The 494,641-nt window shown below is 38.8% G+C and overlaps 2 protein-coding genes across 5 annotated transcripts; one reads left to right on the top strand and one right to left on the bottom strand.

Annotated features, from left to right (window-relative positions):
• Window positions 1-7,286: 7,286 nt before the first annotated feature.
• On the top strand, window positions 7,287-10,194 carry SEC61G (SEC61 translocon gamma subunit). Of its 2 annotated transcripts, XM_030943880.1 has the most exons (4): window positions 7,287-7,388; window positions 8,084-8,183; window positions 9,144-9,246; window positions 10,089-10,194. In XM_030943880.1, exons 2-4 carry the CDS (start codon window positions 8,090-8,092, stop codon window positions 10,096-10,098), a joined length of 207 nt encoding a protein of 68 aa, XP_030799740.1. In that variant the 5' UTR covers window positions 7,287-7,388; window positions 8,084-8,089; the 3' UTR covers window positions 10,099-10,194. The 2 variants fall into 2 exon arrangements, with proteins under 2 accessions (XP_030799740.1, XP_030799739.1); XM_030943879.1 differs by lacking the exon at window positions 7,287-7,388 and having other exon boundaries at window positions 8,065-8,183.
• A 1,314-nt stretch (window positions 10,195-11,508) lies between these two features.
• On the bottom strand, window positions 11,509-313,937 carry TPK1 (thiamin pyrophosphokinase 1). 3 transcript variants are annotated; one of them, XM_030943875.1, is made up of 8 exons: window positions 313,536-313,937; window positions 256,324-256,398; window positions 197,906-197,975; window positions 167,963-168,035; window positions 133,638-133,733; window positions 116,697-116,843; window positions 74,007-74,118; window positions 11,509-11,784 (listed from the first exon to the last, which is right to left on the bottom strand). In XM_030943875.1, exons 1-8 carry the CDS (start codon window positions 313,576-313,578, stop codon window positions 11,666-11,668), a joined length of 735 nt encoding a protein of 244 aa, XP_030799735.1. In that variant the 5' UTR covers window positions 313,579-313,937; the 3' UTR covers window positions 11,509-11,665. The 3 variants fall into 3 exon arrangements, with proteins under 3 accessions (XP_030799735.1, XP_030799736.1, XP_030799737.1); XM_030943876.1 differs by lacking the exon at window positions 256,324-256,398; XM_030943877.1 differs by lacking the exons at window positions 256,324-256,398; window positions 313,536-313,937 and adding an exon at window positions 199,070-199,127.
• Between the last annotated feature and the right edge of the window lie 180,704 nt (window positions 313,938-494,641).

Genomic DNA, 494,641 nt, shown 5'->3' with positions numbered 1-494,641 from the left:
ATATTTATCAGCAACACTGCTGCATAACATACAATTACTATTTTAAAATGTTAGGTTCCTACAGGTTTATTTTTATGCAAGAAAAGTGAAATATTAAATCCAAAAGAACTCCAAAGATGAGGACAAAAATGCCTTTTTCATGGTTGGACTTGGCATTAGGTTCTAATCAGGATTACAGCTCTTAGAGGCCCAGAGCAGGCATCTTTACTCCAGCTGCATAAATTCAGGATAATGAAAATATATTATTTATACTTATGAAATACATATGAGATAAAGTTCTCTGTCAGGAAAAGTGCTGTGACTACGGCTGTTGACTTGAAAACTGTGATATTACAAATGCCAGTACCAAACAGCTGGCAGGTGCTTTATAAATGAATTTATAATGGTAACCCAGGTATCATTCAGATTATGTACTATGAATTTGCTAGAAGATAAACAATTCAGTAAAGAGCATTACCAGGATAGCAGTGTGTCCACACATTGAGACAGATGCAGGGTTCAAATTTGCAGACATCATTTGGGGAAGACTATTTAATACTGGACTATTTTAGCAAACAATTTTAAAAAGGTGCTAATTAAAATGTGCCTGGGGCTGTCAGCTGCTGCCAAAATTGCAGAGATGCTCCATTGAAATGTTTTCACTTTGTTATTAAACCAAGCACTTGGACTGGTTCAGGCAAACGGACACCAACTTACCATGATGTTAGCAGAACTCACATTTGAAACCTCCTATATCTGATTTTTGCAACATTTTGGACAGTTCTGTAATATTAAGTCCGTGATTAAATGGAAATGACACCTGGGCAATAAAGCTAGCAGAAAGTGCTAGATCTTCAGGTATTTATTTTTTAAACCAACACCACCTTGCAAGATTCTATCTTTTCAGCGATAATGGAAGTAATTGATTTTAATCTCACTAGATGAGAAAGTGAGAGAAATTAGATTTATAAACATTTCATTGCCCGTTGCAGCAGTTACTGACAGGACTCAGGAACACTGGCAAGTTTGTGTTGAAAAACTGCTGGATACGTTTGTGCCACTTGAACAGGTGATTCCCCAAATCCTTTTCATTAACGCAGAGTCGGACCAGTACTAGTGAGATAGAGAAGCAGAATAATCAACAGAACCTTACTATTCCTTCTGCAGGAACAAAACAAATCTTACTGAAAATGCTGCAGATTCAGACAATAGCAAGGAAGGCCTGCAGCTTCTTCATGCTGTGAAAAGCAGCTTTGTCCTGTGAGCAGCTTTGTCCTGTGAGGAAGCTCATGCACTAAACCGATGACCAAAGAAAACTGCTTCTCTAGTGACCACCCCTTTCAGTTCTCAAATCACCTTGAAAGCTGAACTGTCTGCAGTTCAGAGACACTGTTTCTGACTCACTGAACAGCAGGACCTATCAAGGTTCTTCAGCAAGACTGAAATTTAAGTTTCCATTTAAGTTTCTTACACAGAGAGCAAATATTTGTGAGGGCAGAAAGGAGGAAAGGGAAAGCATTTAAAAATATCTTCAAAAGAGCAGTAAAAAGTACATAAAAAAATAAAAGAAACTTTGCAATTCTAGCTTTTTGAAGTTCAGGAATGATTCCCGTCCCTGTAAAACCTTCCACTACCCAAACTCCTCTGGATTCTTTTACACTCAAGTTACTGCATATTTAGAGTATGTTTCCAAGGCACCCTTTGAGAAAGCACGTGCCGCCAGCATGCCTGAAGCACATGGCTCCTGTACAAATCAGTGACATGTCTGCCTTAGCACAGGCACTTGGCAAAATTCAGGAGACCTCAGCAGTATCACAAAAGCTTAACCTGAGCCAAAGGGAAATGTCCTATTTAATCTGAAGGTAGGAACAAAAGACCATCAACTCTATATAGATCAACTGGGGGAAAAAAGTTAAAAAAAACTGTTTTACAGTAGGAAAAAGCAGAAGAAACACCTTTTTAACTCACAAGAAAAGCATTCTGGCCCACACTCCTAGCCAGCTGGGATCCTGGACCTCAGTGGGCAGAACATGTAATGAAACAGCTTTTGTACCAAAATGCATATACTGACAGTGAAACCGGGGTCCAGCTCAGCCAACCCCAATCATGGGTCATGAGCCTGTTACATGAAATGGAACAGACATCCTGAGCCACTAATGGAGTAGAAGGTGTGTTGGAACACATCACAGAAGGGAAAGGTTTAGTTTACTCCATGTCCCAAAAAGGAGCATGGGCCATACTTCATGAACTACGTGCAGAATTGCCAAAACAAATTAAAACAAGACTTTATAATGAAAAATCATCTTAAGGTTAAGAGTATTTCCAATTTTAATTTCCTCCCCCCTTTTCTTTTTTTTAATCTCAAGTGCTTATTAGTATTTTCACAACCACTACTAGCATTTTTTAAAAGAAGGATTCAGTGATTTATTTGTTAATATACACAACAATCATCATGTGTAAATTACAAAGTAAGGAACAAGGCCCATAGCATCAGCTGCTATTTATTAGAGCAAGACAAAACAAACTTTTACAAGCACTGCATCAGAGATTTTGATTTTTCTTTATCTCAGACCTGAACAGCTGACAGAGGAATTATTATTCCTCTGTTAACTTCCCTGTATTTCTTTTGCTAGATAGAAACCTTCAGACATTTTTTTAGTCTGAAGTATCATTTAGCAACATCATTTTAGTATGCTGCCCTTGTTTCTCTCCTATTTTGTCTATCATTATACAGTCACAAACCATTATACAGTCACAAATCTCCCAAGTATTCTCTTTCAAATAAAATGGAACACAGGCTTTTTTTAAAAAGGTCATCTTTAAAATTGTATACAATAAATTCAACACCAGGAAAAATCTATTTTAACAGCACTTCTCCCTCATCCCACATTTCATCTCCATTGAATATTAAGCAGCACAAATCAAAAGATGGGGCTTGTTGGCTGCTTCAGACTAGAGACATTCCCTTTCACAACCACAGCACTGAAGTGTGATCTAGTGGCATTTCTGTAATTATCGAGGCTAAACCCCAAGACATGGACCACAAGCACTCCATCATTTTCCCCTGACCCCCAAATCTGAGCTATCATTTTCTTAACATTAATTTCCCATTTATGTTCTTCTCCTGCATCTGTACAGATACTGAAGAGGGAAATAATCTTTCTTCTTATCGTAAATCATGCAGATGAGCTTATCAAGTCCAAACAGAGTCTCTGGATTGTTTAGGGGAACGAAAAACTAAAATTAATTTTTAAATGTCAGAAGCACATAGATATTCCAATGGCTTTTCAAGACATAAATTAGTCAAACACACTTATGATAATGTAGAATTAAAAAATAAAAGGTCCCATATATCTTTGCAATTTCTGAAGACTGATTTTTATAGTTATTTAGTTATCCAACAACACTGACTGTCAAGCAGCGGAGCATTAGCATGATTTCAGTCAATGGGGCTACTATGCTGCTGCCTCTGAAAATCTGAGAAGGCAGCTCCCTGCAGCACTGTTCAACAAGGATGTCCCTTAACCTTTCCCACAACATCACCTTGCTTTCTCCTCTCTTTCCTCCTTCTCTACATTATTCCCTTGTTTGGGCTGTAAATCCCTGCTGTTATGTAGTCTTTTTTCTTTGCTGCTTTCTGACCCAGAGCATGCTCAGATGCCCACTGGTCGCAGTGACCAACCTTCCTTGCATGAGTCTACAGGCAGCCAGCTTCCCTGTTTTCTTAGTCTTTTTCTTTGCTTTTTCTGTCCCTCTGGATAACCATTTACCCCTTAAATTCCTAAAGGAAAGTCAGATTGTCCCCAAATGCTACTCTTGCTCACAGTCCATCCCTACCAAAAATCCCCCTGGGGAAGAAGCCCATGTTTTGCCTTGCCTCCACCAGTTCAAATGTTTTGTGGCTGGCTTAAGAGATCCTGGGCACAGCACTGGCTGTGCCTCCTGCCCACCCACCCATCCCTCTGGCTCTCCCTACACAGGAGCAGCTCAGCTCCTGCTGTCCACCATGGGATGGCTTGGGATGGGAAGGAGATAGCCCAGCAAGACGTCATATCCCAAAGTACCACTTTTTGTGCAGCCACAGGAAACCTGCCAAGACCACTGCAAGTGCTTTCTTCTAGCATGTGGGGAGTAATCCTTCAAACAAGAGAACCAGACTGGCAGGTCTCTCCACTCTGGGATGCAGAGAGTGGAGTGCTGCCCCTGCCATCGAGCTGCTGCTGCTGAGGCCAGGCAGCACCACCCTCATGGGAACCCGAGCAGGGCCTGCCTGGGCTGGAGCATAGTCAGGATAGGGGAAATGGGTTTATGTCCCACAGGGGAACAGAGAGGCTTGTTCAGACAGAGCTATTGCTCTGTCCTTCCCACAACCACTTGGGGATCACGCGTGTACCATCCCACCATACAGAGTCTGAGCTGCCTCTCATACTGAAGTCTGTGTCTTTTCTCCTCTCAGCTGATCCCAAAATTATGTTTGCTGCAGCTGCTGGCAGCTCACTGGCTCCTGGCATCCCACCATGTTCTGCAGGCTGCAGTGGGATCTGTGCTGTGGCAAGCTGGCAGCATGGAATGGGAAAGGCTAAAGAGGAGGCTGTTTACACTGTCCAAGTGTCCAGATCCAGAGAGATGGATGTCATACAATGGTCTAATGTGCCAATAGTTAAAAGCAGATATTTATCTTGCATGTCCTCAAAAGGACAAGAACAAACTACAAACTAAAATGTGCAAATATGTAAAGTGAAACTGTCATCAAAAGAAGTCTTTCATCCTTGGAGCACACAGCAGGTGAAAACCTTCTCCCCCCCTCTACCCCCAATGTGGCTCCAGTTTATGCAATATTCAGAAGCAAATCAGTGCTAGCACATACTGCATAGGATAACAATGGTCTTTTTACTGTTGAGGGAGTGGTTATGTACTGCTTAGATGTTGCCATAAAAGCAGACTTGAAACACTGCCATAAAAATTCACCTGTGCAAGCACACCACTTTCTTCCCCGACCTTGCAAGAACCATAAAGAAGCAGAAACAAAACACCCTAGTAGCAGTCTAGCTTTCAATGAAAAAAAATTACACATGCTGAGGAGATGTAAACCTTTTTTTATCTTCTGTAAGTGCAAATGGTCTTTGTAAATATATTTAGAACAGGAACATAGTTGCCATGAAGACCAAGTCTAAGTAACCATGTATTAGTTCAAGGACACTAAAATCCCCATAAATGCTGGAAAATCCTAGGAGGAGAACAGCCAATGCTTTCTGTGCACAAATCAGGACTCTGTCTCTCTCCTAAGCTGCTGAAGTCCAAACTTGCAACCTGGCAGGCAGAGACAAGAGCTTATCATGGCAGAGTGAAGGAAGCCGAGACAGGACAATGGATACCTTCTACCCCACCCTAGAGAACCTGTAGCACAAACTTATGAAAAAGCCCTATTGTTAAGACATTTAAGGTATGCTATATTTCTCCAGAACATTTCTCCATAGGAAAAACAACTTAAAATAAAGCATTTTGGGGGAACAAAGCTTTATTTCAGTAAATGCTTTTTAAAATAAAAATCTAATCCAACCAGAAATCTGTGTCATGAAATGCTTCATACATGTCTTCTTTTTTTCAGGTTAAATTTTTTCCCAGTCAGTGCCTTTTGACTACATCCACTGTGGAGATGGTTCACAGCAAGGCTCCTTATGCAGCACAGCTGGAAATGTGAGTTTCCTCTGTTGATAACGTCTCTGGCTGTGATACTGAAGGGGAAAGACCCAAATAAGACAAAGCCGACCAAAATGCCTCTACATATGGAATCTCATTCAAAAATTCAGCAATTTACTCTCTCATCACACATTGTGCACTACTGGCTATTAGGGCCTTTGCTGCTTTCCTTAGGGATCTTCCTCTCCTCTTCCTTCCATCCTGGCAGACTGCAGGCTGGCATCAAAAACAAGAGCCAAGTTATACACAAATCTGCTGTGGGAGGCCTCACTGACACTCTAATCTTTCTGTGCTGGTGTGCCAATGGAAGAGGTCCAGCAGAATTTGGCCACCAAAATTACGGCCCCATCTGAGAAACAGTGCTGCAGGAATTTTCATTCAAAACAAAATCTAATCCAAGGCAGACTTTTGGAGAAAACCTGTAGAGGACTCCAATGCCACCTAGAGCGCTCATCTCTGAAGGAGGTCAGTAATACTGAGGGACCTGCCCTGTGGCCAAAGTAAGGTGGCTGCCAAAAAATCCATGGAATGACCAACAATTCCCCACTGTGATGTGATGGTACTTTACCTGTAGTGAAGGCTGTCAGCAAAAATTTAAGCCCAGAAAATATTTTGTGCACACTGAGATGCAACAGGGAGCTGAGATCAGCAAAGCATTTGCTAGAATGGCTGCAGAGGCCCCACAGTCTGATGAATAATTAATAAGCTTTGGAGACTTAATATAAACTCAAAGGTGGAGTCAACTAGGAACAGAGCTCTATAGAAAAATCAACAACATCAAAAACAAAGTAAGGATAAAAACAGTAAATCTATTTTGTCTTTGTTCTTCCTTTATCTGTTACAAGATGAAGCAGGAGGGAATTGCTCCCTTTAGGCAGCGACAGTCTCTTTTCCCCCTGGTGCTGAAATGTACGGAGCCTTCCCACCTCTGAGCACTGCACACTTCTCTACACATGAGAAAAATCCTGTGTTTTCAAAGGTGACGAACTCCCTCAGTTCACAATGGCTCCAACATTCCAGAAAACCAAGTTTTATACTGGGCGTTTTTTTGGTTGGTTGTGGCTTTTTTTTGTGTGTGTGTGCTTTTTTGCCATCTTTTCACCGAAGAGCATTTGTTACAGGCATATCCAGAGAATCAATTAGGTTGGAAAAGATCTGAGATCATCGAGTCCAACCTATGCCCTAACACCACCTTGACAACTATTCCACGGCCCTGAGTGCCACGTCCAGTCTTTCCTTAAACACCTCCAGGGACAGCGACTCCACCAGTTCCCTGGGCAGCCCCTTCCAATATCTAGTCACCCTTTCTATGAGGAAATTCCTCCTGATGTCCAACCTAAACCTCTCCTGGAGCAGCTTGACACTGTGTTCTCTCCTCCTTGTCGCTGTTTGCCTGGGAGAATAGTGGCACCTTCTTCCCTTTATTTCCCGCTAGGACGCCCCGGAATCCCAAGGCTCCAAGAGCACGGGAAGCAGACGCGCTGCCAGAAGCCGCAGAGTCGCCGCCAGGGCAGATCGGCCCTCACAGCTGGGCCCGCCCCGCGGGCGAGGCGGGAGGAGCGACAGGCCCCGGAAACCGGAAAGGGAAAAAAAATAATCCAAGTGCAACCCCGCCCTCAAAACCCTTCAATTCCCACCCAAAACCCGCCCCGCCGCCGTGGTGACGTCACGCGCTCCGCTGCTCAGTGCGACGTGTCCCTCGGCGCGCGGTGAGGGCAGCTCGGGGGGCCCGGGTGTCCCCCGGCCCGGGGAGACGGAGAATCAGGGATCGAGGATCAGGGCTGGGCAGTGGGGATTGGGATGGGCAGTTCCCGGGACTGCGGCAGGCGGGGGACCTCGGTCGGAGCGAGGGGGAAGGGGGTCGCTGGGGACGCGAGGGGGGCCGGCATCACACTGGGAGCCCCCTACCAGGGGGTCCGTATGGATTAGTGGGAGCAAATCCCGCCGGTGGAGTCCTGCGTGCGGTGGCAATGCTGGCACACGCCTACTGTGAGGATAAGGCTCGGGCACAGAGCTCTCTCTCCGTGCTCACCAACCCCCGGCAGCTTTTGGCGTGGGGATCCCCTCAAACCGGCGACTTTTGTCTATTTAGACGCCTCAGAAGCACGGCGTAGGGCGTGAGCTGAAAGCCCAGCTGTGATGGGGCTGTTTTCCACTTCTGGGATGAAAGGCACAATTTTCCGTATTTTTTTCTTTAGCAGTCAGAAACAGGCCCTCATGTTTATTTACTGAAACAGTGTCTTCATTTCCTGCAAAGTGGAAGTATCTTAGGTTGGAATGTAACATTTTAGGTTATCTTAAGCCTTTAGCAAATTTTGTAGGTAATTGTTACTAATGTAATTAAAAATGCTGGTTTTCAGTATATATGTGGAACCATCAATGCTAAATGTGTATGTCTTTGCAGGCAATCATGGATCAGGTAATGCAATTTGTGGAACCCAGCCGTCAGTTTGTGAAAGATTCCATACGACTTGTTAAGAGATGCACCAAGCCTGATAGAAAAGGTAATGCACACAATAAACCGGAACACAATCCTTATTTTGTCTTGTATCTTAGCACGCATCTTTCCATACTTCAGTTCTGTTGATTTGTTTGCTGTGGATGTTTCTCAGCTGCCAATATGAGATTTAAACTTGAGCTTTAGCTGTCAGTGTGTTTAAGGTTCTGGCTATAATAAACACACATATGTAGGTGTGTGAGTGGTACTAAAATTCACTTTAAGAGAGAGGTTAAGTAGCTGAAATTCAGTGCTCCACAGTTGTAAGTCATTGCCTGATTGGGACAGGAACAATTTTGTCGCTGGGAGTATGGAAGAGGAGGTTTTGGACTAGAGAGGCCCTGGAGAGAAGCTGTAACTAAAACCAGAATGCAGCTGGTCCTCTCAAAGTTACAGTGCTTTATTCACGTGCTCAGAGTGAAGAGGTCTGGGACTTAAGTTTGCTATTGAGATCCATAAGGAACTTCATTCCTTGTCAGATTGGCAGGTTTCTGAGGGGCTATTGACGTTCTTTGTCAACTTCATGGTTGCTGTCTTAAAGTAATCGAAAATATCCCAAGTATTCGATTTTTGTGGGGTCTTACAGTGCTGTTCTCCTGTGACAGACATAAATACAGATTTTCTGTTTTTGATGCTGTATTAAACATTACTTTCAGGGCTTGTAGGGATGTAAAGGAACCATAATGGGATAAATGTTCTATGAATTGTCATTGTGGGTATTTTTGATTCTGCTTATTTAAGAAAGATTGTGATCAGCCATTCTTTGTGGAAATCTCCATCTTCTCTCTGAAAATCTCATCTGTCTTCTAAAAAAGTGGATTTGTTTCTTAGCATCTCTGCAGACTTTGAAGTGTTTCCAGTATTAACACGGTTCTGTAAAGACAGATCTCTCCTTTGGTCTCTGCAGCGCAAATATGTGTGCCATACATGAGACATCCTAACAAATTTTTTTCTTGTTATTTTGCAGAGTTCCAGAAGATTGCCATGGCAACAGCAATAGGCTTTGCGATAATGGGATTTATTGGTTTCTTTGTCAAATTGATCCATATCCCAATCAACAATATAATTGTGTAAGTGAATATGGCCTTCAGTTTCACTAAATTTTTACCTGTTCAGTTTTAAACAGAGGACATTACTGAGCCCTATGGGACTCATGTTGTTTTAGTGTCTGCATTTCACATGTTCATATAATGTGACAAGTAATACTTGATTCAAAGGACTTTATGAACAACGTTAATGAACTTTATGTTAATTCAGCATGCTGCAAAGTATTAGAACCATAGTTCTCAAGGTTTTTTCTGAGTATTCTGCTTCAAAACTGAACGTTAGATATTTTGATTTCCAGTTCCTCAGTGTATGTTTGACCACAGAACATTTACCTCATTTGGATCTTAAATGCTCTTACTATTTCCACTTTATAGCCTGGGTATCCAAAGTGAATGGATGATGGATGGTAAGGTAAAGAAAACTGAGTGGGTATGCTGTAGGATGAGAGGGCACAGAACAAGGTTGGTCTTGTTTCATTTACTGAGTGCTAGATATGTTTGAAACATTGTTTTATGTATAACTGCATCCTGTAAAATCTCTTTTGGAATGAATACTACATCATGTAGAATTTGAACTTCAGGTTGACTGGCCCCATGGTACTGACATAGTAACAGTACCATATTCTCCAGAGCTAATGTGATCCCCTCTCCAGCACTGGAAGAGGTTAAAGACCATTCTGTGTCCACGATATGTGACTTCCTTATACCTGTAAGAGTGGTCATCTAGGCAAGGAGCGTTTGAAAATGGGACATAAGCTGTAATGGTTGTCCTAACAAGGCAGTGGTGGGAGGATAAGTAAGACTTTAGGTGGGATCACTTGATCACACTTCATTAGTTGAAACTGATTCCTTTGTTCTCTCAACAGAGGTGGCTGAATATTCATCATGAAGAAGACAGTTGTGACACCTGCTGCAGTGATTTCACAGCTTTAATTTGTTTGATATTAAACAAGCTCAGTTTGCGTTTTCAAACGTTCTTGTCATCTTATTACTTTTTTAAAGTGTATGTGATCATACCTCTCTGCAGGCTTGCTTTTTTTTTTTTTTTTGTAATAGTAGTTGTGTGCTTTACTTGTTTTGTTACTTCTTTTAACCATAGTAGAATCATTCAAGTGGGAAGGAAGCTTGGACAATCTCTTGTCCAGTGTCCTGCTTGAAGCTGGGTCAGTGTTGCATTCTAATGAGGTTGCCTGAGGTTTTCTCCAGTCAAATATTGAAAGCTTCCATGGGGACAGCTGTATGACCCCTCTTCAGGAGCTGTTTACAAAGCAGTAAATCAGGCTTTGGAACAGCATTGTTCTAGCAAAAGCAGACTGCAAGAAAACAGCCTTTCTTTCAAGTGGTGTAAAAGTGTAAGGGAATTGCTGTCAGTCATTTCTGGAATCACCATCATTGTCACTAATTCCTTTCTGCATTTGGAGGTCATGCTACTAGGTTATAGTATGTACTTGACAGGAAAAAAATCTCATGTCAAACGAAGAAATTGCATTGCCAGTCCTTATTCTGATGGCATAATTAAAAAACCCAAACAAAATTGATTACTGAGATATACCATTTGAGGATAATTTAGTTGTCAGAGACGCTAATCCAAAATCCACAGCAAATCCACAACTTGCTCACACTGTTGGATAGGATATATACCCATTTTGGATCCTGTCCTGTACATAGAATTGTATTGGCCCCCTGCATGTTGACCTGGAAGTTTGCATATTTTGATTTTAAGAACTAAGCCTGCCAGAAGTCTGATAGATGCAATGCTCTTCCTCCTCAGATTGAGATTAAGACATTTAATTCACTTCAAAAATCTTACTGTAAGGATTTGATATTTGCAGAAGGTACAATGGTACTTCTGTTACAGACTTTAAAAGTACTTAATGCTGGGACATCTGATACTGGTATTGCAGCAAAACTGAAGCTTCTTCAGTACACTAACTTGCTTCCTAAGTAGAAAAGTTCAATTATTATTCTTGAGAAATCTTCACCAGCACCTACATATGTTACAAACCAGGACAGAAAAATGAGATTAGTTAATCTTGGTGCTATCACCTTGCGATACAGTTATACTATGTGCAACTGGATACTGTATTTCCTTTTGGCAGTAGAGGAAAAATAGTTTAGTGTTGGAATAAAATACTTTGTAAAAGTAGCCTGAACTAACCAGATAAGCAGCAGCAGCAGTTTCTTTACATTCATTTCGGTTTGTGGTTGTACTGAGTGGCTGCTCATGCATCTTCTGATTAAGTAGATTTACCAGAATGAAGTACTCTATTACAGCAAGTAATTTTGATTCAATCTCAAGTGACTTTTATTTCAGACTTGTTTTTCATTCAATACAGAAAATCAGTGCCTGCTTACATCATGCAGCAGCTTTACTGTCTTAATTCAGTGAAATTTTGTAGTAATTTGAGTTGTGTCAGATCAGAAAAGGTAGCTGTAGCTGATCTTAGCTCTTGATAGCCATTGTCCATAGCAAAGGTTTGTCCGTCTCGATGATCACAATCCCGGAGTTGTCATAGGTGTTAGAAGTACTGACGAGTGTTCCAAACTTCAGCACCTGGTTAGCTGTGAAAAGTAAGGAAGAGACTGAGTGGTTCTCTACAACAATAAAAGGCCATCAGTGCATTTGATTTGAAAGACCACTGCTTCCACAAAGAACAAAAAAGTAGCTGAATAAATTTAACCTGGATAAACATTACCTAGTTAGAAGGCTTGTATGAGATTTTTCAATGACCTGAAGAGGCAATAAATTAATCCTCAAACTAACAGTTTGAGTTTACAGCAGGTTCTTAAAAAAGCAGTGTGTTGGATAATCCTCAAGAGTTTCACATCTGGAAATTTGTGTTTCATTAGAATCAGTTCAAGTTCTAGTGCTAGAAAAGGTATTTAATGTAAAACAAAGAGCATCTTACTGTAGTTCCGAACTTGGGATTTGCTTTAGCTCGGCAAGAAACCTATAATCTTGTAAAACATGAACAGTTCTAGAACAAGGGCCAGCAGTTAAAAGTGATATTATTTAGCAACTTTGAATTAAGGGGCTTGAATCTTTTGCATGTGAGGTAGGTGTTTGTGTACATTAGAAATAACAAATAGCAAACCGTGCAGTTTAAGTTCTGCCTTTCATTTCTTCCCTTTTTGAGATAGCATTGTTTGCATGTTGCAAACATACCAACTTCCTCAAAGGCACTCTAGAACTACTCAGTTCTGTGGTAGTCCTTGCTCATAGGAAGGTTCAGAGTAAGAACTCTCATACTATCCTTTGATTTAGCTTGTAAAACAAGCCAAATGATAGCTCTTTCCCACTGGTAGCTCAGAAAAACATTTCCAGGGAGGATACAATGACAGCTGCAGCTGGGGAGGATTGTTCTGGAAGATCAGTAAGTCTGTGTGATCTATCAGAATTACCAAATCGTGCATTGCTACCAAAGTAAAAATCCTCTGGATTTGCTATTAAGCGACCAAATGCAAAGGAAGATCTCCCTGTGGTCAAAAGGAGTGCAAAACAACTTAGTAAGCTCTATTTTGTGATTGGCACAGGAGACACATTTTCCAGTGCTGGATATCAATGCTGGCTGTAGTAAACTTGGGTGTAGTGCATTACTGCAATGCATGCACTGTCTGGCCCTTGCTGGAAGCTGCAGAACTGATCTTGCCAGGCTCTACTGCTTTAAAAGGAAGGACGTTCAGACAAAAGCCAGGATATGTAGTTCAGTGTCTCTTCTGCCAAATCTGTGCTTGCTCTACTTATTCCTGCTCCTACACTTCTTACTAGCTTGAAGTGAACTGAAGAGGAGATTTCAGCTGCTAGCTGAATTTGTTGGCATGAGAGTAACACCCGAGTTTCACTACTGCAAATGGAAGAATCCTGCCATTTCAAATTCAGGAGCTGGGAGCATAACTGCTATGCTGTGCAGAAATCCAGCAAAGAGAAAAGAAAAAAACCCCAGTACTACTGTACTATATCAATTGTGTACCTAAAATAAAGGTGCTAGATTCTGTCAGGATGCTTTTGGAGACACAACAGTACCAGGTAGGCTCCTAGACAGATGCCAGGATGGATGAGTTTTGGTGTTTGCCTTTGGAAGACACAGCAGAGGCCACAGGGGCTGTGTCTTGCCAGAAAACACAATTTTCCCAATTTACAGGTAAACAAGTCATTTAGTGCTGTGGTAACACATGGCTAGAGTTCCCTGAGTAAAAATACTCCCAAAATACTGTGTTAAGTGCTGTGGTCAAGCTATGAGTGTTTCCAGTCAGTTTTAAGCAGGAAAGAAGCTTAAATACTTTAAAACATTTGCTGACACACAAATTACCTTATTTTGCTTACTATATATTGAAACTTGAAGGGGGTGGGGAGGAAGAACTTTTTTTATGAACTGCTGTATAAACCCACTCGTTTAGTATCATTTATTGCATCTTGCTCAAGACTCAGAATAATACTTAATGTTTCACAGCTTTGCATATAAAATAATGGCTCTGCAGAAGGCAAGAATTAACAACAACATGGCAGCTTAATGAAACAAAATCTAAAGCCATATTTCTTAGCGCATAAAATCAAGTGAAAATGAGAGCCTTTTTTTCCCACTTTCAATAGAAAATTCTAGCCCACTAGATGGAGCCTTTTATCTTTATCATGTTCTGCTGGGCAAGGATCATAGTGTGAAATAGTGAAATGAAAAAAAAATGCAAAAACTGTTAAACAGTACTGCTGATTCACGTGGCTCAAATGGACCAATTCCAAGCACTTGGTTTCACAACTAGCCAACATTTCAACTAACATAATTAAAAATGCATGCTTTCCATTCAATAAATGAACAGTAATTAATGCAAAAACCTAGGTTTGAGCCGGTAAAGGAAATAAGAGGATGTGCAAACCTACTGCTGCTAGGCAAACTTCCTGCTGTGTCATGCATTCTGATAAAAGTTTACAAGGTCAAAGAAGTGGTAAGTTTTATCAGTTCACACCTGATCCATTCCCTTTTTTAAAAATGAATTTCAGTTTTATTTGTTAAGTCCTAACAAAAACTTATGTCTGGGGAAAAAAGCCCAACTTATTACAACACCTATTTTCACTATTGAGATTACCTTTCAAGATACAGATTCTGAAGAAAACCACCTTTTTATTTTCTACTATTTAGTAAATAGTCTTGCTATAATTTGGTACCAAATCTAATTTTAATAAAGGATTCCACACTGCAATTAAGAAAAAATCCAAAACTCAAAAACCCTGGAAATTCTATAATTTTCTAATTAAAAGAAATCTTATTTTGGATCACTGAAAGCTTTCTTTTTTACTAATAGCAGTCTCTTCAAAGAGTTGATTTGGATAAATCCATAAGTGATTAACTGAAATACCCCTCACCATTAGAAGTTTTGTTTTGTGCTTTGGTTCCAAGCAAACTGAGTTTACTGATAATGGATTGTCGATGAGAAAAATACCCAGCTTCTCCACTGTAGCTATACCATTTTTCCATTACTCTCCATTTACCAAGTCAAAAAGGACTCCCAATATTAAAAGCTAATACTGTTCCTGCCTTTTTATGGAGGGAGAGGAAAAAACCCCCACCAATATCCCACCCACCCCCCCAAACTCCCCACTCAACAAAATCTACCATGAGACAGTTTTTTATGGTGTGCCTTATGTTCTTACCAGTAACAAATTTCTGTCTGATGGATTGCAGCATACTACTTATTCAGATCTAAACATGGGGATGGAGAGGACTGAGTTTGATGAGGTAGTGGAGGAATGTTTCTGTAGCAGTTTTTGTTTTATTTAGATGGTGTTTCAATCTGCCAGGGTTTGAGAATGTTGGACATAATTTAAGAGATGAAAAGGGCATGCAGGTGAACTTCCCAAAGGAGCATAATCACAAAGATCATTATTTCTTATCTGTTTTGCTGACCAAATTACATGACAGAAGAGATCTCAGTAACCACAAGACTGGCAATTTCCACTATTTTATTGCTCTTACTCTGATAATTTTAAAAAAGTATAGAAATCCTAGGATGCTATATGAAAAATGTTAATCTCAGAGGTAAAATTTTGAAAATTCATGAATCTTATGGATGCAAGAACAACATTTGGAAATGTTAAGAGAATGCACCCTATAGGTAATTAAGTTACAGAAATAATCAAAAATCCAAAACCTAAAAATTTATTTTAAAATTTCATCCTCTTTATCCTTCTACCACAGTAGGGAGTTATTTTTGAGTGGCTGGTACTGAAAATCAGTTATTTTTGAGTGGCTGGTACATAAGCCTTGCTTGTAATCCTTGTGCTGCTGCCTTTCAGCCTGGAAACTGAGAAATAATGTGGCCTAGTTATAACTAGATTGGAGGTTATCATGTCAAGTGCTGCAAAAATACTCTCAACATCAGGTAATTCTTCTTAATGAATGTATTCATGATCTAGTAGACTTATAAACATAATTTCTAGGTTCCATTGTATTATTTAGGACACTTAAAGTTTAGTCCAGAAAAGAGAGCTTATCTATCTAAAAAAAAATACCAATTAAGGTTTCATTTACATCTTAGAAGCTGCATTTAAATAGTGCTTGAGGGAGGCACTTTCAAAGAAAAACTTCATCCTAAGCTTGTCGTATATGGCAAAACCAGATAATGTCAGGGTCTCACTACTGTCACCACAAATGGCTAAGGAGCAAAGACATGTTAAGCAGGTCCCACATGGACACTGTGATACTTATGCTATGCTGTCTTTTCTCAACTGTGTCTCAATTACTTCCTGAAATACATAAAGTCACACCTTGCTGGTTTCCACCACTGAAAATAGAAACAAGGAAAGGAATACAAGCAGATTGCCACCGCTGGCATGAATGTGGGGAATATTAAAATTATTAATTATTAATTAAAGGCCGTATTATAGTGAATGTAATACTCTTCCCCTCTTCCCCCTAGGCAAATGTTGCATCAAAATGATAGAAAATTAAGATCAATAAGCTGAAACACAAGCTGAAGTGAAATATTGAATCACCATTTGGTATCCTATTACAGTTTATCTGGAGAGGATTTCCCTGAAGTTCTGTTAGGAGCAAAAATCTGCATTTAAATGGAGATACATTAGTAATGCATGAGCTAGTACTTTGCAGGTCACCCTGTGTCTGCAGAACAGCAGCATTAATTTTGCTATTTAGAAATAAAAATCCCAAGTAGATTGTAGACTAATCTTCCTTTCATTCCTCCTAGGTTTACACTTGTGGTTAGGCTGACTTCACTGGAGTTAATCTTGATTTACACTGATGGATACAAAGGAGAAATTGGGTGCTTGATCTCTGTGCAGTGGGAACTGTGAAACTGGAAGTTGCAAATAACAGTAATTTACAATAAAACATGAACTATTTTCAATAGTGATACAACAGAAGTACCATAAAGGCTTGCTGAGTCTGCTGGGAGGGGCTGACTAGCCTGGTAGTCAGATTCCCTCAGGGCCAAGGGGAGCTTGGAATCAACAGAAACTGCATTGGGCATTTTGTATAACTATTGTAACTTTGGGTACCTGGTTTTGTGGCACAGAACAATGGTTTTACAATCTCAGTGCATTCATACAAGCAGACTTACGAAAGGGTTGAGAGACTATGGGAGGAAAGGGGGGCCAGCAGGCAGGGCCAGGTGGCTTTTCCACCGTTTCAGGTGCTGGCAAAGACTCTTGGCCAGGGCTCTGCAGCACAGGCTGCCTGGCCTCCCACTGGGGGGATTTTAGGAGGCTACAACAAAAGTTTAAAGGCTGTCAAAGCTTCACAATTTCATTTAAAAAATGTATTAACAGAACCATGTGTTCCACCCTGGATAGAAACCACCCATGTTGAGAGAGCCTTCAGAAATGCAAATGAATGTCAGAAGTTTTCAAATTTATTTCCAGCACACTTTTTTTTCCCCCATATTTTTTTCCAGCTTTGTCATAATGGTGGTACTGCAAAAATAGTCAGTCTTCCTGTCACATCACCTGCTTGGTGGCAATTTAAAATGATTAGCTGATAAAAATGATGCTAAGAAAGACTGCTTTCTACACTAAGGTCTCTGCTGCTACTACTACTTCACCAAGATCAACAAGAATCATTAACTGTACGGAGTTTCTACAGCTATTAGTAGGATTTTAGCACTACCAGCAAGATGTGCTTCTGTGTTTGTTCAAAATCACATTAGCATCTTAATTAAAGGGGCCTGAATAGTTAAACAAGGAAACTCTACATACTGTTTTCAGTAGTGCCTTTCTGGTCTAGATGTTATGATAAAGTTGTAACAGGAGTGATCTAGCAAAACCATAAAGTAAGTCAGAGAAATAGCTGTCTGGAAGACTGTTTCACTAAGCTAAAGGCAAAACCAGGCTATGAAGTAATTTTTAGAATTGAGTCTAGCCAGTAAGAAGTAGAGTGTTTACTTAATTTTTGATGCTTTCCACTAAGTTTGTATGTTTTTCAAACTGCTAACAACTCTGAGGTGCTGTACAGGTGACAGGTACTATTAATAATAGTGTTAGAGCACTGAAGAAACAGCTGCAGAAATAAAATGTAGCTTCAGTTTGACAGTTGCTGCTGTAGAGATTTTGCATATAAGCTAGACAAAATAACTTGCTGCTATTTTGGTCTGTCTCTACTTCATGTTGTGAGATAAAGAACACTATTCTCATGAGAAAAAGGGCAAGAGTAACACTGACATGCTTCAGCTAATGAATTGTCTTACTGCTAACTTGTCCATAAGACACCTCATAGCACACATCATCCTATTACATTGTCATCTTTAGAGGCATTACTTGGTCACACAAAGCTGAGGATGGCAATCTGGTGCAACACTGAAACCTGAGATTAGCTCAAAACAATGGTGTTCTGTCACAGCATTTAGGTCTGAAGCTCTGGTTTGACATGACAGCAAAGAACCTAAAAATACTTGCTATTTTGAAAGCTGCTACACTGTCAAGTTGATATGATGCATGTAGAAGTGAAATCTACTGAATTTGTTAGAGAAAGATATCCAAATGATCCTAGCAATTGACCACAGACAGTGCTGCAGAAAGGAGTGAAATTCCCCCTACATTTCTCGACTAGGTTGTTGGAGACAGGGAGGAGAGATGGGAAGAGGAAGGAGAGGGAATCTTCCTCACCCAAATCTCAGGTCTAGGTGACTACACCCATGTACTCAGGCTTTGAACAACATAGCACCAGAAAAGTGTTTCAGCACAACCAGATCCAGGACTGACCAAGATCAACAATTCACCTCTAGCTGCAGTGATTTTCCAGCACTTCATATACAAATTTTATAAAAAAACACTCTCTCACAAACCTCTATAATCCTTGAACAGGTTTTAAAGTGTGATATTAGTTATGAACAGAACACAATGTTAATTATTTTTCTCTTCTATTCTTTGGACTCCTACTAAATCCTGTCACATTTAGATTACTATATTTGCAAGAAGAAGCAGTAAAAGAGGATTTTAAAACACATTCATAATACAAGTTTTTCAGCTTCTGTATGCATACCATTTTTCCCATCATTTGCAAAAATGTGCAGACACAATAATTATTTCTGTATCAATCAAACTCGGCCTGTAGGTGAAATACTGGTATATGGATATTTGCTCAATAAATACGTATATATGTTGGGTGAAATGGGGATCTCATTCAATCACTTCATGGAGGAGAACAGCAGCAATGACAGAAATATTTCACAACAGTCTTGGCCAAGTGGTTATATCGCCTACCACTGTGTAGGATGAGTCCCCAACAGCAAGTCTCCCAAGAATTTAGCACTTCTCTGCTTTCTGCGATGGGGATATGATTTTCCTAAGGGAATTGATCTAAAGCCAGTTCCTAGCCAGCCCTGAAAAACAAATCTAAGCAGGCTGTCTTCTTATTGCTGCTGCCAGCACTAGCTCAGCACCATATCCAGAGTCCTGTTCTGCTGCACACATTGCTCCATCACTGGGCTTCAATGCCAAAATTAAATTAAATATGATTTGACAAAGCTCTGTAAAGTCTCAGTCCTTAACTCCAACATGCAAAGTTACAATGGCAAAGATCAAAGTAGACCTTCTGAACTCTGGGAGGGTGTATTGGGTTTGCATGGCCAGATTTTGGTAGCAGGAGGCTACAGGGGTGACTTCTCTGTGAGAAGCTGCTGGAAGCTTCCTCCACTTCCAACAGGGCCAACCCCGGCCAGCTCCAGAACAGATGCACTGCTGGCCAAGGCTGAACCATCCAGAAATTATGGTAACATCTCTGTAACAACAGATTTGAGACAGGTTAAAAAAAAGTTATTGCACACAGATATAAGTGTGGTCAGAGAGGAACGAGAATGTGTGAGAGGAACAACTTCAAAGACAACAAGGTCAGTGAAGAATGAGAGGCAGAAGGTACCTCAGGTGCCATGTCTGAGATTCCTGTGCAGGCTGTGGTGCGGACCGTGGTGAGGCAGCTGTAACCCTGCAAACCATGGAGGTCCATGGATATACAGAGATCCATCTGCAGCCTGTGGATGAGTCCCAGGCTGGAGCAGGTAGATGATCAAAACAGGCTGTGAAGCTGGGGTAAGCCCATGATGGAACAGGCTCCTGGCAGGGATCTGTGGGCCCATGGAGAGGGGAGCCCACGCTGGAGCAGGTTTCCTGATAAGGCTTGTGACCCTCTGGGGCACCCATGCTGGAGCAGCATGTCCCTGAAGGACTGCAACCTGTGGACAGGCACCCAGGCTAGGGCAGTTTGTGAAGAACTTTAGCCTGTGGGATGGACTCCTAGAGAAGTTTGCAGAGGATTGTCTCGGTGGGAAGGACTCCATGCTGGAGCAGGAGAAGGGCTCCTCTACCTCAGCAGTGGCTGAAACAACTTGTGATGAACCAACCATAACCACCATTCCCTGTCTCCCTGTGCTGCTAGTGGGGATGAGTAGAGCTCAAGAAGGAGGGAGGGGTGGGGAGAAAACAGTGGTTTTGCAATTTATTTTTCAAAATCCTGCTCTGATTTTTTTAGTAATAAACTAAATTAATATCCTCAAGTTCAGTCTGTTTTGCTCATGACAGTAATCAGTGAGTGTTATCTCCTGGTCCTTATAAATGAAGCTTTCACTACATTTTCTCTCCCCTGTCCATTTTTGGATGGGAGTCATAGAAAGGCTTTAGTGGGCACCTGGCATCCAGCCAGGGTCAACCCACCACAAAGGGGTCCAACACATTGCACATTTAAACCGTTCCCCTGCCAAGTCCAGCTCCCACCAGAATTGACCTCATTCACAGCTGCTCCATTCAGACTCCTGGGTGTCCCCCAGGAGCCCTACGCCCTCTTGACCACCAAGAGTTACTCAGTCAAGCTGGCAGACCAGAGAGACTATTGAACTGTGCCAGAATGGTGGATCTGGTGCTCAGAGAGCTTCTCTGACCACGGGGAAGCAAACAGCTGCCTTCACCTCTGAGCAATGGTCAAGGTGCAAAAAAAGATACATGCCCTGCCACAGTGAATCCCAGGACAGCTGTTTGCATTATGGCTTGCTCAGGGCAAGGGCATTGCCAGGCTTGAAAGCAAGCTGCAGCCCCTCTGAGCTGCTAGCACAAATAACAAACTTCAACCAAATTAAATCCCTGACAAACAATTTTATTATGCAAGCTTTAACAGCGAATGGCACAATTTCCTAGCAGAGTTTTATGTAAATATGGTATTATATTTACACAAAAAATGAAGAGAACAAACTGGAATATTCATCCTTATCCATAAAAGGCACCTCTAATAAAGCAGCTGTGCTTTTGTCTAAAATATTTCTCTGGAAGGGGGTAATTATTATTAAAAAAAACCCACACTGATGTGCTCCTGACAGCTCACAAGGTACATGTTCATCTACTTGCTCTGCCTGACAGCTGATCTATTCCAGGCACATATAACTAACTAATAAAGAATATTATACTTCTGATAGAAAAGTAATTCCATTTATCTTTACCCTTCCTAGCAGCACTGCTTTCTTTCAGTGTTGGGGAGTGATGCTGTATGAGGTTTCTAAAATGTGGTTATTTTCACCCCTACTATTGTTGTATAGTATATTCTAAGTATATATCTAAGTATAATTCTAAGTATATTCTATACTTAGAATTTTAGATTGCTCTGCTTTCTTGAGAAAAAACAATTCTACACAGATAGCATCACCCTGAGGATGAAGCAAAAGCAATTATTTCTGTTTCAAAATGTCCCCCTAGATCTGCATGTGAACAACTAAGCTTTTTGATTTTTCATTTTATTACTTTGCCTTTCTGTTAACAAATAATTAATATGATTACTAACACCCTATGTACGTCTAATGTCTATACAATTTCAATTACAAAGCCATTACTGCTGCTTATTAATTCTATTCCATTTATCTTCAAACTAGCATCTTAAACTTACAACATTTGTTGACATTCATGGAACTTCAGTGCATTCAAACTTGCTCACTGGAGTCCAGCACCATTTATGTTTGCAAACCTTGAGACAGAACATGAGATTCAACAGGAGACTGCAAGCTACACTGTTTATAGTTCAGAGGCACTCAATTGGATTAGATAGCTCTCCGTGTCCTCCAAAAAATAAAGGATTGCTTTTGAAACAGTGCTGCCCATTGCATCTTTCAATCTCCCTTCTAAGCTTTAAAGTCAGCTTTTCAGAAAAAAAAAATCCAACAAAAATGTAACTTATGACACAGCACAGCCTGTTTTAGCTAGTATTACCCACTTCATCCACTTCACCCACCATTAGAGCCCTTTGCTTCAGGAAGGCCATGGGAAGGGTATCTGCCATGTAAATGAATTAGTAAGTCATTGCATATGGCTCATTTAATGTTCCTGGCTGTTTGCTTTTACAGTGGCTTTTTTCGTGCATGCAAAGTTAAAATTTGTTATTGATGCTGCTGAATACAAACAGCATAATATATAATATAATGTTTGTCCCAAAATGAAAAAAAGAGACTTGTCATTAGAGACAAGTCCTAAGTCATTGACTGTCAAAAACTTCATTCAAGTGGAAAACTTGCTACTGAGAATCCGTTAGCTGGCTGTGCACTCTTGAAAAAATCTGATTGATTTCCAGTAATGATTTCCAATATGAACAGCGCTCTTCATATTGGTGTGCTTCCTCCTCCTGACCTGAAAAGCCTTTTTAGTCCTGCCCCCACCCTCATCTCCCCTCTGCAAACGGGCTCAGCTACTCATCCCCTTCATTCAGAGACATGCCATGCACTTCCAGGCCCCCTGCAAGGATTCAGTGGCTTGGGGGATCTTTCCTTTGGCTTCTTCTTCTCTAGAGAGGAGTGCCTCAGCAGGGCTGCAGCAAGCTTTCTGCCCAGGCTGACAGGAAGGAAAGGCTTCTGCATTAATCACACAGCGCCGTGTCAGGCACTGCCCAGGCCAGGCGGTGTAAGCCCTTGGACCCAAAATGCAGAGGCCGAATGCACCGCTAAATTAATGCAGTGCTACGTGGTGCAGTCAAAGACATTAAAGTTTTAAGAGTGCAATTGATTATATGTAGCTCAACTTTCAAACACACTGGTCAAGATGGATTGCAACAGTCAAGCCATGGCACAGTGATGCATGTCAGCAGGCTCTCAGTTTTACTGTACAGAGGACTTGACATTGGCTTTTAACTTACCAATAAACTACCCTAGCACACTGCAAGAAGTGGGAAGGAAAAGGAACTACAAATCCAACAGTCACATGTAAAATAAAAGACTACACCAACTACACTACAGCTTGTCTGCTGCCAACAGCACTTGGTGTTAAAAGAACATGATGGCTGCAATCGCCAAGAAAGGAAATACATCCTGAAACAGCCTATTTTTTTAGGCTCATGGAGCTTCCATAAGGTAAATCTGTCTTTAGCCTAGAACGTTCCTTATCTTACCTGAAATTACTGTCATCCTCAAACATTTGTAATTCCCCATTAATTATCAGTGTCTGGGGCATACTGTAGGAGAAACATTCCTATCAACATCTAAGAAAGCTACATTTCTGAATTACATTTTGAACTCAAAATTGAAGTAGTGAGACACTGGAAAAAGCTGCCTAGAGAAGTTGTGGATGCCCCATCCCTGGAAATGTTCAAGGCCAGGTTGGATGGTGTTTTGAGCAACCTGGTCTAGTGGGAGGTGTCCCTGCCCACAGCAGTGGGGTTGAAACTAGACAAACTTTAAAGTCTCTTCCAAACCAAATAATTGTTCTATGATTCTATGAAATATGATTGTATCTTACTTGACATTGTTTTTCCCATCCTGGCCATTTGTTGCACTCAATATTTTCCACTCTTTTTTAATTTTTTGTTTGTTTTTTGTTTTTTGGTTGGTTGGTTGGTTTTTTTGTTTCTTTTGTAGTCACTTCACAAAAAATATGATACATAACAGAATTTAATTGACATTAACTATTAAACTATTTCACTGATTGTTTAAAGTCACTAGATGTGAAATACTTTTTTATTTTGCAGATATGGAAAATTTTTCTGAAAGCAAAATTATCTCAGAGGAAAAGCAAACTTTAAATTACTATTACAGATTTCTGTTAGTTCTAGAAACAATGCTAGCAGCTTAAATTCCTCTTAAACTGACATCTTCCTTAAAAGTATTGAAAAGGATTAAAAAATAGCACTTTTTTGTTGTACTATTCTAAACAAACTACAACATCCAGAAAACACCCCATCTCTGATATCTACTTGATTACAAAGTAAACAGAAATACCTAAGAACATAGTGACATATCTGAAGATTAATGCTCAGATATTTAAACCAGACTAGACACTTTATAATAGCCAAATGCAGAAGTCTCGAAGCAAGTGAGCCCTACAGCTCTATTCCACCTCTTGGAAGATGTGAATATAGACACATATTCTTCTTAATATCACAGTTTTAGAAGGATATTATTACATATCATTACAAGACATCCAGTGACAAGGAAGAAGTTGGTGTAACCCTGAGATAAGCCTCAGAATGCAGAGATGTCTCATGAAAGCTTTGAACCCAACATCAAGCCTGGTGATCTCTGAACAGATGCATCTACTTTGTAATTTAAGGCATGGCCACCTACCAAAAGGTGTGTCTGTTCCAGAACAGGCAGCACTGCTCTTCTAGAAACAGGCAGGCTTGTTTCAAGACCATCAAAACAAAATCTCATGCGTGTCCGCTACAAGGCAGCCTTTATAAGACCAAGGGAAGCACTTCACCATGAAGCCCAAAATCAGGAAGAAAGTCTGATAAGAGCTTACAGCTTACTGGAGGTGGGTTTAGAAAACACTGAGTTAAACACCAACATTTCCAGGAAGACCTGGAGAACCTTGCAAGTTCTGTACAGAACTGATATTGATGAGCCTTGCAGCACCGAGGTCAGGACACGGCAAGAGGTTTGTCATGTCATGTGCAAGAGTGGAACACGGAAGAGTGGAATGGATGATGCAGATTTTGAAGGGTTCATTTATAGCTACTTAAGCACAAAAGAGACCAATAAAGTATCATGTTTAAAAGCTGTGAGCAAAAATGTAGTTATACAACTTCTAATGTAATTGGCAGCCAGGGAAATAAATCTCTGCTGCTCTGAAAGGGTATCCATAAATAGCCATAGCATTCTCCAGCAAAGCACAGGACCTTTAAGGAAGGCCAGAATACTGCAGGAAGCTCTTACTCAATTATACCTGAAGTCAGTCAGCCATGAAAGATGCCTTACACAAGTCTCACAGAAAAACTATACTGGAAATGGACTGAGAGCTTTGAAAACAATGCTTCAGAACAGTAAAGTCCCTCAAATCTATCATTTTGGGAGAGGGAAGGAAAACTACCAAAGATTTAACAGTAGAAAAAACATACCTTGGAAAGCTTGCCTTGCTGCAGCTGTCTAAACTCACTAAGTGCACCTTTCTTAGCCTAACCTCTGCTGCCCACAGGTAAACACTCATGTTAAGAAGTTTTGCTCCCTCTCTTGAATCACGGGCTTCAGAAGTCAGGGGATGCTGAATGCAAGACTATAATTTGTAGCACACAGAACGGACAATATCAGTGATGCAGTGTAATGAGCCATTTCCCGCTCCCTGCTGTGATTTATGGTGTGGACAGGAGGTCTGCTGGCCGAGCTCACACACGATTCTGGCCCTGGAGGCATGGCCTATATAAAGCACCCTGTGTATGCTTCCATGAGAGATTGGCAGGCAGAGGCAGCTCTGGGAGCCTTTGTTATTGTCCAGTTTACTCTTTCCTGAGCTCCTCCAGCTTGCACAATCTGTGTAGCCTCTGGGAAGGCAGCTTTAGAATTGGCTAGCTTGATGGAAAAACTTGATGCATATGATGCAAAGTAATGTGACAGTGATTGACAGCTAGGGGAGAAGAGGAGGGGAAAATTGAGTTAAATTGGGTATTGTGTGAAGAAGCAGAAGGGAGAAGGAAAAGAAGGAGAATTCCTCATTACCACAGGACGTGTACAGTGGGGGAGATAAGAGTTGCTGGGTTTTATAATAATAATCATTATTAAGGTCAGTTAAGTTGACACAAGTTTATGATGATATAAAAAGTACCCCCATGATTACTGGATGTTTTTCTTCAAAAATTAATCTTCCCCAAAGAGAAAACAATTAATAAGTGTAGGAGGCTGACAGTGTACTCCCCCTTCACCTTTGTGAACAAGCCATGTAATGTGAATAGGAACCCCAGGGTCTGGTGCTATCTGCACTTCCACTGATACACTCTGCTCCTCATGTATACATTTAAGGTGAGTCAGAACTTGCCTGCCAGCTTCTCATTTCCTTCTCCCTTACACTGTGAAGTCAGTTGTAATTTTTAGTGAATGATGCAATTACATTGCAAGGCACCAGGCAAAAGTGCACTGATGCTTTAGTGCTTTTTGAGTTTGGGTCTGAAAACAGAAGAAAAGGCTGTAATTGATTCCATCAGCATGGTTTTGTTTTTTTGGTTTTTTTTTTTTTTTTTTTGTTTGTTTTTTTTTTAATTGAAACCCAGAGAAACTTCCTTCCACTAGAAATATGAACTCAAAATGTGGAGTCTCTCACTTTTTTTTGCTTTAGGAGAGGTACATGCCCAAGAGACATCCTATCTTCGTTTATATCTTAGTTTATCTTCTTCAGACTGTTAGGTTCTGGACCACTGGCATGGAAAGCTGAAATCTTGGGGGAAAAGAAAAAGGGAGGGGCAGAAATTATAACAACTTGAAGACACTTTCAAGCTGGTGGCAAAACTAGAGATAGCAATTATATATCAAAGAGGAAAGGGCTTATTTGAACTAATCCCAGCTGGCTCTTATTCTTAGTTATAAGTAAAAAGACCCTTTTCCAGAGCTCCAGAAGGCATGCTAGAAATCACTACTTGTTGCTGCTTTTTGGAAAGTTTTGCAAGTGTCTCATGAGAATATGCCATGCTTGCATTCAGCCTAAGGGAACTCCCATCATTAGTAAACAGGTTATGCTGTGGTTTTCCTCCTGCTGCCCACATGCAAGCAGTGCAGTACAACAAAGTAATAGGAGATAAGGTTAGGAAATGACAAGCTCAGTAGTTGTCTGTCTGTCAATATAGAAACCTTTTCTTCCAGAATACAAACAAATGGTTTGGGGGAATTTTTTGTTTAAATCCCAATCTTCTACAGTTACTAAGTGCCACAGCACACTCCCCTCGATGTAGCCTTAATATCAGTATTTTAACAAGTTCTGCGTGCAATCATAATGCAGTAAAACACCAAAACATCTCCTCAAAACCTTTTAATTGCTAAGGGAACTAATTTCAGCATCTATCCCTCTGAAAACCCTAGAACTCAAATCTCTGTAATCCAGGGTCATCTCTGCAAAAGATCTGCAAGTCAGGATGGGTCATGACAGGTCGAACTTTGAATATATTTCCTGCTTTGAAAACACCTGGCGTTTCTCTCTATCATTCCTTAGGGATATGGGGTTCAACTAGTACAAATCTTTGGGCCACTTGAGTACATTCACTACCATGTTCAGGGACAACTGCAACTGCAAGACACATGCACACATCTTTAGGGTAAATTCATATCTAATTTGGACCTTATCTGCTCAGTCTACTTCACTGCTCATTTCTGCAGGCTACAATTCACAGAGGAACTAAATCATGTGCTTAACTCACACTTACCATAGAAACCTCAGTACCCTCCCTATGCTGTACTGAATTGAAGCCCAAAGAACTCCTTTTAAAACTTCTGACCATATAACATGATGGAAAAAAGAGAAATTTGCAACCTCTCAAAATAACATATGGACTCCACAGTGTCTTATTCCTGATATAAAAAGCTTTACATTTTGGCTTGCATACAGAACTTCAAAACCAAAATACTTTTGCTAAGAAAGATCTAGTGTTCAAAAACTACTCAGTCCTGACACTATATGGGCTCCTTCATTTTTGTTGCGACTTCATTATGAAGGAGGAAAGTTCCTTAACTTGTCACATTAAACCACAATTGGGTTGATCTGACCCTAATGGCAATGAGCTGATTCTAGGAACACATGAAAGTGCCTTGCTACTTTTCCAGAAACAGTACAAGCAAGAGTTATCTTTTCCCCAATTTCTCAAACAAATATCCCTTTTCTATCCATCCACTGCTAAAATGAGAGATGTATGCTTAGAAATTCATCCTATGAAGTGTTTAAGACATTCTGATGGCCACAATTTATCAACATAAATTACTGTACTTCACAGCAACGCTCCTGTCATAAGAAAACACCATGTGCCCTAAATTGTCTGCTGCCCTCTCCAATAATCAGCCTACTTTTTAAGATCTAGAGATTTGCTGATAAAGGACACTTCAGTGCATACAGCAACAAAAAAAATTGAGTTTCATACACATCACTGGAAATGTCCACACACTGCTCTATTAATCTTTAGATTGGGGTAATTTTTCTCTTGAGATGTGGTAATAGATTACTTCAAGAGAAAATGGGGAAGAGCACCCAGACAGGGGCCTACTGAATACTAAGCAAGTTTGCCTCCTTCTATTTTGGTCTAATTCTAAAATATATCGAATGACCAAAGCTGCTGTTAACTCTGTACCAACCAAACTGATGCAGGAGCACATGATGTTTAGTGTCATCAGCCTGCCCCCGCATCTCCTCAAGCACCCTGTGCTCCTCTTCTCACCCTGATCACAACACATTTTGCTGGTTCCAGCATCATCACTCACCTGCCCAAGAGCTCCTGAAATCCCACACCCAACCTGCTTTGCAGTTCTTTTCTTTATTTTCTCTGGGAATCAAAACCTACTCTCTTCTGGATGAGCACTCTGGTCCCCTGTCTTTTCTCCTGCGGCAATTCAGTCTCTAAGTTACAGCATACAGCAAAGACTTTCTCTATCTCATTCCTCAATCCCTCTGGATGGGATACTCTGCATGGTACCAGACATTGAGCCCCATATTAAATGTTCTTTTGTTTCAGGACATTTAAAACTGCATGAGGAAAAACATATATGAAAGTGCCTGGGAGTAAATTATGAAGGGAAGTGCATCATCTTCTTCAGCACCTAAAAATCAGTCTTGATTTTATAGTATTTTTCCCACATGTGAAAACTGTGATTACCAGCAGCACCGGAAATGCCCACCACTGTCTTTAGAGGCACACTTCTCCATCCACAAAACAGAAACCAGTGGAGTGCCCTTTGTGCAAATCACAGAATCACAGAACAGTGTGAGTTGGAAGGGCCCCAGATGGATCAATCAAGTCCAACTCTTAACTGAATGGCCCATATGGGGATTGAGCCCATGACCTTGGCATTAATTGCATCATGCTTGCATCAAATGACCAAGAGAAGGGGTGTTGTGCCTTTGCTCCTGAGGGTACAGCCCTGTATCTTTGGAGGATCCCTGCTGGATTCCTTCTCTCACTATTTCATTCTGCAGCCAAGGAGATGGTCCACCAGGGTGGAAGAAAAGCACACTGAGCTTCACCACTCCTACTCAGCTGAACTGCCTGTGGGGCTGTGGCTAAAGGCATAAACTAAAGCAGTGACAAGCTGCTGGCATCCAACCTGCCTCCTGAAATGGCTCAGGAACCCCTGCACAGGGAAGGACAATTCAGTGGTTTAGTGACACCACTGCCTGGCATCTCTGCAGTTCCTCTGGTATGTTTGCACCTCCAGAGAGCCTCAAAATGAAGCTCTTCTGATCTACTTCTGCCTGCTCATGGTAACCTCAGAACGCCTCCTCCTGTGTAACACAGAATGCACCACCCATGTGGAGGTTAAAGGGCTCTGTTTGGATTTCCTCTGCATCTTCCTCCTTCTAAGAAATCAGTGTAAGTTTTTCTCTTATCGTCCATACAGGTTTCCCAGGACACACAGCTTTTAAATGATGACAATGTCTTTAAAGTTTTAGGCTCTGCATTATCAGCTAGGAAAATCTATGAAAAGGGTGGACACATTTTGAGTTTTTTGGGCCAATGCAGACTGGATGTTATTGAGAGAGAAGAAAGGTATTTCTATGAGGAGCAAGTTAAAGTATTACCAGGTAGGTCCACATATAATGGGACTGTATAACACCAACCCCTTCTAATATATTCTCTAATGGTCCTGCTCTGTTTCAATCTTGAACCCCTAAGTGTCACTTGTCCTGTGAGAGACTGTTACAGACGCTCTTTGATATTAATGGCATCTGCTTCACACAGCCAACAAGCCCCCAACAGCAAGAGACAGAGTTTTAGAAGGGGAGATGCTCTCACTATACTTTATCACAGACAATGCAAACTTCTGCCTCTCCACACTCTGGGAGCATCACCCCAATTTCACAGCAAGGATGACTTGCTCACTCTTGCTGTTTAGATGCTACACACCTCATTTTGCATAACCTTCCCTCTCCTTTTCATGGCTTGTGCCAGTCTCATAATTTCATGGAGGAAAAAAGAACTTTGCTTCTTGGGAGAAGCTGCACAAATGAATAATACAAGTCCATACTGTAAGCACCTTGCAAAAATAGACACTGAGAAAGATCCAGCACATATTGGTGTTGGATACTAAACCATAGGCAAAGCAATTTTGGCTGGCAACAGTGGTGTTGAGTGTCTGCACACAACCCTTTGAGCATCAACTTTGAAAGTTTTTTTTTACACTAAGTGGGTCATAATTTTTGTTCCCAAGTCACTGTGCAGAGAGAAAGAAAAAATCACTGGGGCATCCAGTGACATTAGGGGGGATAGGATGAAGGTAAAATGACAGTGCTTATTTCTTCATTAAAGCAAAGCATCTGCCACTTTGTTAATATTCCAGTATGCCCTGCTCCCAGAGAACTGTGAAGGCAGCAATGATTAAAGGCAGCTCCGACTGGGGAAAATGCATGTTACACTGACCTCAAAAGTGTAATTCAAAATTTATGCTGCTGAAGGGTCTACACTCTAATCTGAGGAACCATCTGTGTAGATGTAGGTACAGTACATGCACAGTCTCAGGAGAGGCACCCCAGACTTATTGTCAGCGTGACAGGGAACAAAAGATGACAGTCCACTGCCAACCCCTCCTGCCTAAAAAAAAATTTGAGTGAAGCTTATGACCCAGGAGGTAAAAGGTTACTGAACGTGCTCCTCAGAGAGGCCACTGCCCTGACCCATCAGCTGTAATTGCTCAAAGAAGCCACCACAGGCTGCTCAGGGCCATTTTGCTGTAAATAGGCAGCTGTGAACACAGGAGACTACAGTGGCTTCCTGCCAAAAATCTGCATTTTAATAACTTTGTAATTGCATATTTTTGCAATCTGTTGACTCTGACTTATTTTAAGAACATCCAAAGAGTAAAACAGTATCACCACCAGATTTTCTGGTACTTTAAATTTCACAATGAAGTTTGCATCAACTCAGTAATTACTGTGAATAATTAATAATAAAGGTTATAATGATGTGACACATTCTAGTGAATCCCTGAAATTTAGGATGTTGAAGTGATAAAAACAAAATAAAAATTAAATTCAATAGTAAATATTAGAAGAAAAATAATTAAATTCCATAATTAAAAAAACAGATTGCAAATCCAGCCTGGGTGATGGTGTTGCTATCAAGCTTATGTAATTTCATTAGAAGTGATTTGCTTTAAAGATGAAAAATAATTTTAGCGAAAATGGCTGTGATCCTGCAAATGCCAGCATCCACAGGCATAACCACGCATGTGAATAGTCTAATGCACAATGGGACCACTTGTGTGGAACTGTTTGCAAGACTGAGGCTCCTGTCAAAGTTTGCACAACAAAACACTTAAAAAAAGTATCCATCCTAATAAAAATAATGTGGAATTAAATCCACTTTTGCTTGGTTATGCTTTTCAGATTAGTGCTATGAACAATATATTTGTACAGGATATGGAAGAAGTTTCAAATTATCCAAGTCCCTTTGCTTAAAGAAACAGAGTCAAACATGTTCTGGCTCACCTTAGCTCATTGTACCTTTTCCATCGAATATTCTGAAACCATGATCCCCTACAGCAGACTTCCAGGGAGGGCCACAAGACACCTAGATGCAGTATTTCTTTCATGTACTTACAGGCTGAAATTAAAATGAAATCTATAGCTTCCAAGACTAGAAGCTATGTAAGGAGCCACCTCATAATAAAGCAGACAAGTAATCATAACTTAGAGTGTACATCTCCAAAGGTTGATCAGGCTGAATGCAATCTGACTGGCTCCTTTTCTTCCCTAATCCTGAAAAGTAGCAACAAAAGTCCCCAGTGGGTCAATTTGCCCCAGTATACCCTGGGAAGGACAGTGAAAGGCTGCCAGAGCTATGACTGAAGGTTTAGCTACACCAGTTCAGCCCAAGAGGTATTGGGCTTTTTGCTGTCATCCTTCCCTCCACCCCCAAGTTGTCACTCCTTGTCATTAGAGCTTATTTCCTCGGTAAAGGTGTGTTTGCTAGCAAAAGGGGGAAAGTGCTGGGTGACAGATCCTGGTGACAGATTTGCCACATATAATTATATACAGATGTGATTTTCATTCTGATTTGCAAAAGGAAATGCAGTGTTTTTACCCAATTCTGAAGAATGTAAAAAATACAAGGATTTTTTTTACGCTGAATATTTAGCAATATTTTTCTTTAAAGCTTGTTGCAATGATTTCTCTGTTTTCTCATTAATTTTCTTCCATAGCCACTACATGTACCTCAGCCCTCCAGTTTGAAACAGTATCATGTAGCCCAAATGAATACATCAGTTTTTACCAAGAGTGAATGAAGTATTCAGAGAGAATAAACTAGAGTTGCAAGTATTTAACACTGGTCACCAAATACAGAAGAATAAACATAAGATCCTAGAAGGCAGCCATCGTAGATGAGACAGATTTATGATATATGTGGAGGGCAAATTGCCCCCACCTTCCCAATGCCACAACTTGTCTAGTGGCAAGGGAAACTCAGCAGTTGTTTCATCCCCTTGTCAGCTCCAAGAAACAACCCGAAGAGCTTTATTCACTTAGAAATGTAAAGTAATACACAGTGAAAGTCCACACTTGAAACGTTCTCCATCACTCACCCACTATGAAACCTTCATGACCAGGCAGCAACTGCAGCACTTTCTAGCACGGGCCTCCAGTGGCTGCTTCAAGGCTCAGCAATGCCATAGGAGGAAAGTAACACTTAATTTTACTTCTTTATTGGTGGGTGGGAGGGATGGGAATGTAACAAATGACCCCTGACATAAGGCATTTCATGGAGAATTGACCAGTTGGGATTAATGGCCCTTGGCTGAATCTGGGCTATAAAATTTTTTAGCCAGCCATTAATTTTCAGGAAATGTTCTATCCCTCAGCCATTATTACTTAAATAAAAACATATATTGTGTATATGGTCAAATCAAATTACCGCTAGAATTTTGTCAAGCACAGATAAGGGTGTAAATTTACTGTGTTATTAGGGTTTTTCCTTTTATACTCAGATAACTATGGTTTGGTCGTGGGAATGACTCTTACACATGCTTGGGGAAAACACCCTTGCTTTGTCCTTGTGCAAAGTGATCACAGGATTAGAAGCTGGGATAAGTAATTTAAAAAAATCATCATCAAGTACCTCAATTTTTCTGTTATGATCATGAAGAAAAGCAGTGTACATATACTCACAGATGTTCACTGTAATTACACTCAATGATATGTATATTTATCACACAAATACATCAAACTGGAAGGTGGCGTGGCATTTTTGCAGTGAATTTGGGCTGAATATATTAATTATGCACATGAAAGCTGTAATTGCATAGTGCAGATCATCCTAAAGAAAGGCTAATAAAGCTTTCCTACCACACATAAGAAACTGCACAGTGCAGGAGCACCAATTTATGAAAAGGAATTTAGCAAACTTTTATGGAAGCTATTGCTTGCAAGACTGAGTCTGTACTTCAGCTGCCATTGGTGAGGCCATACAGTGATTTGAGAAGGAAGAAGACTATCACCCATAAAATTTTAGAAGCCTTTATAAATGACTGAAAATAGATTTTCTGTACAAGTGCCTTGACTTGAAAATGTCAGGGTAAGGTCTGGACCCATGGCAGGTATACAGTCCAGTATAGTTAGTATTAATGTATTATTTTACCAATAGAGAGAAGGAATTTATTTTTATTGTTTACAAAGCATCTACGTAGGGCCAAGGATGATCCACAGATACATGAGTTTAAAATCTTGAATGCTTTTTATGTATACAGAAGTGATGTTTTCGTCTGGAGATGTTTTACCTTTATGAGCTGCTCTGTTTGTCTCCCAGACAGCCCAGCACAGTGCACCTCAGGCTGTATCATTGGGGGTGGCCTCACCGAGGACACAACAGAGGGTGAACTGGTTTTGAGGTGACAAAGCTGAGATAGGAGTAGTGAAGCTCCAGTTACCCCAGCAGCAACGGGGGACTAATGCCATTCCCTGTCTTTGAGGAGCAGCAGGGCTGGACATCCAGCCCCGTGGTGTCCCTCAGTGCCTGAGGCTGACGGGACCTCTGCAGTGTGTGCCAGTCACCCCAACACCCCTGAGGGGAGGGACTGGGTTCTGCACTATTTTTACAATGCCACCTGCAGAAAATGAAGGACATTCTAAATCCACACCACGGAAGGACAAATACCGATCTCATTTGTTCTGAAATGTGCATTACTTCATGTCAGTTTGTGGGCATGCAGTCCCTGGCCCTTGCCCCTCACCTCCCTGCATCATTGCTGAGCTCCCTGGCACCCTCACTATGATGTCCTTGAGGTGCTCTGACCATTCCTCTTCCCTCTGCCACCCAGCCTTTGGTCTTCCCCTTGTCTCCTGGGAAGGCTGGCAAGCGTAGCCATGATATTTTCTGAAAAAATCCTTTCCTTAGGATTTTTTCTCCTGAGAAGCTGAGAGGCCTCAGGAACAAAATGTAAACAATGATTATCTGCTGCTGTGGAATGCAACAGGTGGATCTGTGATTGGTCTTATGTGGTTGTTTCTAATTAATGGCCAATCACAGTCCAGCTGTCCAGACTGTCTTGGTCAGTCACAAGCCTTTGTTATCATTCTTTCCTATTCTATTCTTAGCTAGCCTTCTGATAAATCCTTTCTTCTATTCTTTTAGCATCGTTTTAATATAATATATATCATAAAATAATAAATCAAGCCTTCTGAAACATTCTCATCTCTTCCCTCATCCTAAGACCCCTGTGAAACCAGCACAGGCAAACTCTTGCCTCATCCAGTTCCCACATTCAGCCACCTCACACTCCCTTTCCCACAGCAGGAAGCACTTTGTCTTTCAGCAAAATAACAACATGAATCTTCCAAGCTACTCAGCACCTGCAGTTTGTCAAGTGAGAAGGAAGTCTGCCCAAAGCATGTGCAGACAGGGCTGTTCTAGAAACAGTTTCAGCTTTCCAAATCATTTGCTATTCCTAATGTCTTCCACAGTGGTCTGCCTCATGCCTTGTTAGTTCTGTAGATTGCAGAAAGACTTCCAAGCAGTGTGATATTAAATGCTCTAAGAGATGACAAACCCAGGACGGGGCCCAGTGTAATGTGAGCTTTATACTAATACACAATCAGTGAAATAATGACTTACTGCCTCTGCACTTCATGGCAACATTTGAAACAAAGGAAAATTAAGCTTGCATGTTCTGATTCACCTTGGCCTTCTTCAGTCTTGTACTTAATGTAGTCACTGATATGCAAACCAATTTTATCAAGTGTCAAGTGAATATTCTGGCTGGTACTAATGACTGAGCTAAAAAAATCAGGTTTGATCAGACTCTGATGCTGAAGAGCTGCACATTCAGCTCTAAATTTGTATTTCCTGGCACTTACTGCCCATTTTCTGTGAACTCATACAGCTGAAAAAAAAAGTGCTTTGTAAGGACACAAGTCTGGACAAAATTTACTCTCAAATCCTACCCATATGAGAAGGCAGCCAAGATCTTCTTTCCTTTTTCACTCTTTGTACTGAAATGAAACTTTTTTACCATACTGCATTAACCCATAAGAGAATCAGAAAGCAAATATTAGTTTCTGCCATAAAAGCAACGAGCAACTGTAGCAAATATTTTATATTGTAATTTCTGTAATCAATACTATAAAAGTTGGTGAAAAATGCACCACCACCTTAAAACACACTGAAACCTGTAATGAAGTTTAATAGTAATCATAATGTTTAATTCACCAAATGGATGGAGCATAAGAGATCATCCACTGTGAAAAATACAATTCAAACATTGTTAGAGCCCTAGAATAATGCAAAAACAATAGAAAAATAAAAGTATATTTATATGCCACAGATTGAAGTTCTTTTCTGAGTAGAGAAAAGGCAGGAAGACTCCATGAGGTGATATTGCTATGTTCCCTCAGTGTACAAACTACTTAAAAACCAATTAGGTAAGAAGATTCATACTTTGCTTTTTTTCCCCCACAAACCAGTATGTCTTATCAGCACTACAAAGAAAGGTATTACCTAGGAGACAGAGCAAACAGCAATGCTGCTTAAATTAATTCTCCTTTTAAATTTTTAAAAGGAAGCTGTTTTCCCTAGCTGTGACCCTTGGCTAATGCAAATCCACTTGCTTCTGTTGCTTCATTCTCCTTGCTTTATTTTCCTATGTTATTCAATATATTAAATTCTTTTTGTAAGACTGAGAGCCTTTAGAGGCAGGTATTATGCATATGTTCATAGACTGCTTCTTTAAGCCTTTTTTATAGCTTCTAAACAAGCTTCAAAGCCTTGTTTGTAGTCACAGCAATGACTGAAAACTGAAATTTCATCAGCTCAGAAATATAATCCATAAGATACAACATAGATAGGTATCCAAGTAGATAGTTTGATTTTAGAAGTAAAAATCCAATATTTCCAAAAACTTTAGTAGATTTTTTAGTAATTTGTGCTACACCTAAATAAACTACGAATGGATTAAGGGGTGATATTTCCAGGACTTTTAGGCATTTTTATCTATAATGGTTGTTAAACATGGTTAGCAGAGGGAATTTGTTAAGTATTTCTGAAAAATCAGGACACTTAGTACAAGGCTTAATTTTGGCTTGTAAACATTTTGGTCACAGTGGCATAGAAAATGCATAGTTAGGGGAAAAATACCTAATATCTTTTTCAATTTAAAACCACTGTACTATTATTCTCCATTTCAGCCAAAACTACTCCAACTTCCTTATGCACATGAAAAATAACACCAGACATTGAGAAGCAATTACCAGCTCCTGCATGATGAGTCCCTTATGCTTGTAATTAATGTGTTTTAGCTTAACAGCAAAACAAATCTGAAATTAGTAAGTATTTTTTTTACACTTTCTTTGCTGCACAAAAAAACCCCACCAGGCAGCCAAAGAAGAGCTATATCAACATATCTTCTCATAGTTTTCAAAGTTTTTTTGCTCAAGGTTATAAAATAAAGATGGTGGAAGAAAAGAATTGCCCATAATGCTTTGAATGGCATGATGATGTTGCCAGCTTGAAATTATTAGCTGCTCATTAATACAATGCTGAAGTGATTTTTCCCATGTCAGTCCTCACATACATGGATTTTGCATACACACATACAAGATATGAAAGTGTATCACAACATGAACCAAAAGCACCATTAAAAGTGTCATCTAGTCACATTCAACTGATGCTGATGAGAATTATTTGCCTCCTTTCTTACTTGTACATTAGGATATGATTTTAAACACTTGCACAGGAGCTCTTTTTTCTCCCATTTCCTGCCTCTTTGGTAGTGAGGTGTTTTATTCAAATCCTTGAGTCACGATTCTGTGAATGGTTTTGCCTGTGCAATGTTCTGGACCTGATTTTGTATTGTGTTTATTTCAGCAGTGATGAGAGGTTTTTGTCCAACACAGCTCAAGTTGTGGTGATGCTTGTGGTGATTCAGCCCTGGTTTCTGAATTGCTTTGAAATCTCACTAGATGAGAAACAGCACAAGCTTGCTTGATCGTGGTATTCAGGCCTTTTGTTCACCCCTGACTGAACAGGCCCTGTGGGTGAGGATTTTGATTGGGAAAGAGAAATTTTGGGCCAAAACCCTACAGTGAGATGTGTCTCCAGAAAGGCTAACAAGTTCTTCAACACACAAAGATAGATTGCTGCTTGTCAGTAGCACTGTGATCCACTTAGCTGAGGCATTAAAAAATAAAATAAAAATTGCTCCTTCTGCTTTCTGATGCCTTTCATCACTCTTTATGTAGGAAAGTAAATAGCTGATGCTAGCCCAGCACCTGGCCAGTCATTGCCCTGTTCATAAATCAGAATAAAGCAAACATCACTTTCTCCACAGTGTAATCAGGACACAAGTTCCCAGTGTTTGGTGCTTTCAGCTGTCAGCTTTCTGTATTTATCTTGTATTTTGGAAATCAATCCTATGCAATGTGAACATGGAGAGGTGGAAATGAAGAAATTTGCACAGTATCACTCCTCAAGTTTACTTGTAAATCCATAAGGCACCTCTCATGCTCATGTAATGAGCATGTTATAAATAAAAAAGAGAAAGAAATCACCTCTCCAAAGTAAAATCAGCAACAATTCTAACACTTTCCCCCTAGTAAATGCTAGAAAAATGCAAGGAAAAGAGATCACTCCTTCTTAAATATTTTAAGGCAATATATTTATGGGAGCATAACTCATTGAGTATGCTTCCAGTATTAAAGACAAAACCAGTTTTCCTTAAAACTCATGCTATACTGGAAAAGAAACAACAAAAAAAGTCATTTATGGTAGACCAAAGGGTTTCCTACAGGGAATCAGACCTTTATAAATAAAGTCTTTGTATTATTGAGTACTAACTCAGTTGCAACTTTGCCTGTAACTGACATATAGAGCAATCTATTTTCAAAGATGGTTTGCATCAGTTGTGACTAGCTATTTACTTCCAAACGATGAAACTTATGGTTCAGCTTCCTTTTATGTGGCCCAAAGAAGATTTGGAGATAAGCAACCCTTTTAATACTGTTTTAGCTTTTACTTGCATTATCACCAGCACCTCACAAACAAGCACAATGCAAATGCATTCAAATAATGAAACTTCTTCTAGTAGTCCCAAGAGTAAATATTCATAAAATTTTCTTTAGACATCTAATTTGATGTCTAAATAATTCTAGAATAACCCCAGCACTGCCTTGCACCATGGAGGAACTGAGTGGCCTAACTTTAAAAGCTCTAAATCATACCTAAACTGGAAGCATAAAGTGATTCAAAGCAGCTAGTGGAGATGCCCTAAAACAGGTTTCTGGAGGACACTTCTAAGCCACTGATGATTCACTGCTCATGACCTCCTTTCATATCATGGATCATGAACACATGGAAATGGAAGGCCCAACAACAGCGACACAGAGAATTGTAAATAATTGCAGTGTCCATCTTGAATGTGAAGTAATTCTCTTCATAACCTTTAAACAGACCTGAAACCTATATTCCCAAGAATGATAGGCCAGTAGTGAAGAGAGGGACATTTTCTTCTCTATTGCAGCACACATTTCTCAGTTCAAGAGATTTCAGCTTGGTGTCATCCAGAGGGGCAAATTTCTAGGGGAGGCAAACCACTAAATATCTTATGGTAAGAAATACCAGCTGATATTTGCTCTTGGCACCTCACCTGCAGATGCTGTGGAGTGGAAAAATGAAGAGAGAGCCAAAACACAAGTGAAGTTTAAATGAGACTGGTGTGAATCATGACTGCAATAACCAGCTCACCTGGGGCATGTCTCCTATGTGTAGGCAGGAGCTCAATCAAAGCAATCTGGTATAAATGATGTGATTTTAGAGAGAATGACTTAAGTTAACTCAACCTGGTATGTGAACATTTTGTGTTGATCAAAACCTGAAAAAAATCAATACAAAATGAAAATTCCACTGGTCAGGCTTTGAGTAGTGGCAGACTCTGACATTTAGATCTGAGCACTGCAGGCAGACATCTCTTTTTAGGTACAGGCCTGTCTCCAAATCAGATGCTCATTTCACCTGCTTGGCACAGCAGGCCTTTAAATTGACTGTCCCTTACTTCCTCTGGACACAAAAATAAATCAGGTTAGCTCAGCCTGACAACTGGAACTGCTAAAGCCAGCCTGGCCTGCAGCAGATCAGGAACTGTTCAGGTGCCCTGCTCTGGCAGCAGTGATGGAGCAGCAAGTCCCACAGAGGAGGATGAGGGAGTAGTGATGCACCTCTCTCATCAGCTTGCATCAGGTCCCCAGGGGACACAGCCTCAGGGGAAAATGCAAGGCTCCACTTTAAGGGCCTGCTGTGCTAATCCATTATGATGGGACAACCTCAAGACTTCTCCTTCCTTGTTTGCATTTGGAGCCTGGGTAAAACAGACCAGCCTTAATTCCCATGCACACAGTCCAGGTAAATGCTTAAAGCCCACAGACAGCCTTTAGTGAAAAACTCTCTTTTTCAAAAAAAAAACCCACAGAAGTACATAAGCAAGAAGCTCCAATTCAAACCAGTAGGCTGCTCCATATCCTTATGATAGGTGAGCAATAGAGAGACCCTGAGCTGCATATGTGAACTTATCTAACATCATTTTACTTACTAATCCTGGTATGTAAGGTACTAATTATGCACAGAAGGTTTTAAAAAAGTCCTTGTTGACAAAAATGAGTAGCATATTTCCTGCAACAAAGGATCTTTCAATACTCTTCATGTTCACATCACACTATCTGAGTTGCTCTTATGCTTCCCATCTTCTTTTCTCTCCTACCCTCAATCTATAGCTCATGGAGCTTTGGATCTGCTCGGGTTAATGGACTCCATTTTCAGCCATCTTCTCACTTGCCAGGCAGAACTGAGCTACATCTTGGGGAGAACTGTACAAATACAAACAAAGTGAACAAAAATTAAACAGCTTTCCTTTGTTTGTAAAGGCTTACACAGGATGCTACAACAGGTATTATATTAAAAACTAAAATAAATAAATGTAAGCTGTTCCTAGCATAGTAAATATGACATTACTTTCCATTTAACCCAAGGATTGAAAAGAGAAGAGGAAAAAACCCAAACAAAAAAGGGGATATAACAAAACAGTCACTGCACCTTGGTAAAAGTGAAGTCACTTACTCTAAAACCTAAAGCAATATTTGTACCCTTGGTCCTGGGTGATCAACAAGCAGTAATTATTTGTTCATTAGCTGCTCAGATCACTGTAAGCTGGTGATGTGCTCAGAAATGGCTGGGGAGTAGACAAAGAAATTTGTCTCCCAAGAAATCAATTTGGGTCCTTCAAGAAAACATGATTAATGTTTTCTTGGGAGGCTGCCTGCACCAGAAGGGCAGCTATGTCTTTAGATATTATTAATATAGAGTGCACTCCTGCTATAAAACTCTCTCAGGTAAAGCCAGCTATGACAGAATTACCGACCTGTCAAACTTCACCAATTTGCTTTCTAACACTGAGATCATCCAAACCATGTGAGGGCTCACCAAAGCTGCTCTTTCTCACTACTCCTGCCTGGCAAGGCCATCTGCCCACTGAGAGGCATGGGGAGGTGGACAGGGTTTTTCTTTCTTCTGCATACGTGCATAAAGGTGTGGAAACTTGGACAACATCTAACAAACCACAATCAATTAGGTGGTGAACACACTCATACATGAGACAGGATGAGGGAGATATTTTGATTTTCCTCTTCAATGTGAGAGATAAGAATCACTGCATTTATCATACAAATTTACTGCTTTGGAAATGGGTATTTGAATAGTTTTCTTGGTTTTTTTTTGATATTTCTAGAGGTCTTCTCTCATTAAAAACCTACCTGATGGCATGATGATGAAAATGTACATCTAAACCTTCTTAGTCACCAAGACATATACCTACACTATGCCTAGAAACGTTAGGACCTGAATGTGCATGCAAATATCCACTTCTATGTAATGTAAGTGATCCTAGAACGTAGCATCAAGCTTTTGTTTTATGTTAAAATGAAAACCCCCACAAATACAGACCTCACAGCTTTTCCCTATGAGAAAAGATATTGCAGATGCCTATGGAAAACTTTCTTACTACTAGAAAATAAGACAATTTATTCTCAAGATGACAACTGAGCAATAAAGCACAAGTAACCATAAAGTATTCAGAAACTTTTCTGCAGTTTGCTGTACTTCTTTATCCAAGATATTTTTATGTGTGTGCAAATGAGCACATACATTATCTGACTTGTCATTAGCTTATCTAAATCTTGACATGAAGTATAAATTGTTAATGATGCGCAGCTGAGAAATGTCAAAAGTATATAGCAGGGCCAAAAGTCAGCACAAAAAGGTAAACAGGAAAACTTTCCATGGCATCTTCTTTCCTGCTAAAAAATGTAACGTAATACCAGTTAAGCAATCTTCACACAGCACTAAACAGGCAAAAGAGTAGAAAAATCCTTCTTTCCTAATAATACTTAGGGGAAAAAATAAAATTCCTAAAATGAATCCCAGAATAGTCCAGTCCTAATTCTTCTTTCACGACAGCAACCTTCAGATTCCCATGTCCTTTTCACTATTGTTGGCAATTGATCACTAAGCAGGATAATTGCACTCTAGTGCCATCCTTTATTTTATTCTGCATTTGGATACACTGGTTCATTTAAACAAAGGTTTCCTGCTTTTGTTATTTATTTATCTTTTTAGTTTACAGCATGAGGAAGGGTCTCATTCATAAGCATTGTTACATATTTATACACCAAGATTTGAAGAACAGTTGCTATAGGCCTGGAGTTTGACAGAGATTACACATCTAATGAAGGAGTAAGAAAACTGTACTCTGTAATACCGAGGTATATCCCAGGAAAGAAGGAGGGAGAGTAGGAGGGATACTGCCTAGCTTCTTTCTAGTGACCCATTCGGATGTCACAAGCTCTGAGATAAACAGGAAGATGTTGGTTTCCACTTTGTGTTGGTGATGTACAAGCAGGAGAGTGCTGCTCTTTCCTTGTAGAGAGGGGAAGGGTCACCACACCTCTCCCTGCATCAGGCACGCACAGATATACAGACAGCACTGATGTTCTCGAGGTGCTGCAGTTTAAACACTGCCTCTTCCTCAAGGGTGCATAAAATCAATGTCAAGCTCATCCTGGCTTCTAGTGGTTACAACATAAACCCAGAGGTACCCTACTGAGGTGAAGCAAGTAATTTATGATTTGTATCAGCTAAAGCAAAGCAAAGCAAAACACAGTAACCCCTGTAGCCCACAGCTCATATACTCCTTGTAAATATGTGTGACTCTGAAAGCTTATCCAACCTCTTTGTCTGAGGAAATATTTACTTTGTGAACTGCATGTTTCAAAGTCACATTTCACATCCAGCACATGCTCATACTGAAGTCTGTACATCAGCAGCTCCTGGCCCACAGGTGTCCTACCTGCAGCATCCACTCTCCGGCTAACAAAGCTGCCCTGCTTCCTTAAGACTGTTAGGCTTTGCATCCATTTTATAGCTCAGTGCTCTCTGACCGAGATTTAACACACTGTAGAAGCTCATGCAGAACATCAGCTGCTTTTAACTGAGGAAGACATATTTCACATGAGCGGTTTTCATTCAGTTTGCAGGAATGCATAGATATCCCATGATAGTACGTGCTGTGTCCTCAGCTATGGGCCATTGTTATTACTATTGAAAAAGTTGTTCAGTAATACTTCATGAAAAAAGTGCCTCTTTTACTTGTCCAAGGTTTCCTAGAGTACTCTGGTACTCACTGGAGAAATAGGAAAGCATGAGCACAAAAACCAGGGCTGTACAGCCAAACTAGGTGGCATCAAGCCATCATAAGAATATGTGGAATATGAAAACAGTAGCAGAAATAGAGACTTTCAAGAGCCAAAGTTTGATGTCCTGAAGGCTGAATTAAACCAGAACCAAATTTCTGCATTAAGGGAAAACAACAAGAAATTTGTCCAGAATGCTGTATTTGGAAAACCTGCTGATGCAGCAAGTTAGGGTCTGTCAAATGATTGCTACACATAACATCAATAATTAACCTCCAGATATTAACTTTCCTTTTGTATTCACTGCCATTCAAATGCAGACATGCGGAGTGCATTTTTTTCCACTTCCTCCAAGGAAGTGGACATGCTCAAGAAATGAAAAGATTTAGTCAAAGGATAGGCTTAGGGCACAACATTTCATTTTAATTTAAAACTAGAATCTTGAAGTTTTAAGGACAGATTTGCAAACAAGCATGGAAATTTCCAAGGTATCATGTAATTAAAGAGAAAAAAAGTTACATGTTGAAGAATACAGTGACATCTACTAATCCTGACCAGAAATCAGGATCATCATATTACCTAAGTAAAGTAAGGATTCTTTTTGGTCCAAGAAACCTCAGAAAGCTGAAACTATAACTATGGCAAATGACTAACCCTAAAATTTTCACAGCTGGCACTATCAGTAGTATTGGTAGTTCAGAAATAGAAAAACTTGATATAATCTAGGTTATGATGCATAATAACAGCTTTTGTTCTTTAAATAATAAAGCTGCTACACAGACTGACTTTCAGGGAAGGGGAACAAATTACTCCCTTTACTTTAAACTAACTTTGAGGACTGTTCCCCACCTCCCTAAGGAGGTGGAGCAGGGTGCCAAATAGTGCTCATTACTTTCCAGCAAAGCTGAAAATGAGGAAGGTGATAACTGTCAGATTGCTAAATTAATTCTTAATTCCCTGTTCACTGTTCTAGTGCGCACTGTCATTATGCCCTGGATTAAAACAAACAAACTAAAAGAACCTACCAAAAAAAGAAGAAAAATTACAACGCAGCAACTATTCATTGTAAGGAAGAAAAGGAGTTTAAAAAAAGTTGGGAAAAACAAGGGTCGGTCTCCTCCACACTTTTCATACACATTATCTGATTATATTTTCAAGCTTTATCCCAGATTTCAATGTAAAAATCTTCTGAATTCAGAAATGGATTTTGCGAAGATTGACAGCTTTAATAACTATTCAAAATGATGAACAGTGCTGAGCTCAGAACAGAGGGGAGTCTAAGCAGGGCTGCTATCAAGCTTGAGCAATTAATTGACCTTCTGTTCTATAAAAAAATATTAAAAATTCAGAGGAATAAATTTCACATTATCTTGTTGGAACTTTTTTGTCTTTTGCAAGAGTGATCTTTTAAAATTTATTGAAAAGGCTCTTGATTAAATGATCTAATTTACAGTCAGTAAAAAAATGTCAAAAAGCAAGTGCTGTATCTTGGCTAGCATGAAAATGCCACAAGCGCACTCATTTTTCACTATTTTGAGTTGCACCAATTATTAACAAAACACTTTAGAAAATAAGCGATTTGCATTAAGAAAACATTAAGAAAACGTTTTTCAGCACAGTAATGGTCATTTTTAGAGGTCATCAGATGTGTGAGATAGCAAGCATTCCCCAAGCAGCGAATTTCAAATTCTGCTGAGGACAGGAGAAGGAAACAGTTTGACCTTGGAAAAATCTCTAAATAAAGTACAGACTTACAAACACGCACATTTGTATCTGCAATGAAAATCCTCTGACCATACAAAGAAATAAGAATGCAATTCATAAAATACTTCTCCTTCTGAAAAAAATCCTTCACCCAGGAGAGGAAACGAGGGTGAGATCCATCTGAGTAAACTCAAACACCTACAATGCCCTAAGGCTGGAACTGTATAGGGGGTGTGACTCAAGCTAGACTTGGGAAGTAAATAAAATAAATGATACTTTCAAACTGCCCACTCATCTTCTGAGCAAAAAAGGAGCAACTGTGACTTGCTAGCTGCAGAAGTAAAATGTTTGGCAAGATGAATCATAGTTTTTCTAACTGCATCACTGAGTACAGACGATTTGTCCCTTAATCCCCTGTCCCTTCTCCCCTTGCAAATGTTATCTTTCCTACATATTTTCCCAGTTATATTTCCAGAGAAATGCAATAACCGTTACAAGTCTGAAATACCTACATCAAAATTGTTTGTAATGGATTGTATATGTATGGATAGATGGATCTCTGGATCCTCTGCTGTGAAGTCAAGGATGCAATAGTATTCCACCTGATTATACATATATCATAAAAATGTCTAAAATATTGTTAAAAGCAGCCTGCAATATTTTGAGTAACATAAACTACAGGTGCTAATTCACATCCATCCAAACAGCTACTGGTGGTTTATGAGCTGTGTATTGATAGCCTTTTTATTAAAAGAGTGACCTCAGTTCCCAGAGAGCCCCTTTGTGTCTCCTGCACTAGGAATTACAGGCTTCTCCATTGGAAATGTCATTTCCACTTGTTCACTACATTGCTTGTGTAAAACAAGTCCACAAGAAGTATTGTGGGGTCAGTGCTATGCCAAGGAAGAACTAAATCAACCCCCAACTCTGCTGTCACTCTGGGAGCTCATCTGAAGTGCAAGGAGGAGCCAAAAGTCAGATTAATATCATACAAATGAAAGGAGAGTGATTATAGTAAATGTGATATTTGAGACATTGTATGCTAAACAAATAGAGAAGGAAACAGAAGGCAGCCCAAGCTGTTTTGCTGACCCTCATGTGCACATATATTTAACTCTCAACAAAACATTTTTATCATAATTCTGCAGCAAAGCTGTCAGCTAATTCTCAACCAGACTCCCTACCCTCCTTTTTCCTAACCTTCTCTGGTTGCACAACACTTCTGCAGCTGGCCAGCTGCTCACTGCTTCATGTTGTCATAGAGAAATAATTATATTAAAATGCACAGGCCAACAAGAAACGGTGTCAGTGTTGCAGAACATGTTGGAAAAGGGCAAGTTCCCCTGCTTCTGACGTAGCAGAATTTTACAGAGAGTTAACCAACTGCCCAGGAGGGCAATAATAATTACTTGGGAGAACTGTAATAGTATGGGTAGAAATAGGACAGTGCAATGAACACTGAATTGTCAAACTGCTGGCTGATGTTTCTCATGGTGACTTGAAGTCCCATCTCTCATTAAGTTGTGCATTGGCTTCAAAGATCACCACAGCACTACACAGGTCAATGTACACTTCTGTCAAAACCTGTGTCAGGAACCTCTGGAAGGCCCTTCTGCAGTTGTCAGATGCACCCGCAGCTGCACAACCCTCTCCTTTTCCTTGCTCCCCTCTCTAGACATCACAGTTAAGAAGACAGCTTAGAAGAAGCGCACAGAGTGAGACAAAGTAAATGCTACCCAATGCAACAGACACCTCATCAGTCACAGTGACTTGTTAAACTATTGAACATAAAAGGTGACAATTAAATATCAGCACAATCATTTAGCTGCTGATCGTTTAGCAGAAATATCAAGTCTGTCCTACAATCCAAACTGCCTCCCACACAGTGCCAGATAGAAAATTGAATATTGCAACAACACCAGGGGAAGAATGTCTTTTTCTAGTCTGTACTCTCATCTTCCCCTGGCTAAAAGATTAAATAAAAAACTTCCTTTTTTTTTTTACAACTTGCTAATACTACAAAAATTATTTAAATAGAATAAGTTATTCTTACGTAATTCCCCATATTAGCTGAAAGCACCTTCTCAAGTTCAAGTCTACCTGGGCTGGGACATAAGATTAGATCTAAAAGTTGCTGTTTTAAGGAGTAAAAGCACCTAAAACAGCATTACATGAGCAGTTTGGCTGTAGTGATATAATGAGGGAAAACAGATGTTGAACAGATATGAAGTAAGAAGCCATGAAAATGTTCTTAAGGTAGAAATATGACTGGTATTTATATAAGAAGATTAAGTACAATAGTTGAGATTCAGAATTAAAGGCCATTTAGATCTAGTGCTTAGAGACATGGTTGAGTGGTGGACTTGTCAGTGTGAGGGTTATGGCTGAACTCCATGATCTTAAAGGCCTTTTCCAAACTAAAAGATTCAATGATTCTATGAAAGTGGTTAATGACACAAGTAAGAGAGAAGATGTATCTCCTCCCTATAAAATGGAGACACAAAAGACCAGGATGCTCTTCCCAAACGTGTCACGTCAGGTTTTCTTCCCAGGAGTGAGCTGAATACAAGCAGCAGCCAGGGGCCTTTCCAGGACCACTCACCTGGCAGTCCAAAGGCAGGATCTCCCCACCATCTCCTGCCTCCCACCTCCAACCATCCTCATCTCCAGTACAGTTCCTTGCCATCTCTGCAGTGATCATCTTTCCTCCAGCCTTGTGTCAAAACTCTACTCATTAGTCTCTGCATATTGGCAGCTTATCACTGCTTCTTTTGCTGACTGCATTTCTTCCTTGACAGAAGCTGGCCCCTGTGACAGGAGCTGCACTAGGACCACCTCTTTTGGGAGCAAAAATGACAGGGATGGGAGGGACAAATCATGCAAGGAAAAGATAACTATGGCTTTTTATGATGAGGACTAAACTACAAGATCTTTACTTCTTTTTTTTTTTTTTTCCTCCAAAATACAATTTAATAGTTATCAAACATTTCAGGTTCTAATGGTCAGGCACAACAGAAGCTCACTACAGAAGCTTAGGGCTGTCCTCTCAGCAAACATGTTGATTATTAATGCTACTTTTTGTGCTGTGCTCACCAAGAACACAAGTATCTTTGATGCTTTGGCAAGCATGTAAGTACAGATACCTTATTAAATAACAAATGGCAGAGCGGTCTTAAGAAGTTCTTGACAGAAGGAAAAACAGAGCTGTATTGTTTGTATAAGCAGCTGTAAATGGAGATCCACCTGTGATCTGAGACAGCTGAGAAAGTAAAAAACTGTGAAAAGTCAGATTCTTAACCCTGCAACCTTCATCGCTCTGTTAAAGCTCTTTATGTTTCTTTTTAAATGACATTTTTCCCACATATTTTTTGACTTTCAAATGAAACAATACCCTCCCTACCATGTTCAGTGTTGTCATTGAAAGATTGTGTTACAGCTGTTGCATCTCACTGAATTCAAAACAGCCTAGGTAGAAGCAGTGAGAAAGAATTTATTTTTTTAATGCTCTGATACAACCCACTGATTGTGCCATCTGTCCAACACATGATGAAGAATCTCTAAACAGAGAATAGCTGTAGGGGACACAATTCAGTATTTGCAGATCTGTTCTTGGTAAGAGATAAGAGTTTGTATTAAAAAAGGAAATTCAGCGTTTTTTAACACAATATATTAGATATGCAGTATGTTTCTGGCACGAAGTGTGGAAAAAATAAAACAGCAGATCTGTCCAGATGGAGGGGAGAAGTACTGCCAAAGGCAAGACAAGAAAAAGGTGCTTGATCCTGTGTGAAGACCATGTCAACACAATCTGCCTACCACAAGTTCAAAAGAAGATGATGGGAGTTCTAGAGATGTCTTTCTGCAATGCAGGAAGTCACATAAAGAATGAAAACTGCAAAGCTCAAGTTATCACTGCATGAGTGTGCAAAAGTATGCTAATAAAAGTGACAGCTCTAAGTGCTTCAGTTAAGTATTCAATAGGATTGTAACAGCCACATCCATAAATCTGCCCATACCAAATATCAATTATGTGGCATCTATCTCACTGCAATAATTTCTCTAAATTGGCTCCTCACTGGCAGCTCTCCAATTATTCTTAGTAAGGACAGTATGTCTTTATCCTTTTGACTGGCATAGGACAACATATCTTCAGAGAGTCTGATATATTTATAGGTCATTTCACCTCAGAAAAACCTGTGTGTGTCACAGGAATTTCAAAGACTCAGGGAGTAGCAGCAGAGATCAGAGAGAGGCAAATCTTCTACCCATTCAGCAGCTCTGCTTGGATGCCTCTTTGAAATGTCTCAGGCTGTGCTCAGGGCTCAGTGCTGCCACAGAGAAGGGGCTGGGGCAGTGCCAAGCACTGGGACTCCTTGGAAATGCAGGGCTGGGTCAGGAGTGCCCAGCCCCTGTAGGGGCAGAGCTGGCTGACGTCGGAACCCAGGAAATTCCTCTGGCTGTCCTGGAGGGCTCAAGCCCTTGCCCAGGAGCTCAGAGACCTTGGCACAGAGCCCAAGACCGCTGTGACTTTGATTTAGCTCTTGGAAAAAACAATTACCAATCTTTATATGAAGAATTACAAGTCAAGAAGGTTTAAGTAGAATAATAGTTAGTTTGTCATGGGATGAAAAACAGATTTTTGAGGTTTTTAGAATTGGGGCTCGGGGTCCCAAGATGGAGGGATTTGGGTGTGCCTTGTCCTTTTTCCTTCTTCTCCTAGCCTCCACCTTCTGGGTGATGTTGGCACTTTTAGATTGGTTTAGAGTAGAAGCTCACTGTCTAACACAGGTGATAGGTATTGGAAAGTGATTGTAAATATTGTACGCGTAGTTTTTAGCATAAAAAATCACACCACCTCTGAGGTGGGCAGTGTGCCTCTGTCTGACCTGCTGAGTGGACCTTGGCTGGACAGAGAAAGAATTTTATAGATAAGATATAAAAAACAACCTTGAGAATGAGAACTGAAGAGCTTTGACTCCCTCTTTGACCACTGGGCTGGGAAAAGAGACTTTCTAACGCATCTTGGGGTCACTCTGACCAGCAGAGATTCCGAGAGGCTGAGGGCTAGAGAAGTAGCTTTTGGGCTGTGGAGATTGATGGTCTGTTCAGTTTTACTGCCTGCAGACCCCATGGGCTCAATATCCTTCCTTCTAAAATTGCATACCCAATCCCTAGAGCTTGCAAGAGCCTTTCAGGAGCACTGGCCTTAAATCGGATGAGAACTGAAGCATTTTAAAGTCATTATATAAATACTTGTGTAAACACAGTGAACAGAAGAACTCTTTCCTGTATGCCTACAGCCCAAACTACAACTTAAAATATTCAGTGGCAATTTTTTCCCCCTCCCAGAATATAAATTATACATTGCAATTGGAAGCACAGCCCATGCAAACACTGCAGTTTAAATAAAGAACAAGTTAGCTGTGGTTTGATTACAAGGTCTTAAAGAGTTTCACTTCAAAAGGCAAAGAAGCTTGTAAATTTAGCAAGACAAACTGAGAAAAAAAATACTTAAGACCAGCTTTGTGAAACCAATGGAGTCAGTATACTTCAAAAACTGACCCACAACTACTGTGTTTTCTCTCTAAAACAAAAAAATTCCAGCTTGCCTAAAAATCAGCAATTTCCATTCTACATACTAAGAAAACCTGCAAGATCAAAATGTCATAAGTACAGAAATCCAACAAGTTAAGAGTGATCCAGTTTTGTGCAGGAGGGATTTACAGGCTATTAACATAATAACCACCCTGTTACAAGCTATTAACCTAACCATCTCATCAGCTTACCAAATTCAGTTTTAATTACCAGTGCAATAGCAGTCATTGCCTTCAGACTTCATTATGCTGGGCACTGTGCAAAGAAAAACTACACAATTGTCCCAGTCCTGAAAAAAACCTACCAATGTGAGGAACAGAGACAGTGAGATGTTGGGAAAAGAGCAACAAAGAGTGCAGCCTTCTGCCACAGTTACACAGCACATCCAGGAAGGATCCAGGCAGGAATAACTGGCACCATCAGCTCTATAAAGAAACATTTACCAATAGATCTCACAGCACTTAAAGGATGGCCAGTGGCATCACTCCTGTTTCTGAGCTGGAGAAAATGACGCACAGAGAAGTATACTTGGAGTTGCCCTGGGTAACCCAGCAGAACATGAGAAAATGCCTGTCTAGTGATTCCTAGCTCAGTTCCCCATCTGCTGGACTAAGATGTTTCTAATCTAAAATATAATTGAAAACTTTATTGGAGTATAACAACAAGGTCTTTTTCTTAAGAGGTCAAGTCCAGATAGAATATTGTAACGACTATCCAGAATACAGGCAGTGGACACTCATGACAACAGATACTCATGTTGACATCAGCTCATAAAAATTGCAGAATTTTATGATTTTCTATGCTGCTAAACACTTTGTACATAACTACCCCACTTCATAACTGTGAGATGTATGGGGATAACCCAGTGTTGAAGACAGAACTACTTCAAACTGAAGGATCCTCCATAACTCATAATTATCAGAGCTTTCCCTCAGGTGACAAAACCACCCAGCAATTCCCAAGCCTTCAGTTGGCTAATTCTGGCAATAATTCCTTCCTCCTGCCTCAGACTGTAGACCTGTGACACAAATTAATAGTTAGTATCATTAACTAAGGAAGTTATACCTTTGAATATGTGTACATGAAACTCTGTATGCAGTGGCAAATCATAACAAAACCAGATTAAAAGGTAAAGATGTCAGTTTAAAACCAAAGTGGAACAAAAATATCAGGCTGACTTTATATATGAAAAAATAATCTTCAACACAACCTAACCCAGACACTGTCTTTTTTTAAATGTAGCTATAACAAGGAAAAAAGTATATTAATTTAGATAACTTAAAAAGGATTTCCTGAGTTTAAAAATATTTTGTGACAAATGTGAACCCAAGATAAAATTAACATCTATGCAACACAAATAAAAATATACCTGCCTACCACTCAGCCATCCTGTCTGACATCTCTGTCCCTCTCCCTTTCACACAGTGATAAAGGTTTTAGATTCTCCAGTTAACTGAGGCTGTAATCTAATTTCAGAACTGATTAACAGTTCATCTTTAAAATAGCTAATAAACCAGCTGTGATAGCAACCTTTATGGGGATCTCTCTTGCTCCCCAATCTCCATTCCTGCTGAATACTGAGGCTGTGCAATGGGTTGCTTATTTTTCGTCTTGAAAAACAACACTCTGTAATGAGGAAATATAAACTATGGAGACCTATCGCAAGACTTTTAACAATCTTCCCACTACTTAGTCTGCCCTAAGTACCACTCTACTGCATAGTGTGAATTTATGTTAATATTGTCACTGAGGTTGGCTGTAAGTTTCATTAAGCACTTCTTATTTATGCTTCCTGCTTCTGAAGGAAAGTAAAACTAACAAGGTTAAGGAAAGACCTGGTATTTACTTAACATTAAAACTTATGTTAAATACATGTTTTGGGTTTGAGGCAAACAACAACCTTAAGTGTTGATTCTAGGAGGTGGAAAATCTTATGAAAACAGGAAGAAACTAATTTTATGTGAATGTAAAATGAAAATTGAATGCTAACACACATTCTGGATCTCTGAATTACTGGGTTTTTCTCAAAACTGCTTAAAACAGCAGCAGTGGTACAATGTACTTGGAGTTTATTCTCATCCTAGAATTTCAGTGCACTTTTCTAAATGCTAATTAATTAAACTCCAGAAGTCTCCTGTGAGATACAGTAGGTAAGTATTATTGTACCTATTAAGCACATATAAACCAGAGTTACGATGTTTAATTATATTCAGAGTTGTTTCTTTTTAAATTGATTTTCCTCTATAAAAGAAGATGCTGATGGTCTATTACTTTTAGGACAGGTTTTTATGAGTTTAGTTTTTAATTGGCAACATTTCACTGCACCTATGTTTGCCCATGCATGTATTCATTTAGAGTTTAAAAATACACAGCCAAGCAAGAGCTGGTAACATTCTATACAATTGGTTTGAGAGATAAGGCTTAAACCAGAACTAGGAGTAGTTATAGGAAAAGGCACACTGACCTCACCAGAAGCCTCTTTTCCCCTTGGTTGTAATTTTGGTAACTTCCCAACCAAATTCAAAGGTAACCCTCCCCTCCACATAATCTACACAGCTAGAGTATTTCCACAGGGAAATATTAAGAGGGAAATATTTAGAGGGAAATAACCTATAAAGATTGACTACAATCATGGAAACACCAAACTTCTGAGAAGTGTTGTGTGTATCCTATTTTAACATTCTGTTACTCAAATAAGTCCTCCACTGTTTCTTCCAGCATTCTCACATCAGGAGCATTCAGGATGGTTTGTGTCTGGGGTGGATGTTGCACATTGCATGTTTTTATGTTATCTGCAGCCAAGGACAAAGCAGTAAGGCAGGATTACCTGCTGCTGCCCAGGAACTCACTTTGAAGGAACACACAACCACTGCTGAAAAAAACCTGATATCACCTGCCACGTGCTCCACAGTGAAATTATGCACTGCAGAAAGTGGTGCCTTCTCATCAGTTTTCAATTTAGTTTGAAGTTCAGTTTTGTTGAGTATCCCCTGCTGGCTCCCAAGTCTGCATTCCATTTAAGTTCCAGAAGGACAGAATATATTTAGTAATTATCTAATTGTAATAATCAATTGCTAAGCCTTTCAGGAGCAGATGGAATAATAAATATGTATGTGTTCCAAAACTAAAACATGCAAGGCAATACAATTCTACTAATAATTAAGTTTGCTTTGATACAATATGTCATCCAATAGTATCAGACAACCTGCATCAGGAGGATTTGATTTCTTGCATTTGGTTGTTCAAGAAGCAGATTCTCTGTGGAGCAGAATCTGTTTTGCTATGCCTCTGAGTCTTCAGAGTATCCATGTAATTATCACTGTGATTGTCATTCCCAGCCAGATTAGTGACAGTGGAGACCAAAGTGTCATCTGCAGGCTATGGCAAAAACTGTCTATTTGAATCAGCCTCTACTAGCTCTAGTGAACCTTGATACAAGAAGGCAGAAGGTCTAAAATACTTAGCACCATAATGTAATGCATTTTTCTTTCCAAGACAAAACACTGTGTTTTCAAGAAATGGGATGATTTTTCATTTTCTGAAGCAATACAATCAGCGGCTTGGAGATTTCCTGCTAGTACAGCATGTTAGCTGAACTCCTGATTAGGAGGCAGGAACTTCCACATCATCTCTTCCCATCAATTTCTTTCCAATTCATCACATGGGAAAAATCACTTTTTTCAGGCCACTCATTGCATATCAATTTTCCAACAGGGGCAACTTGATTCCTGAAACCCAAGACTTTTCACTATCCTGCTGAGCAGAGCACTGCCTTTATTTCCCACAAAGGATCTCCTAACTTTCTGTAAGGGGTTCATGAGACTGAACCATTCATGTTTGTTTTGTGACTTGCAAATCACAGGCCATTTCTCTTCCAAGACAAGACTGTACTTAAATGGTGGCTAGACAGAGTAATTTAGGCTACAGAAGCATAAAGAACAGGCAAATATGTGATGATAATGGTGTTATTCATGCAACTCGAAGTAACACTGCAAAAAGGCAGTTACATCAGAAGCACCACTTTTGGACTCGAGACTGGATCTGCTCAAGGTCAGTCACCACTCTACTTCTCACCTGGGACTTGTGGTAGAATCACCATCCCTGGAAGTGTTAAAAAAATGGGCAGATTTGTGGCCCTTTGTGATACAGTTCAGTTGACACAGTGGTATTCAGTCAAAGGCTGGACTTGATGATCTTGGGCCTCTTTTCCTGCCTTAGTAATTCTATGATTCTGTGATGAGGTATTTCCCCTCAGGGGCTTAGTTTTGGCAAATAAGCTTTCTGCCAGAATTAGATGTTGCAAACAGAAAAAAAGAAAAAAAAGTATTATCTACTTCAAAACAAATTTTAACATTAATTACTTGAAAGTATATTACTCTAAATATTATATAATGAAATCACCCTGATAATCTGAATCCACTGCTCTGTAACTCTCATGTACTTATATATGTATACACACATATATATATGTCTCCATCCACAAGAAACTATCTAGGGTTTCTTTTCCTTTTGCTTTTCATTTTGTCTTTTCTTGTAGAGAATAGACTGCACACATTCCAGACTGAAGGGAAAAAAAAAAAGGCAGAACTCATATCCATAATACTTCTCTTCTGCATACAGGAAAAATTCACAACCCTTTGCTGGATATTACTTCGATTAATTTCTACATTAGCTCAGTAATGCTTTAGTCAAACCATCTGAATGAAAAATCAGACTGAAGAGAGAAGGTTCTCTTTTGCATGGTGATGGCTACATTTATTTATGTGAAAGCTATCATCCACCTGATGTTCCCTGGAGACAAGGTGCTAAAAAAACAGGCTCCTTCAGAAAGATGTGAAAAATTACACACTTTGCTATGTATAGCATAATTCAACTACCTTTCTAAATCTGAAGTTGAAATATTTTACAGATCTAGATGTAAACTCATGACAAGGAAGTTCAAGACAAACAGGATCTTGAAATTTAGGTTATAACACTACAGGCTAACAATCACAACGACCAATCAAGCTGCAAATTAGGACATCAGATGACCCCCTCAAAAAAAGTGGTATTTCCTTCCGAATAAAATAAAACCTGCCAATACTGGATATTTTTAGTAAAATGTGCAAAGATGTTTCACTCACCTTCCTTTCCCATTACCCTGTATATAAATGTTATGTAGTAGCATAAAAGCCACAAAGTTATAATGGCAGCCATAAGAATTCCAGAACCTTATGCTCCTGCCAGCTGCTACTGTATCTGCAGCTAAAGAAAGAGACATTAGAGTCTTTAGAAAGCACCATCAAGTGGCTATTATACTGTAGTTTTACCTTTCAAGTCAGTGATGCAACATGCCAGGAAGGTATTGATGGAACTTCCAAACTGCAGTTTCAGTCTACAACTGATTCACATAAAACCACAACTCTAAAAACAAACATGGGCTAGTCAAAAGCCTAGTTCATGGCTATATTCTACAAAAAAGTATTCCCTATGAGCCAGCAGAGATTATATACATCAGAGAAGATACAAATGGGATGAATTTGAAGAGAATTGAAAGTAATTTAATTCTTTCTCAAAGAGGGCTTAAGGAAAGCAGCAAGGAGCTTCCACCTGTTAGGTGAGATGCTATCAATGCATTCATGGTCAGCAACCACAGCTTAACAAGAGCATTTAATGAAAAAGCAGCAGACAACTGCCACTACTCTTACAGCTCGAGACCTTAAGCACCCTTGTAGCTTCATACTCTGGGACATGTGCACTTAATAGCCTCTGGCAGAGAAGCAACAACTCACCAGTTTAAAAAAAGCCCAACCAAACAAAACCAACAAAGGAACCCAAGCGCTTTTCCTTCTTAAAGAGTCTGAACATTCTGGAGACTGTATAAGGGAAGTCATCTTGTTCTCTGCTTGAGAATCCATACTTCCATAAACTCACTTCCACTGGTGCCTGCAGATCTACAATACCACCTTTAGAAACTCCAACCAGAAAGCAGGTTTTCAAGTAAATGGGAAAAGTCCTACTCTGAAACCTTTGTAGCCAAAGCCCACTAAAATGCTGAGGCAGACTCTCAATTGCCAACAGAGTTTGACAATTTAGCAAGCAATCTAAGGCTGTATATTACAGCTGCAATAGCAAAAAGAGCCTAGAGATGGTAAAAAACATGTAGCTGGCTAGATGTTTTCAGCAGAGATAAACACATATTATTGCCACAGTACAGGTGGTACATTGTACAAGGGAATGCTCTCTGACAAAGAGCATACAATTCTAGTCCTCTGTCTAAGAAAGGATAATTTCAATTTAAAAGCTAAATCCCTAATCTGGGTAGAGGATGAAACAGTTTGGAGAGAAGCCCATATGGAAGAACACATTTGTGCTCTCAGGAGGGCTCTACAGGTCAAAAAACACAAAAGCAATCACTGTTGTCATCCCAAGGATTTATCTTGCTAGGACACTGACAGAGGACCCTCAGTCCATAAGAGGTATTTAGGAAAGAATTTTAAAAGACCAGGCAATATGAAACAGTATTTTTCTCAGCACACCCTTCCTCAAAAACCTGCAGCTTAGGGATTTCTTGAAGTGGAGATTATATCACTGTTTGCTGTGGCTCACAATATTCTGTGGCAGTGCTTTCCAAAGCCCAGCTGAGCCTTGTGCAGTGGAGTATGGCTGGGCATCACACAGCCTGCCTCCTTGAAGGAGCAAAGACTTGAATCAAATGAGTCACAGACCTACATTTCCCTCTAGAATTCCCCAGCCCAAGATAATTTCTGTTCTTGGGTAATGAGTTATCTCAAAGGCTACCTGAGAATATGCTGGTGCTCTCATCCTGGCAACTAATGGTTAAAGTTCTGTTGAAGTGGAGACCAAATACTATGCTTGGCTTTTCAGCAAACCAATTTGAGTTCAATTTTTACACTTAGACACCCTCTTTATCTTCAGGGATGCACATGCACAAAATGAACAACAGCTGACCATATATTCTAAAAGAAAGGCAGAGCTCCTAAATATAATTTTTTTAGATACACTTTGAAAATATTGACTATGTGCAATAATATTACAAATATATTAAAAAACCCCTAAATATGAAAGAATTAATTCCTTTGTCATAATTTATTTCTATCATGATAAGAAAATAATTCCAAAGCCCAGGATACTCAGATTCCTACCTTCTGATTAGCTTCACTTACAATTTTGGATGAGAAAAATGCTCTGCACCTCAGTTTCCTCAATCAAGAGATTGGGAATGGAGCAGTTTCTCACAAAGAAATGCTTTCCACACCAGGCAGTGCACTCACTAGAGGTGGCTGGTGGCAGGTGCTGTGTAAGTGCAATGAATAACTTATGTTTCTCCACTTTCTCCTCTGCAAAGGAGGAAACTTGTCATTCCTCCTTTTATGAGCAAATGCAGCTGGGAGCTAAATACTCTGGTGACTCCAACTGACTGATTTGGTAGTGTTTATGCAAGTAAGCAGCAAGAGGCACTAAATCAGAGCATAAACAAATCTTAGGCTAAATGTGCAGATGAAAACCTAATACATACTAAAAACTGTATGTTCCTGAAATTAGTATTCAGTTGGTAAAGATCCAAATTTTATTTTCCTGTTTAATTTTCAAATAATTTCAGTACTAAAGTATAACTGCAGTCTGCATGGGGAAAAATAGTGTAATGGTTATTTTCCCCAAATTTAGAAACCATCTGTTTTGAAGTTCTGTTTGGCTAAGCAAATTACAGGATTCACAGACCACCTAAGTAGTTAAACACACAATACCTTTTCTTCAGTGCAGGAGAAAAATGTCTTTAGCTGAGCTGTTTTGCATAGCACCTCCAATTTATCCCTTTTCAGTTCTCTCTGACATCTGTGTCATGGCGCTAGGGCAACGATCACATCGGGGTGCTCCACAAAGGTTAACACAGACAACAGCCTGGCAGCATTTCATGTGTAAGGAAACAGGACTACCACTTCTCTTGCATCTAAAAGGTCAACAGAACACAACCTAATTCCCTTCTTTTGTACAAGCCCAAGGGCAGGCACATGACAGAAAAGATGGCAAGTTCATTGTTCTACAACACCACAGGAAAAGTAACAGACAGATTTCAGCACTGCCAGCGAAGTGAACAGAGCAGGGGGTAGAGGCTGCTAATGATCTGGGCCTTTTCTTTCGTAATATCCTGCTTATTTTTTTCCTCAGTGAAAAGAATAATTTATGCAGAATGAAGACTTAGCCTGTAATTTAATTACCACAGGTTACTTTTTGCATTGTACGATACACAAAGAGCTGATATTAAACTCAAGCTGCTGCAATAAAATTCCTTTTCAATTAATGTAACTAAAAATGTTGTTACTGTGATTAATAATTAGCAAATGGCAGGCGACAAACCAAATAGAATTACAGCACCATTAAGAGTGCACAAACCTCTTATCTCACCCTGTTTTTCTAGAGACATGTATATTTGTCTCCTTGTTCCCATCAACTTCCAGTGATCCAAACACACTTTTCTGTCCCAAATGGCTCCTACAATGTGGGTGTAACACAGTCACTCCGTGGCTGTCAAATAATGCATTACAAATGTCTCATCAATCCACAGGAGACAGGACACTGGGAAGTTGTGAAAGAGGGCAGAAGCCATGGGAAGCAACAGAAAAATGAAGAGAAATGGCATGTCCTCTTCTTTTGAGCAGGGGATCAGGGGGTCTTCCACACCACAAGCCATCATTCAACAGTGCTCAGCCTCCCCATCTCTACTTTTAGGCTCTCTCCTGCAAACCTTGTATCCAGGCTCTGGATGTCAGCTGGCAGATGTTTGGTGCTCAGCTCGATCATACCAATGGCAAAGGGCACCAGTTCTTCAGGTAATAACTCTGTATTGGCCCTACAATATTGGCCCTCTATACGCTTAAAAGCACTATAGTTTGAATCCATATTTCACCCATCATCAATTTTCCTCCAAATTCCATCCTCACTGAGTAAAAAGTGTTTACAATAGTACATAATGATAAACATATAAAGCCATCATCAATCATTTATCAGTTACAATTACTATTTGCATCTGTTTATCTAATCACAGTCTCCAGTAACTGCTGCACTTATGCAGTTCAAAACTGCTTTAAAGATGGAAATGTTGAGGATAACTACTACATAATTAACTTCACATTTTGTAGCACTCTGCTAACTCATATTTCTATCCCTTTTCAGTTTTAATGTATATTAAATAAAGAGGAATTATTATTTGCATACACCCCCATTCACCCACACAATCACATGTGCTGACTGTGACAGTGCAGGTGACAAATGGCAGACTAGTCTCATAGACTCTGTTTAACGTGCGACTTCAGCTGTCTCAGACACTCAGACTCCCAGTACATCTCTGCTGCTACTTCAAATTCACATGTAATTTCACATGTAATTATATAAGAAAACAAAGACCTTTCTCTTCTTCCCTCTTCCTCTTCGTCTGTGCAAGATCATCTGCCAAAAAATTATTTTGTCTCAGTCCTGGATGTCAGAATCCATTCTCAGCCCTCCCTTCCCATTTCTGTTTTTCAAACTCACTAATTTGGAGGTGGCAAAAAGTGGGTCCTGAGCTAGTAACAGGTTAAAGATCAGATAACTTGCCATGTTCACGAGCCAAAAGAGGACGGACAACAGTTTTTTCAGCAGTGACCACAATAACTTAATTTGCTATGTTAGGTAAATAATGGATTCCTGAGAGTGGAAGGTGTAATACTTCGGTGTTTTTTCACTTCTTCTGTCTTTAAAAACAAATCCAGTTTTCTGCATCAAAATTAACATTTATCTGAAGATCACTCTGAAGACTTTGAGGGTTTAATCCAACTTTTCTTGCACTGTCATTTTAAGCAGTGAACCATGCAAACACACAACCACTGCTTAAGAGCTTTCTCTACAGCATGTGCTTAGGTAACAATATGGGAAGACCCACTGCCCTTGACCCACACATTTAAACTGACTCTAAACAGAGAGGACAGTTGACAAGTTGCCTTAACATACTTCATGTTCACCGATGGACTTTTTCCTCTCTGGCCCCTTTCCTCCTTTTTCCATCTCTGCCTGCCTATCAGACTGCTGTGGAAGGTCATGTGATTGCCAGGAAGGTTGGCTGCAGATGCAGCATTTCTAGAAATAGTTGCATTTTAAAAAAGACAAAATCCCCCCACAACAATATAGGCTTCTGAGAGAAAGTTAAGAGTGGCTATTGTTGCTGAAGCCTGGCCCATGGATATTGCTGATTATGACCAAAACAGACAAGACCACAAACCTCTCTCATCCTCATCCTCCAATGCTGCCAGCATATGACAAAAACTCTGCATACGCTCTCTAGCCATTAATGCCACCTAGACTGTGACAAAAAAAAAAAACCCAAACCCCCCATATAATGTCAGAAGTGCAGGTTACATAGCCTGCTCTGTAGATGGCACTGTATGTTAAACAATGATTTTCTTATTTTTCCACACTACCATTTCTGAAGATAATAATCCAGATGCAGTCTCTTACACTCACAGAATATGCATTTATTTTAAATCAGGAATCATTCCATGGCAATAGCTTTCAACTGTACCTCCAGAAGTCACCTCCCATTTGCAATTAATTATGTTTATCCCTGTAGTATGTGACTACCAGGAAGGACAGAGACCCTGTGTGTGTACTCCTTGCCCCAAAGAGTTAACAAGATAAGCAGTAGGACAAGTGAGGCAGTGTACTACTGAGATATAATGATGTATTCCAGCCACACTGCTGGATCCCCAGCCTGGTGTGCTACCCACTGAGTCAGCAAGTGGTGCTGTGCCATGACAACAATAAGAGTTTTTGGGTTGATTTTTTTTTGTTTGCTTGTGGGTTTGTTAGTTTTTTTAAGAGACTGTCTTCACTATTTGTAACTTTTAAAGAATTTGTTGACACTGGCATGAGAGCAGAGAGAACACAAAATTGGCAGAGAAGCTCAGGAAGCAAGGGTACAAAACCCAGACTGACAAACATCTAGGGAATCATTACTCTGGGAAGTTAGAGAATGGCGTAAACTGGAAAGAGTGAATCTCTCAACAGCCAGTAAAATTCTTTTGAGATTTTGTCAGCTAGGATACTAAAGTAATTATGTATTAAAAAGAACACAAGCTAATTTACAAATTCACTGACACTTGAGATATTTGGGATGTAAAATTAATTGCCAGCAGCAGAGCTCTCAAAAATCCAAGACAAGTCTTAAATGGTCCAGAACTATGCTAACATTAACACACAGGCTAAAAAAGGCAGCAGCAAAAACAAAGTGGCACACACAAGCTCTGAATAACCAACCAACCTTCCTACTGTACACTGCAAAAGAGCAGTATAAATCTCTACAGAAGCTCACAACAGAAAGCTGTCTTTCAGGATGTTGCCAGATTTTGTTGATTTGCACTCACCAAAGGAAGAATTTGCTGGCTTTTGGAACATTAAAAGGTAAACATAACTGCACTTCATATTTAAAAATATAAAAACCCCCAGGAACAATAACAAATTATTCTAATACAAAAATATTTATGTCATAGTACTTCACTCTTTCTAGCCCAGGATATGATGGGGAAAGCATTCCCTGTTCCCTAGCAAGGGCCTTGTGTACATGGTTTCAATGTGGATTGAAAATCTTGCTTCACATATGGCAGAGAAAGATACAAAAGTGTGGCAAATTTGTATCATGATAAAAAAAAAAAAAAACCAACTCACATCCTCTGTGGTTGATTTACTCCATCCTGAGAGTTTTGTTCTCTTACAACTATATCAGACTTGCACCATATTCTAACATTTTTGGCTATTTATGAAAAGTTAATGATTGTTTAAGGATTCTGGTAGGTATCCAGAAACCCTTTCCTCCAAAATTCTCATATAAAAATTTTACTTGATACATGGATTTGACAGCTGTATTGGTAGGAAAGCACAACTGCTGAATTACAGGTAAAGAAACCAGGTGTGAGAAATATTTGAAAGTCATTTGTCTTTCCATGTCTTCATACTTTGCCCAGGCATTCAACAGTAAAATCAGGAGGAATTTGTGTAAATTGCTACAGTCTGCCATCAATACATAAAAAATGAGCAGAACTAAAAAAGGGAGCATTATAGCATTGGTGAGTGAGAAGAGAGATTAGAATAGGTACAAGCCCAGGCAGCTAACCCTGGAAGTTGAGATTAAAGTCAGTACCACCTTATTTTACATACAGAAAAGCCTTTCAGACATTTTTGAACTTCCACTTCAGAGTCTGGCTCGTAGTAAGTACTTCTGCATATTTAACTCTACCCACTGAATAATCCCCTTATATTCAATGGAACTAGTAACATGTATAAAAATGCATGAATGCCTAAATCTTCTGATGAATTCAGGGCTTAAGTAACTCTAGTGAGGAAGGGACAGAGGCACCTCCAGATTAAAATATTAATATTAAAGTCAGTGTGCAATTCTCCCAATAATTCCACAAGCTTGGTATTAAGCTCTAAGATTTTCATAAAACATGAATTCTTCAACATATACTGGATATACAGCCTAGAGAACTGTGTTTACAAGGTGTGTTTACAAGGGTTTTAGAATGATTACTCAGGGATAAATCTGGAAAATGTACTTTATTTGTGCTGGTCAAAACTATTCATAAATTTGACAGGTCAAATGAAGCTCATCTTGTTAAAACCTCTTAAATCATATAATGAATTGCTTCCATGCCAGACACACTTGACCCAGCTTACATGTGATTTAGATCACATTTTTAAAATTAAAGCTTTCCTATTATGGAACAAAAGAATGAAGTAGATAGGAGGAAAGCATGGAATAATTAATTATTCTTCGAGTGGAAATGTGAAATAAAAGGAAAATTAACTGTGCCTCAGTTTCAACTGACTAGACCCAATAGAATATCTACTACATCACATAATTATTATTAAACAATGATTGGAAATGCAATGCCTGTTAAAAACAAGAATGTTAATATTTAAGCTATCATCATCCAGTTTCAAAATGCACAAAAGAAATAGCCTGATGAACGCTGATTCATTCATGCCACAGCTTTTAGGCCTATATTGAACTTTTGAAAACATAATCCAGATTCATGAAATCAAAGCTTTCTATATTTGTGTCATTTCTCTTCTTAATTTGCTTTTTTTCCTGGTTTGTTTTTATAAGCAAAACAAATGCTATCTCTCCAATTCTGCTTTAAATCAAGAAGCAAGCTCCTGATGAGTGTTCATGAAGCTGATTAGAAAATTGCCTTATAAACAGCATCATTAAGTGGCCTGTCAATCAGCAGTGCTACAGTGGTATTGCTGGTGCCTCGGTAAATTACAGCTATGTCCCATGTTTGGGAAACTTAAACGCACAATTCTGAGATTTCTTATTGGCAATTAGATGATAAATGCTGTGTTACAATGCTTAACAGCTTGAGAATATATTTATTACATACTGTATCTGCAGAATACAGAAAAAAAATTAATTGGAGCAGAGTTTCTTAAGATGCTGTTATAAAGGAATCCCCAAAGTTGAACTGAAAGCTCACAAAAGAGGAGCCTTTTTTCAGATTTTTCAGGAGTGATGCCATAGGAAAGCCATAAAGATTGTAGGATCTCTTGACATTCATTCCACCTCCATTTATTTGTATTTACTGTTTGGTTCATGACATGTATTACCACTTGAAATATACTACAAATACTTGGAATTTTTGGAAGATTTAGGTTTTTTCATATTAAATACAAGGAAAAGCTTCAAAATGTAAATATCAGGAAAGTCTGCTGCCACATGCTGACCTGAACTTCTATAGATAGGACATGCTACTTGTCACTTGTATATGAATCCACATTGACCTGGAAATACACATGGAAGACAACTCTTAAGAAATGCTGAGGCTGCAAAGTCATGTACTTGAGAGCAAGGGGATGACAGAATTAATGTTTGGCTGTGCAATTTTAATGCAGTTTCTCTGGCCTTCATCCTTTAATTACACAGTCCCATTAACCAAGAAGGCCAGACTCATTTTGGCAAATGGTATTCTCTTAACTGACACCCTCTGAGTCCTAATTAATCACAGTGCCCTTATGCCTTATTTACTGTATAAACTGCATTGAATGCATGCATGCTGAATTCCTCAAGGGTTTGTGCTGCTCATTACGATAGTATTGATGATACCATTGGCACATGTGAAACTGTTCTAGAGCAATGACACAGACATATGCTACATCTTATGTAGCATCTTAAAGATAGTGCAGCTTTCATCTTGGAGTATCCTGTGCTTTACAGAACCAAGGCAGAGCTCTCAGGAATGTTAGGGTGCTGAAAAAGCAGCTTGAGTGCTAAGAGAAATGAATAGCTAACTTGCAAGTAGATAAAGTACCTGCACAGAGTAAACACTCCAGACAATCAACTGCCTGAACCACAAGAAAATCAGCAGTGCTTCACCTTATTCCTCCCACATGTCTCTGTTCCTGCAGGGGGAAAAGCTGAGCTTGTACATATCTGCATTGTCTACTGTGACTGCAGATTCATTCCTAGAGAACACACCTGGGGCACTGAGTGATGACAATGTCTCAAAACTGTAAGTACCATGACATCCAAACACTAATTAATTTTATTTCTCTGTTTCTGGCTTTTCCTTAGTTTCAGTCTTGAATTTATATCCATAGGAGTGCAAGTTGTTTTCAAATCAAATGTCTAATGCTATCTTTTGCTGTTGGATCAATACCTAGGCAGGTCCTAGGGACACTTGGATGCATCACTTGAGCTTTCCAGTTTACTGAGAGTAGAAGTACGTTATAATGCCTGGACAGCAGCAGAAAATGAGGGAGATCACAAACAGCAGAGCAATAAGAGAAGACAGAAATTTTCATCTCAGTTCAGTGCTCCAAAAAGGAAGACGTCACCAGTCTACTTGAAACACCCCCATTCTCATTTTCTCAATCTCTGTATTCATATCTTTGCCTATTTTGATGCTATCTGCCTTTTCTCCAAAACATATTTCTAATCCTGAATGCAATCTCTCATTGCTATTCTGCCACTTTCTCTTATTTTTTCCCCTTGACTTGTCTTGACTCCCCCCTGCCATATGAATTTACTGCCCCAAAGAAGTCACAGCTGCTTCTATGGCAAGACATAGAATCATCTATCAAAAATTTGTATTTCCCAACTCACCTGCAAACAACAGCTTTGCTTAGTGATGTGTAATTGGTATGCATGTCTAAAATTAATAGTTCCACAGCACACTCACTACAGTCAGTTGTTAATGGCTTATTAATTACACATCAGGATGCCATAAACAACTTACAGCCAAAATGTAAGTTTTTACAACACACAACAAAAGTCAGTGATGACATCCACCAGACTTTCATCCTCTGTGGAACTTGATATAACAGCAGGAAAGAAACATCTTTTCCACAAACATCTAGAGCCAAAAACTGGGAGAGAACAGTGATCCCTCAGATATAACATGCAAAATGTTTACAAAGGGAACAGTGAATGAAGAATTGAGACACTGTAGAAGAGATATCCAGGACTGTTTGCCATTAGAGTACAGGAATAGATCACTGCAGAGAAAATAATTTCCTTCAGTATCATATTTTTGGGAAGAAGAGATTAATCACATACACTAGTATGTACTAAAAATGTAAACAGAACTAAAACGTCTACAAACAAATTGCAAAGGAGAAGTCAATGCTTAATGGTAACACTTACCTACTTGAACAACCCCCCAAAAATCTAAATAGCACATATCCATTAACTGAGTCATCACAGATAAACACATTTCATTTTTTAATTCTGGAATACTCTAGCCAGATGTGATTGATTTGTCCTCCTACCGGTCCTTGCCCTTTTGTGGTTCTGCAGACATCGGGAACTGGCAATAACTCACCACATGCCGCAGAGAGCTTTTTTGTTTTTGGAAATCTCCAGGCAGCGTGACATTTACATTTAATATGGCTGGTTGTGGGCATTTAAGGATGAAAACAATTAAAGTATATTTGCAAGGAATGTGACAAACGGGCATTTGTACTCTGGCCAATTTTTCACTGACTTTCATTGAAGTAACACCAGCTTTGAAAGTTCCAGCTTTGACTCCACTGTTGTTTAAAAAAAATGATTTCCCAGTATCCATGTGAGCAGGTTGACTGATGAGAATGCCTTTAGGGTTAAACGTCATCAGTGTAAACTATGAGGTCTCTTTCTTGGACAAATTCAGCCCCCAGATTCACTGATGACAAGTTAGGGGCAGTGCTGAAATCCGCAGAGGTAATTTGGACCCCCATCAATCTAAAAGGTGGCTTTTCTGGCAAGATAACCCTTTTTCTTGCGAAGAAAGGTGGGTTTTATGACACAACATCCATCCTTAAGCAGCAGTAGCTGTTTTTTTTTTTTTTTTTTTTTTTTTTTTTTAAAAAAAAAACACACACACACCAGAAGAAGGATGACTACTACCACCCAGGGCGGGCCAAAGCACCCCCCCCTTAACACTTTAGTTTTATGTTTTAGAGTAGAAATGGAAGGAAGGGAAAGGAAGAAAAAAAAGAAAGCAAAAAAAAAAAAGCGCTCTCCCTCCCTGAAAACCCCTCTCTTAAACAAAAAAAAAAATAAAAGTAACAGCACTTTACAACCACACCGCAAAAAAATAAAAAGTGGCTTGGGTAGAGGAAAAAGGTAGTAAGAGTGAGGGCCCGCCCCCCGGCCCCAAACACCCCGAGCACCCACCCCTGGATTGATTTGCCTAACGTGGCAAGGAAAAAAAAGGGATAGGTTAAGGTTAAAATTTATTTCTTCCTGTTATAGTGATAGTCTTTGGTAGTCATCCCCCCTATTATCTCTCGGCACGGTGAGGGCCGGGTGGGCGCCCCGCGAAGGCTCCCCCCCCCCCTCCCACTTCCCCCCCGCACAAGAGCTGGCAATCCTCAGGAGCAGGAATTCAGGCAAAGAAGGCAAGAGACTGGCATGGCTGAGTAGGGAATTTCTGGTCTAACTAAAGGAAGAGAAGAAAATGCAGACAGTGAAAACAAGGACCTGGGAAGGGTATACAGATCCCTAGATTCAGTTGTGTAGGAATTGGGTGAGGAAGGCCAAGGCAATGCTGATCTGAAATTTGCAAGGGATGTAAAGAATAAGAAGGTCTCCTTCACGTATGATAACCTGAAGGAAGGAAGGAAGAAAAGGAAGGTCAAAAAAGGTGAAACCAACCCACCCCCCCATCGCCCCCATAAATAGTGCTGGAAAACTGGTAACTATGGATAAGGAGAAGGAATTTTGAGATACTCAAAAATTTTTTTTGCCTAAGTCTTCAGTGGCAACCCATCTTCCCACAGCTCTCAAGGGGATGGACGGCAGGATGGGACTGGGGGGTGTCTAAGTACTCCCAACTGTAAGTAAATATCAGGTTCATGATCACCTGATGAACCTGAATATATGTAAGTCTGTGGGACTTGATGAGCCACATCCCAGAGTCCTGAGGAAATTCACTGATGTGGTTGATGAGCTGCTCTCTCTGATACTTGAGAAGTTGTGGCAGTCAGGCAAAATCTCAGGGGACTGGAAAGCGTAAAAGATTTTACCCATCTTCAAAAAGGGTAGAAATGAGAACCTGACAACTTTCCCTCTGTGCCTGTGAAGATCATGGAACAGACCTTTGCTATTTAATGTCTTCATTAGTGATGTAGATGAAGGGACTAAGTGCATCCTCTGCAAAATTACAGATGACGCCAAACTGAGTGGTGCAGTTGACACAGCTCAGTAATGGGATGCCACCCAGAGGGACCTAATTATAGCCTTCCAGTAGAAGCCTACAAGAAAATGAAGAGAGACTTTTCCCACAGTCATGCAGTTAAAAAATTACTTGGACAACACTCTCAGGCACTGTGTGATTCTTTGGGTTGTCCTGTGCAGGGCCAGGAGCTGGATTTGATGATCCTGATGGGTCCATTCCAACTCAGGACATTCTATTATGATTCGAAATGTCTTCAGTTTACTTCAGGATGGTAATACCATTACTCAGGTAATGGTAATTGCAATGATAATAATTAGTCAAGTTTTGGAGAGTCATCTACTCTGTGTACAGTTGTGCTGAAGTCTCTCTGGGATTCTTTTATTCTACTTTTTATTCTACTTCTTCCTGGCAATTATTGCCTATTACTGCTGCATAGAAGGATCATATATACACTCTCAATATTCCATTAAAGATGACTTTCCAGCTGAGCTAAACTTACCACTGGAAGTGGTTTGAGCTAGTTCAGAACTAAGGTACTCATAGGAATCTTTCTGTAAGAGGAGTCCCACAGCAGTAATGTTGCCCCAACAGTGTGATCTAGAAAAGCATATCAGTTTATCACCTTAAAGCAGCCTTTCCTTACTGAATGCCAGGGACCTGCTACCTTGCTAAAGAGGAGCTGGATCTGAATCTCTCTCCCACTAATTCCAAACATTTATTGAACTATTTATTGAAATGAACTGAATGTGTGACCTCAAATCCCCATTTCAAGCCTTTTCACGAAGTCTGACTGAGTTTTCAAGCTGCTGTTCAGCAAAAAAAAAATGCAAATACAGGCTTAGAGGCCCAGCACAACTGAGCTCTGTGTTCATCAGTCATTTAATGTACACCAAATGGTCTTTGTGGTTCAAAATAATTTTATGCGATGCTAAGCAAGGCCGTCGTTGTTTTTGCTGACTTGCAGTAAGCCAGTGGGATGCCAGGCTGCCACCATCAGAACATCTGCTTCATTGGAAAAGGATTTCAGCAGGCCATGCTTTGTAATAAATGATATGACCCTGGAAGGCTGACAGCAGCACTCCTGAGGGCAAACAGCTTGCCAAAGGTCAAAGGCACCCAACGGTTTGGGACCAGCAACATAATTTCTGTCCACTCCACCCCTACGCAGAATCTTAGAGCTGCAATGGATAAGTGAAAAATACATTGCTGATAATGTATCTTCTGCCAGTAAAGAACAAGAGAAGGGAGGGAAAGAGAGGAAAGCTGAGGAGAATGGGAATCCAGCTGTGAAGCTATTTACTCTGCCACTGAAAACAAAGCTATTCCCAGAAGCACCACTTAGTTTGCCTCACTTAGAACTGGGGTAGCAAAATGCATGATATAAACTATTTCAGTTATGAAATAGGTTAGAGAGTGCTTATACAAGCAGCCTCACTAGCACAGATACCTGTCCATTTTAATTTACAACCTTTCCCAGAACAGCCCCTGACCCTCTTTTTCCTCTTTTTTTTTAAGAAGTTATTAATTTTCTCTCATCTTTTAGACTATGAATTCTCCTAAAACACAACCACAACAGCTTTTGTAAACTTTTTGCTCAATTCACAATGCAACATCAATAAAACCCCAGTGAAGTACAAAACAACGCAAACATTTCAATTTTACTAACAATGTAAACAGCATCAAAAAGATTTGGGATCCTGTTCATCTACCTGTGACATTAGTAGTCAGTGGATGCTCTGTTGCTACAGTTAGAGAAAGGTCTTGCTCCCATTGTTATTGCTATTGCCTTTTGAAGTGAAATGACAGTGGCACTCTTGCGAATGGCAGCATTTTACAGCAATTTAACTTCCTGCCTAAAGAAGGTGAACTGGCATGAAAATTATCTGGAAAGCACAATCACATATACACAGAGTTTATATAGATAGATAGATAGATATAGATATACACACACACACACATACATACACACACACATATGCTGGCATTTTCAGTACAGGCATCACATACAGCATTATCAAAGGCAATAAGGATGAAGAATAAATTACTTGGCAAAATTATTTTCCAAAGTAATTTCACAGAAAAAGAACCATCTCCTAAAAAAGCCTACCATTACCCTCCAACCTCTTCTTTGATGAGCACTGCAGCTGATTTCTGCCTTCATTTTTATTTACTTTCCATGAAAGCACCACTGAGGACCTAATGAAGAATGCTGGTAGTTCTGGCATTATTGGATTTTTTGTTATTTATTTATTAGACATGAGAGCTGTTATCAGCAAGCAGTCAGGTGAGTCAAATCAGACAAAGCATTATCTGATTCCTGTGCTGTAAATCAGATTTTAATAGAGAAAAGATAAGTATCCCTTTGGGAATGGAAAGAATATGTTTATAATGTGTTCTGAGTATGTGCTACACAATCACAAGTATGAATAAAAATATTTTTTCTAATCAATTTTCCACTTTCTTCTCCAAGTTCCTTCACCCATAAGATGAGAACTCAAATAAATGAAAATTCTGTTTGTGGCAAGTGCTAGCAAATAACAAAGATAAGCATGCATAAAAGCATGCATACATGCTGCATTCTCAAACAGACATACAAAAAATACTGAATTCTGTAATATTAAAAGCCATCATTGTTTCTCTGCTAGCAGAATAACTTACAGATTTCGGCTTTATCTAATTCAGCCATTGAAATGAGACCTTTGGTAGCTTATTTTTAACCTGAATACAGCTTTTGTCCTAGTTATTTATCCTTGTCTTTTCCTATTCAGAACCTATGAAGTATCATGACAGCACCGGTACACTGGACACGGATAAGGTTTGACTACCTCTTGAATATTTTACAAATTTTAATTGGCAGAGTAATCTAGATATGCTCAGGCAGAAATTGATGTTAAACATCAAAAACCTTGATGCAAAGCCAGCTCTTTCTTGTGCTGCAGTGTTATTTGATTTTTGATTTGCTAGAAATTACTGTTTGCAAAAATGAGGGCTCCCCTACCACATAATACATCACTGTTAGAACTAAAATTCTGAAATTAGTTTACTGCCCAGATACCTAAATATCCTGAGAGCTCAAAAATTGCTTTTTAAAACCCAACGTGTTAGGTCACATCCAATTAATTCCATAACAAACTTGAGGAATAGGCCTTTCATGTCATGCTTGGCTTAAAAATTTAATTCCTTTTATGATTTACACATGAAAATGAATTTATAACCACAAAAAATTATTCACTGAGGTTTGCAATATATTTACACTGAGGTTTACAAAGGTGTGTGCTCAGATTGCTGTTAATGAATGAAAAGGTAAAGCTCCGCCATTGCCAAGCATTAGCAGCAAGGCTGACATCCATATCACACTTCACTTTCCATTCTTATTATTCTATTTCCTCCCACTTGATCCTTCTCCATCCCAATTTACAGGAGGATTAATATTTTTTGAAGTAAGTGCAAAACTACAGGCACCATAAAAGTCCAGTAACAGAATGGAAGTTTAGCATCAAACTTTAACTATCAGAATGTAGATCCTATTTATTAGGGAAAAAATCCAACCAAGTCACAACTAACCACATGCTGTATTGGAGATATTGGTTTCCCTTTTGGGAAATTTAATTGAACTTCAATTTTTTAATCAGTGTCTGAACAATAACCTTATTCAATGGTTATTCTGAATTTGGATGAGTGAAAAGGTTAGCTCTAGTGGCTTGGGTAAGAAAGCAGTTTCAGGTTGTAATGGCCTTTATGTTTCAGATAGATTGAGGCTCTTCAAGGAAGAACAGATAATTTTTTGGTTTTACATATATATCAGTGATTAATATGGAGAAATAAATGAAAGAACTATATCCTGGGAGAAACATGAGTACTAAGACTGAAAACAGCCTGTAACAGCATGCAATCTATACATCAGTAACAAAAACACTGTAAAGGTCTGCTCTCTTTCCTCCTGGAAAAGAACAGTAACAAGAGCAGGGAGAAGCAGAGATGATGGTGTCATGTTAAGGTGAAACAAGCAGGAAATAGTCACATAAATAATTTTTTGTCCCCCAGAAAAAAAAAAAGATGAAATTAAGAGTATTAAAATCCCTGTAGGTCCATATCTAGTTATGATCAACATTTAAGAAATTGATGTCTTAACCCAACCCTAGACAGAAAAGATATTTTCTGCCCTTTCATCTCCCCCCTGCATCCTCCTCCAGCTGGCACAGCTGACTTGCAATCTCTTTCTCTTTAGCTTTAGCAGATCAGGCAATCATAATTCAGTAGTAACAAAGAAACAGACCAGACAGACCATCTTTAAAATTACCAACTTTCTAATGAGCACCTTGTAAATCTGAGGAAATTTATGGAATTAAACTGAAAAAATCTGTTGTATCTGAAAAATGGCTTTTTCAACTAATAAAAATCAGAAGAAAGGGCTGCAATCTCATTGCATCTACCACATTTTGATCCACACAGTAGCCTTTTGCAATACAGCACAGGATTCAGAGATGCTTCCTTCATTAACATGAGGCTGGTTTGAGCTTCTTGCATCTCATTCTGAAGGACAGAACATTTTCTGAGAAATTAGTACCTCAGTGCAATGGGTCACAGAAGTTGCTGGACAACAGGAGATGAGCAGATGAAAATTCAGTATCGTATATGTCAACTGTATTTATACATACAAATGAAAATATCTGACTCTTTTTCAAGTTAAGGGAATGTCTCTCACGCAATATATTCAGCTCTTCTGATCCAGTTTAAAAGGACAGAAATATTGTTAGCCAGACAGTTCTTCATCTGGCAATTCTCCCACAATCCAAAACTAATGCCATATTTATATATTTTATCATTAATGAGCTACTAATGCCTACCACCACCTTAACTGCACATGCTCAGGCTCTCAGTGGAACCAGCAGATGCTCTGCTGGCTGGCACAGTGGGTCCCTCACATTAACTCTTAGCCAGTGAAAGCACTGCACTGTAAACTGTGAGAACAGCATGCCCTTTCTGCATGGAATGGCTCTTCAGCCTGGACATGTCAATCAGACTGAGACTAGAGCCTCTCAATTACTGCTTTGCTCCCACTTAAGTTTTAATGAATGTTCATTGAAAGTATCCCATTACTTTCCTGTGTAAATGCATCCCAAATGACTCAGTGTGGGAGGAAGAGGCAGGAGGATGAAAGTTGTTTTGATTTTTTGGGTTATAAAACCTCCTACCTCTACAGATAAATGTCCCTGGTTCTAGATCAAATGGACTCTTTTTCACTTTAAAGTAAGAAAAAGGATCTATTCATTCAGGGTTAAGAAACAGACAATATACATGAAGCAGTTCAGGCGAAGTGAGGTAGCTTTGCTAATCTGCATCCCGTTAGTATTTGTCTGTTGTAACTTTATGGCTTATAAGCAGGAGTTTAGACACTCATGGCTTCTTCTCCCTGGAGGGCAATGTATCAAGATGGTAATGTATCATGACCTCAACAAATGTTCTGTTTGAAGAGCACGACTCCCAAATGGAAAATGTGTTTCTGCCTGTGAGATCTCAGGTTTAAACGTATTTCTCTAGCTTTTTTTTTTTTGTAAAAACCCCTTCATTTCTAGGAAAAAAATGGCCTGGCAGGGATTCAATGCCATGGTTCCCCTTCACACTTGTAAGGCCCTTCATGACTGGTGAAGCTGCTCTGAAGGCAGGGTGAGGAGCACAGCAGAGCCCCTGTCCCAGGACATCTCACTTACTGAGGTTCCACCTGAGGCCCGTCGTGGTCACACTCTCGCAGGGGTTCCCGATGGGGATGAGGCCGCACCAGGGGCCCTCCAGTCCCGTGTCCACGTGCAGCTTGTGCTTGCCCTGCAAGACAGAAGTGTTTCTGCTGTCAGTGCCTGCCCAAATGGCATTTGATCCCCGACCTTGCAAACAAAAGGGGAGGTACTTGGGGACAGCTCCAGAATGTCCCCCAAGGGCTCAGAAATATTTAGTTGCAGCAGGAAGTCAGGCCATTGTTGTTTACAGAGGGAGGAGAGATGTGTGCTTAGGTTCCAGACCTTATGGCTTTCAAAAGTTTGTTTCTAGGCTTTTCTAAGCAGAATCTAGCTTTGCTCATTCCTCCCTGGCGTTATTTGAATAGGTCCTTCTGTCAAACCTAGGTTCTTTACTCCCGTGAAATGAAGGCATCCTGATCCATTCACACATTTTTCCTCATCTAAACAGCTGTGTTTCACTTCCTAAAAAGTGCTAGTCAAAGCACCACTGAAGCGCTTCAATTATTTTGACAACATCTGTAAAATTTCATGTACTTCTCCAGGCATGTACTCTACCCAGAAGGAGGAATACATGCAGAAATTTAACTAGGTGCTAGAGAAATTAACCTAAATATTTAGAGTAACCTGCTTACAACAAATAATGAAAAAAAACCTCAAATGAAAACATTTTTTTGCATCAAGAGATACATTTATCTAGTAAGTAAAACATTCATGGGATGCAGGAGAAGCAACAGCTATTAATGATGATGTGTTTGTGATAAATCTCTTCATTAGCACTTACAGCTCCTGAGTGAACATCCTATGAACAGTTACAAGGAAGAGTAGAAACTGGAAATCTTTAACAATGGAAAGTGCTGAGTGGTACAGCTCTAGCACAATCTGTGTTCTAAGAAAATAAGAAAGTGTTTGTGGAAACTTGTGGTGGTATTCTCGGGGTCCCAGGACAAGGGAAGAGATGAGAATCTTGACTCCATGTTTCAGAAGGCTGATTTATTATTTTATGATATATATTATATTAAAAGAAAATGATATATTAGAACTACACTAAAAGAATAGAAGAAAGGATTTCTTCAGAAGGCTAGCAAGGAAAGGAAAAGAATGGAATGATAACAAATGCTCATGACTCTCAGAGAGTCTGATCCAGCTGACTGTGATTGGCCATTAATTAGAAACAACCAACATGGACCAATCAGAGATGCACCTGCTGCATTCCACAGCAGCAGATAATTATTGTTTTTCTTTTCCTCTGAGGCTTCTCAGCTTCTCAGGAGAAAAATCCTGGCAAAGGGATTTTTCAGAAAATATCATGGCGACAGAAACTAGCTACAAGAAAGCAGCAAATAAAAAGTAGTGACAAGATCAGTGGAGAAATCATCCTCTGGTCTCTTCTACACAGAAAATTTATTCCTTCAAATAAGCCTGGGCTTCATGTGGGAGAAGCTTCTTTGAAATAAAGGATTTTTTTTCATTTTATTTTACTTTCTTGTAGATGCAGGCAAGCAAAACTCTTGAGCATGCCTTTTACACACAAATTCTTCATCACTATAAATAAAATCAGATATGCCTATTTATAAATATACAGACTCTGAAGCCCTATGACTATTCAGTGAACACTTTGTTAAGCAAGAAATCAAGGTTATATACCAAAAGAAATGAAGAACAATTGAACCATAAAAGTCAACTAAATGTCCCAAGCACCACAAATAGTCCCACAAATTTTCTTAGGAGAATACATTTTTAAACTTTTTTCTCCTACCCTGTCCTGTCCCATGCTCATTTCACATGCTCTTGCAAATACAAAGTCACTAGTTAGAAAGTCAAAACTGTAGGCAAAATGTCTTATTGCTGAGACATTGATGTCTGAGGCATTCAGCAGCTTCTCCTGTTCATGCCAAATGCATTATGAAGAAACAACTTCAATACATGTCATGCTCTCAGTTAACAAATGAACCTTGGAAAAGCTGTCAATTAGGGAATATCAGATTGCATAGCTTAAGTCTATTTGATTGTTTGCAGAGCAGTGAGAAAACCAATCCAATATTATCTGTCTTCTCAGGGTGTCCAGCTTCACGTGGTGATGAGCCATGTATATGTGCAGTGGTTGTGAATGCTTGCCTGCCAAATTCAGAGGTGTAAAAAATTCAGGCTTGATAAGCTTTTAGCTATGCAATATGCCATGCCACCTCTGTCTCACAGCATGGAGGGAGGAGGAAAGGAAGAGGAGAGTTGCAAGTACAAGCTCTCTCGTTGGGAGATTACAGATATTGTGGATGATGAAGCTGATGATGAGTGAGAGATGAAGGCGTGGGACTGTCTGAGCCCAATGAAAGTTCATATTGCTGCTCAGAGCTGCTGGAGGAGAGGAGCAAACTCACCATATTAATCAATCAGTAAGGGAATATGAAAAGCAGATGAGAAAGTAGCTGGCCCCACAGAGAACCTGGGCAAATTCCATATTCTCAAAGTCTCTGCCTAACTAATACCAGGTTTGCATTTCCTACTTTATGACATTCTGGCCCAGTTTGCAGATAGGGAATCAATTCAGTAGAAATTTATGCAGATAGCTGTCTTTCTGTGCTCATGAAATAAATCTTTAAAACAGAAGATGCCAACACCAGAGGCTCACCAATATCTAGGATTTTATCAGGAGTCTTTCAATGTCTGATACTTCATGAAAATCCCAGTTCACACATTCCAGTGATTATGTGAGCACAATGATTTTCTTCTCTAAAAGGACATTTTCTATCACTCAGTTGTTAAAAGGAATTTCAAATAGGGAGCCCAAATGGCTAAACACAAGTCAGCACGTAGGTGAATGGGAATACTGAAATGCAAATAAATTTTTTAAAAAAACCCTTTCAACTGTCAGAACAAACTTATGTTTTAGGGATTGCTTCAATAATATAACAGAAGTCAGTTTCTAAGGCTTTTCTTTAAATAAATCAATAAGGGATCTTAATATTACTGGGGATAGCAGAAGCAGAAAAGGGAAATGAATGTTGGGAAAATACAAACAAACAAACAAATTACAAATAATCAACTCATTTTTGCCAAAAAACATTAATCAGCCAGTGCATTTGTACAGTAAAGCTCTAAATTCAAAGCACTGTGAACCTGCCATGAGGGAAATTCAGTTCCCAAGCTTATCTTCAATTTTTTGAGTACAGATCTCTCAACCAAGCAAGATGGAACTGATATTTGCAGGAGGAAGGGAGGATCAGAGTAATTTGCAAATACAAGTAATAATTTTTTCTATTTAAGTCTGTGTGATTAACGGAATAATTATATACTGTCACTTAAAATATCAAACTGTTATCAATTTCTGCAGAACTCAAATTTTCAAAACTAGGTTTTAAAAGAAAACTGAACTTTGACTAAATAAATCCCTCGTTATATTTTTTTTGCCTCTGTAGGAGGTAACTGAAATATTTTCACATTTAACTTAAGAATCAAATATTACCATGTTTGAATGTTCCTGGTGATGAAAGAATGACAAATAATACAGCCACATTGATTTTTATCTTATTAAGTCAGTTTTGAAAAACATTGATCAATCTTCAGCATCGATTTTTTTCCTTCATTTTGTTTTGATGCTGGAAAATAAGATCAATTTTTTTTGAGTTCAGCAATAAGAAGAAAATGTCAGAAGATATTTTTAAGAATGCTTTATCCACATAGGTTAAACTTTTCTTTTTTATTCTAATGCCTTGTGTTATAAGAAAGCATTTAAGAAGTAGTAGTTAAATATACACCCACTCCAACACTCTTTTTTGCTGAGGAAAGATCTAGAGACATAGTTGTTATTTGCCACAGCCAGCTGAAATGAATAGAAGTCTGATTGCCAGGAACTCACACACCAAACCCCATTCAAGGTTGTGAGATGCTACAATCCTTAGTCAAAAATCTGCAAGCTGAATGCACATCAACAGCATAAGACAAAAGTGGGAGCTTCCCTACGTGCATGGATATCCCAGTACAGAGAAAATGACTTCTCCAAGTGCTTTTCAGACCCTCTTGAATAGATGTGTTGCAAAAAATGTACACTCTAAAATAGATATCAAGGAACAAAATGTTATGAAAGAGAGACATAATGGGGACTAATCTTCAGTAATGTATTCTGAAGGGATCTGAAGGAGGGAAACCTGGAACTTGTCAGGCTGAAGCTAAACACTGAGGAGAGGCATAAAGTCAGTTAACAAGATGCTGGGGAAGGAAGGATAAGGAATTAAATTAAGCTTTGAAAAACAAATTAGGAAAGATATAGTGAACAGATCTTGGAAACTGTCGAATAACTAGGACATGGGAAAGGTAACAGGGAAGGAAAAGAAAAAGGAATGAGTTACCAGATTGAAGAACAAGCAAACTTACTCTGATTTAAAGAAATCAACAGAATAATTTCATTCCTAGAAATCACTGATTTTCTAAAAGGTGTACTTTCACCTGTTCTTGCTGTGAGATCTGGGACTACAGAGAAACAGGATTTCTGGAGATCTGGCCAACTGCTCTACTATACCTCCTACACTATCTAGATCTTGTTTTCCATGATCTTCTGATAAAACACCTTTTTTATACCAGTTTTATTGCTATAATTACTCCATAGATGGCAGCACACACTTGAAAGCAACTACAGCAGCAAAAAACTAAATACAGATGTCAGAGTGCTTCCTAGGGCAAAGGCAAAGACCACAATCTGTTTTAGTACATAAACATCTGGGTGCAGAAAATGCTATACAGAAAGAAGACTTAGGGAATGGGTGGAAATCAACACAATCACCAAAGACAGCCACAGAAGGGAGGAAGTGAAAAGGAACAAGGATGAAACAAAGCTGAGAACATCCATATTTAAAATCAAATATGACTGGCAATAAAGTCAAAACAAAGTTCCAGAAATATTTCTACTAATCATTAAGTATGTAAGAGCTTGACTTAACAATAATAAAAGCTTTTGGGCTGAGATTTTGAGCAAGACAAATACAGCCAATTTTTCTAATGGGATGTACTTAAGAAGAGCTGTTTTGTTATAACCCTAAAATATCATCAATTGTCTTTTCACACAAATACACACAGTACCAAGTAGCTATTATGTGAACACCATTCAGAGAATGTTTTCTGAGCCAACCAGGCTTTTGGTTGCTGTTGAAAATAAAAGTATCCATAGTTCCAGCAAAAACTTGTATGTCTAAAAGCTTTCATATGTCATATCAATGACTGCTTAAACACATAGAGAAAAACCAGCAGATTTGTTATACTTCAAAATAATATTGAAAACTGTTGGACCCAATCCTGCCAATCCCTACTATAAAAGCTTAGAATATTCCTGTGCTGAAATGGATAGACTTCAGTGTATCAGTTATTTGCAAGACAGAGCCCTACCAAAGCTACCCTTCAAGAAGAGCACTTAAAAAAAAAAAGGAAAAAGACTTTACAGTGAATAAAATCCCAGGTATGAAAGACAGAATATATTATAATCATTATTAGACAAAATTAATGAACACATCTGTTTCAAACCAATTTAGGATAAGGGTACAGAAGGAAATCCCTGTGGAGGTGAGTGCCAGTAAACCAAAAGGAGTTACTACACCCTGAGGTTATACATTTAAATGGTTGCTACTGTATATCTAATGTACAAATTATGCAGAGAGAGCAAATGATTCCACAATTTCACACATTCACACATGAACATCTACAGTCCTAGCAAAAACCAGCCTGAGAGAACATTTCTCATGTCTCTGAGCACAGGGAGCAAATCCCTTGTTTGCCCATCACTTGCAGCAGCATGAGCCTGTGAAACAACTCTCTATCTTCTGCAGGCCAGTCTATATGGGTGGCAAAAACCCAGCAATCACAGGTGCAAAAAATCTGAAAGTATACTTCCCTTAGAATGTTGCAAGCAGTTAAAAGTGACAGCAGCATGTGTGCTAACATGCACAAAAATAAAGGGATGAAAACATTTTTTCAACCTAAAAAGATGTCTGGGAATACAAAAGATACTTTAAAAGGGAGTTTCATTAGTTTAATTCCTTTTCACAGACATATCTTAAAGATTGACAAATGCCATAAATACTAATTCTTGTTCTACTCTGAACACCACCAAAAAGAGAAACTCATTCTGTTTAAATTTCTCACTTGCAAATGAGATTCCACAACATTTTCTCCAGTTTTCCACAAATCAGTGCAAAATACACCACAAATACAGAGTGAAACTACAATGATCAAGATATCCCCAGTCCTTTTCTAAATTTAAGCAAGCCTTAGACTGGCCCAGTGTGACATTTTATCCTTGAGCTTGTGCATTTGGTGCCCTATCCTCAGCAGGCTAATCATTATAGGTTTAATTAGCATTTTTAATGATACCTTAAAAAAATCAGAACTATTTTTTTATATCCATTTATGAGACTACAGAGTATAGATTGCAGATAAGAGTGAAAAGTAGACAAGCTGCTGAAGATTTCATATTGCCTGTATAATTATTATGCAGTGTTGCAGTTAAATTGTCAGCCTAGAGGGGCCTTTACTAAGGGCACTAATACTCTGCAATTCTTAAGTGATAAAAATTCAGCTTAATCTTTTTCATTATGAATCAGTTCATAATAAATTTAGTGTCACTGCCCTTCCTTTTTTTGTGTATTTCTACAGGGGAAGAGTCTGTAGGATCCCTTCGACCTAGACTTTACTATCTTATTTTTCTGGGTATTAGAGAAGTGTGTGAATTAATTTAAAAGACAGGGTAATGTTCACCTAACTCGCGGCAAGAAACAATTTCTTCTTAGCACTGTATCACTGACTGTTACAGAAAGGCACCTTTATGCTACATAAGAATACACAAAATTCAAATCTGTTTATCTGTTCCCAGGCAAACTGGTAAATCTCTGTAGCTCTCCTGGTCCGAAGTCTCACCTGGAAATCTTCTATACTGAATAAATAAGAAGAATGATCAACAGGCCAACAAAAAAGAAAGTAGTCAACACCTTCTTTTAGTTTCTTGTACTTCTCAATCTTGTACTTCTCAATCCCTATGATGTCTTCTTTTTTTTAACGTTTTATACAATGGCAGCAAATCATGAGCCCACAAATCCTCTCATATACCATATCCTTTCAGTAGAACTGGCTTCATATTTGGAGGTTTCATGTTAGGATTAGGGCTTCATAAAAGCCTGGCCTCTCTAATTTCTTCAGTGCAAACAAACTGATGAACAGAATTCCTTTCATGGAGTGGGGGAATCTCATAAATGCTCTTTTCTCCCTTTTGTTTCTGACTGTAACTTTCATATACCTCTAGGCAAGTAGGATAGAGACTGGAAGTAGCAAAAATGAACTTAGGAGACAATTTTGCATTCCTTCTTGATCTCTGCTACAGGAAAAAATAATTTGCTATTATTATAAAGATAGTCATTGACCTAGGATAAGAAACCATATCTACTTTCAGTAGACAGGAAAATGGGTTCTGCTTTGTAACAGCAAGCTTTGAAGACATATTATGACCCAGATCTGGTGCTAGCAATGACTAATTGACTGACTTCTTTCTACACCTCTGAAACTCAAAGATGTTTTGCTCAGGTCAAGAAGAAAAATATAATTAAAGAAAATTCAAGACGCCATTCAAATATATATTTTTTTCTCCTCTTTTTTTCCCCCACATTTTTTCTTTTCTCTTGTAAAGCTCAGTAGCCAGTTGGAGATCACAGTTCTCACAAAAAGCTATTATTTTGTTGAAGGATGTGGTGGGGGAATGGAATATTGTACTGCTTAGAACTTCTGGCTGGTGACTGGTGACCAGTGGTGTTCTTCAGGGCTTAATTCTAGGGCCAGTTCTGTTCAATATTTGTATCAATGACTTGGATACAGGAGCTGAATGCACAGTTAGTAAGTTTGAAATAATGAAACTGGGAGGTGCTGTTGGCTGTCTCAGGTGACAAGAGGCCCTGCATGGATATCTGGACAGATTGGAGCATTGGGCAATCATCAATGGCACGAAACTGAACAAGTCCAAATGCTGGATTCTGCACCTGGGAGGGAGCAATGCCAGACATGAGACTAAACTGGGAGAGGAGTGGCTGGAGAGTAGCCCAGCAGAAAGGGATCTGGGGGTGCTGGCTGACAGGAGGCTTGACAGGAGTCAGCAGTGTGTGTGCCCTGGCAGCAAGGAGGGCAAGCCCCATCCTGGAGTGCATCAAACACAGCATCACCAGCTGGTCAAAAGAGGTGACTGGATGGTCACATCTGTATTTAGTGCTGGTGCAGCCCCATCTTGAGTAGCATGAGCAGTTCAATTTAAGAAGGATGTGAAGATACTTGAATGTGTCCCAAGGAAGGCACCAAGGTGGCAAAGGGCACAGCAGACACATCCTTGAGGACTTTGTGTTTGTCTGGTTTGGAGAGAAGGAGGCCAAGGGGTGACCTCACTGGTCCCCACAGCTTCCTGAAAAGGGGCAGCTGAGAGGGAGGTACTGAGCTCTTCTCCCTGGCTCCCAGTGCTAGGACATGTGGGAACAGCTAAAAACTGCTTCCATCAGGGAAGGTTCAGACTTGACATAAGCAATATTTTCCTTACCTGAAGGGTGGTGAAACACTTGGAACAGACTTCCTTGAGAAGTGGTCAGTGCCCTGTGCCTGTCAGTGTTGAAGAGGCATTTGGACAATGCCCTTAAAGCCATGCTTTAACTTTTGGTCAGTCCTGAAAGTGGTCAGGTAGTTGGACTAGGTGCTTCTTGTGGGTCCCTTCCAGCTGACCTACTGTAATCTATTAAATTCTTTCAATTTACTGCCTGGGAATAAAATAGAACTCGAACCCATGAAACAGGACCACAGCAGAACAAGTCTATAGCAAATACAGAGTAGTATAATGCAAGATGAAAAGCATGACATAAAAAACCATAAAATGGGGGCCAACAGAATGACAGGTTGCTGTTAAAACTCACGGCTCACCCTCACAAAAGCAGAAAGGCTGCAACAAGTAATACTGCCTATTTAGACCCTTTGACTCATGCATATTGTTGCATTTTCTGTATATAAAAGTTTTCAGTCTCTTTCACACAAAGAGAAAGTCAGGATGCATCTTCTGAAAAAGGAACTGAACCCTTCCATAAAACAGGAACTTGCTAGGTCAAACCTGTTTGTAGGCTTTATTAATGAGATAGAAGAATAAAATACCTCACAAAAGTATCAAAAACATTCAAGAAGAAAACATATAGCCAAATACTTGAAAAACCTAGAAGCTAAACTATCAATTTCAAGCTATTTAAAGTAGTAATAAACTTAATACATAATCAAGGATTGCTTAAGGAATTAGGTGCATTACTATTGCATACTGATTTCTTGCATTCCTAAACTTCTCTAGCTACATTTCCCTCTTGGAAAGCATGTGATTTCATTGCTACTCCTGCTCCATGAAATGAGATGCCATTGGGTTAGTACTAGGAGAGAACTGCAATTAAGACATGAAAGATTTCAGAATAAAAACCCTATTGCTTGCCTGTATTGGTTTAGCATGGCCTGGTTTTGGCAGAGAGAAGATACAAGGGTGGCTTCTGTGAGAAGCTGCTGGAAGCCCATGATGGTATTTGACGAGTGATCTCTCCTGATCCTTATCTCAAGCCATGAACCCTTCATTATATTTTTCTCTCCCCTGTCCAGCTGCAGAGGGGAGTGGGAGAGAGGCTTTGGTGGGTGCCTGGCATCCTGCAGCATCAACCCACTACACTTAGCTCAAACCATTACTAACCAGAAAAGTGGAGTTTTGCAGAGCACGAGAACTTCTCAGAAATGGGTCAGGTTAGAAAGGACCACAGTGGGTCATCAAGCTCCCTGCTCAAGCAGGGTCATCCTAGAGCACATGGCAGAGGATTACATCCAGACAGTTCTTAAATACCTCCAGTGAGGGAGACTCCACAAGCTCTTTGGGAAAACTATTCCAGTATTTGATCACCCACACAGTAAAGAAGTTCATCCCTGTATTCTGGTGGAAATTTCTGTGCATCAGTTTCTGCCAGTTGTTACCTAACAAGTTCTATTTCTCTAAGAAATCTACACAGCAGCGGGGTAAGATTTTGGAAAATTCTTTTAGCTTTAGCACAATAGCGTATAATCCCTATACTCATCATTAATGCTTAGTTTTCACCATAAATTGCTTAGTACAAATACCAGAGATTAATGTGGCCTTGTGCTCTCTACATCTGTGACTAATAAGTCTCATGCCAGCCAATGCTTCCTTATTTACTTATATTAGTGATCAATATGTACTAGCAGACATTTTAGTTTCTAGAAAAAAATCAGATTGTGTGTCACAACAAAGCATGGTAAACGACATGCATTACAACCTGATCTCATATTTGGAACAGTCTCAAAGAGAAAATATTCATCAGAAGATCCAGAGCCATATTAAAATAAGTCCATGTAAATAATTAGCATATATGCATGGTTGAGGAAATGTGATGAATATGTGCTAATTTCAGGAATATAACCTGGTCTGTTGAGTTACTAGGCATGCACGCTTTGAGAATTCTCCACCCATCCAGCACTGCTAATAGTAATGTTTTCTTTCTATCCTAGTAAATTGGTTAGAGAATTTCTTTCCTGGTTTCTGGTGACACTGTTGCCTCTTGTCCCAGTGCTTGGCACCACCAAGAAGTGCCTGGCTCTATCCTCTTCACATGCTCCCTTCAGATACTGATAGGCATTGGCAGAGCACTGCAAGGTCATGGACAGCTTGTTGTCCCCCAGGACTCACAGGTCCTTCTCCACAGAGCTGCTTTCCAGCAGTTTGGCCCCCAGCCTCCACTGGTGCAGGGGGTTTTTCTTCCCCAGGCACAGGACTCTGCAATTGCCTTGGTTGAATTTCAGACAGTTCTTTGCCACTAGTGACAGACCTGCAATCAGACCCTGTGCCACTGATTACAGCTCTCTGGGATCTGCTGGTCAGTTCTCAATCGATCTCACTCATCCACACGTCCTGAGTTCGTCTATGAGGATGCTGTGAGAGACAGAGCCAAAAGCCTTGCTGAAGTCAAGGTAGACAAAGTCCACTGCTCTCCCCTCATCCATCCAGGTACTTGTCTCATCATAGAAGGCCATCAGGTTGGTCAAGCAGAATTTCCCTGTAGTGAATCCATGCTGACTACCCCAAGCACTTTCTTGCGCCCATGTGGGTAGTCATGGTCTCCAAAATGAGGTGCTCCACCACTGACTGGTCAGTTGCTCCCTGGGTCCTCCTTCTTGCCCTTTTTTGAAGACCAGGGTGACTTGTTCTTACTTCCAGTCCTCAGGCATCCCTTCTGATCTCCAGGGCCTTTCAAAGAGCCTTGCTATGGTGTCTGCCAGTTCTCTCAGCACTCATAGATGTATCCTGTCAGATTGCAGGGACTTGTGGATGTCAAGTTGGCCTAGGTGCTTTAACCCAATCCCCCTTGACTAAGGGAAATTTTCTACTAATAAAAAATAGATTGTCTACAACAAATCTCTGAGGACCACACATTGTACAAAGAGGAATTTGGAGGTGCATTTTTGTCTGGTTTAAAAAGAACTAGCTAATTTTTTGGAACAGGAAGTGGAAAAGGTGGCTGTAAAATCTCCAGTAGTAGAGACTTAGTAATCTCTTGAAAATACATGTCTATTTCCTAGTGTTGATCTTGGATGCTCAAATATTACCCACTTAACTCCTCACTTTAAATTGCACATTATGATGAATGAAATGCAATACATACAGGTATATTAATTTCCCCATGTTCGTGTATGCTTATGAACATTTCAGCCAAATTTCATGCTTTGAGAACTATGATAACACCCATCTTCATTATATAAAAACAGCTAAGCTTGGGCATCTGTCAGTGTACCTATCCATTTGTTCATGCCTCCATCTAATTTATGGAAAAAATCTAAACCTACCTTCTTCCTGTTTAGGCCATCACCCTTTGTCCTGTCACAAAAACCTTTGGTAAAACGTCTCTCTCTGTCTTTCTTATAAGACCCCTTATATATGGAAAACACCACAAGAAAGCCTCTCCAGACTCTTCTCCAGGGAGAGCTGAACAACCCCAACTCTCAGCTTTTTTCATAGAAGATATATGCAGAAAGCCATTTAGGTCAATATGATCTGAAAATGTCTAATGAGGAAGAAAGTTTTGAACTAGAACTTTTCTCTCCAAGCCACTTGAACTCTATTTTTAAAAAAAAAATTAATAGACAACTAAATCACAACTGATTTTGCAAGGACTCTGTAAAATCACAGCAATGAGAAAGCAAAAAAAAAAAATTCATTACTCTCAAGTCTTTCCCAACTTTTCATTTCAGAAGATCAGGTTTAAAACTATCTGGAGTATATTGCAACATTGACTTGATCGAGTGAATTGCAATAAAAGCATCACTAAAAAAGAAACAAACAAATAAAAACCCTAAAATTTTTAAGTGTGTTATCTTACATTTTGAAACAGGCAGAAACAAATATTCCTTGCTCAAAATAAGCAGCCCTCGTGCACACACTCATGTTCACACACAGGATTTGCAGAGGGACCCTTTCCAAAATCAGGGTAAGCAGAGATTACTGTTTCTTACAAATGAGAAGCTCAGGACATGAAGCTCTTCTGAAAGATTTTTATGATGTGTGTCTTAGTCCCTTCCTGATCCACAGCCTCTCTTCCTACTCAGCAAAGCCTTAAGAATCTGCTTCTTAACAACCATGACTTGAGACCAGCTGTAGGGATGCCTACAATGGTTCACTGGAAGGACAGACACTCACATAACCCTCCAGAAAAAAAAACAAAAACCAAAAAACCCCAAAAAACCAACCACTTTCATGGCTGTTTTCTTCAGGAGGTTTTGGGAAAAAGGTCAGACTCATTCCTGACAGGCCACCAGAGTGGGAAACATTCCTGTATGCATTCATGGGCCACTGCTGGCTGCATTACACCACTTAGAGAGCTGGGGACACAGAAGCATCAACAGGAAGCCTTTGCACTGAGGTGACCAGAATGAGCTCCAGCAGCTCCTGCCACAGGCCAGGCTGTGCACAAACACAAAACAACAATTCACTTTCCCATTTAAAACAGAAATAAAAGCCCTACAAGATACAAGATCTCTATAGAGATACAAGACAGGAACTGACATGTGACAGGCAGCTCTCAATCACCACAGCACTACAAAACCTTTCAATGGATGTCTCTCCAAAAAGTTAATAGTTAACAATCCCTGGATGGCACTTCAGGAGGGTTGAACAAAGATAATTAGCCACAGGTAATTAGCTACGCATTCTGGCTACAGGGCCAAGCATAGTGGCAGGATGAAATCAGAGAGAAATAATCTCGAGAGAAATCATCCATTTCTTCTGGGGTGTTTTGGACTTTATTAGCAAGAAACCAAATGGAGACAAATGCAGAGTCTCAGACTTTGCTGAATACTATACTGGTTAGTCAATATGGCCAAGAAATATTAAGCACATAAGATTTTTAAAATGCCCTCAAGACAAGGAGAGAAACATAAGACTTTTAAAATGTAATTCACCTTGACTGGTGGGGAAAATAGTGTGTTTTTGTTAACAGACTCTAAAACTGGCACTCCAGATTTCTTTTGGAAGTGAATGGAAGACAACCCCTGTCTAACCTGGTATAACTCTAACAAAACACTCATCCAATGAAATAACACCTATACATTGAATAAAGATGATAATTTTAAATAGTAACAATACTCTTGGTAAGTTACTTGAGAATCACTTGCTTAGATAATTACTGAATATCTAGAGTAGATGAAATGCATAAGGAGGTTTTAGTTGGAAACTTTGTGAAAGAATATTTAAATATAAATAATATTAATAAATAAGGCAAGTTAATTTGGCTTTGCTTTAGCACAGTTAATGCCAAAATAGTTAGCTAATATGTTCTCTCATTCACTTGGGGCTGCACACTTCTGTATATTCTAAAATATGTTACTAATCTAAATTACTTTTGAAATTTGAGCTTAATTTAGAAAATATATCTTGTTAAGTTCCCAAAACCATGTCATTTCAACTAATTAATATGATAAATTAATGGAGATTAACTTATCAGTATTTTTTTTAAAATGAAGTTCATCACAAGTCAAATCTGAGATTACATATAACAGGAAATGTTAGTGTCTGGACAATAAATTTTTATGTTGTTGTCTTAGCTTGCAGATACAATAAGTTTTGTAAAAGAAATATTGATGACTATGTTCAAATGTGAACAACAACACTTTGCACCAAAAAACTGTAACTTGACTTTTTGGGATACAAGGAAGAAAAACACCCCAAAAAAACAACAGGTCTGTCTTCTAAATTCATACAGTCTGTTTTTCTCAATTTCTCCTTCTCTCCTTTTGTTTTCTTAGGATAGTTTCAGGACAGCAGCTTATCAGCTTCAAGGACTAATAAATTCCATTTTAATATTAGTGTTTTCTGTTAAACTTCAAGAAAGCATTATTTTTGATGAAGGTGAATCATTGCTGTCTTCTCAGTAGTGGGGGGTGAGGAAACCATTTTACCAGTTCTCAGCCACCAACCTATGACTCCCCAGAAGTCCTGAAAATGCCAAGAGGGCACCAAAAGCCAGTGAATTTTCATTTTCTTCATTCAAATACTTCCCTAGTCTGTTGGTAAAGACGCTGTAAAAGCCCATGAATATACATACCTGTTTAACGGTATCATTCCTGTTTTCACATCTGGTCCTTGAGCGTCATGCTAAATTTTACCCTAAATCCACAAATCTTCAATTTTAGCTAAGTTACCTTTTGGTACTGCAACTGGAGAAGCAGTTGTTTCCCCCCTCTACTTTATGTCAGTCTAACTGGAAGCTTGAACTCTGACTTCATGCAGGAAAAAAAAAAAAAGAACTCCTCAGATGTCTGAAATGCTTCCCATTGCAAAGACAACCACAGACAGCAGAAATTTCAGACTTGACTGTGTTAAGTAAGACTAGAGGATTCAAAGCAGAGTTTATTGGGGCATCAGAAGTTTTGAGGCAACAGAACTTTTATCCAACTGGAGTGACACTGCGGGCAAACAAAAATGAAAAAGCTTTTGAGAATTTAAACAAGAGTGAGAAAGAAGCCTGGCAGGTGCTAAGGAGCACTCAGGTCAGACAAAGACATCTGCCAGAGACTTCAACAACATGAAAGTAACTTTGAATCCAGTAGTGGAGGACAAGACAAAAAATTAGAGTTGAAATGAAGGAGGTGCAAGCTGAAATCATACAAATAATTTACATAGAGAAAAAGCATCTATCAGGATTTAAAAAAATCCATTAATATTATAATGAATTTAAATAAAAGTCCACCTACATGTGATGCTGTTTTGGCACATATAAAATGACAGAAAACTTAAAGGGGTTAAAGCTGTAAAATAGAAAAAAGCTGTGAAAAACGCCATACTTACTATTACACTTACTTAAAAAGGGGTTTTACTGTTGACAACTTACTGTATATTTACAGTAATATTTTTTAATTAATTTTTTTTAATACTATGGATTGTCTCCACACTGGGATCCACAGTGACTTGAGCACACACAGAAAATTCCTTCTGTACAAAATTAAACTGGAAGATCTCTTCAGAAGAGCACCTAAAGTACTCTACCCACTAATGGGCATTCACAGAATCACAGACCCAGACTAGTACAAGTCTGAAATACAACCCTGAAAAGTGTGCAATGTGGACATCAGACACCACAAAGTGTATCAGTACTAAGAGCTTCCTTCTACTGGTCTGCTCTGCTTTTTATCAGAGACACAGGGTCTGGAAAGGTCTACAACAAGAGTGATAATAGAGGCTAAGACAATAGGTCTCCATAGAAAGTGGCAAACTACTACATTCAGCAAGATTTTGGAAAGAAAATTCTTGAAACAACTTGCTGTCCTTGGCAACAATTTTTAAATGCTGTACAGTCAGTCACATGATACAATCTATGAATACTGTTGTTTTATCTTAGTATTTTTTTTTACAGAAAACAGGCATTCAACAAAACTTTATCTCAGGATAAATTCTTATTGAGTAGAAGATATTTATTTATTAATTATATTCATTTATTTGTTTATTTGTTTATTGTATTTATTATAATACAATGGAGAGATGAACAACTGCAAAGGTTTTACTTTTTAACCCAAGACAAAAGATATTGGCTCAGCAGATGCCAGATAAAATTCTGGATCCAAACAATTTCATTCTGGCTGTGTGGAAGGACCTGCCACTCTCTGGGGTACTTGGGAGGACCTGTTGGTTGAGGAACCTGCTGAGGGTATTTCCAACTATAGGTCTGTCACCACCAGAGAAGATTTGGGCTGTTTGACAGGATTAGAAATAGCAAACAATCCACTCTGCCCCCAGCTCCAAACTGAAATTTAACCTTCTCAACACAAAATTTTTAAAAATGCATCATTTCATGACTTGCTTACAAGTTAACAAACCCAATTCACACACTGTATTTCTGCTCTATTCGATCTGCTCTCATCCTCTCCATATAAACAACTTTCTTCCCAAGAACCAAAGTGAAACAAAAAAATATACTGACACACAGAAAAACCTCCAGAAATACATCATTAGATCTGCAATCTCTCTGCTGCATAGGGTGGTTCCTCTTAAATTTATGACTAAAAGCTGTGCATGGCTACTAAGACATGTTGCAAAAAGTAGCCACTGTAGTCTTACTTACAAGTGCATATACAGATTTAAATAATACAATTACTGTTATTCACCATTCCAAGTTTAACTAAGGAACCAATAAATAATCAGATTAAATAATAAATAAAGAGCTTCTTGTTTACTAAACTTCTACCTTCTCCTTTTCTCCTGAATTATAACTGTAGAAGTTTCTTCATTTCAAACATAGCATACATAGTACTGACTTGTTCTAGAAACAAACACATTCTTACCTTAGGAAATGGTTATACCGATGTACAGGGGAAGAAAAAGGCAAATTTGGTACAATCAAAAAGTTCAAATCCAACCTTAAATCCAAGCTTTCCCCAAACTTTCAATCCTAAAATACAGTTTTGGTTTTCTATTACTCCAAAACGTGACTCATGACAGAAACCTGCTCTCAGACCAGCACAGGAGAGATATCTATGGAAGACATTTACATCTGTTTTAGTTCTTGAGCAAATTAACAAAACAGGAAAAGAGTGGGAAAATGTCAATGCTCCAGATTTCCATGCACAAAAATAAAATAGACATTTCTGTCCTACTGCTCCATACAGCCTCTTTGCTTTTCTGCTGGGTGTATGAGTAGTCCTTTCATTTCTTTAAACAGCTGCTGGAACTGAAACAACACCTGTATTAGAGACTGCCTTGCAATTTCCTGAGATGATGGACTGCCCTCAGTTTAGACATCACTCATAAGAGACAGCTCTGAGGGCCCATTGGCATCTGGGAATTCCAGCTATAACTTAGTGGCGATTCTGTTTTGCAAAGGGGTTAATTTTCCATACATCAGAACTACTAGCTGCTTCATTGCTTATGCCCTTCTCCACTTGCTGTCTTTGCAGTTACAAACTGTGTAATCATTAACTTTTTCTCCACAATACGTAAGTGGTGGACAGTTTTCATCAGAGCAGCTACTATTTTTCCAGTGAATCCAAAAAAAATCCTATTTTTTTACCTTTTTTTTTTACTTTAATCCTGGAAAACAAAGAAAGAGCAAGATCTAACAAAAACCTAAATTTGAATTATCACCCCTAACCTAGAGCTACTGCAGATACCTCCAGAAGAAATGTGGCAGTAGTTAAAGCTTCATGCTCAAAGCAGCAAGTTTGCTTTCAGGATATTGTATCTTATACTCCTAATGGGTGAAGCCAAAAATGCCACTGTGTTTCCTGATGTCTGCAGCTGAGGCAGCCTTAAATCCACTCTAAGTTTGGAGAGTTTTTTTTAAATACCAAGTGCTTGGGGCACAACTTTGATGGCTAATCTTTTTATTTTGTGTGCTTGTGTACTCTGTGTCAATACGTGCAAGTGTATAGATAATATTTAAATATTTTCAGACTCCATATATCTTATTTGCATGTTCAATTAAATGTCTATGTAGCCAAAACTTATGTTTGTTTTTAGAATCAGAAGAATCAGAAAGAGCTGCAAGTAAACATTTGCCTATCATATATTCCTTTGAACTGTTCCAATTGTTACTGAAGGTAATGTCATTTACAAGTTTATATACTAAACCTCTGGACAACTACTACTGTGCTTTCTACTGGAGAGTTTGTGTACATAAGCAACTTCCCTTTTGGAACTTCCCAAAAGCAGACAGATTTTGTGAACAATTACCACTTTTCCCTACATTCCAAGATAAGAGGTAAATGCATTTAGGGGAATGTATTACCTGAAATTATACTGCATATTTTCTGAATCAAGTATCTCTCCACAGTGTATTCAGGCATGACACACAGAAATGTGATCACATGTGATGTTTACTACTATAAATATCTACACTCCATTGAATAAGGGTTTTTTTTCTTAAATGGATTGTCCAGCTGTGAACATTCAACAGCCCATTCTATAAGTTTAGGGTAATTAAATCTGGGAAGGGCAATCTCTCTAAAACCAAAGGCCAACTTTTGTAGTACAACTTTTCTGCACCATGGAATCAGAGACTGAATTTTTGTCTATATCCCAGAAAGGACATGTGACAAGCGGTGCATTACCAAAATATGCCTTTTAAAAATTGCAAATACATTTAATCTGCAATTTTAAATATTTAAAGATATCTGGAATGTCATTTGAGGTTCTTATGAAGTCTAAAGCCCTTACGCATCTGTGTCTTATGACGCAGATATATATCTATAATCCCATTCACATTGTACACATCTTTAAATACTACTCCCAAGATGAAAAGAAAAAAAATCCCTTGCTCAGAAAGCTAAATTCTAATATTTTCTAAGTTAAAGATAAGCTGCTATTCTGTGTAAAAAGAGGAAATTCTGGTTACATGTACATGAACTGGTTCACTGTACACTGAAGCTTAACCTGAACACAGATGTGGGCTGAGCAATAAACACAGGTTATTTACTGGGGATGTGTAATGTGAAGCATAAGAGGGTAATCAGGCCACCAGCCAATCACATCTACAGAGCTGAGAGATGAATAACTACTTGCTGTAGGCACCTATTTATTTGGAAAGGGAGAAATAAGGGTTATTTCTTTTGCTTCCATAATAAAGACTTCTGACTTTGGTTAAAAAAATTCTGTGACTGTAAGACTGAGAGGCTGGAGAGCAGCCGAAGGTAGAGTTAATCATAGGAATTTAAGATAAGCTTGCCCAAAATTTTCAAGTATTTTCTGCTTCATAGGTAAACAGAACATTGCTATTGTACTTCAAGAATTTCTTCTTCATTGTTGCCTTCATATCATCATGCAAAAACATTTCAAGACATTTCCAAAAATGCATAATCTCTTAACACTGCCATCTGCAGAGCCAGAATGAAATGAACAAACGTGTTCTGACTTTTTGAATGGAAGATTCTATGTTTCAGTGACTAGACTATGCTGTAAATGCCCATTAACCATCCATCTGATCATGTTTAATTATCAGCATTTCTGCAAAAACCTCATTAATGACTTCTGCAAATTACTGACACGCAGTTGGTCTCAGTTTATGTGACTAGCATTGCGTGTAGTTATGTAGCACAAATAACACCCAGCAGATTACAGGCCAAATCTTCATTTCATTGCAAGGCAACATTTCACTATAAATTTAGATGGCTGAAAGATAGGGAGTTTCTTTTGTTATTTCCACAGATTTATCCAACAATCATGGATTTGAATCACTACTGAAATATGCTGCACAGGCTTCAGCTAACTTGAGGAGAATGAGGAAATCAATGCATCCCAGACCCTTACAGGGCATTTACATTTCTACTTTTGGCAGCCCCTGCCTAGCCCAAAGAAGAGTTGCTCATTGTTTTTAATTTAAAACCAAAATCTCCCTCCCTCAGAAAAGTCTCACAGGGATCCCTGCACCAAGAAGAAAGTCAGCTGATATGTGGAAAAGCATGCAATACCTTCCCACTTTCAGATTAGCTATTATTAACGAGAGGCTGAAAACAGGCACTCCCGGATGCTGCCTAAAGATCAGCTCCACAATGCCTGCCTGATGGGGAGAGCTCCCTCAGTCACTGGAAAATGAGAAATACAAAACCCCAAACCTACTCTGGGAAACATGAATGACTATTCATTCTCACACTCAAATAAGATTATTGGTAATTGCCTCTGCATGCCATGAAACACGCTACTGCTGCTGCACCTTCTGCTTCCATGCACAGCATGGGCCTGCTCAGCTTTAATCCCTGGAGTAAATAACTCTTTTGACCCAGGACTCGCATTCCTGACGAAATCTCTTTCCATTGCCTGAAAAACAGCAGGTTTCATGAAACTATAAGCAAAAGAAGCAAGCAAAATGTCAATCAGCAGCCTGAAAAGGTACTTGCTGTCAAGGCAATGTAAAATCTCTCACCAGCAGTCACACGGCTTTTGCATGTTCTGTCCATCTCCCCCAACATTTTGTCTGTGCTCCAGTGCCCAGAAAGGCTGAGTAAAGGAGCTAACCTTTGTTTTACCAGCAAACAGCAGTCACAGGCAGACCCCTAGGCTGGGGGATTTTATGGGAAAGCTGCACATGCAGAGGGGAGGGCCTGATTCACACAGGAAGTAAAAGCACCTGGAACTCCCTCTCAGGTGAACTCACTGACAGCCACATCACTAATTTTAAACACTAAACCCCCTTCACATCACCCTCTTGGGGTTCTTAAGGCAGTGCCACCTCTGACTGTGCCTGTCCAGCCCCTTGGGGCACCTGCGCTCTGCTTGTTGCCCACAGCCTGGGGCCATCCCCACCTGACCCAGTGTCCCCAGGTCCCCATGGCCCTGCCCTCCCGGGCTCACACCCTGTCCTGTCCCCATCCCCATCCCCATCCCATGGAGGTGCCCAGTTCTTGGGGCTGGGGTTGTGGAAGGGTTTTGGCTGCCAGGCCCCCCAGTCACCTCCTGGTGTCCAGGGAGCCTGAGCCACTGCACCTTGGATGTCTGCTTTCATCTTACTCCTAAGTGAAAAAGGCTCATGAAACTGGGACATACAAAGAGGGAAAATTGCAATTCAGACTTTTACATCTTCCTGAGTGAGATCTAATATTCTAAAAAATAATTTAAAAACTGAGATTCTCTTATAAGTTGAACAGAAATAAAGGTCACAAAAAATGATTTGTTTTCTCTACTAGACCAGTTATCAGTGACTAAAGGATCATCTAATAGAATATTGCTATTTTATTGAAAAAGGACGCCTCCCAAACCATCTTTTATTCATTATTTGCCAGAAGTTGTTTCATTTTTCCTAATTTTTCAATATTAAAATGAAGGTCAAAAAGGACCATCTCTTGTCAGTTACAAAATTATTCAACCAAGTCCATTGCATTAATTATAGATTCTATACACTGCTTGAAATAAGAATGAGAGAGGAAAGCCAAATTAATGTGCAAAATGCTTATCTGAAACTTAGATTTCTCTTGAAACTAAGAGAAATGCCTTAAGATGCCACTCTAAGAAAGTCAATTTACAAAGTGCAATTGTTTCTTCCTACAGTGAAAAGTAACCAGCCAGCAGTATATTGGTATTTTATTGATGGGCACAGTAAAAGAACATATAAAAACATTTTCTGTAGACTCGTTTACACATGTTTCTTCAGGTGCTATTTCTTCACTTTGTATGAGTTCCACTTATACTTTCTAAAAATACTCTTTGTCTTGAAAGGTCTGCCTTGATTAAGACATCCTTACTTTTATTCTGCAAAAGTTAGGAAACCACTTCACCATGCCACAACTTTTTTTTTCCCTCCCAAACCCCAGAATCAACTAAATTAAAAAGACATGCTTCCCCCAAACTCAAGTCCTTGGAACTATATCTGCAGGTGCTTCAGTTTTACTAATCAATGCAGATGCACTGAAATGCAAAAATTTGCTTTCAAGTCACCATGTACATACCTTCTCTCTTATGCACCACACATTTTAAACATCTGACAACAGTTTTATTTTAGGACAGTTAATCATCCATGAGTATTTACTTATAAAAGCCTGTTTTCAAGGGAACCTAACTAGACCATAAAAATTTGCTTTAGGCAGACACAAGTACAAAACAGAAGTTAATGCTTTTAGTTTGTTTCGTGAATAATAAAAACTCATTTGAGCACTCCTAAGTCATTGACATCAGTGGATCCAATAAAAATTGCTTTTACTTTTAAGCCAAGTTTTGCTAACCAGAGTGTAAAGATGCCTAACTGTTCTGATATTTATTTGAGGTCTAAGATACTTCAGAGAGTGGCAAAGTCTAGCAGAAATGGCTTTTCTTGAGAAGGGAGGGGATGTTATTACAAAAGATTCCTTCTTACAGATCTTGCAGAGCAGAGCTGTCACTGGGAAGAAAGTCTGTTGTAGGGTCATGCTATGACAATGTTTTTCTTGCACATCAGTGAAAAGTCAGAATGGTGTTTTCAAGGGTACTCAGTGCCCACCTACTTCTCCTCTCACTAATATTGATGCCTCAGGTTTTAGCTTTTATATTTTTCAGACTATTTCTGCTTTAGTGTGTAACTCTAGGCTTCATCTTAGGGGATAATAATCTCTCCCTACAGAACAGGTAGACAAAGCAATTCCTTCTCTAGCTGAAGACCCAAGGACAAATGATCCAAATCTCAGGCCCAAGAGCATAAACAATGGTGGACGGAAGAGAGAAAACAAGAAGGATGGAACATTATGAGCTAAACCTGTGGATGGACAACTAGCTCCAATATGCTAATGGACCAAAACTTATAAAAGTGTGAGACCCTGTGACTGGCTGTCCATTTTTGTGGTCATTTTGGGTTGTGCTGCCCAAGGTGGATCTATTGAAGTCTCTTAATAAATACCTACTTTATGCTTTAGTTCCATCTAGTCTCTGTTCTAGGTCAGCTTTCACAAGGCATCAATATCACCATCACAAACGTTCCCTGGGGTCCAGTGGGAGCTCAGGTGATTCACACTGAACACTTTTTGAAAACGTGTTAATAATGACTTCAGAATATTGTTTAAAAATAGGAGTGTTCATCTTTCTAATGCCACATCACTGTCTGTCCTCCATGTATTTTTCTTTCTTATTTCAGGTGTATTGACCAACTGTCTAAAACACTGGTTTCCTATTTTGTCCAATACAATTATCTGTAGACAGCTATAACAGTGATCTTTAGAATCAAATAATTTTTGTATTGTAATGTTATACATACAGGGTATTTACATAAAGGTAGGATACACTAGCCTGCCTGCAAAACATTTTCCCCATTCATTTCTATCCTATTTTGATAGGATTTCTATCCTATCAAAATTCCTTTAAGAGCTTCTTTATATTCTTTAAAAACTAAGAAACTACCACAATCAAAGTTGATTTGCTAGAAGCAGGTACTTACTTACAATGTAGCATATTTATAAAGCATCCCTATGCACTGCTGGCAAATCCTACAGGGCATATAGTCTATGCACAAGCACACGGAATACTGTTCCCATACCTTTATCCTCTCTTTTTTCCCTTAATTTCTTCTTTCTTTTTTTCACTATGCTCACCCCCCACTTTTCTTTTTTTCACTGTCTTTATTCTAAGTGTATTTTTCTATTTGTCTGTAGAGTCAAACACATGAGTCAAACCATGCTAAGACTCCAGCCTACACAAATCCCTCTTACTCATAAATAAAAGAAACAGTAGGGATGGTCTTGGACTAAGCCTCTAATCTGACCTCCCTGGAACTTGGAGAAAGCTCAGATTTAACCTGACCTTCCCTAACCAGGACCATATATATACATGTGCAAGGAAACTCCATCACGTTTTAGATAAGAGTTATGTACAAAGAGTATGAGATTCAGAAAAATATATTAAGAATGAAGCACATTGGAGACAAACATACAAGTGACTTTAAAAATGTAAGGATTTTTCTTGTCTACTGAGAGCACTAGAAGTGCCAATAAGACTTGCTATGCTACAGCACATCAAGGCAATGTTTTTCAGCTTGGCACATAACATTTTGACAAGTCATTTAAGGCCTTAAACTTTAATGAATATGGAAGCAATAATAAAAATGCATGACATATACAGTGTGTGTTTGCTGCCTAAGAGAATGTTTTTCTATCAGAATATGTTCTGCCTGTACCAGCTCAAAATGTGGCTGGTTATCTGCTGATGAACTCACAAATGCTCTTAAACTCAATGCTTTATTATTAACATCTGTGTGGTTTTATTACTTGTGTACACAAACACACTCACATTTCCCACCCATCATAAATATAAATTAGGAGAGAAATAAGGAATCAAAATTCCTCCTCAGCCATTCTCAACAACAGCGGTAATCTCATTTTCACCATTCAGTGCTCACACATACAGAAATGCAGGTGCTTATTTCTAGCATTGCTAAGTAACTTAAATCAGTTGAGGGGTCAGGAACAATGTTTGGTAATTCAATGTCTGATAAAGGGTTCAGGTAGCCTTTTGAAAAATTAACTCCTGCAAATGAGGTCTTGTCCCCCTGAAAGAGCTCCATTCTTCTGAGCAGTACAATTATGCAAGAGTCTTAGAGAAGTGCAAGATTTCTCATCTGCATGGGCACCAAAGTTCAGAGAGTGCTAAATACCCTCCTTCCACTTTCCAATTAGCTTTCTCATAAACACATGCATTTTCCTGCTGATGCATAAAACATGGCTGTTAGTCTGAGCAACGCCTTAGATCCAAAGAGTGTCAAACATGGAGCAACTAAATCTTCCAAAAATTCTAATGAAGTGACTGGCAGAGTACACAATTATGAAGTTGCACATATATTTCTAGGATATACGTCTTTGTGATATTTCTGTTCTAAAGCCAGTATTATATTTATTTTTTTTCTTAAAAAAACCAGACAGATATTTGGAGAAGACTCTGAGAGTGTTTTAGTTCTGTTACTTTACAGATTACAAGAACAGACTCATCTTTGCATTTCCATCATGATGAAAGCTGGATTTTAAAAAGCTTACTCAGTTCTCACGTAATCTGTCTTAATATCTTAAAATGGAAATACCCTTTTTAAACATTAATCAATTCAGAGTAGCTCTCAAATACTTTCCAATAAATATCAATATACTGCTTTTTCTCTCCTATAACAATAAAAATAAATGACACATTTAGACACACCATCCCCAAATGACTTATAATAATATAATGTCCATCCATCCATCCATCCATCCATCCATCCTGGAAGCATAACAGTTATAACACCATGATTAATAATACCCCCTTCAAAAATCATGTTCCATTTTTGGCAACATATTATGGGTCTATAATGAAACTAGGCTAAATGTTCTTTATTAGATAGCTTTCAATTTCTAGAACTATGTAATGTTATCTAGGTACATAGGAGCCCACTTACACAGCAGAAAAAAAGTCAGGAGTTTTGGAAGGGGAAAACACATGTGTAACTGTGTTATATTTATAGTCAAACACACACAGGCCTACAATCTTTAAACCAAACCCTTCTCATTATGTATTACATGATATATCATTTTTATGTGATGATTAGTCACAGAAATCACATCAGTTCCTCAGATACAAAATTACTTCTGAGAAGCTCTGCCTTTTACTCTGCATTTGTTTAGCCCTCACTTATGACCAGGGCCATTCAATTGCAAGGAACACACTGGAAGCAATTCTGTTTATTTCCTTGGAATATTTCTTAGGATGAAGAAAAGAAATCACACTTATCATTTGCCCCTCAGTTACAGGTAATGAATATTTAGGCTCTAGGTAGTACCAATTATAGCCCATTTTGAAAAGACTGGCATGCCTTGCATGACCTTCTCTGTCCTTAGAAACGGAAAAGTTTGTTTATAGCTGATTTAGGAAACTCATTGCTTTGTGATGCAGAAACAGAACTCAGGTAAGAAAAATGCTCATCCTTCCAGTGTACCTCCCTCTGCTTTCCAACTCCTTTCCAATCTTTTTGTGACTGTCTCCCCACCTGCCACAACACCCTGTACTTGTCACAGTGCCTGGGCTCTAGAGTAGTGTACTTGTGAATATTTGCACTGCTTTAACATAAAATCACAACCAAAACCCAAAGCCCAATCTCAAAGAATCATTCCCTTTGTCTCAAATAAATCAAACAGAGAAGTATTTTGTCCCTGATATGAATAAATTCTGCCTGGGGGAGCAGTCAATCCAACAAGCAGATTGAGTGTGTGCATGTGTGTGTAGACTTGCAACAGATACTCTTCTATGGACTTAGAGACCATTTCAATCTTCTTTTCAATCTACCATGGATCCAGATAATGCTTTTGAGCATCTCTTGAAATTTTTCCTAAATGATACAACAGGAAAACAAGTTTCATATTTTTATCCCAGTAAATAATCACCATATCCTCACTCTGTTAGTTCTTCAAGTAATTCATTTAATGCTCTCTTTTTATGGCCTGTCTAAAGTTCACAGCACTCTCCAGTCCACATATAATTTGCAAGATCTGCATTGCCTCTCTTTTCTTTGCACCTTTTCACCGATTTCACTCCTGCAGCACGTTAAGTACAAATGTTTTTGCTCCATTTGCAAAGTTATTTCCTAACTTGACCTAGATTACCTAACCAAACACTAAAAAACCTCCTCTCCCTTCTCCCTATAGAAGGACAGGCATGATTCTGATTTTCTCATGGTGTATTCTGTTGCTTCCCTGTGCTAAATGCTACAATTCAATACTTTATTTGGCACACAATTTTTGAAGTGTCTTAATTTCAGGAAAAAGAAAGAAATGTATACTAGTTCTACACAACTGTGGTGAATAAGCATCCAACTACATATTTTTAAACTAATTTCAAAAAACTTGGCCTCCCTAAAAATATAGGCCAGAAGCTCTTCCAAGAAATGAAAGAATCAGCTACTTGCTTAGGGATTTATACATCTACATTCACAGATTAGTTTGGCTAAGAGAGGGGGAAAATGTGCCTGTCCATCCAACCACCAAAGATTGTCTGGCTGCATACTAACAGAGCTACAACTTCCTGCTATGCTTGAGTAAGCTGTGCTCATGACAGCTCATTGTGCTGGGACATGATATATGTATTTTGTAGACACCTCAGAGAATGAGAACAAATCTTGCTGTAAACTCTATTATGTGATACCCCAGGATTTTCTTTTGCTCACTTGCCTATGAAAGACTGTGATAGCTATAGTCATTTTCCCTTCTGCATCTCTAACCTACACATCTCTAACGTATTAAAAAAGGCAGGGGGGAAAAACCATTCATCCTCTGATGTCTCCTGTGAACTGCTTTTTCTGATGACAATTGGAATAGAACTTGTAAAATTCTGATGAGATGAGAAATGTTTTATTGGATGGCACAGCGGTCATGCACAGGGGCAGAAAGCTGAAAGATGTTAAAATGTAGAAGTTATTATTTCTAACAATTGTCTGCCACACTTTGACTAAATCTTTGCTTCTTCTTTTCCTGGATAAATTGTTCATTAGAAATAATCAGCTGTTATAATTGGCATATATATATTTGTCCACTCTCAGCCGTGGCATCCTCAGATTCAAGCATAAGGGTTTTTTTTTTTTTTCAGGCTTCTTAAGAAATGAGATTATTTATACAAATCCATCTCTTCACAATTTCTCCTAATGAAGTTGAGGATAAGTTTTACTATAGAAAAGTGAGCTTCTCTGATTTTTCTGAAAGGATTAAGCACTTTCAGTAAAAATCTCCATCATCTCTAAAGGTCATTCTTAATAAAGTCACAAGGACCAAGGAGGAAATAGGTCCCAGTTGACAGGTCCCTGGAATTAGAAACTTGGAAAACTGGATTCAATTTTCAGTGTGGTATTGACTCCCTGAGTGCCTGAGCAAATAATTTCCCTTCCTCATGCCTTTGTCTCTCTCTCTCCCCCTCTGCAATATATCAGGAGTAATATACCCTGAGATCCAGCTAAAGAGTGTGACATGACATGGAGTCCAAGATTCACCAACAGGAGATCAGAGCCCATATGAAAAGCTAGGCATGTTATTATTTGTCATCTTATGGATTCTTCTAAAAATAACTATTTCCAACAAAGACTTTGTACATCAGTTACCCTTCACAATAAAAAATGTTGAGAATACACAGAGCCACAGTAACCTGATTTTAGGTGTACAGGCTGAAGGAAAGGATCATGGTATGACAGTTCAGTACAGTATAACACCATAGAGGCCTCTATCAAGCACATCTAAATACTAAGCTGATTATCAGATTTACTTCATTTTCCCCCTCTCCAAGATGACTACAAAGGAGGAGTTATCAAAACAATCAGCTTCAGGTAAACTCTTGCTGACTCAACACTGGATTTTTATCCCTCAGATGGGAAAAAAAAGAGAAAAGGTCCAATTATAAAACAGTGGTTTTATAATTCCATTAAAATCACCCTGCATTTCCAGAGTTCCATGGAGAAATACTGCCAAACTTCAAGGAGAGACAATCTTGTTCTCACTCCCCCAACTGAAAGTGCAGTTTGCATGGGAGCAACCAGACGCAGGCATTTGGCAGGCATGGCCTTCCAGGGGGAGACACCAGCAGGGAGTCAGCTCCACTGAACTGCAGGGGTTGACTCAGCCTGTTTCAGAAACAGGAGCTTCTACTGCCTTTCAAGATGAGAGATTTGAACATCATCATGCATGGGTTTCCAAGGGCTACAGAAATGAGTGACTGCATTCACTTCATTATCTGAAGGCCATGCCTTGGGCAGGGACACCTTTCACTAGACCAGGCTGTTCAAAGTCTTATCCAGCCTGGCCTTGAACACTTCCAGGGATGGGACACCACAGCTTCTCTGCCTTTTAACGGACTGCAGTAAATAATTAAAACTGCTTCACTTTCTCAGATGATTTGAAATAAAAAAGAAGGTTTAGTATTTTATCTCCTTAAGAGTTTTTGAGGACTGTTTGACAGTTCAGTGGGCTTCAATACTAGAAATACTTAAAAATTCCTACACTATTGCTAGAAAACTTGTTTTCTAAAACAATAGCTTCATAATACCTCTCCCCTAAGGAGACACAGAATGCATTTAGTACAATAATCTGGAACTAGGTTTAAGTACAAAAGAGAATTTAAAACCAAGAGAGATGGTCATGAAGAGCATTACTATTGATAAACTGGAAATTAGATGTTGCCCTGATATTTCTGCAACTTCACTGTGTGTTTGTGAACAGGAAAGGAGATCCAGAAGTCAGACAGATGAAAGACCAAGAAATGACACAAGCATTACTAATTCAGTTATATCATTAGGCTCACAGAAAATTGATAAAATATGTGTAATAGGGATGATGAGCTAGTCCCTTTATCCGCACAGGTTCTGAAGTGCAGCTCTTTTGTGGCATACGCCATCTGGCCCGCCAGAATGGCTGGATTTGTTTATGACAACTCAGGCTGCTGCTCAAGAGTAGTTCTGCCTCTGGCCATCCATCTCACTCAACAGGAATACACCAGACTCTCCACATTCCTCAAGGATTTCAAGGACCATTAAGCATAGGTGGGTTAAGGCTGCATATGGTAGCTTACACACCTACAACATGTGGAAATAACTCCCATAAAATCCTGAATGGACAGGAGGGTCTACGAGGGTCTTTATGCAGAGACATACTGGCCCCTCGGAGACCTACTGAGTCCTCTCTTGGTGCTCTTCTAATTGCCTTAAAGCTTCAGTCAATACCCTGGGTAGAGTTAATGTCTTATCAGTTTTATTCTCAGTTCCCAGGTTCCTCTAACATAAACGAAACAGGCAGCTCTTCCTTAAAAAAATCACTAAGCTTGCAGCTAATGAGACTGTCTGCCTGTGGCATCACTGCCACAGAAGACTAATTCCAGATCTTCAGCTGCTCTTGCTTCACTTTGAAGTGTGTCCTCTAGTTGCGGAAAAACTGCTGATGGTTAACAATGGAAGAAAAATACACCTGTTTTTTTTTTTTTTCTTTTTTTACCAAATAATCTTCCTCTTTTCTCTGCCCTAAAAGTGATATCTGAGAAAGAACTGAATAGTGTGCCCCCATTATTGAGAGATATATTCATACTGCAATGCAGCTTTTAAACACTTGCATCTAAAAACCTTTAAGGTATGAGATAGGAAGACCTCAGACTCATAACACAAGGGTACATTTCATTGCCAACATTGTGCTTTGTAGAAGAGAATTCTGCAAGCTAATTGTTCCTCAATCTGATAATTTGTTCTTTCACCAGAATAAAAGGATTCCCCCTCTGGTGCAGCTCCTTCTTTTCCCTCAGGTACCTGACATTGCTGAAATCGAAGGCCATAATTCAATTAACAAAGGATGGGAACTCTTCATGAAAATCAACCACTCAGAAACAGATGTTGGGGACACAGAAATGTCGATACTCCCCATGAAGCACCACTGGCTGTCATGTGGATGGGAAAATGCAGAGACATCTTGGAATTACACACCAGATGAGGTAACTATATTTACATCTGCAGATCACTGTTCAAAGAAGTGCTTAAGCACAGATTAGATTATCTTAATCTGCTTTGCCATATGCTTACATTTACTCTGTACAGGTAACATCACTAGCCAAACGCTATACGATTTCACAGTAGTGCATTCTCCCTGACTGCTAAACCACCTTTGGATACCTGATTCCTCATGGCATACATGAAAGCAATGACTAGATTTCAGAATTTTTAGGGTTGGAAGGGACCTCTGGGGATCATCTAGTCCAACATCCCTACAAAGGCAGGGTCGCCTAGGGCAGGTTACACAGGAATGCATCCAGGAGGGTTTTGAATGCCTTCACAGAGGGAGACTCCACGACCTCCCTGTGCAGCCTGCCCAGTGCTCTGCCACCCTCAATGTAAAGAAGTTCTTCCTCATGCTGAGGTGCAATTTCTTGTGTTTTAGTTTATGGTCATTGCTCCTCATCCTGCCACTGGGCACCACTGAAAAGAGTCTGGCACCATCCTATTGGCATCTGCCTTTGAAATGTTTATAGGCACTAACAAGATCATCCCTCACTCTTTCCTCTAAACAAGCCCAGCTCCCACAGCATAAGAGAGATGCTCCAGACCCCACACCACCTTTGTGGCCTCCACTGGACATTCAGTAGCAACTTGTCCAGACACAGCACTCCAGATGTGGCCTCACCAGGGCTGAGTAAAAGAGCAGGATCACCTACCTTGACCTGCTGGCCACACTCTTCCCAATGCATTCCAGGATACCATTGCCCCTCCTGGCCACAAGGGCACTGCTGGCTTAATGTGTTACCCACAGTTTGTGACCCACCAAGACTCCCAGGCCCTTCTCTGCAGAGCTGCTCTCGAGGAGTTCAGCCCCCAACCTCTGCTGATACTTGGGGTTATTCCGCCCCAGGTCTGGGATCCTACACTTGCCCTTGTTGGTTTTCTCTCCACCCAATGCTTCAGCCTATCAAAATCCCACCGAGTGGCAGCCCAGCTATCAGGTGTATCAGCCTCTGCTCCCCAGTTTCACACCCAGAGCAAACTTGCTGAGGGTACATTCTATCCCTTCATCCAGGTCACTGATAAACAAGTTCAATAAGGCTGGACTCAGCAGATTCCTAACCACAGGTCTCCAGCTGACCACAACCCTCTGAGCTCTGACACTCAGCAATTCTTGGTCCACCCTACTGTCCCATCCATCCAACACACACTTCCTACAATTACCTGTGAGGATGGTAGGGGAGACAGTGTATTTCCAGTTAGAGTAAATAAAAGGCAAAAGAAAGCCAGATCTGTGAAAAAGACTCCATGGGAGGGGCTGGAACTCCTGCTCACTGTTTGCAAACCAGCACTGCTGAAAAGCTGATCACAGACCAGTTTGGCTCATGTGACTCAAGGTTCAAATGGATTAATGTCACTTTCAGGCTTCATGTTTAAAAAGCATCAAATTAAGGACAGTTGGAAACACAATGTCTACATATTAACAACTTTTGAAAGTTTTGTGTTTGCTTTTGGTGGGAATAGAGATGAGGATGTAAAATCAGCATAGTGAGCTCTGATTCTGCCTCCCTCTTTCACAGTTTTCCCTTTTGTAAACCTGTTGTGCAATCTCACCCGAAGAATGATTAGGGACTTTTTCTTCTAATTTCATAGAGTCATAGAATCCCACGGGCAGGGGATTCTGCCATTCACTTCACCAGGTTGCTCAGGACCCTGTCCAACTTGGCCTGGAACACTTCCAGGGATGGGGCATCCACAACTTCTCTGGGCAACCTGTTCCAGTATCTCACCACCCTTGTGACAAAGAATTTCCTTCTAATAGGAAAGAGAGGCATTTCCTTTCCTCTCTTTCAGCTTAAAACCACTGCATCTTGTCCGGTCATTATCTACCAATGTAAAAAGTCCCTCTCGCTCCTTTTTATAAGCACCTGTAAAATACTGGAAGGGCGCTCCAAGCTTTTCCTGAAGCCTTCTGTTCTCTAGGCTGAATGACTGCACTCCATCAGCCTGTCTTCACAGAAAAGGTGCTCCAGCCCTCTGAGCAGCTTTGTGTCCTCCTCTGGACTCACTCCAGCAGGTCCATCTTGGGACCCCAGAGCTGGATGCAGTCCTGCAGGTGGGGTCTCACCAGAGAGGAGCAGAGGGGCAGAATCCCCTCCCTCACCCTTCTGGCCACGCTGCTTTGGAGGCAGCCCAGGACACATTTGTGTCTCTGGGCTGTGAGTGCCCATGGCTGGGTCATGTCCAGCCTCTCATCCAGCAGCACCCCCAGGTCCTTCTCCTCAAGGCTGCTCTCAATAATTTCTTCTTCCAGCCTCCACTTACAACTGGGATAGGTGCACTTGGACTTGTTAAACATCATGAGGAAGACTGTGGGCCCACTTCTCAAGTTTGTCCAGCTCCCTCTGAATGGCATAATTTCTGATGGAAGTTTATCCATCACCGGTTTAAAGGAATTTATTCTTGTTCTAACATTGGGCTTGAGCTTAACCAGTCCTGGTTTATCTCCCTGGCATTTACTCAGTGCATTCAGAGACAGCAATCATTTCTCCTTTCAGCATTTTCTTCTGTGAAGTTACATGGGAGACTACAATACTTCCCTTTGTAAGGTAACAAAAACATAAAAAGAGATCAGAGTGGACAGAACCACTATTTCTTGATGTGGCCACAGCCTCCTTCTGTATCAGGAGATTCCAAATTCTTCTCAATAGATACTTGTACAATGGTTCTAACACACCTACTCACTCTACCTGTGTCTCTGCAAGTGTTCCAGAATCACTTAGGTGGGAGGGAGTCTTGGAGGTGCAGCGTTCCCATCAGGTTTTGAACACTGTCAGGGACAGAGATTCTCTGGGCAACCTATTCCTGTATGTAATTTGTAATTATCTTCAGAGTAGAAACTTTTCTTATAGTTACCCTGAATCTTAGTTTAGGGCCACTGTCTGTCATTCTTCTGCTGTGCATCTCAGGAATAAACCTATCTTCATTCATTTTCTTGAAACCCCTTTCGCAGATCCTGGAAGATTGTTTCCAGACTCCTTTTCTTCCTTTTAACAGAAACATATTCACTCCAAATCCCTTAATTTTAGGATTAAGAGTAGGAAGCCTGTGCAGTGCCCTGAAGGTCATTGGCCCAGCTGCAGTGCTGACAAGTATTTTTGACTGGAGTTGTCATGAGAGTGACAGACACATTACAGCCTTAAAAGACAATGAAGAATTCAATCCCTGATTCCCATCTGCTCTTCGGATGTTCTGTTAGAGCAGAGAGAGTCCTGAAGTAATGTAATCAGTTGTTATCAACATGAAGAAAATTCAGATTGCCAAGTCAATCATTTCCCAGCTGAATAGCTCTACCTAAATCTTGTTTATCAGTGTAGTACAGCCTTTTCCTAGAACCTCTGATATTACCAAATATTATCATTCTTCTGCCCTGACCCTTTTTTAATATTAAGAGTAAATGTTGAAAATCCATACCGTTGACACCACTTCCCTGGCAGATGCAGAATTAACAGTGATACTGTAAGGGATTGCATAAGCCTAAGCCATTTCACAAAAGGATTGAATTGAAGAGATAACACATTTTCAAATATAACTGAGGCCAGAATACAGATGCTCACCTTCTACAACTTTAACTATTACCAGCACTCAGAACAGAAAAGACCATTATTAAATTTACCTCCAAAGGATTCTATAAACCCTTTGGGTCAACAATTAAGTGTTCAGCATTTTTAGTTTTTTGATTTTGTAGTAGAAAATAATTTATCACCTACTATCACTTTAATTTTGACTGTTATTTACATTCAGGATAGGAACAATAATATTGATTTTCCCTGCTATATTTTTGATTGTATGAGATAAAATATTTTCCATTAATTTTCTTTCCAGATAAGGTTCTGTCACAGATTACAGACTTCTGATACTTGTTAGTTTCCCTATAGAACTTTCTGTAATTTAGGCAGGGAGTGAAAAAAATTGCATGCCCCTAAACTATCACTAAAATCCACTTAATACTCAAAGGAAAGTTGCTACTGCAAAACTCTGGTGAAATTCACCTCAAGCAAGGCAGTAAGGTGCCTTCAGAAAGACACTGTTACTGTGGGTAGAACAGAACTTGAGAAATTTGTGCTAGCACAATAAAGCTGAACAAAGAGTTAGAGCACAGCAATGATTTCAGGATGATGCAAAGGCACACTGCAGCAGGTATCACCCCAGCATATTCCAGTACTAAATATGGGGCTGCTTTGGTCATTGGTACAATGAAAAAAAGATGAAAGATTGTGAGACCCAAGAGGAATATGATTCTATGATTCTATTAATAGATGAAGCCAGAATGACTGGGCATTGATGAATTAATGCTTCATAGCACACAATTATGACTGCTGAGAGGAGATAAATCCTGGGAAAAATCTTCAGGGTAGCAGTGGCTGCTTAAGTTAAAGACAGAACAGTTTAGGCAAAACTGAACTAAAAAATTAAGATAAGATGATGGGCTGAGAAAAGACAGTTGATAGGATTCAAGGAAAATCCAGAGGGAAAAGAAAGGGAAAGTGGAAGAAAAAAGATTAGATAAAGAAAGTAAGATCTTGCAGTATGATGACTACTTAGTAAGGAGGATGGCATCTGATAAGGCAAGGCACAGAAAGTGTTAATAATTATTTCTCTGAGTTCTCTTACTTCTTCATGTCTAATGGTTGATCTTGAAATTCAAAATATTGCATTAGTCCTCCCTGGTGTCAGATGATAGACAAATAATTTAAATCATAATCATAAAAATACTACAAAATTGATCTGCAACGTACCAGTTTATGACACCTTCATACAGACAAGCATTTGCATAATGCTCCTTTTTCAAAGTATAAAAATATGGTACCTTGTAGAAATAGAAAGTGTATTGAATTATGTACAAAATATTTAAATCTTTTGGTCAAATTTGGAATCCATATTAACAGTCTTTTGAAGTGCTTTTGTCTTTTTTTTTTCTTTTCCTTTTGGGCCAAAAATCTATTCACAAAAAGCTCAGAAATTCTTTAGCTTGCTAAAAAATCCCCATATAGGAGTAAAGTCCTACCTGGGAAAAAACCCAAACAAAACTGGAAAGAACACACAGACACACAAACACACATTTTCCAGCTTTGTTCCATTCAGTTACAGAATAAAGATAAGTGAAAATACTGCTGTGGTCTTCCTTAGCTTGCCAATATTGTCAAAACAGGATAAAGTTTTACCAGCTTTCTATTGATCCCAGCTTATATATCAGCTCCTACCAATAAGCAAATGGCAAAGATGAACATTTTGTATTTTGCTGCTGCTCATTTAATGGAAAGCAGAAGAATTGCTTTATAGTACACAAATTATTAATACCACATTGCACACAAAAGCCCAAAGTATCAAGCCACTGCAAAAAGAAGTTGTTAAGGGAGGGGATGAAAAGATGGATTAAGATTTTGAAGGAAAGAAAAGTAATTGACAAATTTGGGGAAAAAAACTCCAACAAAACAGCTCTAAGATAATCAGCTTTGTAGCAAAAACTTCTTGTGGTTTCCAAAAAGCAACAAAATAGATATTATCATATTGACAAAATCATATCACAGCAGCTAGGGGCAACAACAGAGAGCAGGAATCTCATTGGAAGAGTTTTATTTAGGGCCAAGGTTCTCCTTGATGATCATCCATCAGCAGCTGCAGTAACTAATTAAAAATCTGGGCAAATATTGAAAAAAGTTGCAAGTAGAACTGTTGACACTTACCAAGTGCAAACTATTGATTGAGAATCACACTGGATGACTTCAGAATTTAGAAACACCTAAGTAATCCAATTAGACTCCTTACATCATCTTTTGCAGACACCATTAAGACGTGAATTCAAAACCAGCTGTGTGATTATCATATCCTGCTATAGAGTATGTCTTGTTTCCTAACAATTATGAACAGATGAAAATTTCATTTAATAAAGACTAATTTTTTTTACTTAGTAATGATGTTTTGGTACTTTCCTTTCGTCTCTGAAAGATAGGTACTTTATTAAACTAGTTACCTGCAAGCTAACAAATTGATTTATGAATTTTTTGTCAGTTTGTCTTCCTTATAAAGAAGAAATCGATAACTATTAGATGTCATCCATAAAGTTGATGCAGACTGCACTTTAAACTGATGTTAAATAAACTGTTTAAAAAGATTTTACTATTTCAAAAGCTAACTATTATTTATATGGTTTTATATAATCTTGGTATATTTCATACTACACATCTGCTGATGTTGGAATAGAACAAAGTTACAAAGAATGCAGCTGTTAAGAGAAAATCCACCCAGAAGTTTCCTTTTGTAGCAGTGAGAAGCAAGATAGGGAGTCGATATTTTCCAGGTCAGAACGTTATTGACAAATAGGAATTAATTTTGGATTGCTGATATTCAGTAAAACAGAGAAATGCTGTGCAAAACCATGAAGCAACACCACTTCAAGCCATGAATTACCATGAAATAAACCTAAGTCCTTTAGACCTGTGGCCTTTTGTAGGTCGCATTTACACAGGCCCACTACATTACCACAGGAAAAAAATGAATTGGTCCAGGTGATTTTCCCAGGAAAGAATAAAAAACCAGGCTAGTTTAAGTCTTACTTTAAGAACAGAAGTTGAGCTATAACCTAGTCTTCAATGTTTCTTACCAAAGAAGGAAACTAAGGCAGCTAAACTACCAACATAGATTTTTTTTTCCCACTGAGAAGCCCCTTCAAGGTAATACTAAACCTCTGGAAGCACAAAACCTGTTTCTGCAAGGTTTTCTGTGAAGGACTCAGGCACTCAGGCTCCCAAAGAACAGTTGGGTTAAGACTTTTCCTCAGCTAATATTTTTGACATTGCAGTGTCTCTGTCCAGCTGAATGCTGGCTTTCTCATAGAAAAAGTCAGAAAAAGTGGTATTTATCAAAGAACAAGGAGTTGTATATTTGTGAATTCCACAAGGAGCTTGAGGCACAGGGACTGACTGCTTTGTCAAGTAGATTGAATTCCAATAGGGTTCTTTGAGAGAAGATATCAAACAGGGGAGAGAGCCTTTCAGGACAATAAACACTGTAAGTACTAAATGCATGTTTAAATATTAGATATATGTTTAAATGCCCTCCTTTACAACTGCAATCTTTTTGAAACTGAATTTACCCATCAAAAATACATATCTAGGAAAAGGAGACATTAAATTTCCAGATCCCAAAATTGTCCCCCATAGGAGGCACATTCATCAGGAATTTTCTCCATTGAGTGCCAGCCAGATCTGCTTCTTACACACATGAGGAAGTACAGAACTGATTGGATAACTCATTCTTGAGGTTCCTGCAAATTTCAACAACTGGCTGCCAGAGAAAACTCACAAGCTGAAGGTATATACCCTGAACTTCCCATTAAACTTTACAAGCATGGACACAAACCAAATCAATAACACTGCACAGAGAATTGCAGCAACAAACCCCAGCAAAGTTTCTGGTCTTTGTACCTTCTCTCGCATCTGCTGCAAAGTCTCCATCTAGGAGCACATCTTCATGCCAAGTCACTCTGTCTGCACCTGTACATCAGTTCAGGTAACAGCTCTGGAACCCAAGCCAACCAGCACAGCAGTGCTCACGTGCATATGGCTGCTCTCTCTTGGCCCCATGACAAGGCGGTCCCTTCCAAATGCTGGGAAGCAGCTCCTGGCCTGTGCTAACCCCCAGGCATGTCCAGACACCATCTGTGAGAAGGATGGCTGGCTCCCACTGAAACTGCTCGGGACCAGGCTGACTAATTATCTGCACAGCCTCCTCTATGGCAGTATTTATGTTAATTAAGGGCCTTGCTAATACTGTTGTTACTATGATACTACATTCCATACCAGTGCAGGGCAGAGGGTGTAATGGCATTTTGTAAATAACCAAACGAGCCTCACAGTACCCATTCAGAGAAGGACGTGGTTTTTACCCAATTTACAGTCTAGGAGACCATGGGATCAAAAGACTACCCAGTGTACTCCTCTTCAAGGAAATGATGGTAAAGAGCCAAGAATAAGGGATGGAATTCCTGATTCTTATTGCTCACATTTAGCTGCTGGGCTACTACCTATGATGTTAAATTATTCATCATTTCTCACAGGGAAAGCAGGCGCGCACTCAAAAGAGAAGCCGGGTGCAAGAAAAAGGGTTATCAAAGTATTCACACACTCTTTCCAAAGGGTTAGTTAACTGACAAAAATATGCTGCTGTAATGCATTTTCATGTGTAGGCAGCAATTCTCCTCTACATCCTAGGGCTGGAATCCTGTGTGGGGAAAACTGAACTGCTCAGTATATGTAAAAGACAGGCCTCATTAACTCTTGGACATCTTCTCATTTCTTGGTCATAAATCCTATTACCTTGTATTACAAACTGCCATAAAACTCACAGATAAAAGATAATTTATGCTCAGTGTACAGAAGCTAATGTTTCTGTACTCCTGAGAAGCACACAACCAGAAAATGAGAAAGTATGTATGTGAAACCTTAAGCCATTCATACTGAGCATGGCTAGCATGATAAACATGACTCTAAGGGAATTATGTGCTTCAGCCAGGGTATAGTCTAATGGTAATTGATATTACCAAATTTCTAACATAAAATGTATGAACTCTTGCATAAAATATCCTGCTTATAAAGACTGATTACACCTTATTAAAAATTCAAGCTTTCCTCCTTCCCCCACTACAGAATGAAATATGACATCTATTCAGTACACAGGTACATTTTTTTTCTTTTTTAATTTTTTCAAACTCCAATCATCAGATAAGGAAATGCTTCACAACGAGCATCACATCCTAGAATTCTTACAAAGTTTCCCTATTTCTGACTCCTATCCTAATTAGTGTTGCATGGCACACAAAAAACAACAGTCCTTGGAGTTGGCAGAATCAAAGGCAGCTCAATCTTTTATTTGCTTTTTCTCTGAAGCAATTTAAATTCCTCAGACTTTGGCACTGATTTTAACTGTACTGGTTATCTGCTCAAAGGAATATTTTGCTTTAGTGAAGACAGAGCAAATGTGCTCATTTAGGCTGCTTGTCATTAGTTTTCCTTTCCCATTCAGACAAAAGAAAATCTTTCATTGTCAATTTATAAATTCTGTAGCTACAAACTATGTTCTCATTGTGTGGGTCCTTCCATAGGTGCAACTCATTTCATGCCTGCTTTCTTTTCTTCAATATTTTATTAATATTGCTCAAAGTGGTTTGACATATATTGGAATTAATTTATCTAAATTTACATACTTACAATCTATATATCTAAATTTCAGCCTTCCACCCAGCTTCTCCATAGAGATCATGTAGACAGGTATTTATGGGATGTAATTATTCCCATGTTTTTCCTCTTTTCCTTACAGGAGCTCATCCTTAAAGGTCAGAAATAAACACAAGAGAGTTTACTTCCCTGTGGTTTTCTTTGCTTTCCATGTGAAAATATTTTTATCTATATATTTCAAACACTTGCACTGTCTGTCTATTTCCCAAGAAATGCCTCAATACTCAAAGTTCTAATTACTTGGATAATGTACTTGGATTCAGCACTTGGATAATGCCACTGGCTGATGAAAAAAGGCATTGTTTACCTGGTCCACCTTGCCTGGTAGTCTGCACTGGATCCCAAATCAGGCATTGTCCTTGCTGTCTTCCTCTTCCAACCCTGAAGTCTTTTAGCAAGTCCAAAATGCTTCCTGCAATGCTGTGGACCCTTTACAAGTGTGTTAAGTATTGATGTATTTCTTCTACCATAACCTTCTACACTAACATTGCAACAATGTGAAATCTGTCTCTTTCAAACAATTAATAGACTTTTGGTGGCTTTAGATATCTACTCACACCATCCTCCTCTCAGTTTCTGCACTGGTAGCTATAAATTCAGTAGCTTGACTTGTACTTCCGTTGATATCCTTCCTAGGGCTCCTAAGGAATTACCAGTCTATGTGCTGCATCCCGATACTTTAGACTCTGCCTAGGTACACATGACAGAAAATCACTCTCCTGCTACAACGAACCAAAGGCTAACATTATTTGCAAACAAAACCATAATTATGTTTTGCTCATATATTTTATCCAAAGAATCCAATAAAGATCAGATTCTTCTTCCCAAGAGAGAGAGTTTCTCTTCTACATTTATAGAAATGTTTTCACTCTACATTCATAGAAAAAGCAGCATGCTCTCAACTTTATAATTTGCATCAGCATTTGAATCTCAAAAGCTTGCTTCATTTATTGCACAGTTTCCAGACTTGCATTTTGAACAGTCAGTGGGTCTCCCACTGTGTTAAACTCCCTCCTACCTTGATTTTAAATTACAAAGAGAAGAGAGGGAAAAGAGAGAATGTCATGATTGGGGCTTTTTGGAAGAGCAAAATATCAAGCTGAACCCCATTAAAAAAAAAACAAAAAAAACCCCCTCAACCCCGCACACCCTCCCCCAAAAATAAAAACAAAACCCAAAACCAAAACCAACCAAAAATGAGAGTACTTCCAAACGTAGGATCCTTGTTTCTCTCAGTTTATGAACTACTCACTTTTTAAAAGAGAAACAACTATCAACTGTGCAGGATTAATGTTATTATCTGCTATTATCCACAACGCTTGACTGAAAATGCCAACAGCGACAAGTTTAAACCAACAACAAAAAGCTATTTTGTGTCAAAGTTAGCACTAAGGTTGATTAAATGGCCTGCCCCTATATCTGCCCCTTATTTCTGTATGCTAGAAACAGCCTGAAGTTTACTGTGGAACTTTGCCCATCCACAAAAAAAAAAATTAAAAGCTTTTTGTACAGCATTATTAAAAATAGAACAAAGAAGTTTCCAGAAAGCAAAACAATTAGCAACCTCCCATTTCTATTTTAAATGCGCAGATCATGTTATTTTTTTCAAGTTGTAAAGGCTTTAATTATTCATGGAAGACTCATGAAAGCAACCTTAGGCATTGCATTTTAAAGCTGCTTATGGAAAAGATGAATGAAAATAATTATAAATCTTTCCAGTCTTAGCAAGAGTTTTGTAAGCTAAACTAGAAATTGTCCACTTTATTTCAGCTCTTCAACATGTTCTTAAAAACACCCTAAAAGAAATTTACAGTTGTCAGCAAAGTACTGCACTCGCAGATCAATTACAAGCAAGCTACTCCTGACTTTTACATTTTAATCACAGTTACCCTTTATTTCTCTTTCCCTCTCACTCTGCTGCCTCCATCTATTTAGTTGTGCAACGAATGATCAGAGTAATTCCTCATCATACTGGCAAAAGAGCTCCCGTGCCTACTACCTTTCCTGCAGACACAGTGCTTCAAACTGTTAATAGAGCACCTGCCCCTGTGGCTTTAAATCTATAATCTCATGGAACTTCATTAATGCTTTTCTCAAATTACACTGAAACACGTCTTCAAGGTGCGAGGTTGTGTCAAATTTACCTGTGAATGTTATTTATTTTAATAGAATAAGCTTTCCAAGACAAACTGCGAAAGTTAGGTAAGCTTTTAGAAACCTTGCCAGGGGGAAAACATATTTTCAAAAAAATAAATGAATCACTGTTAGAGAACAGTGTTTGATGTTTAGATTTGTCTTTAATTTAAATCTCAGAAGCAGAAGATCAGTAAGATATTTTCTGTGTGTTGTTTTATGAATCAATAAATGCAATAACAGATCTGAAAATCCACAGAAATAACACATCTTAAATAAATTCCCTCGTTAATACTAGATGGACTCCCATCATAATGAACTGTGCCACTCAGACGACATGGGAGCTCTGCCTGATGTGTATGGCAGAAACTCCCTCATAACTCCTCTCACATCTTTTCTTTGTTCCTCTTATTGAAGACATCCATATTGCTACTCAACATGCAAAAGGCATGTGTGCTAAATTTAGACTTACTGGAATCTAATTTAAAATATTAATTTTTTCCCCATTTATAATCAATATTCTATATTTACCCAATTCCATTTTCATACTTTCTGGTTTTCTTGTTTCTCCCCTTTTAAACAAGTTTATTGTGAACAAATTAAACATCATCTTTTCCAAAGGAGGAATTCAGAGCCCATAATTTGCTGTCCACTTGCCTGCAATGTATTTTATATTTCAGCTCTGACCCTACAGAACACAACGGATAAAATGAGCATTTAATGGTACAAGACCTATGGTGTCAGTGTGGGTGGGAGGTCAGTTTTATGACAAAGTAACTTTTCACAACACTTACAGGTTGAAGCAGGTAAATCAGCGAGCACTCCTGGATAACTATCACTGGAGAAGGAGTGATATTTGTTGCGTGAAAAAGCGTTTCCACCGATGCCATTGTTTGGTCAAAGCGTCCTCCAAGTCCACCCAGAGCCACAATCACATCGACCTAAAAGACAGAACAAAAAGACTCACAAGAAAAGTTTCAGGAATGGTCTTTGGATGCTGAAAATCCACAATAAAATCAGTTTGAGGAAAAAAAAAAGGAAAAAATCCAAAACTACTGACTATAGAAAAGAAAATGTCAAATACAGTTATTTACTCCCATTACTGATAAATACCATTATGAGATTTTTAAGCTGAGTATTAAAGCATCATAAATCCATGGCCAACATGTGGCACTTTTTAAAAGGACATAACCATTCTCCCTGAAATACAGGCCAGTCTTTGAAGGTACTAGCCTGTCTGTCCTGAATATATAGAGTCTAGGATATATCATTCCACACTGAAGCTCCTTGGGTAAGCATGGCATATCCGAGCCACAGAATCCCCAGTTCTTTGCATCATTTCATTATTATACTCACAGTTCACAGAGCAAATAAAGGAAAGATCAGGTTAGGCCATTATGTGCCATTCTCATTGCTGCCATACAGCATTTCAATGTACAAGCAATACCACTCAAAGGCTGGTTCTGCTCAAGATTAAAAGTAGCACCGTATGGAAAGTTCTGCCCCAAGTGACTAGGACATCACCTCCCAGCTGTCAGGGACAGACAGCCTCAGGAGCACTCTCCCATCCCAGTCACACAGAAGACACCTCTGGACTGCTTGCAATATGCCATGGAATTGGACTGCTCCTGCTCAATTCTCTCACACAGATGTTCCAGACTCTGAACACTTCATTTCCTATAAGCAGAAAAGTAGTATTCAAAAGGCTTGGTTATGAACTTTTAGGTACTTAAATAAAAGGTCACTGAGTGCAAAGTATTATTATTATTACTTCCATAATGTAGATCAGTTATGTTCAGCAACTGTATTTTAAAAAGCTAATGCTAAGTCATATCTAGGGCCCTGAGACATTGCAGCTCTGAAGTCTTTAGAAGCTACTATGACAATGGCCATCTGGTTAAGTTGCCAACTGTAGAGAGCTTAAGTCTATGGTTTCTGTGATTAAATGAAATTTTACTCAACCCAAGAGCCACATAATGGTGCTCTGTGTATCTGGAATGATGTATTAATAGCATCAGCTTCTATTTTTATTACCAGGTCTAGGGCTTTATGATTCTGTTGAATATTGTTTTGCATGGAAATTAAGGTCTTGAGGAGATATACCATCTTTCTCATCACCACCTGGAAAATTCTTCAGAGGCCAGAGTGGATCAATATAACACATTACACTAGCAGCAAACCCTGCAACAAAAAAACCTTTCCTTGTACTGCTGACAGCACGTATTTTCTGTGCAGATTACTGATCACACAGACCTAATGTACAACCAAGAGAATAGGGATGGTAAGAAAACCTACCCCTAAACAGAAGACAAAATAGCAAAAGGTAAAAAGCATGTGTTCCCAGCTAAGCCATAAAACCATAATATATTTTCCCTTTTATTGATTCCACTTTAGAAACAAACTGCTTTTGTTCAACTGGTGATGACTGTGAGTTAAAAGGGTGGATTGATTCTCTGAAAATAATACTACTAATATGACCCACCAACACCCATCAGCTCCCTACCAGACAGCCAGCAGTAAAATGCTCCTCTCCTTTCCCAAAAGAGGCCATGGAGAAAATCAGATTTACTAACCTGGACCACCACAGTGAAAAGATCAGAATCTGATCCTTTGTTTTTCTGATCAGCATTGTTTTTCTTCTAAGCAATGGGACTGGAGCTCAAATATTAGTCTAGATTAGTCTTCAAGAAACCAAGCAGCTACTGTATAGTTTCTTGGTGTATATATGCCTCACCATACATGAACACCTTTTTTCTGGCTTTGATGGTTGGTACCAATATAAAAGGTAGGAATGAAGGAAAAAGAGAGTTCCTTTGACTTGGAATTGAAATGATGCAATAACACTCTAGAGGTGTCTTCTTTCCTTTCTAAACCCTTTTTTGTTATTACCACACATGTGCTTCCCATGAAGTACAGTACCCAGCTCAAGTTATGAAGTTCACAGAACCTCAGAGTTCTGTGGCAGAGACTGCCAGAGAACTGCAAGTTGAAGAAAAATGTAGCAAAAAACCCACTTCTTATATTTTTAAGTAATACAGAATCCTGCTCAAAGTCTTACTCCTTATTCAGTTGGAACAGTGCAGTCTTGTGGATTGGTTACCAAAAAGGAAGAAAATAAAACCAATATAGCATGGAGTAGAGGCATGTTGAAAAGGCATTCATAAATCAGAGGTATGGGGTTGAGTTGTGTTGGGAGAAGGATAATAAAGATATCTGAAAGGGGAATGTATATATTATTTAGGGTTTGCATGGATTGTGAAAATGAAAAATAAGCATGTGGCAGGTATGCAAACAAATCCAGCTGGAGTATGAGAGGAACAGACAGAGAGAAAAACTAAATTCTGCACTTCTATGACAATTGACAGGAATCCAGACATCGCAGGACTTTCAGAGCTTTTATTTGAAGGTCTAGGCATTCATACTTTGTTTATTGAAAAAAAACCACAAAAAGGCTAAGTGCAGCCAAAACCTCAAGAACCTTTTCATTCTAAAGCTATCACCTCTGCTAAAAAAAAACAACCTAAAAAACACAACACAAAAATCACAAACTAACAAAACAATCAGTTCCTTCTCTGCAATCACTGCTCTTGTCACTCTGCCAAGAACTTAAGAAAATGGATGTGCCATGAAAGCATGTACACAACTCTGTGTCATTCTAGAACCTAAGACAAAGTGAATATCCAAGGACTGGTACATTCAGATATTCCCACACTACAGAGAAGAAAGGCCATTCATTTTTGCACTATGATTTCCTGCATACCACAAGCTACAGAATTAATCCTGTTACTGCTAATGAGCCCAGCAGGCAACATTTGACTAACACGCTGTACTTCAATTGAAATGTCCATGCTTCACTTAAATGTCCCATCACCAGTCCCCTTACACAATTTGTTTTCACACTGTGTCATTCATTTCCTGGAAAAAAGGACATAAAATCATAAATAACTTCAGAGAACAGCTTATATCATTGCAGGCACATTCTCTTGGGCTATCTATAATCTGAATTAAATGCACAGTATCTTTAAAGGCTATCAAGCTTTAACTTAGAAATAGTTAAAGATCTAAGGGTAGAATCCAGTCATCTTTAAAAGATGCATGCATATGTTAGTATGTCTTGAGAAAGTTTTAGAAGTCACTATCAAAGAGCAGGACAGTTAAAAGGAGAAGGAAAGCACAGAGTAAAACTTTATGCTGGCAATTCAGGGAGGTATCTTTTTGTTCTCCTGCAAACTGTAATTTAGAGGGTGCAGTAACCAAGGGGAGCTGAGGCTCTCACCACATCAGAATGAAGTTGCTCAGGTTCCTGCTTCCACTCACAGAGATTATTGAAATGGACAACCTGCTGTAAACTCTTTGCAGGCTTGCTAAATTAGACACCGTCAAAGCTTGCCCAGCTGATATTCCTCTTTTTAGTATAAACGGGCTACATATAAAGAAGATTTTCACTTTATGACTGAGGAACATGCATTTAAGGACACAGGAAGCTGGGAACTGCCTGGAGTGGCTGAAAAGAGAGAAATACCTAGCTTTGCAATGTCAGCATCACCATGACTTGTAAGAGTGAAGTCCAACGCTCAAACTGACAGTAAATGATGCACGCTCTTTTCAAAACCAGGCTCATTATCTCTGATAAGAAATCCTCTCCCCAGGGAGAGGACAGACAACTCAAAGGACTTTCTTCCCCACAAGTTCACTTTCAGCCAGACAACTTGCAAACAAAAATGCCTAAGTCTCAGGGAGGTGGGCAGATGAAAGGAAACAAATTTACTAACAACTACCAGCAGCACTGAATGAACTGCAAAGAAGATCTCCCCTAAAAGGAAAAAAAGAAGGCAAGAGTAAGTGAGACCTTGTAAAAGCTCTGGAGTCATGACTAAACCTCCCCCTGCTCTGAGACCACCAATTGCTGATATCCAAGGTATTAGTATGCCAATTTCAGGTTAGGCATCTGATTGGAACATAGTGGGCTATTAGCACCTTCTCACTTCACTAAAATCCTTTCATCTCCACAGCCTTTCTTCATTTCCTAGAACTCATAACATGACTCCTTTAATTTAATTTTTAAAGGAATATTACATAGAAAACAAAATTATTGTAGTAATATGCATTGCATGTTGGAAGTTTGTTATATGCTGAAAAAAAATATATATACATATATATATAAGTATCTTATGTTGAAAAACAAACAATTAAGTCATAGTGTGAATGTCACATTTATTATTGCTTTATTGGTTTGTCACTTCATCAATTTTGTGCAGTTTACAAGAAAAGCATTTTCTTCTTCATAGGGCAATTTGTCAGCTCAGGATGTGGTTTAAATTATTTTCTGGTCCTTGCATCAGCTTCAGTACCAAAGACTTAGAAACACACCAAGCACTTCCCTCAATAACAAATGGGCCAGAGTAGATTTTAACTCATTTGCCCGTAGCCTGTGCCAGAGCTCTAGTGCTGGCCACATAAGTAATTTTTTATATGATCCTCAAAATTGCAATGTAAATTTCATGGACTACTAAAATCCCACAATCCAATGTTAAATATGTAGCAATATATTGTTCGCTTGAGTGGACAATGTACTGGCTCCCCAGCTCAGTGTTTTACATAAAAGGTATGGCATTCATTTCTGTAGAAATGAGATGCTGAACCACACAGCAGCATCTGAACTTTGCTCAGGTAGAATTCTCTTTACTTTAGCCAGAATTTTATTGTTGCTTCAGCCATGTGACTCTTTTTGGGAACAAAAGCTCTCAGTCAAAGGTTACCATCCTGTGTACCTGAGATGATAACCTTCAATCAGCTTCATCCTCACCTCACTGACTCCACTAATCTATATATTATATTGTTCCAGCTCCCTCACAAAGCATTTCTTGTTTTTTATCGTCATTTTCTTACAGTTTCACCCAAGTGCTTTCTCTATTGGTAATGCTTTTTATTCGAATAAGAGGTTAATTCTCTCTGGTAATGACAATAAGCATGCAAACAGATTGCATTTGTCTGCTTAAAGCAAGAAACATGTATGATGGTAAGATGAAAATGAGAAAAATAATCTCAAAATCTAGAAACAGACTTGAGTTGCTGGAAACATTTTTAAGGTTGGTTTTACTATCGATTTGTGTTTACTTCTCTGGTTGAATAACTATTTCATTTCAAAAAAATGAAGCTTTGGTTTTGCCCTCTTTTGCAGGTAAATGGAATGTCTGAGAGTGTATATAACATAAACCAGCATTAGTTTTGTGGTACATGAATTTCATAACCATTGACTTAATTCTTTATTACTTAAAGAAACCTAATCAACAAAATCCTTGTGAACTGCTGGATTCCAAGCAATCTGAATTTGACTTCCTGCTTTCATGCTGAATATTTGTGTCTGACCTTGGTCAAACAATGCTCGCTGCGCCCGAGGTAGAGAGGGGACACCAACAACTCCTGCTCTGCTACTGCTGGTCAACTGGAGCGAAGCTCTAAAATTCTTTCTGTGTGGGAAGTCAGGATCAGTGGAATTACTTATTGCTTAAGATTTTCTGGTGAAGGGTTTGTAAGATTTTTCGGTGAAGGGTTTGTCTGTACTCCTGACTGCTACCATGCTGTGCTGAGTAGGTAAAAGCACTACAACTCTTCAAGCAACGTTTACTGATGCTTTGGAGGAAAATGTGTGCTAGTTTTGATCCATACACATTTCTTTTGTGAATGAACAAGGATTCCAGGACTATCAATCACTTGTCTTCTGAAAAATCATAAAATCTTCTCATCTTTTAAAAGAGTATGAAAAAACATTCACAAGCTAGCCTTTCTCTTCCCATAACTCAACTGCTGTAATCCACAGTGTGCTCTGTGGTATCACCACCATGGAAATGTGAAATCAATAACTAAACTGTCATATCCCTAAGAAAGGAAGTCCAGGATTTGTATTAGGAGCAATGCAAAAGGCTCTTGAAAGATCATACTAAAATGGTCTAGCAAATATCTTCCATGATCTAATAGCCACTTAATTCCAGTGCCAAAAGCTGTGTTTGGCACATGCTGTGGTTTTATTCATTCTGAATCCTGCCTCCAGGAGTTAAAATAAGAAAATAACTACAAACTCCCATCAATGAACAATTCAAGAAAGGAAAAAAATCTTCTTCAAGAGAATCTGTTCATTGTGAGCTTTGTATCCCACATTTCTCTTAACTCTGGCTCTCAGTCTTTACCATAGTAGCCTTCCTCCCTGTCCTTGCAATACATTTCCACGCTGTCACGAGATCCGCAGGACAACACAAGCACAAGCCCCTGCTTCTCAGCCAGCAGGGCCCCACCCCCTGTGCTGATGCCTTATTCCCTGAGGATACCACACCCTCAACAAGAGCCAGCCTGCAGCCCGTGCTGGAGGTTAACCCAGTCCCGCAGCATCAGCAGGTGGGAAGGACGCGGCACAGGCAAGAGGCTCATTGTTGCAAAGAGCCTCTCTTCAAAGCCTCTAGTCTTCCCCCAGTGGATATAAATCACGATCCAAACCAGGGAGCCTTGCCCTGGGCTGTGGCTCCTGCTGCAGCCTGCTTGGCAGTGTCTTGTACAGGAAGGTCCCTAGCTACTCAGGACCTGATGGATCAGGCACTGAAGTTCTGCCTGCTGGCCACAAACATGATCTATATCCTGTATGAGTGAGAGTGTGTGCACCTTTGCACATCTCCATGAGCCCTGACAACTTCCCTTTGATTTCCCTTACAGCTCTGTGGTGGCTTAATCTCAGCTGGCTGCCTGGCATTCACCCAGCCTCTCTCACTCCCTCTCCTCAACAGGACAGGGTGAGAAAATGAGATGAGAAAGCTCATGGGTCAGGACGAGGACAGGGAAATTGTTAATTATCAATTACCATCACAGGCAAAACAGACTTTACTCGGGGAAAATTAATTTAATTTACTGCCAATTAAAAATCAAATTAGAGAGGAAAAAAAAGGACAGAACTAAACCCACCTTTCCATCACCCATCTTTTTGACAGGCCCAGCTTCACTCCGTCATTCCTTACTCCCCTATCTCACCATTCCCCTGAGTGGCATAGGGAAACAGGGGACTGTGGTCAGTTCATACCAGCTCCTCTCTGCTGCTCCTTCCTTATCATGTTCTGCTACAGTTTATTTATATATATATATACATATATATATACACACACACACACTATATATACATACTATACATATATACTATGTATATAAAAATAGTTTTTATATATATAGTGTGTATATATATATACACACACACACATATATATATACACACAGAGATACACTTTTTTTTTGTTTGTTTCATCTGTGTTAAAAGTAATAGCTCAGGCACTGCACTTTCCCACTGTAACATTTAGCCGTGAAGTCTGTATAAAAGATGTCACAAGCAAGGCAGAGATTTGGAGGACCTTCACTCCCACAGCAGCATCACAGAGGACATAACAGCCTGAGGCACTTATGTCTAGCTAGGGTGAGGTGTTAGCTCTGCTATTTAAAATGTTTAAACTCTGGTTCACACAGGTCTGAAGATCTCCCAATAGGTCCCAACAGAACAGTAATGTTTTCAGCTGGTCTGAACATTAATCTTCATGATGAACAAGGGGATAATAACCTGTCCTATCATACTCTAGAGACAAATAGAAGACCTGAAACTAAAGATGGAAAATTTGTCCTGCGTCTCTCAGGCCCCATTCTGGGAATGGTTCCTCTTTTGAGTGATTTCACAGAATACTTGGGCAGTACACAATGACATTTTTTTTCCTAAGGGAGTGCAGACTTGCAGAGAGAAGTCTTGAATTTATACATTTGTTTCAAAGAAGCTGGACATATTTTTATACTGAAGGAAGTACATTATGATCTGGATGTCAATTTTCCTCGTCAGCATAGTTTCAGTATTTATAGCAGGTAAGTTAAACATAGCCTGAGCAATTACAGAATATATTTTACTTTTCTACACTGTCCTTTAGACCGTATAAATTTAGCCACACACTTAAAAAGAAATGGAGCATGATTTCTTTAACTGGAGGCGCTTGTGAAGCTGTAAACATTTTATGTTCACATTTAATTTGCAGAAAATATTGAGCTTTAATTGTTCAGTACTTAGTTGTTCAGTTGTTTAAAAGGGAAACTTGATGGGTTCTTTAGTCAAGCTGAAGAGACCATCCCCTGTCAGTAGCAAAGTAAAAGGCAGGTGATTTAATAAGGAATAGCTCAAGCATCAGAACTAGCAAAGCGTGGTTGCTAGGGCAGCTCTGCTATGAAGACCCTTCAGTCCCTACTTTTGTTGAGCTGCGTTATTTACTGTGGGAATACTGTAGGAGCCTTTCGTATGTAAGCAGGCTGCCTAATTTTCCCAATATTTGTTAAGAGTTAAGTTAGTCTACACCCCTCTGCCCCTTCTTGGACAGCATTGATATCAGCAAAGAGGTGCAGAGTTAAATGTCAGGAAAAGCCAAAGGATTGCAGAAAACAATGAGGTCTCAGGCAAAAACATTTCTGTGTAGCAACAGCCACACACTTTTACTTTCCAGTGGTTTTAATACCTTCCTCTCCCCTCTGTGCCAATACTCCTTTCTAGGTAAGGAAAGGAAAAGAAAAGAAGAGGAAGAGTCACCACCGCTTCAAAAGCTTTTACCAATTGTCACTATAGGACACAGAAGAACACAAGCACACCACCATTCTCAAGGTGAAGGAAGAAAGAGGTAGTTTATTTTCTGACTCCAACATTTATAGATTTCCAAAAGTGACAGCGGATTGGAGGGTGACAGTGACACCTCTCCAATCACACTGGACAAACCAACAGTCCATCAATTTTTTCCTCCTCCATAAAGGAAGACAAAACAATGGGTTATTTACAGAAAGTGTGTGATAAAGTTCACTACAAGAATGTCAACATCAGAAGGCTTAGAAAATCTTAAAAAAACAGGGTGACAACCAATATTACAATTTCACTGTTTCTCTGGGCTGTTCAAAGGCTAAACAAGAACATTATAAAAAGAGGGAATATGTCATGGCAAAAATACCCTAAATAATCCAAAACCAGTAAGGAAGAATTTTTATATACATTACTTAGGTTATTTGAATAGCCATTTATATGAATATAGGATAAAAAAAGAAGCCACAGGAAAAGTTAATTTCTTGACTGATTCACCCTCTGCATTAAGGACCAGATCACTGCAGCTCAGGAAATTATGAAAGTGTGCTCTCTAAAGCCAGTGTTTCTTACACTCAGGAATGTAGAAAACTGCTAGAAGTTTTTATGAAACTATCTCTGCAACAGCCAAAAACCCTGTCATTCTCGACAGGCATCTCAACTTAGTAAAAATAAACCAATTTGAGTTGTAAAAAATGCTCTATTATAATCTGCAGTTAAAAATTATCATACTAGCTCAAATTTCTTAATATGCTTAACAATAAACTTACATTCCATTAACTAAACAGAATCTAATAAAAACAGTTGTAACTTATGGGAGATTTCACAACACCACAGTATTCACATGTCAAGCAAAAAAAAAAGGCAAACAAGTTATTTATTAAAATCTCAGGCAACAAACTGAAGTCTCAGTCCTTGTATTGCAAAAAACTTCCTGGTGTCAAAAGACATGGCTGTTCAAGATCTCCCCCTACAATATCCATGATCACGACTGTGCCCATGCAAGTATGACAGTCTTTTGAGGATAATGATATGTCCTTTTAGCCCAACCACTTTCCCAGCATGGGGGCAGTTAGATCAGCAGTAGCTGCTCTCAGGGAAGCTGTGCTCCTGCAAAGCAAAAGGGGCTGAAAGGAGGAGGAGAATCACATCCCCTATGAGAAAGTTACAAACAGAGCAAAATTGGTGGTTGCAAAGGGAACAGTACATTGCCTGTAGTAACCACACGCTTTCTGCTTCAAATATATTTAGCCTTCAACTAAGTTGAGAGAACAGTTGCTGGCTTCCTCATTAGCTTCTGCAGTCTGGTTAATGAGCATATCCTTGATCTCTTGAATCCCTTGAACTGCCTAAATAAACAGTATTTTTCCCTTTGTTCTTCCTCTCCCCAAAGCTTGATATGGGATTTAACTTTTTTAAACAAACAAATTGAAATCAATGTGTTCCCCAGAATCCCTGCCCTGTTTGTATCTTAAAAAAATTATAATCATAGGTCCAATACAAGCCCCAGTAGAGCATACAAGGATTACATAAGAAAATTTTTTGGTATGTGATGCACTGTGTTCTTGCAGACACCCGTACTGCATAAAATTATTTGAAGGCAAAGATACTCAGTGTGTCTTGATACTCACAGCTATAGAGGAACAGACAGAGGAGAAGACACTTTACATGATATTAAGGTTTCTCTTTGGGAACTGGCAAACTCTGATATCCTGTATTATGAGAAACACATTTTGTCATACCTTTACAATGGGAAGCATTAAAATAATTAATCAGTGGGAAAGATGGATTAGATACTTCATTCCTTGAAGGTAGACTTGGACCTTAAGAGTTAAAATGGTCTTCAAGGATATGTCTGATGCCCTAAAGGAGGGATTTACTCCTGTTGAGAAGTATTATGAAATTCTGCATTTTAGAAGTGGAATTAACAGGAAACACTTCAGATTCATTTGTTTCTTTTGGACAGGAAAGGTTTATGAAGAAGATTACTATTAATAACTCATGAAAAATCTTTTGATGCAGCACTTGACAGAATAAGAACCTTTTCATTACACATATTTAACTTCCCCTAAAATATATCTAATTTGCATTTTTATTCTCCTGTGAAGCATTAAGAAGAAAAACTCAGTAGTGCCACCAAAAGAGAACAGGTTTACTCTCAGCTCTTTCTATATAGGATTTGGCAATAAATCCACAAGCTTCAGTGTCCTTATGGTCCTTCAGGTCCAGTGGTGAGGCACTGGAACTGTTTCCAAAGAAAAGTTATGGATGCCCCATCCTTGGAAGTGTTCCAGGCCAGGCTGGATGGGGCCCTGAGCAGTCTGGTCTAGCTGAAGATGTCCCTGCCTGTGGCTGTGGGCTAGAACTAAATGATCCTTAAGGTCCCTTCTAACCCAAACCATTCTGTGATTCTGTGATTCTTACAAAATCTTCACATTTCAGCTTCATGTCAGCTTTGGGATTCTCCACTATTCTCCCCACTATTCTCTCACTATTCTCCCCACTATTTTGTCATTTTTGTAACTTTCCTGTTCTCAAGTCCTGGTAATAGACTATCCTCATTCCTCGCCTTTGCTTTAAGAGCCATTCCTACTACTCTTCTGGATACCCAAAAGTCTTCAGAAATGAAAACAAGTCGTGTTCCATCTTGAAATTACCAGCTACCAACATGAGTAGCAAAATTATGATTTAGTCAGGAAATGAAACTGATACATTTGCTGCTAAAAAAAAGCCACACATCAGGAATAACTTCAGCTGATAGCCAAAACCAAAACCAGACCAAATAGAACCCAGTATTTGCAAGAATTATACACTTTCTCTGTGGGACTTATCTTTATGTAAAAAATTACTCTCTTTAAAAATATTGCCTGATTTTTGTTTTAGGGTACTTTGGGTTTTCCTTCAGGGCCTTTTTTCCTCATATACAAGACAAACCAGAGAGGGCCTAGTAAGGTGTTTGAACACTACGTAGCTGAAGGTGATATATAAACATCACTGTCTTCTCTTTGGCACTTTATAAACACAGGACTTCACTAACTTGTTTAGCCTTTCTCAACATAAAAGAAAATGGACTGATTTGACACTTTTTTTAAAAGTAGAAAGGGAAGAAGGCTTGCATTCAATTTAAAGAATTAATACCCTAGACTGCTGACTGATTGAACCTCTGAAGTTTAATTTTAAAATGGAAATGTTAGTAGAGCATCCCTTTATTGCCAAGAGTTTTTAGGAAGAGTTGGTTTGGATATTTTCCCTTTTTCATACTGACACTGGTGCTTTTATCAATTTAAACACACTAACATTAAACCACTAAAAGGCATGTGGGTTTCAATAAAACTCATTTTTTATATCTTGAGCCCATATAACCAAATGAGCTGCTTTAACTTTTTTTAAGCAGAAAAGATAATAAAGCTAAATGAAAAGTCCCAGAGCTTAGTTTTAAGACTAAATGGTATTTTAGATGAAACAGTTAAGGAAAGTACAGTTTGTAACTCTGAGATAAAGATAATGGCTTAAATCTATCTTTATATTATGAGTATTCTTTTTAGGGCTGCAAAATTGATAAACACACTTTCAGTTCTCACTGGCATGAGCTGCTACAAGCTGAGACCAGAGATGCTGTTATTGAAAGAGCATTTGATGAATATTGGGAATTGGAGGATCTTTCCCAACCATACCGCTAGCATGCTGGTAGGCTGTGGACAAATTGCTTTTGTACTTCTGCTTTCCAATCTGCAAATCAAATATAACAGCATACACTTCTAATGCAAGATCTGTTGATCCCTAAATAAGAGATATTGTAAGCTTACCTATCATTTTGCCTGTTCAGTTGGTTTCTTGAAATAGCTTATGTTAAGATGAGATAAAATTAAGAACAGAAAGTAGTACCAGACAGGCATAAGTTTATTTGAAGGTCTTGTAATGAAGAAAGGAAAGTACTCACATAACTACAGAATGAATAAAATAGTGATTAAAGCAGTAAAGCAAAATGCGCACACCTAATAGCCCATAAACAATGTGAAAGACACACACAACAGCAATAAAGACAGAGTTATTAAGACATTTAAAAAGCACCAATTAGGGCCAGGAAGGAACACTACCAGAAAAGATGTGCATTTATATACATACTTGCACGTGCATGTGCGTGTATGCATACTCACAGTCATGTAGAAAGAGAAAGAAAAATATCTAACAGCCTTTAGGTTAGAAAGAAACTTCAGGAGGCAGATTCTCCTGGTGGTACTTCATTGTTTCACCCATCCAATAGAATGCAATTCACAAATGAATTAGGGCTGTAGAGAGGGAAGATTGAGACTGATTCTGGCTTGCACATATAAAGGGTACTGCCTTTTCTAAAATTCACTGCAGTATGTAATTATAAATACATATAATTACGTGACTTAGATCTCACAAAATGACTGCAATGCTGCTTTCTGCATGACTTGGCTTTGCAACCAAAATATGCAGCGCAAATCAGAAATTAATTACCCTGAGGATTCAGAAACTATTCTAAGAGTGTTTATTTGAAATATAAGGAAAAAGCAGTCATGAATTTGGCTAATTATTCCAGAAGACAGAATTCTTGCTCTTTATGTTGAGCAAGGAGTTCAAAAACTAATGAGGTATTTTTCCTCCCTGATTTGCATCTCAGCTGACCATCAACTCTAGCTACATATTTCCTTGTGGTAAAGAAATTTCTAAGGCTTTTATCAAACTAACTACCAGTAAAAATCTAAGCTAACTTTTTTTGCATCCTTCTTTACAAGTAGAGGCACTGAGTGTCTACCTCACCTGCATTCTCACTCAGCTGACCTCCAAGAAAGCTGTTTGACATGGTTGTCGTTCAATCTGCTATTCCTCTATTCAAAAGTTACTTCTTCAAAAGCTATTTTGATGAACAGGAAGAAAGAAAAGGAGGAGGATAAAGGCTCAGAGACATGGAAAGTAAATTACACAAACCTAACCCCTTTGGAACAAAATATCACCTGCATATGTTCAAGTGAGCTCAAAAACCTCCATGACATAGAACTTCCATAGAGGTGACTGATAAATCAGAGCAGAAATTTTAATTCATTCAGTATAGCAGGTAAATGCTAATTTATTCTCTGACCAATGGAGGGAGGCCTGTTTTAAACACCTCAGCTACTCACACTTGAATTTCATCCAGACAAACTACCTTGTGGGATTGTGGATCCATGGTATGCATTGAATGCAATTAACTTCCAGCTTAACATATTGCTACCCAGAAATAGCAGCAAACACAGCAGGACTGTGGCATCAATTTTTTAAAGATACTAAAGAGATACCTTTCTTTTTTCGTAACTTCAACTATAAATCACAGGAAAACAAATTTGTAGTGTCTCTTTGTCTTATTCCTCTTTGACAAGTGCTTTAAATAGAGGGGAAAAAAACAAAAACAAAACTGGAGACAAACTTATTTTTTCTGGCACCAGGAAGACATATTCCCCTTAGTTAATATTCTCTGCTAAAGAAAAAGCTTTTATGACATTTTGCAGAAGGAAGATAACTCCACTTTGTGACATGCAAGTTTGTCCTTCAGGTCAAAAAACACAAATGCAGATGAAGAACCCCTTCTGTATCCACTTCTAATTTTCAGACCCTGGACTTCCTTTTCTCGCAGCTGTGTGTACCTCTCAGGTCACCACAGAATTCAACAGCAGCTGTCTTCCCTGAAAATATTTGCATTCTCCTCAAAGATTTTTGGTCTATGGCCGGAACAGTCTGTTGTCATACCTGACATTTTTTATGGCAGAATGTTACCCATAAAGAAACCTAAATTAAGTGCAAATGTAGGTATTTAAAGAGGCTAGAGTTTCAGAAGACCCAAGAGATTGCATGCATAAACTGAGGCCAGTGCATTTTGCAAGTGCTCACAATCTCTGTGTCATTCAGGGACCAGACATCAAGTTACTCTGCATCATCAGAACACTCTGAAGAACCACCAAACCTCCTACTAAAGAATTACATCCAATGCTTCAGAACAAAGGGCAAATTAGAAACTGAACTAATAATTTATAGAATTATGATACAGTTTAGTGTTACATTTGCTTAAATTTCACATTTTATCTCCCTAAGTGGAGTCAATGACTTCTTCAAATTCCTTAGTCAGAAGATGCAGAAGAGCAGAAGTAGAAACGCATTATGCTTTATCTAGAGTGCATGAATAAGATAGCATCTTATTATGTTTTATGGAACAGGCACAGCAAATAAGAAGTAGCTAGCATTTAATGAACATGGTGCTTAGTTTTAGAAAATTTATCTGTGTTACTTCTTTCACCTCTGGAAAACTCAGACTGTATTTAAAGCACATCTCTTACATGTAACAGCATACAATTATAACTGAACTGAAATCTTAGGTTTAGTACATTGGCATGAACACTGCACAATTACTGCAATTACACTCAGGCTTGTACTTTACAAAATATCCTCAAAGATCACAATGTGGTATCCTTTAGTCAACTAAACACAGCTTTACTGTGAGAGCGATCACAGAACTCAAATTTGTAAAAATAGACTACTTATTGTTTAAACACACCTGCTGTGGCTCTCATATTCCCATTGCTCTTATTTTAACCACACATTGATTATTCATCATAAAACCTCTTGTAACAGCTTTAAAAAAATTGCTCTCTAGCAATAGCTGGGATTGAACTGAATCCAAGAACTGTTTAAGTTCTTCTTCATTGGAAGGGCATTTCTGTTAAGAGGAAAGCACCTTACTTGCCAAATCCAAAACAAATCCTAGGCTTAGGTGGCTCATCTGTTCCAATGGCACTCATTACCATTCCTGTCCTAGATGCAAAGACATACCTCTGAGCTCTTGTGATGATAAATTATAGGGGTAAAGAAAATAAACTGTTTTATAAAAAGTTTCCTGGCTCACAGCCAGACAGTAAGACAACTGTATGGTGAAACCATCCCATCTCTGTCTATACTGATGGGGAAAAAAGCCCCTGATGAACAACAGCATTGTATTGAGATGCAATTGCAGATGGGCATTGTGTGACAGCACTCCAAAGTGTCCCATGGGCATTTATTGTCTTTAGAAGAACAAGAAGTTTTAAAGCAGCTTAAGCAAAAACTGGTGAATTTTTTATCAGCCTGGAGTGAGGAGGGAAGAAGGAGAGAAGGGTCTTGGCATTTCAATCCCTTGCTGCTTTGTTGGAGAATGGTGATCTCAGGAAATCAGGCAACTTTCTTATCCTGCTACAATGAAAATGGGAAAAGAGGTTTACACATCTCTTTCCATGTTGTGCTATTGTTTTAATTTTCTTACATGCCTCTTGTCCTCACTGTGGGTGAAGGATGCAGCAGCTGCTCCCTCTCTTCACTCATACATGAAGAGAAGAAGGGAGAGGTCAGCTCTTATGAATGACTGTTCCACGGAGAGGAAAGGGCAGCAATCCCAAGAGCTCATCTGCTGCCGTCTCATCACACTTGAAATTCCCAAGGAATTTCACCTGTGCATCTCAGAGACAAAACAAGGGGGCCTCCAAAATTAAACTGTGGAAGGGGAGAGGGAATGTTGACTCCCTTGCCTTTCCTATGAAAAGAGATGGACAACTCCATATGGCTTCTTTTAAGTTTAGTGAACTGGTTGCTCTGCAAAGTCTGCCTTTGATTCCAAGGGAACATTTTGCAGAAGGAGGTATTGCTTACCATTCGTAATGTTGGTAAGACAAGATTTCCCCTCTCCATTTCACCTTTGAAAGGTGAGAGAAAGGGGAATGAACATGAACATCAAGACTTAGTGTGCCAAGACTTGAAAATATATTTACATGCCAAAGTGGAACTCTTGCTTTGAACACCAGCCACAACAGCCTTCTGCACTTTGGGTAGTTCATTAACAGAAATCAATACAAGCTGCCTTTTAAGAAAGCTAACACTTGTTCATTGACACACTTTGTAATTCTTTTTAGCAGAAGCATCAATGCTTACAAATGTGCAGTAAATTATGGCAAAACTGCAGAATGTCAAGGCTATAGAAAATAGTTTCATTTCAGTGCAAACTTGAAAGATTAACCTAAATACAATGAGAAAAAGAGTAATTACTAAGAAACACAGAAAAAAAAAGTGTTGTCTTTACCTGAAGGCCCTTTTTCTCTATTTTTTTCTGGAGTATTTGAAGGCACTTGGTGAAATCGGTGAGGTCCTGATTCATGGTCTCAATTAACTCACATCCCTAGTGAAGAAGCAACAAAACAGAGAGGGAGAAAAAAAAGTCAGTAATTTTTCAAATTTAAGAACTAATGACATCTTTGGTAAAATTAACTGCAGACAACCACTCAGAGTCTCTGCATGGAGATGCAGGATTAAGCAAAAGACCCCTACAGAGCCCAACTGTAAGTCCCAGTTGAACTAGTTACTATGAACCAGCAGTTTGATAGGTCCAGGAGTATATACTCAAAGCCATTTGAGTACATCTGTGAGTTTGGATAAGCATGTTTTACAGTGGTCTGCTGGATGGGCAAATTGTGGTGTAGTGAGCCCTGGGCGATTGGTAATTTTCAGGAAAATGGCTGTCCTCTCTGGTGCTGCATCTATTGTGTCTCTGCTACATACATTCAAACTTGTATAAATGTGGGCACACAAAAGTGTTCAAGCACCCCAGAAACAGTGCAGTTGTACTGCAGTCAATTTGCAGTGGTTCAACATCAATTTCCTTGCACTGGGGTATTATGGCTGAGAACATGTTAGAGAAGAGCAGGAGTTCAGATTTCTTAACTGAAAGCTAAGGCAATTTCTAAGCCTCTGATAAAAAGCTGAGTCAGGAAAAGTGGAGTGTATCTACTTCATAAAGTCACTATTCAAAGAGGTTTAAAGAATAAAAAATATCTAATACAGCATTGTGAATTAAAACTAGAATCATACACATTGGATTTAGAAGTTCCCTCTCCTACTACTTCAAGGTTCCCTTAAAAGCCTCCTAGCTTTGTCTTACTTGACAGATTTTATGTTTCTGCTATACACAATAACAACTGATAAGAGAAAAGCATTCAGAACACAGAATCTTTGTATGTGTGCCTCTGTGTATAAAGTACATTATTCTGTTACATCAGAAAAAACCCCAAACAACAAAACCAACATGAAAATGCTAAAGTTGCCTTTACCTTGGTGATAAAAATAAAGGTAGAGAAGACAAAATTTCCAAGATTAGTGAAGGCACAGAGTTTAGTGAACTGCATGCAACAAAGTAACAAACCTCCAATAGGAAGACATACACTACCGCTGAAATGCTTTCCCACACAGCCAGAATGCATATAAAGCCAAATAAAGTCATCAGACAGTAGGGGAATTGGATAAAGTAGAAGAGAAAAGTGAGAAGATAATAACAGGTTTTCTATTACATTTCTCAAAAGCTTCTGAAAGAAAACTGGTCAAAAGTAGCAGCCTTTCTGAGACCTGATGTTGCTCTAAATATTTTTTCAAGTAGTAATAATAGGCTTGCCAAGATGAAGCATCATGTAGCTGCAACAGCACATGTAATCAGACCTCTGTTGCAGAAGTGATGCTGCTTCCCCCGCAAAGTGGTGAGGGAAAAGGTACGTGGATTCTGCACTCAGTGCTAAGCACAAAACTATCTGAAGAGCTGCCATATCTTCACTTTTCTCTAGAAAAGACCAAAAATGTAAAATTGGCAGGAGAAGATGTGACACAGGCCATCTGGAGCCTGTAATGAACATGTGAGTTTGGCAACACCAGCCAGAGACACCCAGGGAGCCCAGGAAAGGTAGAGGGTTGTTCAGTCCCACTCTGGAAAACTCAGATCTGAAAACTCCTGAAGGGAACTTGTTTATCAAAGCCACTTTAAATGAACAGGTGTCCCATTCACTAAGAATGGGGTGCTCTCAGACAGTCTTGGTATCAGCACTGATAGTGGGCAGAGAGACCAAGCTGTGAGAAACCATGAACAGATAGGACCTCAGTATTTCTCAGACAGTCTCTGAGCAGGTTGAGAAAATGACAGATGAAGACTAAATCAGTGGCAGGGACAGCTACTGCTGAGTATGGGAGAAGACACAACCTCAGCTGCCAGCTCTTAAATTAGCAGTAGAGAAGTCAAGCCTTTTGTCTTTTGCCAGGGCCATTCCTTGGCTTCACAGCATTGGCAGAAGTAAGTGGTTTATAGATACCAATTTATGAATGAAAAATTTAATCCCCACTCTCCCTCAGCAAAATACTCCTTCCTGCAGTCATTAACAAATTAACAAGCCTGATCTTGAACAGGCAGGTTTGTCAGCAGAAGGTAGGGTGCAATTCTACTTTCCACATAGGAAATATCAAGGTGTCTGGTTTTTTGTTTTGGTCTGTTTTTTTTTTTTTTTTTGTGTGTGTGTGTGTGTTTTTGTGTTTTGGTTTGTTTGTTTGTTTTTGTTTTTGTTTTTTTTAATGATGGCCTACAACACCTTAAACTATGAGTTATTATTTTATGCTACTGCTAGAAACATTTCTCTTAAGTTTAATTCTTGCTTAGCATCTCAGGATGTTCTCTGACAAAAAAAATTCTTCTAGAGGAACTGCAAGGCACTACCAAGGCAAGATAACATCAGCATAGCTATTGGAGGGCACTGAAGGTCATTCTGCTCCCAGAGAAAACTGTGCTGCACCATGCATAGACAACGTATGTTCAGCCCTGCTACTGTCTTCTGTGCAAATTCACAATAAAAGGCCGCAAACACATATCACTGGAATGCAGTGTAAATATGTGAGTGGGATGTCAGATGCACTATTCATTAAAGGCATTACCTGTGAGTACAGTAAGAGCTGGTGCTTGTAAGTGCCTGGAGTTGTTTACTCACTGCCTGTACCTTTAATGCTTTACACAAGTACTGCTGTAGATCATCACATCAAAAAATGTTGATAGAGTGCTACCATTAAAGCCACCACTTTCTTCAAATTAAACTGTGATTTCTCATTCTCCTTCCACATGAAACAGATAGCCAGTTGTAGAATTGGCAGAGATTTTAGTGCTGCTCCTTTTGCCACAATGTCAAAGAGACTGGTATGGTCAGATTGAACAGGGGGAGGGGCAAGCAGCAGAACTGGATCCTCCATCCTCTTTACAGTCTTGTTGAAATTAATGTCTGTGCAGTTCATGTTCGCTGATGGTATAAGAGCCTCAGATAAATCTGCTGCTCCTGACATATCAAGTCCAATATTTTATGCTACAGAATTGGATGACAATTGTAATGCAGTTCCTTTCAACCTTCACTGCATTATTCTGGAATGACAAAAATCTTCAAGACAGAGCTATCCAATGCAGTCAGAGTTTAATGAAAGGACAGTATAGCAACGCAAGATAGGCAATAACATATGTAGTTTTATAGATATCCGCTCAACTTAATGACATTAACCTTTGGTAAGAAAGTTTAAAAGCCAAACAAATTTAACATTAGGAAAGGTTAGAAAAATCAATAGCACACAGCAGGAAAGAAAACAATAGATTTCATCTGATGACGATACAGCTTTGGTGAATGATAGGATGAGACACAGAGTTTGAGGCTTTCGCTGTTCTGTCTTAGTATAGCAGCTATGGGAGGCACTTTACTAAAGAAGGAGTGTGTCAGACACATTTAATAGGATTGTTGAACCCTATATATTCAGACAGACACTGAATTCAGACAGGCACTGAAATGTCAATCTGAACATCCTGGCATTTCTCCATTTTTAGAAATGCTACACACCACAGAACATTGTGTGTTAGTAGACAGCAGTGTGTAGTTACCCATTCTTCCATGTTCTTTTTAATCTTTTATTAAGAGAACGTAATTTTTTTTCTTTCTGTAACCTTTCTGAGTATGGGAACATAATTAGAACAGAATACATAAAATATCCTAATGAATACTCTATCTCCCAGGTCTTCCTATGGCAAACCATTTAACACTATCTTTTGAAGCCTGTATCTGGCTGTGCTCAGTGGGTGCACCAGTGGCATTCAGTTCAGTCCTTTAACAATACTTGAGCACAGAGGCTCAACTTCGAGCTATCAAACTCAAACAGATGTGCTTATGTATAGTGCTAATGCCACACATCCTCAAGCAAAACAAGGAGAAAGGAGACAGCCTGTAGATTCTCTCAAAATCACAGCACTGAGAAATAAATTTTAAGAAACCTATATAAATTAAATGTTATCTCCAAACATTCTTCTTCCTCTAGACTTCACCTTCACAAACAGTAATGTACCCACTTTATCAGGATATTTCACTGACCAACTGGGTAAAAGCTAGAGTTTCTCAGAACTACTTCATTTGGAAGGGACTTTTCAAAGTCATCTGGTCTGATCTCTTGCTAAAGAGTATGTTAGTTTTCCTCAGGTTTCTCAAGGTCCTTTCCAGTCCAGGTTTAGCTGGAAATGGAGTCACATCTCCCAAGATGGAAATGCCACTTCCCTGGGCTACCTCTTCCTGTGCTTGACCACTCTTGTGAGATTTTCTTTCCCAGTGGCAAACAGGGATCTCTTGTATTGCAAATTGTGGTTGTTTCTTCTCCTACCTCAACTTAAGGAAGAATCTTTTTTGTTTTTGCTCTGCCCTTCCATTAGGAGGTTTAAGACAGCAATATGATCTGCTGCTCACCTTTTCTTCTGGAGGTTTGAACAAGACAGTTCACATCAGCCTTTTCTCACATCATATGTTCTAGATTTCCCTAAAATTTATTTTCCTCACTTGTACCGTATTGGCATGCAGTATTTCCACCTTGGAGAGCCTGAAGAGGTCATTTAAGAGCAAGGAGGCAGAGGGTTCCCAGATCTCTTTTCCTTTGAAAGTAAATTTCTGGTCACAGGGAATTTAATTTTGCCCCTCTGGTATCCTCTTCCTCTTTATCCCACACAGAGAATAACTCCAACCTTCACATTCCTCATACACTAGCTGCAGCCACCTGAAAGTTTTGGCCTCCCCAACATTTTCATACACAAATGTGCAGCAGACAAGCATTTACATCCCTAATTGGACTCAATGCAATTGATATTGGAAAACAACTCTGTGGCATTCACATTTTCTGGAGAAATCCATTCGCCCAGGATTTTTCTCCTGGGAAGCTGAGATGCCTCAGAGAAAAAGGAAAACAATAATTATCTGATTTGCTTCTCCTGTGTTTTGCTCATGCAGAATGTGTCTGGAGATTGTTTATCAACAGGTGGTTGCTTCATTGGTTTCTGCTGTGAATTGTTTTCACTCTTTGGCCAATCAGTGCCAAGCTGTGTCAGAGCTCTGGAGAGAGTCATGACTTCTCATTATTATCTTTTTAGCCTTCTGTAAGTATCCTTTCTCTATTCTTTAGTATAGTTTAGTTTAGTATTCTTTAATATAATATAGTATCATAAAATAATAAATTAGGCTTCTGAGAACATGGAGTCAGATTCATCATTCCTTCCTCCATCTGGGGACCCCACAAATACAATACAACTCTAGGAAAAAGCATACATGGATTGAAGCAAAGTACTGCTCTATATACAGAAACATGAAGAGAAATGGGCTGCAGGATCTGGCTGCAGGCCTTGAACCAGGCCTAACAAAGAAGATAAAACATGTGTATGCATAACCCTACAAGTTTAACAGATGACAGAGATTATGTTCTACCACCTCATCTGTAATACGAGGGTGCTTTTTGAGGCCACAGCATTCAATCAGTATCAAAAACAAAAAAAAAAACCCAACCAACCGTAGTTGGGGAAAATTTGTTTGCAGAGATGGCAGAAACCCAGACAGTGGCTGTTGGCCCAGTATTCCAAAACACCTCTGCCAGAATTGAAACCAAGTCTATCATGGGACGAAGATGAGACATGCTAGAATGTCAGAGGACACTTCTGAAAATCTTTAAAGACACAGGATTGTAGAGAGACAGGCAGAACAAGAACCTCTAATTTGAGCTACTTCTAGCCATAAAAGTTGCATAGATTTCCTATAGGTGGTAAGATTGAGTTAGCATGATGGCACCAAACTAACATGGCTGGTTTATCTCTATGAATTATAACCAGCAGGAAATTAGTGAACTGAAGCCTTTTGCATTTGGGGAGTAGGATGCAAGTGAGGAAGGCAAAGCAGTTAAGTTCACTGACTTCTTTTGGGAATTTCAAACACTGTTGAACAAAAGCGTTGAACAGCTTGTCTTTAACTCAGTTTAATTGTATGAATTGTCTTTTAATTTCTTAAATGGAGAACAAACCAAGTATGTGCATTTGTTGAAAATTATTTTTGATATTTAAATAGCCAAAATACTTAATTAAGTGAAATTTATCATCTTCTAGTTTTTGGGCTCAAATTTCGCTGACTGCCTGGCACCAGTACAACCCTAATACTGTATGGATTGCTTCACCTCCAGTCCTAGGGTTCATGGTGTTTTCACTCATACAATTGCACATTAAGGGACACTGCCATTCAGATTGACTAAAATAATTCATTAATCATGTTGAAACCTATGCTCTGAAAGCCAAATAACTCAAATTTACATTCAGGTGAAGGCCCCATTACTGAAAACCAAACCAAGAATGTCCAGGTTTGCCTACCACTTATAACCTTATATAACATCACTTTGTTTAATAAACAAGTACTATCTGGTGGCAGAAACAAAATCAGTAAATATATGTAAACATATGCACAGTTCCACAACCCAGAAGCTACATGAACTTGTTAAATTTGACAAGCATTTAAAACAACAACAACAGCAACAAAAAAAGTGCTCTGTAGTTGAAACTGACTGCAACAGCTGCAACCTCTCCTCCCTTTCCCTATTTCTATTTTGATGTGATCTTTTCCACAGTAAATAAAATGTTTCCTGTTTTTGTTTTTAACGAGGCAACATGTGGCTTCTGGTGGAGGATTTTTTTGACATGTTTATGTTGAGATAATAGCAATGAAAGAGTTCATCTGCATCAAAAAGGTTGCCCCCTTTCAAAAGAAAAGTCTACTGTTCATGAAATAGCAATTACTTAAAATGAACAAAATATGAATCTGTTTAGCTGGTATCTGACCAATACTAAAGAAAGCCACCACACCTTCTTTGCCACCTATTAGATACCAAAAACCAGAAACCCAAATGTTTCTAAATCTTAAAAAAACCAAATGGAAGCAATCTGCCTCCCTGCTCCCCAAATTAAAAAAAAAAAAAAAAAAAAAAAAAGAAGTAAAGCAACAAATCCCACAAGCAGACAAAAAACCCCCCAGCACAGTTAATGTTCCATTTGCTGGAAAAATTCCCAGTATTTATCCATACTGGAGTAAATTCTTCTGATGTATTAAGTTCGGTGAATGAAAGCAAACAAATGCTCACAGGTCAGAAAGCGCAGTGATATACACATCACTGCCACACCTTTATCAGAAGGCCACTAACATCTTTTAAAACTTTTAAATAACTGAGCAGAGAAGTAAGAGTGTTGCGTGAGAAAGGTCTGTCAGGAGTTGCAGTCTCATATTAAACCCGTATCTCTCCAACCCATTTCTTGCATTTAAACAGTAGACCTACTTTTGTACATCCCTGCGCAACCCAAACATGTTATTTTTTCAATCTGATGATTAAAACTGAGCACAGTACAACAGTGACAACCGCCTGCTATTTTTGGATATTCTCTGAAATTTCCCTTATATGCCCATTTCTGAAAAACAAAGGTTCAGAGAGAGGAGTTTTAATTGATGGCCAGTCTCTCTCTGTAATCAGCACTGTGAAAAGCTTTTGTCTACCAAGATGGTTAGGCCCTCTGGATCCTAACCTAGTGATGGGTCTGATTACAGTACCTTGCTTTTCTTGGAAAACAGCTTGAAAACAGTAATTGCCCCTCTGTGTGCATTTACATACTAAGATATGAGGTAGCTCTTGGAAGGGAAATCAGAGTGCTGGAACTGCACCAGTGTCTGACAAAAGGGAAGCACGTGCCACTGGTTGTAGATAGCAAGAGCCACTACCCAGTTGTGCTGATGACAGTATTTTTTGTTGACTTGTATGCACTTTGAACCAAGACAAAGAACTGTATCATTTTCAAAAATAAGGCAAATACACTTAAACACATGCTTAAACTGTCTTTGGCACTCGCACCAATGCAAATAAGAGTCAAGAATTCTTCTGAAATAAAGCAAGAAAGAGAAAAGCTGCCTTAACCACAAATCCTATCTCTGCCCCACAAAGCAGAAGAAATAGAGCATGCAGTATTCCTTGCAATTCAACCATTTGAGCTGGGAGGGAGCAAGAGAGGTCATCTACATTTCAAATATCCCACACCAATTTAATTACTTAAACCAAAGAGGTTGTTGTTTTGGCTTTTGTGATTCTGTTGTTGTAGTGGTGGTTTTGTTTGGTTGTTTTTTTGTGGTTTTTGTTTGTTTGTTTGTTTTTAATTAAAAGGGCTTCAGGTTAACAACTCTTGCTTTTTACCACATAGGATGGCAGACACTCTACAGAAATAAAGTTAATAAGCAGACACTGTATTGGAATCGACTTCAGTTTCCAGACTAATTGCCAATTCTCAAGAACATCTCAAGGTAAGAAAAACAAGGAGAAAACAGCATGGCTTGTACTGAGGTGTTTCCAAAGATCTGGGCTGACAAATTTTAGACATCCTAAACACTATCTTAACTTGTTCCTTTGCTAGCAGCCAAGAAACCCAAGAGCACTGTGACTGTGAAAAATGCATAGAAAATAGCCAAAGAGATGTTAACTTGGATGGCATAAAGCTCCCTGCAAGGCACTTCTAATCATTAATCTTATTTAAATATATATGACTAGTCCTCCTAGTCCCTCTCTCTTGCATTTGGACAGACTTTATGCAACACAATTTTTGCTCCTTAGCTAGTATTTCCTAGTATGTCCTTACTTTCAAAGGTATGTAATTGCTCTGAAAAGAATTTGGATTGTGAGAATCGAGCTGCATTTTAAATGTTGATTACTGGACAGATTTTATTGAGACCAGGCTACAAATGTGTGCTAAGGGCAAAAAAAAAAACCCCATAAGGGTGTTCTTACACAACTCTGTCTATAATTACAAGAGGAGTACAAAGGGATTTGAAGATTTTGATTACCTAAAGACAGCAAAATTGAAAGGAGAAATATCCTCCTATCATGGATAAAAGTCCAAAAATTGTGTTATCAAGACAATTCAGTAGGTCCTCTGTTCTTTTTGGTATTGGGATATTAATAAAAACAGCAAAATTAGTCTCAAGACTCATCCATCATGGAAGATACTGCTTGTTAGTTTTCTTATGAATCGCTGCCTGCCTTTAATTTGTGTCTTAAGCTCTAACTTGGCTAGATATGTGACTAGATAACACTCTTTTCTTTCCCTCTTATTGTTCTGTCTGACAGTTTCTAAAACCTCTCAGCCTCAGTGTAAGAGCTGTATATAACAAGGAATTGAAGAAACTTTCTGTGAGGAGAGTTTATTCATTGTCTATAATACCCCATCATTTCAGGATCATTTAATACAGATCAAAAGGAGAATGCCAAACTATACAAATCCTCAGCACAATGCAGGTCAGCTTCTGTGTTCCAAATTTTAAATTATATTCCTGTCCTCTCTTCTTCCAGTTTTTCTTTCCAGTCTTTTCAATGAAGGGAATGGCTAATTTAAACTTATGGAAATCTCTCTTGCTTTCTCTAGGCAGATTGTCTATGACAGGCAGATTATATAACATTCCCAATATCTGCTGGTGCCTGAGAGAGGCAGGAGCTTGACACTGCTGAAAACTGGGTATCTCCCCACACTGCCACACCAGGTCTGCATCCTGCTTGCATATTTATAGGATACCAGAAAAAGTAAGGCAGAATGAAGGAAATATTTGTTGTTATCCATACATATGCCATGTTAACTACAGGCAGAAAATATACACACAAAAGAGATGCTTTTGGGAACTTATTGGAGCAAAGTTCCTGGCCATACCTCCACAGCTTCATGTCAGAGTAGCAATGTTGTAAAGAATGCCAAACTCAAAGGCACACTGCTATTAATTTAGTTATATCTTCTGTATTGAAGAGAATTTTGTGGCTCCAAGAATGAGAAAGGCTGCATAGGTTTGGCAAATGCCCAATCTTAATGCAGACAGTGAAAACAGGTTTCACAAACTCAAAATAAAATTAAATTGTTCAGTATTTTAACAACTATAAATATTGCAAAGCTAACAGCAATGAAAATACATAACAATAATAATTATAATAACTGCAGCAGCAGCAACAACCACCACTCAGCTTTACAATACTTTTCAAAGATCATCAAATTATCTAGGAGCAATGAACAGAAATAATTGACATGATGACATTTTGACAGACATAAGGGAAAGCTTGGGAAATTAAGGCACTGCCCAGTAGAGCAGTTCTGACTTCATCACTATCAAGTGTTCCACTGAATATGAACACATTTCCAAGTGAAATGCAGGCTATTTGCTGCATTTCCACAGAACTGAGGTCAATTCTTGAATAATAATAGGTCACACATCATATTCACACAGTTGCTGTATTTTCTATTTGTGGAGGATTTCAAATCTCAAGTGAAATTGCTGAACAAACGTTCAGTACTTAGATCTGAGAGCACTTGATTATTTGCTAAGTTGGACACCAGTTTTATCTTCAAGGCCTGCTTTTTGATAAGCAAAGGTTGTGGGTTTAAAGACAGAGAACACCTAGAAACTGGGCTGTATATCCTTCTCCTTGTCTCTCTTTTCCACATGAAATATAAACAAGTACTCAGGGGAGCGTTCAGTTAGAAATCAGAAAATACAAGCTTACTGTACTGAAAATACTTCCATTACATGTGGCATGCTTCAAGCTTTGAACAGGTGACAAATATGACATCAAATAAATAACATATATCCAACTAACTGCAATTACTATGCAAGTAATAGAGCTTTGCAACACAAGATCTTGCATTGGTATACCCTAGATCTCTCCTCGTGGGATATTCCTTTGCTCTACATAGCAATAGTGATTCCTGAAGTGTCACTTCTAGCTCTTACAGACTGCTGTGATCCCTGGCAAAAGCAAGCTAGCACAACATAATGGGTACAAGCATTACAAAGGCACTATATAGTCAACTTCTTGTTCTAACAGGTTCTGTTCAGAACCCACTCCAGTAACTCTTCTGTGAGCACTGATCACAATCCCCTGGACAGCCTATATATTAAAGGGATAAATCACAGAACAACATAATGTTCATCTCCAGAAAGCAGGGGTCCCACTCTCATGTTTATTAATGCTGTAGGGTATGCCTAAAGCAAATTACACTGAACTGAAATCTATATGAAAATTCAGATCCCATGATCTTCCCTACATGACTGAGAACAGGATTTGGCCTCCTGCATCTTTTGTTGACAAAGGGCAATGGAACTGTCAGGCATATTCATAACACAAAATGCAAGCCACTGCTGCTTGTGCAAAGAGCTGGAATGGGTTTGCAGGAACTGAATGCAGCAAAAAAGCTGAGTGTCACATTGTGCTAAAACAGAAATGCAAGTGAGAAAACGAGCTGGGTGCACACACAGGGGCAGACTGGTCTAACAGACTACCCGGAAGATGCAAGGATGCAAGACATTTCCCTGCCTACTGCCCAGACAAAGCATAAGGCTCCAGAGCATCCAGCTGTGCTCTGACCTTCTCATCAGCTACCCAGGCTAACATGATTGCTGAGGGAACCTGACCTGACACTCACTGATACTCGTACTCAAGACAGTAAGTCTTTTTTATTAAAAATAAATATAAAATTTCCATAACGCACTACTCTAACACATAATCAGATCTCTAGGGATCTGGGAGCTTCTCCTATTCTGCTTTCCTTCATTCTACCCATACTCTATTTTAAACTACACTTGCTAGAAAGAAAAGGAAAAAAATATCAAGACATGCTTGTGCATTTTGATCAGCGACCTAAAAAAACCTTACAGCTTCAAAAAGCTGTGAGAAGATGCATCAGAAGCTAACTAAGGCCATAGGTGCACATTTTTAAATTTTTGCTTTAGCTCAAGCAAGTCTTCCAAACATATTATTTTCACTAAATTTTGCCTGAATGGTAAGTTGGAAGCAGATCCACATGGAGACAACAAGACATGAAGATCCACAGTCCCCCATATTATGAAGTTTTCAGAGTATTTGGCTCTTTACTATACTGGGGTTTGTAGACAATGGTTATGTCTCTACCATAGCCAGTGCTGGGACTGGAAACTGTAGTGGACCTAAGCAAGTTTTAGTGCACAACAGAGCTCAGTCTAGGCTATTCCTGAAAGCCTCTTGTCTTCTCTGGTGGGTCTCACAATCTGAACAGGTCTAAATCCTGCCCCTGCTCCTGGGAGGCCAACTGGCTGGTTCAGCGCTAGGAAGGTTGATCTAGTTCACTGCAAGGCAGGTTATGTCTGCACTGAGCAGGCACAGAACAGCCCTATGAGCCCTATTGCCACACCTTATTCTACCACTCAGAAAGCTCTCCATGCACAGCAGTTTTAAACATGGATGAACATTAGTGACTGCCCTTTAACCCATTCTGTTAAAGATTTGTCAGACACTTCTGAAGGTATGAGGACAGTTGCAAGGAAAACTCTTCCTAACATTCTCCAGGTTTGGATTTGCTGTGAGAAGGCTGTATATATACACTAATCAGATGATAAATTATGGAGATTAAACTAACCTTCAAGTTATCCTGTCCATACCTCTAAAGAGAAAGTTTTTCTCTGTTCTTTCTCAAGTGTTGTGTTCAGTTTAATTAAAAGATTTTTCAAAGCCTCAGAAGCTTTACGTCTTTACAGAAAAAACCCCAAAACTACCACACCACAGCTGATCTCTCTAGGTATTTTTCCTGATATTTACTAAAAAGTCTTTTATTCAGCCATATCCCTCTTTGCACACAGATATTACATAAGTATATCTCCCCAGTCCATGTGATGCCCAGTTACACTCTATCTCTTTCTTAATCTTCCTTCAAATTCATGCTTTAAAATCCCTAGCATCCACACAAAATATAAAGGTAAAGCAAATACATAAGCAATACCTGCTATATAGAAAGCAGCCTTTCTCTACTGACAAAAAGCATTAGAGCTGCTTTCGTTTTTGCAGAAACTCATTGTGCTTTTCCTTACTTATTGGAACGGCAATCCTGTGCCTGAATTGTACTACAAAAATTATTTTTTTAAGAGGCTTTGCTTTTCAAGCTCCAGATCATGTTCTAAAATACCAACAGATTACAGCACATTCAGACATTTAAGAGTTTTTCCCTATACATGCAAAAACTCATCCAATACCTTTCATTCTATATCTAATTAGCAGACATCCACACACGGCTTATGTAGACAATGCCCTGCTTTTACCACACATTGCAGCCTGCAGCTTTATAATCCACATCCAAAATGTTCACCAGGAAACTGTCTTGAGATCAAGGCACCAACAAAACATTCATCAAGTAAGAGATCAGCCACTTACACTGCCATGACAATCTGGTGTGACCTGGGCAAGCAGTCAGTGACATTTGGGCACTAAATGCTTCCTAGCTTCTGTGGCTCTTAGGCTTGATTTTGGCCTCTCTTCACCTCAGTTCTGCAAGATCTGGTCTCTCTCCATCTCAGTCTTGCAGGTTTTGGTCTATCTCAGTCCTGCAAGTGTGCAATCAATTAATACTTTTGGCATGCACTGAGAAAATAAGTGAATAAGCACTCAAGAGGCAATCTATGGCACACACATGTAAAGTGGCCATTTCCTAATTGGGTAAACAACTACTTAAAGGCAAACATCTACCTCTTCTCCACAATTTTTGAAGACATAGCTATGCATATACATCTGTGCTTTTTCTATACTAAAATTCCTTAAGTATTTAGTTTCTTTACCTTGACTTTTACAAATAGAAGTTAGGCTAAAAAGGTAGCAATCGTCATCTGTTCTGCCTCCCTGTTTTAGCTACCATAGAAGCTTTTCCTTCCTTTGGAAATTCAGAAACTAAGCACTCTAGAATTACATGCTGCATCAAGTAAAAATAAAAATATCACAACAGAGGAAGTATGCAACACTTATTTCTTCATTTGAATGAATCACGTTGGAGATACACAGTGGAAATTATTTTGCAGCAGATTTAAAGCAAAAGCTGAGTTCTATGATTAAAATATATTATTACTAAGTAAAAGAAGACAGTTATTTAATACCTTCTTGATGTAAAATTCACAAACTACTGTTATATTTCCAGACATTGTATGTGGTCAATATTTCTATTCCCTTTAACTCCTTCCAACTCCTATCCATGTAATACAAATGAAATTCAAATCAGCAGCTTTCAATCAGATTTTTTTGAATGTGGCAGTCTAACACTAAAATTGGTAGCTGAATGCAGTCTAGTGGAACATAAAATACATTGTTTTTAATGGGTTCACTGGAAAAAACCTAAAACCACTGTGATCACTTCATTCAAATTATGATTAAGTAAGTAAAGATTTGGCTAGATTGTTACAATGGAAGTAGAGGAGAACAATCACAGATTTAGGTAAGACCATAGCATTAAGAAAAAACTTTGTGTTCAGTATGTTTTGCAAAAGACCATAACACATCTCTTCTGACAGTAGAGCATTTTCCTCTACTCTCAGCAAGCTCAGCCAAAATTTAGCTAATATTAAACATCAGGCAGTGTTATAGTTCCAGACATTTTAATTAATGACTTATTTGTTCCTAATAATTTGTCTGAGAGTGAACAGAGCTCATTTTTAAAGGAGCCAAGATTATCATGTGTGAGAAGAAATAGAATTCCTCATTCAAGAAGAAATAGTAGTAGGCCACCATAAATAATATGTGCACACTTACTGTAAATAATTTTGGTGACAGAAGGTACTGCCATGCCATCTGATTAACATTACCAACGGAGCACAGCCAATTTTGATATGTTTGTATGACAGATTGCTGTTATTAGTCAACATTAGGATGTTTGATGTAGTTGCATAGGGCTCTCAGCCCCCAAAATTCTTGTTTTGTATTCTCAGAAAAGCATCTCTGTAAAAAAATTAAATTGACATAAGAAATGGAGATAGAGATTTTATTCACTTGCATACTGTAAAGTTCAACTTCAAGTCACATCTTTTGTAACTCATCTTAAAAATCAAATTCTTGTGCTGTACTCTGAGTGCCTGCCAGGGTCTGCAATCAGGACTCAGCCAACACCTATGCTCTGCATGATGCAACATTGAACTGAGCCCTTCTCCTGCTGAGCTGGAATGACTAAGAGCAAGATCTCTTTCTGCTTCAGGAATAAATTCCATTTTCTCCAAGTTTCTTAGCTAACAAAGTAGAGTTTCTTTATGTAGAGATCATTGCAAGGAGGGCACAGTAATTCTGGTCCCATTCTGTTACTGGTCTTATGCCAACGCTGATGTAAGGAGCAGGTTCTAGTCTGGGAGACATGAGGCATCCATGTTCTTTGAAAGACCTGCTTACACTTGAGGGCCAAAGAGCTTTATTTCAAGGAATTCAGCTGCTTCTTTCTGAAGACATGGAAGATTAGAAACAGTGTATATAAATAAACAATTTGGTAATCAATAAGCATACAATAGCTACATGCACTGGAAGGCACTGCTGTGCAGACTTTTCTAGGGCTGGCAAAACAGGGGATATAACCAAGAAAGTCCAAAGGCAGTATGAGTTCTGAACACTACAGCTGGATTTGCTACCAAGTTTTGCATCATTCCACATTCATCTTCTACTTCTTTTTTCATATATCTCCCCTGCTTTGAATAAATAATGAATTATTGCCTCAGATAATTATTTTTATATATCACATTCTTCTCAATAGAAGTCCTGCAAGTGCTCCCAATCACTGTAGAGCCCATCTCTGAGAATGCTGATGTATTGTCTGCTTCTCTTACACAAACTCCTTCCCTTTAGAAGTCACAAACCTAATAACTATTTAATACTGAGCCTCCTATTGCCCTGGAAATCTCCAGTGACTAAGACAATTAAATTATCTGAGTAGATATTCCTGACACACCACCCAGCTTTAGATTTTTCCTCTTCTGTTCCAAATATTCAGTAACTTGATTCCCTTCATTTTAACTCAATAACCACTTTCCCAGGTTTCTAGCTCAGAAAAGGAAAAAAGACAGTGTAAACCACAAATGGTTAGGAAAGTAGCAACCTATTTAATTCTTCCTAATGAGGACCTTTCCCTATTCACTAGCAGTTCATTTCTGTTTCTCATAATTTAGTTTTGTTATAAATGGATAATGAGATGATTGGCTCTCGCAATTAAAAGATAACTATTGTGCGAATATTAAAAAAAAGCTTTATTGGTGTATAGTTATGTTATTGTAGTTTAGATGTCCTCTGTTCTCCCCATAGTTCCCTTTCCCCCCTGTATTGTTGCCATCAGACAGCTGGTGTTGCCTAGGACAGGTAGAGAAAAGGCTGCACACGTGTCCCTTACCTGGGGCAGTTGGGAATGGAAAAGCTTGGTGCTTAGGGGGTGTGGCATGGCAACACCTGAGCTCCAATCAAGTTACAAGCAAGCAGTCTGCACCGATAAATGGCAAAGAAGAGCTGACTGACAGACTTTGGGAGGGGCCAGGGCTGGCTGATGCAACCCCAGGGGTATAAAAGACTGAACATCATGTTGAAGATGAACTGGCCATGTGGTATCACATGGGCAGCTCCCAGTGCGGCAGCTTTTTCCTTATGTAGTCCTTGGTTGTATTTTTGTTAAGGCTTAATAAACCTCTTTAAATTTTCAAAGTGAGCAGTTGTTTTCACAGTTTCTCTGCCTAAACCTTTTGGTCATGGGCTGCTGCAGACAGTATCCAATGGCAGTACTTTAGTGCCCCAGCCATGCTGTGGAAAAGGCCAGCCCCTTTGTCAATAACTGTTATATATATCTGGTAGATTAATTCATGCTGTAAAGTTAGAAATAAGTATATATAAAATATTAGGAGACATCAAACCCTATGCTGGTGACTACTCCAGCCGGGAACTGCATTTTATTCACATTCTAACCAGTTCCCGGACAACACTAAAGATAACATCAAGCCAGTTACCTTATGAATAAGGCCTGCAGCCTTCCTGACTGAGGACAGAGTTATGCATATGGTAACCCCTTCCCGGACAGCCTGAATGAGACTGGCTCAGACCATCAGAAGGGGTTTTCCTGCGGCACCATGCATGAGAAGATATCATCTGGACCTTCCCGGAATGGAATGTCTTGAAGAAGCTCCTCGCAAGACCTGCACCTGGAAAGGATTAAGTCTACACACTCGAGAAATATACATCTTCTGCCTGGGTACTCAGACATTTGTCTGAGTTCGGACTTTGTCTGCTTCTAGACATGTATAGATCCAACTTTACATGTAAAGAGACACAAAGAAATATGTGGTCATCTCTGCCTTAGGCAAAATAAACTGTATATAAACTAGCTCCTGTGAGCACTTGGGGTGTACCTTCGGGGGAATGCTGTCACTCTATCAGCAGGAACCTAAGGGCACCCAGCATCTGTGTCCAGGGCAGATGCTGTCTTGGCTGTGGTTGATTTTTGCTTTTATCAAAAATTCTATTTTTTTGTTAATTGACTTAATAAATCTTTGTCGATTTTTTATAAATTGGCTACGGATCTTAATAATTTATAACAATAACTGCGCTCCAAAGCATCCTTTCTTCCTACAATTTTTACACAAATATAACCTGAAAGTCAGAGTTGGCCTTACACAAAGGGCAAAAGAGCAAAATTTGATTCTCATTCAAAACAAACCAGGAGAAAAGAGGAAAGAAACTTTGTTACCAAGTAACAATTCCTTACCAAGGGTCCTCACAGAAAAATGCAACTGTCATCCTCCTTTAGATTTTCATGTCCCTGTACTGGAACAAAACACAAACTCAGCTAAAAGTTCCTTACACTGTCTTTGTAGCTGTGCTTTCAGTTGCTGATGCTTTATGAGCTTTAAAAAGAATAAAACCAATGCTGTGTTTTTTAATGCAAAATGAAACCTGGAATCTAATTTAAGATATTGACGTGTAATTATAATTATAATTAAAACATCATTGCAATGACATCCATTCTCTGCTCTAGCTTCCAGCTGAAAGCTGTCCTTCCAGACACCTTTCTGAATTTCCCATGTTGGTGCCTCTTGGCCCAACAAGCAACTGGGATAACCTGGTTTCCCAGGTTGCTCTGGCCCTGACAGCAGAAGAGTCACCCATCCTCACAACAAGCTCTGAAACAAGACCATGTTTTTTTAACACTTGGAAGATGCCCCAAACCTCTGGCTTGGCTTAAGAAGAGACACGTGGATGGAGTAGACTGAGCCAGATGCTGTTTAGTCCAGTACTGAGCCTGTACATGCCAGTGCGAGGAGGGGGGAAGGGAAGAGACATATAGACAGTTACACTCCACATGAGCCCTTAGGATGTCCTTTACTCAGTTAGTCCAGCGACTCTGAAAGAACATCAATGTGTGAATTGAATCTTAAGAAACACTCAATGAGGCAAACAAATGGTAACAATACAGGGAAGGCAGAGTGCCTGACCAGCCTTTGTAAACCTCTTCACAAACCGTCTTGTGCTCGAAGCCAGAGCCTTCACCTATATGAGTGAGGAAGAGGGGAGAGGCAGGGAATAAAACCTAAACAAACAGGGCTTACAGGTACTGTGACACCACAAATGATTACAAAAACATCAAATATTTGACTCCTAAAGTGCAGGATGCAGAGTGAAATCAATAAAGCAAAAGAGATGAGGGAAACAAAGTATACAGAAACACATGGACATGGATCAGTGAGTTAATAAATTGGCCTTGGAATGTTGGGCAAAGGTTTTTTGCAAGGCATCTCTGATAAACCGAAATGCTAGTGAGAATCTGCACTATGCCATTTCCATTAACTGTGCCTAATCCCTAAACTAACACCATCCCTTCCTCTGTTACTGATTTTTCTTGAACCATCCTTCTTCTGTACAGAGATGCAAAATAGCACTGACAAGATTAAATCAAGCACCTACTTTTAAGTAAGCTATTAGTACCACTCAAGGGAGGCAGGGGGCAGGGAGCATAAACACTGCCTGATTGTAGTACAACAGTAGCTTTTCTTCTCAGTAGTTCACTTACAGAGATGGCTTTTCCGGATGAAAAATTAGACACAGCAGATTTTATTACTTTCCATAATACAGAGTGATAAAGATGACTATTGGAATAATTACATTATGCTATAATTTCATATAGCAACTAATTGTCAAGGGCATGGGAATGCTCTAGAAGTACTTTGAATTCTAAACATTCTGTGTATTTCTCAGGCAGCTTTTAAGGGTTTTTTCCTTTATTGATAATTCCAAGCCTACGAGTTATCAGCCCATGACAAGTGAAACCTAAGCAGACAAGCAGTGATCCCTCCATGACAGCTCAGTGTTCCAGAGACCTTTGTGTCATTCTCAGGGTAGGAAGCACCAGGGTCATGCTGCAGAGGCATTCAGGTCAATCAGGATAAAGACATCCCAGGGGAGACCTCATCAAGGTGGCCTCAGAGTTGGAAAGGAAGCCTGTGCTGGCAGCAGAAGATGAGTCAGGAGGAAAGACAAAACATTGCAGTGTCTTTGAGGGAATTTATCCAGGAGCACTGCAACCTGCAATTCAGCCAGAAACCAGATACATCAGACTGACTTGGTTCTGGAACCAGCATGGCAAGGAAACTTTATATTTGATTGGGTAGAAATAAAAAGAAACCAACGGGAAAAAAAAAATCAGTATTTCTGTCATTGTCTTTCTTATCCTCCTGACCACTCTTTAAGCAAGTCCTGCCTTAATTAAAGAAAACTAATTCACTCTTTTTGCATTGTGTTTCTACAGTGGAGAAAAGTTAACATCAATTATAAATAGCATTAAATATCAGTCACAACTACAGGCTTGTAACCCACTCCATAACCACAAACTGGATGTTTGATGTGGAAGCTGCTTGATATAGAAGGACACAAGAGAGCAGATAAAAATCTGCATCTGTTTACACCAAAGATGCACCTCCACTTAATTTTGAGTACAGTCTGCTCTGGATACCTATCTAGAATAATCAGATTAACGTATCTGTGGACTGTCCTGTATGATGGATTGTCTGAATTTCTTACCTAACATTTGCATGAAATGTAGTGGCTGGTTTGTCTGGAGGTCAAACAGGAGATTTGATCTGAAATTTTGTTTGTACTTTTTGTAGTTCAAAGGCACAACTGTTAGAAGTTCCTCTGAAAAGAACACATTCACTGTAATAATTGCTCAGCGGATTGGTACATACAGCTAAGTGAAAAGCAAGCTTCAGCTCTGTAAATATGAAGATTCTTATTTTCCTTGAAAAATATAATGTTATATCTTGCAATGCGCATATCAGCAGCAGTTTGGAAAATGCAGAACCAATTATTAAAAAGAAAAAATAGTGTAAAATTTAAAAATTTCAGTTTATTGAATATATAGAAAACAATGCCTAAGATCTCAATCTATGAATCAGATATATGTTTATGTAAAAAATTAGGACATATTTCTTTTCCCCTATTATGTTTAGTTTTTGCTGTATTCCTTAAAAATCACCAAGAGAATCATAATATGGTTTGGGTTGGAAAGGACCTTAGTGACCATCAAGTGCCAACCCCTCTGCCACAGGCAGGGACACCTTCCATTACAGCAGATTGCTCATATGCTCATCTAACCTGACCTTTAACACCTTCAGGGATGGCACATCCACAGCTTCTTTGGACAAACTATCCCAGTGCTTCACCACCTTCACAGAAAATAATTTCTTCCCAATATCTAATCTAAACCTGCCCTCTTTAAAGCCATTTCTCTTGTCCTGTCAATACATGCCCTTGTGAAACTCTTCCTTTGGAGAGGAACTCTTCATTTGGAACTCTCAAGAGGCCTTGATTTGGGGGAAAAAACAGTATTAGTGGCAACAATCAACTCAATATGCCAGTACTGAAGAAGGAACATTGGTAGCAAGATTTGATTTAGGCCGATTCTTATACCATATTTTTAAACAAGATTTAGTCTATCAATTGTCAAATTTACCAATGAAGTCATTAATATGAAATACAAGCTCTTTCTACAACAGATGCAAATCACATCAGGTCACATTAAACTGGCTATTAAAAACAATCATAACCCAATGATTGTAAAATCCAGTCTTGCTTCTAGACTATCTATTATTGCAGATTAAACAGATTTAAAAAGGAAACAAACAAAACAATCACCTGTGCTCTTTATGTCTAATGATTAGAGTTACAACTTGAGAACCATATGCCTGGGTTCTTTGTTCAGAGTCGAGCTGGCTTCATCAAGTTTACAGCAGTATCTAAACTGATCATCCAAAAAGGAAAACAAAAAAGTATCTTCTAAAAGAAAAGCTTTTTCTCAGTAGGTACTCAGCATGAGCTCAACCCCAAAAAACCAATTTTGTTATTATTCTTAAATGACACATTTACCTTCCCAGAAAACTTTGTCTAAATACGCTTTAGTCAGTTTATTAATTTTATGCATATTTTTATTCTTTTAGAAAACGATGAATAATGCTTCTCAGTTTTTGGAGTGCGTTTTGTTTTTGTTTTGGTTTTTTGTTTGTTTGTTTTTTTTAAATCAAGCTGCTTTCAGATGGAAATTGAAATCAAAATAAAATGCCACAATCACTATTTCCTATTTTTAAAAGCAGTTAAAGATTTTGGTTAGTTAGATTTTAGTTTTCCCTGACTTCCCCTCTTGTCCTCTTTCCCAAAGCTTTAGATAGGTTTTGTTTTGCCATGGAGTTATCTTCAATAACCATGCTGTCCTCGTGAGTCAGTTTGACTTCATCTTTCTGCATCTTCTAGGTAACTGGAGTACCCATTGCTACACGTGAAGCTGACAGAAAAGAGCTCTAATTCACCTGTATTTTTCCTCATCATCCCTCCTCCTCTTCCATGCTTCACACTTACTTTCCTTTCAGAGTTCACATGGTTATATTGGAAGTCTTCCTTGTCTTTTACCTTTTCCTTACAAACTAGTTCCAAGTAGAAGTTGTTAAGACAAAAGGAATGAAAATTTGCCTTCTTTCTGTTTAGTGCTAAAGCTCCTCTACAGATGGCCTTCTGTTTTCAACTCCTCAAGGCATTTTCCTTTTGAAATACACTTACATAAGATTTATAAATAAACCCCCAAAACTGAAGTACAGCACAGACCTCACAGACTTACTGTTCATCTCCACAGTTCACAAACCAACTTCTTATCATTCTGTCCAGAAATTACTTTGGTCCCCAAATGTAACAGAAATGTTTTACGGTTTACCAGAACAATACTGAAAATACTACATAATCTCATTTCTTCAGAGACTGCATGCTGAAATATTACCTGCCATCCACCAATCAGGTATACCTGGGTTTTACAATTTAAATTGCATTTTTTCCCCTCATGCCCATAAACATGAGTTCAAACCAGCTGACCTGATTTTTAGTCCATCATAAACATGCAAAGTAATTTCCCATTAACCTTCTTTTCTTTTTAATAACGTAATATCTCTATTTAATCCTTGCCTGCCACTTCACCGTATTTCCAGTAAAGATGTAAAAATCTATCTGCATAGCATAATAATTGGCTTAGTACTTCTACTTTGCTGCCAAGTTTCTTGTACAATAGTCAACAAAGCATTGCAGTTAATCCTTGCTGACTTCATGCAATTTTCTAGCTGGGTTACATATATTGACCAACTACCACTCCAATCCACATATTATTGTCTTCCCTCTGTTCCATGCTCTGGCCCCCAGTTTGGGTCTTTACCCTTTACTAAATAAAGCAATTTTATATCCTACAGAGACATAAATACACTACAGAGACACAAATATGCTTATCTAACCACATTTTGCATTAAAAAAAATAACTGATTTACTGGTTGAACTCTGGAGATAGAGATAATGTTGATCACTTCTCATCACCAAGTACTTTATCATCATCTCATAACTCATTTTTATTGATACACTGAAAGAGAAAATAAACAATTTTACTTTTTTCAAATCTAAGCATGGAACTGAAGTTAAATGGCTACAATAAAATAATAATAATAATAATAAAAAATTGACTCTACAGTAATCCCTCATCAAAAGTTTCTTTAGCTTACTCTATATTCAAATGCTGAGCAAGGAGGCCAGTTTTGTCTGTTCCCCTTAACTTTCAGCAGTTCATATTTTAAAAAGCTTTTTTATTTACTTTGATTTTATTTACTATGATTTTAAACCAAACTGACAAATTTATCAAGAAAGTGGCACATTATTAATTTCAATTAAGTCTGCTTTTCAAGAGAAATGTATGAATTTAGTGAAATATAAAACCTGTGGTTTTATCTTTCAAATCAGGCTTGTTGTTTTAAATTTGTGATAGTAATACAAGAGGTAGTTGCTACATATTTATTAACTGCTGAAAAGTAGGTAGATGGCACTGTATGTTCCTAAATCAGATACTCACACAAGTGTCTGACAAGCAGACTTCAACAACTGTCTTATCTGCCAACACAGCAACTGGAAGAGACCTTCTGTCTCATCACACTTGCTGCCAGCAGTCCTGCTTAACTGCATCCTAAACACCCTTCCACTGAATCATCAAAGAGCAAACTTGGGCTCCCTATTCTCAGGCACACAATTTGGGCTTGAAATGTCTGGGATTTCATGGCCTTGTCAATACAATTTTCAAGGATGCAGTGAACTAGGACTTTAGAAAGCATGTTTGTGTACTGCTCCACTCATTATTACACAAATACATTTTTGAGGGTGCAATTTCAAAGTCTGGCTCTCCTGTCATGTTTTAATTCAGATTTTTTTGTCCAGCTCTAATGCTTTTACTCTATTCATACCTCAGACTAAACTCTCAGCAAGAGGTTTCAAGATCCATTATTTTAAACTAGTGAATCACTAGAAATAGTGAGAAAATAAAAGACAGGAGAGTGGGATGGCCTGTAGTGAAAAGAAATAGTCAATCTATGAACAGATAACAGGATTGGAAGGCATTGGACCTTACAGTACCTTTTGTGCAACTTCTTTAAAAGTGAATTTAACTAAAAGACAGGCAGTGTAAACACCAGTTATATGATATGAGGACAACTAATCTTTATAAATTTTACCAGAATTTATCAAACCATATCATATATATCCTAACCCTTCAAAACATCTTCAGTTTGCCACTAAAAGTACATAAAAAGTGATAAATAGTGCTCCCTAAGGGACCTTAAACTTTTCATACTATTTCATTCCCAAATCCAACCATCCACCACACTTTCCTCCTGCCACAGGGAGTTCTTTGTTATCCCAAAGCATCTATAGCTGTCAACCCACACTTACATTTTTCACACTATATAGAACCAAGTTTAAGAAGAACTTGTCAAAAAATGTCAAATGCAATTATTCTCTTTCATGTCACTTTCATTCTCACCCTATGAATCTGCTCAAAGTGCACATCTGCAAAGGCATTCAGACACGGCACTGGCACATCAAAACATTACACAGGGCTGTCCTGTATTCTGTCCAGGAGGACACAACCACTGGAGAATCACTGACTTTCACTCTTAAAGCTGTGTAACCTATTTCCCTGTACAAAATCCTGAAAGCCTCACCATTTGTCATAAATCTGTCTTAAATAATTTCTCCTAAATCAGTTGAAATTTTGTCAATTACCTCCTTTTATTAACTCTAAGAGATGATCTGAGATCTCACTATGGCTTTTGGCCTTCTCTCTGCATATGGCTGGCTTGGGGAGGATCCATCCTGAAAATCCTGCCACAGTCAGAGAACTGGCATGACTTGGATGGGAACAGCACTTCACACCAGGACACTGCTGCATGGCATTGCACTTTATCTGGAAGCCTGATGCTAAGGACCACAATCAACACTTCATCACAAACTGCAGTCAATTGGAAGAAAACAACTATTTTTGATGAAAAAGGGTTTGGAAAGACTGTCCAGTGAAGCAAGAAGGTTGTTTTGCATTTAAGGCACTGAAACTCTGATGGTTCACAGCTAGAAGGGTGCTCTTCTACAGAAGGGGAGCAAAGCGGAAAGAAGCTGAGTCTGGCCACAGTGAGCTATTTGCATTTCAGGATATATGAAAATTCACAGAAATTGTAAAATTAGAGGGGAAGGCTGTCTCTTTCGGCTGGACTGTTTCTAACTGTTCCTGGATTGTGGGTCTTTGGCAGTCACTGTGCACAGCCCAGGGCTGTAAACCACAGCCAGGGCAGTTCAATGAGGGTGGCACAAGGACTGATGCATAAAGAAACTCAGTAAGTAAAGGAAAAGCCTGTGCTTGAATCTGTACCTGCCTGGAGAGAGGAGGAGTTGGCTTGTCCAAACACAACAAATTACAAAAAGTATTTGAAAACTTCTCCCCACCCCTGTCCAAGATCAGGCCAAACATATTTTTAAGCTGGAATATGTGTGAATTGATGACAGGGAAAACAGCAAGGGGCCAAAAGTATATTACAGTCAGAAAAATAAAAGGAGAAAGTACCACAAAAGGTAAGTATGAGAAATACTCCAATTTGTAGAAATTTCCCTGCCCAGCTGTAATTAAAGCTGCCAGAACTGAAGTTCTTTCCTTCCCCTCCACCCCCTGTAATGGCATTTCTCTGCCACTAATATCTTCTTTTAAAAATTACATCTTAATTAAATTCCTTCCTGGTATATCTGAATGTAACTTTTACCATCTTGCACTGAATGCAGCTATAAAACAGACCTTGTATTTTGAATGTTTTTGACCAACCCAAAATTCAATTAGTAAAAATAACTATCTGTGCTCCATTAAGCCACACTTGAATTTTCCTGTTGGACTCTACCTCTGTCTTGGTTTATAACTAACCTTAAACTTCCATGGCTTGGTGAACTAACACCAAGTGCAAGTGCAAATTTGGCAGTTTTAGCTTATTCTTTGTCTCACTGGAAAGCTACAAAGCACTTCTCTACTTTGACAATACACATAATTTTCTTTCTTTTGCATTTGGTGGCTGGTAGAGCACTCGTCTTCGGAGTGAACACAAACAGAACAAATCCAACCTTATTCCAGCTGGACTGTCATCCTTGAGGTTTTGTAACTGTATTTCTGTATGTGAAGTACAAGCACCACTTGGGCAACCTCATGGAAAGTTAAGACATGCCATCCCTGGCTCATGTGTCCCAATTTATTGAGCCTTTTAAAGTTCATAATTGTATCAAAGATGAAGAAGCAAAGGCTATGGTGGCCTTGGTGAATCTGCCTCTGGAGTCTGGATGTGAGGGAGAATGATCCTGAGTAGCCCACACACTCCTTTTAAAGCAAGGGAACTCACTCTCCACCATGTTTACTACAGGTCCCTCAAAGCATGTCAGAAGCATTCCTCCTCCTCTTCCTCCTCCTTGTCCTCCAGCCCACTCACAAACCTTCCTATTTCAAAATGAGCAACAGATTGCATCGTTTCACTCTGCTTCTGAAATGAGAGCTGACTGCTCTTTGACAAGATGCACAATGGAATCATTTGCACAGGCTGACAAGCTGCTTCTAAAAATACTTAAAAATGGTAACATCAGGATTTTAGGCATCACTTTTCTGGGTTAATGATCATGTTTGAGTACCTGTTTCTGGCCAGACTTGTGCTTTGGCTGGCTCATGAACTGCCACACAACAGAATCAAGCTCATAAATCCCACAGGAGATTTGGGCTGAACTTGAGCTTGCAGCAATATTTGATGAGCTATGAGGTTGTGGGTTCTGCAGCTTGGCTGGAGTCTGTTCTAATTAGGAGTCCATAGGCAAGGGCACTGAGCCCTGTGTTCTGGGAACAATTTTCTCTTAAATTCTCTAAAAAAAAAAAAGTATGTATAAATCCCATTTACATCTAAAATGACCTGTAATCTGAGTCTTGAGCCTCTAGTACCATATCAAAGTTGTCTTTTTTGTGTGAAGAGGCTTAATCACAAAATAACTGCTCAATTTTCTTTTCCAGATTAAGCTGTCATTGTTTTAAATACCTTTTTTATTCCTTGCACTGGAAATGAAGTTTATTCAATGCATTTCAATTTTTTAAGCTTTTCTGGTATTTTCTCCATCACAGGGTGACAGATCAGAATAATGACTTCTTTCAAAGATTAACACCAGATTAAATTTTTTAAAACTCTTGAAAGTAACTCAAATGTCTAATGCAATATAGATTCTACCCTTTCCCTTCCTCGGGCCATAACCAATGGAAGGGAGAAATAAATCTGATACTGCAACATAATATTAAACTGAAATTGGATGCAAGACTAAAATACCACCACCATCATTTTTGTTATATGGTGCACAGTTTTCTTCCATATTCTACTGTGAAGCCGTTGAGCTCCAGCTAAAGCACTTGCAAGAAGAAAGCAAGCAACTTCTAATGAGGAAATAATTGTCATTTCAAACCTAAGCAAAAGAAAGACAAACCATCTCAAATAAAAGTTTGATCTCTTAATTTCTATATACTGTATCCAAAAGCTAAATTACAAGCTGCAAAATACTGCAAAGGAAAATAGAGTGATACTTTTTTTAAGGAGTGAGAACTTAGCCAAATTAAATTCTCAAATCTCCTGTGTAAATTAGGGACTGACTCAGGCTCTAATAAACATATATAGTAGCTGTCAATGACCTCAAAACCATGAGAATCTCGCTGATATTACATCTTACAACAGAAGCAGGACTCAGCTGTTTCTTCAGGTTCAAAAGAAGTGATGTGGAGCTCAGATAGAAAGAACACACATTACTTAGAAAGATACAGGCCTGCATAATTAAATTTATTTTGACTTCCCCACCCCCTCCTCCCAAATCTCATCTGCATTTAAACAGATACTGCTGTCTGTAAGCTGCTACTTTAGTGAAAGCATAAAGACTGATCTAGAACTGGACAGACATTTTTTGGAGATTGTTTTTAAAGACACATAAAGAACAGCTCAGTGCAAGCTCAGAGTTCTGAAATCCTTTGCTTTAAGAAAAATTCTTTTCAACAGGACTTTGTAGACATTTTACATATATTAACTCAGCAGGACATAAAACATCTGTACAGTCTGTACTTAATTTTAGGCTGTAAATTTGATGGCATATGCCGTATTTCACTGGCTTAGTTGTGCACACACCCCTACATACCGATGGGAATGCTAGTCACTAGGGACAATGATTCCAATACAAGCAGAACTGCACTGAAAAGGTGGCTGACGTATATCCATCCACTCTTTATCACAATACAAGAATTCAGGACACTCAAATATAACTATCAAAAAGTAAAGCTCCAAGCCAAAAAAACATCCAAAAGACAGATTTTTCTTGACTGCAAACAAAATGGGGAACACATTGCCAAGGGTTTTTTTGTTTGGTTGGTTTTTTTTTGTTTTGATTTGGTTTTTGGGTTTTTTTTGGTGGATACTTGCATTCTCATCAATGTAATGTGAAGAAAAGGGAGTAGACTAATTTTGGGGAAAATTAAATCAATCTATGACGCTATTAAACACAAAGATGTAGGAAATCTTTAAGCAATACATTAGAGCATGATGAAAAACTGTATCAAAGAAGCCCCACTGTGCATATTTTTGCTTTCAACATTATTCTGTTCTGGCCCAGTTGAATGAACCTTTGATCTGACCTAGTGTGACTGTCTGTCATGTTCACCTTTACAAAAGCGGCACCAAGCACAGAATCTCGTACAAATTTATGACATATCTGGAACACTGAGATATGGTTACTTTCATTTAGCATGAATAAGAAATCTGCATAACCAGACTCACCTAGACAAGTCACTTGAAAACAATCTTGACAAGACCTCTGACATACTATTCAAGAATGGAACCATTTGTGAAAGCTCCTGTTGAATAATTACATGACTAAGGCATCCAGAAAGCTTCCAGTCTGAAATCTTAAATTGCATATCCATTAATGTACAGTTTGAACTATTAATAGCAGGACCATACCAGATTTATAAATAATTTTGATTTGATGAACCTCTATCTATATTAAGACACTAAGACTCTTTCAATAAATGTACATCAGAGAAAAAACCTACAACTTGGATCTAAGTCCAGGTGGCACTAGGCACCCTCAACACATCAGAAGCAGATGATGCTTTTTATACTTGTCAAAAGTGTATATATATACATATATATAAAAGTATATATATAAAATATATATACATATAATATATATGTATATAATATATACATACACCTAAAATACATATAAATATATGTATATATAATACATATATATGTATAATATATACTTAATATATATTTATAAACACTTTATATATATATATAAAAGCATATATACTTTATACACAGCACTTTTTATACTTGTCAAAAATGTTGTCAGCAGAACATATTAACCAAGGGATTGCTTGGAAGCTTAAGTAGTGAATGTCAAGCAGAAGTAGCCAATACAACAGTAAGACTGAATTGTTTCAGATCCACTTGCACAAATTTTAGAATTCCTTCTGAAACCTTAAAACATTTCACAAAGGAACCAGGCCTTAAAAAACCCCATGTTTTTCTTAGATAACTGTTCAGTCTAACAAGAATGCTGTAAATGAGTCAAGCATTTTAATATTGAAAGTCTCATCTTGTATTAAAAATTAGCACTAGAAAAAAATGTAACATTCAAGGATAAATGATAAATTAAAATAATAGGCATATAAAAACTTAATGGTTTTCTTTGTTTTAAACTATATTGATATAACTCAGGCAAATCAATTAACACTGTGATTTCATAAAATTATTAAAATGTTTGGCCTTGGAAAGCAAGCAGGAAACATGGCCTAAAACGTGCAGTTCATCCAGAAAGTGTAGAAGTTAGAGAGACATAAAAGCACTACATCAGTGTTACCAATACATTTTGTAAATCTAATTATAGGTGCATCATCGAAGAACAAAAATACAATACCCACACCCTATCTATTAAACCTTTTTACAGCCCTGATAACCATTAGCCCTGGAAATGAAAATTGGAAAGAGAAAGTGCTACAGCTGCAGTACTGCCTGCAAAAATAAGCAGCTCTACGGGACTTAAAAACAAAAAAAGAATAGGAAAATAAGTGGATTTGTAAATAAACTCACAGCATTTAATTACAGATCTGAAGTAGAGCCTGCTAAGTCTGCAGCAGCCTTTCAAGGCACATGAAGTTTGCTTGGTGGGAAAGCCAAACTGGATTTTTAATAAATAGCATAGCCTGGATTTCAAAGAACATTGGATTCAACCTGCTGCTTCTCGGTGTAAGTACAGATTTGGTGTAATTTTAGATAATGTCTCTGGACTTAAGACTTCAGAAACAGAACCTTGTTTGAGGCATAACAATACAAATGGCTGCTTTAACTTCAAAGCAATGTTCAGCTAAAGCAAGAAAATGATGAAACTCCAATGACAGAAATATCACCACAAATCCCCCCTGCTTTGTGCATTGTCATTTCCAATGCACTTCAGACTGTACAGAGAAAGAATGCCAGTGTATCTATTATGGGATCACATGAACATGCATATTTATCATGAGAGTTCAAAACCTCTTCTCAATTTCTATTTTAACAATGACAGAAAATACACAGAATAAAGAACACTAAATTGCTATTCTTGAGCTTTCATTTATAGTGCAATATGATTTTAAAAAGAAATTTTAAATATGACATTTCATTTTCAGATGTGGTGCAGTTTTATCCAGTTTTAGCATTATTTAACTTTAAGAAAAGGGGGAAATAATCTCTAATATTTTAATAAATTTTAATAAAAGACTACAAGTACATTCTTGACAAGCCAATGAGGCAAAACCAAGACCGCAGAAAATGTAATGCTGAATAACCTCTGACACACGCTTACTTATTCTCTCCCAAAAGGAATGCCTAACTCCTCACTTACACATCCCACTCAGAAGTCTGTTACACAGTTACTTTCCAAAACAGAACTTTTGCCTTTAGGCCTCTTCACTATGGTATACTACACCTCACAGAGATAAAATGGATTTATTTGCTTCATGCTTATGAACTTTGTTTAAGTAAGATTCCCCAATACAATAGTGATTGTCCTCCTAAAGGGAATATGGAAACACTTGTCTTGTAATCCCTACTCAAATAAAAACACCAGAACAGCTGGCTTAAATATAGCCCATTCAGTAAAACCCCTTAGCTTTGGGAATCTGTATGTCATGTCTTCCTGTAGTGACAAAAATCTCCTTGCTTTCATCATCTAAATGAGGTAGAAAAACTTCCAAGTCCAGAAGCAACATCCTGGCATGAAGCTGGTGTGATGAGGAGTCAGGCTGTTGCTGTGTCGTGATGATGACATAACTGCTATAGACAATTCTTCCCACAGCCATTTGTTTGGTGCACTGAGTTTAATACACCCCACTACTTACCCAGCACTACACTGGGCTGTCTTTGACACAAACCCTTGCACATGATTATGTTTTATAGCTCAGCAATTAACATCCATAAGCCTTACTACGAAAAAGTAACTCTTAAGCAGTGGCAGGATATCTTCAGATAGGTGGAAAATATCACAATGTATTAATTTCTGCCAATATAGGTAGCCTTTATAAAATTATAAAAGAGAATACTTGAAACAATACAGTAATATTATCTAATGATAGCGGCCTCTAGGTCTGTGGGTGTAATCTGCACATGGCTAAGGAAGGATGGTATGGGAAGCAACACTAATTGACAACATGATGCTTCCCTAAAGTCAATGGTGCTACACTGATCTATTCAGCTGAAGGTCTCTCATAGCCTGTTTTAAGCAGTGCTAATATATTTTGGGTCACATATATTATGTACACATACAGCATTTCCAAAAGACAGGGACTTTGGAAATTGTCTGGACTACAGAGGATGCTTTAATGAACAAGATGCTTTACAAGAAAAGAAATATATACCTCTCTCCAGTTTCTGTGTTCTATTACATTTTTGTTAAAGATCTCCTTAGACATTCATCCATATTTACCATTCTAATTTTCTGACTATGGGAAGTTAATTTAAAAATGCAAAAAATTATTTTTTCCTACCATGTACACCCAAACTTAAAATTCTAAAATCTATCTGCGTTCTCCTAAGTCTTGTATGAAGACCCCAGGCAAGGATTCCTAGGTTAGATGATGCTGTTAGTTACACCTTTACAATCCTCATTAATTACTTCTTTCTTTACAACCTATCAGCTCAGTCCTTGCTCAGATGTATTAACTCTGTATGAAGCAGAAAGATCCACTATGTGTTCACAGAGAAGATATAAACTGTGCATCACCAGTAAGATGCAACTAAGCTGACAAAAAGGATGCTATGGCCAGAAAAGTAATCCCTCTGGAAAAGGGTAATACCTACTGTATTCTTCCACCTCCTACCTCTTCCATCTCCCCTCTCCCTGTTGAATGATCCTTAATTTGCATTCTTTGGTAGGAATTACCTACCTACCAGCATGCTGTTCCATATAAGCATTAATTGCAGAATCATAGAATGGTTCAGATTGGAAGAAACCCTAAAGAACATCAAGTTCCATGGGCAGGGACACCTTCCATTAGACCAGGTTGCTCAGAGTCCCATCCAAGCTGGCCTTGAACACTGGCAAGGGTGGGGCAACCACAGCTTCCCTGGGCAACCTCTTCCAGTGTCTTACCACCCTCACAATAAAGAAACTCTTCCTAATATCTAATCTAAACCTATTATCAATTTGAAGCCATTCCCACTACTCCTGTCACTATATACTCTTGTAAAAAGTCTCCATCTTTCTTTTATGCTCCCTTCAGATACTAAAAGTTTGCAATTAGGTCTATCTGAAGCCTTCTATTTTCCAGGCTTAACCATCCCAATTCTCTCAGCCCTTCCTCATCTCCTGTTCCCTTCACCCCACTAATCATCTTGGTGTCCTCCTCTGGACTTACTCCAGCAGGTCCATGTTGTGGACCCCAGAGCTGGATGCAGCCCTGCAGGTGGGGTCTCACCAGAGAGGAGCAGAGGGGCAGAATCCCCTCCCTCACCCTTCTGGCCACGCTGCTTTGGAGGCAGCCCAGGACACGTTTGTGTCTCTGGGCTGGGAGTGCCCATGGCTGGGTCATGTCCTGCCTCTCATCCAGCAGCACCCCCAGGTCCTTCTCCCCAGGGCTGCTCTCCATCTGTCCATCCCCCAGCATGTGCTGGTACTGGGGCTGGCCAATGTCCATGCCAAACAGAGTAGAGCATTTTGCAGTTTCCCCTTTTGCAGACTCACAGAATCACAGAAGAAGCTGAGTTGGAAGGGACCCACAAGGATCAGTGAGTCCAACTCCGAGCCCTGCACAGCATCATCCCTAAGAGTCACACCATGTGCCCAAGACTGTTGTCCAAATACTTCTTGAATTCATTTATTCACAGATCATGAATTTTCAGTCTGTAGTGAATACTATTAACTCAAAGCTTTTTCTCTTATTTTCACTTCCCAAGCTGTAATTTAGATTCCTGAGCATTTGTCTTGAGTGGTTCTCCTAAAGGTGAACAGCCATCACTCATTTCTCCATCCTAAAAAATGGGGTAGAATATGGAAATAAAACCCCACAGTGCCCAGAGAGAGAATATATAACCCTGCTCTACACACTACTCCAGCCCTCCCCTCACAGTTTGAAACCTTTTGTTCTAACCATTTGATCCCAAGTCCACCAGGGAAGATTTTAGGGAAATTTCATTCTTATATATGAATTAGCAGCAGATTAAGTCAACTACTTCAGAAGCATCAAACATTGCTCTTGCAACTGCAGCCTGCTGAAAAGGTAAGCTGCAGTCAAGGTAATCTCTGAATTTGCAGAAGCCTGCTGTCCAAGATGCTAGGGTGAAGAACTGTGCTCATCACAAAAGCCTAAACAAGCAGGCAGGTGAAGTGTTAAGTATCAAAGAGTCAGGTAAAGGCAGAACTTTGAGCCCTAAGACCTGAGAAAAGTGAGTTTACATTTATGCTGCTCACTGGAAATAAATTAACACAAGCAGGAATTAATCCAATAACTCATTAAGGGGTGCACTCCACCAGTGTAGCAGTAGTTGACTGTAATTCAGTGCTTCAGTGGGTGAGGAAAGAGACAGATTTCTCCATCTGCAGCTTTCCTCTAAAAAGGTAAAGTCATATCCTACAAATAGCACACCGAGAAACTCTCTCTAGAAAGTATGTGGATATCCACCAGGTAGGAATGATGGTAAGTTAATCTTTATTTCTCTGTATCTCACCATGCAGAAGAAGTCACAGATTTTTCAGGAAGTTTTATCCTAGTTTCTAAATGCTGTAATCTCTACCACAATATGGTCTATTTCATCACCTGATACTATGAAAACTCACCCAGGATTCTGGCAGTACTGCACCGCCTGTGTTTATTTTAGTACAGTACCACAAAGCACAACTTCTGAGCTTCTCAGGTGTTTACAACTGAAGCTTCAAAGGAAGCAGTAAAGCCAGAATCACTTCATGACCAACTGGAGCACTAATGGCTTGGATCTTAAAATGCTCTATCACAGCAAAACTCAAAGGGATTTAATTTACCTTGACCTTGTAGTACTCCTTGACTTCAGGCTGAATGGAATCAAAATCACCACTGATGTAATCAGGCAAGAAGCTGAAAGGAAAGCAATGAGCAGTGAAATGAAAAATTAATCCATCTTACTATATTTAATACTTATTTTCTCAAGAGTACTATGGGCTGCAAGCATTAATCTTCGTAAAGGAATATGAGTTCCTTAAAGGCGTGTTCAAACAAGGTGACGTGAGGTGATACAAAAAAAGGTAACAAAACAAAATGTAAAACTGGTAAATCTATTGTCCCTTTGCTGAGGGAGCTGCACATTACTTAGATGCTTATATATCTCTCTTAGATGCTTATATATCTCTCTGGGTCAGTAAGACTTGTATTTGCCTGGTCCTAGAAAGACAACTTTCAAATATCTTTCAAATGTATCATTCAGTCAGCAAAGTGTTTGAAATAGCATATCTAAGGATATCAAGCCTCAGAGGATATCATTTGTCAGAAGATGATGATGATGATGCTTCTTGGACAGCTGGTATGCCATAAATGTTTCAAGGATTTGTATTTTAGTTGTTAGTGATGTCATCTCATTTCTACTCTTCTCAATTATTAAAAATAAACCCAAAATATGGAAGCCAAATGCTCAGTGATTTTGAACTCACATGAACTTAATTTCAGCTCCTAACCATCATCTGTACAGTAATATTGCTGCAAAGCACATAGAAATAATTTTGTGATATTTATCTTATTTTGCCACATGTAGCTTTTTCATTGTAGAATGCTTAAAAATATTTATTGCATAAATTCGTGTCAAATTCCTAATGAAACTTCCCCTGTGCTATAGAAAGAACAGTGTAAGAATATATTTTGGAAGAATATCAATGCCCCCAAAACACTCAACACAGCTTTCCATCTTGCACGATTTCTTGAGTTTTAAGAAGCAGCTGACAGGTGAGAGAGTGTTTCAACTGTTTCAATAGATAAGGCTGCACTGAGTTCTGAAAGTAAAGCTGTGATTTTAGTTAACTCCATGGCTACCATACTTTACAAGGGGCAAAGTAAGCAAATTAGTTTCCAGTTTAAACTGTGTTACAAGGAATTGAGCAGAGTATATTGGGACATATTTTTTCTGCCATATGATTTCAGAAGAATGCTGCAGGGTCAAGAAACTCCTCATATCAGTAAAACTTATAAAAATCTCATGTTCTGTGTCCATTCAGAGATTTCAAAAGAGACATGTGGTCACTGGCAACCACTGGTTTTCTTTGAAAACTGAAAGTTGCTCCAGTAGAAGCTGGTAAGTACAAGTGCTGTGAGTTAGCTCATGTGCAACTATGGCATTTCAAATTCCCTGCTCTCCAACATTACTAAGGTTGTTATAAAAGGAAATGTTCTAAAAATAATCCCTCCAGAAGTGATGGTCCAACACCCACTGCAGTGAGAAGGGCAGTCCCTGCTGCACTGGGTTTGACTGAGGACACAGGAATCAAGTAGGAGAAATGCAAATGCTTCAGTGCTGTTTCATATGAATCAGTAGGATTCAAAACTAAACAGAAAATTAGGTTTGCTCCTTCATTGTAAAGACTGACCTTTCCAAGGTACAAAAATATCACATTTTCAATTAAATAGTTGTTTATTACCTTTCCATGAGTTCCCTAATGAAATATTTACTGAATACAAGCCTAAAAACTTGCGGGTATTCTCTTTCAATTTGCTATTTTATAATTATTTATTCCCGATTGAAACAGAGCCATGGAAAGTAAATTCACTCTAGGCATTTCAGTGGTGGCCCTGACTGCAAGCCCCGGAGGTGTTCCAGCAGGTTGGGCAGGAAGAACAGCATCCAGTTGTCATGGAATGCCAGCTTGGCATGACATAGACATCCACTGTGATGAAAAAGATGTTTATCTTACTGAAAATGCCACACATAAATCTAAAAGTGTCTTTCTTTTTTTTTTTTCCCCTCTCTACAGCAGCTACAAAATAAGGAATTGTGGCTGGGGACTTCAAGACGTCTAAGCCTCCCATTAATGATCATGAAGAGAAGAATTCCTTCTTCTTTTCTCCTTCCCTTTTAGAAACACCAGAAACAAGGAAAGTTCAGAAAGTCATGCCTGATGAATTAAAAAAAAATTAGTAAATATCAACTCCACTGTCTGCCTCACAGACATGAAAAAATATGTCTGCTTTGTCTTCAGAGAGAGGATGGCTGCTCTTTGTAGCTCATTGACTATGCAAACTAGGAAGTGTGGAAGAGGTTTTACAGTTTTTACAGAGAGAATTTTGATAAGAGGATTCACGTTTACCCCTGAAAGAATTCTCTACCAAGGTCGTTGACATAGAAACCAAGAAAGAAACAAGGATAAATAAGAGAAACCTGCAACTTCCTATTCCAATGAGCAATTTGTTTGTCTCCTGTGACCAATGAGTGAAGTGGAAAATTATGAGTTGTGTAAGAATGTATAAAAAGCATCCATGCTATAACAAAAACAGATTTGAAGCCTTCTGAAAATGGAGTGTGTTGCTTTGTATTGTCTCTGTCTCAACTAGGACACAAAAGTAAGGCAACATTCAGTATAGAGTCAAAGGCTGCATTTGACACAGTCCTTTTTGAGTTCTGTGGAACAAATTTCTTGATCCAGGTGAGCAGATTTGAGTCAAAGCTCTTTCCAACGTACACAAGTGAACGAAGTTCATAGTGTGAAGAATTCTTCTTGACTGACTAACCTCAGAGATTAGCACTGATATAGAAATAGGGGAAATAGTTGAGAGAGAGTTCTTTGGAAAAAACGTCATACTAAAGTAACTCAAGAATATTTTGTAATGATTTGGTTTCATTTGTTTGCTTTCATATAGTTTTGTATTTACTCCTGAGTACAGACTCAGGTGCAGGAGAACAGGCTTGGGAGAATCACACATCAAGCTTACTTCTATTTGAGTGGAAGAAATTATGTCAGGAGAAAAGTAACAAGAAAAGCCTCTCCGTAAAAGTGAAAACAGCTGCCCTTATTAAAGTACAGATTAAAACCAGGTATTATATTAGTCTAACCCATGTTTCCTGCCCTCTGAACTAAAATTAATGAATAATTCTTATTCTGATGCATAACTGTATTTAAGATTACATATTTCAGTGACATATCTGACACACATCCTTTAGTGAAGGAGTTTAACTTTTCGCCCATGATGGCAAAATATGTCTTTAATTCCTAGTGCAATTTAAAATTTTAATTTCTAAACAGTCTTGATGATGCAGTCCACTGCATTTCAGAACTATATTTTATCAGTCTCATTAGCTATTAATTATCACTATGCATATAAGGTCATGACCAGCTCAGCTGGCTTGATTCTCTGCTGCTTTATATTGACATTTATCAGGAGTGAGCCAAATCCTTAATCCTAATGGGACTGAAAGTACAAAATTCATGTGAGATCAGCTTAGTCTATGAAGTCTTTTCTAGAGCTGCCAAGAAGCATAACACCAGGCCACTGGGCAACAAAAAATCTTCAGAGGATTGGGCCAGCTGGAGTTTTTCTCACTCTTTTCAATCTCTTTTGGTTTTTCTGCATGTTGAGGGGTTTATTCTGTTTGGATTTAGGCATGTGCTTTCTGTTGTTCTTTGGACTTGCCTTTTTTTTTTCCTCATCAGGGTATTTTAAAATCATACTGCATCCATCTAAAATGAGTATGGAGTCACGAGGTCCAGGATTACTTTCAGGTAAGGACCCAAAGGTGCTTCCATGCCAGGCTGCTTATCTTTTACCTAACTTCTTTTACATAAAACCCCTATAGTTTCCACATGAAACCTTTAAAAGTTTACCTAGCTTAGGAAGGAAGAACAACACTATTTCTCAGCAGTTTGGAGATGGATACCTGCTAGATGATTTATACAAATTGGATAAAGGCTGAATGTTGACTGAACAGTTTTATGAACTCCCAGGACCCTGGGCTGGAAAACACAGGGAAAAAAAAGAAAAGAGATTCCAGCAAGTTTGACATAGTTTCCATTTACCCCAGTAAATTTTTAGTCACCAGTACCATAAAGCAGCAATTGATTCTTATCCTAGACAGATTACAAAATAAATAAAAGCTATTATACTCTGAGGTTCTGCAAACAGGCACAACTGTTCCTTTTTCCTTCAAGTAATACATCTAATAGACACAGCAATATTGTTTTTAGAGATTCAGCACTAATGAACACTAACATTTAACATATTTAACACTAGTGTTAAATTTAAAACATCAGAATGTTTGCTTCTTTATTCACTCATTTTAAGAATTCAGTGTGAAGTGTAAAATATGCATTTTCACACAGTTATGAAAAATAAAAAAAAGCACCACAAAAAACCCACACAAAATGATCACACTGTAGCAGTTTATACCAAAAAACCCATGCTGCCTTCTTAAATAAAATGCTTGGGCATAACTGCTCAGCTCTATCATTAATTCAAAGTTACAGTTTCCCAGTACTATTGACTTTTCTTGTGATGCAGCTCCTTTAGCACATAATTGCATGCAATTAACCTTTTTTAAACAAATGTTAACATCAGAAACATGAGCATTTAAAGGCAGTATCTGCACACCCTTTTATTCCTTCAGCTACAGCACAGAAAATAATCCCATGCAGACAAACCATGTGTTCCCAGTTGTATCATCTGAGGGCACAGAGTGGGTTCCCTATATTTTTTCTTCACTACTGAAAATAAATTTGAAAATGGGTGTCTTTTACGCTGGACTGATAGGCACACACAAGCTACATCCCTGTGGAATAAAAACCAGTGAGGATAAAATGCTGCAGACTGAACATGAAGCAAAGTCAGCTCTGATTTTTGTAAGCATCTAGTACTTGGGAATACAGAAGATAAAACTCTCTAGCACTACTTCAGTATAAGCATTAAAATCACAGTTTAACAAAAAAAAAAAAAAAACCAACAAATAAAAGTTAATGGCCTCAACTCTATATTTGCTAACTGTTAAGGTGCACTTTCAGCTTGCCCTCCTGATGTCCTGACAGAAAGAGTAAGTGAGGGCTGTTCTCATCAGAAAGGTGTTAAGTCTGTTTAAATCTGTCAAAAGTATACTATTATCTGCTGTGAAGATCAAAGTGCCTTTTTAACTCTCAGAGACATGTACAGCACAAGCAGGTGCCTTTTATATATTGTCTCAGAGCAGCATATTTGGATGCTCCAAGTAGCTGCACAGAGGTGAGTTCCTGGGTAAAGGAGAAATGTCAGATAGTGAGATATATTCAGAGTTAATGCCTATTCAACCTATAAATACCTTCCTGCATTATCTGCAAGGTTACCACAAGAAAGGGTCACACCTGCAGCTCAGAAGCCCAACACTAAAATACCAATACAATTAATCAATTCAAACTGACCATAGATAAGAATTTTGGTTTGATAGATCATGAACAGATGACACAAATGATTCCATAACCTATTATTATAACGAGGCTTTAAAAAACAGCTAAACCCCAGTCCTTAGCTTGTCCACCCTCTACCTCCCAAACAAGACTCTCTTGAAGACAGTAAGCTTACATTTTTTCTGACTCCATGGTTCCCATTGTCTCAGACATCTTTTCATGAAAAATCCTTTCCTTAGGATTTTTCCTCCTGAGAAGCTGAGAGGCCTCAGGAACAAAATGTAAACAATGGCTATCTGCTGCTGTGGAATGCAACAGGTGGATCTGTGATTGGTCTCATGTTGGTTTGTTTGTAATTAATGGCCAATCACAGTCCAGCTGTCTCGGACTCTCTGTCTGAGACAGAAGCTTTTGTTATCATTCTTTCAGATTCTATTCTTAGCTAGCCTTCTGATGAAGCCTTTTCTTCTATTCATTTAGTACAGTTTTAATGTAATATATATATGTTGAAGATTGCATGCAAGATGTTTTCCATTACCATCTGTATGGCTTGTCAAGTGAGCAGTTTGCCTTATCTCTCTCTTTGAGTGACCACATTCACACCTTCCTCGGGAGGGGACCTCTGCTGATAACAGGCTATTGAATATCAGTGCATGACTGATAAGAACTATAACATCCCATTGTGAGATGCTCCGTCCAGAGGGAGGAGCCAAGCACTGCTGCCCGGATACAGTCCGAGATTATGACACTCCAACACAGCTTTTCTCCACGAGATTCCCCAAAGGAGCAGCAGCTGCCTTTTCCTCCTGGATCTTCAGAAGAAGACTACATCCTTCTCTACAGATCCTCCTTGCTCCAACAGAACCACACCTGATACTTCAGAGGACTGCAGCCACATTTTCAATCAGACTACCACCAACACCCTGGCCGACAAGGTGTCAAGTTGAGTTCTGACTCTGTCAGTGTTGTTCTAGTGGACTGCATTGTTTATTTTTTTTTTCTCTCCCCATTAAAGAACTGTTATTTCCTGCTCCCAAATCTTTGCCTGAGAGCCCCTTAATTTAAAATTATTGCAATTCAGAAGAGTGGGGAGGGTTTACATTCTCCATTTCAGGAGAAGTTCCTGCCTTCTTTAGCAGACTCCTGTCTTCCCAAACCAATATAATAAAATAATAAATCAGCCTTCTGAAACATGGAGTCAGATCTTTCGTCTCTTCCCTCATCCAAGAACCCCTGTGAACACCGTCACACCCATCACCGCTCTTTCAATCTCCCAAACCTCCCTTATCACTATACAATGTTTGTAGTAGGGTGTCACTGACAATGATGTGCTAGTTCTGTATGAATTCGGAGAGAAAAAACAACATCAATTAAAAAAACCCCAACCGTTTCTCACACCTTCTTCAAAGGCTTTAATAAACCCTAATGTTCATTATGCAATTACTTCACAAAACAATTCCCAAACAACACACCACAATAAATCCAGATGCGATTTAATAAGACTTAAAAAAAAAAAAAAAAAAAGGGAGAGGGTACAACACCAGCACTGTAAACACTTAACAATTTAACAAAGAAAGCAAATGTATGCCTACATCAAACTATACACAGATAACCTAAACTCTTTGCACAGACTGTTAGCATATCTGCATATTACAGTCAGATAGTTATGGGGTTAAAAGTACTTGGAATATTAGGCAACCTTGAAAAACAGCCTCTTTTTTTTCCTTACTTTTTAAAGAGCTTAGTGTTAAAGAGTATGTATGTATTATTTCATTTGCAAACCCTACGGTTTAAAGAAAAAGATAAAAGTGTGTGAAGATGTGAAGGCAACAATGCCTTCATTTATGCTTGTCTGGTATGCAGTGTCACCTTGCAAATAATAAAAAAAAGTATCTAAAATAAATTGAAGAACATATTCTCTTCAGCTTAAACTGCTATGCAAAGCACACATCAGGGGGACATCTTCCAGATGAGAGAGCCAACTTTCTCCCATTATCATTACAAATCCAAAGAAGCTTACACCCTGCCTCAAAACCTCGTCCCTCCGTGACAAAGATGAGAGCTAATGATAGCTATAACTGTTGCAATTTTCTTTTTAATAGTCAATATTTGAAGCTTTTCTTCAGTTGCTGTTGATACAGTATGAAAATAAGTCATGCTATGAGGTTTAAGAACTACTCACTTGTTTGCCATGATGCTGAACATCCTCCTGTGTTCAGGTAAGTACATGTACTTAGTGAAAAACTCAGTATGCTCAGAACAAGCAACTCCCAGGGACTGCTGCTAAATACCTGGGGTTTTGTTTATTTAACTCATAGATTGAAGTATTCCTTAAAATAAAGGATAGCTGATGGCAATACATGATCTTAGAGCAAATTAAAACTGAAGCTATTCAGCACAACTCAGCATTGCACAGGCTCAAGCATCATACCTTCTTGTTGGATCCTTGGCAAAAGGAATTTTAAAAAGGGAAGCTGAGCTGTGAGTTTTCATCCTTGCATAGGGCACCATGGCTCAGGGATGCACAGTAATGCAGGGGCAAAAAATGCTGCAGTGCCTCAGCATGAGTCACCCACAAGCACATGATTTTGAATGCAAGCAAAGCATAAATACTTGTCTAGAAGTGCCAGACTCCAGTCTTCTAGGACTCAAAGCCAGAGAAAGGGGGGAGAAGATAAGCACTGCAGCCTCTGACAGGTGAGGGTATCTGACTCACTGAGAAGACAGAGGCTGACAAGACCCTGGAAACAGTTTTCCTTCTTCATGTCAAAGCATCAGATGGCAGAATATGCTCAAAAAATTGAGAAAAAGTAGCCATTACATTAAAGAAATGTAAATTGTTTATTAACATTTTATACTGTGCATGAAGAATCAAAAGGATGTGACCTAAAATGTGGTAAACTTAGGGCAGTCACAAACTACACAGATTTAGAAACTAGTATCAGAAAGATGGCACTAGAAGCCACAGGAGGCTCAGGGCTTCATGGAGCACCATCCAAGCTAGATGTTGCTGCTACAAGGCAACAGACTTTTCCAAGGCAAGATAAACAATTCCTCTTCTTTCCCAGAAATGCTAGAAACATGCATATTATAATTTTCCACCTAATCAGAGAGTTACTAACAATATCTTCAGTGTGGCTTGAAAACTGAACTATACAATTTCAAAAGTCAGTTTGATCGACTGGTATTTAAACTCTAGGTGTCCTTTCTGTGAACTTTCACACCACTAAAACACTCAAAAGTCAAGCACAATCAAACAGGAAGAAGTTACATGTGAAAGATGGTCACTGGGATTTCCCTGCTTCCATTACTTTTCTTACTCTCACTGGAGTACCTTAAGTACCTGCTCTGAGTTTAGCATCTATTTACATACTTAGAAAACCAGGGAAGAACATCTTTGCAGGGGAAGTTGAGCTTGGAAGAAGTCCTTTGCCTCTAGAAACTACAAACTGAAATAAGTAGCTTGCAGCAGAAATCCTCTAGAGCCCTTTCCACACGAGGAGTCATGAGTACAATGAGAAGAGATTGATCCTCTTACTGGGCAACTTGTTTCAAGCAAACAAGAGGAAATCTTCAGGTTTTCAAAAGTCTAATATAGACTTCCTCTGTTTGGGCCCGCATTTTCTTTTCTGATTTTCACATACACATCCTTTTATAGATGGATATTCTGTTTTGTGGCCACAAAAGAGATACCTCTACACTTACCTATGAGTTGGATGCCATGAAAAATGAATTGTCATATAAAAATTTGTTTAAAGAACACCTACTCATAGAAAATGTCTTTAGGAGAAAACCAGAACATCTGATTACAACACAATTATTGAAAGGCAAAGTTGATTTTGTATAGTTATTGAACATGCTTCTTTATCCTAGGCTCTGATTGCCCGTAGAGCAGCTACTGAGCAAACCATTTTTATTTTTGGTGAAGATGTGCTTGAGTACCTTAAACATATTAACATAATTCCTTCAAGTTTCAAGCCCTTAGACTGATAAGGTTTATAATAATTTGCAGACCTGGACTACACAGAGGAACAAAACCTATCACTTCATGTTTTTAGGGGATGTGAGCCCACGTGGCAAGGAATGGAGAAAAGACCCAGAAGAGCAAAGAGCTGTTTGAAGTCTCTTGTCTCTGTATGACTGGAACTGGGTAAGTCACTGGGAGGCAGAAGTTTTATTAAACCTTTTGCTGCTGACCTCTGCTGCAGCTTCTCCAGAGCTGACAGACAACCAGGATTTTCCAGCAGAGCATTAGCATTTCAAAAGGTACCTGCACCTCTTGCCTAGCACAGTACTGCAGCATTAATTAGAGAGCCTGCAGAAGATAAATGCGCATACAAAATGAGAGTTGGGCTCTATTTGATGCTGAGTAACCTCTACCAAAAAGCACCCTACCCTTCATCAGATAAACTCAAGGGAGAATTCTCCCATTTTTCCACAATTTACCTGTACAATGGATGACTGTATTTCATTTTCTGGAACCTGTGATTTAGACAACAAGGTATTGAAAAGTTTAACAGAAATTCTTTTAAGGTTTGTACTAATTGAAAAGATGAAGGGTAGGCTTAGAGCTCTGAAGGAATTGGTGAAAAACTGTTTAGTATACCAGGATTTCTGTCTTCAGTGGGCTGGAGCATCACAGCTCTGTAAAGTTCCTGCAGCTGGCAGAGATCCTTCTCACTTTAATCCTGGTTTTGCTCTTCTGGTTCTGTCACAGCCTCTACAGAGTGAAGGTACCAGCGCCATATTTTAGTTGGCAAAGTCAGCAGGTTTACAGCTATGAGTGCACACAAGCAGTTCTCTATTTCAAGAGATTAAAAGTGTTTCAAACGACTGTTTTCATGAGCACAGCTGCAATTAAAATGTCTCTGATGAAGCTCTAAGTAAAGAATAAAGCCACCTTTTATATTTACTTGACATATGGATGAAATTAAGAAACAAAATAAAGCTTCTACTCTCATGTATCAATAAATCTGCCTTCTGATCACAGCCTGATGTACTCATTTGAAATAGTTTTTCTACCAGGGTTTTATTTGCTAAACTTTTTATAAGGGATAAAGAATGAGGGACTGACAAAATGTGTTCATCTAGGGAAAAATCAGCTCTCTTGACATTTTCTTCTGTAAAACATTTAAACTGCTGTACTAAACAGGTAAGTTCATACCTATGCTCTGCACCTTAATAGATGCAAAAGAATGTCTGGTTGACTGTGACTTGGTTGACAGACCTAAATTTTTATTTCTTTTCACTGCTCATTAGTGAACAAACCTACTTGCAATGAAATACAGTAACGTAAGGAAACCCGCTGCAGTGCCACCCTGGGTACTATATGAACTGCCTGCTTTCCTAAAGACTCCCAAGTACAAGGAAATGCTATTCTAGCTGTTAAAATTCTCCATTAGCTTAGCTGCAGTCGGGTTCCTCCTCTGCCACTGTCATATTTTCTGGAAAAATCCCTTTGCCAGGATTTCTTCACCTGGGAAGCTGAGAAGCCTCAGAGAAAAAGGAAAAGCGATATTATCTAATTTTTCTCTCCTCTTTTGCTGCTTTGGAATGTGGTTGGAGATTGTTTATCCAACAAGTGGTTGTTTGATTGGTTTCATGTGAATTATTTTTACTTAATGACCAATCACTGTCCAGCTGTGCCAGGACTCTGAGGAGTCAGTCAGGAGTTTTTAATTATTATTCTTGTTAAGCCTTCTGTAAGTATCCTTTCTCTATTCTTTAGTATAGTTTTAGTATAGCATTCCTTAATATAATACAGTATCATAAAATAATAAATTAGCCTTCTAAGAACATGGAGTCAGATTCTTAATTCGTCCTTCATCCTGGGGACCCAGCAAATACCACACTCCTCCTGGCAGTCAGCACAGCTTCCAATGCCTCCTGAAAAAAGCCTGTTTTAGAAGTTAGCCATTACTACTCCCAACACCAGAGGGAAGCTCCCTGCAGCTCCCTGGATGGCTAATCTGAAAAGAAGACAGTGTAATTACACAGCCATGTATCCAGTGTAAGGGTGGGAAATACTCCTTAAGGGAAAAAGCCCTAAGTTTTGAGCCGGCCAAAGTACCATGTCAAAACCTGAAGTCCTTCTTGCTTCTCAGAGCTTCCTTCACCACTCAAAAGCACCAGCTGTCACAGAGATATTCAGAAGATAAAATCTTTTCCCATCTTCAGCTGGAATAACTCATCAGCAGCTAATCAAGCCAAGATAACTTACAAAAGCTGAAGATCTGGTTTATATTAGTATTTACCAATTTAGCTCACAGGTGATAAATATCAAAAGGATGAAGCAAGCCATATCCTTTCAGACCTCTCATACCTGGGAGGTGGCTTCTGTGGACACATGGTACTCTCGTTTGACCTACTAAAACGTCACCTTCTGCTTATTATACTAATATTACCAAGGAAATACTGATCCTCAGCTCAACATAAAATGCCTTCCATAATCACAGGAGTCTGCGCTGGTTTTTATATTTGGTACAGACTTGGCAGTCCTAACTCAAGAGAAAAAGCTAACAGCAATTCACAGAATCATAGAATGATTTCATTGGATAGAACCTTAATGATCATCTAGTTCTAAGCCCGCTGCCATGGGAAGGGACACCTTCCACCACACCAGGCTGCTCAAAGTCCCACCTAGACTGGTCTTGAACAATTCCAGGGATCACAAATACATCAAGGCAGCAAAATTCTGCAAGAGCTCAAGGTCTGCAAGTAATCCTTCCTTCAGATCACATTATATTTCTACCACTGTGAGGCCTTAACTATAGCTATCACTCACAAGCACCAGAAATCTGCACACATGTGCTAAAATCCTCCCTAGGTCCCAGTCCTTCAAACCTGCACATGTACAGCCCCGCCTGGCACACAGAGCCAGCATCTCTCCTCTCCAGGGAGAGGGAAGCTCTGTATCAGCTCCATCTGAAACCAGCACAGCTAAAACACAACACAGCTGGCAACACAGCTGGTGAGTCAGAACACACAAGGAGTCCAATGCAAAACTCGAGCTCAGAAGCAAATCCATCATTGCATTCAGAATTGGTAGGACAGAAGAGGATGCAAAATTATTTTATTTAATACATTCAAAACAGAGCAATTTGCCACATAATCTTTGCTAAGGAAAAAAAAACCAAAACAAACAATCACCACCAACTAAATGCAAACCACACATACAAAAAGGAAAATAATAAATAAAAAAAAACAAACAAAAAAACCAAAAACAAAACAAACAAAAAAAAAAAACAAAAAAAAAACCCCAAAAACCTGCAAGCATGACCAAGAGAAATCTAAAGGGCACTGTGAAGGGTCTCCAAGGTTACATTGAGAACTTGGTTGACTGAAGTATATATAAATCTGAGGTAGCTTTAAAACAGCTCAGAGACTGGTAGTAGTTATAATGGCAGTGCTTGCTGGGCTTGTTTCCAGAACACTGCCAGCTCAACATATAAGGGTCTTAACTGTGTTCAAGAAAAAAAATGAGTGTGCCTGTCCATCTCCCCCCACTCACCAGTCAGACTAGGGTGCTACAGCAAATTTTCAGCAGAAGGCAGGTTTGTGTTACTCCTGCTATTAAGCTTTTAATACCCAGGCTGTGGCTAGGATCCCCCTACCAAGCTCCTACTGCCTGTTACTTAAGCTGGCTGTCCTTATTAATATTTCATCTAAAGCAAGGAAATCGTACTGTGGAGGGAAAGTTTGAAGAGAACCTGAGGCAGTCTTCCTGTGTGTGTCTGCAGCATTTAGTTTACTGCCACTTCAGAGCACAAATGAAAGCATTGAGATAACTACCTACCTGACAGATATGAGATGCAGGTCAATGTATAGATTTGTGCTTATTTGTAAGTGGCAATCACAGAAAAAAAAACAAAACTGTGCACTGGATTGAAGCATTAGAAACATTGCAAATGTATATGTACCTCCTCAATCCTCCTCCTTTCCCTGTCTTTGTCTGTGTGGGCTAAAAGCACTCAGACAGAAAATACCTCATTCATGGTAAGTAACACATATTCGAAAAAATTCCTGTTTGGCCTCTGCACAAGTAATTTTTTATCAAGCAGAGTAGCTGAAAACAATTTAATGTTAACACTGATGCTGTTGGTGCCCTGCTTATTATAAAAAAAAGGTAACAATACCCCCATATGAACTTCACATTTTATTGTGATTTAAAAAATTATATAACACTTAACTGCTATTCTACTAAGTTCTATTATTGTCATAATCACTTTGACTTAATCTTTTATTAGATTTCAACACATTAATTACCTTTTCTTATAGGATGAGAACTAGATCTTAAGGACACAGATCTGCCTATAAATAATACAAGTGCAATGATGAGCTCTTATTAAAAGCAATTCCCTTTACATACAGTTATAGTAATTTTTCCTTAGGGAAGACATTCAGAGGTCTAATATCCCTGCTGCCATCTGTACCATGTGCACTAAAAGAAGGGAGAAAAGAACCCTGAATGGATGCAGCCTTGGAAATGTTTTGGAAAAGACTGGACACAGATGAGCTATGAATCAGACACTTTGAGTTGGTGTATATTGGGATGGTCTGGGATTAGCCTGAAGACTACCACAGGTGACATGGAGTGTAACCATCATTAGCGATGTCATTCAACAGAAGATGTAATTCATCTGAATGACAGTGTGGCCCATTCCTTCAGTCTAAAATTCACTACTAGATAATTCTTTCCACACATTTTAATACCAGCAGGTATTAATACATTAATTCTCAGGTTGATAAGTTTTTGAAAAATGTGTAAAGTTAGGCGGATTAGACCTATCTGCCTGATAATGAGGTAAGAGATACATATTTTATTGGCAGAAAAACTGTCACTGAGATTACTTTTGTAATTGTTCTTGAAGAGAAAAGGAAAGTCCTCCTGAAGATTAACAGAAAACTCTACTTCATTGTAAGCAAAGCCATTGCCTAAATCCTGTTAAATTCCTCCTAAGTTCCAATGAAAAACAAGCCTGCACCAGCCAGCTACAGCCAGCCAGCTGGTAATAAACTGGAATTTGGACTTACATGCTGATAAAGAGGCACCAAGATTTTGGACCATTCTCACCTTCAAATCCAGCTCCTTGTACTCTAGGAAGTGCAGCACACCCACTCTCTCTTGGTAGCAATGAACCTCAGGTGCACTTCACACAACAGTTTTTAAGGATCCCATCTGGAGTGTTTCAGGCTATGTGGCTCTCTAATTCTAAAAAACATCACCTCCCCTACCTGGATAGGTATGTCCATGATAGAGAGGGAGGTGGAGAATATTTCTGTTCCAAGCCATGGGGTCACAATCAGCTCTAAGGCCCAAGAAGGGCAGGCTGCAGCATTCATGAGCCAATGCAGCTTTTCCAGAGGCCAAGCTGTGAAATAAAAGGGCCACTTCTTTTCAGTTGTGCTCCTGGCTAATGGTGGTGCATGGAAGAGCTCCAAGGAGGAGGAGTGTGTAGGAGCAGTTTTCCCTATTTCTGTCTTTTACAATGTGGGAAAAACAGTTTGCAAATGCAGCTTTCAGATGAGAAAATAAAATAATTAAAATTACTTTTTAAACACAGAAGTAAGGAATTAAAGCTACAACCTATGGTAACTCATGCTTTTGGCCTCTAGATTCCTATAATATGTTTAGAGATTACAATAATTAACTCTTCAGAGAAAACAGAGTGGAATGAGTCAGTGTGTGAATGTTGGAATTGGCTAATTTTCAAAGAAGGTTGGGGAAAACAAAGAAAAGGTACACTTGGATTGACAACTTGTGAATAGTCCTATGTAATGATCCAGCCTAATGCACTTGAACAGGCTGAAATATTAAATCCCAGAAGCGCAAGAAATAAAAGGGAAATTTTGATGAACTCTTAAACAGGGTCATGAACATGACTGTATTTCTGCTGGCACTACTAAAAGAAAGCAAAACTTGCCATGGCTTTTCCAGTGTGAACATGGCAAAGGAAGCACTTTCCCCTAAACTAAAATGTGATCCTGCAGAATGGGGAAGGCATCACACTCCTGATGAAAGCCCTCTTCAGCATACTGGGAATGCTATTAGAGTTCTTGTAACCCCTACCCTGAGGTGTATTATGATCACATATATGCATGACAGCGCTGACCACTTAATCCCCATTCTGTCATAGGCAAGTTGGAGAATAAAAATTACACTGACACCCAAGGGTATTTTATAATAGAATACAAAATAAAACAATAAATTTGCAGATGATTTTGGCTTTGCCTCATGGTACTGCATTATGCACCAAATATTCCTGGCCTCTCATTCATTACTATTTAATTACAACAGAATATCTTTCTTTCAGACTTAATTAACCTCTGGAAGGAGTTTGTGACCTTGGGACCCTCCTGCACATTTGCTAGGTGCTGTTGGAATATTGCTCTGCCTGGAAACACTTCAATGCTGAGATTTAATGAAGTGCACAGGTTTTTACAGGGAACACACAAAATACAAGAACTCTGCATGTGGTCACTTAATGAACAAGAGCTAGAGCATATCAATTAGAATCATAAATCAATACTAAATTAACATTAGAAGATGCCAGAAGAGAATCCCCAGAGGAGAGGGTCATTACAGTAAACATGATCATGAATGCTCTTCCCGATTACTTTCACTGTGGGGCAGAGAAGAGGGAGTAATGAAATGAGGAGGGATTTGTCCATCTAATTCCTATTTGTTTAAGCCAGCAGAAGCTTAAGTATCCCTATAAGCCAAATGACAGTGTAGCACAGTTGCAGCTCCTGTCTTTGTCAGAAAGTACTGTTCAAGCTGAAACTCTGTGACTGTGAACGGAAATCGGAGAGCAGTAACCCCTTCACGAGATGAGAGGCAGAACCACAGCTTGTACAACTCCTTTCAATGCTTTGCTGCAAAGTTTCCAACAATGGATTAACGTTGGCCCCTTGGTGCCAATCAGAGCAGACTGGTGCTTGCAGAGCAGGTGCTGGTCCAGTAACTCACTTGCTAGGAATGTTAACTCCTCAAAATGGATTCCTCATCATCCTGAGAATTCCCTCTGAGAACAAAAAATCACATCAATGATGCTCCTCATACAATTCCCTCCTGTACAAAACCACCCCAAAATCACCTTATACACAGTTTTCTTTTTTTCCTATAATTGAATGCATCAGAAAGAAGAGATATTGACATCCACATCTGTCACTTCATTAATTACAACCATTTGTTGTCAAACCTCACAGATGATGTTTTAGCAAAAAAGAAAGAAAAAGGCATTGAATTCTTTACTGAGTCTTTTCAGGTGTCTTTTTGGGACAGCCTGTCTTTCTCTCACTACTCAAAATACCTTTATGTGCACGATTCCAATCTGATCTGTCACCAATATTTAACACCCCTGCTGCAGCTTACAAAATTAGAAAACATCAATCCTCCCACGGATACTGCTGGAACTTGCAGAAGAAAATAGTAAAGCCTTTCTTTCTTTCTTGTTACAGAACAACAGTTGTTCCACTGGAGTCATTAGCTAGGTTTCTTCCAGACACTTTTCTCCTTCTCAACTTTAGTATCAAAAACATTTTCACTCCCTTCCCATCTTTTCCCTTGTGCCCTGTTTTCCTCCCTCCCTTCCAATTTTTGCCTTTTTTCGGTTATTTCTGTCCTTAACCTGTTTAGCTCCGCCTAACACCAAGGCAAAAACCCTGCTGACAAAGAAACAGAGATATTCAGGGTTCTGTTGCATTGGTGCATAAAGACTCTAGGATTCCAAGCCCTTATAGAGTGGCCTCACTTCTGTGCAGAGGAAATGACAGCCACAGGCACTGCTCTGGCCCACAGCTGCATGCCCACCACTGAACAATGAATGTTGTTGGACTTGTAACACACACCAACTGCAGAAACAATCAATCAATCAATCAATCAATCAATCAATCAATCAATCAATCTACTACCCACTCAAAAGCTTAAAAAAAAAAGAACCCAAAAGAACAAAAGCTGACCTAAAAATCCTACTGGTCTCATAGAATAGATTTTGAGCTACACCCACATACCAGTCTCTTTTTTATGTTGAAGGAAAAAGGGGAAGTCCAAAGGCATAAACTTTTATCCACTACCATTGCTACTCCCTCTGTCATTGCTTCATACATCAAGCACCATAAAAATACACCTTTTCTAACCTGCTGATCCTTATCAATCTTCTTCTCTGGTATTCTATTAGGTCTCTCCACACCAATAGGTTAATCCAGTCTAAAGCTGCAAACCCCTACATTTCCTTTCACTTAGTCACTCTAATTTGTGCAAAACACTTAAAACAAATAAATGAAGGGGAAGAGCTATCTTTTTTTTTATTGCTTCTATTCTTTTTTTTTTTTAATTTGCCAGATACATTTTACACAGAGATCAAAGCACTGGAGAAAATGAAGAGCAAACTGCGCACACATGCGTACTCTGTGATACAAAACATCTTATCTACACATCCCCATTAGTCACTAGCAATGTGAGTATCTTCAACTCCCCACTCAGCTTTACTTCAAAAGAAAGAAACTTATTCCAGCTGGAGTTTCTTAACCACCAGGAAAAGCTAGGCAGTTTAAGAGTTAAGCACTCTGTGTAGGTGGGATAACTGTCAAGAGTTAGACCAAGAATAAACCAAGAATTATTCTTAGACCAAGAATAATTTATTGCTACAGGATTAATTTCATTCCTGATCTTACTGCTACTATTTCAAATAATCTAAATATTTTGATCACTCTGTGGGCACCTCAAAGTTGCTTTACATACAGTAAGCAGTAAAAAATTTCCAAGTATTGCCAATGCTGGAATCAGAGTAACAGATGCTCAAACAATATTTACATAGTAAAAAGTTTTTTTGTTTGGTTTGGCATTTTTTTTTAAAGCAAAAGGGATAAAAATGAATTATATCCCAGTCTCTGGAAGATGTGGTTACTGACAAAAGCAACAGTAGGAGTCTCACTGCTGTTCCATCCATTTCACAGGCTGTTGGAGCAATACCAGGTTGCTGAAAACATTAGATCCAGCTGTGGTGATTTCCCTGCTTGCAATCCCCATGGAGAAGTGATGCATTATGTAAAACATTAGTTATAATGCAAGAATTCAGGGCAATACATGGAGAGGGTATAATTGTTTAGGCATCTAATGCTTAATATGTTACCAATTAAGTCAATAGAACATCCTGAATTTGTACTAAAGGTGACCTGCATCCCTATTCAACAAGCACAGGCCCCATCTACTTCTGTGCTGTGACAATAAAGAAAAATACCTAAGTAACAGTAAAAAGATAACAAGACTGACAAACTTGCATGGAATTGCAGTTCCCCTCATTCACCAGTTAGTTTCAAAATCCTGAAAAAAGCCACAACAGAATTTCTACAGGATCTTCATGCAGTGTGCCCACCGAGATAGTCACTGGTCAGTCTTTGTTTGTTTCTTCTCCCTCTAGAATGAAACATAACTTTCAACCACGTTCAGCTGTATTTTTCTCAAGTATTATTTGTCTGACCCTTTTTATTTTGTAGTCAGTTTAATATTCCTTGGTACTCAGAGGAACAAACAAGGACATCACTCCAAAGCAAATAGAAGCTGGATGTGTCTTTTCCTTAGCTCACTTCCATAATTTCTTTGTACAGTACATACACATGCCCCTATTTGAGCCAAGAAGAACTAGTGCAGGACAGATGTATTTTTATGCTGAATGTTTCCATGTTCAGACTGTTGCAACATATAGGCATTTTGGTGGTGTGCTAGAGTTGTCGTCCAGCCCTTTATCTACTGCTCTCTTCTCTCATCTCTCTAAAGTTCACTCTTCTATTCACATCCTTGCAGTGCTAATCTTTCCTGAGGTGCTGATGTGTACACAAGTGCTTACAAAAAGATAAGAAGAACGGAAAATATTTGCAAGTAAAGGCAATGCCCATAGCACACAGAAGATGCTCACGCTGGTATCAGAAACCATCTTAGTGCCTTAGTGCATATTTGAGTTGAAACACTCCCTATTTCATAGCTGAGTTAATGAGTCAGGGCTGAAGGATGTGCTGATACTGGTCCAGGCTTCTGCAGAGACACCAAAACCCATTTGCAAATAGCCTCTAGACTTGCTCATGTGGAACATCCCACACAGGCAGAAAAGCATCAAAACACAACCCCACTGGACCTTGATTAATTTTCATTATTTTTAAGACACTGTAATCTTGGATCTAATCTACCTGCTGCATGATCAGACAATATTATTCTCTTCATTTATTTGGGATCAGTATGCAAGACATTTCTGTACAGCTTACACAATTTCCAACAGGCTTTTGACTATCTTTTAACATTATTGCCTGATGTATTTTCACTTTATCTGTTATCAAAAATAGGTCTTTCTTCTCTTGCTCAAAAATCAGAATTCTGTACATTTCTCTATAACTGACATTCTCTACATTTTCAGGTATACCAACTAAAACTTATTTTTAAAGTCTATACGCAAGAGACAGCAATTTATCTACTTTTTTATTTAACACAAATAACTCAAAGCATTATGAGATTTTTTTCCTCCACCATTTTGCAAGAATGGAGCTCAGGCTGTTATCTAAATAAGGCCAGCAGTATGGTGGTTGGAGAAGAGTGTGCACACCCAAGAGTATGTTTTTTGTATGAACTATTAGTTGAAGGAGATTTGAGTTTCTCGGAATATAGGTGGTATCCAAGAGCAGCTTTGGAGGTACCACTGCACACATTATCCACATGCTTGAGCAAGTTATTCCTGGCAGCAGAACAAAACTTATTCTGTGACAGCCCAGAGCTCCAGCTTTTTAATAAGGATTAACCCTCCTGTCTTAAATGACAGAATTTGCTGGGTTGACTGGCAACCTAATCTCATCCAACTTTCAATCAACCAGCAATTAATTGATGCTTAACCCTTCATGAGGATGGCTTTGCAACTGGTTCTGCAGGTTTTGCTCTATAGTTTATCCTTGTCAGAAGAGGCACAGGGTATTCATCTCTTGACCCTAAAAAGTAAATTTATTAAATATTCTCAGTTATCAACAGTAAAAAGCAGCCTTGATCATAGTTTTAGAACACAGTTCCTTGTTCTTGACAGCATTTTCTGTGAAAACAACTGTAGCACAAAACAACTTTAAATGAAAAGACGAAAAGAGTCCATTTGTAAAATGAAACCATTCTTGGAATACAATTAGATTTAAAAACAAATCTTACCAGAACAACTAAGAAAAATAAAGATGAATGTATTTATATCCTCAAGTTTTACTTCTCATCATATTCTACAATACATAAAGTCCTCCCCTTCGCAAGCTTCTGGCTTCACTAACACTAAATTTAAACAGATTTGAAGAATAGAATCATCTGTTCTGAAAATAAAAGTGTCCATTTGAATGCAAATTATTAAAAGTCAGAACTTCTGGCATTCACATGTTTATAGAAAGAAAGTGGAGTCTACTGAAGAAAGAGAATAGGAAAGAAAACCAAGCAATAAATGCCCAGAATATGTTTATGCTCCAACAATCACTAATAAGTTTACTAAAAGAACATTTTAGAGATGGTAAAAACTAATCTCAATAATTTATCTACGGGTATTTTTTGTGTTCAGTCCCATTAGACAATATACTGTAATTTGAAGTCAACTGCAAGGGACTATACCTGCTCTTCCCCAACATTTTCCAGGCTATGAAAAAAAAAAAGAAAACCAAAAAACAAAAAAGAGAATGGGTCTTATATCACAAGTAATTCCTCCCTAAATGTCTGAAGTGCAACAGAGCAGATTAGTCAACTTCAAGGTCATTTGTTAACACACATTCATTTTAAGGCATTGATAGCACATGGATTTCTGTGCTCCCTAAATGAATACTGCTCTTGGCATTCTTCTCAGGTCTTAACAGAGCTTCTTTCAAATCTAAGATCATTCTTGAAATGTTCAATATAAAATTTGTACTTTAAATTTTAAATGACAAGTACTATTGCAGCAAAGACCCAGCTTGGTTTGAGGCTTGTAAGAACTTTCTAGTTTAACTTTGTTTCAAGAACAGGAAAACTCCCAGTCCCCAGACTGCCCCAATATCTGTAGAAAGATTGTTCCATATAACAAGCATTGCTGGCTTAATCTTTAATTTCTGTTGATAGTCAGAGATACAAAGGAAGCAAAGGCATATATTTCACCCTAACACTACACACAAAGCCAGCTTCTCCTGAATCCTGAGAATTACTCCTTAGGCACAACAAACCAAACCACTATAAAGTGATGAGTACTCTTTAGCCAGCTCAGAAGTCTTTTCAAAGCTGCTTGCTCCAGATGTGACTCAATGCACGGATATTTTATCACTGCAAAGTCCTAACCTCTAGCATTGGGGTAGCCATAAATGATTTTTACCATGTCATAAAGCCAGAAATCACCCAGATGGCAATGACATTCCTCTACTTACAGTACACTAGGGGCAGAGATGCAGCTGTTTGAAGAATACAATGAAGCAGTACAGACCCTCTGATTGAAAGACCTGGGATTAATTGAAAGTGTCCCTTTATTCTCCTTTTCTTAGCCCCTTTTTTTCCCCTGCCTTTTTTTTTTTTTCTCTAGAACTACTGTTCTGGACAAAACATGTCCCTTTGATTTCCTGGTTGAAACTTAAACTTGGTTTATGGTGCTCTTACTGGGACAGAGCAGTTTTATAGGCAAAACACTTCACTTGCAGCCAGGAGACCTTGTTTCTAAAGTTGAACTGCTCACCTCTTTTGTATTTGCTCATCACTCCATCTCCCCAGACCTATGTCTTGGTCCTTCTTATCTACTCCTAAGCAAGACTAGAATTATTCATAAAAGCAGATTTATGCTTAGTGTTTGTGGAGTGACTGAAACAGGGTCCTAATGCCATCTTTGAATATCTTGAGGCATGCAAAAGATGAAAAAAACTCAGTGGATTTATGCCAAAGCATGAAGATCCCCGGGGCACTCATGGAGATCAGTCTGCTTCCACCCAGGACTTACTACTCATTATTAAATACTGATCTCATGAGGAATGATACCTGGCCCTTTGATAGGCTCATCTTTTAACAAGGAAATATCAGAAACTCTGATGAGATCATGTAAATGTGGAGAGCATTTCATTTACTATTAAGAACTATTTTCCTGCATTTTAAAGGTGACTAACTGAGAATGTGAGATGATATTTTAACTCCATGCATGACTTTGAGCAAATTAATAAAGGAACAAAATAAAAGTCTTGGTTTCCAGTTCACCACTTTAACCTGTAGACAATACCCTCACTCTTGCTGTACACAAAATCTGGTGCATCTACATCTGCCTCTTGTGAATCATATCCAGATGTTCTACTGAGCACTGCTTTTTCTTTTCTACCTTCTCCTGTAAAGAAAGCATATTCCTGTAGTACGGTAGTTACCTGCTTCCACTGTCTCCTGACATAAAAGAAAGAAGGCATTCATACATCTATGTACACACATGTACCTCAGGGATGAAAAGCCAGCCATTTCACAGCTTCTGCAAGGGCATGATGCTAGCAAGCCTTCTTTCTATTAGAGATCTAAATTTCATGGGTCACAACAGGCAGTGCTGTCACCTCCCATCATTTTTAGTCATAAATATTACTATGATTCTACAATTACCATCTTGACTAGCAAAAGCAATAGAAATACAACATGAAGAGTAATTTAACCTCACCTAGATACTGCTAATATTTATGAGACCATATGTTTTATTATTATCTGCCATTTGATTTTCAGTTTGAGGGAATGATAAAAAAAAGTGCCCATTTTCTGTTATGGTTTATGCAGTAAGTTCACTTAAGAGCACCTCCAAGTAAACCCAGTTGCTGGTGTCTATCTCAAAATGTATCTCCACTTGTGATATGCAAAAGAGTACTTCTGCCCCTCCTAAAATACTCAAGTGAATCCCAACCAATGGTTGTGTAGCTCCCAGATTTTTCCTTTATAGCATAAGATGATTAAGTGAATAGAAATAACTCCTTTACTCCAGAAGAATACATACTCCTGGGTCTGGCTTATACAGCTGGTTAATATGAAGATGAATCTAGCAGTAAAAAAAAAAATAAAAATAGACCAGTGATTTTCAAGTCTCATAATTTCTGTAAGCGTTTGATTCAGAGACCAAAAAAGTCTGATATGCCTAGTGATGTTATTGGCCTAATACTTTCAGGAAACCCTTCCAATACAGGAAGATAATTTTGGTTTAAATTGAGGACTGAAACTATGCATATTTCATGATATTCATGCCTTGCTACCCCAACTCTTCACTGTTTCTGAAACAAACCTTGACTTAAAAGTGCACAGCTACTGGAATATAAATGTATTTGAAAATGCAATCGAGTGAAAGTAATTAAATTGAAGATATAAATGAAAAAAGCAAAAAAATTACATGATCCTGAGGTATCTTGAGACTTTCTCATCTGTATTACCTGAAGCAAACACATTATGTAACTTCAAATGTATTAATCCTTCCAAACACTAAGAGATAGATTTCTTTGGTTTCTTTAAATTTGTTGGTGCCTGGCTGTTTTCTTAAAATTTAAAAATGGATCCCAAGTCAGGTATTTCCTAAAGGAGGAAACTGTGGATAGGGAGTTTTTTTTTCCTGAACACTCCAACAGAATTTATTAGGATAAACACAAGATTCTAATTTTGATCTTTAAACACTGCTATAGTTTTTATGTCAGGCAAAGATGTCTGATGTAAAAGATCTCCTTTAAGCCATTTGACAAATAAAGCACTGCCTAAGCTTCCAACTTTCTTGGCTTTTGGATTGTAATCTCTCAAATCAAAGAACTCTTCACCACTAGCAGCAAAGGGGCTGGCTTTGACCACACAGTTTCAGAGGTTATATTTTTTTTTTTTAAACAGTACTAAAACATATTCTCATATCAGCATGAATAACGCAAAAACTTCATGAGTATAACTGTCTCACATCCTCCCCAAATCATCCAATGAATAGGTTTTAAAGACAAGAAAGAATCATTGGACTCTTCATGTAGAACTCTATACTCAGATAATCTCATTCAGTGTTTTCTGCAGCAGTGCCCTAAATTTTGCCTGAATATAAGATGTCTTAAAAACAATACTCAGTTTAATCTGAAGAGTTCAAGCAAAGAATTCTTCTCAACTGTACATTAAGCTATGTCAATGGCTAATTACCTTCATAAGTATTCTATTTCTAATCCAATATGGAACACAGCAAAGTATGTATGAATTTCTCAGTCTAATAATCTTATTATGGACCCACTTTTCCATGAGTAGAAGATTATTCAGGAAAAATAGATCTCATTTTGCAGATGGGTTTTGCTAGCTGTTGTCCAGAGGTTTCTCTTTTGGTTGTCTTGTCAATGGAGGCACTGGTTCTTAGATTAGTCAAATTCAGTGTAACCTATAAATAGCCAATTGAAGTAGCCAAGACACTACTAACCCTCACTAACTCCTAAAATGCACACATGAAGCTGTCAAAATATCCAGACACTATGATTCATCTTTCCACTTTTAACACAGGCAAATATATGATGATGACTACCTTTCCTCATGGAAGTTATATTAGCTTAGTTTTCCTATTCAAAGGTTTAACTTGTTTAGCTTTAAAACTTTGATGCAAAATAAACTCCTGGAAAATGCATGCAGCTTGGGAGAACAACAAAGAGATCTGTGAGCAGTTGCAGAGCTACAATCTTGTTGGGATCACACAAACATGACTGGGTGTTGCAATGAGGAGATGCAGGCTTTTTAGGAAGAACAGGATAGGAAGGTGGGGAAGAAGACTTGCCCTCTCTTTAAGAGAGAAGTGGAGTGCACAGGGCTCTGCCTGGGGATGGATGAAGTTAGGTGAGCTAAGATGAAGTGGAATTGCATTGTGACAGGGATTTCAAAGATATAAGTTGATTGTAAAAAGATGTTTTTGAGGTCTATATTTGAAATTTAGCAGCTACATCAACTGGAAATGTCTACAAAATTTGTTCCTAATTTTTAAAAACTCCCGTATAGCTTCTTGAAGCTGACTGCATTTACAGCCAGTTCAGAGAAGAATTGTATAGTAGCAGCTGTGTTTTCATGCATTACCTGAGTTCACCTCATTTATGTTTAATATGTAGAAAATGCTACAATTTTCCAGTTTTACTGCTACTCTTATATTTCATATAGTTTACAGGGAGAAACTGAAAGGGTAGTGAAAGTGGTGTTCTCTGTGACTGCAGGCAACCAACTAGTGTCACACAGTCTGTAATACTAACCAGAACTCTAGAAACACAATATTTTTAATGATTGGTTAGTGTCACACAGTCAGTCTGAAATACTAACCAGAACTCCAGAAACACAGTATTTTTCATGATTGGTTTATCCTTCCTCTTGTAAAGCTCACCACTTCCCTCTTTGACCTGATGCTCTTAACACTGCAAAACCTGAGTACACATTGCATTTGACATCTCTCTGGGAAACAGCATCCAAGACACAAGAACTAATGACTAATGACTTCCAAAACTAATAGGAAGTTTTAAAACTTCCAATGTGATGATAGTTTTCAATGCATTTTCACCTTTGTATACGCCAAAGCCAGTGACACCCAGGTTAATCAATGTCCTGAGATGTAATCACAAGGTGTTGAGAAACAAGTTCTGCAGTGTGATACAGATAAACAACAGCTTAATGCTGAAGTGGAAAGCATTAATGACTCAAGAAAATTCAAAATTGGATAGGCAAGGCAGACAGAATAAGGCACAGCAAAGAACCTATAAAGATCAGCAACTCACCTGTAACTCTGATTAGTAACAAATGTTTAGCAATCAAGAATGGTTTAGCAGTAATCCTTATTTCTAAATGGGAACTGGTGTTAACAGTCTAAGGAAAATAACCTTTCTGGACTGTAGAGTCAGAGAGAGAAAAGCACCAGCATTCAGTCCTTTTCCACTCCTGCCTTTCCCATGTCCCCAGCACTGACAGCTCCCAAGGACAAGCCTCTTTAAGGGAAAGTTATCCTCCCCTTTTGGTTGTTCCTCTTAGCCCTCATGCTCTAGAAGGCAATTTGTTTTAACATATCATGGCATGGTTTCTCCTTGTTAGCACTTACAAAAATTAAGGTTTTCTTGGACAGGTTTGTTTTTAAACAAAAATAATTGCAACTCAGAATTTTTGAGAAAATGAGAAAACCAACCAAACATCATAAAAATGACACCACAAAACCAGAGGAAGACAGATAACATCTTGCATATGTTAAACCCATGACATAAAGTCTCATTGCTATGTGCAATGCTATAGAGAGGAAGGTGTGAACTTCCTTTGCTTGATGGGTCTAGCACAAAAGCAAGTCAAGATATAAGCGGAGAAATAGGAAACAGATGGAGGTGGGGGGCTCTTGAATCACCCTTTCGTGCTTTTCATCCACTGGCAGAGGCCAACATAATGAAAAACAAGTTAAAGGATTGTTCAGCACTGAAGAAGAACTACAGCAACCATGGGAGCAGCAAAAGGAGGCTTAAGAGGGAATATATCAATTAAACACAAGCATCCAAAGACACAAGCAGTAGAAAGACTATGCATCATCCCTCTGGGATATGGACACAATCAAATACCTCTATAAAGTGCCTGTATGCCAACACACACAGTATGGGGAACAAACAAGAGGAAGGATCGGTGTGCAGTCACAGATCCCACTGTGATTATGGAGATGGATAAGTCCCATGGCTGGAATGTTGTCATGAAGGGCTATACACTATTTAGGAGAGATAGACTGGGAAGGTGTGGTAGTGGAGTTGTCCTCTATGAGTGAGGTAACACTTGGAATGGATTGAGCTCTATCTTGGTGAGGATGATGAGTTGAGGGCTTATGAGCTTGCATAAAATGACAGACTGGTAAGGGTGATGCTGTTGTGGGTGTTTGCTACAGGTTGCCCAGGCAGGAGGGGAGGAGGTTGATAAGGCCTTCCACAGGCAGCTCAAAGCAGCCTCAAAGTCAGAGGTGCTGGTTCTTGCGGGAGATTTTAACTACTCTGACACCTACTGGAGAAACAACACAGTGAAGCACAAACCATCCAAGGAGGTTCCTGGAAAGCCTTAATGACTACTTCCTGACACAAGGAGTGGATGATCCCACAAGGAATGGTGTGCTGCTTGATCTCATACTAATAAACAGAGAAGACCTTGTTGGAGGTGTGAATGATGGGCACAGCCTTGGCTGTAGTGACCATGAGACTGTGGAGTTCGGTATGGGGAAGGAGGAAGCAGGGCAATAAGATTATACCCATGAACTTCAGAAGAGCTAACTTTAGCTTCTTCAGGGATCTTCTTGGAAGAATCCCATGGGAATGAGGCCTGCAGGAAACTGAAGTCCAAGAGAGCTGGTTGATATTCAAGGATCACTTCCTCCAGTCCCAAGAATGTTGAATCCCAGTGAGAAAGCAATCAGGCCAAGGGGAAAGAGGCCTGTGGATGATCAAGGAACTCCTGTCATTACTTGAGTGTTGACAGGGAATATGGAAAATTAGAGGCAGGAAATAGAACCAGTGTCAGGACACTTGGAATGAATACAGGGAGGTTGTCACAGTGAGTATAAATGAGATGAAGAAGGTCAAGACCCATCTGGAATTAAAGCTGGCCAAGGCTGTCAAAGGCAAGAAGGGCTTCTTCAATCCACTGGGGTCCCTGCTCACTTTACCTATTCCATGATTCTGTGACATGAACTTATCTCCAAAGGAAGAGCACCAGTACATAGCACTTATCTCCAGAACAAGAGCACCATACTGCAAGCTATTATTTTCCCAAATTATTATCACTATTTCCCATTCTAAAGGATTCTTCATAAAATTTAGTGTCACTGAGAATCAAGCCCAAAATATCAATCAAATTCTTTATTTATGTCTGTTGTATATTATAAAATCCTTAAAATTAAAGGACTATTGTTTTTTAGGTTTTGATACAACACAGATATCAAGGCTTTGAATAAAGTATAGTTTTAAAATATTAAGACAGCATTAAAAATTATTAATATGTCAGTACAGTCTGAGCAGACAGCTCTTTAATAACAATGGACAGGGAATTTAAAGAAAAAATACTTCAGAGAAGTAAATGGATATTCTTTCCAGCAGAATGATTTCTTTAAAGACAAAAATCCAAATTATGCACTCCTTTTTTTGTTTCAAAAGAACTGCTTTGAAGGTAAAATATACCCAACCAAAGCAATTAAGATGAGAAGAAGAAAGAGGAAAAGAATACTCCAAGGGCCAAGTATGTAAGACTGAAAGGACTATTAAGTCAAAGTATAATCATCTATTTTCCCCTGAATTATATTTATTTAATACAAACATAAATATGTGCAGAACAGAAGAATGAGTTACCAGAGAAGGTAAAGCAAAAGCTCTCAAATGCTGTTCTTTGGAGAGCATCACCATTATCAAAGAGAACTGTTTGCTGCAAATCGGTCTTGAATTCAAAAAGACACCTGCCTAAGTTTTCTTTCCATGACTCTGTGAGCAACTACTAGAAAAGGACAAACAGAATTTCATAAAACATGGTCTACAACAGCAGTGCTTCCCAGACTCCAGTCTTAGCAGTTGTAGAACTTTAGATAAACTTTTCACAGGCGACAAAGGAAGAAATTTTTACTTTAATTTTTACTTTTGGACTACAGTCTTCCTCTCTAACTCTTGTCTTTTTTTCTGAAGGAGAGGAGGAAACTGAGCTTCCTCTTGTCCCCATCATACACTTTCCATGAGATGAAAAGCAAACTATGTGTCAGATTTTGCTGTATGAATAAAACTGTTCATAAGCTTGTAAGTTCTACCAGATGCCTTTCTCATTCCTTTGCTCCAAGAGTCAGTGTATCAATTCACTTTTTAAAAATACTTTTTTATGAATTCTTGCTCAAAAAACCTGAAAATCCTAAAGACAAGCACAAAGAATTCGTAGTAAGCTAAGTTTGCACAACGTTTCATGGTTCCACTACAATGATCAGAAATTACTTGAATGAAGCATTTTGCATCACAACCCCCGCTCAACATCTCTGCTGAAACATCCCAGAAAACCGGGGATGTTTTGCAATTTTAAATGCCACTGCAGAAAACAAGACCATATTCTTTCAGTCATATTTCCTCACCTGGTGTACATTTATAGATAGTGTCTGTACTTGCCTTTGGTTATTTATAATGTCCTGATGCCATTTAAAAAATAATTCACAAAGAAAACTTCCAAGGAAGTCTAAGTAAGTAGATTTCCTTTAAGGCCTCATGAAAAATGAAGAGGACATACTTTGTTTCAGCTCATAGCGACAAGCATCAGATGCTCTTGTAGGCAACCCTTGCTAGGGGCACAGCAAATTTTTTCAGAGGTCTAACCCTGATGGATGCACAAAATAAGACTGACTGAGAGCAGAACTTTCAAGAGGAAAAAAGAGCAGTGGACTTCAGGGAAAATGGTGTTTCAGGCTACCTGTGTTCTTATAAATTGTAGCCAGGACTAAAAATTTAGGATAATGTGGAAAAAAATATTATACTACCTGCCACAGTTCGTTAAAGTACCATGCACAGAGCAAGCAGCTACTTAAGTAACTGAACAGATCCTGCTCCTCCACATTTTACTTTCCTTGAGAAAAGATGACTTCAATGACTTCAAATGTATTGCTGACATACCTTTCCTGGCTCCCTTCTGTGATGTGGTAGAGAAGATTGGCACCTCCATCAGCACAAGCTCTCAGGGCAGCTGCAAGTGAAGAAGGAGAACATCAGCACATTTGCATTATAAATAAAAACCCACAACTAGTTGACAGTGCTGCGTAAATTAATTGTTCATAGTGCCAAAGCTTGAGATCTTGTATGGCTTTTAGCTTCTGGTACTTGACTGCTTTCCCCGTTTCTCTAAATAGAAATTTGAACTGTTTTGACCAGACTAGTGCCAATCTTCATCTGACTGTGCCACTGCACTTGCAAATAGCTTATTTCTGTTATGAATAAAGTTCTATATGTCTAATTCAACAAACAACAAAGTAGAATTTAGCAACAATTTTAATTGAGCAGCAATTTTATATAAAATAATACAATCAAATATAATCAAGCAGATATAAAAATAATTTGGCAATGGTTTGGATAAAGCATAAGCAAAACCAACTGGGGTACAAACCCGACTGGGGTACTGGGGGCGGGGGTGGGGGATGGGAGTTTCTCACCCTGCCTCCTGTGTGAAAAACAAAGGAATCCAAACACAACCTATATACTGTATGCTAATACATATTCATCAATATTTTCCCATAAATCTCCTCCTATTTTCAATTCTTAAAATCTATATCACTGTACTGCACAGCACCTGCTCTGCTTGTTTCTAAGGGGTCTTCTGGCTTTTGGTGGTCACTGCCGACAAAGGCTTCTCCTCATCATCACTGTCCTTTGAACAACCCCACAGGTTGCACATGCACCCCAAGTCGTGTGTTATAGAAGCCAGCATTATATTCCAAAAATAAGCTTTATTATTTCTTAGATACCTGGAATAATTTCAATTTTATTCAATTTCAAGTCTGATTCCTTAATTATCCCGAGGCCTATTCCATTTTGGGATTTTACTTATCTCAAACTACATCCTGCATCCTATTTTCTCATGAACATCTGAAAACATCTGTTTTGTGACACTAATTACATACTCTTTTTCTCTATTACTTTTTAACAAATATTATCTAAAATATTGATATAGTTACAATTCTTAGCACGAATCAGATTCATTTATTACATTTCTATCTATCTGAACCTGCTGCCCAGCCAGCTTAAACTACAGACAGGCAAGTATTAAAACCTGAAAAGGCCCACTCTCCATCTACTGATGGATCCTCCACCTTGTCACAAGTGAGAACTTGCACTGTAAACACAACTATCTTCTCAGCCAGGCAGAAATTCCCCTATGGTGGCTCTACAGCAACCTGCATAACAATTGGGAAAGAAAAATAACCAAGAGTTAATAATGACAATACCTTTTTTTCTTTTTTGCCCCTCCTATGACACAACAATGGTAACTTTATTACAGTTCCTATATTTTTCCACAGACTGATATAAAGTAAGTGGTTTACATCTTAGCTTTAAATCTTGGACTATCCTGGTAAAAAACCACAACAATTTTCAGCACTTCCACCTAACCTGGCGACTGCAAAGGGCATGTGCCACTAATTCCAGTTGATTTCAACAAGCAGAGACATGCTATTCTCTTGTGATCCTTTTGTTTATAGAGATTAAAGTCAGAGAAAAGAGACAAGTCTAACACTATTACAAAATCAAACATTAATTGGTATCTTTTTTCATAAGCTTCCCTATTAATCATCATTTAACTAACACACAGCTCTTTCATGAGGTTTTTAAAACCTGATAAGCTATTAAGGATTGAAAATGACCATCTTGTCTTAGCAGTCTTTATCAGTTTTGCTCTGAGATGCACAAGTTAGATAGCTACAGTACTCAAGATAAAAGAAGCTGTTGCTTCCACACTAGGGCAGAGTGTTCCTTCCAGGCACAGAGAGACTGACTGGCAATACTGAAAGGGCTGAAAGTCACAGGGCCGGGGGAGAAAAAGAGGAGAGATAAGTAAAAAAAGGTACAAACAATCAGATCAGGCACTTCTCACCGCTAAGAATCCAATTTTCAGCCAAAGCCGCTTTCCTTTGGTGTTTATTTTTCAGTCAGAACCACCTGTCAGCAATGATACAAACCTGTACCTTTCCTTTTGGTGCACATTAGATGGGCAAGCCACCTTCTCCCTACTTAGCCAGCCTATACAAATTGGGACAACAGAGTTCACCTCTACAGCTGTTCTTATCTTTAAGTCATTCTTTCCTATGTGGGTGCTAAAATCCCAAAGGGAGTGTTTGTAAATGAATATCTACTGTGCAGTACCAAGTGACCTTGGCTGAGGATTTTTTTGGGGGACAGGGAGAAAGAAGGAAGCAGGACAAAACAAAAGCTACCAGTTCATCACAGGGGACTTTGGGTACCTCAGCTTTTTTCTTTCAGGCTAAAGCCATGAGCAGAGCAGGAGAACAAGCACTGTACTCCTCTGTACTGTTTCTAGCACAACTTCTGCTGCTGCTCTCTCCAGTGCCCACCATGGCAAGCAGTACTGCCCTCAGCCTTCTTGTACAGACCATGCTCTTCTCTGTTCCCTTAACCACTTCACCCACTCCTTACAGTCTCCACCCAAACCCATATTAACAAGCCAAGGTCAAGCAGATTTGATCCTGAGAAATCTTATTAGGTAAAGAAATTTCTAGATTATTCTAGAAGCTTGCCAGCAACTTACTATGGTGATTCCCTGCTTCAAGCAAGTGCCTCATCCAGTCTGATGAAGACAACATCACAGGACATAACACTACTTTTTGCCTGCTGTGTTTGACTGGAAGATTTTAGCTTCTCTTTTCATTTGAGGTTACATCTGAAAATGGATTGATACACCTCCTTTCACCTGGACATACCTGCTCTCTCAGGGAGTCCAGCTCACACAGAACATAGTAATGGCCCATTGCAAGAAGACTCTGTAATACCTGTCCTAAATCAGCCATCCTGTCCACTGGCTGCTTTAGCAGATAGAAGGCATCTAAGCAATGCCCAGGACCTAAGGTACATGACCTGCTGAAAGGCTGTTTCCTGGACATTTCCAGACAGTCACAGCTTTTTCCTTCTGAAAATAGTGAGTTTTCCATCTATTCTCCCACATTAAAAAAAAAAATACATATATAAGTAGCTTATAACTTCTGGGGAAAAAAGAATGGGATGAGATACATAAAAAGAGATTAAAATCTATTATTGGTCTCAATTATTTTAACACAGCCAGAGCTTTAACTATTGTATATTCTCTCAATGGGCTTACCTCAAGTGAAGCCGGGCCCAAGATCTCTTCATCTGATCTTACAATTTTAAAACAATTGTAAACAAAAATGGTAAAACAATTTAAAACAAAAAACCCAAACCAAACTAAGCAATACAAAACTCTCCTGGTTTAGAGCAAATTTGGGAGAAAAACCTCTAAAGGGGTTCCTCTAGAAAGCAGATTCAAGCGGCCCTCCCCTAACTGGTTCAGGAGAAGATTTCTTTGGAGAAAAGTGGAAAAAACCTGTTTATTTAACAGGCAAAGCATTCACCAGCACAAAAAAATTGAACAATATTAATAAAACCTCTTGCTGCTCTGAAAAGATGACAAATTCAGAAAGTCCCCTTTGTGGGTTGCAGTTCAGCTCACTCAGTCTCTTATCAGTCCCTCTGGTGCTGGAAATGCCGCGGCCCAGGCCCGGCGGGCCACAGGTGCTTTTCTGTTTTTTTTCAGAGCAGGTTTAAACAGGTCCAAATAAAAAGAAAAACCACAGTCCAGGGAACTTCTCTGCCTCAGCTAGCTAAAACTAACTAAAAAGCAAAGGAGAGCTCCGTCCTGCTGTCTGTCCGCAGACAGCACAGTCCAGGAGCAGGATGCAGGGGAGCAAGTGCAGTGTCTGAAAACAAACTCTGCGCTTCTTCTCTCCTGCCCTTCACTCTCAGAACAACCATTAAAGGTGCAAAACTTACTATCCAGCATAAACAGAACAGGCAATTGGGGATACAAGCATCATATAGCCAACCCAAGACAAAAAAGAAATCAGTTTTCAATCAGTCTGGTACATGTAAAAATACTAAGATTCTCCCAAAGAAAGAAAGGTGCCTAAGTAACAGATCTACGACATTTCGATATTCTTCACACAGATATGGTGCTACTATTTGATAAATCAAAAGAGTTGCCTTATATAACTGCAATTTAAAACTGTCCTTCACATATTAATTCTTATTTATTAAAAAAAAATATTAAACTTCTGTAGCATTGTAAAGTTATTTAGAGAAACAATTTATGAGGTACTGATCCTTTACCAGCAGTTAATAACTTACACTGAAATCAAACAAAGCCTCAATTGCATTAAGGAACTAGCAGGTAATTAATAGATTGGCTGGAGGCCAGTAAATCATATATATCTACAGCTATGAACTAAGCTTTGCTTGACAAAAACTAATGATATATGTTAGCTAGAAGAATATGCATCATTATTACCTGGAAGTGTTTAAGGAGATGGTCAGCAATTCTAACCTTACAGTTTGGATGGAAAAAGCTCTATTAAAAACAACAGGAACTGATTTTTAACAGTTTCTTTTTATTAGAGACAAAATTGCTTTACAAACAACTATTTGGCCAAGGTGCACCATGGCAACTGTGTAGGCAAATCTAAGAATCACTAGGCACTCTGCAACAGCTCACACGAAACCTCATTAATTATTTCAGCAGAAACCAAAGGACCTGAACAAGATTTGGGCTTTGTTTTGCTTGGCTGGGCATTCTGAAAACAGAAACACCTTCTTCTGAGATGTTTTCAATTTAAACAGATGAAAAAAAATTAAAAGGTGGAAAGTGACACAGACTGATGAAGTGCTAAGGGTCACAAATGGGTCAAAGGCAAGTTATCCTCCAGGGTGACCAAAGTGGATGGTGAGGCTTATAAAGTGAAGAATAACTTAAGAGGCCAGTCAGAACACCAAAGGTCTTGCTCTTACCATCTCTTCTCCATCTCTCTCATCATCATCATCTTATGGAAGACCCCTCAAATTTGCTAGGTGGGCTGCACATGGAAGTATGCTCTTGCTGATGTACGTCAGAAAAATCTAAGTCCCCTAAGACATTATCCAAAGGCTAGAGGCAATTAACCTGGCCTCTGTGAAGTGACACATGCTAAGGAATTAGTTTATATTATATTTAACTAATGTAATATTAGTTTATATTATTTATATTAGCAAATATAAAAAACTTCCTGTCCAAGTAGCTCACTGAGCTCTGGTGGGTCAGGAGGACCAACATCTCCAGAAAAAATGTTGTGATATGCAGTTGGTAGCTGTAGCTTTTTCAACCAGCACAGCTGGAAAAGGAGGCGGCCTGTGATTTCAGCTATCCAGCTCAGCTGCAGAGCCCCATGGTACCATTTCATCCTTCTGTTATTGGATGATGCTAAGAGGACAAGGACATAAGTGCACTGCAGCCCCAGCTTAGCATGTGAAATTGCACTCCTTGGCATTACCACAAATTACCAATTTGACAATCTGAATATTCTGTGTTAAGCTCCACTCCTCAGAAGTAGCTCTGTCTGCCAAATTACCACCTTTTCTATCTGTTGGATTCCTTTCTCATATAACTCCAGTGTCAGTCAGGGAACTAGGGCATGGAGATATAATCAAAAAAATCAACTGTTTTATTGTGCAGGAGGGGGAACTCAATGCCACTGTCGATAACTGCTTCCCAAGTCATTGGGAGCAGCATGTGTTCAGTTCAGTCCAACTCTTGCCATGTCTGAAATTATGGCAAGAGTTAATACCCCCTCAGCCCCATCTATGTCAAGGAAGAGTTACATAAAGAGCATATAATCAAGCTATCCTAAGAGTTTCTCACAGGCAGCATGAATGAAGAAATAGAAGCCTTTCTGAGCAATGTCCTTCCTTTTAAATTGTGCATCTTCTGCTAGTAATATTTCCCTTTAGTGACTGAGTTTGAGGCACCATTTTAGGGCTAATTATTAGTTACAAAAATTATTCTAACACAACAAAACCATTGGAAACAGTTTACTTTATATTTACCCCTTTGGCAAATATAAAAACTTCCTGTTCCTGTGAGACAGGATATGAGCAGCATATGAAACACAAAAAAGGGAGGTCTTGGCTGTGAGCTAACAAGTTCTGATCCTTTTTGCAGAAAACGAAAAAGTATCTGATTGTATTCAATAGCCCTGCAAACTGAGGGGGACAAAAGTCTCCACAGAAGTGATGCAACTCTTGCAGACTAAGAGGAGTGCATAGAAAGGGAATACATTTATAAACATTACCAATACCTGGGAAAGAAAAGCATAACCTTATTATTCCTATTCTATTACTCCTTCCAATTAGCATTTAAAATATATTCTTGTCCAAACCGATCTTGAAATAAATCTTTTTTTTTGCTTAAATTCAAACTTGTGACAACTATCCTTAAACTGCTTTAGTATAGCCCCTCTGTTCTTTTTCTAATTTCACACAACTTCTTCTAGGTATGCAATCTCTTTCTCTCATTCCTTTATTGATTCAGTAGCCTGGTAACCATAATTAACCTGCCAGCAAAATCTACGCATAAGAGAACTCTGCTTAATTAATGACTTGGAGTGCAGGTAGTAATACATATGTGAAATAAATGGTAGATACACAGAGAATTGCTTGCTTGGCTTGATACATAGGGCCAACACATTTTTGTCCCAGTATTACTAAAAAATAGCAGTTACCAACAACAAAATGCATAATCTGTATTTATGTGCTGCCTCATTTTCTCCTTTGTCCGGCAGAACCTGCAAAAATAAATTTAACAAACCCATGGCTTTGTACAGCTGCAGATTGCTAGAAAGGGTATCAAACTGCATCTCCAACTATTGCCTCCCACCCACGTGTTTCCACCTGTGTTATCAGGACTGCTTGTAACTGCTATTCCATTTCAATTACAGGGCACTGCAGACATCCCTCTTCTGTCAGCCGCAGCTCTATTGAGCAAATCAGCTATCAGTCCATAATAGTTTTCTGCTTTGTGGTTGGACGTTGGTCTTGCTATGAGACTTTTTAGCTATTTAAAATAGGTCTGTCCTTAAGTTGCAAATGAGTGGTTTGGTTACTTAAAGAAACACCATCAAAGACATTGGCAAAAGCGGGGTTTTATATGAATTTGTGAAAATACAACTTTATATAGTTTGATGACAAGGTTCACTCTACTACTTGCTACAAAGATGAAAGCATACAAAAGATCACAATAGAAGGAATTTGAAATTATTTACATGGAAGATGGGAATACTAGAGCGGGTAAGGGTGCAAAGGATCTGGATGCAATGATAAGGGTGCAAAAGGGCTTTGCCGCACTTAGCCATTGAGTAATTTATATTAACAGAGCAATTTGATAGTGTTCCCTACAATTATAACAATGATTAACTATAGATTTGAGATGGTAACATTCATACTAATAATCAATTCGTATGCACACAGACGAAATAATGTGTACACCCTTTTGTATTTGTGCAAAGGTACCTATCATAAATTCCCCTTGAGTTCAGTGAAATGCTAACATCAAATCCCTTTGTGCTTGTCAGCAAGCAAGGCTGCACCTAAAGGAGTGTGGAGATGGGATGGGGGTATCAGCCCAGGCCTCATTGTTAGTGACAGTTCTTTGAGTATCACAGACTTGACAGCATGTGAGCTCTGAGGTGTCACACTCAGAGGGTTGCTACTCTAAAATTGTTTGTGTATCCAAGAAAGGTCCACCAACTACAAATCTCTTATACCTAAACCATGACTCCTAAACTATCCATATCAAAGAACATAGGTACCCATTAGTCCTGAGGCAAATGGATCACCAACACTGCAGCTATGCTCCCATATGGACCAGACTGGATCTCAATATGTAAAATGATTGTACTTTTGGTAAGGTAATGATATGTTTCCTATGAAGCTGCTGTGCTTCTTTAATTAATCTGCTTTGAGCTGTAAACATCATAGAGATCTCAGCCAAGCAGAGGCAAGATCCATTAAACAATTAAATATGAGAAGACAAGGAAGAAACCAATATGAGAATGAAATAGGAACACTATTCTTTTTCCAGTGCATTGATTCAATATTGAGCTAAAGCCACACATATAACACTTCTCTTTAGAAAGTTCACACAGAAATTAAACACAAGGAAAATGAAACAATTTTTCCCACAGACAAAAAACACCACTGAATTTTAACCAAAAATGTTACAGTCACAAAAAAAAAAAAAAAAAAAAAAAAAAAAAAGAAAAATTTAAAAGAAAATTCATAGTTTAAAAGAAAATTCTAGGAAAACTTATATCTTACCACTCACTTTGGGGGAAAAAAAAAGAAAAGGAACAGAGTAACCCTAAAAAAAATAAATTCCTAAGTACCAAAAACCACAAATTCAAGCAAAAAAACTTGAGTACCAGTAAACATGGTAGCAGTAATGTGCTGTCAGAGACAGAGGCAAGGGAGCAACTGTGGTTTGACTAAAAGTGAGCTTCTGCACTGTCTTCAGGAGCACTTCAGTGCAGAGTTCATTATGATGATTCATATTCAAGGCTGCTGGGTTTGGAGTAATCTCTTGTCAGGAGTTAGATTTAATATTCCTACAAGCCTTACTTAAGATATGATTTTGTCTTCTCTTTTCTGTCATTCTCCCATTCTGTCAAACCCAAGAGCTCTGGTACTCGCTGAGCTGCTTTACAACCACAGCTGTAACAGGCTCCACAGGCAAAGCAGCCCTGTGCTGTCTCACAGAGAAAACCAGGAGGAGAGAGCTTAAACATAAAGTACTTGCTGCCATCATTTCCATTAAAATCTAAGTGACCTTTTCATGACAAGGCCATGTGGCTTGATGCTACTGGGGGAAGAATCAGGAAGAAGTTTACTCTTTTTATTTTCTCCTTTTTTTTTCTCTGTTTGAAAAATGACAGCTAAAGCTATAATATAACATTTAATCAGTTTTTCTTTTTGCCCTGAGCACACATCTATTATTACTAGGTAACAGTAAGAAAACTTATTAGGGCACAGATTAAAAAAAAAGAAGGGAAAATGCACTGACACTGAAGTTCATAATATTAATCCTGACTTTTTTTCCTGATACACTATTTGTTTTGAATGCATTTAAAGAATAACTTTTCAAATGTAAGATCCTCACAAATCAAATGAACTGCTGAAACAAAAGCAGGAAGTCCTACCTGGGCCTTAAATCTGTATTTTCCAGAGTGAGAAGGAATACAAACTCCTTACAGCCATATATTTGCATTTTATTGAAGTCTGGTCTGATACCAGGAATCCCCCCTGAGATTCACAAGTCCTTCCTGTAGTCCCACAGGTTGGCCCCAGGGTTGGGTTGTATCCTGGCTTGCAGACCTTGCCTCTGTAAACCTTGATTGCTGCTGAAGGATCAAGCAAGTCTCAAACATTAAACCCCTACAGACACAATGCTGCAGACACAATCCATCCCATCAGGCAGCCTTTCAAACAACACCTGCTTTCATTGCTTTGCAACTGCAATGCACCTCACTAACAAAAATTTACTCTAGCCTGTCTACCAGGGTCCTACACCTACAGCAAACATCTACATTGAAATATAACTGAAGGTGAAGTAGCTGCCAGAGTGTGCAGCTAGCTTTTTTCTGCATCCATTTCCTGGTTATCAAGTGAAATGGAGAGGCTTCAACATTGACTTTATTTCTGAAGTTTTAAAATCATATTTAATAATATAATTGACCTCAAGCTTTGAATGCAACTTTTTGTTTCTTCATTTTCTATTTTCCATTGCTGCAGCATTGATTTCTGACAGAAGGAAAACAAACAGCTACAAATATGATGGAATACCCCAACTGCTTGCAATTTTAATTGCCGGTCAGCACTGTCATCAGACAAACTTTAGTAACAAGCTAACTTTATTCCTATATGGAAAAAAAAAAACCTGACTAAAAAAATAATCACCTTTATTAGGATTATACATCTACATTTGCTGCAAGGAGAGAAAAAAAAAAGAAGTTTGTTTTTTTTTTTTTAATCTGGCATTGCATGAGCAATAACAGACTTCATGAAATCACTGCTCCCTACCCCAGAATGAGAAGGATGTGGGGCAGGCAGGGAGGCAACATTTGGAAAAAGGTGGTCAGCAGTGCTAAAACAGCAAAGAAGAAGAAATAGTTTCTTACTGCTGCTGACAACCAGCAACTCTATGCTCCTCATCACAACCAGATCAGTGCTCCTGTCTCTTCTGCTTCCCCTCAACAAAATGCATTAATAATTCAAGCCAACCTGCAAGTGTAAAGCAATGAGAATGGTAAGTTCAGATTCATGTCTCTGATTAAATATTTTCAGCTAATGCATTTATATTTCAAATTTTGTTTGCCTAAATTGGATTTGCAGTAGCCGGCAACTCATAAAAAAATTAATCACACCCTTATTTAAATTGCACGAATATATTAATTCTCCTGCTACTAAAACACACATCTTTCCTTAGAGCGCAGAAACAACCATTTTATACCATAGTGTAACAAAAACTTTTGTGTGCCAAGGAAATTTCAGGGCTCATAAAAATCAGAAACTCCAATTTTGTTAAAAGATAACTAGACTATTACAATGCATAAATTTCTCAATGAATCAAGCATGATTTGACACCAACTTGAAAACTTATTTAAAATATTCAAGAGAATAATCTTGGTCTAAAAGTTGTTTGGAATTAAGTATGTGAAAGAGGGACAAACAAGAAACCAGACAAGGATGGTAGATATATTTTCCTAATGCAAGTGGAACTGACCTTTATACTTTATTTTCTAATGTCTTGGTAACATAACCTGTGTTCATGCTACATACACTTGTGTATCAGTAATTTTCCCGACTTTTAACAGATAACTGTTCAATAGATTTTCAAACAAACAATTGTAACACCATCCAAAGAAATGGCCAAACCCCCCCCCTCCCCCAAACTTTTATTACTCAAGTTCTGAGAGTTACACTCTTGTTTCTGACTGACCCCCACATCTTTTCTGTTGTCTTAACTCCCAGATTTGGGCAGTGCTAAGCTGCAGTAGAAGTTTCTTTGAAGAAACTGGAAATGTAAAATTACAAGAAGACCTGATCTTACCTACTTTATTTCATATTCGGAATAACCACAAGTACATATGCCCTGGCATTTGCAGTAATCTGCACCAGAATGGTTTCATGGAAGCAGTGGATTTGCATTGCTTTTACTCTAGTACTGGCAGTTCAAAGGATGAAAAGGGGCACAGATATTACAATGTATGGCTCCTCTTAGGAAAAGAGGAGCTTTAGCTACTTGCATCAAGACTAATCCTGATCTCCAACATCTTCCCACAAAAAACAGATCTAAAATTAAAATAACATTCTTGTTAGGCACTTCCTTTAAGCTAAGTTTTCCAATAGTCAAGAAAGTAGGTTAGCTAGCATACTGATATAAAAGATCAGATCTGTGATAACATTTTCTTAAACACATTTCTTGCATTATTTGTTATTTAACAAAATAGTTGAAAACCCCCAAAGGATACAAAAAATAGGATATTTTCATTCTTAAAATATTACAGAAGGTGTGAGTTAGAATTTTCAAAAGAAATAATCAGCACCAACAATAATTTTTGGAAGCTTTTAGCTATCTTGATGAAATACTATGTTAAATCATCACAAGACACAAAGAAAGCTCATTTGGACTGTCAGAATCAGCTTCAAACCAGACTAGAAGCTGCATTTCTGAATGCTAAATGGGATTTCACATCTGAATTCTCTTACATAACACAAATGTAAAACCAATGCTGTCATCCTTGAAAGAAAATAATCAACATCTATATGGAAAGTCTGGTTATGAATGAAGATGGCATAGCAGCAATGTCCCAGCTCATAAAAGAGATGAAGAAACAAATGCATTGATTTCAAACCCTCTCTTTATTAAGACTATAAAAGAACTTTTAACACAAAATTTCCAAATAAAACTATTTGTAGGAGGCAATCTAGAGCTTACTGTACAAAACTGAGTGTATATTCTCAGGGGGAATAAACTTCCGTGTGACAACTCTCCTCATAGCAAGGCTGCAAACAGGTAATTAATTTATAGATCTCTGCATGAAGTAGGAGCAGCTCTTGTCCTCTGGCAGTTCCCTAAGGCTTCAAAAAGGGAAAAGAGAGTAGAGTGAATGGAAAAGTAGAGGCTCAGGGAGTATTCCAGACCCCGAATTTGGGACTGTTCAGTGTTCTAAACTACTCAAAGTGTGGTTTTAGTAGCAGATTTGTCCATGTCTAGTTTCCAGTTACAAAGATAATCAGTACATTGCACATGACTTTTATCAAAATGATACAGTTACTGCTCCAGGCCTTCTATTTCAATCCGTTACAAATAGGCCTAAAAGTGCAAAATCAAAGAACTTTTCCCTCTCATTCTGGTCAATATTTTTCCTTTGAAGTAGAGAGACTGGATTTTAGCATATATTGAAGTCTGCAGTTCAGAAGTGAATTAATGCAAACCAGGTATGAATTCTTTGTTTTGTTTAAATTACCTCCTATTATATCCCTTTTTAAATAAATGCTAATACAGAAGCATTTTGCCATTCCCTGAGGATAAGCTAAACCACTTAATCCTCATTGACCAGAAATATTGGCCTCTTCTTTGGGGCCATTTTCCCCTTGTAGTTGAAACATGTGCATTCAATAAACAAAACCTTAGATTCAGCGCACCTGAGCTTACTCTGAAAGTCTGCTTTTAGAATATGTTCCCTGTGAAACAAACAAGCAAAACCCCAGGACACAGCCTTGTTCAAATGGTAATACATTACATGTTGTATCTGCTGCTCTTGCTTCTCAAAATGGTACAGTGAAAAAGAACCCCAAGAATTATATAGCAGCTGTGAGCACTACAATAAAAAGTGCCCCATTTCAATGTTGCTACTTAATTGAAAATTATACCCTGTTAAATTTTCCCAAGAAATATGGCTTATAAAAATGTCCTAAGTATATTTAATATATTCTTATTTAAACCAGCTAAGTGTTGGCCAAAAAGAATATCAATACTCTGTTTAATTTACAAGCTCTGTCCATACTAAACACTTCATTATTAGGAACAGAAAATATTAGAAGACAGGATGTTCAAATGTGATTTGAATTACTGTACCAATCCCATGCTACCTTATCTGCCACATATGCTGGAGATTCCAGATTAGTACACAACATTTTCATTTAAAGGAACGTGTTCCTGCACTCAGCCTTGTTTAAATCAGTATTGATAGTGAAGAGCTGGTAAAATGATTAATAAAATTTTATTTTTACTTGCTTAATCTGGATTTATCTTTTGTGACCTTACAGTATCATTACCTACTGGGCTTTAAAGCACAAGAATTAAACAGAAGTCAGTCTTTTCACCTGGCACTTATGTCCCTGCTTTGAAAGAGGAGAACTCCTGTCTTCTCCAGATACCCAGTTTTCTTTCTCTGCGCTCATCAGTTCTTGACTGAGGCTCTGATAGCACCCCTATAGAGGGGGATTACAGGGCCTGAGCCTTAAATATTTAATATTAGAGAGTTAAAAACAAATAAACAAACACCCAATCACTATACATCAAAAAATAACAACAAACAAAACCAAAACTCCAAACCAAATCCAACTCTACAACAAACACATACTAGTATGTGTAAGAAAGGACTTTCATGTAAAATATCTATTTTCTCACTCCTTTTTACTAGTTTACTTCCAAATGTCTCTGTTGGGCATGCATTAGCTAAGACACTCAAGGTCAAGCTCAGCCAGCCCACTTCAGGACGGCATGTTTAAGGCAGGATTCTTTCTCATAAGAGGTTTGATGAAAGAATTGCTCTAACTCATGTGACAATACCTGAGTAAGCCCCTGTGGCAGATGGCTGCCTGTGTGCAGAGCTGAACATCCAGCACTGGGCACCAATGCCCTGACTGCACACACAACACTCTCACAGACCTGCAAAAATATCTCTGAATCTTTGGTTCACAAGATGCTACACAAGTACCATAAAGGCATCAAGCATGGTTTTGCCAGTGTAGAAAAAGATTTGCATAATGCCTCACTACCTCCTTGGTACGGTCACCAGAGCTTCTAACGTATTTTGCAATGTGAAGAGGGTTTTTGCTTAAAGATGCAATGATTTTTCTGAAAGATTAAAAGGTGACCAAACTGCCACCTTTATAAACTAAAATAATGTTTAAAAAGGAGAACTAGAGATTCTGGTTCTTTCATTTAGCTTGTTCACAGGTAAAACTGCATACTATCAAGTCACAGCCTATCAATAGTCCCCTGGCAGAGAAAAGACATCTCAAAAATTTGATTTTACAGCTGGCTTCCCAGTCTCAGAAACGTTTGATGCTCTTTTCACAAACCATAATCAATAGCTGTGACTAACTGAAGAAGGTTTTGTTTATGTGATTAATTTCTCCTCTAGTCAACTCAACACCTAACTTCTTAAAAGGCTTACCTGGAGGGGCATGAAATAGTATTTGCTTTAAGCCATAATTCAAGAGGTTCTTGCATGCAGCTGTTCCTCACCCCTCTCTGTTCTGCTCCCACTGCTGCTCCTCATCCCCACTGCCTTCTATTCCAGGATGTGCTTTATGAGCCACATAGTTAGTTTACTTTACTTAAAATTTAGCAATTGTGAGAGAAAAGCAAAAAATGTAAGCAAAAGGGTATGGACTTCCTGGGGTTCTGTAGAAAAAAATTCTGAAAACAAAGCAAAAAAGACAGGTTCTTATACCATAATCAAGAATAAAAGATGTAAGGGTCATGCTATTTCGCTTTACGTGCAATAACCTTGTGCACTGTCCTGTCACACCACCAAGGATGAGAGCTCCAAGCTAAGCTGTTCCCATGCCAGTAGCTTGTCAAAGACTGTATCATACCCTGGGCAGGTTCAGAGTGGAGGCAAACTGGCCTTGGAGAGAGTGGGTGTGCCCAGGGAGCTGCAGGCACAGCACTGTTGTCACTCTCTCCATGTGAATGGCTCCCATGCCACTGGAGAGAAGGGAATTGCACACCACACTGTGCCTGGTGCAAAGACGCTGCCTCTTTCCAGCAGCAGACAAGGGTCACACCAAGCCATCACTGATGCTGCTCTCCCAGCCACCACAAAACAATAGAAGCCTCTGCAGGGGGAGAACACAACTACTGGCCTCCAGGGAGGCATTCATCTGGTTTGAGAGTAAAGAATGGGCCAGGTAGGAAATCAAATTATATCTCTTTTCTTCCCAGGCATGAGGGGTGCATTTCCTCACATACAGTGAAAACAACAAGCAACATTTAAAAAAACATTTGCTCCCTAAACATTTGCTCCAGTCACTTCTCTTCTAAAGAGGAATGACCACCCATTCACCCATTCAACAGTAAAATAATGCAATATGCATTTGGGAAAAAAAAAACAAAAAACAAAATCAAACCTAAATAAGAAAATAAGAGAACCAACAAACCACTGGTCTGTTAAAACTTAAGAATACTAAGAAAGAAATGCTTATATAAGAAGAAATACTTAAAAATAACCACGCAGAAAAATAAATTAAAAAACCCCACAACAAATAATTAAAGGTAACCTTTAAATTACTGTAGCAGTCTATAAGAGATATGCTGCAAATTTTAATAATATTGTTTGGAACATCAGTCATTTTGCTCTTGCTGAAATTCATTTTTGATAATGCAATAGTAACATCTCACAAATGATATTAAATTTCTACTTTGTATTAAGTAGAATTGTATTATTAGCATGGTACAGTGTATGCATCTCTGCTGGGATTACATTCATGCTGAAAAAAACAATGTTTTTTTCCTATTACTGATATACGTTACCTATTTTGACATTGGGAAATATATTTCACTAAACTATAAACTAACAAAATCTCTCATCTAAGAGGATATCACTGAAGTTTCCCTCCTGGTATATTTTCAGTTCCTAGCCAGCAGACATCCTGCTAATTTTTTTTTTACAAAAACTCATTTGATTTGCAGCATACCTGTGAGTCCATATACTACAGTTAGCATGTCCAGTCCAATTATTCTTGCTCAATCTTTGACCAAACTATTGGGAAATCTGCCTGCAGGAGGAACAAAAGATTGCAGCTGACAGACCTATGTCTTCCTGAACAAAACTCAAGAGGCCTCCTTCCAGGATCTCTCTCCATTCAGTCTTTCCATTTGTCTACCAGCACCCTGAGAGAGTCCCATGGCAGCTTGGAGGGAGAAAGAAATGGGGAATTATTGTTATATTTATATTCAAACATATCTATACTGACATGATTTTCCAATGCTTCCAATTTTTTTCATCCTAACATTTGTTTCTCAGTTTAAGAATTGGGATCACTGCTTTCTATTCACCTTTCACACTGATGAATCACCTTGAACATCCTCCAGCTGGCCCTAACCCTCCCATTTCTTGTCAGGGTATTGAAGAAATGAGCTCTAACAGGGATTTAAAAGAGGAATAGAGAGGACTCACCTTATCTGATAAAATCTGCCTTCTGCTATAAGCTCCAAACAGTTCCAGATATGAATTAGGGAGGTTATCAAAGACAGGCCAGGAAATCATGCTCCACACTAATACTGGTACTTCAGCAAAATTCAGGTTTTAGCCACATAATTACTTCAATTCACTACAGAGGGTACATTTCCAAACACACCCCCTAATTTGCTGTTGCAGAATGATGTATAATTTACAGTGCATTCTGTACTGGTTCTGAAGCCCACCAACACACTTCCACATGCTGAAGTGACACATCCCATCACACCTGCACAGTAGGGGAGATTCCATAAAAAGAGATTAAACTCTCAAACAGTTGGTGTGAAAAGCAGCCATGGCCATTAAGTTTGGGACTGGTGCATGCACACCATGTGGATTCAAACTGGTACCCTCAGGGGCATTTTTTTTTCTTTTGCAATAACACCAGAATCTGGAGGAAGATAGGGAACTTGAATACAGTCTACAATAGCTCCTAGCAATCACCTGGGGAGCAGCAAATGACACCTTTGAGCCACAAAGCACTTTCTGTGACGCCTGCCCTTGGCAGCAGGTGTCGCTGCAAGGCAAAGGCACAGCAATTAGTAAATTATTGGGACATAGACAAGAACAGAAGCAGGCAAAGATGCTTCGTGGTAGGCGGGAAGAACATGCACATTCCTGACAGCTGGTAGCTGTGCAGTCCTCTTGTGCTAAGTGTTTTGGCTGCAAACATGATCAAACAGCAGATTGCTAGTATACACCTGCCTGAAAAAAAGCATGGAAACTCTTACTATTAAGGTAACAGCTTGCACAGCAGCATTCTTTATGTTTAGTTTTCCACTTACTGAGTGCTCAGTCCTCTCGACACATTAAAGAGTTTACTGCTACTCAGTACAAACAGAACTCTATGCAGCACCTCATTTAATCCTCCAAGCCCAGCTTCAAACTACCCAAATTGTGCCTTTAAGTTCCTGCAGTGGGCCTTCTAAGGATGAATTCATGCATAAATTCCTGTCACTCTAGCGTCCAGCCATCCCAGGTTATGGATATTTCATCTTCTAGGAAGCAGTGTCAGCTGGGTTACATCCAGCACAAAACAAGAGGCAGACACCTCTTCTCAGCTCTTGTGTGTCATTTCAGCCACTGGCTGATATTAGGGATCACCATTTTTGACCCTCTTCAAGTCCTTTAGGATTCTGTAATATGTTTCTCTTCACACTGCAGAGAAATTGCAGAGGCTGATGTCTCCGTGAGAGGAGAAGGTTTTTTCCAGAAGGGTTTTCAGCCTGCTGTCAAGTAGTCTCTCCCTTCTACTCTTTCATGCCTGAAATATTAGCCTTCAGCTGCCACTGACACAAAAAAAGCCATTTTCTGCTACAGCATTGAGCCATTTTACAAAGAAACTGCCAGCTAAATTAAGAGCTAGTCTTTTACTACAAGTCTAACAAGGCAAGAGAACTATTTAAATAATGACAAGGCAAGAAAAATACTAACTCATAGTCCAGAGATTCCTAGAACTACAGTGCCATGATTTACTTTGAAAAGAGGGCTGTTGCTACTAAGAACAGATCCTACAAGGTCTTGACTTCCCCAAACGGCTTCAAGCTAGAGATATAAAAGTCACTGCTCTTATCACCACCACCAGAATCTACTACTAAAGGTGCTAAGTTGGTTTTAAAAGAACACTTAGAAAGCAGATAGACACCATAGTAAGCAAAGGTTGTGCAGAGACCTGGAACGGGCACTGGGGCAAACTGTGAATGTGCTGAGTACCTGCACTGTCAGCCTGGCAGAGGGCAAAGATCAGCAGAACTGCTGAGCAAACTGAGCAAGGAGGGGTTTCCAGCCATTGCCTGGAAGAAGCCAGTAAAATAGCTTTTCATCAAGGGATGTCCTTCAAGATGCATGTGGAGTATACGTGGGGATATTTTTTTTTGTTTTGTTTCTTTAACAAACAGAAACCACTTCTACAGCAAAGGTTTTATGCCACCCTCTCTGAAGCACACTCACAGTTTTCCTGCAGGGAGAAGTATAAGAACTCGGAGTTTGAAAACATGAGTTACTCCTCCTCCAATGAGGCACTGAGGTACTATTTCACTGGTACTGCCACCAGAGCTGATACCACCAGGCCATAGTGGTAGTTAGTGACACTAAAACAAACCAGACTGCAGGGCATCAGGCAAGCAAAGTACCTTGCTACATCTTTTACTCCTCTCTTCTCTCTCTTCCACCCTCACCTCACCAATTTAATATGAATAGGAGCTTGGCCTAAGACTTTTTGTGCTTACAGTGACTGGCACATCAACCCTCTCCAGGCACTACCTTAATAAAAACAAGACAGACAAAGCAGAGAGAAAATGGATAACATAATACCTATAAAACTCACAATACCCACTGGAAGCAACCTGTAGGTTGCTAATGCCAATCCCTAATGCAGCAGCACTCTCTTATGTCTGCACAATATCTAATAAAATACAACCTCTGGGAAAGAAACTCATCATCTCCTTCTGTTCCTCTGTGCAAGCAAGACCTCTTGTTTGCCAGTTCAGCAAAGACCCTGAGCTGTGACCAGAAAAAAAGCTGCCAAAATTATTTACTGTGCTGTGGGCTGCACCCAGACTGTGACCAGCGAGGCAGGAGGTGAGGGGCTCCTTGCTTCACTCCTGCAGTCATTTTCCCCAGCAGTACTTGGTCTGTGACCCAAGGAAGGTGTGTAGCTACAGCAGGGGTGGGTGCAGGCACAGCAGAGCCCTGCAGACAGTGCTCAGGCCTGGGGAATGGGACACTTGACTGCTATATCCATCTCAGGAGGCAGAAGCCAAGCCTGAGCTCTGAAAATACAACCCGAAGCAGGGGAGACACAACAGCAGCTTATATAAACCTGCACTCTGAAGCAGCTTTAGAAGGGGAAACAAAACCCTGTAGAGACTGCAGTCAGGGAAGAATAAGGCTGTCAAAGGTTTTACTTCCCATAAAGCAAAACATCGAGTTAGTGATTATAGCCCAAACAGACACTAATTTTATTTAAAAATTGAAATTTTACTGCCTTTTTTTTTTAATTATAAAAGAACTGCATGGCCTGTTAAATTTGATTTTTCTTGGGCTTAAAAAATGGTCATCTGTATACATAACAGTCTCATATTGATTACAATATGTCTCTGACAGACAAGTTTCAGGGAAATCTGTTTCAAAAACATATTTAGTAGTAGAATCAAAAAACATTTTCAAACTTAATGCTTCTGTTTTAAAAGGCATGACTTTTAGAGAAGTGTTTGTGGTAATGTATGGAAATGTAGTCACCATGTAAGAAAAAAAAGGAGACCATAATGTGTGCAATGAGAAAAAAAGGATCACTCAAATGTTCAATATGCTCAGTACACTGTTGCTTGAATATTAAAGAATATTAAATTTCCACCTTGACACTGTTGAGTCAAGGATGGAAAGAAGACTCCAGTCTTCAGGTGGATCAGAAGGCAAAAGTGTTTAATGAAAATAGCGGGTCTTTTTATAATGTGACTCGCTAAGGTGATACTTGATTGGCCTCAAAGCAGAAACATCTCACATTATTGGTGACTATGAATAGCACACTCTGGAAAACCATATCTATAAACAATGGTTATAGAAAGAGATATAATCATTGTTTGAATTCTTTAGTCTAAGTTTTCCACAGCTCCTACACAGCTTCCCAGGATTTTCCTGGGAGAAACATCTCTCTCTCTCTGTTCAGAGGATATGTAATTTCTACACCACCTGGGTTTTTTTTTTTACTATTTCACGGCAATATTAAATCATTCTTTTTAGTAGTTTTGTCATTTAAAAATATTTTTCTTCTCCCCTTTTCTCTAGTAGAATGGACTGTTTTAGAAGCAGTTAGTTTTATGTGATCAAAGGGCAAAGCATACCGAAAAGTGAAACCAGACTTTGTTACTGTAATTGCCATAGTATCAGAAATGTGCCTTGTGGGTGGCCAAGGGACCTTTAATGTTCTTGTGACATGGTCCATAGCTTGGCCCATGTCCTGATCTGATTGGAGCTCCATGATAAAGTGCGCAGTGCTGTGCTAAATGTAATTCTCCTCGAAATTTGTTGTGTGAAGTTTCCAAGGCTCTGCTAGAACAGAGAAGTTTCAGCTTCAGCTCGTGTGAGTCCATACAGCCACAGCTATTTAAATTCCCACTGCCGGGAGGCACGTGTGCACTGTTTGCTCATACTGCACGGCTTCCGCTCTCATTTTTAAGCCATCTGTTATTGCACCAAAGTCCAAATGATTTTTAACAAAGACAGAATGTTCAAACCAACAGTGAAAAGACAGCTGAAAAGTCCATAAATATGTATCTCCAAGATATCTGCCTAGCCTGAAAAGACATGTTAATAAAATTCAGAAGGACAAGTAAAGTACAAGAAGCTAAAGAAACAATTTTTTTTTCTCACAAAATAATCTTAAAATATCAATTTTAAAAATTGCTTATCTCAACTCTATTTCTGGGTATACGTAATCTGTATCAAAAAGCTGCAATACCCTATGATATGAACATCTGAGCATGTGTGGCTTTTAGTATCACCCATGATACCTTTCGTTAGTGAGGTTTTTATGTTATTTACGTTCAGTTGAGATCAGTTACTTGAGATCAGCTGTGCCTTCTGCACACATTCACTAGTCTTAGCAAGCATATACTCCTTTTACTCAATATTAATGTAAATCAAATGCTTTTCTCACGTAAGTGTTCATTCTGGTGTCATAACTTGGCTTCATAAATGCCAGAAGTCAAGAAGCACCAGAAATCACTGCTTTAGAACAAGCATTTTTCTTGTTACATTTGAGATACTACAAATTGAGCAATTTCTTTTCAGTCTTTAAACTGCATTACAATGATACTGCACCTCAGATTCAGGAGAACTGGGTAAGTAAAATACTTTAAAAACAAGCAAATTATTATAAAAGTGAAAGCGATTGGGAAATAAAATCGTATGTGCTATAAATTTTCTTACAGAAACTGTCCTTTGCTTTTCAACTTAAAACTGAGCAATGAAACAGACTGAAGAATACACTCCATATCTTTTGAATGCAAAACTAAACCATAATATCTGGGAAACAGCCAGAATGAAACTTTAACCAAAATTCTCATTTTCTTCTGATAAAGCAAGCTATGGAGTTTGTTACTTGGAGCAAGTGGTGGGATATAATTGGATTAAGGAGTAAAGGAGTTAATCCAATTTTACCTACTCCCCTTCAACACAAATATATTGCAAACCTCAAATCACCCATGTGTGAACCCTATAGTACTCCTAGTTTTCAAAGGGATTCCCCTGAATTTCCCCTTCTTCTCTGTAACATTCAGCTCACCTTGAAGACAAGAGAGCTTGTCAAACTACTATTAACACAGAAGGAAAATAAATATTTAAATCTCACTCCTGCTAATCAGATCTGAATAAATAAAAAGGCACCATTTAATCATTAGAATGAAACAAGAACAACAATAATACAGACACAGAGGAAGTCTAAGTAAATAATTTTATTTTTGTTTGGGATTTTTTTACCTACCCCCCAACTTAAGGGGGACCATTAAAACCCACTTTCATCTACCATTTGAGAGTTATGTGGTGATCCCAAATACATGAAAATAAATTCTTTATTCCACCTCTTCTTCCTCCATGCTCTTTGCTTTTATGGTGGTTGTAACTTTGCTACTCATAAAGAGTGACAGAGAATGCAGTCCAAATGTAGCAAAGTCAGCATTAACTAATAAAAGGAAATCTCATCACAGAAGGGAAAGTTATAAGCAAGCTTAAACCTATCTAAAATTAACACACAAATCCACTTCCCAGCAGTCCTGCAGTACTCTCAAAACCAACTCCCTCAAGGATTGCTCAACTTAGAAAATGGGATAAGGGAAAAAGCAAGGAGAAATAAGTAAGGTGAGAGTCTCTGTGTGTACATTTATGTACATAATTTATTATTAGCATAGTCACTGAGCAAGCAAATTCCCATAGATTTAAATATACAGCTTTAACATGTTAGTTATTGTGAGTTTTAAATGTAGAATTTCCACCGCAGCTTCCAAGTCATTATTATAAACATCTCAAGGAAGAAAATAAAAAAACATATATTAAGAACTAGATCAGTGAGAACTTTACTAAAGACCCATTCCAAAACAAACAGGATAATCCAGACAAGTTTAGCAGTCAAAAATTAATTTCCAAGTGAAAAAAAATTGGAAATTATTCTTTCATAGCTCATGCAGATCTAGCAGCATGTTTTACTGCCCTCTCTACTGGAACCTTCTACTATAATTCTGATATCCCTTTCTTTGGGAGGGTAAGTCCTTTCACTCAACTAGAATCTTTAGGGAGTATGCTAAATAAACCAACAAAAACAAACAAAAAATACACCAAGCCAAGTTCTGCATTTTTTAGTTATACATGCACATACAAATTGATTCTATGCATATTAACATTGTATATACATGTACACTAAGTTAAAATATTTTAGGCATTCTTTCTAACAAGAGAAAAACCTTTCTATATTTATATACGCTTCTGGTGGAAGCAGAGATAGATATTTATTGTCAATACAGTCTCTTTTTCAACAGCAAATATTCTTTCAGAAATATTTTGATTAATCTTTTAGGCATATGGATCTTACTATTAACTGTGGTAAAATTCAAGGTAATTGATTATGCTAAACTATTTGAAGAACATTAGTATAGCAATATTTATTTATGAGGCAGCAAAACAAGGAAAACAAAGCTCTCAAGTGAAAGATCTGTTTTTTCAACAGTGTTTCTGACAATTATTTTTGAATCATACATATTCATCGGGGTGGTTAAACTCCCCAGTGTGACACCAATGAGGGGCTGGAAGAAGGGTCCAGGAAATTACTGTCCTGTCAGCCTGACCTTGGTGCCAGGGAAGGTTATGGAACAGATTATCTCAAGTGTGAGCACATGGCACTTACAGGTAAAACAGGGGAGCAGACCCAGGTTCAGATGAGGCACAGGTTTAGGAAAGCCTTGCCTGAGCAGCCTGATCTCCTCTTATGACCGGGTGACCTGCCTGGTGGATGAGGGGAAGGTGTGTATGTTGTCTAACCAGACATCAGGAAACTTTTGATACTGTATCCCATGACACTCTGCAAGGGAAGCTGGTGCACCATGGCTTGGATGGGTGCACTCTGCCAGATTAAGAACCACTTGGATGGCTCAGCTGAGAGAGTCATGGCAAATGGTGCTGCATCTAGTGGGTGGCCAGCCACCAGTAGTGTCCCCCAGGGATCTGTGTTAGTCCTGTTTAATACCCTTACCAATGATCTGGATGAAGGGGTTAAGTATAAATTCATGGATGACAGCAAGTCAATCTGCTGCAGGGTATCTATCTGCAGAGGGATTTGGACAGGCTGGATTGATGGGCCAAGACCAACAGTATGAGGTTCAACACAGCCCAGTGCCAGGGCCCACACTTTGCCCAACAACCCCAGGCTAAAAGTCTACTGCCCACAGTGTCTGGAAAGCTGCCCATCAGGGCAGGACCAGGGGGTGCTGGGCAGCAGCAGCTGAACATGAGCCAGCAGTGTACCCAGTGGACCAAGCAGGCCAAGGGCATCCTGGCCTGGATCAGCAATAGTGTGGCCAGCAGGAGCAGGGCCAGAACCAGATTGTTCCCCTGTACTTGGCACTGGTAAGGCTGCATCTCAAGCCCTGTGCTCAGTTTTGGGCCCCTCACTACAAGAAAGATAATGAGGTACTGTAGCATGTCAAGAGAAAGGCAACAAAGCTGGTGAGGGGTGTGGGGAGTAAATCTTAGTAGGAGCAGTCGAGGGAGCTGAGGTTGTTTAGCCTGGAGAAGAGAAGGCTCAGGGGAGACCTCATCACTCCCTACAGCTGCCTGAAAGCAGGTTGGAGACAGGTGACGGTCAGTCTCTTCTCCCAGGTAACAGGATGGCAGGACAGGATGATAATTCTCAAGTTTTGCCAGGGAAGGTTCAGGCTGGACATCAGGAACAACTTCTTAATGGAAAGGGTTGTTAAACATTGGAATGGACTGCTCAGGAAGGTGGTGAGGTCACCACCTGGAGCTGTTCAAGAAATGACTGGAAGCAGCACTTCCTGCCATGCCTAATTGACAAAGTGAGGATTGGTAGAAGGTTAGACTCAGTGATCTTAGAGATCTTTTCCAACTTAAATGAGTCTGTTTATTAAATGCTATTAAAAAATACTTTAAGCCATCAGTACAAAGAGCATCTCACACAGACCAGTCACAATCAGGGAGTTGTGGTTTCCCAACAACAGACATTTGCCCATGATGCAAGGGAGCAGAACTGGCTTAAAGGTGCACAGCTCCAAAGGGTTCATTTGTCAGTAAAGCATTAACAAACTGCCACCACCATGAAGTCAAATTCAGGTCAGACCTAAAAAATCATTCACATCAGCACCACTTGCACAAATACAGAGCCTCACAGAATCCTCCTTGCGGCAATGTAGGCAGAGACGTCTGCTGTGGGCTGCAACTAACACATTGCCCAGAGCACACCAGCACAGGGACTGAGGACCCAACACAGGTTCCCAGATGAAGGCACAAAACACTCCAGTACCTAAGCAACCACAGTCATTTCACACTTTGCCATACACATCAAACAAATGCCATCTTTAATTAAGATCATGCCAGAGAAGCAACACCAAGTCATTTTCACGCTCTCTAGCAAGCTTAGATGAACTATGCTCTCCATCTGTGATTTGGAAGCAAGGGACAAGAATAAAAAAAAATATCATCTATTATTAAGTTCAATAAAAACACATGAATGAACATAGCTTCAAGAGCTCCTTGATGACTTTAAAGCAAATATTTTTTATGAGCTATCATGCCTCTTTAGGAAACTCAGAGTTTGTTATTGTTGTTAGAAAAAAATAAATATACATAACCACAATTCCAAAACTAACCCTAGTAAACTGAAACTTTTTCCACCCAGCCCAACAAAATATTCTTACTGGGTGCCAGGGGCAAGGGAAGCAAAGTTAAGTCCCAAACATCACCTACTCCTTCCCAGCTCTGCTGCCCCAACCACACAGTCAGTATTTGGCTGCTGCAACTCTCTGATGGAGATTTGGGCATGCATCTTTTCCATTCTTTTCCTTACTTTCTCACTTCCCCCACCGCATCACTCAATTCTGTGTCATGAACATTTTGTTTGTTTGTATGAGCACAGAGCAAGTGAACTGAACCCACGTCGTCAATTAAACCAAAGTCAATTTGGAGAGAAATACAGAAGGTTAATTAACTGCTAATGATTTTGGCATTTATTTAGGTTAGTCCTTAAACTTAATTTATTGATGTGACAGTATATCAATGTGCCACGATTTATAAAAGACACTTGAGAAGCAAAAAGGTTGGTCATACAACATTCAGGGTTGCACACTAAAAAACGTACAGGTGTAATAAAAACTCTTTCAAAGGAACACTCTCAGATTACAAACATTGAATTTCACACCTGAAACAACATATCAGAGGAGACTTGCTCTGAGAACCAGCTAAGCCTAACACAGCCACAGAGCGTTCTGTGCTAGCAAAGTGTAAGTAGTTAGTTCCTAAATACAGCTCCAGAAACTTAGTGCCAGGCTGCCACTTCCAAAGCCCTCTTGGAGGTCATTTCATGGCATACCCTGATGCACTGTTTTTTCATAGCTGCTGCTAGCGCTGAAAATCAGGGACATGCAAAATCAATAGATTGGAATGAAAACTGCTCTTTCTATGAGTACAACATAAGCTATGGCACAGACAGTACAACCTAGAAAATTTACTTCAAGTTAACTTTCCTGTAAGAAATTAAACCAACTGTGACAACAGCATGAGAGGATAAATAAATACATGATTCTCAACCACTTTCAGTCATGGGTCAATCTTTTAGTCTGAAGTACTCCAGCACAGTCAGGTGGCTTCTCAGAAGCTCAAGTACAGATCACAGCATGAGTCAAGGAAAACACTTCTTATTGCTGAGGTGGGAAGGGAAAACAACGTGACTTGGATGAAAACCTGAAAGTTGGCTTTGCACAGCATGTAGGATTTAAAAAAAGAGCAAAACTAAGATCCAAAACTAAGTAAAACTAAGTTTATTCCACAAAGGAATACAGGTACCTTCTTACCAGTTTTAGACTTAATACATTCACCTTCTATCCAGAGAGGTCAAAGCTGAGATAAACAGGTAACACGCTGGTGCTCAACACAACAGAGGGAGAAGGAATCACACTGCCATTCATTTATGCAACAAAATCTTAATTAAGCTTCTAAATAAGAGCCTTTTGAGATTCCAGCTTAAAACGCTGGAAGGCACATGTGGACATTTCCTATAATAAGGGTCATGCAGAAGGAGTACAGGAGACATCCAACTTCAGGTAGAAACACTTGTCTGACTGCAGCCCTTTTCTCACTCTAAGACCAATATTGCAACTCCACGTTGTTAATCCTAAAGTATCGTCTCAATCATGAATACTGTAGTCAAGATATTCAGAGCAAACTAAAAAAAAAACATTGGCACATTTTAGCAGACAATCTGCAGTGCAAATGCAGAAAGCGTTAGAAAGAAACTGATATAACAATCAGCATTTATTGCAGTAATCCAGTGGAGTGAATAAAGATAATTAAGTTAGTAGTGAACTTTCACCCAATCTGTTTGTCACTAACAGGCCACAACCAAAACAAAGGTAAATGGAAGATGATGATAGGAAATCATTCAGTAAAGTACTTAAAAAATAGCCCTATTGGTACAGAACATATTCAAAGAATTGTGGTTGCTTATCAAATCCCCTGAATCAAGGGGTAAAATAAATATATTATTAATAAATTTTGTTGTTATTAGGAGGAAGACCTCAGAGAAGAGGAGCTTTGCCTTGTGGAAAACAATTAAGTTTGTAGCCAGGCCAAGAACACCTGCAGGAAACCCACAAATGAGCAGGGTAACCCTGGGAGAATCAGTGCATATGAGCTTGGAACACTGATCATGCAATTAACACATGGATAGCAGGAATATACACATTTCCATCAAAGCCCTACTAGACAGACCATACCTGTTTAAAAAAGTATCTGAACACAAAGAATAACAAGCTTGCTTTCACAGCATGAGGATGAAACTGAGAGTACCGAGCTACAGTCTGCTACTCTTCTACAGCTGTACTGCCTGTGTGACTCCAGGGAAGTCATCTCACATCTTGACCTTTTATTGTCCTTCCAATTCAGAGTACTTAAGCCACTATCCTAAGCAGTAATAACAAATTATTGTTATTTAATATGCAATACGACACATACACAAAAAACCTTACTACATACCATGCCATAAACAAGTTTTTATTGGCCAGAAACTTGTGAAGGATTAGCACTGCACCAAATGCAGCACAGGGGCTGAACAGATTCCAGTTCTCATTTCATTCTGTGGTATCTCAAGGCAACTGTCAGGAAGAGACTGAGACGCTCCTTTCACACTTGAAGTTTCTACCTGCTGGCCACCACAGCTTCAGTGTTAGAGTGATACCATGCTACACCTAACACTGACTGTGCTGCCACAATCACACATTCTCCCAGCTGCTAAGAAAGCAGTGGTGGCTGCTTCAACCAAAGTGCTAGGTCATGCTGAAAATAAGGTGCACACCTGCTTACTGCTGTCTTCATTGTGAGAGGCAGAGTTACCAAGGTATCACTGCAATATTCAGTCTCATCATCCCTTAACTCCCTCAGATACAGAAGGATGATGCATCTTGTGGCGCTCTGCATAGAGAATTTGTGGGTTTGCTTGTCAGGTGAATGCAGGATTTTGTCTGAGACAATCAGGAATAGATGTCACACATTCCATTCCCACATCACCTGAATGACACAGGCCGCAAAACTTTACTTCTCATCCTCCTCAGGGCCCCTGAATCCATAGCTACCCAAACCAAACCAACAACTGGCTCTTCTGTGACACTTCACATCTAATACAGGACACAGATGTGAGCAAAACAGAGCTACAAACCCAGAAAACCGTAACTACTGTATTGTTCCCTTCTGGAAATGAAGGAATGTGGAAGAAAAGACAAAGAAAAAAAAGAGAAAAGGTTACTTTTATGATTCCTAGCCTCTCCTCTTCCAGCTGTCTCTGGTAAATTCTCTCCCTAAGAGAAATCCCTGAGGTTTTCACACCAGGCATTTACAGGTTGTTTGAACATGGTCTAACTTAGCCTCTCAATACACCCCTGAGTGCTCCTAAGTTTCATGACATGCTGTAGTAGTGGACAATAACATGCCTGAAAAGAAACCAAGGTATAGAAAAGGTGAAAGTGCTTTGTTTGCAGGTTCCAGACATTATTGGGTATGTTTTATTGATCCAGCCATACAGAGCTCTGAGCTGCTATCAGAGAGCAGCAACCACTCAAGGCCAAAACCAAAGAAATGGAAAATATAGAAGCTTTAAGATCATTTTGCCATTTTGAAAATCCTTCAGTTCAGGACTCCAACCTCCTGTTTGCTACAAGCTTATTTTGAAAACAAAAAGACATTTTTCACTTGCTGCTCTTGCCTCTCTTCTCCTTTTGATCACTGCACAGCAATAACATTCCAGATCCAAATGAGCAAAGGTGGTGCTTCTTTCTCCTCAGACCTACAGTAACAGTCAACTTCTATCTTCTCTTTAAAGACAAATGAACAAAAACTCCCCAAAAATACTCCAAAGCTAAACTCCCAAATATTGGGGAGATAAATTAGAAGCAGTTTGATTTATCTCCCTCACTGCAATGCACACTGCTTTGACTACTAGTAAAGCTACCTCCTAGCAAAATGATGAGAAGTGCATGAAGAAGGCTGTGGCAGAAATATGCAACTTACTTCTGAAATTTAGTCAGCTGAGGAAAAACCAGCAGCCAAGCTGTAGAAGTAGGTGATATGGCTTTTGTCATTACACTTATCTAGCCACCATGAATATTTATTTTCATCTTAAAAACTTAGATCTCAAATATTAAAGGGGAAAAAAGCGCAGCAAATTTATCCTTAGCTGTAATTGAAAGCAAAACTTCAGACGTGGCCAGTCAGCCAGCTCCAAAGGAGCTGAAGCTCTCCTGGAGGGAGGAAATCAGATACTTGAGCCTGCCTCAGCAATTAATATCTTTACATCACACAGCAATGAGACTGAAAACACACCATCCCCAAGGTATATCCTCTGACAGCATTTAACTGAAATATACTATCACTTGCTACAAATTAGTCGTATAATACTTCTGTGTTACTGTGCCCTCTGGACTTCTGGTCCCAGTACCTTCAACAGATCCCTAACAGAAAAGGAGAGCAGCAACCAGGACTTATCACACTCCTGTCAGCGTTGCAGAATTGACATGAAGGAAAAGGAGGAGCCACCAAAGAGATGTGTGAGACTACAGCTCAAGAAGGATTATTAATTGCATAGCTATGCTGGCTCTGCAAGAGAGCATCACACACAACTACAGTCTTCCTAGCACACCAAAATGGTTGATCAATCAGTAGTCAGCTCTGTCAGTTTATTTAAAAAAACAGTATTAGCATACAGATAGTCACCACAACTACCTTCTGATTTATTAGCAATTTCTATTGATTAGGATTTATTGGATTTCTGTGGGTCCTTGAGAAGTAGCTTGAAAAAGCATAGAATGTTTGAAAAGCATGTATCCCTTTTCTTGAACACGATAACAGCAAAAAGAGCATGCACAGAAAGTTTCAGGGGGGCATAGATTGGTAAAGGAGCAGAAGTATGGAACTAGAAAACAAACATAGCCTTATTATAGAAGAGACTGAGACTCTGCTCTTCAATGAAGCTCATTTTCTCAAAACTGGCTGCTTACAATAATCTCTTGTTGCTAATGAAACCTTCCCCTTGCCCCTCTATTAATTTTTTAAAATGACACTCAACCCAAAGTTTGCTATTAACAATTTCTTGCTAGGTACTAATCTTCCCTAATCAACACTAGCAGACACCTCCAGTTTCCTAAGTGAAAGCACATACTTGGAGGTTAAAGCTGGGGCTTTTCTGTCTAAATTGTCAGAGAACTTAGTATCCTCTGATCCTCTTGAAGATATCATCCACCTAAATTATTGATCGAAACAATAACACTTTTTTCCTTCTCCTACTCTTCGTATATCAAGTGAAGGCAGCCTAATGGTATGTTGCAGATTATGTTTCTTACTTTTTATGAAATAGGGGGTGGCTTTTTTTGGCAAGAGGTATTAACCTGAGTTGCTCAATAAATCATAGAATGGTTGGGGTTGAGAGGGACATTAAAGATCTTCTAGTTCCAACCCCCATGCCATGGGCAGGCACACCTTTCACTAGATCAGGTTGCTCAAAGTTCTATCCAACCTGGACTTCAGCACTTCCAGTTATGTTCATAAATCTCTGGGACCAGATGGGATCCATCCCAGGGTGAGGAGGGAGCTGGCAGATGAGCTTGCAAAGCCGCTTTCCATCATTTACCAGCAGTCCTGGCTCACTGCTGAGGTTCCAGATGACTGGAAGCTGGCCAATGTGACACCCATTCATAAAAAGGTGGGAAGGAGGATCCTGGTAATTCTAGGCCAGGTAGCCTGACCTCAGTATCCAGTAAGGTAATGGAGCAGTTTATACGGCTCAGTTTATACTGAGCATCATCACGCAGCACTTAGAGCATGGCCAGGGTTTAGGAGGGGTAGGTCATGTTTGACCAACCTGATCTCCTTTTATGACTGGGTGACCTGCCTGCTGGATGCAGGAAAGGCTGTGGATGTTGTCTATCTGAACTTCAGCAAGGCCTTTGACACTGTCTCCCACAGCATCCTCCTGGAAAAGCTGACAGCCCATGGCTTGGACAGGAGCACTCTTTGCTGGGTTCAGAACTGTCTGGGTGGCCAGGCCCAGAGGGTGGAGGTGAATGGTGCTGCATCCAGCTGGTGCCAGTCACCAATGGTGTCCCTCAGGGCTCTGTGCTGGGGCCAGTTCTGTTCAATATCTTCATTGATGACATGGATGAGGGTGTTGAGTCTTTCATTAGTAAATTTGAGGGCAACACTAAGCTGGGAGCATGTGTTGATCTGTTGGAAGGTAGATGGGCTCTGCAGAGATCCGGAGTAGTTGGATGGATGGGCAGAGTCCAGTAGGATGGAGTTTAATAAATCCAAGCGCCGAGTCCTGCACTTTGGCCACCATAACCCCCTGCAATGTTACAGGCTGGGGACATGTGGCTGGACAGTGCCCAGGCAGAAAGGGACCTGGGGGTACTGGGTGACAACAGACTGAACAAGAGCCAGCAGTGTGCCCTGGTGGCCAAGGCCAATGGCATCCTGGCCTGTGTCAGGAGTAGTGTGACTATCAGGAGCAGGGAGGTCATCCCTCCCCTGTATTTGGCACTGGTGAGGCCACACCTTGAGTGCTGTGTCCAGTTCTGGGCCCTCAGTCTGGGAAGGACATTGAGATACTTGAGCACATCCAGAGGAGGGCAATGAGGCTGGTGAGGGCTTGGAACACAATCCCTGTGAGGAATTACTGAGGTAGCTGGGGTTGTTTAGCCTGGAGAAAAGGAGACTTGGGGGTGACTTTATCACTCTCTACAACTCCCTGAAAAGTGGCTGTAGTCAGGTGGGGGTTGGTCTCTCTCTCCAGGCAGCAGCTGACAGAATGAGAGGACACTGCCTTAAGCTGCGGCATAGGAAATTTAAGTTGGATATTAGGAAAAATTTTTTTATGGAAAGATGATAAAGTATTGGAATAGCCTGCCTGAGGAGGTGGTGGAGTCATCATCCCGGGATGTGCTTAAAAAAAAGGACTGGATATGGCACTCAGTACGATGGTTTAGTTGAGGTGGTGGTTACAGAATGGGTTTGGCTTGATGATCTTGAAGGTCTCTTCCAACCCAGTGATTAGGCACCTGCAACTTCTCTGGACAAACTGTTCCAGTGCTACACCACCCTCCAAGTAAAACATTTCTTTCTAATATCTAAATGAAACCTGCCTTCTTTCATTTAAAACCTTTGTCCCTTGTCCAGTCACTATCTGCCCTTATAAAAAGTCCCTCTTCCCTCCTTTTTATATGCCCCTGTAATGTGTTGGAAGGCTGCAATGAGGTCTCCCTGAAGCCTTCTCTTCTCCACACTGAATGACATGAATTTTATGCTATCACCATGTCCAGACAGAAAAATGGTAACAGACATATATATATAAGCATGAAGAAAAATATTCTTCATGGGACTTGCACCTTTGCTTTACTATCTTTACCTCTTTCAGCTGCAGAAATTCAGGGACAGATAGACAGAGGAGTAGCTGTGAAAAAGAACTAGCACTCAAACACTCATAGCAGGTATCATCATTCAAAGATTCTCAGTACTGGGGAAAGAAAATAAATAAAACAAAAATAAATAAAATGAAATAAATAAATGAAATTAATAAAATGAAAATAAAAAGCTGGCAACAGGTTATATATCCTTTTACATACAATGGAAGGGGCCATGCTTGAAGTGTGTCCTGACCCACCATGACAAGTGAGCATGTTTGAAGTGTGTCCTGACCCACCACGACAAGTGAGCGTGTTTGCCCCCCAGATGGATTTGTCACTTCAATAGGATCACATGACAACCAGTAAGGCAACTAATGCAGAAGCTGATAACTTAGGAAAAACATATTTGTGAACTGGATAAAACAAGACAAGATGCCATCTAGAGATTCAGCTGTTGCACTTAACTACTGAGAACTACAAATGCTAATTACATCTATATTCAAGCTCATATTAACACAACAGCATTTCAAGCTCTCAAGGCACCTTGTGGTGGAAGGTCTGTGGATGCTTAACAAGACAAATGCAGCCTGTTTGCTCTGGCTGCTCTACACACACAGTCAATTTCCCCAGGTCCCCATTTTAATCTCAGACCCATTTTTTTTTTCCTGCAGACAGCCATCTGTTCCTATCATTAGCATGTTTCTCTGCATCTAAGGACAGGAAGCCTTTAAGATATAAGTTTTTCCAGATGAATATTTCCTTTATGTTTTCCCCTGGTTTTGTCATCATGGATAGAAAGTGTTCATGAAAAGAGTGTGAGGTGTGCTGTGTACTAGCAGGAACATGCAAGTTCTGCTTTTGTCCTGAGTACTGCAAGAAAAACACCCAAATCCTCAAAGACAGGCATTTTTTGTGCATTGGAGCTGCCTTAGAGAGAGCTTTCATAACTTTCCTGATTTCACTGCTGATGTTTTCTACCCTTTACCCCATCTCTTTTTCTCTGATAATTTTATACACCCCTTTTGATAGTCCCTCAAAAGATATTAAAGAAGAAACCAAGTTTTAGGTTCCCTCAATATCATACACCCGGTTTGATCTTAGAAATAATCAGGGATTTTACACCCTGTTAGACATCCAATGCCAACATCTGTAACCACAGAGTCCTGCTGCTTGTCACCCAGCCTTCACACGTTGGCAACACTTGTACCCAGAAGATAAATGGCAAAGTCAACTCCAAAAACTGAGTATGTCCTTGTGTATCACCGGCATTAGGATGAAGGGCAATTATTCCAATATGCTCCCACATTTCAAACCTATGTACAGTTTCAAGTAAGAAATTGCCAGTCATCTTCACTCTTTTGGAACTGCAGTTCCATTGGAACTCACTTGTCATTGAAAGCGCTTGATAGATTGGTTTACTGTGCATGTAAAAAACAAAATTTCTCTGAAATACATCTCAGCTAAAGCATAATACCCCCCACCAAAGCCAAACACTTTGTTCTTTGTATGTTCTGAAATATCTTCTTAGAACTGCCAAATGTGACTCTTCTCGCATCAGAAATTCTTAGAATACTGCCAGCTGGAGACAAGAAGGAATATGCCTTTTTGTTGCTCACTCTGCATATATTTCTGATACCACTGAATGCTTATGACCAGATCTTCTTTAACATTATCATGCAACGACAAAAGACCCTTGAAATTCCTCTGAGAGGAATTATGAGAAATAATTATAAAAATTCTGATAGAATTATGGAAAACACAAGCAAATGCAAGACAGTTTACAATTAAAGCATTCAAGCAATCAGAATTACAGAATCTAGATCTAATACTTGAAATAAACATTAACAAACTAAGACATACACTGTCTTAGTCTCAATATAAATGTTTGCTTTAATTGTCCCATGCTATTTATACTATTAATTTTTATATGTTATAAATAAAATTTAATGCTTGGCACAAACTAGGAGGTTTGAATTGATTATTCCTTCTATTCCTGCACATATTTTATTACATAATTGGCTAAGATTTACTTACTTATGTAGTGTCTAGCTGAAAACTTGGGCACTCCCTCTAGAAGAGAAAGGCTGCAATTTTTGTTTGCTGTTATCAGCTATAGTATTTCCATGGATGCTCATATTTCCTGATGTTACCATTTTTATGCCATTCACAAACTGAGATTATGTGTATGCCACCAGTAAAGAATCAGGTAACTAGCTTAATCCAGCCATATACTTAAATTGGGAGTGGGATGAAGATGTCTGTAATCTTCTCCTCTTACAATGAGAATCTGCACAGTTGTTTTCTGCCACATGAGAAACATTTATAGTATTCTCACTCCTTTTCTATGTTGCATTTCCTGCAGAATTGACTATTTGAGTTGATATCACATCTGGGAGCCAGAATTTTTTAAATCCAAGTTCCATTAAACTTGCTTCTTACACAAATCAGATTGACCGAGTCACTCATTATATTTCTATTAAATCTCATACTCACTTATTCAGCATTGGCTTTTTATATAGCTAACTGGAATTTAGTCCCTTTGTACAGCCATCAAGATGTTCCCATGAAGATTACAGCATAAGTGGAAGCAATAGGGTATTAGCACACTTTACAACTCACTCCATCAATTTATGTGCTGAATATGAATTTGGAAACTACCATGAACTTTAATGTGTACTATGCACACAAACATCCACTGTTCTGACAAGATATTTAGTCTCCTTGAATTGCAAAGGCATAAATCACCTGCTTCAGCCACAGAAAACCCAGCAAACTCAGTATTACTGAAATAAGTGGAATTTGTATTTCCTACTCAATTTTATGTAGATGGTCCACTAAAGTTATTGTAGATAAAACCAGCTGGAAGTGGTGAGCTTCATGCATGGTCAGTAGACTGACTGTAGTCCCATACTTTTGGCAAAAAACATGATTAATTTATGTATGAATGCACATTTTGATATTGTGCATATTAAGCATTCATTTCTGAGGTCTAGGTTGTCTTATTTTTTCCGGAACACTAAGAACCCTCAATACTCAATAGCATTAGTGAAGAACTATTAAGATGTTTTCCACTGTTACCAAGAAATCAAATTAATTAAGGTCAAAAAACCAAAGATGATGCTCTGCTAGCTGCTTCAGTTACCAGAATAAGCAGGAAGAACCAGCATGAATCATTCTTGCAGTAATATACTTTGGCATATTTAGTAGATATATAAGAACTTCCTTTCCCTCCCATTTATCTCCTTCAACCCCTATATTTATTTTAAAAGAGTTTATTCTTTGCAGATTAGGTTTTGTCATTCTTGTGAGTCTCGGTCTATTCAGTGAAAACACTGATAACATACATTCAGCATTCACTTTATATATATAAAATGCACATAAGCTAAACCAAGATATTTGAAAAGCAGTTGCATTTTCACAAACACCCTACTCACTGCTCTAACATCTCTTCTACATTGCCAGAGAAGAGAAGCATTTGATTTATACTCCACTTTCAAATCCTCTCCTCACCAGGCAAAATGCTGTAAATGAGTCTTAGTGCAAGAAAGAAAAAAAAATCTCGACTGGAAGTTCTCCTATCGTTTTGAGTCTGGAAGCTGTGATAGTATCTTCATAACTTTGATAAAATTAATTACCATACTGCAAAGTTGCAATTTTGCAGATGTTATTCAGTGAATCTGAAAAAAGCCTTCCACAACACCTACATCTACTAACATGTTTCTTTCTTAACACCATATAGACAGGCACTATAAGCAGATGTTTTCCTCCAAAGGCTCAGTAACATTTCTAGTACGCATTGGGACATAGCACCTTTTTGAGAACTAGTAGGCTGATATGATGCTCTTTCAGTAATGATATTAGCTGCTCAGTGTTGAAGTCCAGCTTCATTGCTGCTTGGCTTACACCACTCTGTCAGGAAAAGGTGAACATATTAAAGGCATTATTCTCTTCTGAGCCTTAAAGAAGAAAAGCTCCCCCAGGAGTGACAGCCTTATTGCTGCACACATACAGGTGCATGATACCTGTTAGTGAAGCACAGCTTTGCCAGCCCCATGAGAATCAAAAATCCTTTAGAGGTTAAATTTCCAGCTGTAGCTGCTTTCAACAGATTCTCAACAGGGAGTAAAATCTATTATAATTTTAAGTGGAGAAGACTCAGAATGGAGACTGAAGGAGAAGAAGGAAAGATAAGAGCTCCTTCTGGGTTTGGCTGCCAGCAAGGTCAGAGCAAAGAGAGGTACACAACATTAGCAATGCAAAACACTCAACTCCAGAAGTCACTTCCCCCACTGATCTGCACTTGAGTCTTCAAAAATCATCCCAGGTAACATCTACTCATTCACTGCATTGCTTTAGATTTACAGCTTGAAAGGAGGGCATTTTGGAAGCAGAGTAGAGTGAATTAGAAAAGAGAGATTTTCTGCTACTTCTTGGTTTTGTTATGTGTGGTTTTATATACAGGAACACACAAAGCCTTTTTTCATTCAAAGCAACAACATCAGGAAATCCAGGCAGAGTACCATTCCCTCTTGCTCCAAAGCTCTGAGGGGTCCAAGTGAGCACAACCAGCTGCTTTTGTGAGTGTAGGATATCGTCTGATGGCTCACTCATACAGCTTCTCCCAAATTCAGCCACTGAATGAAAGTGCTAGAACACATTTAAAATAATAAAGTACAGTGAAAGTGAGCCAAGAGGGGGTATAAAATTTTCATGTGATACATTCCAGCAGGCAATAGCACATTTTAAGGGCCTGTCCATCAAATGACCACCAAAGGAGCAATTATCTACTATGCGCAGAATCATATTAAGTTGACTTTATTTTTATATATACTGGCAATTAATAAATCTTCAGGTAGCACACAAGCATTCTTCTCTTGTACATTCAAACCCCTAATGAACTGTGGAATCTTGCTTGGATTTCCCCCAAAAAATTTAACCCACGGAATAAATGCTAGCACAAAAGACTGAGACAGAGACCAACCACATCCCATATTTTCTACTATGATAGTACCTCACTAGTAGTCTAGTAGTAGAAATTAAAACAAAGCACTTCCAGATTTCACATGAATGAAAAAACTTATTAAAAAAACAAAAAAATAATAAAGCCAACTCCCCTCTTATGAAGGGTATACTTAGTTTTAGTTAAACTACAGAAGCACAGCAGTGCACACCATATAGGGGTATTTCCTAAGCCAGGATTGGCACCAGCCCTGCATGCTCTATGCCCTAAGTTTAATTTTCACTTTTCATCACACAATTAGAAAGAAAAAAGAGTAAGTAATCAGGGATACAATCGGGTTTTTATTTTAATTTTTTTTTTTCCACTACAAGGTTTATTTTTGCTAAGGAAGCCATTTGCAGAATGGAGAAGAATCAATCAGGTAATGTACAATAATATGCAACAACATCTAAAAGCCTACATTATTGTACTCTGTTATGTTATTGTGTCCTAACTTCCATTATCATCTTCTGCTATGGGTTTTAATTATTTCCAGCAACAATTAATGAGACCAGAGACCATAAAAAACCCTAAAAATAGATCAGCCTTCTTTTAGATTAGAGAGGTTTGAAAAGGGAGCTTTCCACTTCACTTCAGGTACAGAGACCTCATCTTTCTTTTTCTTCTAAAGAGAACATGCACGTGATTGTTATGGGTTTTTGTTGCCATTGGTCAGGTTACTCAAAACTTCATTACAATACTTCACTCTCTCTATCCACTTGCACTTAGCACACATTGATTTTCATCCCATCTTTTTAAAGGAGGGTCAGCCATTGCAGCCCTTTTATTTCTTTTCATCAATACTGGTGTGAACATGTGTATCACATTTGAGAACAACAACAAAAAAAGGATGGGCTGTTTGTTAACTGTTACAGACGAGAGTGAGGAAGGAAAATGGCAACCATGCAATGCTGTTGTTTTCTTAAGGAATAAAACTTCTAAAATCTCTTTTATGTAGCTGACAATGTGTTTTGTACAAGATGGGTTTTCTGGTGTCCAGTTGAGAACTTATGCTATAATTTCAGTGAGACACTAGGTGAGAAACTAGTGGTAACACCACTCTCCCTATTTCACCTAGCTACCTATATTCACAAAGCCTCATGCACCTTATTATTTTGATACTTCTATCCCTCTCTCAACATGAATATAAATTGATCAATCAATTCAAAACTTATTCTGAAAGAGAAACAGCACAATCACATCTCTCTTATGTGATGTAACTTTGCATGGACATAGCAGGAACAGGCTATTCTATCCATTCTCAGCAGCTAACAGTAACTGGCACAAAGAACTGCAATGTCATCCCCACACACAGGCACAGTGCATCTTGGTTTGTACACCTGGACTAGTCCTGTGGAGCAACAGCACTGCTTATGTGAAAGGATGAACTGTGGTGTGGTCAAGAACAGGTTGTAGATAATGTTTTGCACTGAGCTGTGGCCAGATCAATCCAATGCTTTACTGTAACTGTAATGTTTCTGGGCAGCCAACTTTGTGGGGATCTCTTTTTCATTTTCTTTGACAGACATATATCAGACAGTGTTATCCACTATTCAAAAAATATCTATGCTGCCAGACTTCCTTCTCATTTTGGACTGGGATTCACTAACAATGATCAATTAAGGAAAAAGTCCTGTATCTGTAAATAAACCAGCTAGGTTCCTTAACAGCCTGCTCATTTGCTTGATTTCAGTTATCATTAGCCTGTCCCAGATTGCAACTTTTATTTGATGTTATTAAGAACGTTTTAATGTATTGCCTAGTGGCTCTTCACAACTTTAAATTTCTTTTTGTCATTAAGCAACCACTAGCCAAAATACAAGTATCTAAATTATTAACATCTCCAGGCTGGAGAAACTTAACATCATTAAAAGGAGAATATCTTGTGATTCTTATCTTAGGTATGGGTTTTACCTATTTCCTCATCTGTTGATGATTTCAATACATGCAGAAATTTTCCATGGCTATAAGCTGCCTCAACAAAAGAATATTCCACAAGTGGATATAAGGATTGCTAGTGTATGGAAAACCTTATGCTACCCTGCCACAATACAGATATAAGAGAAAACATAAAAGAAAACTGTACATTTCTATCCATTGAAATACATAATTTTTTAATACTGGGTATCTCGAGCACCACTGACTTACTAAACAGATAAGTTATTTTAAATTAGAAGTTTTCTAGGTAATTACCACATTCCTTATTATATGTGGATTTGGGGAAAAGAGTTTGCACTATCCAGTGCATATCCTTTAACAAAACATTTTTCACAAATGCAGGAATATGAAGTGCTATGTTAAATACTTGCACAGGTTCTGACTTGCCAGTGTTCCAACTCACAAGCTGCTGAAGTCACCCAAGCACCTGCCAAAATTGCAGGACTGGTGCAAGAGGGAACTGAGTGTAAATTTGATCACAGCACTCTTTGTGTATGATCAGCCTTTACTCCAACAAAGCTGTCTTTCATAATCCCCAGCACCTTGTTCTTGTGTAAAATGACCGTTGTCTATTGGCATCAGACAGGTTCATTCAATATTTTGCTGAGTTAATCCAGGTGCATAAATAATCTACACACACTTCCTTCATGATGGAGGAAAGGCAGAAGCAAATCTGGGAATAATTATGGTTGCATAAATTATGGTTGCATATACTGCAACAAGCTAACCATAAAAGTCCAATTAGTTCACTCATGATTTCCCTGTGGGAAATCAATTCATTTATGGAAGCAAGACTGTGCTTCTTTATAGAGGGTGTAAGCATTATTTTAAAGCTGGCATCAAAACTCACACCCACTGTAATAAATACCCTTTCCAGTGACATAGTGACTGAGAAGTTAATAGCTAGTTGAAAAGCTGACTACATCCCTGAAAAGTCTATTTAAATATGAATCCCATCTTCTTCTCCAGTTATCAATTAAGATGCAAGGATCTGACCTTAAGCAGAAGTCACAGCCACCTCCGGTGTAAGCATCCACTGACTACTCAAGCATGATACCAATTTGTGAGTAAATTCTTGGTGAGTGAATGCAAGGTTCTCCAGGGAGAAGCTTGAAACATCCAGGTATTAACTATTCATGAAGCATAATGTAAATGAAAGGGTGCCCCTGTGTGAGGAAGAGCTGCGTTGTCAGAAGCCAGGCTGAGGGCATGGAGGGGATGTAAAAAATGGATGCTCTTGGCAAGCCTCTATGTGTCAGATGGAAGACAAGCAGAAAAAAACACCTGGTCTTACAAGTATCAGGGGGAATAAAGGTTCAACTAGACATACTGACCCTGATTCATCCTGACTAACTGATCCTAAAAATCTCTGCACAGGAATCAGAAGGACTACCCAAAAGGGTGAGTTGGGTCAGTATGTTAGTGTCAGCACTCTGAGCCACCTTTCTGGAGATGTTTCTGCCTCCCCCTTCACCAGGAAAGACCTCCTGGACAGATAATGCAGATGCTTCAAATCAAATGGTGTTAAAAATGGTATTTTAAAGAATTTTTATTTTATATAGGTATTTTACAGTGCTTTTGTAGCAGTAATGTCCTTTGTGATTGCCATCATCACAAATGATCCTACTGCAACATAGAAGGGATAATTCAGTAATACCAGTACAGGATCACAGTGATTACAGCAGCAAATTGGAAAAGACAAAAGGAATCACACTTGTGTTTAGTCTTGCTATGGTGTGGCAAAGCTGGATCAGCTATGAAAAAAAAAGTCCCAAAAACCAGATTAAGATTGTTTTCACCCAATTTATTTTCTGGAGGATGTAAGCATTACCTTGCAGCTGAAACTAAAACTTGCACCCATTTTAATATATACCCTTCACAATGACATTGTGATTGAGAAGCTACTAGCTTCAGTCAAAAAGCTGACATTCATAGCAGAGCCATTTTATCCTACATGTTCTATAGCACTGTCTCCCAAGGTTGTTTTCTTTTCCATACCAAAGGCCCTTTCCACCTGCACCATAAATTTGCTTCACATGAAAACACTAAACTAGGTACTTAATGTACTACGTCTCCCACAATCTCACCTGAGAAGGGATGGCAAGAACGACAAAAATGCAGCATTAGAACCAGCAGAACAAATGAGTTTAAGGATCACAGCATCCCTGTAAGTCAGTTCAACTTACCAACCAATGAATCAAAAAGCTCCTGCTTAAAAGACAGCCCCTAAGACTGGAGGTTTTTCTTTCTCACACAGTAGCTGATACTAACATTGGATTCTTCCTTTATTCTGTGGACATGCATGTTTTCTACTAAAATCCATTTCTTAACCCAGCTGCTCAAGGATAAAGTAAACAAAGTAAACCTCCTTGTGTCCCCACCCTTTCCCCAAAAGTATGTCAACAGTTCCTACTACAGAGCTCCCCTGTTACCTGAGGAAACCAGCTAACCCAAACCCTCTTAAAGAGGTAATTCATCCTGCTGCAGACCCAAATCCTATTGATGTCCATGTCATGAACTTGTGCTGGTAGCAGAACAGGAAACCCAAAAGGCCCATTTGAGCACACAGGACCCATTTTGATAGACCAGAGCAGATTTCAGTCTGGTTTAAGCCAGGCTTACTTGTCTCAATAAAACCACAAAATTCTAGCACTGCCTCTGTCCTCCTACATTCAAGGGACGTTATTTTCCCTACTATTTAAAATTCTTCATCCAGCTAACCTTTCATTATTACTTTTGGACTATGTTCTGTAATTACGTTAGGTGCTTGTTTATTCAAAACACCCACCATGTCTCTGAGCCTCCCTTTGTGACAAGCTGCCAGCTTGTCTCTCTGTTCAGCTGATTCCCATTATCTGGCCTACCCGTCATCTGAATATATTTAGTCTCACCCAAGTAGTTTTGATTATCAAGATTTTACTACGGTCTAATTAGTGACATTTTTATTACTAATTTGTCACTCAGACACTTTCAGTCACATTAAAAATTCCTGCCAGCTTCTCTGAAATTGCTGTGTGTCTGCAGTCTTTTTCTTTTCACACAAGATCAGCTAACCATTTTTATTTTGCTGGATCTTTGGAGGACTTTTAAAGAAACACTTAGGAAAAATTATTTTAAGTTGAAGGAGACTTTTGAGCACCACAAAGAGGATGCAGAGCCTAAGGAAGTAGTGTGTGGTATCCTACCTCTCAAATAAAGGTTTGAATATCACCAAGAAGGACATAAAAACTACTTGATACTTTTAGGTCCTTCTCATTTTGTTTCTAAAGGCATGAAAGTGGTTGAGTCATGACATTTCCTCACACACAACCCATCAGTCAGCTGCAGCTCTGTGGTAGTTCCTAAGAGTTTTTTACACGTGTGACTGGCTGTGCCATGTGAGTCCCTGAAGGGCTGCAACAGTATGCCAAAACAAGCAGGAGAGGTGAGGCTGGACTTGGTGAAGGGCTGTCAAACTCTACCTGAAACTCAGCCCTGCACATCAATAGAGACATCAGAACAAATTTTGTATCTGTCTTGAGCTGTCATAGTGTGTCTGTCCTTCCAACGGAATGGAAGACAAGGCTTACACGCATGCATGCTACAACCCATTGCTCTGGCTGACCAAATTCAGGCCCTATTCCTGCATCTCCCTTCATCAAGTTCTGCTGTTTTCAACCACTAGATTTAAATCCAAGGTGCAAGCCTTCCAGAACAGCACACACTGGTGAAGGGAGACAATGTCCGGAGACATGATACAGCTATAAGTGGTATTTAAAATTACTAACTCAATATTACACTTGATTTAAACAAAATCTGTCCTGGAATTTAGAATGCGGCCACACATTGCTTGCAAAGGATTAATAAACAATGGCCATATGCATCTTATAAAACAAACTGCTTGTGCCTTTAACTGTTAATTACATAGATAGATCCTATTATAAATAGTTCTGAAGCAATCCATTAACCAGATGGCTTTCAGCAAATCAGAATTTATTACTCTTTTATGAGCTACTTACAAAAATGTAACTTTCAGATAAAGAATGGGAAACAGCTGAAGCAGTTGACCATATCTGCTTTCCATTATAGCATCTTTGAAGGTAGGGTGAGGGAAGGAAGAAATAAAGTGTCTTATTAATGCTATATAGACAGCTCATCCTATTGGAAACTTCTCCCTTCTTCTCCTAAGGAAGGATAACTCACACAAAGACTTCACTGCACTGGAGAGTGATGAGATCTATTAGCAAGGGCAGTGAAGGCAGCTGAGATATTCACTTCTTTCTGAAACTGTGACTGAAGTCAAGGAATCAACTACTTTTGACATTAGTAGGAACAGAACTTCTGTCTCAAGTGCCTGAGGCTGCAAATAAAAGCAAATGCTGTAAAATATCTGAATAAATACCTTGGTATCAAACATTAGTTGATTAATTACTTCTTCATGAACCTACTGAAAAGAATTAAAATTCTGAGTGACAGAAATGTAATTTATTTTCAGCCCAAGCCATCAGTATTTGTTTACATTTCTAAAGTTTTTACATTAGAGATTTTGACAAGGTTAGAGCCTGTACATTCAGAGGATATCCATGGCACAAGAGCATAGGAGAGGGTTAACTTTCAAACGTATCAATAAAATCCATTTCACAAGTCTTACGGTCTAAATAATATCAGTGGGCAATGAACTGGAATTCACACTCATTTGGAACTTTAATAGATTAAACTCCAACAGAAAGTCGGCAGATAAAAAAAAGCTGAGAATGAAAAATGACTCCTAACATTCAGGATTCATTTTACTGCATTCCTCCAAAGAATTCTTATCCAAGGGAATTATTACTTGGGAAGGTGTTGCTGTTTGGGGTTTGTCTGGATGAGAATTTTTGTGCAAACCTGAGATTCTACCATCATGCAAATTAGTGATTCATGCTCCTACACAAGCTGACACCCAGAATGGAATGCCAGCTCATCATCCACAGCCCACTATACTTTACGGAGATAGGCACCAAGCCAAAATTTAATGAAGTCATAGAAAAGTTAACCAATAGTTACAAGACTTGCAGTCTTTTGCCAACAAAGGCTCAAAGAAGATTTATCCACTGCTATCTTCTAAACATAAATAACTCATACAAAAAAGAAGACTACTACATAGCTATACACAACCTTCACAACTGATGAAGGCTTTTGGCCTCTTTCCTTATCACACTCAAACACTCTACATAAGTCTTGAAACCATAAACTTTGATAATCATCACCACTTGAACAGATCTCAACAACCACCATGCACAGAAAGAAGACTCATGATATATGGATACTCACAACTTAGCATGACAGGATCTTTTCCCAACTTTCATTTGTAAATCAAAAAAAGAAAGTCTGGGGACCTCAATTAGATAAACATGTATTTTCTATATGATTTGAGTAGGATTTTCCAAAGAATTGAAGGCAATGTAACTTGCCAATTTTAAATGGCATAACTTCTCCAGGCTACTTTGAAAAAGTATTCCTTATGTTTACTTATACTTGAGCATTTTTCCTGGAATGCTCAAATGTCATATATTTGCCATGCAAATACAGTGTGTCAAACTTCACATTCAGCTTCTCCCTCAGCTGCTTCTAGCATGGATTCAGAATGCCTTTTCTAAACAAAATAAGTCTGTGCTACAGCATTACCAATAGACAGAAACAACATCCTGAACAAATATTGCTTTAATACAAGTAAATGAATGGTTGGTTTTCAGTCCCTAGTGGACACTGTGGCAATTGGTTTATTTTAGCATTATATCTCAAACGGTGAGTGAACAGGAAGATACCCCAGTAACATGTCATCACAGCACTGGCTGCTCAGAACATGTATGTTTCAAACTTGAATGTGGTGCCAGATGCTCCTTTCCACTGCTTCTCTGTGTCTGGAAACATTTGGCATTTCAGACATACTACATGCAGGGTAAGTACTTGCAGCATGATTTGAAACAATTCTGATTCTGGTGATGAATCCCAAACAGAAAATGAGGTATCACATGAGAACCAGAAACACCTCTAGACTTAGGAAAATCTCTGAAGCGACCTAAAGAAACATGCAGCTAAAAAATCACTCCTCCATGTTGAGAGAGGAGTTCTTCCACAGAGAAGTCAGGACTCAGTGCCCTCATACAAATCTATGTCCCACTTCCACATTCCACTTTTTCTAGATTCCTTGGGGCAAGACCAATAGCTCCTAACTGATTGTAGACAAATAAATCACTGAACTCCCAAGGGAGCATACTCAAATGACTTTTGATCTTTTCACATGGAGGGGTTTCCTAAACCAAAGCTCATACTTCTTCAGTCTGTATCAGAGGGGTTTTGACTCTAATGAGAGCATTATTTATTACCATTCTCTGATCCTAAGACTTCAGCATGAAATTATCAAATCCACTGATAATCAGTATCTACCACGGTCTAAGAATGACTTTTACCACGCATCTGAATGTCTACAGTGGTTTTGCCCTTTCAGTAAGAAAAACCACCACTCACACAAGTTCCTAATTTCCAGGTTCAACAACTGTGTCTATGAACGAAGGAAAATACATCATTAGGCCCCTTCAGATCACTATACTAATTAATGGGAAACAGTTATATTCTTCTTTTATAATACAATGCTAGGAAAAGGATTACAAACAAACTAGAAGACTATTAATAGGCTTTGAACAGCCTAAACCATTTGGAATAAAATCTTTAATAATTTCTTTTTAGCATTGCATTCAGTTTGGAGCAATGATTGTGCCATTCTTCTGCACCTGGGAAGGACCTGGATACTTTTTTACTGCAAATACAACATAAAAAATGTAAATTTATTGCCCTGAAGTGTCTCCAAGATCCTTTTTCCCAACCTTTTATGGCCAGTAATATGGATAATCAACTACAGCATCCTGCACTACCTTCATAAAGGAGTGGCCTACACAGTTGGATGCTACTGCACCAGCAAGGAAAAAGGTTCAGTGGGCAGTTATTCATGCTATTATAAGCAGTCCCACTAGGATAAGATAGCACACTCAGAAAAGAAAAAAGGCCTCACACACAAAAAAAAGCTGAACAAAAAACCTCAAAGCCCCCACAAAAAAAATCTCCCCCCACAACCCTGCTAAGACTTGCAGCAGACTTCAACAAATTTTTCACATCTCTAAATTTAATATCTAGAAGAGAACAGCAGCAGCATGCCCTTGCAATATAAAAGATCTTTGCTGTTTTAGTAAAGATTTATTATGCTAATAACACTAGAGCCTCCCTATTGTCCCACCCATTTTAAAAAAGGACACTGCATATGTATATTCAAATTGCCAGAGATGAACAGTAGGTCACAAACAAAACTTAAAATGTTGAACTGTGTCAGCCAAATTGATAGTGCATTTATTATTTCTACCCTTTCTTATGCATTTTGGCATAGTCAGCTCTGCTGCCAAAGCATTTCTAGAAGGTGAATATAAAGGATGTGAAGCACTATAGTCACTAATGAAATATGAGTGATGCATTAACGCTCACTCAAATCTATAGAGCTAAAGAAAAAGCAATAAAAATTAAATGCATGATTTAGAAGTAATCTTAAACACTAAACAGATCCTAAATTCACCAAGGAAAGCAGACTTCACAAAACACTGCTAAGAGCATTAGCAATCTCCCTTCCAGACAAAAGGTCAGCTCTGGATGCCTTGTTAATATGTATCTGGGTTTTACAAAGTCCTAATGAGAATGCTGCTCTCTGACAAAGGTGCATAGGCCTACAGAAAAAGAGGTGGTCAAGGAAAACCAAAACCACAGCATGTTCAGAATTAGATGATAGCTTTGCAGTCTCCAGGGCCTTACCCTTACTGTCCCTCTCCTGTCGCTAAATAGAGAAAGAAAGCTTGACATGGCTAATGGGAAAGACTTGAGAGTAGAAGACAACACTGAGATTAAATAGAGCAGACTAACTATAGACTCCCACAGAATTTACTTGCCTCTTTTTTTGCACTACACTGGCAAAGGAAAAAGAAAATAACCTGACATCTGGGCTCCTATTCAGGCCTCCACACCTCCTCAATTATACGATCTAGCAGATATAGCTAAATTTCCATGGCAATCCAGAAGACAACTCAGATCCCTGTCCATTGCCTGAAGAAAATACTAGGAAACTAATAAACTTCAGCTGAATATCCCAAGTTAAGAGGGATATAACTGGAGGTCCCAGTGCACTACTACTTAAGCAACTTTAAACCTTGTCCCTGTGAGATTAAGTGGACATTTACTATGCCTCCTACACTCAGCTCCTTCAGGAAGCAAAGGGAAAGACAGATTCAAAAAAATAATTAAAAAAAAGGGAAACTGACTTTTGCCAAACAGTTGACAAGATCAGTTATGATTATAATACCACCAAGAACAATGTATGGACAGATTTGAAGAACCAGTCTACTTCCTTAATATGTTAATATTCTCAGGAATTAAAGTTGGCTACAATCCCACTTGTTCTGACCTTTTTTTCCCCCTAAAAATGATGGATTACATAGTAATTCTCTTTGTACTTGGACATGTTGCTCAACCTTCTCCTTCTGTCCATGTCATTTCTCACTTTCTGTTCCCACTATAATTTCTATAAAAGTTATTTAATTTTGGAAAACAAATCAAAAAGTACAGTTTCTGAATCTCTGAATAAGCACGGAAGTGAAACAAAACAGACAGTTCTGTGAGATATTCAGAGGGTTCAACCTGCTCAAAGTTCTTTGTAAGACTACCACTGCCAACAGAAGCTTCTTCTGATGGTCTAAAGCCTTTCCTGCAATGTAAATACACCTTTTGATACCTTAAGACAGCCTTGCATATATTTCTCAAAATGATTACACAGCTCAGTTAAACAGAGTTGACACATGATCTATGCCATACTAAGGGCAATTCATTTGACAATGACCAAATGTTGTGACTTCTTGAGCACATTTTCCTGATATTAATCACTTTCTCTAGAAACCTCAGCAGCAATCATGTTCCAGATCTGTAATTACTGCACATCTTTCTAGCAATGAAAATATTTAAGTCTGAATGACCACAGAGGTGCTTTCAAATGCAGCATCCACCACAGAGAACATGATTTTTCACATTTACTTAAAACTGGGAGAGAAAGAAAATAACTGTAAAAATTCGAGAGAAATAATTTCTACACTACTTTTGTGACACAGGTTTATTTAGAAAATTCTTCTGTCTGCTAAAATTCTTCAGGTTTGGAAGTTTTTAAAGAATGAGAAACTCTACTACACTGCTGCTTTGTAAAGGTTTATTCATATCATGCTCTGTGTAAGGAATAAGGGACTTAATATTTATCCTCCTAGGAACAGAAGGTATAATTCTCATTCCCTTTATCTTGGATTAGCTGTCAAGACAGTAAGTGGACTGTTCAAACTTTCAGTGTTTTCAGTGGTTTCAATCAAGATGAAACACAGGCCAAGCTGTTAAGATGTGCCACATGACTGAATGTCTCAGCTGCTCAGTGCTGAGTTTCCCTCCCAGTCCTGGATGGGTAAAAGGGAAGGTTAGGAAGCCAGAGTCCACTTAAGGTAGCAATTTAGGGCTCCAAAACCAAGAGATAATTGAAGTGTTTTACTTCTAGTATGATTTGGGCCAGACACTGCACTTACACCGCTTTTGCCTTGTACCTCAAAGGACTTCAAAATCTAATGAACCCACCTTAATCCTGTACTAAAACACGAGCTTATTGTTTTGTTGAAGCACGTATTTTCAGGGGCTAAATAACTTACTCATAATTCTTTGTAAAAATCCGAAGTTCATTAGCAATGTACAGAATTAGCTTATCCCCAAGTTAATTTTAAGTCATTGCGACAGCATGTTAGAAATTTGTGTTCTTTCTTAGGACACTTATGTTGCCAGATAGGTCAGTCTAAATGCATTCTGAGCCTTTCCAATTCTTGCACTTCAAAATGTTTGGGGCCTCTTCAAAGACTTGCAGTATCAAATCAGCCCCTCTTTCTTTTTTCCCTCTCAAAAGAAACACATTTCAAGTGTGCCATTCTGTTACTATCCAGTTTAACCTGATAATCAATTAGTCATAGCTTATTACACCTCACCAACACCAAGATAATACTATAGACAACTATGGGCATCTGGAAGCTATGGGCCTAAAGCTAAGGGTTTGTTGTGGGTAACATCAAGAAGCTTGAAAGACAAGTGCATGTTCAGACAAGGAAAAACATCGTTACCTGCTTAATGACTTACGCTGCCAGAAACAGAATTCCCAATGAGCCACACCTTGGGCTCTGAACATAAGAAGCAAGAGTTTGAAGGAGCTGGGGTTTTTCAAAAGAAAATCCAACAGAATGACACTCATACTCCAAAGTAACAAATTACTTCAGTGCTAATGCAGCTGACATTGAACCAATATTGATTCTTGTGGTTACACCTTATCCAGGACATCCAAGTTAACGTTAAGCTTTATTTCAGTGAAAATAGAGGGAGGCCCACTTTAAAGAAGGGATTTTATGGAGGTCTGAACCAAATTAATTCAAAGTAACTGACGGAATATTGATATCAAGAGCTTATACATCAGGCTGTGTTAGTCATAAAGCTTCCAACAATGGAAGATGATAATAAAACATCCCTAAAAATTACAGTTTGTCCCCATTATTTCTGAGGTCAGTGGAATTTTCCTCAATGAAAAACCTATGACAATGTTTTGCTTCTGTTCCAACGTGATTCACTCTAGATGAAACCAAAGACAGGCTGATATACATTGCCGTTGTCTTTTCAGAGTATCAGATGAAGAATGGTTAACTTGCAAGAAAAAATTATAATAGAAGTGGAACAAGTATTGTGGCTATGTGCTACATTTTTGGCTAACATGTAACCAATTACACATTAAATAAAATAATCCTACTATCCTCTTTCCTAAATGTAAATGCACAGACTATTTTAGCAACACATTTCTATAATGCTGAAATTTAACAAAACAGCCTACTTTACAAAAGAGAAGAGACAATGAGTAGAGCAGAAAAGATATCTATTTTATGACTATATGAATTTAAAGTTCAATTTTAATACTTGATAATATGGGTGAGCAAGACAGCATGTATACCATTCAAATGAGAAAAATCAGCAGTCCAGCATGCATATTCTCAAACTACTGCTGTCCCTTCAGGCACTGAACACAGCGAAGGATGCACACTCCATCAGTCAAGTAGCTAATAAATACTTGCATATTACAGAAGAGTTAAACTGTTCACTGGCTGAGTTAGTCATAATTGCAATCATGGTAATAAAGCAATAAAAACTTTTAAAATTTGAAATCTGGAAATACAACAAGATCCAGGCAAATTAAAAATAAAAAACCCACTTTTAAAAAGCAGCCACCATTTGAAATCACCACTGGATCAAGGTGAGCCACTTGTACCACTGTGGACTTCTTGGGACTTTTTTTTTTTTCTTTTTTTTTTTTTTATTTCTTTATTGTTTAAAAAAAAAAGGTTTGTCTGCCCTAAGGCAAGCCTGGAGTAAGAGAAAAAGGAAGACTATAACACAATGGTTTGATCCAAAGGCCATCAGAGCCAGTGAGAAGACCCTGACACCCCTAGATAACATCCATATTTTGCAAGACCTTAACACTTCGACCTAGTAATGGATTCATGCTAAGCTCTAGCTGCGAAAATAATACTTTTGCCCTGTAGTAACTCCCAGAGATACAATGTTTTTATATACTTTTTTCGCTGTGTAGCTTGAGGCAGTGAAAATCCAAGAGTTTCTTCCATGGGATTAAAAACCTGCTCTTTTCTGACACAGGCCTTACTTATGCTAACCTCATGCGTTCACCTCTGCTCCTCAAGTTCATTCCCAGGACAATTGCTCTTCTTGAATCACTAACAAAATGAGCCATGAATAATCTTTTTTGCCTATTGTCTTATGCTTCTCTTTCTGCTTGGGGTGCTCCAAAGCACTCTCCTGACAGTATTTTCCAAAGCTCCTTCTTTCAACAGTCCTCTGGGAAACATCGTGGTAACCAGATATATGGCACGATGCTATCAAAGGCTTCCATACAGCAAATCTTATAACAATAGAACTCCCCTAATGGGATTTGCATCCTGGCGTCATAGAAAAAGCACTGTAATAACCTCCCAGTTTTTCCTTGTGCTGTAATCATCTGTTATGCTTCTCACTAGTACTTTCAAAGTAATTCTCTATTGTTCTGTTACTCTGAACTTCAGCTCAGCGGGGTTTAGTTTTTCAAAGCATCACAGAGGGGAATCTTAATTACTCTATTTTTTTTAATTTTTCGAACCAAATCTCAAATCCATAAAACAAACAAAAAAATATTTTAGATCTCAGAATTTCCTGCTGCTGGATTTGCAGAGAACTAAAATCAACAACAAAGCACATTCAGCCGACTATGTCTCAAAATTTATCTAGAGACTTCATTCTGTCACAGCTTCTACTAGGGTGAGGGAACTTGAACCATGCAAAAGGCATAGATCAGCTCTGTCCTCAGCTTTGTCAATAACTATCTAAAAATTCTCAAAAAACACCTACCTTTTAAATTGTCCACACACCTAAGCTATGTCTCTCAAGATCCCAAATTCCAAACCAGAAAGGCACTAACAATATACATGTCACAAATAGAGTAATTTTATCATATTTCTGGGGTTTTAAGCTTGGTTTTCTAAAGATAAATTTAAGCTTCCAGTTCACCACTGAAAATCTGGTTGATATCAAGCTTATACAGAGTCATAGGCAAAGCATAGACTACAAAAACTCTCTTCCCAAAATCCCTTCTAGTGCAAACTACTGCATGTCCTAAGATCCAGATCCTACTTCACACCTTGAGTCCTGCGTCCAGTTTTGCCTTGTCTCATTTCAAAAAAGACACTGAGGTGCTGGAGCATGTCCAGAGAAGGGCTACAAGGCTGGGGAAGGGTCTGGAACACAAGCCCTGTGAGGAGCACTTCAGGGAGCTGGGGTTGTTTAGCCTAGAGAAAAGGAGACTCCAGAGAGACCTCATGACTCTTTACAGTTGACTGAAAGCAAGTTGTAGCCAGGTGAAGGTCAGCCTCTTTCCCCTGGTAACAAGTCACCAGATAAGAGGCTGTAACCTCCAACAGTTCCAGGGAAGGTTCAGGCTGGACATCAGAAGGAATTTCTTCACTAAAAGGGTTGTTGCCCATACTAGAATGGGCTGCCTAGGGAAGTGGTAAGGTCACAGTCCCTGGAGATGTTCAAGAAACAACTGGATGTGGCCCATAGTGCCACGTGACAGGTGGTGATCAATCAAAGGTTGGACTCTATTATCTTGGAGGTCTTTTCCAAATGATTCTGTGGTTCATGTCCAAGCTTAATTCATGGTGCTAGCCAGCCCTAGAGAGGGCCAGATTTTCTTGTTCCTAAAGTATATCATAGATTCCCTACCCTTAAGAACACTTGACATAACTTCTCTCAGACTCCTGTAGTTGAAGGGCCTAACTTGCATGCAATCCAACAACAGGCACATCACCATAACAAAACGTTTAAATCTAAATTAAGTGTCACAGAACATCAAATTTAAGTTATTAAATACAAACTAGAAATTATATTCCTGTTTTGATTCAAATATGGAAAAATGAAGTTCACATTGACGTTTTAGAAGTCCAATAGAACAGAGTCCCTCTGCTGTCAGTGGAGAAGAGAGTAGTTTAGCTGAGGCCAGCAGTAAGAGTTACTGCTAGTCTGGATGCCTGCTAGAAAGTGCAATAAAGCATACAAGTCCATGTGACATCCCAATCACCATTTTTATGAACATTTTCCAATTTATTAATAGTAGCTGCTCTGAATTCCCTCAAGTTTTATGCCAACTGCCAATTCTGGGTCTAGTACAAATTTGAGATATATTACAAGTAAGTTCAGCTAGAAATGAAAATAAAAGGTGAGAAAAAAGCTCACGATATGCCAACAAGGCAAGCTCATTGGATGACAGGTAAAAGGGCAAGTGAATGGCTGCACATACTAATAATTCTGCAAGTGTATGTGAGTTCAACCCCTAAAGACTAAAGGAAAACGTGCTAGTCATGGAGAAGAAAAAAATAGTACCAGGGAAAGTCAGGTTATTTCTCCTCCTCTTATTAATAACTACAATATCTTCAGACATTAACACTGTTCCAACTATCTGTTACCTTCCCCTCTGTACATCTGAACTGATAACTGAACTTTGTATTGCTACTTACATCTTATTTCCCTCTTAAACCTCAACTGAAGACATTCAAAATATCTATCACCAATTATATATCAACCACTGCAGACAAAAGCATATGGAACATAAAATGTATGGCAGCATGTGGCATTCAAAGACAGATGACCAGGAAATCATTCATACAAATCAGCACCTTTTCTGATGTGATTGTTTAGTTAGGAGAGATATTTGGTAATGCACAGTCACCTCTAGGTGCTAACCAACCGTCAATTATTGGCATTTCCACCAAAGAGTAGGCTGGCCTTGACAGGAAAGTTGCCTGACACTCAAAAGAAGATTTGGAATGCAACAGCTGCTTTGATTGAGCAGTTGCAATATGGGTATTGACAGAGAAAACTCAGGTTATGGATAAGCCATCATAATATAAATAGTCTAAGAAAATACCATTTGAAGACACTTTATCAGAGTTTGGATTTGACTTACTACACTACTGCCATAGAACAAGGCTTTCTGTTATCTCAGTATATAGACCCCACACACAATATAGAGCTGGAGGGTGAGCATTCCTCTTTCTGGAGCTCCTCCCTTTTCACGATCTACAAGGCGTCATAAAATGCCCATATACAATGCATATGAAGTGGCTGGTCATGTTGTCTGTAGAGCAGCACAAGATGATGCAGGTAGACCCCAAATTCCTTCACTGGAAATAATTGTCTATGGAAGGGACTGTTTAGAGATGTGCACCTGAAGGATATTTTTGCAGCCTGGTTTTATAGATGTCTCCTTTCTATTGACTTGTCCAACATTAAACACACCTCCCACAAGTCAGGATTCAGTTAGCCCCTTCCAAAGCAATGATGGTAGCTTATTCTAATACATTAGCCAAAGCTATTTGGTAGTATGAATGGCTAATATTTGAAGTTGTTCAACATGTTTTGTTTGATTAAAAGCTTTCATGGAAAGTGTTTAGTTGTGGAAAGAAATCACTATTGTTTCGAGGAAGGCACAGTGGCCAATGTATCACAATCATTGTGAGAACTAAAAAACACACATAGACACATTTTCCTACTACAAAGCCCAATGTCATCAGGTTGCTATAGAATGTTGTCTTTTCACTCTGACTTTTTAAATAATAATGTTATTTTCCAGAGCATAACTCCGTGTTTTTACAGCTGTCATTGTCAACATTTAAGAGCAGGAAGTACTCTGCAACGTACAGATATTTAACATCCTATCATAAAGCAGAGACATAAGAAAATTCTGGATCATTTGAGCAGCTTGTGGGGGTAATGTTTTCAGAAACAAGACACAATTTTCAGATCCTGAACTTAAGACAAATTTCACTGAGGTGATTTCTCAGCACTTCAATAATTCTGCCTCTTCCCTAGGGAGACATCAAAAAGTCAGAGCACTCAGCACTAGACATAGTTGTAATTCTTGGCATAAGTAAGTCATTGCCTTTCTGATTAAAGAGATTTTTAAAAGCAGAATCAAAGTCTCAGGAACTTTCATTTACTCCCCAGAAAGCCCATTCTGTTTTCAGCCACTAAAACCTGGGCTTTTGTACTTTTCAAACTTAACATAAAGACAGCTTCAGACTTTCAACTCACAGTCATTTCTGTGAAAGATATATTTACATTTGAAATCACTTGAGAAGTAGCCCCAGAGACTAATTCAAACTGGATTTTTTCACAACCATATTTTTTTTATTAAATAGGATTCAAACCAGGAGCTAGAAACTTTGCATAAGCAGGGATTTAGGATGCATGACAGTGTTGTTAAGGTAAGGCCTACTGGATCCAGTCTTCCATATAGAAAACTCACAGACAGAAAAGTGTGAAGCTTTGAGAAAAGCAGGGTCCTGACTCTTTGACATATTTTCCACATTACCTCCTATTCCCCTTTACTGATCTATTCTCTTTAATTTCTCTTGCCATTTGGTTTTTCCCCTTCTCACTACATGCAGCCCAATAAATCCTTCAGCGAACAACCAGTGTTGTCTGCCATATTAATCTTCATCCTGCTTTTGCAAACTGTCCCTTCTCCAGCATTTCCTCCCTCCTGCTTCTAGGACAGCACTAATACTGCATGACTGTACCAAACACCAAACAAGTGAACATATTTTAGACTGATTCACTACAGTCATGATATATAATAGACTAAAGTCATATAGTCCTTAGCTTGTACTCCTTCACTATTGTCACTTATCCAGCTTGTATGGCAAGAATGGTAAAAGAGGTCTCTTGGAAGTGATGAAATCTGATTTCAATGTCCTTCACAAAGCACAAAGAAGGAAGTTCATGCAAACTTGTACTGACTGAAATAGTTCTTTAGAAAGTATGTCAGTAAAAATAGATTTCATAAATGTGTGTAATAAGACAAAGGTTAATTAGCTGTAACCATTTTTTCTCAAGGTCAAGAAGAGTTACACCTGGGATGATTTTAGCCTAGAATAGCCACTTATTGATGTGATTTTTTTTTAACTTAGGACATCTCACATCACACCAGTTTTTACTTGACACAAAACTGACAGGACTAACAAAAGAAGTTATTTTAATAGGTGTCATAGGGTAACTTTATGATGCTTCTATCAATTACTTTCCTCCCAAATTTGCCCTAAACCAGGACAATAGGACCCAAACTACTTGAAAATAACGCATCTCAGCATTCTGTACTGAGCATAACAACCCAAGATTCCTGTAACTCAGAGAAGTGGGACCATATTTTATTTTATTTTTCCTTTGCATTTTACTATCCCTTTCTCTCCAGGTTCGTGTAGCTAGCAATATTCTGTGGATTAACAGCCCCATTATTTCCTTCTCATCTCTCCTTTATGATATCTCAAGCATATACAGCTGGTCATCAAGCATTGTTCCTAAGGATGATTCCTTCAGAACTTCTTTCAGTTCACATACCAAACCCCCCAGGTTCTTGTAGTCCTGCAACAGCCCCTGTGCTAACACTCCTCCAGAAGCAGCATCCAGAAAACTGGTGACACCTAAAGTAGTCCATTAGCACTGTAAGCCAGGCATTACCAGAACCTTATCCTGGATTCACTAAGGTTTGCTGCAGCCGAGATGCTTTGAAGAAAAACATTTCATGTTTACCATCTAACCACCTCCATCTGTCATGTTACTCAGATAGAAAATATCCACCTATTTCTTAATCTCCCAGCAAAAGTCTTAATAGCTTAATTAGGACTTCTGCTCCTCCCACAAACTCTTTGGAAAACTGTTTACAGCACCAATGATCACTTTCAAAACAGTTATGCTCAGAGAACAGGAACCCATTGAGGTAGCTTTGAATTAGACAGTCTTTGGCCTACTTGATTTTATTCAGCTTCATATTTCAACCCTTTACAGAAGCACTACAGTTTAAAGGCTCATTAGTGTTACAGTAAGAACACCATGCCCCATGGTTTGAGCAAATGAGGAAGACTTAAATTTAAAAAAAACCAAACTTTAAAGACTTAAAATTCTAAAGGACAGACAAAACAAAAGTCTGACCAACAAAATACAGCACTAAAGCAACACATGCAAGGTACTACAAGGCACTAAATAGTGCCATTCAGAAACTGCATGTCTGGTTCACTGTCTCTTTTATTAACCCCAATCCTGAAAACAGGAAAGGTGGGACGTAGAAATCAAATCAAATGCTTCAATCCTTGTCTATTTAATACAAAGCAGGTGTTTCAGTGTATCTTTTTAAATGAAAAAATATGTAGCATCACATCTATAAAATAACTGGACAATTCTTCCACTGAGCGCTTGTTACTTTCTTGCTGATTATGCAAATGAAAGTGAGTCTGTTTGGGGTACAGCACTTGTTCAGATGCTTTGAATCACCTTGTACAACTATCTTCCTTTTTTTATCACTCCTCTGGCTATATGGGTATCTAATTTGGGTTTACTGGAATTAAGTACTACGACTATATCCTGCTCACTTCATCCCTTATTTCAATTCCTTTTAACTGTACAGCTACCCCCTGCCAGCCCTTATGCCTATGGTGCAACCAAATAGCTCTATCTGCTCCAGTCCGTTAAGAGCAATCTCTCTGCAAGGTTCCCATCTTGGGAATAAGTTAGAGACAGCTCCTGTGGCTTTTCAGAAAGCTTCTGAAGGACTGTGTTCCTGCATAGAGGAATTAATAGCTCCAAGCTTGTAAAGATTTACATATCTCCACAAAATGTCAGCAAATCTGAAGCTATCATACCAGAGATGATGATTAGCACTGTGCATATTTAACAAAGGAGTAGTGAAATCTGATTTGCATATTTCTGACAAGCATGCAAATTCCCCACCGCTTTCACAACTTAGTATCTACACGGTTCATTTTATTTTGATTAAATTTAACACTTTTTACTGATGACCTTTAAAGAAATGCTCACTTCCAGACTCTTAAATGCACCGTTGATCTGCTACACTCTGTCAGCAAAACAATGATTGTTCCTAAGAAGCCTCTGAAAAGCTACAGTCTTACACAGATCAGTGCACAAAGTTCCCTCTGACGTGTGCAATGCAGGGATGCAGAATTTGCATAATCAGCTCATTTGCTGCATTCAGCAACAAGGGACATACTCTGCCAGTTCACACCCTCACCAGAAGGTTGCTCTAGTAAAGAGGAAATCGCCACACTGCAATCCAACAGACATGAAGTACATTAGCCGGGTAACAGCTAAGAAAATAAGCAAATGAAGATGTATGTAAGTTATTATTACCTCTGCTCCACAGACAATAGAAATGACCTTTGTTGAAAGGCTGGTTCAGAATCAGAAGGCAAAACTTCAGGTTCCCTGTAAGATAAATGTTGGCTCTCATTAGCAAGAATATTGATTTTTTTGGTTTTTTTTTAATTTTATATTTGCCAGATGCATTTTAGTCCAGCCACATCAGAATAACACCACTAATAGCCTTGCTTCTCAGGTTTTACCACTGTCAGATTGAGAAACTGTCAGAACTTCGTAAGATACCTTTTACTTGGTAGGGGTTTGCTACATGTTTAATTTATAAGTGACTTTTACTTACTGAAGGCCATCCTCAACAGGACCCCACATCTATACAGCTCTCTCATTTAATCTCCCAATTGCTACTGCTGCCTGGATGCAGCAATTACTGATATGAGCTTATCCTGGTCCCTGTTAATGGGGAAGGCTGGAGGAGACTCCATATAAGGTGCCTCTAACTTATACCCAATATTGCACCCTCCTGGAGGATGCAGAACTCGCTGCCATCAGTGGCTTCTGTGCCTGTGTTTTCATATCATGTATAAGCTCTAATTGTAGTAGATACTCTATAAATAAAGAATCAATGGCCATGACCCAGGAGCTTTAAATCAAAAGCTAGTAAAAGCAAAAGTGTACTTTAGCCTGTGTTATCTAGGTGATACTGCAGACTAAAAATCTCAGTGGATTTATCAGCCCAACTTGATTGAGCTCATAAAGCCTCCTGTCCCTGCAAACGTGCATGTTGAAGGTCAATAATAAACCTACAGTTAGAAAAGCCTTAAAAGAAAGGAAGGATGTATGATATGACACACTTTGAATTCAAAGAGTAAATACGTAAATCTTTGACAGCTGCCTGCAGTGGGATTTGCATTATTTCACTTCCTAATTATCTTGCCAATCATATAGGAATACAAGTTTCCCCTGGAGCTTGATATCCTTAGGCAATCAAATTAATGAATAATATTTGGTCATGTGAAGCCACTGTAATTGAAAAAAGAAATCCTCTATCACTAGAAAGTCTTTTGAGAAGATCCAGTATAACACGAGGCAGAAGGCTACAGTAGAAGCCTGTGGTCTAAGCCATATCATGTTATTGAGGAAAATACAGCTGGTCAAACTCCTGAAGTTGAAAGAACATATAGGGATGGGAATTGGAAGGGGCAGTCTTTAAAATAATTATTTAAATGCGTGATTAGGAGAACAAAGTGAAGGTTAGCAGACTGGGATACCACTATTCTGCCTCTTCTGCACCTTTCCCTTTGAGTGATTTAGGGTTTCCCTCCCCACTGACCCATTTGAGGCCTCAGTTTCCTAAAACAGTAGCAACAGTATTGTCCTCCTTCATAAGTATCAAGAGAAATAGAAATGAAGACCTAGATGATTTTTACTCCAGTGAAAATTCTGCATGATTATCACAGCTATCTTCTACATGATTATCATAGCTTGGTGCTTTCAAATACCTTCCCTCGAGCCTTCTGCTTCCATCTTTGCTGACATTGACCTCACTTCCATTTAATTCATGTATATATAGGGGAATAAATTTTCATAGGGAGAGGTGGAAAGACCAAGTAAACAAAGAAAAGTGAGAAAAGTTTTTTTCTCTGTGCAGTTTTGCCTTGTCCTTGAACTTTAAGAGAAAGGTAGAAAACAATACATTCAAACTAAGTGCCAATTTCCAGCTGCCTCACAAAATGGGACCTCAGCAGCAGATCTCCTAATGATTGTTAAGTGAGAAAGGCTGCCAACTCCTTGTATTAAACATAATCATCTAGTGATGCTCTCCATTGAAAAGAAACAGCAAATATCACAGGTTCTGTTACTGGTACAGTAATACAAAGGCATGGGTGCTGTAAGCCTATTCTTGCTGGTGAATCACAAAAGGCATTTCTGTGCCTGTTTTAAACCCCTAAACCATTTCAGCATATGATTGCAGCTTTTTTTTTTTTTTGCACATCAGAAGTACTCTTGTTATATATATTAGGGTACATTTTTGAAGCCAAGGCCTGGCTGTAGGTGTCTACACTGAGATTTCAGAGGCTGATTTTCAGAGATGGCACTTCCAAGAGCTTCCAGTGAGGCCCATAAGAGCTGCTGGGTCTCACATGTTCAGTTGCTGCAAAGAAGTAGATGCCCACAGCACACACAGTTAGGAGATGGGGGGGGGGTTGTCTTTTGTCTTTGGGGTTCTCTGTTGTTTGGGTTTTTTAAAGTGCAGTTATGGGCTGAAAAAGTAGAGAAATGGAAATTATTATTTCACCTGCTTTTAGAGAAGTGAACACTCCAGTCATTTCAAATCAGTCATTTCATACAATTAAGGCATGATAAAATGCTATGATTAATGGTATGATTAATGCTGACAAAATGAGCCTAAATGTCAATATTTTAATGGTGCCTGCTGAGTTAATATAAAGCTGCACACAAGGCTCAGTCCTCAGTAGACATAAAACAGTAATAAAATTGGGCTGCAATAATTTACAACCATTGCCCTAAAAACTATTAATAAATTGGGACATCTGATGGCAAAGACCACATCAACAGACAGAATATGCAACATTCATCACTCAGAAAAACTGATGAGAGCTCACTGTGCCACTGTTCTGAACATTCTACTGGCTATTCATTTGCAAACAAATCTACTTCAAGGCCATTTATCTTTAAAAGCCCTCAACAAATTAGGACACATCTATCTCCTGGACTGTCTACACATCTATTTTTCACAAATATAATTAGCACCCTGACCCAACTCTTCCTGACTTTGTGCTCTGTTTGGACTAATGGGAAAGAGGTTTCTGTAAGCAAGAAATCAGCAGCAATATCCCCAGATATGGATGTCCACTGAAGAAACTTTTGTGAGCCTTTTGCTAAAGGCAGAACAAGTTTCTCTCTTGCATAGTTCTTCCATTTTTAGTATAATTTTCTCTTTCATTCTGTACTTTTGCAGCTGTTGCAGCCTGAGCAAATTCAACCATCTGCAGCAAAAGCAGAAAAGAATAAACTGCTCCCTACAAAACCTGAAGCTTATTCTTGATATTTACATCAACACAGAGAACAAATGGAGTCAAGTCCCATGGTCAAAGTCCGCCTGTAGAAGAATTAGCTACACAGTAAGGGCTGTGATGTACAGGCCTACAGAAAAGGAGAATGAGTATAGGAAATTTTTACTTCCATTTAAGGAACCAAAATCTCCCCCACTCTTGTTTTTCTATTGATGCTTATAAACCTTCTGGTCTTACAGGCATAACTTACTGAGTAAGAATGAACATGTATACAACTATGTGAACAGGCAGTTACATGAAAAAATATAGTTACAAAGTCTTCTAGCAGACTTGAAAAAATCCTAATCTTTGAATAAAGCTGGATCACCTTTATTCCTGTTGGAAACCTTTCCTAAATTACAAATCAGTCCATCAATCAATCAACAATGCCTACAAGTTTCTACACTGGCATCATCACCTCATTCTTCCTGAAAATTGTTTTCCTTTTCTTCTTTCCAAAATTTTTTAGCTGAACTTCTTTGATTAAACTTCTCATGCTTGCTTTGAAAAGGACTTTTATCAAAAGTGTTGTGCATATCCCTGATAGCTTATGCACTGCCTATGCAGTGACTTTTTACCACATTGAAACTCACTCTGAACAATTCCAATATATTTTAGAGCACAGATTTGCTATTCTAAAAGCTTTCTTGGCTTCTCCCTGTCATATTGTATTTATCTAGCTATTTTATAATATCATTATGTATTTTTAATTGATTTCCCTTTGCCCTATGCCAGTCTTCAGGCTGTATGTCCATCACAAAGCATAGGTAAAAGGCACATATATTTTTAAAGACAACCTTTACTCTGGTAGCCAATAAATTAATATATGCCACTTTGCTTCCTTTCAGTGTTAGAATCATATCACTAAAGAGTTTTTCTGCATATTGCGAGGATTTTGGCATTGAATTTTCTGAAGTGGGGAAAACACTTTCAATGCTTCAAACAAGAGGGCCTTTAGGAAAGATCACTTCTATTCCCAGACTTTGACATGATGCAAGTAGGAATACACAATGTGGGGGGACATGCTGTGCTAAGATACAGGCATGCCTCAAGGTGCTGACAAAGTATGACTTCAAATTCAGAGTTTCAGCCACACAAAGTGGCTTCCATTAAACAATGGATGTTTTGGGTTTGTTTCTTGGGTATTTGCCTTTTACTATTTGCCTGAAGAGGAGCCATTCCTTTCCTTTCCAGTGATCTATCAAACATCAACCAAGAAGCAGGTTCAGTGCAGAGGAAGAAGTAGGAAAGAGACAGGCAGTATAGGGGCAGAGCTGAAAATTGGAAGATGGTTATAAGTTTCCAGAAAATTTGTGTACTGATAGAAATATATCTAAACTCCCAAGATACTAACCAAGATCCATTGAAAAGACACTGCAATTATACACATTCCTGATCATATAGATGGATGTCCAAATACACAACAGCTTCTGAGAGAAAAACCTCTGGATGATTCTACTGAAAATTTCTTCCTGCTCATGTTTCTGCTCTCACATCTGTCTACAGATACACCATGGTATATATATATAAATATATCATGACAGCAAAAACAAACAAAAAAACCCACACCAAATCAAAAAACTCTACAAAAAATAGCCAAACAAAAAACCCACAAGGAAACAACCCCCCCCCAAAAAACCCAAACACAAAAAAAGAAAATAAATTGGTTTTACTCAGAAAATCCCTACCCCTCAGATTAATTTTAAATGAACAATCACTGCCCACAGAGTATGTAGGAAGGGACAAGGCTGTTTTTCAGAGTTTCAAAACTGACTGATAAGGAGAAGAAAAGCAGGCAAGGAGGAGAAAAACAGGCTGAGGCAGCTCTTTGGGCAGTTGACGTTCCTTCAGCTGCACAAGAATTAACACCAAAATTGGGATTCAAAGAATTCCACATAAGCTAGATTTACTGGGAGCCTATCATTAGAAACTTTAGAGAAAGCAGTTCATGAAACCAGCAAACATAACAAAACCACAGTGACAATTGATCCAGCTATTGCGACAGATCACCACAGCAAGATTACTGTGGGTTTTCAAACTTGGAGTTTTCAAACTAAAACAAAGGAGTTAGGGGGATCAGCACCAAACCTGTACCATTTTTCTACAAAGTAAGCACCTGTCTCCAAGTGTTAAGTCAAAACTGATACCCTTCTTATTGAAATGGACCATTTCATTCAGGGCTTTTTGAAGAGTTACCATCCACTTCCCAAAAATACTCAAATGGAACAATCTCACCACCAGGAATGAAGTAAACTATTGATTAGAAGCTAAGGGGGAATGGGTCTGTCAGACTAAGGAGCATTCCCCATTTCCTGAAAGCCTTTCTTCCTCATGGTTGTTAACTTTTTGTTTTTTTAGACATCGAAAAACCCACCAGTAGTTTCCTACCTGCTACACACATACAATTCTTAATTTACTTGCTGATATAGCACTTCTTGAAAGTTGGCTTCTGATTCACAAGACAAGATTGTGATTTTATCAGTTAATATCTTTGGCAGCTCACTATGAGCAGTATGTAGATCTACCTTAGCAAGTAGCATAGCAGCATAAAATCAGTCTGTAAAGCAAAACTGTTGGTGCTGAAGGTATGATATTCACATCACACATGTTTGGGGAGAAAGGAAGAGAGGGAGGCTACTTCAGGTTAAGTTTAGTCGGGTTTTGTAGACCCATTAGCAGTAGGACAGCATTATGTGCACTCCTGCAGCACATTTTTATCCAAAAGGAAATTAGTATACATATTCCAAAACCACCCTGCAAGGTAAAGCAAACCACAGCAAACAGGCAAGATCATGAAACTTGCTTCAAAATTATATTCTTGATCCACAATAAAATACTAATGTAAATACGCCAATAGCCACATGGCTTTTGGCTTCTGAATTTCTATTTATATTTTATGCTTCAAGATCAGTTTAACTTACATGACACTTTTGTAATTTTAATCTCATCAAAATTTGGCTCTAAACTTAAGATTTTTATATTTAAGAGCCAATTTGGCACTTTTATCTGTCATGTGGGGATGGTGTGAGGGGGACTTAAAACTTATAAACATAGTATTATTAACTCCTGAAAAAGCACTTAACATCAAACCTTACGATGCTACTTTCTAAGGTTATCTTTTAGGCTAAAACCTCCCTTTGAACAGAACAAATAGTGCACCTTATACAAAAATACTCCTCATTCTGCTTTTCTCTTTCTTGAACCAAGATTTCCCCCAACAGTGCTTCCTTTCTCCAGGAAACCCTGTGTTTTGCTGTGATACCAAGGAATATGAAAAAGGATAATTTCCTAGGATCATTATGCAGATCAAATCAACACTCTTAAATATAAACATTTCACATTTTAAAAGTTTCACAACTCCTGCAGAACTACTACTCTGAAAATAGAAAAAATTCAAGTCAGTAAAATCTATTTCCTCCATATGTGCTCTTGTTGAAAAGGTAGTTGTCAGCTTTAATTCAAAGAAACACTTAAGCTTAGACTACTGTATTAATTATAGCCATTGCTTATAAAACATTGTGTAGCTTCTTTTTTCCACACTGAATCCCAAGCCTCCAAACAAGCCATTTAATTTTCCTCATAACAGTGACAACTCCAATAATAAACCCACACAAATTATGTAAAAAGATCACAGACCTTACAAACATGTTCTTAAACTTTTTGAATAAATAAATCAAATATGCATACACCACTGATTTTTGTGCAAAGGCACTGTTATCCCTGTCAACGCATCTTAGTGTTCATTTTTCATGTAAATTCTATTGATTTTTAAATATTTTGCAGCTCTTAATTCTCCAGGCAAATTCCAGCAAGACAAGTAGGAAGAAGAGGGGATTTGTGCAAACAGTCTTATTGAAAAGCTGCAATGTGTTACCCTCTGGAGAACACTCTACAAGAATTTATGTGTATGAATTCAAACCAACTAATTTCTCACAGTAAGTTACAAACATGGCCATACACATGGGATAATTTGCCCACATCATCAACCACTGTGCGTAGAAGGTTGCCATGCCTTGCAATGAAATTTGTCAATTAATGCTGGTGCTTCTCTGGAGAATGTGAGAGTTGCATTTCTGATTTCAGTGTGTGATGGGATGCTTCTTTTCATCCTAAGTCCTATAGTCTATAGCTGCATTTCTGAGTACTTGGGACTTCTGCTCTTTATGTGTCAAACATCTCAGTCTAGTCAAGCAGAATAAAGTCACACAATTCCCAGTAGTGAATCTTCAGCTTTAGAGAACTCATCCAGCATCACAAAGAAACTTCATGGCAGGATTCAACTCTCTAGGGTAACACAGAACTCAACTGAATCATGAGAACTGACTACTTAAATAGAAATCCTAATCACGCTTACTATTATGTACATGGAAATGATGCTTGTGTCCTATTACCAACTCTCATTCGAAAATAAGCACAGTGGAGTAACCAGTCAGTTTGGGAGGGGCAGCAAGGTACACAAACCATAAAACAGGCTTTTCAAGGCACACACTGGCAGATGTACCATTTGCCACTGCAAGGCCCTTGGCTTGATCAGCTTACACCCTTTTGGCTTGTCTCGAGGGATGGGGCCAAACCATACCCATCATTCTGCACCTTGTGCAATCTGGACTTTCATTTTCAGCCAAGTACAGCAAAGGTCAGAATTAACTGGAGGCAGCAGTCGTTGGTTTATCTGAGATATTATTGCCTGTTCATTTACACTCTTCCAGTTTTTAAGATTGGACTCAAATTATCCAGCAATCCAAAACAGAGAGATTTCTAGTATAGGCACAGACAAGTAGAGGTCTACAATATTATACAGATATGTTTTATCCTGTGGCATGAAAAAATAGCCAAGTGATGCTGAAGTGATGAATAGGAAGTGAAATAGCAGGAGGAAAGACAATTTTGTGCAGAATGGGAAGGCTAGTCACCAAGGTCACAGAATTGGGCACAACTTTCACACTTACGGTGAACTTTTAAAATGCATTAATTTCACTCCAACTACATTATGAAAAAAAACACTAAATGCTTTGCTTTACTATTCACAGGCAAGTCATCATCTGAAACAGTGCCCATTTGACACCTTTTAAGTTTGATACCAGTTGGAAGACCTCATGAGACAAGAATTAGACAAACAGTCCTGCTATAAAAATATTGATAGTCTTATGGTAAAACTGACTTCAGTGTTTAAAACTTCTAGGCACAGACCACTAGACTGGAGCTTAAATCTGCATCAAAGTGAAAACGAAAGCAAATATTGAGAAAATCTAAGCAACAATTACTGTTCAAGGAAGTTCCAACCTGAAAAGAAAACCAAAGCTATGTGTTCACTTTCTCGCTCTGTAATAGCCAGGTCTAATGTAATGCCCTCCTTGCATTTTAAAAACACAGCATCAACACTGTCTGAATACATCACACTAACAATACTTGTTATCTGCGATGTCTCTATTTCCAAGGAGACAACCAGGCATGCAAGCTCCCCTGGCAGTCAATATTGTCAGCTCAATCTGCACACAAGTAAGGGCAAGGTGACTTCAAGGAATCACAAGGCAGAGCAGGCAGATGTCAGTAGTCTCTCTGGGCAAATAGGTACAAAGCACAACCCCTTCAGCAAACATTCAGCTCAGCAAACAGTACAGTGCCATTTCTATGGTCAACAGATATCTTTAGATATTTTCTACAGGATTAACAAAATGTAATATGCATTTAATGATTCACATACAGGAGTACTGGCCAAAGAGTAAGAACCATGGGAACACAAGTGCCTGACTGCACAGCATTTAGAAACCCTGCTTGCTGCTACCAAGCACTCCACCGAGCCTTCAATTCCTGGCACTAACATCTCCTATGCACATAAAAGTCTGAATTCTGTTTGCACTAAGATGCACTTTAAGAGGCTGACAGAACCTGAAGCCTCTTTTGATGTCAAAACACCACTCCTATCCACCAACAAGACATTTCTCTGCTGATCTCATTGGAAGCACATGTCTCAAGTAGCTGTTTTTGGAGCATGCCTATTAGATCCTGCTTCACAATGTCAGCTATCTCATTTTTAAAAACCGGGAAGGAGCAATAACTTTTATCAGCATAGATAAAGTTAGTATGTGCCTTCAGGAGACTTAGGACCCACATTCAGGATCCCTCTCTATATCAAGAGGGAATTCACATCCAAATTCAGTCAAGACAGCACTCTCCTCCCCAGACATGACATTATTCTTGGGGAAGAAGATTCTTCCCTCCCTGCTACAAAATGAAATACATGATGGGACTATTTTCAAAAAACAGTTAAATATGAGTAGCCTGTGGAAGTCTGATTCTGCAGTCCACTGACCTAAACAAAGCTGATTCTCCAATTTATTCAAATCTCTCTTTTCTACTTTGAATACATCCTCCAATTACTTCACCATGGTATTACAGGATTATATCCACTGCCTCCTCCCTAATGTGTGACATGCTGTCAGAGAATAGTGTAACTTCTGCTTTTCCAGGATAATTTTCAGGCAAGAAGAGTGGTTTTCTAACTATCTTCAGAAGACTTGGCACTAGCAGTCATAAAAGGAGGAAATCACTTTCTGCAACACAGCATAAAATGTCCAAATCCAACAGAGCAGGATTTTAGATGCTTCAGTCTTCCCACTTCTCATGGTATTCCCACTGCCAAACTCAGCTTGATTCCTCCTTAGTACATTTACACTGATGGATTGTACTCTTTATACACAATTTCTCCCTCTTCCCTTTATATACAGTCCCACTATCATGCTGAGGACAAGTACACCATCATTAGAAGTCCAGTGTGCAACCACTAAATAGCCCAGGGGCTAAATTCCAGAATAATGTTGTGAAGGCACACAGCAAAGTCCCATCTTCAGAAAGGGGAAAACAGGCATTATGTGACTGTAGAAAGATCCCACTCCTATGCAGCAAATGAGTCAATATGAAAACACAAAAGTTCCTTTCCGCTCCTTAGCTTCATCTGATAAGACACATTACAAATCACAAATGGCTTCTGGCCAAACTCCAGTGCGGACAATTACAGGCTTCTCTTTCCCTACTTCTGTTCAGCCATCCAAATGAAATACACTATCTTTCACCGTCCTGGACTCATGTGTACTAATTAAGCAATTATTTAAAAGCACAAAGCATTCAACCAGGCTACAATGTACTTTGTACAATGGTTGGATTTTGTATTTAGCAAGTTCACAGAGTTTTAAAAAGTTGAGCAAATTGTGACCCATGTAACATTAATGATTTACTCCTCAGATATAAGAGATAAGACTGATGAGTCAACTCTCATTGACTCCCAGGATTTTACCTCATATGCTTTCATAAAAATACATGCTGAGACAGTTGGTTCTGCAACACCTCAAACCCCTTTGGGGTGCATGTCAGAAAGGACATTTGTGCCCATACCACCTTTTCAGTCTTGCTGTTTTCCCAAAGCAGTTTATTCTGTACTTTGAGGTCCAGAGTGCCATCCAGAAGGTTCAGAAAGGCAAAGAGGGCTTTCCAGATGGTCGTAACAATGGCCCAGACAAGCAGTGGTGGCAGTGAGAGGGTGTTTGGGCCTCTGGAGTAAGATTCTGGCAAAGAATGATGAGGAGGGGAATGTTTTCTTATATTACAAAAAGAGTTTTTAACAGATATAGGAAGGAAAGACAATAACTTTAATTTCTCAACCTTCAAAAACATTTCACTCCTAAAATTATGTCTTCTGATTTCATGAGGTTAATTTTATAATTTCTAGAGTTAATTTTTTTTTTTTTTACCTTATGAAGGCAGCTGTTTTGCTGCCTGTTTTAGGACATTCTATAACTTTACATCCACCACATGCTTCTTTCTTTAACAAAACATTTTTAAGACCTACCTGTATATATTTTATAAATAGATAAATCTACACTTGGAGAAAACAAGGTAAAATAAACAAAAAGAAAGACAAAAACCACAAAGGTGATGAAAACTACATTACATTATCAGTCAGGTAAGGAATTTTTATGTAACCTGGATGAAGTTCCTCTTCACATTTTATTCTGTAATATGTCATTGTGCTGCATCTGGCAGAAAAATAAGACCTAAAATCAAAGTTCTGTGGACTGAATAGCTACAATAAGCTTACCTAAATCAGGAACTAACACCTGTCTCTTGGAATAAAACAAGAGAGTGATAAAGAAACAAAGAGAGAACACTATCAGAATATTGATGCTTCTTCCATAGGTAAAAAATAATTACCTAATGTTGAAAATTTTGTAATGAGAGCTGTTTAACGTTCATGTAACTTTTAAACAAGATTGAAAAAGCTGTTTGCAAGTAAATGGTGTGATAGAATTAGTGGGATCACTGTAGTCTGGCAGAACAGGACACCATATCCAGCGAAGACCAGCTCACAAAAAAGTAGGTCATGCCTGTAAGTAGACTACTCACTCAAGCAGACCCTCCAAATCATTATGACAAACTTCCCATAAGATACCTGTCACACTAATAAAGTTTTGTAGGTTTAGTCACTACACAAAGCCTGTGATAACTGCTTTTACTGTAAGTCACTTGTGCTAGTTTATAGTCCCTTGTTTTGACATGCTGCACATGAAGTATAATTAAAGAGAACTGTTACTTTCTTCCTTTTCTCACAATACAGTAAAGCCTGTAAACAAACACAAGCTCTGGGACCATTAAGAGAGGCTCTTGTTTGCAGACTGTCTTTTCAACCAACTACTTCAATTTCAATGCTAAAGCTGTCAAGCTTAATTAAGAGTTATGGGGCATAACCATTTCAAAACCATAAATCTATACAGTAGAAAAGTATAACGACTGCCTTAGTGAACATCTCTTTTTAAATAAGCAGTAGCTCTTACCAAGACCTAATTTAAGTTCCTTATACACAACATTGTATTGTAAATAACTTTATTACTTCTCCTGAAGTGAATATTAAGACTACCATAAAGTATTTTCATCCTAATGTCTTTTGGTTTATTTGACTATTTAAAGTGGACCTCAAAGCACATTCTAGCGCTTACACAGCTACTCCATCCAAATCCACCAGAGCTCTTTGTGATCCTCCAACATGTTTGCAGACAACTGCCTTTCTCTCCAGCTTCTTTCAATATCATGTTTTCTAAAGTCTCTTTGACTTTTGAGTGTGCACAGCTGTTCACACATCCTCACAGCTTCTGGCAGAAAGATACAGAGAAAGAGGTATTGAGAGCTCACCATTGAAGCACTCCCCTTGAAAAACATCCTTAGCATTCAGCACACCCAGCCTGAGACACCAGTGACACAGTCCAAAAAATCCACCAAAACAGCACTGTAGGGCAGGTGTAGATGTAAACCTGAAAGTCACATTATCCATTCCAAAAGAACCACACATTTATTTCCATTTTAACAGTGGTTATAATCTTCTACCATAACCTCTGCAAAATCAGTGCTCTAGGGAGCACCCAACCCAGTCAGAAAACCTAGTGCAACCTCAGTCATTGGTACTTTCAGCCAGAAATTAAAATTTAACAGACAACTGATTACTATGCTTCAAAGGTTTGAACTTCACAGTACTGGAGGGATTCTAAAATCAATTTAATGTTGCCACTTTCAGCGTGAAAAAAGTCCCACAGACAGTCTTACCATTAGCTTTCACATAGTTAAGGTGATTTTCTGGGCTTTGCAGCAAAAGAGTTACCCTTAAAAATGCAAATCCTAAAGGTTTAAACCTTTAAGGGTGATTCAAACAGTATCATGTTTATTACTATTTCTTAATCTAATCACTTTTGTAATATGATTGCATGAGGAAGTTTTCTCCACCTGCTTCACGGACTAACAGATGAATTAATTTTATAGAACTGATGATCATATCATAGTCTGGAGGCACCCTTTAAAATAAAAGTTTTTAAGGAAACTTAAATTATTTCTATCCCGATGAGAACTTTTTTATGTGTTAAACATTTGGGTCAAGATCTAGAGGAAATAATGGCTAAATATCTAAAAGCCTAATTTATGCAGACTAAATATAACTCTTATCAGCTGTAAAAGACTCTTATCAGCTGTTTATCAGATCCAGAGAGGAACAGAAAATACACCCTGGTCAGCATGTAAGTACACTTGGGGAGAATACACTTAGAAAAGGAGCTACACTTCTCTCTTCTTCATTACCCTATCTGGAATATGCGGTTAATAATAATAATGCTTTGAACTTAGATTTCCATTTGTAGATTTAAAATCACTTTATAAAGGAGCATAAGCATTATTATTCTCATTTCACAGTTGGCCTCACTAAGTACAGAGATTTGTAGCAATTTGTATGAGGAGCAGCATCGCCTAGTGAATAAGTTAAGACTCTGAAATTATGTCCCCAGGGTTTTCTTCCTAGCTAAATTGTAAACTTCAGACTACACCAACGTCCACTGTGGCAAAACCAGACACAGTCCATCTGAAATTGGAGGGTTTCTGCATGGGAATAGGCACACAAGCCAGGAATACGTAACATAGAGAAAAAGAATTTCTGCCTTACATTGATCTAGTCACTTAAACTTCCTGCAACCATAGGGAAATGGTCATCACAGATGTCATCAGTGTGTTCAAACACAAAAAAAATAAAATTACATCTTTCCAGAAGAATAAAGGAAATAATAAGATACATAGCAGTGGACAGCCTGGTGTTTAATCAGGAGAACTCCGTAACCACCAGCATCAAAATCTTCTCTTCTCGTGTTGACAGAAGATATCTCATGCCGATTTCCTGCAATAACATTTCTCTTACTCAATATTATTCCTCCTCCAGACAACAGCTCCTGCACATGGCAACAACCTTACAGATGGGTTTTAAATTTTGTCATGAAAAGCACTTCTCTGTGGTAAGAAGTCAGGAAAATATTGAGTAAATCTTCTCTGTTAACAGAAATAATTTTAGTATATTTCATCCTCAAATATCAGTTGGTCACTTAGGTTAAATTTTAACCAATATTTCCAATTTCACATTAGACTAAAGGCTAAAAAAAAGGGAGCAATATGATATTTTTTCTTTTTAGAATTATGGGAATGATAAAAATCAGGCTAAAAGGCTAACAGGTAGATAGAAATATTTTCAAGATTGCAAGCTTAAAACTATTATCTAGTCTTCAAAAAGCTGCTTAATTTCAGAGCCAGGCCAATAAAGTCAAAAGAATCTCCCATCAAAACTATTCCAATTTTTTTACCCAAATATCAGTTGGCCAAGAAAGAATACCAACACAGTTAGGAGATTAAGCCAAGAACATGGTTTCAGGCTTTTAAATTTAAATAAACAGAGGCCTTAAGTATTTGAAAAACTGGTATATTACAGAAAAATTACAAGAGTTGCCACTGAAATTAATCTGCCATAGCTTGTACACGTGAAACTTGTAAGGACGACCAATTTTGGACACACAGAGGGAAAAAACGTAAACAAAAGTGAGCTGTCAAGACAAAAATAAAACTTTGTAAATTTTTAATGCATTAAAAAATTTAACAAGTTTTATACAGAGTATAATATAGTTAGATCAAATTATTTCTCCAAGCATAATATGTTGGACAAAAACCAGGAGATACCAAATTGGGGTTATAGTAAAACACAATTTTGCCACAGATGTTGACACCCCTGCAAAATTTTGCAATTCATAAACAAATGGTCAAAACAACTATTAAATAATTTTAATTTAATAACAGAATAACTTTTTTCCATACTTCTACTATTCTTGTAATCACAGAAAAGCCTATTCAAATTAGTCAGAAAAAACCCAGCTGCATCAGTTCTCTCTTCTGTTTCAGTTTTGTGTAAAGGCATAAATCTACAATGGATTCATGTTAATTTTTTCCCAGGGCAATACCTGGTATGTTGCGCTTTTGGAGAGTTTAGGAGCATTTGTTTACACATTTACCTCTCTAACATGCCTTGACTACTAGAGTTGGTCAAACTATAACACATGAATGTGTGTCGATGATGGTGGCAGGCAGAGCAGAACTTTTGGGTGATATGCAGAAAACCAAAGATGTGCAGTTCAACCACCAGTACCAAGACCTCTTGATCAGTTCTGCAACACAGCACAGTGAGTGACTCTTCAAAGGAGGTGATCTCAGTGAAAGCACTTTTCCCTCCCCAGCCAGGGCATTACAGGGCTCCCCACCTGGGAGTGTCTTCCACACACAGGACTCATTATATCAGGGAAGATGGTGCAGGGGAGCCTTGAGCTCTGCACAAAAAAAAATCACCAGAGAAGTAGCAGAATGGTGATCTGCTGTTTTAGTGTACTTCTGTGTTAACTTTTGCTTTAACTCCACTATAACTGTACGACAACCAAATCAAGGTGTCCTGTCAGCATGATATACTAGCAACACACATTTCCTCCAGCTTAACAGCTCTCGGACTTCTTGTGCCATCTCCCACTGCCTCCCTAAAGCCACAACAAAGATCACTATCAACCAATATGACAACACCTAACAAGGGTAAAGCTGATAAACTCTAAGTTTGATCCTGTCTACAATGCTCATATGCCTCCAGCAGATGATTAATCTGTCTGATTTTGAAACAGGAGGTAGCATTACAACTAAATGCAGATGAGGAACACGTATCAAATGTAAGCTTTTATTTTAGAAAGCATATTCAAAGAGCACCTCTAAATATGGGCAGGATGAAAGAAAAGAAGCATGAACACTGGTCCCATCAGGACTGGGTTGATTTTCTAGTTTTGTATATGAATATAAATGAATCTTTAATCAGCATTCGTAATTTCTGCACCAGGACAAAGTTAGAGGAAGCAGAAGTTAAAGGAGGAAAATAAAGGAGGCTGAAAGCGTAAAAATATTCATGCACGTACACACATGTGCACACTCCCACACATCCAGAAAGCCCTACTTTGCCATATGGGATTACTGCTCTGTATTTAGCTAATGGATTAAGCACCAATAATTTAAAAAAAATATGAATATTACTTTTGCAATAAAAATAAGTCAAGGATTTAAAATAGAAAAGCCTTTTTAATGAAAAACAAATGGCATTTAAAACTTAATAACCTTTAGGTCTGATAAAAAAGTCAAAGCCTTTATTTAAAGAAAAGAAACGAAACTTTCTTTAATAATCACAGGCACTGCAATGCACAAAAGGCACAACTTGCAATGCAGTGAGTGCTACCTATGGTGGTCTGGCTATGGCAAATGACAGGATACTAATGGAAGAAAAAAGATATGCCTACAAGAAAGATGGAAAATTGTTTAAATCGTTAACTTTTTCTTTGAAGAACACTTTTAAAAAACATTGACAAGCCTAAACACTCTTAAATCTAGCAATGACAAGTCAAATTAAACTGTTCTACAGGAACCCCTAACTAAAAGAAAAGGGGTTACAAAATTCAGGGCAACTTTCCAAGATTAAGCACACAGTGAGCTGGCACATGGCATTTGCTGGTACTGATACCAACACTGATGTCTGGGGCACCACCAGTACAATTTGTCAGGACTTAGAATGTTGTCATCTTATTGCAAAAGTTCCATACCTTCTTGCCGAGTTCTGATGGGCAGCTCCTCATAGGACTGACTCCTTCCTCACAGCACAACCAAAAAACTCCACCACTCTTTTCAGCACTCATCCTTACTAGACACAGCTGTGGCCTGCTAAGGACAGGCCTGTTCCTAATCTTTGGTGATTAGTACAGCTGCAACTCCTCAGGGGTGAGATTGCCTTCTGCACTATCTTTATTTTCTTACATTCTATCCCCCCACATTAGGAAGCACTGAGACATACCCAAGCTGACAGTCATGACTGGTGAAAGAGTCTCATAACCAGATAAATATTTCACTGGCACAATAAGGTATTGTCAAACCTGAATTTAATGGACACAATCCCCATCCCCACAGTGGATAGGGATTGTGTCCACAGGGACTGCCACAGTGTTCAGATGACTTGCTAAGTTTGAGCCCTTTGGGGAGCTCCTAAACCCGCAGCTGGAAGTTCTCTGTTGATTTTCTAAAGGGCCGCAATTTCACCCCATGTGCCAAGTAAGAAAGTCTGTGCCACAAACTTTACTTCATCTTTATGCCATTTTCCTGAACCACAGTAAAAGAACAGCATGTTTTGACTATTAGGATAAAAACTAGTGAAAGAAATTCTAGATATGAAGTGTGCCAACAAGTGTTTCACTTTCAAAGAGGCAAAAACAAGTAAAAGCTTCAGCAAAGCAGCTGTTATGTTGCATTCTCTCTTCCAGTTTTTCTTCACCCCTGGTATGCTGCTGACTTTTAGGTTTATCCTATCCCAAGATTCCCCCCTGCATGCAGTCTTACCACCTTAAGGTTATTGAAATAATCAGTACCAATAAGACCATTCACACACTACACTTACCTCCAATAGCTGCATTTGAAGGGATTAAGAACCACTGAAAGCCAGTTTCAGTCTCCCTTAATATTACTGTTTAAAAAAATGTATTAAATTCTTATTCTCCTATATTCTAAGAGAACACCTTTCCTTACTTCCTTTTTTTGCTGTAATGATGATCAGATAAAACTGGTGAGCAACGCTACTTTTTTTTTCATTTTCCAGAGAGAAGATAATGTTTTAGATGGATGTGCCCTATCAACTGCAGTATGCAATTTAATGAGGAAAGTTTCACACCTGTAGTTTTAAAATCAATGAAGTTTCAATGATGAAAAAACAAAACAGCAGAGTGCAGATGAAGGTTTACTCTAACTCTCAATTCCTTAGAAAGCTAAAATCACCACCATATACAACACAATAAAACTACATATGGTGCTTGCCCTGCAAAAATCTTGCTGAGGCTTCTTGGTTTTGGTTTGTTTTGGGTTTGGGGGTTTTTTTAATAAATGTAAACCTTTACTTCTCAAAGCATTTTGAAATTCAAATGACAATTCAACGGACTGCTAAGTATACCTCTATAGACACACAAATGAATATTTTCTTCTAATTACCTTATTTCTCAGATGTGGAATGTGAAAAAAAAATCACATAACTTCAGCATTAAAATAAGAGATTAAAATGCCTCATTTGGCACCAAATGCTATCATCATAAAAGAAATAAGGGAACCTGAAATGTGTTTCCACTTTTTGAATATCCAGTGCAAATCCAAAAGCCATGAATTTCAAAATAATTTGGATCTGAACTGAGTAACCATCCAAACATTCTTGAGTGACAACATAAAAATTGCTTATAACATGTTCTGACCTCCAAAAAATTGAAAAACACTAGCACTCTAGTGGAAACTTGATGCTAGGCAGCTACCTAGAAGAGGAAGGGTTTACAAGGTCACCAGTGAGCCAAGCAGCCAGCCTACTGCAGTGCTTGCCCAATGAATTAGGCTGGATCAGTTAAGTAAATACAAGACAAAAAGTGCTGATTTCCAGATGAGTAGGGTTAGGGAATTTCTTGGGTATGTCAGTATATCACTTCATCTGCTCTGCATCTTCAAATCAAACTCCACCAAACAAAACCAAACTCACCCAATAAATTAAATGCACAATGGCACTGACACCACCTGGCTGAGATGGCTCTTTACACAGCAGGAACAGTTTTTACCCAAGTTGGATACCTGCACCTGGCATTCGGGTACCTCTTCTAAGTCCCAGGTAAATTAAATCTATGTACAAATACACGAATGGGATAGGACTGCTGAGGAACACATCTCAAGCTGTTTATTTTCCAGCATCAGTCTCATTACATGGTGATGACAATGGGAAGATGCCCACAACTCACATCCCTGGCAGCAGACAAAGAACTTAATGTTACAACTTACTTTAGAAGGTTTTTGACCAATCACACAAAGCAAAAGCATATTGACAGTAGTTCTATCCAACCACTATAAGCACACCTACCTTTTGTTAAAACAATGCTTACTTACTTTGAATACAATATGTACTCGTATTTAAAACCCAATACTCAGAGCTCCATTATTAATCTTAGAACTTCCTAATATCTTACTAGATATATTTTTCTGTAACTTCAGAGTTATTCTAAACCAGTGTTAATACACAGACCATTGTTCTAGTTGTCCTTAATTTTCTACTTCTTTTATAACTTTTCTGCTGACAAATCTTATGGCTACTGATTAATTCTAATCTCAGTTCTGCTGTCTCAGAGGCCTGCCTTTTACAGCTTTCCCAAAACACTCTGATTTTAAAGACTCCCACAACTGACAGCCAAGCTGTATAAACTGACATTTTGGGTGCAGAGCAGCATTCCCAGGGTGCCAGATCAGACCCAGCTGCTACACAATTACACTCAGGTGTGCATTCTGCTCTCCAGCTCCACCAACCATGGTGAGCACGGACAGGGACAGATGTAAAACTGCCTCTTGGCCAACATCTCCCCTTAACACCTGAAAATGACACTTCAGCAGCATTTATTCTACAAGGCTCTCTCCTTCCAAATGTCACAGCCTTCACCTCCACATTTAGACCTACCCATTATGCAGTACTTCCTTCAGGCCTCTCCACATTGGAAGAGTCTATGAGGCAGTAACAGGAAATTCTGCTAATTAGACATTACTAACAGTAAGATTCTTTAGAACTGTTGCTAGCAGGGTGATGGATTTGGCAAGCTGCTGTACTGAAAGATTGCTGAATCCACAAAACATTTTATTAAACCTTATTTTCCAAAGTTCCCTATGCAAAGACCTGTTCATATTTCTGTCAAGCTCACAGTAGTTAATGCACTCACCATACCCAAGTTTTCCTTTTGCTAAGCAGATGTTAAGAAGAGAAAATACAATATCTTTGAGAGAGGAAGTGCAACCTACCCCACAACCATCCTTTTTCTAAGCCATGTTCCAAGTATGTATACCTCCAAATCTTTGTGGAGTTTGGTTTAGAGAATGCAGAAACTCTTGGAGAGGGTTCTGGGCAGGAATTTGGTTTTCAGGTAACCCAATTAAATGCCTTGGCCAAATGCAATCTCCAGGTATGCAGAGAAACAGAAGACAGCTGTCAAATCAACAAAATTAACACCAGCTTCCCCCCCCCATCCAACCTTAGGAAATTTTGGTTGCAATTCCCTGGGTTTTTATTAGAGGCTTTTGTATCCTGTCTATCAAAATATTATGGACATACGGTATACATAAAATCAGCCCAGATGGAATGACAATAAACCAGCACATACTTACTAGCCTCTGGTTCTGCATGCATAAAACACATGGGTAAAAAAAATAAAATAAGATAAAATAAAGATATTGACACATCTTAAATAATGTTCTTACAAACTGGCAGAAGTACTGGGCATATACAGAGTCAGATGTGACAGAGAAAGATAATTGTGAGCTGTTGTGCTTTACAGTGATTGCAAAAGCAGCATTCTTTTTTAACCTGAACTCTCCATCACACATGCGTTTACTATGTCTGATATTCCAGTGGAAATGTGATTTGATGTCTTTTGAAAACAACACTTCACTATGACTTTAAATTATTCCCCATGGGGGACCATTTTACTGCAACGTGCTTTGTTTACTAGCTCTGCTGCTTCCAGCAAGCTGCTTGATAGATGCCAAAGATGAAGATGAGCTCTGTAATGCACATTTTTGGATGACTGAAGACAAAATTCTCTGCTTCTTGGCATAGTTTTCCAAATGATCATGATTCTTAGAGCATACATTACTGTGTAGTAAGGCAATCTATATTTCTGTCAAATCCTGTTATTTACAATTTATGGAGAATAAAGATTAGAAAGGAGAGATACTTCAGTGAGCAAAACAACACACACAAGGAACACTTTCTGTTCTAATTTTTATTCTCCCCAGTGACCTTGTTATCCCTGTCCTTAAGTGACAGAGGGGTCATTAACAAGCCACACACTTACAAACAGGAATGGCAATTGTGCAGTAAAGTACTTGGATATAAAAAATAAAAGCATTCCAAGATTATAGGAAAGGACAGCCTTTTGAAAAAAAGATAAACAGCTAGCACATTCATTTTGTATTATTACTGGTTTTAAAGACCAGAGTTTCACTGCAATGGTACTGCCCAAGAACATGAGAACAGGTGCTCTGGATTGGAAGAGCTGATAACTAATTAGATCCAATTGCCAAAAGGAGAGAGGAGAAGGGCTGATCAAGGCACTGAAACAAAGTGCCACTAGTTGTATACTCTGAATCATGCTAGCAACATACACAGGCATGAAACAAAAATAATTACCTGATCATTAAAAAAACACTCTGAGAGACCTTATCAAGACAAACTCACGTCATACTTCTCAAGCAGCTGGTCAGGCACATAGAAAAGAAAAACAAGAAAAAAGCCATAGTAATAATTTGAACAGTGCATGCTAATCCTACTGTTTCTAACCAAATGCCTCTAACATCTAAACATCATGACTCAGCTATATCCATAACTACTGTCAATGGTCACCATTCTCAGGCTGCACTCTTTTTGACACAGAACCTTTTATTTGGGCTTTCTTTATCTCAGCAAGGAAATACTAAGCTTTTTGATGGAAACAAAGTTCCATTTTCCAGAAGAAACCATTTTTTAAAATTATATGATGATGACAGATCTACTCAATGTAACTTTACAAAAAGGAAATTTTTCCTGCCACTTGATTCTCCACTGAGAGTTCTAATTAAAACCAATCAGCTTTCACAACTTTTCTTACTGTTTTAAGATGTATTAAAGGTTACAACTATCCTGGCTTGATACAGGCATGCCAGTTGCACCAGATGAACCTTAGACAGTCAGCTCTAGTCTATCTCAGAGCCTCCAATTATTTGCCATTTCAGTTATTTCAGAAACTTGGCAAATGCGTAACATGTCAATGACAAAGGCATGGACCACAAAGTTACTCTGCAAAATGCTGCTAAGAAACATCACTGATCTAATTGGCCTGATCTGCTCCTATGGCCAACACACAATTACTGGCAGAAGCTTTACACTGCACCTTCCAAGTCTTTTTGAGGGAAAATCAGGTGGGGAAGTCCAACCTACTGCTAACCAAGCTGTACAGAAATAATCTCAAACCAGTTGCATAACAACCAGAATCAAAGGAAAAACATTTGTGATCTAGTTATCCCTAGGATCACTTCCATTCCCACTCAGGATTATAAACTGACTGCAGTAAGAACCACATTTTTCTCACAACACAGGTCAATGCAGCTACATAAACTTGCAGATTTAGGCACATTATCAATTTCTTGAACAGGCACCTGAAGTCCTGGTAACAAATTGATTTATTTTTACACGTACTGTATACTTGTGTACTACATCCCTAACCAATGCAAGACTTTCAAGCCTGATCTTCAAAACAAAACACTGACTTTATTTTGCTTTCAGGCCATTCCTTACCTACTCATGAACCACCTGTATTTATAAGCAAGGGTTGAGTCCACCAACCCTTCCTCATCACATATATCTTAAAAATAGAACTGCTATGACAACGTTAATTCAATCTCACACCCCACTTCAGGCAGCCAATTCTGTCATCTACAATTCCTAGCCCACTGTGGTCCTTCTCATTCCCCACAGTCCTTAAGCATCTCTCTTCTATAAATCTTGGGAAGTACCTCACATCTGGCACCAGCCTGGTTTCTCTTTAGCAATAGGCACTTTTGAGAATCAAGGGTGATTTGAAACCTTTCTCAGTCATTTTCACTTACATAAAAACTGTGGTAAAATGAGATGCTGTTATTTTGAAGTAATGCTTGCAATCAAGATTTGTCTCAAATTCGGCACCTATAAATAATTCGCAAGAAAAAGTATTTTCTTACTTACTCATAGCTCATCATTAAAAGATTATGTAAACATTATTTACTATTATTTTCCATGTGCTTTTATTTAAAATTAGAACTCATGCATTATTAACTGATGACTAAATAGAGACTCATCTGCCTATTTTCAAGAAAAAGGTTTCTCCTGTGTTTCCATTGATTATGTTTCCCTTCCTCAGATTCTTCACTTTGCACAAGTTTTTCCTACAGCAAAGTAGAACTGGGCACAGAAATAATTCATGTCCCCAAAAATACACCATGTAACCCTGTTGGAACACATGACCCAGGAAAGTTTTGAAAACAAGCAAGAGAATATGACTAATGCTTTTGGAGAAAAAAAACCAAACCACAAACAAACTAGAACAAAACCCCCAGGCTCCCCCCAAAACAACAACAACCACCAAAATGAAAAAAAAAAAAAAAAAAAAAAAAAACAAGAGTAAGGAAGAAATGTTTGGAACCAAACTGCTGAGGCTCATCTGTGGGATTTGGTCAACTCAAGCAGCAGCCTTAAGGAACTCTAGGATGCTTGAAATCTGGTGTTTGCTTTTTTTTATCCTATAAAACATAATCCTTATAGATTTCTAGCAAGCCTAGAAACTGAAGCACTTTCATGATTATCACATTATGCACAAATATGGGCAACAAGTAAGGATAAACTTTGCTTAATGCCACCACCTGCATTAAGCCCCAGGACTGTGTGATGCCTCCCAGCACCTCCAGCAGGGTACACAAGGAGCACCTTTGGCTAAACTAAAAGCTGTGCACAACAGGTATCTTGGAAAATATAACAATGCAATGGGATACAGAGTGAACCAATAACCAATATTTAGTGCAACATTAACCAGAAGCAACAAATGGGTTTAAACCAGTGTAACCATAGTAAAGTAAGCTCAAGTGCACAGATTAGTGTTCTCCCCTAAAAAAGTTTAATTACTTTATTCCACATTATTTTACACTTGATAGTGTGGTGGGTCCCCATGCAACAACCTGTCCTTGAAAAGAGAACACAGAGACAGAGACGTAGACTAGGCAAGGAAGGACACTCCAAGCATGAAAAAGGATTAGACAGATGTAAAAATGTTCAGTGATGTGGGTGAGTCCCTAGGAAGCCAGTGGAATGTGGGTTGAATCAGAAAAGGTCACAAAGACACTGACGAGAAAGTTAAGTTTGATGCAAGGTGAAGGCACTTGGAAGTTTCAGGATGGAGTATGGCACCAGCTGGGAGGGAGGGAACTCTTTTAACACCCACACACTGCCCTTCACACTGACACTCTCTTGGTATCCTTTTGTTAGACCCCAAACGCTCTCTGTGAGCAAATTTTTCCTGCAAACTTCTCTCACAAAGATAAACCAATATAGCTCTGAGTCTCCCTGTGTCTTGGAGGATGCCTCATTTCCCACTGTCCTTGTCAAGTAGCGCACACCAGAACTGGACATGGTATTTAGTACTGAAGGGCAAAAGCAGAGGTAGCAAAAGATTCCCTTGCACAGAAATAGGCTCTGCCACAGAAATTTGTGAATTCATATTCACTAGAACCATTGTTTCCCACTGCAAAGTCTTCCCTCTCTGAACTAATTTTGTTTATAACATTTACACTGGGTTTATTTTAATCACTTAACCCTATTTGTGTATGTGCAGTTCACCCAGAGATCCAGATACCATTGTACTCCATACTCTTCATTGCTATTTCCCAATCCACCAATCTTTGTGTCCACAATCATTCTCAGTGATGATTTTGGATTTCCTTTCATTGCAGACAAAATATGATGAAACATAAAACCCTGCTAGAGTTCTCAGGGTGCACTCATATGCGGGTCTATTTTGAGATCTGTCATACATTCACTCTATAACCTACACAGATACATCACGCTTATTTTGTGCCATACCAGTTTCTACATCACAAGTGCCTTGAAACGTGTCTTACAGAGCCATACAAACATTACATGGCTTCTGTAAATGTTCTATCCAAGCTCTAGTTCACTTGACAGTACCTTTGTTCAGAACCCCTAGTGAATTTTTTAAAAAGAATTTGGCTTAATTGTAGATTTAAGGCTAAAACTATTTTCAAGGTATGGCTTTTTTATCTATATACAACATTACACAGTTTCTATTTGCCTTAGAGAGGCAATATATGTATTTACTTTCAGAACCGAGTTAATTTTAGTAAGACTGTAAAAATTCCCCAAAAGTATGTCCAAAGATGTAGAAGTTGGACTAGTAATACCAACAGTATATCTGAAATAGATTGTTGCCTTGATTTTTTAAGATTTTCTAAGCCTTCTGATGTTTACATTCTTGTAATTAACTTTTTCACACGCTTTCTGTAAATAATTTATTGGTTTGCATTCTTTTATGGAGGAGGAGAAATTTGATGGACTGTTGGTTTGTCCAGTGTCATTGGAGAGGTGGCACTTTCACCCTCCAATCCACTGTCACTTTTAAAAATCTAAAAATGCTAGAATCAGAAAATAAACTTCCTTTTTTTACCTTGAGAACAGCAGTGTGTATGTGTCATGTTGTTTCGTGTCCTATAGTAACAATAGACAGTTCAACAGAATTCTCATCTGCTTTCTCTACTGCAAAATAGATCTTTAATTCACAGAGGAAAAAGGTTGAAAGCAAGGAATTACAAAAAGGACATGGAGGCTTCTTTTGCATTTTGGTTGCAAAAATTATTTCATCTGAAAGAGTTTTTTTAGGTTGAACAACAAAGAGCTCCACTGTGATCAGCATTACCAAGGATCCACAAGTTTTCTACAGAAGCAATTGTCCTTTTCATCAGAGGAACAGTAGCACAAGTTTGCTATTTTCAAATTCTGTCTGTAAACAATATTTGCCAGAACGATATTTACAATCTTCTGGGTGCCCAGTGCAGGACCAAAGGCAATCAGCACACAACTGAAACACAAGACGTTCCCTCTGAATATCAGGAAAGACCTTTTCACTGTGAGGGGGCTGAGGACTGGCACAGGTGGCCCAGGGAGGTGGCAGAGTAGCCCTCCTTGGAGATACTCTAAAGATGTCTGGAGATGGTCCTGGGCCACTGGCTGCAGGTGGCCAAGCTTGAGCAGCAGGGCTGGACCACAGGACCTCCAGTGATCCTTTTTTGGCTAAACTCTTCTGTGATTCTGTGATGCAAGTGTCTTACCTGCACTGAAAAAGAATATATTATCAAAACTTAAAATGCAAAGAGTAATTTATCTTCTAGATAGAAATGTATGTGCAACAACAGCTGATGAGGTTTTATAAGAGACTAACAGTGTAAATTGTAGTATACGATTAAAAACTGGTGTTACATGGCTTTACTCTGGTTGAATATTTGTTCTGTAGTTGGTTTGTGTATTTTGTTTGATTTCCAAACAGACTGTAAAATGAACAGAGTTTAAAAGATTGTTCTGAAGAACAGTATGAACAGAGCCATGGTCAGTGCATAAGGAAATATTACAATCACAGAATAACAGCAATCCCATGGGCTACCAGGAAAGTATAATTTGGATCTCAGGATTTCACAGTTATGTCCCATAGCCAAGAACCCCTTAGCTTTGTATTATATGCCATCAGTTTGGCAGTATTTTGAAATCAGTCTCAAAAGAATTTAAGTTTATTGACTCTGCACTGCTAAGCAGAGAATGTCATACATCTCTTCTAAAGAGGTGATGAGTCCAGAGTTATATAAATTCAAAAATTAATACAAGAATATTGTAAAGGAAGCTCATGGGGATTCTTTTAGTTTATTTTAAAAGGTTGGCAAAATTTTTTAAGTTTTTAGCTTTAAGCAAACACTACCAGGCTGAACAGGTCAAAGAAGGTTGAATGGAGTAATTGAGTAGTTTAAGAACATGAGCACTTTGTTCTTGCTGATAAATTAGACAGCTGCTCTGAGTTACATTTCATGCTGTTTTCACACAACATCTAATTTCCTCCTGCTAGTTCTAAAGCTACTTGGAACTGTACACAATTAACTCCACCACCTTTCCTTTATCCTTCAAAAAGGATAAATTTTGTTTGCTTACAGTTCTCTACATATTTTCCTTTCTCCTATAATATCATAAAAAATAATACACATTTGTAATAGAAGAGGTGCATTAGAAGCATAATGCAATGAAAATGAATATGATGTATGATCAATTAATTGTAAAAGACTGCATATTCTTTTATTACAAAATACTCATGTAACTGCAAGCTCCAACAAACTGAAGCTTTTTTCTTGTTTTCAATGTATTTTGAACACCTCAAAGTATTTTTCCCCTGTATTTGGAAATAGTACAAAAAGCTATTTTTTTGTTTTCTGAATACAATTCACACTTTGTCATCAACCTACTTTCAATTATGCAAATTGCAATATGAGTGGATCCAAAATGAAGCAGAGGTTTTTTTACTGAAAAAAAGGGAAATAGTATTTGTAATTAAAAAAAAATGTAAAAAAATAAGGTTGCACAAAACCAGATTTATACAAGGATACAAACAAAACATGCTTTTAGGAAAAAGTATCTCTTTGACAGTGTAAGAATAATACATAGCACAGACATCTATAGTACCTATAAATACTCTTTACTGAATGCCTTAATGTCCAGGTTCTGGAAAAGGAGAAGTGTTTTTTGCAAGAAAAAACAGTTTAGGCACACCCTTAATTTTAAACACAGGCTTAAGTTCTCCCTCCTTGCCCAAGCCTGAATGGCACAGGTACATGAGATGCACAGCTACACTGAAAAGAACAGGTCATATTTGCTTCTTTTGAAAGACACTGTTGAGAAATTTATGCCTAATGCACAGAAGTCAGCTGTAATTCTTTCAATTACTTCAACAGACTTGTGTTTAATACTTGGGTACTTTAAAAATTGCATTAAAAATTTATTCAAATTGTAAATACATTCACTGAATTTAAAGCCTTACACGTACACATACTTCTCACCTACAGGAGTGTAAACCAGCACTAACAGTAAGCTTAATTAACATGTACCATGAAGTTGTTAATTCTCTTATGGTGGTATTTTTAATGATGACAAAAATATTTATGATTTTGGGTAATAAGTTGGCCATAAAATTCTCATAATAAATAAAAAATTAGGAATTTCTGTTATTCTTGCAGGTAGTATGAAGCTAAAATAATGCATTATCTTGTAATTTAAATTTCATTTTGACATTCCTCTAGCAAAGGAAGGTGTTAAATCAGTTTCAAACAGACTAGATCCTGAAGGATCAAACAGATACTCCTATTACAAATGCAAATTGCTCTTTTTCCTTCTCTCCTTACTGATCCATTTAAGTTTGGCTTCTTTTTAATTTGCTTCAATAAATTTTTGATACTAAAAAAATAAAAACAAGGAAGAAGAAAAAGAACCTCATTTTAGATTCTATAAGGTTATAAAGAAGTATAATATTGAGTTAAGAGCACTTACACTGATTCATTCACCACATCCTCAAATTTCAACCAACTTTTCCAGGAGCTAGTAGCATTTGAGTAACATTTGTTCACAGCAGTTTTCAGTCACATCAGTATGTAGCTTTTTTTTTCTTTTTACTTGCTCAAAATGCAAAAAAATAATTTATTTATTAAGTTTGGGGAAAAAATTAGCCCTGAAGAAACAGGCAAGTATCCAGATAAAGTTATTAGGAGTTGTGCTTCCTTAAGTCAGACTAAATTTTGACCTTAAGCATAAGCATTTTGTCCCAGTGAAAGTACTTAGCAACTTCGTTTTATGGTAGGATGAGTTTCACAGTTTGTTTTACTATCTTCCCAGAGATATCTAGTTTCATATGGCAGTTCTCAGACCAAACACCATTGATGTACAAATATTTTTGATACAACCATCTTTGGTTTTGGCAAAAAACCCAGGTAAAATGGATTTCTAAAACGTTAATTAAAAAAAAGGCACCAGACTTCACATCTACTCTGTTGAAGGGATTGTGCAGATACTCTTGACTCATTATAAGACAAAATTACTCATCTTAAGCCTTTTATGTATTTATTTCAATTTATTTATTTTAATCCAAAGCACTGAATAATATTCCAGATGAAGCCACCATGAGGTAGTCATGCAACAAATATGGCAAAAGACTCCACTTTTAACCTCACATATCTGTGATTTATTGATCTCTCACAGAATCTGATGGAGGATGAGAGACTTTTAATTAAAAGAAGTGATTAAATGCAAATCCTTCACAAGCCTTTCATGAAAACCTTGCTTCAGAGAGTGATTTCAAGAGCCATAACAAAGCTGAGTCAGTAGAAAGAAAAGGTGTATTCCTAATGAGATTGGTTGCATTGAGGTAAGATACTATTGAAGATAAAGTTCTCAGTAGAAAACAATTTCTAGTTCTCAATACGAAACAGCTGACAAACCTAGCACTGAAGAATACTTTTTTTGCCCTTGCAAAATTAACAAAGTTGCTATTCTTTCTTTCAGAAAATTTTATTGGATTTTAAATTGCTCTGGCATGTCCCTTTGTTTTACTCACTCTAATGACAAAGAATTGAATCTTGCTTAAGTGAAGCTATTTCCATACCTGAAGCAGGGGAAAGTGCAATAGAAACAGATGACAGTGAACTTTGCATCTTACTTCAAGGTGATACCTGGTCACTGCAGAGAGTCCTTCTGTTAGAGAAGGTTCAGCTTAGTCAGTTAAATATATCACTGATGTGACCTCCTTAGTTTCAGGGAATGAGCTGAAAATGTCTTCTGTAACTAAATTCCATTTTGTCATAAGTGAACCAACACAGAAAGAATTTAGTTTTGTAATTTCTCATTCTTCTTAAAACAGCCATAACATCTTGGGATCTATGACTTAATGAACTTTTCCTAAGTATCCTCTTCTTGAATTTTTCTTGAAATTTTACTTTAAACATATTTATATATATCTTTACATTTTCTCTTTTAATTTCATTTTTATTTGTACAGCAATTGCCATAAAACATTGAAGTCAAAAATATAATCCCAGAAACAAATTTCTTAATGTAAAAGCTCAAGCATGAACAAAAAAACTCCAAAGCCAGAGAATTAAGGCAGAAGAAATCTTAAGAAATTATTCAATAAGTCTGATTAATCAAAGCCAGACACAAATACACCCAATGTGAAGAGGGCAGAAAGCACACAAATAGTAAGCTGACTGAAACAAAAGCAACATTTAGAATTCATATGAAGGACAAGTACTGTCTACACTGGGATGAGGAAGGAGACTTTAATGTATGTAATTACATGGAAAAGAATATGAAACCAGAAAAACTGAAAAGTAGAAAACTAAGTAGAAAAGAATCACAGATTCATAGAATACGGCGAGTTGGAAACAACCCACAAGGATCACTGAGTCCAGCTCCTGGCCCTGCATGGGACCATCCCCAAGAGCCACACCATGTGCCCAAGAGTATTGTCCAAATTCTTCTTGAATTGTGTCAGGTTCAGTGCTGTGACCAATTCCCTGGAGAGCCCATTCCAGTGCCCAACCACCTTCTGGGGGATGAACCTTTCTCTAACATCCAACCTACCCCTACCCTGACACAATTTCCATGCATTGCCTTGGGGCCTGTCACTGGTCACCAGAGAGAAGAGATCAGTGCCTGCCCCTCCTCTTCCCCTCATGAAAAAGCTGTAACTGCAATAAGGTCTCCCCTCAGTGTCCTCCAGGCTGAACAGACCAAGTGACCTCAGTCCCTTGTCATCTGGTTTCCCTTCAAGGCCCATCACCATCTTTGTTGTTCTTTGGACGCTCTCTAATAGTTTAGTATCTTTCTTATACTTCTGTGACCAAGACTGAAGTGTTTTGGACAGGAATATTTGGATAAAAGTCAAACCCAAAAGAAAACCAGTACAAATCTATGGGGTTTATGACACTCAGAAATCCACAGCAGATACCCATTTGCAAGCCACTTCAGATTAAAATGTGCAGATCCAAAACAAAGGCTCAGGAACCACAACTCAGAAAAACCAGGAAAATGTCTGTCACATTATCAGTACCCAGGCTAGGTAGAGATAAACCAGAGGTATGTTTAAAGCTTCACACATGCTCAGCTGCCTCCCGGGCAACAAGCAGGCTCCTGTGAGGCTCCTGGCCAAGGCAAAGGTTAAGACATGTGTCAGTGAGTGCTGTGCAATCCTCCGTGTGTGTCTCTTGGAGCTCTTCTGCAGGGTATAAATAAATAAACTCCGCTTGTCAAGTAATGACTGGATTACTCATCTACGTATTATTCAAGTCTCACTTCTCTTGTTCCGGCAGGAGTTTAGACCTTCCACCTCAGACCACTCTCCCTTCAAAAATATTTTATATTATTACATTCCATTTTCACCTACAAATTCTCCTCTATCTCTAGCTAATACCTACTTCATTGGGTATAATGAAATACACAACATTTTTGTTAGTAAAAATTTCAGTAAACCAGTAGGAAGAACTCTGGCAAAATACAATGTGTTGTTAGTGTTGTGCAATTATTAGTGATAATTGCATTCTAAAGAAATTCTGAAATATCAAGCTACTCAACTGAAATTTTTCTTGAGCATGTTAATACCATATTTAAAAATCTCATCTTGGTTTCGTACAATTTACAACACGGTAAGGTCGCAGATTTCTATTGAGTCAGTCCTGATTTATGTAGTTAGAAAAAATTTGCAATTGTCTGGCTGAAAATCACCTTGTGAGAACTTCTTCAGTTGCACAGCTAATAGTGCATTATCATAAAGGAGACTTAAAAGCATCTACCAATGATGTCTGCAGTTAATTTTGAAATACAGCATTATCAAGTGAAGAACTCAAGCATTCTTTTGGTGAATATGAATTCACTGAACAAAATCACATCAGAACAAATGTTTTGGGGGGTGTTTAATTATTTTCTTTACTACTTTTCAGGAGAAGGATATGCCAGAAAATCTGGAACCATCATAAAGCTGCATGGGGTTTAAACACTAACTATAGGAAAAAAAGGACCAGAAGAAGGCGGCTAAATAAGACAAGAAGTTGGCTAATAAGCAAATGATATTGATTTTTTCCAAAAGGGAATGTACTAAATTGAAGACAAGGTTAGTAGGATAGATCCTCAAGGATCAGTGCTAGCACTAATCTTAATATTTTAATAACTGCGCCATAAGACAAAGTTTACTAATGATTAAGTTAGAAGGCAAAGAAAGAGATGGACACCTTTTGAATTTAATGCATAGCCTTGTGGCACAAAATAAAAATAGGATGAAACATAATAGCACCAAAAGCATGAGAAATGCATTTCTGGGGTGTAATAAAAAAACATGCTATGCCATGGGAGCTGATGAACTGCCAAAGAATAAGAAGTATGTAAGTTTGCCAACTGGTCACAAGATCATTCCAAGTCCCACAAAGACAACCAGGTTGTATAAATGATAAATACAACCCAATGTTGCATTCAGTACACAGAGAAGAACAAAAATTTTGTGTCAAAGACAGAAAACCTCCCATGGAAAATTCCATGCAGAAAAATATTCACACAAGAATGTATACGTTGCCCATAAAAAGGGAAATTAGAAGACAGTTCCTTGTTATTAGAACATGGCCTGTTGTAGTATCAGCCAAATAGGCGAGAGTAAAGGACAAAACTCCACCTGCTGTTACATAAAAATGAAGAGCTAATTGAAAGCGAGAAAAGGATTACATGTGTGGGATGAAATTTGTCAGCCATTAGCTGACCCAGCCAACCTCTTTCATTCCTCTTACCTCTACCTTCTAGTTTATCAAGTCATTGCAAAAGTTGCATTCACCACATATCCAGAGAAATACATTATTTAAAACCTTCATTAGTAGTATTTTTGTTTCCAAAACAGATGGCATTTGCAAAGTACAAAACTGCCTGATCCATATCTAGTGTAACATCATATAATCTAAAACTGGAAAAAAAATACAATGTAATTCTTTCTTCTCCCACTTGAGAATATATGTACTATGGTGAGAACTATCAGGGGAATCTTAATCTAAACCAAACAGTCACTCTGGAAAATGTCCTGTGTTCCAGCTCTGCAGACTGGGCTTTGTGAGGTGCTGGACTTCAATAATCCATCTGCTTTTCAACACAAGGTCAAGAGACTTTCCAAAATTGAGAGCAAAAGAGCAATCATTTATTAACTATATATAGTGTCAGTCCCTCTACAGAGACAGAAACCAAAAGTTGGTTTTCTCCTTTCTTAAGGCCCAATATTGCATTGATGGTTCAGGTGAACACTTCATCAGCTGTCATTTCTGGGAGTTCTGAACAATAATTAAACCAAAGAGGACATGATGTTCTGTCATGAATTCCCTCGAGATCTGCACTCAATACAGCTTTTTCCATAGTTAATGCACAGTGTTGACACATAGTTATGAGTATATTTACTTGGTTTTTACTGGAAGATTGGTTATCAAACAAGTTTTTATCACTCCACTCTATTGGGAAATTTGTATTACAAACTGTAATGCTCCATGGCTCAAAATAAGCTTGTTATTTTTTAACATGTCTATAATTACAGCTGATTTTTTTTTTAAATATAAGTAGAATTCTCTGTGTTGCAGCTAGTTTATTTATTTTTTTCTGAGTTCAGGTAATGAAGTATGCACTCTGCAAATATACTGAACTCTTGAAAGTTAAATTTCTACACTACACACTACAAGCCAGATCTGCTTTGTTTCCGCTCAGCTTTCACCTCTCAAGTGATAAAAAAACACCCAGAACTATTCAGTCATTGAGTTTTGGTTGGTTTGGGGTTTGTTGGTTTTTTTTTTTTTGTAAGGCAGAGAAGAATCTAATCACTTTCTTGTATCATTTTCCTCAGCACTTAGCCATAATCACCATCAATATAATCATATTGCATTTCCATGCAAGGAGCTCAAGGACTTTACAAAACATCACAGAGAAAAATGTCTTCTGTCCTTTAGCTTGCTATAAGATGTGCTTTAGTTACACAAGGGATACTTAACATCTGAAATGAGGTCAATATGAAACACTGTACTAGTCAAAAGACTTTAAGATCTCAAATACTGTGTATTTACAGGTGACAAAAGAAAAAAGTAGCAGTGATACAGTTCTAGTAACAGAGACAAATAGTGCATTTCATTGCATCAAAAATTATTCTGATAGGATTTTATTAATGTAATATCTGGATTTGGAAGGAACATGACACGGACAGTCCAACTCAGCCCTGCACAGGACAGCCCTAAGAGTCACACCACGTGCCTGAGGGCATTTTCCAAATTCTTCTTGAATTCTGTCAGGCTTGGTGCTGTGACCACTTCCCTGGGGACCCTGTTCCAGTGCCCAACCACTCTCTGGGGGAAGCATACCTTTTTCTAACATCCAACCTAAACCTTCCCTGACACAACTCCATGCCCTTCCCTAAGGTCCTGTCACTGGTCACCCAAGAGAAGAGATCTGTCCCTGTCCCCTCCTCTTCCCTTCATGAGGAAGTCGTAGACTGTTGTTCCTCCAGTTAAGCCTATACCTTTAGTTTGTTAGAAATTAACTACTAGGTATTGAAAAGAAAACCAAACAAACAAACTTGGGAAGTATACAGAAATTGTATATGCATGAAACAACATTTATTGTTATTCAGCATCCAGTACTTAATGAATTGAACCAAAGGCTGCATCCAGGCTTTTAACAGCGACTGCTGTTTATTTCTCCATAAATTTCTCTAATCTCTCTGAAAATCTTAATACTTTTAATTGTCCCCGTATCTGAGACTGTGAGCTTGTACAAGTTAATTGCAATCTGCACAAAAATTAGTTATTTTGCTACAAACATGGAACATGTTTGATATTATACCCTGAGCTCTGGCATTTAAAAAAAGCAACCAAACAAAAAACACAACACAATAACAAAAACCCCACAAACAGAAAATACTTGTCCCTGGTTTTTCTTATAATTTTGTAGGCCTCTACTATATTTTCTCTGTCTTTTCTTTTCCAAGGTGAATTCCTAATTCATTTAATTTCTTTGCATAGAAACTGTTGTCATCATTACCTATTCCTATACTTTTAAAAAAAATCTAGCTGTGCAAAATAGCATCTGTTTGCCCTACACAGTCAATGTGTTCTGATCTGATTCAGCTTTCCTCTAACCCTGTGGCACACAAAACATTCATCAAGTTCAATGATATAAAGTCAAGCTCCTAGCTATATTTATGCTGCAATACCTGTATTTGAAGTACTTTAACATCTGATTACACACCTTAAAAGAAAGGTAGGAAATACAGAACTGGTACTAGGACAAGTGGGTACAACAATAGCAAAATGAACAAGAAAATACCAAGGTGTATCAGGTGAGAATCTGTCACTAGATACATCTTAATTAGTAAAAAATAGCTTTTATACATAGTTTGAAAGAATCACTTCCATCTTAAGATTCCCCATAATGTATTTACAATGCACAACAATCTTCTGTATGCCAGGATTGTTCAGCAAACATATGGAAATTAATATAAAAAGTATGCCTATCCAAATTACCTTACCTTGTTCTGCCTTCCTTTTTGAAGTGTAGGTATAAACTACTGCTTAGATTTTATGTAAGAATTGTATTATTTATCAAAGTAGTCTTTCCTTGACTGTCATGATTTTGTTGTCTTAAAAAGAAATACAAGTAGACATTAAATTTAAAGAACATTGGAATGAAAATATTTCTGTAAGAAGCACATTTATTTTATCACATGGAATGATAAAATCTGAGTTTACAGAAGAAAAAGCATGCAGCAGGATAGAGCAAACTGGGACAATTTTTGAGAAAACATCATCTTTTTGTCTCAGAATAGTCATTAGTAAAACTGCTCACAGGAAAGATGAGGTTTGATAAACACATTTGTTTTCAAAATCTCTGAAGCTATTCAAATATCCTAACTCATAATTCTCCAAGCGAGCTATTTCACTGAAAAAGAAAGTTCACTTAAAGCATGAACTTGAACAGTCACATTTAAAAAAAAAAAAAAAAAAAATATATATATAATTTAAATGAAAATGCTTTGGTTGATCTTAACTATAATTTAGGAACATCTCTGAGAATTCAACTTCTTGTTCCAATTTAGGACACAGACATCTTTTAAAGATTTGACTATTTTTCCAAGACAAATTAATCTTCTCTCAACTCCAGATGTACAGTAAAGGCACAAAGTATCTGTGGACACAGGTGCTTATCTAACCTCACTCTTCTGAAAATGACACATAGTGAGTACAGCAGCTTTCTTTTAGGAGTGGGGCAGAGCTGATTTTCTAGAAGGAGCAGGCAATCTGCTCCTTTGGATCTCCTGAGTGACAGGGAACCACCATTTTTTTGAGGTTTGTTTGGTTTTTCTCCTCTAAAAAAAATATATGTTGTATTTTTAGCCACAGATTTACACTAAGCACCATTTTCAATGGAATTTTTTTGTTTTTACTTCACCCACATCTGTGACACATATATAATAAGCACTGCACTAATAACTTGACTTTTCAGGGCTTCATCCCTCCCAAAATAACTTGCAACAAAGAGCTTAAAGTGTAGTGAATAAATGTCTCAACAACACAATTTTCCTGGCAGAACTAGACCTTGTGCAGAAGAACTGCACCTCCCAAGAAGAGCCTCTAGTCTTCCCATATCCACAGGTGACCTTGGTGGCATACTGCTAAAACAATGTGAAAACCAAGGAGCATGTCACAATCTACAATGTGTTTTGCACACACACACAGAAGAAAATAATATTCCCATTAAAGATGTTAAAGGAAGATGGCCAAGGCTGATGAGGAAGTCTATCATAAGTTTATTATATTTCTGCAATATGATTTCAATGAAAGGAAGGAAATATTAAAGAGTATTTTAAAAGCTACAACATACATGCTTGCAGCACCTGTTTCCAGTCTCCACAGACTAATTCTTTCTGATGAATGTAACCAACAGAGAAGGGTTATAAAATACTCTCTTAAGGGAAACAATCACTACACCCACTAGTTCTCCCGTAAAACTACCAATCACATCTGTTGTTTGCACACATCAAAAGTTTATTGACAATTTTAATTTTGATTTAGAAAACAGCACTCAGTTATTGCACGGCAGTTGGGGTTTTTTGGCTTTTTGCTAGGTTGTTGTTTGGGTTTTTTTTTTAAAGACCTACATAAATGCTAAGCTCTTTCACCAACAGGGAATTACCCAGATTTTTTAATAAAAAGGTCTGAAAAGACCATGAACTAGTGATATTAAATTTTATCAACAGGCTTCTCAGCTTAATTCTTACAGACAAGAAAGAAATACAACAATAAAAATGCTAATTGAGAAAGTTTTTGGAAAGATGCTGCAGACAATACAACTACATGCATGGGAAATTAATTCTGTAGATGATGTGTAAAAGATGGGTTATAAAGTTAACGAGATATTACTTAAGGCAAGAGAAACAATTAGACTATTAACAGTGAAGATAAAGCAACATTTTGCCATCAAATATAATGAAACTAATTAAAAGTGAAATGAAAATTTAGATATGAATATGAAAATAAAATTGAACAAATTAAAAGGCCTAAAGAGTTCACAGGCTCAAAATCCAAACAATCTGTCCAAAGCCACCGCACCTATAAAGAATCTGAACAGTGTGTTAGTTTATCATTTTTGCACATGCTAAAAATCTGAAAGATCCATTCTCCTTCGAGGCATGGATTGGTCTGCTATTTTTTAAGACTAGAAAGAGATTTTATGGGCACCAGAAACAAAACTAAAAGGCATGGGTGTAATTGCAAACAGAGTGAGTACTGAAAAAGCAGTAAGCTGTGCTATGCAGGTAATCATTCTGAAGAATCTGTAATGCTTAAAGGGAAGATTCTTCTCCAAGGAATGTTGCAGGCACATGCAACAATGGAGCAAATGAAATCTATAGCTATTAGCTTGTATTGTTTCACAAAATACTTCTCTGACACTACAGAAGCATGACAGATGCCAAGTCCAATTCTGCTTACACATTTCTGTTCAATACACATAACCTGATAAAACAACAGGGGATTTAGACTTAAAGACATTGTATGCAATAAACAGTCTTTCTTACTCTGTCATCACCAGGTGGGACTGCATACTAACACTTTACTCCCCTTGTTTCAGGCGGGCTTTTGAAGCATAGAATCGAATGGTTTCAAGACCCCGGTTAACAATGCCGACATGTTCCTCATGGAAGTCACTCACCATCTTTCATGTGTCTGTCTCCATCTTTTATTTTGCTTTCCAAGTATTTCCTTGTTTTTTCTTTACTGCTTATTCACTTTCAAAACTCTCCTCCTGCTGTTTTGAACAATCCCACTCCTAGCATCATTATCCGATGATGATGCTGTCCTTACCCTCTGCTGCTGGCTCCTCTCTGTCAGTACTGACATCCTGTTCATGTCTTTGTTCATGGATGTCCTGCAATGATTTCAGCCTAAAAGACCTATCAGCCAGATGAGAATTTCCAATGCTTTTAGTTAAACTATTCCAGTTTTATGAAAAGTTCACTATATATTATCCTTAAAAACCTCTCAGACTCACCAGGTGCCACAATTCCACAGGCATGGACTGGCAGTTAAGGGTTTGCATGCCATATTTACTAAGCATGGTGCTGACCACAGACATCTCACCTTCCCTTGCTGCTTCTCTTTGCTCTTTTTTCATAGTTTGTACTACAAATATCCTAGCTGTTGTCTTGGAACTAGTATGTGAATTCTTTTTAATAAGAACTAGTCCCCTATCCCTATTAATTTCCCCTATCCTAGAGGCCTCATATTTCAGGATGTATTTCAATGCAAATACAGGTTTTAATTCCTTTTACATAGTGTTTGCTAGTCTGCCTTAATAATGCATCCCTCACGCTCAGAAAAATATAATGAGATAATATGGAATAACTTTGGAAAATTTTCAGAAATAAGGAGAGCAACAACAAAGAAAGTAATAACAGAGCATCCTAAAAGCAACGTTCCCTAACTGCAGAACATGCAAGAAATGCAAACAGATAACAAAACCCTCTTCTGTTATCCAGAAACATCCCTTGCTAATTTAGCCTTTGACAAACTGAGGGCATTGTCCACATAACATCAAGAAAACCTGTAACGTTGTATAAAATACAACTGCTTAATAATGACTTTGTTGAACAGTGTGTTTTCAAGAGAAAAGGAATAAGCATTTTCCCAGTAATTACCCTTTTAATTCCAATTAGCCAGCCTATACACACTCTGTATATTAGTCAGCCTATACACTTACTATCAATGACCAGGTCTGCAAAGAGAAAGTCTCAACCCTCAGAAGTGTGGCAGTTACTTTGCTAATCTGAATCACAGACAATCACATACAAATCACTACCAAACTCTAGCAGCAGAAGCACAATGTACAGGGGAATCTCTAGACCATGTAGTGCTACAAGCACTGGCCACATGTTTGCTGAATCACACGCACTTCTCTGAGAACTGCAAGGCACAGAACTTAGTTCCATGGACTGCCTGATCTCTAGAAAGTGAGACACTGAAAGCAGGGAGTCAGTTGCTCAAATCTTAAGTTTTCTAGTGACAAGCCATGTATGTGAACAGTTACCAAAATTTCAGCCTATTATTCAAACTGGGGTCAAAATGAGACATTTTATGATTTTTCTTCTGATTTCGATGATATGAATGCTAGCATTGGAAAATTAAAGACTTGCCCCTCCCTTGTCCAGTCCCAGTAAGGGACTGCCTCCAAGAAAATGCTGAATAGATATCTGGAAGGTATGCTTTTCAACAGCTTAATTATTTTTGGATAAAAAGCTGCATGGATACTCTTTCTTCAGCTTCCCATAATTTTGCTTTAGTTGAGGATTTTTTAGTTCTTTTGCTTAGGGACACATTTAAGATGAATGAAGCTGCTTTCACATAACAAAATAGAGTCCATAAAGGGATTTGCAAAAGTTTACTCACCCAGTGGGGCTCATGCCTTTTAATAAAACTTTCTTATGTGGACAATATTAAACTGCGAGTTCTCTCCAAATTCCCCAAACAAATTTAAAAGCACCTTGCCAGCACAATCAGAGACTCTACAGACTGAGTGATGCCACTTCTAGACAATATAATTTTTATTCCTAGTATGCTCTTAAGGAATTCCCCAGGGAAACTTACTTATTTCTAGCAAACTACAGGAGCACACAGCTGGAATTTTAGAAATATGTCTTAAGAACCCACTCAGAGAGAAAAGATTTGAAAGACAGTACATATTCTATGATGACCCAGCAATGCCACAGAAACTCACTTACCAAGAAGATTAATACAAGTGTACACAATAGGTGCACCCCAAGGTAACTCAGGGGAGAAGATCCTTTTACATACAATCATGGTTAAAAACAGATATGCATTTCATACTTCTAAAACGATTTGATAAAATCATAGCTATAGAAAAAAAAATAGGTTCAACAAGGCACTTGGAGGGATTATCAAGTTTCCAACAAAAGAAACAGAGCTTTGTGATTTAGTTAAATCCTATGGAGCACTGGGAGGTAAAATAATGACCATTTTCATGGAATACTCTGCATTAAGTTATATGTGGACACATCAGCTAAGCAAGCACTGGAGTGGCAATGTCTACTTTCAAGTTCTTTGACTTTGTTTTCAAGAAAAATCAAATGCCATCTATCACAGGGGACAGAATTAAAGACCTAAGACAGAAAGGTGACATTAAGCAGGCTGTATGCTCACTGGACCCCATTCACAATCTCAAAAGAAGCTGGATGCATTTGGCAAAAAACGATTGACATTTATGTTTTTCTCAGTAGGCCTAATTAGGTCTGACATACATCCATTCACACTCAAATAGGCACAGAAACCTTCAAGGTTATTTTCCAATTATTTCCACCTACAGTGCCTCATTCTGAAAGGACTGGGAATCTGAACCTTCAAAAGAGGCTACAGGTGCTGTTCCTGCATTCTCTCTCAGCAACTAAACACTTAATAAGAAAAGTACTTATTATTTAAAACTCGTGACTTTCAAAAAAGGATTTCTAATCCCAGCATCTTTGATCTCATCTTTACTTGTGATTGACAGAATTTTTCATCACACAAATGGTATAAGTACTGTTCTAATATTGTAAAAGCATTTTAAATACCCAAAAAGTCAGGTCTGTTCATAACACTATTATTAATGTAGCAACATAAATATCCATTTAAACAGCATAAAAGACGCTAAAGGATGGTAAAGTAAATTTTCACACATGAAAGAATCAGATAAAACAGCTTCCCCAAAGAGGTTATGAAATATTAAAGTTAAGATAAAGGTCACTCAAAAAGACACATCACATTTAACACTGTGTCATGGGCTGGTGGTATAATCCCCAAACCAAATGAGTCTCTTTTCTTTGCTTTGCTTAAAAAAGCAGAGCTTGCTCTAGGTTTATATAAATATTGTCATGAAATGCCAGAGGCCCATCAGCAGTCAGCTGCATTTCCACAATGGTCAGATTACCTCTGAAAGGACAGAATTCTTAATTTAGCTCCTAAATATCATAATATTCTGAATGATCTTTCCTAAAAATACTGTGATTTTGTCACAGATTTTGTAATCTGCTGTATCATGAATTGAAAACAGCAGTCAAATCAGCAATGTTATGAACAGACTATCTCAGAAAAACAAGCCAAAAAATCTTGGTTGGACCTGTATATTTTTTATACTACATCTGTTGAACTGTATTTGCTATGTTTCTGATGGTGGCATTCAAACTGTCAGAAGCAGAGGCTTTAATCTAAGAAATAGCAATGACATCCTTTCTGCAAGAATTTAAGGAATGTCCTTTAGGTTCTAAGCAAACAGCATAATATTAAAACCAACAATTGACATGAACATTAAAAGAAAGGAAAAAAAGTGCCCTTACAATTGGCTAAACTTCTGAACTTTTCAATATAGTATTTCAGAAAGTATAATTGCCTCCAATTTGAGGAGGAACTAAGGCAAAACAAGGTTAAAAGCTTACCCAGTATTATGCATCATAGGACTTGGGAAAGAAACCTATGCACCTTCAGGTTCATGATAATTAGAAATGAAAAAACTGACAAAATCCAACTGTTAGTGCAGCACACAAAAGCCTTTTCCAGAGACAATTGCATAAAAGTGGAATAACTAGCAATATTAATGTTTAAGGCCAAAAATATATTTCATGGTTATGAAGAAAAAAAATGACAACTTTGTACTTAATAGCTGAGAAAGAGTGAACTCGAATGAACATCTGTAGTGTCAGAACAAACCCTCCCTAATACATACAAAATGTTGTAAAGCACTAGGATGTCAAAAATGAAAATGAATTATCAGGTTTGTAGAACAACATATCCTGTTTCAGCTATCTTTTGAATTTCTATAGATGTGTAATGATCTGCAAAATACCTATTCTGTGTCTGTGCTATTTTAGCTGCTCTTTTTTGGCTGTCAGTGCTGTATAAGCTGTGCCTCAGCACAGGCTCTGGGCACCTCCATGTAGAGCAGACACCATGAAGTGCCAGGCTTAGACAGGAGGCTGCTCTCTGCAAGATGAGATGTTAAAGCATTCAAGACATGAATACTGTTTTGTCATCTACCTCCTCTACCACAGATGTCCTGTGAGGACTTGAGGGTGTGAAAAAATAGGGCAATAATACATTTAAAGTTCACCCTTCTAGTTAAACCTAAACTTCAGAAGTATTAGGTGCATATAAATGCCTTCTTAATAGAGACTTTTCTGCATTACATTCAGAGAAGTTGACTGTGTCTGCCTCTGTAACATATCCTATGTATCTCATACTGTTCCCTGTCATCTTATTCAGGAATTCCAACATCATCATTTTAGGATTTGGTGCCAATGTGAGCACATTTCAATCCTTAAACACATCCCATTCATGTTTCACTCTCACAAGAGATAGGCCATTTGCTTCTAACCTCTAAGGAAGCCCACAGCATGAATGACAAGATGTCAAGAATAATCATCAGGAAAACTAGTTTTATGCCCCTAAACAATGAAAAGTCATCTTTGTCCTCTCAGGCAGGATGTTGTCTTTTCTTAATAAAAAGAATAGCTTTTGGCATCTACCAAGTAAATCCAAATCATCAAGTCATTAGAGATTACTCACATTTTTTCCTGCATCTTGCTTCATTTCTTCCCTCAGTTTTATGACACTACCTTCTCTGCCATCTACGATCCCAGCCTACTGTGAGAGAGTAGCAGAAAAACCAGCACTACTACTACCCCTCTTTCCTTCCCTAGGGAAATCAACTATAGCTTCTGCTACTCCAGACTACCAGGAACTTGGGATATAATAGTACAAGAAATAGTCCTCCCCAGCCTCCTGCTCTCCCCTTGTGATCTGTAAGCATTTAATTTCTACAAAGCAGTTGTTATGAGTTACTAAGCACTGTCATTTCACAAACTTAAGCAAAAATCACAATGTAAGCAAAGGACACATCTCTTGATGTGAGGTATCACCGAAAACATTTCAGTGTCACACCCTTCCCCTAACTGCTGCAGGTTAGTAGCTCAAACTTTATGTATATAACAACTAAAAAACACAACAAACAAAAAAAAACTCCCACCAAAACCCCCAGCTGTACAGCAAGAATATAGCTTGTTTCAAAGCCCCAGTTTGTGTGCCAAGAATGTGTTGTGGAGCCAGTGGTTTGTTGCACACCACCCCTCAAATGCTGACATGTTTTGACAAAGCTGCCACCAGTTCTGATTTTTAAAGCTGAAGAGAGGGTAGATGTTCACCTCAGCCATCTGCCAATGCAGCAGATGAACACGATGCAGACATTCCACAACTGATGTACCTCAACTCAACAGAAATCCTGTGACTTGAGACACACTTTCTCACTGGAGATAATGACTATAGAAACTACAGTGACAGCAGATTTTTTCTCAAGAGTGATATGCATGAAAACTAAATATATTAACTCTTTCACTATAAAGTAGATTAAACAATAGAAAAACTCTTTGCAGATGCATTATTTTGCTGATTTTTACCCTTGGAAACACATAATTGGAGCCTTTGAAAAAAACAATTAGGAGCTATTATCTGAAAGAAGCTTTCTTTTTGAAAATTTATAGTCCCTTTTGGACATCAAGAGAAAGCATATTCCTAGAAAATTCATCACAGCCTATAGAACACACTTGTGTTTCTCATCAGTATGAAAGATCACCTGTAAAAACTAATAATATATGAGAATTTGAAAATGTTCAGGGTTTTTTCCAAGGTAATCCCTCTGAAACCTCTACAAATTCAAGTGCTTATTATCAGCAGTATGGAAACAGATCAAATGAAATTACAGAGACAGATTTCACCATCTGGCCAACTCATAGCAATTTCTAAACAGTTTTCACTCCTTACTTCAGAACTTAGGGAGCTTCAATCCTCATACCTCTTTTCACATGTTTGTGAACTTTTGACATCAGCTGTGATTTAGCTAAAAAGAAATGTTATTACTGCACTGCAGAAGAAAGCATCACTAATTTGCAGTATGAACACTATAGACCACAAGAACAAATCCTACTGGGCTGAGTAGCCCAGGTGAAGCCAGTCTGATTACCTGATGGAGAATGTGTGCAGAAATGGCCTGTCCTACCTTCTGAGATCAACATGCACACATGTAACTGCCTCTGACTCTAGAGATATGTTTCTTAAATTCCCATCTCAGTCTCCTGCAGTTTTGTACATTGAAGTTTTGTACATTTGGTTTATTCTTCTGCCCCTAAGTAGAATCAGGTGTCTATCTGATTCTACTTCATTCTTCTTGATGTACCCTTGAAAAAGGAAAGGCTCCTAGCAACAGGGACTTCATCTTCTCAAATAATGTATTCCAGTGCTTCCTCCTGCTACTTACATGTTTTTCCCCAAATATCTAACTCAAGCCATCTTTGCTATAGCTGAAATTCATTTCTTACCCAACTGCAATAGAATTGGTGCATATTTCCAAGGTCTGTTATGTATGCTCTTGGGGAGACTATGAATAGGACAATTCTGTACAGATACACTGTGAGCTGCCAAGGTTCTTTCACTGAATAGAACAGCAGGATCTCCTTCCTAAATTCTCCTCTTTTCATGGCTCCTTCTCTCAAGAGAAGTTACAAAATTCCTTTTACCTAGTATTTATATTATAAAATGTACATTTTCCATATGTATTTGATGCTTGGGGAAAAGAAGAAAAGCAAAGACTAAACAGCAAAGGACAAGATTACAAAACCAGAAGTTTATAAACTCTCTCAAAATATTACTATCTCTTCCTATGTATTCACTTTAGATTTCCTCCCTACTGTTCTAATTTACATTATATGGGCTGTATAACTACACTGGTTTAGAGTTCAGCCCCTTTGTTAATATTTGGAGGCCTTACATTTATTCAGTTCCAACTCTGCTCTCAAAGGAAACTGGCTATTTATTTCAGCAAATGTATTCAAGAAATGTAAATCCAGCAAGAAACAGAATAGTTGTGCATAATGTTATATAAGTTTAGCATAACTATTCATTTCACTGCCTAAATCCAAGCTTTTTTTTTTCTCCTTGTGGGATTCACAATTATAATATTTATAGATAAATAAGAATAGATTCTATGGAAATAATTTCAAAGCTTTTGATAGCTCACGGTAACCAACAGTAAATTCAGTACAGTGTGTAGTAAAATCTTACTGCAGTAACTTCTTCGTGATACTTTGGAACAATAACAAAATATTACAGGGCTTTTGGGTGTTTCGGGTTGGGGTTTTTTTTCCCATTTTAAAAACACAATTTACTCAAGATATAAGGAAGAAGTACCACCCTCTGAATTTCTGAATTCCATTGCAAGAGCTCTGAAATCTGTTCCTTGTTCTCCAACACCTCCTTTGTTTCACATGACTAGCCACTTCATACTGCAGGATATACCCATCTCCAGATATACCCATTCCTCTCTTTCCTCGCAAGTCTGTCCATTCTACTTAAAGAGAAAGGAAAATAAGTCTCTCCTTTGCCAGGCCAAGTGTTTCAAATTTATAGACTAAGAGGCCAGAAAGGATCACTGTGACAATCTAGTTTAGCCTTTTGCATAAACGATAGCCTGAAACTCATTCTGGTTTCAAGCTGAGTTGCAACTGACTTAGGCAGATTGTACATCAGTGTTCCTGTAGGTACATTATTCAAATGGTTGGTTATTCTTTCCCATGTTAAAGATCAGTACCTGATTCAGGTATGAATTTGTTTGGCTCCTATGTCCAACCTCTGCATCTTACAAATACCTTTGTCTGCCTGACAAAATACAGCTAAATCCAGTGCAAATAACAGATTACACTGTGTTACCTAAAGAGCATTCCTCCTTAAGTGCATCCCTGGGACAGCTCCAACCCCCCTTACAGGAGCTGGCTGACACAAAGCTTTTGGTAACAAGTATGCCATCAAAACATCTGCTGTGACCCCCTTGGAAGCACTCCCTCTCCCACGCCATATGGGCATCGCCACCAAGTGGTACCCAAGGCCACAACCCAGCTCTCATCACTCCCTGTCCTCTCTGGGGACGCCAGACACTGACAGATAATTTCACACACACTTCACACTTCATCAGCAGGGAAGACAGCCTGCTGCAGTGAAAAGAGACATGCCAAGCATGTCCATGTTACAACACACTCTGTCCATGTTGCTGTCAGAAAACCCTGCTCTTGGAGTATTGTATACACTGAAGGAAGGGAACCTTTTTTTTCTTTTGTCTAGCTCTGCTATTGCTCCTCCCAAGCAGCAACTGCTTTCTGTGTAACTGGGTGTACACCTGGGGCTTTGTCAACACAACTATGGCAGCTGTGGGTGCGAGGAGAAACAAATAAAAGACAAACATGGTCACAGAAACACAGCAAAAACATTACACAGCAGATCAAACTTCCTACTGACTTAAACATTTTTGCTGGCACAAAAACTTAACTTAGGATCTTATGGCAGGATAGCAGACTAAGAGAAAATAAGAAACTCTTCCACAAGGTCAAGCGACAAAACCTGTTACTAATAATCAGGTAAATACAGCAGCAGCATTACTGCTAACCAGTACATAAGAACAGTAATGCAAACAGAGGCACAGGGAACTAACTGATAGAGTTTCCAAGCAAAAACCCTACCAACAAGTCAGTTCAAGGAAGAACATCTGGTATCAGTGATTTTATTTCCCACAGCTACAAAATGACCATTTAAATCCTCTGTTCATAGCTACCAAAGTCATTAGAAAGGCTCAAACCCTGTGTGTACAGTACTAAATGTCACTCCCACAGTGGATTCTGTGCAAAGAAAGCAGAGCTAATAGGAAGGCACTCTTGATAACAGCAGGAACACACAGCATCCCAAGAAGACAGAACTGAAGATAACACTAATCTACAGTGAAAATTACATCATAGAATCATAGAAGGGTTGAGGTTGGAAGCACCTTAAAAATCACCTAGTTCCAGCCCCCCTGAAATGAGCAGGGACACATTCCACTAGACCAGGTTACTCAGGGCCTCATCCAACCTAGCCCTGAACACTTTCAGGGATGGGGCACCCACAACTTTTCTGGGCATCTTATTCCAGTGCCTCACCACTGTCACAGTCAAGAGTTTCCTCCTCAAACACAATCTAAACTTACCCCCTTTCACTTTAAACCCATTCCCCCTTGTCCTATTACATGTCCCTGGAAAAAGTCCCTCACCAGCTCTCTTGTAAAGCCCCTTGAAGTACTGGGAAGCTTAGAGGTTGCTGTAAGGTCTGCCCAGAGACTTCTCTGCTCCAGGCTGTACAATCCTAGGTCTCTCAGCCTATTTTCATAGGGGAGGTGTTCCAACACCTTGATCATCTTTGTGGCCCTCCAGCAGATCCATGTCCTCATTCTGGGGTCACCAGAGCTGGACACAGTACTCCAGAGGGGGTCTCATGACAGCAGAGTCATCAGTTTGAGGCAAAATCTTGTGGCTGTACCTTTCAAGAACGCTGCTGTGCAGAGTCCAGAAAGCCAAACATTAACTTGCTCTTAACAAATGTTTCCTCGGTATTGTCTCCTTTCCTTCTTTCTTGCTGTGTTTTTTTAAGAATAAATCAGGTTCTTCTTTAGGAAACTTGAAAGGCAAATTTTCCATTTGTAGCAGGAAATGCAAATATGGAGACAAACACTTTCATATCAGAGCTTAATCACCTCCACTGTGCCCAGGTTGACTCACTATGAAATGAGGTGATCACACATTGCCCAAGAGCTATTTTTGTTGCACCTCCAGCAGCTAAGACACTGCACCACTTCTTCTGGCACTCCAAGTGTCCAAGCAGCAGATCTTTAGCTGCTTGACTCTCAAGCTGCCCTCTAACATGTTTTCTCTTTTGGATTTACAGTATGGCAAAACACTGCTTAGATGCTTATTAAGCATATTGGTAAACTGAACAGGGAAACAATGAGGACAGGGAAACAATGCCCATATGAGGACACAGGCTATACTCACAAGGCTGTGCTTTACCCTCTACAGCTTGTAGAACACTAATTTCCTGAAATGAAAGTGTTACCCAACTCAAAATATCTGCATTAGAGGCTGTCGGTTACATTTAAAGCACACAGAGATCTTGATGCCTTGTAAGTATTACTGATGCACAGGTTAAACTCCCTGGTACAAACCTTACCTCAGCCTCCAGGATTTCCCCATACATAATTCTCATAAAGAGTACAAAGTCTCAAAATTGAGCACCTGGAGACTGATGCTTTTTTCACAGCTGTGACACATGTCAACCCCAGGAATGTTTTGAGTGATTTAAGCCACATCACCTGCTGAAAAAGTGCCCAGGTGCAGCTTCAAACCAACAGCCTTTTAACTCATCCTGAAAATTAGACCTTAAGCCTTAGCTCTGGTCTACGGGTCAGTGCTTTGCTTGCCACACTTAAATTAGCTATAATTACAGAAGTAAATAAATCTCACACACAGATTTCACTGACATACGAGCGCCCTTCTTCTACGAAAGCTGAACCACAGAATCGTTAAGGTTGGAATGGACCTCTGGAGATCATTTAGGCCAAGCATCCTGCCAAGGGAGGGTCACCTAGAGCAAGTTACATAGGAACTCATGCAGGCACAATTTGAATATCTCCATAGAGGAGACTCCACAACCTTTGCAGGAAGCCTGTTCCAGGTTTCTGCCACCCTCAATATAAAGAAGTTCTTTCTTATGTTGAGCTGGTGCTACTTGTGTTTTAGTTTATGGCCATTGCTCTTTGTTCTGCCACTGGGGGCCACTGAAAAGAGTCTGGCATCACTCTCTTGGGCACCCCACTTTGAGACATTTATATGCATTAATAAGATCCCCTCTTAGTTTCTTCTCCAGATGAAACAGGCCCAGCTCTCACAGTCTGTCCTCCTAAGACACATTTCAGACCCCTGATCATCTTTCACTGGACAAGTAGTTCCATGTTTTTCTTGTACTGTGGATCCCAGAAATGGACACAGCACTCCAGATGTGGCACCACTGGGGCTGAATAGAGGGGCAGGATCAGTTCTCTTGACCTGCTGGGCACAGTATTCCTGATGCACCCCACAATACCATTGGCTCACCTGGCCACAAGGGCTCACCATCAACTTGTCATCCGCCAAGACTCCCAGGTCCTTCTCAGCAGAGCTGCTCTCTAGTAGGTCAGCCCCCAACCTGTACTGGTGCTTGAGTTCTCCTCTTTCATCTACACTTATACAGAATACATAATTGTGTCTGTGAGGAAAAAAAGAGAAACAAGAAATAGAAGAAAGAATGCCTTTCCTGACACACTTTGCTGTGTGTGCACCAAGCAAGTCCACAGACACCCTTACTGACACTGTCATGGAAGGCAAAGATTTCTAGTCGAGTTCCCAGTGTTTTGTAACATCAATATATTTTCCTTTGGCAGTAAAGCCAACTTCCTTCTGTCAGACACACAGACAGTTCTTACCACCAAAGACACTGAACAATCTGGTCAAAAACTGTACATATAAATACTTCTTAACTACTCACTTATTGCTGTGTTGCCCAGTATCAGTGTTGACCAGATAATTTGGGGTAAAGGACAGACCAGAAAAAAAAGAGCTACAGCAAGAAGAAAACAAGAAATAAAGCCAAACAGAACCCACACCACCAGTCACAACTACAGAATAAATAAATAAATGGTGAGGGTACAGGTTCTGCTCCTACTGAATTCATTGGCCAGCTTCCTATTTACTTCAATTGGCCTGATAAACACATACATCCCTCCAGCTCCTGTTCTGCCAGAGAGGAAGCCTGGCAGACAATCCATCAACATAAGCTACAAAGAATCATCACTAGCACTGTGAAAATTCAACTGCCATTCAAAATAAAATTCAAAGCTAGGAAATGACAGGAAAAGCCTTCCAGCAGCTTCAACTGCTGTTGGATATACAGCAATAGATTTAATTTAAAGCAACCCAAAAGCTACTAAGTGTGCTCTCTATGTAAAATTTAACTAACAGAACATCCCTGTAAAACTTTAAATTCTCAATTCTCTTTTTAATTTTGCAAAGGCAATACTACACAAACACTGTTAATCATATTCCTCATGTTTAAGGTCAGACCTGAATGGAATGGAGAACCTGTTTCCATAAAGTCACATCTAATTCACCACAGCTATATTTTACAGAAAAATGCAAGGCAAAAATCTGAAGAACTGGTTATATTTCAGCTATACTCTGGTGGAAGGGACAACTGATATTCAGTTCTTTTCCATCTTGAAGTTATTTGGCTATAGATCAAATTAATTAACCTTGCTGGACACACTGCAAATTCCCCTCTCTGTGTAGAAATCAGAGATAGGAAATGTTCTGCGCTGTACCAAAAAGCAGTTGTACACATCTGAGTTCTCTCCTGTTGATTTACTACATTTTTGTACTGGATAAGATCTACTATTGGGTTGATGGGATTTTATTTGTGGGTTGGTTCTGCGGTTTGTTGGTTTATTTGCTAATCTGGGGTTTTTGGTTGGTTGGAAGGCAGAGGGAGAGAAGCATCCCCCCTCCTTTTATCCATATTCTTCGACAATGGTACTTTGAGATGGGCACGGTTATTTTTATGTCACACAGAAAAAAAAAAAATTGTTACATTTGTAACTAGTAATTTCCTTGGACAAAGTTAACAGCATTGTTATTAAAGGTCCTAACCCCTGAGCTTACATCCAAACCTAAAATGCATTAGAAGTGAAAGCTGATGAGAACTGACTAATGAAAAGAAGCTTCTAATCCTTTAACTTGTTTCCAGGTGGCTTCTTCACTTGGGTGTTTTTTAGTTTGCTTTTTTTAAGACTTTGATTTTAAGTTCCATTCTTGATGCAGCTATTTTCTACAAAGATTAAGCTTTGATTAATATCTAAGGATGTCCAAACCTACAGCAAATCCATAAGGATGCCTGGGATTTGTTATTCTGGATCTTGAAAAATCTGAAATCTACCAGTGTTCTGTTTTCTCCTGAGTAAATAAAGTGTTTCATTTCTATGCTTCATATTCAATTTTTCCATAAATCAAACTTAGATGAGCTTTGTAAACAGGATAAAAAACAAACAAAGCCTTTCCTGTTTTCCACTTCCAGAAAGTATAACTAGCTATATATATATATATATATGTATGTATACACACAGATTTCAGATATAGCATAATGCTGAAGGTGCTGTGAAAGTGCTGTAGTGTTTTAAGGACTCATGAGAGACATGCAAGTGAATACAGCAGAGGAGAAACAAAAGCTGAAAGTCCACTATTCTCTTTGACTACCTGTACCTTCTTAAGATTAATATTTTGCTCTTATAACACCAACAAGTTTAAATGGTTTTCAGGGGTCCTGCACACATGTAATTGGATAGAAGCAACATGAACATTTGATGACTGGAACAAGTGGATTTCCCATTTCCTTATCTCCTTAAAACACAGGAGGAAAAAAAGAAAAAAAAAAAGAGAGATGAGAAAAAAGAAGAAGGAAAAAAAAAGACCACAGAAGATCAGTTTGTGTATTTCCTAGCTTTAAGCCTCAGCTGATGGAAAATAACAAGACCTTCCAAAAGGAATTTAATTTATCCAGGTGCTTTATTACCTGGGCAAACAGTAATGAATGTTTTTGTCTCAGAAATTCCAGTAACATCATTATTGCTCTCATACTCTATGAGGTCTGGAAGATTTTTTTTTTTTTGGTTTGGGGTTCTTTTTGTTACGCTGCTTATTTGTGGTCCTTTTGGAGGTGGATTTTGTTTTAGTTTTTGGTTTGTTCTTTTTTTTTTTTGCTTTTCGTGTTTTTTGAGATGACTTCAGACCCCTCCACCATCATATTCCCACTCAAAAGAGAGCTATGCCCTATCTGTGACGGCAAGATACAGAATGATCAGTGCAGACACTGCAGAACATGAGAATCCAACATCCACATAAACAGCAACTGAAGACAACACGTTTCAAAAGGTGGCCCTGTGTGTGTACAAAACCAAGTCAAAAATAAGTAAACATCTATTAATTTTCCTATTAGCTCCAATGGTTACATGTGCCTTGTCAAAATGGTTAAAGATGCCTTGTTACCCCATTCCAAATAACATACCTGCAGAGAAAGCATTTAAAAACAAAAACAAAAACAAACTCCAAAAGCTTTCCATGAGTGAAAGCAAAAATCTAAAAGAAAGTGGCGAGGTTAACAATGAATGTGTCTTTTAAATGCCGTTCTGCCTGTAATATTTCACTCATAAGTGCACCTGTAAGTAATCTACACAGAAATACTTACAAAACAAATGCTGACCCAGCACAGCAGATTAGCAAGCAGCAGGGTCTCAGTAGCTGAATATTAAGAGCTACTTCAAAAACAAAGTAATGAGTTTCAGGTAACTAGACTAGATTAACGGTGTTGCTACTTAAATGAAATGAAGAATAAGAGTGGGTCAGCAACACTGACAGAAAAATAAAAAACCATTTTGAAAGTATTTAGGTTAAAAAGACAGAACAATGTAACAGCCATATGGAAGCGCTTCCTAATTTTATTAAGGAATGCCAGTAGTACTTTTAGAAGAACTGACACCCCTGTTAACACTTTTTCAGTTTAAGTGAATTCAGTAACAGCTTTTGAATTACCTGATTCACCTGAAAACTTCACTAGCCTGACCCAACAGCTGTGGCACAAATCCTGCAAAACTGAAGAGCTATCCAATAGTTTTGGACCCCACACCTTTTCCATACACCTTTAATATTCAGAAACTAACAGAGACCAGCAGGTTGATTTTCTAGCCCCACAACTGTCTTGATTTCTATCACAGAGTTTTGTGAATTGGGTGGCAAGATAATGCACCATAGATACCATGGAGAGCTCTAGTAAAGGGACATTAAAACAGTCATTGGCACCTGCACCAGGCTGGAGGTCATGCATTGAATGGCAAACATGTCACTGTTTCACAAAATAACTTTGAATCCTTAGTGTCAGATAAAAGGGAACATTAAGGAAGAAGTTCAAGCTCCAGGCATTTAAAAGGAATATGGTGATACAATCCTTTCAGAGGTAACTCATTTACAGCCAGTAACATTTCCAGAAGACATAGAGTAAAGCAAGAGACAATCAAGCTTGCAGAACGATGGAAGAGCATTCAGAGCATATTGCTGGTTCCTCTTGTTCTCTTTGCTTTAAATTCAATGCAGGATTTTATAGTCCCTTTGCACAAAGAGATGACTATATATTTTCTCCAAAATTCTGAAGCAGTCTTTGTCCTATACGTTGTGGATCTGTCTCTCATGGCATATAGATGATCTCGCTTCAGTGAGATAAAGGCAGCACACTCACCTCAGAGCAAACCACATCTTAACCACCAGCTCTGAATACAGTGTAATCCAGCAGTGCATTTGACTCGGGGCATGGAGAAGTGGGGACAGGGAAACCCACACACAGCTTGCTCTGTGTGACAGTAGCACAGGCTCCCTGTCACTCAGAGCAAGCTCAGCTCCAACATACCCTCAGCAAGGCACAGAAGAGAGCAGAGGGATAAATAAGATTTGCCACTTCTTTGTAGCCCCTCCACCTCTACAAGGCAAAACACTCACACTGGGAGCTGTTGGATTATAAACTGAGGAATATATTCTCCTTCTGCATCACTCCACTTGATAAAACCAATACTGAGCCACACTTTAAGGACTAGGCAAGGCAAGGAATGTTTAATCACATCTGGAGATGAGCAAGAATCCAGGCCATGCTACGGCAGGCAATGTAAAACGTTCCCTGTGAGAAAACACAGCCTGGGAAACTGGCACTCTGCCCTTCTCAAAATCTCAAGTGGTATTCAGGGGCAACCTTATTAGAGGATGCTACAGTACTTCCACTGTTAAGCAGTCACAAGCACAGCACACTCAGCTCCCAAAGTTCATGGTATTAAAATAATAAATTAGAAACACTTGTCTCTCTGCAGAAGTGCCTGCAGCACAGTCTGGGACAAGCAGCAGGAAGCAATGACAGTGCAAGAGAAGGGTACACACAGCGGGAGGGAAATGTCAAGTCTGCCAAAGGATGCTCCAGATAAACAAAGCTACTCTTGTCATGAACTCACAGGCTGTAGTGTGACATCATTATGAACCTTCTACAAGAGCCTTGCCTGTGAAGCTTCTGCCTGACCCTTTCATACAGTGTACAGGTCTCTGTGGTGGAGCCTTCTGTGAGACTCTTTAAAGGTTTCCTTCCATGAGGAAATGAAAATATTTTTTTTCACTGTGCAAGACATAAATTTAGACTCAATCCCACTTTAAACTCTATCTTGTTACCTGTTCTGAACTATGTTAAGCAAATCAACATAGTTCTGAAGTCCACAGCATGGTGTTCTAACTGTAGTATGGTGATTTTCAACTGTGCTCCAGCTGTTTGACTGAATAATGTTCAAAGTCCCTGAGCATACTAGTTAGCACAGCAGTTCTCAAATATCTCCTACTTGAACATCAATCAGGTGAGACAGAGAGAGACAGATGTACAATCTAAGAACTCACTCTAACTGCATTGACTAAAATTATCAAGGTATACATGGCCCTGAAATTCCAATTCAGGTATCTAATATTATAATGTTCTAAAACCTGAGAGTGTTTTACTCTATCCTGTATCAATAAAAGAGTAATTTCTGTACACCTTCAAACACAGAAACAAAGTAATGAATAATTTTCAAACATAGCTGGTGAATCTTTCACAGTGTCCCCACCATAAACACAGTCACGCATTGGTATACATAATGCTATTTCTAGTATTGAAGGAAAGGAGCAAGGCCCAGAGTGCTTCAATGGCCTCAAAAGGGTTCATTTTGTAAGCTCATGTTTAGCTTCTAAGAAGTGCCATGTTCTTCATTGATTAGCTTTATAGTATTTGGGCACTTAAATACCTATCCCAATGAAGCAAACAGATGGAGGAACTACCAGTAGCTACTTTCTCCAGAAGAAATTGGGAGGCTCATTTTACCTATCCAATTTTGAAAACCTTATTTCTGAGTTCCCCAAGTAGGATACCAGAGTTTAAATGGTGGAATTGCCAAATGAATCTGCTCAGCATTGAATACTTTGAGCAGGCTAATTCAGTTGGTAATGAATGTGTGTAATGATGACAAGGGTCCTGATGAAGTCCCACTGTGCATTTTACAGGCACAGCCTGTATAACCAACTGATCTGTAGGCAAGCAGCAGACTTTTCTTTCAGAGAAGCAGGCTTCTGTACATCCAGCTGGAGCCTCTGGTATGAGAAGGCTGTGGGTCACAAGAAAACTGAACAATCATCTCCAATCTTCAAATCTAACCAGGCATAACCAAAGAAAAAGACAGGCAGCTCCTGGAGACTGAGGATATATGGTAGCCCTATCATTGTACAATGTCTACCAAAGACAACTAAGTTATAATACAAACAGCAATGCTGGTACTCCCACAGGGATAAATTTATAGAATTACAAGAGGTTAAGGGGTTGGAATGGACATTATAGATTACCTAGTTCCAATCTTCCCTGCCGTGGATAGGGAGACCACCCACTAAATCAGGTTGCTCAAGGCCTTATCCAACATAGTCCTGAACAGTGTCAGGGTTGGACCATCCACAGCCTCTTTGGGCAACCTGTTCCAGTGTCTCACTACCCTCACAGTAAAGAATTTCTTCCTAGTATCTACAATCTAAATCTCCCCTCTTTGAATTTGAGCCCATTACTCCTTGTCCTATCACTACAGCTCTGGATGGAGAGTTCCTCTATGGTTTCCCCATAGGCCCCTTCAGATACTGGGCGCTTGGTATGAGGTCTCCACACAACCTCACAGCAACCTCTTCTCCAGCTTGAAAGGCCCAATTTTGTCAGCCTGTCCTCATAGGGTAAGCCCTCCAGTCCTCTTAACTAAAGGCAGCTTTTTGCTTGGCCTTATTACATAGTTAATAATCACTTATTGTATACAAGAGGACATCATGTCACAATGAATCAAAGTTCACCCATTAAAATCTCACCTACGTGCTCATTCCCTCTTTCCTCCCAAAGCAACAGTCCACATCCACACACTGTCAAATACACATTTCTGGCAAGAATACCTTGAGTGCAGCTTTACCTGTTAGCAGTTTTGACCATATTCTGAAGTTTTTAAGAATCAGAGCAAAGCGTGACTTTAAAAAATGTATCATAGTGGAATGAATTTAAACATGCTCTTAAAATGCTAGCTGTAAAATGCACTGAATTGTTGAAAGTAAGCATTCTGTTAAACTCTGCCCTTCCTACAGATCTTACTAGTAAATAAATAACAACAGTTACCTAAATGCAGCAGCTGGTGTCTGTGCCACAACACAGTAGAAAAGAGCAGTGTCAGTTAGAATTCAGCTGCTATGCCAAAAAGATTTTTATGCAGCTTTTAAGTCACGTTATAGAAGGGTAAAAATATTTACTGTTTATAATTGTGTCACCGAACAACAAATTGGATCCTACTGAATTAGATAGACTCTGTGCAAACACAGAGTCAAGAAGAGGTGCCTACTCCAAGCCCTTGGATAAGTCTGTGCTTATTACAGGTGCTCCATGCTTTAGACATGTAATAAGGTTAATGATACATATTAATAAAGCTCACCTCTCAGGTCTCAAGAATAGTATCAAAACCACAATGCTGTTGGGTAGCTTGAGAAAGCCAAAGAAAACCCTGAAAGCTTTACTGTGCAGAACTGAAGGGCAAGGCAAGGTGCAAGGGTGGCTCTAGGGCAAAGCAGAGGGCAGGAGGCGGGGAGCCAAAGGCACACGGGGGATGGATGCCAAGCCGGGGACCCTTTCTCCCAGGGGGCAGCGAGGAGATATGGGACAGACAGGCGACACCCCAGCGCTCTGCCCGGCCAAGCCGAGAAAACAGCGGCAGCAAACCGGAAAGCACCGACTGAACCCGGAGGGCTCGGGGTTTAAATGACAATTTGGACTGCAGAGCGGGTTAACACGGTACCAAACCGCTGGAGTGAGCCCAATACTCAGCCTGAGCGGGGCGGACACATGGCGCTGTTTCCGCAGCTCGGGGGAGCTCGGCGGGGCGGCGGAGGCAGGGTCGGGGCGGGAGGCAGGGTCGGGGCGGGAGGCGCGGCCGCCCAGACCCTGCCTCCCTCGGCTGCCGGGCGCGCTGGGGCGGGAGGTACCGTACCGGCGGGCAGGAGGCATTCCAGCGGCGTGAACGCACGCTCCATGGCCCCGCGGCACGGGCAGGCACACGCCAAAGGCACGGAGAGCCGGGCGGGACCGGTGGCGGGCGGGGGGCAGGCGGGGAGCAGCCGTGCCTCTTCCCGGTCTCCCCGGGGAACGCCTACAGCTACAGGGCCGCGGTGGCGGCTGCGCCCGCCCTTGCAGGCGACAGGCGGCGGTGCTACCCGGCTACCTTCGGCCGCGCGTCCTCCTACATGCCCCGGCCAGGACCAGGGACCGGCACCGGAACCGGGATGTGCTCAGCACTGAGACCGGGGATGTGCCTGGCACCGGGGCGGCAGGGCAAGCCGAGGGAATCGATGGCCGCCGCAATCCGTTGCTCGGCCAGCAGCGGGAAGGAAAGGCGGGACGCGTTGATTGGCAGCGGCCCTATGGGCCTGCGCTGAAGGGGCGGGGCTAAGGGAAGGCCCCGCCTTCAGCAGCGCCGGTGCGCGCCTGAGGCGGGAGCGGGAGAGAGGAGCAGGAGGGGACAAGGACAGGAGGGACAGGGAGGGGACAGGGAGGGACCGGAGCGGTACTCGGCCTCTCTGGCACCTGAGCAGTGCTGACCTCGGTACAGCGACGCTCGGGAAGGCCGGGAAGAGCCTCACGCACCTGCGGCACTGTACCGAGCGCTTTGCTCGGGGGGAAAGTCCTCAAATGGCTTTCAGCCCATGGAAGTTGGAGGCAAATAAAAACTGTGCCACGAGTGCTCATGGCCTCGCATGTCGCCTGTGTGCCAGCGCCCTCGGGATGCAGGGAGAGCCGTGCCGGAGGGCTGGCAGCATCCCGGCTCCGCTGTCCCTGTGCCCTTCCAGCTCGCCCAGAATGATGCGGCATTCCTAGGGGCCGCTTAAGTTTCAATAAATATCATTTCAATAACATCACAAAACCTGTCAAATTCGTAGTTTCTCCTCGCTCAGAACTCTTAATTAGGGGCGTTAGTCATCGGCGTTAATCATCTTCAGGTATAAAATGGACAACACTGCTAAATTCAGGTTTGCTCTGGCAGCACAGGGGGGGCAAGTTTTGACCCCTCAAATGTGTCAGTAATGTATTTCCACCTCCTGGACCGGCCTCTGTCCCTGCAGGTACCCCTGTTTAGCCGCTCCATCAGGGACAGGGCGGCATGGCCTCTCCCCCAGCGGCGTTCCCGGCTCCCGACTGCAGGAGCTGAGCTCTCCCGGGAGCAGGAGGGAGCGCAGCGGCGCGGGGCCTCGCAGCAGAGGGCAGCAGAGGAGCGCCGCTCCCTCCCTCCATGTCTTCCTTCTCCTTCTGTTCCCTCCATCCCGTCCGTCAGTCCGTCCATCCATCCGTCCGTCCGTCCGCCCGCCCGCCGCCCCGGCAGCGGGGCTCGGAGCGGGGGAGTCCGCAGAGCCCAGCACGGAGCTGTCCGGGCGTGCCCGGCCCCGCGGGGTGGGACCAGGCGGGAGGACAAGGTCTCTTTTCTCCTTCTCCTGGAGAAAGCGTGAGCGAGGTCCGTGGTCTGGATGCTCAGGGGTATTTTCCAACCTAATAGTTTTGTGATTGCCTGTCAGTGAGGGTTTCTAGTCAAATCGAAGGGAAATGGGACCAGCGCGTCAGCCCACTCCTCAGTCCGTCCTGTTAGTCTGAGATTCACGCTCAGATCAGCATGATTTGAGTGATTTCAGTGGTGGGCTAGTCTGGGCCACATTTTTAGGACAAGTGAGAGTAGCCTCTCCGTTTTCAAACCAAAAGAGGGCAGGTTTAGATCGAATATTAGGAAGAAACCTTTTATGGATTTACAGTGTGGTGAGGCGCTGGAATATGTTGCCCAGAGCAGTTGTGGATGCCTCAGCCCCGGTAGTGTTCAAGGCCAGGCTGGATGGGGCTCTGAACAGCCTGGTCTAGTAGAAGGGTGTCCCTGCCCACGAAAGGGGAGTTGAAATGATCCAGATGACCTTGAAGGTCCATTTCAAGCCATACCATTCCAGGATTCTGTGGTTACCGCTTTGACTGTAGGTGCACCTTTGGTTTTAACAGTGCAAGCACCAAACCTTTGCTTGGACCTTTCAGATAAGCTGCCCTGCCACCTACAAGAGACTATATTGTATAAGCAATCCTGGTCCACAAAGACTGATAGAAGTTTAGAAGTACTGGAGGCATTCATGCCTTGGCAATGAAAAAAATGAGAGATTATTGGGAAACAAGGAAAAGATATTAAGGGCATCAAAAGATTACTGTTGTTTACACTATAGAAATAAAAAATGGTTTGTTACACTTTTGTGCCGTTTAAAATTTTATTTCCTCTCCATTGAGGACTTGAACTTCAAAGGCTCTTACGACATTGGTATCGTCTCAGTGTCCTTCTTCAAGCTGGTTAAAAACAAACTGCATTAGGAAGAAGCTGGTTGCTGTCTTTTCCAAGAATGCAGACCATGTGGGGGCTACCAGGCAGCTGGCCAATGCTCTCCTCTTCTTAATTACATTCTCTTCCACTCTGTCTCCCCACCCTGCTTCCTTTCAATTTTGACAGGCACTTTTCAGTTGCTTGGTAATATTAAACCTTCTCCAGGATAACTTGTTTTTCTTCTTCAGTATCTTTCAGTGTCTCCTTCATTATTTTTTTTTTTTTAATTGCTCTTGAGGGGGTACCATCTGTTACAAAGAGTTGCTGATAAGCAGGTTCTTATGCATGAGAAGAGTCATACTTGCTTGGAGGGAAGGTCCAGTTCAGTCAGGGCCCTGTTCCTGGTAGCATTCATTTACAAGTCTTTCTCCTGTTCCCCTCTTCAATTTCTTTTTTTCCTTTTTCTTTGTTTCTTTTTTTAACTGTAAATGCAACAGTTTCCATCTCTCCATTCCCTTCATGTCCCAGAAGATGCTTTTTCCACCTCTGTCACATCTGGGCTTCCAGATAATCCTTTACCAGCCACGGCTGCAAAAAAGTAATTGTACCTCTCTCTGCTAATCATAGTAATGCATGATTCATCACAAAAGCATTGCAGAGAGAAATCAGTCTTGAGAGACCAGGCTGGTACTAGTGTGCTTTAAATCTTTTCAAGATGAGCAAGGGTCTGCAAGGTAAGGCAAACTGCCAGCCCCCTACACAATTGGAAAAAGGGCAAACAAGGCAGACACTTCTTCTCTCCCTGAACCCAGTTGTTCTTTCATTGCTCTTTCCTTCAGATACAAATATCTCATCCAGAGTATAAAGATCTTTTTCAGAACCTGTTCCACAGGAACAGCTTTAGTAGATGCTATAATGCACTAATTTTGAAGGCAGGACCTGACAGCTATTTAATGCTGTTTATCAGAGCCTAACAAAGGTATCTAGTAGAGGAAATGTAGAGAGCAAAATTAATAACTCCATGCAGACTGGCACGTTGTCTTATGGGTAGTCCCTTAAGAACACTGAGCAGTCAGGAGGCTGTTTTGCTGTTTTGAAAAATAAGCCCTTTCAACTCCTTTTTGCTCTTTACATCTGTGCTAGGACATCCATTGAATTATCCTGTGAAAGGCTACCATTTAATAAACTTGGTGATATTTTTCTTGTCACACATGAGAAATTCCTCAGTAAATATTACACCTGTTTTTCCAGGTAGCTTATAGATTGAGCAATACTTTTTTTCCTCTAGCTGGATCTCAAACTAAACCTTTTCCCCTGTTCTTTTCCTCTGGTTGTACATGTCTACATTGCTTTGCAAGATTTCCAGAACAGCATACAGAGAGACTATTCAAAAAAGACATCCCCGGAGCACAGGTATTGTGCTTTGATTACTACTGTCTCCTCTGATTAGCTAAAAGGAGGGTGAGTGACCTCAACCCCAAGTGAGAAAATAAACAGGCAATCAGATGTAGTTCCTGAGTGACAGATGGGGCTGTCTGACAGAGAAAGTTTCAGAATGACAGGCAGGAAAGGTTGAAGGAGCGTTCACACCCTTTAAACTTCCTCTGGTAACTACGCAGCCAGTCATGCCCCTTACCTGAGATATTATCCATTAAGTTTGTACGGGCTTGGTGACTGGACTGCACAGAGAGAAAATGCAATTTATATATATTACTATATGCATTTATATATATAAAGCTTGTTCCTAGCAGACTCCAGATAGCTTCCTCTTCTTCAGGAAAACTATGCTGAGAAGTGGTCAATTGGGCAGCTGCTGTGGAACACAGTTATGGCGTTACTGGCACTGCTTTTCAGCACCACTAAAACTGATCAAGTGGGAAGCGTTGAAGGGTGATTAAGAGGGCATCAGCTTTTATTTACTCATAACATCTCCTGGGACTTAGCAAGAAAGAAAGAGGGAAGTTGAATTGCTAGGGGATTCACACAATGGGGCTAAAGCCTGCAGTGTTTGGTGTTCTTTCTTAGTATGATCAATCTCTGTGTATCCCTAACTACAAGTTAGCCTCAACAGATACACTGCTGAGGCTAACTTGTAGTAGCATTAGTTGCTCTCAGAAATTTTTTTCCTTATTTCAGAGAGACGAATCTAATTGAGACTGAAAGATTTAGAGGTATTAGGGGACTTTGTCCAGCAAAATGACAGGACATGTCTCTAGGATTCACAGCATAATGCCTCTCTCCCAGATGAAAGTCAAATAGGCCTGGTAATGCCTGACATGATCATTTAATGCTTTATTTTTTGCCCCCTCCCTTCTTACATTTTCCAACAAAATGAGAATCATATCTCTGTGCTTGACTGTAAGTACTTTAGGTTCTGTTCAAGGGCCATGGCAGATTTCACTAATTGGCATTCTGAAGCTTTTTGATTGGAAATTTTGTAGAATCAAAACTACCCAGGTACCTCCAGAGGTCCCTCTAGGTGATGTCTGAAACAAGCTGCTTGTAAAGCAGGGGGCATTTGTTCCTCCAGCTACACTAATTTTATTGCTAAAAGAGAACAGTCTGTACAAGGCTGGCAGTCAGGATTCATGGAACATGTAAATGTTAAGAATACTTTCTCCTTCTCCCCACAGCTTAGCTTTATACTAAAGGGAATCCAGAGTAAAACTAGCAAGCTGGGATGGTTCATTCTGGTACCTCTTCCAGCATTTATGCAGAATAATAAGGTTGAGAATGTTTAGCTAACTCAGCTGTCTGATTGTCTGTACATCCCTAAGTGCTTGATAATTCAAAAAATGCAGGCATAAGTAGATAAATGGGATGCTTTATTATAGACATTATATCCTTGCAGTTCTCCTGTGCCAGCAATTTAAGTCCTCACAACCTTCTCAAAACTCAAACACCATTTTGAAAGGTACAGTCATTGAGGGAAAAAAAATACCTGCAAATACAGGCAGACAGAATCTAACACATATGCTCATTAAGTCCAGGTTCTGTAACAGATAATGGAGTCAACTTCACATTTGTTTTGTTTCAAGTCCTGAAGAGATTATGAAACTTTAAAAAAATATAATGTAAGTGCAATCTGTTTATGAAATGGTATAGAGGCAGGCTGCAGATAAAACATATGAATTATTTTAGGCCACAGATTAAAGCAGAAGAAAATAGTGAAATAATCCTGTGGCTCACCAGGCAAGACATTGCATTCAGAAGACATGAATTTTAATCCTCTCTCCTACTGGCATGTGTAGACATAACCAAGCCCCATGGATCCATAGCCTGTAGTGTGTAATGGCTTAGGAATTAACTTAGCTTCAAAGAGATCTAGCTCATAGCATTCTATGCCTTTGTTGCCTCATCTATAGAATGGCATCAATAAGGTATACCCGTACTTTTAAATCAACCTAAGATCAACAGCCAAATACAAATGATTTTGTATTACTAATGAGTAGGCAGATGGCATTTGTTTAAGAATCAATTCCATACAAATTGAGAAAAAGATTTATTATGATAATCAACAATGCTCTGTCATGAAGATGGATGAAAGATAAACTTTGGAAAGAGGATTGTGTCTTGAAGTGATAACTTTTAGAAATAACATTTGCATCAAATCAGCTGCTATCAAGACACTATGGACAGCAGTAAGCAGAGATTGTGCAGGCTAATACCTACGGTTATATTCTTGACTTCATCGGGTCAGGAGACTGTGGATTCTTGAGATGATAGGCAAGCTGTTTGACTAACCTGGCAAGGAATTCCTGGGAGGCCTTGGCTGTGGTGACCTGGCAGCACAAGAAGAGTTAAGTAGGAACAACATAATGATTTGCTGCACTCTATTCTGCCTGGAAGAATTGTCCTTTTTTGACTGACGTGTACAGGAACCTCCACTGTCTTACAGGAACTTTCATTGTCTTATCGGTGTGCGACAGCTAATATGGAGAACCACTCCACAGATTCCTCTCAGGCTCTTTTCTCTAGCACAGCCTAATTTCTATTGTAGGTGCATTCCACTGTACTGAAAAAAGACTGTGGTTTTAGTTCATGATGTCTTTACCCTGAGTTTTATTAACTCTTCTACAAACAGCTTTCTCAGTAGGTGACCGAAGGAAGCAGCATTTGGGAAATGAGTATTGTGTGTTTGGACTGAGCGTGAGGTGTGATGAATACTGTCCTGGATCACTGGCCATGTCCAGTGCATTAAGTGATAGAAAGCAAGTTGCAGGAGCTCCCCACAGTGGTTTATGAGGTTCTCATCCCTGTCCCATGGGAGTGAAGCAGTCTTGTAAAACTGCGAAGGGTAACATTTACCATTAGTCATTTGAGCATGCAGCAAAGTTGAGCCTTAAGTTGAGCCTTAAGTTGACCTTAAGGCTGTAGAGATCAGAAGGTGAATAGTGGCTCAGGATAAGAGCAGGGCCTGCTCACTAATCATTGTTGTCACTTCAGCCTTGGCAGGGCTGAGTTTGGCCAAGGACTGTATGGGATTCTCCATGGTGGTGACCTGCCAGGGTGATGGAAAGTATGGCCATTGATAACCGGCATTTACATTTATTTGCATACATTTACTGGATTGACCTCTCCAAGTTACTGTTCTAAGTCATCAAAGTAAGGGAAGAAATGTTGAGTCCTGAAAGGACCTTAATCTGTCAGGGCCAGTGTTATTGTGAGGGGGAGCCACTTAGAAGGAATGCTGGAATGGAAATGATGGGAGGCATCCAGCTGCTTCAGTGTCTTTGTTAGGTTCCATAAAAGTGGCAGTACTGTCTGAGGAGCTCTTTTAAAGGCAGCAATAGAGAAAAGATAATGGCTGCAATTCTGTCCTGCTAGTCTGAACAAAGCTGCCTGAGCCTGCCCTTTCCTCAGAGGCTAAATCTGTTACAACTTGCTTGCTAATTCTGTCCTTGGGTCCCAGGTGGAGAGAAAAGGACATCCTGCTGGGACAGAGGGCAGCCCTCAGATATACCTACTGGAGTTGTTATGCGCAGAAAACAAGCTCTTCTCTCATTTGTACAACCTCTCTCAACTAGTGCATGCCTAGCTGGAGATGCCTGCTATTAACTCTTCTTTAATTGAGAGGGGGAAAAAAATCCTGAGACACCCTGTGGAACAATGAAAGACCCATAGCAAAAGAGCATTACACAAGGCACAGCGTGTCATTTATTCACATGTTTTAGATGCTGCTACTTTTGGACATGCATACAAGTATGCACATAGATAAATATGGTGCATCTTCTTTTAGTTTTGTTGCTTAAGTTAGCTGTAGGCTGACGTATGATAGAGTTCAGGTTTAAATCTTCCAAGTAAAACACTTTGAAAGCAAACCTATTAAGGCTAATAGAATGAACTTACAATGCCCATGGTTAAGAAGGAGGGGGAAGTGAGACACTCAGTAAATTGTTCACCAAATAGCCTGTCACCTCTTAGTCTGCAGCTGAAGGCCTGCCGATGGATCATTCTATTATCTTTAATAAGCTTAATTTTAAAGTGGTATGCACATCAAATGTAAAATATCTATGTCAGTTTTGTTTTCTGTGATCCTGGATCTATCTTAAATACGTTAATAAAGAATATATACAGTCTAAGAAGGTGCAAAAGCAGTATATATACAATGCTCACCTAAAAATGCTTGAAATTAAAAAAAAAGAAAAAGGTATTTCTGTTCTTTAAGCTACTCCATGCATAAAAAACAGTGAAGTCTTACAAATGTACAAAGCAATTTCTAGAAAATATCTTTAAAGTAGAACAAACTTACCAAATCAGTTGTTTGGGAGTTTTATACCACTCCATGATAGCCATTTACTTGAAACATAAACTCAGATTTTCCAAGCCCATAATACAAATTAGAACCCTATGAGAATTTTGCTGTACTTGATTACATTCTTCCCGTGGGCACTTTGTCACCTTAGAAAATTCATCCAAAATTCATCTTAAGACCTTTTAAGACAAACTACCACTTGCAGCTGGGCTGCTCATGCATTTGATGAAACATACAGCACATTTTTGTCCCTGCCCGGCCTCTGCTTTTCCTAGCCTCTCTTTAAGAAACTGTGCTCAGCTTGCCACAATATTAATCACATTTGCCTGACACCATTTCATAGAATCATAGAATGGTTTGTGTCAGAAGGCACTCCAAAAATCATCTAGTTCCAAGCTCCCTGCCATTTTACATGTTTTAATTCCAGTGTCCACTGATGAAGTAGCTCCTACCCCAACAGTTCCAAGCCATGTCCTGGCTTTTACTGCAGGAATATTGTGTCTTATCAGGGACATTGCTAAGAGGTTTCTCACCATGAAATACAAATATCAATGAGGAAGATGCTTCAAACTGAAATTCAGTATGTGTCAGCCCAGTCATGGGAATACAATCACTAAAGATCACTAAAGCAACATTATTATTCACATATCAAGGCTCTGCCTTGATGAACCGTAAAGGACAGACAGAAGGTTGACAGCACAGCTGGGAAAAGGAAGATATGGGTAAAGTTACTGGCACAGAGCTCAGGGGTGTTCTCTCCCTCCGTGAAGTAGAAGTCAATGGGAAGACCAAACCTAACAGTAAGCTGTGGCACCTTGCAACTGCATAAGTACCTAAGGATAATGTAATTTTGGTGAACTTACGTGTAGGTTGATGTTAGCAGATGCTCATTTGTAAACTAAAGTTTGTCACATCCAAAGCACTCCTTGTGAAAACGTGATGTGATAAGCAACAACAACAACAACAAAAAAAAGCAAATCAAACCAAAACCAAAAAAAACCCCAAAAAAAAAAAAAAAAAAAAAAAAAAAAAAAAAAAAAAAAAAAAAAAAAAAAAAAAACACCAAAAAACCCAAACCAAATACTTTTCCACAGAGTTGCCCCTTACTGATGGAAACTGTCTAGGAATCTGTTTAAAAGAAGAAACCCAGAAAAAATTGGATGAATTCTAATTACCTTAACAGGCGACCTGGCCCCTGATAAGTCACGGTTGTACTAATTACCAAAGTAGAGTAAAGATAAGTGTGAAAAAAGGGATAGGTTCGCTGGCCACGGAAAACATTGAGGAAAAGGACCTGGAGAAAAAGGACCTTGAGGAGGTAGGGGAGCCTCTTGTATCCTCTCCTCACCTCGAGTATGAAGACCCATTTGGAAATGGAAGGTAAGAACCTTGCCCCTCTCCTCTCCTTGAGTCTGAAGAGCCATTTGAGGTAGATAAGCTGCGATGCAGGCAAGGTTCTTACCTTCCATTTCCAAATGGCTCTTTGTACTCGAGGAGAGGGCAAGTTTCTTACCCTCCCTTTTCAAATGGCTCTTTGTACTTGAGGGAAGGAGAGGAGAGGATAGTCATACTTTCTGCCGTGCCTATGGTAATTGAAAAGCATCTTGTATACTGGAATACAAGCTTGCCATCAGAGCATAATATGTTGCCTCAATAGCAAATCAAATTACGGGAATGATGTGAAAACATTTTTAAAAGTCTCAGTTATTCAAAAACCTTAGTCATATAAAACAAGATGAAGAAACAACCTCAGTGCTACTTTTTAAAGGTTAAAATTATGTTTTAGTCTGTTTTTCAAAGGAAAAGATGCTTCTCAAAATTTCAGAAAGTAAATAAAGGGGATCTGTATACATGAAATCATGGGGAAAGTTAAGAAAAAGAGCATTTGGTTATCCCTAGGAATTTCTGAATTTACAGCTGAGTTTTTGTTAATGTTGAGAGTGAAACAGATTTCTTCCAGTTTCATGATAAAAAATATGATGAAGAAAAGAAAATCAAGACTCACGTGTTAGACACCAGAGAATCCTCCTGGACCTACTCACTTTCTGAGCTTTGCAGTACGGAAGAAAAGATTTATTAAGTATTTACAATCATTGCAACGACTATTTTAGCATTTCAGCCAAGTAAAAGGGAATGGAGTTTGAGGTTGAAGGGCAGAGACCTAATAAATGAAAGCTTTGACAAAGAATGTTGAAGAAAGGGAAAGACCAATTTATCCTTGAGTAATGACATGGGTAATGTCTCATTTCAGCTAATTAGAGGGTGAAGCACTCAGGTTTGTTTTGCTTCAGCTTGTTAGAATCACAACAAAAGGCAAGTCCAAATATGTTAGTTCAGCAAAATATTGTGCATCAAATTTACTTTTCTTGGGTTATTTTTTTAGTATCAAAATCTTCTTATGAGCAGAAGTTTAGACATTGCCGATTGAGCCAAGAAATAATTTTTACTCCAGTTTTTTTCTGTTTTAGCAGTCCAGCAGTCCACAATGATGTCATTAATGCAGAAAAACTGAGTTGATGGTGCAGTTACATTTTTTGTACAAAATGGACTAATACCAATCCTGTTTACTGTTTAGGTGTACCTCTGAGTCCTAAACTTGACTGTTTCTCTCTCCCTCATCTCATGGTGATGGTGGGGAGTCACATCAGTAGTATTCTGAAGTCCTTGCTGGGAAGACCTTAACAGTGAAATTTTGTTCCTGTTCAGCCTTAGGTCTTCTTGGGACTAATCTTGTTCCTTTTCTCCTTCCAATCTCATTCTTCATCAGCTCCCAACCAAGGTTTGGAAGTTGCACAACAGGCTCACTTAAGCCAAGGGCTGCTGTTGTGTACACAGGGACAATGAGGTCTGTCAGTCCTTTGCTGTCCATGAGGTTTGCAGCAGAAGCCCACCAACTTAGGTGGCTGCTGGCAAGCATTAAGCCAGCTACAACAAGCCTAGGCCAATGCAAACCCAGTTAATTCCTGAGACCTGTGCTGTCAGGCTGACATAAATCTGTAGTCTTTTACTAGTGATTGCAAAAAAGTCATATTCCCTGTCCTAAAAGAGCCCAAATAATTCTTACTGGGCTACAATTTATGCCATATATAATTGATTAATGTATAAATCAGCCAGTATGAAGATAAGACAGCCATTAAAGACTGGCTGTTTGGAGCTGTTCCCCAAGGTGATATCACAATGGCTGTCATTCACATTATCTCTGCAGTGCAGCAGGTGGGATGCCCAGGAAGTCTGTCTCTTGTTTGTAACTGAATTTGATTTTAAAAACAAAGAAAGTGGCTTATAATATGCTTTTTTCCCCTCTTCTGTTGCAAACACATCTTCTCTTCAGTAACTTCATCTGTGACTCCTGTAGAGGGATGGACATAATAAATACAATGAGCTAACTTGAAAAATGAGCAATAGTAATGAGAAGGAAAGTGTAAGTTTAATGAAGTAGGAAATCTGGCTTCATTAGTTGCAGGGTTCACAAGACTGTTTAATGTATAGTACCTCAGGCTGGATAAAAGTTGCCCAGAGCCTTTCCTAGAATGGTACAAAAATTAAGATCCTCAGTATGATTGAAAATCCCCTTCCTCTGATGATGGCTCTCAGAGGGCTGCAGTGTGTAAAATCCAGTAAGTAAAGAACTCTGTCATAATAGGGCATCTTGTACTGGATTACTGTATAATAAACGTGATGCTTGTTTCACTAAACTCTTTTGGTAGTTAAAAAGAAATCAAACCTCCAAATTAGTCCACCTCAACCAACAAAAATGGATACAATAGCTGCCAATCCAAGGGAACTGCAGCCCTTCACAAAGAGCTCAAATTTCATTGTGCTCATTTCCTACCTTCCAGCTGACAGCACATTACTACTTTTCCTTTTGGATGCCTGATTGAGAAGAAAATTCAGAGTGTACGTAGAGCAGTATCACTAACAGTACCATCTAGCAGGAACTCTACCGGCAATGCAGGATCATGAAACCTTTCTTTGCCCACCCAGTGGGATTTTCAAGACCACTTCCAAGTATTAATCCCTTCAAATAAAATGAATGGGCAGGTTAAAAAGAGAAAGAGGCAACTAGCCACCAAACAATATGAAATTGATTGACACAGTTCATATCTTTACCCAATATTTTATGCTTTAAACACTGCCTTTGAAATGAGATGACCAGGACATGATCAATGATCAGATCTCTGACATGTAGTCCAGGAACAGAGATGTTTAAATCATATGGAGAAAAGGCTGGAAAGTACTGTTTAATCCTCCTGAACACAAATTAAAAAAAAAACAAACAAACGAGACAGAAGATGGTTGTTTGTGGTTTAAAGATTCATATACCAGGGAGTCTGATCTCCTGCCTGTTTGTCTTCTGAAACGATGGTATTAGAACATTTCCACTCTCCATCCCATCCATTCACTTCAGATCTTTTCAGTCAGAAGCTGTACTACTATCTAAATCCACAAAACACCATGTGTTGCTCTTTCCCTCTTCTTGGCTTATAGCCAACATTCTGATTATTTTGGACAAAGCCCTTCATACCACCATTGCTCCTGAGAGAATAAATTATAATCACTGTTCATTTATCTCCTACTATTGAAGCTGTGTAAATTGGACCATCGCACCATTCAAATGACAACAAATTTTGCCAGTTCGCACTTACTATTCATTTCCACAACAACTTCTCATCAGAAAGTTGTATCCACATGGTTATGAAAAGTGGGCTTAAACTTAGATTTTTATTAGTGTTTACTTAAAAGTGCTAATACCACTGCCAAAGACTATTGGAAAGGAATTAATTCTCATCCCAATATCTTTTAAAACCTCTTTCTATAGTAAGCAGATCATAAACTGTAATCTAAGCTCAGTGACTATTTAAGACAAGTTCAACTAAGTCAACCCTTAATTTCCAGTAGCAGCAAATCAGAATTTAACCCCTTAATTAAACTTCCACTCAAACTTGGATCTAGAAGAGGATCTGAATAATGCAATAACACTGAAGCTGCCTACAAGGGTACTCAGCTGGAGACTCAGTTTCTTGTCTGTACTCCAATGAATTGATCAGTTGTTAAGTGATTTAGACAAGATTCTCACTGCTTAGGAAAAAAAAAAAAAAAAAAGAAACATCTGTTAAAGCCTCTACATAGAATTACTTTTGGCGTAACAATCTATATAGTATACGTAAAGAACTTCTCAGTTCTTTGCTTTGTCTCTGTTAATCTTTTGTGTCTGGTCTTCATGCCTAATATTATATCACCACTTTTGTCTGCAACCACCAAAGCTCCCTTCTGCTCACCAAAGAGGAGGACAATCAAATAACCGGTTTCAAAAAGAGCTTTCTATATGTATTTCCATGAGCCAATTCTTTTTTTCCCCCTCTTAAAATGTTAGAACTTACTTATCTAGTGTTTTAAAAACCTAGGGAAATTCTGATGCAATAAAAAGTGGGGCAACTGGCACGTCTGGGAAAGTGAATCCTTTGGAGAAAAATTCAGACAAGTGCTTGAAGGGGAAGGAAGTCAAGAAAATCTGCAACGTTCACAGGAAAAGGAGAAAAGTCACAAAGTAGTAGTAGATTTAAAATAACTAGAAGGCCCTCAGAGCAGCATTATGAGTCAGAGTTCTTGGTTACCATGAGAATAGTGGTAGTGAGAAAATATAAGGAAATTTGGTATTTGTTTAAAACTGTCAAGTCTCCTCATCCAAATCAATCTAAATAGGTTCCAACAAGTCCCTAATCAACTACCTCTCTTTGAAATGCATCTTCCTTGTCTAGAACAGTGAACACTGAAACTTGTGCTATGCACCGATATTGAACAAATAATGATCTTTCAAACTAGTGAATGCTCTAGATGCAAAAGATTTCAATACCTTATAAAAACCAATAAATCACCTATACACTATTCACCTATAAACCTATACACTAAAAGGTGCATCTGGAACAACATATGGAGTTACTTTGCTATTTGGTATTAGTTTAAAAAAATGAAAAAAAAATCCAAAGTATTAGATCAACTGAAAATAAGTAAAAATTAGTATAAATGCACACAGATTAGTTATTAGATCTGAAGCTCCCTGTTCATGAGGAATAGTAATCTTGCATTTTACAAAAGGGACAGTGGAACTGCCTAAGAGCAGTCAGAGTTCCTCATGAGTATGTTGTCAAAGATTTGGTTCCTCAACAAGTATTTTCACTGTGATTTTCTGTAGCTCCCATCCCTGACTTAGAATGAGGAGTTCCCTTCTAGTTTTGAAACACTGTCAGCACCTCAATCTCAAGTACACATCAAGGCAGTGTCAATTCTGTTGCAGACCGTAAGCGGAGATAGGTGCAAATGGCAAAATATGGTTTGCTAAATAATCAATGCAATGCCTAAATGCTCTCTAAAATGAAGACCTTCTCATACTTCAAAAAATAATCTACTTTAATCTCTTCTATTGCTAGAGCAAACTGGAAAGCAAAGTAATACAAAGCTACCACTTCAGAAGATGGAAATGCTCTGATGGATTTAGGTGGATATTAACAATCACAGCACCAGAGCTCTTCTACTCATGTATCTCACTTAAAGCTGTATTTCTCACCTAAAGCCACATAACAATTCTGGGCAAAGCTTCCTACCCCTGTTTGGAAACAATTAAGACCAACCTGCAAAAAATTAAGATCAACAACAGCAAAACAAGAGACGTCCCCCTCCCACCCAGAAAACACCCCAAACACAAAAAAGGCAAAACTGCAACCAAAACCAAACCAAAGGACATCCCAAAAATTTAGGAAAGCTTAATTAACACTTTGGAGAAACAAATTTGAAGGTGTTACATTCTGTAAGGATTTGTTATATTCTTACTAGTCTATGGAGAAATAAGGCCTCTAATTATATTAGTGATGATGTTCCATGCTGCATATATGTGAACATTATTTCCTCAAACTCTACCCTTCAAACCTACTTGAGATTTTAAATCTGTGCAACTTGAATAACAGATCTTTGTTATAAGGTGCTATCAAAAGATTTATGCTTTAATACACTTCCAGGCATTTTTCTTCTAAACTGTCCTCAATAAAATTTTGCAGTATATTTCCTGAGAGAATTTATTTTATTCCAAGGTGGGAGCAAACACAATATGCCAGCTAACATCGCAAGTAGCAAATTTTGTTCCAGCTGGCAATCTGAAATGAGGCACTCTAAAGGAACACAGGGTTTGTGCAGGAAAGAGCATGAAGTTGCCTTGTGAAAGCTTTTTACCACTTTTTCATACAAATAAAGGTGGCTGTATAGAAAACATATGCTAGAAAAGCAAGTTTTCCTTCATGTCATGCATCAGTAAAGAGATTTTTGAAACCAAACAAACCATAGACCCAGAGCATATTATGAGAGACACCTTTATAGCAAGTGAGTAGTAGCTATACTCATTAGTGTTGTCTTCCTGCCTTTGAAATTTGTTCTTTGTTCCTCACAGCACAGACCACAGAGTTCATGAAATCTTCGCCAGTCTACAAAAGCTTGCCAGTTAAAGCCAGCGTGGAAATATTATGAAGAGAGGAACAGTTATCATAATGACAGATGGACTGTACATAATAGATAGCAATTTACTTCTTCAAGGGTAATTACAAAAGTTGTTGGAAAATAATCAGGCCCCTATTCGCCAGCCAGGAAGATAGAAGGCAGCTGTACAAATATCAATGTTCATTATGAAGTGCAGCCAAAAATGAGAGCTGGGGATGAACTGGGCATCCTGGAAAAAGATGTCTAAATGCATCATTGCTTCCTGATGAAAGTGCTCAAAAGTGGTCACAAGAGTATTTGGAAAAGGAGAGTCAGAGAGAAACTGGCTGGCTATTGATGTGGATGTACCAAGGGGTGTTACAGGGTTTTTTTCTGGGCCCTTTCTGTGTTTGCCCAAGTACCAAGAATGATGAAATGCAGAAGAAGCTTGGTACATTCTCTGATGAGCTCAAGGTGCATGTAACTGCAATGCAGTAAGAGATTGGGACCAGAATTACAAAAACACCTGAGGCAATTACATGGCAAAAAATAGATGATATTGTTTTCCAGGAACAGTCAAATTCCACCCATAAAATGGCACCCTATGTGCTTGACCATGGGGAAAAAAGGATATTAAAGTAGATTTTAAAGATGTGAATCAATAGTGGTCTCCTGTTATGAATAAGACATGGAAATGAAAGTGCTGCCTAGCAGCATTGGGACATATTTTCAGATCACTCAGAAACTGAGATAGATGCTCTTGAGTGGAGGTTTTTGGGCAGTTTTGAGCATGTTTGTTAATAAAGATGGAGAACAGCTGGGCATAGCAGAAGCCTAGGAAATACATCTGGACAAGAGGGGGTTATAAAGACAAGAGAAAAGGTTTAACACCATAGAGCTAAGAGCATAACTGCTCTAATACATAGCAGGCTGTAGAATAGAGGAGAAGCATGTCCTGTTTCTCCTTCTCTACAATGAATAGGACATGAATGAAACTAAACTACAGCAAGTAAGATTTACAGCAGCTGTTAGGAGACCAAATAGTGGTGGTTAAACAGCATAATACACTTCCAGGCAAGGCTGGGGGTCCTTCATCTGTGGGAGCTTTAAGAACAGGTTATCTCACTGAGAATGGTTTATGTACAACTAATACAGCCATGGGAGGTGACAGTTTTTATTTTCCTTGATTCTGTCCTTCTTATGTGCACACACATACCATGCATCCTATGCATATTCATGTTTGAAAAACTAATTAACTTCATCAAATTTGATCAAATTAATTTGATCACAGTTCTCCTCGGCTCTTTCAAATCTTCCTGTACCGCTGCTCACTTTCCATATCTCTTGGAACCTGTCGTGTTTTTAACATTGTCTTCTTCATCCCTACTCCCCTTCTCCTTCCTTAAAAGCTGTCATTTTTCTCCTCTGAAAATGTCAGTGACTAGGAAATTGCACAAAAATTAGAGATTGATAATTTTTGACCTGGAAGAATGAAGAGTAGAAACATAGGATGCATTTGTCCAATTTGTTCTATTCTTCAAATCACATTTTTTAGTGTTCAGTAATGTTTTTAAAAGTAATTTCCAGCTGTGTGTTCCTCTCCTTTCCTGTTCTTTAAGTCAGAGCAACTTCACTGCCCGTCACTTCATGACAAGTCTGATCAGAGGCTGCTGCACCCCCACCTGGCAGGTCTCCTGCCAAACAAAACCCTTTTGGTTGCTCCACTTCTCTGCACCTCTGCTGTAACTTTGATCATCTTAGGCTCCTACTACAGGCAGGAGAAACATAGAGGCATTTCCAGAGGACAAGTAAGCCTAGCTGTGGCTCAGATCTGCCCTCTGGAAATATTTCTCTCCCCTGACTACAGAGGGCTTGAATTGTGAACTTGCCTCTGGGAAGCACCATATCCTGAAGAAAAATAGACTGAACTGCCCTCAGAAACCTTCTTTCTTTTAAGACAGAAAGTTTTCCCCTGAGGCAGGGACATTCTCATGATGCCAGTTAGTTGGCACATGCTAAGTGCAATGGGGAGAAAGGGGACATCTACATTTCCAGAAAATGGCTGGCCTTTTTTTACACAGTTCCTACAAATAACATATATACTGAAAAAAGTATAGCCCTCTAATGAAGGCCTTCTGATCAGAAGTTTGTCCTCATGGTGAAAAGGCCCTAATGTGGGAACTTGAGAACTGCTGACAGTGAGCGTTGCCTGGTAAATAACAGAAACTAAATGGGTCTACTAGGCTTTGGAGCATGAAGCCCTGGAAAAAGCCCACAGTGATTCAAAATATTAAGTATCGTCTCAGTAGAGAGCAAGCACTTAATGAAATGGGAACATTTGATAGCCCAATAGACAAATAAATGAGACAGGCAGCTACAGATTACACAAGTTTCTGGTGACATGACTAATTATGAGAGCACAGCTCATCTGGATAAGGACATTACTTGAATCTCTTTGTTTGTCTTTGTAATTTATATTGTCTGCATTATAAAACAGGACTCTCAACAACACATAATACCAGGATTTTTTTTCTTCCTTTTAATTTTTTTGGCAGAGCTGTATCAAACAAAAAATTGCAACTGTGAATTCTTTTTTCTCTACAAGATGATCCTTTAGTTATTCAGATTCTTTCTCCTTGATGACTGAGTTGAAAAGTTTAGCTTTTTGGATGAAAAACATGTATGTAAACTTAGAATTTCTCATTGTTGCCACGTTTCTGAATGACACTTTTCATACCCAAACAATAAATAATTCTTGGGGCTATATATAAATATTTAAATAATTTTTTCTCTATTGAAAGAAAAACTGGAAGCACATTCAGCAGGATATTTCCATTTCTCATTAAGCACCACATGTTCAATCTACACCGGTATGAAAACTTTTTGAAAATTTCTGCTGTTGTACTACCATTTATGGTGACGGCAAAATAAGCATGGTAGGGGGTTTTTATGACTATCACCCTCACTACTCTTAAGACTAATTGTGGCAATAGGCTAATTTCAAATGACAGCAGCCCAAATTATCAGATTTTGTTAAAACTGGTAGCAATGTCTGTGCAAACATATGACTATAAACAGTAAAGTCGAGGCAAGAATTATTCAGTTGAACAGGAGCTTTGAAGTGTTATTTAAAAATTCTCTTTGAAATCACCTATAAAAATGAAATCTGATTTTTGAGTCATAAAGTTTTCATGTCATCAATGAAAATTAGGTTGGCACAAAAAGACTTACAAATTAAACTATCAATAATTTTGGCAGCTAGAAAAGTGTGAGCTGATCTTTCTTCAAAAGAAATCTAAACCACTCTAATCTCCTCATCTTGTTTCAACTATTGTTTCTGATCTGGTCATCAATTTTCTTTTGAAGATGTTTGCCTCAATTTGTCATTTTTTTCATGACAAATAACATAAATAAATAAATTTAAGAGCCAAGCCCAAGCTCCAGTCTCTGGCAATGATTACATTTTATGTCCAGAAAAGCAAGCTCTCATGCCATTGAGCGTGACAGATGACACATTGTCATTTCAAATATAACTGGTCTGCCAGCAGAGGAGAATCTGCCCTGCTTTCCTACACAGTTATGTGCTTGCTAGGCATAACTGGCTCCATGAAGTGACAGTTTAGCAGCAGAGTTAATTCTTTTATTTTGTGTGTTTTTCTCATCATTTACAGCAGCTTTGTTGTACCTCTAAAAGCCCACAGAGCTGGCCTTTCATCAGAAAACACCCCAGCAGCCCAAATTTTTGAAAGTTAAAAAAAAACTAATCATACAAAAAAACCCACAAAACCTGAGGAGAAAAAAATCTCTTACAACTCACATTATTATCTCCAAAAGATATTAAGAACCACTATACGCCTCAGACTCAGATTTACAATGTGGTAGTTGATGCTTACTTCCCATGACATCAGATTGCCTCATTTACATCCAGTGGAGAACTCTACTGCCCAAAAACTGCTACAAGTTCTTAGGAAGTTTTGCATTGGCATTTTGATATACTGTGCTTTGGAAACTGAGTCTTTTGAAGACAGAGAAAGAGAGAATTGAGTATTTTATGCACATGACACAAATGCATAAACACAGATACTTATGTACCACGATCCAAAAAAAGAAAGGTCGGCTGCTGATTTCATTTGAACAGAGATGGTTTTGTGCTCTCTGATGACTCAAGAGCTAAAAATACAATGTTTACATGCTGTTTTCAACACTCAGGTTCATGGGTAATTTTTTGTTGTTTTATGACCTGCATTCATTCATGTATTTTGCAGCAGTTTTAATACCAGTAATTACCAGGATCTTTGCATTTTGTAGCTGTCTTGTTCTTCCAGGGAACTGAAAAGAACATGGATATGATTAGAAATACTCATCTCTTACATTTTCAGTAGATCCTCTTCAGCTGTAGCATTCTCAGCTACAATGTGCAAACACAGAGTTCATGAATTGTGTATTGATATAAATTATTGAAATCACAAATTATTACAGTTGTACCATCCTCTGCTGCAATATTAATAAATGGCATAGCAAGTGCAATGAGAATGTGCATTTCTCCAGCAAGTTCTCTCCTAAGGCAAGGCCAATAAACTGTTCTTCCCTTTCCTATCTGCATTTTTGTTGGTACTCTTTCCAAATTCGAATTAAAATGCATCATACCTGAACAGAACAGCTCTAAAGGAAAATGCACATTTTGGAAACACCCACTTCAGGTCACTTCTGCTTGAAGTGCTACCCAGGTTGGGCTTCGTTGTCTTTCAAATATTCTTGATGGTCACCAATCCCTGTCTGCTTTTTTTGCATTAAAAAACACACAGATATGAACCTCATCACCCTTTGGAGAATCTAAGGAGACAGGCAAATGCCTGAATGGAATCGGCTGATGATTATTCCTCCAGGGCTGGATCTCCTGAGTATAGCAATAGTAGGCTAGCAGGAGAACAGTGCTGCTGGAATTGTGCCACAGATAAGGTTGGGCACGTCCTTAATTACCCACGCTTGAAAACCCAGCCAAGTTCTTGTGGAGTTTGTGGCATTTGTTGTGCTTTTATATTATACTGTCAGTCAGGACCATAAGATAATTTATTTTTTGCTATACCCAAAGTTAATTGGAAGTTTAAAGCCCATATGTGCCATGAGATGCTCATGCTGTATGTACAGGATCAGAGGGAGTGCATACTGCAAACATTTTAGCTTCAGGGTGTTTCTTTCACAATTCATGCCGCCTGGAGACATGGGGCATGTCAAGATGTAATTGTTCGGTTGGCCAGTGGGTAGTGGAGTCCATGTGGCTACACGAGTTTTCCTCTGAAGTCCTACTAACCGCAGAATAATGATAAAAATAGCTGAAAGTAAGGAAGAATAAATGAGATGTGTAAAAAAAAATAAAGGCAAAAGGGAAGAAAATGTACTATAAAAATAATAATGACAAAAATATAAAATGCATTCTCTCCTGCTGCGTGTGTAGCTTGTGTGTGTGTGTGCATCACACATTCAAGGTAACTGATGCACTAAAGCTAGTCCAAAGAACAACCCCCTTTACCCCCCACAAACTCACACTGTGAACCAAGCACAATGGGTTCAAGATGCTCAGCATCAACTCTTCTATCCCACACATCTACTTCCTTTACAGTGCATTAGCTATTGAGGTAGATATAACTTTTGTTGAACTGACATTTTCTTGAAAACATCATTCTGTGGTGGCGTCCTCAATGCAAATAAACTTAAGAGTTTCCTTTCCAGATAGCAATTTGGATATAAAATACTTGTCCAGAATGTAATACATGTTTTTTTTCTACCCTGTGTAGCCAGTCAAGATGAATCCTGTACTCTGGTTATAGCCCCTGTGACCATATCCTTTTTATAAGTTGGTTAATGGAGATTCAACTTTTGGATTCCCTGTCTTTTAAATGCATTTGGTCTAAGAATTGAGGCCCTTCAAGTCTGGCATGTGAAATGCATTTCCTTGTGTGTATCTGAGCACTGACAGATCTCCAGAAGAAACATCACATGGTCCAGTTACTTGGGACTTTTAAAGTCAGAGCAGCACTGCTGAGGAAAAGAGAAAGTAATCACATCATTTCTCTTTAAACCCAGATTTAGATGCCCTCCATAGGCAATGGAGAAAAGTAGATATTCTCTAAAGACGAATTTTGCTGAACTAAATTAGGCTTCTTTTCTGAATTACTCTCCAGAGAAATACTTGCTTTCCACTGACAGTGGAGGGGGTCCAGGGAAAGCAGCTGGCAATGTAAAATCAGCACAGCCAGGTATGAATATCCCTCTGTGTCAGAGTTAAAGCCAGAACCATACACAGGACCACTGAAAAGTGACACTTGCATAAAGGCCATCTTCTCCCTTAATTGCCCTGTCTCTATCATAAGGGTCTTTCTTTACCAAAGCATCTCAAACCATCATACTTCTCCTCATTTCATTTGAGAATCCCCCTCTTTTTCTCTCCTCCCCCCCTCATCCTTTCTTTGATGGGGGAGATTCACTGAAAGTCACTGTCTGACCACTTATCTCACCTTGTTCAAATTTGCTCAGCATGAAACTCTCCAGCACTGGCTCTTTCACTAAAAATAAGGATGCAGTACAATGGTTACACTTCCAGCTGGAAAAAAGACTTCAAGTGTGTTTTTTACTCTGTGAAAATTGTCCACCTTGAACTAAATTTACCAGCAAATCTGAAGTGAATTTTCTCAGTTGTTTTCAGTGAAAAATCAGAGGGACAAAACAAAAGACTCTGTAAATTTTTCTACTAAAATGAACCTCTGATGATTTATGCAATGTGTGGCTTTCTTTGCTTCACTGGAAAGCCTGAAAATTTGGCTTCATAACTAGCCTGAAACAATTCACACTGATGTGGTTTACAGGTCTAGCAAGTCACCAGTAAAAAACATTAATCCATTTTCCATTTAAGACTGAGGCAGAGATATAATAGGGCTTAAAAAAAATCGGATTTGTAAAACAGTAAAATACAGAAAAAATATCATAAGCACCCACTTTCATGAACAACAATCAGAGAGAAAAAGGCAAATGTCTTGATGTGTTAGAACCACTATCTGTTAGATTGTAGTCTCAATACAAAAAGACAACTTTGCAGAGAAGTCAAAACTCAGGTTCAATAACAGCATTTCATGAAAAATGAGAATAATTTTGAAATTTATTCCCTGCTTCTTATCCTTTGCCTTTAGTAGAAAGAGGTGTCAAATCTTACACAACAGACAGAAGTGACACAAATCCTATGAGTTTAAGGGCAAATTATTTCAATATTTGAACAGTGTGCTTCATACTGAGGACTTTCAGCCCCTCTAGTAAACTGGAAAGGCTGGTTCAGCTTTTTGTTTTCATCTCTAAAAAGAAATAAATAGCATAAATTGATCTATGGCAAAGTTCAATTAATTGTATATACAGCACTTGAGCATCCCCACATGAAACCTACCATAGAACTTGAGATACTGTTGACCCTTTCACCCAGTGAAAGATGTGCCCACATCTACTTGTGGTTCTGCAGGGACAAACTGCATGGTAAAATCAGTACAAAGACCCCAGTGCTAAGCACAGAAGTCTTACAGAAATCAGCATCCAAGAAATGCTACTTTCTTTTTGAGCTCCTCTGGATATAGGTTATTACGCAACTCATTGAATTCTGTTTCTAATAGAAAGTTACAAGTGTAAATTCTGAACAGTAAAATTTAGGTAAAATCTGCATGTCATTCTAATTTCCTTGTGAAGTTTTTCTAAGTTGGTTCAGTACCAGATCAGGAAAATTTCTGGTAATGTTCAATAAACTCCTTTAATTTTATCCTTCCTTCTACAAAGTAAAATTTAGAACTAAATTCATTCTACATTTCTGCAGGGTTATAGCAGAGATAAATTTGGCCAATATGTATTCATTGCTCTGCTAAACACATTACAGTAGTTTTCTTGTGATATTGCAGGGAAGAGCCAAAAATAACTTGTTTTTCCAGTGTCCTCATCTACTTTTACAACAAATATAGTTGGTGAATGTAAATTAATGGTTATTACAGCATCTGCTCTGCATTTCACTTATTTTTATAGTGAAAGGCTGACTGGACTTTTTATTTTGATATTGCAATAGTAACACACCTGCTGGAGCCTGCTATATTGCTACTCTAGGGAAATATGGTTAATTGCATTTTCTGCCTATTAAAAAATAGGGATTTAGATTTAGTATTGTTTTCCATAAGGTTTTTTAAACATCTTATCAAGGCTTTCCAAAAAAATAAACAACAGAGTCCTCCTTACTGCCCACCAAGAAAAGCTCTGCCAAAAAATAATTATTGGAGAATGAGTCCCATCTAATGAGTATATTTTCTATGTTGAATAATAAACATTCCAATAATTACAGTTAAAACAATAGCATTAGTTATTACTTTCTTACATGTACTAAAATGGCACTACAAAGGAGGACTAGAGCAGTGACCAATGCAGTGTGAACTGTAAGACTTAAATCTAGCTCACCAACTAGAATAAAATTTTACAGAGGTAAAAACTGCAGGCTGTAACTACTGGCAAAATCAGAGGAAGGGTCCATTTCTCTTCATTTCAGCAAAGAATAAAAAAAAAATTAGAGGCCAAAAAGTTAAGCTTACAGTTGTTTTATGAGCAGAATTTTTTTGCACATACTCACTATAAAAGCAGGTACTAAGAATGCTGTTGACTTGCTGGTGGGTGAGTGGCTAGTGGGTTGGCAAGGGAGGACACTATTTGTAAGAACTGACAAGGAATCTAAGAGAAAAGGACCAGGTATTTTGCCTTCCTATGATGGAAGGCTGGGGGGGAAAAAAGCAAACCCAAAAGACACAAGAAAGAAAGGCAAAAAGGGAAGATAATAGAGTTGGAGTCTTAGTCTTTGTTTACCTTAGAAATAGGTAATTTCTGTGGATGACACCGAAGGATCTGGTTAATGTGCCTTTTAGCAACCGCCCAAAAGAATAAGAAACAGGTGTTGATGACATGAGAGTCCTGGAGGGACTATGGAAAATGAAAAGCAGCAGCAATCAGGCACCCACACTAGGAACAGCTGCTTGATGAAGACCATAAAAAAAAGAAAAAAACCAAAACCAACCAAACAAAACAAAAATCCCCAACCTGGACTAGGGGGAAGAATAATAAAAGAAAAAGAGTAAAGTAAAGGCAAAATCTGGAAATAAGGTGACAAAACCAAAGCCAGCTTTTATTGGCCAAGGTTACAATTATCAGTGTAGCCACTGCAAAACTCACAGTACTAACTGTAACAGCTTTGCTCCATTTTCCCATGTTCCTGGGACTCCCTCCTCTTGCACAGACTGCAGCAGTGGGTCCCTGTTCCAGCACGCCTCCTACCACCCAGTGTGAATTAGGAGCCTCATTTTACTGCCTCCACCTAGACAAGAGGGAGGGTGTTTATGTTCTGTGTGTAGGAGACTGTTTTGAAATCCAAATTGAACTGCATAAAATTCACTTCTGTACAGTCTGAGGCAAGTGCTTCCTTCTACTGAAGGAATTGTGTTGTGAAATCTATCTCAGAGTAACAGACCCACCAAGCATCTTGGGTACTTTGGGCTAAATCGAGGGGAATAAAAATAACCAAACACAAGCACATTACAATCTTTTTTCAGCATCTGAAGCATACAATTTGCATTCCAGTATATCCTCTTATGGCCGTGTTTACCTGTATAATGTGTTGTTTTCATTTATTCCTCTTATTGTTAATGCTAGCATGAGACATAATTCATTTTTGTCAAAGTGTATGGAATTACATGGCTATAAAGAGAAAGTAAATAGAGATGTAGGATTGAGTAAGACAGTTTGTTTTCACAGTGAAACTAATATAAAACTAGCTTAGCTCCATTCATATTCATATTCAGGCACAATTCCCTCTTTAAGTAAACCCACCCAGAAGCAAGCCTATATCTTAAACGGTAAGTATTTCAGGTTGGCACAGTGGTATTTGAACAGTGCCAGAACAATATAACTGCTGTTTTCAAACACTTCCGTGGTAGGGATGAATCCTGTGAGTAAAAATAACGAAGTAGGAAGAAGAATAAACTGCATATGGATGAAAGGCAAAGAAGAAAAAGTAATGAGCATACAAGTCAGGCAACTAGCAAGAAGGTTGAGGGCTCTTCAGGGATAGGAATGGTAAATGGCATCTTACTGTTTGTCTGTAATATCTTAGTGTAATACAAAGGCAAGTGCAAGATCTCTTAAGAGACCTGAGGATGTTACAGTAATGCAGATAAGAACAGCTTCTAGTTCAAGGCTCTAACCATTAATGATTATTTTTTCTTTTGTAAATAAGCCTCTAACAGTAGGTGTTATATTAAAATAGCTGTTCCACAAAATTACCAAAAAAAAAATCTTTATCAGCAGAAGACATTTTCAGATGCCTATAGTAGAATTGTATTATAAAGCACAGATAAATAAATAGGAAAGAAAAAAAATCCAGTTTGATTCTTCTTGAAAGGCAGTCTACTGCATTATAAAATATCTGAGCTATGACCAAAATAAGACATAACAAATGTTTGGGGACAAGGCATTTTGCATGGTAGAACAGTTAGTTACCACCAGGAACTATTTTGCAAAGGCTTCTTCTTCACCAATCCTGCTCAGGCTGCAGCAGTAGCCAACTTGTCTTGTCAATACAACAATGCTGAATGCTTCAGGCTCTTTTACAGGGCCACCAGCATGTTCCCAAAGTCACTGTCCAAGGCAAAACCAGAAATTTCAGAGGAACAGTCTCCAAGGAAAATGACCATTTGCTTGTTGAGGTGATGAGGATGAATTAAAACATCTTCTCAAATGCTGTAGTTCAAAGAAAGTTGATCTACTGAGAAATAATTGTGAAAATTGCAGTTGGAAGAGAATATGTGATGCTATGAAGGAGGCTAAGATACAGGAGCTGGAAATGAATGTAGTGTTTTGGCTCTCCTGGGGACTTCCAGCTACTGCTTTGTTTTGTTTCCATTCAGACATCTGTTAAATGGGTATAATTTTTCTTACATACTTCACAGTAATGTTTAATTACCTGCTTAAAAAGTGACCACGGATTGTAAGGTACATTGTGCTAGAAAAGCACATTCTGTAACTGAAAACTTAGTCTATGGCTCTCCTGAGTTATCTTCTATCCAGGACTTGCATTTCATTTACAGAAAACTATATTTTTATGAGCAGTACCTGGAAGATGGAAAACATTTGGGGGTTTCAAGAAAATGAACATTTCTGCTCTGCTGAGCTACATGGGAGTTGCAGCTTACCAGGAATATTCCATCCATGAAGAATTGCACTGAATCACCAAAAGGTGACACTTCACAGAAGATCCAGTTTGGTGTGGAAGTTTGTTTCAAAGGAAAGTCAGACCCTGGGGAGAATCCACCTAAATTTCCAGACAAAATGTTTGGAGTGGTGGAACCTTGCTTATATTCCTTCAAGGTAAAAAAGCGCTAGATTTTATGCACATACCACACATATAAACAAATCAGTTTATGCTCTGTGTGTGCTACATGTCAAATATAAATAAATAAATAAATATATATATATATGTATATAGGCAGTTGTGATGAAAAAACACAAACAATTCAGACAGTTAATTATATTAAATATAGCAATGATTAATACATCATGTAAGGAATAACTATGTCAGCATATTTCTGCTGCTGAACTTTAGACTGGCATCCTTGTACCTTAGAGTGGTGTCTTTGAATTAGCTACCTGGGCAAGCTCCAGCAGGACTCATCCTTCTAGAGACATAGTCCTTATCTTAGGAAGTAAGAGATTACTTTATCAGTTACATTAGAGAAGTCTAATCAGTCCAACTGGGGAAGCAATTAACACCTTTGCTCTTCTCTGGAACACCAGGAACACCGTAATAATTGAAATTTTGCTAAAGTCAAGTTCTACTTGATGTTCAGAAGTAGCTGAGCTGTGGTAGCCCTTTCTCCATCTACCTTGACTGAGTGTGGTGTAACATATAGTAAACAGGAATGGATGTACCCTGTTTTTAGCTTCATTCAGGTTCTCTTTTCCCACTGCCCCTGCAGGGACAGGCAGCTGAGGAGCTTACTTTTCCTAAATCCCGCTTTCTGACAATATTAACACTTCAGTCTTAAACTTTATGTGCCCCAAAAGTGATGTGATATTCAGACTTCTCAAACATTCAGGAATCCTACTGATTTTAAACAAACTGACAGGAAAAAAAAATCAAATAGAAGTCAGTCTACTTGTTTAGTGCTTGGTTAATGATTTAAATATGTAACTGCAGACCGCCAGATTAGGCTGTTTGGCCTAAATAGCCTAAGACATGCTAAAATGAGCAGTTAAACTGCCAAGGAGGCAGCTAAAGTGCAGCAAACACTAGGAAAAAAAACCCCAACCATATGCTCTAGGTGCTTTGCTGGGGAAAGAGAGAGGCTCTGTTGTGCAGGCTGGGGGATCAAACATAGTACACCTGAAGTGTTTCACCATACCAAAGCTTAATCAAAAGATCCCAGTACAGCCTGAGCCCATTAACTCCAGACAAGCATGAAGCGTGCAGCTACTGCTGCAAAAAGTAGTGATTACTGTTTTGAAATGCATAAACAGTAGCATTACCCAGTGAGGAACCAAGGGAGCAATAGAAGCACTATTTTACATCAACTCTGCAAGGCCAGGTCTGCATTTGTACACACTACTCTGGTGCTGCCATTACCTCTGTTTCTGTTATGCCAAGATTTATTTTGTAAGTCAAGTTGGTGCTGGTGGAAAAGCACTGGCTTTGACCCAAAATATGAAATAAATCAGAAAGAAACCAATGAGGGCAACTAAAGCAATAAAAGACTGAAGAAATATGTTCAGTGCAGACTGCTAGGAGAACCAAGTGTGCGTTGTGTAGAGACAACAACTTGATAGCATGCATGTACCTGGAAAAGATTAATTGTGGATGCAGTTTATTCTCAGGCATGAACATGGACATGAGAGAAGAAAAACTTTAACTAGTTTCTCAATATCAGAGAGAGTAAATCCCCATTTTCTATGGATTCACGGACAACTGTTTATGTGCACTCACTGTTAGTACAAAATCACACAATTCTCTCATTTCTTCTCCTCAGTCTCGACTCACCACAAAATTTGAAGGGACTTCATATTTATATGGGGTCTACCCATCCAAAAAAGTGCATCTGAAATTAGGAAATATTTATAAAAACACTAGGGCTAAAGTGGAAAATGACAGAGAACCAGCTTACTCAACACAAGGTTAACAATAAAAGTACATTAATAAATAGCTGATTTCTTTCAGTGATAAACCTGTCTAGCTAAATTATTAACTAGCTAAATTATTTCAGAGAAGGAAATGGATAATGGATTCTGGCATCTCTTTATGTCATCCTTGTATTATAACAGGAGGAATACCTAAGAATAGAAGTTAAATGGTCCTGTCAACTCTGTTTACTTCTAACTCTAGTTCTCTGACACTTGGCAAGACACTTTTTGAGGAGGGTAAATTTTAAGGGCTGAACCTTGAAATTGCAAGACCTGAGCTATTCACAGCATCTAACTTTGAAAGGAAAGTGCAAAACATAAAGACATACTGGCTGAATTTTGAAAATATATTGGTAGCACAAAGCACAGGGCCTTAATGTGACCATGTATCAAAAGCCCCCATGCAAGACTTAAGAAAGTCAAAGGACAACAGATCTTTTTCTTTTTTGACAAAACTGTTTTGTAACTCTAGCCAATTTACAGAAGTACATTGAAGGAATACCTCTGTTGGCAGTGACATTTTCCATGGGAAATAGTAATAAATAGCTAGCTTCAACTTCAATAGGGAAGCCCTTTTTTTTGGACAGTTTAACTTTATTAGATGAGGTCCAGAATAACAAGTCCACGCATTTTCAATATCGAGGAAGTTATCAATGCTGTAGTTTAAGCAATACCTTTAAATGCAGTGGCTTTATAACAAAACTGAAAGGCATACCAGTCTCCATGTAGATTGCATTCAGAAAGTTACTCCTGATATCTGTATATTTATTGCTTGGCCATACATACAGACAACACCAAGTTGATTTGCTGGAGGGCAGGAAGGTTCTACAGAAGGATCTGCTTCAATAAGGTGAATTGCCAGATCCTGGACTTAGATCACAACAACCCCAGGCAGCACGACAAACTGGGGGAAGAGTGATTGTTGGGAAGCTGCCCAGAGGGAAGGGAGCTGGGGCTGCTGGTTGACAGTGACACAACATGAGCCACGGTGTGCCCAGGTGGCCAAGAAGGCCAATGGCATTCTGGCTTCTATCAGCAATAGTGTGGCCAGCAGGACCAGGGTGTCACTGTCATATTTTCTGAAAAATCCCTTCGCCGGGATTTCTTCTCATGGGAAGATGAGAAGCCTCAGCTTCTCCATGTTTTGCTGCTCTGGAATGTGGTCTGGAGATTGTTTATCCAAACATATGAATTGTTTTAACTTCATGGCCAATCACGGCCAGCTGTGTCAGACTCTGAGGAGTCAGTCACAAGTTTTTATTCCTCATTCATGTTAAGCCTTCTGTCTGTATCCTTCTCTTTCTTTAGTATGTTTTTAGTATACCATTCTTTAATATAATATAATATCATAAAATAATAAATCAGCCTTCTGAGAACATGGAGTCAGATTCCTCATCTCTCACCTCGTCCTGGGGACCCAGCAAACACCACACCAGGGAAGTGATCATTCCCCTGTACTTGTCACTGGTGAGGCCACACCTTGAGTATCTCAGGTTCTGGGCCTCTCGCTGCAGGAAAGACATTGAGGTGCTGGAGTGCATCCTGAGAAGGGCAACAGAGCTGGTGAAGAGTCTGGAACATAAGTCCTCAGGCAAGAGGCTGAAGGAGCTGGGGATGTTTAGCCTGGACAGAAGGAGGCTCAAGAGAGATCTTATCTCTCTCTATGACTGCCCGAAAAGAGGCTGTAGGAAGCTGGAGCTTGGTCTTTTCTCACCAGCAACAGGACAAGGGAAAATGTCCTTAAGTTGCACTAAGAAAGGTTCATGTTGGATATTTTGAAAAATTTCTTCAGTGAAAGAGTGGTTTATCCTCAGAACCAGTGGAGTTACCATGCCTGGAAGTGTTCAAAAACTAATAGATGTGGCACTTGGTGGTATAGCTTAGTGAGCATAGTGGTATCTGAGCAAAGATTTGATTCAGTGATCTTGAAAGTCTTTTCCAATCTTAATTATTCTATGATTCTCTTCTATGCATTCTCTGATGAGTTATGGCTCATATCAGTTTCCCAGGTTGTTATCCCTGTCTCAGTCTGTGTTAGCCAGACTGCAAGTCAGCTGGGGGAATCATCTCATTTTCTTGTTCTTTGTGCTGTGTATGTTTCTTTAGTGTAGAAGAGTTAATGGGTTTCCACTTTGTGCCAGGTTTCATATATAAGCAGAGAATGAAAAGAAGTCAAGCCACATAAGCATTAAGTAAGCTGAATGTGGTGTAGAGCACTGTCCAAATGAACTCTGGGTTAAAACAGCTGTAGGAGTGTTTCAGGAGGGGTGCTATTTTCCAATTACTTTTCACCACTTGTGAGTCTATTTTGAGCACCTCCTTTCCCTTGTAAAAAGAAATGGAAGAAGGCACTCATCTGGAACTTCACCGGCAGTCATTCATAAGGCATACCCTGAACGAAAGGAATGCTGATGAACTGCAAGATGGCCAGACCTTTGAATGCAGACAGATGAACATCAGATGTTGTTATCTGCCGAATGAATGTCATATTTGACCCACTTTATCCAGTCTTTCTTTTTTTTTTTTGGTAAGTTTCTGGCACATTGTCTAGTTTAAAGAGCATGTGTGCCATCAGATTAACGTGGTGGGGGTGCTGGATCTAAGCAAAATGTTAGAGAGCTGGTGGTCACGTATTGTTCATTGGCACACACAGATTTAACAGCAACATATTTACTATAAATGCAGTCCTTCAAATCATCCTTTGTTATGCTTACTGGATCGTGTCTTTTAAATTCTACTGCTAGTCTCCCTGGTGCAAAACCAGTCCTTCACAAATGTGATGACATATTTAAAAAATTTGGAAGCACAGTCTGGCTCCTTTCCTGCCTAGGTTTTGCAGGCTCAAAGGACTTAAACCTGACATTCCAAGTACCTGTTATATAAATCTGTCTTGGTTTGAAAAGTCAGGTGTCTGCTAAGGAAGGCAGAAGCCTCTCTTGAAATTGAAAATGTAAACCCCCTCCCTCCAAATTATTAGAATTTTGAAATTAAATGGCTCTCAGGCAAAGATATGGGAATAGGAATAACAGTTCTTTATGAGGAAAATTAAAAATATAAATGCAATAGTACAAAAAACCAAAAACCCAAAATACTGACAGAGTCAGAATACAGCCTGATATCCTGTTGGTGAGGTTGTTGGTATCAGTCCCATTAAATGGTGGCTGCAGTCCTACTGCAGTGACAGATGTGGTTCCTTTGAAGCAGTGATCCTGTAAAAGGGTGTAGTTTTCTTCTGAAGGCCCAGTGGTAGTGTAGATGGGCCTGGTCTTCCTCTGGGAATCCAGTGGAGAAGAAAGCTGCTCCTCTGGGAATCCAGTGGAAAAGGCTGCCTGTGATGTTCCAAATCTCAGATTATATCCAGGTAGGAATGCTTGGCTCCTCCCCCTGGTGGAGCATCTCACAATGGGATGATGTAATTTTATCAGTCATGCAGTGAGACTCAGTGGCCCATTAACAGCAGAGATCTCCCCGAGGGAGGATTGGTTGTGGAAGAGATAAAGAAAACTGCCCAATTAACAGAAGATAACTGCTTCACCTGTAACAGATGGGATATAATACACACCCCCAGCCACATCTTGCAACCTAAGACAGTATCCTTTGTATGTGTTTGTATATATTACTTTAGTTTACAGGAAAAATATAGCAGCATTTTTTTTAGTAACCGATGACTGTTTTCAAACATTTTGAGCATTTGCCAGACCCAACATGGCACCATAACAAAAATGCTGCATTTTCTCAGTGATCAAGCTCAGGGATTTGCAAACATTTACAAGGCAGAACTACTACCCTAAAACATTTATTGTGGGCTCCTCTGCACTTCTTTTATCAGGCTTTCCATTAAAAATGCAACAAAGCCAATGCAAATGATGGACTACTATTTAATAACCACTGGCTTTACTGCTTGTGATAAAAGAATTTCACTTGGTTGTATTCACCTCACATTTGGGAATAAGGAGGAAGGGAAAAAGCAGAGCTTCATAAGTAGCGTAAATGATCAACAAAACTTTCTTGTTTGAATACAAAATATACAAAGCATTAAACTTAACTGGATGCTAAAGAGCAATTAGGGATTGTTTGATAAACTGAGAGGAATTTTAAAGTGAAAGGCCCTGGGAAAGAAACTGCAAAATCATAAAGAAGCCTTGATTTAGCTAAGTGTAGTTGTGGCCTTGTTTTATCTGGTCAACAAACTGCTTTCTTAAAATCAGAGAAAGTCTTGGGAGACTACAGGAATATCAGAAGGAAAAGCATACGGCCAGAAGTGAATTAGATGAAACCAAAAACCCGATGGTTTTATCCAAAGGAATGATAAACAATTCAAATCTAGGGCCCTGCAAGGGCACCTTTATTTTTTCAAAAGTTTTCAGTTATTCTTCTTTTGACAGTAGTAGTTTTCCAACAGCTGTGATATGCTAATGTATAGTGAAGTCAAGACTGGAAGGAAAAGGTTAACAAATAATGGGATGACAAACTTTAAGACACAAATATTCTTTCTCCAAGTCTGAAACAGAAGCAGCAAACTACAAAGTCAAACTCAAACTAAAAAACAGCTCCTCTGAATTTTACTCAGATTATATCTTTCACATTAGGACACTGCCTATAGAGCAGAGAGAGACAAGCATAGGATTGTCTCTGCAGGACAGAAACAGAAAGATATTTTTATTGAATACAGGTGAGGCTTCAGAAATAGGGAAAGGTATAAAATACCATAAAACTAGTATTACTAATGAATAGATGTTTTTAATGCCTAATAGAGTAAGGAGTTTTTGATTTGTGTGTGTCATTGGGAGATATTTTGCATGGTGTGTTTTTGAATATTTATTGTAGCGAATGACAAAAAGATGTGCAATAAAAGTGATATATTCTGAATATGATGACAATTCATTTCTGCAGGAAAAAAACCCTTATCTTCATCTCTCTAATATTGTTTCCACTCCTTACAGAGCAAAGAAAGGACATACTCCAGGTAGCAGAACAATTGTGGTACCAGTAAAAATATGCAGATTACAGACAGAATACTGACATGCATTACCAAATTTAAGAAGAAACTCCAGCTATAGTTGTTGAGGCAGCTATTTTTCCCACAGTGCCAAGCAGTTAAAGAACAAGGAGTGAAGAACACTTGGCACTCAGTTTCAGATCCTATCTAAATTAGTAGCCAGCCACCTCTTTTTGTGTCCATAAGAAGTTAATTTCACCCAATCAAAATATTTGAAGGGAGTTTCTAATGAGCTTTATTATAAATAGTCCAAATAAATAGAGATTAGAGCTTACTGAACTAGTTTTTGAAGAACTTCACGGGAAAACATTAAGCAGACTCAGGTAATTATTTTTCCCCCTCCATCCTCCTGAAATATTCGTCTGTGGCCATAAATTAAAAGAAGAGGAAAAGAGTTAATTAAATTTATTAAGTGGATACTCCTTTCATATAATGATAAATGCAAACTGTATTTAATTGACAGTCACCTGAGGACAATATACTTAAGACAGATGTCATGGAAGCATAGCAAAAGATTAAACATAAACTCAAGGCGTTTCATTTAGTGTCCAAGGAAAGATGATTGAACACCTTCAAAGTTGCCACTGAGAGCTATAGACTTATCTGAGAGATTTGGAACTTTTTGATCAAATGAAGATTCAAAGCCTTCCCAACTCTGCTGTATTTATGGAATTACTACACGAAAGGATTTACTGGTTTGGAGGCAGAGATCAATAACAGTTTGTGAAAAGCCCAAGTTAGAAACATCTTGAACTAAGACAAGTGTTCAATATAGAGTTCATTGCTATAGGCTTTAAATTGTCCAGTATAAAAAGAGGGACTGATGTTTGACCTTCACCAGTTCCTCTGTGAGGAGGAAAAAAAAAGGTATATTTATGGGAAAAAAAGGATGAAAAAAGGCCCTAAAATTGAAGTGGGAGATTAGGCACACCAGTTAAAAGTGATTGATGGGCATTTCCAAGCAGGCCTTAGCAAGGCAACACAAGGCATGATGCTCATTTATAAATAATTTGTTACTGTTTGACTGCATTAGCCTTTCTCCAGAGCCCAGGATTCTGGAGAAAAAATATTGCATGTTTTAGGTACTAGCCAAATTACTAATCTACCTATAGGTGCAAATTTTGAATGAAATTAAGGATTTAGGCCTTCTTTTAGCAAATGAAAAGGTTGCTAAGGGCTCTTGACCTTTGTCTGTTCTTATGGGACAAGATCTTAGCCTCTCTTATGGGAGTTTTATGCAGTAATTTCTGTGAGGCCAGAATTTCACCCAGTCTTTGGTGAAAGTAATGCAGTCTTAACTGGGTATCACCAGCTGGTACCTCAGCGTTAAGAGTTGTTTTTTAGTGAAGAGCCTCTATGTCTAAAAGTAAACTAAAAATTCAAAGAAAACCTCTAGAAAGTGACAATTCAACATCAGATGAATTAGAGTGGATGGGCTAAGAGCTTATTACAAGTGTGAGGTTTAAGGACAGTGATTTCCACCCAATGCCTGTCCAGTGGCAAATCATGTTCTTCTGGCAGTGGTTCCTTAGCATTTTCCAAATCCCATATCTCTCCATCAAGAAGCAGGTTCATTACTGAGCATATTCTGGAGTCACAGGTCACAGTGTTTTCTCCTTCATTTTCTTTTCATAGGAAGTAAAAGAGCAATTCTCATAAAAGTGCAATGTGTTACTGCACAATGCCAGTGAGGATAGGGGATCCCACAAACAAATAAAAAAGGCAAAGTTCACAGTTTCACAGAGGTAAAAGAGCTTGCTTTGGACAGGATGTTGGATATTTTCTTAACACAGACAGTAAAGTGACTATGGCAATACAGTGGATCAGCTTGAGATTTCATCAACAGGGACTGTGGCAGCAAGAGCTCAGACTGGTGCCTATCGTCCAATTCAAGCATGGATATGGACAAACCACTAAAACTTAAAATTAACAAACAAATAGGGACAGGAAAATATGGATATAAGCTTTACATGATACAGATAGATGTATGAAACTTTCTCCTCTGTCTTTGACTTTTCCCCTCCATGAAATCAAGCTCACATCAATTATTTCACTATCTTGTGTGATATTAAACTATTAGCTTTTGGAGTTAGGGCTGTAACCCCTAAAGAGAATGAACTAAAGGAGAGCTTTAAGAAAACCTAAATGATTCAGGAATCTCAGGCTTACTGGACCTGAATGAGATTTAAGAGACTCAAAAAGCAATTTAGCACTGTGGGAAAATGTGTACACTGCTTAATTCAGTGAATTCTAATTCCTATAAAAATTCAAAGTACAGTATGACAAAAAAATAGTGAATCAAGACCTAGGTAATGGGCTATCTATCTATGCAAAATCTGAACACATTAAAATGGGGCTTGGCCAAAGTTATAATTATTGTGATTTTTCTCATTTATTCATTTTCTTCACTACAGCACAGAAGAAAATTTCTAACATAGTTTAAAACTGTCCTGAATACTTAGTCTCAGAAAGAAAACCTTTCCTCAGATACGTGTTTAGTGTTGTTTTCATACTTCTTTAGAGTAGTCACAAAGCAGCTACATGAATAGGAAGTTACCTTTCTCCTTTTACATACAAGAAACTTGCCTTTAAAATCACCATTAAATCATCGGAGGCATTGGAAAACTGTCACAAAATGAAAGAATATTAAAACCACAGTCCAGAGAGTACAAACTTCCCTGAATTTGGGGTGGTTTTTTGATGAGATGCCCCTCCACCACTGAGAAGATCATTGCTTTCTTCAGGGTGATGTGAGAGCATGCCTGGAGAGAAAGGAGAAAGAAGGGGAAGGAGTTCAGTGGAAGGAACAAGCAGAGAGAGAAGAAAAAAAAAAAAAAAAAAAAAAAAAACCCACCAAAACAAAAAACCGAAAAACTAGTGATAAATTCTGGTATAAAAGTGTTCTAATAACACCAAAGTATTTTGCTTCCTTTTGCTAAGACATTTCCCTCCCTTCTTATTTAAAATAACACAGATGAGATGTTTCTGAGCAGCCAAAAGTGCAAAGGTTAATGAAGTGTCTCATTAATCTTTCATAATTGTAGCATGCCCTTGTGACCCTTGGATCCATAGTATAACAGCAGCATTCAGGTTATGATTCAGAAGAGCCAAAAATAACATCAAAATCCCGTAAATAAACCCCCAGCGTGCCTCTGAACACTAGGTGTAGAGTGCCATACTCTCCCATGGCTGGGAGGGTAGCTGGCTTCTGGGAATATGCTATACCAGCTGTTGGGCTGTATGCCTCAACACAGAGAAGGCAGGTGCTTTATCTCTTCCCTTTCTGCTTTATTTACCATTGTGTTTGTGATTCAGTAGTGGTGGAACACTTGGTAGGCAGCACCACAAGTACAGAGGGGGAGGACAAGATGCAGGACAGCCAGGGTGGGCTGCCATGCAAATTTCTGAACCAGCATCTGACTCTCTCACCTAAAGTGCATCCTTTGGAAAAAAATGAGAATAAGTGCAGACTGCTAAAAAGAGACAGAGGGAGCCAGGTAGCTTTTGGAATAGGGAAAGCACTCATTAGCAAGCTGGAGGCAGAAATCACTGTAAAGGCAGCACAGCCTGTCTTATTCCCTTGTTAAGAAAGGCCAAACTACAGAAGTTCCTTGGGCACACGGGGACATGGGCCCCTGCACCACCTTGTGACAGGTAATGGGAAGGCTTCCAATCCAGCCAGGTGCTCTGGGGAAAGAGAACTAGAGCCAGTGGGTTGTTTCCTGATGGTCACTGTTTCGCTAAGTGATATTCTGTCTGGTTTTCCTTCTTTTCCTTCTCCTTTAATTTGTCTCACTACTGGAACAAAACAGTTCATCCAGACCACTTGAGATGTCTGATAGGTGATACAGATCCTGCTATCCTTCTTGAAAGATTAATCCAATCTACAATCTTATCATTCTACCCACAGGCTTACGTATGTTTTCACTCTGAAGGGTGTAAAATTGACTTGCTATCTCTGTCTGATAGAGCAGTACAAGCAAATAATAGCAGGTCACTCCTTCTGTTTGTATCACACTGTTGGGTACAGATTATGACATCCATTATTAGGTGCCATCCAAACATAGCATGAGAAATAGCACCTCTCCTTGCAGTTCATCAAAAAAATGTGATCAGAAAAGGAGGATTTCATAGAAAAGGCCTGAAGTATGGAGTAGGAATGTTTACAAATACAATGCAGCTCTGAGGATACTCAAGCCTGGAAGATACTCAGCTTGTCAGTTAGGGGGTTAAGTAGCTTAAATGGAGTGCTGTGTGAATAACAGCTCTCTTCTTGGTGCCTAACTAGGCTGGGAACGTTTCCACAGCATTGCAAATTACCTGGTAAGCATAGCTAAAGCTGGTTTAAAAAGCTTGTGAATGAATTCTGTAGCATACCTGGGATTTGATCCTGATTCTTATGTCTCTCAGCTTTGCACAGACCACTGCTTGTCTCATTTAGCTCTTCCCTCCCTCCCTCCCTCCCTCCCTCCTTCCCTCTGTCCCTGCCTCCCCCAACTCATATTTAGAAAGCAGTGAAGAATAACAATTCGTGTCTGGCAGAGCCTGGACCCTCCCTCAGAGACACCTCTGGTGTGAGAGAGTTCTTGGTCTGTGCCTAGTGAAGACAAAGCAGCCAAGGGTGACTAACAGAATGTAAACGACAACTCTTAATGTCATGCAAGCAACTGAGACAACCTAATGTGAATATTAAGACCTGATTCACATATATTAAAAATACCCAACAACATAAAGCAAAGATTGATTTTAAGCTAAAAGTAAAACTGCATGAATTAATATTTAAAATGTATGGTACTTCAGATAAAAAGGTGACAGCCCTTATTATTAAATGAAACTCCAGCTTCAGAAGAAAAAAAAAAAACCAAACCTCCTGGCTAGATATGAAATTACTTGCCTGTAATGTTTCATTTATATTGATAATAAAGCCTTTAGTATATGGAGAATGTTCTTTCTTTTTTCACAGGTATAAATGGGACTGCAAGCTGCTAGATCAGGTCCCCAGCCACTACAACAACAGAACATCCAACAGCAAATTCCCCACCAATGCAACCACCCAAAAGCAAACAACTCTATCCCAAAATGCGTACAACCTGCCAAACCTAAGCTATCCTGACGTTATTAGAAAACACGGAAATCAGACATCACTGTTGATCAACTTCCAAGTTCACTCTCATGACTTGGTGTTACCTTACTTGCTTGATAAGACAGAGAAGAAAGGAGAGGAGAAAAGAGGGAGAGGGAGAGGGAGAGGGAGAGGGAGAGGGAGAGGGAGAGGGAGAGGGAGGAGGGAGGAGGAGGAGGAGGAGGAGGAGGAGAGTTATGCCATGTTAAACCCAGAGCTCTGCATGACAAGGCCCGACCCAGGTCTGAGGGCTCCATCCCCGAGAGCAGCTCTGCAGTGCAGGTCCCAGGCTCACCCAGGAGACAGGGGCACACACACAGCAGGGCTCAGCCAGGGACTGAGGGTCCCAGGCAGAGCTGGGACACGTCCCTGGGCCCTTGACAGGAGGTGGTGGGGCTGGGGGTCCCACGGCAGGCCAGTCCCAGCCACTGAGGCCTGTGAGCACCACCAGGACCCTGTCAGGACTAAACTTCAGTGCTCCTGTGCTCTTCTTCAGACACTGGTGGTGGGACACTTTGGAGACCACTTTCCCTCCTCAGGAAGCTATAGGGAGCAGTAAGGTCACCCCTCAACTTCCTCCTCTCCAAACTAGACAAGCCCAGTGGCCTTAGCCACTCCTCAGAGAACATTCCTGCCAGCCCCTTCCCCAGCTTCGGTGCCCTTCTCTGGATGCATTCAAGCACCTTCCCATCCTTCTTAAATTGAACTGCGCACAGTACTCAAGGCTGCACCAATGCTAAATACAGCAGGAAAATTGCCTCTTTTGAACAGCTGGTGATGCTGTGTTTGATGCACTCCAGGATGAGGTTTGCCTTCCTTGCTGCCAGCACCGCCAGATCCCTTCCTGCAGGGCTGTTCTCCTGCCACTTCTCTCCCAGTTTGGTCTCATGTCTGGTGTTATTCCATCCCAGGTGCAAAATCCGGCATTTCTTGCCACTGGTGATTGCCCAATGCTCCAATGTATCCAGATACCCCTACAAGGCCTCTTGTCCCCTGAGACAGCCAACAGCACCTCCCAGTTTGGTTTCCTCTGCAGACTTACTGACTGTGCATTCAGCTCCTGTATCCAGGTCAGCAATATAAATATTGAACAAACTTGCCCTAGAATTGCACCCTGAGGAATGCTGTGGTCACTGGTCACCATGCACCACAACCCTTTGAACTCTGCCCTTCAGCCAGTTCTTCACCCTTTGCACTTGCTCATCTCAGCTGGACAGTTTTTCCAGAAGGTTGCTGCGAGGGGCATTGTCACCTTTCAATGAAATTGGGTTTTACATACAGATGTGTGCAGGAATTATTGCCGCTTCCCCTCTCTGTTCAGCTTGCTCACGTCATAGTCTTGCCTCTGCATTTATTAATACTCATCTACAGTCTGAAACCAATTGGCTGGGGTACAAGTAATTACCAGTAGGGATCAAGCACTAACCTCAAGATCCTCTGAACAATAACAGCCATAGAAAGGTTAATGACCATAATAATAATGTGTTGTTGTGGGGCAAAACATCTTCATCATTTCCTACCATGTTTGCAGCATTTACTTGGGGACACTGAAGTCCTGGAGACTTCAGTAAAACATATGTTCCTGCCACATTTCTGCATGCTCAAAGGCTGGTGAATACATAAAAATGGTCTCTTGCAACCAGAGACCAGTTGCAAAATCATTTGGGAGTTCAGAAGACTTCCTGATGAAAAACCTCATGTAATTCACTGAAGGAAGTATTTTTATTTATATCACATCAGAGCTGCAATAGAGCCACATCATTTGTTGGTAAGACAAGACACACAGGACACCAGCATATCTAGCCCTCAGGGGTACCAGGCAGTAACCCATTTTATCAGGAAAAGCAGAAGATGATGCCACATTCAGAAAAAAAGACCTTAATTTAGAAATTAAATAATTTTGCACAATCTAAGAAGAGAAAAAACAGTAGAAAAAGACAGGAGTAAAATAGAAACTGTGTATTCTGCTGTGAACTCAACTTAGATATTTCACAGATTCATTACAAAACATTCAAGTCATACATTTCTAAGAGATAATAGCTTCTGAATTTGTTAAAAAGCTCTTATTACTCCAGGTTTACAAGAAAGTTCTTTCAATTTAATCACTTTTGAGACTAATGGAGCTAATTTGACTTTGTCCTAAAATCTTCTAGCTGGTTTAATTCAATATATTCATCATTCATATAAAAGTCTCTGAACAAAAGTCTTTGCCAATAAATGGCTTTCAGAGATTTACAGCCACAGTATTTAGGAAAATTAGACATTACCAAAAGTTACTCAAATGTCTCCCCAGGCATTCTGTTGTGTAGGTGTTTTTAAAACTTGTATAGGTCTAAAACTGGTTCGAAAAGCTAAATATTCTGGATTTGGGTTGCTTTTTATACCAGCTTCATGATTTTTCTGGTTTCAAGAAAATGCACACATGCGCTTTGTTTTGTATCACATAATTAATTCACTGTAGTTCTGTAAGTTGAGCAATGCATCTGGGCTGAATAAATTATTTGAGCATGAATCAAGAAACATGTCTTCTGTCCCTTTTATCTGGAAGCCTTTCAAGTAAGCTGTCATCCTATCATGTAATGAATGAAAAAATTCCTTGACATTTAACATCATCCTGATCATAGTAGTTGCACAATGGAGGGTTAGATGACACAACAAGGATTTATATGGCTTATCATCTAAATAGCTAGATTAGATGCATCTGAGAACAATTTGCTATCCCATTCCTACTTGTCATTACAACTTCATTTGTTATTGCATGACAACCTCCTCACACGTACAGCCTGGTGCAAGAACAATGCCCTCATATGCATTTTTCTTTATGCTGCATTTTGTTTATTCTTATGTTTATTTGAATCCTTTGCAATTTCAGCCAATTTAAAAAAAGCTCTAACTGATCTTGCTCATATTTACTTGCACATTGCTGATCTTTCCTTAGAGACTCAGGGTTTTTTTGCTTATTTGTAGAGCACTTTTACCCTGGCTGGGATCATACCTTAACTCATGGTCTGGCAGATGAACTGTATCTATGATTTTCCAGAAGCAGGATCGGTGAAGTAGCAGCAGAGACCTTGCAAGAACCAGATCAAACAGTGACTTGACAAGGCGTTATGATTTAATCCAGCAATCAGCCAAGCCCCACGTCTGCTTGCTCACTCCCCTACCGGTGGGATTGGGAAGAGAATCAGAAGGGTAAAAGGTATAAATGTTGTGGGTTGAGATAAAGACAGTTTAATAGGGAAAGAGAAAGTTAAGTACAGAAGCAGAGCAAAACAAGGAATTAATTCACTGCTTCCCATCTGCTGCAGATGTCCAGCTATCTCCAAGAGAGCAAGGTCTCATCACATGTAATGGTTACTTGGAAAAACAAACATCATCAGTCCAAACATTACTCCTTCCTCCTTCTTCTCCCTACTTTATTTACTGAGCATGATGTCATATCAGTGTGGTCAGTTTGGGTCACCTGTCCTGGCTGTGTCTCCTCCCAATCTCCCATGCATCCTGAGCTTCCTGGCCATTGTGACAGTACGAAAAGCAGAAAAGGCCTTGGCTCTGTGTAAGCCCTGCTCAGCAATAATAAAAAGATCTCCATATTATCAACTCTGTGTTCAGCACAAATCAGAAACACAGTCCCATATCAGCCACTGTGAAGAAAATAAACTCCATCTCAAGCAAAACCAGCATACATGGACCTGACATGATATTTTTTCCCAGTAGTACAAGACCCAGACTGATGTAATTTCATCTATTTCAAGCAACTTTTTTGAGGTGCCAGATGGAAACATAGTAATGAGAGATACTGATCCTAATAATGCTGTTTCAGAAGTAATAAAGATCATTGATGTGACTGACACTGTTCCTTTGTGCTTTATGTTAAAACACTCTTAGCTCATTCTGTCCAGCTGCAGTTTCTGCAAGGCAGAAGAGCATCACTTTATCTTAACATTGCTCTTAAAATAGTAACTGGGAACTACATGCTTCTTCAGAATGTAGAAACTGTCAATATAAATTAATTTTATGGTTCTATCTGAGTTTCTGTAGAGAGGTTCAGTGCTTGCAGATGTAATTTTAGCCTGGGAAATAGGATGCCTGGGAAATAGGACACCTAGGAAATAGGATGCTTTTATGCATGTGGCTTGTGTGGACTTTCCTATCTGTTCATCTTTTCTCCCTCACCCCCATGAGGCACTTTTGCCATTGGTGGGTTTCTAGATGATCTGACAGCAAAGCAGGTCCTCCAGCCCCCTGTACCACATCCTCACCAGCTTTGGGAAAAATCAAAGACTGGGTGGAGGAGACAGACCCAGATTAGAACTGCATTGATGAACAGATTGCATCACAAGCGTGATGCTGCTTGTCAGCAGGAAGAAGCTCTGAATGAACTGGTCTGATGGCACAGTTAACTCGGTTTGAGTAGGAATTTGGACTAGAGACCTCCTGGGACCCCTTACAACCTGAATTGTCCTATGACCTCAACACTCAGCAGTAGCTGGGAACTCTGATATTACTTAATATCAGCTAGTGGAGGGGACAGATTGTTAAAGAAATTTAATAAAAGTCTAACATTATTATTATTATTATTGTGGGAAAGGTAGACAAATGGAGGATGCAAATCCAGAGGAGACCAGACTTCATTAGTGCTGACATCCTCCCCAAAATGCTTTTATCTTACATTTCCATGGGCAAAGATGCCTTAATCTTTTTAGGGTTTTAAAAACTGAGATGCATCAACAGTAAAGCTTGCAAATTATGAAGAAAGTGAGCTAATTTTCCATTTCTACTTTTATGCAGAGAGTGACATAAACCCAGCAATAACCTGGCATTTTATTTGATAAACTTTTTTCTTAAGTATTTCAAAGAAACCTGACTTGCAATGGTACACAATCTGAAATTAGTTCCCTGAAAGTCCCTCATGGTATCAGTTTCACTTGGGAAAAACTAATTAAATGTGAGTTCTCTTTGATGCAGGAAATAAATGTGTTATAATCGCTTACCCTACAGGCAGCCCCCGTGCTTAATTATACACACCATATGCATGGCATGACCAGAATCCATCAGTCCTTCCATGGGTGAGCAGTAGCAAGCAGGCCTGGCACCAAACTGAGACCAAAAGGGAGCTGCTGATGAAAGACTCTTGGGTCCATATTCCATTTTTAATGATGTTTAGGGACAGATTATCCCCTAAAATATGTAGGAGGAGCAAAGATAAGAATATGGTCACCAGAAGCAGTTTCTGTACTCAGTGCAGACAGACTCTGCAGCACTTTCTCACTGAGTAGAGAAAGGAACTTGGCCAACATTTTAAATTGCTAATAGAAAACTTCATCTGGGTTCCTTAGATGGACCATAGATTCGAGGCAAAGTCAGTAAGGCTGCTTTCCTCTGTGTTTCATTTGAAACATGCCACACAGCAAACAGCATGCAATTCATCTGCTTTAGAAGGACAAAGGGCTGAGTCAACTCCACTGGATTGCTCCCTCACTGCTGCTCCGTTCAGATATTGTGTGATAAACTGATATTTGCTTACTGTGATTTGGCTTTAAACAAATCCTGAAATTGCCTCTTGCAATAAAATATATGCATCTGCCATTGAATGTAACTGATCTTTGAGAACAATTTGAAAATTTCAGAGTCACTTCAGGTGCAAACATAAATAGCGGATAATGATTTTTTTCTCATTTTTTTCCTTATTTGTAAATCCTTGATATGGCCTTTGCTAATGCTGCATCTATCCTTTTTACTACCCACTTGATGTGTGAGTAAACACAGCATTGACTTAAGCAATAAATTATTCCTAATTCCCTATTAAGAAACCAACTAGGCCAATAAAAAATAGATCCAACTACTTTTTCAGTCACAGCCAGTTTTAAACTATTTTTGCACCATAGTAGCCAGATTTAGACAATGTCCATTTCCAGCCAGCCTGCTAGAGCCCTGTTTAGCGGATTATACCTTTTTTCAATCCAGAAAGCTGGCACAGTTTTTTTGGGGGGGGCTGCAACATGCAAATGCTTGAACAAATCCCTTTAACAAAAGGGCAGAGACAACAGCTGAAAGGTCAGCACCTCAGGTCATTAACAAAGACAAGGAGAAATGCTGACTTTAGGTTCAAGGATTTGGTTTCTGTTAATAGCCACCCCAGAGTCACTAGGCAGTACTAAGAATTGTTGTCAGTAGATTTAGAATCCTGTGTTTTGTGCAGACAATGATTACGAAAAAGATGCCTCTTCCATTTAAAGCCACAGAGAGGAGAGAGGGGGAAGAGTCCAGTCCTACCCCCTTCAGGAGAGAGTCAGGTGAGGGGAAGCAAGCCCAGAAAAGGTACAAGGTGCAGTACTATACAATTATTTTCAAGGTGCAATAAATTCCAACCAGCAAGGCTCAGGGTTGTATTTTGCTCATCACCTTCATGGTTTTACTTGTTCTCCTGCCTGTTACTTCAGCCTACCTGCTTATCACCTGCCCCATGCACCACTGGCATACACTGGCTTGCCACTTGCACTTCCTTTTCCTCCATCTGGCTGTGCCAGTCAATGCCTGTGACACCCCATCCCATTTACAGCCTCTGGCATTGCTTCCATCTCACTGTCTGCCGTCTCTTACTATAGCTCCTGTTTCAATTCTGCCTACCCTTGCTGGGCTTACCCCCACACCTCTACCACTTCCTTCTCTCTTTCTGTCCTCTATTCCTGTTCATCATTTCCTCAATGTCTCTTGCAGCCTCATCACCTCACTTGCTGCTTACCCTACAGTCTCATCAGTCCCTGCCTTGCCCTATTTCTCCTAGTGTGCCCTTTCCTAATTCCCTTCAGTGCCTCTCCCCTCAACGCCTCACTATCTCATTTTACTGCTTCATGTGCTGTTTTTCAGTCCCATGTTCTGACCTACCCCTATGGTCCCAGAGCTTTGTACTGCTCTTTGCCACTCACCTTCAACACCTCTCTGCTTGCCTCTGCTTTCCCTTCTCCTAACTGCTCTGGTTTTCACCACACCTTGCTACTGTAATTACTGCTTGTTCTGGCCAGCCCCATTTACTACTGTTTCCTCTCCTCCTCCTCTTCTCCCAGCAGCTCTGCTTGCTCTCTACACACACTATTTTTGTTTACTGTTCCCCTTACTGCTTGCTCTTGCTCCCCAAATGACCAAGACCTTTCTCAGATCACCTTGCCAAGCCATTACATATTACCATTTGCCATCCTGCCTGTTCTTGCTGCTTCATTTTGTCTCCACCTCTCTGGAGCTGCCTTGTTTGCAGACAGCCCTCACAACTTCTCCATTTCCCATCTGCTGATCATGCTTGTTCGCTCACTGCCTGTCACCACTCACCAAACTCCTACTCCATTTACTTCTTCTGATGCCTGGAACAGAAGCTAGACAGAGTTAAAGGATAAAGGATAATTCATTGAAAGGCCTTCAAAAGGTACACCTGGGGCGCAGGAGTCTCACAGAGCATCTTGCACCCAAGATAGATGACAGTCACAAGTTTTTTTGACAGATAGAAGTTTGGTCTCCTATCTATTTGCATATCAGGGTTAATTGTTGAATTATAGCTTCAGGTAGCAAAGTCACTTACTCCAAGTTTGCCCACCCCCTTTATTCCCTGTTTACATTTGTCAGGGCCTTACACAGTGAGGTGTCCTTGAGTTTCCGGCCTAGAGAGAAATTGTTTTGTCTGAATAAAGTGGGAGAACAGTAGCTGGCAGGAGTTTTAGAGTTATACACTAAAGCAGTACTAATCTGAAAAATATAGAAGCTAAAATTTAAGACATCACTTCTTCCTGCCACTTTGTGCCCATCCTACGTCTCCTCACTGACTCATTTCCATGCCACTAGCATGTATTGCTGCTTGTGGCCAACTTTACACAGAACAAGCCCCTTCTTTTCTTGCTTGCCTTCACCATTTTCCTTAGCTACAGGCTCTTACTGCCTGTACTGCCAGCTTGTTCTTGCCACTGCTTGATTCCTGCGCTTCTAAACATCCTTCCTACAGCTTTTGACAGTGACATTTCTGGTTTGAACTCTCAACCTTTTCTTTCTGTATATCACCATTTCCCTACTCTGCTTCTTCCTAGCTTCATCACATCATTTCAATACCAGACTTGCTGACCATGGTCAGTTTTCATGTTGGACCATGTTTGTCATCTTTGTTCAGGAGCATGTTTGCTGACTCCTGCTGTTGCCAGTCCCCTGCCTCTTCTTCGCATCTTGAGCTAAGTGTGTCCTCTCAAGCCTTGATCTGCTGCATACATTCCTCCTCAGCTTGTTGCCCCAAATGTTGACGGCTTTCTCCTCATCCAGAAGCTACATCTGATGTCCATTTACTCTTATTCTTTGTTCTTTCTCACTTGTTACCCTGCTTGTCCCCCTCCTTTTACCAGCCTGTCAGACATGTGCCTTTCCCATTGCTGCACAGCCTGCAGCTTTGCTCTTATCATGTCACCAGCACTTTCTGCCTGTGATTGCTACTTCATTTCCTAGCAAACCTCCTCATCCTCCTTACTGACTGCTCTCAAAACTCCCCTTGCCTACAAGCTTGCAGCTGTAGTGCAACTGGCCTTTTATCGCTTCCCATAGCTGTTTCTGCTCCCAACTTAGCTGCCTGCCTTTGGTGCCTTTCCAGGCAGCAGTATTCAACTCCATGGTGGGTTGACCCCAGCCAGCAGCAAAACTCCCACACAGCTTCTTGCTTATTCCTGTCCCAGTGGGGTAGAGAAGAGTACAAGAAGAACAAAAGCTAGAAAACTCGAGATAAGGAAAGTTTAATGCAGTTAATAAATGAAGTTAATAAGCAAAGACAGTTTTATAAGCAGGGGAAAGAAGCAGGGGAAAAAAACAATGCAAAAACAATGATTTACCCCCTCCCACATGCTGACTGATGCCCACCCAACCTCTAAGCAATAGTTACCTTGGAGGACTCTTTTCCCTCCTCCTCTCCCCTGTTTTGTTAGTGAGCATGATGCCGTGTTTTATGGATATATCTTCATCCAGTTATGTCAACTATCCTGACTGTGTCTCCTTCCAATCTCTTTCCCACCTCACTGGAGTATGAGGAATGGAGGAAGGCTAGGTGGGAAACAGATAAAACCTTGATAAACAGATAAAACCTGAGCAAACATTGCTCAGCAATAGCAAAAATATTGGTGTGTTACCAACACTGGTTTAGTCACAAATCCAAAATGTAGTACTGTATGGGCTGAGAAATATGGAGAAATGAACTCCATCCTATCCAGACCCAGTACAATTTCCTTCCAAAACAGCTGACATTAATCTGTGATTGTATAATACTGCTTGTTGTACTACTGTTGTTGCTCTTTCCTCCCCTTGCATCCTGCCCCTGTCCTTTCCTCACTGTCATCCTTGCCACCACCACCTCCCTTGCCCAATGCCAGCCCTTTCCACACAGTAACCAGCGCTTTACCACCCACCCCTCAACTGTAGTGCTCTACTGCTGTCCTTTTTACCACCAGTGCTTCTCTCATCTTTGCCTTTTACTGCATCTCCTCATTAAGGGGGAGGAATCTTTTAGGCACATATTAATCTCCAGGCTTTGATTCTTCCTTAACTCAATCCTTCACCTTGTTTCCCACCTTTTCTCACTGCTTTCCTTTTTGACACCAGGCTGTGTGTGTCCCCATCACCCCATTTTGTCCTTTCCCTCTTCTTCTTTATATTGATCTGTTAATCATCTGGCTTCACCTGCTCATAAACTTGGCCTGTTACAAGGTTATTCAGTCCATTAGCCTTGCTCCCAGGGTTTCTGGCATTTCAGACTCCTCCTTTTCACCCCACTTTGCTAGTGTCTCCTCAAGATACTCACCCCCTCCTGCACCTCCTTCCTCCTTACCATCACTGCTGCCCTGCTCCCCACCATGACCCTTATTCTGTACCTGCAAAGGAAAATTCCTGCCAGAGCACAACCTGGTCACTCACAGCTGTGTCCCCATCCCCTCCCTCACTGCCAGAGGTCATTGCAGCCTGGTACTGCTGCCTTCTCTGCCCCTGATCACTGCTATTTCTGTTCCTGCCATCCATTGTAGCACTTCATGCATAATACACAACTTCCAGAAGTATCCATTTGATTTATTTTCTCAAATTCTTCATTTTGGAAAACAGAATCTCTAGCTCTTCACAGCTTAGGTTTTATTGCAAGTCGATGAAAACTGAACTACTAAATGCCCCGTGTCTGAATTTTCAAAGCTGTTCAAGCGTGCACAAAATAGCCTCAGGGAACCAGCTTAATTTTCAACCATATGTGGGACACCTAAGTTGGGTTTTGAAATTTCTCTAGGCTGGTCTTGTAAATGGCCTAAATACATGTGAAAATTTGGCCACAGATTCCCTTTGAGGCAAAGGAAAGAAGGGGAGAATATTTTAAGTTTCTAAACAGCTTGCATGCTTTTTAAAAATGTACCACTAGGTTTTTAACCCTAAAATAACTAATTATCAGGCTAAAGAGTTAATTACAGTACAACACCTCTCAGAGAACCTTTCAGGAGAAGCATGTCATATAAAGGCTAAGTATTAGGAGTGGAGGTGTGAACTTTTTTTAAAGCATTCAGATCATTGCTCTCTCCCACACACACTATTAAGATGGGCTAAGCTCAAAAGCAATTTTGTACAAAATATATCTAGGGGGTAGATTATAGAGGGTTACATTAAAAACCTATGATACCTGAATGGATCTGTTATTTATTAATGTGTCTACAGAAAAAAAAAAAAAAGAAAAAATTAGAGGCTGAGACAGAGTGAACTAGAATTGTTTGAATGAGCTACACATCTAAAATGTAACATTGCAAGGTATTTCTTATGCAAAGAAAAAAGTATTTCATATTAAGTATACCTACTTGTAGCATTTTATCTACAAAAGCTTAATATCCACTTTTCCACATGGTGTATTCCTGCAAGGGAGAAAAAGAAGGACCAGCCATATTGTAAACATCCAGGCTTGGAGAAGTTGAGTAAGCAATACCTTATTTTGAATAGGAATAAATGGAGGGAAGTTGGGAAAAGGCCAGTGGACTATCAGTGAAACATATACCACTTTTTTGTTGCCAGTCTTGGGACTAGGTAAGGCTTTTCTTGAGAAATGATGCAGGTTCACAACCTGCCCTTCAGATTGAAGACCTCAGAGAAATATTAATGAGGCAAAGTCTGCAGAGCTACAAGGATTTCCTACTGAATGATATCAAAGTATAGCTGCTTTGTTAACATCCCCTGTGGTGGGTTGACCTTGGTTGGATGCCAGGTGCCCACCAAGCCGCTCTCTCATTTCCCTCCTCAGTAGGACAGGGGCAACAGAAAAAAAAACCAAAAAACCAAAACCAAAAAAGAAACCCAAAACCCTCATTAGTCAGGATTAAGACAGTTTTATAAAGCAAAATAAAGGTCATTTGCAGAAGGAAAGGAAAACAAAATATTTATTCTCTATTTCCCATCAACAGGGATGTCGAGCTACTTCCTGGGAGGTAAGGCTTCAGTACACTTAGTGGTTGCTCTGTGAGACAAACCCAGTAAAAAATGGCCTTCCCCATTCTGTTAGCTTTTATTGCTGAACAATAAAATGTGGAATATCCCTTTGGTTAGTTTTGGTCAGCTGTTCTGCCTATGTCCCCTCCCAAGATTTTGTCCATCTCTGGCTGTGGTGTGGGGGGCAGATCATTGGAGAGACACTGCTGATGTTGAGTGTACACTGCTCAGCAGCAGCCAAAACTCTGGGGAGTTATCAGCTTTCCACCTACTGGTGCAAAGCACAGCTCTGTGAGGGATGCTGTGGGGAAAGGGAACTCCAGCTCAGTTAGATCAGACGGATATATCCTCTCAATGGGACCTCAGTATAAAAGAACAGTGATACTGAAAGACAAACTCTAGGCTCTTCCTCAGCCATAGAGTACATAACCACAGTGCAGTAATCTTACACAGGTATGAATAGACCCAAATAATTCTCATTTGGCTGCTTTTATTAAAATCCATCTGGTGGACTTAGCTTAGGTTTCTCTACAGCAAATAGGGTAATTCAAGAATGACTGGCTTGGGACTCCGCTTAATAGGCAGAGCTGGATTGCCCTTTGGATGTTCTGCTGTATTCTTCAAAAGGCAGTACTTGTACTTTTGCTTTTCACCTTTATTTGCTACATTCACATAAGGAAGACTTAATAATAGAAGGAAAAAGAATCTGAGAGGGAAAACTCCTCCAGTAATCAGCAATCCAAAAGTAATTGCAACTCTTCCTCCAGCTAGTTCTACTTAGGGACTGTCATTACCTCTGTCTCTCCTGTCTGCTAAGCTGTTGCAGAAATATAATGATCTCCAAATGAGGAGGAAAAGTCTGAAAAAAGAGAAAAAATGCAAAAACCTGTATTTAGCAGAATCTTGCGTTGACTGTTAACACACCACTCCTAATTTTGTCAAATTCCAATGCAGTGGCCTTGTCTCTTCACAGTACCTGAAACAGCCCTGAGTTAATTAATTGTCTCTCCCATTCTAGATGAAAGAATTGAGCATATTTTTTTCAGCAAACCTAATTTTGCTGGGTTATGCAGCTTATTTTTCATCTTAGCTTGATCAGAAATCCTGCATCTAAATAAGCCTCCACAGTTTTAACCTAAAATGGAAAATACTGGTGCTTTTTGTATTGGCTGTTTCTCCAAATTTAAATATGCAGTAATTAACATAAATAGAAAAAATTTACAGAAGCAGCTGTAAATGAGAAGGTACTTTGCAAACACTGTTTGTATTTAGCCTTTATATACAGCTTATTAATGAGTAGGGCTCCAGAAGTATGCACAGAACTGAAAATGGATCAACTGCGCCATAAAAATAATAGGTCATTGCCCCAGGTGGCTGATCCTTGGAAGGATTATGAGGGTGCAACAAAAGCAATCAAAATTACTGAGCCAATAAATTATTATGCAGTTTCAAAAACTCAACATACATTAGTAGAGTTTATGTGGTGTTGTAAGGGCTTTCTATACAGCTAGAGTGCACAGGCATGCCTCTTAATAAGAAGCATGTAATTCTGAAGACCAAAGTGCCTGCAGGCCAATTAAAAAGAATACTTTTCAATATAGTATTAGCACCATCTTGGTTTTTTCCCTGTAAATCTGTATCAGCAGAAACAATTTCAAGAAAAACCAAAAATGCTGTATTAAAAATAAGTAAATCTCTGTTTCCCCCTTCTGCTGTTAAGTTCTTACTACTTGCACTTAGGATTTTTTTTATGGAATAAAACTAAAAACAACCTGATGCTCATCCAGCCATCTGGCATAAAAAATAAACTGTAGTTAGAAAGGTCATAGAAACTCTGGGGCTTAAGCACATATTATTCAGGAAAATTAAATAGGTAAAAAATTAGAAGCATCTATGTAATGTGAAATACTTCTGAGCTGCTTACCAAGATCTAAGATTTCATCTGCTACCAAAAGCATAGACTACTCCCTTACACCACCACTGTACTTTTAGATTTAACCTGTCTATGGGTCTCAAGGTATCTTTTTCTGTTAAAATAACAGCATAGTCAAGACTTGGGCTTAAACCTTGAATGATTTCTCTTGCATTTGTGCCACAGCATGTATCACAGCACATTGGAGTTCAGATGGCCACGATACACAGAGCGTCACCATCCAATATCAGAGAGCATCAGCCCATACAGAGCAATACCACTTCAGAAGGCTTCAAGCATCTACCCTTTATTGTTCTTCAGTCCAACCTTTTATACCCTTCATCTTACATGCCTTACATGCCTGTGTCCTTGTCACAATCCGTCCTTACGAACGGGTTTCGTGATGGTTCATGAATTGATCTCAGACTGCAAAAACCGACATGGCACAAGGGTTTGCAGTAATAATCAAAAACCAATGCACCTTTATTGAAATGACCACAGCAATATGAGTTGGGGAGGAACTGGGGAGAAAGGAAATAATAAGGAAAAAGAGGGAGGAAGAGAAAGAAAGATATCTAGCTACCAAACGTAGAACTGGCAAAGTCCTTCGATGTCCAGCCGATGGAGTTCACCAGGTCACGTTAAGGGAGATCTCAGAGATTCCAGTCCATAAGAAGTCTTATTATACTCTTTTTTGATGGGGGAAGGGCATGAGTCTTGAAATCTAATTAAAAGTAGAACAGAATAGTCTACTGTAATTTCTGGGGGAAAAAAAGGTATTTGGAGAAGGGTACACACAGTCCATGTTCTCAGCAGTGGGCGAGAACCATTGTCTTCTTGGTCCACTGCTCGCACCTGCAACATCCATCTTGCTTTGGTTAGCTTGCCTCCCCCACACACCTCTCCCAGGTTAGGGGTTTCAGTCCTAGTCCTCGGAAAGAGGGGGGGCCTTTTCACATAGGGGTTTCATATCTCAGTCTGTGAGGCAGAGGCTTCTCCCATCTCTGTCTGTCGGTCACCGTGGTTGTAAAACAGGTGAGGGATCTTCTGTGAGGACCACCAAAAACTACCCCAGGAGAAGTCCAGCTGAGCTGAGAAATGGGGAAATTCCAGGGCCATTGTTGCAAAAAGGGCAGAGTGCCCCTTTTTTTCTTTCACTGGGCCCAGTGTAGCATACAGCAAACACACCTGGGAACAATAGCTTAGCAATGCCAGAGGCTGTGCTCAGGCCTCAGGGTCTTGGCAAGCAACTTTTTCCAAAACAGACCAGAATTTCAGAAAAGGGTCCTTTTTCTTCAGTGGTCCCCATCTCCGTCTTTTTCATGACAATTGTGAGGCAGATGAGGGAAATTTCAAACAGAAACTTACAGTCCTCTCTACCCTTTTGTGATTGGTCAGTGCACTTTATTAATAAATACTGTGACCTTCAGAAAAATCACTTACATCTCATTACCTTCAATGCTGTTCACCTGTCCTACACAGCTGTAGCCCATTAGGGATGAGGCTTGGCCTCAGCCCCACTCCCAGTTACCACAAACTGTGCACCTACACATCTGTAAATGTAAGAAAACTTTCTTGTGCACATTTAACTCTCATATACGTAATAACATTTTTTTGAATGATCAAATTTATTAACATAGCCAACACGTTATTTCAGCCATTTAGACACTGTGTAAAGTAACTTTCAAAGGTGGAAAGTACTCTAACCACAATGTAGTAATCCTAAAAAGATTGGTTTCAGACACCTGAGAACCAGATATAAACCCCTACTAAAACTATTTAGTAAACTACATATTTATTTAATAAGTATATAATTTTGTCTGCATGTCTTTATGGGAAATACAATTTGCACTCTGCTCATCTTTAGACTCATCTAACCTTCAGTGTAAGGACATTTCCAGTTTTTAAAGTTCTTTAATGTTTTTTAGGAAAAGATAAATCCCTGAGTCTCCTTCACTTCTTGCCATGGACTACAAAGTGGGCACTTATTATTGATCAAATCCACTCATAAGAAAGAGATCTGAGCTCTAAGTCCCACTTAACATGAGTTCTGAGGGCTTTGGTTCCCTCAAACAGAACCAGTTGTCCTGGTTTCCTCCTGTGCAGGCTTTGCTTTATGGGGTTAAGAAAAAGCCAAATGTCAGTTGATTAAATTCAGCTATTCTGGTGGAATGAAAACTGTTTATATCAGTTGAAAAGGTGTAGCTCAGGAGTGTGACCTTTTACAAGAGAAAGTTGATCCTTAGAATACTGCAGATTTGTATTAGAAAAAATAAAAAAAATTATTTTAGGAAGCTGTTTGGCTCTAAATAGGTTTTGCATCTGACATTTCAGTAGTCTCTATTCTAAATATAGGTTCCTGGAAAGAACATAATATTTCTTATATGAATATTTGTTCCAATAATTTGAACTACCAGTAATTCTATGCTTTCAGGGAACAGCAATGATCTGCTCAAGCCCATTTCCATTTCACGACATCTCTGTTATTGCATCTCCTCTGGCTCCTGATTTGTGAACCACAGCCTTTACCCCATAGAGCAGAATTTATCATTGCAAGCAAAAAAACCCCAAAAAACAAAACAAAACAAACAAACAAAAAACCACCAAAAAAAAAGAAAAAAAAAGAAAAGAAAGATTATGTTTCCTATTAAAAATGTAAGATGAAACAAAAGATTTATTGCTTTGCTTGATATTTCCAGGAAAAAAATCTTTGTTTTGAACCAGGTGAGATTCTTCTGAGATTCTTCCCTTTTCCTTGCTATTTTTCCCAGTGAAGGAAAATGGGAGAGAAGCAAGAGTTCACATTTTTACCTTTTACAGAGAAGCTGCTTTTGAGGGAGTTTACCTCTCCTTTACCTCAAAAATAGAAAACTAAGTATTTTTACACAGATGGAAAAATTCCATTCTTGATGAATTGAACTTATAGAGTTGCATGTGCTGATACCTTCTGTTGCACTTTATTCCTCTTTCAGTTAGAAACAGAAAAACATTTCCTGTTTTTCCCTCATAATTCAGTTTGCTGTTTCTGTAGAGTTGATGTACGTTTTGATATGTTATGCTTCTCTCTGGTTATCCAGAAATAAGACTGATTCTAGAGTAATTCTAATTGTAGAAGGTTATGCCTTTTCCTACTAATCTAATTTCTACTCCATTTCACATTTTTTAAAGTTAGAATTTTAAATGCAGTGATTGGAATTGTTGTAGTATTCTTTTCTTTCTAGAAGGTACAAATCCTTTAGGTTTTCTAATTAAGAAAAGCTGTTGGAATGATAAATATAGCATTAACAGCAAATACAATACCTTAAGGCTAAGCCTCCAATATTCCACCTATTTTAGCACAAGGAAGGTTTGATGACATGTAGTTAAGTCAGCTATCCAATACTATTGTTTAAAGCCCGAAAATCCAATTACAGTCTTTGTTGTGTGTAATTAGTGACACTTCTTTGGTACGTTTTAGCCAGGGCTTTAAAAAGTCCAGTAAAGAACCTATTGTCATCAGTCTCATACAGGAATAAGATGATTACCTCAAAAGAGGGACATAGACAAGGCAGAGATGTTTAATGGTTTCTTTGCTGCTGCTTTTAACACCAACAATGGGCTAAGGAGGTCCCAGTGTCCTGAGCTTGCCTATGAGAATGATCAACTCCCAGTCAACCCTGAACTCATGCAAGATCTGCTGCTCCAGCTGCATCCCTTACAAGCCTGTCAGGCCTGATTGGTACATCCAAGAATACTCAAAGAGCTGCCTGATGCCATTGCAAGGTCTCTCTCAGTGATTTTTGAATAGTTTTGGGAATCTGGAGAGGTCCCAGTTGGCTGGAAGCTGGTTAATGTTGCCCCAGTTTTCATGAAGGGTAAAAAGGATGAGCATGGAAATATGGGCTTGTCAGTCTCATGGTAAAATTATGGAGAAAATTATTCTGGAAAGTACTGAAAAACTTGAAGAACAATGCAGTCATTAGTCACACCCAGCATGGCTTCATGAGAGGAAAGTCCTGCTTGTTAGATTTTCTTTTGTGAAAATGTAACCCACCTAGCTGATCAATCAAAGCTAAGTAATCTTTATGGATTTCAGTAAAGCTTTTGATATCATCTCTCACAGGATCCTTCTGGACAAAAACACCCAGCATACAGCTGGATAAACACATCATGCAGTGGGTGAGCAACTGGCTCATAGGTTAGGCACAAAGGGTTACAGTGAATGGGATCACATCAGACTGGTGACCTGTCACTAGTGGGGTTCTGCAGGGCTTCATCCTCAGCCCTCTGCTCTTCAGCGTCTTCATAAATGACTTGGGTCTTCAAAGTATGCTAAGTAAGTTCGCAGGTGATACAACATTGGGAGAAGCTGCTGACTCCCTTGAAGGTGGACACACCCTGAAGAGAGACCTGGACAAATCAGAGGACTGGGCAAGCACCAATTATATGAAGTTTAACAAGGTCAGATGCCAGATTCTGCATCTGGAATGGGGAAGCCCTGGATATATGGACAGGCTGGGAAATGAGACACTGAAGAGCAGCACTGTGGAAAGTGATCTGGGGATCCTGGTTGACAGAAAGTTGAATGTGAGTCAGCAGTGCCCTGGCAGCCAGGAGGGCCAACCATGTCCTGGGGTGCATCAGGCACAGCATCACCAGCCAGGCAACGGAGGGGGTTGTCCTGCTCTGCTCTGCACTGGGGAGGCCTCACCTTGAGTCCTGGGAGCAGTTTTGGGTGCCACAATATAAGAAGGATATAAAACTATTAGAGAGCTTCCAAAGGAGGGCAACGAAGATGGGTGAAGGGCCTTGAGGGGAAGGCATAAAAGTGGCTGAGATCACTTGTCTTATTCAGCCTGGAGAAGAGAACAGAGGGGAGGCCTCATTGCAGTCTACAACTTCCTCATAAGAAGCAGAGGAGGGGCCAAGACTGATCTCTTCTCTCTGGTGACCAGTGACAGGCCCTGAGGCAATGGCCAGAACTTGTGTTAGTGGAGGTTTAGTTTGGATATAAGGAAAAGGTTCTTCCTCCAGAGACTGGTTGGGAGCTGAACAGGCTCCCCAGGGATTTGGTCACAGCACCAAGCCTGACACAGTTCAAGAAGAATTTGGACAATACTCTTGGGCACATGGTGTGACTCTTGGGGCTATTCTGTGCAGGGCAAGGAGTTGGGCCCAATGATCCTTATGATCTCCTTCCAGCTCAGGATGTTCTATGATTCTGTCTGTCTTGATTTTGTTCTTCCTTTTTTGTTCTCTACCAGGCAATGATCAGGAGAACTGGAGACAATACACAAAGTTAGAAAAACTGTGTGGAATATCGTCTCACATATTAACAGACCTTTCCTCAGTTGTCAGCTGCGACTGCTAACATCAACTAAATTTTGACGTGAGGGACACTTAGGATAGTCTAGTCCAATCTCCTGTTAAATCACAGACTATAGACACTGGCCTGGTAATTCCTATGACAAACCCACATCACTTCCTTGAACTAAGGTGCTCTTGTTGAATATTCCAAGTAGCACCTCTATAGCTACAGAAAATGACCCAGCAAGAAGAGAAGAAAGTTAAACAACATTTACCTTACCATTTTTCTGTCTCTTATCATCATTGTATCTCATCCTTTTTGAAACTACTGATAGATTGTGTTCTCAAAAATGCTCTTAAAATTGAGAATTACTATTTATAAAATGGGCAATACAGTTAGATGGTGGATTAAGTGATTTTTCTGAAGGTCACAGTATTTATGAATAAACCACAAAATGAGCTAAAGTTTTCCGCAATCTGTCTTGACACACAATGTAATTTCTCAGAAAAAAATATAAAGCATATTTTTTCCTGTGCTCTAAGGTCAGGCAGAATTCATATCATTCAAAATAGCTCAAAACAGTAAAAATAGCCACTCAACATAGTCAAAGTCCTCTCATGAGTTACGATGACAAATCAAGTACCCTGTGAGCAGCACAGGCAGAGTCCATTCATCATGGATAACAGGTTATCTGGATCTTCCACCCTTATGATACAGGCTGGCTCATTTTTAGCAACAGACCACACATTAATCTTCATTCCTTTAGACAGAGTATATTTTAATAACTCTTAAAGGGAAATCTGACAGTAAGATGCCCAGCTATACATACATTTATATCCATATATAACAACTGATTGGAAACTAGAATCTTGAATCTTAGAACTCAGCAATTAAAAAAAAAATTCAGCTGGGGCTTCTTGCATGATTTCTGGATCGCCACCCTTACAAGACCTGCAAACTTTTTTCTGAGACAGGGCTATATATATATATATATATATATATATATATATGTATACACACAATAGCTAAAAAGCATTTTGTTTTTCAGCAGAGAAGTACTGCATAACATAATTGTGATCTTAGAATAATAATGTCATAACAGTTACAGTTATGCAAGCATGTGTGATTTAGTGTGGGCTCAGGGTTTTCAAAATTCATCCATTTCAAACATGCATTTTTCTTTCAATGAAATGGAATTGCAGTGGCAAATGGTGCCAGTGGTGTTTTGCATCCATATTGAACACTTCAGCGGGGAGTTTGAAAACAAGACAATGGATCAGATGCTGTCACTTCCACAGGATTTTAAAAGACCTTCTTGTTTCTAAAATTTTAGCAAACTTCCTGAAAGTTTTATTAAAACATAAGTATTTTCAATCTCTATTTGAGACTGCTTCCTCTAATGTAATTGCATTTTTTTATATAAACGGCAGTTTCACATTTTAAAATTCTATTTTGTTCACTCTTTATTTGGACGTGATATGACACAATAGGTATAGAAATCCTAAAGGACAGATTTAATAGATCTAGGATCCCTTATCACATCCCTTTTTGGTTCTTATTTGACAAATGGCTTTCAGATGAGCTCTCCTGAGGAGATAAGTCAGAATCTTTTTATCAGTTCCATTGCCCTTTTCATAAAGGTTCTCCTAGCTAATTTTCTTTACTATGTGCCTTTTTTCCTCTCAACATTTTATTAAGCCTTTGCTTTACATTAATAAGCATTCTGTATCTCTTTGGATTTCAGGTAGTCTGAAGAACTTTCTTTTTTAATTTCAAGAAAAGTATTTTTGTTTAACTTATTAGGTATATCAAACAACAAATTTCAAATTATTTCATTGCCCATATCACATAAGGCCAATCATTAGTGACTTTTTATTTTTAATGAGGGAACACTTCATGTGCTTTTCTCAGTTAGTCTCTGGGATGTCAGAGGAAAGGGCATGAAATTTTAATGTTATCTTCTTGTAACATTCAGGGATTTACTTTAACACAGTATATGCTTCTATGCAGGGTGCCATTTCTGACATACCTGCTTATCACATTTGATTTGGGAATTCCAATTGATGCATTTTTCCCTGCAATATGAGTCTACTGAGTGCAGGTGCCCAGGTCCTGGCAGGCAGCTGCAGGGATGTTCATGAAAAGGGGGCATGAGCTGCCCCATGCTGAACACAGCCAGTTCCAGCAGTCCCAGTGCTGGGATGGGGTGAGGGAAGGGTGAAGGGAGGAAGCAGAGTGTTTTAACACCCATCTTTCTATTTCACAATACCCAAATCTATTTTATATGGCAAGAAAATTAAATTTCCACAAGCCAAATGTTCCTCATTGGGGAAGGATGAGTGAGCTAGCAGCTGGTGGTGGGGCAACACCTTAGCCAAGGTCCTCCTCCCACCTCCCCATCATGCTGTTGAATAGTTCTCCCCAGAAAGAGGGACTGTCATTTTGTCAGAGGCAGCAGCAGACCTGGGTGATGGCTAAAGATGGCTCTAACCAACAGTATGAGTTTGGGAAGTTGCTTTCTACGTGGTACAAAACTAATTTGCAACATGAAAACTTGCAGAGCCCCTGGGCCATGATTCTGTTCTTCTGCTGCCATGAAACTTCATGGGATATCTGTTTATTTAGGAGGGCTCTTTTTAACCACCATAACACAGTCTCTTCATCCTCCCTGTTCTCTGACCTTCATAAGGAGCAGACCTGGTATCCTGTGCTCCGTAGTTAACATCTGGCTCTAGGGAGATACCTAAGGCCCCATCCCCCCTCACTACTGACATACTTCCTATTTGCTGTAAAAACTCCTTTATAAAACACTGTCCATTCCACTCTGAAGATAGAAATTTCTTACCCTGCAGATATGGCTATGTCTCTGCTTTCCAAGAAAAAAAAGTCTCTCTCAGACATACACAGACATGCTCACTTTCATTGGTGCATAGAGAGATAGATCTACAAGAAGGCTGGACCTTTCTGTTTCACTTAAGAAGTTGTTTGCAGCTTTCAGCTCAGCTAAAAAAAATAAAAATCAAGAGAGATCTGATTGCACTTAACAGTACAGTTTGGAAGAAACTTTTCAAGCATATTAATTACAGAGCCGGGGTGGCTGAAGGAAGTAGGCTGGGATAGTCTCAGGAAACGTGAACAGCATCCTTTTAAAAATTTACATAAATATTACAAAAATTGGAGGCATCACTCTGTTTATCCCTGAAGGGAAAAAGAGAAAATTCATGCCTCCATCCAAAATGAGTTCTTCACTTTTTCTACAGTTTTTTTTTTCATTAGTTTTGACTGTGTACACAAAACACAGGAAAAAAGACAGGAACTAATTAAAACAATTTGAACTGCTTGAGCAAGAACCAAGAAACAAACACCCAAAGGGGTACCTGAACTGTCTATTAAAAAAGAACTATTCATAAAATAACTCTCCTCACCAGTTCTTCCACCTACCATATGCCTTTAACCACCTCTCACCCCGTCAAACAGAAAAAATCCATTAATTTTTCTTACCATAAATCCAAAGAATCCCCAGGTTTTTTCCATTTCCCAGTAAATACACATACAATAACTTTTAATATTTCTCTATTCAAATATGTAGCTTATATGATTTTAACAAAAATCTAAAAATTACTCTTTTGACCTCTTACCCTAAAAAATTATAGACATGGCATAATTCTACATTTAAACATAGTTTTTAGAAATTCTGCATTTAAACATAATTTTTTTCCCTTCATCATTCACTGCCTATCTGTAATTTAAAATAAACCTGGAAAAAAATTTCAACAAGCCTGAGCATATGAGTGCTATAAGAATGATATGTTGGACACACAGATTAATTGTTATCATTATTTAGATTATCTATGCAGTCCACATATTAAATTACTTCACAAGAATTTTAATTTGTGGGTTTTTTTGGGAGGATTTATTTTTGTAAATGGAAGTCTTACAAGACTTCAAAGAACAAAGAATATGCAGATTTCTTTCATTTTGACTTATTTCAGAGACTACAAGTATTCTTTTCCAAGGGGCATCAGAGAGCTTCGTCATGAGGACTGCTGTGGTCCCAGTTAAAGAGAGCTCATTAATTCATGGCTTAGAGACCAGATAATAGGGGAGTGTAAATGACTGAACTTCACAGATTTAGTCTGCCCTGTATGGAAATTCAACTTCTGCACTCCTTGCAGTTTTTCTTCCCGGAATAAAGTAGATTCATTATTAATCTGAAGGAGCTACTGGGGCAGTTTCTTTACCAGTTTTGGTATCTTGATCAAGAATTTAGATAAAATACTAAAAGGACCTTGTGACCAAACCAGTATTCTCCGGGCTATTTGTATCCTATCAAAAATTGTAATTTAAAGACAAATTTCAGCAAAGAAAGCTATTCTTTTTTATAGAGGCACTTAAACTACTAGTTCCATTGAAATAAAATTACAATTTTTCTTTAATAAATGCTATCTTATATCAGGCTCACAGACAACAATCTCAGCTTCAGGCTAATTAGCCACATAAGCAACCTTGTACCAGTTGGAATAACTGGGTCAAAAACTGGCTTTTCATTTGTAAGCGTACTCAAGCTGTTAATTTCAAGTGCACGTAAGAAGTTAACACCTAATCCAACAAAAACATCCAAGTGCATTTTCTCTGGCAAATTAGGGTCATACATTCTGGTCTTGAAGAGCACTGAATATCCTTCTGCAGGTTGCGATTATTCAGCATTAGGAATTCCTAAAGACACACCTGAAATGCCAGCTATGCTGGGAGACACCTGTGTTGTCATTCCAAGCAGTGGGCTATGCGAGGCACTGTGCTAGTACTAAGGGAAGGGCTAACCTTGCTTTGCACAGCAATTTTTCCTGCAGGTAGTTAGTCAAGTATTTATCCAGGTCCTACCATACCCCTACTTTTTTTTTTTTTCATTATGAAAAGTATTATTTCCCTCAATACCAAGCACAGACACAACTTGTTTAGTATGAATCAGTTATTTCTGAAGAGCCTGGAGCTAGCACTCAGTTCTATAACACAACAAACATGACACATCAAGCAAATAAACTCTATGCCTACATTTTCTTCTCAGTAGGTTACATTAGTGGTAGAAGGTTATTAATACTAGATGAACTAAAAAAGAAAAATCATTGAATCTACCCATAAATGTACTGCAATAGTTCTCATTTACATTCATCTCCTACTCCAGCAGTGAAAAGTCATCTTACAGTAGGCAGCTCCCGATCACTAGCTTGTACTCTGTCAAGCAGTTTGTAATTAGCGAATAATCTCATTAGGCTGTTCACATGCCTTAGAAGGCTGTGCACACACAATAAATTCCAGAAGTCAACCTGGCCCTAGGAAAGCATATTTGCATGACAGAGGAGAGCTTTGCTTACAGGTCCCATCATTCAGCACATCAAGAATGTTACAGAAGCGCATCCGAAACTGAACTTGAATTTAAAAAATTTAAATGACCCAAAAGAATGTGGTGAAAGAGTTCTCTAAACAATAGAATACAAAAGAAAAGACTGATGAGAAAGCCCAAACCAGTGGAGAGAATTTGCAGAAGAACTTGTTGAGCACAATTTAATAAACACAAAAAAGAAACTCAGTCATTTTGACAGCTTTCAACAAATATGCAAACAGCATTTGTAATTAGCCTACAGTCATACCTACTTTGACATCTGGATTAATTAGGGCTTCACCAAGACTCCCTTCTGCCTTAGGGCACATTTCAAAGGAATACTACACACATATATGTTGTCCTTGAAATGCATAATTCAGGTGGGAGGCTGGCTATGTGTGACATCAGCTGCACAAAAATGAGCACTTACTAAAGAAATTACATGAGAACTTTTATGGATCTGAAAAAAAAGATTAGACTAGTGCTAATACCAATTCAACATTGCCTTATTTTGAAAATAGATGTCAAGTACTGGATCTCCAAAGCAGTCCTCTATTTTTATTTAATCTCATCAAAAGTTGGTGTTAAGAGATGAGAAAATAAATACTTATGCCCTGAATGCTGTGACTTTTAGAGTCTTAATTCTCAATTCTTCTCTATAACAAAAAGCTCATTTGTTTATTTCTAAGAAAACCCAGGTTCTCAGTGAGCTGATATTTTAATATTGATATTACATGTCATGACACTCTGAGCTTATTAAGAGTTGGCAACTCTGCAAACTGTAGTGGTGCATGGAGTTGTGCATAAGCATATACATATCAATTGAAGATTTGGGCTGTACTTTTCAGGCATCCGGGTGCAGAGGAAAGGTTATAGTTCTATGCATGCAAGCTTTCATTAGAATTCAGGTAGGTTGTAGCTTGCACTTTATTTCCTTGAAAAAAGCCCAGAAGTATCTAATTTCTGGTCTTCTTGTCAAGAAATTCATGTTGACATCAAAAGCAGATCTTTTTAAGGTTATCATTTAGCAGAGTAACACCAACAGAAGATGGAGGAACATTTAATATCCTTATATTCTTTGTTTATTATTTTCCTAAGGAAAAAAGTATTTTGAATTCTTAGCATGAGAGTTATATTTCACAGGAGTTTATTGTTGTCTATGTGTAAAATTGTGTAAGTTTATATAAAAAATAAAATGCATGTCAACATTTCAAGATCAAAAGGTTAAGCTATCTCTTACTGTGGTTTTAACATCGCTGTTTTTATGTCTCTGGTACTGATTTTCAAACTGAAAGTTGTCAGAAGCCTTTAAAAACTCTCCAAATTCTGACTCTGACACCGTATTCCCCAAGTGAAAAGCTTATATCAAATTGTGGCAGAAACTCTGAGGAGAAAATGTATTTACCATTTACACTAAATATGATTATTATGAGTCATGATGTAGAATGCATTAATCCTAGTGCCTCCTAGATGTCATGGTTCTCTATCTCACGCAATACTGTATCTCTCATCCCTGAGATCTGACCTTTTAAAAAGCAAGTCCCTTGTCATCATTTTCTGTAGAAGAGATGGGTTCTTACAAGGCAGCTTAAGGCCTTTCTGAACAGTCACTGCAAAGTTTAGCTTAAAAAAATAAAATATTTTTTGCACATCTCTTCAAGGAGTTTATGCTTTTTCTGGGCTTCCAGTGACTGTGTCATTTAAAATGAAAAATGAGGTGAGGTCCAGCGTAGCTTTTCTTACCCAGAAAACCAGCAGATTCCAGTCTTTCAGTGGTTTGTGACAGCAGAAGGATATTGAGGAGTAAATTTTTGAAGGACTAGATCTTGAAAGAAATCACCAATCTGGGAATTTTCTGAAGAAGTTTCTGTAGCCAGACCACTCATCTATTTTTTTTGACCCTTAACAGTAAACATTGTCTCTCTGTGTTGATTGGGAATCCATAGGAACCAGCAGGTAGAGAAGAGACGGGAGAGTTGCAGGTTCAGTAGCAAGAGACATAAGACATCTCAGCCTCTGGATGATGGCCAAAAAGGATAATGAATAAAATCTGAGGAGATTACACCCAATTCCTACCCACATTAGGGCTGCTCGTGAAATCACATGGGTCTCTGGACCAACAGGCAAGATGCAGGGCTGCCAGCTGCCAGTTCAAGCAGTGCAGAAAAATGGTGAAGGCTGATCACTTTGGACATCAGCATTGAGTCTGGCAGCTCCCACTGAGAAGGCTGTTGGGATGTTTTCTGATAGAGAGACCAACACAGGCATCCTCATTAGGAACAACTGAGTCACCTTAGCTAAAATATTGTCTTGCACAAGGTAAACATGGCCTCATGGCCTTGATATTGTTGGTCAGAGGGCTAGCAAATAGGGTCTTACCTATTCATGCAGTCTCAATCCAGTCATTTCAACCACTTGTAGGCATATGTGCACACAAAAACACACGTGGATGCACATGCATTCACTGTATTTCCAAAGACCTTAGTTCTTGCTGGGTCGCAAAGATATAATTTATTCTTAACAGATATTTAAAACCCACTGAAGGGGAAAAGAAATCTAAGAAATCAGAGTGAAAAAACCCTCTTACAGATTTTACTCAATTATGAGCAAGGTTTAAGATTTAAATGAAACATATTTATGCCTTTGGACATTGTTTTGGAAACTCTTTGAATCCGTGTTATTGAAACAGAAGCTTGCTTTCCCTCCAGGAATTATGAATTGCTGTGTCTGTTTGAGTCTAATTGAACCAAGTGGTAGACATATGCCCTCCAAGGGAAATTTTTCCTACTATACAAAGTTAAAATGACCACAAGTTTGGTTTTTTTTTGAAATCTAAGAAATGACACTAGTATTTGGCAGCAGCTAGCTAAGCAAAGCAAAATGAAAAATCCAACTGACCAACCAAAAATCCCCCCAGAAACAAAAGCAGAAACCAGCACCCCCAGAAACAAGCAACCCTCTCCCCAAACCCTAATCTCATTATCAAGATACTAACATTTTTTAAAATCAAGCTATTTTAAAATTAAAACAAAGGGTTAAAATATTTTACCTCTGCACATCTTTTATAAACATACAAAATTACAGAACAGAAATGAAACCTAATGTTTATGAAAACTAGGCACTTGGCACAGAAAATTTTTATTAACTGTAAAGATACCACCTCAGTCCTAAAGTTTATGCTCAATTTCTTTTTTTTTTTTTTTTAAACAAGATTTGGCCAGTAGAATTTTGGGTTTTGTTCATTGCACTAGTGCTGAAGGAAAACAGACAGAAGCATATAGTGCATTCTTCTACATAAAGAATAATAAAATTTAAGGGCTAGGTTGTATATTTTGGCAGCTAAGGTCAGGAAATACAAATGTGCACAGCGCCTTTACAGTCCTAGTGCAGCCACTGAGATCCATATACATGTTTACACTAGGCTATGTGTAAGCTTAGAGGATGGGTGTTAGAAATAGTGAACAAAACAGGACTGCGCCTCAAATAGAACTGTTGCCCTCAGAATTCCTGGAAGCACATTGACCTGGACATTGCATGCCTACACACATACATTTCAAGCCCAGCACAGCTGGCTGTGTCATTTGGAGGTTGCCAGAACAAAAGCCAGGCCAACACATTTTACCTACAGACTTGTCAAAGCATCAGCACTCTCTGTTTCTGTAGCTGTATCTGTAGCTGCCAGCAAATGTGCTCTGAACCCTTGTGCCAACAGTGGGCTCAATAGCAGGTCCTTGCATCCTCTGGCTCTCTCTCTCCCTTACATCAGAGAAATGTCAGGGCAGGAAGGTTCTTGCAAGGAAACCCAGTTAGCCTTGTCATATCCTAACCAGACCCCTCTGCTGGATAACCTCCACATCCTCAGGTTTCGGGAAGCAAGGACTCTAGCAACATATTTCCACTTTCTGGCTCTAGTGCTGCTATAATTGCAGAATTTCTCATCTGGTAGTGAGATGGGCTAGATACCAGATGAGAAGATGCTGCCTCAATCCTCAAATCCAACTTCCCCTAAATAATGTGGGGATTATGCAATTTAATCCCTCTCAATATGTTGACTAGCCCATTCTATAAGTGATTAGATCTCTTTCTTATCCTTCTCTGTACCTATATTGTGAGAAGGAACTTAACTAGAGGAAATGTAATGTGGTAATAGGCTAGAGGAAGCTGACGTACAGACTATATTGTCACAGACATATTTTATGAAAAGTCCTTTCATTAGGATTTTTCTCCTGAGAAGCTGAGAGGCCTCAGAAATGAAATGTAAACAATAATTATCTGCTGCTGTGGAATGCAACAGGTGGATCTTTGATTAGTCTGATGTGGTTGTTTTTAATTAATGGCCAATCATGGTCCAGCTGTCTTGGACTCTCTGGTCAGTCACAAGATTTTATTATCATTCCATTCCTTTCTATTGCTTGCTAGACTTCTGAGGAAATCCTTTCCTCTATTCTTTTAGTATAGTTTTAATATATAATTTTCTTTTAATATAATATATATCATAAAATAATAAAACAACCTTCTGAAACATGGTGTCAAGATTCTCATCTCTTCCCTTATCCTGGGACCCCTGCGAACACCACCACACTATATTGGTATGAAGGCTGAAAGTAAAGGAGGAGAATGATAGAACAGTGATATACCATCCATCATGTGCCTGCAGAAGACCTGCTCTCTTCATTTTGTTGGTTTTTTAATGGTTGCTTATTGTCCTAGGAACATGCATGTCCAATTTAACTAGGGCACAACAGATTGCCAAGAGAGGTTCTTAATACCCCATCCCCGAAACATTCAAGGTCAGCTTGGACAGAGCTCTGAAAAATCTGATGTGACTGAAGGAGTCCATGACCTGGACTAGATGAACTTGCACTAGATGACCTTTAAAGGTCCTTTTCAATACAAACCATTCTATAATCCTATGAAAAGAAGGGAATTCAATATATTTTTTCATTTGAGGAACTTGCACATTTTTCACAAATGTAGATAAGAAATAATTGATCAATATTTTGATTACATTGATGCCAAGCAGCAACACTCACAATATTAAGGATGTATTCTTAAGAGGAACAAAATAAAGCCTTTTCACAGGAATGCTGTAGCATTGCTAACAACCAGATGTATGTCTGTCAATTATAATCTTTAGTGAAATATCCCGCAGAATTTTATCAAAGTCTATGCTACAACTGCTTAAAGAAAAGTTTCCCCTTACTAGATATGGAAGGACTTTGAAAGAAAAGCTAATACAACAGAGAACATCTTTTATATAAATAATAAATGTAAACTTAAAAAAAAATTTAATAGACTTTTCAAGAAAAATGGCCATTTGTGCACAAACAATCTGTACATAAGATACATCTGCAGAGAAATTGCATGGGAAGGGACAAAATCATGATATCAAATTTTTAGTTCAAGATACATCAAAATAGTTTGGTTTACCATTTCCAGAACAGTTTCCTCATTTCATCTGGAGACAAATTAGAATCTTATTGGCTTTTTAAGCTCAGTGCTTAAGGTTAAATATGAGAATGAATGTTGCCAATGGATATTATAGGAACACTATTTCCCTAGCAATGTGTGCTTGAAAATGGGACACATAAAGAAAACCACACACAGAACTAGCCAAAAGAAGCAGTCAAAGGAGGAGAAAAATGTATTTTGTGTTAGTCAATATACATGCACTGGAAATATCAGGAGACAGAGAAGAACAAATAAGACCAGTGAAAATGCTCAAGTTAAATGAAAAGGTGCAGAAGCAGGCTCAGACAGCAAACCACTACAGACTCAAAAATGCAGTGTGAAAGAATCAAGACAGCAGGAGATTTTGCTTAGCTTCAGGCACTGGAAAGAAACATGATAGATTATTTCTTTCCTTCATAAAGAATCAAGGAAAAAAAGCATGTACCAGGTGAAAAAAAACAAACCCAAAACAGCTAAGGAATGCATAGAGGGGCCCTAAAAAGCAAATAAAGAAGTCGACAGAAGAATGATATATACAAGTAAATAAAGCTAACAGTTCCTAACAAGGAACCGTTGAATTATGGAATGGTTTGAGTTGGAAGGGGCATTAAAGATCAACTAGTTCCATCCCCCTGCCATGGGCAGAGACACCTTCCATGAGCCCACGAGTCACAAGGCCCCTTCCCACCTAGCCTTGAACACTGCCAGGGACCGACACAGAAACACAAGTTCACATCTTCTCTGGGTTACCAGTTCCTTGAATGAATAATTTCTTCCTAATATCTGATCAAAATCAAATTTTAGTTTAAAGCAATTACCCCTTGACCTATCACTACAGGCCTTGGTAAGAAGTCCCTCTCTGCTTCTGATGACATCACTTGTCTTTCCTATGTTACGACCTTCCCTTGAAGGGGAGGATAACTAAAGCCCTTGTTAACAGACCCTTTGGGGCAGATCAGAGGGAAATGACACTGGATGATGGATGTTGCTAAAGACAGATATAGGTAAGATTTATTTTAGAGCAAGTTGATTGCAATGGGAAGGAGGCATGTAGCCATTTTGTTTATTATTATCTATAGCAATATATAGCAATATAAAGGCATAAAAATAACACTTAAGAAAATATATAAGGAAAAGAAAGAGAAAAATGATAGGAGTATAACGATATCACCACCTGTGGATCCAGTAACTGGATTTGATTGTTGCAATTTTGCTGTCTGGTCAAGGTGATGGTCATAGTCTTGCTGCATGGGGTGTGGGGGAAAACCATGAAACAGAAAGTTGAAACATTTAGGTTTAGGTGGATGCCCAAGCACCTCCCCTGTCGGGTGAGTTTTACACTGTCTTCTGCAGCACTGTGGATCTGTTGCAACATCATGGATCATATACAGTTCTCTGGTGGAAGGCCCCAGAAATGAATCTGGGGGCACTTTGGGCATCTTTAATGATTTATAACCTGCCTCTCATATCAGCATGCTGAGCCAGTTATGCTCCATCAGAAAGGATGGATACCCTCAGGCCTATGCGTGAATATGAATGTTGTGTGTGAATGTGACCTTCCTGAGGTGGGGGAGAGTTTTACAGCTAAGCTAATTGTGTAAGAAAGGACATTGACATGATAAAAAACACCATCTCACCTTGCAGGATGTGCACAATTTTATCGGATGTGATAAAATTGTGCCCTTATCTGGCTCAAAATCTAGCTTGTAAACTCCGGTGCTAGGCATGCACCTCCTCTGCACCTGGGTTGTGACCTTGCAGATCAGCAAAGCACCTGCTGCTTTTGCAAATGGCTGTTTGAATCATTAACATTCCAGTGTCTCACACTTGATCCCCCAATGCTGTAGCTCCATCCTAGAAGGCCAACAAATTTGTTGAGCATGACTTGCCCTTAGTGAAGTCATGTTGGCTGTCACAAATAATTTCTTTGCTTCCAATATGTCTTAGCATATATTCCAGGAGGATCTGCTCCATGACCTTGTAAGTCACAGAGAAGAAAGTGGCTGGCCTGTAGTTCAGTTGGTCTTCCCTTTTTTTCTTCTTAAAATGGAGGTTATGTTTCCCCTTTTCCACCCAACAAGAATTTCACCAGACTGCCACAACTTCTTAAATAGGATGGATAGTTTAGGTACTTACCTGCCAGTTCCGTCAGACCCACAAATGCCTCTCATCAGGCCCTATAATTTTGCACTGTAGATATTTTGAAAGGTTTTCGAAGGATCCTTAGATCTTTTCAAATCTGATCTTCTACTACAGTAGATGGTTCTTGATTCTTCCAGTTCCTTACTCTACCTTCTGAATCTTGGGCAGTGTGGCTGGAGTATTTGCTGGTGGAGACAGGGACAAAAAAGTCATTGAGTACCTCAAGCTACTCCTTATCCTGGGTTATCAGGCCTCTTGTTTCCCTCTAGAGAGACCCCTCATTTCCCTAGTCTTCTTGTTATCACCAACATACATCTAGAAGCTTTTCTTTTTGCCCTTGACCTCCTTGGGCAGGTTTAATTCTATCGAATCTTTAGCTTTCCTAACACAATCCCTGTCTCTTTGGACATTCCTCCCAGGCTACTTGTCCTAGCTTCCTCCCTCTGTAAGCTTTCTTTCTATGTTTGAGCTTGTTCGGGAGCTCCTTGCTCATCTAAGCAGACCTTTTTTTACCTCAATTCCTTTTCCTTGGGATGCATTGCTCCTGAGCTCTGAGGAGGTGATCCTTGAATATTAACCAGCTTTCTTTGGCTCTTCTTCCCTACAGTGCTGTATTCCATGGCACTTTACCAAGAAAATCCCTGGTGAGGCCAAAGCTTGTTGTGTGGCCTCCTTGCTGCTCTAAGCACCTCCAATTCCATAATTTCACAGTCACTGCAGACAAGGCTCCTTGGAGGACTACATTCCCCACCAGCCCCTTGTTGTTAAGAATAAAGCCCAGCAGACTACCCTTCCTTGTTGTCTCCTGTCTCACTTGGAGAAGGAAGTTATGATCAACATTTTCCAAAATCCTCCTGGATTGCTTATGCCCTGCCTGTTGTCCCTCCAACAGATATTGGGGTGTTTGAAGTCCCCCATGAGGACCAGGGCTTGTGAATGTGTCTGCTCCTCTCTGTCCATAGAGCGCCTCATCCACTCTGTCTTCCTTGCTGAGAGTCACCTGTCCCTGCTTTCCCTTTAATTCTGACAGATAAGCTCTCAGTCAGTTCCTTGTCCTGGCGGAGATCCAGCTGGTCACTTACACAGAGGGCACAACCTCTTCTCATCTCCCCCGCCAAATATAGCAGAAATGCACACACAGACTTGGATTCATTCCAAATATAGAAAGAACAGCCTCAGAAAATTAGCAGAAAGACATGGGAGAGATGATGTTTTAGGGAAGTAGTCTGTACAGCATAGTCTTTCTCTGTATAATAAAAAAAAAGTATATCCATTTAAGCCAAGAAGGAAACAGCACCTTTGGCATGAAATTAGAAATGTACTTACAGTTTCCATGAAAAAAAAATCCTAGCTGACCCCACATTATAAAGGAAGCTAAACTATCAACTCTCATGTTCAGAATACTTCCTTCCTACTTTCCTGGACAGAGCAGCTGAGCTCAAAATATGCTACCAAGTGATGCAATTCTGGCTCAGCTTATTGTCCGAGGAACAAGGCTGTTAGGTGACATGAAAGAAGTGTTCTGCTGCTTGAAAAGAAAATTTCTAGAGATGTTCTCAAGAGGCTGAAACTGCCTCTAATTGGAGTAGGAGATGAATAAGGGGCTCCCGTTACGTAAAATAAGTGTTCAGGACACTATCATGTGTTTCAATGATCGTTACAGTGAGAAGAAAAAAATAGAAACAAATAAAGTTACTCACAAAATCTCAGCTTTAGCTTCTCTTCCCTATGCAGTGGGCATCTAATTCATGTCATTCTACCTCTGTAACCACCCCACTCCTCTCTTTTCACCTCCAATTCCCAGTATCTTCATGTCTCTGCCCTAGTACCCTTGCGCACCGCTCCTACCTCCACCGCAATCTTGTAGGTTGAGCTCACACCTCTGTATCTCTTCCTCCTTAGGGCTAAAGAGTGGAAAGCATGGGAGAGATGACATCTTAACCCACAATATCGAAAGCTGCTTCCACCTCAGCTCCCCACCCCCACCAAGGCTCAAATATCTGGATCATATTTTGTCACACAAAACTGGATAGTTTGAAGCAGTGTGATCATAAAAGCAAATCTTATCAAATAAGCCAGGGTGTAATGAATGCTCATCGTATCTGGAGAAATCTGGTGCCCTGATGAAAAAACTTTTTGGCTCATGCTCAAAAAGTGTTTTTCAGAGGCTTTTGACATGGCTAAAAGGGGGTTGTTTTTTATGGAAATAAAGAGAACATTTGCAGGTAATGATTCACCACCTCAAGTGCTGGCACTAAAACATGGGGTTTGGTGGATTGAGAGAAGGAAAGAACACTGCTTTTAGTTCTTAAAAATATTTTCAGATTTATTCTTTCAAGTGAACTAAACATATATTTCCCTAATCATAATCTTATAAATAACTGTGCCATGTTGGTCTGAAGCTTTCACAAAAAATTGCTGGATACAAACAGCTGGAGGTGCATGCACAGCACAGAACACTCTGTCCTGAGGAGTTTGGAGTTGATAAAATCCTCCAAACACCAAAAGCAAGATCATGGGAGACAAATCAGGTTGTTCTAAGGGTTACTTAAGTCTAGACTGTGCCACCCACAGCCACACAGATTATACAGGACACCCACAACATGATCTCTCAGAGTCTGACTGATGCTTTCCTGTTCTGTTAGTCTCTGAAACAGAATTAAAATTCAGTCAAGCTGAAAGGAGCTTTTTACTCTGTGTATGAGGGGAAATAACAATACCTGTGCAATTCATAAAAACCTTCTAGCGTGTATATAGACATGCATGCCTCCACTGATAAATCCAAAACAGAGGTAAACATAGAGGAGGCATTAAGTTTTCTTTTCCTGGAGGGAGAGAAATCTGCATGACAGGTTTATTGAAGCATTTTACAGAAATCTGGGATACAGTTCAACATACACAGCAAGTTCTTATTACAGGCTGCAGTTCACCATAAACAGCAATTTTGGATGACAATGTTGTGCATTCGTCATCAAACGTTGTTTGCAAACAGCAAGAGGATTCCATCTGCCGTTATTTTTTACAATTATATAAATAGGAATATTTAACCAGATAGACATTTTATATATAAAATGTATCAGCTTGAGGAATGTAAGCCAGAAAATAAAGTTAAGATGAAATAGAAATTTAACCCAGAAAATATAGCATTTTAAAGTGAAATTTAAGGCAAAGAGTAAATTATGTTCTGAATAAAGTAAATTCTGATAACAAATTTAGCATACTTGTCTCTTTCTAATAAAGAAAGGAAAAATGTTCTGTGGAAATGCTTTGAAGCAAAATATGAAAGCATCTGCTTTCCAACAGCTTTGCCAAAAAATAGAGCATCCAAACTCATAGCAGAATTGAATAAGCTGTCACTGCAGTACAGAGGAGTTTTAGTTCAACTGTGTCAGTACACCCACTGTCTTCTATAGAATATGTTCTCTGGCCCTGAGACACTGGAAAGAGGAAAGAAGGAAACAATCTGGGGAAGATGACTCCCAATGGAAGAGGACACAGACTTCCAGTGCAAGTCCTTTAAATTATCCTTGTGGTACTTCAGGATCATCATTATTTTCACTCCTTGCTGAAGTTGATATTTTCTATGAGAAAACCCCCTCACAATTTCCCAGTCCCCCTGACTCCTTGAGAAAAAGGCCATTTTCTGACCTGCTACTTCTCTTACTCTCTAAGTAAGGCTTGACAATAAAAGTAGTGTAGTGTTTCCGGCCAGGATGAGTAGAAATCAAGTATTGTTCATGGATTGCTTTCTTGCAAAGATCTGGCAATAGAGCATTAGCATGTTACATGTTGGCAATAAAAGTTTAAGTTGACACAGAGATGTAAGTTTTTCTCTCTTAATTTTCTGCTGAGGAGTATTGGGTACTTAAATGCTGTCTGAGTGATGATTCAGCATTTTGAGTGGTGCTGTGAAAATAATTTGGAGACAGTCAATCCTTTCATATCTTCTATTTCTCAAGAAACTACTGCACAGATTCCTCAGCTTTACTCCATATTCTGTCCCATGTACAGAATGCAAAATTATAATTAAGACAAAGCACAAAGTGCTTGTACAAAACAGGTTCACCTCCTCCCAAAAGCACAACTTATGCAAAGGCCTTGTGAAAAAAAGAAGACATGCTGTGAATACAGTGAATACACATGCTGTGTGATTCTGTGCTCTGGGGCCTGCCCCACAGCAGCAGTTCATCCTCTAAGCATGAGAGTGATCACAGAGTTTCTTGCTATGGTTGCATGTGTGTGCCAATTAACTGCTTGTGTTTGTTTTAGTAGAAATGTACTGCCAAAATGTTCAGAAGACCTCTTGATTTAGCTTAAGGCTTTGTTTCTTGTTTCAGAGAAGACTGGAAAATCTGTAATTTTCACTACAATTAATAAAATATCAGCTTCCATGCACAAAAATGTAAGGACTGCTGGTTGTATTAGAGTAACTAATACGTTACTCTATTAGTTCCTAAGCTATGTCCATTATCCATATACTTTTATATATTCTTCAGGTGAGAGTGGTATTTAAACACCAAGATTAGTTCTTACCTTACTGGAAGAGTATCCCATCAACAGAGTAATACAGTATATTTATGGTGCAGCAGCAGCCGTGAAACTCACCCTCTGCTACACTCTTTGAGTTGTCAGAAAAGTCACGGTGTGGTTTCCCCCCGAAAAACAGCTACAGCTGGAAATGAGGTTATTGCTAAGGACTCTCCTATTCTCCCACTGATAGTACAGGGCAAGAAATACTACAGAATTAAGGCCCTGAGACAAATTGCTCCTCCAATAACAGAAGGATTGCTGCTACCTTCAAAGTTTAAATATGTCTGTGCCTTTATATAAAATTCTATGTTTCCCTGCTTTATCAGAAGCATCAATTGGCATATTTCACTTTTTGCTTCTAATTTTAAATGAGAGCTGGAGGGAATAAGAATTGAGCAAGTCAACTCCTCTACAGTCTTACAGTTCCCAAAAATAAAAAAAAAAAAGTTCCAGATAGAAGACTTACTGTTAACTTAATTGCATCTTTTTCATTCCTTTGCCTAAGTAGTATTTTTCTGTAAAATATATTCTGAAATACTTGACTCAGTCTGACTTTAAAAGGTTTAAAGCAGCTTTTCAAGGTTAAAGCAGTACTATAAGCATTACCAGGGAGCTGCTCCCAAAGCCAGTAAGGCTTTTAACTGGAACTGTTCCTCAAGGTTTGATTTCTATGCCGTCAAGAAATTATTCTTTCTCTTGATAGCTAAAAGATGCTACCATCAAGACACTGCTTTTCTTAGCACAGAAGTCACAATACTGAGCTTGGGACAGTATATTACAAGTCGTAATCAACTTCCTTTTATCAAAGAGATAAGAATCACTTCTAAAGCTTCTTTTCAGTTCTAACATGGCAACACAGAATGGAAATTCTTTAAAAGACCTTTCATCTGATTTCCTTCTGCCTATCAAGTAATTAGACAGAAGTTAAGTGTATTTCTTTTGATGGCTCTTCAAAATTTGATATTCAGAATTATATTTCAATATAATTTTACCTAGAACAGACCAATAGGTAACATACAACATCCTTGTTTTCTGAGCCAGTCTATTTTCCTTTACTGATGCACTGGTATCCCAGGAACTTCTTTCCAATATGCCAAAGGTTCCCAGTTTTTTTTTTTCACCCAGTCAAAGTTATTGACTGCAGTACAATTTGCCCTACTGCATTTTTTTCTTTTTCCCCAGTGGATGATGCCATAGTGGTACATGCTGTGCTTACAAAAATGAGCATCATAGTGCACCAAAAAGAGTGGGAAAAGCAGGCTCAGTCAAAACCATAATTTTACTGAAAGAGACACTTGATGACATATTCAGCTCCACACAATAAACATGCTTAGAAAACCAAATTTACAAGTATCTGAACAACAGGTATATGTGGAGGACTTGGAGTCTAGCAACAGGAACACAACTTCTTCAAAAGAATATTTGTGATCTTAGGGAAACAAAAAAATTACTCATGAACATACTAACTCCTAGTTTTACAGAAGTTAACTGTGAACAGTGAAATGGAAAAATTTGGTAAAATATATTATTTTTTTTGTACAAAAAATTTGTATTAATATTTAATTCCAATATTTTTTCTTTAGCCTTTAAGTGCCTTCTATCCTGAAAAAAATGTTCCTTATCAGCTTTTCTTCATGCAGGAAAAAAAAAAGGAGAAAATTGAACACACACTAGAAATCTCCAAGAAACAATTTTTCTGAATTTATAGTATATATACAGCAAGATTACCACACTGAGATTAGGTGAGTTGGTTAGAGCATGGTGATAATGATGCCAAGGTTGTTGGTTCAGTTCCCTTGGCCATTCGCTCCAGGGTTGGACTTGATGATCCTTGTGGGTCCCTCCCAAATCAGAATATTCTTATTCTGTGACACCTTCATCCTAAAGAGTTCTGAAGCTAACACAAGGAGTTAAAAAAAGCATCTATTAAATCCCCTCTTGCCCCACTGCCTGTTCTCTTTTTGTATGCTGCTGTAATATCACAGTACCTCAACATGAGCTGGTCGGTGTTCTTGTTCCTTCCTGCAAAGTATTCCTGCTGTATCCATCACCTGGGTCATTCTGCATGCTAAATCACACTGTCTTCTACTTCCAAGTTTGTTCTCTACAGACATTTTACTCTGACATGGAAACTATTGTCAGTGGCCCATCCCAGGGATCAAGGAGATGAAGACAAAAGACTACAGGTTAAAGCCATACTGCCTTTGACAATATAAATATAAATTGGCCATATGAGGCAGTATGTTTGCTGTGAGCATTTGTTCACTCACATGTTAGTGTGAAATATTTCCAGCATTCAGTAAACTCATCATGTTTTTAATGTAGTTCCCAGAATTTAGCATGAGAACAGCAAACCAGCAAAGGCTCAAATCCTTAAAATACTTTTTTGCTTTACACCCAATAATCTCAATGGAAGAACATTTGTAAGCCCAAAACCAAGCCTCCAGCTCTTTCTTTCGCTTCCTGAAAGCTGGAGGTTTTGGCTGCTAGCTTTGGGATTAAAGAACTGATTAGAAATTTTTACCCCTAAAAATATCAATGTGCATTATCCTCCAAAATTTCCCCACTGAGGTACGGAGGAAGTTTTTCAAAATTCATTCCTTCACTGTTTTTTGCAAGGTCCAAAGTTGCAATTCCAAAGCAATTCTACTCGACGAGACCAAAAGGGGATTCATTGCTAAAAGCACTCATCAAAGACTCATTAATAATTATGTCCTTTCTGAGGAAAAAAAAATTAATTTAGCTTTCATTGCTGAACCAATTGCATCTCGCATGACTTATGGACAGAGTTTGTCTATATTTTTACTCACAGCCATCAAAATATTATTGAAATTGCAGGTATAACCTACATGCTGCTTCTTCCCTGATTATCTAACCTGTGTCCTGTTTCTTGATTTTTTTTTTTTTGGCTCATTACATGATCACACATTAATTCTTTGTTCCTTATTTACTTTAACTTTCAGAGGATGACACAAGCTACACCAGATCCCACAGAGACATTTCCCCACACCATGCCCTCCCTACTCCAGCTGAGGTCTGCCATGGCGATGCCTGAACAAAACATTCTGGATCCATCCTGAGGCACTTGAAATGGAACAAGAGGTAGAACAAAGTTGTCTGAAAGGTTCGTTTCCTTTTCATAAGGAGCCTGAGAAGAGTGGAAAGTCAACAGGAAATAGGAACAAGAGTAGTAGTATTAGTAATTGGAGTGGGCATAGGAAAGTAAACAAGGAGAGACTTTCAGCTGAACCTTCTGTGGGGAAGGGTCTGTCTTCCTTTATAACATGTTTGTACAGCCCTTGCCATGGAGGTGATCTATCTGATGCTTTGCAGGTGCTGTTAAGTATGCAGTGTACATCCCTCACTGCCAGTTCATAGGGGATGAAGTCTTGCTTCAATGCCCTTCCTCAGCTTTGGTGGTTCAGATTGAGATGTTCTTTTTCTTCAGTGTTGACAGAGTTCAAACAGAAAAAGACAAGAAAAACACAGCCAGAGAGGGAAAAAGGAAAATGTACAAAGATCTTAAGTGGCACATTTAGCACATGTTGTTTATTGTGGCTATTTGACTAAAGGGTGAAGAGAATGTAAGGCTAATCTGTTCTGTAGCTTTTTGTTATTAGCTTAGATGCTATGATTTTGATGACATAGTTATATGAGTGAGGATAATTTTCAGATTGTAATGAATATGCCAACCAGTGCAATGGTATCTGAGTGAAGCCACTCATTCCGAATAACATGTGCTGCTCTCAGATTCCTGCTCATCTGAACTGCTATTAATACTAAACCATAAAGATATTCTCCCCATCAAAAAAAAAGTAGAGGGAAAAGCCATGAGAAGGAAAGGAAGGAAAGGAAGGAAAGGAAGGAAAGGAAGGAAAGGAAAGGAAGGAAAGGAAGGAAAGGAAGGAAAGGAAGGAAAGCAAGAAAGCAAGAAAGAAGAAAAAGAAAAAGAAAAAGAAAAAGAAAAAGAAAAAGAAAAAGAAAAAGAAAAAAAAAAAAGAAAAAAAAAAGAAAAAGAAAAAGAAAAAGAAAAAGAAAAAGAAAAAGAAAAAGAAAAAGAAGAAAAAGAAAGAAAGGCATTGACATGGCATGATGATAGGCCTATCTTGAAAAGAAAGGTATCTGTTAATTAGGCAGGCATAGGTGAGATGTGGTAGGATGTCACTGATTCTTGACAGAGAGGAGAAGAGGGGCTCAAAAGACTTCAAAATATGATAAGTTCATTTTCTTCTTCACATTTAATGTCTGAATAATATCTAGCTTGGGGAGAGATGTCAGAAAAATCTGTCTCCGAAGTCCAGGGAGAAACCATGTTGGATTTCTGACTTGTGCAAATTTGCTGCTCTTGCTGTGACGGACTGTCCAGCTTCCCTGGCAGGTAGGCGTTTGCTGTTCACCTAAGGATCAGAAAAGTTACTCTTACCACTGAGAGTTTAATAGGTTTATTTTCTTCAGATCAGATTGAACAAATGTGACTGACAGAGCCACTGAGAGCACGCACACCTATATAGAACCTGTTTGTTCTGCTCTTCCTTCCTTCTCTAACATCACTCATTCTTTCTGATCAACGGCATAAAATGCCTAAAAAGATTTTTTCCGTATTGTATTTGAGAAATGTGTGGTCTTATTTACAAGTGATGTTTGTTTTTCTCTACACAATGGCAAAAATCAACCTTTAATTCAATTTTCTGCCCATGTTTTTATGAAATCTGCTGCCAGAAAACAGTCCACGGAGTCTTAGACAAGTTGCTTTTAGGACATGTTACTACAGAGATCAGGAAAATAGGATCAAAGATATTTTCACTTTTTTCTATGCTATCACTGCCCTACATCAGATTTTATCTTTCTTTTACCCCATATTTCACATGTCTTCTATTTCTGTAAATAGACAATCTTTAAAATACAAGCCTATGTTTGAAAGTTTTTATTCTATCTACTCTCATCTCCATTTTCTTATTTTCTGGCTGAATCACAAAGCAATTAAATAATTTTCTTCACAAGTGAAAGGTAAATTGCTAATGCAACATTTTTAATCTGGTTTATAAACTTAAGATTTAGGAGTATCAAAGCAGAAGCCATGGTGAAGAGCAAGCTGATGAGGAAAATCAAAATTACCACAAATGCATCAAAAAAGCATGGAAATAATCTTAACCATAGTCATTGTTAATGACTTGAACAGTACCTTCTTGAACTCATGCTTCCCAGCTAGCAACCTGACACCTTCAAAATACCAACAGACTTCAATGATACCAATATTTTACCTTTTTCTACTCATCACTTGCACAGCTAAAGAAACCAAGCAGTATCACAAAATGAGCTTTCAATCCAAGGCATTAAAATCCAAGCCCACAAGTACAGGGTGATAAGAGATTCTTTCAGGTCAACCTCTAGACATATAATATTGCTTTCTGTGGAGTTTTGAGCAGCTCAGGCTTTCTGAGGCCTCCCTTAGGTTGCATAAGTGAAGGATTTATGTCCATGTCATCCATTTAAAAACCTCTCAGGGGCATTGAAATATGTGGGATTACGAGAGATTTTTCAATATGGGGTTTATATGCAAAATGGTGAAAAAGACATAGTACAATGAATATATACATAATAAAACCCACTTAAACAACAAATATGCAAACTTGAAAAAAGTATACTTCATGGCAGAAAGAAAGTAGGAGACAAGAGGAAAAAATATAAGGAAGACTAATGCCCTTAGACACTCAATATAGAAAAGATATTGTCCTCATATACATTCTTATTTATCTTCACCCTCCTGCAGTTGGTGTATTACCTCCTTACACACAGCAGTTTCTTTCTGTCATGGAGGCAATTCATTCCTATCCTGTCAGGCTCACTTTTTCTTTCCTAGTGTCTCAAGACACTAGTTGCTGTCAAAGCAGTAACAGAAAGAACCCAAGAGGTTTTTTTGCTGACACCTCCCGAAGTGTAGAATCATCACATCAGATATATATTTGGGGTTAGGAAGACCAGCTTCTGTTATATGACCTCATCCAGCCAGAGCTTTCTCTAAATCCTTGTCCAAAAAATGTTTATGATCCCCAGCTCGCCAGGAGAAACACTGTTTGTTCTCTCAAGCCCAGCTAACTTGTTTTCTATTATCTCCTTATTAAAGAAAAAGATTGTGCTTCATAAAGCAGTCCTAGATGTTGCAGAATTACTGCTTGAAACATAGAAATTGGAAAAACTCATTTTTATTTCAGTATTGGTATCCTATGCCTTATGAGTCATTCTAACGATTCCCTGTTGCCTTCTGTGCTTAAACAAGTTAGCCATTTTCAAAGCTGTTAACTAAAGTCACAGTGGAATTAAAAATATTTCTGCAGAAAACCACAAAACACAGCTAAAGAAGACCCTAGCTGGCCTGTACTGATCTCTCTTATAGCAAAATTTGGAACCATCTAGTTCTGGAACCATTCAGAATGGTGGCAGCATTCCTGGCTAAATAATCTTGCATTATTACATTTGTCCACTTGTTTCTTTCCCTTTTAAAACACATTTACATCTTTGTTATTAAGGCACACAATTCAAGGCTGCAATCTTGACAAAAATTGTGTGGGTGAACAGTTCCACGGACCAAGAGAGACAGTGAGTACTGATTACCAAGATTTGTGTGAAGGAGGTATTCCCACAATTAAACGAACAAACAAACAAAAAACCCTCAACCCACCACACTTTGTTTCCATCTACCTTTTCTCAAGGGGTATTGCTGTGCATTGCTTCATCTGCAGTGTTTTTTCCTTGTATCAACACTGACTCTCCATACCTGGGGAAAGTAGCATTGGGTACAAAAGGTATTTCCCCCCTGCTTCAAATAAAAGCAAATTTAAGTCTAGTGAGCTCAGGATAATGTTGGTTGGGTTTGGGTTTGTTTTTTTTTTCTTGTTTCTTTTTTAAAACCCAAATAAGTTAAAAAAGGTAAATTCAACACATTAATCGCATGAGTGGATATTCATAAGTGAATATCTGCAGTGAAATTTGCTTTTGAACACAGAACACCAGGGACCAACTCAAACCACCATAACTGAAACCAGGTTGATTTTGATTTTCTGTTAGCCCAAACTGCACACATACACTTTGCAATTTGCAAATACAATTCACTGCAGCTGTAGAATAAATCAATCTGAAGATACATATATACATAAATAACAGTGGTTTAATATTGCCACTGAGAAATCTTGACAACTCAGAAGACTTAAAAACTCTGAGTCAAGGCAAATTCCAGCAGTTCCAATATTTGAAATATACTCAATTTCATTCAACAACTTCTTTCTAATGGCATTTGCTATTGTGTGCCTCTGTCTCTCACTAGATGCATGTGTTTAAATGTACAGAGAAATATATAAAAACTAGCCTTTTTTTAATACTTAAGGTGTAAAACAAGCATTTTTTGTGTAAGATAGCTACCTAGAATTAAAAGATAAATACTCCACAGTTCATGAATTACCTCAGTAAAGCTAGTTAACATTTTGAGGCATATATGCACGTAGGTTTATTTAGTTTGCTATATACTGTCCAGAACAGCTGCAAACATGTGCCTTTTTATGGGAGCTCAGGATTCCATGTGGTTCAAACACCTGGCATTTGCTTTTTACAGTTGGTACTGTTCAGGCCATACTTCCTGGCACACCCCCCATTTCAAGTTGCCAAGAGGGTGGTGGAAGAATGAGAAACCCTGGAATCATGTCTTTCTAAAGCAAATTAAAAGATTGACCCTGGGTATTCTGTCACACAGTGGGGTTTTGTCACATTTTACCTATTAGCCAACTTTATTATGACTAGTCTTCAAAACTACTTTATTATGATCTAGTCAGAGTTGAAAATTGAACAATAAATAGCCTGTATGCACTTGTTTTATTGTGCCAGTATTAATGGATGTTTTCATAACTGATATAAAAAATAAAAATGTTTTCCAGAAAGCTGTTTGTACACAGAGAGAAAGAATTCTGCGCTCACAAAGAGGACTGCTTTGAGGAATTGAATACTTATGTAAGAATTCCTCTATTCTATATCTCTCTACAATTCTATACCTCTATACCATATCAAATCTGCAGGAAAAGCAATAATTGCAACCAGGTTTATTTAAATCTGTGTGCCAGCTAGAGAGCTGCGCAGGAAGAACCATGCAGCTACCAAATGTATTCATGTGCTACAGCAGTTCAGCAATCCATGGCACAGCTGCTTGCAGGGCAGAGGCCAGAGCACTAACTGCAAATGCAGCACAAGATGTGTGACCACACTGAAGCACAACACAAAAGTTCCACAGTTTGTTTAATGTTAATATTTTATTTCTCAAGCCTTTTCTGTCTTTCAAAGCATCCCCTTCTTGCAAACTTTCTGTGCCATGTGTGTATCTGCTTCTGAGACAAGGCAATGCAAAGATTTCTGGTTGAGTTTCTTTGCAGACTTCACATCTACTGAACACTTTGCTGACTGTACTACATGTCTGATTCTCCTCTGCTTTTCACCTTCACTAGCTCTCAGTTGCAGGGTGAGTTAGTTGTGCTTCTGGGATTACTGCACTCCAGATGTTGTACTCCTTTCTTTTCCAAGGGCATCCATTTGTTATCCATCATATTTTGCACTTGGTAAATAATTTAGATGGAATTATTGAATAAATTTTCAAAACACTATTCTGAATATCACTCAGTGGCATTACTCACACAAAGTCTTATAGAACTAAACATTTCCATTCTGAAGTTTAAATTTGATTTGTGAGCTATGCATTGCAAAACTGAGCCACTTTTAAGAAAGTCAGGTTGACGAGAAGTCTCAATTTGACTTGAATCTGAAGCCAGTTCTAGGAAAAGGAATTCAAAGGACATTGTCACAACCTGCAAGGTCACGTTTTTCTGTCAGTGCCTAAAGTTTCATATTAGTACCCTACTAGAACAGTCTTAAGCATTTTAAGATTAAATTATTTAAAAAAATCTCTTGAAGATAACTACAAATAGATTAAAATTTATGTATTTTACATCAAGCACAAGTTTTTGCTTATTGTGGCTGTCTCATCCATTATCTCATCCAGACAGGAAAGGATACAATAAACAGCCTTCTCAACAATGTATCCCTGATATCTTTAATCTTTCTTATTTTATTGGCTTTGCATGGCAAGGTTTTGGTAGCAGGGAGGCTACAGGGGTATTTTTTTGTGAGAAGCTACCAAAAGCTTACCCCTACATCCAGTAGAGCCAGTGCCAGATGGTTCCAAGAGGGACCTGCTGCTAACCATCAGCAACAGTGGCAGTGCTCCTGGCTAAAATATTTAAGAAGGGGAAAAGTTTACTGTGTGAGAGCACCTGCAGCCACAGAAGAGAGGAGTGAGAATAGGTAAGAGAAACAGCCCTGTTGACAGCAAGGTCAGCGAGGAAAGAGGGGCAGAAAGTGCTCCATGTGCCCAAGAACAGATTATCTTGGACCCTGTGGTGGAGATCATGGAGAGCCAGGCAGCTCATGGAGGTCTACAATAGAGCAGAGATCCACCTGCAGCCCAGGGAGGATCCTCCCACAGGAGAACCTGGCGCCGAGTCAATGTCAGACACACCACACTCAAAAGATCCTCTTATCTATAGTCAATTTGCTAAAATGGAGGTTTGTTCAGTGATGAGGCTTCCCAGATTGACATTAACAATTCTCCAAAATGAATTTGATTGCAATGACTATTCTGGACTCTTGGATTCACCCAGTTAGCCCAGAAGCCACATCTGCTCGTGAACTGGAGAATATGAGAAGTAATTCCTATGAGAACAAAGCAAAATAGAAGAAAGAAAATGGGCTTTTACTTTCCTGCTATTCAAACTGTCCTGCTGTACAACATCTGAAACCCTGCCTTAGTCTTTCTGCACACAAGAAGAAAATTTAGAATCATTAGTAAGAAGAGAGGTGCTATCTCAGGACTTGAAGGCCTGCCAACAACTACTTTAATTAAGAATCTTCAGTAATCAGGTAGAAGTTCTTCCAACTATTTTTTTTTTTCATTGAAATTGAAACTTTACTTTTTGTTACACCATCCTAATAGTCAACATATTCTTGTGTGTGTTTTTTGAAGGTTCACTTCCAGAAAGTTGCTTCCAATAAAGTGTCACATGATTTACTGTATAGTCCAATCTTCAGTTTGGGTTAAGGCTTTGGAAAAGCTCTTCTGCTAACTGTGACAGGAACAGGCATTTTACCTGTATCATATTGCTTCCTTTGACAAAGAATTAAAACTTGATACTGTGAGAAAATGAAAAACAATAGATTGCAATTTGATAACTGTATTGTTTTATCATTTTCTGCCTTAGTAGCATTATAATAAATCAGATGAATATAACACTTGATCAACACTTTTTATTTGAAAAATCTGTAGATGTATATGAAACTGGATTACTGTGCCAAATCCTAATATGGGTCATGAACTCTGAAAGGTGTGTGTAATACCTGGCAAGAGTCCTGCAGGCTACTTTGTCACTATAGGACACAAAATAACATGACTCCAACACGCAGCTCTTCCAAGGTGAAAAGGGAGTTTTTAAATTTCTGACTCCAACATTTATAGATTCCCAAAAGTGACGGTTGATTGGAGGGTGACAGTTCCACCTCTCCAATGACACTGGACAAACCAACAGTCCATCAAATTTCTCCTCCTCCATAAAAGAATGCAAAACAATAAGTTATTTACATGAAGTGTGTGAGAAAGTTTGTTACAAGAATGTAAATATCAGAAGGCTTAGAAAAAAACTTAAAAAATCAGGGCAACACTACTTCACTCTGCTTCCAAGAATATCCAAATCCTCACACTGGGGTATTTTTCTATAAGGGAACACATTTCCCACTGGTAATTATTAGTGTCAGTTGCCAAAGGTTTGCTAGAGAACATAGGTTTCTGCTCATCCTGCAAGAAGCAGAGCTCAGGAGAGTGGTGCTTTTAGGTAGGGAGAAAACAGCAGAGCTCTGGCCTGAAAAGCAGACATCTGCAACTGCCAGTATGGCACAGTGGTCTCAGTTAACTGATTAAAAAGAAAAAGAGCACTGGATGGAAACCCCCCAAGCTCTTTCTTCACTGTAATGCAACACATTTTGCAGGTGCATCCAAACAGTTTAGTAACATCAAATTTTGAGTAACTCCATTAGAGTTTAGGGCCTGTAATGCTTTGGGCTCACTTGACACCCGTTTGCCAGCCATGCAGTCTGCTCCCTGCACCACAGAGGTCTAGGTGTAGGGCAGCTGTAGTCAGCAAGCATATAAAGGGCTGGCACCCTAGGGGATACAGCTTCTATAGGTTACTTTCCTTGAGGAAATTGATGGCCAAGCAGTGGGGTTGCTGTTGGTGCCACAGGGTTCATGGCTCTAATGCAAATTCAAGTATGTGTACAGGCTTTGTAGATTGAAATCAGTATAACTAAGGCTCAGACTCATCTATAAATATGGTATTCATAAGATAGCCTGGTGTTATATTCACTTTGAAACAGCCCATTCTAAAAACAGTATCAAGCCTATTTACGGAATAAAACTGGACAGACACAAGTAAACAGAGGTATCAATGGGAAACTTCAGAACACCTTTATCCTGCTGCGTTTTTTTCTTATATGAAATTTTTTCAGATACAACAGTCTACCTTTAAGGATTTTATAGTTTATTTCCAGGAAAGCAATATGCTTGTTTTCATTGTCTATCGTTGAAGCAGTTTGGGCTGAGCATGTCTTTTTACTGTTGACTTTGCATTTCTAATCAGGCATTAAAAAAAAAAAAAGTTGTTTTATATAGTAAAGGATGGTGTAGTTCCCTAATAGTGAGGCTGTTGGAAGAGGACTAATGGAGCTATTCATATTTAACAAAATAGCCATCCAGCTCTACTTTGATGGAAGGGGGATTACGTATGACTTTTGTCTGAGAAGTCTCAACACTCTTTCTTGCTGTAAGTGCATGAAAAATTTATTATTTGAATATTATCTCATGAACAAAAAATCTTGTCCAGTTAACTATGAAAGTGTAGAAGAGCATGTGGAATAAAAACTGGAGTAAACGCTCCAAAGAGTTTCATAAAGGTCTCAGGAAGTCACCCTTTATCCAACTGTCTTTATCAAATTGTCTCTCACTAATTTTTCTTTTGTTCCTTCAGTTGTGCTGCAGCTAGCATGAAATCAATTAAAACCAGAGATTAAAGAGAGTTCCAAACGAAGTATAAATTTTCAAAAAATTGTGTTGCATATGCTCAGCAGGCACCAAGGGAGGGGGGGGAAAGAAGTCAACAATTTGTATAAACAAAAGGCACATAAGAAAATCATCATGCTGAAATATTGCAAACTAACAGCAGGCTAGAGTAAAACATCCATATTGCCAGAGCTAATTTATTTCTTTTAGCATTACCTTTATAATCCTTCACCAAGAAGGAATCTTTTCTCTTTTTTTTTTTTTAAACATGACAAATATGTATTATAATCAGTTGGGTTAGATTAGTTTTTCTTTTTTTCAGAGATGGATTTTCTCTCCCTGAATCTTCAACTGTGACTGCAATGAGTTTCTTCAGAGAAAGAGAGATATTACAAGAGAAAGAGAGAGATTACAAAAAAAGCGCTTGCTGTCTTCCATTATTAAGCCATTAAAAAAAAGAAAAAGGAAAAGGTAAAATGAAAACCCTAGGAGAAAGCTGTTCCCTGAGTTGATGGAAGAAGTGACAAGGTTTGTAAAACCTAATGTAGACTTAACAGCTAATGTCATGCACTGATGGGGAGAAGAAGCAATTTGGGGAAAGAAGGAATCCACCCAAATAGTGTCAAGAGGAATCAGAGAAGGCAGAACACTAATAATCAGGCTTAAAATGTCCACAGACTAATTTAAGGGTGAAAATATTTATGAAAAATGCTGGTTAGGATCTTGTGAAAGATGGGTTGTTAGGAAAAACAACCTCAAGTGAACTGGCTAGACTTTTAGGACATTCTCTTCACAGTATGAAGAGTGGTCCATCTGATGTTCAGAAAAAGTAGCAAACGCAGGAGGGGGCTGGCTTTATCAAACAGGACTGACTCCAGCACAAACTAACCACATACAGGAGTTGGAATTTAGGCAAGAAGCAAAGAAATATAGAGGAATATCCTGGCCACGCTGGGGTAGTATTAGAAATGCCGAAGCTCAACTGCAATTGAAATCGATGAGGAACATCGTAGGGCAACAAGAAGCCCTTCTACCTCTGTACTAGTGGCAGAATAAACAAAGACGCGGACCTCTTGCTCTATGGGCAGGTGATTTTGTGACAGCAGATATATTTAAAGTGAAGTACTCAACCCCTTCTCTTTGTGTCAGTTCACAACTGAATCTCCCAGGACTCTACCAAGAGAGAGCATTCAAGAAAGGGAGGTACAATAAGGAAAACTGATCAAGTCTGGAGTCTGTTTCAGAAATCCCCGATCCATATGTGCTTCACAGTACCAGAGAGATAAACTGAGGCAAGAGCTGACTGCAAAGACACTCTAGCCTGGAAGCTCACGTGCCTTGTGAACAGAAGCTGAGGAAGTGAGGCTTTTCTGGGGAAACCTGACACAGCAGCCTCCTCCTGCCTGCAGGGAAATTAAGATGGGACACCCAAGATCTTTGCAGAGGTGTACTGTGGAACACCAGGATACCATGATCCTGAATTGAAATAGAGGAGGTTTTATCTATATAAAAGGGAAAAATATCACCAAAAGGTTGCTGCAGGTTGACACATGCTGCACAGTCTTCCTTGGAGGTTTTCAAGACCTGGCTGTACCAAAGGCCTGACAAAGCCAGTCTGAAATCAGCACTAATCATGGTTCAGAATGGGAAGCTGGATAGGATGACCTGTCAGGGCCCCTGCCAAGCTAAATTTTGTTATTTTTAAGACTTGGTCCTAAAGCCAGATAGCATATAAAGAAATGTCCACCCTATCACTGAACTTACAACTTGTGTGTGCTAACAACAAAGCTAATGTAAGTTGTAGATGATTGATTTTATATGGATATTTAGGCCCATAAATACATTATTTGATATTCAGAAGTAAGTTGCTTTAGAAGTTCTGGGCATTGTCCAATATAACTAACCAGAATTATGCATTTTACAGTACATGTAGTACATTTATTATAGTTATATGGAATAATTTATATATCTTCCTATATTCACATAAAACTTAACTCAAAGTTTTACTGTTTATAAGTAACTGATCATCCTAATAGTGGTGTAAAACTGGAAAAGACTAAAACACTGAACAAATAGGACTTATTTTTACATTCTCTTTTAAGATTTCATCAAGCATACTAGCACTTGAATTTCACAAGATGCCCAAGGCTTTAGGAGCTCAGCATCATTTTAAGCCCTCGGGTTTGAAAATATTGATCCAAATTTATTGATATACCCAGGCAGATCACGTGTTTCTTTTCCAACCACATAATGAAAATAACTGTGTGAATAAATATTTTAAAAATGCTGTCCTGGAGATTCAGGCCCATGAGAGTACATCCTCATTTTTGAGAAATAAAGAGAAAAATGAACTCATTGACAACTGAAGAACGAGAATGTTTAGGCAAACACGGGAAGAAAACAAATCTCAACACGTCAACACTGGTATTGAGTTTACTGTGGTTTAAACTTCTAAAGTCTCACTGAAATTATAATTTGCTAACAATGACTAAACCATGTTACAAATCCAGGTGGAACACATGTTTGCCAAGCACAATTACATGCTCGCAAGAAACCTTTATAAAGGCAAACAAATAGATCAATAGAGTATGAATTGAAGACAATTTCAATACTTGCAATTATGAAGGGTGTAAAGGCATTGATGGACTAGGGACTGCATACTTTATACTTTATTATGGCTGTAACTACCTACCACAAAGAAGATCAAGGAGACAAGGATGTATGTGTAAATGGGAGCAGCATGAAGGAACCAAAACAGACAGCAGGGAAGAAGGATCAGTTTATGTTAGGAATAAACAACATGTAGGGCCCTATTTCTACTTTTGTTGATGCCCTTTGCAAGAGATAAAGTGTTATCTAAAAACTTTCTATCCTACAGAATTAAAGGTCTGAGACGACACTAATCTCAGTTTTTGACATTGACCTTAGTTTTGATATACAAAGGCTGACTCCAGCTTTGGGATTCAGTTTGTCTCAGTTCAATCCCACAGGTAGAGGTGGAAGAAGGCTGTTTCATGAAAGCTACCTTAATTCAGATTGCTGTAGTGAGCAGAGAACATTACATTGCAAGTGGGAAGGCATGCATGTCTGAGTATCATTCCATACCCCTTTTTTTTTTTTTGAGCAATTTGTGTCCTGTAGATTTAAGCATCTTCCAGCCCTGCACCACACATTTTCAACAAATTGAAGAACAGTACCTGGTACTCAGCATAACAAGTAATTTCATGAAAGGATGGAAACTTTCAACATGCATATCTGCATTGTTCTTCCAGACAATCAAACATTTTTATTAAAAAAAAATCTTAAAAAAAAAAAGGAGAGAAAAACTCTAATTTCACTGATCTTAAAAATCTGAATATTCCAAAACTAAAAGTACATTTTACTATGTGTGCATTTTTTAATCTGTATGGCTATAAACTCGAAAGGACTATGCATAACATTGCAAAAACTACGAGGATGTTTAGGAGCCTAAGGCTAATTCACTGTGCCATAAATTTATTGTAAATCAGTATGTGAACTCACAGTGCACCAACTTCCCATGTAGATAGACAGAGCAAACATTAAGGAGCCTAACTTGTAAGGTGGACAGTCCCCATTTTTTACTATTTTTCTTGAATAAAACCTTCTGTATTGGAATGCCTTGGGACACACATGGGAGGGAAATAAACCAGAGCTGGACTGTGCTGAGAAGGAAAGAGATTGTGAAGGAGAGCACTGGAATTCAGACAAGAGGGGTTATGAGGGAAAACATGGGAGAGAAGGTACAAATTAGACTCAGCAAAAAAAGCAGAAGGATGAGAAGGTACAGAGAAATAAAAAAGATAAATAACACTAATAGGGAAGAATAAATACAACAGCAAACACAAAAATCTATTCTAGAGTGCAAAGGAAAATTCAGATAAAGCATGTCTGCAAATTTTCAAACACAAACCAATAAATCCAGGATGCCCAGCTACAAAGCTGTGTATTTTCAAGGCATGTATGCAGCTTCCTACATTTCATTAAGATGAGCTGACCTGCATGTATTTTTATAGATCCCACTACAGACACAGGAGCCCAGACCACATTTCCTCAGATGCACTGAGGTCCTCTCTCAAGGAGCCATGCAAGTCTGTTGGAGCTTTGGCATATCAGACAGGGCAGAGAGCATGTTCCAGCTGTCACTGTCATATTTTCTGAAAAACCCCTTCACCAGGATTTCTTTTCCTGGGAAGATGAGAAGCCTCAGCTTCTCCTGTGTTTGCTGCTCTAGAATGTGGCCTGGAGATTGTTTATCCAAGCATGTGAATTGCTCTAACTTAATGGCCAATCACAGCCAGCTGTGTCAGACTCTGTGAGTCAGTCACAAGTTTTTATTATTCATTCTTGTTAAGCCTTCTGTCTGTGTTCTTCTCTTTCTTTAATATAGTTTTAGTATAGCATATGATATGATATATTTAATATATCAGCCTTCAGAGAACATGTAGTCAGATCCTCATCTCTCACCTCATCCTGGGGACCCTCACAAACACCACACTAGCTGCAGTTCAAATGAGACCACAGCAATGCAGCCCACCACAGGTTATCATCACACTGCCCTTAGTACAAATATCTGTCTTCAACCTGATTCACTGGCATGCTTAAAACAGAGCTTTTCATGACACTGAAAGGTTGTGTTTGAATTATCATCCCAGCACAGGAGGAAAAATAAATATCTGAAAAATTCCCCTGGGACAGACATTCATTTCCCTTTATATCCTAGGGACCAAACTGCTACCCAGCCTCAATGGAAACATATAACCATTCTACCATCACTGATTGTTTATTCCCCAATTCTGATAACACTTGCTTTCTTTTCAACTGCCCAGATTGTTTTTGCTTTTTTTTGACTCAGTCTGACACACACCCAGTTGTTTTTTCTGTTCCTCATCTTGTTTTATTTAATCCTCCTCTTTTAATTCTTTCATATTCTTCCCTATCCTGTTGATTCCCCTTGTCTCTTGGGTCCCAGCTGAGCAACCTCTTCAAGGCACAGAAGCCCACAGCTATTTCACTTGTGGGCTGATGGTGCCAGCCTTGGCACAAACAGCTGATTTGGGAAAATATGTATTTGCAACTCCTGAACTGGATTTATTACAACACACAAAGAATAAGTGTGTGAAGTATTTTGCCAGGGGTTACTGCCTGTCTAAGCTTTTATATAGGTTCTAGGATTTATATAGTTTTAAAAAGTTCACTTCTCTAGTGTACAAATAGTACGTTTTCTTCATCAAACTAGTAGAAACAAATTCAACACTGTTGAATACTTGAATGTACATATATATACACGCACACACACAATCCCCTAAATCTAGAAGTGCAGTTGTAAAAGTAAGGGAGGTATATATTTAGAAGGTTTTATTGATCCCATCTGCTTGGTGAACACACAGCATCTGCCAATAACTGAACTCCTAAAATCTTGTCCCAACATAAAACTTTGAGGGCAGGCTCTTCTGTCACCGTTTTTAACAGGACATCTTTTTTAGATTCCTCAGTGCTCAGTGTATTTCAATTGCTTTTCCACTTGCAGCTGAGAGAGAACAATTCTGTGCCATGAGGGGAATAAATGGATGCAAGATCTCAGCGACTGGAAAGTTCTGTCCAAAGTTTTCCTTTGCTAAGGGAGCCCCTAGACCAAAAAGCTGTCATTACTTACACACAGATTGCATAGTGCTGCTAGCTAAACAAGTTCAAAATCAGTGAAGGGGATCTGAATTTAAACAAATTGAAGAATGTAATTTCTAACAGAATATATGTACGCTTGATAATAATGACTTCAAGTGCTAAAAAAACCAGACTGGAGTTAAGAAATGCAGTTCTGTGTTTCTTTGCTACCTTTTTTTTTTTTGTGTGTGTGTATAAATCTGAAGCAGAAGACAAAATCTGATATCCTGGTAGGAAAACAGCCTCCAATTGTCTAATTGTCTAAGAAATTTCATGCCAGTAAGCATAAGCATATCCCAGGTGGGTTTCACTGTGTTACTCTGGTCTAATGGGAGAGCAGGGCAGTTACCTCAGTGGTACCTTCAGTTGCAAGCAAGCACCAGACCAAACCTTCCTGTGATTGTGTCCAGATCAGCAGATGTCCAGGCTGGATGTGGCCATTTTCAGACCAGTGCTAGAAAGGTCTGTGTGTTTCACTACATACTAGGCTCTTGCAGACAAAGCACCCTACTGTTCCTGGAGGTCTGCATCAAGACTCGTGGTGCAGGGCTTTTTTGCTATCAAGTTAATCAGAATAACACTTCACTGAAGAGCAGCACCTCTAGAATAATACTTGATAGGACTTTATAATCTCCTTGATTATAAGCTTTCTATCTCAGGTAGCTGTGTCCTTGTTTAGTCATCTTCATTCAGTCTTGTGCCCTTATTCAGACAGAGCATGCATTTTAATCTTATGATGAGAATAAACCATCAACCAGGCAACTATGGAAAATACAGCCACCACCAGAAGCAGCTCCTAGCACTCTGTAAAATGCATTAGAAAGACTTTATGGAATGTATAGTTTGGGTCAGGTGCATTGGAGAGGGTGAGAGGAAACAAAAACATCTACTAGGGATATAGATATTCAACTTTGTAGAAGAGAATGAGTATCTAAGCCAGAGCTACTTGAAAGCAGAAGCTGGTACTGGCAAGAGAACAAATGGCTTTGAGCTAGTTTTATTTGTGAATTAAGTCTCCAGTGATGTGAGCAGTGATGCTCTTCTACAGCTCTAAACAGCAGAGTATGTACAGGCAAGAGTAAAACCTACAGTAAAATGAGGCTTCACATAAGAAGGAAAAGAATTTATCTTCTGCCATTCAGTGGCTCAGAAACTTTACTGTGTCTGCTTTTTTAAGTTTTCCAAAGTTCATCAGTTGGTCTTCTCTGCTGCCAAATTCTCTCATTGATCACTTCCTTCCACCACTATCCAGCAAGACCCTCTTTATATCCCCCCACTCTTCCATCCAACCCTGCTGACTTCAGATCAGCTGCATTGATAAACTGGCATCTGCCTTTAGTGCTCTCTTTTGAGGAGACAGCTATTCAATCTCCCCAAACTTTGGCATTTGCTGATGATAAAAGAAGCACCAGTTCAGGCTTTTGGCAAAACCCTCTGTTCCAAAATAAACTTCCTTTATTCATGGTATGCTGCAGTGTTTCAGGAAATCCCATAAATATGCTGACTTACTCCATTATAAAAAACATCCTTCAGAGCAAACGTCTGCAATTTGTTTAAATTAACTGAATCTTGGATGCTAAGTTTTTTGAATTTCTGGTTCATTTATCTGTTAATTTCCCTTCCTACACAAAAAACTGACAAAATTATTTTTGTCTTTACCCTCATTTGCTTCCCTTTCCCATTTTTTTTCTATAACACTTTCCCCTGAAACAAATATTTCTCATCTGCTCTCTTTTTCCTCTCTCTCTCTCTCTCACTTTTCCAGTTTTTAGGATGCCTCTTACCTGCTTCCACCCCTTGATTTCCCTGTTTAATATCTCATTCTCTTCTGGCTTACACATATCACTCCCCATATCACACAGTGAGTATTATTAAATAACTTATGTTTAGTTCCTGCCTACTGTCTCTCCTGTGACTCTGCTGATCTAAGAATTACTTTGTATGACCTTGTTCATTTTTATGAAATACACACTTCATAATCAGTTCCCCAGTTCCAGGTTACACTCTCTGAAGTCTGCCCTCTTTTCTTGAACTCCACTGAAACAGTCTTTGGCAAGGAATTCCATCAAACCTAAGATGCAAGTGTATAATCTTTCGTATTCCATACTTTTATCAGCACTTTCAACACTGTTTCTTTTCTTGAAGTTGTTTGTTGGGTTTTTTCAAACGTTGGCTTCTACATTAGCAAGATTAATAAGTAACAACTAATAGAACATTTGCTTTGTAAAATGAATTAAAATTCACTAGGATTTCCTTAAACAACTATCGAGGGCCCTGTCTCCTTTGTCAGATGGACAACTAATACTTGTGTGTGCTCCTGTGGAGCATACTTGCATCCTAGTGAGAATATTGGTCTAAAAGTAAAAATAAAATATGGCTGATCTTTGCTTGTATTCTGATCTTTCAGAGAACCAAGGGATTGATTCATAATATTTTTCCCTATTTATGAATTCTCCAAGCAGCATGAAGAATCCTCTTATCCGTAGTTCATTAAAAGTATTCTCAAATTGCTTCAGTAAATAATCTCAGTCATGTAAATACTTTCAGCCCTCTATTATAACCAAGCTGCAATACAAGATGCAACCTTCTAAATTAACTTGTAGAATTAGCACAACTTTTAAAGCACAATGTGCAGCTGGTTGCAATACACATTTTCTGTGATATAAATTGTATTAAGCTTTCAAACAGGATCCAAGAATAATACCATTTAATTTACACAACCCACCAAATACCAACCATTACATGCAGATTCTTGATTCCAATGTGCAGTTATTAATATTTCTATGAATACACATGGATTTAAAATGAATGCTGAGATTTTCTTGAACTTGCACACAAATTAGTCTTGTTTTGAACAAACTGTGGAAAAATACCCATTGGTTGTTCAAACCCACTACTTGGGCCAAAAAAAATTTTTACTTTTATTTTTTATATTATAGGACTCCAGATGTCAAGTGATTAGGAAAAAATACATTTTCTGTAATATAAAACAATTCAATATGATGGTAGAGCACTTAGCACAGCGGGGTTGCCATCTCTTGTGGTCTGTGAGCACTGCCCTAGGAAGCATGATTAACAAATTGGAGTTCAACTGCACAAGTCATGTTACTGCTTTTTGTTTAGCAAGCCATGGATTGAAATAGGAGGAAGATGTGCATTTATCACTGGTATATGAACACACACTATTTGCTTGAAGTAAAAGAGAGGTAGAAGTATCATATTTAAACACATTTATATTTGTGACAATTTTAAAATTAAAACAGGAGCAACTTTATTACAATTTTGATGGGAACAGTTTTCCAGCAGTTTTCTTCGCTAGTAGAATTATAAACATCTCTTCCCATTCTGGAAAAACAAAACCACAAAAATCCATATTACCAAAATTTTGATCAAGTTCTCTATAAAACTTTACCACAATTTTTCACAGAGTTATTTATATTGAAAAGAACTTTCAAGTGCCATCTAATCTCACTTTATGCTCAAAAAAAAGTGCCTTGTCCAGTCAAGCTCTTAAGAATTCCAAAGCCTCACCAGGTGACTTGTTCCAGTGTTTGACCACTGTCATACTGAAGGTTTTTCTTTATAACTCATGATTTTCCCTGCAGCACTTTGCAGTAACTAACCTTTGTTCTTTCAATGTCTTGTGCGCCTCATAGAAGACCCTGTCTTCCATCTTCTCTAACAAGACTCCTACAAGTAACAGAAGATCCCCTCAAATGCCTTCTCTTCTCCAGGATAAACAGACCCAGGGCCTTCAGACATCTTCTCAGTATGTCACATCATCCAGCCCCTTCAGCCTCCTACGTAATCAACTTTGACTGCCCCAAGACCACGTAGCAAGTTCTCCAGCTCCATCTGCGCCTGTACTATTGCACACACAGACTTATTGCCTCCCAGTCAGGGGCTTTTAGGAGATTTACAAGATTTCTGCCAATCCACTCCCCTACCCTTTGGAGATCACCTTGGGTGGCAGCCCTCTGCAAGTCTCATGAGAATACATTCATACCTGCTATCCATTAATCATTTGAGACACTTTTGTATTTAGCATTATTATGCTGCATTATAACTTTGTACAGAAGTCAGAACAAAACTATTTTTCCATACCTAAGAAACCTGGTTTTGTTATTAATCATCTTGACAAAGCTATTAAGGATGTTTCTAATATTACCAAAAATCAGCATTCTTTGACAAAACTGTTCTGACAGAAAAACATCATCTCTTCTTTGGATTAACACTAACACATAATACTCTCAGTCCTATTTTTAGCAAGATTTGGGATTTTGAGATGAGCACCTGTCAGGCAGCTGATACATTGGATGGAATTGAAGATAGTGGAGAGCCTAGAGGGGCAGCTGTATGAGGAGCAGCTGAGGTCACTTGATCTATCCTGCCTGGAAAAGAGGAGACTCAGGGGGGATCCCAATGCAGTCTACAAAATCCTTGTGAAGGGAAAAGCAAAGGAAAGCACTGATCTCTTCTCTCTGATGACCAGAGACAGGACTTGAGGCCTGAAGTTTTGTCAGGGGAGGTTTAGGTTGGATATTAGAAGAAGGTTCTTCCCCCAGAGGGTCGGGCACTGGAACAGGCTCCCCAGGGAAGTGGTCGCAGCACCAAACCTGACAGAATTTAAGCGTTCGGACAATGCTTACAGGCACATGGTGTGACTCTTGGGGGTGTCCTGTGCTGGGCCAAGATTTGGACTTGATCCTTGTGGGTCCCTCCCACCTCAGCATATTCTGTAATTCTGTATCTGAAGAACAACTGCAAAACCTGAAGAAAATTCCAAAGAATCTCTGAGGATCTAGTGCCTATGTTTCCCATGTAAGAATTGCAAATTCCTCCTCCCCACTCTACCAGTAGGAACAGTGTTGCAGATCCTCTAAAATTGCTGAAATAGGACAGAGCAAAACAAGCTTTAAAGTATCATCCTAAAGAGAAGAAGCCCCCTCTACAAAATGTGTAATAATCTGTTCCATGTTTGTCAAAGTTTTGAAAGTGATCTTCTTTCATAACTTTATTCTATGAAAGAACACAGAAGATAAGCCTGATTTTATAGGCTTATTAAATTTAAGCAATCATCTATTTTATGTGGAAACCGCAAATGAAAGAGAGATTTCCGATTTTCTGATGCTAAAGCATTCATAATACAGGTATGACCTAGATAAAATAAGCTTTCCCTCCTGGCAAATTCAGTGGGATTTAACATGTGCTGATCTCACAAGTGCCATTACTTTCCCATAAAAGAGCTCCAGCTAAACATGTGGCGAAGCAGCTAAGCTGTGGTCTATACTGATTCTCATAGCTGTTGAAGGAATTGTGTTACTAAATGTAAATTGATTTCTCTATTCAGTTTGACAGATACAGAGAGTAATTGGTATTATCTATTTTTTCATGCTTCCATACTCTCCAATAGAGTGCTACCCATTCCCTCTAAAGCCCTTCATATGTTACAAAGGCAGGAAAGGGCCCCCAGAAGATCAGCTGTTTACATCAGCCTTGTAGAGAACAGAGCTTTTTCATGAGAAAGGTGGGAAATGCATCAGCACTTTATTATAGCAGGGGTTATGATAAAGAACTTTCATTCAAGTAGCAATCTATAAAATGCCTGATGAATTCAATAGTTACTAACTCCTGTTACCAGGGTAAATGGCTGCATGTTTCTTTCTGGTTAAAGGTGTAAAATAAGGAAGCCAAACATCCAAATTGCCAGGCAATGCTCAACTAAAACAAAGGATTTTTCACATATATTTTAACTTGACAGATCATAAAAGAGAAAATTGGTCCACTAAAAAGTGATAGTAGGGAATTGGCAACAAGGATGAAGATGGGAGGTTTGTTAAACAGTTATTTTGCACCAAACTTTCCAGAGGATACAGGAGACAGAGCTTTGTTTTCTCTTCACAGGACATACTCCAGAGGACTGGAAAACAGGAAACCTACAAATGCTATTGAATGAAAAAAGCCTCAAAATTTATTATGGCAAACAAATTACAGCCTGGCTGGCATAGTTAAGGAGAAAGGGTGATAGGTGAAGAAATTATATGAAGGACATTTAATGAAGAATTTCATGTGAATAATTTGATTCTAAATGTCCATTGTGGATCCATAGGAGTCCTGCTTAAACTAACTCACTTTCATTCTTAAGAGATAATATTGCTGCAGCAGGAGTAAGGGAGCTGCAGTGTTTCATACACTTACATTTTCAAAGAGTAATAAGATTCCACATTGAAGATAATTGAATAAGGCAGAGAGTTATGGTACACAGGTTAAAATAATAGCTTTAGGATAGAAAATTAGCTCAAAAATAAGAAACAGTGAAGAGGTAATAAGAGGTGTGAAGGAAAAGAGTTTGCTAGTGAGGTACCTCAGAGGTCAGGCAGCTTTTAACTAATGCATGAGAACAATTAAGATAAGAGGAAATCTCACCTTTTCTGTGCCTACTGCAGTTGTTTTATCCACAGGGACTGGACAAGAACAAAATATACAATGGAGACACAGGATATACAGAGAAGAGGTGAAGGTTGGTCTTAGTTTGTTGACAAAAAAAATAGTAAATGCCACACAACCTTAATTATGCAAAGGTATACAAGGATATCACGTGGCTCCAGACAACTGGGAGTGCAGCTAATGGGAAAGCTGAGACAGCCTGCTTGCAAGCCCTCAATTAACAGAAGCAAGTCTAGTACTGTGGCAGTTACTCAGGTTAAGGTTTATTATAACTGTGCTACAAGATAACACTTGCGAGCTTTCTCATCAGTAGATGGACATGAGCAGTCATAAATTCAGGTCAATATCATGATCCTCAAAACCTGCTGAGGGAGAAGGGAGAGAAAGATAATGAGCTGCAGATGGGACCCCTAAGAGCTCATGTGCTGCCTTTATGAAATATCCTTGTGGCAGAGATGAGGTTAGAACAAGGCTGGGTTACCCAGCCTTCCCCAGCTTCATAATGTTGGTCTTCAGGAGATTCCTGATAGCATTTCTCTGAGCAGAACATTCTTTACTTTCCTGTAGAGGCTAATTCAGGCACAGAAGCCTTGAAGAAACATGGGGAAAAAAGCTCAGTAACCTAAAAACCCTCGTCAAAATCTGTAGGGATTATGGTGGGATGTGGGAAGTATGAGGAGGGAGGAGATGCTGCTGCTCTCTTTTAAGGCTTTTACTGGAACCTTCTGGTGTAACAGGAGCTCTGGATTGAATTTTTGAAGCTAAAGTCCTACAGGAATAATTAGCTCTTAAATTTCTGTTGACTTACTGGTCAACAGTGCCATCTACATTGACATATCTTGGGCAGCTTGAATGCCTCTCCAAAAACAGAGGTTCGGGGTGAATTCATTCCCCTTATGAAGGCAAAGTGGCTTTGAAGCAACATAGTTTAATCAAAGAGAAGATGAAGAAGGCTGTGCAGATTCAGATAGCTGTAGTTCATACTGAGGAATAAACAGAGAGCCATTCAGCCCAGAACAATGCTGGATTCCTTCTTGTCATGGTTTTGGAATGTTATTGCCCAATACAGTGTTCCCATTGAAGCACTCTAAACCACGTGCTGGTCACTCACTCCCTGCTTCTTCTCATTCTTCTCCAGGCTGGAGAGAAGAACTGGAAGCTCAAAAGGTAAAGATCACAGGTTGGGATAAAGCCGATTTATTGGAAACCACAATGAAATAAGAGAACAAACAATAACAGCAACAATACTAGTAACAGCATGTACAAGAGAGGCAAAAAATACACACGTGAATGCTCACCATGTGAAAAACCAGGAGTACATGAATCACAGCCATGATGCCCTGACCAAGAAGAGACCCCTCCCCTGTCCCTGGAAAATGATGTGTGTTATACAATGTTATTGTAATATTTTTTGGAAAAATCTCTTTGATAGGATTTCTTCTCTTAGGAAGTTGAGAAGCCTCAGAGAGGAATGAAAACAATAATTATCTGATTTGTTTTTCTTGTGTTTTGCGGCTTTGGAATGTAGTTTGGACATTGTTTACCAGCTAGTCATTGTTTCATAGGTTTCATATGAATTGTTTTTACTTAATGAGTAATCATCGTCTGACTGTGTCAGGATGATGGAAAAGAGTCAAAAGTTTTTCATGAGTATCTTGTTAAACTTTCTGTAAGTATACTTTCTCTATTCTTTAGTATAGTTTTAGTATAGCATAATATAATATAATATAATATAATATAATATAATATAATATAATATAATATAATATAATATAATATAATATAATATAATATAATATAATATAATATAATATAATATAATATAATATAATATAATATAATATAATATAGAATAGAATATAAATAGCCTTCTAAAAACATAGAGTAGGATTCATTTCTTTCCTGCCATGGAAACCCCGAAAATACCATAAAAGAATAACCTGCAGGTCCTAGCCATGCCCTCTCCTGCCCACAGCAAAATTTAACCCTGTCCTAGCTGGAACCAGGACGCTTCTGCATTAACTTGCTAATTGAAAGAAGGAGCCTGAGGATTTCTTTAGGCAAGGCACAGCAAAATCTGAACTCTGCTTATGCCCTTTTTTCAGAGTCCTAAAACTGGAAGTGTCTCAGCAATGCAGATTTGACACTTGTAGAAGGTCAAGGATTCCGACCTGCATCAGGAACAGTAGAAGCCAGGGAAAACACTTCAGCATGTATATAGTGCTGACCAAGCTGTGCAAGCAGGTACTTTACAGCTGGAATTTTCACAAGGTTGTTACAGAAGAGAGATGAGATACAATGATTTATTAGAGGAGCATTCATGCCTTCCGTTTCCTCCCTCACCAATGAGGATATTTAAATCCATTTAGTTTGCTAACTAGTGTTAGACCTGAAGTGTCTTTACACTCCAATTCAGAATTACCCAGCCTACATATTAAAGTACTTATTCAACAAACAGACACCCGCTGGCTTCCGTGGAAGGTTGGTCTGGGTGAGGACAGTAATTTTCAGCAGAATATGGACCTTTGTATAAACTAGCTAAAAAAGATTTTATTCAGGGTCACACTTCAGCAGATTTATGTAATCAGCTTGATAATAGTGTTTTATATTTAAAAAAATAAATTCGATTTCCCAATGTGAGAAATAATAATCTTATCTCTTATTTAACAGTGCTGAAAGACCACACAGTACTTTTTCTGAGAAGAGCCATAAGAATATAGTCTTCATGCTTGGTCTGTTCTCCAAGGCAGTGACCTACCTCCTAGATTTTGATAATTTTTGATGACTTTGATGATAGGTTCCTTGGTTTAATAATAAGAGCAAGTAGCGTTTCCTGTTTTCAAGCATTGTGGATTCAAACTAATGTTCAACCTAATTAAAAACATTGTTTTATCCTCAGAACCTGTTCTAATCAATTGTCAGGAGTTTGAAACCATTACTGTGCTTAGGCAAATTTTTGAAATTAGTGATATGTCAAAGTGACAGAAAAAGCAGAAGTTTCAAAGCACCATGGGATTAAGGAAGTTAAACCCAAATATCTTAACATGTCTCCTTTCTACCATAGCTTCTTATGTTGGAAATTGCTGAGTGGAGAGAAAATATCTCCTCCAGAATAGAGAGTAATTGCAGATATGAATTAGAACACTCTTCCCTCAAGTCATGTGTCATTGATTTCCTCTAAAATAAACAAGGATGTTTGAATATTTTTTCCTGAGGTTTGCAGACAGTTTCAAACAAGAAGGAGTGGCAGTAAATCGTTGGCACTACTATCTTCTGCCGCTGAATATTCTCATTAATGGATACATGTACGAGTCAAAGAAACATGGGTGTGCAATAAGCTCATGGCACATATTTGGAGGCAAGTTTGAGTTGTAGATATTTTCCATGGAAATATTAAGATTTGTACAAATGAAATATGAACAGCAGAGCACGTGTGTTTACAAGTACCTGAAGTAAGAGCATGACAAAGGTTAGAAGGATAGTCTGTTTAGAGAAAGAGAAGCCATTTCCTGAGATACTGCCCTCAGGAGTAAGACTGATTGTTAGTTAATATGAAGACCAGAAGACCTGGTACTCTGGTAAGGCCACAGCAGAGATGTGTCATCAGCTGGAGATCCTGTATCACAATAGCAGGAGGACAGCCACAAGGCTGCAGGGCCTCTTATGCCATTCTTAGTCCTGGTAAGCCCTTGAGAACAGACATATTCATACCAGACAAGGGAAAAAACAGGGAAGGTTACTCCTCATTATCCAAGATTCCTGAAGGTGCAAACATGTGTGGTCCTTAAGCAAAAGATCATCTTCTAACAACTGCTACCTTGTAAAAAATAGGAAATCTTGGTTCAAATATCAAGAACCAAAACATCTTGGTTGTGTATCAAGAACCACAACAATAAGTTTTGACTGAACAGTTGTCATCCCTCCCTTGTCCTCTCTGTAACAATAATTATCTTGACTATAACATTTACAACACGCATTTTGTATTTCATGTACAGCAATGTGAAGCAACAAAGTCTGAGAAAATGAATGGGCAAAATCCCTTCACTCACAGATTTTGTAAGCCAGCATTACATTTTGCCTCAGAGAGGGTTCTGAAGAAACTTCACCAAATCTAGTTACACTTGGGAACAGTTTTACCTGATAAGAGGAGCCTCCTTCACTGCAAGTATTTAGGACACAACCTGATGGAGTTCTGGGTTAAAGATTCTAAGACCTTGCTTTTAAGAGAGCGCTGAACTGCACAAGATCTGTAGATGTGCTCCAGTCTTGACTGTATTTTATTATTCATTCATATGATCTCATTTTGGCTTTTATCACATAAGTTTCCAAGTGTGTTTAGATTATTTTAGCCAGATGCTATAGACTTCATATTGGATAAAATACTTAGAATTAGTTAAAAGAATGAAATATGGATGGGGTTTGAGATGGAAGTTTTTGTGAAGCTTTGGATAATGCTGAAGAACATGCTTTTGTTCGGGAAAATGCAAAAAGTTTTATTGAAAAAAAGATATTTTTTTTACTTTAGGTCTTCTGAGTCAGGTTCATATGAGAATGTTCTGATCTCATGTCACAGACCCATAATCAGTGGACTCACAAATCTGGCCACAGGAAAAAATCCTTACAGACCCTAAGTCTGTGCTAGAAGGTCCTGTGAATTTCAATATATCTTATGCAATGTCTTTCCTGAGCATGGAAAGAATGAAGACAAAAAAGATGAGAGAACTGATAGCAAAGCTTTCCCATGAGTGTGCTCAGTAGGTCAGTGGTGTCATAAAAGTTAAAGACACTGCAAGGGTGGAATTCCCCTCGGTGCTAAATAGAAATGGCCAGAGGAAGTAGTAGAGTCATCAATGTAAAGGTACCATGATTCAGATACAGAAAACCAAGATTCCCTGGGCCCATTGCTATTCTCAGAAATGAACATGTTTCTGTTTATTTTCCCCTCACCATACTTCCTATTACTGCCTAAAAATATCTACTTCTAAAACATCCAAATGAAAGGCTCCTAGGGATAGGAAGTCTAGGTACAAAGCTTGCAAATGTCAATTTTCCACATGAATCATATTTAAAAATGACTTCAGAAAAGATTGCACACTTCTCAAAAGCAATAACTATCACCCCATGCTATGTTCTGTAAACAGCACGAGTGACATTATATATAATTATGCCTGTCAGGAAATTCTAGGCAAACCCACTCTAGCAGAGCCTTTCAGACAGAAGTTGCAGCAGCCTCACTGCAATGTGCATTGGCCAAAGCTCCTAAAGATTTGAGTTCTAATTATATAAGATTGACATGGGCATAAATCTCATTTTCTTCAGTGCACCCCGGCAAGGGGACTAGAACTGCCAGCCACATATGAAGATATTAACCACTATGTCATGTTCATCACCTCTCTAGTAAGAAGCTGCTATTTTGTGATGGATGACTGTTCAAGAGTCATCCCAAAAGCTGTTTGTAATCAAGAACTGGCAAAAAACCCCCAAAAACGAAAACAGTTTTACACAGAGCTGTGCCAAGGGGGCTTTGAGTGTAGCAGCAGGTGCATAGAGTGCACTGTAGGTAGTGCAGGTATCAGCAGGTGTGTGATGATTTTCATGCACTTACAGGTCACACTGCCATTGCAGGTATCAAAACCATGCAGCACAGCTGTATTGCTCACGCCACAGTAAGGCTGCTGTCTGCATCTACTTCCAGAAATAATCTGGCCTCTAGTGCTGGCAGTTTTGCCTCCTGCTCCTTTGAGCATTAAAGATTAGTTTGCAAGGGAACATAAAAAGAGACATGGGCAGGTTCAGATGAAGTGTATTCAAAGCTGTGAATAAATCTGTCAACACAGCACAGTGCTGCACTCTGTAGAGATACCTGCACTAACTCTGAAGCAATGTCATGCTATTGTAGCCCTACTCTTACGGAGAAATACTTCCAGCTTGCAATGCTGTCCAAGACATAACTAGAAAGCACTTTAACACTATCCCAGGTTTGTCTTCAATCATTCTTAGTTTACTCTTGCAGTGCAGAAGACTAATCTTGTTACCCTGCAGAATCTGGGCTTTAAAATAAGATGCTACAATGAAATAAGAAATCGAAACAGGTCAAAACTGCAATACTTCAACATGACTAAAGCACATTGCAAACACTTCATAGAGAAAATACAGCAAACTACAGCAGCTATAACTGATCAAAACAGAATTGGGCTTTATCAGTTTTTTGGTCCTCAATTAGAAATCACCTATTTTACACATTCAAAAATACATTTACTAAAACAGCAGAATGAGGTTCCAAATTTTTGTGCTAAAAAGGAACCTGTTATTTAAGCTAGTCTGTACTTTTTCTGCAGCTATAAGTGTCTCCTTGAAAAATTAGGTGCAATCCTTTCTGCTGTTTTTTCACACCATTCAAAAGAAAATCCGCATGAGGGTGTATAAATCCAGTTCATCAGATTTTTTTTTTGCTCAGAAATAGCACCAGCAGAGGTTTCAATATTTGAGACAAAGCAATTAAACAAGACATTCTAGAATGGAGGATCTGCCATAGCATGCTTTATATCTAATTGTTTCTCCAATAACTGTTCTTACACACTAATTGCCAATCTCTAGCTATTTAATTTTAGTGTCATCTTATAGCAATATAATGTCTGACCTCCTCTATTTCCATTACAAATTTATAAGTACAATGCATAAATAATAATAAGTAGATCCAAAATACCTTCCTTTTACTGTTTTACAATGGTCTGGGCTTGAATCTAGCTAGTTAGGTATTGAAGTTACTCAGGCTGTCTTTGGGGACCATGAACAACAGCTCTAGCTTCTGAAACTTATTTTCAAAGACTTTCACCTACATACATATGGAGTCTGTACTTTATGAGTGGTAATGCTCACCGTTGGTCTTTTAACTATTTCTTCTTGGGACAGTGCAAAATATCTGATCAGTGTCATGACTGTGGACTACTTTCATTTTTATTTGCCATTGCTCAGCTTTGACTACAGAATAGGTTTCATCACATGGCAACTCAAAGTAATGCTTTGAATACTTACAAAAATTACAGTGAAATTTACAAAGAGCTGATCCAATTTTATTTATTTTCTTTTTAACTAAAGTGCTACAGTTTGTGGGTACCAGGAGGCCCAGAAATAAAGCAGTGAATGGGATATAGCTGAGAAAGGAACAAATCAGAAACATTTCTCCAATCCCATCTGCCATGCCTGGAACCTGTGGTAGAGTCATACTCCACAGGACTTCAAAATGTTTAATAATTCTGTCAGACACTAGAAGTTTCATAGTACTTTTTAACAGAAGCAAACCCTCCATGTACTCCTGGAAAGTTTTCAAGTCCTGCATGGCTTCATGCTGAATAGATGAACTGTGCATAGACTCCTGCAGGAGTTACTGCATGTAAGCTACACTGTGTTTTTCAATCTTATAAGGAACCGCAGGAGATTTGTGGCCCTAATATTTTCATACTGAGAGCACTGGACCACTCAAAAATCCTATTCAAAGTAAAGATGAGGTGAAGTTGAGGTTTATAACATAATATTGTTTAACAGTTAGAAGTATGCCTCTTTCGAAATCTGCTGTCCATTAAGGTAAAACAGAAAACCTAAAGCTACTTTGTAGCAGCTGCAGCAGATTAGGAAAGTAAAATAAATACTTATGAAAATCATTATTAACTACACTGACATGCACTGTTCAGTGTCAGTTCCTCTCTTCTAGATTGAAACAATCCCAAAAAAACAAACAGAAGGGCCAGTTACAAGCTGATTCAGGAAATGAGTCTTCCCTTCTTTCTAGAATTTGACACGGGCACAGTTGCAAGAAGTTGCTTTCTTTTACTGATCCCAAAAATGTCTAGTTCCTACATCAGCCTATGTAGCAAAGTAAAATTATGTTTTATACTCTGAGTGGTCTAAAGCAAAGTGCTGGGGCTGCAGACCTAAAGAGTCATCTTTGTTTCAAACAGCCACAGATGTGCAGATGAAATTTCAGTTAGCCAGGTATTTTGTAAACATCCTAATCTCTAACTAGATTAAGCTATTAATTAAAAAAAAGAGAGAAAAAATGTTAAAGAGTCAAAAAGGCATAGGAAACAAGGTAAGCTATTGGGGCTTAAATCCAATGGGCAGCTAAGCACCACACTACTCAAACTTTATTCCCTCCCCCATGCCCAGTGGGACAGCAGAAAAAAATGAAGAGTGAGAGAAAACTTATGGGTCAAAATAAGAATGGTTTAATGAGTAAAAGAAGACATGAAAGAACAAAGGAACAACATAAGATGTGACAGTACTCATTCACCTCCTCCCACGAAGGGACTAATGCTCACTCAGACCATGAGGAAAATTCTGTAACCTACCCTCCTCTCAATTTTACTGCTGAGCATGATGTGACACAGCAAGATGAAGCTTTTTGATCAGTTTGGAACATCTGCCTGGTTGCATGCCCCCCCCCCACTCCCAATCTCTTTGCTGTGCACGGTGGGAACAGGGCAGAGTAGGAAGGAGTCCTTGATGCTGTTCAAACACTGTCCAGCAGTACTTACAACTGTGTTATGGGTGCCACATGAGAGGACAGCAGCTAAAAATGCTATAATTTACTGTCCTGCCTCTTACTTCTGCTTTAACTTGCTCCCCACCAGAAAGTGGAAAGGTTTTGTGCTTGTTGGTTTGGATATTTTTCCTCCTTTCTATCCTTCCTTTTAAGAACTGGAAAATCTTCAGCCAAAATGCTTTAATCAGTGGAAAAAGCCATGTGCATGTCTCAGCATGGAACCTGCCATACCCTGAAACTTCCATTTTATGTAAAGACATTTTGTACAAAAGCATCAAAGAGATCAATGCGTGGAAGTATAAAACCATTGTAGGATCTTGAAGCCAGTTCTGATGGCAGCCAACCGTGTGATGATAATGGATTTGAGAATCACTGACTCCTAATCATCCCTTGCAAGTGTGCTCTGCTACAGCCCACATGTACAGATTTGGGCTTTTGCTGCATAGTCTGATTCTCAGCTAAGAATGAGTGAAATTTTATGAAGTATGATGTTTTATAGGCTGCAAATTTTTTATCATCCTATATTTATTTGATTTACTTTTGAGAAAAATTATTCCAGGTGCTTTAAGCCAATTTTATCCTCCTCCAAACACCCACATAATATATGATGTATTTCACTGGATACACATATGCAGCTGTTATTTCCAGTGTTCCAAGGTCTACAATATGATATCAAGCCTGTTTCTCTGAACAGTCCCACAATTTGCCTGCTCTTAGAGAATGATGTTGCTTTGGGCTAGTGCTCAGCAAATTCTTTCAAAGAGATAGCACCTGAAGCCATTCATCTGTGCCTCATATGAGCAGAGGAGGGGAAGACATTGCAGGAAACTCTTGGTCAGTCTGAAGCCCAGATGAAAAGCTCCTCTTTATCCAAGGACAGTACAGGCTATCAAGATCCTGCAGTCCTAGAAAAAAACTTTAACTTTCAGAGTCAAAGTAGGTAAGAGTTGTCTCAACTGATCCTAATCTTGCTCCTTGCTTTAAAGCCTGTCTTTCTCCAATCAGCCATGCATCAGTGGCAGAAATATGCCACTTCACTTGGCAATAGGGAACTGTTGATTGATTGCTGTACAAACTGTGCTGATTTACATGATTTTACCATAGAGACTAAAGGTAATTTATTTTAGGTGGTTGGGAGGACATCAGATCCTTATAGCATGCTCTGAAGTTTGCTTCACCTGTCTTCAAAAGAGATTGAAATAATTTCATTTACATAGTTATTTTAAAATTGGGTCTCGGTTAGTTAAATCTCTCATTCTGACAAATTGCCAAGTGATTTCTTAAAATAGGTCATTTTGTAGACAGACTGTTCTTTCAGTCCACTCCCTACAATGGCTTTTTCTAAACCAGAGATTCTTATTTGCTACATTATCATAAGAAATAAAAAAAAGGTCATTAAGCAAAATCAATTTCTTTAAGGAACATATTTAAAAATGTATGAAATGTACTTTACTGTCATTGGCTTTCAATTAAAACTGACTAAAGTCTACAAAGGCTATGTTTACAAATGTGACAAATTCAAGTGTGAAGGGCAAGTGAGATTAACCAAAATTCATAATAATTCGGATTGGATGCTGCCTTGCTTAATATTTTCCTGCTGTGCTCTTTTTGAACTTTCCATTATGCTTAATGGGATTTGTTTGGGATTTAGGATTAAAGGATTTATGGGCATTCTTACAGAGATCACCTGAACTTTGTGGTAGACCAGGACATAAAACTAATATCCGCAAGTGCATCAGGTAATGCCAATATTTTAGAATATTGTCTCATGGAGCTTGTTTTCCAGTTGTACTCAAATCTAAGCATTCAAACCTAGAAACTGGAAAGGAGTCCTTCAAATATTCAATGAAATTTGATCATATGGACATACACATAGTCATAATTTTGCCCTAAAAAACCCACTACACCAATAAAAGACAGTGTGATCTTATCAAAGTTGGAGACATTAAATGAAAAAGAGCTGAGTGCCAGGTGGGATGCAATAAATGGCAGCAAGATAGCAAGACTCTGCAGCTGACAGGCTGCCTGTCCATGGAAAGCAACTCCAAGGAAGAGAGAGGACAGTGACTGTGCCCAGAAAGACCCTGCTTTCAGACATCTTGAGCTGTCTCTGTTCTTTTAGTGAGTCTAGAGTCAGGAAAATTTTTTTAGCTTTTAATGGGTCCCCTGGAAACAGGTGTAAGGACAGATGAGCACCAAGACCAGCAGAATTGCAGCTGCCTGTCTCACCTCAGACACAGGGAATTGGATGAAGCAGAATTACCAAAACCCTCAAGGAGAAGATAAGAAAAAGGGAAACATGGAATGTATTGAGTGCCGGCTGCAGTGAAAGGTGCTACTATTGGGATCAGTCTGCAAGCATGACAGTGCCCTTCAACATCATGTGCCCAGTGCTATTCTCCAGAGTCATCACAGGCCAGTGATGGAAAAAGACAAGACATCTCACATGTATTTAAGCTTAATAACTGTAATGCTGGTGACAACAGAGCAGCACAGCCACAGTCATCATTACACTCTTCATAGTCTTATATTTAATGACAAATGAGTTCCTGCATATTGTGTGGGAGTTCATCGAATAATTTACCTTATGTTTATATGGAATACTTTTTCCCCTCTGCGATGTAGGCAAAGAAAGTCAGGGAAAGGAGCCTGAACTGCTTTAGTTGCAGTCATAAAGCAGTACTGAAATTTCCCTTGTTGCTCTATTAAGCGCAGGCTGCTGTGGATCCTCAAGTTGTCAGAGGGCATAAGAGAGAAGTGTAGAGTTAGCACCAAGAGGGTTCTGCATGGGGGAGCAAATGGTTCAGCAGCACCTAAACTCCCAGAGGAGGAATATTTCCAGAAAACTTACCCCCTTCTCACCTTTACCCATGCTAGAGGGAAATACAGGACAGCAATGCAGCATCACAGACTGTTCATCCAAACACACTTGCAAGGGGCAGGTGTGACAAGCTAACTGGGAAATACACCTGCAGAAAACCACACACAACTCCAGGCTGGCATTTTTTCCCCAAGCCCTGCATAATTTGGAGTAATGTCACCAATAAGTATAAAACTTTCCACTACAGTCTGAGTCACACTGCTCACACTTGTCTCCCACCTTCCCAGAGTTACAGCAGCTGAAAGGAGGGGCAGCTTTTAAACCATGGTGAGATGACTTTGACTATCAGCACACTGTGCATTTTCTGAAAGACTGGCTCTGCTATTGCACTCTTGTTTATTGAGATTATATGGCACTATTTAATTTTAAGAGCAACTGCAAGTTTCTTGTTTTCTTCCAGGGCTCTCATACTTTAAATCTTTATATGAACCTTAGGATGAAAGCATTTTCTTTTTAAAAGAGCCAGGCTTTGTACCACATGGTCACCAAGGCTAATACAGGTTATATCCCCCACCCTCATGTGCATTTACGATTAGGGGACAAGCCTCCCTGTCCAAAGCTTGCAGTATTCTCTCATGCAATGTGTTCTGTGAAGCATAGAAGGTGGCCAGGTATTGAAGTGCAAAGCTGCAGTTTTTGTCCTTGGAAGCCCAGCACAGCTGTATGGGCACAACTTGCGATTTCCATCTTCAGACTAGTACAGCCTCCTCTGCTTCCACATAGAGAGGTATCTGTGGCACACAGGCACCAGTAGCCACAGCTTGTGGTGGGCTGGCCACACTAGAAGAGCTAGCCACTGCAGATTCACACCTCAAGAAAAGCTCCTACAGAGATAATGCTACCCACAGTGTAACTCCAGAGTGCATGCAGATATGCAGTTCCAGCAGAGCTGTAAGGACTGAGTTGTCCAGCCTGACTTAAATAGAAGCCACATATACATAAATTGGGCCTGTGGGCAGGTATATGTTGTGGTCCCCCGTGAAGTCTGGCAAGGGCAACTAAGGGTTATTAGCACTTTCAGGGGCCTGCCAACAGATTTGCTGATGTCTGTTCTTTCTGGAGAAATTGGCGATAGACACCAGAAAAAGTTTAAACACATAGAAGGTTGCCTTGAGAAAGCTAGCAGTGGCAATGCTCTCAGGGACTTGCTTCCTGCAGGCAGGTCCTTTTTGCAGGGCTCATTTCAGTCCACTCACAGCTTTCTGAGTTGCTGCAGACACTGGTGGTGTAAAACCATTGGCTCAAAGCTACTCTGAGACGAGGCTGCTTACTCCCCTTTCCACCCAGCAATCCTGTGCTCTTCCAAGCTCTTTGCTTTTTATCTTGCTGTTCCCCACTGACCCTTCAGCTCCAATAGATAATTTTTATTGTAATTTGCTCCTTGGTTACACAGATTTGTCACCCTTCCTCTACCTTTTTCCCTGACTCTTTAAGAAACTTTACCTGTAAGGACTTTCCACCTGCATTATGTGAAGGTCCTCCTGGGTCCCCTTGTTGGGCTTTTTCTGGCTTGCTTTATGCAGGGTTTCTACTCTTTGGTCTCCACAAAATCTTATATAATCTTTTTTGTCTTCTCTGTGTCATTCAGGAAATCTGGGCTCACGTGTCATTTCTGCTAGCTCTGTGCCAGCTGTCTCTATCTAGATTGAGACTCCCTAGGCTTTGGCTAAATGCTATGCTTGCAGAAAGAGAAATGTTCCCAGGCCCTGTTTCCCTGCGGGGGAATGGCACAGCCTGCAGTCCATCACACACAGCAGGCACAGTGACAGGGTGCCTGCCCCCTACTTATTGTTTTACTGTTTACAGTTTCACTGCCAAAGGTTAATGAACACATTGCTCCAGGTCTAGAAAATACATGACTGCTTCAGCAGCTTCAGCCTTTTCTCCCTTCAACAATTTCCACAGGAATTCTGAAACCAGTATCCTCTTGGCAGGTGCTATCCTCTTTCATTTTCCTTTGCCTAAATCTCGGACCACAATACCCCGACGTTATTTCAGACTTTATGTCAAGGCTTTCTTCACTGTGCTATAAGCTTTGAAGTCCTTTAAAAAGTGTTGTCATCAACTTTTTGAGATTTTCCCTACAGTAGATAGTAGGTAATTATCCTTTCGTTGTCCTTAACTCTGCACATCAACCAAAACTTTTCACTGGCATTAAAAAAAAGGTATTGCTAAATTATTTTCTTTAATATTTTGGAATATTAAACGCAATAAGCATCTCAGTATTGAAGACCCTTGCAAGAAAGCTTCTTAATAGGATTTCAATCAATATTTTAGGGATAACCAACACCAAAGTTGGACATATGAAGACACTAAACTGCTGAGTTCAGCTTAGTCCAGCCAAGAGTCTTGTATGACTGGGTATATACAGAAGAGATTATTAGGAACCTAAATAGCTACTTCTATAAATAGGTGACTGTTTGTGATGATGTTAGCTTAATGTAAGAGGTTACTGCTTTCTTCAGCTGGAAATTGTTTCCTCAACAGAAAGTAGCTGATGGTTACTATGATCTTCTATTCTGCAGACTAATCAAGTTCACTTGAAGACTTTTCAGGCTTTATTGCACATTGTAATAGAAAAAGAGCTGTTGTTGTGCCTCAACTGGAAGGAAGTGACTTCCATTAGGTGCGAAATAAGTTGTATATGTACTTTTCTCTGAGATGTCAGGGAAGTGGACAGTCATATGATTAGTTAAATAAAGTGGTGTGGAGTATTTGCTTTTGGACTGGGAAACTTAAATTCCACTGCTCTTGAATGTTAGACACCAAAGTACTTTTCTTTTGGGTCTGGCTCTTGCTCATAGTCTGAATTTCAGAATCTAACTGGGGAAAGGAGACAGGTTTGAAAGATATAAGAATTTTCAGTCCTCCCATTGCATTGTGTTATACAGAAAACATCAAATATATTTCATTGCAGAAGGTATTAATGTGACTTACATACTGTTAAAATTGCTATTACACCTCAACAGAGAAGGACACAATGTATGTTTTATTTCTTCATATAGGGATTGGTTTCCTTCATAATGTGAATGCCTTCCTTCATGTGAATGCCTTGTATATATTAAAATGTAAGTTACTTCATTTAATGAGTCATCTTCGCCTCCATCCCTCCTAAAATTTCTCATTTAGAGACACATTCACACCAAAGAACTGAGCTGACTTGCTTCAATACTCTCACTCTCTAAGAGCACTGCATGAATCTGAAGGCATATCTAATGATCACATGTAAGGAGATGCAAGTAAACTCACCCACGTTTTTAGAAAATTAGGAGCCAGGAAATATAGTTAGACAGCAGTGAGTGGGAGGTAATAGATTCCAAGCTGGTTTGCTCAGTCTCAGCAGCACACTGCCCATAACCATAGTACTCCCAAGTGAATGTTTTGAGCACAAGCTGAACTTATGCCCATATGGAATACACTGATACACCACATAGGAAGGCCACAAAAATGACTGTACAATAGAAATATCAGAACCAGTTCAAGGCAGTAGAATAATATTAAAGTTCCAATTTATTGCCATAGATACAAATCTTAAAGGCAAATCAACTTTTATTTCATCAAATTAATAAGGATGTACTAAAAACCTTCTGTAAAGGAAAAGGGGGACAGCTAGGGCCACCCATTCCCAAACACTAGCCCAGACCCAACAGATAATATTTCTAAATTGATAGTAGTGCCCCAAAAATGTGTCCAACAGTTACATCTGCACCTCAGAAGTCTGCAGGTTCTTTTGTAGATTCTCTGACCTGTCTTCCATGATAGGATGTTACATTTTACAAATTATCCCATGTCCTTTGCGTCTGTGGCTGTGCCATATTCAAGCAGCAAGTGCTGCTTTGAACTCGTCTGCTCAAGACACAACCCAGTGTGACCCAAATGATGGATCTCAAATCCTACAGATCCCCAATCTCCCCTCTGGACTTGCTGTGCAGTTTCTATGCTGTTTACTATTTCCAGTCAGCTACATACAGCATGAATTGTGAGGTCCCTCTCCTCTGGTGTCTCTCCACCTGCTCTTTAGGCACAGCTCTCCAATCCTGTCTATGTTGTCTCTGTGACTGGAGTGCATGGATTTGGGGGCTCTTTTTCAATAGAACTATTGCAAACTAGAACTTTTTCAATACAACTATTGTCCAGAAGCAGAACTGATGTCTCACAAAGCCAGGGCTGTTCATGGGCCTGCTATCAATCACACCTCACCTGCAGAGGTGAGGGCACTAGCTCAGCCAGAGCTCTCTCACTGCCCATGGAAGCAAAGCCATAATTCAAACCTGACAGGATGGGTGGACATGCAACACATGGGAGTAAAACAACACCGTATACACAAAGGAGACATGTAGGTTAAGCAACACAAAGAATCCAAATGTAATTAAAAATATGTAGTTTGGAGGCTGAACCATGCCCTCCCTGAATGATTCCATGAATGTAATTTCTGGTCATCCATTTTTCTTCATTTTTTCTCTTCTCCTGCCAGCAAAATGCTGCCAGTTGCAGCATCAAAGCTGATAATCTTAAGTGATGGTTTCCAAAAAAATGATGTTCAGCTTTTTCAGGACTGGTTGTTGTGTCTCTTTTACCTTTCCAGGGAACTGCCAAAGTTGGCTGGAGAGCCCTGCATGCCTAAGGCAGAAACCACTGGCATCATTCTTTAATTAGAGTAGTGCCTCATTCTGGAGCCTGATTCTCCATTAGTGCCTGATTCTGGAGCCCTTGATTATGGAAATAGTACTTTGAAGTCTAGGACCAGCAACAGATGGAACCAGCCAGCACCTCGAAGGTATGAGGGCCAGAGACCATCAGGGACTGTGGAGGGGAATCACTGCTGTAATCCTCCTGAGATTTTCCCTGCTGGTTCAGGGACAGCAAATATCCTTCAGCGAGCAGTGTTAGAGCTGTTTGCTTGGCTCAAGCTGACAGAACTGGATCAGACAGCTTGTTACAGACAGACAGCCCATGTATCACAGCTATTGTTCATGCATGTTTTGTCTTGGAATCCTCCTTTCAAACTTAACTATTAACTAGTTTATCTACATAGCTGTGTCATACAGGTCTATTTATTGCTACTCTGGTGGGCTTCACATTGTTGATAATTAGGTTCACTTAACAAATGCAGAATTCATGAGCACCCAGAAAGAATGATTTGTGTGGTAGGGAAAGACAAAAAGGGATATTCATTTACAGAAATATTGTTAAATCCTAGTTATAACTCCTTGAACCTCTTTCTCTTCATATCCAAAGTTTATAGCATAGTACAAGGTACAGAATTTCTTTTCATATTCCAAGTTTACAGCTGAACAAATACATATTAATATAGGAGCTGTAATGTATTCTGAGTTAAGCTGTCATAAAATCTAGGGCTTTTCACATCATCACTTTTGAAGGTCAATGCCACAGAGAAGAAGAAGCATCTGTGCTGGATCACCATGAACGTTTGTAATACATTGCAATAAATACTGCAATATATTTCATTTTTATACGTTTTTGATGAAGAGGCAAAAGTGCATCTTCAACAGTAGCTTTTCAGAAATTGCTCATCTGTTTGGAACGGCTGTAAAAGAGATTGAAGCTAAACATTATTCATAGATACATTACAGCTCCTCACTGAGACCAGAGCTGAAATGAGAAGAGTTTTCCAATGATATTTCATTTGGAGTATTGATTTTTCTGAGCTTGTCCCACAAAGCTACTGCATGAGTGTTCCAGGCAAGTATAAGAAGATGTAGATTATCATAGCTGGCTCTTTTTCCTAAGTTTGTTTTTTCTTCTCCCAACTCAGTTGTAAACATTTTGCTCATTTTGGGCTTTAATTCTCCTAGAACACCTAACAAAGAGGGTGAAAACTGCTCCTCTGAAAATTTTTTTTTGAGACTATCATTTGCTTTTCAGAGAGTGCCTAAATCAATTCAGAAGAGATGAGTGGAACGCTTTTCCCCCTCACTTTTGCCCAACAGTGAAAAGTAACATTTTTTACTGTGAAATACTTGCCAACAGATTAGGTTCCTGGGTGCAGAAACCTGGAAAAGCCCAACCAATAGGTTATAAACATGGCAATAGACTACTCCATCTGGGAAATTTTACTCTGCCGAGAAATCTGACCCTGATTTTTTATTTGCAGCAGATTCTCTAGCACTTATGCTACAGAATTTACTTTAGGGTTGCCTGAGGACTGGACTGTCTCTGAAATTCCCTTATGGTCTAGTCAAATGATCTCATTAGGTCACCACAAGGAACAATGACAAAGGAGTGAGGGAACTGTTCTGCATTTACTTCTTATGACAGTTTAACCTTGAGGAGCTGAAGTCAGGCTGACTCCTGTAGGGAGTGTGGGCAGTGCAGGGAGCTCCTGGAGTAATGGAATGTCCTGCTTTTAATCTGTGCTTCCATGTGCCTGGGGGCTGCTGCTAAAAACACGACTGCAGGTTTTCAGCAGTTTCTAAAATGAAAAAGTCCATGGAAAGAAGAAGAAGAAAAAAAAGTCTGTGACTTCAAGTTAGGGTTCTGTCTGCAGAGCACCAGGACACAGAGGGTGGTGTGAGTGCCAGCAGCCTCCATGGGCATCTTCTACGTGCTCCACCTTGGTGCTGCTCCATGTACACTGCCAAAAGGGAACCAGGGAATTCCCTGCTGGCTTGTGCCACCCCACTCTCTCTGCTGCCTTACAAGGGCTTACACAAAGATGTAATTTTCAGCTTTGCCTGTGGATTGCATTCCTTGAGAGCATTCATCCCCTCCTGATGCAGGCCATCAGCATATAAAGTTTCAATCAGGTTGCAAATGGGCTTTATGGGGACCTCTCCCTCACAGCAGCTCCAAGCCTGACACAAAAAACTGAATGGAATTGTCCTGTTTCTATTTGGATGACATACCAGAGTCAGTTGAGTCCCTAAAAGAAGCACTGGTTTTCCATTCCATAATGACTTATTTATTTCACTATGCATTGTATTCTGCAAGAACAGCCCATTAATACAGCATATCAATACATTGCACATGTTCCAGAAGAAAATGCATTAACAATAGCATAAAGTGGTTGCAATCTTATGAACTCACAATCCTGTGTGATCCCTTATTAAAATGTGGCAGGTTGAACAGTGGATATAATATTTAGATCTGCCTTGGATGAATAAAATCAAAATGTCAAAAAGGCTGGGTTGTTATAGTTCCATGAAGTACTGAAGTGGTTTCTCAAACATTTCACATTATAATGTGGAAACTACACAAACCCACCAACCCACAAACCAACCAACCAACCAAATGAAAATTTCTAATAAAACTTGGAAGTTCTACCTTTTTTTTGCTCCACATTTTAGGGTTTTCCAAACTCAAAAATCTTATACCATGATAGTGACCAAGATCTGCAAGTATCTCAAATTTGGGGTGCCTGTATCGCTATTAGAACTCTTGGATGGGATTAAAAAATAAAATCCCTTGGAAAAATGTTTTTGTGAAAAAAAACTTGTTGTGGAAACATGGGGGTTTTAGCTAACTTCTTTGTCACAAACTGATTGATTCAGGGTGTGCTTGCTTATAAGCTGCATCATAAAGAGTGGCAAAATAGTCAACTGACCCCAAACTTACATTTTGCAGCTAGCATGTTATTTGTAATAATTACAAAAAAGGTTTTGGAGCCTTACTCATTTTACACCTGAGCCGACTACTTTAAAGGTTTGTCACCACCAAGTTAATACCTTGACTCTGTGGCTTTTCACAAAAACTTTGAAAGGCATAGGCTTGAGCTCATGTAAAAAGTGAAAAATAATTTGAATTGATTAAAAGCATGAAAAGATATTCATTCCATAGATTATTTTCAATTTTAGGGAAAAAACAAAAAAATCCAGAAGGGAAAATAATAAACCAAAACAAACAAAAAATTTGCAACTCTGAGTTAGCTACTCTAACTGAAGGAGCTCCTAAATTACCATTTAGTTTTGAGAACCTATGAGGAGCAATTTTTCTGGGTTTTTTTTCATTACATTTTTGCTTGAAACTGCATAGAAGGAGTAGGCATAAGTGGAGACAATAAGCAGGTAAATATTGAACAGATTTATTTGAAAGTTTGTATCTTCTCCCACTGATGGCAGCAATAAAGCTTTCAGCAGTGTAAAACTCTCAAGAAACATTCCCTGAAACTATGGCCAAATGGGTCTATTTTTCACTCAAAGTGTGTTCCATGTGGGGGCCATAAACTGCCACAGGGTCACATTTAACAGGGGAACCAAGCTAAATAAAATAAGAACCAAGCAGGTAACTTAGTCTCCAACCTCCCCCACCTCCCCACCCTAATATTAATCTTAGTGATTTGAAAACTGAGTTGGTTTTGCTTTATAAATAAATAAATAAATCACTTTCGGTGAATTTAGCTGGAGGCAAAATGAGATCTTTTGAATAGTGTTTGTTCTTGCAGTGTTTCTGTCAGAAGCCCAAAATCCAGGAGTAATGAAATTTAAGAGAGACACTTTCTTCTGAGATCTATAAGGCATAAATAGGTAGAGCATACATAGAGTTCCAAAAACCAAAGAAAACATCCAAATCCATGCAAATGGTAGACGTAAGGTGAGCGCTTTTTATCTGTGAATGTCTCTTGGAACGTTCTCATTGTTGTTACACAGTGTCTGTATGGACTTGCCTCTCATGCCATTAAGACAGATTTAATTCTTTCCATGCAGTGACCATGGATGACTAATGACTTTTGAATTACATTTATTAATGCTTTGCACTTGTTTCAGTTGTTCAGACACAGGAAACAGAATACCCTCAGATTTTGTGTTTGGTTTTCTTCCTCCTTTCACCTTGACAGCCTTAGTATTGAAGAAATAAATAAAGAAGTTTTTTCAAGACCAAGAAAAAGGCTTCTGCAGTACCTTAAGAAATTATATTCAATACATCATTTATCCAGTTCTACTGATCATATTTTCAAAGCATGTGGTGCAAAATTAATGTAACATTTCAATGCAAGATTAGCAAAACATAAAACTCTGGAGTCAGAATTTCAGCATGCCTGCATATCTGTTAGGGCCATAATTATTTAATTAAGATGACCTGCTTCAAAGTGGCAAATTCTAGTCCTGGACATTTTATTCTGAAAAGCCTTTGACTGGCCAACAATTCAGTTCTCTTACAGCTAAAATCGTTATCTGAAATGGTCAAAAATAATCAAACCCTTGTTCTCTTTTAAGAAACTAAAATGGTCCTGTCCTTTCATATTGCTCCAAAAAAAACAAAAAAAAAAATATACTGCAAAACATAGAAAACTAATGAAACTTCATTTCCTATTAATGGAAATTGTTGTTATAACATCATATGCTCCTCATCTAAGTATGTTTATTGCAATGTTTTGGTGGCACCAGCATGAATATCAACACAGCCTGAAGGCCAATGTTGCTGCAATGGTTGTTAGTTAAGGAGGCATTAAAATGTACTAGGAGAAGCACAGCCATTTCTTTGCCTTTCCTACTCAATATTTTTAATTTAATCTTCACATAATCCTGAAGATTTTTTTTAGATGCAGCTCTCAACAAAGGTTGCAATTACCTTTCAGGAGAATTCAAGACCCACTGACAGGCAGAAAAGAATAATTGTTGCAGCAACATGGATGGAGAACAGAAAGAAGGCAGATCATGCCAGATACAGATGGTATTTTTATTTGGGAAGATACTGGCTTTCTGTAGACAACTGAAATAGTTGGATCCCATTTGCCTGAGTTACACTAAGGCATTCAGGGGAATTCCTGGAGTAAAGAAATTGGGAATTAGGAAACGGTGTGTAAGACGGGTTAGGAAGTTAAGGGGACATGTGTGACAGTGTGGTAAGTAAGGAACTCTCACAGTAGATGGGAGCTGTTAGGAGAACATCTCAGGTTTTAGAAAAAGCTGTGGTCAGCTTTTCTTTAATGATCTTTATGCAAGAAAAGTACTTCTAACTCTAATAATGAAACGTGCATATGTTGCAGACCTGGAAGACATCACCAGAAAGTATAAAGGGACGCAGTTTGGAAAAACAAGAGATATCAACCTGATATAGTCATTAAAGAAACAACTAATATTTACCAGACAAAGTAATTTTAGCAAAGATGGATGGAATGAATACTTCCTTACAAAACCCTGTTAAAAGCTTATCTAGAATTCAAAACACAACTCTAATCACAAAGGTTCAAGAGAAATGAATTCAGTGTGGCTAATAGGATGGCAGGGGGAGTAAAGAAACCATGCTGCAGAGTCAGAACAGAGATGTCTGCCTTGCTGAGGGAAAAAAAACCTGCACTGGAAGAGAATACACTTTGATTTTCAAAGTTTTGAAAGTTTGGGCTACTCTGTTTCAGATGGATGTACATTGCCTTTTTTCCTCCAGGGTGGAGGAACTTATTCTCTGAAAGTGCATCTTAAAAATAATCAAAACAAAAATCTATCAACTCCTCCCTATGATTTTGTGAAGCACAAACAAGAACATCTTTCTGCCTGGTAAATACTTTCAGTAAGGCTGGCCTTCAAAGCCCATTTCACTGAGTCCATTTGTGTTCACAGTGCAGAACCACCTCATACAAACTTACAAGAAGCAGAATACATTAGAAAAATACTCATAAATAAATATTTCATATGCTCCTTAATCAATGTTTTTCCTTCCTTTTCGAATCCAAGCAAATGTCACTTCATTGCAAATTGCTATCCAGCACAATGTGACATACATTCTCATTAAATGATTCCTCATTACAGTACTAATTCCTTGAAGTCTTCATCTATTTCATTCCTAACCTTGGAAAGAGGAAGCTTTCTTTTTAATGAGCACCATAGGTTTCTGATTCCTTAAATTTCGTAGTTATCTTTACTGAAATTTATTTTTCCACTGTTAGAATAATCCAACACTGACAGCATATATCTAATAAAGTTTTTAACTTAAATTGATGCAAAATTCACTCAGTAATATACCCAAAAATCAGAACCAAACATTTTTTCATCTCTCACTTTTAGTAAGGGTTGTATATGTAAAGATGTGTCTACTCATATGCATGTTCAAATACAAAGGTATAGAGAGGAGAGGGTTATTTTCTTTGAAGAAATACTTTCTCCATCCCGTGTCCCCACTTCTCTCTTCCATTGTATATATGCTCTTTTTCTTCCTTCTCATTTCTTGTCTTTAATCCATGAGGTTGTAGGCACTTTGCACAAAATTCAGGAATAGTCTCCCTGATGTTTCATGCACGCACTATATTTTGAAAAAAAACCCCAAAAAATCTTTTTTTTTTGTGTCTGCGAGAGCCAGGCTTCTGAAGCTGTCTCATAGAGTACCAAATGACAATGATGCATAGCAAACATTCCCCTGAAATTAATTACAGATTGAAAGACATGAAGAGAGAATAGTAGAAGTCATAAAATCCACAGAATGCTTTCTAAAGAATCAATGGAATAAATATACCTGCTTGTGAGACAACTCAATGCATCATCTTGTCTTCTGAAAATATGCAAAGCCATTTTCATTCCCCAGTCTTGAATTTCCTTAACAAGTTAACAAGGAGTTCTGTTAAATGAGATTCTAATACACAAGCTAAAGACCTAAACAAGATTTGTTTTTAAGTGATTCACTATCCATCATCTTACTATTCAAAATTCAGCTTTAGAAAATATCATAGGTTACATCTCTCAAAAAGGAAAATTCTCAATTCCTGTCTTGCTCGTCTCATTATTGCTTCTAATGTGGTTTGCAGTCAGTCAACCAATTGCAACAAAGGCAGGCACACACAATGGTTGTGACTAACTGACTGCTGAATTATCCATTCCTTTTGCTCAGTCTAGTCACTCACAACATCTATTCCCAAAATGTGGCAGGAGATCAAATGACCTCTGGTGGGCTTAGTTTTAGATAATCTGGATCTGCAAATGGTAGTAGCCCATTTTAACCAGCTGCAGGATTGCATCGAACACTGCCCCAAACTGCCAAACAAAAGACTCTCTTGTTCATGTGGGAAAGACAGCATATCCTAATGAAGACCTTAGAAAATGCATCTTAATTTATTACGTCACAGAGTCATGCAACACTTCTAAAGAAAAAAAGAATGCTGTGGCAGAAGTCACTGAATTAGTTCTTGCATGACTTCAAGGTATTACATGCTTTTTGTATGACCACAAGTGATTTACCTCTCTATGCCCTTTCTGTAAAACAGGAATAAAAAATTTTCCTATTCACTTTTTGTCTCTCTTCCCTGGAGTATGAGCTAGTAGGATATGAATTGTACCCTTTGAGTATACATAGTGCACAGCAAGACTTTTCTGCACTGTGCCATCTGAATAAAATACCTAGCAACATTCAATGAACTCTGATGTTTTCAGAGCACACTTGCTACTTTAATAAGGCTTCTGTTACATTCTAATTTCTAAGCAATAGCATGATCCCACTCATTCTAACACTTTAAACTACTCCTGGAGAAGATGTGCAAGATTAAACATATGGAAAAATATCTCCAGGCCTACGTACACTTAGATTCATAGGATAGTCTGGGTTAGAAGGGACCTTAGAGATCTTCTAGTCCCAACCTTCCTGTCCTCATAAAGATCACCTTCCAGTGACACCTACTATGTCAACCTCTTTCCTGACATGTGTTTCATAACCTCCTCTTAATCTTTCCTAGCCATGGAATCTTCCCAGCACCCTTTAACAGGGTGGTTGTTCCATTGTTTCGTTTTCTGTAGGCTCAGCCATGAATGGCTGTGTGGTTGCAGGTTGCCTGAAATATCAGTATTCCACCCTTCTTCTCTAGGGACATGTTCAAAGCTGCATTCAAAATAAATTCTGTATTAACTGCTTCTTCCTGATGCTCCTATAGAAGAGATTCTTTGACAACCACCTGCTGCAAGAAGTTTTGTATCCTTCCTCTGGCCTCCTGAAGGAACCTCTAGAACTCTTTCCATCTTCAACTCTTCAACTACTGCAGTACTGTGCCTTCTTTTAACAAATCCTCTGTAGCTGCTTCTGTTTCTTCACTTGTATTTCAGAATTTACCTCTTGCTCCTTCAGTTTCTTCCTGAAGAGGGGAAGTTGTCTCAAGTCTATCCTGTATATGCAATAGCAGCCTCACTGGAACAGCTTCACTGAAGATTACGTTTGCAGTTCCCTCACGTCCCTCTGGCATGCACGTTGTCACACAGATGTACAGGCTGCATGATAGCTTCCATTCCCCAAATGCACTTTCTGTTTCATTTTTGTCTTTTCCTAACTTACCTCTAAATGAACAGAAGATGTTATACAAAGTGTCTAGCTCTTAGTTTTCAGTCAAATCCTGTTTCAGTTGGTGACAAATAAAATTTAAAGGATGTTGCCCTGAAATTCAGAAATGCCAAATTGGAATCCGATTTTTTTTTCTGATTTTTAAAGCATTTTCCTGTCATTTTCTACAGAAATATCCTTAACACTATTGAATTTGGACACCCTGGACTTGAAGTAAAATATTATTTTTTTATTTCTCAGAAAACCATTTAATCTCATAACCACTTAATGGTTTAACTATGGTCTTTTAACTATCATAAAAATATTTAATATGTCCCATTTAGTAAGCCCTAAAGCTTGACATGCAAAAGCCTGGTTTTCTACTGATGCTACTTCTAGATAAAAAAAAAAGTTCAGAAATTTCTTACTCTTATTTCATCAAAAGAACCTTTTGATACAACTTGGCTTGTTTTTTTAACCTTCTTTTATACACATATATACTGTGAATTATCCTCTTTCTCTCTTCTTCAAACATTTCCTATTTTAACACAGCTAACTTTGCTCCAAAGCTTTTGTTGCTGCTAGTGCACAAGGTTGTGCACCAGGGTTTATTTTACAAATGATAAAGATTTCACTACTATTTAAGCTGATGTTCCAGTTTTCCCATGAAATTCTTTGAATAAATTTCACACAGTGACCTACTTTTAGTTGTTGTCTGAAACTGCATCATTAGCTTAATTTTAGATGCATTCAGTCATCCTGTATTGACTTTTCTAGAAGTTGGTTTTGCTTCTTCTAAATAGAATTTGTCTAAATACCTGACACTGCTTAAATCTGATATTTTTTCCTCTATCCTGAAAAATTTTCATCCTGTTTTTTTTTGAGTAAATTCCAATTCATTATTTAGACGTTCCTTTGACTGGGTGATCTTGTTCTATTTCTGTATGCTCATAGGAGTTTTAAGAATTACTTATCCAATTCATTAACTTTTCTTGTTCTCTCCCCTCAAAACATATGGCCTGTCTTGGTTGCCTTCCTCAGCCTGCCAAATTTGCATTTGTTTTTTATATACAAAAAAATTTTCTTTCTGAGAATCCTTTTCTCATTTTGACACTCCTGGTCTCTGTTATAATTTGATCTCAAATTGGAAATTGGTCAAGATATCTGGTCTTGAATCTGTTCCAAATGTATTGGTATACACAAAAAGCTTTTTGTTTTTTCTTGTTTTCCTGTGTCAGATATCTTCAGAAATTTCTTTTTCTCCCCCCTTTCTTAGGATGGTATTTTCTCTATCTCTCCTTAGAACACTTCAGTGCTTGCTCAGTTTCTGTTGTCCTACTCAAGTCATCCACTGTCTTACAGGGCAGCCTCTATTGCTCTGGCCCACCTGATATGTCACAGTCAGAAATGAAGAATTTGGCACTTGGGACAATACACCTGGTGCCAAGTTTCTTTCAATGTTAATAAACCGCAGTTACATAAAATTTAAAACTGGATTTTAGCAGACACAGTTCATCCTGTATACTGCCCTTTTAGCATTTTAGCTTTAAACAGCATAACTAAATACTTCATAAAAGAGAAAAGGTCATTATTTTTGGAAAATTTTCATTTATTGTAATGCATAATCAAGGTTATTGTATTTAAAAATCAATTCAATTCAATACTTGTCAAATTTTAAATAACTTTTAAATATACGGAGATCTGTGAAGAGCTTGTATATATAAATGTCTGGTTTCTTTCACATGTCTATTAAATACTAGCTAAATTGAGATAAAAGCATTTATCTTCCATTTATGAGCAGGGTTAGAAATTGCAATTAAAAGAAGAAAATCTCAGAGTAAAAAAAAAAGTCTTACATATAGAATTGCAAAACCAAGCATGTATTTTCTGGAACACAATTTCTAAAAGTTTTCTCCCATATTTTCAACCTATTTCTAGTTAAAACCTTTGCCTTCAGCTGCCTGCAGCCAGAACTTCAATAACTAGAAAATAAGACAGGTCAGATTGTCAGTTGTGTATTCCATTCATGTAAAATTTTGAGTACATACCAAGTTGCTATGCACAGCTGGAGTCCCTCTCTGCAAGAACCAAATGACAGTTTTTTTTGAAGGAGTTTCATAGCAGAATAAAATGTCATAGTCTTCACATTATTTGTTCCCTCCCTGCTTGAGAGGTCTCTCTTCTTTTCACCTTCTATTCTTTTAAATTTCTGCATTGAGCAGAATCTGGATCACAGTCTGTGAATTGTGTCAGGTCCTTTGTCTTTCTGCTCAAGGTGAATCAAGCTTCATCCAAATTGCTTACTGAAACAATCTGGACTTGTCTATTAATCTGCTTCAAATACACAGCCCGGAAATAGCTCTGAGGAAAGTGATTTATTAATGGTATTGATCCTCATTTGGCCTTTTATATCATGGGTACTTTCCCCAGGTGGGTACTGCTTGCTCTACAGGTTTTGTTAGCTCAAAATCCCACATGCCAGCATCAGACTTTGGGATGGAGGTCCCATAACATTTCCATTTTGTGATTCAATTCTATCCCTTCTTCTGATAGAAATTTATTTGGATTTAAGTGTTTCTCTTATTCTATAAAATCTCCATTAAAACAATAATTAATGTCAATTTTTCTTCCTACTTTCCCACTTGGGGACCCCTCCAGGCATTGCTCTAATTTACCCAAGCTGCTAATTCCTCCTAAAATACCTCAACCAATTAAAATATTTTAGATTACTTTTTTTTCACCACTAGATATTTCCACTAGCATGAGCCAAATTTTGTTGTACTTTGAGTCATATTAAGAGTCTATAATTTAAATGAGGATGAAGCTCAGTTTCTTCAATCCAATTTACAGGAAGCAATGAATGGCCTGATCCCCAGACTTTGGATTTTAGCAGTTATTGAAATCTTCCTTTTTCTCCAACTACCTCAACAAACATTGATTAAAAATTTCACATTTTATATTTTACTTATTTGATAGTTTTTGTAGTTCTTGCTCATAGAAAGCAGCGCACGTAAGACTGTCCCTTAGAGTAAAAATCATGATGACACTTACTGAAGAGGTTACAAATCTCGCTTTCTTGCTAATCTTCCAAGTATCAGTCTGATCAAGGAGCTCAGACGAGGTATATCTTTCACCCTATGTCACCATATTTTGTTTTAAAGAAACTTCTAGAAATACACAATTCACAAGAAACAAATGGGTTTCTTTATTTTGATTTTTTGAATGCAAATTTCTTCTATTTATTTGTGGTAATAAAAAAGGTACTATATCGTAAACAGCATTCTCATTATCTTTACCAAATTTCTTTTCTCCCCTGCCCCATAGGAAAGGGGTGATTTTCTATTTTATTTAAATCACAGCAGAAGTTCAGATTATTGATTTTTACATACATTTTGACCCTGATGTGTAAGTTTCACACTTTGAACTGCAAGGGAGAGAGCATCTGTCAAACAGAAATCTGTTTCTAACATTTTTTTGTACTACTTCACAATGCAAAAAGTGATAAACATACTACAGTTTAATTATTCATTACCACCATGATGTACATGTAGATATAAAATAATAAAGGCGAAACAGATTTTTTGTTTTAGAAATTTACCACCAATTAAAAAAACCCTAGTAAATGTTTATTTGTCCATTCTGTTATTTCCCATATAAAGCTTACACTTTAGCGCTTTAAAAACATGAAAGAGCTCAGCTTTGTAAAAAAACACTTTATAAAATTATGCAATTTGACATTGCCTTAAAAACAGATCTTTGTAGACATTTTGTGCATGAATATCTTATATTATTTGAGGCATAGCATTCCCAGTGCAATGTTGTAATAACCTTTGGTTTGCTTTTCTTACCTCCTGCTGTAGCAAGCTGGCTTTTTAGGGCCATGCTTATTTACACAGAAAGCTTATTCTTGGTAGAAGAACATATGAGCAATAGAGCTGTCTGCAAAAAAAGAGGGAAAAAGACTCTGAAGATACATGTTCTGGTTCGAAAGTTGTAATTCATACATAATTTTTAAAACAGTTCTCATGAAGAATTACTGTCCTGGTTCTGGCCAGGTTAATTGTTTCATAATATCCCTGGGGGGCCACGGCCAGGACCCTGATGTTGCTCTATAGCACCTCTTGTCATTGCCAGAGGCAGGGGAAAGAGACTCTCTCTTTTCTGTGTCAAAGGGATTGCTTCATGTTGAGAAAACATTGCTGACAGAACAGTCTGGCATTTGTTTATTGTCAGGGGCTTTCTGTGTAATTAGTTTCTTCTTCTTACACCTTCTGTTATTAATATTTTTGTGGTTACTGTTTGTTTTCTTGTCTCCATGCTGTTTATAGTAAATTGTTTTTATCTCAACACGTGATCTTTCCCTTTTGTGCCTCCAGATGGAGGGTGTGGAGGGGAAGGGGCAGGATGATTTTCAGTGAGAACACTAAATTGTAGAACTTAGAACTCTGTTCCTAAACCACAAGAACAATGTAAATCTATACCCAAATATTTTATTTCACACAAAAGCCAAAGATAGTTTTACTCAGCTCTGACAGATACCCAGTGACACCAAAAGTGCCACCTTTTCCTTAAGTGGGTCTCAGAAGGGACAGATTATTTTCTCATAGAAACATATCTAACAACTTTCTCCAGAAGCAGTTGCCACTCAGAATGTCTCATACTTTTTCAGAAAGTTCAATCCTGAAAACCCGTGTATGTGCCTTGTCTTCATGCCTAGTATCTACCAACATTTAAATACTACTCTCAACCATGCCTTGCATTTCCTACACGGATGTTTTTCCTGTTCTTCCTGGTGAAGAACAATAAAAAAATTGTCTTTTTTGAGAAGAGTTGAACTGTGAATCTCCTTATCTGGGTAAACCTCCAGGGAGAACATTGGCATGCACAGTCAGCCAATTTACCCTTGATGTTTTTCACTTTCCACATGGGTGTGGTCTGCAGTGGAAAGGGTTATTGACATAATTGACTCCTTCTTAATGGGACTTTCATAGAATCCTTAAGGCTGGAAAAGATCTCTAAGACCACTGAGTCCTACTATTGAGCATCAAGTCCAATTCCCATCTAACCTGAATGTGTATTCACTATGGCCATTCACCAAAGATTTCAAGATCCTGCTGCTGGTCTGGGTTGACACACAACTAAAAGGCTGTCAACCAATTAAATATAAATATTATGGACATATTAAGAAGAAATAGCTTGGAATCATCGAGCTCTCAACTTCTCCATCAGCCTCCTCAGATGATGACAACCTTCACCAAAATATTCATAGGTACATTGGTACTCGTAGTACATAGGTACTTCAAAGAAAAAATAAAAATTATTCTCTTCTTCCTTGCACTCCCATGAGCAATTTGGAAAGGAGAGCAAAAGATCACACTTTGTATCTAAAAGTAGTGAAGTCATTTCATAAGAACAGCTGTCCTGGGAGCCTAGGAACATCCCTAAGAGACCGGTTTTCAAGGCACTCTCCTAAATGCAGAAGGAAAAGGAAAAAAAATAAAAAGAGGAGGTAAATGAAGAACCTGCACTTGAGCGTTGTTTTAGAAAGTGCTTGCAAAGGAAGTCAAGATGCTTTGATGACCAGTGAGTCTGAGAGTAGGTGGAGATAATGAGAAACAGAGGCTGCAGGAGCCTGAAAGAGCCAAGAGGGGCAGTTCCATTTGTAACATCTGTGAGAGACACTTTCCAACAATATGAGTGCCAGCTCTGACCTTACGCTGTGGCAGAGCAGAGCATTTTTGTCTATGTTAAATTTTGTTGTATTTCATATGCTTTCCTTAAAACCATAGATTATGAAAAATTTGGGCTGGAAACAGTCTCTGAAAGGAGATTTGTCTATCTCAGTGTATAGTTATAATATACAGCACATAAACTGTTCTCGGATTGATCACATATTTTTGACATATAAGCTACTTATTTGTTCAATAAGCTTTATTCCAGCTATTTTAATAATTTGATTACTTTGCTCCTTTCCCAATGAAAGCATTGCTCCAAATGATATCAGTTTGTTGTAGTTTATATTAGTCCCAATAGGATACCTTGCAGTTCACAGAGCAAATACACGTATCCACACTGCATCATTCACAGCTTCTGTCACTTAACCAAACTGGCTTCATTGACTTCAGTGAAGACAATAGAATCAAGCCCAACCTATACATACACTAATATAAAAATATAAATATATGTCTCTACACACTGTAGATAGATATTTATTTTTTTAAGCAAAATCCAAATCCAATAGTCCAACAGTTGGACTATTTTTCTAAGTTTTTTAAAAACTATAAAGAAGAGAGAAATCTGATATCACCTAAATTTTATATCACAGTGCAAATGTTTGCTGAAGTATAAAATTGTGTGGTAAGGGACATTAAAATATGGGACTACTGTCATCCAAATACAAGTGCTAAGTTAAAGGGTAATAAATAGGATATTAGGTCCATTACTGCAGGCAATCTGGATACAGTAACATCTACTTGAATTACTTTCATTGTTAATAAAGTACATGATATTTTGGTAACAGTGTGCAAAGCGGGCATATGAACAATTTTTTTCTGAATGATGCATTATTCCACATCTTTTGCTCTCTAGGATTTCAGATGAGTGGGCAAATAAACAACATGACAGAGAAAACTTTGTCTGCAGAGCTGGAGACTAGGGATCACAGAGGCTCTGAAATAATCATTACAAAATGAAATCAGGCCCCGGGATACAGCAGCTACAGCTGGAGGGCATGTGGAAAGGAGAGAGGAAAAAAACACTGAGACAGAAAGAGAAAGAAGGAACAACAGGACCCTAACACCTTTTGCAAAAGAAATGGTGAACTTTCAGGTATGCAGAAAATCCTTCACTTCAGAGTGGCTGCTGGGAAATGCAAACCTTGATGATAGCACAGTAGCCATTAGTGGTTTGGAAAAATGTATCCAAGATTATAACGAATTTTAAAATGTATGAGAGGTGACATTTGGAAACTAAGGGTCAAGCCTGTCTGCCACTTCTGAGCAGGAAAAAGGGGATTCTTAATATAGTATGAAGCTGTCTGAGGCAGGTGCTGCTTTTTCTGTATGAATCTCATGGTTTTTGACAGCACTTGTGACCACAATGGTGCATATATATCCTTTACCACCCCCCTTTCAAAAGGAGTGAGAGAAACAAACTCAAATGCTAGGTCCTAGCCTTTGGGCTTGCCAGCATCACAGCTGGAGCAGACAGAAAACTTCTATTAGTGAAGAAGGCAGAAAGTTTCAGCTAGCTGAACTTAAACAATTTTTTACCAGCAACCTGTGGCTATAATACTATGCATGGATCAAAACTTATATTTTCATTTGTCTATCTGCAAAAGATAGATGAGAGTTGTCATCTGTAAGGAAGAAAAATTGTTTAGCTTCTGGATAAGTGTACAGCAAATCTTAAGATTTCCTGAGAAATTTATCATTTTTCTTACTGTTTAAAGTCATATATATAATCCAAGAAATGGGCCACAGAAGATGCTAGAATCTCAAGCTGTAGGATAAGGAAAATAAATGGCAATTTGTCTAATGACCCAGAACAACTGAAAATTGCATATTTGGTTTTTTTTTTTTGAAGATAAAAATACACAATAGCTAGGAAATATTTAAGATAAAAATACACAATCGTTAAGAAATATTTAAAAATACACAATAATTTAGAAATATTTAAAAATAAATACTAAGACCCACATAGTGCTTAGAACAGCAACTGTAAGACTGGATTCAAGCTACAGCTAACAAAAATTCTGTAACAAAACAGAGGAACAGCTACCTTATTTTTGCAGAAGCCACAAAATTTACTATCTCTCACCCAGACATATCAACACAGACATCTCTCATTCCCCATGTCCCTGCTGTCAGCATCCCTGGGGAACCTACAAACCGAGAAGGCAAAGGTCTGTGATGCCTCTTCCTTGCAGTGAGGCTGTTGTCAGCAGCATCTGACAGGCCTGTAGGTGGTTTTTAGAACTCAGAAGGGAAACCTCCAGCAGGAAAGGAGAGACTGGGTCCCCAAGCTGGAGGGTGAGTAGGACTCAGCAAAGCTGTGCAGGGACAAATGGGTTCTTTTTGTGACACTGTTGAGGAAGGCAGACGGCGCTATGAGCCAACATGTGGAACTGGCTGATGCTCCGAGTCTGCAAGGCATCTCACAGCTACCCTTCATCCATCCTCAGTGTAAACACTCACCTCTGAATTCACAGTCATGCAGAAATTCTGGAGGGAGTAAACAATGGAAAACAACAAGCACCTTCAACAGTAAAATTACTTCTTGCAGTGTTTCATATTTATTAATACACACTGCTTTTCTGGGGTCTTTACAACTCATCCTACGACATAAAAAGCAAAAGAAGCATTCCTCCCTACTTGACTTGAACAATATTTCGGTTCTGTGTTTTATTCTTAGTAAGTAGCTTCTTAATTCAATCAGCCCTGGCTGATTAAATCCATCTCAATAGGGCAAAAATATTTACAAAAAAATACCCTTCACCTGACACTCACAGCCAGAGTGTAGAGTGTCTTAGGATATTCTGTTTTCAAGAAGGTTATTCAGCATCACATGAATCTCTTATTAACCTATGGCTATGCAGAAACTCATATGCTTTAACCAGCTATGTCTCTATTTTGGCTATATGCAAAGCTCAAATTTTTGAAATTAAATTTGTGATTTTTAATAGTAAGTTAAAAATAGTATGACTTTATATTTTTCACATGCAAAAATGTGTGAACTGGCTGCACTGGAATGAGGCCCTGAAAAGAAATCTGGTCTTATATATATATATATATATATATATATATATATATATATATATATATATATATATATATATATATATATATATATATATATATATGATGTCAGGGACATGAGGCATCTTTTTTTCTTTTAAGAATTGTGAAACAGCATTTATCAGCAACAGATATTGGATGATGTTGTGAAACTACTTTTATTAGTTGAAATATTAGAAACTGTAACCAACACACTATGACAGAATCTGTAATCTTCTGCTGTCTCCCAACTAAAATCTTAAACAGACAGTGACTTTCACAGGCTCTGGACAGAAAGCTCAGAGGTTCAGTTTGCATGCCACAGAGCAAGCAGCACAGGGAAAGAAATGAACTCTTAACATCTCCTACAAAGGAGAGAGCAAACTTCAAGGGTGGAATTTTAGTGCTCTGAGACCAGGTCACTGGTAGGTTTCTTGACCAGAGAATCATAGAATAAATCATAGAATGGTACAGGTTCAATGGGTCCCTAAAGATTATCTTGTTCCAACCTCACTGCCATGGGCAGGGACACCTCACACTAGACCAGGTTGATCAGGGCCCCTTTCAGCCTGGCCTTGAACACTTTCAGGGATTGAGCACGCACAACTTCTCTGGGCAACCTGTTCCAGTGCCTCACCACCCTCACAGTAAAGAATTTCTTCCTAATATCCAATCTAAATCTACCCTCTCTCAGTTTCAAGCTATTCTGCCTTGTCCTATCACTGCACGCCCTTGTAAAATTCTCCATCTCCAGCTCTATCGCAGCTTCCTTCCTTAAGCTGCTGGAAGGCTGCTCTAGGCCTTCTCTGGAGCCTTCTCTTCTCCAGGCTGAACAGCCCCCACCTCTCAGCCTGTGCTCATAACAGAGGTGCTGCAGCCCTCTGAGCACCTTCATGGCCCTATCCATTCATCACCCAGCCTGTGTTTTTGTCGGGGCAGACCTTCCACTTGACCTTGTTGAACTTCACGAGGTTTGCATGAGCCTGCCTCTGAAGCCTGGCAAGGGCCACAAAAGGTACAACAAAACAACAAAAGGTAGCTGACAAAATGCTGCAAAATACTTTCAACTGTGGCTTTTCAGATTAGTTTTTTAATGAGAAGCATAGATAGAAACTTATTCATTTCTTGTCAGAATAAAGCAACTCCTTCAATTGTTGCTAATTGCTTCCAGCAGTTAATGTCTATTACAGTATTGCAAAGTACAGAAAATCTGTGATTTTAAAGAATTTAGGAGGAATTATTTTCCTACTAATAATAAAAGGAGGTGAAACATTATAGACATAAGGTTTTTTTTTTAATTAAACAAACTATAGTCAGCAGGGCAAAACATTATCTATGTATCTTGAAATTTTTGTTCTTACTGCTTTAGCAAGTCCTAAAATATATGCTCACTATTTTTTGATCCTCGCTCAGACAAAGCTGCCATTTAACATTAATGATCCGAAAGGTCCTGTTGCCTTTGCAGTGAATATTTCCCTTTCATAGCTCCTTGCTTCTCTCTGATAAATCACAAAGCTAGAATTTTTACCTATCTACATTCATAGTTATAGATCTTAAAAATGAGTGAGATCAGAGCTCAACTCTGATCTTATGGACAACTCACTTATGTATAGCAGTCACAAGGACCCCTATTTGTTGCTAATGGAAATGGGCAAATAATTACTTGACATTATTGTCAATTCACAATTCAAAGGGATAACAATGAAATCAAGTGGAAAGGGGACATGTCTATGAGAGTGTCTTCTACTAAATAGATTGTTTATAAGAGACTTTAAATTATCGTAATGTCACTTAGTTTTCTTCTCACTAGCTGGAAATTACCATTGCTTGAAGATCATTATTGTATGAGAGTATGTAATTTTGTGATGAATTTTCTAAAACTGTGTTTTAGAAAAATGGAAATTTGATTGAGTTGAGCCATTCAGTCTTAGAAATCTGACTGTTTTAAATACCTCTTCAATCATAAAAAAAATAGTTTTCTTATTCCTTGAAATACAAAGCTTGAATTAAACTGATCTGAAGTTTTTGTTTTTCCGGGTTTTTTTTCAAAATGCCTAAACTTCTCTACAAATATTCCAATTTTCAGTCAGTACTCACTGTGACTGAACAGCAATTACATACATTACCTGACCCATGTCAACAGGAGAAGATATTAGCATCTTCTAAAGTCAGGTTGGTTACTGTTATTCAGACTCTAGCATGCTTATTTCTTAAGGACAATCTAGACTAATCATACTGCAAGTACACAAAGGTGATCTTGCTTGACAAAATGCAAGTCAGCTTGCTGCAATCCCAATTAGTTTGCATTTGACTCTTTTCCTTTTAAAATTCTTCATGATGATATATTAAATGTTTGGACATGTGAAAGATACAAGACAAATGTGACAGTACTTTTAGGCAATGTTAAATCACATTAGTTCAAAGCCCCATTGATTTTTTTTTTTCATATGCTTATTTGAAAATTGCCCCTTTTTTTATACAGGAACAGTATTCTTCTCCCAATTTACAGTTTCTTTAGGACTCGAAGCTTGATCTCAAGTGGGGCTCTAGATGGTTTTTTTTTTAATTTATATTGTTGAAAAATATTAAATAGCTAACTAGAGACAGGCTACTTTTAAAAGCCATGTGAATGTAGAGCACTGATTTATGGGTGTCATCTACTGTATTCTATCTTTCAAATAACTTTGTCACCTCCTCTAAATTTACACTACAAATTCTTACTATTACCCACTTTGCTGAAGCAGTTAGCCAATACATCCTGGCACTTGTTCCTCTTAAGATGAAAAATAGAAGTCAGGTATATAATTTGGTGTAATCTTGTTTATTTACAGAAAATAAGCACAAAGTGCAGGTTCCTTGAGAAGAGTAGGATAAACAAACAGCAGGCAGCTCAACATTTCAGATAAACCTACATCTGCTGCTCAGACAAGCTTCATGGTTCAAGGAGTCTCAGTCCCTGTGTCCCTTAAAGAGGATTCTCTTGTTTCCTTTTTGGATGCCCCCCTACTCCAGCATCAACAGCATTCAAAATGTCCTTGGTCTGTAAATCCCTCAGTTCATCGCAGTCAGCTTTGAGAGAAGCAGCTGCTATGTAAAATTCCTCGGTTTATTATTCTCTCCTTTATTTTTAGAAAATTTTCAAAAATCAGAACACATCCTCTTCATTTTTGATGGCTCATAAGGAAAGGGAATGTCTTTTAAATCTCTGCCAATGGCATCTATCCATGTTCTTGTAGCAGAGTTTCTACTATGGTGGTCTTGGCTTTGCTCCACAGTTCTCTTCACAGCCTTTTTCACTGCCTGCTGTTTTATTTGTAGTTCCTATCTTGAGAATGACTTGAAATTAAGGACTAGATGTGATAGACATCTGCTCTATGTGATCTTTATTTTAATGGATTAGCATTACTTCCTATGCGCTACTAACTACAGCAGCCTACCTATTAAAAAAAACCCCAAAACTTACTTACAGGAGAAGCAGAAAACAAAACTTGAAAGGCTGGTGAAACAATTAATCAAACAAACAAAAAAGTAAAAGAGCCCAAAATAACTAAACCCAAAACCAATCAAAAACCCCTCACCTAAAACCCACTAAACCAAAAAAAACCACCCCATCAACCTAATGTGAATGACCTACTCAAGTTCTATTAATTCAAAGCATAAATTTGATTAACCAGAGTCAGAAATTATAACTAAATAAAGCTTCAGATATGAAGTTTCCATAAAAAACAGATAAAGTGAGAACACTAGATGAAGTAGATAGACATGAGATGTGGAATATAACCAAATGAGAGCTGCAGGTAATTGAGCTCTAGTGTGAAAATGGGCACAAAGCTAGAGTACATGGACAAGGGTACAGAACAAGCAGTAAGATAATTAAAAGAAGGAAGTCTGGTGATGAAGTGAGAAAAGATATGTGTAGGAGTAAAAGTGGATAAGAGAATGAAAATTTCAGAAAGCAATGGAAGATGTATTCATGAACTGCAAGACTAAAAGCAGAAAAAGCAGAAGAACAAAACTCTTTGCTGGATTAGTAGAAGTAAGTATCTGTGACTATTGATGTAAGTGAACTCATGAAACCAGATAAGGACAAAATATTGAAAAACAGGTGACAAAGTAAAGAAAACATAGTCAAGAGGAAACAAAATGATAGAAGAAATTGATGGATTTGATGCATTGTGGGAGATAAGACATCCCTCATCTTCTTTAGACTGAAATGCAATACATTTGTTGACTGTGAGAAACAGTAAACAAGGGCACAGCATGGTTCCTACCAACGATTTTTTTTTGGCAAAAAAAAAGAGAAACCATGCATGAATTTCTGTAAATGGTACTTGAATGCCTAGTGTCTGCAGCAGTTCCTCTAAGACTTATTGTGAATCCATAAAAAGTTATAAAAAAAAAGAAAATTGAATATATCAATACTATTTATAATAACTCCTCTCCTGATTGTTCCACTCTTTCTTGTTATTACTTCACATAGTCTATAGCACTGTTATTACTACGCTTTATCATCAGGGATTTAAATAATCAGGAAAGGAATATAGTTAAAAGTCAAGGAAGTATTTACACAACTGGAAGCCTGAAACCTTCTGCAAGTTATTCACAGAATTCGTTTAGATATGATTTTGAATACATAAATATCAATTTGCACAGGAAACACATACCCTGTGTAGACACAGAGGCTCCCACACAAGCACCAGTCTGTTGAAACTTGAATTCTGTTTTTTAGAAATGTATTTTTCATCTCAAAGAAAAATAAGCATGTCGTAATAATTAAATAGTTTCCTTCTTTTTAAATGGTATTTCTATAAAAGAAAATTTTGTCTTTTAAGGCAAGAGATGAAGATGTCCTATTACTGGCCAAATTACATCTGCTGACTCTTGACAAATTACAGAAAGCACTTCTTTTTTTACCCATAGACTGCTCCTAAGTCTGACAGAGCCAAAATGAAACAAAACCAACAAAAAACACAAACAGAAAAACAAACAAACAAAATCAACAAAACCCCCCCAAACAACAAAACAAAACAAAAGAATAAAACAAAAACAAAATAAAGAAATGAACTCTGTCCTTACCAGAACTAATTCTGGTTGCTGAATGACTAAATGTGAGAAGAGGTCTCAGTTGGAGAGAGCAAGTGAAATTAAGGAAGAGGGGCACAGGTGCTTTTAAGCAGAAGAAAATTCTTCAGGTATGTAGCCCAAAGATAGTGTTAAATTTTGCTTCCAAAATAAGAACATTCCCAGACTGTGAATGGCTCTTAGGTGTAGCGAGACGCCTGGAGGAAATAAAAATGTTTAGGTTTAAAGTCCTTTCCTGAAGAGAAGCATTTACCCTCAGCAATTAAGAATCAGCAGTAGACAACTATTGCTGTAATATCTTTGGTGGTTATATAACACACCCTGCAGAAAGGCCTTGATATGTTATAATATTGAGATGTGCAGTAACAGCAGTATGGCTTCACGATTATTGCAGCTATAGAATAAAACCTGTAAGACTTTTTTCTTTCCGTTTTGAATTCACATAGCTGGATACATTGTTTTGCAACTATTCACACTGCCGAAGTAAAGGGAAGCTCTCTTCCTTAAGAAAGCAGTGGGACAAAGTGGGCTGAGCTTTAGTGAGACTGGATGTGAGTACACCTCAAGTCAGAGGATCACAGACTAGGCTCTGCAGAGGTCCACTGTTCAAACAGCCTGACAAAGAAGAGAAAGGGTCATAACATAATGTAAAAGCAGTAAAAAAATTCCCTATATGACTTGACACCGAAAGCGCACAAGGGAGAAGAAAACAGATGAATGATACAAGTGAGATGTGTCACACACTTGCTTTGTCATATTTTTTCTGATCTGTACCAGTAAATATAAAAGTTAACAGTACTCTGCTGGAAACCAGATCCAGCATTCCATGATTAGAGTTTAATGAATTCAGATCTTAATTTGCATTGAAAAAATTTACTGGTTTACTTAAATGAATAGAAGAGAGCAGCTACAGACTCTCAACTTGCACTCATTGAGCAAATGCTTGCTTGTGCAAGAAGTTCCTTCCCCCAGCTGTGAGGAATCACCCTGCAGTGAGGGTCTACAGGCAGAGCATATGCCTTCCTCATCATTCTCAGTGTATTTTCCTGCAAGATCACACAAATTGGCAGCTTAGGCTGCACTGTGGTTTGCAGGACCTGAACAAGAAGCCTCCTGCTGGCTCTGCTTTTGAGACAGTCGTGTTGGAATAAAGAAAGACAGGCACCGGGGATGAAGATCCTCATCCTCAGGAACACAAGTAACTGATGGAAAGTCAGATCCTGGCAAACTGTGGGTTTTTCTTCCACAAAACCCAGGGGAAAGAAAAAGAAGAACACAATTCTATGCTTACTTGGCTAGGGGTAGCTTCAGTTGTAGTCTCTTAGATGAGAAAACATCAGAAGCTTTCCTTTGCTTGCAAAAAGCTATTAGCCTTTTCCTGGCAGCTGCCACCCCTGGGGTAGAGGAAAGCTCACACTTTTGTACGTGGCAGGCTCCAGCTCCAAAGACTTTAAAGATTTCAAAGTCCCTGAAACTGAAGTGCAACAGTGCTACAACAGAAGCAACAGAAAAAATGAGGTGGCAAATTTTTAGATCTACCTTCTTTTTATTGTACAAGGCAAGAAAACAAAAAAACCTTCAGAAACCTAAAACCTACTGTTCGCTATCAAACACTGTTCTCAGGTAGTAGGCAAAATGTTCTCTGAAGTGCTCAAAGGAAATCTGCTCCAAAGAGCTTCAATCTCCTAGAAAAAAAAAAACCACTGGCATTGCATGAAATGTCATTTGTTTCTTGTTTTGTTTTTTGCCCAAATCTCAGAACACATTTGATCCTTCTGATAAGCTGGATATCTTGGATCTCTACAAATGTTGGAAAGTGTGTTTACACCCAAATTTCTTATGTTTCTCAGCATGCTTTCCTGTGCCATGTGTTTGATGCTGACTTGTCTCGGAGTCTTTCTTCTTTATTTTGATACAGAGCGGTTACTTAGAGTTAAAGCTTAGCAGGGTAGTTTTGCACTTTTTATAGCTCTGTGTCACTCAAGTCCATGTATAATTATTTGAAAAAAGCAAGTAAAAAATTCTTTAGCAAAGTAGTGTGTGCATTCAGTTACAGAAAAACCTGCAAGACTAACAAAATAGTGAAGGAGAGTATTTTCCTTCTAAAATTCCAACCTAAATCATGGTGTGCTGCAAGTAATCAAGCTCCAGTTTATCTTAATATAAAGTTTTCCGTGGCTGGGATATAAAATTAAATTACCATTGCCTTTCCAGGAAGAAACAACTGTCTTTAAACTGACTACAGATCAGGTTTTGCAACCATTACATTCCCTTTCTTCCTGTTTCTTTTCCCCCAGATGAAATCAAGTGATGTCGTACATCAGTGGCAGTAGTAGCTTTGACTCTTTCTAAATTTAGCAACATGTTCTGGATGGGATGGGTTATATCTCTTTGGCAAGATTTACTAATAAAGATGACTATTCTGAATAAGCTGCTTCTATCTGCAAAGGATAAAACTAAGCTTTCTCTTGTTCAGTCTCCATAGATAACTGATCAGAGAATAAATAGATTGATGTTTAAGGATGATTATTCTCAAGAAATCAACATCCTCTGTTTCTCCACAGCTTATGTAAGTCCCCTGGTGACCATTCCATTTTGCTGGCACAGGTGTACAGCTCTGCCCGTTCATTTGGCTGCTGCCCCTGCTCCACTGATAAGGTTTTCTGTACAATATTCCACACTGGAATTAGTGGTTGGGTCCTTTGTGTGAGTAGGCTTCATACACAAAACTTTTGGGCTGAAGATCTAGCTACATTGGACTACAGCACTCTGCAAGTTACTCAGCAACACCATCCAGCAAATACTTTCTGTCAGATGGTGTTGGACAGATCTCTTCCACCTGCCCTTGTTTTATTACCCGAAAATGTGGTAAAATCAGTCCGCTGATCTTTTGAAACTTGGAAAATTAAGGGAATTTTGTGGCCATCTGGATTTTCTCCATGCTGGCCTGGCTGTAGGGAATTGAGGTGGGCAAGGAGAATGTCAGTGTTGTGCCATGCTAGGAATTCTTTGACGACACTCCTAGGAGCAGCTTTGAGTCCATACTTCTGCGCAAGGTTTGCCAGCAGGTGGAAAGTCCTCTGACTTTCTGGTCTGAGTCTAGATGGGTTACTGGTGAGAGCATGTGGCAGTTCAGGGAAGGGGTGAAAAAATCCAAAAGTAGGTTTATATTTGACAGCTGGAGTTGTGTCTGTCAGGCAAAGACACAACCTTAGTCTGACACATATTGAACTTCTAGGGACGAAGCAGATTTCCGAGCTTTGCCTTCCTCATTATAGAGTTATAAATTGCTTGATCTGTTGGCTACTGCACAGCAAGAAGACAGTCACAGGATACTAAACAGATAAAGGATCTGAAACAGTGGTTTTCTTCATATTTTCAGATCAGCTTTCTAGGTTTCTCCCAACCACTGCTGTGCTGTCTGCATTTTCAGGAATGGCCCCAAGAAAAGTACCTGATAAAGGCATATTACTTTTGTGTTGACTTATGGTTTTGTTGTGGGTTTGTTTTTTTTTCTCCAAAGAAGTATCACTTTGCTCCCTGACATTCAATTCTGTGCTTCTGAAGATCAAAAGTTGAACTTCAGTTTCCCAGCTTTGACAGCTGAAAATAAAAGTAGAAGGTGACTGAGCAGGCAGGTACAGCAACAAAAAATGTAGCCCTGCTTTCTCCTCTTGTTATGTTTTATTTCTCTATGGTTTTTGTATCTCTTCTTATTTCTTTGGGCATTATTCTTTGTGCATATGAAAAATTAGGGGAAATTGTGATTGCTCGCTGTCATCCCCGGGTTCTTAGTGGTAACTGTCAAGTGTGGAACACAACAGCTCTGCCAGAGGTGTGTGAGCAAACCCTCTTTTCTATTCCCATTAGTTTCAGGTGACTTTTCCCCACTCAGTTTTCTCTCTGCTTCTGGCCCAGATACAGAGAGGAGCACAGACAGAGCAGGACTAATCACTGTCTTTATCTAGCTGTGATGCAGAAAAGGATCTCCTTGGTAAGAAATGTTTAGATTGTCTGTACTTCATTTGGAATAATAGAATAAAAAAGAAAATCAAATGCTGAGAAGGGTGAGAACTTCTAATGTAAAAAACCTCTGATCCCAAAAAAACTTCCTACAAAAGCTGCTGCTATATGAAGTCTACTTGACATGGTGGTGGCAAAGACTGCAAATTTCCCTCTGGGAATTTTCCACAATCCAAGAAACATCGCAGTTCAAAACCAAAAATTGTCTTCATTTTATGCCATCAGTTGCCACTCTCGGAGCTGTAACACAAAACTGAGTGGATTTTTTTTTTTTTTTGAGTTTTTAGTCCTCTGGAAAGTACTGTAGGATTTCTACCACAGGGTACTTCTGTGTTTAGTTCACTGTCAGAAATTCCTGGTCACCAGCCCTCTGAACATTGCAGCTTCCATAGGAACCTGGTAGGCTAAGGAAGGCTTAGCAGCTGCTGCTAGGCAAAGAAAGACCTTGAATACCTGAGATGTTAGAAGGTGTGCTAACCACCATAAAAAGCATTTTAGCCTAGTGCAGAGTAGGACAGGTGAAATGACAGGAACATTACACAGAACTTTGGAGCAGGATGAATACAAGCTGAGTCACAGGATCCATGGGTTTCTGGGGCTGCAATGTGACAGTTTTGCCTTTGAGTTTTGTCTGTCAGGAAGAAACAAAGTGAAAAACCACTACTGGGAAACCCAGAAAAACAAGGAGAAAATTCAAGGTGTGCTGGTACAATGCTGCTCAGAGTGAGACAGAAAACTGAGCTTGGAGTGCTGGAAAAATAGACTTCCTCTTCTTGTTTATTTTTATTGTATTATGAGAAGCAAAATTTGTATACATTCCTTAAAAAGAAGGATTGCATTCAAGCAATACTTGACTACATTGTGAGTTTCTCTTTCTAACAGCAAGAAGTCAGCAAGACTGCATATTGGCTAATCATTCATGCTAATGTGTTTGGGGTGGATTAATGAAGAGCTTGCTCTGTGAAATCTCACTGTTATCCTGTGTTATATTGTGTTTTCCACCTTTTTTTTTTGGCTTATAAAAGTTTTCACTGATGGCATTGACCCTAGTATAGTGAATCAAGATTACCAATAATATGTCTGCTTTGATCAGAGTTTGCAGGCCCCTAGAGCAATCCACAGACTTTCTAAACATCTGTGATTGGGACATAAAAATAAACGAGGTATGCTTGTGACCAGCTGCTCTCAAATATCTTTCCATGTCTATTTCAATAACACTTATTAAAAACCTCTTACCTCATAAATAGAGTGGCAGAGGTAGCTTGACATGCTATTTGCATTTTTTTAATATGCATGTTTGTGTTTTAGCACAGCAATTTTTAAAAATTTTATTCCATTACAGAAATTTCTTAGACAGCTCTTGTCCAGCACACGGGAAGCAACACATCAGAACATGTGTGAAGATGACTTCACATGTCGTGGGGAATTTGACATCACTGTGTCATCCCAAAAGTAAAGGCAACAAAAGTTAATGATATTTATCTCCTGCTTTCACAGAGAAATATCACAGAAGACTGCAGAGATTACATATTGAGGGACAATTTCACCCATCACTGAATGAAATTCATTCACCTCTGTATCATATCTATGCTTTGCAATGCTCCCATTATGTGCATTAATGGACCAATAAAACTTTTCTTGGTATGCTTTAACACTACAGAATATTTCTTCCTGTAGTAGGTACCAACTGAGTGAAATGGTTCATCTGGCTATATTATTTTTTTTGCTATTTCAAAAGTTTATTTTTATTTTCAGCACATTTCAGTATAAGTTACTCAGGCAGATATCTCTCCTCGTGAGTATCTTGAAGATAACAGCCTGGTTAGTTTGTTCTAAAAATAGTTGGGTCACTAACTGCTGTGTGTCCTGATGATCACAAAGCACATTATTTCTTACAAAGCACATTATTTCTTACAAAGCATGTCTTAGACCACTTAAAAAGTAACATTGAGATTACTCAACACACAGATTTGAACTTGATTTGCTATACAATTTCTTTAATCATTCCCTTGATAGAGAGGGATTTCAACATTTAGTTGTATCAATGGTCTATGCAGAAAAGTGGGAAATCATTTTGACCTGACCCAGTTCTTAAGATAGATGGGTTTTTTTAAAAGTTTAAGCAGATGAACAATTTTTTGCTTAAGTCAAAGAATCCACTCATGCCTAATTTTCAGCATGTGTCTGGAAAACTTTGAATGGGAATATAGTCTTCAGACACTTTCAATGTCAGCATCCCTGTCTGGTCTTGGATTATAAAACAACTAGAGATTAGCCCTTTGTGCTGAAGTTGGTTTCTGCTGCACTTACACACTGTGAGGAACACTTTCACTGGTGAGGAATTCATAGAAATCAGTGAGGTCAAGTGGTAGTCAACCTTGAAACTCTCCAATTGTCATTTTCAAAGCTTTCCAGGCTCAGAAAACACAAACCCTTGCAGACTTTCAAGGATACAAGAGTAAATTTTCTGGAGACAAAGCTTTTGTATGACATAGGCTGGAAATATAAATGTAGCTTCCTTCATGACCTTTAATGTCTCTTAAAAATATGCATTGAAGGTACTGAGAAAATCTAAGAGGATACCCTTTGCTTCCAATTTATGTCTTGTCAGCATTTAAGATAGACAGTAATGCACTACAGTCGAGGAGAACTCCAAGTTCTCACTATCTGGAAGGTTTCAGGACACTTCACAGAATATTCTAAATTGGAAGGGACCCGCGAAGATTATTGAATCCAGCTCTTAAGTGCACGGCGCATACGAGGATCAAACCCACAACCTTGGCATTATTAGCTCTGCACTCTAACCAATTAATCTCATTGGCCCCATACACGGCATGAAATGGATGCTGTTAGACTACAAACTAAGGCAGATTTTACAGTTTTTACCTGATTCTCTCTTTGATTTGGTCTTTTGCATGCTCATCTTCTTTGAGGTTGCTGCCTCAGGGTACACCATGGCTCTTCCTGTGTTCAGCCACTCCTTTGCTTTTTCACTCTTGGATCTAATTTGCTTTCCTTTAACTTTAAAGCTCCTCTGTCCCTTTAAAGGTCCATTATTAACTGAATCATAGATATCCATGGTCTTTTTTCTCTTTATCCCTCTATGATCCTTTTGCTTTTTATTTCTCTCTTTGAGATGCCTTGAATCTCCTTTACTTGCCCCAGTGAATTTAATTCACTCTTTTAATTACCGAATTTGATGCATGGCCCCTTAGTTCCCTCCACTAGTGCCTTCAAAAAACAATGTTTTATCTAAAGCAGCATAGATTTATGATCTGATAATCTGTTAATCTCCTAGTCTTTTTCTGGAATACTGTCACCTGGCAGTGAGATATGGCCCATACACACTGATGTGTGTTCCTGGGAAAACAGTGCAGCAGTCACGGCAGTTTGCGTTCCAGAACGTTCTGTAAGTAGTGTGACCAGAACTGGGCAGGAGAAAGCAGCCCTGATTCTTCCTTTCAACCATTCTCAGCCATGTTATCAAGACCTTGGTGTACTTTTCTACCCTGTATTCCCTTACTCGATAATTATGTGCTGACCTTAGCGTGTCAACTGAGGAATATGTTCTAAGCAGTGCCCAGCTTCTGTTAGTGGCAAAAAGGCAAAATCGGTGGGATTGTGGCTGTATCCATTGCACAGAAAGGAAAAGTAGTCTGGACCTGAACCAGCTTCTGCTGTTACTCAGACAGGTACCCTAAATACGTTTCAATTTGCTCCACATAATTTGTGAGCTTGATGTAGAAATGGTTTTACTCCTTTTTCATTTAAAAACAATAAACCCCAAATTTTAAAACTGCAAAAATGTAATTTTTAAAAGAAGCATTTTCTACATCTAGTGATGGAGAAAAATGTTTCTAAACTTCAGCCAGCAGTCATTTAATTAAATAGTAATTATCTTTTATTATTTCTAGTCAGATTATCAGCTGTAGCAGAGAAGTGGTAAAAAGAATCATCTTAGAGTCATAGTCATAAGGCATATCAACACTTCCTAGGGAACATTTTGATAAACATAGAAAGAAAAAGAAACTATCATCTTAATAATGGTGGGGATGACCTTAACGTTTAAGATGCTAAGGCTATCTTAATCTTTACTTCCTTCCATGTAGTAATATTTATTTCGGTGATCATCTGATTCTGCAAATAGAAATGGAATAGCAGGACAATGTGACACGGATTGAGGACAGAATTTTTTTTTAAGAGGTCATATTTTAACATTTTCAGCTGTGTTCAACAACTGGTTACTGGAGTTATTTCCCTGAATTTTAACTAGTAGCTGTGTAATGTACTATTGTATCAAAGTGATGAAGAAGCATTTTCAGTTAATCTCTATTTGGAGCTGTGTAACTTCACAGTACTCAAATTTATTTCAGTCTGACTGTAGAAATGCAAATACATCAGAACATAACTTCAAAAGGATTTTCTAAAATACAGTAAGCCTGACTTTATCACTTTCAGTTACTGTAAGCAGCATCTTGAGTGAAGGTGACAGGAAATGGCGATGTAGTCCAGCTATATTTACTAATTGTTTATCTGATTTCTGGAATTATTCCCCACATTTCTCCTTCTTCTGTCAAGCTTTAATAATAAATTATTTTGAGGCATTTACTGGCATCCAACTTCATGTCTTTGAGTGTCACTCCCTCTTTGTTGTTGTTGCAGTAACGCATTGGGAGTCTAAATTACGGGGCTAGATAGCAGTGGCTCAGAATCTCTTTTAACCACCAATAGTGGGTCTGGCAGAGCAGCTTCTGAAGGTGTTTTATTGACAAAAAGGGGCATTTAACAACTGTTTATCTTATTGACCCATGCTCCTTTTTTGCCCACAGAGCTCACTGGAGGTCTCTTTGAATGTTGTTATTATAGTGAATTTTTGAATGATTAAATAAATAATGAACCCAAAATATTGCAGTGAAGTGCCTGCATTCTCATCCCAATTAAAAATCTTATTGCAACTTGTTGAACAAATCTTTATCTCTTATGCTCTAGCACATCTATCTCATCTTGCATTGTTTCTGATTGTATGAGGTTGCAGGTACTCTTAAAACTGTCTTGATTTGGTGTGAATTGATTGTTTTATTGGTACTTGAGACTGTAATGTTTTCTTTTTTCCTTCGGTGGGATTCATCTCAAGCCCTGGAGCAAAAACCAGCAATGCCTCTCCCCTTAAAGACTGCAACATCAATTTACAAGGTCAAATGCATTATTTTTAGTAAATGTGCATGACAGTTGGCTCAGAAAAATCATCCCCCCTTAGGAGACAAATGCTACAGAAAAAGAAACTGTGGGCACAAACTGTGTAAATTTCTGCGGCAGTTTTCCACATGCCCCTTGTTGAGTCTTAGAAAGGCTCCAGAATGGGGCTGCACCTCCTCCTTCCCCTTGGCAGCACCCTGAGGCTGAGGACAGAGAGTAGGAAGGGGAGGGAGTTCCTGTGGTCCCCATGGTGTATGGACATAGAATCAAACCCCAGGGAGCCCAGCTCACCTCTGATGTGCCTCACGACAGGATCAGCTGTCCCTGTGCTACTCCTGGCGTGTCTCCTTAGCCTCCTCCTGAAGACATACTGTGAGAGACACTCCAAAAGTTCCCCACAGAATCTAATCCATTGAAACTTCCCTTCTGGGGTGTAACATAAATCTCCCTTACAGCACTGTAGACATTACTATTTTTCCCATTCATGACAGGAGGTGAAGTCCACATGCAAACTTCAGTCCACAGAAGAAGATGAGATAATCTGATGACAACTCCTCTCAAGGTATATCCAAATGGCTACAAATATATCCATCAGCTGCCCAGAGAAAATCTATGCTACTTCGTCTTTTTATCTGTGCTCAGTCTCTTCCTCTTTCATAGAGGTGAATGATATTAATCTACTTTCTCAAGGCTTCACAGTCCCTGGATAGCAACTCCTAAACATTAAAACCATATTTAGGAGATGAACTCTAAAAAATATCAGGTAGCACATGGGATGAATAGTTCCTGTATAAAGAATAAAAAAAGACTGACAATGTACTGAGCTTTTAAAATAAATAATAACATAAAACATAGGTCCAAATAAAAAAAAAATTATATATATGTAATTTTTGTTCCTACAGCTGGAATCAGCCATGTTTTAGGTGGCCCAGAAACCAGCTTTCTGCATCCTATAGGATCTGTCTCTTAGTGATTTCCCAACTTGAAGCTGCATTCCTGTGTGTATACATAAGTGCAGTTGAATGTAAAAAAGCTTGGAAAAATCCTGTCACAAGAAGAAAGTTTACATAAAAAGCATTCAAAAAGTGAATCTGAAAAATGTAGTATGTAAAGCTAGGAACCCTTTTACTCACACACTATTTCATCCTTAAAGAATGAAGCACCACACTAGAGAAGCTTTATGGGGAACAGTTTTAAGCTGGCATAGATAGTTTACTATCCGGAAATCAATTTCAACCTTGGACAGTGGAGCTTCCAATTTTAGTGTCTGCTGTTGATAGAGATAACTAGCAGGGACTGAAGGGACTCATGCAAGAGGTTAATTTCAGGTTTTGCCATGATGTCCAACATCAACGGGATGGTATTTTGTGTACAAAAAGTCCTAGGAAGACTGGCACCATGTTGATTGCCTTTTGTGAGGACATAAGCCTCTTCCAGCCCAAAATGAATGGGCAACTGTTCACCAGTTTCATTTATATATATATATATGTGTACATATTTAAAGATTAAGTCTTGCAGCTTGCTGAGAATGCATGGAGTTGGACAAGTTTATTACTGTGGATTCATAGGCACAAGCTGAGTAGTTGCGCTTTTTACATTTGCTCAACAATTCTGCTAAACCCACTTTATTCCCTAAAGCACATAGTGTTTATTCTGTTTCTTCAGCAAAGTACGACTATTGATTATGAGATAGCATGTACACAAAAATCCTGCAACAAAACAAAAAGACCTACAATAAAACAAAAAGCCTGTCAGTTTAAGTTTACCAGAGGTTCAGTATAAGGAATTTTGGAGCTTTCATTAGTTGAACTCCACACACAGGGGTTAATTCAAGTTAACCCCATAGACTGACAGAGCACTAAATGGATTTAAGTTGCAGTTCCATTACGTGCTTTCCTCTGTGGTGAATCCAGTGTTGGAAATCTCTGAACTCACACCTGTGTCTTCCATGGAAACAACTTCTCCCCATTTTTGGACTGCATTTCTCTGGTCCTTCACCTGAATGACATCTGCTGGGTAGACCACTGGATCACTGGGTTAGGAGTCACCCTGGGAATCGCAGCTTTTACTCTATTCGCATCATGGCACTGATGCCTCAATGTGAAGCCTAGATCTCCAAGCACTGCAAAAGCTCACCTGCAGGGAGCATGAAATGCAGCCCTGGGACTTTCAGACCTCTTTACAGCAGTTTCATCAGGAGAAACAGGGGAAATGTACCCCTAGGCCCCCTCTTCAGGGTGCAGTTGACTGGACAGCTACCCCATCCCACAGTTTGCTTTTTTGAATAGCCTAGTCCTGCTCTCCCCTCTGTGGATCCACCAAGACACCCTTGCCCTATCCTCAATCCCCAGATCCCACCTGTAGATCCCAGCTTCTCCTGTCTTTGCCTGAACAATGACCTGCCTGCACAGCAAACCCATGCAGCCAGACAGCCTGGCAGGCTCACTCACTTTTCCTCTGCTGGGCTGGATCTCTGCCACATCAGTGATTACGCCCTGAGGCTCTGCCTTCATGGACATTTGCCAGGGAAACTCAAGAGCTGCTTCCCTGCCCCCGTGCCATGCCTGTTGTGCCTGTCCTGCTGTTTGCTGGGCATTACAAGGAACCGAGACAACACGGGATCTGGAGACAGAAATTTCCTCCTGTTTTAGCCAGAGTGCTTCACCACTATTACTTCTCACATAATCGTGCAAACAGCTGAACCATGGGACAGAAATTGCTGAAGCCACCTAACACAGATTTGTTACAGGAGCCTCAAACTGATGTTGAACAGTAGGCAGTAGGTATTTTTTTCCTTAAGTTTTTGTTTTGGTCTTTGTATTATGCCATCTCATTTGGGAAAACTTTCTTTTATTTAGAGCTAGGAAGGATTAGTGCTCAATCTAATTGGGAAAAGACAAACAGTACTTTTTAATAAAGGTGTGATAATAGGCAAACAATTTCTTCTTTGAGTTTTCTGGATCCCTGTTAGTATCTATGCTGTGTATGTTAATGATTTATTAAATCATAGCGACTCTTATTCTTGGTCACTGTATGCCTTATGGATTTATCAACCTAACAGATTCTTTTCTCATCCCTTTTGAGAGTTCAGCCCTCACCTTTGACTAGTTGGCTATGAATACAACTCACTTGAATGTGAGGCTCACAGAAAGGGAGAAAAGATATGGGATTTAGAAGGAGAATTTTCCTCTTCTCTCTCCAGCAAACATCTTTCTCTAGACATAATGCAAACCAAACTGGCAGAATGGGGAAGATTATGTCCCTAACAGCATTTATCATGACATAGTATACTGTCCATCTCGAATTATCACAGAAGAATTGCAGCCAAATAATATGCAATTAGTCATTAGTATTACAGGATTTGTTATCAGGGCTTATTCATTCTTTGGGGTTAGGAAAACAACTGGCTGGTCATCAGAAAATGAACAAACGGTTCCCTGACACCTTTTTCCTCATTCCACATCTCCCCTCCCACCTGCTCTCATTTCTTCTCTCTGATTGCTCTCTCCTTTTTGATGAGGTATTAATAATAGCAAGGGTGCTAACCTACTTTTCTTCAAACTATTAAAGCAACAGAGCACAGCCACAGTGCCAGGCAGCAGCTGCTGGTCAGGCAGTGGGTTACAGCAGGATTAGAAGCAGTGCACTCACAAATTTTCTTTGGTTTTGCTTTGTTCTTTTCATTTGTGTTCAGGAACAAAGAAAACGGAGAGTAGGAATGGGGAAGAGGAGAAGAGTTTGTTCAGAGAGAACAAAAAAGAGAATCTAATTGAAAATACTGCCCCAAATTGGTCTAACCTGTCTCTACTTTATGTTTCATGTGAATTACTCTCAGTGTATTTCTGAGCACCTCTGAGGTTGTTGAGATGTGGCAACAGAAAGAAATTGGAGTCCAAACTCCACCCCCAGATAATGAACATAAAATGAACCCTACAGCTCCAAGCTTGTATGACTTATACCTGATGGTGTGGGTTATTATTTTATGGTGATACCAGTTGTTTTCCCCATTTTGAAATGTTCTTTAGGAAGAATATAGTAGTAGAGATAGCAAGCTGCAAATGTTGTCCTTTTATGTTGATGACCCCAATCTTTCTTGTTTCCTTAAAATACAGAAAATACCTGTAATTTGTCTAGTGAAATTTACTCATTTCAAATGGCAAAATAAATTGTTGCATATCTGTTCAGCATGCTGTCACAAGACAGTTATGTTTAGGAATATTTAAAAAATATTCAAAATAAATAATTTGACTAAAAGAGAACATTTCATACTGCTTTTAAATATGTGGGGTCATCCAGGGAAGTTTTGGAATGAAACATCACAACACAGGTTGGAGTGTTTGTTCACTAAATCATTGCCCTCAATCTGCATTTTCTGACAATGTAATGTAGTATTTTAGATGTGAGGTACCGAGCTTTTTCTCACACATGAACACATGAGAAGGCTATTTTATAGATGATTCTTACATTCCAGTTAGCCTGTACTTGGAAAAATGTCTGAAAAAAAGACAAATTGTCAGGTCTATTTTGAGACTGTGTATTTTTTTTCCTGTACAGACCTGATCAGTCTACACTTAAAATAGCCTTTTTGGAGAAAACCTAACCAATCAAACAAAAATCCCACCAACCTGTGTCTTAATTAAAAAGTTTAAAAGTAAGACTTATTCCGCTCTCTTGAATCAAAGAAACATCTCCACAGGCAGACAGAACATCCATTGAGCTTACTTTCCATTTTGTATACAGCAGAAAGCCCTGATCTGTTATTAAACCCAGCTGAAGGCGTGTGCTTTACTCCACACAATCCTTCACTGTCTTTCTTCTACTGCGATCGCTGTGAGATAGGTTCTAGGACATTAGTCAAAAGCAATGTTTTCTCAAGAAAAGGTCCAAAAAACACCTAATCTCTCTTAAAATCGTTCTGAGAGCTCATTTATTTAGCTCAGGAATCTTTTGTCAGATGTCAATAAGAGGCACAAAGACTTGAATCAGATTACACCAAAGGACTTTCTCTCAATAAAATTAAGGTTTGAACCCCTTTCTGGTATATTATTCCTGACTTGCAGCTCCTTGAATTTTAAATCCACTTTCTGTGATTACTTTTGGAGATGCCATTCCCCTGGTACAGTTCAAGAAGTCCTTGAGATTATGGATTCACTGCAATATTTTTATTTAGAAAAATAACAAAGACACACTAAAAAACCACATGGAAACTGGGAAAATCTATTTATGTCCAAGAATCCTAAGAAGACAGGGCGAGCCCCTGGAGTTTAGCCACTGCAAAGCCATGGTAAGCACTATCCACTTAAGGTAGGAGCAGTTTTGTAGGACACCAGTACAGTGGAAAATGGAGCATGGTGCAGAGTTGTTAACAGAGACTTGTATGCAACAGCACCTGTAGAGAAAATTGTTTGGTCTTTAGCACCTCTCTAATCAGCTTGATTGCTCTGTAGCAGCTTAGGAGCAGCTGTTCCTGCTTCTGTTTCTGCAGGTTATACAGACTTCCATACCTGAGCTTCTCTGCACTGAGAGGGAGAGACTGTGCCCTAAGTCTCCCTGCAAAGGCTGGCTCTCCTTCCATGTCTGGTTAGCTCATTTGTGAAGAAATGTTTGTCAGGCCCTGTGTTGATGCTGAGCTAGTTGGCTTTGTACTGGGATATCAGCTCTGCTCCTGCTGTCTTATAGGAGTTAGAGTCACCAGCTGTCATGTCTCTGTACAGTAAACTGTGTGCTGCGAACAGTCTGGTGACACTGACTGCAAAGTTCACAACACTGCTAATTCAACGAAAAACCACCTTTGGGGACGTCTGTCTACACAGACATGATTTGAATATTTCCTAGAACAGCGTTTGTGCTCCAAAGAGTCAACCCACAATGCTATACTGATCTGGAGTTTGATACTAAATCTTATTTGTTCCTCATAATCTTCAAGTCATTTGCTCCATGGCATATCCTGTACACGTCCTCAGACATCCTTTGGAATTCAATACCAGCAGTTCACTTTCACCTTTACACTTCCAAAACAAGTCTTACCCCCAGTGATGAAATCTATCTGGTAGAATTCATGGTTGAAACAATATTGTCACCCTGATAAATAAGGCTGACCAAAGATGCTTACTTACCATCTTCAGACAGGTAGGGTGGCAGAAAATTCTCTCTCATGGACTCCAAGATATGATTTTTCATACCTCTACTTGCCAATCACTCAGAGCAAATCTATCCTATCCAGAAAGGAAGACTGTTTTTTAGTCTCCACAATTCAAACAAAGGCTAAACAAGAACAGGAAAGATTGGATAAACTCATTTTCTATCCTTTTTTCTGAAGAAAACATTTCTGTTGGCTGCTGTCCTAAGAGCTGTCAAAGCAATTGCTGTAGGAGCACACCTTATGAGTTTATGATCTACTTCTCTTCAAGTGGAAATACTGTATGCATTCCTTTGAAAAGGTTTGGGAATTGGTATTTTGACAGAGCACCTCAAAAAAGCAGTATGTCATGAAACATAGTGCAAAATAAAAACAATATACTAGTTAATGGTTCTTTTGTTTTACATTTTCTTTCTTTCTCAAGAAGCAATGTAGTCTCAAAGTAGCTTATGTATAAACCTCTTTAAAAAATCCCTGTTTGATATCACTCCATTTCCTCTCCTCTGCCTTTCTCTCTTTGCTTCCTGCGCTCCTTTATGGGGTTTAGCGAGTGAGATGTGAGTTACATTGACAGAACAAACATGATAAATTCCTGCTGCCCTATGAAATTTGTTCAGTCTAGTTCCTCTGCTGCTGCGAATCTTAATGCTGTTCTCAGGCAGAGTTTTCAATCCATCAGATACTGTACAGCTGCATATGTGCACCACAGCGGGAAGATTTATGGGCTCCTATTTTTAGAATTTCATGTTTTGGCACCTCCATGCTGTTCATTTGCCCAAACTGTATTCTGCTAATTAAACCTTAAGACCTAAATTATAATGTACTTAGGGATGTTCAGCCAGTGAAGCAATGCGATTGCCTGAACATTTCTCAGTTGCATCCATTCATATATGAAATAATTTTCTTGTGAAGTAAAGGTACTGTAATGACATATTTTTCATTTTGAAAGGAAAACTTGCATCGCTTTTCATGAACATCTCAATGCAGTTATGTTATTTTTTGTTATTTCAGCACATTTAATATATGCATCATATACTTAATTCATTGACAGAATAGTTTGTAGTTTGAAAAACTCTAGATGAGAACTTTTAAACAGACAAAACCTCTTGGGGATCTTCCTCTGCAGAGGTTAAACAGCTGAAAGTGTGAAAGTTAAAGGAAAAAGGCAGGATCAGTTTTATGCTGAAATGGCATTGGAAGCCACTGGAAACTGTTTCATCTGTAAGCTGAGCCCCAGTTTTGTTATGCTAGCACTCATTTCACATTCTGGCACATCCTATCTTTAAAAATTAACCTTGTTTAGCAGTCTGTCTTAAAACAACATTTCAACTTTTAACTCATTTGTCAGGCCTAAGAAAGAGTGTTGTCAGGCCTAAGAAAGAGTGTAAGCTTAACATTGTACAAGAAAATGACTTAGCAGCAAGCTCATGCAGTCTCATTTTACCTAGAAGTTGAGTTCTCAGTTATTTAGTACACATTGATTAATAATATAACATAACATTGATTCTCTTACACAGATGACCACCAATTTTCTTGACTGAAAGTGTTAATGATGAAAATGAAATTGTCTGTAAATTTTAGAAGCATATATATTTTGATGGGGCTATTAAAGAGTTACGATTTCAAGGCGCAGGAGTAGCCCAGCCCTATGTGCTGAAGCAGGAGCTATTGGGTAAGAAGACCAGCCTGTCTGAACAGGGAACTCTCAAAGGAACTCAGGAAAAAAGGGGGTTTATGACTTTTGGAATAAGGCAACTCAGGAAGAGTATAAGGATGGCATTAGACCATATAGAAAGAAAATTAGCAAGGTGGAAGTTAAACTAGAACTAAATCTGGCCACTGCTGTGAAAGTGCTTTTATAAACATGCTAACAACAAAAAGAGGGCCAAGTAGAATCTCCATCTTTATTGGAAACCAGGGGGAAGCATAGTCACCGAGGTAGAGGAAAAGGCTGAGATACTTAATACCTCTTAGTATGAGAGGACATAGCTTCAAGTTGTGCCACAGAAGGTTCAGGATGGACATCAGGAATAATTTCTTGATGGAAAGGGTTGTTAAACATTAGAATGAACTGCTCAGGCAGGGGGTTGAGGTCACCATCCTTGGCAGTGTTCAGGAAGCAACTGGACTTGGCACATAGTGCCATGATCTAGTTGACAAAGTGGTGATCAAAGGTTGAACTCAATGATCTCAGAGGTCTTTTCCAACCTATATGATTTTGTGATTCTTTGATTCTAATTTTTTTTTACTTTAATGGATGGTAACTTAAGGGCTCATGAAAAACAAAAGTGAGAAACAGAGGAGAAATCGTTGATGCAGAAGATGAAAAATGCTGTTACTGAGACATGAGTTAAGTGAAAGAAATGTATCCATCTCAAATCAAGAAACCTGTGATGCACTGAGTTTAGGACTAATGGAAGACTAAGTTAAATTTCTGATCTTACTAGGGTTATGCAGACCAAAGAAAAAATAGAAGAGAACAGAAAATCCTTTTCACAAACAAGTCTTATTTTCAGGCACTGAAATGAGAGGAGGGGATGAGAAATGCTAAACTGAAGTCTAAGAAGGTAACTTCGGGGCATATTCATACAGAAACCACTGCAGACTGAAACTGCCCTCTGCAGTTATCACATAGAGGAACATGCACATGAATCTTTGTCCTTCTCCATTTAGTGGGAAAATACCTAGTTCTGTAGCCATGTCTCCTTTGCTTATGGGAAATGCAGAATGTACTTGTTACATCTTTACTTTGAAAGAAAAGTAACATTAGAGACTAGAAAAGCTCAATGGCATGAAAAGAGAAGTAGTTGTAAAGAATCATGGAAACATTATCTGGCTAAGTGAACTAGAATTACCACCAAAACTGCTGTCTTTATTTCTGCTTCACTGCCAAGGCCCGCAACTAGATCCCTTTTCACACCTCCTTCTGGCCTCCCACATAAAAAAGTTGTAAAGAAAATTCATTGCAGAAGATGTGCCCTTCCCTCCAGTCCTGAGAAATTTAGCTAAAAATTATACACTGCATCTTTGGGCTTTACTACCTTTCCTAGAAATCCCAGGGCTGCCACAGCCCAAGGGTAGTGATACCAGTGTGGATTCATAGATCTATTTAACTAACAAGGTAAGTGGCATGAAATCCTTCGCTGAATCCCAGTTATTCTTCCTGGTTTTGAAATAGTTCTTTCTGAATAGAAGGAGGGAGATGTAGCCCTCAGCAAGGGCATTCTTGTGACTCTTTTAATTTCCCTGACTCCCCACTGCGGTTTCTAAGGTGTTGTATTTGGACAATTGTATTGTGCATTTCTCACTCTAAGGTTGTTTTCTACTTTCAGAAGCAGGCTCAATACCACCATTTTAAACTATTTTTCTAATCTGCTTAGTATGGTGACTTTTCCTTCCTGGAGGGAAATTTTAAAGTGCTTGGAAGCGGGGAGCTGAAGAAACTCTAAGACCAGGTTATGCAATGGTACTATGCTCTGCATAAAGATGACACACAATTTGGGAACAGTAGTGAGAAACTGGTTAAAAGTCCATGCTGTTCTTCAGTTTTGGAGTTTAAGGAAATACATGACACAGAAGTTGTCTCAGTTGCCCAGATACTCACACCATCATCTCTCAAAGAGATGGTTGGTCCATATCCATATCCATATCCATATCCATATCCATATCCATATCCATATCCATATCCATATCCATATCCATTGCTTTGACTGGCAATGAGATTCTGTAGAGTAGGCATTGAAATGGATATGGCAACTAGGTGTTTCTTAATTCTGGTTAAGTGACAGCATAAATCTATGTGCTGTGCTATGTCCAAGCTCCACGTGTGTTTATGTATCCATGTGACTATTTCCCTTCAACAAAATACAAATGTTTCTCTGTCTCACAGAGCTGATGCTGTGTAACTTGATATTAGACAGAAAATTCTAGATGGGTGGTAACTATTCTAGCATCATCAGCTTATTTTTACATGTACTATATACGGAAGTGTGCTACAAGTACAGATTTTTAGCACAGAATTTCAGATTAGTTTATCCTAATGTTTCCTTCTGACCTTAAAAACATGTAAATCCATGTAATTGGCATTTTTCAGGAAAATAGGCATCTAAGCAACATCTATGCCACAGTCCTGTCTGCCAATAGACTATTCCTTCCCAAATACAGAAGTCCAGGGTGTCACTGCAGTAGATGATATCCACATATGAGGTCTATTATAAAAACTAGAAAACTCTTATTGAAATATAACATGAATATTTTAGCAAAACAACATATTCATGAGTGAGAATATTTCTGGCAACATAACCTATGGACAGCAAATCTGCAGAACAGCCATTGCATCCTTGGAGATCACTAATCAAGGTTGGCAGAAGGGGCCAGAGTATAAAGAATACACTTCCTAAGAGTCCCTCAGCTAGAATGTAGACAGGATTTTTTTGTACTCTAACCTTCCTCTCATCTTGAGGTGACAGGAGGTTGTTATTAGCTATAGAACACTTTCTGTGAGTTTGGTTTGTTGATGCTTTCTCTTTTCTGGCATTCTATCAATGATATATAATGTCTCCAGTGGCCCAGGAAGCTCCTTTAATCATTATTATATTCCAGAATATATGCACCATGTGCATAAAATGTCAACAATTATTTAAGCACGATATCCTGCACTGTACAAAGAAAACACTGACTACATGCAGAAGATGAGCAAATCATCACACTCTCTTTGAAATATTGTATTAAATAACCTTACAATGCCTTATTTCTATTCAAAGTCACACTGGTTGCTTCAGGGCATAATTGGTTGGTTCATTCTTCAGCGCTGCCAGTTATTTTTCAAAATCATAAAACTGACTTTATCTCTGTAGTCTCAGTAATGTGCAGGTACTGAGGGGATTATGTTTTCTGAGCATTTTCACATTAATGCTGTAGACACTGAAATTTTCACTAAATCAGGGGATGTCTGGTTTGTTCTGGGGAGATCATAGTTTGGAGAAAGTTTGTACTGTGACAGTTTTCACATCCCTTGGAAAACTAGGGAATATTTCTGTGAACTCATTAAATACATATTAATGTCTTTGACGCCAGTATCTGACTATTTTCATTTGAAGTGGAGCAAATACTTGCTTTACTGCTGTTAACTACATATGGCTGCTTGACAAAGAGAAAGGAAATAAAACCATGGAGTTCAAGCTGATGTAATTTTTTCTTCAAAGAGAAATAGTGACTATTTGCCATATTTGCACCCACCTATATATAGAATTTCATGCTATTACCATGGAAAACATATCTTGTTAGAGGCTGCTTTTAAAAGGCACATTTTTTTTACACCACTTCATGATACATATCCACCTGCTTAGATTCTTTCATAATTATTTTATAGTTTTTAAGTTATCAATGCATTTCACATGCTAAAATAAATATAGATGGGAGTTAAAGACAATTTTATCAGACATATTAAAATAAATCTAAAATTTTAAATACATTTTAAACAGAACAAAAAATTCAGCTGCATTATTTTTGAAGTTACTCACTGCTTATACTGAATAAAAGTTTGTGACTTTGTTCTTTCAAAATTATTTCTCCAACATCCTTCAAAGTATGGCAAGTATTGCTGTTAAACAAAGGATCCCTGTAGTGTGAACAGCAGTTATCAGCAGTTATCTCCATGTAATTTGAAACACATGCCTTTTTAGTTCACTAAAACAATTAAAGCAGGGTAAATATTGGGGACAAATGCACATTAATGTACATTCCTATTAATGAGAAAAATTTAATTTTGACTGCATTGCTGCTTCTCATGCTTCTTGGATAGCTATATCTTGAGATTTAAAATCCTTTATGTTGCAGATAGTTTCAGTAAATGACACTTTCATCTCCCAAGACACCCTTTGACCTCTCATTTCAGTTGTTTCAGAACCCTGAGATGAAGCTTAACAAGACAAATTCATGAATGAGCTTTCTGTTGGTTAAAATGCTTCATTAATTTCAGAATAGGACTTTTCTCAAAAAAATTGTTTTGCTTTACAAATACTTACAGTGTTCTTCAAAAGTTCTAAGTACTTTTTGTTATGGCAGGAGGGCCTTAAAAACAGAGAGTCTTCAACATGGAAAGTTATAGACCAGTGTAAGTCATAACAAGAAGGAATACACCTTGGTAAGGTCTGCCAGATGTCGCTGGCTAGAGCAGACTGCATCTCATTAAGTTTAGTGTATGGTTCCTGAAGTAATTATTCAGCAAAGTAAAAATCTGTGGTCCCTACAAGCCATGCAAAGGCAACATAATTGTAAGAGATTTGACGCTACTGTAGTAAATGAACCTTGGTGAACATATTTAAAAATATGGATTTGAAGAGTCATGATACAAGTGATGATACAGAAATTAAAATTAGTGTTTTTTGACTTCCCTACATAGATTATGTCTTCCAAGAGTCTCTGTTGTCTTCTTTGTATTAAAATGCCTGCTTATTTTTTAAAAATTACATGTAAACCGATAAGTAAATTTCAGGTTAATTGTTTTAGTGCCGCCTGATTTGTCCCACAAAATCCAAACTACACTCCCAGTTGAAGTAGCTGGGCTGTGAGAATCAAATTGTCAGCAGTGGGTTGTCATGGATTGTGACTGAGGAAGTCACAGCATCACAGCTACCAACAGTTGATCAACCACTTAATGCCACTTGATGACATTAACTTTGATTCCAAGCAAAGTAAGTTAATCTCTCTGTAAGGGAGAGCCTCTTGCACAGTCAGTGGGTAATGGATCTCTAAGCCACGAAAATAGTGTATCAAGATTTCAATACCATTGGTAAGCATTATGGATGAGGAAATAACTCTTGTACGACATGTCAGGAAGTGATTTGCTCTCAGTAATGCAGAGAGATTACAGAGTACAAAGAAATAATGTGCTTTGAAACTTCAGTGTGAAAGACAATTTTTCTTGAGGGAAAGATGTTCATATCCTTGTGAGTTAAATTCAATTTGGCACCAGGCAGAGCAGTTGGGAGGGAAATTCAGTGCATGCCATACAGAACTGCAGAGTTTATTTTTGCCCTGTAAAAGGGTTGTATATGTTATGATAAAAAATTTTGGTGTGTGTGACCAGACTGGGTGTGACAAGGGAGTAGAAAAGGGTACAACCATTTTTACCTGTTCTATTCCCTTCTGGCTAAGCTGTGTGTATGGAAGGTAACTGTGCTACCTGATGCACCTGAGAGCTGAAAAAGACATCAACATCCTTGAGATAAATGCCACAAAATGTCCCAGTAGGAAACCGAGATCTTAAAATGTCCCAGTAGGAAACCGAGATCTTGTCTATCTTGTCTGCCTGTCTGTCCACTCAAGGTTGAATGGTGTGTGCTCATGATGGGAGGCTTGATGTTGCTTGGAAACTGTTGCTGGTGCAACAGTTTAATCCCACTGCAGAAGTTCAGTATTGAGGTGTCAAAGATTTACAGAACAGCACAGCACAATGTGAAAGTTGCTCTGAGGACTTCATTTGGAAAGGGATGATTTTTGGGTTCTCTTGTTGTATTTCAGATTGGTTGCCAAATGGTACTACTAGACCTCCGTGAATTTTCATGTTGTCTCCATTTCTCAGGGACCCTTAAATCTGCTTGGAGCTTCCTCTGTATCAAAATATCAACATGGCATAGAGCTTTCAGATATCCATGAAGAAGCACAGTCATTAATGAACTTGAACCACTGTAAAGCAGGTTATTCCTCAACAGTAGTGAGTGCAGTTTCTTTGGCCATGATAATAATGGAATGTATATGCTAAATCTCACCTGAAGATAAGGTGATTATTATTGGAGAATCATCATTGCTTTATTTTAAGTAGGACATTAAAAATAAATAATAATGGGCAGAGTCTGGAAGCAGGCTACGTAGGAGATTGCACCTGATGTAGTGCAGATCAGGGGCAGATAAAGATGGATGACATATTTTAGCTGAATTTTTTTTTTGCCATAGGAGCTGATATAGCTTTAATAACCTATTTTGTAAATCTGATTTCTTTCTTCTTAAATTCTTCTGAAATTTCCTTAAAAATTCCCACCTACTTTCCAGCAGTAATTCATTATTTATTGGATTATTCATGGTGTTTGGATTATTTTTCTTTTCAGACAAACTCAGAAGGATTGCAAAATTTACTGCTAGTAAATCAAAGGAATCTCCATAAACAGTTTAGTTATTCACATATCAGACTAGTAGAAAGTTACAAGTGTTGTGGTGACAAGGAAACCAAGGAGGAAAATGGCAGACCAAATAAGCAGGATACTGAATGCATCACAGAATCACAGAATCACAGAATCACAGAATGGGAAAGAAAGGAAAATCAGGAAAACTCTTCAGCTTCTAATGGAAGGCTGCAGGAAATGTCTGGATGTAGAAATGCTGAGATAGGGATAAAAGTGGATGTACAAGAAGATTTTAAACTGTTATGGTCTGTTATATGGTTAATCAGTTCAGTCTAAAAGAGTACTTGAATAGAGCCCTTCTAGTCCCCTCTTCCAGCTGCAAACAAAAAAATAAAGCAGACTTCAAAATATGTACAAAACCCTCTTAGATGTATATGTATTTTATCATTCATCCCTGATAATCAGTTATTGCTGGAAACTGGATTTTGAAAGACCAATACATTTTGACAATTTATTTGGATCACTGACTTCTCAAAACTTGGCCCATAATCTCCCCTCTTGGTCAAACTGGATACAGGAATACTTTCAACATCATATATGTTCCTAATTGTTTGCTAATAGACAGATCCTAGACTACTGAAAATAGGAGCAGTTTAAAGTTTTGGGTTAAGACTAATAACCTCATATTTGTTATGAGCCATTCACAATAATTTATCACTATAGTTAATCGAAATCTATGGAAGAGCATAATTCACACAATGTAAGCAACTCTCAAAAGAGGTCAGATCTTTAGTTCTTGAAAGGGCTTTTGTTTTTGTCTTTAAATTTAAAAAAAAGTACAGGAAAAAACTTCTTGGGTGAAATTAAATTAAAGGTGATGTGTAGCCAAGTGCAAATATATCTTCTGAGATTAAAATTTCTGCATCTCTGCACAGGACAGGTACCCAGTGCCATGTTTAAAATGCAGATTATTAAGTCTCTTATTAAGCATTCAATTTGGCATCCAATTTGAAGTCAGTGCAACTTCTGCAATTAACTGTAATGAACTGGGTTTGGATCTTAGTTTTGTTGGTATAAGCAAAATCAAATATGAATCCTACTCTTTATCTGCGTTAAACGTTCTCCTTGGAGGGAGCTGAAGCTGGAAGTGCAATTGTCTGGAAATCCCCTAACATTCAGTTCAATGCACTTGGGATGTCTAAGTTTCTTGTTACTGCGGCTGGCTTTTGGAAAGGGACATTGTCTTCTGAATCCTCCCTCTGTATTTTTGCCAGAGAAGAATATTATCATTTCTAAAGGAGAAAACGAGGGAAAAGAAGGAAAGTGACTCACCCAGCATCTGACTGCAACCTCTGCAGTGTTTGAAGCTTTAGGAATGGGATTCCTTTGAGTGGTGCAGGGGACACACCAGCACTTCTCCACGAGCCCTGTGAGCAGGCTGGGTACAAGTCAACTGTGTCACCCGAGGCACAGGTGCAGAGGGGTTGTCCCCAGGAACCAGTTGGCCCAGAACACAACTATGCTGCTCTGCAGACATGCTCTGTCCCTGCTGCTGAGGGAAGCTTGCCACAGCTTGTGGAGCTGCCCGGAGAACCCTGCTGCAGGGTGATGCAGGCGCACTAACTCTTGCTTGAGCTGCTGCTCGCAGCTCCTCTGGCAGCTTGTCAGGCAGCTGAGCTGTTTGACACTGTCAGACCCCCATGCTTCAGAAATGGAGGCAGGATGTGACATGTCCTGATCAGCTTTACATGCACTCTCTCAGGTCAGAGTACCTTTAGTCTGATCCTGCCGCAGTTAAAAGCAATTTCATCTGGATGCTGGCTCATCCTTACACAGATGCCTTGAAGGCAAAGTGCAGTATGGTTCAGTTAAGTCACAAATATATTTCAGTCTGAGCTGGGTATGAACTGGGGGTAAGAGTGGTGAGACCACTTAGGAATATTAAAATTGCCCCTTTCTAATGCAGAATCATTTTTGAGGAATTAAGCACACACAGAGGGACAACAATGTGCAAAGAAGACCTTCAGAAAATTATTTCCAAATTAAGACTGTAGTTTACAAAATTAGCAATACAAGTAAAAAAGATGTTATTGTCCCCAAACTCTCATACTAAGTATTGTTTTATCGTGCTTTAATACTTAGGAATGAAATGAAGAGAAAGATGATTGGTTTACAAAAGTGTTAGGATCAGCAGTGACATTACGACTAGTAATTACAAACTGCCTTTGCTTGTTGACTGTCCTGACATCATCAGTTGTGTTTAAATAGATAAGAATTAGCAATCCCACACTAAACAGAGCAGTAAATAGCAGGACTGTCTTCTGAGATTTAGCACCAAGCCACAGACTGTTAATGGGAGAACGGAAGCTGTGAGAGGGAGTGAGTCCTGTTCCAACTGCTAATTAATCCGATATATAAATCCTCAAAGAGAGATCAACAAAACAAGGCTCTTGTTTTTGTGGAAGGTGCTTTTCTAACAGCAGAAGAGAAAATAATAATAATAATTAGCCAGTTGACTTGGAAGGCTTTATGTGGAAGGTACACAGTGTTATGTGCAAATATGTTGCCAAATGGAGAGCTTTCTTTATTTATTGGAGTGTTTGGAGCAACAAACTAGAGCCTTTGCATATTAGATTGCAATTTGCATATTTACTTAATGTTCTTCCTTTTTTTCTACTGCTTAGCCTCCCTTCACTCAGAAACAAACATACAGCAGAGCAGCCACATTTCTCAGAGCCAGTTTCATCTGCTGACATCAATGGATTTGCACCACAGATGAATGTGGCTGTTTGTGCCTCATCCTGGTAATCATGGCAGCTGTTAGGCTTGACCGTGAACTCAAGAATCCCAACATCTGTCACCATGTTTGTCTTCCCAACAGTGCTTTTGTCAAAATAGTTATGCTGGGAGAGGAGCACTGTGGTGTGCTCAGCAGGTCTCAGCCTTCTGCCCAAACACAGCACAAAAGTACAAAACTTTCTCTTGAATTTTCTTGATAATGTGTCCTATTATCCCAGACCGGAAAGGCAAGAAGCTGAGAAGACAAAACACCCTCACCAGAAGGAAGGCAGCTTCAAAACACAATTTTAGATTTGTTTGAGGGAGGAAATTTCGTGGTTTCATTATAACAATGAGTGAAAGTCTTATGCAGGACACAAGGTGAATTTAATCATAGTGTATGTGTGTGTTTATCTGTTGTCTGTATATGTCTATGCACATTGTTGCTTCCTTATGTTTCATTTATTCTCTCTGTGATGCTGATTTCAATTTTTCTCCATTCTCTTCCCAGAATTTGTTCTGTACTGCCTCACCTAAGACTATCAGTTAAGAAGAAATGTCAAGGGACAGGCTGATAAAAATAGTGTGTATTGTGGCTTATGCACTGCAAACACACAGAAATGAACAGAACAAGGAGAAAGGCACTAAAGCACTGTCTCTTCCCTAGATTCAATGATCTAGCCCATCCTATGTCCTGTAACAGGATTTTAAAGGCATGTAATACATTGTTAAGGATTATGCACTCAAAAATTTTTAATGGCAAGAAACACCTCACTTCTACACGATCATAATTTTATTTTTCCTGACTGCTCTGATGTAATTCAACTAGAAATATAATCTAAAGATGGATATATTAACCTAATATCTTGGCAATGTAATAGAAAATTTGGCAATGTATAGGAAAAATTTACTTTTATGGACAAGGAGAATGTGCTTGATCAGAGGAATGTCATTTGGAGCCTTTAATGCATCTACTCAGTTGAAAGAGTAAATGGTGAGCAAGTCAAATGTTACAAACACCATTGTTTTCTAACCCTGCTAACAGTCTGCTTCTTAGTGAGTTTTTTCATGGGACTGATTGAACAGGTTTTTTTCTGACCTCAATTCTTTTAAGTCCGTATTTTACCTTGGTATTTCTTTTTTGCTACTAACTGCAAAAATATATATTTTTGCTAAAATGTACCTTTTCTATCTGAAGTTGCTAAGGAAGTAACTGCTTAAATCTCGTATCACCTGTGGCATTAATAGAAGCTTTAAGGTTTCTAGAAGTTCCAGCTCCTCATTTCTATGAGAAATTATTGAATTCTTGTCTTTTTGAAGATGGTACAATACAAACCTACCCAAGGCAATACAACAACATGAACTGGTGCAGGAAGATATCAGACCCTGGCTGTGAGTATTTGGAGCTGCCCCACCATTAAATTTGACCACATAAACTCTGCCTCAAAGAACTCCCAAACAAAATGAGAGAACAATCTATAAAGAATCAGAATATGGACTTTAAATTAAGTTTTAGGCTTGAAAAACATATTTTTTTCTTCCATTTTGCCTTCTTTTTAGTCTGTTCAGATTTGCTGGTGGTGCCTTACAGGCAAAAAACCAGGACAGCACAGCTCCTCTGCACATCAAATTTATACCACCACATTCCAGACAAGATAATCTTCTGTCCTGAAGCAGTTTTTATGCTATGCTGATTCATGAACAGAGTTAAAGAAAGGGCTGCATCAGTGGACATGCCTGGATTTGCAACACACATTTTACCTCCTTGTGTTTTATAACACCGTCACACATAATTGAGACCTTTATAAATTCTTCTACAAACAGGCTTCTTGTGTTACTAGAAAAGCAAACACTATAAGATACCCAGAAATGAGCATGATAAAAGCCTGGGGTCTGTCTCCTAGTACAGAACAGTCCATCTCACTACATGAATACATTTTAGATATGCATGGAGCCAGCATTGAAAACTCTATCTGTCTAAAAAACCTTCAGCAGCTGTCGCTGCCTTTCACTTCACAGAGAGCCACATCCACCCAGAGAAAGTAGATGTAATAGTAAAAACTTGCAAAGATCAACAAAACTCTAAAAAATAAAAATTAATAAACAAGGGAAAACGTTGTAGTTATTGTTTTTTTCAAAGAATGTATTGTAATTTATTTATTTCATTCAAAGACTATTCAGTGCATGTGTATTTTGTTGATTCTGCATATCTGGTTAAATGCTAGTCTTCATTTTATTCAGCACTTAAACTTCCAGGGTTTGAGGGTGAACAGGTGGGATAAGACCAACTAGTATCACATTGGCTATTCTCTCATGAAGTTAGTGAATTGCATAATTTAAAAATGTGAATTAAAAAATTTATAAATGGCAGATTTAAGCTGTAGCTCATGGGATGATTATCTATTTGTAACCTGTAATAGTCATGCTGATGAATAGGGTTAGGAATGGGGAATGCTGCTGCAGTTTCCCCTTTCCTCCATGAGTTACTCTTTTCCCCCAGCGCTCTGATGTGTTTGTGTCTGACTGCACATTGGTCAGACTGCCTCCCCGCTCAGAATATGTGTTCAGAACATGTGTAGGGAGCTAAAAGGACCGAAATCAATCACCTCTGTATTAAGTTTTGTGGCACTCATTTTCTTGATTCTGCCAATATTAGAAACACTTTCGACTGGAGCTTAAAGGAAAAACCTCCATCTTTTCCAGTCCTCCAGGTCCTGGCCCAGAAACTTGAATAAAGCATTTATAGTGAACTCTTTCCACTCCTTTGCTGTTTCCTGCCTCTCTTTTCTTATAAACGTCTTCTGTCAGACACATAAATCTTCTCCCAGCTTATTTGGGCAGTTCCTTGGAGGCTCACTATAGAAAGAAACAACTCAGTCATTCCTTCAGCTCTTCTGAGCCTCCCTTTTGTGTCATTTGCAGACTTCCAGTTTATCTGAGGGCTACAAAGCAAGGACTGAGCTGAAGCTGAGAAAGGATGTTACTTTTCTGTTACAATTTTAGAAGATGAAGTCTGTGTTCTTCTAGTCATTTGACTGGACTACATTTCACAGAATCACAGAATCACAGAATTTCTAGGTTGGAGGATACCTTTAAGATCATCGAGTCCAACCCATGTTCTAACACCTCAACTAGATCATGGCACCAAGTGCCAGATCCAGTCTTTTTTAAGCACATCGAGGGATGGTGACTCCACCACCTCCCTGGGTAGATGATTCCAGTACTTGATCACTCTTTCTGTGAAAAACTTCCTCCTTAATTCTAGTCTGTATCTCCCTTGGCGCAGTTTGAGACTGTGTCCTCTTGTTCTGTCTGTTGTTGACTGGAGAAAGGGACCGACCCCCAGCTCACCACAGCCGCCCTTCAGGAAGTTGCAGAGAGTGATAAGGACACCTCTGAGTCTCCTTTTCTCCAGGCTGAACAACCCCAGCTCCCTCAGTCGTTCTTCATACGGCTTGTGTTCCAAGCACCTCACCAGCCTTGTTGCTCTTCTTTGGACACGCTCAAGCATCTCAACGTCCTTCCTAAACTGAGGGGCCCAGAATTGGACGCAATACTCAAGGTGTGGCCTCACCAGTGCCGAGTACAGGGGAAGAATGACCTCCCTGCTCCTGCTGGCCACACCATTCCTGATACTGGCCAGGATGCCATTGGCCTTCTTGGCCACCTGGGCACACTGCTGGCTCATGTTCAGCCGACTGTCAGCACCCCCAGGTCCCTTCCTACCTGAGCACTGTCCAGCCACACCATCCCCAGCCTGTAACGTTGCAGGGGGTTATTGTGGCCAAAGTGCAGGACTCGGCCCTTGGACTTATTGAACTTCATCCCATTAGATTCTGTCCATCCATCCAACCGTTCCAAGTCCCTCTGCAAAGCCCTCCATCCCCCCAACAGATCGACACATGCTCCCAGCTTAGTGTCATCTGCAAATTTGCTAATGAAAGACTCTAAACCCTCATCCATGTCATCGATAAAAATATTAAACAGAACTGGCCCCAGCACAGACCCCTGAGGGACACCACTGGTGATGGCCGCCAGCTGGATGCAGCACCATTCACCACCACTCTCTGGGCCCGGCCATGCAGCCAGTTCCTAACCCAGCAAAGAGTGCTCCTGTCCAAGCCACAGGCTGCCAGCTTGTCTAGGAGTGTGCTGTAGGAGACAGTGTCAAAGGCCTTGCTGAAATCCAAATAAACAACATCTACAGCCTTTCCTGCATCCACTAGGCGGGTTACCTGGTCATAAAAGGTGACCAGGTTGGTTAAACATGACCTACCCCTCATAAATCCATGCTGACTGGGTCTGATACCCTGGCCATCCTGTAAATTCTTTGTGATGGCACTTAATATAAACTGTTCCATTATTTTGCCAGGTACTGAAGTCAGGCTGACTGGTCTATAATTACCAGGATCTTCCTTTGCACCCTTTTTGTGAATGGGTATCACGTTGGCCAGTTTCCAGTCATCCGGAACCTCACCAGTGAACCAGAACTGTTGGTGAATGATGGAGAGTGGCTTTGCAAGTTCATTTGCCAGCTCTCTCATTACCCTGAGGTGGATCTCGTCTGGTCCCATAGATTTATGAACATCCAAGCATTTCAGTAGTTCTTTGACTGCCTCCTCCTGGATAATGGGGGGTCCGTTCTGCTCCCTGACACCATCAACCAGCCCAGGCAGGCAGGTGTCTTGAGGGCACGTCATCTTCTCACTAAAAACTGAGGCAAAGTAGACATTAAGCACTTCTGCCTTCTTCTCGTCTCCAGATACTAAGTTCCCTCCCTTGTCCAATAAAGAACAAAGGCTGGTCTTATCCTTCCTTCTAGCATTAATGTATTTGTAAAAACATTTTTTATTATCCTTTACAGAAGTCGCCATTCTAAATTCAAACTGAGCTTTGGCCTCTCTAATTTTTTTTCTGCATACTCTAGCAGCCTTCTTGACTACTTCCTTAGAGACCTGACCCTCCTTCCAATGCTGATACATCCTCTTTTTATTTCTAAGTTCCTCCAAAACCTCCTTGCCCAGCCAGGCTGGACGTTTACCCAGCTGTTAATGTCTCATGAACTAAGATGGTTTTTAAAGAAGAGCTATGCACTTGGCCCCAATTCCTTTTTCCCTTTTTTGATTTTTTAAAAGAAAATAACAAGGAACAATGACATTGTGTTGGTTAGGTGAAGAAGGATTTCTAGGAATTTCATTTTTTCATTACTTGAGATTAGAACTGTGCAAGGAAATCCAGAATAAACAACCTGAGTTCAGAAACAACTCTCTTTGCTTTTTAGGCAAATATGGCAAAAGACTGGAGGGGTGAAAAAACCATGTGCAATATATAAATTAATTTTATTCTTATCTACTGGCCCTTATACTACTGTCTGTTTCTTTTAGAAACAGATTTTAGAGCCTTTCTACAATGGAGGAAAAAAAATTCTTCAATGAACATGCAAATTCTTAGATATAGCTTAATGCTATTGGTATGGTTTGGTGAGCTCATATTACAGACAGACCAAAGGAAATATGGAGTTTGTGAACATTTACATGGGTGGTACTCAGAAGAGTACCCATACATGAAGGAGGATTTGGCACTTCTTTTTTATTTTGTTTTATATGAGGGAAGTAATATCTGTATGACACAATGGTAGTGAAATTCTCTGGGCAGCAGGTTGCAAAAGAGGAAAAAAAAGATGAAAACTCTCTTCCTTTTTTATGCCATTATAGGTGGGCTAGGAGAATGTATTCTCCAGAGAGACATAATTGAAGTGTTTCACAGTGCAACTAGCCTACATTCAACCAGACTGATGCCAAAAGGCACAGTCTTCTTATCTCTTTTCTCCCCAGGCATGTACTACTGCCTCCTCCCTTGAGACAGAGCTGGAGATCATGTGGTTGGAGAGTGACCTCAAAAGCTCATTGATCGCCTGATTAAATGAATAATTTCTTACGACAGGCTCATTCTCTGTTGGATTAATTATCTGACCCCATTTATCCAATGGCAGTTTGATTGCCAGAGCCAATGGAAAAAGAAAAAGTAAGGTGCTTGAGTAGGACCGCACCTTCTGTGGTCTATAATTGGACCAGACTATAAATAGACCCATTACATCTAGTGTGAAACCTCTGAAGAAAGGAAACTGCAGGGAAGGTCTGGTGATTTACAGGATAATTCCTCAGGGCTTTGTCTGGGCTGGTGGAGCTGGTGCTTCTTCTCATCCCACAGTTCCAGCTACCTGCGCTGCCTCAGCAGCTGAGGCTGGAAGCAAAGGCAAAAGAAACACCAGGCAATGTTGGGGGCAAAAGGCAAGGGAGGTGCATGCTGTTTGTTTCTGAGGAAGATAAGGAAGGTGTAAATGCAAAGGACAGATTGACAGGCTTAAACTACATCCATTTACTGTATGCTTTGTTGTGTTTGGAAAGAATTTCTGTTAATGCTGAACAGTGGAGAAAATTTGTGCTTATAATATGGTAGAGATTTCTGAGTAGAATAATAATGCTCATTGGAGTTGAGCTAAAAGCTCACCCTAGAGTAAGGCAAAGAAGTGTGTTTGTGTGTAGCTATAGGGAAAAAATAAGAAGGACAAAAGACTAGTCTTCCTTGAAAAGCAGTGATGCTTTTAAATATTTCTTGCATGCCAGAGAACTGTTGTACAGCTGTAAAGTTGGGGACCATTGCTAGAACAATTGGTGAAATATGGGCTTGCTGGAAGGAATTTATAGCAACAAAACCAGCTTAGAGCACAGGATCTGAGACAGCTTGTATGGAGTCCTGTGATGTTTGACAGTCACAAAATGTGAATGAAGCAGATTAGGCAAAAGCCTTACCATAGAACAGGTGTGTGAAATAGTGTTAATCAACATTTAAGATAATATATATTACTCTGTTTTCTTGCCTTTTGTGTGCTTTTCTTCTTCTAAGAAAATATTGCTTGAGTCAAGTCATTAATGTTTGTAAGTGAAGAAAATTATTTCAGGAAGCACCACAAACTTTAACTTAATTTCCCAACTTTTGGGCTCAACAAGAATTGATGGTTAAGAAGCATCATCCCCTGCTGCTACCAGCTAAGTACTGACAAAAACATGTTACAGAGTAAACTTGAATTGATGCATTATGTCTGTTTCTGTGTTTCAAATAAATTGTACTTAAGCACATTAAAAAAAAAAGTGAAAAAACAAAACAAAACAAAACAAACAGAAAAAAAAAACAAAAAAACCAAAAACAACACTACTTGACTCTGTTAAGTAGAACATGTTCCTGGACACCTCTAATCAGGTTTTAACTTAATGCAAAAGTGATATAATTTGGATCAATGCAGCCTTGTGAGTTTTCAAGAAACTTTAATATTTTAGTAGAAGTATGAGTTTAATAGAAATGTTTCTATTAAAAGGAGAGCAGGAAAAAACAGAGACTTCACTCCACTGGTATATGTGCCTGCCAGCTTGTTCTATTGAATTTCCTGTGCTTTATAATCATATTTTATACAGTGGTAATGGAGAAGAAAAGAAGTGGAATATTTTCCTTTGACACCTTCTTGTAGCCCTTTTATTTTACTAAATTAACTCCTTACCACAGTGTGAAGAGACTAACCAGACAGTTGTTCAAATATTGTTCTCTTTCTTAAAATAATAAATCAGCTTTAGCATCTACTTTGGATTAAAAAGGAAGCTATCAGGAAGAAGAAACAACTAACAAAACAAAACAAAAAAATAACCATGAAGGCCTCATCTGCATTTATCTTTCCCACCCCTGCTTGGGCTGATTTTGCTCCCTCTGTGCAATGTGCCTAGGTGGAGATACATGTCTTTTATCTACAAATATTTTTGCTATGTCATTGTCTAAACCTTGTCAATGTGGAGCTAAAAAACAGTCCCAAGCACTCTGTTTCCACTAGTACTTGTTTGATGGAGTCACAGTAGACTTCACATTGATAGGGTACTTTTAAGGAGAAATAAAGGGCGGTTTAGACAAGCCCAAGGGTCACATTATGCAAATGCTATGTGCTCATTAACCTTTCACATAGCTGAAAACATTTGTTACCTGGTTACCTATTACCCTTTTTCTTTCCTCCCTGTCCCAAAACTTGCAAGCACACTGACACTTCCCATCAAAGATTTAATTTCAGGGAACTGCTGCCATTGGCCCTCTGATCATTAAGTTTTTATTACCTTCAGAATATATAGCATGATACATTTCCTGGTAGACTGCTAAGTAATGCTTTCAATAATTAAAAATCCATAAATAATTAAACCACAACATTATATTTGTCAACATAAATGAACAAACTATGTCCTGTGAGCAGCATTCTGAACAGTTACAAGCTGAAAACATGCAGTGATATGTTCAATAGCTGTATTTAAAAATAAATCTTCCTCTCTTAAAACAGATTTATATTCATTTATCCAAATAACAGGGAATGCAGTGATTCTCAGAAGATATCATTGTCATCAATAAAAATTAATTTGTGTTTGTATTACAACTGAAAGTAAAGAAACCCAGACTAAGGCCTCACAGGGATTAGCACTTTGTGAATAAAACATCAAAGGATGGACAACTTTTCTAGAAGATTTTGAATATGGGATAAGTAACATCCATGAAGTTTTGCAGCAGATGCAGAGTCGGAGGGCATTGAGCAACTTATGACCTTTCAAAATAAACTCACACTAAATTTGTAATTTTGGGAATTCATGTAATATATTTTTGACATCTTTCTCTGTGTAGATCAGCCCACTGAGAGAGAGATTAAATAAGATCTAATGAAAATAAAATTAAATCATAGCAATAACATCTGGCAGTAATTAAGACATTTCTCTTTTTTAAGACACTTTTTCCTTCTTGGTCTTCATTTTATGTGCATTCTGACTTTAGGCTTTTGTTTCCTATGAGAGGCAAAATGATTTTTGGATTGTTCAGTAATATGTCACTGCTCTGGAATTCTGCATTCTCTTTCACATCTCATATGCCTTTCACTTACCCTGCATTAGAAATGCAAACATTTTTTCTGCACTGACTTTTTGAAAGGTATAAAAAAGACTAAAATCTTGCTGTTGATAGGATTTTGACTGGGGGTTGATTCGCACCTCAAAAGTAAGTATTATATATAGAGAATACTATATTATATTATTTCTGTATTATAACTTGTCCTTAGGAAGGACACTGTGGGCATCCTTGGAAGAAAGTATTCCTAGTCAAATGATATATTGTGTTAAACATCACCAAACACCCACAGGTAGACTAGGAGCTTGCAGGTTTCACATTCACAATGTTCTGAAGGCTTTACTTCAGTTATCTCAACCTAATGGTCAGGGCTCCCAAAACATAAGGATTTAAGGGAATTATTTGGTGCCACACACCACAGTCAGCAGTTAGGAGAGGTGATAATGTAGGAATTACTAATTTCTCCACTTTTCAGTGTGAGTTAATACTACTTTGCGACTGAATGCCCCATGTCAGTCCTCTACACGAAAGAATGAATATAAACAAACTCTCTTTGCTTTTGCTAGTGGTAACAAAGAAGTTACATTTTGGAAATGGTAGTCTTTTCTTTATTATCAGCTCTCAGTCAGAACTTCAATTATGCTCATTTGTCACTAACAAAATGCTACTGGAAGGAATAATTCACAATAGATAATGCATTTGTGGAATTTTTTCAGTTTCCCTACTTCTAGGCTTTAAAAAAAGTTTCAAAAGAAGCTTCCTGACTGAAAAACACTTAACTTGAAGTACATGAGCAATCTCTATGACTTCAATAGGACTTCAATAGGTGTTTATGAAACACATATATAAGTTTTATGAGATTACTGGAGATGTCTTTTGAACTTCAAATGCCAAAAAACCACTAACAATTTCACCGACATTTAAGATTAACTTTTAAAGCACATTGCACCTGGCAAAGCTTTAATACACAAATTATCATAGGTATCAAATTTGCAAAATCTTGTGCATTTTTAGTACATAACTCAGGTTTATTTGGGAATAAATTAATATTTCTTGAAATACTGTTGCCCCCTGATTTTCAATACAAATCTCCTCAGAACTATTATTGTAGAATTGGCAAGAAATATCATGTGTGAATACAGGAACAAATGATGGCCAAATCCTTTTCTTAATATCTAGCATAGGACCACTTTTTAAGGGTCATATTGTTTTCTGTTTGCCACCTCCATTAGGTTGATTTTCCTCTCAAGGTCATATGTGGTAGTCAGCAAGAGTCTAATGAAAATCCATGAACAGAGAAGTATAATGAAGTAAACAAGGAGAGGAGACCATTGTTTTCATTATGATTATGAAATAAAACTTTATACTTCTCCTTTCAGGGTTTTATCAGATGACCTGGAAGATTATTATCTTTTAGTTTTAATTGCCCAAGCTCATTTCCTCCCCACTTCAGTAAATTAAACCAGTTGGCAGTTTGACCTGCAATATCTCTTAACATATTTTCAGTCAAAAAGACACTGCTGCAGATGCACAGAAATATTCCACATGTCACATTCCTGCCTGCTTTGTGAAGAGAAATAGAAATCAGACAAAATATTAGTGCTTCCTCTAATTCAGTTTAAATCACACACTGTATTTTTATGTCTTTAGGGAAAGAAGAAACTTGGTTTCATTTTTTTAAAGCAGAGATAGAGGAGGTCATTATGTTATTTAAAGTTCTGGGAAGATTTTATCTTATCATGCTTTGCTTGATCTGCAATTTTCAGGTTTTTTCTCATTAGGCATTGAAGTAATTCCTCATAAACTTTAAGAAAGCTTCCTTAAGAATGTGAGTTTTTAAGATATGTTGATATGCCTTATGTTCTGAAGCCTTAAGTTTTGAGGAAGGGGAGAAAAAATATTTACATGTATTTTTTGACAACACACTGTTGTGAATGAGGGGTTTATGTCACTTAAATAATTATCATGAAAAGTATTAGTAAAGAAGGTTTAATAAGAATTTGAAAAAGCATGGCCAGATTTTGGTAGTGAGGACATTACAGGGATGACTTCTGAGAAAGTCTGCCAGAAGCTTCCCCCATGTCTGACAGAGCCAATGCCAGCTGGGTCCAGGATGGATCTGCTGCTGGCTAAGGCTTAGCTAATCAGGAATGATGGTAGTGCCTCTGTAATGATCTATTTAAGAAAAAAAAAATATTGCATGGATATAATTGTGACCAGAGAAGAAAGGAGTGAGAACGTGTGAGAGGAACAGCTCTGCAGACACAGACATGAAGGTCAGTGGAGGAGAGGGAGGAGGTGCTCCACGTACGGGAACTGATTCCCCTGCAGTCAGTGGTGCAGACCATGGTGTAGCAGCTGTGCCCTTGCAGCCCAGGGAGGACCATGGAGATGCAGAGATCCATCTGCAGCCCATGGCAGAGATGCACAGCAGAGCAGGTGAATGCCTGATAGAGGGCTGTGAACCTGTGGGAAGCCCATGCTGGAACAGGCTCCTGGTGGGGACCTGCAGTCCCATGGAGAGGGGAGCCCATGCTGGAGCAGATTTCCTGGTAGGGCTTGTGACCCTGTGGGGGACCCAACGCTGGAGCAGGCTGAGCCTGAAGGACTGCACCCTGTGGACCCATGGGGCAGTGGTTTGTGGAAAACTTACCTGTGGGATGGATTAATTTTGGAGATGTTTGTGGAGTACTGTGTCTCATTGGAAGGACCCCAATGCTGGAGCAGGCAAAAGACTCCTTTCCCTGAGCAGCAGAGAAACAACTTGTGATGAAATGTAACCCCCATTCCCCATCCCCCTATGCCACTGAGGGAGAGGCGGTACAGCTGGAAGAAGACAGGGGTTGGGGTGTCAGGCAGAAAAAAAACCTGGGTCAATGAGGGTTGAAAGGGTTTAAGGTGTTTTTAATATACTCTGAGTTAGATGAACAGGAGAAATACCGATGAAATATTTTCAAGAAGTAGAAACAAATTTTACTGGCAACTTCAGAAAATCAGAGAATGTTGGCAAAAGCTTAGAGCAGCATTTAATCAACATAAAACACTTCACAAAACATTAACTTAGACCATTCAACTTTGCAAACTACAAGTCTGTCCAATTTTAGGTTGCTCAAAACTCCAATAAGAAGGAAGTAGAGGGAAAAAAAAGAAAAAGACAAAAAAGATATAGAACAGAACAATTATAGCTACCAATCCTGGTTCCAATGTTGTTCAGCCAATAAAAATTCCAAGAGGATGTAGGGTCAAGACCTGCTTGCCTTATGTCCTGGGTTAAGTACCCTTTGTCTTTCCTGGGCCATTTACCCAGGTGGGATTTCTGCTCGTTTTGGCCTCTCTGGGCTAGACTGGGCCTCCAGGGGTGGGTGTGGAGTATTGACTCCAGTATACCAGGGATGGGTGCCCACTGTGGGGCTGGGATACAGGCCCAGAGGGATGTGGTGTGTAGAGCAGGACTTTGCCCCATCAGAGCAAGGTCCAAACTTCCCCTTTCCCCCATACATGTACCCAAAAGCTTTTAGCCAGGAATCCTTCCAGAGGAGAAAGTGTTTATAAGATTTGTTTTACTTCTCATTATGCTGCTCTGATTTTGTTATAAATTTGATTAATATCCCCAATATGAGTCTGTTTTGCTAGTGATGGTGTTTGGTGACTGATCTCTCCCTTAATACATGAACCCATCATTATATTTTCTCTCTCCTGTCCAATTGCAGATGGGAGAGATAGAGTGGCTTTGGTGAGAGCCTGGCCTCCAGCCAGGGTCAACCCACTACAAACATACAAAGGAAAATCAAAATAGAATCAATTTAGAATGATTTACAGGAGGTTAGAATGAAAACAGTAAGGATGGAAAAGGGTAAGGGTGAAAAGAGAGACCCTTCTGTTGGATCACTAAGTGCAGTGGACCCCTTTGCCAAACAGGCTCAGACTTGACAATTTATGGCTAAAGGATTTAGCAACTTTTAATCAATCAACTAATTTAACATTTTTAAAGTGATTCAATAGAATTTACTATAATTAAAATAGTGAAAATTATAGATCTGACTTGACAATATTTATGTTATATTTGCTATAGGCCTTTCAAATCAATTCACACACACTGGCACACAGACAAAAATAAGTATGCACAAAGGTAAAGTTATGAAAAATTCCCCTCAAGTGTCAGTGAAATGCTCACGTGGAATGCCTTGGTATTCACAATGGGTGAGGGTTGAGCCTTGAGGAGCAGGGGTAACAGCCCAGGCCTTGCTGGCTTTTGGTGATCATCCTTTGAGTATCATAAACTTGAGAGTTTGTGAGCTCTGAGAGGAGTCCTGCTAAGAGGGCGGTGTTGGTGCATCCCTCCATATTCCAGGAGAAGTCAAAGGGCCTCACTTAGGACTGTTTGCAGAATCATGAGATGTTTGACTTAGTCACCAGTAAATTTTTCATCCTCAAGCTGGTTACTGCAGTTGCCAAAACACATGCATCAGCCCATGCTGTTGTGGGAAGATGCAAGGTTCTTGATATTCTGCACATAAGGAAAGAATGAACAAAATTTTCTAGCAGATGTTTGACTTCAAGAGATATAAAAAACTTATATGTTGCAGGGATGCTGAATAACGCAAGTATGTGGGCCAGTTGTCTCAACCAGCCCTCCCAAGACTTATGCAAGTCTGTCTTACCCCAATGTGTTATAGTTGTAAGTTTGTCCACATTCTATATGCTGTAACCTCTCCAATTTACAGCCTGGGCTTTGTCAGTCTGGCAAAATGACTGAAATGACAGCAGTACAAACTGAGCAGGAATACTCATTGAGGACGAATTTTGCTTCCTTCTGCTGCATCAGCTTATAAAGTGGCTTTAACAGCTGGGGCTACACATGAGGTACTGGATTCCATTAGTCTAAACCCTCTGGATTATTTCCAACATCTGGAAAGTAATATGAATGTGCTGCAGGCAGCTAAGTTTCCCATGTCAACACATGAAGCTGTATTTTGAGCTTGCAAAGTCATTTGAGCTTGTGAAGTCATTTGAGCTTGTGAAGTCATTTGAGCTTGAGTATTTGAGGTTGAGAAGTCATCGGGAACCCAAGACAGGGCTTTCCTGTGTTGTTTCAGAAGAGAATGTGAGCCGTGAATGGCCACTGTTAGATTTGACAAAAAGTACAAATAGAAAGTACACCTTTTAAAATGTAACTGTCCCTAAGCACTTGGGAAAAATATAATTTAAAGCCCATTTTCTGCAGTTGCAGTTTTAGTTATTGAACACTAACTTTTGTAATAACATGATACATCTGCCCTTGCCTTCCCTCTTCTGTAATCCTTGTTACTGGTTTGCAGATACTTCACATTTTGGATTTAGAGATTTGCACAGACACTCCCTTTTGTCAAAATTGTGGGCAAATTATGTGAACTTTTCTTGAGCTACAGATCTTAGAAATAGGTTGTGAAAAGCATCTATCCTTTTGTGTCAGTTCTGTGAAATAACATGCCTTAAAAGTTTGCTCCTTTCAGGAGACCAACTCTGAAAAGCCATGATTTTTAGGAAAAATCACTCTGACAAGCTTTCAGGTCTAGCAATTGAAGGTTCTTTTCTCTATGAAGAATGACAATAAATGCTTTTTAAATTGAAAAAGAGATGAACCTTGATTCTGGGTCCACCAAAAGCATCAAGAAAACCATAATAGTTTACTTTTTGGACACAAAAAGGAAACTTGCCAGGCCCTTTATAATGTCCTCCTTAATATATATTTTGGACATTATGGTCATCTAGACGTACAAGTTTTCCTCATGCTTCAAAATTGAACAAGAAAAGCTTTAGCTTGTTTGAATAAAACAAACCAATCCTGAATATTTCATGAGACTCAGATTTAATACAAGTCTACTTTGTATTATACATAATTTTATGCTTGGGCCCTTTCCTAAACTAAACTGGCATAATTCTACTAGTCTGTAGATAGTGATACATTTACATCAATTTGTTACCTCTGAGGACTAAGCTCCTGCAGTCAGTCACCATACATTTTGGGGTAGAATAGCTTCAGACCCACAAAAAAGACCACAGCCAGCTTATTCCTTCCTGACCTGTATATCGTCTGGAAGAGGACTATATTAGCCCTGAAACTCCTTATTTTGGAAAGAAATTAAAGGCTGGCATAGCAGTAGAACTTCAAATAGCTATTGACATTTTGCCCTTATTTATGATGGTAGTAACTTCAAGTTTTGAGGCAAGCTGCCGTGTAAGCAATAATTCAGACCTATTCCCTCTGAGGAGCTCTGGGTGTGATTTAACTGGATTTCTCCTTTTTTTCTTCTTTTATTTCAAGACAATAACTAAAGTGGCCAAACAAGAAGACATTTGTGAAATAATTCATTGGAAAATGTCAGATCTATTCCTTTGCTGAACTTTCATAGCCTTGTGAGAACAAATCTTCACTGGAATATTTTTACATGATAGGTGAACAGATTACATAAGAGAGACAAGCGTACATTTTCATGTCTGTATCAAAATGGATGTTGAATCTCATTTCCAAGTTTCAATACTTATGCTTGAATGAGGATCTGACAGTGGTGGAAATCACTGCTTTGTTTAATTTTGGAGGAAATAGAATGTAAAACAATCTCTTGTGTAAACTTTCTAAAGAAAATATATTTACTGACTTCAGAAAGTACAAATTACAGGTATAGCACTAGATGTCAAATTCTGCTAAGTCTCTATTGCAGTCTTTATAGCAGTCACTGATTTAGATTGGCAGAGCATCTGTCTCATGGCTTTGTTACTGTGTAATAATCAATATTTGTCATTTTCCTACAGGTGACTTTTTCCTTTGAGATCATTTACAACCTTATAGACATATTTGGCCATCATTTTAGATAACAAAAACCTGGGGATTTCACCATTGCTAACACTTTGGATCTTCAGCAGACAAGATAATTTTGAATTATCCATGAGGGCCAGATTCTTATCTCATCTGTGCCACAAGAGTTACCTGGTATCTTCTGGTATCAACAGCATTAGAGTAGTTTAGAACTACCTTAGCTTTCAGAGCCCTCTAGAGTCCAGCTGGCATGGAAACCCCATCCTAAATTTCTTTAAAGTTACCAGGTCAAAGGTTTATCCATGCTATGGCTCATTTATATTTTTAGATTTAAAATGACAATGTCTTTTCATAGGATGACACTGAGAAATTCTACAGTGGAGCCTGAAGAAAACTTCTAGGTTTGGTGATTTCAGTGTAAATCATGACATAAATATGTCTACACTTGCTTTGTAGTAAATAAGTCAGATGAGCTAGATGACTTTAAAGTAAATACACAGGAAGCATCAGACCAAGCAGAGAAGCTGTGTTCATAAGTCACCCAGACTGATGGTGTTCACTGGGGAGCTCTTAGGGAACTCATATGTGAAATTACAGAACTGCTGACCAAAGCATGCGAACTGCTTCAAGCACTGTCTGTGATGGAGGCCTGGCTGACTGCCAGCAGCACTCCTGTTGCCAAGAAGTTTCTAGAGGGTACCCTGAAAGCTGTGGGCTGGCTAGGCTGACCGCTCCTTGTGAGATGGGAGAGTCTGTAATGATGAGAGAATTCCCTTGTTCCAGAAGTGAACAAAGTCTTGTGGGCAAAAGAGGCAGCAGGGCTTGTGGAAAGGGCAGTCTGGGCTCACTGATATGTCAGAGTTTTGTGGAAGTGTCAACAGCATGTAGATAGAAGTGATCTACTGCATTGTGCATTGGCGTTTTAAAAAAAGCTTCTGGCAAAGTTTCCATGCTATGGATTCTGGAGGAGCTATAAGAGGGGTTTTGATGTGAATGGCTAGATGCACATGTGTACATGAAGAACATGCCCAAGTCAAGGGACTCTTCAAACATCTGGATTGTAACAGCTTCATACAGCATCTTCCAGCTTGTGTCTGCATAACCATGAAATTAGCTTTCATGGTAATGCAGACATATCTCACCTCTCATTAGTCAGACTGCCTAAAAATCACCTGCTAAAAATAAACTGGACATGTTAGAAACACCATTACAGGGCCCTGACTGCATCATCCATCTTTTATGAACCTCTATGAGCCTGTACCATCTCTCTCTGCACTGCTTCATTTCCCTTCCTGGGT

The sequence above is a fragment of the Camarhynchus parvulus genome, chromosome 2 (genome assembly GCF_901933205.1).
Source record: "Camarhynchus parvulus chromosome 2, STF_HiC, whole genome shotgun sequence".
Taxonomy (NCBI): Eukaryota; Metazoa; Chordata; class Aves; order Passeriformes; family Thraupidae; genus Camarhynchus; species Camarhynchus parvulus.
The sequence above is the reverse complement of the archived record's forward strand: the minus strand, read 5'-3'. Positions and strand labels throughout refer to the sequence as shown.

Excerpts from the sequence above, each read along its gene's own strand:
- TPK1 (XM_030943875.1), bottom strand. The coding sequence starts at position 313,578 with ATGGAGCGTGCGTTCACGCCGCTGGAATGCCTCCTGCCCGCCG. Across the intron at positions 116,844-133,637 it reads TAGAGAAAAAGGGCCTTCAG|GTCGATGTGATTGTGGCTCT; the intron begins GTAAAGACAACA and ends TCTGTCTTTTAG. Across the intron at positions 11,785-74,006 it reads GGGCCTCAGGTGGAACCTCA|CTAACCAGGTGCTGAAGTTT; the intron begins GTAAGTGAGATG and ends TACTTTTCACAG.
- SEC61G (XM_030943879.1), top strand. The coding sequence starts at position 8,066 with ATGTGTATGTCTTTGCAGGCAATCATGGATCAGGTAATGCAATTTGTG. Across the intron at positions 8,184-9,143 it reads CACCAAGCCTGATAGAAAAG|AGTTCCAGAAGATTGCCATG; the intron begins GTAATGCACACA and ends GTTATTTTGCAG.